The sequence below is a fragment of the Budorcas taxicolor genome, chromosome 10 (genome assembly GCF_023091745.1).
Source record: "Budorcas taxicolor isolate Tak-1 chromosome 10, Takin1.1, whole genome shotgun sequence".
Taxonomy (NCBI): domain Eukaryota; kingdom Metazoa; phylum Chordata; class Mammalia; order Artiodactyla; family Bovidae; genus Budorcas; species Budorcas taxicolor.
In genome coordinates this window covers 72,038,762-72,615,477 of record NC_068919.1, presented here as the reverse complement: position 1 = coordinate 72,615,477, position 576,716 = coordinate 72,038,762, and the positions used below count along the sequence as shown (strand labels likewise).

The window sequence follows — 576,716 nt, the reverse complement described above, 5'->3', positions numbered from 1 at the left end:
ACGTAAAAGAATCATTACTTCTACTTTGAAGAAAAAGCTTCTAAATCAGCAAAGCAAAGAAAGTCAGCTGAATCTTTCTCTGAATTATTTGGCAAATTGCATATTTAGTAATATTTTGTACACAAATAATGCCCACTTTTCTAAGGTGCTCAAAATATTTTGCAAACAACCAGTCAGCTTCAGAACATCATGATTAACCAAACAGCAATGTGTGTACCTTTCTACAGGAATAAAACTCCATGCCCACAGTAATCAGCTTGTGTAGCAAGTCAGCCAAAATTTCCCCTCATCCCGAACCTCCCCCTCTGCTCTCCTATATGTCACCCATTTCCAGATCCTGGGCTAAAACAGAAGCAGATTTCCCAACCTAGGACTCCTCATGAAAGATAAAAAGAACAAACCTAGGCATCTCTGGCTGTCACTCAGGAAGAGATCATTCCAAAGGTGGGTCTAAGGACATTTTCAGCTGGAGCAAGGTACAGCTGTCTTTTTAGACAATTACTCACTGATAATTATTGTATTTGCAAATAACTACTGCTTCCAGGGATATCCACAGTTCCTCAGACTTTCCAACTCAGAGGAAATGGCTGACAGTCTCTTTTCCATGATGTGGTAAAATAGAGCTCTTAAAACTCACTCATCACTGAATCTTGACAGCAAAGAAGCATATGAAAAGATGTCCTACATTATATGTCATTAGAATGACCAAAATCCAAAATACTGATGCCTCCAAATACTGGTTAGGATGTGGAGCAACAGGAACCCTCACACAATACTGGTGGGAATACAAAATGATATGACCACATTGGAAGAAATTTTGGTGGTTTTATATAAAATTATAAAAACTGTCCACACATACACACACACAAACTTGCACACAGATGTTTACAGTAGCTTTGTTCAAAACTGTGAAAACTTGAATGCAACCAAGACATTCTTTAGTAGGTGAATGGATAAATAATCTATGGTACATCCAGACAATAGACTATTGTTGTTCAATCACCCAGTTATGTCCAATTCTTCACAACCCCATGGAGGGCAGCACAACAGGCCTCCCTGTCCCTCACCAACTCCCAAGTTGATGTCCACCACATCAGTGATGCCGTCCAACCATCTCATCCTCTGTCACCCTCTTCGCCTTCTGCCCTCAATCTTTCCCAGCATCAGGATCTTTTCCAGTGAGACAGGTGTTCGCATCAGGTGACCAAAATACTGGAGTTTTGGCTTCAGCACCAGTTCTTCTAATGCGCCTTCAGGGTTGATTTCCTTTAAGATCAACTGGTTTGATCTCCTTGCTGTCCAAGGGACTCTCGGGAGTCTTCTCCAGCACCACAGTTGGGAGGCATCAATTCTTCAGTGCTCTGCTTTCTTTATGATCCAGCTCTCACAACCATACATGACCAATGGAAAGACCATAGTCTTGACTATATAGACCTTTGTTGGCAAAGTGATGTCTCTGTTTTTTGGCACACTGTCTAGGTTTGTCATAGCTTTCCTGCCAAGAAGCAGTCATCTTCTGATTTCATGACTGCAGTCACCATCAAGAAATGAGCTATCAAGCCATTAAAAGATATGGAGGAAATTGAAGTGCATATTACTGATTTAAATAAGCCAATATTTAAAAGATACATACCAGCTATATGACTTTCTGGAAAAAGTGGAACTATGGAAACTGTAAAAACATCTGTGACTGCCAGGAGTTACTGGGGAGAGAAGAGTGAATCGGTAGAGCGCTCTGGATTCTTAGAGCAGGGAAACTACTCTATATGACATTATAATGGTACATATTGTCATTATAAGTTTGCCCCAACTCATAGAATGTGCAATACCAGGAGTGAACCCAAATATAAACAAGGCATTCTGGGTGATAATGATGTGTCAATAGAGGTTTGTTAATTGTAAATTAACACACTTCATGTCAAATAGAGCAGGAGAAGGTAGAAGTATGACAGATTTCCTCTTCTTGGGCTCTAAAATCACTGCAGATGGTGACAGCAGCCATGAAATCAGAAGACATTTGCTTTTTTGGCAGGAAAGCTATGACAAACCTAGACAGTATGTTGAGAAGCAGAGATATTACTCTGCCAACAAAGGTGTGTATAGTCAAGGCTATGGTCTTCCCAGTGGTCATGTATAATTGTAAGAGATGGACTGTAAAGAAGATGGAGTGCTGAAAAATAGATGCCTTGGAACTGTGGTGCTGGAGAAGACTCCTGAGAGTCCTTTGGACAGCAAGGAATCAAACCAGTCAATCTTAAGGGAAATCAACCCTGAATACTCATTAGAAAGACTGATGCTGAAGTTGAAACTCCAATACTTTGGTCATCTGATGTGAACAGCTGACTCATTGGAACAGTCCATGATGCTGGGAAAGATTGAGGGCAGAAGGAAAAGAGGATGTCAGAGGATGAGACGGCTGGATGGCATCACCAATGCAATGGACATGAACTTGGGCAAACTTCAGGAGATGGTGAGGGACAGAGAGGCCTGGCACGCTTCAGTCCCTGGGGTCACAGAGTCAGACATCACTGGGTGACTGAATATACAAATTGTAACAAATGTACCATTCTGGTGAGTGATGATGATAATGAAGGAAACTATGTTTATGGAGGCAATAAGAGATAAATGGAAAATCTCTGTATCTTCCTCTCAACTGGACTATGAACTTATTTGTCTGAAAAGTAAGTTCCATTAAAAATTATTCCTTACCCATGCCCATCATCTTCATACTAACAGCTGACAACAGCTATGGAAGACAATGACCCCTTCTATTGCAAACATCCAAAGGGATGCTTGATCCTGGTTACTCCAGCAGTCTCACCTAGGATCCAATAGGAGCCTACTGGAGCTCACTCTTCTGAGTCTTTCCTAGGGCTGCTCTTTCCTACTGCTCCCTGAAAGAAGACCCATGATGCTTACCCACATGACACCCCTTAACCAGATCCCTTGAGTATCCCACCCACCTAAAGCTAATGAGTCAAAACTATGTATGTGACAGCAATTCTACTTCTGAGACTACACCAGGACAAAACTATAATTCAAAAAGATACATACACCCTTATGTCTGTAGCAGCACTGTTCACAATAGCCAAAACATGAAAATAACATAACACACAATGAAATACTAGTTGGCCATTAAAAAAAAGAATGAAATAATGCCATTTTCAGCAACATGGTTGCAACTAGAGATTATCATACTAAGCGAAGTAAGTCAGAAGGAGAAAGACAAATACCATATGATATCACTTATATGTGAAATCTAAACTATGCCACAAATGAAACTATCCACAAAATAGAAACAGACTCATAGAAATAGAAAACAGACTTGTGGCTGCCAAGGAGGAGAGGAGAGGAGAGGGGTGGACTGGGAGTTTGGGGTTGGGAGATGCAAACTGTACTTTTAAAATGGATAAAAAACTAGGTCCTCCTGTATGGCACAGGTAACTATATTCACTTCAGTCATGTCCAACTCTGTGTGACCCCATAGACAGCAGCCCACCAGGCTCTGCCGTCCTTGGGATTCTCCAGGCAAGAACACTGGAACGGGTTGCCATTTCCTTCTCCAGTGCATGAAAGTGAAAAGTAAAAGTGAAGTCGCTCAGTCGTCTCCGACTCTTAGCAACCCCACGGACTGCAGCCTACCAGGCTTCTCCATCCATGGGATTTGCCTGTGATAAACCATAATGGGAAAAGAATATTTAAAAAAGAATGTATATGTGTATATAACTGAGTTACTGGTGTATAGCAGAGATTAGCACAACATTGTAAATCAGTTCAGTCAGTGCAGCCTCAGTTATGTCTGACTCTGCGCACCGCAGCACGCCAGACCTCCCTGCCCATCACCAACTCCCGGAGTCCACCCAAACCCATGTCCATCGAGTCGGTGATGCCTTCCAGCCATCTCATCCTCTGTCATCCCCTTCTCCTCCTGCCCTCAATCTTTCCCAGCATCAGGCTCTTTTCAAATGAGTCAGCTCTTCACATAAATCAACTATACTTAAATTTAAAAAATCGAGTGTGAGATCCAGCTAATTAGGGATACAACATTCAATGTTGACTTTACTATCACTGCACTTTTGCTATTCCCTACCTCCTGTTGTCCTTAGCATTTTTTTAGTATTTTTATTTAGTATTTTAGGTTTTTTTTAAATTTTATAACTTTAGTATTTGATGAATGAACTCAAGATTATAAGATTCTGCTTCTAAAGTTCTGCAACCTGTAAATTTGAGATGAATTTATAAGTGTAGACCACGCCATTGTAAATGGAAGAGTTTGGGGTCAGTTAATTTAAGATTAGTCCAATTAGTCCAATTAGTCCAATTTCCAGATAAGCTAAACTTCATACTTTTATTCTTACAATAAACAAGCTAGTACTCAAGTTCAGGTCTATTTTAGAATGTTGGTTAAAAAACAAAAAGTGAGGGCTTCCCAGGTGGCTTGGAGAGTAAGAATCTGCTTGCATTGCAGGAGACACAGATTCAATCCCTGGGTGGGGAAGTTTCCCTAGAAAAGGAAATAGCAACCCACTCCAGTTTTCTTCCCTGAGAAATCCCATGGACAGAGGAGCCTGCTGGGCTATAGTCCACAGGGTCACAAAGAGTCGGACATGACTATGCAACTAACACAAAAAAAGCAAAAAGAGGTGGATAAACTGTAGTTTCCAAAACCTAATCCTTATCTCTCAGCCTCACTCTGCATAGGAAATTTTCCAATTGCTTTTCTAATATTAGAGATATTTAATTTACTGTAATATCTGGTGCTTATCTTCCTCATGCACAACTACACTGTTTCAGAATTAAATATCTATGAGTCTCTCTTTCTTTCTCTGGTTCCTTCTTTTCTCCCTCTTGACTCTGAACTCCCAAAGGCAAAAAATATGTGTTATTCTCTCAAGGTCCAGGGCAATGCCTAGTACATGGTAAATGCACAGTTGATATCTGTGAACAGACCTACTCAAGGCATGAGTGAAAACTTTAAAAAATGAATAGCATGTTCTTTAACACATTCACTAAACATGTGTCACCGCTGTATTTTACTTTTCTCCATGTGTATGCTTTTCAATTACTACCAAAACATTTTGAAAAAAGAAACAATATAGATAATAGTGAATGATGAGGTTTTCTCAGTGTGGGTTTGGCAGGGATCTTAGCAGAACTTCTTGAAATACTTCTCTGAAATCCAAGCTAAGAGGAAGGCAGGGCATGGCTAAATTATGTCCTGCAGCTGCCCCCAAATTAATTTGTTGTGTTGAAGTCCAAACCCCACACCTCAAGATGTGATGGTATTTGGAGATAGGGCCCTTAAAGAGGTAATTAAGCTAAAATAAGGTGATTAGAGTTTCCCTAATTCCACTTGACTGGTATCCCTATAAAAGGGAAAATTTGGACACAGATAACGGACAGAGGAAAAACTACGTGAAGAAATGCAGAAGACAGTGACACGTGTGCCAGAGAGAGAAGCTTCAGAAGGAAACAATATTTCTGACACCTTGATCTTGGACTTCTAGTGTTTGGAACTTTGAATAGATTTCTATGGCTTAAGCCATTTACTCTGTGGTACTTTCTTACTGCAGCCCAAGCAAACTTACATAGAAGTGTATGGTTGCTTCAGAAGGCGTTAGTGCTTCATGCAGCAAAGCATAGTTCATACAAAAATGATGTGAAAAAAACGATCGTGATTGCATACCATATGCTTGAGTACAGTGCTAAGTCTTCACAGGAATCACCCTTAGAGCTCCCCTCAACCTTTATAGTGTGGCATTATTAACCTCATCTTTAAACAAGTGCGTTTCAGAGATTAAGAAGTTTTCTAAGAATACTTGGCTGATATATTTCAGGAACAGAGTTTCAATACATGTCTATCTGATTTCAAAGTCGATATTCTTTGGGAATTCCCTGGTGGTCCAGAAGTTAAGACTCTATGCCCTCACTGTTGAGGGCTCTGGTTCAATCCGTGGTCAGAGAGCTAAGATCCCACAAGCACCGCGGCCCAGTCAAAACACAAAACAACCAGAAAAGTCAGTGTTGTTTTACAGTGCTGTGAACCATACAGGCTAGGACATCTCTGAAGCTGAGGGTCTGGGGAAAAGATACTACTGTGTATGCAGGCAGAAGAGCATCGCCATGCATGTTCTAGACGGGGAAAGCACGTAGCTTCTTATTTTTAATCACATGTTTAAAAGTATAGTATTTGTCAGAATACAAAATGCTTTCTTCCACACATACACAAAAAAGAAAAAAAAAAAAAAAGAGAGTGGGGAAGGGAAGGAGAAAAGAATCCAAAATCTACCTTTTGGTAGATTGCTACCTTTTGGTAGTTGCAACTCTACAGCAACTGAGCTGTTCTTTTAAATGGAGGACAAGCTCTCAAAGCCAGAAATAGAATAAATTAGAAGTATTAATAAAGCCCAAACATCACCACTGTGAAGTTTATGTTAGCAGTAATTTTTTTAACAACAACAAAAAAGAAGTGTTCACCATCTGACCTGAGATAGGATTATGCTATACCTGGAACAGTGTTCACCATCTGACCTGAGATAGGATTATGCTATACCTGGAACACATCTAAATTTTTTCCTACCATATTCTGTGAGTCAAAAGTAATGGAGGCCCTGCTATATTTCTATACAAATGAAACTTTTTCTATTATTTGTTATATATTGGTTATATGCACACACATACACTTGTTAGTTTTTACTGAAATATTTAATATTTTTTCCAGGAGGATTTTGCACCCCCCTCAACTCCTGGGAACATTTGGCAATATCTGGAGACACTCTAGTTGTCACACATGACAAAGGTGTTACTAGACTCTAGTCAAGAGAAACCAGCAATGCTGCTAAACATCCTTCAATGTACTGAATAGCCCCACCCCTACCTGACAACAAAAAATTATCCAGTCCAAAATGTCAATTTCCTGCATGAGAATTCAGTCAGATTTATTGTCTGTGCCAGTTTACTTTGTAATCTATTAGTCTTGGTGATATATTAGTTTTGACTCTATGTAATGTATGTGAAACAGAGATCATTTAATGTGTTTACATAACCTGGCTTGCTTTTTTGAATTAACCATATTATTCCTCCAATGTACCACCAGTATTTGTTTTTATAAAACCACACACATGGTATGAAACTTCATTTGTCAGTTAACCTGTTATGTTTTGTTGCCTGTCATATCTAATACACAGTGACTACATTTCTTTTTAACTACATGAATTTATACGTTTTTCAGAATTAGTAGAATAGTAATATCCAAAAGATCATACTATCATATCCAGAACATATGATTTTGCACCTGGACTACAGTATATAACATATACACAAATAATATATTTCCCATAAAATATATTTATATGGCTGTATCATGAAATTTAATTTTTCAAATATATCTATGTTTGGAAAATTGAGGTGTATCTTTTACAACTTTTTATCATATATAACATGAAAAGTGACAGTAGGGAATTAAAAATTAAAAGTTTAAATTCCCCATCCATTTCATTTGTGCATATTAAATTTGCATAGATTAGTTTCAATTCAGCAAACACATACTGAGCACTGGAGAAATAATGATGACTTAGATAGAATGGCTAGCTATGAGAAACTCACTTCTGGCCAAAGAGAACCAGGACAGCAAAACATTTCATGTTTTGGTTGGAAATATAAGGTATAATATATATATAACAAAGCTTCCTTCTTTATATTTATTTTATTCTCCTTTCATAAACTATCAAACAGCTTCCCTGTTTGCACGTAGTCTTGACCAATTTTAATAATTTTAACATTATTTGAATCAAGATCCATAATTTGCTAAAGCAAATTTTGAATCATTTGGTACGTTTTGATTCTTTCCAATTGCCCTTTATGCTGCTGCTGCTGCTAAGTCGCTTCAGTCATGTCTGACTCTGTGTGACCCCATAGACGGCAGCCCACCAGGCTCCCCCATCCCTGGGATTCTCCAGGCAAGAACACTGGAGTGGGTTGCCATTTCCTTCTCCAATACAGGAAAGTGAAAAGTGAAAGTGAAGTCACTCAGTCAAGCCTGACTCCTAGCGACCCCATGGACTGCAGCCTACCAGGCTCCTCCATCCATGGGATTTTCCAGGCAAGAGTACTGGAGTAGGGTGCCATTGCCTTCTCTGAATTGCCCTTTATAGATAACACTAAAATAGAAATTTCAAGTATATGGATTTTATTTTTCTTTTAGAATATTTCCTTAAAAGAAATTTCAGACAAGTAGGATTGTTAAGTCGAAATTGTATTAAAAATATTTTATTCTATATTTTCTTTTTACTTAGAATACCATTGTGCCAACTTCCATTGCAACTAGAGTATAATGGTAAAAAAAAAGTCATTGCATACACTCCATCACTCAGTTTTATTTTTTGAAATAAAACTAAATAAAAGATAGAATTGAATGAGATTTTAAATGTACTTTAAATTTCATTTACCTTTTAAGTCTCTGATTACTGACATAGACAAACAGGCGGCGATAGCACCATCCGTAAAGAATTTGCCTGTAGTGCAGGAGAGACCACGGTTCTATCCCTGGGTTGAGAATATCCCCTGGAGAAGGAAATGGCACTGCAGTATTTTTGACTGGAAAGTCTCACGGACAGAGGAGTCTGGAGGGTTACAGTCCATGGGGTCACCAGTGTGGGACATGACTTAGCGACTAAACCACTCCCATTGGCATGGGAGATATTTCCCTATATTCTGATTTATATTTTTTCTGAAAATGAATGTGTATGTCCTACACTGATTTGTTTGAGTCCACAGTTAATGCCAGTTCAGTTCAATTCAGTCGCTCAGTCGTGTCTGACTCTTTGCGACCCCATGAATTGCAGCATGCCAGGCCTCCCTGTCCATCACCAACTCCCAGAGTTCACTCAAACTCACGTCCTTCAAGTTGGTGATACCATCCAGCCATCTCATCCTCTGTTGTCCCCTTCTCATCCTGCCCCCAATCCCTCCCAGCATCAAAGTCTTTTCCGATGAGTCAACTCTTCACATGAGGTGGCCAAAGTACTGGAATTTCAGCTTTAGTATCATTCCTTCCAAAGAACACCCAGGACTGATTTCCTTTAGAATGGAATGGTTGGATCTCCTTGCAGTCCAAGGGACTCTCAAGAGTCTTCACCAACACCACAGTTCAAAAGCGTCAATTCTTCGGCACTCAGCTTTCTTCACCGTCCAACTCTCACAACCATACATGACTGCTGGAAAAACCATAGCCTTGACTAAATGGACATTTGTTGGCAAAGTAATGTCTCTGCTTTTTAATATGATGTCTAGGTTGGTCGTAACTTTCCTTCCAAGGAGTAAGCGTCTTTTAATTTCATGGCTCCAATCACCATCTGCAGTGATTTTGGAGCCCCCAAAATTAAAGTCTGACACTGTTTCCACTATTTCCCGATCTATTTGCCATGAAGTGATGAAGGAGATCAGCCGTGGGATTCTTTGGAAGGAATGATGCTAAAACTGAAACTCCAGTACTTTGACCACCTCATGCGAAGAGTTGACTCATTGGAAAAGACCCTGATGCTGGGAGGGATTGGGGGCAGGAGGAGAGGGGGACGACAGAGGATGAGATGGCTGGATGGCATCACCAACTCGATGGATGTGAGTTTGAGTGAACTCCGGGAGTTGGTGATGGACAGGGAGGCCTGGCGTGCTGCCATTCAAGGGGTCGCAAAGAGTTGGACACGACTGAACAACTGAACTGAACTGAACTGAACTGATGGGACCAGATGCCATGATTTTCATTTTCTGAATGTTGAGCTTTAAGCCAACTTTTTCACTCTCCTCTTTCACTTTCATCAAGAGGCTTTTTAGTTCCTCTTCACTTTCTGCCATAAGGGTGGTGTCATCTGCATATCTGAGGTTATTGATATTTCTCCACTTACAAAAGCAGCACGGTTTGTTTTCAAAGTGATTTTAGTAGCTAAGCTTAAATAGGGGAAATAAAACAAAAGATAACCATCTGTTGAGAAATTTCTTTTTTTCTTTTCTTCCCTTCTACCTTCTCTGGATGAGCAGTTTAAGGAGATTAATGCAGTGATCTGAACATGCTGTTTTGCACTAAACTCACTTAGTCTTTCTTCTCAAGTCCTTGACCCAGATAAAGAAAGATATGATTTCCAAATTCAACGAAAGCTTAAATTGGAGGGGAGGGGAAAAATGCTATCTCAGCTCAAAGTCTGATTTCTCTGCTGTCCCACAGTTATAATTGTAAAATAGAGCTTCACTTAAAAATACCTCTCTTTTTCACCCAGGCCTCATAGAATCTTTGTGTGGGCAGGCACCTTGAGAAGTCATTTGACATTGCAGACCACAGATTCCGAACCAAAACTCAAAACAAATAGCCTAACAAGACTTTTTTTGTTTCATTATTTGCCAATGTATTTAAAATCATCTTATAAGCGCTTAAAAGGTCATATGAAAATTGTCTGTCTCACTCATGTCCTCTTGGTCCACATATCAATAGGATTTATATGCTATTCCTCCCTATTTCTGTGCTTTCAACCTTTCTCTCTCTAATTGATTTGGTTTGTTCAAGAGCCTTATAAGCTTCTCTTCACACGTATCCCACAGGTATTTCAAACTCAACACATCCAAAATTGAAACCATTTTTTCTTCCAAACCAGTCTCTCCGCCTCTCATCTTCTCATGATGAACAGTACTGCATAATTCATAACCCAACCCAGAAACCTTAGAGTCCACATAGCCCACCCCCTACTCTCTCACCCAATCACTGAATCCAGTCAATTCTATCTGAAAAGTATCACAGTCTCTCTTAAGCATTTCCTTCTCTTCATCCTCAACTCTGCTTCCTTAGTGCACGACTTTATGGACAAATTACTGAAATCATCTCCTTGTTGGTCTCCCTGACACCAGTGTTTATCACGATCCCTCTATCCTCCACACCATCCTCCTTATCTCTGTCGGAGGTCTTTAGAAAATACAAATCTCATCTTGTAACATAGGACGACCACTCTTCCTTTATGATTTTACTTTAAAGATCAGAGTTTTCTGCTATAAATGAGATAGTCAGGAATAGAACTCATATTCACAATGGGGCAAAATGAGAAAGGCTGGATTGTTTTCAAAGAAAGTTGCCAAGCTGCTTCTTTTTCCTAGCACAGGATTTCTAGGATTGAAAATTGCCAAGCGGCTTCCCTGGTAGCTCAGCTGTTAAAGCATCTGCCTGCAATGCGGGAGAACCAGGTTCAATCCCTGGGTTGGGAAGATCCCCTGGAGAAGGAAATGGCAACCCACTCCAGTATTCTTGCCTGGAGAATCCCATGGACGGAGAAGCCTGGTGGGCTACAGTCCACGGGGTTGCAAAGAGTCCGACATGACTGAGTGACTTTACTTTTGTGACCCTGCTTGTATTGACCCCAGCCTGCTCCCCCACCGACTCCATCCTTCAGTTTCACTTCAGAGAGTTTTATGTTCAAAATATAGATTGTAAACCCAGTGTTGGAACAGACAGAAGCAAGGAAAATACATGCAGACTTCAAACAGCTATGAAGTATAACTAACTGTTCAGTTAAAGAAACTGACAGACCCTTAAGAACAGTCTTCCTAAACCAATATCAATAATATTCAATAATTCTTTCTCCTTTGAGGTGCTCTGAGCTTTTTGTAAGAATTAACTCTGGATATACAAGCAGAAATCATAGAAAGAGTGAACACGAGATATATATACATTTTTTTTTTTGTCTCTTTCTCACAAAGACAATTTCTTAGGTATCAAAACCCAGGAGAGGAGGATTAGTTTACTTATATATGCATAAATTCTTTCAATGGCATTTTTTAACTCTAATGGGTCAGAAAGCGTGCTATGGAAACCTACCGGTGCCAAAGACAGTGCTCCTTTTTTCTAGTGGTTTCTGAACACAGAGACTACATCCATCAGGAGAACTGACACCAAGGCAGTATTCAATATATTCATACACTGAAAATTAGAGAAAATAGTTCCAAAATAAGATAATCCTGAAATCGAGGCATTAACATGTGCTTTAGAGGAGGGGGCCTTATCACATCTGGCCCAGTGGCGTGAGCTGGTATCAATAAAGGATTTTGGACAGAATGTTTTACACCAGGCTTTTTGAGTTACAAGACAGCTTGTACTATTCCCATTTCAGGAACTCTCCTTTGCAATTTCTCTACATACCTACTGAAATCTCACTCATCATTCAAGATCCAGATTAAGTCTCAACTCCTCAGTGAAGCCACTCCCAACCGTCACCTCAAAATCTTCTTACTCCAGGTTTCTGGAGTGTTTTATTTATACCCATATTTATATCCACATTTTCACACTATGTCCTTACCACACATTAATGTCCTCTAGTTTACTTATTTTGTGGAAGCACTAGTATAGCCCTTACTATGTGCCAGTCAGTATCTTAATGGCTTTGCAATATTAATTCTCTTAATCCTCACAGCAATCCTACATGTAGTTTTACTTTTATCCCAACTTAAGTGAAGCCCAGTTTTCTAAAATGTTATCTTTTGCACTGTAGGGCAAGGCCCCTTGAAGAAGAAATGCATCATTTTCATCCTTATAATCTCAGTTTGTAGAACATGACTTAGCAAATTTTAGACTTTCAGTTTAATAAACAAATGCATACATAATGTTGAATAAAAAATGTTTGACAGACACCAGTTTAGATCAAGAGACACTACTCATTTAGGAGATAATTAGTTGAATTCATCTTTATATAACCTCACCTTAACATCTATAATGTTAAGTGAATTTTGCTCTTAGGAGGAAAAGCATAGAAATGATAGCTAGTAACAACTATTGTTCTGAAGCCCAAGGAAATCTCATTGAGATCTGGTTAACCCAGTTACTTCAGAAAGACAAATTGCACATCACTCCAAAAAAATGAAGAATAAGAAGACAAAGATAGGAAAAGGAAGATGTAGTATAGTACTTGCAATGTTTTGGTAAGAAATCTCAGTTCAAAGTTCAGTTTAAACCTCACTATTTAATGTGTTCCCCAAGAACAAAGGACATCTGCTGTTAAACTGCTGAAAGTGAAAGTGAAGTCACTCAGTCGTGTCCAACTCTTTGTGACCCCATGGATTATAGCCTATCAGGCTGCTCCGTCCATGGGATTTTCCAGGCAAGAGTGCTGGAGTGGATTGCAATTTCCTTCTCCTGGGGGTCTTCCCCACCCAGGGATCGAACCTGGGTCTCCCGCATTGCAGGCAGATGCTTTACTGTCTGAGCCACCAGGAGAGACCTTAAAGCTGCTGAAGATGAGACCAACACATATCCTCATTGCCAATCACATCCCCACCAGGATGGGGTAAGATCCAGAGCACAGGAGCAGGGGTGATGTGTGCAAACCCTCCTTACCCACCTGCCTCCCACCATTGGTTGGACAAGATCTGCTCAATGTGAAAAGGATGATAATGCACCGATGGTGGCAGAGACCTCCAGGATGTGTAGAACTGTATGAATGGTGTGCACTGGGTCTGAACCACAGCAAAATGTCATTAGGCACAAACAGGCTGGCCTCTGGGTCTCCTGAAACTTCCACCTCACTGTTTTATTTTCAAGCACTGAAAATTAAGTCTGGTCTAGAGAACAGAGGACTTTGATTTTGGAAAATGCCAAAAGAACACCACCTCACCTTCAGTGATTACAACTTCATTCATTTGGGGGCAAGTCCCATTGTAAAATGCCAGCACCCTGTAAGGAGGTAAATCTTTAGTCCTTATCAGCTAACACAAGGTTTATCCAATAATTCCCTATAAGAGACTAGTCTGACTACAGGTAAAGATAAGAAAAGAATCCAGATGGTGCCAGAAAAAAGGAGAGCAGTGCTAGGAGAGGAAAAAACACAACCACTGTTAAGAGGTAAAGAAGACCCGAAAGACCTGCATTGTGCTCTTCCCAGTTTTCCCAGGATGGCTGTGTCACCAGTACAGGGCACTCAACCTGGAATTTCAGCTTCAATCTCACAACAGAGAGGTCACAGGAAGACCAATGGGAAGCCTGGAGATCTAGTTGATGTCCCAGGGGCATGGATGAGTTTATTTAAGTAGCTCCAGAGAATCTAGATGAGGATGGAACAAAAAGTACCCATGCAGTATTCCCCAAGAAGCAAGAAAGGGGAAATCAGGGAGCGGAGATGGTACACATGCTTCTGGACACATGCTCAGTTGAGAAGTGGGCCAGGGTGGATTTGGTTGGAAAGAGCTAAGTGAAGGTCATGTTCTTTGGTCACATGTAAGGAAATAAGAAGTTGACGGGAAGTTGGAAGAACCTATGTGTTGAGCAATGGGAGTGGAATAAAGTAGTAAAGATCATTTCTGCCCAATTCTCAGGTTTCTCCACAGTTGGATGCAATTGTTCTATTTGCTTGTGATCTCCAGGTCCACATCAAGCTCTTTGTCTCCTATTCTTGGGGGTTCTTGGTGAACTCATAGATTCATCTTCTCATGAGCCTGGGGCTACCCTCACCTGGCAGGAGGTATCCCCCATGTGGTTTCTCTTAGAGCTGAACGCAGCCCCTAATCTCCCAGCTGGCATGGACATGCAGAGGAGATGAACCTTTAGAAGGTCCTCTCACCTGGGATGAGTTTCATTCTTTGGTCCTATGCTGCTGGCTCCACTAGGAGGAAGGAGCAATTATGGCATGACGCAGTTAAGGTTCTGGAACAGAAGAACATCCTTTGCCAGCCTCAGGCATCAGCCAGCTCGCCTGTGAATTTTGCATTTTAAGCACCTCAGATCTCAGCTTAATTAAGAGCATCACTGCTCCCAGAGCGATCTGCTGACACAAAAGTGGGCGAGAAAAAAAAAAAAAAACCACACACACACAGCTTGGCTCGGAAAGCTGAGCTCCATTCTTTCAAGCAAGCATTTAGGAGAACTGCTCCTGCCCAGCAGGGCACAAGTGCTGCTGGGGGAATGGGAGCAGGGCAAAAGAGTCAGGCAGAGGTCCCAAGGCCACAGCCTAGGGAGAGACTGGAGATATAGCCAGGGAGTTGGAAGGTAGCTTTATGACAACCTAGCACCAAGAGAGCAATGTGCAGCCTCTCCGCAAATGCACAGGGTCACAGGTGAAGAGGGCCCAGCAAGGGAGCTGGTCCTAAAAATAAGTGTGAGGTTACTGAGACAATCCAAATGTGAGGGTGTCTGGAAAGTGCTGAGCGGAGACTTGACATGTTCGGTAATTAGTAGCTACTACTGTTATTACAATGCAGCCCTCAGCCCTCACCCCACTCAGCTCCAGGGCTGCCAACAAAAACCCCCGAAAAGGACTGTGCTGGCAAGTCCGAGCTAACCCAGCCAGAACTTGCTTTCTTCAGGTGGTCACATCCCCTCCCCTCCTGGAAAAGCTAAGCCCCCAGAGAACTAATAGAAATGGTTAAGCTGAGCCTCAGTCCATGCCTTCCTCTCTGACAGCTGCCTCTTGGGAGCACTTAGAAATGCAAAGAGCCCAACTGAAAGCTACCTGGTTAAGAACCACAATACCTGAAAAGATGCTCAACATCACTCACTATCAGAGAAATGCAAATCTCTGTGCATCTCGTGCCGGTCAGAATGGCTGCTATCAAAAAGTCTCCAAACAATAAATGCTGGAGAGGCTGTGGAGAAAAGGGAACCCTCTTACACTGTTGGTGGGAATGCAAACTAATACAGCCACTATGGAGAACAGTGTGGAGATTCCTTAAAAAACTGGAAATAGAAATCCCATATGACCCAGCAACCCCACTGCTGGGCAAACACACTGAGGAAACCAGAATGGAAAGAGACACGTGTACCCCAGTGTTCATCACGGCACTGTTTACAATAGCCAGGACATGGAAGCAACCTAGATGTCCACCAGCAGATGAATGGATAAGAAAGCTGTGGTACATATACACAATGGAGTATTACTCAGCCATTAAAAAGAATACATTTGAATCAGTTCTGATGAGGTGGATGAAACTGGAGCCTATTATACAGAGTGAAGTAAGCCAGAAAGAAAAACACCAATACAGTATACTAACGCATATATATGGAATTTAGGTGGTAATGATGACCTTATATGCGAGACAGCAAAAGAGACACAGATGCAAAGAACAGACTTTTGGACTCTGTGGGAGAGGTAGAGGGTGGGATGATTTGAGAGAATAGCACTGAAACATGTATATTGTCTTATGTGAAATAGATCGTCAGTCTAGGTTTGATGCATGAGACACGGCACTCAGGGCCGGTGCACTGGAACGACCCCAAGGGATGGGATGGGGAGGGAGGAGGGAGGAGGGTTCAGGATGGAGGACACATGTACACATGGCTGATTCATGTCAATATAAGGCAAAAACCACTACAATACTGTAAAGTAATTAGCCTCCAATTAAAATAATTAATTTTTTTAAAAGAACCATAATACATCTTTCTCTCTCCTGCCACGCCTCTCAGACCCATGCAAGGGGATATGCCTTCAGAATACACTTTTCTTAGTTAAAAAGATGACATTTTGTCTTAAAATGAACTAAGCTGGACTCATCTGGAGCTATGAGATAGGAGAAGAGAGGGAAGAGGAGCTGGTTCTTCATTGGAGAGGCTGGATAGCAAGGGAGCTGATGAAAGTGCACACTGGAGTCAGTCCACCTGAAGCTGAGCCCCAACCTCGTCTCTCTTTAACCATGGCTTCCAGCAATCGTTAACCTCATTTTCCCGGTAAGAACAGCATTATATACCTGATAGGGTCTTGGGAGTATTAGAAGAGCTAATACATTAAAGGTGCTTAAAAATAGTAGCGTAGTTTCTCTCCTTATGTATTAATATCTATTATCATCAAAAATTATGGATCCATAATAATACTTGAGTAGAAGCTATGATAACTTTCACTTTGCAGATGAGGAAACTGAGGCATTGAGCCCAAGTAGCACAGTCAGTAAATGACAGGCCTGGGGACTGAACCCAGAGTCAGTGATGTCCACTGAGCAACAGGGGCTCCTAAACACTACCCTTTACAAATTGGGTGGAGGGGCTCTTGTTCAACATCACATTAAATAAATGATTATTCCTCAGGTACCAAGATGTTTATACAGACTTATTTCCTGGTAATATATCTACCCGTATAAACCAAGCCATTTTCACAAGCGCTTACCCTCTTTGCCCATATGCCTGCTATCTCCTTCTGAATCTGCAAATTAAAGTGCAATTTCTAGTCCCCCACCCCAAATATAGAGTCAGTCTTTCTGGAGTGGAGCCCAGGAATCTTCATTTTTAACTAAGACCCTGATGTGTACACATCGTTCTCATGACCACCCTTCCCGTTACGGTTCTCCTGCACTCCAAAGTTGGAAGCTATAGCTGCAGGTTGTATCTCCCCAGGTTTGTTTAGTTTTTCACACATCTTGAATAGGTCCCTGAAATGTTATCCATAGATTTCAGAACATCAGATTTTTTTAAAAGCGGGGTGGGGTGGGGGAACCATAGCACTCCTTGGTTTGTCTTTTATAAGCAACACACTTAACTGAGGTACAGATGCAGAATTTGTGGAAGGTGTAGGTTGAAAGAAATCCCACAGCTATCATTTATCCAGGCTGTTTCCATTAGGAAAGAAAACATTAACTTTGTAATTATCCCCACAACTCCAGTTTTGCAATGGTTCTTTTAATCACTTGTTGAGGATGGAAAGTTAACACTTTACAGGGAAGCAAAAGAAGTTATCCTTGTCCTAAGAGGTGCTGTGTGGTGATCTGTGATCTGGAGGTCAAAATTCTGTGAACACACCTGCCAGATACAAATGGTCCCTTCTTCCTTCATTATAAAATTACCACAAGGAGCTTTTTTTATTTTTTATTCCTAGGGAATGCTATTCCAAAGAAAACATGTTGCCTAAATCACTCGAAAAACATAAAGACTCCCACAAAACTCTCAATCCAGCCATGCAACTGAACTCTGTGATAGTAAATCACCATGTGTTGAAGGAAGGTTTGTTCTAATAATGAAGCAAAAAGTAATAAGAATGAGCATCCACTAGCACTTAATTCCTAAGCTCTATGCTCACTGTTTTTCATAATTAACTATTACAGTGTAAAGAACCATGAAGAAGGGGGAAGCTGCTCACCTTTCAAAAATTACAAGGAGTTCACAGCAAACTTGTCCTGGTGAAATGTATAGTATGCAATTTACCAGTTGTCATGGTCCTTCCTCTCAGTGTCTAGTAAGCTGTTCCTGGCCCCCAACCACCTTGATCATGACACCCCTCCAGCTGCCCTACCAGATGGTCTTTGCTGGTCAACTGCAAGATACATGAACAGATAATTCCTTCGGTCTGCTGGAAGCTCTCTGTAGGATATTCTTCCAACACAGCATTTACAGGATTTTAGTTGGGGGTTGGGAGGCAGGGAGAGAGTGGTAGACTTACTCCAAGTTGAAAATGAAGAGAAACAGTACATGCATCTGGCCATCTCCAATTAAACACCAGCTCCTGGTTTAGGAGCTGTCTGAGCCTGCAGCATTTGAGTTGTTTTTCCCCTGAGCTATTAGGATATTCATTATTTCAAATAAAAATCTACAAGCAAGCTGCATAATAAAGAGAGTGAATCTTGCTTCTCTACCAACCTGATTGTGGAATATGTTTGGCTTATTATCTTATTTAATTGTCTAAGGAAACTAATTGTTTTGGCTCATTTGTTGAAATTTATAATACTTGGATCCTTTTCTCTGTTTGCAGAGCAAGGCAGAACATCTTGGCATTGAAGAATGCATATTTGATCTATGAAGTATATAGTCTTTTGAATATGTATCTTCACTATGGTGGAGAATTTATTTATTCAGAGGCTCATTAGTTTAAAGTAGAACGTCCTTTGGATGGGAATCAATAAAATATTTATTCTATAAGAAGAAGTGTCTTTGTACATAGGGACAGAGGGAGAGGAGCCATCCAACTCATTGGATAAGGAATCTACTCTTCCCCAGAAGTAGATTTTCCATAGACAGTACTGTGGTGGTAGTAATGATAATAATGGAGGGGGGGGGGGGGGGGACAGCAGAAGGGGGAAGAAAAGGGAGGAAGAAGAGAAAAGAGGATTAAAGAAACAAACAAACTGGACTTTTCAGTGTCTCAGACCTCAGTTCAAATTAAATTCTGCTACTACAGCTCTGTACTTCATTTTTCTTATCTATAAAATAGTTACTACTTCACAAGGTTATTGAAAGAATTAAATAGGCTAGATATATAAGGCTTCCAAAATTAGTTCTTGCTAGAATTAGGGTTGCTAGGTAAAACACAGGATACCAAGTCTGTCAGTTTCCTATTGCAGGGGTAACAAGTTACCACAAGCTTAATGACTTTAAGCAACATAAATACATTATCTTGCAATTCTGGAGGTTAGAAGTCTGAAATGGGACTGCATGGTTGTGGCTCCTTCTGGAAATTCTAGAGGGTAATTTTCTTGCCTTTTCTGGCTACTAGAGGCCACCTGCATGCCTTGACTCATGGCCTCTTCCTCTATCTTTAAAGCCAGTCACAAAGCATTTTCTCTACTCTTTGACCCAATTCCATTCTCCAATCTTCACCCTTACAAGTACCCTTGTGATTATCTAGTCCACTCAGACTATTAAAGAAAATCTCACCTCAAGACTCTTATTCGTATCTGCTAAATTCTTCTGCCATATAAGGTAACATTCAAGTATTCTGGGACTTCAGACTTGGAAAACTTTGGAGGCCACTGGTCAGCCTAGTACAATTCACCCTCTGGCTCCCAAAGATTCACACCCATCTCTAATGCAAAATACAGTCACCTAATCCTAACATCTCTAAATGTCTCAATGCATTGCAGCACTAATGCAATTTTAAAATCTCATTTAAATATCATCAACTCAGAAGTCCTAAATCTCATTCCTTAAATTATGTTTGGGTCATAAATCTCAGTATAATTCATTCGAGGCAAAATTTTTCTGTCTGTGGATCTGTGAAAATAAAAACAAGCTGTTTGGTCCCTAAGTCATGTCTGACTCTGTGACCACATGGACTGCAGCACACCAGGCTTCCCTGTCCTTGGCTAGCTCCTAGAGTTTGCTCAACCATTGAGTCAATGATGCCATCCAACCACCTTATCTTCTGTTGTCCCCTTCTCCTCCCCTTCAATCTTTCCCAGCATTAGGGTCTTGTCCAATGAGTCAGCCCTTTGCCACATGTGGCCAAAGTATTGGAGCTTCAGCTTCAGCATCAGTTTTTTCAATGAATATTCAGCGTTGATTTCTTTTAGAATTGACTGGTTTGATCTCCTTGCTGTCCAAGGGACTCTCAAGATGTAATTCTAAAATACAGCTGTGGGACAGATATAGGACAAGATTTATAGTCATTTTTGTTCAAAAATAGAGGTGAGGGATGGAACAAAAACAAAACAATCACTGGTTACAAGAAATACTGAGATCCAACTAGGAAAAAAATCATTAGGTTTCAAGCCCTTAGAATAATCCTCTGGTTCATAGCTCTGCCCTCTGGACCCTCTGTTCCATCCTCTGGGTATGAGGCTCTGCCCTCAGCTTCACTATATGGCTCATCCTTCCTCTTTCATGAAGGATAGAACGTATTTGCAGCTGAGTAATTTTTAAGCGTATTTCCTCCACGTAGAAATATTCAGAGTCTGACTGCTTTCTTTCATTCCCTCTTGTAATCCAAGCAGTCAGTATCTCTGATGCTATAACTCAAGAATATTGCAAGTCTCCTATATGTTTCTCAAGAATTTACTTCATTAGACAAAAGGTTCCTCCAGAGAGCCTTCGAAGTCATCTCGTCTCTATTTTTGACTTCCCCTGAGATGGTTGAAGGGATCCATGAGTCACATGCATAATCTCTTCAAAGAGACCTCATCTGATTGAACTTGGACCTAGTGATCCTTCCAAGGAAGGATTAAAAGGTTGGTGAGCCACCCCTTTGTTTTTTTCTCCAGTGCATGCTTTCCTGTCATTAAATCTATTGTAGCATCTTTGCAATCTGAATAGCCTGAGAATTGCCCAGATCAAGTCTTGGCTCTTTTTTGCTTAGAGTTCTTCCCTCAATCTAGCTCTTTCCTCTTACATTTTACTGTATGCAGCAAGAAGAAACCAGGCTATACATTCAACACTTTATGCTTAGAGATCACAGCTAAATATTCATAAGTTCTGCCTTTCATATAGCAGGACACAACTGAGCTGAATTTTCTTTTACTAGATGTATAAAAGAATCCCCTTTACTTCAGTTTGTAATAACACCCAGCTAAACTCAAATTTCATATTAATAATAGTGTTTGGTACAAGTATGTCCCAAACACTATATACTTAAACAATAATAATTTTAAATTTTATCTAAAATTCAAATGTACTGGGCATCCTGAATTTTTATTTGCTCAATCTGATTTCAACTAGGTGATCCAGAGGGTTCTGAGAGAATAGGATACAGAATGGGGAAACTCTGGAAGTAGAAAATAGAAGAAATGTACAGCTTAAAGCTGTCTGGAAGGGCATGCCTTATTAAGCAGCTATGGCAGGGGTCCTTGAACAGACAGGGCGGTAACTAAGGCTTCCGAAAAGGTGAGATCTGGAGGGAGGGATGGGGATTAATCTGGAAGAACTGGAGCACTGAGGATGAACATATCTCACCTCATTATTTTGCTAATGGGCACACCTGCCAACAGAACTTCATTTTATCAACACTTATATCCAAAGGAGGAAAGGTATTTTTCATCATTCTCTTGGCCCCCCTGTGGCTAGACACAGAGAGAGAGAGAGAGAAAGGGGAAGCATACAAGCACATCTACGTGCATGGTGGCACCATAATAATTTCAGTCAAACTTATTAATGAAAACTTTTCTTGACAGGAAGCCAATTCTATGGACCACAGTAAATAATTTTTTTTTTCAATTAGCTAACTACCATGAATGTAAGTATGGGTCACATTGTCTCACGTGAAAAATATGTATTGCTTATACCACCCTGTATAGAACAACTGATTTGTTCAGGATTGAGAAAGGAATGCGACAGGACTGTCTGTTGTTACTTTGTTTGTTTAACTTATAGACTGAGCACATCATGAGAAATGCTGGGCTGGATGAGTTACAAGCTACAATCAAGATAGGTGGGAGAAATAACAACCTCAGATATGCAGATGATACCACTCTAATGACAGAAAGCAAAGAAGAATTAAAGAACCTCTTGATGAGGGTGAAGGAGGAGAGTGAAAAAGCAGCTTAAAACTAAATATTAAAAAAACTAAGATCATGGCATCCAGTCCCATTACTTCAAGGCAAATATTAGGGAAAAGCGGAAGCAGCGACAGATTTCCTCTTCTTGGGCTCTAAAATCACTGCGGATGGTGACTGCAGCCGTGAAATCAGATGGCGATTGCTTCTCAGCAGGAAAGCTATGACAGACCCAGGAAGTGTGTTGAAAAGCAGAGACATCACTCTGCTGACAAAGATCAAGACTATGGTCTTCCCAGTGGTCACGTACAGTTGTGAGAGCTGTACTGTAAAGAAGTCAGAACACCAAGAATTGGTGCCTTCGAACTGTGGTGCTGGAGAAGACTCCTGAGAGTCCCTTGGACAGCGAGGAGATCAAACCAGTCAATCTTAAAGGAAATCAACCCTGAATACTCGTTAGAAGGACTGATGCAGAAGCTGAAACTCCAGTATTTTGGTCACCTGATGCAAACAGCCGACTCATTGGAAAAGTCCCTGATGCTGGGCAAGATTGAGGGCAGAAGGAGAAGAGGGTGTCAGAGGATGAGATGACTTGATAGCATCACTGATGCAATGGACATGAACTTGGACACACTTCAGGAGATAGTGAGAGACAGGGAGGCCTGGCTTGCTAAAGTCCTTGGGGTCACAGTCAGACATGACTGGGTGACTGAACAACAACACCACTTTACATGTGACTTTTCCAAAGCAAGAAGGAGTTTCAAGTTTATCATTGGTGACCACTACACTTCATGGTTTGCTTCACTGCCTTCCTCACCCCACCACCAAAAGCAGGAAAGCATTACAATCTGTAATGTTTTAAACTTCCCAATTCTCTTAAGAGGTTAGCAGTATGGCACTTAGCTTCAAGGAACTGTATGGCTATTTCAGCTACAAACCACTTTGCCCAATCGTCTTCATACTAGAAATTAACAGCAGTTGGGATGGGAAGACTTGGCTGGTGCCTCTCCTGATTATTTCCTCCAAATGTAGCTTTCAGAGGAAGCTTCATCTTAATAATAACAGCAGCACTTGTATAGTTCTCTGTGTCAGGCATTTTTCTAAGCACTTTACATCTATCAACTCACTTCTCAACACAACCATATAAGGAAAAGACTAGTCTCAGCATTATGTCATTAATGAAGACTGAGCGCAGGTATTTAATAATTTGCCCTGGTCATAAATGGCAAGCTGGTTCCAACACCTGTGCTCCTTACTTCTCTGCTCCCTGCCTCTCTCACTATTAGAAATGAATTTCAAAAATATCAGGCACATCTGTAACACTAATGAAACACTAATGAAAAGACTCATCCAGCAGATGTAAGTGGAAAGAATGCTAGCATATGTAAGCACCCTTGTCTCAAACATACTCGCTGATTTAATGCCATAGAAATAGTCCTCAGTTGGTTAAAAAATTGAGTTCTGGAGTGAGACTCACCTGTGTTTCTGTGCTGGTTATCCCCCTGATCATACGACTTTGTCTAACACTTAATCACTCTAAGCCTTGACTTTCTCACCGATAAAATGGCAACAATGGTAGAAAGTATTTGTAGAATTGATGTTAAAATTATAAATTATTATCATTGACACTATTATTTTTCTAGCACTCATACAGTGCATTTGTATGAGAGAAGAATACACTTTCATATTAAATAATACTGGGAGTAGCAATGAAGAATATGTAACATACAGGAATGCTTCAGATTCAGTGAAAGCATTTCAACAATCCGAAGGCAAATAAGATGGCACTGAAGGAGACATATAGATCCTTAGAGGAAAAATAAGAAAAGTGCTGCAGTGATTTAATCTTCAGAAGGTTAAAAAAAGATGAACTAGCAGTGCTAGTCAAAGGCATGAAGGACCCTTATTATACAGCTGCCTCTTATCTTCATTAAGCCCAGAAAATTTAATTTGGATATACATTCTTGCTGGAAAAACTTCAGGTCACTGATAAACCGTAGGAGTGGGTCATCCTGGGAGACTAATTCCTTTCCTAGTGGAAATCTTCTAAAAAAGGAATTTTACATCTACCTGGAATAATATGAGTACAATCTGGCCTAGAGATGAGGAAATAAATGAGCCAGAGGATTCCGTTTATTGAAAGAACATTTACATTACAATGTTAAATAATTATCATTATAGAAAAGATTTTTTTATATACAGTTTATTTTTCTGGCAATGTATTGAATGGTTGTGAGCTGATTTCTTTTTCTTGTTTTAGTTGATAGAAGTACTTTAAAAAAAACTTTTAATCAAAGTATCCATCCCCTGTTTCTTCAGTAATGTAACTGTCTCACGGCTATCAGTTTTATTTAGTTGCATATGTTTAACCTTCATAATTCTTAATTCTGCTCTTAACTTTGGAGGTTAGATTCTTTTGAAAATATGTTTTCCTTTTTATGATTGGAAAAATATGTATCTTCAATATAAACTTTTTTTTAAATTAAGGCTAGAGTCAAAAGAATAAAACACTCATAATCCCAATAAAAATATTCTGGCCCTTCAATGAATGCACAAATGCTTTTCTTCTTGAACAGTGAGAATGCTTCATGTTGGAGATAGTATGGTAAACTAGGCAAGTTTATCCACTGCTGGTCAAAGTGCTGGTGCAGTGGATTCTATCATTTTGAAAGATGCTTTGCCAGAATCACTCAACAGTATTAAAATTTTCATACTCTTTGATTCAGTAATTCTAATTCTGGGCCTGTCTTTAAAAAAAAAACAAACTATCCTAAAGAAAGAATGAGCTTTTTGCTTAAAGATGTTCATCAAAGCATTTTTAAGCACATTGAATAGACAATAAACTAAGTGTACAATTTTTATCCTCCATATTAATTAAAAGTTATGGGCTCTGATAATAATACTTTTAAAATGGGCCTTTTGCTTAAAATCATCCCTTGGCTTTCTCAATATCACTGAAGATCAGGACTCATTCCAGTAAGATAGTGGAGAACCAGCATCAGGGACTTTGTGTTAAAGAAATTGCTTTGTTGTTCTCTTCTTTTAGAAGAGACAAATGACAGGAAAATAAGATCGAGTGAGGAAATTTGTTTTCAAAGGAAACTCTTCCACAAAATATTCTGGAGTTACTGATTTCATCCCAATCTCCTACTCTGCCTTCATCTTTGTTTTAGTACCAGAGAGACTCTGTGGTCAGAGTGCAAGTCTGCAAGGCTCACCTTCAACAAAGGAGGCTGCCATTCTACACAGCAGACACTATAAGAGGGAAAGCAGAAGAGTCAGCTTTACAAGGATTTCCAATGTGCACTAACAACTTTTAAAAAGGTGTTTATAGTCAAATCAGAGTTACAAAAACACTCTTTTTCTGAGCTGTTCCTATTTCTACTAACTTGGATAAAGGGAACATATACATGGGAATGTCAAATGCTTAGCAATTTTGGGGGAAGGCTTCTAAACTGAGTTTAGAAGTCCACATTTCAGATTATTGAAAACTCCAAATTCACATCAACATCACACCCCTCCTGTCAGTGTACATGTACAAAGTACATAACCAAAGGTGAAGGAGGGGGTCTAATTCTCTGTTGGGGATAATATGGTTGGTACTTCTATATCTTATGCAAACAGTGGACTATAAGGGACAGTGCTTTCTTTCAGTCCTTCCTCTCTGAGCATCAGAGCACATATCAGTTGATCCATTAAAGTTAGTGATCCTGTGTATATTACCATATGTGAAATAGATGACCAGTCCAAGTTGGATGCATGAAGCAGGGCACTCAAAGCTGGTGCACTGGGACAACCCAGGGGAATGGGATGGGGAGAGAGGTTGGAGGAGGGTTCAGGACAGGGGGACACAGGTACACACATGGCTGATTCATGTCAATGTATGGCAAAAACCACGACAATATTGTAAAGTAATTAGCCTCCAATTAAAATAAATTAATTAATTTAAAAGAAAAAAAGTTAATGATCCTGGAGAGGGTATCCATACTCCAGGCTTTATAGCAACCAAAACTTTCCAGCAAATGGGTGATTCTTTCCTGTAAAATGTACCACATGCATTTTTCTAAGCTGTGAATTTATTTATTCTTACACATTCACTCATACATAATATAGGGGTGGTTGTAAAATTAGCTTGGGCTCTTCCTTACCAGGTAACTGGTAAAACCCCTGATCAGCTGTGGTTCCGAGAACTGTTTCTGCCCAGACCCCATCTGAATATTCTTTTGTTCCTCACTCTGGTTTTACTTTCATTATCTCTCCCTTCCACTTCTGCCATTCCAATCTGATCTCAGTTGAAAAGGACTATTCCTTAGACCAAGAGTGATCAAGACTTTTTATACTAGTTTATATTAATTCCCCTTTCCTCTGTCTGTATTTTCATGAGTTCAGAGCTTTCATTGACACACTTTTGCAGCTCTAGGTCCTTCCTTCATTCAAGGTCCCTTCTATCCTGGTATATGTTCTGCAAAAGACTTGCTGCTGCCCATTACCAAAGATTTCTCACCACCACTACAACCATGTCAGAAATTTGCCATATAACCACTATAAGTCCATTTCTCCTTGACTTATATAGTTGTTCTTAATTTTAGTGAAGCACTGGATTTGTTCTGAGTAAAATTTCATGCAGCCTGAGGGTCCCAGGAGAATACAAATAAGATTGCTTCCAAAGAAGGCCCATAAATATACTGTGAACAACAGGAATTTTCTCTACCATAGGGAGTAGAAAAGGAAAGAAAAGAAAAAGTTGTTAAGTTCCAAAGTTAGAACACTTCTAGAGGACAATTTTTCTTGTATTTACTTCAGTAAAGGAAGGATGACACCCCCACAGATTATTTGGCATTTTCCATGGTGCAGAAAGCAATTAACCAATTTTAGAATCTCAGTTTAGAAGGTTGTTTAACTAATCAGGGGCAGTTATATCTGTATTAATAATTTTTAATTATTTTTAATAATTACCCTCAAACTACATGAAAACATGCTGAACACAAATGTTTTTAGATAATAAAATAGTAATTATATTAAAAATAAATAACACTTATTTAATTTCTTTTACTATAGATTTCTTTTTAAACAACCATACAAAAGGCTGTCATTTATTCATTCATTTATTCAACAAATATTTACTAGACTTCAACTGTGTACCAGGCACTGAGCTAGGACCCAAGTTACAAAGGTGACTATGACACAGACCTTGATGAAGAGAACGGAGTGGACACTAAGAGATGTTCATGTAAGTTTCAATTGCAGCCAGAGGAAGTGCAACTCACGGGGGAGATCAGAGTGGAGGCGGCAGCAGCTGAGCTGCCCAAGGCTGCATGACCAGGAGGAGCCCATTGCAGAGTCCAAGCACCAGATGACTAGAAGAGGAATGAAGACATGAGTGGTTTGAATCAGGAGTTCCTGGTAGCTAACTGGATGTAGGAAAAGGAAGAGTAAAGGCGTCTTAGCCTAGGAAGTAGATGGTAATACCAACATCCCAGATAGACTTTGAGCAAATTTAGGCCATCACTTCAGGAGAAATAGATAGGGAAACAGTGGAAAGAGAGTCAGACTTTGTTTTGGGGGGCTCCAAAATCACTGCAGATGGTGACTGCAGCCAGGAAATTAAAAGACGCTTGTTCCTTGGAAGGAAAGTTATCACCAAACTGGATAGCATGTTCAAAACCAGAGATATTACTCTGCCAACAAAGGTCAGTCTAGTCAAGGCTATGGTTTTTCCATTGGTCATGTATGGATGTGAGAGTTGGACTACGAAGAAAGCTGAGCGCCGAAGAATTGCTGCTTTTGAACTGTGGTGTTGGAGAAGACTCTTGCAAATCCCTTGGACTGCAAGGAGATCCAACAAGTCCATCCAAAAGGAGATCAGTCCTGGGTGTTCTTTGGAAGGACTGATGCTAAAGCTGAAACTCCAATACTTTGGCCACTTCACGTGAAGAGTTGACTCATTGGAAAAGACTCTGATGCTGGGAGGGATTGGGGGCAGGAGGAGAAGCGGACGACAGAGGATGAGATGGCTGGATGGCATCACTGACTCAATGGACATGAATTTGAGTGAACTCCGGGAGTTGGTGATGGACAGGGAGTCCTGGCGTGCTACAATTCATGGGGTTGCAAAGAGTCAGACACAACTGAGTGACTGAACTGAGGACTGAGGGGTAAGTAAGATGATTTCACCCTTATTTTACATACAAGGAAACTGATTCTCAAAATGTCTAAAAACCTACCCAAAAGTCACACTAGTGGTTAGTGGCCAGGCTGGAATTCAAGTACATTTTGGCTGCCTCCAAATTTATGCTCTTTTCATTGATCCAATCTACTTTTTCAGTCCTTTTGTAGGAAAACTAAATGGGTAGCAGCATAATTTTGTTGAAGAGAGAGTAAGAGGTATTTATCAAATGAAAAGTTAGTTCTTTTCTATTCTTGTGCTCACCAGAAAAGATACCAAATCTCAAGCTATTTTTCTCCTCCTCAGCACTCCTTCTCCCCTTTAATCCTACTTTTCCTACTCAATTCCCTACAGAACATTAAGCCCTAGAAAGAAAAAGTGCTAAAAGACCTCGTACAACTCAGGATAATTATCATCATCTGCAAATGACATAGTGGTCTCCATCGCAGTTTTAAAGACCTGATAAAATTGTGGTTCTGTATTGTTGCTGTCATGGTATCTCCAAAAGCAGATGCAGCCTGTAAAGTCAGCAGCGGAGAGGACACGTGTTTTGCTGACAGTAGAGCTCACGCATAAATCTCACATACTGAGTGGAAGCTAAATTTAGATTTTAAATCAATTGACTTCTCCAGAGGTTGGGATTATTGACCAAATGAGAAAAGATGTATCCCTTTTTTAACTTATTTTTTTTTAATTGTTACAATCCTTTACACTTTACTGAAAGATGGCAAGGCACAATTTTTTAATCATCACACATTTTTTATGTTGAACTTCAAGTATAAATAGAAGATTAGAGAGTAAATTGAATTTTAAAATGTTCCTTATTTACCTCAAGTCTACTTGTGTAAATTATGTGTGTATATTTAACTTCTTTGCTAAAATTAGAGATTGTCCAAAAGGGATGTAGTGAATCTCAGAACTTTAATACCTAGAAGTTTTTAGAAAATGTTTGAAGTCACTATGGCAATCTCTTAATAAATAAATTATCCAGTGTTGAAGAAATTATTCCATTGACCTCTATAAATTTCACCACAGATCATTTATGTGAACATAGTGCAAAGATTGTCATTTTTATTCACCTAATTGAAATTAAAAGACACTTACTCCTTGGAAGGAAAGTTATGACCAGCCTAGATAGCATATTAAAAAGCAGAGACATTACTTTGCCAACAAAGGTCCATCTAGTCAAGGCTACAGTTTTTCCAGTGGTCATGTATGGATGTGAAAGTTGGACTGTGAAGAAAGCTGAGTGCCAAAGAATTGATGCTTTTGAACTGTGGTGTTGGAGAAGACTCTTGAGAGTCCCTTGGACTGTACGGAGATCCAGCCAGTCCATTCTGAAGGAGATCAGCCCTGGGATTTCTTTGAAAAGAATGATGCTAAACCTGAAACTCCAATACTTTGGCCACCTCATGAGAAGAGCTGACTCATTGGAAAAGACTCTGATGCTGGGAGGGATTGGGGGCAGGAGGAGAAGGGGACGACAGAGGATGAGATGGCTGGATCGCATCACCGACTCAATGGACATGAGTTTGGGTGAGTTCCGGGAGTTAGTGATGGACAGGGAGGCCTGGCGTGCTGCAGTTCATGGAGTCGCAAAGAGTCGGACACGACTGAGCGACTGAACTGAACTGAACTGACTGAATTTATTGATACTGATTAGTTCAAATAGTGCATTGAAAATACACTGTAAAGGAAATGTCCCAAGGAGAATTACAAAACATTTCATTTACCAAGAAAATTACTCTTATCTCTAGAGAGTTCTCAGTAGAAAATAAAGGAAAACCTTCCAATAAAATCCAAAACCTGAGGAACACCATTGTGACCTGCAGTACACCATGTGACTTGTTCTATTTCATCCATGTGAAATAATTTCTTCTTATTGTTTTTATTTTTCCAACAAATATTTACAGAGCTTATACTTACTTTACTAAGTTCATCTAGTTCTTCATGAGGTGTTCATGAGGTATTTCTCAGCCAGTGTGAGATATTTTGCCTGAACTATTCATTTCTGATATTCATTTAAGACAATGGACATGAAGTATTTGGACACTGTAGCTGCTTAAGCAAGTGGTTTTGGATGACTAATGATGAACACCCTTGAGGAGTTTATTGTCTAGTGGAGAAAAAAGCTTTTCAGAGGTCATGAAGTCTTCAAGGATGGAAACCAGACCAATATGAAGAAGATCTAAGAATGGTACATCAGTGTAAACCCTGGGTTGGCTCCTGAGGGCCAGTGTAACTTTCTATTTTATGGGATAAGGATGCTAAAGTGAATAATGGTAGATTTTTCATGGGAAGCTTATTTTGAAATTAAACTGTCAAGCCCTTAAAATTAGTATTATAAAATCCTAGTCCCCAGTGACTGGGTTACAGAAACTGGAAGCATTTTTGCAGTAACAGATTGTTTTTCCCTCTGTGCATAAACTTACCCCACCAACCATCACAGTCATTCCAAATCACAAGGTATTATGGGAGAAGTACTGCTCAGTATACAGATTCCCACTAGAATACTCTCAGAGAAAGAGACTTTTAGAGACCATGCTTATTGTGATGTTCATTTAACTGTAATCCAAAGTCCACACTTACTTCCAGGGAGAGCCAAAACTGAGTTAACCAAATATTATTAAAAGTGAGATAGAAGTTTCTATGAGTAAGAGTTAATAATAGCATGTTTCATTTCTGCCTCACTCCTAAAATTCACCTGGGGATGAAGACATTAGCTGCAGAACCCACCACTTACCTTTTTTAAAATCTTCAATAAGGATTTTTTTTTTTTAAGAATAGGGAAATGCTTTTGAGTAATGGCTCACTGTCAACAGTAGAACATCACAAACATTAAAGTTTAGCAATTAATTGTGATGGACGTCAATATTCATAATATTTTCTTTCTTTATATAATAGGTGGGTAAACATTTTTTTCTATATTATTCACATCCTTTTTTGTATGACTGAAATATACTTCTGTAAGGATGATTCTGGGTGTGATGGAGTATGTTTATTCTGTCTCTTCCAGTGAATGGCGCTATAAATCTCTACAACATGTATAAAAGAACTATTTAAGGAGTCTGGAAAGTGAATATCTTAATCAAAATCCTAGAAAGTACACAACATTGAAAAGCAATTATATTCCAATTAAAAAACACACCAAAAAAAATCCTAAAAGTTATTTCATGGATATCAACAAACTGATTTTAAAGTATTTATGGAAAGATAAAAGACCAGATAATCAACACAATACTGAAGAACAAAGTTGGAGGGCTGATGCTACCTGACTTCAAAACTTACTACAAATATACAGTAATAAAGACAGTTTGGTATTGGCAAAAGAATAGATCAGTGAAACAGAAATAGAGAGCTCAGAAATAAACCCCCCTAAACATAGACAACTGATTTTTGACCAAGAAGCAAAAGCAAAGCAATGAAGAAAAGACAGTCCTTTCAACAAATGGTGCTAAAACAACAGGATATCCACATTCCAAGACAATGAAACTATTCACAGGCCTTATACTTCTCATGAAATTAACTCAAAAATGGATCAAAAACTCCATAAAATACAAAGCTATAAAATCCCTGGAAGATAATATAGGAGAAAATCTAGATGACTTTGGATACAGCAATGGATATTAGACATAACACCAAAGACACAAGTCATAAAGCAAAGTGATAATCTTATTTCATTCAAGTTAAAAATTTTTTCCTATAAATGAAAATGAGAAAAAAGAAAATGAAAACACAAGCCATAGAGTGGGGAAAAAATTGTTTGCAAAAGATTCACTTGATAAAGGATGGTTATCCAAGATATACTAAGAACACTAAAAATTCAGCAATAAGAAAAAACAATCCAATTTTTTTAATGGGCCAAATACCTAAACAGATGCCTCATCAGAGAAGATAATCAAGCACATGGAAAGATGTGCTACATCATATGTCAACATACTCATCATTCAGTCCTCTCTGATGCTTTGCAACCCCATGGCCTCTAGTTCACCAGGCTCCTCTGTCCATGTAATTCTCCAGGCAAGAATATTGGAGTGGGTTGTCATGCCCTTTTCCAGGGGATCTTCCCAACCCAGGGATCAAACTCGGGTCTCCTGTATTGCAGGCAGATTCTTTACTGTCTGAGTCACCAGGAAGCACCTCATATGTCATCAGGGAAATGTAAATTAAAACAATGAGATATCACTTCACATCTATTAGAATGGCCAAAATCCAAGGACTAACATCACCAAATCCTACAAGAATGTGGAAAAACAGCAACTGTCACACAATGATGGTAGTACTACAAAATGATACTGCTACTTTAGAAGTTTGACATCTTACAAAACTAAACATACTCTTATGATACAATCCAGCAATCACTTGACTTAGAACTTAACCAGTAGAGCTGAAATTGTGTCCACACAAAAACTTGCACAAGAATGTTTACAGCAGCTTTACTCATAATTGTCAAAACTTGGAAGCCACCCAAATGTCGTCCACCCATTTTTGCTCACCTATTTTTCCATAAGTGAACAGAAAAATAATCTGTGGTACATCTGTACTGGAATATTGGTGATGTGTCCTGTACTTAGTTGCTCAGTCATGTCCGACTCTTTGCAACCACATGGACTTTAGCCCACCAGGCTCCTCTGTCCTTGGGGATTTTCCAGGCAAGAATGCTGGAGTGGGTTGCCATGCCCTCCTCCAAGGTGCTGAAATATTACTCAACACTAAAATGAAATGAGCTATCAAGACATGAAAAGACATGGAAGAATCTCAAATGCATATTACTAAGTGAAAGAAGTCAATCTAAAAAGCCTGTACACTGTATGATAGTAACTACAGTTGATCCATGAACAACATGGGGGTGGGGACATCAGCCCTCCAAATTGTCAAAAATCTGCTTGTAGTCAGACTACTGTATCCATGTTTCCTTCCTCATATCCACAGATTCAATATTCAATCAACAGCAGATCATGGACTACTATGGTATTTACTGTTGAGAAAAGTCTACATTTAAGTGGACCCATGTACTTCAAACTTGTGTTGTTCAAGGGTCAAGTGACATCATTGAAAAGGCAAATCAATGACGATAATAAAAAATACAAAATACTAGTTATTGTCAAGGGTTGCAGTGTGGGAAGGGATGAACAGGTTCAACACGTGTATACTTTGGATGATACCACAGCAATGGATACATGACATAAATTTGTTGAAATCTGCAGAATGTACACATTAGGAGTGAACACTCAGGGAAACTATGGATGTTGGGAATTATGATTCCCAATTATGATATGAAATATAGGCTTATCAATTGTAACAATATACCACTGTGGTAAGTAATGTTGATAATGTAGGAGGCTATGCATTTGTGGAGGCTGAGGATACACAGGAAATTTCTGTCCTTTCCTCTCCATTTTGTGGTTAACCTAACCTGGTCTGAAAAAATAAATTCTTTAAAAGAAAAAAAAAAAAAAACAGTAGCAGGTAGATCGGAACAGAACACCAAAATTTGAAGTACTAATGAACTGATAGTGAGTTTACTAATTTTCCCCCGGGGATCACCCTGTCTGGATTTAAACCAGCTAACAAATAGCTGAGAAAAGTAGAGAAGCAAAAGGAGGAAAAGGAGAAAAGGAAAGACATACCCATCTGCATGCAGGGTTCCAGAAAATAACAAGGAGAGATAAGAAAGTCTTTTTAAGTGAACAATGCAAAGAAATAGAGGAAAACAATAGGATGGGAAAGATGAGAGATCTCTTAAAGAAAATTAGAAATACCAAGGGAACATTTAATGCACAGATGGGCACAATAAAGGACAGAAATGGTATAGACCTAACAGAACCAGAAGATAATAATAAGAAGTGGCAAAAATACACATATTTATATATAAATATGTTACATATATGTAACTTATTAAAAAGATCCTAATGACTCAGATAACCACAATGGTGTGATCAGTCACCTAGAACCAGACATCCTGGAGTGTGAAGTCAAGTGGGCTTTAGGAAGCATCACTATAAACACACTAGTGGAGGTAATGGAATTCCAGCTGAGCTATTTCAAATCCTAAAAGATGATGCTGTTAAAATGCTGCAGGCAATATGACAGCAAATTTGGAAAACTCAGTAGTGGCCACAGGACTGGAAAAAGTCAGTTTTCCTTCCAATCTCAAAGAAGGGCAATGCCAAAGAATGTTCACACTACCATACAAATGTAATCATTTCACATTCTAACAAAGTGATGCTCAAAATTCTTTAAGCTAGGCTTCAACCATATGTGAACCAAGAATTTCCAGATGTACAAACCAGATTTAGAAAAGGGGGAGGAGCCAGTGGTCAAACTGCCAACATCCACTGGATCATAGGAAAAAGCTAGAGAACCCCAGGAAAACATCTACTTCTGCTTAATTGACTATGCTAAAGCCTTTGTGTAGATCACAACAAACTGGAAAATTATTTAGAGATGGGAATACCAAACGGACTTACCTGCATCCAGAGAAACCTGTATGCAGGTCAAGAAGCAACAGTTAGAACTGAGCATGGAACAACAGACTGGTTCCAAATTGGGAAAGGAGTACATCAAGGCTGTGTATAGTCACCCTGCTTATTTAACTTACATGCAGAGTTCAGTTCAGTTCAGTCGCTCAGTCGTGTCCGACTCTTTGCAACCCCATGAATTACGGCACACCAGGCCTCCCTGTCCATCACCAACTCCCAGAGTTCACCCAAACCCACGTCCATTGAGTCGGTGATGCCATCCAGCCATCTCATCCTCTGTCGTCCCCTTCTCCTCCTGCCCCCAATCCCTCCCAGCATCAGAGTCTTTTCCAATGAGTCAACTCTTCGCATGAGGTGGCCAAAGTATTGGAGTTTCAGCTTTAGCATCAGTCCTTCCAAAGAACACCCAGGACTGATCTCCTTTAGGATGGACTGGTTGGATCTCCTTGCAGTCCAAGGGACTCGCAAGAGTCTTCTCCAACACCACAGTTCAAAAGCATCAATTCTTTAGTGCTCAGCTTTCTTCACAGTCCAACTCTCACATCCATACATGACCACAGGAAAAAACATAGCCTTGACTAGACAGACCTTTGTTGGCAAAGTAATATCTCTGCTTTTTAATATGCTATCTAGGTTGGTCATAACTTTCCTTCTAAAGAGTAAGCATCTTTTAATTTCATGGCTGCAATCACCATCTGTAGTGATTTTGGAGCCCAAAAAAATAAAGTCTGACACTGTTTCCACTGTTCCCCCATCTATTTGCCATGAAGTGATGGGACCAGATGCCATGATCTTCGTTTTCTGAATGTTGAGCTTTAGGCCAACTTTTTTACCCTCCTCTTTCACTTTCATCAAGAGGCTTATTAGTTCCTCTTCACTTTCTGCCATATGCAGAGTACATCATGCAAAATGCCAGGCTGGATGAAGCACAAGCTGGAATCAAGATTGCCGGGAGAAATATCAATAACCTCAGATGACACCACCCATATGACAGAAAGCAAAGAGGAATTAAAGGAGCCTCTTGATGAAGGTAAAAAGATGTGGAACAGCAGGAGGGATCATCCAGATTGAAAAAAAGAAATAAAGCTCTTCCCATTCACAGATGATATAAGTGTATATAAAACAAGAAAGAAAAGAAACTAAAATAAAAAATAAAGGAGGGAGAGTGAGAGGAAAGGAAGAAAGATGGGAGGGAGGGAGAAGAGAAAAAGAACTACAAATAATAAATGTGATTGTTAACGAAGGTCAAAGACTACAATTTCAACACAAAGTATCAGCCAAATTTCTATATATTAGCTGTGCTAAGCAGAAGAGTGGTTTCAAAAGATGTCAACAGCATTATCTTTGGAACATGTGAATATATTACTTTACATAGAAAAAAAAATAAAAGATTGCAGATGTGATTAAGGTTACAGATTTTGAGATGGGGAGATTATCTTGGATTATCCAGGCAGACCCCATATAATCACATGATCACTTATAGTTGGAGAACACTTTCTAGCTAAAGTCAGAAAGAGATGAAAGGAACTATGCAAGGAGAGAAGATGACTGCCACTGCTGGCTTTGAAGATGGAGGAAGGGGGCCAAACCAAGGAAAGTGGTTGACCTCCAGAGTCTGAAAATGGTAAAGATGGTTCTTAGAGCCTTCAGAAAGAAACGCAGTCCTCTTGTTACCTTAATTTTAGTCCCATGACACCTGTGTTGTGCTTCTGACCTATAGAATTGTAAGATAATAAATTTTCATCATTGAAAGCCATTAAATGTAAGATAACTTAAAAATCTATTAGCAATGAATAACAGGAAAGAGATTTTAAAAAATAATATAGTCCCACTGACAGTTCCAAAAATATGTCATACTTTGGAATAAATCTAACAAAACATAGACAGGATCTATGAGCTAAAAACTATAAAAACATTGACGAAAAACTCAAAAGCCTAAGTAGAGAAAACTTTTTTTTCAAGGACTAGAAGGCTCAGCATGGTAAAGATCTCAATTTTCTCTCCCCATATGGATCTATAAATTTAATGTAATTTCAATAAAATCAGCAGCAGAAATTTTGTAGAATTAACCAAGAGGATTTAAAATTTTACATGGAAAGGAAAAGGAACTAGAATAGCTACAACAATTTTGAAAAAGAAGAATGAAGTTTGAGGAATCACACTACCTATTATTGATAGTATACCATAAATCTCTAGTAATTAAGACAATGTGATATTGGTGAAAGGACAGACATATAGATCAATGGAATAGAGTCCAGAAGTAAACTCCCAGAAAAAATGTCCAACTGACTTTTAATAGGTGCAAAGCAAATTCAGCAGAGAAAGGACAGTCTTTTCAAACAATTGGTTGATAATCTATATGTAAGAAATAAAGTGAGTTTTGACCTAAACATTACCCCTTATACAAAAATTGAGTCAAAGTTATCATAAATGTAAATATAAAACATGCAGCCATAAAACTTTTAGAAGAAAATATAATGAAAATCTTCATGATCTGAGTTAGGGAAAAAAATTACAGATATGACACCAAAAAGTACAAGCCAGAGAAGAAAAAAATGGACATATTAGACTTCAAATTGAAGGGTTTTTTGTTGTTTTTGTGCTTAAAAATGACAGTAAAGAAAATAAAGAGACAAGATACGAACTATTGGAAGTTTTTTGCAAATTACGTATATAACAAAGTCTCTGTAACTTGACATATATATTTAAAAAAAAAAAAACCTCTCAAAGCTCAATGATAAGAAAACAAACAACCCAGTTTAAAAACAAATGAAAGGAATTTCTCTAGTAGTCTAGTGGTTAAGAATCTGCTTTTCAATGAAGAAGACACTGTTTCAGTACCTGGTGGGGGAAATAAGATGCTAGATGCTTCAGGGCAACTAAGGCAGTGCACTGAAACTACTGAGCCTGCAAAGTTTAGAGCCCAAGCCACAACAGAAAGAAGCCCACACACACACGAAAAGAAAGATCCCACGTGCCGCAACTAAAGCCTGATCCAGCCAAAAATAATGTTTTTTTAGTTTAAAAAATAAAAAGACAAAGACTTCACAAAAGATCATATATGGAAGGCAAATATACCCATAAAAATGTTTAATGTTACTAGCCATTAGCTATCTGAGAAATCAAAATAAAATCATCATGAGATACCACTCTATACTAATTAGAATGGGTAAAATGAAAATTGCCAACATTACCAGGTGCTGACAAGAACACAAAAGCAATTGGAATCCTCATACATTGCCTGAAAAAATGCAGAAAATTACAAGCTGGACAACAGTTTGGTAGTTTGCTATAAACACACATGTACATATGACTTAGCAGTTAACTCCTAGGTATTTATTCTAGAGAAATAAAAACCTAATTTTGACACCAAAATCTGTGTATCTGAGTATTTATAACTCCATTCACTGTCACCCAAAAAATAAAAATTAAGAAGTGTCTTTCAATACCTGAATGGATCAATACACCACTGTATTATGCACATACAATGCAATACTACTCAGCAAGAAAAAGAAAAAAAATGAAGTACGGTTACATGTAACAATATGGATGGATCTTAAAGACATTATGCTAAATGTGAAAAGTTAGTTTCTAAAAGTTGCATACTATATGATTCTGGGTAGATAACATTCTGGGAAAAGAACAACTTTAGAGAGAACAGATCACAGGTTACCAGGGGCTGAGATTGGGAAGGAGTTTGACTACAAAGAGCATTAGACTTGGAGATGGAACTTTTCAGAATCACGATTTTATATAAATCTATGCATGCATTAAAATTCACAGAACTTTACAACCCCCAAAATTCAATTTTACTGCAGCTTAACTTAAAAAATAAAATAAAAAAATAAAGACTATTCTCCAAGGGGCTGAAAGCCTAATAGAATGAGGAAGATAGTCAATTATATACACAAACACACACACAGTCTAATGCCAGAGACTCAATTCCCGCTCGACCCTTGGGAGAGGGAGCCTGTCTTGTTGAGCTTTGCATTATCCTTCTCAAACTCTAACATTATTCTCAGTAAATATTAATGGGACAGTATAACTGATGAATGTCACATGTGACAGCCAGGTTCACTGGCACAGAATTTACTCCATGGTGCTTTATTATTAGTGGACAATCAGTGTTAGGAAAAAGAAAGTAATATCTGTATCTCCCTTCCTGCAATCAAAGATCACTGTGAATGTGATGGGTTCACAAGAGTATATACAAGCAAGAGTATATACCATATCACTGAGGGATGAGATTGGAGTGGACAAGAGATTGCACATTGTGAATCCTCAAAAACTAAGTACTGGATGAATTCACTGAGGAATGAAGAAAGGGATGTTGAGGCATCTGACTTTGAACCCATTTTTCAGGACACATTGGCCAGGCTCTCCCACTAATTCTAGCTAAGGAAGAGAAGAGGCCCAGTGGCCCTTGTAATATAATCTCATCTCTGAATTTAGTTCCTTCTTTCAAAAGCAAGAATGGTTCCAAGGTCTCAAGTATATACTTCCACTATTAATATGTTTTCAGTTTGATTACTAAAGATGCTCCTTCCCTTTCTAATAGCAATTTGCTAGAATAATTTACCTTGCTGAGTTCTTCAGTTTGTGTACATAAACGCAGTGGAATAAAACACGAAACGTTGCTCTGTGGGAAAACAATCCTCTATGACCTTATTTTGAAGTTATGTGCTGGTGAGACCTGGAACATACAGGTTACAAAAAAGAAAATGTATAAGGCAAATATCCGGCCTTAAGGGCTTAGCAAAGGACAAATAAACTCTCTAGACAGACTATAATTAAGTGCCTGGGAGGAATGAATAGCTAAGGAGGGGTACATCTGGAGGAGGTGGGTGGGTTAAGGTGGGATCAGAAAAGCTTTACTGAAGATCATCTCTTTTTGTCTTTCCTTTGTTCTAACAATTGCCACTTGTGGAGTATTCTCTAATCTTTCCCACACATAGCAGATGAGGACTTCCAGTGTCCATTCAAACAGCACTTTCATCTTCCAGAAGGTAACCCTCTTTATGGTTTGTGCAACTGCCCTTTTTCCAGAGGTAGCAAAATCAACTCCTTCCCTTTTGAAATAGTGATACTTCTTAGGAGAAAGATGGATGCTTGAGATTAAAACTGGTGGTAAAATCATCTCAGCCTTCATAAGACACTGTGTGAATCAGAGAAAAGACAGATGACTACCCACTGTCTGAATTATTGCTAACTCTCTGTTTTCTTCTATCTCCTAAATTCAGTTACATTATTTTCCTTATACAAATGCAGAGAGAAGATATTTTTTATCACAGCCTAAGAAAGGTCATTCTAACTTTAAGTTTTCATTATATAATAAGAGCAATTAAAAAGAAAATCACATGCTATGATATATGCTACTCCCAAACCCCCAGAAGAAATTCTCTAATTTCCACTGTATCAGCCACTGGCAGGGAAAACTTTGGAGACTATCCTGGAGCTGAATTCCTTTGAGATCTGACACCACTGCTTTTCTACTTTTCTCTAAATAATATATATTCTTATATATCAATCTAATAACTGTTTATGACTGACTATTCACCCATCACTTCATGGGAAATAGATGAGGAAATAGTGGAAACAGTGTCAGACTTTATTTTGCTGGGGGGCTCCAAAATCACTGCAGATGGTGATTGCAGCCATGAAATTGAAAGATGCTTACTCCTTAGAAGGAAAGTTATGACCAACCTAGATAGCATATTCAAAAGCAGAGATATTACTTTGCCGACTAAGGTCCATCTAGTCGAGGCTATGGTTTTTCCAGTAGTCGTGTATGGATGTGAGAGTTGGACTGCGAAGAAGGCTGAGCGCCAAAGATTGCTGCTTTTGAACTGTGGTGTTGGAAAAGACTCTTGCGAGTCCCTTGGACTGCAAGGAGATCCAACCAGTCCATTCTAAAGGAGATTAGTCCTGGGTGTTCATTGGAAGGACTGGTGATGAAGCTGAAACTCCAGTACTTTGGCCACCGCATGAGAAGAGTTGACTCATTGGAAAAGACTCTGATGCTGGGAGGGATTGTGGGCAGGATGAGAAGGGGACGACAGAGGATGAGATGGCTGGATGGCATCACTGACTCAATGCACACGAGTTTGGGTAAACTCCAGGAGTTGGTGATGGACAGGGAGGCCTGGTGTGCTGCGATTCATGGGGTCGCAAAGAGTCGGACACGACTGAGCAACTGAACTAAACTGATTCATATATCAAAGTTACATACTCAATTGTTCTTTATCATTTGTGCCTTATATTTAATAATTAAAGTCACAGTTAGCCACACTGAGTTGCTTTCCCACCAAGTACCAGTCATTATACTAAAATCCCTACAGCAGCCTTTCAAAGTAATTATCATTTTGCCCATTTTACAAATAAGGAAATAAAGCCCCAGAGAAATGAAGTCATTTTCCCAACCTAGTATATGGTAGAGCTCAGATAGGAACTCCGATTCATCTGACCTCAATGTTACTGTCAATGAAAAATAATCAAAATCAATTTAAGAAAGAGTTGGAAATTTTATTCAAGCCAAATTTGAGGATACAACCTAGGAAGAGCATCTCAGAAAGCTCTGAGAATTCTTCCTCCCATTAGAAATCGAGACATACTTTGTATAAGTTTTTTGAGATAGAAGGCTGTACATTAAAAGGTGTATTATTGATAGGTTACATAATCCATATTTAAGCACCATCATGGTGGGTCATGTGACCCTTTACAAGATCAAGAAGAAATGTTATCATTTAGGGAGATGTCTTGATGCTAGGAGAATGTTGCTGTTTAGGGTTGAGCCGGTATTCCTGCTGACACAGGAGGTTGGGTCAATGCATAAGGTGGACACACAATGCGCAGTGGGAGGTAAGGTCAAAGAACAAAGAAGAATTTTTATGTTTAAATATTTCCTTGTATTGCCATAAACATGAATTTTACTTCATAGTACTTATTAAACTTGATGTGTGAATGAGATTTTATTATTGCCTAATAATTTTGCTAAAGACCCAGTAATGAAGATAGTAGTCACGACATTCTAAAGAACAGCTGCTAAACACATTTCTGCAAAACTAGTAAACATCTGCAGAGACCATCCCCTCACTATACACCTCCAGCTGATAGAAGCCTAAATACTAGAAAAGAAAATTACTAGGCAGGTACCACCAGAGGCACAGGGCTTCCCTAGGGGCTCAGTGGCAAAGAATCTGCCTGCCAATGCAGGAGACACAGGTTTGATCCCTGGGTCTGGAAGCTCCCCTGGAGGAGGAAATGGCAACCTACTCCAGTATTGTTGCCTGGAAAATCCCATGGACAGAGGAGCCTGGAGGGCTACAGTCCATCGACTCACAAAAAGTCAGACACAACTGAGCAAGCAGGCAGACACCACCAGAGGCAGAAGCAGAAACAGAGCAAGGTACAGGGATACAGATAGTCTCAGCCAGAATATGTATCACCCACATCAGAGAGCTCTAGTGTAGGGACCCCAATTATACAACTCACAAAGAGCTAGCATTTGGACTCACCCTATAGAGAGGTCCATTCAGCCAATACTAGTCAAGTGAGAACCTTAGTCATAGGACTAGATATGAAAAAAATACATATTTTTTTTTTCTTCTTCTTTCATCTAACCTCTTCCCCCCTCCAAATACTGAAATGTCGGTAGAGGAAATATAGAGAAATTGAAGGCTATAACTTCCCCTTTATAAGTCCCAGCTGTGAGTGTGGCCCAAGACTGGAAGGGAGGAAGAAAGCTAGGAATTAGATGTGAGACTCAACTTTTTGTTTAGACTTGGTAAAATCTTAACCATTGAAATCAATTCATAGAGGCCAAAAACCATTTTTACAATTTAAAGGGTTAAAACTACAGAATTTCCCCAAGATACCAGAAAAGAGAGGCTACAGAGTATGTAAAAAGATGGGGGCTGGGGCTTTCCTGGTGGTCCAGTGGTTAAGAATCTGCCTTGCAATGTAAGGGAAACTGGTTTGAACCCTGGTCCCGAAAGATCCCACATGCCATGAAGCAACTAAGCTCGTGTACCACAACTACCGCGCCCACACTCTAGAGCCTGGGAACTGCAACTATGGAAGTCCATGTGCCTAAAGCCTGTGCTCTGAAACAAGCCCGCCCAGCCACCCCAATGAGGAGCCCTCACACTGCAATAACGACTAGCGCCCACTCCCTCCACTTTGAGAAGGCCTGTGTGCAGCAAGGAAGATCCACCACAGTCCAAAAAGGAAGATAAGGGTTGGATTGGTGGGGGGGAGGAAGAGGGAAGTGAGGGGAAGAGAATGTATCCAATTTTCACCCCCCAACAAATACACTTAAAATGTGAAGCAATATTTGAGAAAATGATACTGATAAGGGCTAAAGATAACTATCTAAAGTAACATTAAAGTTAAAAAAGATCCAAAGTAATGTAGTAAGTGTGTTTTTTTCGTTTTTCTTTCTTTTTTAAATTACATGAGAAACAATAGTGCTTATCTGTGAAGTGGCTGGTGATAAGTGAGGAAAGGAGAATAACTTTTCAATTTATATCCTCCGACACTATCTGGATTTTTGCCATCTGCCTCTGTTTGTGTGTTAATCACTCAGTTGTGTCCAACTCTTTGAAACCCCATGGACTGTAACCCATCAGGCTCCTCTGTCCATGGAACTCTCTAGGCAAAAATACTGGAGTGGGTAGCCACTCCCTTCTCCAGGGGATCTTCCCAGCCTGGGGATCGAACCCAGTTCTCCTGCATTGCAGGCAAATTCTTTACTGTCTGAGCCACCAGGGAAGCCTACCCTGTGCCTATATTACATTTATAGTTAAAAAGTCAAAAAATTAAAAGCGATGATTTATGGTATTTCTAGATGTAATAGAAATCTATTGTTTGGAAAAAAATTTTTTAATGTATTTGGGATAAGTCTGCAGTTACTTTATATACTTTTGAAGAATCAGAACAAATATAACTATTTTCACAAAGCAATTGTATATTCTTCCTTTTATCCATCAGCAGTTAAGTAGGAAGAAATCACCCTAGTCTATTCATGAAAATGCTCCTTTGCTCTGGATTGTGTCTGAGATTTTTAACTTTTGTGTACAATTTTGGCAGGGTTCTGAAGCAGCCAGACCTGTGGGCTTTCAGCTTTATTCTTGCCATGCTTGCAGTGAGGGCTACAGAAAGCAAACTGATTGGTGTGTGTGCAGAAAGATCCCATCTGCTGACAAGGGAGTTCCAGAGTGATGCCAACACTGTCACTGAACCTTACAACACTGATCCTCAAACTCCAATTATCACTCATTTTCTCCACCTTCTTATCACTTGTGTTTGACAGCTGTTCAGTGACAATGAAAGAAAGGTTTTCCATCTCCAGGTATTATGCTGGTTGACCAGATTAACCTTTGGAAAGATTTAATTATCTTTGAGAAGGCAGTTCCTCTGACAACATCCCTTTATCTATCTCGTCCAAATTGGTATTTGCTTCGGTGATTCTCATCCTGAGGCTTAACTCCCCTGTCACCCTCACACTGTGAGTGGATGTCATCAAACACCAGAAGCTGAGCCTCTTTTCAGGAAACATTAATTCTGTGGTTGCCTATTTCCAGCTGTATCTTGATACACAGAAACATGCTTGAGGTTGTCTATCAGGATAAGAATTAAAATTAGGTCATAGGAAAAACAGGTTACAAAACAATCAGTATGGAATGAGTCCTTCAAATGGAGTAAATGTGTGCATAGCAATGCGGTCTAGAAAAGCACAGGTGACTACCAGTGACTGTCTCTCCATGGCGGGATTACTGACTGTCTATTTTCTTTATGCTGATGCGCTTTCTGGTTTTTCAATCTATGTATATTGCCCCTTTAACCGCACAAAATAACAAGGCTATTTTAAGAATTAAATATGATTCAGAGCTGGGGAATTTTAGAAAGATGATTGAGTGTGACCCCTAACTTGAAAAAGAGCTCTAACACAGTCTTATTTTCGAATTGGTAGACATGATACTCTACTTTTTTCCAATTCCAATTCATTTGATTGTTGAAACTGTTTGAAATAAAGTCACTTTTTGGCTTTCAGACTTAATCTCTATGCTGAAGGGAATAGGAGATTTGTGGCATCAATAACTGAAGAGCACAACACCTCAGCTAGATTTCAGTATCTCTGTAGACAAACTCTTCATGTACTTGTGTCTGTGTGTGTGTGGGCATGTGTGTATATGTGCTTGTGTACATACAGGTGTGTGTGCACATGTGTAAAACCTTGTCTAATAGGCCCAATGGGAAAGGGTTATAATCAAAGTAAATCAACTTCCCCAGGAGCCCTCAGCTGAAGACAGTAACAAACTCAAGACAGGGGTTTCTTCAGTCACCTCCTGACTGCCTCTCTGCACATAACAGGATACTCTGGTGGTAGACCATTAGGTGGGCCTAGAACTTTCAATGCAGGAATCTCATCTCAGAATGTTGGTGGCCTATGAATCTGCCCAGAAGCACAGGAATGGGGAAAAAAGTCACAGCCATCCCTGGTCCATCCTCTGATGCTGATATTTGGGGCTTCTGGAGTGTCTTTCTGTAGCCAACATAAAAAGGATTACTGCTGCTCTGAAAGACAACAGTTTATGTTTAGGGCTTATGGAGATAAGCAATAGAATCTGAGTGAACTCCAGGAGTTGGTGATGGACAGGGAGGCCTGGCGTGCTGCCACTCATGGGGTTGCAAAGAGGTGGACACGACTGAGCCACTGAACTGAACTGAACTGAATCCTTTTCCATGACTGAGTTCAAGATCTACAGTGACTTAGACGCTGAAAAGATGAAAATTAAAATGTCCACTTTATTTTTGAAAAAACTATTGGAGAACATTCTTTAGGCGTGGCAATATTGAACTTCCTGACACTGAACCCCAAAACTAGACAACTCTATCATAGGCAATCAGACATAGGAACTTCTGAAACTGCAGGCCTGTGTGTGTTGGATGCCCCTCAATAAATCTGGAACATAGAGGAACACATTAGATTGCTTGCCCACTACTGTCAAGACTATCCCTCTTAGAGATCAAAAGAAAGAGACAGTAACTTGAAGACACATAGCTCCTTTTCTCAACTTACCCAGCTGATAGAAGTGTGTGAGGGCAGGTAGAGAGATCAGCAGTGGAGAGAAAGCCCTCTGGATGGAAGCAGAGTACAAGGGAATAAGCTGCTCACCCATTGTGTTGGGTCTTACCTGTATTCTAGTCCTCATCAACACTATCTCTGTAAATCTGGCAGAGGGAACCTCTTACTGAAGAAACTGGACCTCAGTTTCTCCATCTTTACAATGGAGTAGCATATTCCATACCATCTTTACAATGTTGGTCTAAATTAGTGATAACCCAATGAGACTGATCTGTTGTAATCATCAGAGAAGGATTTTGTCCACATTCAGGTGGCTTGAGAACCACTGAATTCAATCACCTCTGGTCTCTTTCAGGTCTGAAACTTTACTCTTCTGTGTCTGTCACTTATTCCAAGTTATAACCACCCATTACATATGTTAAACAATTTTGAAGTTAAAAAGTATGTGAATAGGGTGAAAAATGGACCAAAACATTTTAGAGCAATTTAGTGTCATTATTAACCCAAGGAAAAAATCTGAAAAGCTAAATGCTAAATCATTTGTAAAAGTTGATTAATTAAACATTCAAATAAGAGCAACATTAAGCCATGATTTATAATTCTCTTCCCTGTGAAAGCACAGTGAACTAGAAGATAGCTTAGCTATTTTATGCATATCATGCAATTTGCTCATATCTATTACTCTAATGGATTATTCGTTTTGAAACTTGAGTCACCTGGGACAGAATATAAATAAAGAAGACCGAGAGTAGCTGCCAAATTTGGAGCCCAAGTTTGGATGTGAGCCAAGCAGAGGTGGTGAAGTGCAGATATTACCCTACAATCAAAGCTTGAATCTGCCAAAAGAATGCATTCCCATTACTATGGTCTGAATGTGTGTATCCCCCTAAAAATTCATATACTGGAATCTTAACACTGAGTGTGACAATGTTAGGAGATGGGGGCTTCGGGAGGTAATTAGGTTGTAAGGGTGGACCCCTCAGAAATTTGATTAAGAATTTATAAAAGTGGAAAGATCCCTACCCCCTTCCACCATGTGAGGATACAATGAGAGGTCTGAAACTCAGAAAAGGGCTCCCACTCAACCATGCTGGCACCTTGATCTCAAACTCAGCCTCCAGAACTGTGGAAATAAATGTTGTTTATAAGCTCCCTCATTTGCGGGATTTTGTTATAGTAGTCCAAACTGACTTCAATATCCATTAACACACTTATAGCATGGCCTTCAACCAAAGGGGAAATTAATTCATTTCTTCTTAATCATCTTTGTTTGCCCATATTGAAATGATCCCATTGGATAACCACAGATAAACTGAAGCATTAAGTCACAAACTGGCCAAGCAGGAGTTATTTAAAAAGACAGACAGGCTTAATCTTTCATTCACTCATTTATTCAACAAGAATTATTTGAGTACCTAACTATAGAAAATGGCAACCCACTCCACTATTCTTACATGGGAAATCCCATGGCCAGAGAAGCCTGGCGGGCTACAGTCCATGGATTTGCAGAGTCAGACACAACTTAGCAACTGAGCCTGAACACTGTATGCCAGGCACTCACTGTGTTAAAAATTAAGGGTTATGATAATAAATAAGATAGAGTCCTTAGTTTGGATTTTCTCCTCAAACTGACTTAAACAAAGTGAGCCATTTTAAGCAGGACCATGGTAAAGGAAGCATGATGGAGTAGCATATTCCAGACAGACTAATCTGATATGCTACTGATTCCTAACAAATTTTCCCAGGTCACAGCAAAATGAAAAAGAATCAGATGTATGTGAATGTGGGGTGGGACAGGTGGGGTTGGGACAGGGGGTTGGGTAAGGTGGCTGCCTTGGAAAAATTATTCTTTAGTCTAACTACAGTTCCTCCAAAATTGGGGTATTAAAAAAGGTTTTATGAAGTATAGTATTAATAAATGCTTGGGGTTCCTTTCAATATCCTCATTTTGCAAACTCAAAAGCTAGAAATCCTATGTCAGTCCTCAAATTGTTTTGGAAATTTTACTTGCTCTTGATTACTGAAGGCTAGGGAATTCTGTGCTAAAAAGAATGAGGAAGATGTACAGGCTGAGTTGGCAGATGTAATACACCTTGGAAGAAAAAGAGCACTATTAAATCTCAGATTAATAGATGTTGACATAGTAGGAAAAGCTGGCTGACAGGCAGTAAGTACAAAATCATTGAGTCAGCTCTCTCTCTACTTTGTTGGTTGACTCTCAAGTCTGGGTTCAGACTTGACTGTATCACAAGCTAGTTGGCATATATATGACATGTTTTTCTTCAGGAGCTTAGTATGCTCTGATCGGTAGTGGTCATTTCTTACGATCCTGTCTCCACCAATATTTGAGAAAAGACTAAGGAAGAAAGAAGCCAAAGATGTTCTCAATAAGAAATACACAACACTTGCTCTGAATTGAAGAAACCCTTACTCCTTCTGAATAGGGTAAAATAAAGTTAATTATAAGAAACTAGAACAGCAGAAGTCTAGAGATCCTGTTTGGAAGGTTACCAAGGTCCGCATGACTTTGGGGAGATCTTTTACAATGCACCCTGCAGAGGTAAGCTCTTTCCCGGACTATGTGCAGTCCTGGCCCTGACAGTGTTCTCTATTCAATCTGAGAGGAGGTCAGGAGAAAGAGAGAAGACCAGCAGTGAGTCTGAGGCAGCCAAGTAAAACAAAAGCAATGCTGAGTAAACCAAAAGCAAGACAGAGTGGATGAGTCACAGGGGTCTTACACCAAAGACTTTATATGCCTTCATACCCTTCTGCCCAGCCACTCACCTTATGACCCTATGTTCAAGTTCATAATTAATTCCTGTTTTCCAGGATCAACTCCGCCATTTATTTAGTCCCTTTCCTTTCTCCCCCTGTTCAAAGTACATCAGTTGCCATGGAAACCATGATGCTAATTCTAGAGGTGGAGTCCAGAGAGATCAACAAACAGAAGATGAGAGATTTAATCTCAGGGTTTGCAATACAGACCCCGAGTTGTAAAATTGCACAAATTGAATAAATGCCATGTGACTTCAACCTCACAAGTACATCCTACTTGGACCAGTTCACTCTTGAACCAATTAATACAATTCTAACAGCAAAATCAAACCTGCATAGAGACTTCTGGGCTGTTCTTCACCGGAGCTTTCATATCAACTAATCCATCAAGGGAAGTGCTTCCTGTAAAAGCATCTAAGTGAAGGATTTATGTTCCCCTGTCTCTCAGGTGGCAGCCAGAGTCAAGCTCTCACAAACCATTGCCCTCTTTCCTTTGGCACCAATGTTATACATTGCCTTCTTCTAAATGTTATCTAATTAAAGCCCTCAAACATTTCAAACTTTCTTGCTTACCAAGAGATTTCTCCAAGGAACCTATCAAAAGCAGTGAGGTCTGAAGGACTGAGATCACTGTCCTCTCTGTGGTAGACCACTGTCATCTCTCTCTCTTCAACCTTCCTTCTAGCCATGACCACCAGAATATCACCACTAGTCCAACCCAGATATGTTATTCTTGGCCTTTTCATTCAACAGCCACTGAACGTGTGTATCAATACAACAGAATTAATGTCCAGAAGTTCCTTTATGACCCAGGGTATTCTAAGAGTCATAATAAATTTACTTATTCATTTAGTTTTATTTAGAATTTAGCCTCAATTCATTTAGTTCCTCTTTTACATCTTGGGTTTTTACAGTGGAAAGAATAGTATTTAACTATCTACTAAATCAGTGTCCCGAGCTTCAGGCGGTGTTCTCCATATTCTGTGGACCTCGATTTTGAAAGAGTTGAATCTGAACCTTGATATTATAGGGTCAGGTTAAAATGTTCCAGTTACTTCCAATCAGTAAGTAGGTACGGAAACATCAACCTTATCAATGTGTACCAGTTCCCTCAACAGATGGAGCTGAAGGACATGCAGTAAAGGGATGATACCAAGACATGTCAAAGATTAAGGGAACAAGCAGGGAACAGTTCCTAGAACTAGCAACAGTGAGAAGTCCTTTAGATCTAGCACAGATACTGGAACATAGCAGGAAGCTGTAGGAGAAGAGCCTTTTGGGAGGAGTTGTGGCCTTTAATAGAGGAAGGCAGCCCTTCCTGACTGCAGCCCTTCCTGACTGCAGCCCTTCCTGACTGCATTCCAGCTGAAGGGAAAGGGAATGGGATATGAGGAATTTGAGAAGGATGAACAAATACTGCAATCTCTCATCCTGCTGTCTCCTTGCCTTCCCTTTGACTGAACCTAAACAGAAGAGAGAAGACATGGGAGCTAGGAGGTGCATAGAGGTTTTTCTCCTGGGGCAAAAATCAGGTGGAGAAGGATTAAGGGAAATCTTGATGGGTAAGCAAAATATTCAGCATGCAATACATTCTGTATGTAGACTAGCAAATAAGCCAGTGCCCACCGAGGAATAAGTTCCTCACATATAATTATACAAGTCTTGGGAGCTTGAAGCATTTACTTTGTTGTAGAAAGAGGAAATATACACAAACCAACTGGAACACACTAATGAGCACACAATAGACTTACCACCAAGACAGGTGACACCCACCTACATCTAGAAAATTAGTTGTCATACATCTTGGAGGAGTGATTTTTCCAGTCTTTCCTTTTCACAGATAAGAACTCAGTTTCCATGAGAAATCATTACCATCACAGCTCTAATAGCTAACATTCAGTTGCACACTATGTGCTGGACTCTGTTCAAAATATATAGCCCAGATTAATGTATTTAATTCTAACAACTCAATAATGAGCATTATTATCCCCATTTTCTAAAGAAGGAAAGTTTGATGACTCAGAAGTTGTATATCAAGTCAATGGTGATACCAGTATCTGAACCCTGGCAGCCTGACTCAAAAGCCAACACTCTTAAACCATACACTTAACTGGCTCCTGCTGCTGCTAAGTCACTTCAGTCGTGTCCGACTCTGTGCGACCCCATAGATGGCAGCCCACCAGGTTCCCCCCATTCCCAGGATTCTCCAGGCAAGAACACTGGAGTGGGTTGCCACTTCCTTCTCCAATGCACAAAAGTGAAAAGTGAAAGTGAAGTCGCTCAGTCGTGTCCGACTCTTAGCGACCCCATGGACTGCAGCCTACCAGGCTCCCCCGTCCATGGGATTTTCCAGGCAAGAGTACTGGAATGGGGTGCCATTGCCCTCTCCAGAGTTACACTACTACCCATTATTTTCATGTTCAGTTCAGTTCAGTTCCGTTTCTCAGTCATGTCATACTCTGTGACCCCCTGAATCGCAGCACACCAGGCCTCCCTGTCCATCACCAACACCCGGAGTTTACCCAACCCCATGTCCATTGAGTGGGTCATGCCATCCAGCCATCTCATACTCTGTTGTCCCCCTCTCCTCCTGCCCCCAATCCCTCCCAGCATCAGGGTCTTTTCCAATGAGTCAACTCTTCACATGAGGTGGCCAAAGTATTGGAGTTTCAGCTTCAATATCAGTCCTTCCAATGAACACCCAGGACTGATCTCCTTTAGGATGGACTGGTTGGATCTCCTTGCAGTCTAAGGGACTCTCAAGAGTCTTTTCCAACACCACAGTTCAAAAGCATCAATTCTGCAATGCTCAGCTTTCTTTATAGTCCAACTCTCACATCCATACAGGACTACTGGAAAAACCATAGCCTTGACTTGATGGACCTTTGTTGGCAAAGTAATATCTCTGCTTTTGAATATGCTGTCTAGGTTGGTCATAACTTTCTTTCCAAGGAGTAAGCGTCTTTTAATTTCATGGCTCCAATCACAATCTGCAGTGATTTTGGAGCCCAAAAAATAAAGTCAGCCACTGTTTCCACTGTTTCCCCATCTATTTCCCATGAAGTGATGGGACCAGATGCCATGATCTTCATTTTCTGAATGTTGAGCTTTAAGCCAACTTTTTCACTCTCTTCTTTCACTTTCATTAAGAGGCTCTTCACTTCTTCTTCACTTTCTGCCATAAGGGTGGTATCACCTGCATATCTGAGGTTTTTAATATTTCTCCCAGCAATCTTGATTCCAGCTTGTGCTTCATCCAGCCCAGCGTTTCTCATGATGTACTCTGCATAGAAGTTAAATAAGCAGGGTGACAATATACAGCCTTGACGTACTCTTTTTCCTATTTGGTACCAGTCTGTTGTTCCATGTCCAGTTCTAACTGTTGCTTCCTGATCTGCATATAGGTTTCTCAAGAGGCAGGTCAGGTGGTCTGGTATTCCCATCTCTTTCAGAATTTTCCACAGTTTATTGTAATCCACAAGTCAAAGGCTTTGACATAGTCAATAAAGCAGAAATATATGTTTTTCTGGAACTCTCTTACTTTTTCTATGATCCAGCAGATGTTGGCAATTTGATCTCTAAAAGGAAAGATATTCCCATTTGAATGCAAAGTTCCAAAAAATAGCAAGGAGAGATAAGAAAGTCTTCCTCAGCAATCAATGCAAAGAAATAGAGGAAAACAACAGAATGGGAAAGATAGAGATCTCTTCAAGAAAATTAGAGATATGAAGGGAACATTTCATGCAAAGATGGGCTCGATAAAGGACAGAAATGGTATGGACCTAACAGAAGCAGAAGATATTAAGAAAAGGTGGCAAGAATACACAGAAGAACTGTACAAAAAAGATCTTCACGACCCAAATAATCACGATGGTGTGATCACTCACCTAGAGCCAGGCATCCTGGAATGTGAAGTCAAGTGGGCCTTAGAAAGCATCACTATGAACAAAGCTAGTGGAGGTGATGGAATTCCAGTTGAGCTATTTCAAATCCTGAAAGATGATGCTGTGAAAGTGGTGCACTCAATATGCCAGCAAATTTGGAAAACTCAGCAGTGGCCACAGGACTGGAAAAGGTCAGTGTTCATCCCAATCCCAAAGAAAGGCAATGCCAAAGAATGCTCAGACTACTGCACAATTGCACTCATCTCACATGCTAGTAAAGTAATGCTCAAAATTCTCCAAGCCAGGCTTCAGCAGTATGTGAACCGTGAACTTCCAGATGTTCAAGCTGGTTTTAGAAAAGGTAGAGGAACCAGAGATCAAATTTTCATGTTACTAGCATCTAAAGTCACATCCAAAAGTTGTAAAAGTTCACAGAATTACAGAATTTCATGGCAGAAATGATCAGTAGCAACTCACTTATTAGGAAGGAAATACACACAGGTGGCTACATGGTATAATTTAGCTGAGGTAAGAATGCTTGGTGGTGCCAATGCCAATATTAGAACTCAACTCTTTCAACTTCATCATGGCTTCCCCTGTTTGCAAAGAAATTGTATCAGGCTCTACACAGACTAAAAAAGAAGTCAGACAAGACTGCCTTCCAAAATTGACCAGAGTAAACTGAGTGGAGAAAAGATGGACATCACCACTAGAATCTAAGTGGTCTTGCTGACTACTGTGGTTCTCTATAATGATGGAGTTCAAAGGAACAACTGTTTTCCAGAGGATCAGCTGGTAGGATCTGGTAGTGGAGACAACTTCCAGCTTAGGATTTTCAGAATAGCTAATAAATAATGAATAATTTCTAGCCCATGGAGTCTGTCCACAGCCATCATACAATCAATTTAGAAGCAAAATTGCTACTCTCTAGAAACCTGAGAAGCACTGAAGTTTATGAGTTTGTGGGGAAATAATTTGTCAATACTAACACACCAAGAATGCTTTGCCTTCATCTCACCATTCTAGAATTTTCACCGAATCACACATATGTGTGCCATCATTCAGGAGTTCTTTCTTTAAGAATTAGCAGTGGCTAGAAATCAGGTTTGAAATAATGGAATGAATTAGGATCATCACTGAAAACAGCAGTTGCAGAATGCTGGTGGGTACATTTCTCATTGCTGGAGTCAGACTGTGGGTTTTAGTATTCAATGAAATAGGGAAATATAACTCTCTAGCTTAACAGAGACTTTCAGAGAAGGCAGAAGTAGTGTCTTCACTTGAAAGAATGTGCTCCAGCATTTGTGATTCACACAAAGGCCCCAAGTGGAATGCAAAGCCCGATTTGTTTTTACTCTATAGGACAGGTGAGCCAGGTGAAGGGTGTTCAAGCTGCAAGCATTTCTACTTTCTCTCCTATTGTCTCTCGACAGACTAAACACTCACCACTTCTGTTGCCTTCTCTCACTTTCTCTCAGAGTTTCTTTTGAAACTCACCTGAGCCACTTGGAAGATAAATGAGTCCTCCACGAACCTTTCTTCCTTTTTTTTTTTTTTTTTTTTTTTTGGTTACCCCACACACCTGGCATGTGGGATCTTAGTTCCACAGACAGGGATGGGACCTGAACCACGTGCAGTGGATGCATGAGGCATTAACCGCTGGACAACCAGGGAAGTCAGGAATCCTTCTAAGATTCAGTTTCCACATCTAAAAACTCCTGACCATTGCAGCCTGAATTCTTCCAGATTTCACCGGCCCTTCCCTCTCCTTCCTTCCTCATGCCATCTCCTCCATGGCATTTGGTTGGCTCCATCTCCATCTCATGGCTCAACCCTCATGAGCCTCATGGGGACAGGTACAGGACATTCTATTTCAATATATCCTATTTTAATATATCCCATAATGCCTCCTCATAACCAGTGCAGAGTAAAGGTCTATTAATTTAATGTGATTTAATTACATGCTGGAAGATAGAACAGAAGACTCATAAAATTCTTGCCAATGTTTTTTTTTTTTTCTTTAAAACTCCTGGTTTAGTAATCTCCACTTTATTCTGAAGAAAAAACACTTGGCTGTCTCCAGAGGCATTCCATGTTGAGTGAACCAGTTATCTGCTCAGGTATAACAAATCTCATTGTTTCTGCACTTTTCCTCAAGAACTAGGGCAAACCCTGTTTCTGATTGCTGTGAAGATTCTTTCAGACAGAGGGAGATATTCCTGGAACTCACTAATACTGATCTCATCAAAATTACTTGGGTGGCCCCTGACAGCCATCCAGCAAACTCCCATGGTGCCCAGTGAGATTTAGTGAGCTGTGCAAGTATCCAACACCAAAATCTGTACCAGGCCCCGGTCTCCTTGGACAACTTCACCCTCACAACTCCATTCAGAGTCATGGAAACCACCAGTTCCCCTGCAGAGCAATGATTTAAGCACAGTTTGGGGTGGCCTCCCGTAGGGGCCAAATGTAAAAGCATTAATGAGAATACCTAATGCTAATGGAATATTTCTAGACTGTCACATTTTTATCCAAGGTCTCAGCCTCTGGGTGGACATAGAGGGACATTTTTATCATTAAAACTTGGAAGAATTAGATCCTCCAATAAGAGCATTTAAAAAAAAAAAAAAAGCATATAGTAAATAACCAATGACAGGAAGGAGCCAGAATGGTACCAGATTCAGAGGAGGGAGGGCTCCCCTGCAGACAGAGGGTGCTTGAAGCTGGTCTTTGGAGGATAGGTAGAATTCTGTGCTAAGAAGAGCAAGCAAGAAGCCAGTCAAAGAGAACAGGATGGCCGGGAAAGGAGAGAATGGGGATCAGAGTGTAAAATATGCCTTGTAACTGGAGAAAAGTAGGAGGTGTGACCGAAAAATGAAGTTAGTCTCAAGATCCTGGAGTGCACTGAGAATCAGGCTGCAAAGTTTGAGCTTTAAGACACAGAGCTCTCAAAAAGGTAGCTATCAATAGTAAAACAGACTGCTCTTAATGTCCTTCCATCACTACTGGTGTGTCAGCTAACCCTAGATCTCCTAGGGGTGAGCAGTTAGAGGTTGTCTGCCCTGTGTCATGGAATGAAGGATCGGGTGATGCAGCAGAAACACTGACACAGAGGAACTTAGAACGTGGATGGAGTCAGACCTGCACTTGGGAGTCACTCTGCCTCTTACTGCTTTTGTTACCTTGTGATTATCGTGAAGAGCCTCATTTCATCAAGTGTAAAATAAGCATAATAGTATCTACCTCACAGGGTGATTAGACATTCAAAGTGCATGCAGTGTGGGAATCTACTTTGTAAGTGTATAGTACATTATAGTTAGTATTAAGGAATGTTACCCAACTCCACTCCAACACTTAATTTCTTGGTTATACTCTGGAAGCGTTATGGTTCAGAAGAATGCATCATGATGAAAATTACATTGTAAGAATCATGGAATATTTAAAGGCAAGTAGGATTGGAATGTAGAGAGAGTACGTAGCCTAGGATGCCATCATGGGACGGGGAAAGACTGAACTAAGATGGGGGCAGCGGAGTAGAGAGGGCATGGGATAGTAATTTTAAAACTGGTGATGGAAGAACTTTGTAAGAAGAGTGTTTAGGAATTAAAGGTGATTCTGAATTACAGGAGAAACAGCTTATTTGAAACGTCTCGATTCCAGATAAGAGAAAAATTTATCCAGAATAAAAGAAAAACCGTCTGAAGCTTCCTTATGCAATACAGTAGCCACTAGCCACAGCACGTGAAATGCAGCTCATCCAAACTGAGATATGCTACAAGTATAAACCACACATTAGATTTCAAATATCTAATGTGAAAAAAGAATGCTGAGTCTCTCAGTAATTTTTATACTGCTTACATATTAAAATGATATCGTTTGGGATGTGGGTATGTGTCCAGTTGTTCAGTCACCTCCAACTCTCTGCAACCCCATGGACCATAGCCCACTAGTCTCCTCTGTCCATGGGATTCTCCAGGCAAGAATACTGGAGTGGGTTGCCATTTCCTTCTCCAGGGGATCTTCCCAACCCAGGAATCAAACCTGTGTCTCCTGCATTGGCAGGCAGGTTCTTTACCTGGGAAGCCCTTGAGTTATCAAAGTATTTTAAGTTAATTTCACCTGTTTTACTTTACTTTTAATGTGGCTGCTAAAAAATAATTTTAAACAGAGATGTGGCTGGTATTACATTCCTATTGAAACTGCACTGGTCCCATGTATAATTCTCAATAGAATCATAATGGAGCTTTTCCCATCTCAACATCTCAGAGTTCTCTCCTAGGCTACTTGAGTCAGCAGTACCTATGAGCAACTCTCTGGGGTTTTTTAAGAAGCTCCCAATGATTATTCCCTGGTGGCTCAGACGGTAAAGAATCTGCCTGCAATGCCAGAGACCCAGGTTCAATCCCTGGGTCACAAAGATCCCTTGGAGAAGGGAATGGCAACCCACTCCAGTTTTCTTGCCTGGAGAATTCCATGGACACAGGAGCCTGGCAGGCTATAGTCCATGGGGTCACAAAACATCAGACACAGCTAAGCCACTAACACTTAATGATTATGAGGGCCACAGAGCTTCTGCCTTAGAACATTTTAAGTGAATTTAAGCTTTATTTAGTTTATATAATCATCACCAGGGGAGCTCTTTATGAGATTCTAGCCCCAGATATTTTGATGACTTAGACATAGAATTCTGGCTTGAAGTCCCTTGGAATCTTCATTTATCATGTGATCTGATACACATGAGCCAAGTTCTGCAGTTGAAGAAATGCCACGCTTAGGAAGAAGTGCTGTGTCACCAAACAGGTAGGTTAGGAATAAGCACCCAGCAGTACCAGGAGAGCAGGGGCAACAGTTGGGAGGCGAGGATGAGGGGAAAATCAAAGACTATTTTTGCCTTTTAAAAAAATTATCAAAATAGTCTGATAGGAAATCCTGTTTACCTTGCTTAATTTTCTTACATTCTGCTGTAGAATTTTCCTCCATTATTCCAAATTACATGACAGGGGTGTGTTTGTGTGCTTAGTGGCTTAGTCACCTCCAAGGAATACCATCATCTTTTAAGAGCTTTCAGACTCTAAAAATCTCATTTGGGCCTTAGGTAAGAATAAAACTAGTAATACTCTATCCAGGGAGGCTGCTCTGTCTTCCTCTGTAGGCCACTTGGATAAGAAGGTTGTGTACACACACCAACCTTTTTGTTCATTAATCTTGAAGGCAGAAAGCCTCACCTTTCGGTCTTGATGCACGGCTTTTGGGGAAATCAGATTTTCCTTGTTAAAGGGTAAAAATACTACTATATTCAGAGGAAGATGGATCTTCTAGTAGGAAATGGCATCTGGCAAGAGGCCTTCGGCTCATTAAGTACGCTACTTAGGTCTCCCTTGCAGGCCCTCCAGGGCTGGCTGGTCAACAGCACAGCACAAGAATCAATACCTCCAGCAACCAGCTTCCTGCCTACTGGAAGTAGCTGTTGATAGACTGATTCTAATTAAAAGCCCACACACCTTGAGATGCTGGGAGCCCAGGTCCAAGCCATCTGCACCATCTCTGCATTCTCAGAACATGTAAATCACACCATGAGCTGGAACCCCCTTTTATTATATTTCAAAACATTTCCCAAGAGGTCAGAAATCTTATCCCTGATATGTTTTGCTCCCTCCAACTAGCAAATGTCTTGCCCTTAATGAACAAATTACTTTGAGCCAATTTAGAATCCTAAGATTTAATCAAATTCCTATACCACTTAGTTTAGCAAATTGCTAAGAAGCAGACAGTAATCAGCAGGCAATGACCTCCATGATAAGTGGTCCCCTGGAAGATGACACTCTCCTTCCCACACCTGGGAGATCTGATGGGCTAAACCTTCAGCATCGGGTGATCAGCTTCTTTTATCTTTCTGTCCTTCTCGAGAAGTCAAGGTGGCATGGCTGAAACCCCATACTTCCAGAAGTGCTTGTCAGACATACAACTGAGGTCAGACAATCTCAAAATACAAAATTCTGAAAATTTTCCTTGAGATGGAAAACCCAGCCACACAGGAATCAAGCCTATGATCCCAGCCTCTCCAACTCCAGACTCTTATAACCTCAACCATTCACCAATCAGGAGGCAGAGCACCCCTGCGGCCCTGTATGAAGGCATCTCATGGGAAATGCAGGAGGTTGGTGCCAACAGGGATTGAAGCAATTGTCAGACCCTACACTTCTCAGCTCCCCTGGTGGCTCAGATGGGAAAGAACCTGGCTGCAATGCAGGAGACCCAGGTTTGATCCCTGGGTCAGGAAAATCCCCTGGAGGAGGAAATGGCTATCCCACTCCTGGGGAATTCCATGGACAGAGGTGGGCTACAGTCCATGGGCTCACAAACAGTTGGACAAGACTGAGTGACGAATACTTTCACTTTTCACGCTTCTCAGCAAGTAAAGGACTGAAGCCTGGAGAAGTTCAGCAACTTGGAAAAGGTGATGTAACTAGTTAGTGACAGAGCCAGGACCAATTACCCAAGGGCAATTGCAACTCCTAGGTTTAAACTTGCATTAATTATGAAAGTAATTAAGAACAATATACCTTCAGCAAAAATTAAAACATTCTAAATACATAGAAAGACCCTTTTGATATCACACAATGGACAAATAAAAATATTCACATCATCAAGTTTTCCTATGGAACCAGCTTTATCACAACAACTACAATTCACTGAATATTTACCACATGTAAAGCACTGTGCTAAGAATATGGACATTGCTAACCCCATTTTAGAAATTAAGGCTGAGGAGTAACTGATTAACTGCATAACTAAGTAACTGGATATGGATACTAAGTGAAGAGTTCATTAATTAGTAATGGCAGAGTCTGAATCCAGGTCACTTTGTGTTCAAAGTGGACCCTCTTATCCACAATTCTACATCACCCTCTGCGGATGGCTGGATTTCTTTAGTGTCCTGCAGCTAGCTCAAAATCCTTCTAAAGTAGACCCCTCTGTCCCTGTGATCTGCCTCCAATCCCCACACACACCCACACGCTGCTGCCCAACTCCTGATCTCCAGGATCCACTCTCGATTTACCACTGGAAGAACCTACACACCGTCTAACCAGGGCAAGCAACACTATTTCCTAAAGGTTACCTGATAGCTAGATTGTCCCCATTGGATGACAGACTTTCCTATAGACTTCAAGTGTAGATACTTACATCAACTGAAAAAAACAAAACAAAACAAAACTCACAACATGAGAGTTGTGAGTTAAGCTTTATTTGGGGCAAAATGACTACCATGGCCCAGAAGACAGCCCCTCAGATAGCTCTGGGGTACCAGTCCTGAAGAGGAAAGGGGAAAGAGCTGTATTATACATGATTTTAGAAGAGGAAGTAAAGTGAGTAAAGTCGTTCAGTCTTGTCTGACTCTTTGCAACCCCATGGACTGTATAGCCTGCCAGGTCCCTCCATCCATGGGATTTTCCAAGCAAGAATACTGGAGTGGGTTGCCATTTCCTTCTCCAGGGGATCTTTCCAACCCAGGGTTCAAACATGGGTCTCCCACGCTGCAGGCAGACTCTTTACTGTCTGAGCTACCAGGGGGTACTTACAGTCAAACACACATTTTGGCAGAGGCTTGCTGCTAGTCATGAGGAGAAGAAGTCATTGTTAATGATTTTAGTGCTTTTCTAGGTATGAGAAGATGCAAGAATTGGGGCTCATAAATCTTCTCCTGAAAATATTGACCTATAAGCAGGAATATTCTGCAGTTTGTTCCAGAGCACAGAGTGCCTCATATCTGTTCTCTACTCTGAGCTCATTTTGGGGTGTGCTAAAGGTCAGAGGCTGCAGTGGCTCATGACTTAATCCTTGTAAAGAGGCAGATGGCGAGTGCCAGTTGTTAGTTGGTACCTGGGATGTCTTTAGCAGGGAACAGGAAGCAGCATGCCATACTGGAGGACAGGGCAACCTCACCATCTCCCTCACAGCTCAGCCACAAACCAGCCCAACTTTGAAGACAGGAGAAGAAAGACAGTGTCAAGCCCAGGTCCTCCTCTCTTGAGGAATCTCACTTTTATACTGACATCTCCTCACCCAACCTCTCAAGTCCTAGAGTCTTTCCCACCCCCTTTCTTAGCAGATGACCTAGCTGAAGGTCACTCACCACCTTGTTAATCATCTAAACAAGGACACTTTGATAAGTGTGAAACTGAAGTCACTCAGCCATGTCTGACTCTTTGCGGCCCCATGGACTGTAGCCTACCAGGCTCCTCAGTCCATGGGATTTTCCAGGCAAGGATACTGGAGTGGGTTGCCATTTCCTTCTCCAGGGGTTCTTCCTGACCCAGGGATCAAACCCAGGTCTCCTGCATTGTAGGCAGACGCTTTACCATCTGAGCTACCAGGGATAAGTGTAGGAGGATCTTAATAAATACGTTGGGACATTCCGACAAACTATCCTAGGCCACCTCAATGAACAGTCACCCTGTAAAATCTCCCTGTTACCTTCTCTGCAAGACAGATTTTTAATGGGCAGTGGAGGCAGACGGCCCATTTGCAGGAACAGGCATTTTCCCAGTGGGGATTCTGTCCAGAGTGTTCACTCCCTCTGAATCTCTCCATCATCCCTGGCACAGGGAACTTAAAAGGGCAACAATTGGCCAAGCAGATTGGCTAGTCTTGATTCAAATTTAATTTCTTCTTTCAAACTCTAATTTCTTCTGAAGTGGGTGCTGGTCGAGGATAACGGGTATGGAGGTGAATTTCTTAGCAAACTAGGGCATCAAATAGAAAAGGTGGGTCACTTGTGAGCCTTCAAATTGGGCTGGAAACACTTTCACGGTGGTATCGAGCAAATGCAAAGGTTTGCTGCCCTCTGCTGGTCAAAGTGAGTCCCTGCCAAGGAGAGAACTGTAGGCGGGCTCCATGCATTTGAGTGCTTGGGGATGCCTTCAACTTATACCAGTGCTGAACCACAGAGTGACCATTTCAAGCATTCACTCAACAAGCACTTACTGTGAGCCGGCTGCACCCTAAGCAAGAGGAGGAAACAGTAAGATGATTAAGATTCCTGCACTTTGTGATTTTGAATAGTTGAAATTTATTTCATGGGAGAACAGAGAGCAGAAGCATTGTGTAATCATCTCTGTATCTTACACACATACATACACAAGAGCCTATCCCTTGATATGTTGAAATGTTTAGGAGATGCCCAAGAATGATACATGTTCTAGTAATTTCTCTCAAGTCATTTTGACTGGGAAACAATGAATGTGCCACACAGAAACTAATCCTAGTGGTTATCTTTATTTCTACTTCTTGTTTCTACTTTCCTTATGACCTCTACCTTTTGTCCTATTACCATCCAACATAGGTACCCAATTGTCTCAGATTGAAAGGAAGCTAAACTTACAAAATTATTTCTAAATTATAAACATTAAACCCTTTCCAAGTATATTTGCAGTAAAGGAATTAGAGGAGGAGGGTGAAGTGGGAAAAGCAAAACAGAGTAAGCATAATGCATATTAACTTAAAGAGAAAAATGCCATGAGGTCTCGAATAGGTTTTGGTTTTTGCTTTCTTACCTTAACTGCTGTGTTGGGGGACTGAATAGAGATGGCTTCCCAAACTGGATTCTATAGATGATTAGTATAGACTTCAAGGTATGAACTTCACCTTGTATGCCTAGGAATTATGTAACCTTTGACAAATACCTACCTTTCTGTACCTGTATCATTCCTTATAAAATAGTGGTAACAATATAGCCTTCCTCAGAGGTGAAGATACTTTGAAATTGCAAGTGTTGTTATTTAATCACTAAGTCCTGTCCAACTCTTTTGCAACCCCATGGGCTGCAGTCTGCCAGGATCCTCATGTCCATTGGATTCTCCAGGCAAGAGTACTGGAATGGGTTGCCATTTCCTTCTTCAGGGGATCTTCCTGACCCAGGGACTGAACTCACATCTACTTTGGCAAGCAGATTCTGTACCACTGAGTCAATCAGGGAAGCATTGAAAGTGCAAGGGGCTAGTACTAATTATTATTATTCTGATGGAAATAATCAGAGAATTAGAGGAATTAAAATATGTCAAGTAGCTAAAACAGTGTCTGTTTACTAAACACTCAAATTGTTTGTGCTTGTGTATGCCTGTATGTTTATTTCCCTAATGCCCATTCTGTCAGGTACCTGAAATCAGGGAATGAACCAAAATTTCTATTAAGAGTTCAATGACTTCTTCATATTAACCAATGGGTGGAAGTGAGAAATAGATTTAAGGGACTAGATCTGATAGACAGAGTGCCTGATGAACTATGGACAGAGGTTCGTGACATTGTACAGGAGACAGGGATCAAGACCATCCTCAAGTAAAAGAAATGAAAAAAAGGCAAAATGGTTGTTTGAGGAAGGCTTACAAATAGCTGTGAAGAGAAGAGAAGTGAAAAGCAAAGGAGAAAAGGAAAGATATACGCATTTGAATGCAGAGTTCCAAAGAATAGCAAGGAGAGATAAGAAAGCCTTCCTCAGCGAGCAATGCAAAGAAATAGAGGAAAACAACAGAATGGGAAAGACTAGAGATCTCTCCAAGAAAATTAGAGATACCAAGGGAACATTTCAAGCAAAGATGGGCTCAATAAAGGACAGAAATAGTATGGACCTAACAGAAGCAGAAGATATTAAGAAGAGGTAGCAAGAATACACAGAAGAACTGTACAAAAAAGATCTTCACGACCCAGATAATCGCAAACGTGCGATCACTCCCACTCACCTGGAGCTGGACATCCTGGAATTTGAAGTCAAGTGGGCCTTAGAAAGCATCACTATGAACAAAGCTAGTGGAGGTGATGGAATTCCAATTGAGCTATTTCAAATCCTGAAAGATGATGCTGTGAAAGTGCTGCACTCAATATGCCAGCAAATTTGGAAAACTCAGCAGTGGCCACAGGATTGGAAAAGGTCCGTTTTCATTCCAATCCCAAAGAAAGGTAAAGCCAAAAAATGCTCAAACTACCGCACAATTGCACTCATCTCACATGCTAGTAAAGTAATGCTCAAAATTCTCCAAGCCAAGCTTCAGCAATATGTGAACCGTGAACTTCCAGATGTTCAAGCTGGTTTTAGAAAAGGCAGGGGAACCAGAGATCAAACTGCCAACATCTGCTGGATCATCAAAAAAGCAAGAGGGTTCCAGAAAAACATCTATTTCTGCTTTATTGACTATGCCACAAAGACTTTGACTGTGTGGATCACAATAAATTGTGGAAAATTCTGAAAGAGATGGGAATACCAGACCACCTAACCTGCCTCTTGAGAAACCTATATGCAGATCAGGAAGCAAAAGTTAGAGCTGGACATGGAACAACAGACTGGTTCCAAATAGGAAAAGGAGTACGTCAAGGCTGTATATTGTCACCCTGCTTATTTCACTTCTATGCAGAGTACATCAGGAGAAACGCTGGGCTGGAAGAAGCACAAGCTGGAATCAAGATTGCGAGAGAAATATCAATAACCTCAGATATGCAGATGACACCACCCTTATGGCAGAAAGGGAAGAACTAAAGAGCCTGTTGATGAAAGTGAAAGAGGAGAGTGAAAAAGTTGGCTTAAAGCTCAACATTCAGGAAACTAAGATCATGGAATCCAGTCCCATCACTTCATGGCAAATAGATGGGGAAATAGTGGCTGACTATTTTTCTGGGCTCCATAATTACTGTGGATGGTGATTACAGCCATGAAATTAAGACGCTTGCTCCTTGGAAGGAAAGTTATGACCAACCTAGACAGCATATTAAAAAGCAGAGATATTACTTTGCCAACAAAGGTCCGTCTAGTCAAGGCTATGGTTTTTCCCATGGTCATGTATGGATGTGAGAGTTGGACTGTGAAGAAAGATGAGCGCAGAAGAATTGATGATTTTGAAATGTGGTGTTGGAGAAGACTCTTGCGAGTCCCTTGGACTGCAAGGAGATCCAACCAGTCCATCCTAAATGAGATCAGTCCTGGGTGTTCATTGGAAGGATTAATGTTGAAGCTGAAAGTTCAATACTTTGGCTACCTGATATGGAGAGCTTATTCATTTGAAAAGACCCTGGCGCTGGGAAAGATTGAGGGCAGGAGGAGAAAGGGATGACAGAGGATGAGATGGTTGGATGGCATCACTGACACAATGGACATGGGTTTGGATGGAGTCTGGGAGTTGGTGATGGACAGGGAGGCCAGGCGCACTGCAGTTCATGGAGTAGCAAAGAGTTGCACACGACTGAGCGGCTGAACTGAACGAGCGGATGCTGGAACCTATAGTCAGTGCAGCACAGTCTGTAGCCTAGAATAATCTCCGCACATTGTTTACCACTTGCCTCTTAAGAGGTCTCTATCCTGAGAATTTGTGTATCACAAGCAGAGGATATATGAACTGATTAAGAAGCAAAACCCCATGAAGTAGCAAATGGGTCATTTTAAGTGCTGATGTCAGTTAGGGAAACTGATAGAGCGACACAGAAATAAACTTCACTGTCGGGCTGGGAGAGATTGTTTTAGATGTACTCTGGCTGAAAGTCATTCCCTCCTCCTCCAAAAATAACAGAGGCTTATAAAGCCTTTCCACCTCTGCTGAATACATATTTTGTCAGCAGCGTCTACAATAAGCATTTATAGAGTCAGAGAGAAGGCGCCTTGAAATCCCCAGATTTATGTTCCAAAACATAATGGCAGAAGGAGAAGGAAATGGCAACCCACTCCAGTGTTCTTGCCTAGAGAATCCCAGGGACAGAGGAGCTTGATGGACTGCTGTCTATGGGGTCATACAGAGTCAGACAGGACTGAAGTGACTTAGCATGCATGCACGCATAGCATGTCCCAAAACAGAGAAACACAGCTGGTAAAAGCTCAATTTAAAGTTTAAGTTTCGAACAATTGCAGATGGAGAAACTGAGAATAATCTGGAATTGGTAAACTGATTCCAGCGGTTGACCCATTGAATATGAGTAATTTCAGACCACAAGGCAAGCAGAAGAGAATCAGGGCAGGACCAGAAGGGCCCTGACAAAGGAAGGAGATACTCAAAGAGCCACAAATGAGATATGTCCTGTGGGTGAAATTCTTTCCCTGGGCTTTAGTGAGGGAGGACCTAAATGTAGATGTAGTTATAGCTCTGGGTTATTTATGATGTGTTTTCTGGGTGTATTTAAACGTGTTAAGGAAAACGAACATTAATCTTTCCAAGGTCTTTTTCCATCTCAGTTCGTCACTTATTTGGTCTTCATAAAAACCCCAAGTTTAAATTAATTCCATGAAATTTAAAAAGATGCATAAAACAAGTCCATTCCTGCCTGGGTATGTGACACATTATACTTACCCTCATTGACTATATTTTTATGCCCAAAGTGCAATTTTTAAGTCATCAGACTGATAAACAAATCTCAATGACCTAGTAAGAAGCAGTGGATTTCTGACCCAGCGAGTGTCATAGAAACTGGTCATCAATGTGACATGAAAAGAAATAGAAATTAGTGCCTAGAGAATGTCAACTCCTTAGCGTCAGACTCTATATTAATGGCTTGACAGTTTGTCCCAACATTGCTTTTTTATACTAAATAAAGAAATAAGCCCCTTCTCAGCTCACTTGAAGGATGACAGATTTATTCTCAATTCTACTGAGGTTACCCACATAATAGTTCTCAGAATTGCCTACCACTTATCACCTTCACCCAGAATCCTAATAGACCTTCACATTAAATTTTATATTAAAATATTTATTGTGGTCCTAGCAACATTTCTAATGAAGGCAGTTACTGGAAATGGAGGGAAATGCCAGACTCCAAGTCATCATTTTCATCATAAAGGAGAGCTGATGTGGCATTGCACAAACAGGTCACCCTGCTTCATGTTCATTTAAAATAATACAGGAAACGGAAAAATTGCTATCAATTTAGACCAAGCAAGAATTTCCAATTTGAGAGTGTGAGGTCGAAAGCATCCACTAATGAATTGCTCAGTCAAACTTGGTTGGTGAATACTCTTGACCCGTGACAGGACTGAGGAAGGCTCAGGCTAACATTTATTTCCTAACCCGAATAGAGTCGAGTTCATCATCTGAATAACTGTTCTGCACATCTAAGATGAATCGCCCCCAGCTCGCCCTTAAGCATCTATGCATCAGAGCCAAGATACCACATGTCACAAAGCCCTTGTTAGCGATTCAGACGAAAGGAACCTCAGACTCTCCAATCTAACACTGTCTCTTTCAGAGAACACAGAGGAAACATGCTGAGGAGAAAAACATTTCAGTGGAAGGGAAAGAAAAGCTCTATTAACTTTTCTCTTCCTCTCATTAATTAGCACAGCCACTAACTCATCATCTCCTGGCAGAATGCCGACTGTAATGCCATGTGGATTGTGAGCAGGATGAGATTCCAGTAGGTCTCTGGAGTTCTCCTCCTTTAAATGCCACTTTTTAAAGATTCTACCCAAAGATTCTTTCCAGTGTCCTGTTCTTTCTCATCTCTCACTTATTGCCTCTTTTTTATAGAAAAATCTCTAAAGTGGGGGTAATCTAATCACATGAGGAATTAGAGATGGGGGCTAGGACTGATTTTCCTTCTAGATTCACATAAGACAAGGGCCTGAAAGGTCAGCCTAAGTTGCTCCTCCTCCTAATATGTATGTGGTTAATGGCAGAAGGAAGAAAAGATGCAGACAGCTACTATAGGCCTGATAGAACCTAATAGTGGAAGCATGTCTTTAGTGAAATATTTAAACATACACTAGAAAGCAAGAAAAAAATGTTCTGCTCTGTCTTTAACAGCTGCCAGTAAATGAAGACTTCTACAATGAGATGGCATTTAGAAGTTCACAGTGACACTAATTCAGTCAGCCAGATGAGAAGTCATTGATGAGAGTTAAACTAGCCATTTGGCAGCTTGTACATGATGCATGTGAGCTACTAAAGAAAAGAGATTCCTGTTCCAATCTAGGGAAGCAAGTATCAAAAGCTGCGAGCAGTCCTTCCTGGGATGGAGAGTGAAGTTTTTGATGGCACACAATTTTCTTTTTTGCACTAATAACTAAGCCACCTGCCCTACATTTTTATCCCCTGAGATGGCTATTTTTGCCTAAATGTCCCTTCCATCCTACCATTCTCAAAACTTTGATCTATTCTTACATTTACTAATTCAACCAACAACTGGGCAAGATATGGTTCAAAATGCTAGAAGGGATTAAAAGATCCAGAATCTACCCATAAGTGTCTCGCAATATAATAGCTCTACAAATAATTCCATTTCATAAAGAAAATCATTCCTATTATATACATACATATATACATGTATATAAACATACACACACATATGTACACAAACACACACATAGAGGGAGGAGGAGAGAGAGGGTGAACAAACAAAGAGCAGACAGGAGTCTCTGTTAGCCTAGGAATTTGGGGAGGTATCACAGAAATGGGAAGGAATGTTTGAAACAAAACTTAAGTGCAGGAAGATTTTCTCAGGTCAGCAATGGAGGGGATAAGGCAAGCCACATTCAGCTAAAGGAACACAGTCTGCAGAGATCCAAAGGCATAAGATAGCAGAGCTCTTCAGAGAACTGAAATCCTGTGACCACTCTCAACATTTTATTTCCTCTTTGGTTGACTCTAGATGGACAACGATCAAGCTCATGGAATGATCCCAATGCATTCACCTAAGATAAAAGAGTAAAAGCAATGGGCTCAGAAGGTTCTTTTCATGACCATTATCGGTGATGGTTGCCAATTAATTCAGTGAACTGATGTAGTGAAAAACAGTGGCCCTCAAGATGAGCCGCTGGAAGGGGATACAGGGCAGAGGATAGGAATGTGGGCTCTGGAACCAAGATCCCTGTGAGCATTATGCAGGATAATGACATGATGAGGTAGTTAGCATAATGTCTGGCACAAAATCACTTAAAGATCAGGTGCTACCACTGTTATTTATATAATTATAGTTGTTATTTAGAGGTATACTCTGAAATGACTTTGTGGTAGCAGTGAATTTTGGTATTTGTTAAGACATTTAAATCTGCAGGACAAGAGTATGAGTTAGCACAAGTAAAATGAAATTATCTAGTAATATATCAAAAGAATTTAAATATACAATTAGATCTACAAATTTATGTAAATTTTCATAATAAATTCATAGACCAAATTATATTCTGCATAATGAATATATACATATATGTATATTTCTACCTGCCGCTCAGTCGCGTCCGACTCTTTGCGACCCCATGGACTGTAACCTACTAGGCTTCTCCGTCCATGGGATTCTCCCTGGCAAGAATACTGGAGTGGGTTGCCATTTCCTTCCCCAGGGGATCTTCCCGACCCAGGGATCGAACCCGGGTCTCCCGCATTGGAGGCAGACGCTTTAACCTTTGAGCCACCAATGGGGTTTAAATATACAATTAGATCTACAAATTTATGTAAATTTTCATAATAAATTCATAGAGTAAATTATATTCTGCATAATGAATATATACATATATGTATATTTCTACCTGCAGCAAATATTCATAGTATAAAAGAAAAATAGGGGACATGTGGGTGAGATTTTTGTTAAACAACAGTTGTCTGTGAACAAATTTTTGTAATGTTGCTTCCTAAAAGTTTTTCTACATTTCTACTTCTACTACATTTCTTTATTAGTTTGACAATACCTACCAGGAGAGCTATTTTACGTCACTTTGTGTATTTGTCCTCTCTTTATATAAAATGAGTGTTATCAGTTGGCTGTCTTACCAAAGTAATTTCTAAAGAGGTCAGCTATTGAGGTGGTCCTAAGATAGCAGAGGAATAGGACGGGGAGATCACTTTCTCCCCCACAAATTCATCAAAAGAACATTTGAATGCTGAGTAAATTCCACAAAACAACTTATGAATGCTGGCAGAGGACATCAGGCACCCAGAAAAACAGCCCATTGTCTTTGAAAGGAGGTAGGAAAAAATATAAAGGACAAAAAGAGAGACAAAAGAGGTAGGGATGGAGCTCCATCCCCAGAAGAGAGTCTTTAAAAAGAGAGAAATTTCCAAACACCAGGAAACACTCTCACTGCCAAGTCTGTGGCAAGCCTTGGAACCACAGAGGGCAACATAATCAGGAGGAAAAATAAATAAACAATTAAAACCCACAGATTACGTGCCCAGTGGTAACTCTCCCAGTGGAGAAGCAGCGCAGATGCCTGCACCCGCCACTAGCAAGTGGGGGCTGGGCATAGAGGTGCAGGCTGCATTGCTTAGAGTAAGGGCTGGGCCTGAATGCCCCGAGGGCAATCTGAGGGAACTAACTTGGGCTAGCAAACCAGACTGTGGGATAGCTACCATGCAAAAAGCCCTAAGACACCGCCAGGCCCCGCTCACAGAACAAAGGACTGAGCAGAACTAGCCGGCTGCAGACTGGCCTATCCCCCTCTGGTGACAGGTAGGCGATGGCAGCCAGAGCCAGAAGGGGGCAATCACGGCACCAAGGAGGCATTATCTACCAAACTGCAAGTAGGCTTCGTTGCTAACCAAGACTTCTTGGGATTCTGGACAGTCAACAACTGCCTGAGAAGGTGAGCCAGTTGTACACCCAGAAAACTGAGCAGCAGGGATGGGAGAGGCGATAAGTCACAGCGACCTTGCTCACCAAACACCTGATCACCTGAGCTGCTCGGACCTGGGAAGGGCACAAAACGCAGGCCCAACCGAGTCTGTGCCTCTGAGGACTACCCAAGTGCCTGAACCTGAGCAGCTTAGACCTGGGAAGTGCATACAACCCAGGGCCAGCCTCAGACAGTTCCCAGAAGAGCAACCTAGAGCCTAAGCAGTGTAGACAGGGAAAGCACACACTCAATGAGCAGGGGGCAAATGCAGTGTGGCCAAAACACTGAGAACACATGCCAGTGTTATATGTTTGCAGCGTCCCTCCCTCCCCACAGCACCACTGAACAAGTGAGCCTAAAAAAGTGTCCACCACCACCCCCTTGTGTCAGGGCAGAAATTAGACACCGAAGAGACCAGCAAACAGAAAAAGCTAAAAGAGAGGAAACCTCCTTGGAAGTGACAGGTGCAATAGATTAAAACCCTGTAGTTAGTATGGACTACATAGGAAGGGGCCTATAGATCATGAGAAATATAAGCCAGATCAAGGAACTATTTGAAAATGAACTGACCCCACACTGCCCACAACAACACCAGAGAAAGTCTTATATATATTTTTACTATTTTTACTATCATTTTTAATTTTAAAAATTTTTCTTATTTTTAAGTCCTCTATTACTCCTTTAATTTTCATTTTTATAACCTACTATAACTTTGCAAAAAAAAAAAGAGACCCTATTTTTTAAAGCAAACCTCATATATATATATTTTTTTATAATTTTTGTGACTTTTTTTTTCTTTAATATTATATTTTTGAAAATTCAACTTCTACTCTAGATTTTTAATCTTTGCTTTTTGGTATTTGTTATCAATTTTGTACTTTTAAGAACCCAACCTTCAGTATCAATTTTTACTTGGGAGCGAGGTTACTGGCTTGACTGCTCCCTCCCGCTTTGGACTCTTCTTTTTCTCCACCAGGTCGCCTCTATCTCCTCCATCCCCCTCCTCTTCTCTACCCAACTCTGCGAATCTCTTTGTGTGTTCTCGGCTGTGGAGAACACTTAGGGAACTGATTACTGGCTAGATCTGTCTCTCACCTTTTGAATCCCCCATTTATCCTCCTGGCCACCTCTGTCTCCTTCCTCCCTCTTCTCCTCTCTGTATAACTTCGGAACATCTCTGAGCAGTCCAGACTGTGTAGCACACATAAACAAGTGATTACTGGCTAGCTTGCTCTCTCCTCTTTTGTTTCCACCTCATCTCATCCTGGTCACCTCTATCTCCCTCCTCCCTCTTCTCTTCTCCATGTAACTCTGTGAACCTCTCTGGGTGTCCCTCACTGTGGAGAGATCTTTCATCCTTAACCTAGATGTTTTATCAACGGTGCTGAATAGATGGAGAAGTCTTGAGACTACTGTAAAAATAAGACTGAAAACCAGAAGCAGGAGGCTTAAGTCCAAATCCTGAGAACATCAGAGAACTCCTGACTCCAGGGAACATTAATCAACAGGAGCTCATCAAACGCCTCCTTACCTACACTGAAACCAAGCACCACCCAAGGGCCAACAAGTTCCAGAGCAAGACATACCACACAAATTCTCCAGCAACACAGGAACACAGCCCTGAGCTTCAATATACAGGCTACCCAAAGCCACTCCAAACCCACTGAGATCTCACAACTCATTACTGGACACTTCATTGCACTCCAGAGAGAAAAAATCCAGCTCCACCCACCAGAACACCTACATAAGCTTCCCTAACATAAGCTTGTCAAAACCTTGACAAACCACCCATACAATCCCACCCACAGCGAGCAAATTCCACAATAAAGAGAACTCCACAAACTGTCAGAATACAGAAAGGCCACCCCAAACTCAGCAATATAAACAAGATGAAGAGACAGAGGAACACCCAGCAGGTAAAGGAACAGGATAAATGCCCAACAAACCAAACAAAAGAGGAACAGATAGGGAATGTACCTGATAAAGAATTCTGAATAATGATAGTGAAAATGATCCAAAATCTTGAAATCAAAATGGAATCACAGATAAATAGCCTGGAGATAAGGATCGAGAATATGCAAGAAAGGTTTAACAAGGACCTAGAAGAAATAAAAGAGTCAATATGTAATGAATAATGTAATGAATGAGATCAAAAACACTCTGGAGGCAACAAATAGTAGAATAATGGAGGCAGAAGATAGGATTAGTGAGGTAGAAGATAGAATGGTAGAAATAAATGAATCAGAGAGGGAAAAAAAAACTAATTAAAAGAAATGAGGACAATCTCAGAGACCTCTGGGACAATGTTAAATGCCCCAACATTCGAATCATAGGAGTCCCAGAAGAAGAAGACAAAAAGAAAGACCATGAGAAAATACTTGAGGAGATAATAGTTGAAAACTTCCCTAAAATGGGGAAGGAAATAATCACCCAAGTCCAAGAAACCCAGAGTCCCAAACAGTATAAACTCAAGGCGAAACACCCCAAGACACATATTAATCAAATTAACAAAGATCAAACACAAAGAACAAATATTAACAGCAGCAAGGGAAAAACAACAAATAACACACAAGGGGATTCCCATAAAGATAACAGCTGATCTTTCAATAGAAACTCTTCAGGCCGGGAGGGAATGGCAGGACATTCTTAAAGTGATGAAAGAGAATAACCTACAGCCCAGATTACTGTACCCAGCAAGGATCTCATTCAAATATGAAGAAGAAATCAAAAGCTTTGCAGACAAGCAAAAGCTGAGATAATTCAGCACCACCAAACCAGCTCTCCAACAAATGCTAAAAGATCTTCTCTAGACAGGAAACACAATAAGGGTGTATAAACTTGAACCCAAAACAATAAAGTAAATGGAAACGGGACCATACTATTCAATAATTACTTTAAACGTAAATGTGTTGAATGCCCCAACCAAAAGACAAAGACTGGCTGAATGGATACAAACACAAGACCCCTATACATGTTGTCTATAGGAGACCCACCTCAAAACAAGGGACACATACAGACTGAAAGTGAAGGGCTGGAAAAAGATATTCCATGCAAATAGAGACCAAAAAAAACAAGCAGGAGTAGCAATACTCATATCAGATAAAATAGACTTTAAAACAAAGGCTCTGAAAAGAGACAAAGAAGGACACTGCATAATGATCGAAGGCTCAATTCAAGAAGAAGATATATAAATTATAAATATATATGCACCCAACATAGGAGCACTGCAATATGGAGTGCAAAATGCTAATGAGTATGAAAGGGGAAATTAACAGTAACACAATAATAGTGGGAGACTTTAGTACCCCACCCACACCTATGGATAGATCAACTAAACAGAAAATTAGCAAGGAAACACAAACTTTAAATGATACAATAGACCAGCTAGACCTAATTGATATCTATAGGACATTTCACCCCCAAACAATGAATTTCACCTTTTTCTCAAGCACACACAAAACCTTCTCCAGGATAGATCACATCCTGGGCCATAAATCTAGGCTTGCTAAATTCAAAAAAATTGAAATCATTCCAAGCATCTTTTCTGACCACAATCCAGTAAGATTAGATCTCAATTACAGGAGAAAAAATATTAAAAACTCCAACATATGGAGGCTGAACAACACGCTGCCGAATAACCAACAAATCACAGAAGAAATCAAAAAACAAATCAAAATATGCATAGAAACGAATGACAATGAAAACACAACAACCCAAAACCTGTGGGATACTGCAAAAGCAGTGCTAAGGGGAAGGTTCATAGCAATACAGGCATACCTCAAGAAACAAGAAAAAAGTCAAATAGATAACCTAACTCTACACCTAAAGCAACTAGAAAAGGAAGAAATGAAGAACCCCAGGGTTAGTAGAAGAAAAGAAATCTTAAAAATTAGGGCAGAAATAAATGCAAAAGAAACAAAAGAGACCATAGCAAAAATCAACAAAGCCTAAAGCTGGTTCTTTGAGAGGATAAAGAAAATTTACAAACCATTAGCCAGACTCATCAAGAAACAAAGGGACAAAAATCAAATCAATAAAATTAGAAATGAAAACGGAGAGATCACAACAGACAACACAGAAATACAAAGGATCATAAGAGACTACTATCAGCAATTATATGCCAATAAAATGGACAATGTGGAAGAAATGGACAAATTCTTAGAAAAGTACAACTTTCCAAAACTAAACTAGGAAGAAATAGAAAATCTTAACAGACCCATCACAAGCACGGAAATCGAAACTGTAAACAGAAACCTTCCAGCAAACAAAAGCCCAGGTCCAGACAGCTTCACAGCTGAATTCTACCAAAAATTTAGAGAAGAGCTAACAACCTATGCTACTCAAACTCTTCCAGAAAATTGCAGAGGAAGGTAAACTTCCAAACTCATTCAGTGAGGCAACCATCACCCTAATACCAAAACCTGACAAAGATGCCACAAAAAAGAAAACTACAAGGCCAATATCACTGATGAACATAGATGCAAAAATCCTTAACAAAATTCTAGCAATCAGAATCCAACAACACATTAAAAAGATCATACACTGTGACCAAGTGGGCTTTATCCCAGGAATGCAAGGATTCTTCAATATCCACAAATCAATCAATGTAATACACCACATTAACAAATTGAAAAATAAAAGCCATATGATTATCTCAATAGATGCAGAGAAAGCCTTTGACAAAATTCAATATCCATTTATGATAAAAACTCTCCAGAAAGCAGGAATAGAAGGAACATACCTCAACATAATAAAAGCTATATATGACAAACCGACAGCAAACATTATCCTCAATGGTGAAAAATTGAAAACATTTCCCCTAAAGTCAGGAACAAGACAAGAGTGCCCACTTTCACCACTACTATTCAACATAGCTTTGGAAGTTTTGGCCACAGCAATCAGAGAAGAAAAAGAAATAAAAGGAATACAAATTGGGAAGGAAGTAAAACACTCATTGCTTGCAGATGACATGATCCTCTACATAGAAAACCCTAAAGACTCCACCAGAAAATTACTAGAGCTAATCAATGAATATAGCAGAGTTTCAGGATATAAAATCAACATATAGAAATCCCTTGCATTCCTATACATTAATAATGAGAAAATAGAAAGAGAAATTAAGGAAACAATTCTATTCACCATTGCAATGAAAAGAATAAAATAGTTAGGAATATATCTACCTCAAGAAACAAAAGACCCATATATAGAAAACTATAAAACACTGGTGAAGGAAATCAAAGATACTAATAGATGGAAAATATACCATGTTCATGGATTGGAAGAATCAATATAGTGAAAATGAGTATACTACCCAAAGCAATCGATAGCAATGTAATCCCTATCAAGCTACCAACAGTATTTTTCATAGAGCTAGAACAAATAATTTCACAATTTGTATGGAAATACAAAAAACCTCGAATAGCCAAAGCAATACTGAGAAAGAAGAATGGAACTGGAGGAATGAACCTGCCTGACTTCAGGCTCTACTACAAAGCCACAGTCATCAAGATAGTATGGTACTAGCACAAAGACAGAAATATAGATCAATGGAAGAAAATAGAAAGCCTAGAGATAAATCCACGTACCTATGGACACCTTATCTTTGACAAAGGAGGCAAGAATATACAATGGAGAAAAGACAATCTCTTTAACAAGTGGTGCTGGGAAGACTAGTCAACCACTTGTAAAAGAATGAAACTAGAACACTTTCTAACACCATACACAAAAATAAACTCCAAATGGATTAAAGATCTAAACGTAAGACCAAAAACTATAAAACTCCTAGAGGAGAATATAGGCAAAACACTCTCCGACATAAATCACAGCAGGATCCTCTATGATCCACCTCCCAGATATTGGAAATAAAAGCAAAAATAAACAAATGGGACCTAATTAAAATTAAAAGCTTCTGCACAACAAAGGAAATTATAAGCAAGGTGAAAAGACAGCCTTCAGAATGGGAGAAAATAATAGCAAATGAAGCAACTGACAAAGAATTAATCTCAAAAATATACAAGCAACTCCTGAAGCTCAATTCCAGAAAAATAAACTACCCAATCAAAAAATGGGCCAAAGACCTAAACAGACATTTCTCCAAAGAAGACATACAGATGGCTAAGAAACACATGAAAAGATGCTCAACATCACTCATTATCAGAGAAATGCAAATCAAAACCACAATGAAGTACCATTTCATGCCAGTCAGAATGGCTGTGATCCAAAAGTCTACAAGCAATAAATGCTGGAGAGGGTGTGGAGAAAAGGGGACCCTCTTACACTGTTGGTGGGAATGCAAACTAGTACAGCCACTATGGAGAACAGTGTGAAGATTCCTTTAAAAACTGGAAATAAAACTGCCATATGACCCAGCAATCCCACTGCTGGGCATACACACTGAGAAAACCAGAATTGAAAGAGACACATATACCCCAATGTTCATCGCAGCACTGTTTATAATAGCCAGGACATGGAAGCAACAGGACATGTCCATCCGCAGATGAATGGATAAGAAAGCTGTGGTACATACATACAATGGAGTATTACTCAGCCATTAGAAAGAATACATTTGACTCAGTTCTGAAGAGGTGGGTGAAACTGGAGCCTATTATACAGAGTGAAGTAAGCCAGAAAGAAAAACACCAATACAGTATACTAATGCATATATATGGAATTTAGAAAGATGGTAAAGATAACCCTGTATGAGAGACAGCAAAAGAGACACAGATGTATAGAACAGTGTTTGGGGCTCTGTGGGAGAGGGCGAGGGTGGGATGATTTGGGAGAATGGCATTGAAACATGTATAATATCATATAAGAAACAAATCATCAGTCCATGACACAAGATTCTCAGGGCTGGTGCACTGGGATCACCGAGAGGAATGGTATGGGGAGGGAGGTGGGAGAGGGGTTCAGGATGGGGAACATGTGTACACCTGTGGCAGATTCATGTTGACATATGGCAAAACCAATACAATATTGTAAAGTAATTAGCCTCCAATTAAAATAAATAAATTTATATTTAAAAAAAGAGGCCAGGAATGTTAAGTCTAACACAAGTTGGACTTTCCATTGTGGATGCATCATTAACTCTTAAAAATGAAAGAAAACTTAGCCACATGCATTCAAATGAATTTTAAGTTGCCCGGTAATCTTCAAGCAAAAAAAGCCAGGAATAATACTGACTCAGTCATCTGAATAATGTCTCAGAAAACAATTTTTAAAAAAATCAGAATTTTTTTCCATTTTAACATCTGTTGGTACATACTAACGCACTAACATTGATATATAATAGTTTGAAACTGATAGGCAAACTATGTATGACCATGGTTAGTATAGCTAATGTCTTATTTAGAAGTAGTTCTGCCTGAAAATGTGAGAAAGTACACTACATACTGTGTCAGCATCTATGAATCCAAGAGTGACAAGCACTGATCCAGTGAATTTTTCTGAAGCCTATGCTATAGGGCAGGCAGTGTTCTTGGTGCTAGGAAGAAGGCAAGGTACAAAATAAAAATCACTGCCCTCGCGTTGTTCACATTTAAAGGTCATCTTTTTCATCCTGGCTTAAACTTGTCCATGCTTAGACAATACAGTGTCCACGTCCACTGTATTTGGGTGTGGAGCTTGCTCTAAAAAGTCACTCAGATCCACATCTGGATAAAGAATTGGACTCTGAGCACAAACTCCCTGTTACAAGATGAATAAGTTCTGGAAATCTAATGTATAGCAAAGCAGCAATAGTTGACAATACTGTGCTGTATATTTGAATGTTTCTGAGAGTAGATCTGAAATGTTCTGACCACAAAAAAGAAATTGTAATTGTGTAACGTGATGGAGGTGCTAATGTTATAGTCGTCATCATGTTAAAATATATAAGTGCATAAGCTCAATACTTTCTACATCTTAAACTTATACTCTATTGTATGTCAATTATTTCTCAATAAACTGGGAACAAAATAATAAATGGTTTATTCCTCAGTTGCTGAGCATGTAGCTGTCCACCTTCTTTAGAGATTTGAACTAGCTGAAGAAAACTGGTTTTCCTAAAATCAGACCTCCTTCTAGGGCAGCCCATAGCCAAAGACCAATTAATTATAAATTTTAGGACATGGGACACATCAGCAGAGACTTTTATTGGCTCTACATTGGGGTTCAACTATCCCTTCTGCTTCATTCCTTAAGAATTGGTCCCAGCAGCATTACCAAATACAATCAGTAATACGCCTCCTATATTCCTTTCTCTGTTTAACATGTGGCTTCCCAGGGAACCCAAATGGCAACACATTTTGCATCAGGAGTGAGAAAACAAATGCCAAGATGAGAATTTCAAACAGGATCACGTGCCCACCTGCTGGCAATGCAGATCCATCTTTGACCACAGGAGCAGCATAGACAGTCCCTGGCACAGGGTAACAGTGCAGTTGATGAAACTAGGACACCTGGCGAACAAGGTAATGCATTAGCTAAGTTTAAGGGGAAATAGCAACTCTAAGGACAGTGAAGGGCTTCCCTGGTGATTCAGCAGTAAAGAATCTGCCTGCCAATGCAGGAGATGTGGGATCAATCTCCCAGTCAGGAAGATCCCCTGGAGGAGGAAATGGCAACCCACTCCAGTATTCTTGCCTGGAGAATTCCATGGACAGAGGAGCCTGGCGGGCTATAGTCCATGGGGTAGCAAAGAGTCAGACACGACTTAGTGGCTAAACAACAGCAACAAAGGAGGGTGAAATAGGGTGGCGGTTGCCATCTCTTAATGCTCTGGACGAGGATAACAAAAAGCTGAGATGGACAATTTGGCAGTTAAAAGCTAAGTGTAAAAGGCAGAGTACTTCTTCGGTCTTGAATGAAGTGGTCCTTATCTCCTCAGCAGGAGGACAGAGAAAGCTATGGACCTCACTTAGGAATAGTCAAGTTTCATAGACTAAACTCTCAATTAGGGTAGATTAGGTGTGCCACAGACAGAGCCCTGATTTTGAAGGAATGAGATGCTGACACATGGAATGGCAACATCTATCCTGATGGACTCAAAAATCCTGAATCACTGCTACAAATTCTATAAGCCTGCTAAAGTGGTCCAATCCTCCCAGTGAAGAGTAAACCCTCCTCTTTTGCTTGAAAGTCACATAGAGATCTCATCCATACCAAAAAAAAAAAGTGCCAGCTCAGGGTCTGACTCCATGCTCTCCCTCCTGCCCACTTGACCAGTAACTATGGTAAAATCACAACATAACTCACTTGGAGACAGGCTAGAAGGAGGGAGACAATACCCCCAGAGTAATTGCCTAGTGCAGTTGTAGCTCGAAAAGTATAAATAGGGCTGGGTTCTTAGTGTGCTGGACCAAGGTGGCTAAAACATAAATTGGAATAGAAGTATTGATACTGGAGTCCTCCTTCATGATACAATAATTAACAATCTGGCAAGAACCATCAGAAATGATGCAAACACAGCTAGGATGAGCCTTCTTGTTGTTGCTCAGTTGCCCAGTCATGTCCAACTCTTGGCAGCCCCATGGCACAACAGCCCTCTAGAGGCATGAAAAGGTGATGGCCCAGACTAAGTAAGATAGAAATAGCAGAATTACAGGCGGCGGCGGCGGCGGCAGCGGTGGGCCGGTACGCTAAGCGCAGCTGAGAGCTACCCCACGTCCGAGGTCAGGGGCAGCGGCCTAGAGTGCCAGGCTGCGACAGCGCAGGAACGGCCAAGAGGAGCTACCCCACGTCCGAGGTCAGGGGCGACTGCCGGGAGGAGATACCCCGCGTCCGAGGCCAGGGGTGGTGCCCAAGACGAGCCACCCCATGTCCGAGGCCAGGGTTGGCGCCCGAGGCCAAGGGCGGCAGCAGGAAGGAGCAACCCCACACCCAAGGCTAGGGCCAGCAGCCGGGAGGGGCAACCCAACATCCAAGGAGTGGTGGCTGTGTGGGCACAGGAGGGCCTAGAGGAGCCATCCCAAGTTGAAGGTCAGAAAGGGCGGCCAAAGGAGATACCCCTCATCTGGTGTGCTTTGCTGGAGCAACCGTGAAGAGATACCCCATGCGCAAGGTAAGAGAAACTCAAGTAAGATGGTAGGTTGCAAGAGGACATCAGAGGGCAGACACACTGAAACCATACTCACAGAAATCTGATCAATCTAAGCACACCAGGACCACAGCCTTGTCTATCTCAATGAAACTAAGCCATGCCCACGGGGCAACCCAAGATGGGTGGGTCATGGTGGAGAGGTCTGACAGATTGTGGTCCACTGGAGAAGGGAATGGCAAACCACTTCGGTATTCTTGCCTTGAAAACACCATGAACAGTATGAAAAGGCAAAATGATAGGATACTGAAGGAGGTACTCCCCAGGTCAGTGAGTGCCCAATATGCTACTGGAGGTCAGTGGAGAAATAACTCCAGAAAGAATGAAGGGTTGGAGCCAAAGCAAAAACAGTACCCAGCTGTAGATGTAACTGGTGACAGAAGCAAGGTCTGATGCTATAAAGAGCAATATTGCATAGGAACCTGGAATGTCAGGTCCATGAATCAAGGCAAATTAGAAGTGGTCAAACAGGAGATGGCAAGAGTGAACGTTGACATTCTAGGAATCAGTGAACTAAAATGGACTGGAATGGGTGAATTTAACTCAGATGACCATTATATCTACTACTGCGGGCAAGAATCCCTCAGAAGAAATGGAGTAGCCATCATGGTCAACAGAAGAGTCTGAAATGCAGTACTTGGATGCAATCTCAAAAATGACAGAATGATCTCTGTTCGTTTTCAAGGCAAACCATTCAATATCACAGTAATCCAAGTCTATGCCCCAACCAGTAACACTGAAGAAGCTGAAGTTGAACGTTTCTATGAAGACCTATAAGACCTTTTAGAACTAACACCCAAAAAAGCTGTCCTTTTCATAATAGGGGACTGGAAAGCAAAAGTAGGAAGTCAAGAAATACCTGGAGTAACAGGCAAATTTGGCCTTGGAATACGGAATAAAGCAGGGCAAAGACTAATAGAGCTTTGCCAAGAAAATGCACTGGTCATAGCAAACACCCTCTTCCAACAACACAAGATAAGACTCTACACATGGACATCACCAGATAGTAAACACCGAAATCAGATTGATTATATTCTCTGCAGCATAAGATGGAGAAGCTCTATACAATCAACAAAAACAAGACCAGGAGCTGACTGTGGCTCAGATCATGAACTCCTTATTACCAAATTCAGACTGAAATTGAAGAAAACAGGGAAAACCACTAGACCATTCAGGTATGAGCTCAATCAAATCCCTTATGAATATACAGTGGAAGTGAGAAATAGATTTAAGGGACTAGATCTGATAGAGTGCCTGATGAACTATGGAATGAGGTTCGTGACATTGTAAAGAAAACAGGGATCAAGACCATCCCCATGGAAAAGAAATGCAAAAAAGCAAAATGGCTGTCTGGGGAAGCCTTACAAATAGCTGTGAAAAGAAGAGAAGCAAAAAGCCAAAGAGAAAAGGAAAGATATAAGCATCTGAATGCAGAGTTCCAAAGAATAGCAAGAAGAGATAAGAAAGCCTTCTTCAGTGATCAATGCAAACAAATAGAGGAAAACAACAGAATGGGAAAGACTAGAGATCTCTTCAAGAAAATTAGAGATACCAAGGGAACATTTCATGCAAAGATGGGCTCGATAAAAGACAGAAATGGTATGGACCTAACAGAAGCAGAAGATATTAAGAAGAGATGGCAAGAATACACAGAAGAACTGTACAAACAAGATCTTCACAACTCGGATAATCATGATGGTGTGATCACTCACCTAGAGCTAGACATCTTGGAATGTGAAGTCAAGTGGGCCTTGGAAAGCATCACTATGAACAAATCTAGCGGAGGTGATGGAATTCCAGTAGAGCTATTTCAAATCCTGAAAGATGATGCTGTGAAAGTGCTGCACTCAATATGCCAGCAAATTCGGAAAACTCAGCAGTGGCCACAGGACTGGAAAAGGTCAGTGTTCATTCCAACCCCAAAGAAAGGCAATGCCAAAGAATGCTCAAACTACCGCACAACTGCACTCATCTCACATGCTAGTAAAGTAATGCTCAAAATTCTCCAAGCCAGGCTTCAGCAATACGTGAACCGTGAACTTCCTGATGTTCAAGCTGGTTTTAGAAAAGGCAGAGGAACCAGGGATCATATAGCCAACATTCGCTGGATCATGGAAAAAGCAAGAGAGTTCCAGAAAAACATCTATTTCTGCTTTATTGAGTATGCCAGAGCCTTTGACTGTGTGGATCACAATAAACTGTGGAAAATTCTGAAAGAGATGGGAATACCAGACCACCTGACCTGCCTCTTGAGAAATCTGTATGTAGGTCAGGAAGCAACAGTTAGAACTGGACATGGAACAACAGACTGGTTCCAAATAGGAAAAGGAGTACGTCAAGGCTGTATATTGTCACCCTGCTTATTTAACTTCTATGCAGAGTACATCATGAGAAACGCTGGAATGGAAGAAACACAAGCTGGAATCAAGATTGCTGGGAGAAATATCAATAACCTCAGATATGCAGATGACACCACCCTTATGGCAGAAAGTGAAGAGGAACTAAAAAGCCTCTTGATGAAAGTGAAAGAGGAGAGTGAAAAAGTTGGCTTAAAGCTCAACATTCAGAAAACGAAGATCATGGCATCTGGTCCCATCACTTCATGGCAAATAGATGGGGAATTGTGGAAACAGTGTCAGACTTTATTTTGGGGGGCTCCAAAATCACTGCAGATGGTGACTGCAGCCATGAAAGTAAAAGACGCTTACTCCTTGGAAGAAAAGTTATGAGCAACCTAGATAGCATATTCAAAAGCAGAGATATTACTTTGCCAACTGAGGTCCATCTAGTCAAGGCTATGGTTTTCCCTGTGGTCATGTATGGATGTGAAAGTTGGACTGTGAAGAAGGCTGAGCGCCGAAGAATTGATGCTTTTGAACTGTGGTTTTGGAGAAGACTCTTGAGAGTCCCTTGGACTGCAAGAAGATCCTACCAGTCCATTCTGAAGGAGATCAACCCTGGGATTTCTTTGGAAGGAATGATGCTAAAGCTGAAACTCCAGTACTTTGGCCACCTCATGCGAACAGTTGACCATTGGAGACTTCGATGCTGGGAGGGATTGGGGGCAGGAGGAGAAGGGGACGACAGAGGATGAGATGGCTGGATGGCATCACTGGCTTGATGTACACAACTCTGAGTGAACTCCAGGAGTTGGTGATGGACAGGGAGGCCTGGCGTGCTGCGATTCATGGGGTCGCAAAGTCGGACATGACTGAGCGACTGAACTGAACTGTGCCAGACAATGGAAAAGGGATTTGAAAATGTAGAGAAGTTATGTCCTTGTGCATATGCTACATAAGAGAAGAAAATCCACCAGATCACTTTGTTTCTCAGGAGAGCTAGAGGGGATACCTTTTACTAAAGCAACAAATGAGTGACTGGTGAGAGGGACAGGGACTTCACGATAAGTTTGGTGGTGGCTCTTTTATGAAGGACAGAGAAGGTGGTAGGAGACACAAACATGGGCTCACATCTGATGACCACTGAGCATGCTAACTCGAAAGCAAGCCAGCCCCCACATCAACACTTAACCAGTAGAAGCCAGGGGGATGCATGCATTGTGATGAGTGGCAAGGTCAATGTGGTGGCGGACAGAGGGCTGACCAACTTGGGGATACGTAGATCCTTAATAGAAAAGAGTTTCACTAGGGGTGAACTCAGAGAAGGCAATGGCAACCCACTCCAGTACTCTTGCCTGGAATATCCCATGGATGGAGGAGCCTGGTGGGCTGCAGTCCATGGGGTTGCTAAGAGTCGGACACAACTTAGCGTCTTCACTTTCACTTTTCACTTTCGTGCATTGGAGAAGGAAATGACAATCCACTCCAGTGTTCTTGCCTGGAGAATCCCAGGGACAGGGGAGCCTGGGGGCTGCCATCTATGGGTTCACACAGAGTCGGACACAATTAAAGCAACTTAGCATCAGCAGCAGCAGCAGCAGGGGTGAACGAGATGGGCAGTCAACAAGGGTGCTTTTCAATATGTATTATTCAAAGAAATCCAAGATGGTTAATCAAGAATCTGAAGGCAGTTACCCCAATCAAAGTCATGATTCCTTTATCAGTTTCTAAACCTGAGTCAGGTTTCAGAATCAGAAACCAATGATTTAAGGAGATGCTGGATTTCCAGGAGAAAACACCCAGTGACATTGTGGCAAGTGTCAAGAAATGATTCCCCTCAATTTTTCCCCAGAGACCTAAGCAATTGATTCAGGGAACTGGACTCTCAAGAAAGGGAAATCCAAACCTTTTAAGGACCTTTGCAAGGGGTCTGAATTCACAGTGACACTTGGATACTCAGTCTGCATCCAGTGACTGATCAACACAGCTAAAACATGACCAGGGGACCTCCCTGATGGTCCAGTGGTTAAGAATCTGCCTGCCAGTGCAGCGGACACAGGTTCAATCCCTGGTCCAGGAAGAGTCCACATGCTGCAAAACAACTAAGCCCAAGCAACACAACCACTGAAACCCACGCACCCAAAGCCTGTGCTCTGCAACAAGAGAAGCCACCGCATCGAGAGCCCCGTGCACCACAACAAAGAGTAGCCCCTGCTCACAGCGACTAGAGAAAACCTGCACAGCCAAAAATGAATAAAGCCTGGAAGTTAATGGTTGAAAAAAATTACCAGACCCTTACTCCAAACTCAAGGGGATTCTGGAGGGGCACTGAAGCCCAGAGCTCCCCATGTGTTTGGATGAGGCCTTCCTTGGGATGACTCTGCATCTCATCTTTCTCTGCCCAGTTCTTTATTCCCTCCCATCCGTGGGTATCAATTGCAAAAACACCTCATACTGAATACCCTACATGTTCATCTTCTCAGGGTCCACTCTCAGGCTAACCAATCTGCAATGCTGGGCAGCTCAGGGAAACTGGTGGGAAATGAGCAATTCCTTGCATGCAGTCTCCTCCAGGTGTGTTCTCCCTGCTTCTGTTCCCTGGACTGTGTCCTCTAAGGCCCTTTTGCCCACTGGCTTCTCAAGGGAAAACAACAGGAGATCAAAGGGTGGAAAGGAAAACAATGAAAGTATTTGTCCCCAGGTTCTCTCACGGTTTTGCCACAGATTGGCTCATGGGCCACACTCATCAGGCTGCTTGCCCCACAATTTCCTCATAATTGGTCCAGTTACCATCACCAGTGACATTCATGTTGTTAAAACAGTGGACTTATTTCATTCCTAGTTTCATATGACTTCTAGGGAGCAAGCCACCCATTTCACCTCTCCTGTTTGTCTTCTATGGCTCCATACTTACCCAGTATTTCTGCAGCAACTCTTGTCACTTCTTAGATCCTTTGCTTACTCATCCTCTTCTACAAAACTACTCAGTACTGGAGAGTTAGTCTACTAGTTTTCAAACGTTAGCATGAATCAGAATCACCTGGAAGGCTTCTTAAACCATTTCTGGGCTCCACCCCCAGAGTTTCTGATTCACTAGGTCTGGAATGGTGCCCAGGGATTTGCATTTCTAATCCCAAGTGGTGCTGCTGGTCTAGGAATCATACTTCAAGTATCATCATCCTACCTGACTCTCTTCTGGACTGCAGATATACGTATTTAACCAAACTATTTGGATACTTCCAGGCACTGCAGATGCTACTTGTCTAAAGCTATTGTCATCATCTAGTACCCACATCTGTTTCTCATCCAGTTCTATATATCTTAATTAACTCAACTACTTGCTGAAGCCAGACACCGGATGCCGTCCTTGATTACTCCCTATCCTTCACTCCCCATCCTTCACTCCCCACAGGGTTTCCCAGGCGGTACTAATGATAAACAACCTGCTTGCCAATGCAGGAGATGTAAGAGACATGGGTTCAGGGTTTGATCCCTGGGTAGGGGAGATCCCCTGGAGGAGGGCATAGCAACCCACTCCAGTATTCTTGCCCGGAGAATCCCAGGGACAGAGGAGCCTGGCGGGCAACAGTCCATAGGGTCGCAAAGAGTTAGACACGACTGAAGCAACTGAGCACACATGCACCTCACTCCTCAATCAGTTACCAACTCCTGATTTTTTCACCTATCACATATCTCTCAAATCCATCACCTTCCTCCCCACCAGTATCAAATCCTTTTCCCTGGAAGATTGCATAGCTTCCCACCTAATCACCCATTATTCACACACTGAGCTGTTCTCTATATATCTGCCAATGATCTTCTCTAAATCAAATTTGATCCCATTATTTTCTCATTTTAAACCCCTACACAGTTCTTCAGATGCTCTCAGATAAATTCAAAGTCCACAGTATGGCCAAGAGGTAGGAGATGTTCCCCCGCCCCAACACACTGCCCTAGTCTCATATCGTGGCACTCTCCACTGGACCCTCAGTTCCCCCACCCTGGGGTCTTGTGTCCTGTTTTTCTCCCTGTCTGGCTCCATCACCCTGCTTCTTGTGTACACCAAATTAACTCCTAGTCTTTCTTGGCTTCCCAAACTAGATTTTTTTTTAATTCTATAAGAATTTATTTGTAAATCTTATAAGAAAAATTCCCTTTATGATATTTTAAAAATATTATTAAAAATCAAATAACACTTCATTAACTACCACGCTTTGAAAAGCAGAAACCATGTGTGTCATTCTTTATGAACCCCCAAAATACTTGCACGCATGCGTGCTGATTCACTTCAGTCCTGTCCAACCCTTTGCAACCTTCCCCGCCTGCCAATGCAGGAGACATAAGAGACGCAGGTTCAGTCGCTGGGTCGGGAAGATCCCAGGGCAGAGGGCATGGCAACCCACTCCAGTGTTTTTTACTTTGAGTATCCCCTGGACAGAGGAGCTTGTCAGGCTACAGTCCATAGGGTCTCAAAGAATCGGACACAGACTGAAGCAACTTAGCGTGCACACACGCACTCCCTTCTCCAGAGGCATGTCACAAACAGCTAACGCCAAGATAGAATTCTTGGAGTCCTGGCCTTGAATAAATGCTTTAGAGACAAAGTTTATGTGACCACTTCCCCACTGTTGTCTCTTTTCTATTTTAACAGATTTATATACAATTGCATACAATTCTCCTCCTCCCTCTGTATAGTGGCAGAGCAGGCTTTCAACGTGATTAAACATCGCCATCTAGCGTAGCCGAGCGCGTACTGCAGCATGTCTCCCCAAAGCGGATCTGACCGCAGAATCCCAGAATCACAGTTCATAATCTTGTAGAGAGCAAAGTGGCCATATGGAACGACATGAAAATCCTTACCTCCTGCGTCTCTTTGAGATGGAAATGCCTCCATTCAGGAATGTATTCAAAAGGATTTATTCACAAGCTGAGGTCAACAAACCACCAGAAATCATTTGAGACTGTACAGATGTGTAAATTCTAAAGTTTATGAAATGATCTTAAAAACTAAGCAACGAATGCACACAAAGATTTATACCTTTCTCATCAGGGAGATGCTTGTGACACCAGAAGAGCCAAAAGAATAGCAATGTCCAACCATAGAGGCTTTTAAAAATTGTGGAGTGTACCTGTGGCGGATTCATGTTGATGTATGGCAAAACCAGTACAATATTGTAAAGTAAAAAAAAGAAAAGAAATAAAGAAATTGCAAATAAAAGTGCAAATTATGACTGAAAAAAAAAATTGTGGAGCACTTTGAGACCAATACTGGAGGAAAATGAACAAATTTGCCTAAATGCTTATTCCCTTTTTTTCCTGTCATTTGTTCTTGTTGCCCTTTTTGATGGTGCCATTATAAGTTTTAATGCCACATCTGGTGACACTGAATATTCCTTGTAGTATTAGAAAGGTTACTAGTCTTCTTTTTGCTGCCTTTGGAATTATCTAACTTCCTCTTATGCCATATGACTTTAGGAGTCTTAACATTTGCTTTGTCTATGGATGTTGCATGCTGGGAAGCACACCCAATGCTCTGAACAGTGCCCCTGCATCTACAGCACTGAAGGAGGCTGCCAAGTGCTCCTTGGCTGTGATGTAACCAGGCCTAGAGCCCAGGAGAAAATAAAAGGTGATGAAGATGGGCTTTCCAAGTACAAACGGTGCCAAGGAAGGGAAGTTTGCATTTACAGAAGGCAACAGATAACAGATCAAGAAGGTAACAGATCAAGTTACCAGTAGAATCATCAGCTTTTACACAGGAGAAAATAAAAAGCCTTTTGTAAGACTTTTATAAGTTTTAATAATTCACGAAGATGATTTGAAAATGTCATAGACTCTACCAGTGCCACAATTTCAGACTTAACAAAAATAGCAGGTGATTGAATTCAGAGATATTAATCCAGTAGTCCTATTCAACAAATATCATTGAGTGCTTACCATGCACAAGCTTGTAGCCTAGCGATGAAAAACAAGACAGACATTGTCCCAGGGGTCAGAGGTCTAATAGTCTAATGGTTTACTGGGGAAAGTGATGTCTAGAATGCAGAGCCCTATGAGTTATAATATCCATGGTTGCCAGGCATGCCACTTTTGTGTCCTGATTTTTGCCTGGCATCTATTCCACCTCACAGTCCATCTGAGGGTAGGACATGTAACCTAAAGGCAACCCAGTCTAGGGATAGGTTTTGGATTGGGTTCAGAGTCCAGGGAAAGCCAGTCAGAACTAACAAGGCACAAATCCCAAACTTTGGTTTGAGCTATCAGAGAAGCGGGCACTCTTTTCTGGCTGGACGGTGGCAGCACCTTACCACCACCAGGGGGAGATGTTGGCAAGCAGGCAGCACAGTGGAAGCCTGCGGGGCACCGGCACCTGTCTTAGAGGTTGTCTGAGCCCTCATCCTTTTCCCTTCCAAACCCAGCTATTTTTCCAGCATTTGTGTGTCATTTAAGTCAACATTTTCCATATTTGGATTGTGTGAAAATGTTCAAATGGATAGGTGAAGTTCATTCAGCGTGCCATTGCGATTTACAGTCACCAAAGTTTTCCCTGAAGTTCCTAAAAGTTCATCAGAGTAAGTAGGGGAGGGGGGAAATGCTCCCAGAAGAGGGACCAGCATAACGGTCAACAGAGCAGGGAGCCCGGACTATCATTTGTCACCAGATACACACGGCCTGCAACTGTTTTCATCTATATATGTACTAGGAACTGGGCCTCATGTGCATTCCTTACTTTAAGATGAAAAAAAAAAAGCAAGATTTTGAAGCCCCCAAACAACCTCATCATTCATAATGAGTGTGAAAGTGTGAGAAGTCCATGTGGTAGAAAAGGAAAAGAAACACAAAAAGATACGAAAGAAATCAGAAGCAAGTCACAAAGAAAATACACATATACCAGACTCCCACTGACAGGCTCTTTTTCCAGAATAAATAAGAGATAGACATACTCTCACCACGCTTGTGCACACATGTACGTATTCCATGGTTGTTTCATGCTCTAACAGTGGTCATTTATTATGCTTTTTTTCAATGAAAGATAAAGAAATACTAAGGTGTGCTGATATGAGCACTTTTAGATGCTATAACACAACCATTCTATAAAATAGTTTGAGAATACATATTGACTCTTATAAATATTAACTTCGCTTAGTAATTCCAATCCTAGAAATTAGAAAAGCTTTAGATATGATATAGACAACATCACCATATTTGTAATATTTTGATATTTATAATATCAAAAATTAAAGTAATTTAAGTATCCAACAGAAAGGTAACATTACTGAACTTCTAATTGAATGAATATTTTATACCAAAGGATGTTTATCAAAAGTTAAGAATCAGTTCAGTCGCTCAGTCATGTCCGACTCTTTGCGACCCCATGAACTGCAGCACGCCAGGCCTCCCTGTCCATCATCAACTCCCAGAGTCCACCCAAACCCATCTCCATTGAGTCGGTGATGCCATCCAGCCATCTCATCCTCTGTCATCCCCTTCTCCTCTTGCCTTCAATCTTTCCCAGCATCAGAGTCTTTTAAAATGAATCAGTTCTTTGCATCAGGCGGCCAAAGTATTGGAGTTTCAGTTTCAACATCAGTCCTCCCAATGAACACCCAGGACTGATCTCCTTTAGGATGGACTGGTTGGATCTCCTTGCAGTCCAAGGGACTCACAAGAGTCTTCTCCAACACCACAGTTCAAAACATCAATTCTTTTGTGCTCAGCTTTCTTTATAGTTCAACTCTCACATCCATATATGACCACTGGAAAAACCATAGCTTTGACTAGATGGATCTTTGTTGACAAAGTAATGTCTCTGTTTTTTAATATGCTGTCTAGGTTGGTCATAACTTTCCTTCCAAGGAGTAAGCATCTTTTAATTTCATGGTTGCAATCACCATCTGCAGTGATTTTGGAGCCCCCAGAAATAAAGTCAGCCACTGTTTCTACTGTTTCCCCATTTATTTCCCATGAAGTGATGGGACCAGATGCCATGATCTTAGTTTTCTGAATGTTGAGCTTTAAGTCAACTTTTTCACTCTCCTCTTTCACTTTCATCAAGAGGATCTTTACTTCTTCTTCACTTTCTGCCATAAGGGTGGTGTCATCTGCATATCTGAGGTTATTGATATTTCTCCCAGCAATCTTGATTCCAGCTTGTGCTTCCTCCAGCCCAGCGTTTCTCATGATGTACTCTGCATAGAAGTTAAATAAGCAGGGTGACAATATACAGCCTTGATGTACTCCTTTTCCTATTTGGAACCAGTCTGTTGTTCCATGTCCAGTTCTAACTGTTGCTTCCTGACCTGCATATAGGTTTCTCAAGAGGCAGGTTAGGTGGTCTGGTATTCCCATCTCTTTCAGAATTTTCCACAGTTTATTGTGATCCACGCAGTCAAAGGCTTTGGCATAGTCAATAAAGCAGAAACAGATATTTTTCTGGAACTCTCTTGCTTTTCGATGATAATAGAATACATTTTGCTACAGTAAGTGAAAAGAACTGAATACAAATTTGCAGATATGGCATAGTCTTGACTCTGGGAAAACAAGTTATGTTCATTTCAACCCCTTTGTTGATTCAGCTTTTAGTTTGTAGGAATAAAATGAGAAATGGATTAAATATATTTCCCTGTGAAACAGATCTTAGCTTTTCAGGTATGATCAAAGTAGTCTGCTCAATTCTCCCCTCAGTTATCTGGATGTTCATTGTGGTCAGCTGCCATGGGTTGTTTTACTTATGGAGGAGCCTTGATTGCCTAAAACTGAGTAGCTGCCCAGACAGCAACAGGTGTCCAGGCTGGGCTGGACAGAAATTGTGTCACTTATCAACAACTAAGTAACTGCTGATAATTGACATGATTTCTGTTAACAATGTGATCACATCCACTGCTGCTGCTGCTGCTGCTGCCAACTCACTTCAGTCATGTCTGAGTCTGTGCAACCCCATAGATGGCAGCCCACCAGGCTCCCCTGTCCCTGGGATTCTCCAGGCAAGAGTACTGGAGTGGAGCGCCATCACCTTCTCTGACATGCACTGCTCAGTGTTTAAGAAATACCTTGTAGTTCAAATCCTCATCCCTTTCCTTCTTTTAAGTGTGCATTATAGATGTGAGTTGCCAAGAAGCTTCGTTACTTACATTCAATTACAATAACCTTACTTTAAAAGAGATTTTCTTTCTTCCAGGATATGTGAAAAAATAATCCACTTGGCAAATAGTCCAGATGTCTGGTCCCTACATTGAAACTAGGCTGCAACCTGTTAAGAGAAGAAAAAAGAGACAGCCAATTCAGTTCCCTGATGTACTGATACAAGCAGCCATTGTTGAAAGACATGTCCTTAAGTCATCTCAGAAGATGTTCTGTTACACTCCGGAAAGTGGGAAGGGACAATCAAGTGGAGAGTACATTTCACAAACAATAGTTTTCACTTGGTGGAGGGAAAAAATAGCATAGGCTTCTACTATAATTGTTTGTTTTTTTTTTTATCACACAGAAAATGCCTGAAAATTTTAATCTCCAATAGCTGTCTGAATATAATCACCAACAGCCTAAATCTGAAGACCAGTGAGTTCACACTGATGTTGAGAGGAGCAATTGCAAAGGCACATATGTCCCCCCTTGGCGGTGCTGGTTCTCGCCTTTCTCGCAAATCACGCAGAGCCAGTTACCACAAAACCCAGAGGGTATGGAGTCTATTCATTAAGTTGGTCCCAGCCAAACTAAAGAGCCCCATGGGTGTTGGGACAAGATTCATAGGATCTCAGATCTGGTCTTATATGCCACAAAACACAGCACCTTTGGAGATGTTTATAATTTTTCCACTTATCTACAAATATTTCTACTTCAGTATCTCCTCCCTCATGTCTAACTCATGGACTTAAGGTATCCTAGGACTGGAAGAAGCCCTAAAAGGAGTCTCCAACCTCTGGAATCTGATGTCTGATGATCTGAGGTGAAGCTGATGTAATAATAATAAAAATAAAGTGTACAGTAAATGTAAGGTGCTTAAATCATCTGAAACCATATCCCGCCCCCCACCCCCATCGTGGAAAAAATTGTCTTCCGTGAAACCGGTCCCTGGTCCCCAAAAGGTGGGGGACCACTACCCTAGAGGATTACCACATTCACCAGGTGGGGGATGGGGAGAGAGCAGGTGTCAGAGATAGGGATACTTACAAAGGCAGGGATACTTACAAAAGCAAAATGGCTGTCTGGGGAGGCCTTACAAATAGCTGTGAAAAGAAGAGAGGAGAAAAGCAAAAGAGAAAAGGAAAGATATAAGCATCTGAATGCAGAGTTCCAAAGAATAGCAAAGAGAGATAAGAAAGCCTTTTTCAGCGATCAATGCAAAGAAATAGAGGAAAACAACAGATTGGGAAAGACTAGAGATCTCTTCAAGAAAATTAGAGATAGCAAAGGAACATTTCATGCAAAGATGGGCTCGATAAAAGACAGAAATGGTCTGGACCTAACAAAAGCAGAAGATATTAAGAAGAGGTGGCGAGAATAAATGGAAGAAGTGTACAAAAAAGATCTTCACGACCCAGATAATCATGATGATGTGATCACTAATCTAGAGCCAGACATCTTGGAATGTGAAGTCAAGTGGGCCTTAGAAAGAATCAATACGAACAAAGCTAGTGGAGGTGATGGAATTCCAGTTCAGCTACTTCAAATCCTGAAAGATGATGCTGTGAAAGTGCTGCACTCAATATGCAAGCAAATTTGGAAAACTCAGCAGTGGCCACAGGACTGGAAAAGATCAGTTTTCATTCCAATCCCAAAGAAAAGCAATGCCAAAAAATGCTCAAACTACTGCACAATTGCACTCATCTCACATGCTAGTAAAGTAATGCTCAAAATTCTCCAAGCCAGGCTTCAGCAATATGTGAACTGTGATATTCAAGCTGGTTTTAGAAAAGGCAGAGGAACCAGAGATCAAATTGCCAACATTCACTGGATCATGGAAAAAGCAAGAGAGTTCCAGAAAAACATCTATTTCTGCTTTATTGACTATGCCAAAGCCTTTGACTGTGTGGATCACAATAAACTGTGGAAAACTCTTCAAGAGATGGGAATACCAGACCACCTAACCTGCCTCTTGAGAAATCTGTATGCAGGTCAGGAAGCAACAGTTAGAACTGGACATGGAACAACAGACTGGTTCCAAATAGGAAAAGGAGTATGTCAAGGCTGTATGTTGTCACCCTGCTTATTTAACTTCTATGCAGAGTACATCATGAGAAACGCTGGAATGGAAGAAACACAAGCTGGAATCAAGATTGCTGGGAGAAATATCAATAACCTCAGATATGCAGATGACACCACCCTTATGGCAGAAAGTGAAGAGGAACTAAAAAGCCTCTTGATGAAAGTGAAAGAGGAGAGTGAAAAAGTTGGCTTAAAGCTCAACATTCAGAAAATGAAGATCATGGCATCTGGTCCCATCACTTCATGGGAAATAGATGGGGAAACTGTGGAAACAGTGTCAGACTTTATTTTTGGGGACTCCAAAATCACTGCAGATGGTGATTGCAGCCATGAAATTAAAAGATGCTTACTCCTTGGAAGAAAAGTTATGACCATCCTAGATAGTATATTCAAAAGCAGAGACATTACTTTGCCGACTAAGGTCTGTCTAGTCAAGGCTATGGTTTTTCCTGTGGTCATGTATGGATGTGAAAGTTGGACTGTGAAGAAGGCTGAGTGCCGAAGAATTGATGCGTTTGAACTGTGGTGTTGGAGAAGACTCTTGCGAGTCCCTTGGACTGCAAGGAGATCCAACCAGTCCATTCTGAAGGAGATTAACCCTGGGATTTCTTCGGAAGGAATGATGCTAAAGCTGAAACTCCAGTACTTTGGACACCTCATGCAAAGGGTTGACTCATTGGAAAAGACTCTGATGCTGGGAGAGATTGGGGGCAGGAGGAGAAGGGGAGGACAGAGGATAAGATGGCTAGATGGCATCATGGATTCGATGGACGTGAGTCTGAGTGAACTCCAGGAGATGGTGATGGACAGGGAGGCCTGGTGTGCTGCAATTCATGGGGTCGCAAACAGTCGGACACGACTGAGTGACTGAACTAACTAACTAACTTAACTAACTAACAAAGGCAGGGGTGGGAGTGCTTGGCTGGAGGGATCATTCATTCCAGTTGGTAACTTGAGATCATTTTAGGATCTATTTGCCTTCAAGGCCACCAAGGCTCTTCCTCAAAAGCCAGGGTCTCTCATTAATTCAGCCCTCTGGCTCTCACCAGGGATGAGTGAGCAGCTCAGCAAACTGAGATTCTTCAGCTGAGCACACAGGCCCAGATGGCCATCATCTAACAGAGACGACACTTTTCTTTCCTGTGCTCTGTTGCACTCAGTCACTTCAGTTGTGTCCAACTCTTTGCAACCCAGTGGACTGTAGCCCACCAGTCTCTGTCCATGGGATTCTCCAGGCAAGAATACTGGAGTGGGTTGCCATGCCCTCCTCCAGGGGGTCTACCCGACCCAGGGATCAAACCTGGGTCTCCTGCATTGCAGGCAGATTCTTTATCACTGAGCTACCAGGGAAGCCCAATTTTCTTTCCTATTTATAACTAATTTTGTGTTTTCAGTGAGTTCTTCTTTCAATAAAGTTCATATATATGGTCCAACCACAGCAGGAGCTCATCTTCAAAACTCAGCCTCTTACTTTTGGCTTCCCAGTCTTCCTCCTTCTGGTTAATGGAAACTTCTCTTCATTTTTAAAAAAAACACATCTCCCCAATTTTCTATCTGTATGATATGGAGAGCCCTCCCAACCCTGAATATTCATTGGAAGGACTGATGATGAATCTCCAAAACTTTGGCCACCCGATGCAAAGAACTGACTCATTAGAAAAGACCCTGACACTGGGAAAGATTGAAGGCAGGAGAAGAAGGGGATGACAGAGGATGAGATGATTGGATGGCATCACTAACTGAATGGTTGTGAGTTTGAGCATGCTCCGGGAGATGGGGAAGGACAGGGAAGCCTGGTGTGCTGCAGTCCATAGTGTTGCAAAGAGTTGGACACAACTGAACAATAACAACGCCCTGGCTCATCTTGCCTTGCCAACCACCTCCAATTCACTTAATAAAAGTCTACCCTTCTTTTGATCTCCTAGCAATTTTGGAGCTATTCTAGATTCTCTTCTCTTCTTTCAATCCGATCAACCTATTACTTATCCAGCAGTTGGTTCCTCTGCAAAGGCTCCCCCCTCATGCCATTTCCTCTGTTCAGCAGTTGACTCTGGGATTGATAGGTGATGCCCTGCTGGTTCCCTTTACTATCACTTCTTCAGCTCAGGGCATAGTGTACACTATTGTCAGACTAAACATCCTTACAAAATCACTGTCATCCTGCTCGCCCCTTGCTCAAGAAGCTACAGTGACTCTCTGACACCTGTCACTTCAATTCCTCTCCTTTGCCTTTGTGCTGTGCTGTGCTTAGTCGCTCAGTTGTGTCTGACTCTTAGCGACCCCATGGACTGTAGCCCACCGTGCTCCTCTGTTCTTGGGATTTTCCAGGCAAGAATACAGGAGCGGCTTGCCATTTCCTTCTCCAGGAGATCTTCTCGACCCAGGAATCAAACCCACATCTCCTGCGTTGCAGGTGGATTCTTTACCCCTGGGTCACCAGGTTTCTCAGTTGGTGCAAGTGGGAAGGAATCTGCCTGCCAATGCAATCCATGGAAGCCCACTGAAGGAGATGGCCCACATCAAAGCAGATAAGAGGGTCTGTGACACAATCTCACCAGAAACCCCGCTCCTGGTGCAGATGCCCACAGTTTGGAGGGACCTCAAAACCCAGAGCTTCTGTCTGAAGAGTCAAGGGTTTCAATCCTGCATCAGGGACTCCCCAACTTTTAAGACATGTACTGCCAAAACATTGAAAGCCAGTGGGGCTCACACCCCTGAGAAATGGCTATTAAAAGGTTTACCTGCTCAGATCCACAGGCCCAGCATGGGAGCAACCAGTGGAGGAGTGCCCAGACTTTTAAGGAGAGGCTCATTTGCTTGTCTTGGAACCTTAACCTGAGGGGCAGGCATCTCATTTGGTGCATATTTCCAACTGGGGTGATCTACAGTAGTTCTACACACATCCTGTTGTCCCAGTTTTTATATCTGATGACCCAGTTTTTGCTGCTGCCAGGGGATGCCTATACATCTCCTGGCTATGTTGCCAGTGGGACACACTTGAAGGTCCTATAGGATTATATACAATGGAGAAAAAGTTCTCAGACAGCTACCACCCATGGGGCCAGCCAGCAACTACAGACCCAGGAGTTCAGTCTTCCTGTGACAGAGGCCTATTAGAGCTACAGCCTGAGAAGCAGGCTTCTAATTAAATACACATCTAAGGGCTGACTATAATCCCTTCTACAGGTTACAGCAAGTGGACAATCTCCCTCTGCTGCCCTCCAGAGCACCAGTACCTCCCAGACTGGAGCTTATACACTCATCTGGAGCCCTGGTTTTCTGACAGTCACCCAGAGGATGCCTCTAGATCACTCGACATTGGTGGCCAGCAGGGCTGATGCCTGTAGGACTTATAAGGCTTATGCAGCCTATAAGACTGCATGCATTTGACAACATATATTTTCATACTTTAAAAAGTGTTGCCTGAAGGTCTGGCTTCCAATCACCCTGAATCCAGATGCTAAATGATATCCTTCTTTTTGGGACACTGATCAGGTCTTGGCATATTCTCAATTACTGGAAACCATTAAAAATGCGATAGGCTGCTTAGACAATCACAAAGCTTTGGGAGACAAACAAGAGCTAGAGCAGGGTTAAGCAGTAATTTTCATCTCCTACACAAGTCCACTCCCTCAAAACTGGGAGTGGTGGCTATTTTATCTAACTTATAGAAACCAATACAGAGAATCAAGCAAAATGAAAAAAAAAAAAAAAAAGCAGAGGAATATGTTCCAAATGAAGAAACAAAATCAAAATATCAGAAGAAAAAACTTTAATGAAACAGAGATAAGTAATCTACCAGATAAAGAGTTCAAAGTAATGGTCGTAAAGATATTTACCAAACCCAGGGGAAAATGGATGAATACAGTGCAAACTTGTACAAAGAGATTTTTAAAATATATGAAAGTCCCAAATAGAAGTTAAAAAAGAAAATGAAAACACTGATTGCAAAATACATATTCACTCCCATGTTCACTGCAACAATTTTTTAATACCATATGATCTGTGTGGAGTCTAAAAGAGAAACAATAGAAGAGCTCTTAGATACAGAGAGTTGACAGCTGCCAGAGGTAGGGCATGGAGGGTGGGTGAAATAAGTGAAGAGGATCGAACATATGAATTTCCAGTGACAAAATAACTAAATCTTGGGAAATAATGTACAGCATGATGACAATAATTAATAACACTGGATTGCAAATTTGAAAGTTGCTAAGAGAGCAGATCTTAAAAGTTCTCAGCACAAGATGAGTGGAGAAATGCACATTGTATGTATATGGGTTAATATATTCAGTAAGATAATTCAATTAATATATTCAGTAAGATAATTACAGTAGTATCAATTATGCCTACATTCATCAACACAATCCCAATCAAAATTTTGGCAGGTTTTTTAGCAGCCATAGATATATGAAAATTCAAAAGGTCTAGGATCACCAAACAACTTCAGGAAAGAAGAAAAAAAAGTTAAGTGACAGATACTACCTAATTTCAAGACTTTTCATAAAGTTACACAACAGTGTGTCACTTTTGTAAACATAGATAACTATGTAACTAGAATTAAAAAAAAGTCCAGAGTTAGACCCATATCTATGCAAGCAATTGCATTTTGAGAAAGATAAGAGGTTTATTCAGTGAAGAGGATAGTCTTTGCAACCAATGGTGCTAGAAACATTGAGCATCCATACACAAAAAAGAAAAAGAATCTTTATCCATTCCTTATATCATATAAAAATTAACTAAAATTAATCATAGACATAAATAAATCTAGATGAAAAAATAAAATGAGAATTTGGGGATCAGGCAGATGTTTCCTATAAAAGGCACTAAAAGCTTGATTCAGAAATCCAAAAAGTTGATTAACTAGATTTGATTAAAACTGAAAAAACTGTAGCTATGTGTAGTGATGTATGTTAGCTAGTTTAGCTAGAAATGTGATCACTTCATAATATATACAAAAGTTGAACCATTACAGTGTACATCTAAAACTGTTCTGTGCTAAGTCGCTTCAGTCATGTCTGATTCTTTGCGACCCAGGGACCAGGCTCCTTTTCTGAATGTTGAGCTTTAAGCCAACTTTTTCACTCTCCTCTTTCACATTCATCAAGACGCTTTTTAGTTCCTCTTCACTTTCTCCCATAAGGGTGGTGTCATCTGCATATCTGGTCCAGGGGATTCTCCAGGCAAGAATATTGAAGGGGGTTGCCATGCCCTCCTCCAGGGGCTCTTTCCAACCCAGAGATGGAACCCACATCTCTTTATGTCTCCTGCATTGACAGGCAGGTTCTTTACCACTAGCGCCACCTGGGAGCCAACATGTGAAACTAATAAGATGTTATATGTAAGTATGCCTCAATCTTAAAAGAATTAACTATAATTAAATTAAGCTGATTTCCTGATGTCCAAACTATTGATTGGATATGGGGACTTTTTTGTCTATTCATGCGTAAGATACTTTTCTCTTAAAAGTAATAAATAATCTTCCGTGTGGAAATAAACAGGAAAAAGAAGAGGTTCTATGGTGTCTCCAGTAGGATGTGCTTACAAGCTGGAATCAAAATTGCTGGGAGAAATATTAATAACCTCAGATATGCAGATGACACCACCCTTATGGCAGAAAGTGAAGAGGAATTAAAAAGTCTCTTGATGAATGTGAAAGAGGAGAGTGAAAAAGTTGGCTTAAAGCTCAATATTCAGAAAACGAAGATCATGGCATCCAGTCCCATCACTTCATGGCAAATAGCTGGGGAAACAGTAGAAACAGTGTCAGACTTTATTTTTGGGGACTCCAAAATCACTGCAGATGGTGACTGCAGCCATGAAATTAAAAGACGCTTACTCCTTGGAAGAAAAGTTATGACCAACCTAGATAGCATATTCAAAAGCAGAGACATCACTTTGCCGACTAAGGTCCATCTAGTTAAGGCTATGGTTTTTCCAGTAGTCATATATGGATGTGAGAGTTGGACTGTGAAGAAGGCTGAGTGCTGAAGAATTGATGCTTTTGAACTGTGGTGTTGGAGAAGACTCCTGCGAGTCCCTTGGACTGCAAGGAGATCCAACCAGTCCATTCTGAAGGAGATCAACCCTGGAATTTCTTTGGAAGGAATGATGCTAAAGCTGAAACTCCAGTACTTTGGCCACCTCATGAGAAGAGCTGACTCATTGGAAAAGACTCTGATGCTGGGAGAGATTGGGGGCAGGAGGAGAAGGGGACGACAGAGGATGAGATGGCTGGATGGCATCACTGACTCGATGGACGTGAATCTGAGTGAACTCCAGGAGTTGGTGATGGAGAGGGAGGCCTGGCGTGCTGCGATTCATGGGGTCGCAAAGAGTCGGACACAACTGAGCGACTGAACTGAACTGTTATTAAGTTCAGCGTTCTCAGAGTCTCCAATAATCCTGCAAACATGAATGAAAAAAAATTGTTTTCCCATGAGCCTGAATAAGTTTTGTAAAAAGATAAAACAGAAGTCATTTTATTACAATCCTATTAAACATAAATTAATTTGGGAAAAACTATATGTTCATAGTTTTCTGGAAAGTGAAAGTGAAGTCGCTCAGTCGACTCTTTGCGACCCCATGGACTGTAGCCTACCAGGCTCCTCCCTCCATGGGATTCTCCAGGCAAGAGTACTGGAGTGGGTTGCCATTTCCTTCTCCAGGGGATCTTCCTGACCCAGGGATCGAACTCGGGTCTCCTGCATTCCAGGCAGACGCTTTAATCTCTAAGCCAGTTTTTGGAACTCCCACTCAAATATATGGTCCCAGCTCTTTCATATATCCTTTTAATACTGTGGTAACTCTATTATACAGGATACACTCATTATTACCTTAAATATTTGTTTTTATTGCTATTCTAAATGGTATCTCTATTACATGATTTTTTTTCCTAGCTGATATTTACTAGTTAATCAGAAAGTTAGTTTTTTAACAGCTCCTTATTTAAATGTTTTCTTTACTAAGAGTGGCTTTTTAATAGATTATCTTGTATTATGTCTGTAGAAAAATGCCATCTAAAACTAATAATGTCTATCTCTTTCTGAACCCGTACCTAGAAATTCTAGGGCAATATTAAATATAAGTAGACAATAGTAGACATTCTTGGCTCACTCCTAATTATAATGAAAGTGCTTCTGGGGTTTCATTAAGTACCTAATGTATAGATTTTTGATAGAATGATATTATCATCTTTTTAAAACTTCTTATGCATCTAGTTTAATCAGAGATTCATTTTTATCTGAAATTTTAAATATTCCATTTTCTTCCTTTAAATTACCAATGTAATATGCTTTATCACTAGTTTTCTAGTGAAATCATCCATATATCCCCAAAGTAAAATTAATTTGGTCTTGGTAAAATACTCTCCTAATTTACTGCCAAACTTACTATTAAGAATAAACAAAGTCAGTTTGTTCTTTCTTCTCTGTATTTATTTTATTGTGTTACATATATAATTGAATCAATACCTGAAACTAATACAACATTATAAATCAACTATATTTCAATAAAATATTTTTGAAAAGTGAATTGAAGAGATTATTTTTTTCTACATTACATAACAGTTAATATATGTCTCCAAAGCTTGAAATAATTCGTTGGTGAGAACATCTAAACCCACAGCTTTTTTATTGCTATCACTTGTTTGATAATTTTTTAAATTTTTTCTTAATCTATATCTTCAACTTATCAACTTCATGTTTTTTCATTTTTCAAAATTAATATTTAACAAAAAATTTTGATAAAAAAGACATCTGTATTTTCAGGTTATCAATTCATGTTCTTCAGTTGTGGTTATTTACAATTTCTTAGAAAGTTATCCATTTTAATCTGATTTTCACATTGCAGGCATAAAGAAAGCTATACATACCTCCTATTTTTCCAAGTTTCCCATTTATGGTGTTATAGCACTCTTTGTAAATCTTTTTGTCTGTTTTTTTAATCCAACGGCAGTGATGACTCTATTTTATGGTTTGGTTTTTCTGAGAGCTATATATTGACTTTACTTACCAAAGCTACAAATTTCTGTTTTATAATACATTAACTTCTGAATGTATATGCTTTTTTCATGTCTGCTTTACTGTAATATTCTAAATTCTGCAATTGAATGCCTTATTCATCTATTTTCATTTGCTGTTTTTAAAAAGAAGAATATATATGACTATAACATTTTCTCTGATTGTTATGTTCCACCATAGTATATAACTTTATTTATTATAATATATAACATATATATATATCTTATATACACACATACAATGTGCTCTTTATTTTAAAATAATCTGTATCTTTTCCACCAGTAGAATCATTTACTTTTATTATGTCAAGTTCCATAATGGTAAATTCAGCCTTAAAATACCATGCTTTCAGATTTTATGTTTTCATACTTATTTTATAACTTGTATCGCTAAATGAGTCGGGAAGATCCTCTGGAGAAGGGAATGGCAATCCATTCCAGTATTCTTGCCTGGAGAATCCCATGAACAGAGGAGCCTGGCAGGCCACAGTCCATGAGGTCGCAAAGAGTTGGACACGACTGAGCAACTAACACTGCTACTACTACTGTTGCCTAAATGCAGTGCGTTTCCTTTGCTTTTACCTTTTTCAGGGTAATAGCTCAAAGTCATTATCATTTTGATACCAAAACAGAAGAAAAAAGAACCATTTCACTACAAACAGAGAAAAGAAATTCCTAAACAAGACCTCAGCAACTCAAATTCAAAAGTGAGTTAAAAGAATATGACTTTACAACTGAATAGCATTTATCTTACAAATGTTAAGAATTGTTCATCATTAGGAAATCTATTAAATAAAAAATGAAACTAATCAAAGCATCTTATCAACAGATACCAAAAATAATTTCAATAAAATTTCACATGCTTCCTAATGAAAATCTAACTGAAGAAAACTACAGGAAATTGTATACTTAGTTGTGTAACATTTAAAATATTTCCACAAAGAACAGGACAAAGAAGCCCATTAGAACTGTTATTAGTCAACACTACATCTCAAGTCCAAGGAAAATCTATAATTAAAATGACCAGAAAAAAAGCAATAAAACTACCATTTTTGAAGTTACTCTATTACCTAGGTAAATGAGGTAAATGAAGTAGAAAACTATTAGAGTCAGTAAAGTGGCTAGATAAGATCAACAACAAAATAATCAACAGATTTCCTATAACTCAACAATGATAGCTGAGCAAATTTAATTTTTAAAAATGATCCAATTCTCTATAGCAACAAAGCCCATGAACTAATTAGCAATAAAACTAAAACAGATGTGCAAACCTTAGGGAAATGAACTGTAAAACCCCACCGGATAAAACAACATTGTAAATTAAATATACTTCAATTTCAAAAAAGTGCTCACTGGCAGATATAAAAGAAACTTGAAAAAACAGAAAGACTTAGTGTATCTGCTGGTTTACAAATTGATCCCCATACATGGAAGGCAAGGAGAGACTAAAGAAAGATGTAGAACCACCAGATTGGTAGGTGGCAGGTTTAACAAGCTAAGGAATTTATATAAATGTATTAATACCTGTGAAGCTTGCCCTAGGCAGCCACAGATAAATAGATCTCCACAGCTGCCCAACAGAATCTTGAGCTTATACGGAGGCCTTAACTGGGTTCATCCACGTATTCGGATCACATGGTCTCATTAACACCTTATTCTCTCACGGCTATGTCCTTGGAATAGTTCCTAATGTGGGAATGATGGGCAGAATGTACCTTCCAAGGACAGAAAGGAGGTGAGGTGCCTACAATTACCCAGGTGGGGCTCACTGGTCACATGGTACTCAAGTCGTCTAGATGACCTCCCCAACAGTGTCCCTGTATGGACAAATTTACTACTGTAAATATATAACTTCTCTCCAATGAGTCTACAATGATCACTGAACCTGACAGCTGATTCCCAACTGTATGAGTAAGAACATACAGACTTCTTTTTTTAATGTGAAAACCAATAGTATGTGGTGGCTTACTCTACAAGATATCCAAATTTCCATTAAGGCTATCATAAAGTAGTGGACCAGTAGCAGGAGAATAGGAAAGCATATCAATGACACAGAGCAGCGAATTCAAGAATGGACTCTCATATACATGGAAATTTAATTCAAGGTAAACATTATCTTTCAAATGATGGGACAGAAAGCCTGGGGTACTCCTGCTGAAGTACAAAGTAAGCAGACAAAGGAAAATTCACCACTACTACACACCTGATTCTCAACAATTAGTATCACCAGATATGGGCTTGATAAAGGACAGAAATGGTATGGACCGAATCGAAGCAGAAGATATTAAGAAAAGGTGGCAAGAATACACAGAACTGTAACCGTCTAGTTAAGGCTATGGTTTTTCCAGTAGTCATATATGGATGTGAGAGTTGGACTGTGAAGAAAGCTGAGTGCTGAAGAATTGATGCTTTTGAACTGTGGTGTTGGAGGAGACTCTTGAGAGTCCCTTGGACTGCAAGGAGATCCAACCAGTCCATTCTAAAGGAGATTAGTCCCGGGTGTTCACTGATGCTAAAGCTGAAACTCCAGTACTTTGGCCACCTCATGCGAAGAGTTGACTCATTTGAAAAGACCCTGATGCTGGGATGGACTGGGGGCAGAAGGAGAAGGGGACGACAGAGGATGAGATGGCTGGATGGCATCATTGACTTGATGGACATGAGTTTGAGTGAACTCCGGGAGTTGGTGATAGACAGGGAGGCCTGGCGTGCTACGATTCATGGGGTCGCAAGGAGTCGGACACGACTGAGCGACTCAACTGAACTGAACTAGCTTAAAAGCAGAAAAGGAAATCTTCTGGAAATCTTCAGAAATAAACTACTTTTTTTGAGCAAGAGTTAAAGCTATATGTCTCAGATAAATAATTGGATTTGACATTAATACAGGCTTAGGGATTTATATTTTAATATAGATAGCTGCATTATATTAAGAACCAGGAAAGGATGGTCTTGTCAGGAAAATATACCTAACAATACAAAATTGTAGCCTCAAAGTCTCATAGTTATTGGTGAAAACAGAGTAAACCCAGAAGCTCTTCCATCTATAGCTTCTCATCACTGGCAAGGAAGACATGGCAGAAACTAGGCCTGTGAATACTGCCCATGCCCCATGCTAAGTTGCTTCATTTGGTCCGACTCTTTGCGACCCTGTGAACTACAGTTCACCAGGCTCCTCTATCCATGGGATTTTCCAGGTAAGAATACTGGAGTGGGTTGCCATGCCCTTCTCCAGGGGAGCTTCTCTACTCAGGTATCAAACCCATGTCTCTTATGTCTCCTGCATTAGCAGGTGGGTTCTTTACCACTAGCGCCACCTTGCTACTGGTAATAAAATCACTGTTGCTATTTTTGACTGGATTAAAAAACTGCTGGCCCACTGGTAAAGAATTCACCTGCCAGTGCAGGAGACGTAGGAGATGTGGGTTCAATCCTTGAGTTGGGAAGATCCCCTGAAGTAGGAAATGGCAACCCACTCCAATAACCCACTCTAGTATTCTTGCCTGGAAAATTCCCTGGAGAGGGAATTTTTTTAAAGAATATGGAATTAATTAGATATAGAATATAAAAGTTAACCCATCTAAACAGGGGCCCAGAGAGCTCCTTTTATTCTTCCTCTAGGCTTTCCCACCAGAATCCCCATAAAAACATTTTTCACACACACAATGGCTCGTACAGACTGAGAAGTTGTAAAGCTTCCAAACTGACAGATCCTTAAGGCGGCTGATGGTGGGGTCAGACGCACTCACGCCTGAAGGAGCCCACCGTTTGGTCACAGCTCCAGGCCAGCGCCCAGCTTTCCAGACCGAACCTGGCAGGTTACAGTACATAGGATCACAAAGAATCAGACACAGTAGGGCACACATGCACACAAACTGCTACCAGAATACAGGTCTGTGAGCTTCTTGGTTTAGCAGTTTGAAGACTAGGTCTAGTTCTGATATTGGTGATGATACTGAAAATGATAAGAAGTCAAAGTTGGAATTCTCTATTCCCTAGCCCATTGTGTTCCCATAGATGTTGCCAAGCTCTACAACTTCATTATTATCACCACCACTGCCTTGCCACTGCAGTGAATCAGAAGGCTATATATGAGATCAGTTGAAACTTCAGTTGATTGAGTGTCCATATGACACCAACTTTTAGTGCATGAATGGGCTGAAAACCCTGTAGGCATGCCTTAGATTCCTTTACTTTATTCTAATGGTCCTGCCTGCCTTCCTGAGATTATCTCTGCCATATGGCCTCTTTATTTCTGAACTCATATGAAATGACATGCTGCAAAAAAAAAAAGAGGAAGAAGAAATGACATACTGTAGGCATGGTATCATACCTGGCTGAGTATTCACTTAGTGAATCTTGGAAGCACTGGTGGCCTTGGCCAATGAGAAACAGGGAATAGGAAGGAGCTGAGCAGATAAATTCTCTCTCCCTTCTCCCCTCCATGGACTATCCAAAGTGCAGCTCCTTTCTTCCAACCTTTCAACTTGCGTGCCAAGTAAATGCTCCTGGTACATGACCTATCGAGTCTCCTCTTACTCTCTGTGAAGCTATTAACCACTGATCCATTTTTCACTTCACTTTTTCCAGGACTCACTATCTTTGGCTTGTGTTCCCCAAATAAAGTATTAGTATTTTTGATCCTTAACTCAGCTTCTGCATTTTTAGAAAGCCCAGACTGATTGGCAAGATTATTCCCTGATGGCTCAGATGGTAAGGCATCTGCCTACAATGCAGGAGACCCGGGTTCAATCCCTGGGTCAGGAAGATCTCCTGGAGAAGGGAATGGTAACCCATTCTAGTATTCTTGACTGGAAAATCCCGTGGACAGAGGAACCTGGTAGGCTACAGTCCATGGGGTCGCAAAGAGTCAGACACGACTGAGCCACTTCACTTTCTTTCTTTCTTATTTCCTCAAATTTAATAATACCCTAAATTTATGCAGACAGAATTTCAAATCAATCCCCATATCCAATGCCCTCTGACCACATGTGCTGTTCAGTTCAGTCGCTCGGTCGTGTCCGACTCTTTGTGACCCCATGAATCGCAGTACGCCAGGCCTCCCTGTTCATCACCATCTCCCGGATTTCACTCAGACTCATGTCCATCGAGTCCGTGATGCCATCCAGCCATCTCATCCTCGGTCGTCCCTTTCTCCTACTGCCCCCAATCCCTCCCAGCATCAGAGTCTTTTCCAATGAGTCAACTCTTCGCATGAGGTAGCCAAAGTACTGGAGTTTCAGCTTCAGCATCATTCCCTCCAAAGAAATCCCAGGGTTGATCTCCTTCAGAATGGACTGGTTGGATCTCCTTGCAGTCCAAGGGACTCGCAAGAGTCTTCTCCAACACCACAGTTCAAAAGCATCAATTCTTCGGTGCTCAGCCTTCTTCACAGTCCAACTCTCACATCCATATATGACCACAGGAAAAACCATAGCCTTGACTAGACGGACCTTAGTCGGCAAAGTAATGTCTCTGTTTTGAATATGCTATCTAGGTTGGTCATAACTTTTCTTCAAAGGAGTAAGCGTCTTTTAATTTCATGGCTGCAGTCACCATCTGCAGTGATTTTGGAGTCCCCAAAAATAAAGTCTGACACTGTTTCCACTGTTTCCCCATCTATTTCCCATGAAGTGATGGGACTGGATGCCATGATCTTCGTTTTCTGAATGTTGAGCTTTAAGCCAACTTCTTCACTCTCCTCTTTCACTTTCATCAAGAGGCTTTTTAGCTCCTCTTCACTTTCTGCCATAAGGGTGGTGTCATCTGCATATCTGAAGTTATTGATATTTCTCCCGGCAATCTTGATTCCAGCTTGTGTTTCTTCCAGTCCAGCGTTTCTCATGATGTACACTGCATATAAGTTAAATAAGCAGGGTGACAATATACAGCCTTGACGTACACCTTTTCCTATTTGGAACCAGTCTGTTGTTCCATGTCCAATTCTAACTGTTGCTTCCCGACCTGCATACAGATTTCTCAAGAGGCAGGTTAGGTGGTCTGGTATTCCCATCTGTTTCAGAATTTTCCACAGTTTATTGTGATCCACACAGTCAAAGGCTTTGGCATAGTCAATAAAGCAGAAATAGATGTTTTTCTGGAACTCTCTTGCTTTTTCGATGATCCAGCAGATGTTGGCAATTTGATCTCTGGTTCCTCTGCCTTTTCTAAAACCAGCTTGAACATCAGGAAGTTCACGGTCACATACTGCTGAAGCCTGGCTTGGAGAATTTTGAGCGTTGCTTTACTAGCATGTGAGATGAGTGCAAGTGTGCGGTAGTTTGAGCATTCTTTGCCATTGCCTTTCTTTGGGATTGGAATGAAAACCGACCTTTTCCAGTCCTGTGGCCACTGCTGAGTTTTCCAAATTTGTTGGCATAGTGAGTGCAGCACTTTCACAGCATCATCTTTGAGGATTTGAAATAGCTCAACTGGAATTCCATCACCTCCACTAGCTTTGTTCGTAGTGATGCTTTCTAAGGCCCACTTGACTTCACATTCCAAGATGTCTGGCTCTAGATGAGTGATCACATCATCATAATTATCTCGGTCGTGAAGATCTTTTTTGTACAGTTCCATTTATTCTTGCCACCTCTTCTTAATATCTTCTGCTTCTGTTAGGTCCATACCATTTCTGTCCTTTATCGAGCCCATCTTTGCATGAAATGTTCCCTTGGTATCTCTAATTTTCTTGAAGAGATCTCTAGTCTTTCCCATTCTGTTGTTTTCCTCGATTTCACAACTAATGGGAATTCTGTTATAAAAGATCACCCATAGCAGAGTATACTCATGGATATGGTGCCCATTCAGTTGGTTCAATGTCACCCTTATTAGGCAAACACACTTTCTGCTGTCTGTTGTGTTGGGTCACCCAGTTCTCAATTATGCCCATGCTGCCATTGCCTTCAAGCCCAAGTGAAGCACACAGTTTCTAGTTTGGTGCCCCACTAATTTCAAGTCATTCTCAATTACCAGCTTCCCATTATCATTCCCTAAGTAGATCTGATCAAAGTTACTGAGAATCATGCTCAAGTTGAGCAACACCATAGATGTTGCTGAGGACTTCCCTGGACTCCTCTTGACCTGATGTATTCAAAACATGCCACTGGTACAAAGCTGATAGAGTCGAGGATGAAGAGTATTCTGAGGCACACAAAGACATAGAGGTTTTAAGATGCACCAGTTTTCAGGGCAGGAACAGAGACACAGACATAGAGAATGGATGCATGGATAGAAGATGGGGAGAAGGAGAAATGGGATGAACTGGGAGGTTGCGATTGACATACATACACTACCATGTATAAAATAGCTAGTGGGGAAATGCTGTATAGCACTGGGGACTCAGTTCCGTGTTCTGTGGTGACCTAGATGGGTGGGACTGGTGGGGAGAGAGGTCCAAAAGGAATGGGATATAGGTATACGTATAGCTGATTCACTAAATTGTTTAGTAGAAATTAATTATGGATTTCATATTGAGTTTGCTTTGTTTCCAATATTAATTTTAATCTGCTTTGTATTTTTAACTAGTGTAACTTCTCTGATCTCACTCAACTGCATCTTCACTTTTAACTGAAGCTCAACTGAAATCTTTTGTTTGCAACTTATTCTCTTTTTATAGCTTTCTCTTCCTTTTTTATAGATGCCACGTCGTTACATATGTTACTGTAGACACTACTTTTTTCTAAACACTTTTCTAACTCTGGGGGTTATTCATTTAGAAAGATTTCTATTTTTTGAGGTATAAACATTATGTAATATTTCTTTTATTCTGTAATAGTTTTACATGTTGAGCAACACCACAGCTATTGTTGAGATCTATTCTTAAGTTTACTCCTCATGGAAAGAGAGGAAAATAGTCTAGACTCAATGTTTACCAACTGAGTTTTAGTACGGGGCCTTTACAAGTGGAAGGCATAGTGATATACAAAGCATCTAACTCTATTTCCAGAGCTTGCAGATATTTCTGTATTATGACTTGGCTGGATTCAGTGAAATCATTAATCATCCCTATTCTTGCCATTTGACTCTCTGATATTGTGAACCATTGGAGATTTACAGCTATTTTTGGTTTTGCCTGCACTAAAAGCCTTTTTGAACTATATCTCCAATAATACAAAACAGAACTCTTTGCCACCTCTCCACCCAAATGCTCATTGCTTGTCTTGTTGTTTTGTGGAAGTTTCCATGCTCAAATTAATGTGTAAAGACAAGTACTAATGAGGCACAGAGAAACAGGCGTGGAATGGTACTCAAATAGGAGAATAAAGTTCCCAGTCAGAAAGCAACAATGAGACAAGGATGAGGATGGTAAAATTTCATGAAGTTTCCAGTAGCAAAAAGATGTCAGGAATCATTTCAGTTCTTTTTGTCTTATACAATAGAAAATAATCCCAGAAGCCAGAATTAGATAAACTGCAGCTTAGTTTTAAAGATATGTTGAGTTCTTGGTCTGGTGTGTGTGGCAGAGTTGGGGTTGTGGGGAGCTGTAGGGAAAGGGTGCCTTTAGAGTGGACATTGTACTGGAAACTAGAAACTAAGTCAAGGAATTCTTGACATGTACATTTAAACCTCGAGGGCTTTTCCCTCCACATTATTTCCTCAAAATTCAGTTTTATTATTCATATAGGCTGTATAAATCTGTTCAGAAATTGTTGAGATCACCCATTATCTAAAAAGTCCTGAAGTTGATAATTAATTAATGTAAAGGAAAATATAGATACATTCAACCTCTGCTGGTATCAGGTGGAAGAGAATGAAGAGAGATTTCATATTTAAAACACAAATTAAATACCATTAATTTATGTTGAAGTTACTGAAACTACTCATATTTTATGAATAATATTAATCACTGTTAGAAGAGCATCCCTTTTTCATTTGGGCTTATAAATATCAGCAGAAATCCAAGTCTATCACAAATTAGTATAATAAGATGGCAGTTCTGAAATATTATCAGATGTAGTTTTTACTTTCAGAAATTCTTGCACCACACATTAAAGCTGAAGCATCCAATGTTTCAGAAGAAAGATAGATACAGACAAGAACAACGAAAGAATTGCCCAACATTGACTTTCAAAATAAACTCTCTAAAAGAGTGTAAGTAGAAACAATAATCTTCAGTTGCCAGAACCAGGCACTGGAGCGAGTTCTTTGAATCCAACAGTGTCTCTTTAAATACCCAGAATTAGCCCTGGCTGATTCTCCACCCTTCCTCACCCCAACTCTTACCTAAACTAGTTGGGTTTCTGTCACGTGAGACAAAAAGAATTCTTATTGATATATCTTTTTTTTTTAATATGTTAAACTCTAGCCTCATTCTAGCCCAACTGTACAATACCAGAGGCTACCTTTAAGGGGAGTGGACTCAGCCCTGGGTTTGAAATTAAGAACCCCAAATTGTATATTTACTTACTGCTGACATTCAATATAAAGTTGAGCAATCATTCATTTATTGCTTCAGTGGAAACACCTACAACTTTTCATGGATTGCTCCTAAAACCTCTTTTTTTTCTCTCTCTCCCTGAAGCCTTTCTAGGGTCTGGATAAAAGCACAGTCAATCCTAATCTTTCCATCTATTCATATGATCTTTTGCAATGTATTCAAAAACTACTATATAAAACACTTACCTCCTCTACTCATTTAATCTTGGCAAGCTTTTATTTACCTGTTTGAAGATTTTCTCTGACCACACCAGCACCAGTCATTCTCCATGGCAATGCTGACAAAGATTAGGAATTAGGTCTGTTTACCTTGTCCTGAAAACACCTTCCCTAGCAGCACATCCATTTGTCAATGCGTTCTACTTTAGCATCCGCATTTATTTAGCAGGTCTTTTACTTGGTAGTTTCATTTGTCTGTTAGTTTTTCATTTGCAATATTGATTCTCTTGGATTGTAAACATCTAGTGAATAGGAATTGTGTGTTTTGTTGAAAGGACCTACTTTGACTACCATCCTAATAATTAGGTATGGGCCTACCTGAGTTTCACTGTGTGTGAAATGTTCTGTAAAGGGAATTTCACAGCCATGTGTATATCTCTTCATTTATTTATTCAAGAAACATTTATTTAGCTCTTGAGGATAAAGAGAAAAGCAAAAGACACTCTGTCTCTTGGGGACCTCAAGGTATAGTGAAGGAGACAGACAAAAATCACAAATTACACAAAGTAACACATTTTTAAACATGCTTAATATGAAAACTAAACTGTTAAATTATCTAGCATTTGTTAATAATAATGTTAACTGCATAATAAATAAGGCTCGTGAAGAAACTCTTCTAGTAGTCCAAACTACAAACTCTCAAACAGCTTTGAAATTCCAGTTCTCTGCCAAATTGCCTAACTGTGTTTATCTCCTCTCAAGATGAACTGTGGGGGTGGGACTTAAAAATTGGACACATCATTGGTCCCCATAGTACATTCCTGTGAATCAGACCAATAGCCATCTGGCTCATGGGTGTGTTTGCATATACTGCCAAACTTGGGGGAAGGGCTGTTACTCAGGCTTCTGGCCACAGGTATTGAGTCAGATGCTCTGTCTGATTGGTACTCTTTTTTGGAAGAAGGCTTTGTGCTGGGAAGTCTATGGTTGTGGTTGTGTGATTGTGAATATCACTTAGCTCAAAAGAACATGGCCTGGAAAATACCCAAGGGGGGAATGTTATAGCCATGTTTTACTCTCTGTCCTCTGACATCAGTGGCCTCATTTCATTTGTGGTGTGAATGAGTATATACATTTTAAGTTTCTCCAGCATGTCTTTGGCAGGAAAAAGGGACTCTTCTTTTGAAGCCTCCCATACAGAGATAATTAATACATACACACTGGAATAGAACAAAGCATCTTTTACAGAGAAGAAATGCCTCATGTTTTGAGATCTTTCCTGAGAAGCATCAGAATTATTCATTGGGAGGCATTTTATACCAGGCCTTTTTGGAGGGGATCCCAGGATAAATGGAAAACTAAGGATTTATTATTATTTCTGAATTAGTAGTAACACTTTAATAGATAACATTCAATTTAAAGTTTTTATAAAACATATATTCCCTGTGCTGAACAATACATTTTTGTAGCTTATTAATTGTATACATGGTAGTTTGCATCTGTTAATCTCATACCTCTGTCTAGCTTCATACTTCTTCCCACTCTGTACTGGTAACCAGTAGTTTGATCTCTATATTCATGAGCCTCTTTGTTATATTCATTTATTCATTTTATTTTTTAGATTCCACATATAAATGATAACATAAAATATGTCTTTCTTGTCTGACATTTCACTAAGCTTAATACACTCTAGGGCCTTTATTTTGTTGTAAATGGCAAATTTTTTTATTTTTACGGCTGAGTAGTATTCCATTGTGTGGGTGTTTCTGTGTATATACCACTTCTTTATCCATTCATCTGTTGATGGACACTAAGGTTGCATCCATATCTTGGCTATTGTAAATAATGCTGCTATAAATATTGTGGTGGGTGTATTTTTTAGAATTAGTGTTTTTGTTTGCTTCAGACATATACCCAGGAATGGAATTGCTGGACCAAGTGAAAACAGTGACAGGCTTTATTTTCTTGGGGTTCAAAATCACTGTGGATGGTGACATGCACCCATGAAAGTAAAAGATGCTTGCTTCTTGGAAGAAAAGCTATGACAAACCTAGACAGCATAAAAAGACATCACTGTGCCAACAAAGGTCAGTATAGTCAAAGCTAGGGTTTTTCAAGTAGTCATGTATGGATGTGAGAGCTGGACCATAAAGAAGGCTGAGTGCCAAAGAATTGATGCTTTTGAATTGTGGTACTGGAGAAGACTCTTGAGAGTCCCTTGAACAGCAAGGAGATGAAACCAGTCAATCCTAAAGGAAATTAACCCTGAATATTCATTGGAAGGATTGATGCTGAAGCGGAAGCTCCAATACTTTAGCCATCTGATGCGAAGAGCCAACTCATTGAAAAAGACTCTGATGCTGGGAAAGATTGAGGGTGGGAGGAGAAGGGGGTGACAGGGGATGAGATGGTTGGGTGGCATTTCCAACTCAATGGACATGAATTTGAGCAAACTCCAGGAGAGAATGAGGGACAGGGAAGCCTGGAGTGCCGCAGTCCATGGGATTGCAAAGAGCTGGAGATGATTTAGTAACTGAACAACATGGTAGTTGTATATTTAGTTTTCTGAGGAAACTCCATACTGTTTTCCCTAGTGCCTGCATTAATTTACACTCCCACCATGACCTACAAGGGTTCCACTTTCTCCACATACTCACCAACACTTATTATTTGTGGTCTTTTTGATGATAGCCATTCTGATGGGTGTGAGGTGATATCTCATTGTGGTTTTGATTTGTGTTTCTCTATTAATTAAAATGCTGAGCATCTTTTAATATGACTGCTGGCTATCTGTTCATCTTCCTTAGATAAATGACTATTCAAGTCCTCTACATATTCTTTTAATCAGGTTGTTTATTTTATGATATTGAGTTGTGTGAGCTTTTATATAGTATGGACTTTAACCAGTCATTTCATTTGCAAATATTTTCCCATTCATTAGGTTGTCTTTACACTGTTTTGCTAATAGTTTCCTTTGCTGTGAAAAAGCCCTATGTTTTATTAGGTCACATTTGTTTAATATCGCTTTTGTTTCCTTTGCCTTAGGAGACAGATCCAAAAAAATATTCCTACAATTTATGTGTTCTGCAAATTTTCTTCTAGGAATTTTGTAGTTTCCAGTCTTATATTTAACTCTTTTATCCATTTTTTAGTTTATTTTTGGATATGGTGTGAGAAAACATTTTAATTTAATTATTTTACATGTAGCTCTCCAATTTTCTGTGTGTGCGTGCTGCATACACGCTCAGTCACTTCAGCTGTGTCTGACTCTTTGTGATACTATAGACTAGCCCGCCAGTCTTTTCTGTCCATGGGAGTCTCCAGGCAAGAATGCTGGGGTGGGTTGCTGTGCCTCCTCCAGGGGATCTTCCTGCCTGCATCTCCTGCACTGCAGGCAGATTCTTTACCCACTGAGCGATCTGGGAAGCTGTTTTTTCCCAGCGACACTTATTAACGAGACCGTCTTTTCCCTATTGTTTATTCTTGCCTCCTTTATCATAGATTAATTGACAGTATGTGCATCAGTTTATTTCTGTTTTTTTAAATTCTGTTTTATTGATCTATGTGCCAGTTTTTGTGTCAGTAACATACAATTTTGATGACTGTAGCCTTTTAGGATAGCCTGAAGTGAAGGACTATGATATCTCAAGCTCTGTTCTTTCTCAAGATTGCTTTGGTTATTCAGGGTCTTTTGTGATTCCATATAAATTTTAGGGTGATTTCTTCTGATTCTGTGAAAAGTGTCATGGGTATTTTGATAGGAATTACATAAAATTTGTGGATTCCTTTGAGAAGTATGGACATTTTAAAAATATTAGTTCTTCCAATTCCATGAACATGAACTATTTTTCCATTTACTTATATTATGTTCAGTTCCCTTCACGAATGCCTTATAGTTTTCAGAGTAAAAGTTTTTCCCCACTTGGTTGAATTTATCCCTAGGTACTTTATTCTATCTGATACAATTGTAAATGGGGTTGTTTTCTTTAATTCTCTTTTTGAGAGTTCACTATTAATATATAGAAAAGAAACATTTCTGTATATTAATGTTATATCCTGCAACTTTACTGAATTATTTGTTAGTTCTAATCATTTTTGGTAGAGACTTTAGGGTTTTTTAATACTTAGTATCATGTCATCTGCAAACAGTGATAGGTTTACTACTTCCCTTCCAATTTGGATGTCCTTTTTTTTCCCTTGTCTGATTACTGTGGCTAGGACTTCCGATACTATGTTAAGCAGAAAAAAACATTCTTGTTTGATCCTGATTTTAGAAGAAAGCTCTCAGCTTTAACTACGGGTTTGCCACAAATGGCCATTATTATTTTAAGATTTGTTCCCTGTATACCAACCTTGATGAAAGTTTTTCTCATAAATGGGTGATGAATTTTGTCAAAAGCTTCTCTGCATCTATTGAAATGATCTTGTGATTTTTCTCCTTACTTTCTCTAATGTGGTATATCACATTGATTGATTTGTGGATACTGAAACATTCTTGCATTAATGGGAAAATTCTGTCTTGGTCATATAATATACACCATGGTGTGTTCTTTTTAATGTATTGTTGGATTCAGTTTGCTAGTACTTTGCTTTGGATTTTTGTATCTATTTTCATCAGAGATAGTGGCTTATAATTTTCTTGTTTGATGAAATCTTTGCCTGGTATGGGAATCAGGGTAATTGTGGCCTCATAGAGTGAATTTGATAGTGTTCCCTTCTCTTCAATTTTTGGGGATAGTTTGAGAAGGATAGTTATTAACTCTTCTTTATATGTTTGGTAGAGTTCTCCTGTTAAGCCATCTGGTTGTAGACTTTGCTGGAAGTTGGTCTTTTGTTTGTTTTTACAAATTCAATTTCATTACTAGTAATCAGTCTGTTCAGATTTTCTCATTCTTCCTGGTTGTCTTACAAGGTTGTATTGCTCTAGAAATTTATCCATTTCTTTTGGGTTGTCCAATTTGGTGGCATAAAACTGTAATACTCTCTTGTGATTTTTTTAATCTTTCTGATATTGATTATTAAGTCTCCTCTTTCATTTCTTACTTTGTTCATTGGGTCTTCTCTTTTTTCCTTACTATTGCTACTTCTCAGCTTCTTGTCATTTCCATTTACATGAAATATCTTTTTCCATCTCCTCACTTTCAGTCTGTGTATGTCTTTAGACCTGAAGTTTGTGTCTTATAAATACCATAGAGCTAGGTTTGTTTTTTAATCCAATCAGCTACCCTATGTCTTTTGACTGGAGCATTTCATCCATTGAATGTTTAAAGTGTTTATTGATACCTATGTATTTATTGCCATTTTGTTACTTGTTTTCTAGTTGTTTTTGACGTGTTTTTCTATTTTTTCTTCTTCAATTTCTTCCCTTGTGGCTTGATATTTTTCTTTAGTGACATGCTTGTGTTCTTTTTTCTCAGATTTTGTATGTCTATTGTAAGTTTTTGATTTGTGGTTACCATAGGGTTCATACGTGTCGACCTATAATTATATATTCTTATTTTGAACAAGTAGTCCTTTAAGTTCAAACACATTCTAAAAGATCTACATTTGTTTTACTTGCCTACCCCATCTTTTGTGTTTCATATCACATTTCACACGTTCATGTCTATTACTTCACAGTTTTGTGTTATGGTTTATTTTACAATTTTTTTCATTTTTAATCTTTGTACTAGCTTATTTAAGTGGTTGAGCCATAGTCTTTACTATTATATATATTTGCTTTTACTAGTGGGATTTTTCCTTTCCTATAGATTCTTACTTCTTACCTGTTCTTTTCTACTTAGAGAAGACCATTTAACATTTATTTTAGGGTAGGTTTAGCATTAATGGACTCTTTCAGGTTTTGTTTGTCTAAGAAGTTCTTTTATCTTTTCTACAATTCTAGATGAAGAGCTTGGCCAAGATGCCAGAGTAGGAAGACTCTGAGCTTATCTCCGCTCAGAGGCACACCAAAACTGCCACTATTTGCAGAGCAAGTGTTAATCAGAAAGCATAAAGACCTTCTACAATGAAAGATATAAAGAAGGAATCATAATGAGACAGATGCAAGAGGCAGAGTTGTGGTATAGTCAAGACCATACCACGTGGTCTTGACTTCTGGTGCATGATCAAGCAATTGCAGAGACTTTCCACAAGTAGCAGTGGGTCTGAGCCTCACTCTGGACTACCTGCCTGGGGGTCCACAGCAGGGAGATTAGCCCAGAACATTTGGCTTTGAAGGCCAGTGAGGCTTACTTTCAGGAGACCCAGAAGGCTGTGGAAAATAGAGATACCACTCTTACAGGTAGTACAGGGCAGAGGCAATAATTTGAAAGGGGCCTGGGTCAAACCTACCTGCTGATCTTGGAGTGTATCCTGGAGATGCAAGAGAAAACTGGAGCTCACCCTGGCGGCATAAGACACTGGCTGCAGCCATTTTGGGGAGCTTGTTCAACCACATAAACACTGGTTCTGGCAAGTACCATTTTGGAATCTTCCTTCTAGCCCATTAGCATAGGGTCCTGGTATCAACAAGCAGCTTGTCAGCACCAGTACTGGAATGCCAAAGGCCAAGAAACTAGCCAGGCAGAGTTTCAGCCTCACTTTCTAGCAGGCAGGCTGCCTTAAGACCTCCTAATCTCACAGCCACCCCAATCATGGGCCTGTCTACTAGAGAGCCCAAGATCTAGCCTGACAAACCAGTACACAAGCACTAGCCCTAGGATTCCCATAATCCTGCAGCTAGAGACTCCAGTACACAACCCTGCCCACCAGTGGGGCAGGCACCAGCCTTGGAACCACCTGAGGTCTTGAGGGAGCCCACCACCCAACCCACACACCAATTCAGGGACCCTTAGGTCCCTACAGCCAGAGTCCCTGGGACCTGGCTCTACCTACCAGTGAGCCAGCAGTATTTCCAGGAAAAAGACTATAACAAGAGACAAAGAAGGATATTACATAATGACCAAGGGATTAATCCAAGAGGAAGATATGCATGGTCAGGGCATGGATTGTGGCAGACCCAGACCTGGTCAGAGTTCCAGACCACTCCAAAGATACTAGCATGGAAAGCAACTTTTAAAAAATAGCTTTGCATTTTTCAGGCAACAAGAAATACCCCAAAAGCAAAATATTTAAGGCAATAAGTTTTCCTAGTAAACTTTAACTGGAAAGTCAAGATTTAAAGTCAATACTTAGCCTACAGACTTTCTTTTAAGGATATGTTTTATAGGTGGAGTTGTCTTGAAAAGAACTGGATATTAGAAAAAGGGCTGGAACTATTACTGAACTATTGTCATGCTATAATTCAGATATAAAATATAAGCTTCACCATGTCTGAGAGCATTTTTCCAGTACTGTAATTTTGATTATGGTTGAGTATGCCACCTGAATTCTCCCAGGTAATGTCAAACTCTACATCTAGGACTATCACTGAGTTTTTGTTCCAAAGCAATAGGGCACAAGTTTATAAAGCAGTGGGCTAGTAGTATGCAAAGAAATTAAAAATTTTCTTCAGATGAAACCCAACCAATGAAAAGAAATTAATTGTGAAGTATGTACAGAAGTGAGAGTAGCAATCACTTTAGCCATCTGTCTGAAATGTACTCACACCCGTAAAGCAAACTCAAAGAAGGAAAAACAACAATACTAAATTTTGGACCCATGCCCAGGGCCTTTTTTGACTAAATATGAAAATAGGTATTTAAGTCCCTGGTGCATTTTGTATCCATTGTCCTGGTGGTTTCTGTGGTTCTGCCTCCCACAACATGACTGCTTCTTCTCCCCAGGCAAAAAGCTCTCTCCATCTATGCTGACTGCATCAGTTGAAATCCATTCAATTATGAAGGGACCCAGGAAAGTGGACATAATTCAAACCAGAGACAGTGAACCACCTAGTATTTTAGATTTGTCCCAGTTTCTAATGGCCTATCAACTATGGCAGAGTGAAGAGTTTTTAGAGTTGGTTTATTTTGAAAGCTAAATAGAAACGACAGTTGCTGGTTTATTGAGATCTCCTGTTACTTAATATCAACAGTATAAGTTTCCTTGGAGAGTCTGACATGAGAAGGAGTTTAACCTACATGCATTTTTTAAAAATAGGGCAATCAAGATAAGGAGTCATTTCCTTATTCACAGCAACCACAAGTAATAAGGCTTAGTTAGCCCTGGCTGATATTGGTCTCCATGGTGACACCACAAGATCGACAGTTGAACTACTGCCACCTTTGATGGCAAGATGAGCTGATTTAAAGGGTCCCCCTTTCTTGTGTTGGGCTGAAGCTGACCAGAGAAAATGGTTCTGGAAAACCTTGGAAAAGAAGAAAGTTCCCAGAAGAAAGACTGGACTTCTTGACAATTAGGTCAAGTGAGGGTGAATTTGTTTCAATTTGATAATTAAAAAATGGTGACCTAGTTTGTACCACAAATTGATTTTAAAAAAGAGAATATGAGACATACTGATAAAACTTTTGTTTTTAACATCTCATAAACTACATAAATACTGTGACTGCAATCAAAGTGTTGCCATATTCTGCTTGTATGTATGAACCAATAGTTTATTTAATATATTCTCTTTTAATTAGAGAGGAGTAATGATAATTCAACATAACTTGTATTTATACAGTACCATTTACAAACATTTCTGATTGTAAAATTCATGAGGCAACAGTACAAATGCCTTCCAGGGAAGTGAACGTTTGGGATTGGCCCTCACACTGTGAAAGATATTTAATTCTGTGGACTCATATCAAATGATTTTAAGAAAACTGCCACAGTACAAAGGAATGATTGTGATTATTTAACCAGGACTTTATAAAGATAGGTCCTGGTAGAACTTGCCATGACCATTAATTTCTGTGATAGCAATCAAGTCACAACTAAAGGGCCTGGGCCAGGGCTGGGGTGGACTGAGGTGGGAAAGTAATGTTGGGGGAATGGAAAACAAGGGGAAAAGATCATCAAATCCTTTTTTTGGTGCTGGGTCTTTGTTTTGAGGTTAAACCTTCTCTGTATATGCTACCATCAACTCAACAGTGCTACAATATTTATGCTTCTCAATGTGGCTTATCCAGGCTGTTTCTGTGGTTCTGCCTCCCACAGTATGACTGCTTCTTATCCCCAGGCAGTCATCTGGAGACGCTCTCTCCATCTACGCTGACTGCATCAATTAAATTGCATTCAGTTATGCAGGAATCCAGGAAAGTGGATTCTCATGTAGATTCCAGGCTTCCTAAGAGCAGTACCCTAGAGTAGTCACACTTCTTTTACTTTTTAATAATAATAAATTTTTAAAAGCCCATCCTTCTGCAACTTGTGATTTCTCAGTGTGTGTGTGTGTGTGTGTGTGTGTGTGTGTGTGTGTGTTTCTTAAATCTTAAATTAGGAAAGAAAATTATAACAACCTGCTTTTAGACTCAAAATAGAGCACAAATGGAAAAAATAAGAATCACTTGGACAAGATTTATTACCATAAAATACACTACTCATTGGTTCCTTATAGATTTGTTAGGCAAAGGGCAGGTAATTCACACCAGGAAGATACATTAATAGACTGCTTCTCTTTCTAGTAGGAAATGGTGTTTATTATCAGTTTTGCAAGCCAGGCAGTGTCCAAGGCACTTACATCACATATAAGGATTTTTTTTTTTCACTTTCAGAAACCAATTGGCTCTTTATGTCACCCTCTTAGATGTGTTCATTCATATGTGTTCAGGTTTCCATTAACACATACATGAAAGTCTCTGTAATTTATACAGGTTTGTTGTTCCTAGATTGCTCAAGTAACTAAAATTAATCAAGCCTTTGTCTTGCTGGATGCACAGAGAAAAATGTTTTTGTTGTTCACTCAGTCATGTCTGACTCTTTGAAACCCCAAGGACTGCAGCACACCAGGCTTCCCTGTCCTTCACTATTTCCTGAAGTTTGCTTAGACTCATGTCCATTGAGTCCATGATGCCAATGTTGGTTATTTGAAAATACCTTATACTTGGGTACTGATTTCCCACATAAGTCAATGGATTATAGGGGACATCATAATAACTGGCTTGCAAAACTGATAATAAACACCATTTCCTACTAGAAATAGAAACAGTCTATTAATGTATCTTCCTGGTGTGAACCACCTGTTCTTTGCCTAACAAATCTATAAGGAACCAGTGAGTAGGTACATCTGCTGTTTTATGGGTAGAAAAATTATCTTTGACTCTGAGACTTATGATCTCATACTTGAATAAGACCTAAATTGAGTGAGTTCTGTCATGTGTTCTCATGACTCACACTATCTAAAAAACATTTCAGGGTCAATTCTAGTGAAAAAATTCACCAAGAGACTGGAAACGTCTTCTGAATATTTAAGCAAATTTTGCAGTGAAAATAAACTGTTCAAAGAAATATAGCTATATGCATTTAAAATGAGACTTCTGGAGTTGAGGGACATAAGGCAAATGCCATCGGTTAAGACCCTTCCTCCCCTACTTAATAAAAGCACCTATATTTCACCAGAAATAAAATTTTATTAGTAACATGTCAAATATGCCTTAAAATACAGTGACCTTTCTTCTTCTTCTAAGTTTAAAAAACAATCCAATAGAAACTAAATCATGACCCAAATATTTTAAATGTGAAAAAGACATATTTTAGATTATGTGACAGATACACATTTTCCCACATAAATGTTGTAGAACACCATCTGTTTGGTTTCTGAGTGCATTCCACAGAACTAAATTTCTGCTTTTCTCCTTTCATTTTGTGACAAACTTATGGCACTATATTTCACAATAGCTATACCAACAATTTAAGACCAAAAGAGAGCCTGACAAAAATCACTTGGCATGCTCAAATCAGACAATTCAGGTGACTCCCTCTTTCACACCAATCCTCACTCAGACACCAACAGCTTAAGAGAAACAGAATGTCTGTACCAAAGGGAGGACGTTTCATGGTATAAAACTCAAGAAAGAGTTCAAGACAAGAAGATGACGTTCCAGGTACCATTTTCAGTTCAGGTTTACCAAATTCTTCAACCCATGCCGATATTCAAGAATGGTACATGACTACCTGCATATCCCCTTTCTGCACTTGATGTAGATAAAATTTATAAATCATTTTCTAGGGATTCTACTGTATGGAATATTGTCATATTTGTGGCCAGTTTGAAAAATTAGCTTATGATACTTCTTGCCTTTCATTTCTTTGAAGAAAAAGTTTCTATGGAAAGCAGACATGAATGCATATGCTTTGAAAGTAGTAAGACTGTAGGCCTGAGTTTATATTTTCATTCTCAAAGCCACGTAGAGCATCGCTACTCAAAGTGTACTCAGTGAGCCAGTAGCACCCATATCATCTAAGAAACTTCAGAAATGCAGACTCTCAGACTCCACACCAGGCCTACTGAAAAGAGTTTGTATTCTAACTTCATGTCTGGTGACTAACATGCACAAGATTTGAAAAGTGTTACTGTAGAGGAATCTTCTTTATCCACTCAACTGTAGAATAATCTTTATGGAAAGACAGAACCTTTAATGGAGAAATACAATCCAAAGGGTTCAACCATGAAGGTACAAACTTTTAGACATGGCCCACTTACTAAGGAAATAATAATCATGAGACATGTCACATTGCTGATTTACAGTAATGAAGTTTGATGGGAAAAAAAGAACATAAATTTAAATTTCAAATATTACATAAATACTCATGAACCAACTGCTTGAATTAATTACATATGATCTTCCTTTGTTTCCAACCTAAGGTATTTAGCAAAACATGTAAAAATTTTAACCATTACATTGAACTCTAGAAACATAAAGATTACCTTAGCAGATCGTTATTTAATGACTATGTCGAATAGTATTTAAAATAATTCTATCAAGAAACTATGATGGATTCTAGTTTGATACACTCTGGAAACCTTTCTCAAGGGGGCTCAACCAGCACTGCAAATTGTTGCTTTCTTCCAAATAGTTTTGAACAAATCAGTATCAACAGCATAAAGTAGGTAATTAATAACCTGCTGTATACCACAGGGAACGTTACTCAATGCTCTGTACTGGCCTTTATGGGAAAAGAATCTTTAAAAACAAAGAGTAGATATGTGTGTATATATATATATATAACTGATTCACTTTGCTGTGCACCTGAAACTAACACAGCATTGTAAATCAACTATACACCAATCAAAATTTTAAAAAAGAGAGGGGAGAGAGTATTAGAACCATAATCTCCACTTCCAACAGACTGAAAAGACAGGGGTTGGCTGAGCTGTGATTCAGAAAGGAAGCAACTGGGAGAGGAGCATGCCTCCAGCAGCTGATATTAAGAAATCCCGAGGTTCATTTTAGCAATTTACCAATACAAGGCAAATTAAAGAAAACTGCCCTCCAACTTGAACACATTATATACAACCCTCAGACTGTGATTTCCTGATTCTGCTATCACTTCAGGGATATCATTGACAATATTAACCTGATTTGCCGTGTAAAAGTACATCAGAGTTAGAGAGGTGGGGAGGAGGAATTGTTCTGCACTTTCACTGGTCTCCCTTCCTCACCTACAACCTCTTTGTGCCCCAGGGATGAGCGACACCTCCCTTCCGCAGCACTGGTTTTCTCTCATTCTTCCAAGTATAAAATAAACTGCAAAGCAGAATGTACTCTCCTTCCATTCTAAAATCTAGCTCAGTATACCGTCTTTTCTCCCTGTGCTTCTTCTTGGCTACAAACACCTTTGGAGATACATGTTTGATAACCATCCCAGAGTCTGGAAAAGAGAAATGCAAGTGCTACTCCCAGTAAAGAATTCTTACTTTTAAAAATGAAACCAAATATCTCTGAGTTCCTCCCTCATCAATGAACAGCTTGGACAAAAGAATTGTGCATCACTCACCTGGCACCATGCCTGACTCCTAACAGTTAAGCAATAAATGGTGGGGAACTGCACTTATTTAAAAGTCCTCTAGCACTGACTTTATTACATCTTGGGATGCACACTGAAATCCTCTCATGTGTTTGAGATTAACCACATGTACACCAGCTCGCTCACCATTTAGTCTTTCTTCCAGCTTAATTTCTATTTTTCCTTTTCTCATCCACCCAAGGAGTTCCATTTTAGGGATATTTCGTAGTGGTACCACATTTCAGATCATCTATATACTGAATAGAATCTAGTCTTAGGCATCAGTGGTGAGTAAAAGCAAGGATCAATGCCCTGTGGGTGTTCAGATTCGGGGAGCACAGCAGACAAAGGAGAGAACAGTTGAGCATAGCAAGCAAGCAATAACCCTCACATGAAACAACTTTTGCTTTCACTTACTAATTCTATTCCTCATATCTCTGCCCCTCCCCCTCCTTTTTTCTACCTCTCTTTTCCTCTCTGTTTCTTTTTCTTCTTTATGAGAACTTAAGGCTGTTTGGGCACCCACAAAATTAGTCTACATTACCAAAGGCACTCATACATTTCCCATCCTATCTTATCTTAAGCATGGCTCTTGTCACCAAAGAAAGGATGTCCAGGCTCAAAAAAGTTGTCACTGTTTTCAAAACTTGCCATTGTTTTCCTACCTTTGCATCTCCCATAACAGATCGTGCAGGATGGAGACAGCAGAGCAGGTCCCTATGTAACAGGTTGCCATGGTAAAATCACAGCAATCTCATTGGTTAACTCAGACAAGTTTAAAGAGCTTAAATACAAATTATAATTTTTCAATGAGTCAAGATGACATTAGTCAGCTCCTTATCTACGAATTGTTTATTGGAAAAGAAATTAAATGCTCTAAAAGATAGTTTTTAAATAACCTGGTTTGAAGTCAACACATATTTCTTAAAAAAGAGAAGCATATTCACAAATACCAATGAATTCTAAGACAGTTCCTTCTCTGTATATGAATGCAAAATTCAGAGAGCTCAGTTAATGATGTCATCAAATAAAACAGATTTTATGTCTGTTACAGGTTCATTGCCCAAGAGTTCTTGCTTTAAGATTTCAGACAAACAGTAAATTTTACAATATTACACTTTCTTGGTAATTTTTCCTCCCCTTTTCAGTCCCAAAGTATACACATTTATATCCTCAAACAATTTCAATATGTTGCATTTTTGTAAGTCATTCTATTAGCACTGGTGCATTTTTCTTATAGATACTGTCCTAAACCAAGCCAAATGTCCCTATTGGTAAGAAGTTTTAAACTATTAGAGAGAACTAATTCCATTTTTCAAAGTACATAATTATCCTATCAAATTTGGAGTCTGTTCAATTAATATTTTCATTGTTTAAGAAAACTACATTTTAATAAACATATTCTGGGAAGTAAGGTATGGTATAAGTAGTGAAATAAATTTTTGAAATTTGGTAACAAATTTTGTCCTTAAATTAATTTTTAAATATATTTGTATGTCAAAGCTATCTCACCATTCATACTAAATTGCCTTAAAAATTAGCCCCAATTATAATATTTTAATTTGTTCCAAATCATTTTTCTCTAATTCTGACTGAGCAATTAAATAGAAACCTGATAATCTTATCAGTTATATATCTATGTGGTCTTTAACAATGCATGCTAATTAGGGGACTCATATTCTTTATACCAAAAGCATCCCTGTTAATCGCCCTGATAATTCATTAGAGGGAGCAAGTAGTGAATCAAAACTAAAAACAAAATTCTCTTGAAGAGATAAAGACCTTCTTGATTACGAGATGGCATTCAACAAGGGAAGATACAATGCTGAAAAGTCGCAATGTTTAGATCTGTGAAAACATATGACACTGAAGGCCCAAGCAGTGCCCTTGACTGTTACTATCATGTATGTATAAAGTGCTCTGAAAGCACGTTAGTAAGCAAATCACTCCAAATCCCTTTAATAATGTTCTTCCATGTCCTGTACAATCCTTACTTTAGGTTCTTATCTTCATTATCATAGTCTATCTAACACTCATCTTTGGGTCTTTGGTATTTTCTTAAATGTACCTTTGGCACCTAGTTTTCCAATCTGTTTTATCAGTTAATGACAATTCTTTAAATGATGTGCGCCATGGAACATAAGTCCAGACACTAAAATCAGACATTTCACTCAAACCTCAAAGAACATCATGAACCATTTCAAACAGTTTCAGGAATGTATGCAACTTGTTAACTAATTATCTTTCAAATTGCAAAATATTGGAACTTATCTCAACTTCACCACTAAAGGCATTCTGAAACGTTTTGTCAAATAGTGAACGGTCGACTATTATACAAAAATCAGTGCAAAGGTTCATCTAGACAGCCTTAAATGAACTCTCAGATGAAGAAATAACATCATGTAGGATTTCTTGGTCTCACCATTTTTTTGCAGATAAGATTCTTTAAAATTATCTGCCTATTAAAACTGAAGATGACCTGCCTACCCATTTCCTGAGCTTCACGGCCTGTAAATGTGACATCATAAATAAATTTAAATGCAACTAAAGGCCAACCACAAATTTTAATTGACCCCTAGAACTTAGAGATAAGCCCATCTTCAAGGCTATTTTATAAATTCCACTTTTAAAGAGAAAAATCTATGAAGCAAAAAAAAAATAAAAGAAATGTAAAATGGATCAGTGTAGAGTGTTCTGGTTGTTAGCATTCAGCAGTTAAATTGTAGAAGGTTGGTCACATCTTGAATTGCCACTAATGGTAAAAGGAGAATGGTGTCAATTATTTGGCACAATGCTTGACAAACCAAAGCATTTCAGAAAGGACTGACCCTTCCTTTCATCATTCACAGAAAATTAAATTTGTTCTACCCTTAATCCTCAGGGACAAAACATTATCTGTTTAATATGAATCTGTTACTTTCCACAATAAGTGGTAGAATTTGGAAATAGGTGGTTTGAAATGTTTAAATTTGCAAAGGAACTTATTTAGGTCCCTTCCTATGCACACTATCTTAAAAAAAAAAAGGCAAGAAAACTTAGCTTCTAAAGCACTTATTCTCTGCTTTATAATACGTGGACATATTTTCAATTTGGCTGGATGATACTAAGGACTGCTGAATAATAACCAGGGTTCTCTCCAATCAGTTCAGCATGCATCTCATCTCTGATCTCAAGGGCACTGATAATTAGTGCCTTATATTAACATCTTCACTATGAACAGTTCAGGCATTTAGAAATAAGGTATCAATGGACTTTAACAGTTAATTTAATTCATTTTATAAATAAGCAACTGAGAATTTTGCTCCAAGTGGCTGCTAGTGTAGCCCATTCCATAAATGGCATTCTCCGAAGCATAAGGCACAATATGATACGAATGCAGCTCTTCGTAATAGAGAGACTGAGAACAGCATTCCTGTACCATAAACTTCAGCCGTTTTCTTGTATCAGAATAAGCAGTCTTATAACAGGGAGCTTCTTTAAAGTATTCATAGCTCTCTTTCTCCGTCTCTAGATGGATCTTCCTCAGCAAATTGTTAATTAACACAGACCTTCTTAAGTAGGTTTCTGGGTCTTCAAGAAATCTGAGCTTCTCAAGCGAAAGTTTAAGAATGCAGGTCCTGTCCTCAGGCAATATCAGGTGCTGAAAAGCAAATACAACCATCATTTAATCGACATTTTAGAAAAATGAAAACAAGAACCTTTGCTATTGACAAGACTCAAACGAAATTTAAAAGTATACCCTTACTTTTGGAAAATACCCATGGTAATCTTGATGTAAATCTTCTTCTTCTGCATATTTTCTCTTAAAGTAGGCTACTTTCGACGTTGTTAACGTATATGTTAATACTTTTGTTGGATAAGCTAAACAAAATAAAATAATTGGAGAAAAGTCAGATTTTACTATAGCAAAAGAGTGTTGGAAAGAGCGTTTAAAAACAAAAGTTCTACTTGTCAAAGTAAACTGATGACCCCAGAAACTAACATTCTCTCTTTACTTACTAAGCAACACAGTGAAGAAGTCAGTGGCAATTGTCCTGTGGCTAAGAAGCCTGTTTGCAGGCAAATGACACTATTCAGACCCAAAATATAGGTTCAAGGTTGGAGAATTATATTTATTTGCTTATGCAGCCCCTCAGAAACAAAGTGTTAGAATTATGATACATTCTTGAAGTGTTAGTCACTATGTCTGTCCAACTCTTTGCAATCCCATGGACTGTAGCCTGCCATGCTCCTCTGTCCATGGAATTCTCCAGGCAAGAATACTGGAATGGCTAGCCTTTCCCATCTCCAGGGGATTTTCCTGACCCAGGGATCTCCCACACTGCAAGCATATTCTTTATTGTGTGAGCCACCAGGAAAGCCCCCAATCCTCTATTTAATGTCATGCCATTTAATGTCAAAACATATCCACATTTGAAATTGATGCACAAAATGAATGGAAAGAAATGTTATTTTTTTTCATCATGCTTTTCGTTATACTGCTTCCCTTACAGAAGGCATTTAATGTTTCTCGGTTAACCAAATCTATGTAAAATGGTTGGTGACCCAATTATATACTTTAAAGAAATAATCGCATGTCTACAGACAAACCCTATTATGTGGTCATGGTATAACCATCCTCATAACACCTGGCTTAGCATAGGTTAATCATAAGCAAACAGTTCAAATTATCATACTGATTAGAAAACTTGACCTTGGTATAATTTTTAAAGTAAAAATGTTGTTCTCTCCTTTAATACACTATTGTTGAAAATCCTAACTTGTTTAGGGAAGGATGGTGTTCTGAAGGCCGATTTTCAGAGGTTTGGTTTAAAGGGAATTTTTAGTCTGTACACTAGGTGGTGCTCTTATCATGGAAAAGAGGCAAGTATAGCCTTGACCCCTAAAGATACAGAAGGCGCTTCCTAATGAAAGCACTGAATGAATTTAGAACAGAAATTTGAGTCCAGTTCAGTACTCATTCAACCTCAGTAGACCAGATCAGAACATAAAATTTATACTTAAGCATTATCAATTTTACCGTTAAACACACCTTTGAATATTTCTGGGTGTTGAGACCATTTGATTCACAAAATGAGTAGTTAATTAATGTGTTGGCTAAATAAATTCATGGTTAAGACATCTGATGTTTTTTCCCTGACATCTTGAATTTTTTAAATCTTAACTATTAAAAACATACTCTTTAAAAACATGACTCTTCTAAGTTTTCCTCCTTTTGGTGGCATCTGTATAACATTTCCTGTAGCTTTTTGTAGCTGGGTGGTTTTCCTTAACCAGTAGGAAAATCTACCAAAAAAAAACAAAAAAATCACACCTAAAACTTTCCAAATTTTCACTGGCACAGCTGTGGATTATAAACCCAAGAGAGTCTTAAATTAGAGTTGGCATGTTCTATAAGGGAAATAAGAATTTTAAGCCACTGGTGTGTCTGACCTAAAAAGAGATGAATGTGTAATGATCATTCACAACTGAAAAAGTCAGTACACAATTCCTGAGTTCAGTTAGCACATCTCAGTTTATATGAAATTTTCACAGATTTCAAAGGTTAGAAAAAAAGGAAAACAAAATTATTTGCAATGAAAACATCAATGAACCTAGTTTTCTCAGGGGCTGTTTTTTTAGTTAACATTTTCTTAGGTGTATTTTTGAGCTTCCCCAGTGACTCAGATGGTAAAGAATCTGCCTGCAATGAGGGAGATCTAGGTTAAATCACTGGATTGGGAAGCTCCCCAGGAGAAGGAAATAGCTACCCACTCCAGTATTCTTGCCTGGAGAATCCCATGGGCAGAGCTGGCTGGCGAGCTATAGTCTATGGGGATGCAAAGAGTCAGATATGACTGAGCTAATAACACACTAACACTTCAAGGACTAAGGAAGCGAAACTTTGGGTTATTCTGTGATAGCAATTAATTATTACTTATTGCTTTTTAAAATTTTTTAAACTTTTTACTTTATATTAGAGTATAGCCTGTTAACAATATTGTAATAGTTTCAGGTGGACAGCAAAGGGACTTAGCCATACATATACATCCATTCTTCCCCAAACTGCCCTTCCACCCAGGCTGCCGCATAACATTTAGTAGAGTTCCCTGTGCTATACAGTAGGACCTTGTTGGTTAACCATTCTAAATATAGCAGTGGGTACATGTTGATTCCCAATTCCCTATCTCTTCCCCTCATTCTTCCCCTGGGCAACCACAAGAATTACCGATTTCTTTTAAACCACTTAACCCATTGATGCCATTATGGTTCTCAAAAGTTAGGAAGCATCAGAATTGTCTCTCCTAAAAACGCAAATTGCTGGGTCCTAACCCCAGAACTTCTAATTCATTGTGTCTGGGCTAGGAGCAGAGAATTTCTATTTCTCACAAATTCCCAGGTAATGCTGAAGTTGCAGACCTGGGGACCGAATTTTGAGAGCCTCTATGTGATAGCATTAGGCAAACGTAGTAGTACCACTACAACAGCAAGTTGAAAACAGAACATTCAGCCCATCAACTGATTGCCTAATCGTGAGACTGCCAAGCAATTGACTTGATTGATTTTTGTTGTTGTTATTGTGACATTAGCTACATTGACTTAGATGTTTTAGCTTTATGAGCAAAGCCAGACTCCATTTAAACTAGTAGTGAAAAATGAATGAGATCACTTTTCAACATAAATTCCTCAGTTCACATTAAGAAATATCAATGATTGACAGTTATTAGCATTATAAATGACTGGACAGGTCACTAATTTTTTTTAAAAAAGGTTCGATGAATTACTGTAGTGCAAGAAAGGGTGAGGAAAGATTTGAAAATATAAATATATATGTATATACATTCACATATATGTTTGGAAGTAAACACATATTCATTTATTTTACAAAGTAATGCAATGTCTACAGCATTAATAGCCAAGTAAAGGCCTTTTAGTGAATGACACAAGGCAGGGCAGGTGGCAACTTAGAAAAACAAGTATCAAATAAACCAAGTGATGATCTGGTAAAATACTTTTTATTTAACAATAAGACCAAAAAATATGTATGGTCCCAAGCAAGGTTCATAAAGACTCTGTCTGCTGTATTCAGGCAGTTATGTATTGGACCCTGGAAACACAGTAAATTCTCAGGGGTTTAGATTTGTGTCTCAGCTCTGTGGGCGACACACTTAGCCACTTAGTTTATTGCTCTTAAAAAATACCCCCATGGGTTGTTGAAATGCTGAAAAGCTTTCACAGCTGGTATCCATTCGACAATTACTTCCTTGCATGCTGTTTAGCTATTCGCAATGTTTTCGGCATCAAATTTTGGAGGATGCTTTTAGCCACTTTGAGGCTAAAATATATAGCAAACATAAGTTCCTACATCTGTTTTCTTGGCTGGATGAAAATTCAAAAAATTCAGAGCTGGGAACTATTTATTGATCACGTGTTCAGCCTACATGCTCTACAGATGGGGAAACTGAGACTCAGAAGGGTTCAGTGGTTTTCAATTTGGTGTGTGTGGCTGAGAGTCTGGGTTTTTAAGGCAGGTGGAAGTGGTCCAGATCCACCACTTCTTAGTTGTGTGACCTTGAGAAACTTACATGAACACTCCACAAATTTCATTTGTTAAGTGGGGATAGAAGTAATACTGGCTCACAGGATCACTGAAATAATTCGTGGAAAGTGACTGGCATTATGCCCAGAATATAGTAAGCCCTCAATCAAATCCTAGTTCTTATTAGGGCCAATAGGCACAGATCTATCCCAGAAGCAAATCCTAGCCTGGCCTTCTAGCTTTGACCTTAAGATTCTTTCTACCACCCTGCCTCCTAGAGATACTAGATTATAATTAGAGACTTAAATCTGTGTGTGTGTGTGTGTGTATGCGTGTGTGTGTGTGTTTATGCGTGTGTGTATGTGTGTGTGTGTGTGTGTGCGTGCGTGCCTGAGCTCAGCTGTGTCCAACTCTTTGCAACCCCATGGACTGTAGCCCACCAGGCTCCTCTGTCCATGGGATTCTCCAGGCAAGAATACTGGAGTGGGTTGCCATTTCCTCCTCCAGGGGGTCTTCCTGACCCAGGGATAAAGCTCAGGTCTGCTTTATCTCCTGCACTGGCAGGTGGATTCTTTTCCACTGAACCATCTGGGAAGCCCCAACTAGAGAGTACTTCAAATGATCAAGATGAAAATAGCACAGATACTATAACAGTTCCAAGAAAATGCTTCTAGATATATTATCACTGGTTATACAGTTCGGGTGAAGGAAATGTAACTGTTTTTTAAAATATCCAAATAGTCATTTGAAGAACTAAAGTTACTCTGAATTTCCAAATAAGTTTGCCTGTTATGACCCAGTAAACGTATGTAAACCTATTTATATAATTCTCCCATAGCTAAAAAGCCCAACTCAACCCAGACTATTATTCAAATAAAGCTGATGAAATAGACAAGAAAAAATAAAATGGCCTCTGTCTTCATAGTCCATGTCCTGAACTCTGAGAACAGCATATAAATTATAAAATTGAATGAGGCTGAGCCTAAATTTATCTCTGAAAGTAAAATGGCTAATGCTGACTTGAATATTCAAATTGTTTTTAATACTCTAACCTCTGGGTACATAAAATATCTGTGCCAACCTCAATGTCTTTCCTAGTCTAAAATGTCAACAAATGAAAAGTCACAGAACAGAATGACCATCCTTGTCATTAGAGTTCTGACAGAACAATTTATACATATTTCTTTAAGTAAATGTTTAAAATGTAATTACAAATGGTTGCTTAAATGCTCTTTCTAACTCTTCTTCTTCTGCCTCCAGACAACTGAAATCCCATTAGCACACAAGTGATTTCATTTGGTGCACAGCCCATGGGCAGTACATTAAGGAAAAATCATCAGCAAATTAATTTACAAACACTTCAAGAGTACAGACGATCATAAAAGGACAACTCTTGTGATAGTAAAACCATTCTTTGCCCAAGACTGTAAAAAACCTAAGAAACGGTTAAGAAGGGATGAATTTAACATATCTTAATTTTGGTAAGGTTTTCATTTTCTACCCCACAATACTTTAATCAAAACAGGACTACCACAAAAACAGAGTTTAGACCATCCTATTGGCTGTATGCCTCTGTACCCAAAGTCAAAGGAAGAGTTTGATCAATGGGGAAAATAAAGAGCTTCTAGTCAGATCAACAACCAGTCCGTGATGTGGACAAACCACGTGACTCACCTTCCAGTCTCTCAATGATATCTCTTTGCCTAGCGTTAGCCTGGGATGAGCTTTAAAAAAGTATGTATCCCTCCTGCTGCTAAATTGCTTCAGTCATGTCCGACTCTGTGTGATGCCATAGACGACAGCCCACCAGGCTCCCCTATTCCTGGAATTCTCCAGGCAAGAACACCGGAGTGGGTTGCCATTTCCTTCTCCAATGCATGAACGTGAGAAGTGAAAGTGAAGTCACTCAGTCATGTCTGACTCTTAGCGACCCCATGGACTGCAGCCTGCCAGGCTCCTCTATCCATAGGATTTTCCAGGCAAGAGTACTGGGGTGGGGTGCCATTGCCTTCTCCAATATATCCCTACATATATACATAATGCTTTGCCGATGGCAAAGCTACTGAAATCCTTCCTTAAGTGCCATGGGCACACCTGTTTACAAAGAGCTACTCTCCCTCTCAATGTTAGTTACATTCTGCAATCTTGCTGCATTGGCTACAGACAATTCAGCATGATCTTCCAGGACACTGGTTCTGATCTCAGTTCTACAGTTTATTTTCTTAGTGACTTAGGAAAAAGTATTTAATCTCAAAGAACCCTGAGTTTCCTCATTGATTCAGTTCAGTTCAGTCACTCAGTCGTGTCCGACTATTTGCGACCCCATGGACTTCAGCACACCAGGCTTCCCTGTCCATCATCAACTCCTGGAGCTTACACAAACTCATGCCATCGAGTCGGTGATGCCATCCAACCATCTCATCTTCTGTCATCCCCTTCTCCTCCTGCCTTCAATCTTTCCCAGGATCAGGGTCTTTTCCAATGAGTCAGTTCTCATTGATTAAGTGAGGCCAAATATCAAAATCACTGAGTTGTGCATGGATTAAATGAGATGTTTAAAAAGCACTGAGAGCCTGTCATACATCCACATATTTTCTGCTCAATATTACACATTACTATTGCAATGGCATTATTTTTGAAGCCATATATGTGAGTGTATACATGCCACTCAGCAGCACTATGTTGTATGGAGGACATCTGTCCTCTCTTTAGTGTTAAGCAGAGAATGCATGAAACATCCGTGAGTGGATTCAAGAAGACAGACAGGTGCAATATGCAAGGTTGTAATGCTACATCTTCTGTAGACCTTTAGCTTTGCTGATGTTTAGCAATATCCCATCAATCTTCTCCCTCACAACCTCTTGCCTGGCACCTTTCTGGATAATACACTCTAGAGGAGCAGAAATCATTGCCAGTTTTTAGCTGTGAATCAATGGAGCAACCTGTTCCTTCAGAAGTATCTTCCACTCCAGGCACATGATTGACCCTACTGGCAGTTTAAAATTACCAACAAGTTGCAGCTTCTGGGAAACTTCCTAAGGAACTTCCAAGGGATACTGACAGCCAGGGAGCTACATATTTTTTTCAAGAAACTAGCAGCGTAAAAGAGCCCCAAGCACAGATATGTAATATTAAATCAAAGACCATTTGATGTTCCACACGCCTACCTTGTTTCACTGGTGATAGTCTCGGAACCAAAGGGAACATCTTTAAATGGACAGGATCAGCCAGGGAACCATATTTACCTTTGATACTGCACTGAAGCCTACATAATGAGATCTGGCTCTACTAATGAGAGAGACGCAGTGCAGCAGGTTCCTGGGGGAAGTTTTGTGACTTATCACCCCTCGGAAGTGCATTCCTTATTTTGAAGGATGAGGCTCCCTTACACTCTACCTTTTACCTTAGAAAGTGGGAATGAATCAGAAAGAACACTGGCCAAACAACTGCACTGACAGGTGGAGGTGACAGGAAATATCAACAATGTCTAGGGAAATGCTCTACTTCCTTAGGCACCCCAGTCTGTGGCTCAGAGAAGGGTTTTAAATCCCTGCTATGTGTATGGAAGTAGCCTTTTTTTTAAGTATAGTTGATTTATAATGTTAGTTTCAAAGCGAATCTACTATACATAAATGTATATCCAGTCTTTCTTTTAGATTATTATCCCATGTAGATCACTACAGAGTATTGAGTAGAGTTTCCAGTGCCACACAGGAGGCCCATGTTAGTTATCTATTTTATATGTAGTAGTGTATCTATGTGGAGAAGGCAGTGGCACCCCACTCCAGTACTCTTGCCTGGAGAATCCCATGGACGGAGGAGCCTGGTCCATGGGGTCCACAAAGAGTCAGACACGACTGAGCGACTTCACTTTCACATTTCACTTTCATGCATTGGAGAAGGAAATGGCAACCCCCTCCAGTGTTCTTGCCTGGAGAATCCCAGGGATGGTGGAACCTGGTAGGCTCTCGTCTATGGGGTCGCACACGACTGAAGTGACTTAGCAGCAGCAGCAGCAGCAGCAGTGTGTCTATGTTAATCCCAATCTTTCAATTTATCGCCCCCTATACCCTGATAACCAAAAGTTTATGTTCTACATCTGTAACTCTATTTCCATTTTGTAGATAAATTCACTTGTACCCTTTTTTACACTCCACATATAATATGATATTTGTTCTTCTCTGTCTGACTTATTTCACTCAGTTTGACAATCTCTAGGTCCATCCATGCTGCCGCAAATGGCATTATTTCATTCTTTCTAAGGCTGAGTAATATTCCATTGTATATATGCACCTGCTGCTGCTGCTGTTATTCAGTTACTAAGTCATGTCCAACTTTTTGAACCCTATGGACTGTAGCCCACCAGGCTCCATGGGGTTCTCCAGGCAAGAATTCTGGAGTGGGTTGTCATTTCCCTCTTCAGGGGATCTTCCTAACCCAGGGATTGAACCCAGGGATCAAACCCACTTCTCCTGCATAGACAGGTGGACTCTTTTACCACTGAGACACCCAGGAAAAATATATGTACCACATCTTTGCTTCCATGTCCTCTTGGCTATTGTAAATAGTGCTAAGGTATCACCTCACACTAGTAAGAATGGCCATAATAAAAAAAAAAATCTACAAACAATAAATGCTGGAGAGGGTGTGGAGAAAAGGAAACCCTCCCACACTGTTGATGGAATGTAAACTGAACAGTCATATGGAAAATAGAACGAAGATTCCTTAAAAAACTAAAAACACAGCTACCATATGATCCAGTTACCCCACTCCTGGGCATATATCCAAATTTGAAAAGATTTACTTAATTTTACAAATTTACTTAATTTGAAAAGATCCATGCACCCTGATGTTCAAAGCAGTAGTCTTTTCAAAAGTACCTCATTTGTAACACCCTCATTTTCTTCCACTTTGATACTACCATCGAGTTTGGGTAGATCACCAAAAAAATTAAGCCAGATATCCAGAAGCGTTGTAGAAAAACAGAAATTAAAACTAATCATTAACTTTACTCACTAAGAATAGGGTCATTCCTCAATTTCAGGGCACTGGTTCCAGGGCCCCCACAGATACCCAAATCTATAGATGCTCAAGTCCCTCATATAAACGTACGTTGTACAGTTGGCCCTCATATTTGTGGGTTCCATGCCCTTGAACATCTTGCTCTGGAGTTGGTTAATTCTCTGCCCTCACTCATTACTTCCTCATTTATGTCACCACCTGGAGTTGTTGTGGTGATAAAATGTTCTTTATTCACTAAAGAGTAATAGACACTTCTTTAAGTTACATTGTGTTCAACTCATGCATACCACTTAGTAGATGTTTTATCTCCCACATAAGATATTGAGCCATAAAGCGGTAAAATAAGACTCCAGGTTTCTGAGTCCTGATTCTCTTTGCAGCGTCCCCAACTTTTCTTCACATCTTAACCCATGCCCCCTTTTAATAAACATTTTAAAAGTAACACAAATTCTGATACACCACCATGGAGGGGATTTTCCAGGTTCCCTGTCCCTCCTCTCCTCTTAATTATCACTAATATTTAGAAGACTCATATATTTCTATCTACCAAGAAGATTTATTTTTTGCATTTTACTTTCTATAATTCATAGCATGAGAAAAGGTTTAAGTTTTTCTAAATATAGTTACATTACAATACTGAACATAACACTAGCAGATCCTTTGTTAATATCCTCCCACTCCTATTGAGAATTATGGCAGCAAACTAGATACCTGCTTTTAGCCTGTTAAATTTAATCATGAAAAATTAAAAAATAATTGTGTTAAACTAAAAAGTGGATACATTAATGCAATGTATTGAGACTATCTAGATAGACAGCTTACTAAAAATAAGATGGAAGGCAGGGAGTGCTGACAAAAATTAGCCCCTCCCAATATCTAAAGATGTACTTCTTCAGTTTTCATACTGCACAGTTATGGTAAATTTGCCCCCTGCTTCTGAAACCATTATATAGGCTTTTTCTGGGGTTCTGAAGCGTATTGCTTTGACAGATACAACAACCTGAACTGGTTGTGCCTTGGCTCTAGAGCTATTGTTGGGATGTTGGTATTTTGACAGTGAAAGCCAACTGGCAAGAGTCCTCAGTGGAAAGCCCAGATGTAGAGGCAGTGGTCTCAGCATCTTAAACCTTTCAACATTTCTCCATGTTTCAAAGCATCTTCTAAATCCGACGAAAGTAACATGACATAAAACTGAATGCAGAATGATGTTCATGAACACCTAAAAACTTCCAAAGAGAGTACTGGATGAAAAATTGAAACTATAACTTGATTTCAGTTATAACTTGCTTGATCTCAGCCTTAAGTATGCTTAAGTATACTCCTAAGCCTTAAGTATACTCCTCTCTATAAGACATGATATGTTCAAGTGCAGCTGGTCTTCCCATTGACAAGAGAGACTAGCTACACTGGCTAATTACAAATTGGTGAAATATTTTTTCATGCTCTTAGAATCTACTAATGTCTCTAGGATTAAATGCTTAGGTTATAATGATTTGTTTTCATTTATTTAAACACCATTATAATATTTTCTGGTGAATGACTTTAAATAGATATGGTCATCAAGATTGCACAGTAAATATTCTGCACATTATACATTCATGATAGAATCAAAATTAAAATTTAAGAACTCTTTTCACTTGACCTTTTGATTATGACAGTGGTTTCAATGAAAGAGCAGACTCATTCACATAAACTGAAGGGCCCTGAATGATTTTAAGCTTCTATGCATATTAAATAGGGATAGGATGTATAGAAATTACTAATGCAAAGGCTAATAATGCATATACATGAGCCAATACTTATGGTTGCTTTACTCAAACTTTCCTCAGATTGATAGCATGACTAGAACTCTATATGTATCTCATGACAGCTGACAGTAAATCTTATTGGTCTCTTTGGATTTGTTTCTCACCATAAAATTTAGTAATTATGATGGAGGAAGGGAAACAGGTGGATGGTGCTAAAGACTAATGAAACAAGCATTTCGGGACTCAAGCAGTCATCTTTAGTGCTTAAAATTATTAAGCTACAGATATTTCAATAAGTGATCAAAGAAACCAGTATTTATAAAGTCTCAAGACATCCACAAAAACTAAACAACCAGATTAGAATAAATTTTCAAATAGGTTTCTGAATAAAATTGCTCAATTATTTATTTTTGCAAAAGGAGGTAAGGAAAGGGAAGAAATATACCATGGTATATTTTTATGTATTTAATTATAACCTGCTAGACTGGTTACCTATAGGAACTGCACATGGATAGCTCAGTACATGTGAAAGTTACACAACACTGGAGGACTGAACACTCAGTAAAAGACTATGTTATATCCTGAAAATTGAGTTAACATGCTTGACACACATGGGTTTCTATCACAATGACTTTAATGCAAATTAAATTTTAAAAATCACCACATTCTCTTTTTGCAGAGAGCTCTTTATTGCCTTCATTTCAGACATGTACCAATGTGCTCATAGGGTTTCCGCTTGACATGTTCGCCAAGCCAGGCTACCTAATTTGGCCCCACCCTACTCATATGAGTCTTCAGGAGGAAAATCTGCCAGCCCACAAATGTCCTTTCTACAGAAAATGTCTATTGACTTCTACCCAGCAACCATCTATATAAACAACCCCTTATATTGATCTTGTAAGTTATGGTAATGCTGCATTAGCATTTATTTCTCTGGATACATATTTAAACAGTAATTTCTTTTAAGCTAGTGATTACCTGGTAATGCTGAATCAATCTGAAAAGTGTATTTCTAGGACAGCTTCAGAAAATCTGGTGAAAGTTCCCCTTTTCACAGTGAGCATTTCTCAAAGCCTCAGACTCATGAATGGCTACCTGAGGTTTTGAAACAAGGAGAGAAACACAAATAACATTGAAAGAGTCAGAACTGCACTGACTTGAACTGGTTATCAAGTCAGGAGAAGGCATGCAATAGGAAGACACTAAGATGTTTGAGGTGGAGTTGATCTGGACCAAAGAAGTAAGTAAACCTTCAAAAATACACAGTTACTATAATATTCTCCATTTAATTTAATTGTAAATATGAGGACTCTTAACTATTCTAAGAACTGTGGAAAGAAATGAATAACATCTCATCACATAGTTACTGGGGAATTATTTGGGGGACGTTATTAGTAGGTTGATTTAAAAAAACAGGTATAATTAGTTCTTTAAATGCCAGATTTTTGTATGATTTCAAGAAATATTCTCTCTAAAGTAACAATGCAGCAGTTAACTCAAAACAGACTTACTCAATCGTTCACTGGAATACACACTATTTCTCACAAGATTTGAAATTGTCAAAGGGTACTTTATCTTTGAAGACAGTTTTTCTTTAAAGGGCCATGTTTAACTGCACCTTTATTTTTACATGGATGTATGCTTACAGATCTCATCATCTTCTATATTTAGAGAGATGAGCTTTCCAAAGGAAGATAGGCAGCCAATGAGGAGGATCCCGTCAAAAGAGAGGTGAGTTACTATGGTTACTTTTCAGGAGATTGAGTAACAGTGAACTGGCTGCTCCCAGCCAAATGGACCCTTTCCAGAGCCGGACCTAAAAAGAATGTTGCTCTCCATACGTGTTGATTCAATTAGCCAAAGCTACACTATCCTTTTCGCCTTAACCACAGGTTTTCTTTGGGATCTCACTGCTTCCAGCCCTCCTAGCTGCACACAGGCAGTAAAGTCAAAGGAAAAACAGAGAGGACTGAAAACTTCCGAGCACAAACCTAACAGCGACGGGCAGGGGCATCTGCAAGAACAACCCAAGATTTAAAGAAGAAAAATCAAATCATATTGTTCGGGACCACCAGCTAGCTACTTTTCAATGACTGGGGCGGGGTGGGATCCCAGAACACGTCCGATCCACGCCCTCAATGAAAGAGTCTTTTCTGAGCCTGAGGCGGGCACCTGGCTGGATAAGTTCAGACATACCTTGCAAGCTGGGTCCACTCACCCGGAGACCGGCGCATGCACCTGTTTCATAAAGGCGCGGGGTTCGGTGCTCCCTCCCGCTTTTACGGCGCTGTCACTCTTCAGAAGGGCACTGACGGCGACAGCGACGGTGGCGGCGGCGGCGCGACAGTGGCAGCGGCGGCAACTGCAGCTCGGCGGGCAGCCCTGGCTCCTGCAGGTCCGTCCCTCCAGTCTCTGAAGCGCCTCTCGCTCGGGGTTCGCAACGCGAGGCAGGCTCGCAGCTGTTCTCAGCTCGCATTGGACCAGAGGGAGCAGATGTTATCCGGTTGCTAGGAGCGTTGCTAGGAGGCGATGACGCCCCTCCATAGCTCGGGAGCAACTTTTCTGCAGGTCGGTGCGCTGGTGGGGGCTGCTGGGAGGAAGGTTTAAGAGCAGGAACCAGGAAGGTGGCGAACAAAGAGCCCCAAATAGAGGGTCCTGTGCTCGCCCGAACTGAGGAGTAAAGAACCGGTTGGGTTGCTGCGGTCGGGTGGACGCCGTGGCTCTGTATGCCGGGCTTCAGGCCCTGGTGCGCTAGCCTGGGCAGGTGATGATGGCCGCGCCTCTTATGGGAGGGTCACTCGCTGTAGGCCCTGGCTGGGTGTCCTGTAGAAGGATCGGGTTTGGGCATGCGAGAGGGTTGGCGCTTCCAGCGGCTGAAGAAGCAGCAGGACTCTGTTAGTGCCTCTAGACCCGCTGGGATGCTATTCACCTTGGGGCAGGTCCCTGGCAAGGTGAGAGATGAAGGAGTGTGTGTGTGTGAGGAGGTGAGGCGCAAGGGACAATGAGTAGAGGATCTTCCGCCCTCTGGGACTCTTGTCTCCAGTGTGTTCCTGTTTGTGTCTGCAGGTTTGAACATTTGATGGATTTTGAAGAGGGGAAAAACAACTAATACATAGAAATCAGTCCAGAGTCTAAATCCTTTTGGCACTGTCTGTGGCTGCCTACTGGTATAGTGCCAAAGGTTTCAGAAAAAAATGACCCTGTGGTCTGAAGTGCTTTATGCAGTTAGAAAGGCTTTATTTTGATCCAGTGGCTAATTAAAACCTCAGGCTAATAAGCAAACTTCTTTAAAGTGAAACAATACAAAAGAAAACGTACTTTTCACAAAGGAGACTGGAGAAGGTATGCAAGTATCAGTCATTCACACTTTAGTATAAAGTCACCCAAAAGCTTGTGCTGTCTCTGTACTGTATCACTCAGGCTATGTTTTTATTTTTTTATCATCACTTCTTGTTGTTGTTGTTGTTCAATGGGGTTGTTGTTCTTGGGTGGAGGGGGATGTTGAGAATGCCAATGTGGGCAAATTTAGGTAGCCAGTGAGCCAAATGAAAGAAGGGAAGATGACAAACATAGCAGAGAAATTTTGCCCAGTGCTATTCTCAGAAAAGGAATATCATTGAAGAAGTAGATACACCACTTCCCTATAGGGTCAGGTCAGGGTCTGGAAGGAAGAGGACACCTCTGGGAATCAATTAAAAAGAAAAGTTGCTTTCTTTGGAGCCAGAGCAGAGCTGCTATACAGTGTCAAGTTGACTCCTGCAATGGCAGATTTTCTTCACAGTTCAAGGGGCTACAGAAGGTGGCCCTACAAATCTCAGGGACCTCTGCCCCTTGGGTACCCAGTACCAACTTAATACCTATAATAGAATGCAGAGTTAAGGGTTTGTTGGCCCTAAGATTGAAATACTGTAAACTTATACTAATAATAAACTCAATTTTAGACATCCACTCACAATACACATGTATATCAAATCATTATGTTGTATGCTTTAAATATTTTAGAGTTTTGTCCGTTACACCTCTGCAAAGTAGTAAGGGAAAGTTGGTAACTTAAAATCAATCTGGAAAAAATAAATAAATAAGTAGGTCGAAGATCTGATGATTTCATGCCAGCTATAAGGTAAGAAAGGTGGCTTTGAGACTGGCACACCTCAAGTCTGGGCAATGGCCACAGCCAGAATTATACCAGTACTTCCTGTTCTTTACTGTGAGTGAAGAAAGGAGCCGATATCTCAGTCAGCCTTGCCTTCTTGGCTAGCTCATTTCCAGAGGCGCTCTCCTTTGCTGTTCATGGCCCACTTTTTTCAGGTTCCTTGAATGGGGAAGGTTCTCATTGGTCTCAGGTATTTTGTACATGCTGTTTCCCCTTCCTTAATGTGCCTCTCTTTCACCTGGCTTACTCCTACTCAGCCTTGAAGTCTCAGCTTAACTACCACTTCCTCATAACTACTTATTTCTTTAACTACTCACTTCCTGAGTGACTTTCCCTCACAGACTTCCACCAACTAGATTAACCCCCTAATTACATTCCCAGTCTTCCTACTGATCCCACTTCACAACAGTCATCACACCAGGTTTTCAGCTAGTTCCACCTTGTTAACACTGTGTCCCCAGCACCTAGCACACAGTACCTGGCTGTGTTGTGTTAGTTGCTCAGTCGTGTCCAACTGTGACCCCATGGACTGTAGCCCACCAGGATCCTCCATCCATGGAATTCTCCTGGCAAGATTACTTGAGTGGATTGCCATTCCCTTCTCCAGCAGTACCTGGTACATCAAAGCTAATTATGATGACATGTGTGTGCATGGTATCACCCAGCCTGGCTTGGGGCTTCTGTTTTCACCTTAGCTGTGTAGCTATCAGTTAGTGAACTTACATAAGCCATATGGGTGGCCACTACTTGTTGTCCTTTTTGTTAAGTGAAGGAGAGGAAAAAACTCTATTACACAGAAAACTGTTTTCTTCCCTTAATGAACATTGTATTGGTACAGCAACTTCTCTTCCCTCTTAAACCATTTTATAAAGGTCACTCATTCTCTGTACACCTAAAACTAACATAACATTGTAAATCAACTATATGAAGTGAAATGAAAGTTGCTCAGTTGTGTCTGACTCTTTGCAACCCTGCGGACTATACAGTCCATGGGTAGCCTTTCCCTTCTCTAGGGGATCTTCCCAACCCAGCAATCAAACCCAGGTCTCCCACATTACAGGCAGATTCTTTACCAAATGAGCTATGTGCCAATATAAAATAAAAATCTTTTAAAAGAATACTGCCTATGGCTGAATGTTATTAGAAAAAAGAAAACTTTAACTGATTTCCACTAAAAAAAAGTCACTGTCTGGATTTTAATGGCATTGGAAAATAATCTAAAAGTCCTTTATACTCCTAATTCTTTTCCTCCAAAGCAGGTGTGAGTCCTCTGAGCTGAACTGTTTCATCTTTCCTTAAAATTCTTTTCCAACCTCAGGTAAAACATAGCCTCCATCATCACATGCTGCATCTCTATGGAGCAAAAGAAAAAAAAAAATCTGTTTAGCAGCAGCTAGCTAACGTGACCAACATGGACAGAACTTCTAGTATACGTTATTAGAAAAGACCAGGAAACTGCCTTTTTTGCTGTCAATATAACTCATCAAATAATTACCAAATTCCTCTTCATCTTGAGGGACCACCTCAAGAAAAATAACAGATGTTTGAAGACACGAAGGAAAGGTCAAGGTAATCTCAAGATCACAGAGTTACTTGGTGGTAAAGTCAGAAATAGAAAGAGGTATAAGAGTTTAATCTGTACTGAACCACACAGTGGTATGTCTGTAGATATAATTTTATAAATTCTTCAATTCTTCTGGTAAGTGATTAGAGCAAATCTTTCACTACACAATTTGGGTTTAAAAATTAAATATTAAAATACCATACCACTCACCTGAGAATTCATCTAAATTCTAGTTTTTTCACAATTGAATCTTTTCCCTCCTTGAGATAACCACAGAAATAACACTAATCCTGTCTCCTACTCCTTATCTATTTGGCGAAAAGAATTAGATGTTTTCTTATGTAGTAGAATGCACATTAAAATTCACCAGAGCTCTGAATTGTCACCCAAGTCCTCTTGAGCCATGTCTCTGAATCTCCCTGGCGAGACGCTAGAGAAATTATAAAGAGACTATGAGGTTTACAAGACATATAATGTGATTTGATACATCCATCAAATGTTACTCAAGATAATTAAGATTTTTTTTTAATTGCTGCAAAAGACTTTAAGAATCACAGTCATGGATGTTGTTGCAATTATTTTAACACTTAAGGATGTTTAAGTCTCTGTTGAAGGAATGTCAGGAGACAGCAATCATTTGTCAAGTTTGGTTCTGCAGATGATTGACTTTAAAAATATCTTTCCTTGGCAATATTCTGCTTTTGCTCATAATTTTAATATTTTCTTTGGTGTTTTAAAATATCACATAGGTATGCAGTGTACAGACACATGTAGAAATGCTCAACTGCACTCAGTGTGACTGCTCAAACTCTGCCCTGTGACTTTAGAAATGGGACCTCAAATGATCTTCATTTGCAGCCCCCACCTACTACCCTAACGAGTGTTAAAAATGCTCTAAGATGACTAGGGGAACAAGTAGAATTCTTAATCAGCATGTAATGTTCTAGTGCCACCACAGGTTAGGAAGAACATCTTAATGAGAAATAAACCTTTATACTACTAACTCATCAAAAGTTTGGTTTATTGTAACACATAGCATTAATCCCCTCAACTAACACAGTAGGGAAAATGGTAAAAATAAAATTTCCCTGAAACATCTATAGATTTTTTTCCATTTTCTTTTTTGGTTTGGGGGATGTCAGTGGTGTTTTTACTGCTGTGGAGGTGTCTGTTCATAACAGTTCTGGTCCCTCGACTTCTGGCTTGCTGCATCTGAGCCTTGTAAACTTATCAGAACTGTCTATACATAGAAGGGAGAGGACTCTGGAAGAGGGCTTTTCAGATGAGTAATTCCCCACACATTCCATTTGTACAGGAATGCCTACATTTTTCTCAGAATCCTCTTCAGATGAAATGAAGTTATTTCAGGTGATCTTATATTTATAGAGCTCCTTGTGCTGTGCGCTAAGTCACTTCAGTAGTGTCCAACACTTTGCAATGCTATGGACTGTAGCCCAACAGGGTCCTCTGTCCATGGGATTCTCCAGGCAGGAATACTGGAGGGGGTTGCCATGGCTGCCTCTAGAGGATCTTCCGAACCCAGGGATCAAGCTCACATCTCTTCTGTCATTGGCAGGCAGGTTCTTTACCCCAGGCGCCACCTGGGAAGTCCACAGAGTTCCTTGAATGTGTGCTAAGTTGCTTTAGTTGGGTCTGACTGCCCACCAGGCTTCTCTCACTTACCTAACATTCTTAATTTAAATTCAGCACTTTAAGCTAGCATTTGTCAATATATACTGATTTGTATCTGTGTTCCACATAAAAGCCTACCTCACCCTAAAACCAAAACAAATTATATGGGTCATAAATGTAATGCTTATAGTTCTAGTATATCTATGTCTGAAGTTGGTATGATTTCGGAGTTAATGTTTTTTGTATATGCTAAAATAAGCAATATCATTCAGGCCCATAAAATTTGCATGTTGATGCTGCAAAACTGTATCTTTTTTAAAGATGCAAAAATTTCACACGTATGCATAGAAGCCATCTGCTTAAACTTTATTGATAAGACCAGTAGCAGCAGTTTTACAAAATTGGAATGATTTTCAGTTTTGAACTAATGTGAGTTCAGTTGCAGCAGACATTTTGTACAAACTGGGGCTAATGCTTCTTCTATGTTTTTGTTTTAAACAAAAAGCAATTAGAATTTATCCTCATGCATTTAAATATCTAATACAGAAATAGTTTTTAGCCTGCATAAAATATGCTTCCAACATCACTGTGAGGCTGAACATCTGCCTTAAGGATTATTTGTACATGAAAAACAGTATAATTCTTCCAATCACAAACTTATTCTTTATCACAGGTAAACCATTTTATATTTTCCAACATAGTTTCAAAGGGTATTTCTAATATAAGAGTATTAATCTTGAATTGAGTATCAACATTGAATATTTCACTAGCTTGCCCAGTTAAAACATAAGATATAACAGTGTAAGAATAATACATTAAAACCATTGTTATGAAATCTTGAACATTACAAAAGGTAGAAAGGTAATCTAGTTAAGCTGAACAGTTAAAAAATTTCCAAATCTTTTCCTAAACACTAATCACTGATAGAATTTAGTAGTTTTAAAAATGGTGTAGGTCACTGCATTCTATAGCTGTTTGTTCTGGTAACAACTAGAAATACATTCATGCTTCTTAAATAGGAGACACCATAAGTCAACAAGTCATATTGTGAGAAACACGAGGATACCTATATGGAATGTTCGGAACATTTTCAGAAGTTTCTAAAATAAAAGTTCAACCTTTTAGGAGGAAAAAAAAATTTGTTTTTCTCTTAAACCTCTGTACTACCCAGAGATTGATTCTCTGCTGGGAAATTGAGTAAATATGACAGCAGCTGGATCTGAAAAGGCCCATGAAGCAATGGGAAAGGTTGGGGACAGCTCCTACCTTACAACTAGCAAGTGATAAGGCCCTGCACAACAATTTGCCCAGGTACACCTGCTAGTGACTTAGAAACCTAAAGGAGGACCAGCTTTTACATTACACCATATCATAATAAACTTTCCCACAAGTGAAATCCATGAAACTAATAACCAGCATTCACAACCACCAAAAAGGGCAGTCTGGTACATATAAATAACTCACTGAAGTAAACACAGGAAAGAAAAGGTACAGGTTTACAATATTAATACATCTCCAGCATCCAGCTGTGAACAGAACAGAAATACAAAACACACTCCCTACTAAGAACAGTGTGTTCCATGTAGGGTAGCACAATCTCCCCAAAACAGTTACATATGTTAAAAATGAATGAATCATTCACATTTTTTCATGCAAGTTCCTCAAGAACACCCATCAAAAGTTGAGATATAAAGGAAAACCAATAAAATATTTTAAAACAACAGAGTTGCACACAGTATGCATATGGTAAAACATAAATGTGTGAATGTGAACAACTGTTTCGGATGCCATATGAAGACCAAAAAAAAATTAAGAGTCAAATTTATCTTGTACTGTGAACACAAAATACTGCTATGAAATCTTGGATGTACCTTGAAAATATTTCTTTTAATCTTTACTTCCTTCTGAGAGATAATAAATGCTATTTAGGAAGAAAATGATTTTGTGGATGAGGACAGTCACTTGAGAGGAAAGAGATGGAGAAGACTGCTTCAAAAGAAAAAATAATATAGACTGAGGGACCTTTGTTGATGGGGGAAGAATCTTTCCAAATACTGTATTCAAATCCCATTTTGTGAAAAAAAAATAAATGCTATGTAATACTTTCCTTGTTCTTGACCTAAATCAAACCCCTTATGATTATACAGTGGAAGTGCCAAACAGATTCTGATAGGCAGAGTGCCTGAAGAACTATGGACAGAGGTTCGTGACATTGTATAGCAGGCAGTAATCAAACATCCCCAAGAAAAAGAAAGGCAAAAAGGCAAAATGGTTGTCTGAAGAGGCCTTACAAATAGCTGAGAAAATAAGAGAAGCTAAAGGCAAAGGAGAAAAGGCAAGATATACCCATCTGAATGCAGAGTTCCAAAGAATAGCAAGGAGAGATAAGAAAGCCTTCCTCAGTGATCAGTGCAAAGAAATAGAGGAAAACAATAGAATGGGAAAGACTAGGGATCTCTTCAAGAAAATTAGAGATACCAATGGAACATTTCATGCAAAGATGGGCACAATAAAGGACAGAAATGGTATGGACCTAATAGAAGCAGAAGATATTAAGAAGAGGTGGCAAGAATACACAGAACTATACAAAAAAGACCTTAATGACCCAGATAACCACGATGGTGTGATCACTCACCTAGAGCCAGATATCCTGGCATCAAAGTTAAGTGGGCCTTAGGAAGCATCACCAAGAAGACAGCATATTAAAAAGTAGAGACATTACTTTGCCAACAAAGGTCTGTCTAGTCAAAGTTATGGTTTTTCCAGTAGTCATGTATGGATGTGAGAGTTGGACCATAAAGAAAGCTGAACACCAAAGAATTGATGTTTTGAACTATGGCATCAGAGAAGACTCATGAGAGTCTCTTGGACTGCAAGGATATCCAACCAGTCAATCCTAAAGGAAATTAATCTCGAATATTCATTGGAAGGACTGATGCTGAAACTCCAATACTTTGGCCACCTGATGCAAAGAACTGACCCATTGGAAAAGATCCTGATGCTTGGAAAGATCAAAGGCAGGAGGAGAAGGGGACAACAGAGAATGAGATAGTTGGATGGCATCACCGACTCAATGGTCATGAGTTTGAGCAAGCTTCGGGAGTAGGTGATGGACAGGGAAGCCTGGCCTGCTGCAGTCCATGGGGTTGCAAGATCAGACATGACTGAGTGACTGAACTGAACTTGTTCTTGAGGTTAAAATGTTCTTAAAAAAATACACAAAAAGGTCTGTGTTCAACTCAAAGATTGACAAGCCTACTCAGAAGATATGTTTGTGATTTGTTCTGTGGTCAGGTGTCTGAGCAAAAGAATTAGAACCTAATGCCTTATTTTTAACTTCTCAGAGGCAAAATGGCTAAATACCATTCCAACTTTAACTTTTAGTCAAATTACTAACATCTTATGAATATAGCTCAATGATTGGCAAAGATCTAAAAGCATCAATTACTTCAATGTAAGTAAGAATTGATTTACCTTAAAAAATAATGAAACATCTCACAGTCTTCACAAACTCTTCTGTGAAGTATTTTTTCATCTGTTACTTTTTCAGACATATGGCCCTGTACACAGTAGGGACTCAGAGTGTTTGTCATATTAATGAAGGAATGAATGAAATGTATTCTTACAACCACCTGGCAAAAATAAGTAAAATGAGTATTATCCTTCCCATCTGACAGCTGCAGAACAGAAGGCTTACAGAAACTGTGACCTGATAGTCATTTTACAGCTCATTAAAGGAAGACTTGCTACCAGTACAAAGGCCTCATTAATTTTAACCTAATCCAATATTCTTTCTACAACCACACCATCTCTGCAATAATGCCTAGTTCTACAGGTTGCTGCAGTTACAGAGCAAAGGGCAGTGAAGTAAAGTGGCTCAGTCGTGTCCGACTCTTTGCGACTCCATGGACTGCAGCCCACCAGGTTCCTCCTTCCATAGGATTCTCCAGGCAAGAATACTGGAGTGGGTTGCCATTTCCTTCTCCAGAAAAAGGGCAGTTACTACACATATAAATGCAATCAAAATATTGCCCAGATCTTGATCATCAGTCAGGCTTCTCCCTCCACCCAGTGTGATCATCATTGTTATCACTTCACCCCCACCCCCCCACTTTCTTGGTCAGCCTATGCATCATCAGAGCAGGCCCTTCCATTCAGCATTCAGAGCTCCTGTGTGATCCGGATGCTACATACCACTTTCAGCTAATTTGTACAACTGACTATGGCAGGGCATGATCACAAAACTTCCTTTCTCTTGGCAGCAGTAGCAGAGATGTAAAGACATATAAACTAGTAACAGAAGGTAGTTTTCTGTCATGAATCAGTAATAATGTAATTAGCACTTTTATCAGTGTATATTTAAATCACTGTTCAATGACAAAAATACCACAGTGTCTCTGAATTTAGGGATTACATTCTCAGAGCCTTTGGAATTTTCTCTCATTAGCTTTTGGAACTCCTCTCTCCATTAGACTCTAGTGGAGTGAGGAAAGGCTTACACATGTTAACACATGATAAAACTATGTGTTTTTTAATGAATTTTCTCCTCAAGTGTAAAATAAACTCAGTTTCACATAGGTGAAATTGATCCCAGATTGTAAGTTGCTATATTTTATTTGATGAATCATATGAATTAATTCATCTATTATTGGATTCAGATCAGACACATTAACAAAATGTAACATAGCAATTAGAATGGTAAATAAAATTAAATAGGTAATAAACAAACTGGTACATGCAGACAATGGTATATTATTACTCAGCACTAAAAACAAAATGAGCTATCAAGACATGAAAAGACATAGAGGAAACTTAAATCCATGTTACTAAATTGAAGAGGCCAATCTGAAAACACCACACACTGCATAATTCCAACCATATGACATTCTGGGAAAAGCAAAACTATGAAGACAGTAAAAAGATCACTGATTGCCAAGTATTATCAGGGAGGGGTGAATAAGCAAAACACAAAAGATTTTTAGGTTTGAGAAACATCCAGGAGTGAACCCTAATGTAAACTATGGACTTTGGCTGGTAAGGATATGTCGATGTAGTTTCATCAGTAGTAAGAGATGTACCCATCCTGGTGTGGAGGGTTGATAGTGAAGGTGGGTGTGCAAGTGTGGGGAGAAGGGAGTGTATAGAACTCTTCACTTTTGCTCAATTCTGCTTTGAATTTAAAACTGCTTAAAAAAATTAAGTTTGTTAGTTTTTAAAAAAGTAAATAGGTCACAAAGACCATCATGCTTTTTACCCAAAAATAGAGGTCAAATCTTATTTCAACAGATATTTTTATAGAAATTTCTGTCACAATAAAGTATACGAATTCTAACTTCTTACAAATTTAATAATAGAATCTTCAATAAAATAAAATTTAAAATTCTGGAAAAGACTTTCATAATATTAATACTAAAGTTTAATTGACAGCTGTATTATTATGGTGGTATAATAAAAGACTGTATTATATTTGGGGGTAGTTGTAAATTGATAAACATTATCATGTCCACAAGGAAATGTGGCAAAATTAGTAAGCTTTGCTTGAAGGTACCAGCTGTAAAGAACTTGAAAAACTCTTGAGAGACATGTATTCCTAGAAAGTGAACATATTATGTAGAATAAGTTACATGAAAATATTCTTTTAGCGCATATTTTCTTCACTGATCAGAGTTTTTATTGGCAGCTGTCTGATATTTTATCCCAAACATCTAGGTCTTAGTAAATAAGAGATGTGAACTTTTCTATTAGGGACCATCAACTAAGCAACACCAAAAAACTGTCTTCAGTAAGAATTTCTAGGCCACCAAACATTCTGACTTAACTTACATGAATTGAGACATGTTTAGTATTTATCTGAGATAAATTTTTATGATAAGAATTATAAGCAATAAATCCACTAGAAAAATTCCTATTTTTGTCTTCTGTTATAAAATTGAAGGCATTAAAAGTTAGATTCACATTGTACATTGTTTGAGACTAGAAAACAATTATTGGTCCCTCTGCCAATATAACGACACCCCCAATGTTGATCTTTATCCATTTCATAGGATGCTCCACTTGCGTGTAATGTGTATAATATCTAAGACAAATTTTCATCAAAAGAAACAGAGGAACATAGGCATCTTTGTTTACACTGTCACCCCTTTATCTGGCAGCCAGCATCTCTAGTTTACTTTTTCAAAAAGTAAAAAGTAGCAATGCCTTTCAACTATCAATCACTGAGCTTGTAAAAATTGTGTCACACTCATTTGCACAGACCTAGCATTCCAGGGTCCAACTTACTGCCTTGCAAAGGGCATTCAATATTCCATTCTAAGAATAAAATATATTAAATAACCAACTTCTATCTCATGTTATAACTCACTTCATTAGTGGAAGGGAAGCTGTATTTCCTTCCTCTGAGGCTAAAGCATATCTATCTATTTCAAAGAGAAGCACAGACTAACAATCAATGTATTTATTCCTCAAGTAGAGGCAGAGTAATACTTTCCACTTAATTCTTTTGAATGAATAAATTATAAACTAAAACAAAAAAATAGAGCAAGTAGATACTTTAAGGGGAAAATGAAACAAAAGTACTCCAGAAGCATGGTGATATCAATGGGAAGACAGCCTTCTCACAATCTTTAAAGTGGAACTGGGAACACTGTCGCTTGAAGGCATGACGTAAAAACTCCCATACAGACACCTGAAGGCAACATTAGTGAGCTATGGGGAGCCGGTAGCACGGTTTTATTCTAGTGTCCTAGGCTTCCATGCCTGCCTCTGAGTTTGTTCTCTAAACCTCAAGCTGTTTTATCAGGTCCACAGTGGCTATAAATATAGCTGATTATTGTCTGTGTGTCTAGGATACTGCTTCATAACCCGAGGGAAACAAAAACAGTCAAAGCACCTCAGGAGAGGAAACTCACCTGGAGCCTGCAAGCATCCTCAAAGTAACCTAAACAAAGGCCGAGCAGGAACTCCCTGAAGAAAGCCTTCTATGATGCAGGGAAAAATCAATGTGGAAAAATGTCCAAAGGGGAAGAGGGCAGACCTGGTGTGTTGTTATTGTTGATCCTGTTTGCAGGTTATGTGTACAATATCAGGCTCAGAAGGAACTTCAGAAAGACTGTCTTTCTGGGTGCCCTGCTGTTCTCCTTTAGTCAGAACCTACCACTAATGCAGATGTTTCTATTTCAAAAGACTTCTAAAAGTGATGATTCTGTGATCTCTCCAATGTGACCAAGGCCTGCTCCAAGTCTCAGACTTCCCACATGTTTCTTCCAATAAATTGAATCGATACATGTCACCTCTTTCCAATAACTCAAAGTAAGGAACTTGACTTCTGTGGTATATAATGAGACTAATTGAACAACTGTATGCTGGTAAGCACTGTTATTTATTTTGTGACTAATTGCTTCAAAGTGTAGTCATGGCACTCATAAAAGATTTTAAGTCATGTTATCCCAAAGAGCATGGTGCCATAGACAAGGAAATTCAAAGAATACATTATGAATTAGCACAAAACCCCCTTCATATCATTCTTCTTACAGCTCAGTTAAACTCTCTTGACTTAAAGCTCTGACTCTGTCCACATGTCAAGAAGAGAGGGGGTGAGTGGTCTTCTTGGTAAGCACTCTTTACATCCTGGATAACCGTGCCTAGAAATCACCCCTCAGCCTTCTCAATACTCAGCCAACCCCTTTACCTTCCCTACATGCTGAATTACTCCCAGCTAAAACCCCTAAGCTAAGGAATTCTCCAATCTCTTCATGTTTCTCCTTAACTGAGAATAGTAGGATGTGAGTCAACACTTTAGCAACTTCAGAAATGTGGTCTCACACGTCCTCATCTCAGAACCCTGTTCAGTTTAAATCCACTAGTATGCAAGACTGGTTCGTGGCACCTGGTTGTGCTTAATATGATGACTGAATGTCCACAAAGGCTCTTCTAAGTTCTTTGGAAACTCTTTACTGGAGGACAACAAAACACATTTTCTATTACATCAAGGCACTCTTGAAAACCACTTAAAAAGGACTTAATATCAACCCTGATAAAATTCCTTTCTTTATGGTCTCTGAAGGGAAACAGAGATAAATCATTGGTCCTGACTATTACTTCCCAGTCAAACAGCTAAATGTAAATAGCTGCATCATTAGATCACTTTAAAAAAAAATTACCTATAAGGATATAAAGAAAGCTGAGCACCGAAGAATTGGTGCTTTTGAACTGTGGTGTTGGAGAAGACTCTTGAGAGTCCCTTGGACTGCAAGGAGATCCAACCAGTCCATCCTAAAGGAGATCAGTCCTGGGTGTTCTTTGGAAGGACTGATGCTGAGGCTGAAACTCCAATACTTTGGCCACCTGATGCGAAGAGCTGACTCATTGGAAAAGACCCTGATGCTGGGAAAGATTGAGGGCAGGAGGAGAGGGGACGACAGAGGATGAGATGGTTGGATGGCATCACCAACTCAACGGACATGAGTTTAGGTAAACTCTGGGAGTTGGTGATGGACAGGGAGGCCTGGCATGCTGCGGTTCATGGGGTTGCAAAGAGTCAGACACGACTGAATGACTGAACTGAACTGAAGGATATAATATGGATATAAGAGCTCCCAAAAAGAATGTTTTCCATTTTGAAAAGAGTGTCAGTAGTGTTAGTTGCTCAGTCTTGTCCAACTCTTTGTGACCCCATGGACTATAGCAGCCAGGCTCTTCTGTCCATGGGATTCTCCAGACAAGAATACTGGAGTGAGTTGCCATTCCCTTCTCCCGGGGATCTTCCCCACCCAGGGAAAGAATCCAGGGCTCCTACACTGCAGGCAGACACTTTACCATCTGAGCCACCAGGGAAGCCAAGGAGTGTCAGTAAGTGTGTGTTAGTCGCTCAGTCATGTCTGACTCTTTGCAACCCCATGGGCTGTAGCCTGCCAGGCTCCTCTATAGTGCCACACTATTTATCTTACTTTTCAGGTCAAAGCTGAAATAGGTACTCAAGTCGCCACCTTTAGCAACTCCTTTGATAGGAACAAGGTGCTCTGTCCACATATGAGCAGTAGAGAAGAGCTGGGTGTGAGAAGAGGTCTTGAGTGCGATTTATCAAGATGTACATACAAGCACCAGAGTGGATAAACTGGTTATCATACAATTATAAATTGGTCAGGATTTGGTCTTTATACATCATTTAGGGATTTATTAAGACTTAATTTCTTCCACACACTAGGCTTATCACGGTTGAGGTTGTCCCAAATGCAGACTAGCTTCGTGTAGTGTTACTAGCATAGCAGTGAACATAGCTGTCTTCCAGACTAGCTTCACCTGCCTACCCTTTTTAAAGTATCTGCAAATTGTTCTTCATACTTCTCTAGCATTACTATTACTTTCACTAGAAAGAGAAACAAATCTTAAATGCATTTTTAAGCATGATCGTGAGAAGGGAACATTGAATGGTTACTATATGCCCATCTCTATACGGTTATTTCATTATCAAAAAAAAAAAAAAGACCTTTTGAGGTAGGTATTATTTCCATCTTCCAGTTGAATAAGCAGGGTCACAGTGTGGCTAAGCAATTTTCTTAGGGCCACACAGTAGGCAGACTTTATTTAAAACCAGACTAGGGCCACAGCCTGTGCCAACTTCTCTGAATTGTTTAGACGAATTTCATTCACTCCATCTCTCTTTTCTAGCATTCCACAAGTTGTGAAAAATGATAGTTAATCTAAAATGGCTTTTCATTTATATTCGTTTATTTTTCTTGCATATATGCAATAGATGCTGATGGTATCTAGCATATTTATCCTTTAATTCTTCCATACTCATGCTACATCATTTATTTCTTTTATAACTTTTCCTAGCTTTTCTTTTTGGAATGAACAATTTCTAATACAGTAAAAATACTTTGGCCATTTCAGGATTATCTATCATTTGTTTTCCCTGGATCAAATAGAATGGAATGGTCTTTAGCCGCAGTTTATGCAAAGGTTAGAGGAGAGGCCACATGTAATTTCTAGTCCTGTTTCTTCATCATTAAAGGACATGATGCTTGCTTTTGATTTTATGTCATCTACAAATAATCCTTTCATATTCACTTTTCTGATCTTCACGTCTTGAATACTAAGCCCTCTGCTGCAAACGGATAACCAGGCTTTTGAGAAACCCTTAGTTCCACGGTCCTTGCTAAAGATCAATTTAATCAATTCAATGGCTATCAGAGAAGCATTTTCACTTAACCTGATGGGAGTTCCAACTTAAATAATGCATTATTTGAAAGGAAAGAGTTGTGGTTGTCAGAAAAGACCATGTGGTACAACCAGAATGCAAAACATAGTGACTGAGAAGTGTTAACAATCTGTCAAATATTGTGGGTGCTACATGTTACAAAGGCAGAGGCTGTGTTTCAGGCTGTAGCACCATGGAGAATACCAACATTTGAGGTCAATCTGTTACTGTCATGAAAGTTGATGCAGAGTGAACAGTGCCTATAGTGAGCAGCAACATAGTAGCATGCTTTCTTTTTCTCTTCTCATCTCCCATCATGGAAAGGATTCTTTCTCCAACTTTGTGCAGGTGGAATGTCAAGTCTATTACGTCCAAAGATGGTACAAGCTCTTTTTCTATTAAGAGAGATAAGACTTCCCCCTTCACAGTTATGCAACAGCAGCAAAAAGAGGGTCCAAAACAACTGTGCATCACACTGGGAGCCAGTGGAGGAGAGAAGTGAGAGCAGGTGCTCGGCTGCCTGGTGAATGGCCCATTTAAAAATTCAACAACAGTCAAAGGGGTGTAGGGAACACAAGAGCCACCTCCGTGACTGGGGAAATGGGCACTTCCCAATTCAGTGTTAACTCATGCCCTGAAAGAAGGCACGCTGTAAATCACATTTCCATAAACCTCCTGCATCATTTACCTTCCAAAATAATATTTTATAAGCATCCTCATAGAAAGAACTACTCAAACAACAAATTCTAGTGCTTCTTCAGTTTCATATGTCACTCTGAGATATTAATTATTAGCTAGATAAAATAGGCAAAAGCAGCTTTAACATGGCAGAACCAACAAATTATCTTTCATAACTCTTTTGAAAAGCAAATGTAGATATAAAAGCTCGAGTGAAAAACACGTTAAGTGCATTGTGTCTAGACTCTGCCAAGAAAACAAGGAAATTTAAGTGCACAAAATGAAGATTTTACTAAACCAGAATTTCAAATCAATGTAAAAAAATTCAGCCTCATATTTTAATGTGTCTTGTCATTAGCATTTTATATTTATACAAGCTTTAGGGTGAATGTGGCTGGATATTCAAGATGTACATGCATCCTACATGGTGAATAGCACCAACATAGTAAAATTATACAAGTGAAAAATGCTTTTCAGGCAGCCCTCCCCTTAAAATTTCTGTAAACTCTACCATAATCAGACTATGAGAAAAAAGATCAAGCACACAAAGATATTTTCACTATATCAGAAGAAAACCTTAGAAATGGTGGGTCAAAGCAGCAGAAAATGAAATATAGGTGATTATTGGGTACCATAAGACTTCGGATGCGGCAAACACAGAGCAGGAAAATATGAGGAGGAAAAATCCAGGCTGTCTGTACAATACATGCAGATTTTTTTCAAATGTAAATTTAAAGTGAATGCTGCTTCTATGTCACTGGATAAAGGAAAGCATAACAAGGCTGCTCTGCTTCCCCTTAAGCACAAGCGCATAAAGAGAGTAAGGGATGTGAAAAGCCAATTCTTTGTGCCACTACTTAATCAACTGCACTCAGTTCTACTCAATGACACAGCCACACTGCAAAGACCACTCAGCAGTTAATGGATATGATGTTGGAAAAGCACTTTGAGGTCTTCCAAAGCAAGGTAGGGGGGGAACCCAATGGAACATGGTTTTACTACTTATTCACAATAACTGAGCAGCATTATGTACAGAACTCCCATGACCTGAAAAGAAAGTAAGATATTCATTTATTTTTCTAATTCTGATTCTTCCATAGGAAATCACTTCTTTCAAAAGCTTGAAATTGGAATCGAGTTATCCTGTGTCCTAGTCTGGGCTTGTCAGGATAACCATTACAGGCTGTAGGAATAAATATGCGCTTCAAGTGCTACAGCCTACGTTTACAATCTGTCAAAATGCAGAGCTGAGGAGGAGTTATGTGTTTTTAACTGTATACATCCATCACTAGCTATCATCCTTCCCACAGACAGTGAAAAGTCAACAATGAAACATAAAAGCTAAAAATAAGTGACAGCAATTGCTCAGAAGAGCTGCACATGGGGCTCAGTGTTACACGTACACACACTCCTTCCCTTTTTCAAGACTGCCAATTTAAAGGAATTGAAATTAAGGGCTCAGACCTAAGAAAATAAACATGCAATGCACAATAATGTAAAAGTCAGTCAGAAGTAAAATTTCATGCTCATAAACACATGATCAGTGTTCTCAATGGTATGTGACCAGAATGCAAGTAGTGACTAATACACGTTGCTGCAAATACCATGAAAACTGACAATTATAGGCACTTCAAATGCTCAAAGAAGAATCAGTGTCATTCCTCACAAACTGAAAATATTCTTCATTCATGTTATAACATGTTTGTTTCTAAGTATCAATCAAATCAATATTTATTAAATACCTATTGTATGCAATACATTATGCTTTGATGGTCAAAAATATTGCATTAAAAATATGGTTTACATGCAAGTACACAATCAAAATATATGTATGAGTGAGTATATTGTATTGAATATAGAAAAAGTATCCTCTAGGAGACCACTAGATTCAGAAAAACCAATATACCCATGACTTAAATAGGTTTTTTTGGTTTTCTTCTCATTCTATAAGAATTTGTCAGGTAAGAAAAACAGCATAAAAACCTTGAAAGGTTTAATTTTGAAATCTTACATGCTCAAAAGGAGACAAGTTGTCTTCTAACAGTAGTTTCCTAATTCTTTTTCAGATTCAAAATGGTTCATCTAACCAAATCTCATAGGAAACCACACTGTATAAGATAAAAAGAGCTATTTAATTCATACAAATTTGCTTAATAAGTGCAAGTTTATAACATTTATTTGTTAGTCAAATAAATGAAGGGTTTTTTTAATAAAGAGAAAAATGTGAAATGGGGAATTATGGATGAGAGCTACATTCTTTTATGAGACTTAGGGTCAGATTTATTTCTGTATTTTGGAGTGTTTTGCACCATATTAAGGAAATTCTGATTCCTACACACGAGTGGTTTACAAATCGTAACTTTTAACAGCACTCTTACTGTTAAATCTCAGGGAGCAGAGGCAGCCAGAGAGCTTCATTCCAGAGCCTGACCCAAAACTCAATAACCTACTAACATAAATTAATTTATCATCATTCATCTTAACCATGATGACATTTCCCATAAAGTATATGTGACAGCACACATCTGGGCTTTTTTAAAATTATAGTATTTAAATCTAAATCAAACCTTTGAGAAACTCAAAGACCCTCCCACCCTCACAAGGTCTTAGGGGTTAGTAAAATTCAATCCCTTCTTATAGCTTGTCTGTAAAAAGCCTGCCAGCAAGCACTGAGTTGGTATCAGTAATCGAAACATGTATCACCAGGGTGGGTACAGCCCATAAACACCTCTTGACAAACCTAGGATTCGAGTAGTGTGTGCCACCTGCAGACCTGCTGCCCTTTGGTCTCCTTCATTTCCTCCCAGTGGTCTCGCTCCTCCTCTCCACTGCTGTTTTGACCCAAAGCAATCCAACCAATCATCTCTTTACGCTTCATGGTACGCCTGTTATACACGGAAATCATCAATGTGACATCAGACAGCTGAAAGAGGGCCACCTGGAAAATAAAGGTCTCCTTATAGACGGGATTGGGCTGACCACGTCGGATCGACGTCTTGCAGCGAGACATCTCTTGACCCACAGAATTGAAGAGAAAGAGCTTTCCGTATGTATCTAAGAAAGAAACAATGGAAATGAGAAGACATCAGTGCCTTCTGTTTTGCTGGTTTAATTGCAGTATCTACATGAGCAGTACATTTTTCCTTTTTAACATACTGAGCAGCATCTTTAGGCCTGGAACTTGCTGTTGGACTAACACACAGGCTTTTCCGGTGACTCAGTCAGTAAAGAATATGCCTGCAATGCAGGAGACCTGGGTTTGATCCCAGAGTTGGGAAGATCCCATGGAGAAGGGAATGGCAACCCACTCCAGCATTCTTGCCTGGAGAATTCCATGGACAGAGGAACCTGGTGGGCTACAGTCTATGGGGTCACAAAGAGTCAGACATGACTGAGCGACTATCACACACACGACACACACCTTACATGAACTCTTCAGGAAAGAGATGATTACCTTTAATGCTTAATGTTTCATGTGGCCCGCCATGGGATACCATGCTGATGCTCACTGGAAGGTCTACATGTGCAGGGGTGTGTACATGCAAAGGCATGTGTGCAGTGGTATTTGTGCACATGTAAATTCTTCATCCATATTTTATTTATGTAACAATATATATAAATTTTTCTCTATGTGTTTTTCTTTTCATTGTCAAAGTACTATTTATGCCTAAAGAGTCTCTTCTTTTCTCATTCTCTACTTATTCTTTGGACCACCTCATCCACTCAATGACACCTACCGGATCTGTATCTCTGACCTAGACTTCCCTTCCAAGCTCAAAATCCAAAGGAATACCACATTGTTCCTTGTAAAATCCCATCTTACACATATCATGTCTCCCTTTTAACAACTAGCTGCTTTAGTGTCCCCTAACCCTGTGAATGTAGCATCATCTGCTCAAGTCCCAAATCAGAACTCAGGACTGCATTTTTGACAAGACTGGCTTCCTTACCCCTAGTCCAGCTGATCAATCACCAAGTTCTGTTGATTCTGCCTCCACAACAGCTCCCAAATCCACCCACTTTCTTCCCTCCCAATGCTGCTGAACTCTTGATGTATACTGTCAGCTGAGGTCAACAACCTCTCCCACGTGCATTACTGCATGTTTCTTTGCTGATGTCCAGTCACTGGATTGACAAATCCCATAGTCAAAGGTCTGTATAGTCAAAGCTATGGATTTCCAAGTAGTCATGTATGAATGTGAGAGTTGGACCATAAAGTCCTGAACATTCATTGGAAGGACCGTTGCTGAAGCTGAAGCTCCAGTACTTTGGCCACCTGATGCAAAGAGCTGACTCAATAGAAAAGACCCTGATGCTGGGAAAGACTGAAGGCAGAAGGAAAAGGGGACAACAAAGGATGAGATGGTTGGATTTGGCATCACAGACTCAGTAGATATGAATTTGAGTAAGCTCTGGAAGACGACAAAGGACAGGGAAGCCTGGCATGCTGTAGTCCATGGGGTCACAGAGTTGGACACAACTGAGCAGCTGAACAACAACAACAGTCAGAGGGGTCTTTATAAAGTACAGATCTGGTTGTATCACTCTCACTAATAAACAAAGACTAAACCTTCAATACACCCCACTAGTCTCAGGATAAAAAACTAAATTTCTCAGCATAGACTACACACCCTAACCCTCTTATCTTCCAGTTTCATTGTGCATCACCATTGCCTTTATACACTACATCCCCACTCCACTGAACTACCTTCATCCCTCCAACCCACCCTGATTCTCTTTCTCTTTCACCTCTGCATAAGTTATACATGCCCTCACATCCCAAATGATACCCACCTTTCAGTTCAGTTCAGTCGCTCAGTCGTGCCCAACTCTTTGCGACCCCATGGACTGTAGCACGTCAGGCCTCCCTATCCATCACCAACTCCAGGAGTTTACTCAAACTCATGTCCTTTGAGTCAGTGATGCCATCCAACCACCTCATCCTCTGCCATTCATTAGTTTGGTTTAGGTGTTACTTTATCTGAGAATCTTGGATGACTACTTTCGCCCATGCTGACCATCTGCAGGCTCCATCAAAATATAATTTTACCTCTCTCAGCACTCATTACCCAGTATCTCCATCGCCTGTTTACTTGCTGCAAAATTGTCAGTTCCCAGATGGGAGAAAGAGAGATTTCCCTGTTAACCATTGTACCCCATGCCTGGTATAATGCCTAACATGTGGTAGACACTCAGTAAATATTAAATATTTTATAATGAATGTTTGTGACCATCCAGGAGGCTCACCTTTCTGTTTTCTTTTGGACTTAAGTTTTCAAATTTGCAAAATGGAGCTAAATCCCTCATTTTATAACCCCTGTACTAGAATGCCATCAGATGGTCACTAGCATCATGGGTTTAGTCATTTATAGAAAGTAAGTACTAACATAGTCTATTACTTTTGCTAAAATTCCTGAATGGATAATTATAAAAAATTATATCTTAAGACAATTCTATTTTTACTAAAATTATGTAATGTATCAATATCTTGACTTTCTCTTAACTACAACTTTTGCCACTAATTTATATGGGTTTTATCCTTTAAAAAAATCTACATTTTGGTGTTTCCCAAATTTTATCTTTTTGTACATTCTGTTCAGTGTGGGCTAAATGCTGATTAGTGTTTACTGCTCACTTTCCCACCTAACAACCAGTCAAACTTTTTAAAGTGTAAACCCAGATCCCTGTAATTTATCGTTCTCTACAAAGGCACTGTAAGATAGGAAACAAATTACAACCTGCAGTTTTCTTTCTATGTTGATCTTTTTCTATTCCGGTTTGATGTGTTATTTTATGCACTTATCTGCTGAGAAACACAAGGTGTGAAATTGCACTTCAGGTGTGAAAACACTTATCTGTCTCAGAAAAAGGGCTCTCCACTCTTCAAACTGCTCTATGGAAAAAGCTGTCAGCAAACTGACAATAAGGGAGTGAACTTGTGTTTCTGCAGCCGTACAGCTACACAATTCCTGGAGGAAAAGTTCAATTCAGTCACCAAACTGATCTGGCAATTCTGCTGCCACTTATGGCAGTAGGAATTCAGTTAATCTTGCAAACAAAGACTTGCTCATTTCACAAAGAGAGCAATTTCCAGCTTTCTCCTGGTCAGAAGATTATTTTCTAATTACGAGAAAGGCTATTTACAACCAAATCACCATCACTGAAGCTGAATTGTACATGATTGACAAAAGGGGAAAATAATAAAAGTATAAATGATCCAGTCTGAGGACATCTGACCAGAAGAAGAGAAATGCCATGCCAATTGTTACAGCTCAAAATTATTAAGAGTAATCATATGCTTACTTTTTAGCTATCCAGGGCTATGACCAGAAAATTCTGCTTGTGAGGAATAGTGAGGAGTAAGGTTGGAGCAACCCCACATCCAAGGAGTGGTGGCTGCGTGGGCGCAGGAGGGCCTAAAGGAGCTATTCCACTTTCAAGGTAAGGAGGGGCGGTGGTGAGGAGATACCCCTCGTCCAAGGTAAGGAGCAGTGGCTGCACTTTGCTGGAACAGCCGTGAGGAGATACCCTACGTCCAACGTAAGAGAAACCCAAGTAAGACGGTAGGTGTTGCAAGAGGGCATCAGAGGGCAGACACACTGAAATCATACTCACAGAAATCTAATCAATCTAATCACACTAGGACCACAGCCTTGTCTAACTCAATGAAACTAAGCCATGCCCGCGGGGCAACCCAAGACAGGCGGGTCATGGTGGAGAGGTCGGACAGAATGTGGTCCACTGGAGAAGGGAATGGCAAACCACTTCGGTATTCTTGCCTTGAAAACACCATGAACAGTATGAAAAGGCAAAATGATAGGATACTCCCTAGGTCAGTAGGTACCCAATATGCTACTGGAGGTCAGTGGAGAAATAACTCCAGAAAGAATGAAGGGATGCAGCCAAAGCAAAAACAATACCTAGCTGTGGATGAGACTGGTGATAGAAGCAAGGTCCGATGCTGTAAAGACCAATATTGCATAGGAACCTGGAATGTCAGGTCCATGAATCAAGGCAAATTGGAAGTGGTCAAACAGGAGATGGCAAGAGTGAACGTCGACATTCTAGGAATCAGCGAACTAAAATGGACTGGAATGGGTGAATTTAACTCAGATGACTATTATACCTACTACTGCGAGCAGGAATCCCTCAGAAGAAATGGAGTAGCCATCATGGTCAACAGAAGAGTCCGAAATGCAGTACTTGGATGCAATCTCAAAAACGACAGAATGATCTCTGTTCGTTTCCAAGGCAAACCATTCAGTATCACAGTAATCCAAGTCTGTGCCCCAACCAGTAATGCTGAAGAAGCTGAAGTTGAATGGTTCTATGAAGACCTACAAGCCTTTTAGAACTTACACCCAAAAAAGATGTCCTTTTTATTATAGGGGGCTGGATGCAAAAGTAGGAAGTCAAGAAACACCTGGAGTAACAGGCAAATTTGGCCTTGGAATATGGAATGAAGCAGGGCAAAGACTAATAGAGTTTTGCCAAGAAAATGCACTGGTCATAGCAAACACCCTCTTCCAACAACACTAGAGAAGACTCTACACATGAACATCACCAGATGGTCAACACCAAAATCAGACTGATTATATTCTTTGCAGCCAAAGATGGAGAAGCTCTATACAGTCAACAGAAACAAGACCAGGAGCTGACTGTGGCTCAGATCACGAGCTCCTTATTGCCAAATTCAGACTTAAACTGAAGAAAGTATGGAAAACCACTAGACCATTCAGGTATGACCTAAATCAAATCCCTTATGATTATACAGTGGAAGTGAGAAATAGATTTAAGGGCCTAGATCTCATAGAGTACCTGATGAACTATGGACTGAGGTTCATGACATTGTACAGGAGACAGATATCAAGACCATCCCCATGGAAAAGAAATGCAAAAAAGCAAAATGGCTGACTGGGGAGGCCTTACACATAGCTGTGAAAAGAAGAGAAGTGAAAAGCCAAGGAGAAAAGGAAAGATATAAGTATCTGAATGCAGAGTTTCAAAGAATAGCAAGAAGAGATAAGAAAACCTTCCTCAGTGATCAATGGAAAGAAATAGAGGAAAAGAACAGAATGGGAAAGACTAGAGATCTCTTCAAGAAAATTGGAGATATCAAGGGAACATTTCATGCAAAGATGGGCTCAATAAAGGACAGAAATGGTATGGACCTAACAGAAGCAGAAGATATTAAGAAGAGGTGGCAAGAATACACAGAAGAACTGTACAGAAAAGACCTTCACGACCAAGATAATCACGATTGTGTGATCACTCACCTAGAGTCAGACATACTGGAATGTGAAGTCAAGTGGGCCTTAGAAAGCATCACTACAAACAAAGCTAGTGGAGGTAATGGAATTCTAGTTGAGCTATTTCAAATCCTGAAAGATAATGCTGTGAAAATGCTGCACTCAATATGCCAGCAAATTTGGAAAACTCAGCAGTGGCCACAGGACTGGAAAAGGTCAGTGTTCATTCCAATCCCAAAGAAAGGCAATGCCAAAGAATGCTCAAACTATCGCACAATTGTGCTCATCTCATACGCTAGTAAAGTAATGCTGAAAATTCCCCAAGCCAGGCTTCAGCAATAGGTGAACCATGAACTTCCAGATGTTCAAGCTGGTTTTAGAAAAGGCAGGGGAAGCAGAAATCAAATTGCCAACATCTGCTGGATCATCAAAAAAGCAAGAGAGTTCCAGAAAAAACATCTATTTCTCCTTTATTGACTATGCCAAAGCCTTTGACTGTGTGGATCACAATAAACTGTGGAAAATTCTGAAAGAGAAGGGAATACCAGACCACCTGACCTGCCTCTTGAGAAATCTGTATGCAGGTCAGGACGCAACAGTTAGAACAGGACATGGAACAACAGACTGGTTCCAAATAGGAAAAGGAGTACGTCAAGGCTGTATATTGTCACCCCGCTTATTTAACTTCTATGCAGAGTACATCATGAGAAACACTGAGCTTGAAGAAGCACAAGCTGGAATCAAGATTGCCGGGAGAAATATCAATAACCTCAGATATGCAGATGACACCACCCTTATGGCAGAAAGTGAAGAGGAACTAAAGAGCTTCTTGATGAAAGTGAAAGAAGAGAGTGAAAAAGTTGGCTTAAAGCTCAACATTCAGAAAACGAAGATCATGGCATCTGGTCCCATCACTTCATGGGAAATAGATGGGGAAACAGTGGAAATAGTGTCAGACTTTATTTTTGGGGGCTCCAAAATCACTGCAGATGGTGATTGCAGCCATGAAATTAAAGACACTTACTCCTTGGAAGGAAAGATATGACCAACCTAGATAGCATATTCAAAAGCAGAGACATTACTTTGCCAACAAAAGTCCATCTAGTCAAGGCTATGGTTTTTCCAGTGGTCATGTATGGATGTGAGAGTTGGACTGTGAAGAAAGTTGAACGCTGAAGAATTGATGCTCTTGAACTGTGGTGTTGGAGAAGACTCTTGAGAGTCCCTTGGACTGCAAGGAGATCCAACCAGTCCATTCTGAAGGAGATCAGCCCTGGGATTTCTTTGGAAGGAATGATGCTAAAGCTGAAACTCCAGTACTTTGGCCACCTCATGTGAAGAGTTGACTCATTGGAAAAGACTCTGATGCTGGGAGGGATTGGGGGCAGGAGGAGAAGGGGACGACAAAGGATGAGATGGCTGGATGGCATTACTGACTCGATGGATGTGAGTCTGAGTGAACTCCGGGAGTTGTTGATGGACAGGGAGGCCTGGCGTGCTGTAATTCATGGGGTTGCAAATAATCGGACACAACTGAGCGACTGAACTGAAGGTTGGAGTCTTTGGGGGTTCAATAAGCATCAGTCAGAATGGAAGAGAAAGGGTCAAGTAAATACGCAACTTTACTGAGCTGTTTTAATTCTTTGGAATTGATAGTTTAATACTTGCTGTAGAGCACCACCAAGCAGTATTTTATCTTCTGTTGGTGATTCAGACACCTCTCAGCGTCTCTAGCAACATAAAACCATCATCAAAAGGCTGAATGGGTCACAAACCCCTGGTAGTTTTGGATGCTGTCCTTCTGACTCAGCTTGTCAACTGTGTCACTTTCTCCACAAAGAAGACACCACATGAACCAAAACAAGTCATAACAGCAAAATGTTTCCAATTTATCATGGCACAAACCTATGTCACTTGGGATTCAAAAGTCATCTTTTCAAAGAAACAATGCAATACCACAAAAGTTAGTTACATAGCTCATACAAAACAGCTGCCCCACGGCAGCATGATGGTCTGTCACTTGTAACTGACTTAGCCTTGGGGTGGGGTGGGGCACTATGATTCTCTGGGCAAAGGAAAGGAATTTGGTCATTTAACCTCTCCTTAGCTTCTAATGTATTCATAATTATTAAACATCTTCAATATACATAAGAGATATACAATATACATTGTATATACTATGTATATTGTACATACATATGTATGTACAATATACATAGTATATACATTAATACTACCCATATTTAGGTTCCGATCATGGATGCATGCTTAGTTGCTTTACTCATGTCCAACTTTTTGTGACCCTATGGACTGTGGCCTGGCAGGCTCCTCTGTCCATGGGATTCTCCAGGCAAGAATACTGGAGTGGGTTGCCATGCCTTCCTCTGGGGGATCTTCCTGACCCAGGAACTGAATCTGCATCTCTTACTTCCCCTGCATTGGCAGGTGGCGTCTTTACCACTAGCACTATTAGGGAAGCCCCATTTGATATTTAGCATTTTTCATATTTACTATTGACCTTTCTGGCGAAGGCAATGGCACCCCACTCCAGTACTCTTGCCTGGAAAATCCATGGATGGAGGAGCGTGGTAGGCTGCAGTCCATGGGGTCACTAAGAGTCAGACACAACTGAGCAACTTCACTTTCACTTTTCACTTTCATGCATTGGAGAAGGAAATGGCAACCCACTCCAGTGTTCTTGCCTGGAAAATCCCAGGGACGGGGAAGCCTGCTGGGCTGCCATCTATGGGGTTGCACAGAGTCGGACACGACTGAAGTGACTTAGCAGCAGCATTCACCTTTCTGCTTGATATTTAGGAAAAAAAATATAATTGAAGATCCTTGAGTATTCCTCCTACATCCTGTTTGGTTTCCCTTCTCACTACAGGTAATTTCTCTCCTGGATTTGGAATTCATCACCTTTATGTATATTTCTAACCTTTCACTATAAAAGTAGCCATAAATAAAGCTATCCAGATTATACTTAAATTATTTCACACATTTAAAAGTATTTAGCATTTTATGTATGTCCTCCCAAAGCTTGTCTTCTTTTGAATTCAGCATTAACTTTTTTATATCACTTAGACTGTTGTATACACCAGTGATTCATTTAAGTGCATAGTATTCTAGTATGTTAATAAGCCACAAGTAGCTTATTCATTATTTTAATTAATGGACATTTGTTTTTAATGACAAAGAATTGAAAAGATTTCAGTGAATACTTTGGTATTTTATATCATACCAACATTTGAGAATTTCTCTAATACATCCCTAAGAGTGGATATTCCAGAGACAAAATCTTATTATTTTTATTGTTAATGCCTTCTCCATGCCTGCGATTTATCCTTTTGCTTTGTGTATAGTAACTTTTGCCATTTAAATGCTTTACTTCCTGTGGAGTCAGTCAGGTTCATCAATGTTTTCCTTTTAGTTGACACATTAAAAAATTGTTTAAGAAATCCTATCCAAACTCAATGGTCTTCCACATTTCTTCTATGAGTCTTAAGAATCTGTTTTGCAATCTGATCTTTAATCCACCTAAGATTGCTTTTTGTATGTGGCGTGAGGTAGGGATCTGATTATTTTCCCAAATCAGAAGCATTATACATTAAATAACCCATTATCTCCCAGTTGTAATGTAATGTTGATCAGATATCAAGCATCTAGCTTTAGTATCCTTCCCTTAACTTGATATTTATTATCATCCTTTTATGTCTTGATATCTGTTAGGAAGAATCCTTATATCATCTTTTTAAAATTTTAGTTATTCCAATCTCTTTCTTTAACTGGCTCTTGCATATGAATTTGAGAATCGGTTAGTCAAGTCCTTTAAAAAAAAAATCTGTGGGGATTTTGATTGGGATTGCACCGGATATATAAATTTGAGGAAAGCTATTATTTTCACAATATAGATTTATTCTAGCCAATAAACATGTTCATCTATTTATTTAGTTTTATTTTGTGTATTTCAAAAAGTGTTGTGATTTTTAAATAATTTTCTTACTCATGTTTTATCAATGCTATCTTTTGGTATCATAGCTACTGTTACTTTTGTATATATTAATGTATTAAAACTCTACTTTCTATCTGTCCTTGATGTATTAGAAAACAAGTTTGTATTTAAAAATGTTATTAGTTTAAATTTATAGGTTTTTAATGCATTTTAATGCAATCATTTTCTATAAACAATAGCAGTTTTGTTTCCTCTTCTCTAGCTTTAAATTTTTATTTCTTTTTATCATTCTACTAAATTGCCTTGAGTTTCCAGTTTAATGCTGGGTGAGAGTGATTCTAATGGGAATCCTTATTTCTTGTTTGATGGATTTTAAGATAAAGAATGATAGCTAGTGTCCCTTTTCTTAAAATGCTCACCATCAGGGTTAAGCATGTTCCCTTCCCTATTCCCTGGTGGCTCAGATGGTAAAGAATCTGCCTGTAATGCAAGAGACCTGAGTTTGATCCCTGGGTTGGGAAGATGCCCTGGAGAAGGGAATGGCAACCCACTCCAGTATTCTTGCCTGGAGAATTGCATGGACAGACAGTCCATGGGGTTGCAAAGAGTTGGACATGACTGAGCAACTAACACTTCTCTACCACATACTAGTTGTTGACATTTAATACCACTTCTGTCTTTCTAAGCTCTTTTCTTTACCAAACTTAAAATTACATTCCCCTGTATCTCTTGCCAGTAAGATCCCAGTTAGATTTCACTAATGAAAGTGAACTGTATGAGAGTGGAAAGCAAAAGGAAAGGGGAATCACAAATCCTTTCAGGCCACACACCAGTTGCAGGCATGTGGACAGGAATTAGCAAGCAGATGGCAAAGTAGGGTGTTCACCCATGGCATTCGAAGATCCTTGTGAGAACCACTCCTTTCACGTGCACAGCTCAGACTGTACCAGTGCCTTTCCTGTGATGCCTGTACTTCTGGATTTCCCGGAGAGAGCTTTCCTGTCCTTTACTGACCAGACTTCCCATGCTTGAAGCCTATAAGAAACAACTTCTGATTCAAAATATAGCTAGAGTATTTCGTATTTTCCTGACAAAATTGTGACAAAGTAATCAGTAATCTAAACTGGAATGCAACTAAAATAAAAATACAAGAAGACCACTGGCCTAGAAGTTGGGTGCCAGGTGATGGAGAAACTCCTGTCAGACACTAGGATAGTGGAGATCCATCATTCATATTAAGTGATGGCAAACTGTCATCTGCTATCACTTGGAAGGAAGGAAATATGCTTAATATTTGTAGTTATAAGGGGAAAAAATGAAAAACAGAATGTTAGAAGTGTGTATTCACTACTACTGGCTTCACCTAGAGGCTGGGGAGAGGTGAAAAGTACTCTTGAGAAAGATGAATGTGCAAGGAAAGAGAAAGAGAATCGAAATTCAGACATTTCTGTGATTGGAAAAGTTCCTTGCTTCCAGATCTCCAAACAGTAAGAGATAAATTTTTAAAGGCTTCAAACAACAAAGGCTCAATAAACCTTCTCAGGTGAATAATGTGATAGTGACTTGGGTTAAGTATCAAATTAAGGATGAAGGCTTCACACCAAATTTGAGGTGACTGAGCCATGTGAATGACTTCTGAATATAGAATATTAGAAGTAATAGATTACCTTCAATCACAGCTGAAGTCAGTCATTCCCCCTGTCTCTTCCCCTTCCATGACAACAAGGCTGGTCACATTTTGAATATATTATCACCTCATTAAATAGAAAGAATCTGCATCCCTTACTTATAGCTTAGAGGAGCATTGCCTGCCTTACTTTGGATTGTGGTGAAAGGGAGAAATAAACCTTTGCTGTATTAAGCCATGAACTCTGCAGAATTTGTTATTGCACCGTAACTTTGCCTATACTGATACATCTTCTATTATTCATCTGCCATGAATTATTTTTGCCAATAAAGCAGTGTATTTCATCAAGAGCTTCTTTTGCAACTATTGACATGATCAAGTTTTCCCATAAATCAGTTGGTATAGTGAGCTATTAAATACATTAGATTTCCCTAATGTTAAGCCTTTCTTGCATTCCAGAACTAAGCCCAATTTGTTGTTAATTAGTGTTTCTTTTTCTTAAACATTATGAGGCTAGGTGGCCACCCAAAATAAAATGTAGTAGAAGTGACAGCATGTGAGGAGAGAGAGATAAGGAGAGATTGGGAGGAAGAGAAATATTAACCTAATGCTATATCTATCATTAACAAAGCAGTTTTAGTCCCTTGACATTTATTATTATCACCAATATATTTTGATATATTTTTATTGATTTTGTTTATGCCATCTAGTCTGCATTTTCTAGGCTTTTAAATATCTCTGCTTTTTATGGGATTAACTGAATTTTCTTTGTTATAATTTAGTCTCTCTACTGGGTTAAAAGTTGGATTAAAATTTTAACATGTACCCTTGATTTAATGTCCAAAATGAATCAATACCTCTACCTTTTTTCTGTGGCTCAGCTGGTAAAGAATCTGCCTGCAATGCAGGAGACCTGGGTTTGATTCCTGGGCTGGGAGGATCCCCTGGAGAAGGGAATGGCTACCCACTCCAATATTCTGGCCTGGAGAATTCCATGGACTTTATAGTCCTTGGGGTCACAAAGCGTCAGACACGACTGAGTGACTTTCACTTTCACGCTTTTTCTAAGTAGCATAAGTACCTTAGAATTCTTTGATTTTGGTCTCCCCTTCACATCTTTCATATTATTCCTGCTAGGAATTTCAGTTCCACATTATTGCTGTAGTCCCAACATCAGGCACGTTTCCCACTTTTGCTGTTTCTGCTTTACGCAGTCTACACAAGCTCACATTTACCTACATGCTGATCTTTTTATTCCTGTTTTCATTCCCTTTCTTGCACTTTACTCCTTTCAGGTTCAATTTCTTTCTCCCTGAAATCACACCAGTTAGTAGTTCTTCCAGTGATAAATCCTTTCAAGCTTTGTAAAAGAAAAAAAAAAAAAGATCTTTATTCTTCTGCCACTTAAAAAGAATAATAAGTTGAGAGTGTCTTTTTCTCAAGCCTGTGATGATATTCTCCCCTTGTCTTCAGGCTTCTACTGTTGCTGTTACCAAGGCTGTCTTCAGCCTGTCATTCTTCTGAAGAAAGCCGAGTAGTTTTTTTTTTTTTTTAATCGGTTTTATTGAGATATAACTCACATACTGTGGTGACTGTATTTTCTCTCCTGTTGCTTTTCAGATTTTCTAACTTTGACATTGTTGTGAGAGTTAAATGAGGTGATATAAGTAAAGGAACATCACATATGCAGTCAACAAGTTATGGCTGCACATAAATCTTCATATGTATTGACCTTAATTCTGAACATGTAATGGCTATTAATAAGTATTTACTATACTTAATGGAAAATTGGTCCAAGATTTTAAAAGAAGGTGGTATATCCTCTATTCATTTCTGTGTAGTCCTTTTTTCCCTGTGTTTCATCCATAGAGGTTACCTCCACCACTTCCCATTTGTTCCTCACACTAACCATGAGCCTGCTTGACTTGCTTTTTTGTTTTTCCTTCCTCTAGTCTCTGCTATTGTGAATGCCTAACAAGGTTAATATGCTGCTGCTGTAAGTATTATCATTGGGGATGTAATTATCACATATGGCTAATCATGCCCACACTGAGAGGCTGGGGAACGCATTGTTTTTAACCAGAGGGGACATCTTAATGATCATTTTTGACTGAGATCATTATATGTGTGTATATATACACAATGCAGTAATGCACTGGAGAAGGATGGAGAAGCAGAACCTGCCAACAGAATAGCTAACTTTTTAAAACGTAGACTTGTATAGGTAGCATTAACTTGTGAACCCCACTTAATAGGGAAGTAAATGGAATTCTGAGAGGTTAAAACAATTGTCCAGGCCATGCATTAATTGGGTGGTAAGCCCAGGAAAAGAACAGAACAGAGTTGCTAGTTAGTTGTTAGTGAATTGTTTTCCCACAAGGCCAAATTCAAAAGATAATCAAATGCTTCTAATTCTCAATGGTGACTTCTTCAAAAGCTTCTGTATAAGGATTTCAAAAGTCTAGCAGACACTGAAAAGGGATTTTCACCTAGACCATCTGCCATGTACAGATGTGAAGACTATTCCTTGTCATCATGTTTGTAGACTAGCCTGTACTATCTTAATAGCAAATATGACAACAATAATGATCTCTTGTACTAAGTGAGATTTTACCTTGAAAGTGCCTGACATCTTGACATTGTTCCCAGCCTTGAGCTAAGATTAGTTCATTTTGTTAACTTGTTTACAGATTATTTCTGAATAGGTTCTATGGAATAGTTCCAGTAATTTTCAAACAGCCTATTTTACCTTCCCTGGTCCACCTATGATTTGAAAAATATATGTAAACATATTTAAATTTTTATAATATGGACATTTTCAGCAAAATGGAAGGAAGGAAAGAAAGAAGGGAGGGAGGAAGGAAAAACGGAAAGAGACAAGAGAGGGAGGGAGGGAAGATAGCAGGAAGAGGGATGTAGATATAAAAATCTATCTATCTATCTGATGAATAGAGAAAAGGTTAAAGTTAGAAAGAAAGAAATGCCCAATCATATACTTTGTCTTGGGATGGATGTGGTTTATGAAGGATGCTATAGAAGATGCCCTTGGGTTATTTGATTGATACCCTGTCTATTCTGTCCAAGGTTGAGTCAAGGGTGGACCTTGAGATGTCAACATAATTTAAAAAACAATGTAATGCCCACCACAGTATTTCCTATCAATGGCTACATTCATGTTTTATTTTTATCTACCTAGCCCAACTGAACTATTCCAGACCAGACCAGTTTTTTATGCCTATTATTTTATAATAAATTACCAAGTATGCTGAAAATTTTGAAATAATTATACATCAGATACCCATATATTCATCACCTAGATTCTTCAATTGTCATATTTTGTTCCACCTATGCTATGGCCTGATGTGTCCTACCAAAATTTGTATGTCAAAGCCCTCATCCCCAGTATGACAGTATTTGAATGAGGGATCTTTGGGAGGTAATCAGGTCATGAGGGTGGAGCCCTCATGAATGGGATCAGTGCCCTTAGAAGAACAGCCATGAGATAGAGGTACTCTTTCTCCATCATGTGAAGATACAGCAAGATATCTGCCTGAAAACCAAGAAAAGGGTTCTTATCAGGAACCAAATTAGCTGATCAAATCCAAATTGATCTTGGATTTCCCAAGCTCCACAACTGCAAGAAAAAAATTTCTGTTGTCTAAGCCAGCAGTCCCCAACTGTTTTGGCACCAGGGACCAGTTTTGTGGAAGACAATTTTTCCATGCATTGGTGGGGGGATGGTTTCAGGATGATTCAAGCACATTATATTTATTGTGCAAAATAAATATAATGTTACATCAGCTCCATCTCAGATCATCAGGCATTAGATCCCAGAGGTTGGGTACACCTGGCCTGAGCCACCAAACCTATGGTATTTTTGCTATAGTAGCCTGAGATAACAGACTTTGCTTTCTCATATATCTATACATCTATCAACCTGTCATACCTGTAGCCATCATTGTTCTTTACCCCTAAACATTTCAGCATGTTTCATTAACTAGAGTTCAATAATTTATAGTTCTCTCATATTATAAGATAAAATTTACATGCAGTGAAGTACACAAAGCCTAGCACCATTCAGTAAGTTTTAACAAATGCAAACATCCATTTAACCCACATCCCTATCTAAATACAGAATACGTCCATCACCCCAGAATACTCCCTCATGTCCATGCCCAGTCATCTTGATACCAATACCAATCCTGAAGCAACTACTCCTCTGCTTTTTTTTTTTGCACTATATGTTTAAACAAATTTTGCCTGTTTTAGAACTTCATATAAATGGAATCATGCAGTTGGTACTTGGTATGTTCTTGAGATTCCTCCATGTTGTTGAATGCCTCTGTTAATTTCATTCCTTTTTATTGCTGAATAGTATTCTACTATAGAAACATATCTTAATCTATTTATTCAATTATGAGGACATAAGGGCTCTTTGCCATTTTTGTACACTACAATAAAGCTGCTATAAACCTTCTAATGAAAGTCTCTTTTTTTAACTTATGGACAAATGCCCAAGAATAGAACTGATGTATTTTCAGTGCATGGTCAGCTACATGAGACAGCACCAGGCCTTTTCCCAAAGCTGTTATTCCATTTTACACTCCCACCAAGAATGTATTTGCCACATCTCACCAACATTTGGGGGAACCAGTCTTTTCAGTTTTAACCATTCTGGGGTGGGGAGGTGTGGTAGACACACATCTTTAGGGATGCTCTCACCAGCTCCTACCCACTAGAGCTAAACCTGCCTCTCACTGAGCCTTCTCCCCCAGGGATTTGGGGAGAGGAGCATACATCTGGTGGCTTATTTCTTCTAAGGCCCGAAAAGAGAAAGGTAACAGCATCTATTATTAGTCCACCTCTCCTCTATCTTGCTTAGAAAGAAAAGTTTAAAATATCAGAACAGTCATTTAGCTGGATCAAGTTGGCAAATTCAAAGTTATCTTTTGGCTGACAAAATATTTGATGCAAAAGATCCTCACTTCAAAATCCTAGCCTTTGTCTCTTTCTATCAAGATTTAGCACCTTCAGCATTCTGTAGAAGTTCCTAGCCATCAGGCTCAGCTTCTCTTTCTTTGGACTTCCTTAAGAACCATTCTTTACATTACCAATGCTACTCTTCAAGGCAGGATTGATAACCCCTTTCTACAGAGGAGGTGACTACCACTGAGCTGAGGGTCTCAAGCACAGCATTTGTGACCTTCACACACGTTTCTACCCATGCCTCCCTCCTGGCAGGCAGCTCCCTCAGGGTGGACTCTGAGGCAGGGTCCTGGGACACCCCCTGCCCTCTGTCCACTTTCACCATGGAGATGAGTGCAATTGGCAGTGTCCCCATTCCCCACTCCAGGCCCATTCATTCCTCAGCTTGCATCCTTTCCTCTTCTCCCTCTCTTTCTTACAATGCTGCTCAGTTACCTCATAAAACTCCTGTTCCCTCATCCTTTCTCTCTCTTATTCTCTTCCATATGGGAACTCGAACTGTACCCTAAGCTTGTCTGATGACTGCCAAAGTCCTGCTAGTGGCATAAAGAAGTGAGACATAATGAAAGACCAACATCATCAACATCTCAAGCTCTTGAAAGTACCAAGAGGTCCCTTTTAGAATCTCCACAAAAGAACCTTCTACTTTCTCAGTCCTTCCTAATTAAACTGGCTTTTCCTTAAGTACCAGCATTCCATGTAAACAAAACACTTTTGTCTTCACCATTGGGTTTCTGTTTTAATTAATAGCATCACAGCAACATTGTCTTCTATTACTTTGGTCGCAAAGATACAACATGTCAGTTACATTTTCAGTTACACTGCATCACTATTCTATGTAAAACCATGTAGTAAATGCCAATCTGACTTAAACTTCTGGAAGGAAATCAATTTCAAAATGACGACTTGACTTGTTTTCCTACTCAGTTTTAAATATTTGTTATAATAGTTTCCTTTTTGGCATATTTTCCTTTGTAAAGAAATGTGGAAAGATACCTTAGCACCATTCTCAAAGCACAGTTTTACATGTAATACCCCTACCTGAAAAGTATATTTTATTATGATCCCATTTTACAAATAAGAAAACAGTCAAAAAAATTAAGTAACTCACAGCTAGCAAGTGGCAAAAACCTTAGTTTAGCATCCTCCAGTTGATACTTTCTTAGCCACCATACTGTCCTTCTCCCCTGTATTGCCTGGAACCTGTAGGCACGCAAATTAAAGCCTCCCAACATGCATTGGAATAGACCATGATTGTGTGGTCCATCTCCCCCATCATTCTCAGCAGTTGTACCATCTTCTTCCCCTCAAATTGTTCAGATCTCACCAAATCTCAGAAAACAGGAAAAGAGACCAGCAAAAGTTCTACAGGGAAAGCAGTAAATCCAGATCTCTAGTAAATCCAGAGCTATTTTTTAAAAGCTATATCTAGAAAGGAGAGTCTATCCATGCAATTAATAATCAATATGTACTATGGATTTTAAATAGCTCTTACATGGTTCTGAGCCTTGATACAGAATATGGTTTATGCCCCTGGTCTCTTCTGTTATCCAGACTGTTGTGCTTTCCTTACTAACTTGCTCTAATGGCTTTAATACAGACTGACCAACAAGATATTACGGAACAGAGACATTGTGGGTGGTGGCACAGTTAGAGACTAAAAGGAGTGAGAGTCCAGATCTGATTGTAGGAGCTGATCTTTTTCCACCAGCGTGGCTGGCTCTTCACCTGGTGCTGACAGGTGAGGCCAGAGTCCATTGGCTCTTGCAGCCTATCATGTTGTTACTGACCTGGTACTTATTTCAGAAAAGATTTGGCAGTCTGTGGAGAACAGGCTCACTCACACTCTACCCTACCCCCATCTATTTTACCTTCTTGGACTCAAAAGGCTGGAATTTCAACATTTCCCAGACTCAGCATTTCCCAGACTCTCTTGCAGCTAGAATTCTAGATAGAAATTAGATTCTTCTAATTAGATGTGCTTGCATGAGATCCAGCAGACAGAAGTGAGGCAGAAACCATCTTCCCTCCCTTTCTTAAGCTGTTTCTGCTAACGGGCAAGTTCAGTCTTTGGAGCCGATTTTTTAGCAGCATTATTCCAAGGTTCAATCTCTAAATGTGAGCTGATTTTTTAGCAGCATTATTCCAAGGTTCAATCTCTAGTTTCTTGGGTACTGAGAGGCAGTTCGGGCAGCTGGCAGCAGCAACACTTTTATTCTGGCTTCCTGAGCCCTGGACAGCCACTATGGGATATGTTTTGGGTTGCTCTTTCCAGGGGTAATCTCAGAAGGTACCCTGGTGAGTCAGGCCTGGGTTGCCCATGTCTTCTTACTCCACCTCCTCTGCCATCAACAACATAACCACTCACATTTCTTGAATGCTATGTGTCAGGCACTATGCTAAATGTTCTACATAAATCATTTTATTTAAGCCCCAAAACAACACATGATGAAGGTACTCTTACTATTCCTTTGTTCCAGATGAATTTGCTGAGGTTCAGAAAGAGAGGTAAAATGTATAGGATCAGAGCAAAACTACCAGGTAAATGAGCAGAGCTGGAGTTAGATCCCAAGTCTTCCTGGCTCCAAAGACTGAACTGTCTCTTTAAAGTATTTGAGGGCCTGGACCTATTAGCAGATTTTAATTGTTCATACATGTTATACTGCTGAAAAGACATGATTTTTTTCCCTTTAATACACTCACAGAGGCCAGCCTGTTTTGTATCAAGATTCATCCAGGTATCAGAGAAGCCTTCAATCTAATTAAATAGAAAAGTATTTGAAAAATCCAGAGGTATCATTTGGTAAAAATTGTCTAAATCACACCAAGATCATTTTTATTTTACAAGTTACAGAATTGAGATGGAAGCAGACACAACCTTTTGCCTGCCTTTGGGAGGACCAGAGCTGGGGGTGTAGGCATGAACTTACCAGGTGCTCTGTTCACAGCGAGGTTTCTGAAATGGCTGCCTTTGATCATCTCCACGGATAATCGCCCCGTTGTGGCATTGTATGACAGCCCCACCAACAGTTCTGGCGCCCCTCCATGCGACAGCGACTGCGTGGATGAAGCACTATCACTGTGAGACACTGCAGATGGGCTGAGCGGAGACTCCCCACTCTGGAGGGGAAGAACAACAAAGGATCCATTGGCCCCGGCTGCGCGCCTCTCCCATACAGAAAGCCGATGTGTTTGGCGAAATTGTGGCCCCAATCTCCACTGCTGCCAAAGATTACTAAGGGCGCACTCCCTGTGAATGATAATAGGGCCCGGGGAGTGCAGTCCTGGATGGGATCCCCTGCGTTATTAGCTGACATATTTGTTTCAAGCGCTGTCTCCATTCACCCTTTCCTCTCTAAAGACAAAATGGACAAAGATGTTATTACTAGTGTAAATCAAACCCAGAAAGATACATGGAGAGCTAAGAAGACATTTACTATAGACCCAAATTCCCTCCTGTGCAATTTGTGCTTAAATGTTTCACGTCCACCCCAGGCATGAGTTCAGCTTCTGTTTTCTGCAGCTTCTTGAAGAATGCAGCAATACAGGAGGCATTTTGCTTTCACCAGAAAAGAAGTGACCACTGGCTGCCTACCACCCCATAGAACATTTGGCCCACAGTTCTGCTTCTTAAGGTTGTCAGGAATACAGTAGATGCTATATTTTTTTTCTTTCTAAGGAAATGAATTCTATTTAACATGAGCACTTTTACAAGTGCTTACTTAGTAAGGAAGTCGACACAAGGACTGTGTGTCTTAGAAACCTTAGGCACCAGCAGAGCCCACATTTTCTGTCATATATTTGTGCATTGCTTGTCCAAAGCATCTGCCCCTGTGCACCAGACATGCTGGGAAGAGAAGAACAAAGGAGCTCAGGACACTGACTCTCACCCAAGAAGCAGCAGTGGGAATGGGCTCTGGGGGCCGGCGAGCCAGCCTCCTAGAGCCACCACCTCCTCCATCAGAAACATGTGCATCAGACTTTGTGACAAGTTAGAGGGGTGGAACATATGTATACCTACGGCGGATTCATGCTGATGTATGGTGGAAATCAACAGGACATTGTAAAGTAACTATCCTCCAATTAAAAATAAATTTTAGAAAAAGAAACGTGCATTGGACTCTGCTCAAATCTTTCTTCTCAACATCTGAAATCATTTGCTAAAATTTCTGATCAGGAACCTTGATAAATAAATGCATTGAAAGAAATCAAATATTTCTTAACATCTTAGGAAACTACCCTGTTTACAAAGCCACAGCATCCCTATAGAGCCCACAGAGGTTTTCATAGAACATAATTTATAAACTTGGAGAAGGAAATAACAACCCACTCCAGTATTCTTGTCACGACAGAGGAGCCTGTTGGGCTACGGTCCAAAGGGTTGCAAAGAGTCGGACACTTCTGAAGCAATTTAGCACACACAATTTATAAACTACAGGGCAAGGTGGTTTTAAGAGATGCCTTATAGCCCCAGCTGTCTGGATAATGATAATCCCACAAGGAAATAGTTGCTTAGTTTGGGGTGAGGGCCACCCCGTCTCCTGGGCTTGTACAGAAGTGTCCACTGTGAGACCTGTCACTGCACAGCTTGCCTTTCCCCTCAAATCCTCAGCCTTATATTATAAACCCCTCAGTCTGTCACAGTGCATTGTCCAATGCATAGCTGATAATCACACTCAACAAATAACAGGTAAATGGGAGGACTTTTACTGCAAGGTTCTTTCACACAGCTCATTTCCCCTACTCAGCTCTGCGCCCCCAGCACAAAGCGCAGGATCTGACAGAGTTACAGGGGTGAGAGCATCCCTGTCTCCATGCTTTATGATGCAGGACTCCTCTGAACTCCCATGACTTCTGTTCCTCAGGATTTAAGACACACTCTACTCTGAGCTTGGGGAAAAAAGAAGGATTTGAACAGAGACAAGAGAGGGAAGCCTGATGTGCTGCAGTTCATGAGGTCTCAGAGAGTCAGGCATGACTTAGTGACTGAACCAAAACAATAAAGATATGATCTAGTTTATGTCTCAAAGGCTCCTTCTGGTCCCCAAGCTGGAAGTAGTTTATAGGGGTCAAAGGTGGAAGCTGAGAGATGACTAGGAGGCCATTTCAATAATCCAGAAGAGAGTCAGGCTCTGGTTGGATTTTTAATAAAAAGCCAGTAGGATTTCAGACGGAGAGAAGTCACAAATGACTTCTAAGATTTTTGACCTGAATGCAAAGCACGAGATTGTCTTTAGCCAAGATGGGAAGACTGCAGGTAAAATAGATTTGTTGCCATTTAGTTGCTAAGTCTGGTCTGACTCTTGCTACCCTGTGGACTGCAGCCCACCAGGATCCTCTGTCCCTGGGATTTCCCAAGCAAGAATACTGGGGTGGGTTTCCATTTCCTTCTTCAGGGGGTCTTCCCAACCCAGAGTTCAAACCCACATCGCCTGCATTGACGGGCGGATTCTTTGCTACTGACCAATCAGGGAAGTCCAAAATAGATTTTGTGAGGCAAAAATCAGGATTTTGAGTCTAAAGATATGAATTTTAAGACATCTATTAAAAATGTAAGTGACTGGATCCCCCATCAGCACAGTCTGAACTCTCTGGCTCCTTTCTTCTTCCTCAGACAAGTCAAGCCCCTTCCCACCTGCTGGTGTCTACATATGCCAGCCCCTCTGTCTGGAGACCCTGTCCACATGGTACCTAGGCTGGCTTCTTTGGTTCCTTGTTTTCTATGTCATCCCACCACCTGAAAGATAATTTTTTTGACCCTTCAGAAGAAAATGAAGCCTGTCACTCTCTACTCCAGCTGTCTATTGTTGCCCTCCTCCACCAGATTGTAAGGCATCACCTGTTTTGTTCACCTTGCAAGGGCATTCCCTATTTCGTTCCTTCCTCTGCCTATGTGGCACCTGACATATAGTAGGTACTCATGAACATTTTGGAATGAATGACTGACTGGCCCAACAGCCCAAGGTAACTACCTGATCTTTTATGTGATTTTTAGAAGGAGAGCCTCACACCAGGATCCTCCGTCCCTGGGATTTCCCAAGCAAGAATACTGGGGTGGGTATTTATATATATATATATATATATATATATATATATATATATATAAAACCCACAGGAAGAGAGAGTTACTTGTTTGTAGATATAAAGGCTGTGCTGTCTTATTTTGAAACCCAGGGACATAGCAGATGGGCATGTGGAAAAAGCCCAGTCATATAAATGGAAGGTCTTAGAAGTGGCTGGAGTTCAGAACTACTCTACAGCCTTCTCAGGTGCACGTGTTAAGAACCTCACTTTGAAAGCCCCATCTCTGAGATGCATCATGAGATGTATCTCATACATCTCTGATATGTACACTGGGGTCGGGGCAGGGGGATGGGTGGTAGAACCACTTATCAGCTAACGAGAAGGCCAAGAAATCCCTCGCAGTTTCCCTGTGTCCTCCTTTACTCTGCTGCTGTCATGACCAAAAACGGATAGGGATACATCCATCATCCAAAATGGATAGGGATACATCTATCATCCATAGGGATACAGGGGCTATGGGCACAAACACACAAAAATAAACACCCCATTGTACCATGAAGTACAAAGCATGGCTCACAAGGATGAGAAGGGCAAAACGGAAATTAAATTAAGGGTGTCTGAATTCACAGGCTGAATATACTACATTAAGGGCTGACAATTCCAGATCCTCCAACATAGCACGTCATTAGCAGCACCATTTAACATACTCACACTGATATTACTTCTTGGCTCCAGAACAAGAGTCACTTTCATTTCCCCATCTTGGTGCAGGTGGCTGAGATAGAAGAGCCTCTCACCCATCATTCTCTCCCGGGTCATCTTGAGGGCAGCGTACAGGCGGAAGCGGACCGCACAGGCAGCCACATCTCTGGGCTCCAGCTTGGCGAAGGTGACTTTCTCCTTGAAGATGGGGTTGGACCCTCTCTGTATGCTGGTCCTGCCCCTCTGTTTCTTACTGGGCAGCAGCACAACGTGCACTTGCCACGAGTTGACGCCACTTCGGTCCTTATCCGGAAGGCCCTGTGCTCTCACAATGGTCACCGTGAGCTTCTGGCTGGCAGCTCTGTATTCAAAGATGACATCCAGGTCACCACATTTTGAGATGGGCTCTGGGACCCCAGGTGGCACCTGAAAATTGGTCCCATCCTGTTCCTGTTGTAGACAGAGGGAAAGATTAGGAATGGAACAATGCCTAATGCATCTTGGAAAGATGGTGCCCCTCTGTGCTTCTTCAGAACCTCACACTTTGGACTGGTAACTTATAACCTCACACATTAGAAAGGTCTGTTTCCTGGTCTCTCCATCGGACTGGGAATTCCTTGAGGGTACAGCACCAGACATATGGTAAGCCTTCAAAGCATATGAATGCTTTTGTTTCTTTTTTTTTTTTTTCCCTTTTTTTCTTTAATTTTTATTTTTACTTTATTTTACTTTACAATACTGTATTGGTTTTGCCATACATTGACATGAATTGACCACGGGTGTACATGAGTTCCCAATCGTGAACCCCCCCTCCCACCTCCTACCCCATATCATCTCTCTGGATCATCCCCGTGCACCAGCCCCAAGCATCCTGTATCCTGCATCATAGACTGGCGATTCGTTTCTTACATGCTAGTATACATGTTTCAATGCCATTCTCCCAAATCATCCTACCCTCTCCCTCTCCCTCAGAGTCCAAAAGTCCGCTCTACACATCTGAATGCTTTTGGAATGAATGAACAAAGCTTTTACAATTTGCAAAGTGCTATCATTGAAACCAACGGAAATACTAAGTCTAAAATTAGTTAATTATGCAACTGCCAAAAGCTAACTTTTCCTTACGTTCCCAGGAGAAATGACTCTGCCTGGGCCTGTGCTCTCTGAGCCAGGAGGCCCTGCAGAGAAGGATCCTAGTGCAGGCCATGAGCCTTTAATAGATTGTCTATGTACATGGTGGAAAAAATTTAGGATAGAGCTTCTCAAACATTCTAGTGGACTTGAATCATCTAGGAATTCTGATTCAGTAGGACCAGGAGCCAGGTCTGAAATTCTGCATTTCTCAGGCCACAAGGAAAGCTCAGCTAGCCTCCAGTCACTCTTGGAGTAGGAAGGGTTTAGGAGAGCATCCTCTGCAGCCACTTAGCAAATACAACACTGGGCTTGGGGACAGAACACCTGGGTTGAAATTAAAATTCAACATTGACTAGATTTTTGGCCCTGGCCAAAAGGGTCATGCTGTCTGTACGTCAGCTGAAAAATGAGCATTAAGGTGCCTGCTTGATAAAGTGTCGTGAGGTTTTAATGTGCCAATCGCTTCAGTCATGTTTGACTCTGTATGACCCTCTGGACTGTAGCCTGCCAGGCTCTTCTGTCCATGGGGTTTTTCAGGCAATAATGGAGTGGGTTGCCATGTCCTCCTCCAGGGGATCTTTCTAACCCATGTCTCTTATGTCTCCTACACTGGCAGGCAGGTCTTTGCCACTAGCATCACCTGGGAAGCTGTGGGAAAATGCTTGGCTCAGACAAGCCTCCGTAGATATCTATTCTCATCATTGAACTGATGCTTATTTACAATCATGGCCCCTTGTTATGAAATATCATTTTTAGACAGAAGTTCACCTCAGCCAGTCAGATCCAATGACCTCACTGAGAAAACTGAGCTGAATCACATTTGCTCTAATGAACCACCCTCGAACAAACTATTACTAATGTCAACATAATTTGATTTTTTCCTCTGAAGGCATGCCTCTTGCTCATGACTAAATTTTGGTCTGATTCTCACTATAAATAAGAATCAGTTCTTCTTTATGTAATAGAGTATCAACTGTGCTAAGAACTCTTTTATTTTTAGATCAATATGTACACACTGCTGTTTAAAATGGGTGACAATCAGGGTCCTGCTGTATAGCACAGGGAATCTCTGCTCATGTTATACAGCAGCCTGAAAGGGAGGGAGGTTTGGGGGAGAAAAGATACATGTATATGTGTGGCTGGGTCACTTTGCTGTATACCTGAAACTATTACATTTTAAATTGGCTATACTCCAATATAAAATAAAAAGTTTGAAAAGCAAAGAACTCTTTATTTTTAAAAATATAATAATAGACCTCATAAATGCATGTTCATCAACAAAACTCACCCACAGAATTCAGGTGAAAGTGCGTGGTTCTCTGGAATGAGATATTGTTAGGAATCCCAAGTCTACCACATACTACCTCTAGGACGCTGGGCAGGTATTTAATCCTTCCCACTTCCTGTTTTAATCAACAGTAAAATGGAGATGATACCTACTTTACAGGGTTGCTGTGAAAATTAAAGGACTTGACACCTAGTAGATGTCTAATAATTGCCCTCTCTTTAAGATTCACATTAGTCTACCAAGAAAACCTGGGCTCCTTGTTTAAGGGAAAATTTAGGCTTCTTACATTTTTTCCTCTGAGCATGCATTCATGTGTGACTGTTTCTATTCAGAGGTACTTAGTTTCAAGTGATAAAAGTGGTTGCTATAGAGACTTTTGAATACAACTGACTAGTGTAGATATAATATTAGAAGCAAGTCTCCAAGGAGTTATGCCAACTCAAAAATCAAGTCACAGTCTTCTGTTAAAACTCCCATCTATTTTAGCTTACCCTTGATCATCTCTACATTGCTTGCTGGACCATAAGGAATAACAGTTAACACTCACTAAAGCCCTTCCTTACACCAGGTAGCACACTTTATGGACACAAAGCCCATTCGTATGCACTTCAGACCTTCTTGGCCTCTTGTTCCTTCTTCCCCTACAGGCTGGGCTCTAAGGAGCTTCTGTCTGGCACAAGCCAACAAAATCTTTCCTCCCTCCCACACAAGGTAACTCTCAACTCTCACCAAAGGCCTATCCGCTGATGTCAAAGCTTGGAAATTTACAGAATACTTCTTGTCACCCATCAATATAAAGTCCAGAGTATGTGAGGGGTTCATGCCCCCCATGCAATAAATTTTTCTCCCCTTGGACAGAAGTCCTAGGACTAATTTCTACAGCTTCTTATAGTATAGTTGCACAAGATCAAGTCAGGAGTCACACTTAGTGGCAGACAACTGGATTATACACTCTCATACTGGCTCTCCCTTCCCTGTATCACTTCCCTTGCCCCTCACTCTTGATTCCTGGGACTGCATGTCCTAACAAAGTAAGCTGTACTTTTGGGAAATCCAGCTAAGAAGCATTATCTTTTTAGATATGCATATTAACTTTTCATTAACCTAATAAGATAAGTTTTCAATATCCTCATTTTGGGGCAGAGTGGAACCAAGGCTTAGAATGCCTAAATAATTCATTCTTTGCCACCCAAATCATATGCCCAGCCTGAACTACCCAAGATTTGCCAGTATTAATGCTCAAAGTCCCAAATCTCATGTGAAACAATGGTATCTACCTTCCTCCCCCACAAACCTGTCACCTTAACTACTTACATGCATAGTAAGTGTGTGAGATGAAGAGGAAATAAGATAGGAGATGGGAGGTGGAAACACACACTACTTTGAATTTCACATCCTTTTATGCTTCTGCTCTTGATATTAGCTAACAGTTCCTAGCTTTGTCATCAATGTCAATGCCAAGGTAAAAATATCTAGTTAATGAGCATTTCCCCACTTATCTACCAGGCTCTGCATTCAGATAAATGTTCACTCCATCTGCAGCTTTGTGCTGAGATCCTGGGGAAGGGTCTAAAATAACTGTCCTGGGAATCTTGAATCAGACACAGCTCCAGGCAACAGTCAGACTCTGGATGGGGACAATCCAAGCTATGGCTCATAAAAACTGGGCTTTGTGGTCCCTTCCTGGGTTGATCTGAGACCAAGATTTGTGAAGGCTGATATTTTCATAGCAATTAATTATTTCAGCATACTCTACCTATCACCAGGCAACTAAAGGCACTCCTCAGGTGGGTACTGTTAATACAGCTAATCCATCTGACCTTCCTGCAAGGTAAAAATCTCTTCATTTTTATCCCCATTTGGCAGATTTTAATTAACTTCTCAAGGCCAATCAGTTAATCAGTGGAAAGCAGAGATGAAAAGTGGGACAGCCGCCTCCCTGTGTGCTCAAAATCGCCAACCACCCTCCTATCATCATCCCTGCCAAGCCTTGGGTCTGCAGGAAAAAGTCAATGGCCTTTTCTAGCAGAGAAGAGCAATGCTTGCAAAACCATCAGCCTAACAGGTAGGCACACTGCATGACCGGTTTCCTTCTGAGGCAAAATAAATGATTCCTTTGGCTCTCATATCCTGGGTTTTCCTTTAAGATGGGAACACTTGCACCACCCTGGCAAAACCCATGAAGATTTAAAGATGTTTCTATCAAACTGAAAGCTTTTCTGTTTTAACAAGATACTGTTGATGTCATCTGTGTGGCCCAAAGTAAACAACCCCACAGTGTGTTCCTGATGCTAGATACACAGGGGAAGAGAGGCTTCTTAATACAGCTAAGAGGCAAATAAATCAATTCTTAAAAGGCGAGCTAAGCCTGCAAAGCAGACATTTACAGGAACTGCTTCCACACTGCATCTGAGGTTCTACTGTAGGAGCACCAAATTACAGTTTTTGTCTCAAAATAGATAGGAGGTTGAATGGAGCACACAGAGATGTCTGGGTATTTTTGGAGTCTGAGAACATTTAGTGCCCTCAACACCCAGTCTTCTATTGAAGCTCCATGAGGCAGGCAAACGGGAGGTTGCCTGGAGAAAGTAATTCCAAGCCCAGTGGTACAGTTATCAAGGGGACAGACTGTCAATAGGCAGGTAAACAGTTCTGTTTTGTTTATGTGGTGAGAGAGCCAAAAAGAATCGTATTTTTAAATGTTGAATGTTAGTGTGTGGGATTTGATCTGATTCTTGGCAGTAAACCAGTAGGAAGCAGACTTTTTTTAAAACAAAATGTATAAGATAGATCGCTTTGAGGGTCTCTATATGAAGGTTTTCTTTTAACCAGCCACAAACCACGTATCTGAGTTGCCATCCCTGGACTTCAGCAATAACTCTACACAGAGTACACATATCCCTGTGTCATCTCCTCATGCTTTCTCTATGTGCTCCAGTACCGTAGCAGTCAGGCTTTGAAACATAATTTTCTGTGATTTTTTTTTTTCTCCTCCTTGATGAGCATTTGGTGTGTATGACAGTCCAGGTTCTAATAAGAGATTTACCCTGTTTATTTTCTCAGGCAGATTGATGCTAACAAAATCCATCTACCCTTCTCCTTCCGCTATTCACACAAAATTTTATATAACTACGTGAGTTATTTCATCAACATTAATTTCAAAGTAGGTATTAGACATATTAAATATTAGAATATTTAATATCTCTTAAAGTCATGCACGGAGAAGGCAATGGCACCCCACTCCAGTACTCTTGCCTGGAAAATCCCATGGACGGAGGAGCCTGGTAGGCTGCAGTCCATGGGGTCGCTAAGAGTCAGACACGACTGAGCGACTTCACTTTCACTTTTCACGTTCATGTATTGGAGAAGGAAATGGCAACCCACTCCAGTGTTCTTGCCTGGAGAATCCCAGGGACGGAGGAGCCTGGTGGGCTGCCGTCTATGGGGTCGCACAGAGTTGGACACGACTGGAGCGACTTAGCAGCAGCAGCAAAGTCATGCAAGGAGATCAAACCAGTCAATCCTAAAGGAAATCAACCCTGAATATTAAATAGAAGGACTGATGCTGAAGCTCCAATACTTTGGTCCTGATGCTAAGAGCCAACTCATGGAAAAGACTCTGATGCTGGCAAAGATTAACGACAAAAGAAGAAGAGGGCAGCAGAGGATGAGATGAGATGGTTAGATAGTATCAGTGACTCAATGAACATGAATCTAAGCAATCCTCCAGTCATACTTCTGGATGTTTGGGAGTAAGTTTCAATTGGAAAAGAAATTAGGCAATGTATGTTTTATCCGAGATTTATCCAAAAAGCAAAGTCAATGGACAGAGAGACATGACAGACTAATGCCATTTCTTAGAACTTCAGCTCAATTTGGACCTAATAAATAGGTTCATACTATACAATCTTCATCATAACACCTTGTATAATTTCATTTGCAGGGTCACTGTATTTTTTACTTCATTCCCAAATAATTATCATATTCAAAAATTCATAACTTAAGATTTGGTATAAAAATATATATATATATACTCCATTTAATTGAAACCATGAAGGAAATAATCCAGCCTCCCTAAAGAACTAAAAACTCCTTTATATAAAAAATGAAGCCTGATTGTTGCTGGGTTCAATCTGCCACCAATGCTTCTTTTTATTTTCCATTTTGATAGATTTTACTTATATATGATTTTTTTTAGTGGCACACATAGGAACTGGAACTTGGTCGTCAGAATAAAAAATATATTTCCATTAAAGGCTGTTTAGGTGTTTGTTTTTCAAAGCAATGCTTCCTTTTTGGAAAAATTTTCTTCTTGAAGGGTGGGGAAAAAGGGAGGAAAAGAATGGGGAGGGGAAGGGTAACAATGAACCAGGGAGCTGACAATATTCAAGCAAGGAAAAACCAACAACTTGCCTCTGGACTCCAAACAGAGGAGCTGTCAGTAGCATAGGAATCTTCGAATCCCCGGTTATTAAAAGCTGTCTCCATCTCCAGGCTGCCCTCTGTGGACTGCCGGCTGAGGCTGTGGACCATGCTGGTCTCTCCAGGAGATACACCATGGTGCCTGGTGTCCCCCAGCTCACAAGGGGACTGTGAATGGGCAGAGATGGGATCATCTTCACCATAAGACAGATTCTCAGAATAAGTCAGTTGGCTGGCTCCATCCAAACCTAAATTTGCAAAAAGGAAATTCTTTCAAATGTACTATCATGTTTCATCTTTTTATCTAGAGAAAATGGGCAATAACAACTACCCCCAATCAAGTTTGCTAAAACAAAACTCATTAAATAACATCTGCTGAAACACACTTTCATCTATATAGTGGATAAACTTGGCCCATAAAATCAAAATCCATTAGTTCATTATATAGGATACAAGAAGACTGAATGCTTTATGATAATATGAGCATATTTAGGATGTACATTATGTTAGAAGGATAAAATAAGTCCAACTCTTCACAACTCCATGAACTATAAGCCACTAGCCTCTTCTGTCCATGGAATTTTCCAGCCAAGAATACTGAAGTGGGTTGTCATTTCCTCCTCCAGGGGATCTTCTGAGCCCAGTGATCAAATCCACATCTCTTGTATCTCTTGCATTGGCAGGCAGATTCTTTACCATTAATGCCACTAGTGCCACCTGGGAAGCCCCTGGAATCAGAGGACCTGGGTTTAAAATCCAAGTTCTGATTAAGAACTTGAACAATATTTGAACTGTCTTAACCTTTGTTTCATTGTCTATGTGTGTTTGCTTACTCAGTCATGTTTGACTCTTTGTAACCCCATGGACTATAGCCCACCAGTCCCCTCTGTCCATGGCAAGAATTCTCCAGGCAAGAATACTGGAATGGGTTGCCATTTCGTCCTCCAGGGGATCTTCCCACCCAGTGATCGAACCCAAGTCTCCTGAATCTCCTGCATTGCAAGCAGATTCTCTAACCACTGAGTCATTGGGAAAGGCCATCAGAAATTTACTGTGGACATGTGAAATAATATCTGCCTAGCAACCACCAGCCTTTCCATAAATATTAGCCTTGCTTATCTGTCTGGCCTCATCCAACCCAGCAAAGCCCATTCAGTACTACCACCAAACTTGTAGACATCTATGGTCTCATAGGCTATGAAAACAGCAGCTGTATATTTTTGTTCACAGCAGTCTTCAAGCCCTCGCTCCTCTCCTTTCCTTCTTGTCCATCCGTAGACCCGACAACTCCCAAATCTCCCCTGACTCGTTTAGACTCAGAGTCTTTCTCAGCCCTTAGTGTCATTCTCTTCTCTCTCAGTACTCCCTTACCCTGTTCATCCCCTTCCTCTTCCCTGACAACCAAATTACCCTCAGAAAATAGGAAAAACTGACAGGGTCTTACTGTTCTTCCTAAGCAATAGCTTTCACCCTAAATTGCCTCCCACATCCAGAAAGTAGCCAAGGATGTCTTTTCTCTTTGGCCTCTACTCTTCTCCAGTGTCCCCCACTCCCAGGATGATGGAAAATTAAAGATATAGACAGGATTCGTGCGGATGACAAACTCAGCTCTTATTTACACACTGTATAATAGCAGCTGTTCCCACCATTGGTCTTAAAATCTGAGCTAGAACATAAGGTCCTTGAAGCTGCTAAGCAACATCCATATACTGCATAGTCTTGTCCATGAAAACAACAGTTGTATATTTTTGTTCACAGCGGTCTTCAAGCCCTTCCTCCTCTTCTTTCTTTCCTGTCCATCCAAAGTCCCAACAACTCCTGAATCTTCTCTGACCCCTTCAGACTCAAACTGGGTTTTATTAAATCCCAAGTAGCTTTCAAGGCTATGCAGATAACAAATACTTGAAACAGTAAGATGTGTAGCAATATGGAGCAGTGTGGACAGTGGTTTAGCAGACAATATTTGACCCACCTACAATAAACACATAAACTTAAAAACACAGCATCACCCTCTGCAGACCAGACACAAAAGTCTTTGGGAAGACTTGGTTTTCAGGGCACAAATTCCAACCCCTCATTTGGAATTTTGCCAAATCATGGCAAGCCATTGAAAAATTCTCCATCTGCCTTGTTTTTCTTAATAATTCACTTCAGGCCTCTTGGAAACACTCTCATAGGATACCTAAAATCTTGACATTCATACTTTCAGTTATTTGGCAAACACACACACACACACAGAAAATGACAGAACAAGGGTTATTTCATTTGCAAAACCCTATAACACAAAGCGGAATTTTCTTCTCAGTCTCTAATTAGCCCATCCGTTCCTCACATACACGAACACTAAAATGTCCTATTAAACAGTGGGTCATCCATCAACGTGTGTAGTGCCCAGCAGGATCTCAGCACAAAATCTAACTCTGCCAAGAAATTACCCCCATAAAATTGTCTCATGATTTCAACTCCTACAGTGATAATACTTAGATCAGTAATAAGGGAATTTTCAAAAGCTACATTAAAGCCTTAAAAAGCTATTCATAACTGAAAAACGTAAGAACTATATTAATGTAACAAACCATTTTCCTTGACAGACAAGCAAGGAATGAATTAGAAAGGCAAATCTTGGGGACAAGTCAAGTTGCAAGGAGGAGGAAGGGTTATTCACTGTTACATAAAGCATCTTTGCATGCTTTAAATTAAAGAGGGTCAGGTCACCTTAAACACATACAGAAAAGTAACTGCCTGTTGTCGAGAAATGTATCCTGGCTTCTTAGAAATTATAGAGCATAATTGTGTCACATCAACCATATTTATTTTATGAGAGGAGATTTTTTAGTCCATATCCCACTTTGAAGGAGTATAAACCTATTATCCTTTTATGCTTTCTTTTCTACTACAAGACTCTTCCCTCCATTACCCATACTTTTGCCTACCATTCGTGATGGTCAATTTTATGTGTCAGCTTGGCTATAGGCCTCAATTATTCAATCAAATGCTAATTTAGGAGTTGCTGTGAAGGCATTTTGTAGATATAATTAAAGTTGACTTTCAGTAGAGGGGATTATCCTACATAATCAGTCCCTTGAAAGGCCTTAAGAGGAGAACTGAGGTATTCCTGGAGGAGAAGTAATTTCATCTATAGACTGAAGCTTCAATTCCTTCCTGAGTTTCAGCCTCTCCTTCTGAACAGTGGATTTCAGAGCTCCCACAAACACATAAGCCAATTCTTTGCAATAAATCTCTTAAAATACATACATACATACACACACACACACACACACACACACACACACACACACACACAGAGGAGATAACTGACTTGTTTTAAATGACACCAGGAAGGTAATGATTAGCTACTATGAAACATCTTAAGAACTAAATATTTCACAAACAAAAATAAGGTTTTGCTCGAGACAAACAAAAAGTCCAATATGTGGGCTAATATTCTGTAGCCCACCTTACATGCATAGAGACGTCATGCACAGCTCCTGATTCAGATCACTTAGGCCAAGCCCTCTTTGACATTATCAGGAATACAGTGACAAGTAATTCACAATAACACTAAATCAGATACGTGAAACAAGAGAGAATTTAGCTGGAATATAAAGAAGGTTCTGGAATATAAAGAAGGTTTTACGTGGGTTTGGACCTTGAATTTCACTGGTTCTATGTTCTGAATGCACCCTTTAAGTGAAAGAATTGTCTACAATTAAATTTGATCTTGGGGCTTCCCAGGTGGTACTAGTAGTAAAGAACCCACCTACCAATGCAGGAGACATAAGAGATGGGGGTTTTGTTCCTGGGTGGGAAAGATCCCCTGGAGGAGGGCATGGCAATCCATTCCAGTATTCTTGCCTGGAGAATCCTAAGGACCGAGTAGCCTGGTGGCCTACAGTCCATAGGATTGCAAAGAGTCAGACACAACTGAAGCAACTTAGCATGCACGCATGCAAATTTGATCTTAGAAAAACATGTTTAAGGTAGAAGGGAAAATAGCTAAATAGAGAATAGGCGTTAAAAAAATTCTCTCTGGGGTGCATGCTTAATCTTTTCATTATTCTTTACTGCTGACACAAATTCAATGATCTAAAAATGAACAAAAAGAAATGGCACAGAAAAAATCATGCAATAAAAATTACATTAACATTTCCATGGCATTTGATAACCTAAAATTTAGCATGCAGTTAATCATTCTTATGAAAACTCCTGCTGATTTTCTTCAAAATGTACAGGTAATTCATTCAGTGTAGTAGACTCATTCCACCCTTCGGTAGAGAAAAATGTAGCCTTTCTATCACCATCTGTCAAAAAACTCAGAATCACACCAGTTACACAAAAGTTGCTGCTAATTCCAGGAAGGTTAAGGGCTAGAGTGTTTGTCAGAACTCTCAGAACAGTGAGTTTGTATAAATCAAAATCTAGACACTTAGGCCTCTGGGAAATGGGGCCATTAGCTTTAGAATTAAACAAGCTACTCATAGGGGATCAACTGCGATTAACTTTCATTAGCTAACATTTGCCCTCTCAGTGGAGAGAGAGGAATGCTGTGATGTAACAGCAGGGAAAAAGCAAATAGGAGAGAGGGTGAGGAGATTACAGAGGGCCTCTTGCAACTGTTACTATTCTTTGGTTACATTGAGTGTTTATCTCTTGGCTTACCTGGGCTAAAAAGATGAGCAATAAAATGCTATGTGGCCCATGCGCATTAGTAAAATTACATTAGGTCAGCAAATTATTATATTCCTGCTAAAAAATAGGGCTCATTTGTTAATTTTCCTTTCTGCCTCCTTTGTTCTTTTTTGCCCACTTCATCCATATCATCAAATCAGAAATTTCTTCCGTTATCGTCTCTCAGTTCTACATTCTCCTTTTTGTCTTCCTACTACTAAGTGCTGAAAAACAAGGAAGACCAACTATGAGCCCGTTGGTTGGATGAACCACAGCACCAGAGGAAAGAAGGAAAAGATTAGAGAACCCAGGTCATTTTAGACCAGGTCACTGTGGTAGACAGTATTACATTTTCTCTGGCTTTTTTTTTTTTTTTTAACCAGATACACTTCACAGACTGTTCCCTGTTTCAACGTCCTACGCCATTCAGGGTTCTGGGCATAAAGGAGTCAGGGAGATAGAGATGCCTGACCTTTGCTATAGAAAGCACTAAGAACTATCATACTGTTCTTTCCCTAGGTTGTTTTGTGTGCCTGGTGGGCAGGGAGAAGGACCCTTGACAAGCCCCACTCACAGTCACAGGCTCTGCTCACCCTGCCCTGAGTGTCCCCCTCTCCCTTTGTGAAAAGTACACTTAATATGAAGATGGAGGGTGGCAAGAGATCTGCTCATACCCAGGATTCTAATACAGGTTGGGCTCCAGAAACCATAGGGCATGAGGGAGAGTGTGCAGGGTACATGTTATTTAAAAAAGGTTATTCAGTATTATGAAAACACATTATTTTTATTTGGAAGGTAAAAAATACCTATTGTTTTAATAATACAACCTATCATCTAGGGTTACATAGATATATGGAAAATGGATCCTACATTTTCAAATGGGAGGAAAGGCACAGAAGTGCAACATCAGCAGACATGTATATAACATTTTTGTACTTTTCAGAATGGAATGAAATTTTATAAACCTTGAAAAATACCATTCTAGTTATTAGCTGTCAAAATGTACAAAGCAGTTAACTATGAGGAAGGAAGGGGGTTCCACAATTCAGGATCAAGACTTTGGTACTGCTGATCCATTCTCTCTGCATGAGGCTCCTTGGAAGATCTGAAGCAGCCCTTTTGCCCTGTCCCACCTTCTGGACATCACCCTTCTTTTTGCTCTCCTCTCTGGACTCACAAATACCAGTGCAGTGACTCAAAATCATTCTTACCATTAGACATACCTGGTCTAGATAAAGGAAAGGTTTGATGCAAAGAATACCTTTGCAGGTGGACACTTCTGCGCTGTCTTCTTTGTGGGTAGAGAGACAGTGACTGGGTTTTGGTTTATGCTCCAATCCTGTCTGCTTTCCTTTCTCAGATGCTCCCGAGCGGAAACTCTGGGACCGGGACACAGAAATCTCAAATTGTTTGATCACCTCCTCATCACTGTCAGAAGATGTGGACAGCTCTTCATCATCTCCGAAGCTGTTAACTGGAAGCAAACGAGAGCCATGAGTCTTCTATGGGGCCCACAAGAAAACAGAGACAGGTATTCCAGAGAAGCAGTGGTCAATTAATCTGGATCAAAGCAGACTGAAGGTGGGTAGAAAGAATTTAAAGCACTTTTGAAACACAATTTTGAGTCCAAAGTAATGAAACAGGAAAAGAAAGCTCAGAAGGGTAATTAGAACTACAGGGCTAGAGCTCAGAGAAAACACTGGTACTCCCTCCCCCATGCCACCCCACTGCCAGTGCCCTGTAACCAACATACTGAGCCCTCTTGAGCTGGGCAGCCTGCTGGTTTGTTACACTGCTGACATGTGTGCACGACTGGGAATAGGACCGGCAATCTGCACACACATGTATCTTATGTGTACTTCTAGCTGCTGATGATGAAAAATATGCTCTTTGCCTCATCTCAGCTATTAACACACAGAGTGAAGACTCACTTCAGAAAAGAGATATTAGCTACTGAGATCTTCCAAGAGCTTCCTAGATTTGAAAAGCAACACCACGTTGTATGTGTCTTAAAAAATAATGAATAACTAGTTTATACTAGAAATGCCTTTCTCCATCACCAACAACCCAACCAAGACACTCTGAATCATTCATACCACTTTCCCCACCCCAGCACACTGGTCAGTCCTCTTCGTTTGTCCAACAGTATCTGATCATTCCTGCCCTTGCCCATGTTGTTCCTTCTGCCAGAAACCCTCCCTCCCCAAGTGTTTACCTGGTTGACTCCTCTCAACTTTGTGGTCTCAGATTGACTTCATCCTAAACACTTCCCTGATTGTTCTACATTAAGGAGCTCTGTGGGCTTACCTAGACAGCATATTAAAAAGTAAAGACATTACTTTACCCACAAAAGTCCACCTAGTAATGCTATGGTTTTTCCAGTAGTCATGTATGGATGTGAGAGTTGGACTATAAAGAAAGCTGAGTGCTGAAGAATTGATGCTTTTGAACTGTACTGTTGGAAAAGACTCTTGAGAGTCCCTTGGACTGCAAGGAAATCCAATCAGTCCATCCTAAAGGAAATAAATCTTGAATATTCATTGGAAGGACTGATGCTGAAGCTGAAACTCCAATACTTTGGCCACCTGATGCAAAGAACCGACTCCTTTGAAAAGACCCTGATGCTGGGAAAGATTGAAGGCTAGAAGAGAAGGGGACGACAGAGGATGAGATGGTTGGATGGCATCACCGACACAATGGACATGAATTTGAGTAGGCTCCAGGAGTCAGTGATGGACAAGGAGGCCTGGCGTGCTGCAGTCCTTGGGGTCGCAAAGAGTCAGACACGACTGAGTGACTGACCTGAAGGAGTTCTGTTCCCTGCACTTGATATTTTTTCTTTCTTCTCCCCAATAAATTCCGTGAAAATAAAAATACCGCCTGTTTTGTTATCTGATGTCTCTATAGTACGTAAAACAATGCATGCTAAGGAGTAAGTACTTAATTAAACACTTGTTGACTGTTGACTGGATTGATGAATACTCAGTGTTTTCTCTCAAGCCTGAGCCCTTCTCTCACCCTCAACACTCACACATGATCCCCTGTGTCTGGAATACTCTTCTCTAGTCCCTGTCTAAACTAGTCAAGAATCCAGCTCACCACTAAGGTCTCAGCAGAGGTATCATTTCTTCCAGAGATTTCTTCCTTGATCCCTTAAATCAACTTTAGGGATTTAAGGCTCCTTCCATGTGCTGTAAAATCACTCTCTAGCCTGTCCTGTCAGTGCTTCCTCCAGCTTTGTGGCAGAAATTACCTATTTAACTGCCAACCATTCCATCTAACTTGTACACACCCTGAGGATAAGAAGCATATAAGACCGCCCACCCCTGTGTCCCTCCAGGCACTACCTCTGTGTCAGGCAAGGGCAGATGACACTGTAAATATCTGCTGAATATGGACTGGAACTATAAACAATAGGGAATTATTTTTTAAAGATTTCCTCTTTTCATCCAAAACTCACAGTGGTTCCAGGGAAGGATATGGTTGTTAACAGGACAGTGGGTCCTGAAGATCAGTTAAGAATTAGAGCCTAGGAAGAAATTTAAAGGCCATATTTTAAGCGAGAGAAAATACTTGAAAACACTCACCTGGCCAAAACATTTACTCTCTGGCTTAAGAGGTGATTTTCCTGAGGCTCTTTGGAAGCAGTTATAACAAACACTTATTGAATGTCTTTCATATGCCAGGAAGTGTCCTAAGTGTCTTACACATATCTCATTTAATCCACACAAAACCTCTATTACTGTTCCCATCTTTCCCATATGAAAATTGAGGCAGAGTAAAGTCTACAACTGTCTGAAGATCACACTGCCAGGAGAGGGTAGAACCAAAATTTGAATCAAGGCAGTCTGTCTCTAGGGGCCACACTTCTAATCACTCTGCTGGAGAATCAGAGAGAGGTGGTAGAAAGAACTCTTATTCTTTGTGCTCACTCATATTAGCTAGCTGAGTCTATGTGGCTGAGACTCTTAATCTCTCTCACCCTGTTTCTTCATTTGTGGATCATTTCTAATGTATGGATCATTTTCCAGGTCTTTTCTGGATCTAAATTCTCTGACTCCAAACTTTCTACCTGACAGGTGTCAACATTCAATCTATTTCTCTCTTTTATGGAGTAGCTGATCCAGTGACTTAAGAGCATATTGTATTCAGCTCGCTCAATTTTATAGTTATCTGGGACCAGACCCATGGCAAGACATTGAAAGCTAAGTGTTAGAAGAGATTTCATTACCATCCCAACAGAACACCATTACAATACACAGTCTCCTCACGTCTCAGTGTGCTAGGCATAGTTCTCTAGCACGGGATGGACCATCACATATGGAAGAGATTCACAGACTAACAGGACCAAAACTAAACTTTCCCCACCTTTAGAGTATAGGACCATCTACATACCATGGGGGTAGTCAGGGGATATATGTACTGGAGAAGTGGTTGTATTAGACATCCACTGGCACTTTTTTCAACTCTGAGATTCCATTCCATGTGTACTATTAGGCCATTTGTATCCATTAGTATTGCTATACCAGGCCACATGGCCTGCCTCCTGAGAAACCTGTATGCAGGCCAAGAAGCAACAGCTAGAACTGGACATGAAACAACTGACTGGTTCCAAATTGGGAAAGGAGTACGTCAAGGCTGTATTTTGTCACCCTACTTATTTAACTTCTATGCAGAGTACATCATGAGAAACACTGGGCTGGAAGAAGCACAAGCTGGAATCAAGATTGCCAGGAGAAATATCAATAACCTCAGATACACAGATGATACCATACAGCAGAAAGTGAAGAAAAACTAAAGAGCCTCTTAATGAAAGTGAAAAAGGAGAGTGAAAAAGTTGGCTTAAAACTCAACGTTCAGAAAACTAAGATCATGGCGTCTATCCTATCACTTCATGGGAAACAGATGGGGAAACAATGGAAACAGTGTCAGACTTTATATTTTGGGGCTCCAAAATCATTGCAGATGGTGACTGCAGCCATGAAATTAAAAGACACTTGCTCCTTGGAAGAAAAGTTATGACCAACCTAGACAGCATATTCAAAAGCAGAGACATTACTTTGCCAGCAAAAGTCCATCTAGTTAAAGCTATGGTTTTTCCAGTAGTCATGTATGGATATGAGAGTTGGACTATAAAGAAAGCTGAGCGCTGAAGAATTAATTGATGCTTTTGAACTGTGGTGTTGGAGAAGACTCTTGAGAGTCCCGATCCAAATGGTCCTCCTAAAGGAGATCAGTCCTGGGTGTTCATTGGAAGGACTGATGTTGAAGCTGAAACTCCAATACTTTGGCCACCTGATGCAAAGAACTGACTCATTTGAAAAGACCCTGATGCTGGGAAAGATTGAAGGCAGGAGGAGAAGGGGACAACAGAGGATGAGATGGTTGGATGGCAATACCGACTCAATGGACGTGAGTTTGAGTAGGCTCTGGGAGTTGGTGATAGACAGGGAAGCCTAGCATGCAGCAGTCCGTGGGGTCACAAAGAGTCAGACACAACTGAGCAACTGAACTGAACTGCATTACTATTAAATTACATACTATTAATATACTTAATTACATTAATCACATTAACATATATTAATTGTATTAATAGTGACTAATATCATTAATAGTATACGATTGTTTTACTATTAAAACTTTTCAGAGTCAAAAGTCATCAATTTCAGAATAAGTGAGTTAGTCCATAAGAATTTCTTCATATATAAAATTAAGAATTAGAATTCATTAATTTTACAGTATTGGGTCCTTGATTTTTTTCCCAGTGAGCCACTGATCATCCACAGAGCACAGATTCTCCTCACTCAATATAATAACCATTACTGAGTCCAAGCTTGCTCTGCTCGCTGCACAATGGGCCAATGAATCCGAGTCTCAAAGGGTTGCAACAAGGAAGAGACTTTAATTGGAGAGTTGGCTGAGTCAGGGCCTGGTTGCCAGGTTCTTTATAGATCAGAGCTTCGGGGGCGGGGTGGGGGCGGGGTGAGGAAACAAAGTAAAAAGACTATTAGGTCCTTGCAAATGTCCCCTAGAATGGCAAGCTTCAGGCAGGGGAATGTGTTAGTTTCACTTCCTTAAAATCCTTCATAGTTGGGCTGCTTAGGTTATCTCCCCGAGGCAGACCATTATGTATTCTTATAATACCAAAAAAGGGTTGAATCACAGAAACAGATCCAGCATAAATTTTAAATTACTCTTCCTTGTTGCATAATCATAACAGTAATTATAATGTTTCCCATTAACTAAACATAGACTATATGCCAGGTATCTTCTGGGGACTTCACATATATTATTCCATTTAATCACCACAGCAACACCATGAAGTAGGGATAATTATTATTACTCTCATTTTAGAGATAGGAAACAGGCATAGAGAGATTAAGTAACTTATCTTAGGCAAAGAAGTTAGCAAAGTAACAAAGCTGGGACTTGAACACAGAACCTCTGTTCTTGGTCAGTGCACAAATCATCAGACATTATTGCCTCAGGACACTAGAGCCATATCTAGATTACTTTTCAGAATGCACGAGAGGGGGTTTTGCCATTTCCACCCTGAAATCTGCCAGGACATTGCTTCCTTTGAGAGGAGAGAGCAGTGGGATAAGAGTCACCCTATATGAATGAGAGTGAACGCACCCAGGTTGCAGTATAACTGGTCCAGTCTCCTCATGGGATTCTAAATGCAACAGCACATGCTATTCTAAGCCTCAGTCCTCAAGGATCTCAGGAAATTCTCTGTCTAAAAATGAAACTTGTCATCCCTCCTAAAAACCCACTGGTAGCAACAGAAGTCAATAGTGGTGCTATTATAACAATAAAAGCAATCCCATATACAGCACTGATCATGAACTAGGCACTATTCTAGAAAGTTACATCTGATAACTTATTTACTCCTCACAATAACCCAATGAAATCAGTACTTTATTATCACCATTCTGTGAATGGGGAAACTGAGGCATCATGAGGTCAGTAATTTGCCACAGTGATAACAGGCAAACATTAATAAACATTGTAACCAGGATTCAAACCCAGGTGGTCTGGCTCCAACATCAATATTATTATGACCACATTATGCTCCTTCTGTCCTCTCCTGCTTGAATGAAAAAAATCCTGGTCAAAATCTATACAACTGTGTTTGATCATTAAGAATATAAAATCTCATATGTTGGGTTAGAAAGGATTTTCATGAACATCCATCTATTCTCTCATTTTCACAAACAGAAGCCAAAACCCAAAGAGGCAAAATGTATACCAAGCCAGGACCAAATGGAGGTCTCCAGGTTTCCAGGTCAATGGTTTTGCCACACTATTTTCATGTTCTCTAACCAATCAGTTATTTTCTCAGAATCAAAATTTGATTCTTACCTTTTTGAAAGATCCCAGCTGCTACTTTCCTTGTAATGGGTCTGTGTCAACAACTAAAGAGTGGATCTGGATTTCATTCAACTTAAATCTTTGAAAATCACTAAGTCTTGTCTAAGTTGTGGCACTTAATTTTCAGACATAAGATAGTACTTTCTAAAACACAATAGAAATACCAAGTTCAAACCTCTTCTGAGCACTTGGGATATTTAATACAAATGGAAATTTGTATCAAAATCTTCACCTCTTCATCCAATTAGCTTGCTAAAACAACAGAGAAAATGTTGCACAAAGGATGTGGACACACCTTGAAGCTGAGATTGTTCACTTCACTCAATCACAGAATTTGGAAAGATCTTAGACACCACCTCAGTATCTACCACCAAAGAGAAGTCAGACTCTGCTGCAATCTTCCTTATGCATGGCCACTCAGCTCCTTCCCTCTGTTCACACACTACTGAGTTGCTACTGTGGGCTTCTTGCACTGACAGGAAGTTCATGACTTTGAATGAAAAGAGAGAGTTATCTATAGACCCATCAATATCAAGTCTCTATAGCAGTGCAATCAGAATATTCCTCCCTTTGATTGTTAGTGAATCTTTTTTTTTTTCTTGTAAACAGAGGCAGAGAAAACGCCATCTTCGTCTTTCACAACTAAAAGACAGGAAAGTGGGACCTCAGTGCCACAGAAACTGCCTGTCCAGGTCTAACATCAGTGAAGGCAGAATCTGGAGTCAAGCTGCCTCAGTATGAATCTGGGACCTTTTCAGACCATTTGCTGGTCTGAAATCTAAGCAAGTTCCTTAATCTTTCTGAACTACGGTGTCCTTATCTTGATATTCCTTAAAGTTGTTGATAGGGCTAAGTGGGATAAATCATGAAAGGGACAAAAAAATGCTTGGCATATGATATGCTAAAAAATGTTAATGATGATTATAATTACTCCTCATCACAGCAGTGCCCTATACAGAAACCCATCTAGGAAGCCCTGCCATTTATAAGCAAAGGGAAGAATGTCTATTCTTGCAGGGTCTGACTTGAAAACTCCTCAGAACTGTTTCAGGGAAAGGATGAAAGAAACGAGGGCTGGAATAAGAGAAAATTAAGCTGACAATGTGGGTTGTATCAGCTTCCTTCCCTCACTATGCATTTTTCCAAGTTTAGAGGTGGAGCACTCTGTAAGAGTTGGCAGTGCTGTCTGGATGTGGGCAGTGCTCAACACCTGCTCATTTTGTTGTTTCTTTTAAGGCTACAAAACCACCAACTGGTGGTGCAAAGAGAGGCTTTCTTAAGCCTGTCTGCTGCTATTTTACAGATGGAGAAAGACTTTATAAATGATCAGTGCAGATCCAAACTTATTAATTCCTTCCCACTCACATAGGAGCAATTAGGTGGAGGGAAGTACTGCTCATATATTGTAGATGGGACACGGAGACAGGCGGAGGTGGGTTGTGCTCGGTGGTGCGGTACCTGAGTGCTCATTTTAGCTACACTTGCAAGAATCCCTAATATACCAGATCTCTCAATACCTACAGCAAGTGTCTGCCCAGGGTGGTTGAATAAGGATAGAAATAAGAACAAGAAGTTGGTTAAAGTGAAAAAAGCACAAAGGGAGGGTCAAAGGTGACAACTGCCCCTCTCAGATCCTTTAAAAAATGACCACATTTTCAGATGCATAATCCAGTCATTTTTTAACTCAAATAGGATAGGAAAAGATTTATATAAATCATCAAGCTTGATTTTTTTTCAGACTATGCTCTGTGGAGGTCTGGGATTCCACAAAGGAGCTTCAATGCCACCCACAGTAAAAGTAAAGATGTAGGTGGTTGCTCTGAGCAGGCTGAGCTATCTCTGTACAATCAGGGCTGTTTTGCTTTAATACAGTTTATATTTTTATAAGATTCTATTGGGAAAAAATAAAAGCCCTGACATTTTTTTAAAGGTTGAAAAACATTAATATAACCTAACTCGCTTATTCTACAGAATAGAAACTAAGGCTGAGACTACTTAAGGCACATACCTATGTGTCAAGCAGCTAGTTAGTGGCAGAGGAAGGATTACAACCTGGTTCTCCTGTACACACTCGTTTTCTCACCCTACACCTTGTATGAGATGTTGTGACAACTCCATTTCATATATGAACAAAGATATGGCACTTGTAACAGCTAAATATTAATTAGTCCAATGGAAAAACTTTTATGAGTAATGTAAAGATCACTGCACTAGGGAAAAGTTACAATATTGAGGATTCTAGTTATGACAGCAGCAGAGTACATGACTTGAACTAACCTAATAATAATTATAAATTCATGAAAAAAATTAAACTATCTGAAGGCATAGAGAGTGAACAGAAGGTAGAAATTAGAGGAGATCTAATTTGTTAAATAAGAAAACATTACTGGATGACTACATGGTTATACTATTTATCTGCTAAAAGTATTCCTAAGTCTATGAGGCACAGGGCTTCAAGGACTCAGGCAGAAATCACAAGCCTTATTGACCTGAGGTGTCAGAGGGCAGAATTCAAGGCAACCGGAGCAACTGGAAATGGAAAAGGAAATCCCAGAAAAGAGGGACCCAGCGAGAGAGAGAGCTCCGAAATCTGCATATGAATTTAGCTCAAGCATTTGGCTGAAATCTGTACTATGTATACATATGGAAAAATTCAAGAAAATTAGAAAAAGTAATAGCTAAAGGACTAAAAATTTGATTAGACATTTTGTCTGAAGCCTGTGTCAGCAGAGTCTGAGTTAGGAATTTGAATCTGGCCAAGGCAGAGTAGCTTGGTAGACCCTCCAGATTTTCTGTTCAAACTTTAGAAGCGCTAACACTAGAAATAAGACGGAGTAACACTGAAATAAGCCCAACATAACAAACTATAAACCATTATACTCAAAGGAATCAACTAGTAATTTCACTGTTGAAACTGTGCTAACATGAAAAGCAATACTCTTTACAGGGAAACTAACGAATCCAATATCTTTACAACATTTGATCCACAATGTCCAGTATACAATCAGAAGTCACTAGACATACAAAGAAACAAGAAAGATATGAATCACCAAGGAAAAACAGCATTCAACTGAAACTAGCCCTGATGGGCTGCCGTCTGTGGGGTCGCGCAGAGTCGGACATGACTGACGCAACTTAGCAGCCGCAGCAGCAGCCACAAGATGACTCAGATTTTAGATGCAGAAGACAACATCTTTAAAGTATCTATTGTATAACTTCAAAGAATCAAAGGAAAGGGTGATCATAATGAACATAAATAAGGATAATTTCAGTGGAGAAATGAAAACAATATTCAAAAAACTGAATAAACTTAAAACTGAAAATTAAATCTTCAAAGTTAAAAAATTCAGTCAATTTGCCTTTTAGCAGGTTGCAGATGGCAATGAATTTTGAAGGAGCTTAATAAAAAGTAATCAGTCTGAAGAACATAAAAAATTTTGAAAGAAAATAAACAAGACCTCAGTGAACAAGGACAGCATATCTAGTTGTCTGAAACATGTATAACTGGAGTTCAAGGAGCGAAAAACAAAACAAAAAAATGTGGAAGAAAAATATTTGAAAAAATAAGAACTGGGAATCACCCAAATGTGCTGATAAAAACACACAGAAAAAATCAACATACAGAATCAAACATTTTAATAATCTAGCTCAAAAGTTCTGCTGTGAGGCACGTCATTGTCAACTAACTAAAAATCAAAGATAAAACAAAATATTTAAAAGTAAGAAGAGAAAGAGAAATACATTGCATACTAGAAAATAATAAAACAAAACTGTCATCTCTCAGAGACATTGGAAGCCAGACAGAACACAACAAAATGATAAGTTTAAGAGCTAAAAGAAAAAATAAAACATCAACACTAAATCCTATATCCAGAGAAATCATCCTTCAGAAAAGTATGTGAAATAAACACATTTTTATATAAAGAAAAAGAGTATTCATCAGACCTTCATTTCAAGAAATGTTAGAGGAAATTCATCAAAAGAAAGGGAACTGGCAACAAACTGAACCTCAGATATAAGGGGAGGATTAAAAAGCAATGGAAAATATGTGAGTAAATACAAAAAAAAAAAAATTGATGTTTTCTCCTTTTACTTTTTCTGAAAGATAACTGAAGAAACTATATACTATTGCCTGGGAGTGGAGAGTTGATACTCTGGAAAAGTAAAACATGAGATAACAATAGCACAAAGGAGAGGAGAAGTAAGTGATTTATTCTGTCACAAAGTTGTATGATGTTGTGACATAAAACAAAGAGTAAATATAAAGCAGTACAATACTAACTCAAAGTGGACTGTGATAAACTGAGGTACATGTGTAATTCTTAGAAAATCCATGAAAAAAGAAAATACAAATGTGTATAGCTAAAATTTTAGAGGAATTTAAATTGAACACTAAGGACATAGATGATTAACACAAAAAGAAACTAGTAAGAGCAACAGAAGATGAAAATCAGAAGCAACATTTAGAAACCAAATGGCAAAATGATATACTTAAACCGAATAATTTCCACACATTAGAGGCAAATGAAATAAAGACCACATTTGAAAGTAAAGATTGTCAAACTCAATAAAAAAGCAAGACTCAATTATTTAATGACCATAAGTACAAATACAGAGACAAGTTAAAAGCAAAAGGATTTTAAAAATTAGTTATGCAAACTATAAGTATAAAGAAGTTGACGCAGCTATTAACATCAAGACAATAGTTTTACCAGAGAGGAATTATATTTTAAAACAATAAAATGATCAACTTATGAAGACATAAAAATTATAAGTGTGTATGGAACTATTAACAGGGTTTCAAAACAGGTGATGGAAAAACTAATGGAGCTCAAAGGAGAAACAGACAAACTTAAAATAAAACTAAAGATTTTGACACCCTTTTCTCAGTAGTCAGTTGATAGAGTAACTAAGAAAAAAATCAGTAAGTGTATAGATTTGTATGACTCAACATACAGTCCACTGTGATAATGTGGACTTAAAAAGAAAGCACATTCTGCAGTTTTGAGGTACAGAGTTCTATGAATGTCAAATAACACCAATATCTATACAACTCTTACAGAAACCAGAGGAAAAGAGAGCATTTCTCAATTCATTTTATGAGGCCAGCATAATGCTAATGAAAAAAACTGACAAAGACATCACAAATATAGAAAATCATATACCTATATCCTAAAGTTTAACAGGAGGCATTCCAAACTACTATACCAAAAGCAATAAAATATTCCTGAGAAAAAAATACAGAAGACTCAGTATTGTTAAGATATTAATTTTCCCAAATTATTCTATCGATTTAATGCAATCTAAATCAATATTCAAGCAGACACTTTGTAAAATTTGACAAGCATACTCTAAGGTGTATAAAGAAACATAAGGACTTAGCATATTCAAGATAATTTTTAAAAAGAACAACGTGGGAGTAGCAACCTACCTGCTTTTAAGACTTAGCAGCTACACTGATCAACAATTTGATAATGGCAAAAAGGTAAACTAATTACAACAGAATTTGGTCCAGAAATAGGACTACAGAAATATGGTCCTCTGTTTTTTTCTGTTTGTTTGTTTTTGTTTTTTAACAAAGGTTCCAAAGCAATTTAATAGGGGAAACTGAAGTCTTTCAAATAAGTATGCTTGAGGAAAACGAATTTTATTAGTAAAGTATAACATCAACCCATAGTTCATGCTATGTGTGTGGATATAAAAATTAATCATAGATTGAATTGTAAAACTTTACAAAACTCCTAGGAAAAAACATAGGAGAAATTTTTGCAACCCTAAGATAGATAAGTCCATATAGTCAAAGCTATGGTTTTTCCAGTAGTCATGTATGGATGTGAGTGAAGTAAAAGTGTTAGTCGCTCAGTTGTGTCTGACGCTATGAAACCCCATGTACAGTACCCACCAGGCTCCTGTGTCCAAGGAATTCTCCAGGCAAGAATATTGGAGTGCATTGCCATTCCATTCTCCAGAGGATCTTTCCAACATAGGAATCGAACCCAGTCTCCTGCATTGCAGGCAGATTCTTTATCAAATGAGACACTAGGCAATCCCAAAGAAAGGCAATGCAAAGAATGTTCAAACTATTGCACAACTGCATTCATCTCACACGCTAGCAAAGTAAGGCTCAAACTTCTCCAAGCTAGGCTTCAACACGTGAACCGAGAACTTCCAGATGTTCACTCTGGGTTTAGAAAAGGCAGAGGAAACACAAAGATCAAATTGCTAACATCTGTTGGATCATAGAAAAAGCAAGAGAATTCCAGAAAAACATCTGCTTCTGCTTTATTGACTATGCTAAAGCCTTTGACTGTGTGGAGCACAATAAACTGTGGAAAATTCTTCAAGAGATGGAATTACCAGACCACCTTACCTGCCTCCTGACAAACCTGTATGCAGGTCAAGAGGCAACAGTTAGAACTGGACAGGGAAAAACAACCTGGTTCCAAATTGGGAAATGAGTACGTCGTAGCTGTATATTGTCAGCCTGCTTATTTAACTTATATGCAGAGTATGTAAAATGCCAGGCTGGATGAAGCACAAGCTGGAATCAATATTGCCAGGAGAAATATCAATAATCTCAGATTTGCAGATGACACCACCCTTATGTCAGAAAGTGAAGAGGAACTAAAGAGCCTCTTGATGAAAGTGAAATAGGAGAGTGAAAAAGCTGGCTTAAAACTCAACATTGAAAAAAACGAATCATGGCATCCGGTCCCATCACTTCATGGCAAATAGATGGGGAAACAATGGAAACAGTGACAGGCTTTATTTCCTTGGGCTCCAAAATCACTGCAGATGGTGACTGCAGCCATGAAATTAAAAGACATTTGCTCCTTGGAAGAAAAGCCATGAAAAACCTAGACAGCATATTCAAAAGCAGAGACATTATATTACTGAAAAAGGTCCACCTAGTCAAAGCTATGGTTTTTCCAGTAGTCATGTATGGATTTGACAGTTAGACCATAAAGAAGGCTGAGCACCAAAGAACTGATACTTTTGAACTGTGGTGTTGGAGAAGACTCTTGAGAGTCCCTTGGACTATAAGGAAATCCAACCAGTCAATCCTAAAGGAAATCAGTCCTGAATATTCATTGGATGGACTGGTGCTGAAGCTGAAACTCCAGTACTTTGACCACCTGATGTGAAGAACTGACTCTTTAGAGAAGACCATGATGCTGGGGAAGATTGAAGACAGGAGGAGAAGGGAATGACAGAGGATGAGATGGTTGGATGGCATCACCAACTTGATGGACATGAGTTTGAGCAAGCTTCAGGAACTGGCGATGGACAGGGAAGCCTGTCATGCTATAGTCCATGGGATCACAGAGTCAGACACAACTGAGCGACTGAACTGAACTGAACTAACTGAGCCAAAATCTAGAAGCAACCCATACCTTCAGCAAGAGGAAAATGGATAAACAAGTTATGGCAAATCAATACAATGGAATACTAGTAAGCAAGAGGGCTGAACTATTTACACCTCCAACAATATGGATGAATCTCAAAAACATTAAGCTGAGAGTAGTGGGAAAAAAGTCAAAAGAGTACAGATAATATAATTCTGTTTATATACTATTCTAGAAAATTTAAACTAGGATACCCTGTTGGAAAATAGATCAGTGGTTGCCTAGAGGGCAGCAAGGGGGGAATTACAGAGAACAATGGATTACAAAGGACAGTGAGGATACTATCGGAGTGATAAAAATGTTCATTTTCTTGCTTCTTGTGATGGTTTCACAGGATGTCAAAACTGACAAATTGGACACTGTATACATGTGTGGTTTATCAATTGCATCTTGGTAAAGCTTTTAAAATGTGAATCAAAGTAAAGCTGGTTCCCATGGCAGCCTTCTCTCTCTCCCCCACTGCAAGGTACTGAAGTTCTGTCCTCCCCTTACCAACTCAAATATTCCCAGCCATTTCTGGGCAGTTGAGAAAACTCAAAACCAATGAAATCTAGAACTTGTCCTTCTGCTCTAGCCCAAGGAGAGAAGTTTGAGGACCACACCAAATGGAATGTCTTTCTGATCCCCTCTGTGTTCACCTGGGAAACTCTCCTGGCTTTCTGATTTATATTTGAGTTACTAGATAAACCTTGAGATGTAGGCCACAATTTAGCTCTTGTCTGACTCCTCTGCGTCCCCAGTTACTGGACCCTATTTGCAACAGTCAGAAGCCACTAACTCAAGTCAAACCTAAAGAGCCCTTAAAACAGATAATGCTGACACAGCCTGGATTCCTCTGCTGCCACATTCAGCTCACTCTGTTTATTCCCGTGAGCCAAGTGTTTGCCAAATAAGCCCCCAGTTTTCCTGGCATCTCTGGACAGATATGTGTAAAGCTAGTTAATGTGTAAAGCTAGCTATGTGAATGGTCCTCTATCCAGGGCTATTATAGCCTCATTGAAGCTATTTCTCTTCCCTTCCAGGCCACTAACCCAAGATAAGAAATGAAGCAACATGAAAGCATTGAGAGGGAGAAGGAAATGGCAACCCACTCCAGTAGTCTTGCCTGGAGAATCCCATGGACAAAGGAGCCTGCTGGGCTCCAGTCCATGGGGTCGCAAAGAGTCGGACATGACTGAGCGACTAAGACACACACACACACACACACACACACTGAAAGTGAAAGTCACTCAGTTGTGTCTGACTCTTTGATACAGTCCATGGAATTTTCCAGACCAGAATACTGGAGTGGGTAGCTGTTCCCCTCTCCAGAGTATCTTCCCAACCCAGGGATCAAACCCAGATCTTCCGGGTTGCAGGCAGATTCTTTACCAGCTGAGCCACTAGGGAAGGCCAGGTCTGACTACAGAGATTACAAAAAGCCTTCTCTCCAGGTAGTATTCTGAGCAAGACCTATGTTTGTACTCACTGGGTCCTCATTTCTCACTATTTTGCAGTCTCTCAAATAAAAATGTTTTCTGACCACTTGGCTTTGACAATTACTCTAAGCTGTTTGATCGTTGCAACAGGGCTAACCTGAATGAGAGAAAGCGCTAAACCATTTACTTGCCTGACTCTTTTAAGCTCTGATAATTTGTATGCCTCCTACAAGGGCATCTCTTGATAGTACTCAAGAGTTGTGTTGTCTTCCTACAATGGTGGCATTTACATACAAATTAATGACCAGGACTGTAACTTACCCTGCTGAGAATGAAGTGACCTGATAATTAAATTTCTGCACATGCAGAGAAAACATGAAACCAGAATGTTTGTTCTTGCTTTCTTTTCCCCAACCCCCAATAGTTCTCTATCACTTGAATGAATCCTTATAAGCAAATGTGAATCAACATTTTAATTTACAAATGTTCTGATTAAGAAGACAAAAAAATCTCATTGCCATGGATACTAAAATGAAGGGCTTGGGATACATTAGCAAGGCTGAGAAAGATACTGAACAGATCGTGTACTTTGCAGGTGTTGAATTTCCAGATTTCTATAATAATTGTTCAGTTTATTCACTCATCTTCCCATTCCATGCAGCAAATCATCCTTAAGGCAATTTCCAAAGTTGTTTTATCTTGAGATAAAACTCAACTGTAGCCCAGTCAAGCTACAGTGTTAATTTCTATAAGGTAATTTCACAGTGTCTTCCACACCAAATTCACAGTAAATATACCCAAACATATAATGATAACTGAAAAAAATATAGACTGAACATACTCACTTGGCTAAGTAACAGCTTTTTCAGGAAACAGAAAAGCAGAAAAGCTATATTCCAAAAGTCACACAATTTGCACATCAGATATTCAGTGGTGGTATGCACATATCATAATAGCCCCCCCAATAATCTCCCTGAAAATTAGATAATAAATAATGTTTCTCCATTTTCAGAAAAAATAATGGAATATTTTCTAAATGTTCCATTTTTTTTCCCATACAGCTTTGGATGCCCATATGCTTTGGATGCCCATATGCTTTGGGTGCCTGTTATCACACATACACTGACAAGCACAAGGAGGTAATAACAGAAATGAATATGGACAAAGCAATATGGACATCATTTATCACGCCTTTATGAAGTGACTCAGCAGCAGCAGCAGGGCTTCCCTGTGGCTCAGTGGTCAAGAATCTGCCTGCCGATGCAGGAGACATGGGTTCAGTCCCTGGGTCTGGATCCCCTGCAGAAGGAAATGACAACCTACTCCAGTATTCTTGCCTGGAAATCCCAGAGGAACCTGGTGGGCTACAGTCCATGAGAGCTCAAGAGTCAGACATGACTTAGTGACTAAACAACAACAAGCCTCTTTCTTTAACATGCTTTGTCATGGACACGCATACTCATGGCTATGACTATTACATGGCTTACACAGTCCAGCTATGGTTTCTACTGAGAAAATGATGAAAATAAATGCATTAAAATTTCATAGGGTGCCACAAAAAACACCTCAATTTTCAGACACTGAACCAATTGAACAAGCTTAGTACCACTGAATGAGAAATGCTGCCCTAGGTACAATAATGTCCCTTGTTCTCTGCATATTCTTAACTGCCATGAACAGTTCACCTTCTATTACTTTTCTTCCTTACATTTTCTAAGTGGGATTCTGTAGCTGTGACTTCTCCAACATCTTCAAAGAATTTGCAGTCTTAACTCATTCTTCTCTAGTCTGTCCTGTTAGTGTCTAACATACAATTAGAAATTAAACAAATGCTTCAGTAATTAACAAACACATAAACTATAATAGCATTTTAGTATAATATGTATATTAGCACAAAAGTATAATAGCATATTAGTTGGAGTGCTCTAGAGTAACAGAACCAATAGTAGAAAAAAGACACACACACACACACACACACACACACAGACACACACACACAGAACTGGCTCCTATGTAATTATGGAAGCAGAAAAGTCCAAAAAACTGCAGTTGGCAAGCTGAAGACCTGGGAGAGCAAGTTAGTCATTCCATCCCGACTGAGAGAACCAGGAGAGCCAATGGTATAAGTTCCAGTCTGAGGGCAAGAGAAGATCAATGTTCCAGCTCAAGGAGTCAAGCAGGCGGAGTTCCCCCTTGCTCTCAGGTCTTCAGTTGATTAGGTAAGGCACACCCACCTTAGGGAGGGCAATCTGCTTTATTCTGTTGACCAGTTCAAATGTTAGTTCAGTTCAGTCGCTCAGTTGTGTCCGACTCTTTGTGATCCCATGGACTACAGCACGACAGGCTTCCCTGTCCATCACCAACTCCTGAAGCTTGCTCAAACTCATGTCCATCGAGTCAGTGATGCCATCCAACTGTCTCATCCTCTGTCATCCCCTTCTCCTCCTGTCTTCAATCTTTCCCAGCATCAGAGTCTTTTCTAAAGAGTCAGTTCTTCACATCAGAGGTGAAAGTATTAGAGGTTCAGTTTCAGCACCATTCCATCCAATGAATATTCAGGACTGATTTCCTTTAGGATGGACTGGTTTGATATTATTGCAGTTCAAGGGACTCTCAAGAGTCTTCTCCAACACCACAGTTCAAAAGCATCAATTCTTTGGTGCTCAGAATCCAACTATCACATCCATACATGATTACTGGAAAAACCACAGCCTTGACTAGATGGACCTTTGCTGGTAAAGTAATGTCTCTGCTTTTTTAAATGCTGTCTAGGCTTTTCATAGCTTTTCTTCCAAGGAGCAAGTGTCTTTTAACTTCATGGCTGCAATCACCATCTGCAGTGATTTTGGAGCCCAAGAAAATAAAGTCTGTCACTGTTTTCATTGTTTCCCCATCTATTTCCCACGAAATGATGGGACCGGTGCCGTGATCTTAGTTGTTTTCAATGTTGAGTTTTAAGCCAGCTTTTTCACTCTCCTATTTCACTTTCATCAAAAGGCTCTTTAGTTCCTCTTCACTTTCTGCCATAAGTGTAGTGTCTTCTGCATATCTGAAGTTATTGATATTTCTCCTGGCAATCTTGATTCCAGCTTATACTTCATCCAGCCCAGCATTTCACATGATGTACTCAGCATATAAGTTAAATAATCAAGGGGATAATATATCAAAATCAAAGGAGCCTTGATGTGCTCCTTTCCCAATTTGGAACCAGTCCATTGTTCCATGTCCAGTTCTAACTGTTGCTTCTTATCTCGCATACAGGTTTGTCAGAAGGCAGGTAAGGTGGTCTGGTAATTCCATCTCTTGAAGAATTTTCCACAGTTTGTTGTGTTCCACATAGTCAAAGTTTTAGGCATAGTAAATAAAGCAGAAGCAGATATTTTTCTGGAACTCTTTTGCTTTTTCTATGATCCAACAGATGTTGGAAATTTGATCTCTCTGTTTCCTCTGCCTTTTCTAAACCCAGAGTAAACATATGGAAGTTCTCGGTTCATGTACTGTTGAAGCCTAGCTTGGAGAATTTTGAGCATTACTTTGCTAGCGTGTGAGATGAGTGCAATTGTGAAGTCATTTGAACATTCTTTGGCATTGCCTTTCTTTAGGATTGGGATGAAAACTGACATTTTCTAGTCCTGTGGCCACTGCTGAGTTTTCCAAATTTGCTGACATATTGAATGCTGCACTTTCATGGCATCATCTTTTAGGATTTGAAATAGCTCAGCTGGAATTCCATCACCTCCACTAGCTTTGTTCCTAGTAATTCAAATGTTAACCTCATCACAAACATCTGCCCAGACACACTCAGAATATTTGACTAACAATCTTGTCCTCATGGCCCAGTTAAGTTGATATGTAAAATTAACTATCACAAATACCATATAAAAGCCAAAGGGAGGAAGAATGCCAACAAGAAGCAGACCATGCACAGGTTTTAATCCTAGCTCTGAAAATTTCCAGTTGAATAATCTTGGGTCATCAATAAACCTCAGTTTACTCCTCCTTAAAAATTAGACCAGCTTTTTGTTCTTGCTATTCAGAAGCCTGAGGTAATACAGAACCCCTTGTACTACAAGCTCACAGAAATGCTGATAAAATTAGAAAGACACCTGGTATTAGCCCAGAAGGGTAGCCAACTTGTTTGCAGGTCATAGACTGATACCTCAGATATGAAAAGCTTTGAGATCATGTAAGGCTGGATTCAGCACCTCAGCATAAGACTACTAGTCTTCATGTACACCCATGGCTGATTCATGTCAATGTATGGCAAAACCACTACAATATTGTAAAGTAATTAGCTTCCAGTTAAAATAAATAAATTTAGAGAAAAATAAAAGTGACAAAGGAAACAAAACAGAAAGACTATTACTCTTTAAAAAATGCTGCCCTTGTTATGGGGAGGGAGGTGGGAGGGGGGTTCATGTTTGGGAACGCATGTGCACCCGTGGTGGATTCATGTCAATGTATGGCAAAACCAATACAGTATTGTAAATTAAAATAAAGTAAAAAAATAAAATAAAATAAATAAATAAAAATAGTGTCTTGGAAGAAGACTGGAAAAAAAAATAAAAAAATAAAATGAAAAAAAAAAAATGCTGCCCTTTCTTTGAAAAGAAGACTAGTAAAATTCCATCTAACAGTTTGTACTTAGAGAAGTGGGAAGAAAGCTTGCTATTTGTTTGGAGCTGTGAATGGAAAAAAATTATCCTGTGAGAAATAAAAACATCAAATCTTTACCTCTTCCGGAAGTATAATATCAATGCAGGGCAGGCATCTGAAAGCAAATTAATAAGCAAATCCAAGAGATTTTGTACTAACAGAGGTAAGTACAAAATTGTTCTAAGGAACACTTCCATAAGCAAAGGTATAGGGGATTATATCTATCACCACATTCAAAAACAAATGCCTTATGAAGATGAGCTCACCCACAAACACACAGAAGATAATACATAAAAGGCATTAAACTAGCATGAGGTGAAATGCAAAACAATCTAAGAATATACAGTAATTGCAAGCATATGTGGAAGAGTTATAAAAATCAGCCATGTATCAGGCCACAAAAGAAGCTTCAAAAATACAGTTAGACCACATTTTAATTTAAATGCAGCTAGAAATAAAACAAGACTTTTTTAAATTATAAAAATGCTTCTGGAAACCAGAAACCACAATTTTAAATAATTGATGGGTCAAAAAAAGAAACCCTAATTGGAATGATAAAATATTAATAACTAAAAAATAATGAACACATCACATATCATACACTTGTGGGATATAGTTAAAGTGGTACTTAAAGAAAATTTATGGATTAATTTAGAGTATATGAGTCAAGAAAAAGATGAAAAAATTAATATGATAGAAATGTCAGCTCAAGGTATTATTGATCAAACCAAACTACACAGAAGAAATAGAAAAGAGGAAAGCAAATATTAAAAAAATATAACTATAAAGAAAACACTAAAAAAATACAGAAGATATTATAAAAACTATCTTCTAAAGATAAATCATTGACCAGGTTGATTCAGACAAATATAACTATAGACACTGTGGGCATTTAAAAATCACAAGATAAAAAAGAGATTTAAATTTTTTTTGAAAAGCAAAAATAGAAAACACGTAGACCAATAACCACCAAAAAAAAAAAAAAAAATGTAGAAAAAGAATTCAAAGGGACATATCACGTCCAGATGGATTTATATGACTTTTTCTAGCCTTCAAAGGAAGGTAACTTGCTCTTTTATATAAGCTATTCTAGAAGGGAAAACCCATATCATTTATGAAATCAAAGAAGGTAATTTATATAGTAACTCAATCTCTGATGATCCTAGTTATAAACATCCTAAAGAGCAGCAAACAAAATTTAAATGTATTTTTACAAATGCACTGAAAAGAAAAATTCAGAGATATTTAAATACTTGGAAATTTTCTAAAGTATAAATAATCACACTAATATAATCATCTCAATAGATGTATAAAATCATTAAATAAATTTCAACACTTTCAAGAGTTTTTGCGATTAAAAAAGAAAAAACTCTTCAGAAACTAGGAATAAAAAGAAACATTGTCAACCTGAAATAGATAATCTACCATTTATCAAACTCAAAGATAAACTTTAACATTCCTTAGAGACTATACCAGGTTGCTCAGATGGTGAAGAATTCTCCTGCAATGCAGGAGATCTAGGTTCCATCCCTGGGTCAGAAATATCTCTGGGGGAAGGGAATGGCAACCCACTTCAGTATTCTTACCTAGAAAATTCCATGGACAGAGGAGCCTGGTGGGCTATAGTCCACAGGGTCACAAAGAGTCAGACACAACTGAGAGACTAACACTTTCACTTTCAGAGACTATGTAAAACTTGGAAAACAAGAAATTAAATGCCAAAAGATCAAACTAAGTTTAAAAAAAAATTTGAGGTCAATTTTAAGTTAAGAGATCATTAAGGGGATCTCTGCTTCTGATCAAGACAGAAAAACAAATACTAAGTCTGCTCTCTCACATGAAACAACTAAAAACCTGGACATAACCCATGGCTCGAAAGATACTAAACAAAGGCAACAAAAGATAGCAATTCCTAAGAGATGAGATATAAGCAAGTAAGTCCTATGATAGTCCAAGCTGATTACCCGGAGAACGTTTTGAAGCCATTGTCTAGGGAAAGGGAACCCAGGCAAGGTTGGTGGTCTCCCTGATTTGAGGTGATAAAGCTAAGAGGCCAGGGGGGCCACACTATGAAAGCTCAGGAAACAGTATTAAAGAGGAGAGCTAAAAAGAGAGAGAACTCTAGGGATCTGCCATGCTTGAGTTTTCAGCTGAAAACTGGTAAGTGAGCAAACTATGGAAAGAACCACTCAGACTGGTCAGGAAACAGTCCCTTGAACTCACACAGAGTCAAGAATAGTGCTCTGGTCCAACTAGCTAGAGTAGAAAATCTTATAATTGATGTGCCATTGAGTAAACCACTCAGAAGGGTTTTGGCTCAGTGGGGAAGAACAATTAAATCTAGATAAAACATTACTTAGGTCCTACCTCAAAAGGCTTAAAACAAAGACCTAAAAGGATCACGCAGTTTTCAAATTGTTTAACCACAACTCAGAGCAATGCTTAAGAATATTTCTATATCCAACATGCAACAAAATTCATGATGTATGACATTCAATCAAAACTTTATAGGCACGCTGAGAAGCAGAAAAATATTGCGTGTAATGAGGGGGAAAGTCAATCAGTTGAAATGGAGTAAGAAATGTCACAGATAATAGAAAACAGGTAATTCTTAGCCAAGGACATTAAAACAGTGACTAACACTGTACTCCATGTATTCAAGAACATAGAAGAAATTACAAACACAATAAGTAGAAAGTCAAATGAAATTTTTGAAGCTGAGAACTACACTAAAATGAAGAAACTAGCACTGATTGGGATTAATCACAGAATTGGACAATAAAGAAGAAAAGAGTAGTGAGCTTGAAAACAGTGAAAGCAATTCAAAATGAAACACTGAGAAATATAATCATTGGGCAAAGATGAACAGAGCACCAGTAGCGGTGGCACAATTTGAGGTAGCATAAAATACATATAATTGATGACCCTGAAGGAAAGAGGGGAGTAGGAAAATATGTGAAGAAATCATGGCCAAACTTTTGCATATTTGATGCAGATTATAAACCGACCAATTCATGAAGTAGAAAACATCCTAAGTCCAAGAAATATGGTAAAACTACACTAAGGCAAATCATAACCAAATTGCTAAAAGCCAGTTGGAGATGGTCAGAAACAAAACAACACAATGAACCCTAATATAGACTATGAACTAATTAACAAAAATGTATCAGTACTGCTTCATCAATTATAACAAAAGTACCACACCAATCTAAGATAAATAAGGAGAAACAAGGCTGGAGGAGAGTATTTGGGAATTTTTCATACTTTTTACTCAATTTTTCTGTAAACCTAAAACTGCTCTGGGAAAGTAGTCTACTGATATTCTTTTTTTTAATAGAGGGGGAAAAAGACACTATGAACAGAGAAATGTAGACAAGAATGTTAGGAGACTTCTCATTGTGAAATCTCACAGTGAAAAAATATTTTTAAAGTGCTGGAAGAAAAAGCTGACAGTATTCTAGACCTAGAGAAAATATCTTTCAAAATACAAGGCAAAATAAAGACTTCAGAAAGAATCTAAGTGGAAAAAAAAATACTAAAAAGTCCTTCAAACAGAAGAAAAATGATACTAGACATAAATCTGCATCGACACAAAGAATAGAAGAGCCCCTGAAATTACTATGTGGGTAAATATGCAAAGGCTTAGGTTCTTCTAAATTTTTTAAGTGTTTCAAGTTTTACAACAGACTGGTTCCAAATAGGAAAAGGAGTACATTCAAGCTGTATATTGTCACCCTGTTTATTTAATTTATATGCAGAGTACATAATGAGAAACGTTGGGCTGGAAGAAGCACAAGCTGGAATCAAGATTGCCAGGAGAAATATCAATAACCTCAGATATGCAGATGACACCACCCTTATGGCAGAAAGTGAAGAGGAACTAAAAAGCCTCTTGATGAAAGTGAAAGAGGAGAATGAAACGTTGGCTTAAAGCTCAACATTCAGAAAACTAAGATCATGGCATCTGGTCCCATCACTTCATGGCAAATAGATGGGGAAACAGTGGAAGGGGCAGACTTTATTTCCTTGGGCTCCAAAATTATTGCAGATGGTGATTGCAGCCATGCAATTAAAAGAAGCTTACTCCTTGGAAGGAAAGTTATGACCAACCTAGATAGCATATTGAAAAGTCAAGGCCATGGTTTTTCCAGTGGTCATGTATGGATGTAAGAGTTGGACTGTGAAGAAAGCTGAGCACTAAAGAACTGATGCTTTTGAACTGTGGTGTTGGAGAAGACTCTTGAGAGTCCCTTGGACTGCAAGGAGATCCAACCAGTCCATTCTGAAGGAGATCAGCCCTGGGATTTCTTTGGAAGGAATGATGCTAAAGCTGAAACTCCAGTACTTTGGAGTCAACTAAGAGTTGACTCGCTGGAAAAGACCCTGATGCTGGGAGGGATTAGGGGCAGGAGGAGAAGGGGATGACAGAGGATGAGATGGCTGGATGACATCACCGACTCGATGGACATGAGTTTGAGTTAACTCCCGGAGCTGGTGATGGAAAGGGAGGCCTGGCATGCTGTGATTCATGGGGTCACAAAGAGTCAGACACGACTGAGGGACTGAACTGAACTGAACTGAAGTTTTACATATGTGTTACAATATACAGATGTTAATTTTGACATTTCAGAATCTTTCTTGCTCAGGAAAGACATCTGGTTTTCTTTTATGAAAACATGCCTCCATGAGGTTTGAGTAGGCAAACAACTCAGACACTGGCAATGAGAGCCAGAAATTTGAAATCAGATGAAATCAGAAATTTGCTGTGTGCATGCATTAGTCACTCAATCATGTCCAACTCTTTGTGACCCCATGCATTGTAGCCTGCCCAGTTCCTCTATCAATGGAATTATCTAGGCAAGAATACTGGAGTGGGTAGCCATTCCCTTTTCCAAGGAATCTTCCCGACCCAGGGATTGAACCTAGGTCACCTGCATTGCATGTAGATTCCTTACCATCTGAGCCACCAGGGAAGCCCTAGAACTCTACTGGAAATATTGAAAAAGTTTCCCTCCCAGGTGGCACAGTGGTAGGTTCGACCCCTGGGTTAGGAAGATTCCCTGGAGTAGGAAATGGCAACCCACTCCAGTATTCTCACCTGAAAAATTCCATGGACAGAGGAGCCTGGTGGGCTGCAGTCCATGGGGTCACAAAGAGTTGGACACAACTGAGTGACTAAACACACACACACTCCTGCAGCTGAGGTTAAGGTAGTAGGATATAGGCCTGTATCTGCCATCACCTAGGAGACAGTCTGCCTGAGAAAAAAACCAGCACAAAAAACAGTAGAATCAAGAATTTTGGATTCTTAATACTAAGTAAGACCCCCTGTGAAGCAGAGCCAATCGTTTCCATACAGAAGCACAATTCATTAGGCTTTTCACTTCTGTGAACTAAAAAACTCTAGTGTGTGTGTATGTGTGTGTGTGTGTGTGTGTGTGTGTGCATGCATGCACACGAGCATGCACACTTAAGCTCCTTTTGATTAAATTTCTGTCACTTGCACCCAAAAGGATTCTGACTGGTGTAGTCAAGTGCAAAGAGCATTACAGGTGAGAGTGAAGAGATCTCTATTCTAGATTTTCCCCTGACAATACAGAATTATAAAATCTTGGCCAAGGAACTTTATATAGCTCTGTTCTCTGAATTTCTATAAGAAATGCTGTCTACATAATTAATTAAGCAAATAAGTATGTACTGCTTTGTGATATGTCTTCTACCTTGACTAGCTATTTTAAAATCTTTATTAACATTTTATTCACTTATGCCTTATTTCCCCAACTGAATTATATCCTTGATTCCTCCCACACAGATGGTGTATCCACTGAACCCAAACACATTTACAGCACAGCTAATGTGAGTAAGCTAACCTGTTAGGCTTCTCTCAGTTTAAAAGAAATTTGTGATACTTTAAGAGTCAGAAACCACTGAGCATCTGAGCACAAACACAGTTTAAAGCAACGAAATACCCCAAATACCACAACTGCTCTCTGATTCCACAGCATTTATTTCATACTGACAAAGCTGCCCCGTGCTTTGTCCCTTAAATACCATGATTCTCTGGAAGCAGAGTCCACTATAGGCCTTTACAGCCCCAAGATGGAGCTCAGTGCCCTTGACTCTGTCAGCATCCTGAAAGCACTGGCTGAACTGAACTCAGCTCCATCCAAAATTCCCTTTATGTTCAGAAATATTTTCCTTCACTTATGAAGATAGGAAGTGAAAAGCCAAAGAATTTAGAATCAAAAGACACAGGTTTTAGCCTTGATCCTTCCACATGTTAGCTGTATGACTTGTCCTTTGTCACTTGACTTTTCTGAGGCTTCAGTTCTTCATATGAAAATAATGATCCCTGCCTTCCCCTTTTTTAAGGTTTTGGTGAGGAACAAGAGCAATTATTTGTAGGCAAAGGACTCTAAAAGCAAAATTTACTAAACAACAAAAACAAAGGAGAAAAGGAAAGATATATGAATTTGAATGCAGAGTTCCAAAGAATAGGAAGGAGAGATAAGAAAGCCTTCCTCAGTGATCAGTGCAAAGACATAGAGGAAAACAACAGAATGGGGAAGACTAGAGATCTCCTCAAGAAAATTAGAGATACCAAAAGAACATTTCATGCAAAGATGGGCTCGATAAAGGACAGAAATGGTATGGACCTAACAGAAGCAGAAGATATTAAGAAGAGGTGGCAAGAATATACAGAAGAACTGTACAAAAAAGATCTTCATCACCCAGATAATCACAATGGTGTGATCACTCACCTAGAGCCACAAGTGGGCCTTAGGAAGCATCACTAAGAACAAAGCTAGTGGAGGTGATGGAATTCCATTTGAGCTATTTCAAATCCTCAAAGATGATGCTGTGAAAGTGCTACACTCAATATGCCAGCAAATTTGGAAAACTCAGCAGTGGCCACAGGACTGGAAAAGGTCAGTTTTCATTCCAATCCCAAAGAAAGGAAATGCAAAAGAGTGCTTAAACTACCGCACAATTGTACTCATCTCACACACTAGCAAAGTAATGCTCAAAATTCTCCAAGCCAGGCTTCAACAATAAGTGAACCATGAACTTCCAGATGTTCAAGCTGGTTTTAGAAAAGGCAGAGGAACAAGAGATCAAATTGCCAACATCCGCTGGATCATGGAAAAAGAAAGAGACTTCCAGAAAAACATCTATTTATGCATTATTGACTATGCCAAAGCCTTTGACTGTGTGGATCACAATAAACTGTGGAAAATTCTGAAAGAGATGGGAATACCAGACCACCTGACCTGCCTCTTGAGAAACCTATATGCAGGTCAGGAAGCAACAGTTAGAACTGGACATGGAAAACAGACTGGTTCCAAATAGGAAAAGGAGTATATCAAGGCTGTATATTGTCACCCTGCTTATTTAACTTATATGCAGAGTACATCATGAGAAATGCTGGGCTGGAGGAAGCCCAAGCTGGAATCAAGATCGCTGGGAGAAATATCAATAACCTCAGATATGCAGATGACCACACCCTTATGGCAGAAAATGAAGAAGAATTAAACAGCCTCTTGATGAAAGTGAAAGAGGAGAGTGAAAACGTTGGCTTAAAGCTCAACATTCAGAAAACGAAGATCATGGCATCCAGTCCCATCACTTCATGGCAAATAGATGGAGAAACAGTGGAAACAGTGGCAGACTTTATTTTGTGGGATTCCAAAGTCACTACAGATGGTGACTGCAGCCATGAAATAACAAGACGCTTACTCCTTGGAAGAAAAGCTATGACCAACCTAGATAGCACATTAAAAAGCAGAGACATTACTTTGCCAACAAAGGTCCATCTAGTCAAGGCTATGGTTTTTCCAGTGGTCTTGTATGGATGCGAGAGTTGGACTAGAAAGAAAGCTGAGTGCTGAAGAATTGATGCTTTTGAACTGTGGTGTTGGAGAAGACTCTGGAGAGTCCCTTGGACTGCAAGGAGATCCAATCAATCCATCCTAAAGGAAATCAGTCCTGAATACTCATTGGAAGGACTGATGCTGAAGCTGAAACTCCAATACTTTGGCCACCTGATGTGAAGAACTGACTCTTTGGAAAAGACCTGATGCTGGGAAAGACAGAAGGCAGGAGGAGAAGGCAATGACAGAGGATGAGATGGTTGTATGGCATCAGCGATTCTATGGACATGAGTTTGAACAAGCTCCTGGAGTTCATTGTTCATTGAAAGGACTGATATTGAAGCTGAAACTCCAATACTTTAGCCACCTGATAAGAAGAGCTGACTCATTTGAAAAGACCCTGATGCTGGGAAAGACTGAAGGCGAGAGGAGAAGGGGACGACAGAGGATGAGATGGTTGGATGGCATCAGCAACTCAATGGACATGAGTTTGAGTAAACTCCGTGAGTTGGTGATGGACAGGGAGGCCTGGCATGCTGTAGTCCATGGGGGCACAAAGAGTCAGAGACAACTGAGCGAATGAACTGTACAATGTACTCATTATATTATATATAATATCCCATTTAAAACTGAGTAATATCCTCAGAGGTAGCCATTGTATGCTCACTCAACAGAAGAAGTCCCTGGGATTCACAGAAATCAAGTAATGTGTAGGCTCTGTCTGACTCCAAAGTTCATATTCCTTCCATTACGTTATTCTACTTGGTAAACACAATGCAATATGCAAATAACAGGTGTTTCATTCCCCAGGTGCCAGGGAACCACAAAAAAAGAAAGGCTGGGCCTCAAATGATAAAGGACAAACACAGTCAAAGTGGGACCCAAAGAGTTTCTGCTTATCCACAGTAGCTGGGATGGTCAAAATTCAGGTACGTGTCCCAAGACAACTTTTCCCTCCTATATCCAAAGCCAAGGATACTAACTGTTTATGGCCCTCTTTCCTGATGAGGCTCAGAATCTGTAGATGTACTTCAAACAGCAAAATCCACTGATCAGAACTGCCTACAGGATGAAGCTACTGTTCAGACTTGTGCCCTGTAAACAGAGCTTTCATTCTTTTTAGAGACTGTAGAGCAGAGCCACAGGCAAGCCTGGAATCAGGAGAGGAAAAGGAAAGATAAAGGAACAAAATTCACTTATTTAAAAGTCCATCTGCCAGGACTTCCCTGGTGGTCCGGCGGTTAAAGAATCCACCTGCCAATTCAGGGAACATGGGTTCGATATCTGGTCTGCAAAGATCCTGCATGCCACAGGGCAACTAAGCCCATGCACCGCAGCTACTGAAGCCTGAACACTCTAGCGTCTATGCTCTGTAACAAGAGAAGTCACCGCAGTGAGAAGCCCATGCACTGAAACTAGGGATTAGCCCCCACTTGCTGCAACTAGAGAAATCCCGGGTGCAGCAACAAAGACCCAGTGCAGTCACAAATAAATAAATAATTTAAAAACATGCTTTAGAAAAAAAGTCCATCTGCTTAATAAACAGCATGAAGGTGTTTATTAAGATGCCAGTCCCAGGGCCTGATGTCAGACACAGTCGACAAACAAAAAAAGATCCAGCCCTCACCTGGCAATTATAATCCCATTAACTCTCTTCTAGGAAATGGCAACCCACTCCAGTATTCTTGCCTGGAGAATCCCATGGACGGAGGAGCTTGGTGGGCTACAGTCCACGGGTCACAAAGAGTCGGACACGACTGAGCGACTTCTCTTTCACTTTCACTATGATATCAAAAGCCTTCAGAGGGCCAGAAAGCAGGCAGAAAAAGTGGGCTCATCTCAGAAAGCAGAAATAGCCTAGATGGGTCAGTAACTTCAAAGACTGCCAAGCATGCAGCTGGGACACTTGGCACTTAGATTTCAGAATTCAGGTTCTCTTGGATTTTTAAACAGGGAAAAACAGTGCACATATCATAATCTATTTAACACCCCAGTAGGGTCTGGGGCAATATCTTGTAATAAGATGCATTAATAATTAAAACATGCAAATATTCACTCTAAGAGAAATAAGTGAAAGTTCTAAATAACCTCATCTCAGTTCAAGTCATCCCTGATATTTTTAAAAAATTCCGGTTTTCAAGGTCTTGGATTTGGAGATTCCAAATAAGGGTTTGTATACTTGTATCAAGGATAAATACTGCATATATCAATCTAAGATAAAAGTTAATTTTATATGTCTGATCTCTAGAAGAGACATCCCAAATTATATGTTGGTGTTTAAAAAGCTATGCAAAATTTTTCCCCACAAGATTTATTGAGAAATATTTTTTTTAGATATAGAAATCTCAAATATTCTAAAATCTTTTAAGATGTTAAAGAAATCCATTTTTGGAATAAAACATAACTCTAGGGGTTGGAGATAGCACAGAGTAACTGAAGAAACTGTAAACATACAAGATAAACATGAGAAGTGTTTGTCTACCGAAACCCAGGAATGAACCAGAACTGTGGTGTTGGAGAAGACTCTCGAGAGTCCCTTGGGCTGCAAGGAGATCCAACCAGTCCATCCTAAAGGAAATCAGTCCTGAATATTCATTGGAAGGACTGATCCTGAAGCTGAAACTCCAATACTTTGGCCACCTGATGCAAAGAACTGACTCTTTGGGAAAGACCTGATGCTGGGAAAGATAGAAGGCAGGAGGAGAAGGCAATGACAGAGGATGAGATGGTTGTATGGCATCAGCGACTCTATGGACATGAGTTTGAACAAGCTCCTGGAGTTGGTGATGAACAGGGAAGCCTGGTGTGCTGCGGTCCATGGGGTCACAAAGAGTCAGACACAATTGAGCAAATGAACTGAACTGAACTGAAACATGAGAAAAGTAAAAGGACCTTGTGAACAGGGTTCCTGCCACAATTAAGCTGAAGGGGTCAAAAGCCTATGCTGCTGAAAATCACTTAAATGTGGAAACCAGGGTGCGCAGGGCACCTGAGACCTGCTCTTGCGTCAAAGGCAAAGGTGTCAAAGAAATGCAATGACTCATCCGTTGATGATGCACTCCGAGGTTGCTGCTTTTGAGTCCTACCTATTGATCCACACATGAAATGTGATACCACGGAGGAGGCTATTCCCCTGATCTTCCACAGCAAAGCAGCCTCGTGCTTCCCTGCATCCTTCCTGTTCATCTCTTGGTGCCAGTGCTCTGAAGGGTTCTGCCGTGAGCACTTGGCTCAGTCCACATGCTGGACCTGCTAATCTCAGACCACCCACAGCTTCAACTGCCAAGTCCAGAATGGTGACTGGCAAAAGCAGCTCCTCCATTCCCTCCCAAGCTCTTCACTCATGCATTCAACACTGGCCTCCAGCCAGGGTCTCGCTAGAGCCCCCACCATGCCCATCCTGCACCCACCCACTCCCAACCTTTCTCCCTTATTCCTATCCTCGTGTTTCTGTGCCCAGAATGACCTCTGCTCCCTCAACTCCCACTCACAACTTTTTATTGGAGTAAAGCTGATTTACAATGCTGTGTTAGCTTCATGTGTACAAAAAAATGATCCAGTCATACATATATATGACTGAATATATACATGTGTATATACATGAAAGTGTTAGTCATTCAGCTGTGTCTGACTCTTTGTGGCCCCATGAACTGTAGCCCATCAGGCTCCTCTGTCCATGGCATTCTCCAGACAAGAATACTGGAATGGGATGCCATGTCCTTCTCCAGGGGATCTTCCTGACCCAGGGATCAAACCCTGGTCTCCTACATTGCAGGCAGATTCTTTACCATCGGAGCCACCTGGGGAGCCCACACATCTATACATATTCCTTTTCAGATTCTTTTCCCTTATAGATTATTACAAAATACTGAGTATAGTTTCCTGTGCTATACAGTAGGTCCTTGTTGGTTATCAAGTTTATATATTGTTGTTCTTGTTTAGTTGCTCAGTTCTGTCTGACTCTTTTGCTACCCCATGGACTATAGCCTGACAGTTTCTTCTGTCCATGGGATTTTTCAGGCAAGATTACTGGAGTGGGTTGCCATTTCCTCCTCCAAGAGATCTTCCTGATCCAAGGATTGCACCCACATCTCCACGTCTCTTGCATTACATGAGCCACCACCGGGGAAGCTCATTTTATATATAGTAGTGGGTATGTCAATCCCAAACTCCTAATTTTAACATCATTCTTCAAAATGCTTAAACTTCTTCAGGATCTGTTCTCCCCTCCCCTTTCCAAAACAGAAACCTGAGCTTGGGTTTCTTTCCCTTATTCTTGCTCCTCCTTCTGTCAGTGCTTACCCCAGTTGAAACATTTTACCAAAACAATTCAACATTCTCCATGTACTTGTACACATCACCTCTAGAGAGGCAGCTCTTTAAAAGTGGGAGCAGAGTCCCTCTCTTTGCATCCTCACAGCCAAGCTAGTGTAATGTCAGGCCCACAGCAGCTGCTCGATAAATATTTATTAAATGAAAGCAGTAATTAATTAGCCACATCCAACTATAGTGGGAAGAACTGGAACCCCCAAAGCATCAAGCACAGAAAAGTACCTGTCACCATAATCAGGCACAGAGTGGGTGTTTAACACAGATGTGTTCAATGGTTCTTATATATTTCACTAGCATTTATTCAACTCTTTATCTTGTATTTCTGATATACACAGATTAAATGGGCTTATGTGGTCTGGACGACAGCCCCAGCTCTTAACAGGAAACAGCCTTTCACGTTCCAAGTAGCTTATGAAGACACCCTTGGAACAGAACCCATTGGTAAGCAGGGATGGAAAGTAACCACTGTTCATCAAAATTAGCTTCTATTTATCTATTTCAATTTCTTTTTGCTTGTAAAGTTGTAAGTGAAATCTACTTGTATGTTTAATAAAATTTAAAACATTTTCTCTCATTAATTTCTTCATGTATTCTACATTTTACTCTTTTTTTTTTTTTTAACTCTGTTGCAGAATATCTTCCAGTCACCAGGTACTAAGCAAACTGGGAATAAAATGGGTACCTCAGTCAGGCTTGCTTTCCCTCCTGACTCTGAGAGAGTCATTATACTAGCTCCAGACATGATCCTGGGAGGTTCAGTTCAGTTCAGTCAGTTGAGTCACTCAGTCGTGTCCAACTCCTTGTGACCCCATGAATCGCAGCACGCCAGGCCTCCCTGTGCATCACCAACTCCCGGAGTCTAGCCAAGCTCGTGTCCATCGAGTCGGTGATGCCATCCAGCCATCTCATCATCTGTTGTCCCCTTCTCCTCCTGTCCACAATCCCTCCCAGCATCAGGGTCTTTTCCAATGAGTCAACTCTTCACATGAGGTGGCCAAAGTATTGGAGTTTCAGCTTCAGTATCAGTCCTTCCAATAAACACCTAGGACTGATCTCCTTTAGGACAGACTGGTTGGATCTCCTTGCAGTCCAAGGGACTCTCAAGAGTCTTCTCCAACACCACAGTTCAAAAGCATCAATTCTTTGGTGCTCAGCTTTCTTCACAGTCCAACTCACATCCATACATGACCACTGGAAAAACCATAGCCTTGACTAGATGGACCTTTGTTGGCAAAGTAATGTTTCTGCTTTTGAATATGATATCTAGGTTGGTCATAACTTTCCTTCCAAGGAGTAAGCGTCTTTTAATTTCATGGGTGCAATCACCATCTGCAGTGACTTTGGAGCCCCCAAATATAAAGTCTGACACTATTTCCACTGTTTCCCTATCTATTTCCCATGAAGTGATGGGACCTGATGCCATGATTTTAGTTTTCTGAATGTTGAGCTTTAAGCCAACTTTTTCACTCTCTTCTTTCCCTTTCATCAAGGCTTTATAGTTCCTCTTCACTTTCTGCCATAAGGGTGGTGTCATCTGCATATCTGAGGTTATTGATATTTCTCGGGGCAATCTTGATTCCAGCTTGTGCTTCTTCCAGCCCAGTGTTTCTCCTGATGTACTCTGCAAATAAGTTAAATAAGCAGGGTGACAATATACAGCCTTGACGTACTCCTTTTCCTATTTAGAACCAGTCTGTTTTCCATGTCCAGTTCTAACTGTTGCTTCCTGACCTGCATATAGGTTTCTCAAGAGGCAGGTCAGGTGGTCTGGTATTCCCATCTCTTGAAGAATTTTCCACAGTTATTGTGATCCACACAGTCAAAGGTGTTGGCATAGTCAATAAAGCAGAAATAGATGTTTTTCTGGAAGTCTCTTGCTTTTTCCATGATCCAGCGGATGTTGGCAATTTGATCTCTGGTTCCTCTGCCTTTTCTAAAACCAGCTTGAACATCTGGAAGTTCACGGTTCACTTATTGTTGAAGCCTGGCTTGGAGAATTTTGAGCATTACTTTACTAGCGTGTGAGATGAGTGCAACTGTGCAGTAGTTTGAGCACTATTTGGCATTGCCTTTCTTTGGGGTTGGAATGAAAACTGACCTTTTCCAGTCCTGTGGCCACTGCTGAGTTTTCCAAATATGCTGGCATATTGAGTGCAGCACTTTCACAGCATCATCTGTCATGATTTGAAATAGCTCAACTTACCCTGCTTTTTTTTTTTATCACTTTTTTACCCCCTTAATTCAATGGATTCAGTGTTGTTAAGGGCTATTGTAATACAACAAAGAGAAGAACAGAATTATATAATTCTGACCAAATAATTCAGACAAAGTACAAATCAAAGCAATATACAAGCACAAATAGAAACAATGTGTATTGTCAAAAATAAGATGCTAAACAATTGAGCTATGTGTCCTTGGAACAACTTCACCCTGAGTTCTAGAACAAACACTAAAAGTGATCATGATGCAGAGTGAAATTAAGGGGGCGACCATTTCCAGCAACATGTCAAACCCTGAAGGTTGGAATCTGACCCTAACAACACCCTAGGGGCAAGATTTGATCTTCCACAGGGCTTCCCTTGTGGCTCAACTGGTAAAGTATCTGCTTGCAATGCAGGAGACCTGGGTTCAATACCTGGATTGGGAAGATCCCCTGGAGAAGGGAAAGGCTATCCACTCCAGTGTTCTGGCCTAGAGAATTCCATGGACTGTACAGTCCATGGGATCACAAAGAGTCAGACATGACTGAGCGACTTTCACTTTTCACTTTCAGGGCTTCCTAGGTGGTGCTAGAGGTAAAGAACCTGCTTGCCAATGCAGGAGACGTAAGAGATAGAGGTTAGATCCCTGGGTCGGGAAGATCCTCTGGAGAATGGAATGGCAACCCATTCCAGTATTCTTGCCTGAAGAATCTCATGGACAGAGGAACCTGGCAGGCTATAGTCCATAGGGTCATAAAGAGTCAGACACAACTAAAGCGATTTAGCACAGCACTCAAAAATTAACCATCTAAGCCAGGACAATAGATAGGCATATGCAAACGCGAGGTCACTTAAAGAAAAAGACACTGCACCTGTCATAGCCACAAAAGACACAAGACAAACTAAGAAAACTATGGTCTGCAGGTACGATGTTCAGCCAAGCTCACCCTTGACAGTAAAGCTTTTGTCATTTTCTGGAAGATGACTGGGTTGACAGTCAGAAAATTGACAGTTTTTATTTCAGAGTGAGGGGTAAGGGTTTTGAGGGTTATTTAAAACAGCTTTGAATTGTGGTGCTGGAGAAGACACTTGAGAGTCCCTTGGACAGCAAGGAGATCAAACCAGTCAATCCTAAAGGAAATCAAGCCTGAATATTCACTGGAAGGACTGACACTGGAGCTGAAGCTCCAATATTTTGGCCACTTAATGTGAAGAGTCCACTCATTGGAAAAGACTCTAATGCTGGGAAAGACTGAAGGCAAGAGGAGAAGGGGATGACAGAGGATGAGATGGTTGGATGTCATCACTGACTCAATGAACATGAGTTTGAGCAAACTCAGGGAAATAGTGAAGGACAGGGAAGCCTGCTGTGCTGCAGTTCATGGGGTTGCCAAGAGTCGGACACGACTTAGCAATTGAACAACAACAATATTGTAAATAATCTTGTGATAGTTTCAGGCAAACAGCGAAAGGACTCAGCCATACATATACATGTATCCATTCTCCCCTAAATTCCCCTTCCATCCAAGCTGCCATATAACACTGAGCAGAGTTCCATGCGTTATGCAGCAGGTGCTTGTTGGTTGTCCATTTGGAGAATGACCTACCTGTACATTTACAGCTGATATATTTCTAAAACTACAGAATTTAAAAATAAACAAAATCTGATGGGGTACCCAAAATAATGAGGGATAAAAATTTATTTCATACATGGTAATGACACTTTCACACATGGTAATGACACTTTCACTAGATAAATGGGCTGGGAGAAAATCTGTTTACCAAAATACTCTATTCCTGGGGAAAAGAAAACATTAACCACTTCTACTTTAATGTTTTCTTAATTAGCTTTCTAAAATTTTGTTAATAAATGTGGAACCTCCCCAATCTACCAATATTATGTTTAATCAGATTTTCAAAACTTGTTAATGATACTCTTGTCTGCAAAACTTACCAGGCATTTAGAGGTAATAGACATTGTCATTATTCAGTATCATTACCCTATGTGGATTCATTTTTATAAACTCAAATAAGTGATATATTTATAAACACAAGTAAGAATGTGTTGGGTATTGGCTAAATGAAAGCATCCTAAGCTAATGGATATTACAAAATAATAGAATTGAAATTGCCACCATTTAAGAAATTTTTAAACAAATAATTTCTGATTCTCCTAAATGTCATAATTAAAATAATATACTATTAGGAGACTATGCTATTTTAATTCTGACCACACAAGGAAAGAAATTAAAACCAATAATACTATGTAGCTTTTCCATAGTGAAGAAAATGATAAAAAAAAAAGTTATCTTCAAATAATCCTACATTTCTATGACATTTCAAATTTTATTAAGATATTCAGTTGCTGACAATAATGCCAACATTCACCTACCTTCTTTATTTTTAGGATTCTACCATCTTTCTTTTATAATCTGAGTTTCCTTCCACTTCCCATGTTTCTCTTTCTTTCAACTTATTGGGTCATTTATCTCAGGATTCCTGTTTCATTCATCTATGCTACTGAATTCCCTCCTAACCTCTCTAACCATTGTCAAAGTAATTCACCTGCTATTCTGAACCCCATAAAATTCCCTTCCAAATTTATAGTCTGAAAATTGTGCTGCTGCAATTTTTTAGGATTTTAGTATCTGCAGCCTCTTGCAGATGAAGTCCATCTTTCCTGAATAGGCCCTTTCTCATGTCCAGATTTCCTAATTTACCCAGGGAGGTGAGTTTGATATCTAGTCACTGCCTGAGTCATGATGCAGGTTCCCCATCAATACCTACTTGTGTGATATAGAGCAAGTTCACTATGTCCTCCAGGTCCCAGGTTCCCGGACTGTAACATGCAGGGATTCTGATTTCTAAATTATTTTCTAAATATTTTTTCTAAATTATTTTCAGTCCTAAAACACTATCACTTACAGGCTCACATGCCTTTCTTGTTTTCACGATCAGTAGAATTTAAAAGATGTCCCAAAGTTCAACTACCCTTCACGTAGATTAGTAACTATCTGCCTTTCAGATGAGGTTGAACTATTTTTTTTCCACCTTTGAAATATACTGTGAACATCATCTCCATTTCTGAACAGCTTCACGGTGTTTTTCTAACTATAGTGTTTGTGCTAAATGTGAATAGACCTGCAAATTAATGCAGTTTAGCTCATTTGAAAACCAGATTGTAAGTCTTTCTCTGAACTCAACCAAACAGGAGTTAGTTTTGAGGACATCGTCATGTTCAATATCAAGAGGCCTATAGTTATTTGTACATTGTGACCTTTTATCCTTTAATGTGCTGCAAATATTTTCAAAGAAACTTTACAGCCAACATTCAAAATAATAAACTAAGTAGATTTTAACAGTTCAAGAAAATCTCTTCTGTGTAGCTTGCGTGCTTTTCAATATCTCATGTAATCTTCACAACAATTCTACGAGACAGGTATTATTGTTTCTCCCCATTTTATAGATGAGGAAACTGAGGCATGGAGAATGTAACTTAACATGCCCAAAGTCACCTAGGCTTTAATCACAGGCAGTTTGGTTCCAAAGTTCACGTTCTTCAACTTGAATTAAATGATGTGACATCTCTGATGTTTATTAATAACCAAATGCAACAGATACATTACAACCTCAATTTTCTTTCTTTGCAGCTTTTCACTTGATGAATACAAAAGACCACTGTCTGGAAATCCATGTTATCGCATCTATGCTTGACTTCAATCAATGATAACACACTATTCACTAACAGAGAGAAAGGTTAAAACCACCTTTGAACCTGAATAACATATAGCAAATGAAAACCTCTACAACCATGCTGCAGACTGATGAAAGCTACATTCTGCTCCTGGCAAGGAAGTGAAACAGGTAGTTCAGTGCTAACTATGTGAGAGAGAAAGTGAGAGCAATAAACAAAATTTACAGCACAAAACTAGATGGGATTTGGGCTGGCGTGGGGCTGGCCTCCATGGATCTTTTATTCAGTATTTTCCAACCAATTAAAGTCAATCAAGGCCACACTTGTCTCAGTACAATTCGTCATTCAAAGACATTTCAAAATGATTTCTACTCAACGGATTCATCTCTTTGGGGTTGAATTTTCAATATCCCATTTAGCAAGCTCTATTATAGCACTTTCAAAAGTAACTTCTTCCCCTCACAGCACAATAAACGTGGCAAAGGTACCATTCTACTGAAAAGGAACTGATGGGAAAAAAGGAGTCAGAGAAAGATGTGTAAGAACAGCTTTCATCTAAGCAGAAAGACACATTTCAATTTGGTTTTGTATTGAATCTTTCCAATAATGGTCAAACCTCCCTCACAGAGCTAAGCCTCCCCAAGCTTTCCAGCACTGTCTGTTGATGCCCAGCCGAGGAAGAAAGTGGGAGGGATGGGTGGTGGAGGGTGGTCACCTACCAGCTGCTGTTAAAATCTGTCAACTGGCAAATGAAGCCTTCTGATTTGTGAGCAATTTCCAAAAAAAAAAAAAATCAGAACTACCATCTGGGAAGTGGGAAGAAGATACCGCTTGGCAAAAACGTTTCATAAAACATGAGCAAACACAGAAACACACACAAATACACCGATGTGTACACACACATACACACACAGAAAGGCAATGCCCTCAGACTGATAAAACTGGCAATCTCTCCCTACTACTGAGACATTTTTCCCCAATTGCCCTAACGTGAAGAGGGAGTTGGGAGATCTTCTCCAGAGAGTCGGCAGGTGACAGAAAAACTGGATTCTGTTGGAAGTCCCACTGCTGACTCACTACCTGACTTCAAGCAAACCACCTGTTATGAATGTAGGGCATAGTTTATCAATTTGCAAGGCAGGTGTAAGCATTCTCACCTTCTGCAAACCATGCAGAGCATGTAAATGAAGATTTCAAAGAACTGTACTATTCTGGGAATAGAATTCCCGAAAGGAAGTGTAACATATTATTTTTAGAGTTGCACATGATCTCCACACATGCAGCAAGAAGTTTCACAATCAAGATCAAACCACTGGTTGGCATTGCTATTTGTTCACACAGGTGCAGCAGAAAAGCCTGACGTCTGTTCCCAGTGGGAAGTGTGGCACAGCCAGTCTAGGGGAAGGTGAGGGATGCTCTTTGCATCTCCTTTCACCTCACATTCACCCAAGACATTGCTCCAAAAGGACCACTTCATTCCTAATGGTGATGCTTAGGCTGGAACTATGGGGACCACGCAGATGAAAGGTAATTGTGCAAAACATCACACACTGCATTAAATGCTGGTCCCTGAATGAATTTTTCTCTGTGGAATAGACAGATATTTTTGCTTTAAATAGCTCCCAGAATACTGACATGTTCTATATTTGTTTCTCATTATACTTAATAAATTCCGCTAAGTTTCTCCTACTTCTTTGTCCTGATTACACTTCATGGTACTGTCTATAGGTTTTACCACTTTAAAGTTTCCATTTAGAAATTAATTTTCAAGTTCCCTCTTTATATTGTCTTTTAAACCCAATATAAAACTGTTGTATACACACTTTACTAAAATCTATATCAATACGGGCTATAATAATAACATAAGACTTTAGCCTTTCAGATGTTTACACTTTGGTGACTTTCCACATTCAGCTATAAACTTGTTCTTCTTAATCAGTCCTTTTAAATAATTCTTCTATTTTGACAACTATAATTAACATGAAAATTCATATAAAATATTCTACAACTCACCTAAAAGTTTAAGCAAACAAAAGGATGCTACAAGTTAATTATTATAAAGACAATACAACATTTTGGTCAAGAGCCAGACTTTCTGTGTTCAAATCCTGCTCTCTCATAAGCCAGTATGTCCTTTGTGCCTCAGTTTCCTCTTTTGTAAAATGGAGTCAACAATAGGACTTAAGACTTGTATATATAAAGCACTTAGAATTGTGCATATAAAGCACTTAGAACAGCCTGGCACCTAATTAGCCTTCAAGAAATTATATCAGTTGTAATACCATCACTACCACCACCACCACACTGTTCAATATAACCCAGTAAGTACACAATCCACTTATTTGAAACTCTGATTGAACAATTACAAGACAGCCAATTGAAGGCAGAGGCCAAACATAAATTACTATCCAGGGCACTGAACAGCGGCACAGCACAACTGAGCAAATTCTGTCAGCCAAAGCCCAGCCAGGCCTGCAGCAGCAGTCACAGTCCCTGAATATAGAGTAGCTCGGGAGGAAGCAGCGAAGTCTTCAGAAATACAGAGGGTAAGCATAACAACTTTTTGATGTATAAAACTCAGAGGTTTCTCTTTCCAAGGAAATCATTTTCCCATTTGACATTACCCCTAGTAATGAAAAGCTCTGCAGTAAAACTGAACAACTTTTCAGAGATGCACTGACTACACAAAGTACAAAATTCCCTCTAAAATAAAAAAAGGTTCTTTTCAAGCAATTTGGGGGAAGACAACAGAAGAAACAGAAGATTCATATTAAACATGACTGTTTTGAGACTTCTGAGTTGTGTTTCCAATCTGGTAATCACACCTGATTACGTGGAAAGCTCAAGAAAAGTAAGACTTCCAACATCACATCAAACATGCAAGGTCATGACCCTGGAGGAACTAAAGGATAGTGATCAGTGAAATGCCATCTGTGAGTATTAATGCAATGCAGGTAAGGTTGGGTTGAAATACACTGGACAGCAACTCACACTTCAATCTAACAAACAGAATACTGTAATGATAGCAGGATAATATTACACATTTTTAACAGCCAAAGAGACATCAGCACCAATCAATCAGAATAGCCTCTGGCTGTAAAAGCTCTTATAACTATTCCTAACATACCCTTAGAGAAACCCAGATCTAGAGCCACCAACCAAAAAACAAGGTATGTCTTTAGTTCAGACCACAGTCCCTCTTTCTTGGGCTCTGCCTTCGAGGTACTAGAGTCATTACTCTTTCCTGGCTGCATGTGCTATGTTCATTCTGGAAAGCACTGCTATCAGAGATGCAATATGGCCAAGGCTGCAGCTGGGTATGAATCCAGATACTGAACCTTATGGATAAAGTCACAGAAGCTAGGGGAGGAAACAGAAAAAGTAAGACCCTCAACAAGCTCTCGGGGAACTTTCCCCATTTTTCCCACAGAATGTTTTGATGAAATAACTTACAGATTAATTTCAGAAAAAGATAAATCTAAGGCAAATAGCACTGAGGAGTCAGAGAAGTTAGTTTTGTAAATGATGAAAGAGAAACTCCACGATGAAGATATCACTATCACAGACAATTCTGTGGAGAAGATATAGCACCTAAATGTGCAAAGGGAAAGACCAGAGATCTCTTCAAGAAAACTAGAGTACCAAGGGAACATTTCATTCAAACATGGGCTCAACAAAGGACAGAAACAGTATGGACCTAACAGAAGCAGAAGAGATTAAGAAGAGGTAGCACAGAAGAACTATACAAAAAAGATCTTAATGAGCAGGATAACTACAATGATGTAATCAGTCACCTAGAGCCAGACATCTTGTAGTGTGAAGTCAAGAGGGCCTTAGGAAGTATCACTACGAACAAAGCTAGTGGAGGTTATGGAGTTCCAGCTGAGCTATGTCAAATCCTAAAAGATGATGCTTCTAAGGTGCTGCACTCAATATTGCAGCAAATTTGAAAAACTCAGCAGTCGCTGCAGGACTAGAAAAAGTTAGTTTTCATTCCAATCCCAAAGAAAGGCAATGCCAAAAAATTTTCAAGCTATCACACAATTGCACTCATTTCACACAGGTTAGCAAAGTAATTCTCAAAATCCTTCAAGCAAGGCTTCAACAGTATGTGAACTGACAATGTTCAGATGTTCAAACTGGATTTAGAAAAGGCAGAGGAACCAGAGATCAAATTACTAACATGTATTAGATCATAGAAAAAGCAAGAGAATTTCAGAAAAATAACTACTTCTGCTTCATTGACTTCGCTAAAGCCTCTGACTGTGTGGATCATGACAAATTGTGGAAAATTATTCAAGAGATGGGAATACCAGACCGCCTTACCTGACCCCTGAGAAACCCATCTGCAGGTCAAGAAGCAGCAATCAGAACTGGATATGAAACAACGAACTGGTTCAAAATTGGGAAAGGAATATGTCAAGGCTTCATATTGTCACCCTGCTTGTTTAACTTTTTTGCAGTGAAGAACAAACTGGAATCGAGATTGCCGGGAGAAATATCAATAACTTCAGATATGCAAATGACACCACTCTTATGGCATAAAGCAAAGAGGAACTAAATAGCTTCTTGATGAAGGTAAAAGAGGAGAGTGAAAAAGCTGGCTTAAAACTCAACATTCAGAAATCTAAGATCATGCCATCCAGTCCCATCACTTCATGGCAAATAGTTGGGGAAACAATGGAAATAGTGACAGACTTTTGGGGGGTGGGCTCCAAAATCACTACAGATAGTGACTGCAGCCGTGAAATTAAAAGATGCTTGCTCCTTGGAAGAAACACTATGACAAACCTAGACAGCAGATTCAAAAGCAGAGACATTACTTTGCTGACCCAGGTCCATATGGTCAAAGCTATGGTTTTTTCAGTAGTCATATATGGATGTGAAAGCTGGACCATAAAGAAGGCTGAGTACCAAAGAACTGATGCTTTTGAACTGTGGTGTTGGAGAAGACTCTTCAGAGTCCCTTGAACCACAAGGAGATCCAACCAGTCATTCCTAAAGGAAATCAGTCCTGAATATTCATTGCAAGGACTGATACTAAAGTTCCAATACTTTGGCCACCTGATCCAAAGAGTCCACTCATTGGAAAAGACCCTGATTCTGGGAAGGATTGAGAGAAGGAGGAGAAGGGGATGACAGAAGATGAGATGGCTTGATGGCATGAATAACTCAATGGTCATGAGTCTGAGCAAACTCAGGGGGACAGTGAAGGACATGGAAGCCTGGTGTGCTGCAGTCCATGGAATTGCAGTCAGACACAACATAGTGACTGAACAACAACAATACCTATAGTATGCTTCCCATACTAAATTATCCCCTATCCCTAAAAAATATATATATGTGCAAAATTATAACTTTTCTTAAATCCTTTAGAAAGAGCTTATCTTTCCGGGAAACCAAGTAACTCAAAATCTAAGGAGAGACAGGAGCCTCCAAAAAGATACAAGACACTAAAACCTGCCTACCTAAGATAGACCCTGGACCCAAGTCAAGGCACAATGAATAATTTAGCTAAAATTTTTAACAAATTGCTAAAATCTAAGTATGAGGTAGTATGAGAACAAGAAACCTCTAGGAGCTACAGATACAGCAGAAATCTATACCCACTCACAGACTCTTCACTGCTATCCTCACTGGGTACTAGTAAGAAAAACTGGAGGGAAAGACAATGCCTCCTTCTAGGTTCTGTCCTGTTGGAAGGAAACCGCAGCCACTGTGGAAAATGGACAAAGTCCACACAGGTTCTTCTCCCCTCTCTCCACCAGAGCATAGGAAATGTAACCTCCACTAGAGGAAAGACAGAAAATTCTTTTGGCTTTAGGGACAGGTGAAGACTTCTGCAGCTAAAGAAAAGGAATGGAAAAAACTCTCTAGCTCTACCAGCAAAGAGTGACAGAAACACATTGGAGATCCAGATCATTAGCTCTCCTATACCTCTGGGGAAGAGACAGGATTACCAAGAACGCCACATCCACAAGAGTCAGGCAGATGCCACTCCCCTAAGAACAAATCTATACCAGACAAGAGAGAACACTACGCCACTCCACCCACTAGGCTAGCAAGTATCATGACTGGAAACAGCAATCTCCAGCTAGGGGATGTGTCAAGAACATGGAGACAGACCTTCTGTGATGTGGGTATCAAAGGGAACACTTAAACCAGAGAGTGGATAAAACATTAAGGAAAAACTCTCTGGTAAACCTGCCTCTATCCTCGATACCACGATAACACTAGAAGAATTTGAAGTCTACAATTCATAGAAGGTAACAATAACAATAGCTAAACCTAAACCAAGCTTGATCTTGGTTAGTTTGACTCACCTCCTTACATTAAAGATGTAGTAAAAGATAAATGAGGCTAAGTGAAGTCGCTCAGTTGTGTCTGACTCTTTGCGACCCCATGGACTATAGCCTACCAGGCTCCTCTGTCCGTGGGATTTTCCAGGCATTAGTACTGGAGTGGATTGCCATTTCCTTCTCCAGGGGATCTTCCTGACCCAGGGATCGAACCCGGGTCTCCCACATTGTAGACAGACACTTTACCGTCTGAGCCACCAGGGAAGTCCAGAAGTAAAAGATAAGGTATGCATATATCCAATCATAAGTGCTATTCACCTCATTCACCTCAGTTTTCAATCAATATACATTACACGAGAAATCTAGATTTCAAAAACAAATGATGAGACATACCAAAAAAGCGAGGAAAAATGAGACACCATTGAAACAAAGCAAACCAGAGAACCAGACACAGAGGCTAGAACTATGACAGAGGAAAATTAAACAACGATGATGAATATGTTAAAGACTAAGAGGAAAGGTAGACAACATGCACTGTTAGATGAAGTATTTCAGAGATGGAAAGTATTTAAAAAAAAAAGAAAAAGATCCAAATGGAATGTTAGAAAAGAAAAACACTGCAAGAAATAGAGAATCCTTTTAATGGCATCACAATAGACTTAACATACTAAAGGAAGAGCTATAAACTTAAAAAAGAAGTCAACAGTGATATCCCTGGTAGTTTAGTCATTAAGAATCCGCCTTGCAATGCAAGGGACAGGGTTCAGTCCCTGGTTGGGGAGTTAGGATCTTATATGCCTCGGATCAATGAAACCTGCATGCTCTGGAGGCTATGTGCCTAGAGAATCTGTTTGCCACAACGAAAGATTCAAAGATCCTGCATGCCTCAACTAAGACCCAACTCAGCCAAATAAATATTTATTTAAATGGCTGTTGCTTAAAGCCATTAAGTTAAAAAAATAAGTGAATGGTAATTATTCAAATTAAAACACAGATTAAAAAAAAAAAAAAGAACAGAACATCCAAGAACTATGGTCAATATTTAAAGGTATAACATATGAGTGAGACATCAGAATCCCACTAGGAGAAGAAAGAGGAGAGGAAAAGAATGCGTAGAAATAACAGCCAAGAATTACCCCAAATTAATAAATATCAAACCACTGATTTAAGAAGATTAAAAGACACAAATCCAGATAAGTTAAACAAACACACCATATTCAAACTGCTGAAAAACAGTGCTTTTTAAAAAAATCTTGAAGTAGTAATAGGGGAAAAAAGGACACATTATATGTGGGGGAACAGAGGTAATAATTATGGCAGATTCTTTGTCATTTATTTGTAACACACCTGTAATACAAGATCTACTTCTTTGAAGTGAAGAACCATAATACAGACAGAAAATTGAAACTACAAAAAAATAAATAAAGAGTGACAAAAATGGCATTGTTGTTGTTTAGTTGCTGAGTCATGTCTGACTCGTTTGTGACCCCATGGACTGTAGCCCACCAGCCTTCTCTGTCCTTGTGATTACCCGGGCAAGAATACTAGAATGGGTTGCCATTTCCTTTTCAGGGGGATTTTCTTGACCCAGGTATCAAACCTGCAATTCCGGCATTGGCAGGCAGATTCTTTACCATTGAGCTACATGAGAAGCCCAGAAACCATGTAAATAAAGGTAAGTTTAAAATTTTCTTATTTCTAATTTTTATAGAAGAAGTGTCTAAAGCAAAATTAATAGCAACATATTGGGCATTAAAGCATAAGTTAAAGTATATGTATGACAGCAAAGGACCTCAGATAGGAGTTAGGAATATACTGTTATCAGGACTTTACACTACACAGGAAGTGGTAAAATATTTAAATTATTCTTCAATAGAAATGAAAATTAATTACAACTTCCTGGGATATTTGCATAAATAAAAGATATGACTACAGAAACACAAAAGTATAGAGGAGGGTATATGAGATCAGAATGTGACAAAATTTTTACACTGCTCAGAAAGTATCTGATAAACACACCTAATTTAGAGTAGACTTTAAAAAGTCAATAATGAATATTATAATCTCTAGAGTAACCATATAAGGCTGTATATTGTCACCCTGCTTATTTAACTTCTATGCAGAGTACATCATGAGAAACGCTGGGCTGGAAGAAGCACAAGCTGGAATCAAGATTGCTGGGAGAAATATCAATAACCTCAGATATGCAGATGATACCACCCTTATGGCAGAAAGTGAAGAGGAACTAAAAAGCCTCTTGATGAAAGTGAAAGAGGAGAGTGAAAAAGTTGGCTTAAAGCTCAACATTCAGAAAACAAAGATCATGGCATCTGGTCCCATCACTTCCCGGGAAATAGATGGAGAAACAGTGGAAACAGTGTCAGACATTTTGGGGGGGCTCCAAAATCACTGCAGATGGTGATTGCAGCCATGAAATTAAAATTACTCCTTGGAAGGAAAGTTATGACCAACCTAGATAGCATATTCAAAAGCAGAGACATTCCTTTGCCAACAAAAGTCCATCTAGTCAAGGCTATGGTTTTTCCAGTGGTCATGTATGGATGTGAGAGTTGGACTGTGAAGAAAGCTGAATGCCGAAGAATTGATGCTTTTGAACTGTGGTGTTGGGGAAGACTCTTGAGAGTCCCTTGGACTGCAAGGAGATCCAACCAGTCCATTCTGAAGGAGATCAGCCCTGGGATTTCTTTGGAGGGAATCACGTTGAAGCTGAAACTCCAGTATTTTTGCCACCTCATGCAAAGAGTTGACTCATTGGAAAAGACTCTGATGCTGGGAGGGATTGGGGGCAGGAGGAGAAGGGGACAACCGAGGATGAGATGGCTGGATGGCATCACTGACTCGACGGATGTGAGTCTGAGTGAACTCTGGGAGTTGGTGATGGACAGGGAGGCCTAGTGTGCTGCGATTCATGGGGTCGCAAAGAGTCAGACACGACTGAGTGACTGAACTGAACTGAAAGTAGTATGGTACAGTTATATTAATATCAGAATAAACTTTAATACAAAAAGTATTATTCAAAATGAGAAACAATTTTTCATAATGATAAAATGGTAAATTTAATAGGAAGACATAACAACCCTAAATAATATAACTTCAAGTTATATTCAAGAAAAAAGAGAAAAAAGAACAATTTTTCTTCAAGAAAAAAAGAACTTCTTATATTTCAAGTTTTTTTTTTTTTCCCACTACATCTTGAACTTCCAGTTGCTCCCACCAATACATCAACTCTTAGGTTTATGCCAAGGTCTAGGAACACGTCAGCAGTCACCCAATAGGAAAACAGAAACTATAGCTACAAAAATAAAACATAAATGAGGTAGATAAATTAAAGCTTTCACATCCAGGAGTTGCCTGTTCCAACTTGGTAGCCTTCATTCAATACTTAGAAGAAAAAAAGTTCTTCATAATTACTTGGCATAAGTCACAATCAAGAAAATGTTGGTACAAATTAGTATAAGAAGTTATTAGTATATAATAAGAAAACACACCTTTCCATGAGTTTGTTTGAAGAACGGACACCTAGCTCTTCAACAGAGGAGGCACTGGTAAACTAAATTACATCACCTGAGATGTTTTTAACATTTTTTAACATTCCCCTTACCAAAACTGATGTAAAAAGAGAAAACAGATCACATTATATAAAAATTGAACATGATTAACCAAATTAACAATATAGAGAATATATGTTACACACATCTTCTTGATACTCCTTATGCTTATTGAAAATGAATTTTCAGTTCAGATCAGTCACTCAGTTGTGTCTGACTGTTTATGACCCCATGGACTACAGCATGCCAGGCTTTCCTGTCCATCACCAACTCCCAGAGTTTGCTCAGATTCATGTCCATTGAGTTAGTGATGCCATTCAACCATCTCATCCTCTGTTGTCCACTTCTCCTCTTGCCTTCAATCTTTCCCAGCATCAGGGTCTTTTCAAATGTGTCAGTTCTTCACATCAGGTGGTAAAAATATTGGAGTTTCAGCTTTAGCATCAGTCATTCCAATGAATATTCGGACTGATTTCCTTTAGGATGGACTGACTGGATCTCCTTGCAGTCCAAAAGACCCTCAAGAGTCTTCTCCAACACCACAGTTCAAAAGCATCAATTCTTCGGCATTCAGCTTACTTTAGAGTCCAGCTCTCACATCCACACATGACCACTGGAAAAACCATAGCTTTGACTAGACGGACCTTTCTTGGTAAAGCAATGTCTCTGCATTTTAACATGCTATCTAAGTTGGTCATAGCTTTTCTTCCAAGGAGCAACCATCTTTTAATTTCATGGCTACAGTCACCATCTGCAGTAATTTTGGAGCCCCAAAAATTAAAGTCTCCTGCTGTTTCCATTCTTCCCCATCTATTTGCCATGAAGTAATGGGACTGGATGCCATGATCTTAGTTTTCTGAATATTGAGCTTTAAGCCAACTTTTTCACTCTCCTCTTTCACTTTCATCAAGAGGCTCTTTAATTCTTCTTCATTTTTTGCCATAAGGGTAGTGTCATCTACATATCTGAGGTTATTAATATTTCTCTCAGCTATCTTGATTCCAGCTTGTGCTTCATCCAGTCCAGCATTTCACATGATGTACTCCGCATATAAGTTATATAAGCAGTGTGACAACATACAGCCTTGACGTACTCCTTTCCTTTTCCTATTTGGAACCAGTCTGTTGCTCCATGTCCAGTTCTAACTGTTGCTTCTGACCTGCATACAGTTTTCTCAGGAGAGCCATAATGAAAGCATCACAAATTTCAAAGTTCAAGAAGTGAAATCATGAGTATATTCTCTGACTACAAAGAAGTAAACTAGAAATCAATAAAAGAATGGTATCCAGAAAAAAAATTGGAAAAATCAGAAACTATGTTGAAACTTACTAACAATAAAAATATATTCAACTTGTGGGTGGCAGCTAAAGTAGTATTTTCAAGAAATAATTTTACATGCATACTTTGGGGAAAAACATTATGCAATTGGGCTTCCCCGGTGGCTCAGATGGTAAAGAATCTGCCTGCAATGCAGGAGAGCCAGGTTCGATCTCTGGGTCAGGAAGATCCTCTGGAGAAGGGAATGACTACCCACTCCAGTATTCTTGACTAGAGAATTCCATGGACAGAGGAGTCTGGCAGGTTAGGTAGGGCTCTAGTCCATGGAGTCACAAAGAGTCCAACAGGACTGCATGACTAAAAGAAAATAATAGAAAAGATTCAACAAAAGAAGAAAATCTGAAAGATCCACTATGTATTAAATAAATTTAATCAATTATTTCTTTTCATCAATAAAACTCCAGCCTCACATGGCTTCAGTAATGAAATCTGCCAACTTTAAAAGAAGAGATAGTATCAAACTTACATAGTAGGAGAATAGAAAAAGAAGTAAACACTCCATCTCATGTGATGGGGCAAGCATAAGCTTGGTACAAAACCTGAAACGGACATTTCAAGAAAATGACAGGCCAGTATCATTCATGAAAAAGATAGAAAAAATCATAACCAAGATATATGAAATTCAAATCCCTTGATATATAGGAAAAATAAAATACATTGCAACCAGGCGGAACTTATTCTGAAAACGCAAAGCTGGTTTAACATTTGAAAATCCAGTATAATCTACCCAGTAGAATAAAGAAGGGGAAAAAATCCTATGGTTACTTCAAAAGATGCAGAATAAGTGTATCATAAAATGTATCTCCTATTCTATTCCTAAACAAACTAAGAATAGAAAGAAATGTCCTTAATTTATGGTGGTAGAAGTGAGAAGAGTGGTTATATTACAGAGCAGGTAGGAGGAAGAGGTGTGAGCTTTCCAAGTGGAGGTGGGTGGTAATGACAAGAGTGGAAAGATAAACATTCTTCAAGCTGTACACTTAAGACTCGTCACTTCACTGGCTATAAGCAATACTTCAATAAAAGAGTAAAAAATAAAAGAACAAGAATTGAGCAACAACAAAGAAACTAGAGAAGGCATCTCTGAAACAGATAACAGAATGCGATAAATGATAAAGGATGCTCCACAGCTTCCCAAAAATCAATGGGGAAGGAAGAAATGGCTCAACAGATGGTACTTTGAAAAATATGGCCCATCAGAGAAGCCTTCAATTTGGAGTTTCACCTTACACCATATCCAAAATGAACCCCTAAGGGATTAAAAAGCTCATTAAAAAAACCATCCCCATCTCACCCTTACCAACCTCATGGGCAAAAAAGCTACACAACAATGTAGGTGAACATTCAACTGATGAAACTTCGTATGGTTAATGTTCATGAGGATTCTCCTACAGGCCAGGCACTACTATAAACACTGCATACAGTGCACAGGATCACTGACAGCTAGATTACACAGAGAGGAAAACTGAGGCCCTGGGACCCCAAGTAACTTCCCCAGGAAATAAACTCTTAGATCAGAACTCAAAGTCAGATTTCTCTTCCTTATTGCATGGCATCTTGCTGCTTCAGAGTGGTACCTTAGAAAATGAGACATTCTGTAAAATTTATTTGGGATTTTAATTTTGTCTCCTGGAGTGATTCAGAACCAAACAACAATAACAACGAAACAATCACCTCCCCGCAAATGACCAACTGACACTAGACCAAAGCCTATTTGGAAAAATGACAAAAGTTTACTAGTTCTACAAGAAGAGCTCTTAGGTAGAGATGGGTTAGGAAGAGAATAACCGGCAATGAACAAACCCATGAGGCCATCTATACTGTCAGCAGACACGTTTTTATAAATCACAAACATTTAAAAGAATACATTTGAATCAGTTCTAATGAGGTGGATGAAACTGGAGCTGATTATACAGAGTGAAGTAAGCCAAAAAGAAAAACACCAGTATACTAACGCATATATATGGAATTTAGAAAGACGGTAACGATAACCCTGTATGCAAGACAGCAAAAGAGACACAGATGTATAGAACAGTCTTTTGGACTCTGTGGGAGAGGGAGAGGGTGGGATGATTTGGGAGAATAGTATTGAAACATGTATAATATCATATAAGAAATGAATCGCCAGTCTAGGTTCGATGCAGGATACAGAATGCTTGGGGCTGGTGCACTGGGACAACCCAGAGGGATGGTATGGGGAGGGAGGTGGGAGGGGGGTTCAGGATGGGGAACACGTGTACACCTGTGCAGGATTCATGTTGATGTATGGCAAAACCAATACAATATTGTAAAGTAAATAAATAAAATGAAAAATACTCAAAAAAAAGTAAAAAAAAAAAAAAAACCACAGTTCACACTCCAACAAAGAATAAAATGTCGCCTCTCACGAGTGTGAACCACACGACTTTTCTTTTTCTCAAACCACCCACACCGTGAGAACTCAAGGACTCCTTTCCAGCCAAGACCCATGTAGATCGCATGCGTATGAATGTCGGTGCTGGCGGTTACCGCCAAGGGGCGCAAGCGGCGCGCACTAGCGTTGGGGACCCCGGCTTCCCAGCGGAGCGCGCCGGCCATGCTCACCGCTGAGCCTGCCAGGATCAAATTCCCAGCTGATTCAGTGATGTCCGGTTTGTGCCCACTGGGAATTTTAACTACATCTCACAGAGACTCCACATGCTCGAACAAAGACGTGTCGGAGGTGGACAGAGCCCACCGAAGGTGAGGGCCGCGTCTGCATTTCTGCTGAGAATCAGGAATGCTGGTTGGTGAAAACAGCTGTGGAGAAGGAAGCTTTTGGGAAGATGAAGGGAAATCTTCATTAGCTATTGCCCGCCCCTTCCCTAGGAAAATAGGAAAATGTAGAACTGAACCCTTCAAATCCAATTCCACACTTAAATTCAACACTTGGGCAAATTTATAGATAAATTTAGGAACTCTTCAAAGCTCTGTAAAAATAAATTTTTCTTTTGTTTGTTTAAGAGAGAGGTGCTAGGTTTGTAAGCTACTCTTCTCAAAGAGAAATAAGGTGATAGGGAGATAAAGAAAAAAAATTATATAAGCTTTGACAAACTCAAGTTTGAACATATGTTAATTTACTTTTACCTATTTACTACAGAGAGAGAAAAAAAATTCTTTAATAAAATGAAATTAGTGAGAGGTCTTAAAATAAGGTATTAAAATTTCTAAAGCTCTTTACAACTCACTAAAATAAGGAATAACAAAGAAAATTTCGAAATTCAACATAATTCCAAGATTGTCAGGTCAATTTCTTTATAAACCATTAAATATGATTTATAGAATAACCCAGATAAAATCTAATGCCTTTGCTAATCTAATGCCTTTGCTATCTCTAATAAGTTAGGAGGAGAAAGTGAAAGGATTTGTTTATAGAAAAAAGAATTCCCTTCACTAATTCCCACTGCTGCCCATCTCCAAAATTTCAAACACTGCAATAATACTGTGTGATGGGGTTATGATATGTCACCATTTAGAATAGAATGTTGGATCAGCAGTATTGAAGGATGCAGTTCAGTTCAGTTCAGTCGCTCAGTTGTGTCCGACTCTTTGTGACCCCGTGAACCGCAGCACGCCAGGCCTCGGGGCAGCTCCTCTTTCTCAGGGGTCCTGGGAAAGGAGGAGGGTGTCCTGTCTGCTGGGCACTCTCCTCTCAGAGGGGGACTGGAGTCTCTTCCCACAACTTCAGCTCTGCTCCAGCTACCACCTGATCACATAGCAAAAGACAGTTCCATGTGTTGGCAAATGTATCACATGAAGAAACACCTGGAAGCCTGGAGCACCTCCTCTGTGTCTAGGCCAACCCACAATTTGCAAAAGACAAAAAATAAAGAGTAGGAATATTTGAGAAAAAAAACAGTACACCTGTTACATGCCTAACATGTCTTGTGTAGGTTTTCACATTTAACTAGATATTGCTATTTACATGTTATAAATGAGGAATGAGAAGCCTCTTTAAGTGATGCCCATGCACAGCACACAAGAAAATAGGGGCTTCCCAGGTGGTGCTAGTGGTAAAGAATCAGCTTGTCAGCATAGGAGAAGCAGGAGAGCTGTGTTCGATCTCTGGGTCGGGAAGATGTCCTGGAAGAGGGCATGGAAACCCACTCCAGTATTCTTGCCTGGAGAATCCCATGGACAGAGGAGAATGGTGAGCTACAGTCCACAGGGTCACAAAGAGTCAGACATGACTGAAGCACTTAGCATGCAGTATGCAAGCACACAAGAAAATAGCAGTGCTGACATATGAATCCAAGTGGCTGTAAAGACCAGAGTCTTCACACCAATGGTTCATGATAATAATTCAGAAAATTGAACTAATTCATTCCACAAGAGAAAAAGGCATAAAACGTAACATCTTCATTTGTATGCTTTCTTCTTCATTTGTAGGTTTTCTCCAGATTCACTTAAGAAATGAACACATTCTAATTCTGTTTGATCATGTGTTGAAATCTAAGTCTGAAAAGAAAGTCTTTTGGGCTTCCCTGGTGGCTCAGCTGGTAAAGAATTCACCTGCAGTGCGGGAGACCCCAGTTTGATTCCTCAGTCAGGAAGTTCTCCTGCAGAAGGGATAGGCTACCCACTCCAGTATTCTTGGGCTTCCCTGTTGGCTCAGACAGTAAAGAATCCACCTGCAATGCACAATCCATGAGTTGGGAAGATCCCCTGGAAGAGGGTAGAGCAATCCACTCCAGTATTCTTGCCTGAAGAATCCCGTGAACAGAGGAGCCTGACAGGCTACAGTCCATGAAGTAGCAGAGTCAGACGTAACTAAGTGCAGCACGAGTTTTGTGTTACTACAGTGTTACTTCTTCCATTAAAGTTTTAGCTTCATTGTTTATAATATACTGTGAAAAGCGAAGAAAAGCTATAGCTCATACATTTCAATAGTTTATCATTCCTCTTATTACAAATCTAAAAGCATCTCATGGCAAATTCAACCACTTAATTTGTAATTAAGTGGTAATTAAGTTTGTAATGCCGTTGGAATAAACTATTTGAAAATAGAATATACCAATTACCAAAAAAGTATTCACTAATTTATTCAACAAATATTTCTTTCTTATCACCATCAGGTAAGCACTTCTAGATGCAGGGGGTATGAAATGGTTGGAAGAAATGAAAGAAAGAAATGAAAAGAAATGGTGAAATGAAAGAAATGGTTGGAAATGCCTCCTGCCTTCACTGAGACAGACAAGTAAAACAGGTCAAATAGTGAAAAGTTCCATAGAGGAAAAAAAAATGGTATAGAAGTGGATGGATACAGTTTAAACTTGTGTGATCAGTGAGGCCTCTGATGAGGGCCATTTGAGTACAGGGAACAACCTTAAAGATGTGAGGGTGCAACCCTGCAGCCATCTGGAGACTGGGCATTCCAGGCAGAGGAAACAGATGATGGCAGAACTGGAGAGCTGCACACTGCAAGTACGGGGCTCTTGTACTCTAGTGCTGCATGACACAACTAAAGAGAGGTCCACATGCCTACAACAAAGACCCGATGCAATCAAATAAATTTAAAAAAAAAAAATCCCTGAAGCAGTAGCGCAGCTGGTGTTTTAGGAGAAGAGGTAAGGGGGCCAGAGCTGCTGAAGCAGAGCAAACAGAGGGAAAAGAGTGTAATGAGGTCAGAGCAACCGTATGGAGCTAGATTATTAAAGACCTTATAGCCACTGAAAGGGCTGTCTGTGGCTTTTACTCTAAATGTGATGGAAGGTACTGACTGCAAAGGAATGATAACACACTACCTTGAGTTTTAAAGGAACACTGAGTACCATGCTGAAAACAGATTACATGAGAGGAAAGGTGGATTCATAGAAATCAGGAAGTAAGTTCAAGGGGCAAGATGACGGTTGTTCAAAGCACCATGGTAGCAGTGATGGTAGGAAGAAAGAGCCTGATTCTAGATATATATTTATGGCAGAGCCAACAGGGTTTGCTGATGGGTTATATGCAGAGAAAAAAGGGGAGAGGTGTGAATGATGACTCCAAGAATTTTGGCTGAGAAACTGGAAGGATGAAGTTGCTATTTAGAGATAGGCAAGACTGTGGGAAGTGTAAGATTTTGAGTGGAGATTAGAAATTCAGATTTGGACAGATTGGATGTGAGGTACCCAGTAGATTGGGCTTCTCTAGTGGCTCAGCGGTAAAGAATCCACCTGCAAGGCAGGAGACGCAAGAGATGCGAGTTCAATCCTTGGATGAGGAAGATCCCTTGGAGAAAGAAATAGCAACCTACTCCAGTATTCTTGCCTGAGAAATCCCATGGACAGAGGATCCTGGTGGGCTACAGCCCATTGGGTCTTAAGAGTCAGACCCGACTTTAGCAAATAAGCCACCACCACCCCAAGTAGACATCCAAGTAGAGTAGCAAGCAAGCACTTAGACACAAGAGTAGACCATAGACTCATTAACATATGTTGTTCAGTTGCTCAGTCGTGTTATGGACTGCAGCACGCCAGGCCTCCCTGTCCCTCACCATCTCCCGAAGGTTTCCCTAGTTCATGTCCATTGCATCAGTGATGCCATCCAGCCATCTCATCCTCTGACACTGTCTTCTCCTTCTGCCCTCAATCTTTCCCAGATCAGGGACTTTTGCAATGAGTCAGCTGTTCACATCAGATGACTAAAGGACTGGAGTTTCAGCTTCAACATCAGTATTTCCAACCAGTATTCAGGGTTGATTTCCCTTAAGATTGATTGGTTTGATCTCCTTGCTGTCAAAGGGACTCTCAAGAGTCTTCTCCAGCTCCACACTTTGAAGGCCTCAATTCTTCTGGGCTCTGCCTTCTTTACAGTCCAGCTCTCTAAACCATGCATGACCACTGGGAAGACCATAGCCTTGACTATATGGACCTTTGTCAGCAGAGTGATGTCTCTGCCTTTCAACACACTGTCTAGGTTTGTCATAGCTTTTCTGCCAAGAAGCAAACATCTGATTTCATGGCTGCAGTCACCATCCACAGTGATTTTTAGAGCCCAAGAAGAGGAAATCTGTCAAAACTTCCACCTTTTCCCCCTCTACTTGTCATGAAGTAATGGGGCCAGATGCCATGATCTTAGTTTTTTAATATTTAGTTTAGGCTGGCTCTTTCACTCTCCTCTTTCACCCTCATCAAGAGGCTTTTTAATTCCTCTTCACTTTCTGTTATTAGAGTGGCATCATCCACATATCTGAGGTTGTTGATGTTTCTCCAACTTATCTTGATTCCAGCTTGTAACTCATCCAGCCTGTCATTTCTCATAATGTGCCCAGCATATAGGTTAAACCAACAGGGTGACAGCAGACAGGCCTGTCATACTCCTTTCTCAATCTTGAACCGGTCAGTTTTTCCATATTAACTGTTGCTTCTTGACCCACATACAGATTTTTCAGGAGACAGGTAAGATGGTCTGGTACTCCTATCTCTTTAAAAGCTTCCATAGTTTGTTATAACCCATATATTCAAAGGCTTAGGTGTAGTCAATGAAACAGAGGTGTTTTCTGGAATTCCCTAGCTTTCTCTGTGATCCAGTGAATGCTGGCAATTTGATTCATTAATGTGTGAGTGAGAGAGGGAGGGAGTGAGTCGCTCAGTCATGTCCAACTCTTTGCCACCCCATGGTCTGTCCATGGAATTCTCCAAGCAAGAATACTGGAGTGGATTGCCACTGCCTTCTCCAGGGGATCTTCCCAACCCAGGGATCAAACCCAGGTCTCCTGCATTGCAGGCAGATTCTTTACCATCTGAGCTACCAGGGAAGCCCCCATTAACATATGAATAGTATCTAAAACCTTGAGCTGTGATGAGATTAGGAAGAGAGGCAAGTCCAAAGGCTAAACCTTGTATCCTGATATTTGGAGGTCAGGGAGATGTGAAGATCAGCAAAGAAAACCAAGAGGAACTGGTCAATCATCAATCAAGTAGAAAGAAGCATTTATATTCCCATGCCAACAATTGGATCTTTTAAAAATTATTAATAAAACAGGCATTTGTTAAATATCAGTTTTCCACAAATTTTCTTCTTAAATTCCCCATATTTCAAAAATTCCTGAATAACAAGGCAGGCTGAAAGAGTAAGCCACCATGTATTCTTTTGACTTGTCCCCCAAGTCAAACTTGACTTGTCTTTGATTTTGCCTGCACCTGCACCTGAACTAAACCTAAACCTGAACTATGCCAGAACCTGAGCAAAGTTTAACATTCCCACTAACTTAACTGACAAGATATTTATTATGAATCTAGCATATGCAAGTCACAATGCTAGAGATACTGGTGACAGGAGATAGGGGTGATTAATACGTGATCCTTGTTCTAAGGAGTTGATTGTCTAGCCGGGAAGATAAAACACATACATCAGAAGTAATGATACAAAGTTAATGTAGATAAAATTACAACAGTTTCAGAAACATATTTGGGGGCCAAATTCTTAGAGTTTAACAAGGATTCCATTATAATCAGGGCTTCCCAAGTGGCTCAGTGGTAAAGAATCCACATGTCAGTGCAGGAGACACAGGAGATGTGGGTCTGATCCTGAGGTCAGGAAGATCCCCTGGAAGAGGAAATGACAACCCCCTCCAGTATTCTTGCCTGAAAAATTCCAAGGACAGAGGAGCTTGGCGGGCGACATTCCATGGGGTCACAAAGAGTCAGACACAACATAGCATGAACTTGTGCCATTATAACCAAGACCATATCTCCGAACCAAAAATGCAATTGAAATATTTCAAAGATTCCACTGATCATCAGGAAAATAAATATTCTTCTGCACTAACATTGAATGGTAGTACCTCTCTGATACATAGAACATCTTCCCCAACTTAGCCAAACATCTTCTGACAAGGAGACACCTCTTAGGAAAATGACTTGGGGCTGTGCTGCTGAGAACTGAGATATCATGACTTCACTGCTATAGCTAGAGTGCCAAAGAAGAGTTATTGCTCCCTTGATCTTTGTCTCCAGTGCATACGCAGGAGATGTTGCCAGAACATATCAATTGGATCTACACTTTAATGGTTTTACCCCTGCCAAGTTGTCTGAGACTGTCCCATTCACAGGTGCTCCACGTGGTAATGTCACCGCCATCTCTCCCGTGCACTGGAGCTCCCCACTTCAATCACAGAAGCAGAACCCCTGTGTCTTGCTGCATGGCTCAGAGAAAAAATGAACAACTACAAGTAAAGGCTGACACACTAACATTCATAGCTCATTTTCACTTGTCTTTTAAGTCCCCATTAATGCTGGGTGGAGAAGGTCAAAGCAAGCCTTAAAGTACTTTTGCCTATGTCTTCCAACACAGTGTCAAATGTGTTAGGAAACCTGGAGAGTGGCATTGACTAGATTCTTCCAACAGCCTGAAATTTACAGTTACTTGTAGAATATTTCCAGGCTGCTCATTTTCTTGAAGGTAATGAGATATGATGGGGCCAGCAAAGATAAGATGTATGTTTATTCATTAAGTTGTTTTTTCTCATTCATGAAACTGATGCTGTGCTAAATTCTCGTACTCTAAAGATAATGAAAGCACAAACCCCTGCCATCAAGAAACCTACAGACTTGAGTGGGTGCAATTAAGTTATATACAACACGAAACCTATATTACTGAGAAATGAGAAATGTAACAAACTATTGGAACAGATAAGGAAGCGGCTAACTGCCAGAAAAAGGCCAGGGGCATGGGAGTGGGGGTGGGGAGGGGCAGTGTGGGGAATATGCCGAAATATTATGAACTGTTATGAACGGAATCCTTGTATCCTCCAGAATTCCTATGGTGAAATCCTACTCCTTCAATGTGATGGTATTAGGAGGCATGGCTTTTGGAAGGTAATTAGCTCATGGGGGTAGAGTAGTCAGAATGGGACTCTTGCCCTTATAAAAGAGACCCCAGAGAGCTCTCTTACCCTTTTCCACTATGTGAGGATGCAGCCTGAAGACCACTGTCTATGAACCATAAGGTGAGCTCACAGAGACAGAGAATCTGCTGGTGCTGGAAAACTTGAGTATCTAGAGCTCTGAGAAGTGTTAAGTCACTCAGTCTATACTATTTTTGTAAAGCCACCTGAATGAACCAAACTTGCTAGAGACAATGGTACTTGAGAGGACTCTGGAAAAATGAGCAGTTTTCACTAGGCAGGAGCAGGGAAAGGAAACCAAATGTTTAGATGTGAATTATCTTGGTATTTCTGGAAGCTGGAAGACAATGGCCCAAATCCTTGAAGGCTATGCATCTTTCAAAGGAAAGAAGTCATCCTGGAAAGCTTTTTGTATGAGAAGGTATGAAATATGGTGCAGAGCTTGGAATGAACATTCTGAGGAGAACTTAGCAAATGGATAAGAGGTGGAAAGAACATAGAGAAACCAGTTAGGACATTATTGAAATAGATAGACCAGCCGAAGAGGATATAGAGAGATAAATTAGGTAGATAGATACAGATACAGATATAGAGAAGTTTAGGCAGAGGGGACAGAGAGAAGCTGGACTGATCCAAGAGAAATAGTAGAGACAGAATCAATATAATTTGGTACATACTAAATGTAGGGGAAGGTTAGGAGAGCCAGGAGGGATAAGAAACTGAGTGTGTGAGAAGGAAACCAGTGTTTAAGGGATGGGGAGAGGAAGGTGAACAAAAAACATGTGGCAAGGGGAAATCCAGGAACAAGTGGTATCCAGAACCCAGGTGAGGAATGAGTTTCAGAGGAGGAATATTCAACACTGTCATTTCCAAATAAGTAAAATGAAGGTGGGGAAACTAGTCAAATAATTCAGTGCATGGTCATTAGAGTTGAAGACTAGAGGCCAAGCAGTAGTGAAGAAAGAAGCAAGCAGGGGCCAGGGAAATGGAGACTGCAAATGCAGCCTATTTCTCCATTAATCCCTTAAACCAGATTTAGTGAAGTCACTCAGTCGTGTCTGACTCTTTGTAACCCCATGGACTGTAGCCCACCAGGCTCCTCAGTCCATAGGATTTTCCAGGCATGAATACTGGAGTGGGTTGCCGTTTTCTTCTCCAGGGGATCTTCCCAAACCAGGGATTGAACCCGGGTCTCCCGCATTGTAGACAGATGCTTTAACCAGACTTAGGAGGGTTTAAGTCCACTGTCAGAAGCTATAATGCCCAGTCATTTGTTGCTAGTAATTGCTGTTGAGCCGGACCTCTTGTAACAGAGGACAGAAGTGCAGGACGGCATGGGAGCGCTTCAGTCTGCTTTGGGATGCTGGCTACATGGGGAAGGCACCTTAAGGTTTTGAGTCAGGCACATGTGGTTTGGCATCTCAGCTACTTGACCAGCTAGAGACATTACTGAACCTCCCTGGAACTCTTTTCCTTAAAAACAGAAATAATAATCCACCCACTTACTCATGGACACACCTCACAAAATTATGATGATTAAATAACATAATGCAATTAGATAGACTATTTAGCACAAAGGCAAGGTTTCCCTTTGTTGAATACTTATTGCTATTATATTTATTATGTCTAATATTAACAATAAAGAAGTTCTTCACTTGGAATGATCTACAAAATCAATAAGGACTCTTGGCAAGATCTCTTGGGCATTTGCAATGAGAAAGCACATGCCAGTAGTGAGTTTTCCTGTGACGTATGCATTCCCTTTACACTCTACCATCTGAAAGTCAATTCAGGTCTATAGATCTAGGTTCTAACCAAAATCATTTTATAAACAATTCCTGGATGAATCATTTGTAGAGCAGCCAAGAAAAAGGAACAGTTGATTTTCAGAAAGAAATACAATTTTCTCATTAAAAAAAAAAATCTGTGAGACTAAACAACTCACATGAAGTCATTTAAGTAACTTCTATCTTTCATGCAGTTTCTCTGCTTATATAGCAAATCTAGGATCCTTACCCCCAATCCCCGCCTCCTAGTATTCATAATTTTGTATGATCTCCTCCCCTTCAGTGTAGGCAGGACTTACAATGTGCTTGTAACCAACAGAATGTCATGCCCATGATTTAATTACATAATACAAGATGTCTTTTGCCAGTGGCCCCTCCTTGCTCGCTTCATGTAGTAAGCAACCACGTGCTCATGTGGCAAGGAACTGTGGGCATCCTCTAGGAACCACAGGTAGCCTCTAGGAGTGAAGGACAGCCTGCAATCAACAGCCAGCATGAAGCTGGACCCTTAATCCTACTTCTACAAGGAAATCAATTGTGCCCATGACCTGAGAGAGTTTGGAAATGGAATTTTTCCCAATCCAGTGTCCAGATGAGAACACAACCCAGTTGATCTTTTGTGAGACCCTGTGCTGAGGACCCAGCTAACTCATTTCTGGATTTATAACCCACAGACACTGAAATAAATACATATAATATAAGCTACTAAGTTTGTGGTGGTTTAACATGAAGTTAAGTGTGCAGTTAAACCAATCTAAAAAGATGAGTTAGCAAGATTTTCTAATATTCAAGGGAGGGCTTCCCTGATGACTCAGATGGTAAAGAATTTGCCTGCAGTGTTGGAGACCCAGGTTTGATCCCTAGGTCAGGAAGATCCCCAGGAGAAGAGAATGTATTGTTGCCTAGAGAATTCCATGAACAGAGGAGCCTGGTGGGCTACAGTCCACCAAAGAGTCAGACACAACTGAGTGACTAACACTAACTAAGCCATGATCAAAATCCAAATTATCAAATAAAAAATTGCCTTTCCTGACTCATAAGAGATGTGCATTCCTAAACACTGAGAAACAGGTGTTCATGGCACCTGTGATGACAGTAAGCCATATGCAATGATACAAGGAGTCCAGATTCACCCCTGAAACAGGCTTCTGATCAGTGTACAGTGTAAGGGCAATGGAGACATCCATAAGAGGCACTGACTCCTGCAATAGAGGTTCATTTTCTTTGCCACCCAATATCTACTCTTTCAACTTTGGGAACCCTGATTTTCTTCTAGGTAAACCACCTTTTCTCTACACTTAGACCTTGCTTCTGATAAAGCTCTCTCTCTCTACACCAGCTATAGAAATGATGAATGACTTAGGCCTGGCCAATCAGAGTTCCATATTTCCCTGATTTCAAAGATTACTGATTGCCACACAATTCAAGCCGAGCGGGGAGAATCAAGCCAATGAGTGCTAACCTCAGGATTTTTTTCAGTTGCCAGAAAGTGGCATTTCTTTCTGCACTGGATTATAACCTAAGAGGATATAAATCTGGAGCTTTGGCAACCATCTCACTACACATGGAGCCACAGAAGGGAGCCAGCCCAGATGGACGCAGAAATGAGACACATAGGGAGGGAGAGAGACCAGGTTCCAAAGACATTTGAACTCCTGGATATAACTTTTCATGGAACCAGATTTAGCCCCATACTTATCAGTCACTTGAGCTCAACCACTCTTCTTATAAGAAATTGAGAAATCCTCCATATAGTTTGAGTTTAGTTCAGTTTTGTAAATAGCATCTCTTCTGGTACATAAACAATATTTGCTCAATGCCATCTTTATGGCTAAGAAGTCCAACCTTGCAAAGCAAAGTAGCAAGAGTAAAGCTCATCTATCACAGACTCAAATGAAAGTAACTGTTTGTCATTATGGGTCTAAATGCAGGAGAGCAATTTTCAAATGTTCCATATAAGCAGTGGCTGCTTTTTGCAGGATCAAAACAGAATAAAATCTAGACAGTCTCAGAAAAACTTGAAGTTCTTATTTTGATTTTGAAATAGACTTTGATATCATAGCTTAAGAAGGTAATGCTTTAAGTTTCAACTTCATAATGGTTTCTTTTTCCCCAAAGGAACTGATTTTTGAAATGATATAAGTCCTTCCATGTCATGAACAAGAATGTCTCCTGTGATAATCCTGTACCTGACATCCTTAAGAAAAAGATTCATGAAACATCAGGAAATCTCTAGAAAACAGAAACTCAGGAGTAACACTAGACAGTATTACTGATGACCAGTTACTGAATAGCTTTGGCAAAGCCACATTTTATGATCAATCCACCAAACACAATTCTCATCCTACCCCGTGGCTCGTCCTTTTACCGTTCCCTCTAGTAGGATCTCTGGTTCCTCTGCCTTTTCTAAAACCACTTTTGGACTGTGGTGTTGGAGAAGACTGTTGAGAGTCCCTTGGACTACAAGGAGATCCAACCAGTCCATTCTGAAGGAGATCAACTCTGGGATTTCTTTGGAAGGAATGATGCTAAAGCTGAAGCTCCAGTACTTTGGCCACCTCGTGCGAAGAGTTGACTCATTGGAAAAGACTCTGATGCTGGGAGGGATTGGGGGCAGGAGGAGAAGGGGATGACTGAGGATAAGATGGCTGGATGGCATCACGGACTCGATGGACGTGAGTCTGAGTGAACTCCAGGAGATGGTGGTGGACAGGGAGGCCTGGCATGCTGCAATTCATGGGGTCGCAAAGAGACACGACTGAGCGACTGAACTGAACTGAACTAGTAGGATCACTCTTTCCTTCAGACCTCAGTGTAATCGCTGTCTTCCCAGACAGTTCATTGTGTATAAAATTCAGAAAAGACCACCCTATGTAAAAGAGCACTCACTCAGTTAATTTCTAGCCCCTTATTTTGTTTTATTTTTCTACGTGGCATCTCTCACCTGACATGTTATATTTATTTGTCCACCTGGTGAATATCAGAATGGTTAAGACCTAGATGTCCATCATGTCAGTTACTTATCATCTCCAGAAAGTCCTGCTTCATCTGCAGATTGTAGCTCTGGCACATAGACTGCTTCTAAACCTACACAGCTATGTGGACAAGGCTTTAATTACTACACTGGTCAAGGTCCAGTAAGGAAACAAAACCCACAATAGGTATTTCAACAGAGGGAATTTAGTATAAAGAATTGGTTCCTCGGGTAGTGGGAAGTGGATGAATAGAATGAGGAACAGAGAAATAGCCAGAGACTGGAACAGCAGGAGGCAGCTACCACCCTCTGGCTGAGGAAGCAAAGGGAAGAGGTCAAGGTTATCATAAACTAGAAGCTCAGAGGTGAGGCCCCATGGATATGCAGCTCAGACATCTGTGGAGGGAAAATGACCTGGTAAGTGCTCCCACCTCTGAGAGGAGTGCAAAGAGGCTGGCTCTGGAATGCTCAAAGAAGCTGGAGACCAGAACCCATGCTGCTGACAGCACCATGAAGGGCAGTGCTAAGATGCCAACAACAGAAACAGTGAGCCAAAAGCTGGAAAAAGGAAGCCCTTTCTCCCCACTTCCATCTCCCCATAGTCCTTTTGTCACAAAATCAGAGAATGCCCCCAAGCAAAGGCAAACTGTAGTCTGCAGAATTCCAGCCTTAACATTCAAAGCAAGATATGAAAGAATGGATTTGAACTGAGAGAAAATAGTTTAAAAACAAGCACAGATCCTAAGGCATATCTCCAATTTCCTTTTCATAAAAGAAAAGCCAAACTTCAAATGAAATGGTACCGTGGTTTTCTCCTGACTGTATTGTCACTAGTTTCTCTTATAAACTGTGTTGATTTTAATCTAGAGTTGTTGTTGTTCAGTTCACAAGTCATGTCCAACTCTTTGGAAGCCCATGAACTACAGCACACCAGTTCTGCTGGAGTTTGATTTCCTGTCGTCCACTATCTCCTGGAGTTTGCTCAAATTCATGTCCATTGAGTCAGTGATGCTATCCAGAGTACCAAAGATGAACTCTGGGCGGTGCGGGAACACATGAATTGTGTTCCTATTCAGGATCCCATCAATAGTGGGGCTAGAATAAGGGGATCTATTCAAGGGACCTCAATCAAAGAAGAAATTACCATGTTTAAAAAGGGGGCTCAGAATAGGACTGTCTCTTTCATATACTCCATCTAAATAGGCTTTAGTATAGGTGCTCAGAGATATACTTACATTACAGAATTATCTGTTATGGTAGTGAAAATTTGGAAATACATTAGATGTTCACATGAAAGATAAATTAGATCAATAGAAGAACAGATCAATTAAATGGAATGTTAATTAATACAGTGGATTTCTATATAGCTGTTAACATAAACCATATAGACATGTATCTGAACAATATAGAAGTGTAACATTGCGTGGAAGCAAAAACAAGTTGCAGAATCAAATATGTTCAATATTCTATCATTTGTATACAACTTTAAAACATGCCAAATTATGTTGCGTGTAATTTACAAATACTTGCAGCAAAAGGATAAAATCACAGAGGGAATCCTAATGCCCAAATTTAGATTTGTTTTACTCCTACTATGGAGAGAAGAGAAACACAGAGGCATCTGTGACGGGGACTCCAATGACCTCCAACCTGGATGACTTTTTTAAAGTAAATCTGAATTAAATATAGCAAAATGTGAAGACTTGGCAAAGTTACATGGTGGGTGTTTGCTGTATGGTGCTATATTTTTCTATGTTTCTGAAATGTTTCATAAATTTTAAAACTGGGAAATGTGAACGGCACTAAAAGCTCCATTAACAATGGCCTAGACCACCCCTTAGCATAATTAACAAGAGCTCAAAGAGAAAGGGAACTTATAACCACATCTCAGCAACTCCACTGCAAGGTTCCTTTTCAGAAACTCTCTCCACAAAAGTGGACACTGGAAAAGAGTACCAGGGAGGGAGAAACAGGACCTAACAAACAAAGGGAAAGATGAGAGGGGAAGAAGAGAAGAGGATAAATTCTCCATGGTATTTTAAAAGATAAATACACAACACAGAGAACACCACAGGTAAGAATCTTCCTCAGCAAGAAGAATCAAGGTACATAAATGAAAAAAGTTCTTATTAAATTGTAGTTACTACTTGACTCCAGCTTCTTCCCTGTTGGCCTAGATAATTGCAAAAAAGATACACCTGCATCAATTACAGTGTGTGTCTCAGGGCAAGGAAGCCTCCTGAGCTTTTAATTATCAGGTAATTTCATTACTAAGGAAAATTTTCTGGTTCTCCGGGAATTGTGAAAATGGAATTAAAGCTTATTTGTAGCATAATTTACCTTTAATTCCTCTAATCCGTTCCTAATGGTAGTAAGAAGAGGAAAATAGAATATGGGCTCTATTACTTTAAACTTGTCATTAAAAATGTTCTGCCACCGAGTATAATAATATTCAGAAATCAAGGCAAAAATTGGATCTCTATTTGACCATTCATATAAATTATATGTTCTAACTTCTGTCCATATAAAATTGTGTTACACATCTGAAATTTCCTTTTAAAATGACACAAAGTTGAAAAACAAGTAACACTGACAATAACAACCTCTGAAAACTAGAGGTTTTGTCAAGGTTCTGAAAACTAGAGATTCTGAAATGTCAAGGTTCTAGAGGTCAGGTACTGGCATGTTCACTAATACCCAGCTTTTCTAAAACATGCAAGTCAACATAGCAAGAAAATTCACTTCATAAAGCTTTTCGAAAACAAATTCTGAAGCTTTTGCACAATACTCAAACTTTTTCATGGACAGTTCTGGATAACCAGTGACATGGTGGCAAATGCAATCAAACGAAGTATAATGTTGTACTAACAAATGAAGATAAATTTAACCAGAGACAGGTTTGCTTTCAAGAAATCACTTGAGCAATAAAAAAGCAAAGTTCCAGTGCTGCAATTAAAGGAAAGCAGAAAGTAGCATTCTGTGTTCAGAAAGGCATCCTCTAGAAAAGAAATGACGGAGAAGGCAATGGCAACCCACTCCAGTACTCTTGCCTGGCAAATCCCATGGACGGAGGAGCCTGGTGGGCTGCAGTCCATGGGGTTGCTAGGAGTCGGACATGACTGAGCGACTTCACTTCCATTTTTCACTTTCATGCATTGGAGAAGGAAATGGCAACCCACTCCAGTGTTCTTGCCTGGAGAATCCCAGGGACGGGGGAGCCTGGTGGGCTGCCGTCTGTGGGGTAGCACAGAGTCGGACATGACTGAAGCGACTTAGCAGCAGCAGCAGCAAAAAAGAAACGAAGGTTGTATAATTTACAAATCCACTGCATTCTCCTGCCTAAAACCATTTAGTCTCAAATGCCACAAGTAATCCTCAGAATATCAACAGAACAAAATACCTTCAATCCATAAAAACTTGAGATCATCGAGTAACTAAGAACACAGTATGGTTTTCTCTTCCATGTTACATTAGCCTTGTAGAATAATCTGATTGAAAAGTCAAATTATATCACCATGATTTCAAAGCCTGCTGTTCTATTTTTTAAATACATTCCATCTAGCCAAAGAGTATTTCTAAAGTTCTATATGCCAGTGTACTTGGAACACATTAATTCCATTAGCGAGCTATTTCAGGAAACAGTGAGCATATTTCTTGGAAACAAATACATGTGGTTAAAAAACAGTCTCAAAAAAAAAGTACGAGGTGAAAAACTGTAAACAAAGATGATTTTTAAATGCAATTAGAACTCCTTCCCATCACATATCAAAGGTGTCATAACTGCTTCTAGACTGAGAAGTTGCTGTTTGGGATTTGGGTCTTTTAACCAAAAAGCCTATCTTGAGATGGCACTATAAGGACTCTGTCTGTCTCTTAATCATAGGCAACTGCTAAATGAAGTGTATCTATTTTCTCTGTTGCATTACTATTGGCAACCAGGTCCTCAGTAAGTGCCCAGAAATGTTTCCATGGTTACAAAAAGCATTCAGCATCCCTCTTGTTTTGGGCCAATTTAGCTTAAAATCTATTGTGGAGAAAAATATGGCACATTAAAAAGCATGAAATCAAGATACAACGTTACGAAAAGAATTCAAGGTTAAATGGGAAATGCAGGCTTGACAAGGCTTTTTAAAAAGTGCATATAAATCACTGATTAAAATGCTGCCTTCTCCTACGGTATCTCCAAATACATCTCTCTAGTAGACTGCAAAGAAGCCCATATGCTGAAGCTGATGTGATTCTCTGGTATAAAGGAAAAATTGAGCACATGACAATAATTTAAGACTATTAACTGGCAGGTAAAATCCCTCCCCGAAATAGGCTTTTAACATTCATGAAGCTGAGAGTCCCGTCCCTTATCCCAGTTTAAGACAGTCCTGAGGGCATTTAAATAATTTGACGAAAGAGAGGAATAAGGGCTTTTGTTCATTGGCTATAAGGCATCTGAAGTAAATTAGTGGACTCCATCTCATCAGGGAGAGGGAGAAAGATGGAAGTTCTCTAGAGATAACTCAGTAATGCTCCTCCATCTATAAAGTAATGAGTGCTTTGGGGTAACAGACTATCTCATTCTCATTTCTGCTGCATTCTCAACTCCCACTGCAACCAAAGAGTCAGGGCATTGAAAACATTTTTGAATCTTCTGTAACATATTAAACAAATGATATAAACATTTCAACAACCTGAAGGAGTGGTCCACAGCGTATGCTTGTGTAGGTGGGTTCATTCCCCCAGTGCTTTGTACATGGTAGGGATTCAACAATATTTGGTTTACTGAGGAAGGCCATCGTACGTCTCTTTATAGAGGAATATTTCTCCCTATACTATCTACACAAACATTTGCCCCTTTATCATTTTTTCTATTCCTCTTATTTTCACTGTGAAATAGAGAGAATTGGGTGGAAATTAAAGTCACAATGTTAAAAACGGCTAATTTGAAGATTTTTACTTCCAAGAAGATAGAATAGATATACTTTTCCCTATTCTTCCCTCCAAGTACAACTCAAAACTCTGGGCATTGTATATAAAACAAATATTAGAAGATTGAAAGGTCTCAAGAAGAAGGCAAACCAGCTAGGGACCACAAGACTCAAGGAACAACACGGTGGTGAGTTTCCTGGGTTCTTCTGCCTCATGTATCGCAGACTTGAAGCTGAAGAAGGTGGCAACCCAGAAACACCAATAAGCAAGTCCTTGAGACGCCTCAAAACTCAAGAGACGCCTGCTCTCTCTGTGCAAAGGGCCAGGAAAGGGACAGAATACCAAAACAGAAAAGTTTTAAACAATAAATATTATACTCTAGTCAAATAGCACAGGAAAGCTGTGTCCCCCATGCTCAATCATGCCAGCAAAGGCCAAGTGGGCAACCTAGACTTCCATCCTCACTAAGCTTTAATGAGGATCGTTTTGGCTTGTCTCAGGTAATATTTGGAGAAGGAAATGGCAACCCACTCCAGTATTCTTGCCTGGAGAATCCCATGGGCAGAGGAGCCTGGGAGGCCATGGTCCATGGGGTCTCAGAGAGTTCTACATGACTGAAGCGACCAAGCATGCACGCACACCAATATCCCCACTAGGGGGTGCCAGAGAAGGCTCAGGAGGAATCCGGAACTTTCATCCTTGATGGCCAGTTATAAGTATCTTGTGCCCCCACAGTGGAGGGCTCATGGGGAGTCTGTACCCCTCCTGGAGTAATGAGGCACCCCTGCCCCTCTCCACTTGGGTGGTGTCAGAGGAAGGTCTAGTGCAGACAGGATTCTCACCATCATCAAGGCTACCTTCAACTCTATGTCAGATGAATCTCTCATCTAACCCAGCATTAGTGAGGAGCACCCTTTCAAGGGTTAAGGAGGCCAAGAGAAAAACTGGATGTTTTTCTGGATGTAATTGGAACTGGATGTTACTGCCTCTGCCTAGCAGTAATAAGGTGGTACCCCAATACCCCGCTACAAGCTTGGCAATGACTGTCTTTAGTTGAGAGGCCTTTCAGGGGAAGTAATGTCAAAATAAGGACAATCATTTCTTTTTATGCATTCACATTGTCTTACACATTGTTTCTTCTTTCCAGCTACTATGAAACTGGATTTAATTCAGATGACCATTATATCTGCTATTGTGGGCAAGAATCTCTTAGAAGAAATGGATTAGACCTCATAGTCAACAAAGAGTCCAAAATGCAGTACTTGGGTGCAGTCTCAAAAATGACAAAATGATCTCTGCTCATTTCCAAGGCAAAGTATTCAATATCACAGTAATCCAAGTCTATACCCCAACCACTAATGCCAAAGTAGCTGAAGTTGAATGGTACTATGAAGACCTTCAAGACCTTCTAGAAATACACCAAAAAAGATGTCTTTTTCAATATAGCAGACTTTAATGCAAAAGTAGGAAATCATGAGATTCCTGGAGTAACACGCAAATTTGGCCTTGGAGTACAAAATGAAGCAAGGCAAAGACTAACAGAGTTTTGCCAAGAGAACATGCTGGTCATAGCAAACACCCTCTTCCAACAACACAAGAGATGACTCTAAACAGGGACATCACCAGATTGTCAATACAAAAATCAGATTGATTATATTATTTGAAGCTGAAGATGGACAAGCTCTATACAGTCAGCAGGAACAAGACTGGGAGCTGACTGTGGCTCAGATCATAAACTCCTTAATTGCCAGATTCAGACTTAAATTGAAGAAAGTAGAGAAAACCACTAGGCTATTCAGATATGATCTAAATCAAACCCCTTATGATTATACAGTGGAAATAATAAGTAGATTCAAGGGATTAGATCTGACAGAGTGCCCGAAGAACTATGGATGGAGGTTCATAACATTGTACAGGAGGTGGTGATCAAAACCATCCACAATAAAAAGAAATGAAAAAAGGCAAAATGGTTGTCTGAGGAGGCCTCACAAATAGCTGAGAAAAGAACAGAAGCAAAAGGCAAAGGAGAAAAGGAAAGATATACCCATCTGAAAGTGGAATTCCAAAGAATAGCAAGGAGAGATAAGAAAGACTTTCTAACAGAACAATGAAAAGAAATTGAGGAAAACCATAGAATTGAAAAGACAAGAGATTTCTTCAAGAAAATTAGAGATACTAAGGGAACATTTCATGAAAAATGGGCACAATAAAGGACAGAAACAGTATGGACCTAACAGAAGCAGAAGATATTAAGAAGAGGTGGCAAGAATACACAAAAGAACCATACAAAATAGATCTTAATGACCCAAATAACCACAAAGGTGTGATCACTCACCTAGAGTCAGATATCTTGAAGTGCAAAGCCAAATGGGCCTTAGGAAACATCACTAGGAATAAAGCTAGTGGAGGTGATGGAATTCCAGCTGAGCTATTTCAAATCCTAAAAGATGATACTGTTAAAGTGCTGCATGCAACATGCCAGCAAATTTGGAAAACTCAGCAGTAGTTACAGGACTGGAAAAAGTCTGTTTTCATTTCAATCCCAAAGAAAGGCAATGCTGAAGAATGGTCTAATTACCACACAACTGCACACAGTTCACATGCTAGCAACAGACTGATTCCAAATAGGAAAAGGAGTACGTCAAGGCTGTATATTGTCACCCTGCTTATTTAACTTATATGCAGAGTACATCATGAGAAATTCTGGGCTGGAAGAAGCACAGGCTGGAATCAAGATTGCAGAGAGAAATATCAGTAACCTCAGATATGCAGATGACACCACCCTTATGGCAGAAAGTGAAGAAGAACTAAAGAGCCTCTTGATGAAAGTGAAAGAGGAGAGTGAAAACATTGGCTTAAAGCTCAACATTCAGAAAACTAAGATCATGGCATCCGGTTCCATCACTTCATGGCAAACAGATGGGGAAACAGTGGCTGACTTTATTTTGGGGGGCTCCAAAATCACTGCAGATGGTGACTGCAGTCATGAAATTAAAAGGCGCTTACTCCTTGGAAGGAAAGTTATGACCAACCTAGATAGCATATGAAAAAGCAGAGACATTACTTTGTCAACAAAGCTCTGTCTAGTCAAGGCTATGGTTTTTCCAGTACTCATGCATGAATGTGAGAGTTGGGCTCCAAAGAAAGCTGAGTGCCAAAGAATTGATGCTTCTGAACTGTGGTATTGGAGAAGACTCTTGACAGTCCCTTGGACTGCAATGAGATCCAACCAGTCCATCCTAAGGGAGATCAGTCCTGGGTGTTCATTAGAAGGACTGATGTTGAAGCTGAAACTCCAATACTCTGGCCACCTGATGCGAAGGGCTGACTCATTTGAAAAGACCCTGGTGCTGGGAAAGATTGATGGCAGGAGGAGAAGGGGACGACAGAGGATGAGATGGTTGGATGGCATCATCGACTCAATGGACATGAGTTTGGGTAAATTCTGGGAGTTGGTGATAGACAGGGAGGCCTGGCGTGCTGCAGTTCATGGAGTCACAAAGAGTTGGACACGACTGAGCGACTGAACTGAACACATGCTAGCGAAGTAATGCTCAAAATTTTCCACATGAGACTTCAACAGTACATGAACCGAGAACTTCCAGATGTTCAAGCTGGATTTAGAAAAGGCAGAGGAACCAGAGATCAAATTGCCAACATCCATTGGATCATAGAAAAAGTAAGAGAATTCCATAAAAACATCTACTTCTGCTTCATTGACTACTTAAAACCTTTGACTGTGTGGATCACAGCAAACTGTAGAAAATTCTTAAAGAGAGAGGAATACCAGACCACCTTACCTGTCTCCTGCAAAACCTGTATGCGGGTCAAGAAACCACAGTTAGAACCATACATGGAACAATAGACTGATTCAAAAGTGAAAAAAGAGTACATCAGGACTCTATATTGTCACTTTGCTTATTTAACTTAAATGCGGAGTGTATCATGCAAAATGCCAGGCTGGATGAAGCAGAAGCTGGAATCAAGATTCCAGGAGAAATATCAATCACCTCAGATGTGCAGATAACACCACCCTTATGGCAGAAAGTGAAGAGGAACTAAAGAGCCTCTTGATGAAGGTGAAACAGGAGAGTGAAAAAACTAGCTTAAAATTCAACATTCAACTAAGTTAGATCATGGCATCTGGTCCCATCACTTCATGGCAAATAGATGGAGAAACAATGGAAACAAGGACAGGCTTTTTTTCTTGGTCTCTGAAATCACTGCAGATGGTGATTATAGCCATTAAATTAAAAGACACTTGCCCCTTGGAAGAAAAGCTATGATAAACCTAGACAAAGCATTAAAAAGCAGAGACATTACTTTGTCAACAAAGGTCTGTCTACTCAAACCTATGGTTTTTCCAGTGGTCATGTATGGATGTGAGAGTTGGACCATAAAGGAGGCTGATCACCAAACAACAGATGCTTTGAACTGTGGTGTTGGAGAAGACTCTTGAGAGTCCCTTGGAATGCAAGGAGACAAAACCAGTCCATCTTAAAGGGAATCAGTACTAAATATTCATTGGAGGGACTGATGTTGAAGCTGAAACTCCAATACTTTGGCCACCTGATGTGAAGAGCTGATTCATTAGAAAAGAAGACCCTGATGCTGGGAAAGACTGAAGGCGGGAGGTTAAGGGGACAACAGAGGATGAGATGGTTAAATGTCATCACTGACTCAATGGACATGCATTTGAGCAAGCTCTGGGAGATGGTGAAGGACAGAGGAACTTGGCATACTGCAGTCCATGGGGTCACAAAGAGTTGGACACAACTGAACAACATAATAGCTCTCTAACATATATCCTTTCCTCCAATGTAGTCTGGAAACTGATGCCACAGTTATCCTTCTAAAATGGAGTTCTGTTGGTATCACGCTCATTAAGAGCTCTTTGAGAGTCCCAGCTACTTACAAGATAAAAGCTAAATCCTTAACACACACATAAGAGGCTTTCCCAATTGCAGCCTATGCTTCTAGCCTCGCCTTATGATCCATCCCTGAAAATGTCATGCTTGTCCACACATCTGTGTTCATGTCCCCTTCAAATGGAATGCTTTTCTCTCTCCACTCATTTGTTAAATTATAACTCATTCCTAGAGTTTGTAGTCCTATATCATAGGCTCTGTGGAACCTCCTCTGATCACTACTAGCAAAACCATCTCAAAAGTTACCATGTTGTTAATTTTTCTAATTTTCCACAATTTTTTAAAATGGGACCTCTTACATGTAACTATCTCTTAGACATTAGGAAACTCCTTAAAGGAAGATCAATATTTTATTTGTATGTGTATCTCCCAGCCCAAACATGTTACCCAAATTAACAAGAATGTCCAGCTTAATTTTAGAGTAAGAATGTTAAGTGTTCTAGCTTCCACTTAGAATGTAAAACAAATGGAAATGATGCTATCACTCTTTAAATAAAAATGAAATCTACATAATATGTAAAAGTACACATTTTGAAACTTATTAGAGAGCTGAGGTCATAAGGCAAACAGCTAATCCAAAAGTTACAAAAAGAAAACTTCTTTCATTGGGCGAAAGAGCAAAAGCATTTGCTTGCCAGGGGTAAATGCTGGATTCATACTAGCTGGCAAGAAAAATTAAGATAATATTTTCAAAGAATTTCTAAAGATCAAGTGTGTACTGGCACAAGAGTAGAGAGCCCACAGGAGCCACAAACCCCAGGAAAATTGAAACCCACTGAGAGGCTTGGCTCCACAGAAGTCACTGGTACTCACAAGCATGAGCAGAGCAGGGCAGGCAGGGCAGGGGTGGAGAAAGCTTCCCGCATGGTATGGTTCTGGAGGAGGGGAAGAGCAGCTGCTACAGAAAAAATCAGACGCCTCACCAGGATTCCTCTCTCATCTTTCCACTGTAGAATAAAAGCCACAAGCCACTTGGGAAAGGGCAGCAAATCCCATCACCCTCAGACCTTAGGTAGAGACACATGAAGGTGATGAATAGAACAGAATAAAAATTACCACCTCTGGGGAAGAGGTAGAAAGAAGTCCTGGGGTCAGACATGCGAAAATCCCCTAACTCTGAGGGTGGGGCAAGATAACTGAGAAGGCCCTAACCCAAGACACAGGAACATATCACCTGCCTAAGACATTGGCTGCTCCAGAACAGCAGGAGACAGAGACTTCCAACATAACCACACCATACGAGCAAACACCAAGTACTGAATAGCATCAGGCTCCTTCTGGGAAAGGGCCAGCATCCCGCAAAGAGAGACCCTCTCTGAGCTGCAGGCAATAAGAGGCTCGATGCTAAAGATGGAGCAGATAACCAACTCTGTAGCAAACATGTCTGAGCCCTAAATACAATGTAATAATAGAGGGTTTTGAACGTTATGCTTCCCTTGTGGCTCAGCTGGTAAAGAATCTGCCTGCAATGCAGAAGACCTGGGTTTGATCCCTGGGTTGGGAAGATCCCCTGGAGAAGGGAAAGGCTACCCATTCCAGTATTCTGGCCTAGAGAATTCCATGGACTGTATAGTCTGTGGGGTCACAAAGAGCTGGATACGACTGAGTGACTTTCACTTCATTTTGAAGGCTATACTACAAGGAGATAAACTATAAAAACAGCAAAATCCAAGCCCAGCTCAAATTCTGACTAAATCACTCAACACCTTCACACTAAAGGCCCAGCATTAAAAAAGGCTAATCTACTTCTAGGCAGAAACACCATTTACTTCCCCTACATATGATGTTCAATTCTCAGTCAAAAATATAAGAAAAGCAATAAAGCAGAAGGGAAAAATTACAGTGTCAAGACACAAAGCAATCAAGAAAATGAAACTCAGATACAACTCACAGGTTAGAGGGATCACAAGGAATTTAAAAGTACTATGACTAATATGCTAAAAACACATTAATAGTTGAAAAAGGGAGAAATATGCATGAATTGTTGAGGAATTTCATCAAAGAGACTGAAATAATTTTTAATCAAATCAAAATATTAGAAATGAAAAACAAGGCAACAGACATTGAAACATATTTTCGATTGGCTCATCACCAGACTTCATACAGTCAAAGAAAATAGTAGTCAACTTGAAGACTATGTCATTAAATACTACTACCCAAACTAAAATACAAAGGAAAAAAAGAATGAAGGAAAGAAAAAGAACATTCAAAAGCTATGGGATGATATCAACTAGGCTAATAATTATATAACTGGAATACCAATAAGAGCAAGAGAGAATGGATGAGAAAAAATGTTTGAGGAGGTGATTGTCAAGAATTTTCCAAAACTAATGAAACTCACTAAACCACAGACACAAGAAGGACAGAGAACACCAGTAAAAACGAATGCCAGAAAAACATACACATATACAGTATTCATAGAAACACCTACACACACGCCCAGATATATGCTTCTGAAAACCAAAGATAAAGTCTCTAAGGCACCCAGCTAAGGGAGCGGGGGGTCAGACACATTACATTATATGCAGAGAAACAAAAGTAATAATTATAGCATATTTCTCCTATGAAAGCTATGCAAACTACAAGACAGTGAAATGGCAACATTAAAGTGCTGAAAGAAAAATAACTAAACTCAGAATTCTTTACCTATCTAAAATGTATTTCGAAACTAAATATTTTTCAGACAAACAACAACTCAGATAATTTATTAGCTACATATATGCACAAGAAGAGTTAAAGAGTTCTTCAAACAACATAAATGAGGTAAATATAGAATTCTTATTTTAATTATTCTAGGAGATAGCCAACTAAATAAAACTGTATCAGCATATTGAACATGACTGAATATGTAGAAGTAAAACAGGTAGTAGCAAAAAGTGAAGGATGAGAAGAAAGAATTTGGAGCTTACTGCTGTAATATCACCTAACTATCACTGAGGTAGTACAGTATTATTTCAGGATAGGCTGCAATTAACTAAAACTATATGTTGTAGAATCTTATGATGATCATTAAACTTCCTTTTAAGAGATAAAAATAATGAGCCCATAGTGGAGTTAAAAGGGAATAACAAAAATATTCAATCCAAAAGAATGCAGAACAAAACAAGATAGAAGAAACAAAGAATAGATGAAACAAATAGGAAACAGTCTAACAAAATGACAGACCTTAGTTCATTATCGATAATTACCGTAAATGCAAATAGTCTAAACACACCAAATAAAACTAAAAGATTGTCAAACTGGATAAAAAAGCAGGACCCAATTATATGCCACATACAAGAATCCCACTATAAAGATAAGGATAGGTTTAAAGTTAAAGAATAAAAAAAAAATGTCATGCCAACACTAATCAAAAGAAAGCTGGAGTAGCTACATTAACATCAAAGTAGACTTTAGGTCAAGAAATACTGCCAGGGATACAAAAAGGTGTAATATATAATGATCAATAGGTCAATTCAACAAGGAGACATATATTTCTAAAGTGTGTACGTATTTAACAACAGAGCTTCAAACTACATGAAGCAAAAATTGAAGAACAGAAAAGAGAAAAAGAGCCAATTCCACAAGTAGAGTTGAAGGCTTTAATACTACGGTCTCAGTAACCAACAGAAGAAAATAAGTAGACAAAATCAGTATAAAAATAAGTTTATAGAAAATCTGAAATAGCATCAAACAGTTTGAAGTAATTTATAGAACACTGTACCCAACAACAGCAAAATACATAGTCTTTTCAAGTACACACGAAACATTCAACAAGTTAGAACAGGTCAAGATGACAAAACACAAACTTTAATATCTTAAAACTAAAAATGCTCAGGCCACAACTGAATTAAACCAGAAACTGGTAACAGAAAGTTATCTAGAATATTCCCAACATTTGTAAACTAAACTATATACTTTTAAGTAAACAATGCATCAAGACAGAAATCAAAGGTAAATTAAGAAATATTTTAATACAATGAAAATAAATATATATAATATTATTAGGTGTAGACAAAGTAGTGCATAGAAAAATGTATCCATTAAATGATTATATTAGAAAAAAAGACAACTAATACTCAAAGCAAGCAAAGGAAGGAAGCAAGCAAAGCAACTCAAAGCAAGGAAGAAATAATAAATAATAGAAATAAATCAATACAACTAAGAACAGAAAAACAATAGGGAAAAATTAATGAAACCCAAAACTTGTTCTTTGAAAAATATATAGACATATAGAAAGTCCTCTACTCAGACAGACCATTGCAAAAAAATGAAGATAAAAATTACCAATATCAGGAAACAATGGAGAACTAGCATAAATACTACCAACACTTAAAAAAATGAAAAAAGTATGCCCACAAATTTAACCCAAATGAAATGAAAAAAAAAAAAAATTCTTGAGAAGTCAAATTGCCAAAAGTCACTCAAGATAGACATTTTGAATAATTCTATATACCCTAAAGAAATGGAATTTGTATTTCAAAATTGTCTAACAACAAAAATCCCAAATTCAGCTGATCTCTATAGAAAGTTCTAGCAAACATTTAAGAAAAAATTTAACACAAATTTTTCCAGACTGTGAAAAAGGAGAAACATTCCACAGCTCATTTTATGAGGCCAGCATTACCCAGATACCAAAACCAAAGATATTGTGAGAAAACTATATATTAATATCCCTTATGTAAACTGATGAAAAAAATTCCTCAACAAAATATTAGCAAATAAAATCCAGCAATATATGAAAAGAATAGTATATCATGACTGAGTAAATTTCATCCAGGTATGCAAGATGGGTTCAATATTCAAAAATTAAACACTCATATGATCAATTCAATAGATGCAAAATTTCATTTGACAGAATTAAATACCCATTTTGATGAAAAATTCTTAACAAATTGGAATAGAAACAAATTTCTTCAATATAATAAAGAGTATCTACAGAAAGTTACACCTAACTAATACTAAATAACAGTGAAAGACAAAGCTTATCCACCAAGCTCAGGATTGAGACAAAGATACCCACTTTCACCATTAATTAGTCAAGAAAAAGAAATAATAGACATGGACATTGAAAAGGAATAAATGAAACTTATTTCTCTGATGCTATCTACAAGGAAAAGTCAAAAATAGCTATTTTAAAAAGTTATTAGAACTCATCATTGAGTTCAAGGAGGTTGCAAAATTCAAGATTATATGCAAAAATCAGTGACATTTTTATATATTAGCAAGTAGCAACTGGAAAATGAACATTATAGATATACTATTTCCAATTACATCTAAGAAAAGGGAAATATTTAGGTATAAATCTAACAAAATATATATAAAACCTGTATTCTGGAAACTACAAAACAGATGGAAAAAAATAAGAACTAAACAAATGATGTGGTACACCATGTTAGTAGATTTTAAAATACAGTATTATTAGCATATTATTGTCTCCAAACTGATCTATGGATTCAACACAATTCTAATGAAATTCTCAACAAAGTTTTTTGTAATAATCAATAAGCCTAATTTAAAACTATATGGAAACAAACTAGATTAGCAAAGCAATTTTTGAAAATATAAGTCAAATACTCACCTGACTTCAAGACCATAATGCTATAGCAATCAAGACAGTGCGTTATTAGAGAAAGAATACAAATACAAATTAAGGGGGGAAATGGAGTCCAGAAATAGACCCACACATATATAGATAACAGATTTCTGACAATGTTATCAAAACAAGCAATGGAGAAAGAGTAGTCATTTTAACAAATGGTGTAGGAATTTTCAGATACCCATATGGGGAGAGGTCTTCATTCATACCTTACATCACGTAAAAAATTAACTCAATATAGAGCATAGCTCTAAATGCAAAGTTTGAGCAAACTCGGGGAGATAGTGAAGGACAAGGAAGCCTGGTGTGCTACAGTTTATGAGGTCACAACGAGTCGGACGTGACTGAGCAACTGAACAACAACAACTAAATGCAAAATTCATAACTTTACAATTTCTAGAATAAAACACAGTAGAAAGGTTTAGATATGATACCAAAAGCACAGTTCATAAAAGCAATACTTGATAAGGTGGATATCATTTAATTAAGAATCTGTTCTTTCAGGGATATTGTAAAAGAATAAAAACTCAAGCCACAAAACTAGGAGAAAATATTTTTAAAGTACATACCTAAAAGGTAACTCATATTCAGAATATCAACATAACTTTCAAATCTCAAGAATAATAAACAATTCAATGAAAGTAGGCAAAAAATTTTACAACCCTACAAAGATGTCTTACAGAATACAACTACATGAAAATATGCTCAGTGTCATTAGTTGTCAGGGAAATGCAAATGAAAGCCAAACGGGCTGTTCAAACCTATGAAGGATCTATGATTTGACCCTATTTGCACAATAACAAGTTTGTCTGCTACTGTTTTATAGACGTTGGCAAAGATGCAAGACTTCTGGGTCAGAGACAAAGGACAATTTATTACCCACAGTACCTCCAAGTATCAAAGGGGCAGCACAGAGGCAGGCCCCGAGAGATTCCATGCATGCGCTGGGTTTATGTCACAGCCAGGGAACACCAAGTTTGGAAAGCCTCTATCATTTGCAACAAATTTGCCTAAGATTTGCCCTGAAGAGAGACATTACTTTACTAGACTGGATAGCAAACAAATATCCTCTGTGCTCTGGAGGGAGACACTAAATTCCAAGGCTGTCATATAAACACCCTTGAAATCCAAAACAAAAGGCAGTTTTGTGGCTCTGCCCTGCTCATAGCATATGCAAGACACCATTGGAAACTTATCTCCCAACATGAGTTATCACTACACATCTATGAAAATGGCTAATAATATCTCAACCATAAGGATATGAGTGACTGGAAATCTCATACAGAACTTTTGAGAATATAAAATTATGAAATGGAATGGAAAACAACGGAATATTTTTTTATAAAGTTAAACATATACTTTCCATATGACCCAGAAATACCACTCATAGGCATTCGCCTAGTTGAAAACAAAAAACCTGTTCTGCAAATATTTATAGCACCTTTACTCCTATTGCTAAAAGCTAGAAACAACACAAATATCCCTCAAGGGATGAATGGATCAACAAACTGGACCCATCATGCAATGGAATACTATTCAGCAACAAAAAACCAAACTACTGGAACACAGGACAACATGAATAGATCTCCAGTGCACTACAGTAAGTACATTATGGGATGAATCAGACTCAAAAGGCTACAAACTGCATGATTCCATTTATATGACATCCTAGAAAAGGTAAACAATAGAAAGAGAAAATATATCAGCAATTTCCAGGAACTGGAAGTAGGGAAAAGGATTGACTCCAAATGGGGGAATTTTTTGCGGTGATGGAACTGTCTTATAACCTGTGTGGTGGTGAGGATACCATGTGTTTGTCAAAACTCACAGAACTGTACACTAAGAAGAAATTTTACTATATGTAAATTTTAACTTTTAAAAGATTAGGGGCAAGGAAAGTTACATGTATAAGCTCTAACATTAGACTACCTAAGCTCTGTGTGTGTGTTAATCACTCAGTTGTGTCCGACTCTCTGCAACCCTATGGACCATAGTCCATCAGGCTCCTCTGTCCATGAATTCTCCAGGTAAGAACACTGGAGTGAGTTGCCATTTCCTTCTCTGACCCAGGGATCGAACCCAGGTCTCCTGCATTGCAAGCAGATTCTTTACTGTCTGAGCCACCAGGGAAGCCCCCTAAGCTCTGCCCCTTCCTAAATGTCAATCTTAGGTATATTCTTGAATTCTAAGCAACAATTTTCTCAACTGTAAAGTGAGATCAATAATAGTATTTAGAGTTGTTAGCTTTCCTTGTTGTTCCATTGGTAACTATTATTTGATGTCCTATTATACATTCAACATTGTGTTTGATATTGAGGATACAGAAATGAATCTGTTACGTGGCTCCAGGCTTCCATAGGGCTACAAACATTTCCTGAATGAACAAATTAACCACAATTGTTTAACTGCCATTAGATTATTACAAAAATTAACAGAAGCCAGTGTTAAACACTTATCGAGCCAAGTTCATGTTAATTATTTTAAATACAGTTCAACTTAAGCAAGAATTTTCTAAAATAGGAATAGAAATTTCAAGTCAAGTCTAAGAAATCCTATTAGTAGACCAGACATTTCTAGGATTATCTCTATAGATAATTTTTAAAGACTTGAAATTGCATCTATTTATAGTTTATCAGATATGGAAAGCATATTAGTCTAAATTGTTTTCACCAATTGATTCTATCATATAATATTACTTTAATTTGAATAAGAGGATTAAAAAAACATTATAAAAAGAATATGAAATTATATTTCTTCATTTACCAAGACTTCATGTATCTGGATAAGACATTTCTCTAAAAAATAAAGCTACAAGGAATCACTGAAAATGGATGAAGAAACTATGAAAGTATTCCATAAAAATCTATTCCTGCCAACAAGAAGAGAATTAATGATTTCACTTTTATATAACATAAGAGATCCAACCATCTGCATGAGCTTGTGTACAAACCCACATCCTATAAAGACACCCAACACCTTTCTCTGTCTATCATGTACCTTCTGTCTGTCAATAATATGGAATGTCCTTACTTCAGGCTTAGTATAACAGAAATGTGAGAAATTTATGCCAGAACATACTACAGCCACTTTTATAGAGTTCATTACATTTTCACCATATTCATTATGCATTTATTGAAGGCCTATTATATGCTCAGTTCTGACAGGATGATGCTCTATAGGCAGTTTGTTTTATATGTGTCCTTTCCATTCAAGGCTAGAAAAAAAGTGAGCTATTCTTATTCCAAAGATTTCCTATCTACTGTCATCTCACATCACGTCTCAGTACAACACTGTGAGAAGTGTTCTTGGAGTGTTATCAACTAAAAATTCTGCAACGAGTATGGCTTTTTGCACAGGATTTCACACTGAATAATATAGTAACATCTAGAGATTCCTAACCTAGTTTAAAAAAAGAGAGAGAGAACATTTTAAGATATTTTAAACAGCATGACATATGCACAAGGGGCTTCTCAAACAGAACCCACAGACTCGTTTTTCACCATTTCACTTGCTCAGAACTATTATTTTGGAATATGGAGCCCACCAATATGGATCTCCCAAAGTTTCATACGTTGAAAATATTCTTAAGGATTATATTACTCATTAAGAAGCCAGTGTGTGAAAAGATATGAAAGAAAAATAAAATTCAAATGATAACTGAAACAAATAAAAATAAAATGAGTACAAATTTCCCTTGGACAAACCCAGAGAAAATGATTACTGGCTAGCTTACCTTGCTTTTTCCCATTAACATTTCCTAAAATCCCGGAGAGGTGGCTGTCAAAGCCAAGTTGAAGGCTACTCCTTTGCTTTTCAACGTGATGTTCTTCCTCAACAATAGAAGAAAGCACATGTGGTGGCTTCTGGTCATCAAGGATCTGACTGGGCCACAGGGTCATTATGGAACAGGAGTTCTTTACATGTTGGCTAAGTCTGGGGCTTGAACTTTGGCCAGAGTCCTGAAAATCACTATTACAATAGGAGAAATGATCCACTTGAAGAAACAAGGAATCCGTGTTCTCTTGGCGCTGATCAGTGCCCTGTTCTTCATCTTCAAAGCCAGTTTCTGGAATCTGAATATCATTTAAGTCCTGGTCTAGCATATCACTCAATTTAGAGTCTTGTTTGCTGAAGTTAGCCAGTGAAGCAGATAACGTATCTCCTGCTTGCTGGAGAGCTTCATAAACCCTAGATATCCAGGACAAGAGAGGCTGGAAGAAGTTCTGAGCATCCTGGGATGCCATGGCCAACAGCACGGCCAGGTATCTGATGTCTACAAGTCCACTTGCTCCATTCCTTCAATACTCTGGACTTAACGTGAACTATAGAACATGCATGATGAGAAATTAAACTGGACGTCTCTTAATGGCTATAAATATTTCTCTCTCAAAACTTCTCAGCTGAAACAGAGGAAAGAAATACTTACACCTGTTAAAGTTACAACCTCAGGCCACCACCAGATTCCTACAGTCTATGTCAAACAGCATCTGGGGACGAAAAGGGGTCATCATTGGAATCCTTAAGGCAGCTAAATAAAACTGACTGTGAAAGTCTGAATGTAGATTATTTCAATGCCTGTTCACCTCTGCAGACATGTGCGAAACTTCCATTAGCAGTAATGGGCTCTATTCATGTGGACTGAAAGAAGTCTGTCCTCATAGGCCATGTTTAACAGCGTGAAAAGGATAAATGAATCTTCATTAAGAGGCAATTGAATGTGACATCTCAAAATAGAAGAAAGGTTGGATGCTTCATCTGCAGATCCCAGAAAGCAGGCTAATAAGAATCTCCACTTTGTGATACAAAGAGTTATCCTTTCAAAGGAAAAGTATACCAAGAATTAAAAAGCTTTTAACAAATCTTAGAGCAGGGGTATATATTTTTATGCAATTTTAAAAAATTACACATATTCTTGGGGAACAACCAACCTCTGAAAGATTGAGGGTGGCAAGTGGATTACTCAGCTTACTGGAAACAGGCCCTTAGCATTCTGTTACCCTTGTCTGTGTTCCAAATGCCCAAAGATAGCCCTCCACAACCTGTGAGATTCCTGGGAGATACTTCTTCCCACAAGATTCACACCCTGAAGTAGGGAGCTACAGGACCTTGAGAGAGTAACAAGGTACAATGAAGATTCTAGGGCTAACTAGCTATACTTTCACAGATATACATGCATACGAACAGGTACATAGATACCTGTGATACGTAATCATATGGATGTGCATTATGTATGTACATACTTATTGCCTTTACACGGCTCATCAGTATCTCACGATGAAAGTTATAAACGACAGCAAAGCATTCACTGCTTGTACTTAATCACTCCATCTCTTTTATAGTAATAGCTTCTTTCTGACCAAATCTATCAACCATCCTTTAAATTTTAGCCCTCTTGACCTCAGGCTACTACACGTGACATGACTGCATACCTAAAAATTTCTCTTTAGACTTTGTGCTAGCCATACATTGATTCATTCAATAAACAAATATTGATTAAGTGACTATGAAGGGCTGGGCACAATGCCAGGTATAAGGTATCTGTCCCTGTGGAGCCCACATTCCAGTTAAAGGGAAACTGAGCTCTCTGCACTTTCTTGAGGCTGAATAATTCATGTGCCTGTCTTTCAGGCTCTTCCTTGTCTACCCACGAACTACATATATGCAATCACTCATTGTCCTACAGTTTCTCCCCTCCTCCACTTTACACTCATCAGCTGGGAGAGCTGACCTATCCATAAGTCTCAATTAACACTCATTTTTAAAACTCCAAAATATACATCTCCAGGCCTAGCTAAATCCCTTTTACCAGACTTGCACATGTGGTTGTCTAAGCCAGTGGTTCTCAAGCTCTGCTGTGTCAGAATCAGCTGGTGAGCTAATAAAGAAAACAGAGGCCCAGGTTAATTGAAGGACCTGGACCTTTGGATTTTTGTCAGGTGCTTCAGTGATTCTGACAACCACCCCCCAAAGTGTGACAAATGCTGTTCTAAGGAAAGAGCTACACTTGGACCCCTCACCCAAACCTCAACTTCAGCTCATCAAAACACAGCACACCACTTTTGCTACAAGTGTCCAACTCTCTAGACCTACATTTAGAAATGAAGTGTTCATCGCTCAGTGATGTCTGACTCTGCAACCCCACGGACTGTAGCCTGCCAGGATCCTCTGTCCATAGGATTCCCCAGGCAAGAATACCGAAGTGGGTAGCCATCCCCTTCTCCAGGGGATCTTTGGTTGTGAATTTCTCTTCAAATCCCCTTTCCATTCCTTCAATCCCAAGTTCTGCTAATTTGGGGTCTATAAAGACTCACTTCCATTATATCTTATATAGTTATCACCTTTCCCCACACTCTAATATCCTCAGATATTACGTACCTAGTCACTTTCAGTTTCTAGTCTTCCGCAGCTTCAATCTATCCTCTAGGTTTGCTCACCATACTTGATGTTGCATCAGGTATACTGCCTGTCTTCTCCCTTAGAATGGAAATTCCATGGAAGGCAGGGACTGTCCATTTTGTTCTCTGGTTTATCCCAGTGCCTTCAAGTATGCTGAGCACATAACAAATCCTCAATAAATGAATTAACAAACCCTATTTAAAATTGTGCAAAGAACTGCCTTATGACCCAGCAACCCCACTGCTGGGCATACACACCGAGGAAACCAGAATTGAAAGAGACACATGTACCCCAATGTTTATCGCAGCACTGTCTATAATAGCCAGGACATGGAAACAACCTAGATGTCTATCAGCAGGTGAATGGGTAAGAAAGCTGTGGTACATATACACAATGGAGTATTACTCAGCCATTAAAAAGAATACATTTGAATCAGTTCTAATGAGATGGATGAAACTGGAGCCGATTATACAGAGTGAAGTAAGCCAGAAAGAAAAACACCAATACAGTATACTAACAGATATATATGGAATTTAGAAAGATGGCAATGATGACCCTGTATGCGAGACAGCAAAAGAGACACAGATGTGTAAAGTGGACTTTTGGACTCTGAGGGAGAGGGAGAGGGTGGGATGACTTGGGAGAATGGCATTGAAACATGTATACTATCATGTAAGAAATGAATCGCCAGTCTATGTCCGATGCAGGATACAGGATGCTTGGGGCTGGTGCATGGGGATGACCCAGAGAGATGTTATGGGGAGAGAGGTGGGGGGGGGGGGGGGGGGTCATGTTTGGGAACGCATGTACACCCGTGGTGGATTCATGTCAATGTATGGCAAAACCAATACAGTATTGTAAAGTAAAATAAAGTAAAAATAAAAATTAAAAAAAAAAGTTTGAAAAAAATAAATAAAATTGTGCAAAGAACAGTGTCTAGCACATAGTGTGTACTCAAATGTGTTAAACTAATTAATAAAGCCTTCTCAGAACTGTTGAAAACATCTTACTGTTACCATACAAATTCCCTGCTTGTAACACTGAAGAGTTCTTCCAGCATTTGTTCCACCCCATTTCACCATCCACAATTTTGGTTTGTTTTTTTTTTGTATGTTTGTTTGCTTTTCCTCCATAAATATTTTTGCTTAATTTAATATGCTTTGGGGCATCACAAGCCTTGAAAGTTTCCTTTAAAAGCACTAGGCTTAGCTTCTACCACTGTGCCTTACATGAAACTTTTTAAGAGAAACATGACATATCTTCCTTAGTAATCCAATAATCTTTTTATTTTTCTGTTATACAGAGAAAACTTTATTTTCCTATACAACCCAAAATCTTTGAATTTATACCAGAATTTTCTTATCCAGTCTTGGATCTAGTAACAGCCCATGCTTTTGGTCTCATGTCTTCATGTCTCCTGAAATCTCGGTCCATCAAACCCTCATGGAAACATTTTTAAAAACAAATCTTGCATCATTCTCCTAGTTTAAAAACAAACCACAAAAAAAATAAAATAAAGATCAGTATGGCTCCCTATTTCTTCTTCTTCAAAATTTGAGCAATGGCAAAGGTTAATTCCTGTTTGTTAACACAGAATTTTTTAAAAATTAATTTGAATGCCTCCAGCTCACTGCCGTTGTCACCTCTCTGTTTATACCCACTAGCTTCACTCCTTTCTGTGTAGTCTGTCTGACCCCTGGAGGCATGTGGTTTTCAAGTTCTACCCGGTAGGATAAAGTTTACATTCTTTACCATGGCAAGCAAGAGGAGAGATGCTCAAAAAATTGATACCAGCACTGCCTTACTGCCCTTACAGCCAGAGGGGGTTCCCTAAGGGCCTCCTGCTGCGTGTCGACTCTTCAACTGCTGAATCACTAGCTGTGAGGAGGTCTAGGGGTGCAACAGGACAGTTGCAGGGGCCTCAGATCAATGGCTCTTATTCAACCAACTTGGAACTATTTCAATACCCTACCTTTTGCCCTAACTGAAGGCCCAGCTGAGTGTGAGCATTCCCACTGACACTGCCCACAGTGGGAACTCAGCCAGTCCTCACCACTCCTCACTCTGAAGTCCTACTGACTCATCACACTAACACACTGAGCGTTTTCCAAAGTGACTGTGCTGCTTCCCGAGTTCTGTTTGCTCTGCCCAGGATGCCCTCGCTTCCTACCCTGCCTGGCAAATTCACATTCTCTAGAATGAGTCAACTCTTCATCTACAAAGGCGTGGCCTCAGAGTGCTTTGAGTGAGCCATTATGACAGAAGGTTTTACTTGTTGTGGTAATTATTGGTCAGGCTTCCTCTTCCAATGGACTGTGAGACCTTCAGTGCTGGGACTGTGTTCCCAGTTTCTAGTTCCAGGACACACACATGGTAGAGACACTATCAAAGTTTGTTGAATGAGTGAAGGAAAAGTACTAGTGAAAAAATGTAAAGCTAAGTAGCCCTAATTCCTTCATTTTTCTTCAGCAGTGAAGTAGGTGACCTCTAACTGTGCCCTTTCACTTTAAAACCCAAGGATTTATCAGTGTGGGGCAAAAAGCATTTTAACACTGAGGCTGGATGTGTTCTACAGTAAGTCACCTTTTCAGGGATTTGTTCTTTACTTTTCTCAATAACTATCATTAAATGATCTCAAAGTGATTGGAAAGAGACCAAGTCTCAGTCTATATGTGAAAGGATATTCACTTGTTATATACCAGAATAGTTCAAGGAAAAGACATCTAGAACCAGAATCTGAAAACTTACCAAGTTAGCAACACTGGAAAGCTTTCATTGTATATTAAAGCAGTCTGAAGCCAAAGGGTTATGAAATGGCAGAGTAATCATGGAGGTATCTTCACTGCTTAGGTAAATTTAAACTTAACTGGTGAAGCATGTCAAGGGTAATACCAGTTATATACCTGGTATACTAGTTGGGCAGAGAGGAGGTGGCTTTCTTACTGCTTAGAAGACAAAGTTGATTCTGGTGCTCTATTAAAATTTTTTAATAAAAAATAAAATGAAACTACATGAGAAAAGAAAAGATGGTCCAGATTCCTAGATTAGAGGGAAAATACAAGTAAAGTCTGTGGTAGTTGAGAGGCTGAGAGGACTCATTATTTAAATTAAAATAGTTCATGAGCTTCTATGATATTAAGTATAATATATACTTACAGGCCTCTCAAAGTATTCAGAATAAACTAACAAGCTAATAAAGAAATAGTAGCAACTGATAAAGATAAAGACTCTTGAGAGTCCCTTGGACAGCAAGGAGATCATACCAGTCAATCCTAAAGGAAATGAGTCCTGAGTATTCATTGGAAGGACTGATGCTGAAGCTGAAACTCCAATACTTTGGTCACCTGATGTGAAGAACTGACTCATTGGAAAAGACCCAGATGCTGGGAAAGATTGAAGGCAGGAGAAGGAGATGACAGAGGATGAGATGGCTGGATGACATCACCAACTTGATGGACATCAGTTTGAGCAAGCTCCAGGAGTTGGTGATGAACAGTGAAGCCTGGCATGCTGCAGTCCATCGGGTTGCAAAAAGTCAGACATGACTGAATGACTGAACTGACTGGCTAACTGATAAGCTGAAAGTAAAGCCACTGATGAATTCCTAGTGCCTACATTTCTTTAAATTTTGTTTTAATCAGAATTACACTTTAACTATAAAAGTGTTCAACTAAGGTCATTTAAAACATAAGAAATGACCATACAGTCAACACTAAAGAGTTGTGCTTATATAGGGAGAAAATGATCAAATTCCTGAGCCATATGCTTTCTCACACATTTTGACCATCCTGCAATGGGTAACTGTGAACAAAAGTGTGCTATCCCCAGAATAAAAATGCTCAGGGTCTTTTAAAGGCTATTAGGTAAATCTTTCTGACCCCACTTCCTATCTGATGACAGATGGTTGGATGGAAGAGGAGAGTGATGACCGAAGAATAAAACCAGCTTCTAGAAGCTATGTCTTTAAAAATCCATGTTATTTTGATGAAATCTCAAGTGGAAGCCCATAAGCATGTATGGTGTTTAAAGGATTATCAGCTCCTGGAGAGCGTCAGATATATTCTGAGAGAGAAGAAAATGTTTCAAATGATATGGTCCCCAGGAAACCAAACTCCAGATCAAAATCTTATACAAGTTCATCTACTGAAGTATGTTGATGTTTAACATTTTTTAAAGGAGAAATCACTTTGGAAAATATACTCTTCTTATTCTCTACCAAAATCTGTAGGGCAATCATAAGTAAACGTCAAGAATACTGGGTTCATTTAAAGTCCCTTCTGGCAGCCATTAGTTAACTTCCTTGTGTCATCTGTTAAACGTGGGTTATTTATTACTGGTTTCCTGGAGTGGCCATGAGGCTAATTAAGTCTATAATTTTTATGACAATTATCATACCTTTAGGAGAAAGGCATTTTGCATTACCTAGCATGAACAAGAAGGCTTAGAAAGATGAATAATGCATGAAGTCAAAATAAGAACTACAATATAGGCTGCAAGCCATCTTTAGCATGATTCCAAAGAGTCTACAGGTGTTTTCTGTTAAGAGCAAATTTGGTATGTGAGTATGCAAATGTGAAATTGAGATGAAATGTCTTCTGTAGCATTTGTCCAAAATGTGTTCTAAATGTTGGGTTTTAACAAACACAAAAATTGACTACTGAAGACTCTTGATGTCAACAATATAGTTATAATACAGCCATATTGTCATAGCTGAGGAATGGGCAATCCAATAGACCCTTCACAGCTGGGCTTCAGGGGAGCAATTAGCATAAAGCAAAACATGAAACTTCATTCTATCCAAAACATACTTTCATCAGTAGACATTGAGAAAAATTAGTCAGTGTAAAAAGAATTAGCAGTGGCTTTGGAATCACATAAAATCAGTGTTGGATCTTCCCTCAATTATGGCAGAGCATGGGACCAGTCAGGTTATCTGGGTGCACCTACATGTCTTTATCTGTAATGTGGGGAACACTACCCCCTACCCCCTGTCTTGCTATTAACTATGGAAATTGGATTATATAATGTTTTTAAAGCACCTGGAAGAGTCCAGTACATAACAGGCACTCAATATCAGCTTTTCACTACTAAACTAAAAGTTTTGACATTTTAAAAGGTAAAAATACATTAAGCTTATGTATACAATGGATAAACAACAAGATTCTATTGTATAGCACTGGGAACTATATTCAGTATCCTTTAATAAACTATAATGGAAAAGAATATGAAAAAGAATGTATACATATGTATTACTGAATCACTCTGTTATACACCAGACATTAATACAACACTGTAAATCAACTATACTTCAATAAAACGAATTTTTTAAATTGTAAGGTGTTTTCCTAATAAGTAGTCAACATGGGATTCAAATCCAGGTTTAAGGATTCCATGGTCTATTTTCATCCAATTTCCATCCCATCTTGGTTGCCTATTTTACTAATGAAATCCTTCTAAAAATAAAAAACTGCAATTTTCCAAAATAAGTTTGATAAAGTTTTAAAAACTACCTTTTTCCAAAGTAAGTGTAATAAAGTAAAAAAATTCTAAACTACGAGCTAAGTCAAAGAAGACTTATTTTAAAATCTATTACCAGACTCTATGCAACAGAAAGCTTTGTACTTTGCGACCCATGGACTATAGCCCACCAAACTCCTCCGTCCATGGGATTCTCCAGGCAAGAATACTGGAATGGGTTGCCATTTCCTTCTCCAGGTGATCTTCCCAACCCAGGGATCGAACCCGGGTCTCCCACACTGCAGGCAGACGCTTTAACCTCTGCACCACCAGGGAAGCCCCTATATGAGCATAATAATCTCAAAAAAGACTTGGGTTGATACAACAAGAATTTTTAACTGCTCAAGGTTTCTACCACTGTAACAACATCTTTTAAATATTCTCCAAATTTCATAAGCCAATTGGGTATTTTGAAGCACCTATTATCTACAAGGCAGAGATGTAAATACACTTCACAAATATTCAGTGGTTACATAAACACAAAAGGTCCTCAGCATTTCCAGAGGGGCTATTTAACGTGACTTTAACAATATAATTTTCTTAAGACATTGTCACTGCTTTTGCATAGAAATACATTTTCAGACACACATTTTCATTGAGAATTTTGAATGAATTATATTAGACTAATATTTACCTTTTTAAAGACCCAACCGTAATGAAGAAGAATCTCACTTTGCATCACACTAGCTAGAGTGATCACAGTCGACTTCCCACAAAAGTGTACCTGTGCTCCAAGGCCACTGGCACATATCGGGGCTTCCCTGGTGGCTCAAATGGTAAAGAATCTGCCTGCAATGCAGGAGACCCAGGTTCAGTCCCGGAGTCAGGAAGATCCCCTGGAGAAGGAAATGGCAACCCACTCAGTATTCTTGTCTGGGAAATCCCATGGACAGAGGAGCCTGATGGGCCACAGTCCATGGGGTTGTAAAGAGTCAGGCATAACTGAGTGAGTGGCACATATTAACCGGCCCCAAATAAAGGAGATTCTAAAAATCTCAATTAACATCCATAGCACAAAAGAATGTAATTAGAAGCTAATGTAATGAAATTGAGGAAAGCAAAATGCAGGCACAATTAACAGAAATTAATCTCAGACTACTCAGGTAAATCTCAGGAGATTTACCAGGTTGTTGATTTTTGTTCCAAGAGAAGAGATAGAAACATCATTCATATCACTTGAAAATGCACTAGGCTCGAAGATAAGAAAAAACTATGGAACTAAGATAATTGCAGCCCTCTAGAGATAAATTAAGCAATACTGTAATTATCTGCAATCATTTAGTGTTTGTTAAATTTTTTTCATTAATTATAGAAATAAATCAGCTTGATGAAAACTTATTTTAAATAAGAGGGAAATAATGTATAAGTCCCCCACCTAAACCCACCTCTTGTTATCTTGTTATTTTTGTGTATTTCATCTATAATTTTTCTTTGCAATTTGCCTAGAATGGTAATCACAATACATAGCAACCTAATAGTTCACTTATCTCCTTACCTTTCATCTAGACTTCACCAACAAGGCCTACTCATTCTTTCATCTCTTGAATCTATCTACCTGCCTTCAACCACCTGCACAAGTAATACTCAAATCCAAGTCACCATTATTTCCCACCTAAACCACTTCAGCAGCCTCTGAAATGAATCTCTACATTCTCTCCTACCGACCCCTCAAAAAAAAATCCTCCTCAAAATTTAGAAGGCTATGGATGGTTTGACTTCTTGTCTTTAATCACTCTCTATTTGCTTTCTATGTTTTAGCATCTCACCACCTCCTTTCAGCATCTTACTTTACCAGGCTCCTCCCCACTGGCTGAGAAAGCTCTCTTCTCTCTAGGTCTCTCCTGTCCCCCAAAGCCCATTCATCTCCTTTCAGGACTTAACTTATACTTTGCTCTTCACAATGCTTTGCTTGACAACCAAACCTCGTAATCCAGACCCAAATGTGTCCCCCTGAAATAGTCTCTTCTAGTATCCTGTTCTTCTTCTTCTTCAGTTCAGTTCAGTTGCTCAGTCGTGTCTGACTCTTTGCAACCCCATGAATCGCAGCACGCCTGGCCTCCCTGTCCATCACCAACTCCCGGAGTTCACTCAGACTCACGTCCATCGAGTCCGTGATGCCATCCAGCCATCTCATCCTCTGTCATCCCCTTCTCCTCCTGCCCCCAATCCCTCCCAGCATCAGAGTCTTGTCCAATGAGTCAACTCTTCGCATGAGGTGGCCAAAGTACTGGAGCTTCAGCTTTAGCATCATTCCTTCCAAAGAAATCCCAGGGTTGATCTCCTTCAGAATGGACTGGTTGGATCTCCTTGCAGTCCAAGGGACTCTCAACAGTCTTCTCCAACACCACAGTCCAAAAGCATCAGTTCTTCGGTGCTCAGCCTTCTTCACAGTCCAACTCTCACATCCATGCGTGACTACTGGAAAAACCATAGCCTTGACTAGACGGACCTTAGTCGGCAAAGTGATGTCTCTGCTTTTGAATATGCTATCTAGGTTGGTCATAACTTTTCTTCCAAGGAGTAAGTGTCTTTAATTTCATGGCTGCAATCACCATCTGCAGTGATTTTGGAGCCCAAGAAAATAAAGTCTGACACTGTTTCCACTGTTTCCCCATCTATTTCCCATGAAGTGATGGGACTGGATGCCATGATCTTCATTTTCTGAATATTGAGCTTTATGCCAACTTTTTCACTCTCCTCTTTCACTTTCATCAAGAGACTTTTTAGTTCCTCTTCACTTTCTGCCATAAGGGTGGTGTCATCACATATCTGAGGTTATTGATATTTCTCCCGGCAATCTTAATTCCAGCTTGTGTTTCTTCCAGTCCAGTGTTTCTCATGATGTACTCTGCATAGAAGTTAAATAAGCAGGGTGACAATATACAGCCTTGACGTACTCCTTTTCCTATTTGGAACCAGTCTGTTGTTCCATGTCCTGTTCTAACTGTTGCTTCCTGACCTGCATACAGATTTCTCAAGAGGCAGGTTAGGTGGTCTGGTATTCCCATCTCCTTCAGAATTTTCCACAGTTTATTGTGATCCACACAGTCAAAGGCTTTGGCATAGTCAATAAAGCAGAAACAGATGTTTTTCTGGAACTCTCTTGCTTTTTCCATGATCCAGAGGATATTGGCAATTTGATCTCTGGTTCCTCTGCCTTTTCTAAAACCAGCTTGAACATCAGGAAGTTCATGGTTCACATATTGCTGAAGCCTGGCTTGGGGAATTTTGAGCATTACTTTACTAGCATGTGAGATGAGTGCAATTGTGCAGAGGTTTGAGCATTCTTTGGCAATGCCTTTCTTTGGGATTGGAATGAAAACTGACCTTTTCCAGCCCTGTGGCCACTGCTGAGTTTTCCAAATTTGCTGGCATATTGAGTGCAGCACTTACACAGCATTATCTTTCAGGATTTGAAACAGCTCAACTGGAATTTCATCACCTCCACTAGCTTTGTTCGTAGTGATGCTTTCTAAGGCCCACTTGACTTCACATTCCAGGATGTCTGGCTCTAGATGAGTGATCACACCATCGTGATTATCCAGGTTGTGAAGATCTTTTTTGTACAAATTGTAGCTTATTGATCACTTATGTAATTATTTAACAGTGTCTTCCTCACTAAACTAGAAGCTCCATGAAATCAGGTGGTGTTAATTTTTCTTTGCCGTTTTGTCAGCATCCCGTTGAGCCACTACCATAGAATAGGCAATCTATAGTTTTGGATATCTGAATACACACACAGACAGTATTATATCATATTTCATTCATTTAACATTTTAAGGCCTTCTGTATATTTTCATAGTGTTTTGTGGTTACCGTTTTTAATGATTTAACATTTAAAAATTAAATTTTCAATTAAAACTTGAGTAACTTTTCCCAAATTCAAATCTATGAAAATACTTTATTTTAAAAATAATATGCAATCCTTTACATCTCAGAAAAAAATATATCCAGTATACTCTATCAGAATATAGTTAAATTATATTAATCCAGACATCATAAATTTTACATTTATAAAAACTTTGACCAAAGTGAAGGTAAAGCTTACTTCTGCATTTTCTATTGAAGTAAAATTGAAAAGAAAACTAGCTAAATAAGATTATCATCATCGGCACCCTCATCATCAAAATATTTCAGAGGACTATTTACCTTACAGTTCTTTTTTTTTATTAAGAGGTTAGGAGAAGGGTCTAAAATGTTTTCTTTTCCAATCAGGTCCCAGTAATGCTCATGCTGCTGGTCTTTGACACCTCAAACAGCAAAGTTTTACTGAGGAATGACTTACATGTCATAAAATTCACCTTTCTAAACATACCCATTCTAATTATAAACAGATCAATACTTTTTAGTAAATTTATTGAATTGTGCAACCATCATTACAACCCAGTGTTAGAATGGCTTCATTACCCCAGTAAGATTTCTAGTGACCATTTATAGTTACTCCCCATTCCCACCTCCAGTCCCAGGCAATGACTAATCTACTTTCCATCTTTATAATTTGCCTTTTCTGGGCATTCCATATAAATGGAATCACACAATAAAGAAAAAGATTATGAGACGATTGAAATAACACTAAAATAGATATGTGGTACCATCAGCCAGTTCCACTTCTGCAACTACTTACAATCTTGGGAAAGATGTTTAATTCCCTAGACACCCATTTCCTTATCTGCAAAATGATAGAGTTGCCCTTGGAACGTTGTCAGTATTCCTTGAAGAGAATATTCTAAATCAGGAGTTTGGGGAGCTCTCCTTAGCCACCCTCTGTTGGACTTTGTACTCCAACACACATGAAATTCATTTTGCTTCAAACATAGCTATGATACAGACATCACAAATTCAAGAATTTAGCAACCATATCAAGCTATAGAAGGCATTCATTTTCTGAATTAAACTGAACTGAATTTGGTTGGCCTCCACAAACTAGGTTTTCTTAATCCTGTAAGATCTGGGAATTTTTTTTATAAACTTTAATCTATTTGCAAAATGTTGAATAAATAAATTTTTTCCTAAAGATTATTTTCTCATTTTTTCAGAATCTCAAAAGGGCTCTTTTTAATTTTAAATTTTTTTTTAATTGAAGGATAATTTCTTTACAGAATTGTGTTGGTTTCTGCCAAACATCAATATGAATTAGCCATAGGTATACATATGTCCCCTCTCTCTTGAACCTCTCTCCCACCTTCCTCCCAATCCCGCCCCTCTAGGTTGTTACAGAGCCCCAGTTTGAGTTCTCAAAGGGGCTCTTTTACCCACTGCCACTTCTATAAATAGCACAGGTTTGTGAGGTTAGTCTGTCTCTGAAAGATACTCAGCAATCAAAACTACACAAGTTTTAATTTGGTTCACACCATGTCTGTGAGGAGGGAAATAGGAATCTTTCATCTAATGAGATTTTCATGTATAGCCAGAAAACCATTCCAACACAAATTATTAATCCATTGCACATGTTCCTGCTAGGTCCTGGAACATAGCCTCACATTCTTGTTTATAATTGCCCCCTTCTGTTTATGAATGAACACAGCAATACTCTTAGGTTGGAACTCTCAACCTAAATCAACGCTAACAAACATTCAATGTTTTCCTTTCCTTTGTTTACAAAAGCTACAAACTAAACAGGTAGTAAAATTGCTTATTTTAAAATGATGATTGCTACACATTTTATCTCCTTCATTAGTGGTTACCAAAACAAGGTCTCCAGGGGTCCTTGATGACTTGGCTCTTAGAATAGTAATGTTAATAACACGACAATGTCAATACTTCTGTGTCTGGCAAACATTAATAATCAGATCCCCCTGGGATCCCATCAAAAGCAGCAGCCTTAATGGGATCTTTGTGGCTTCAAACGTAAGTAGGTTGGGTGGGTGGTACATGATGTCTCTCAGGTCTGCCCAGCCACAGTGGCCCCAATCAAAGAATATTTGAAAACATCCTTTTTACACTTCTTGTTGCACTGGCAGGGAATTTCACATAAGAAATGGGAGCATATTTTCTAAGCATGATAGTGGATTAAAACATTCTTAACTAATTATACATACAAATGTGACCTATTTTATAACATTTTATATAGCTATACAAATACAAATCGTATCTATTCAGTTAGACCTAAATAATAGTTATTTATCTAATTTAAACCAACAAGGCCTGTATTTTACTTTTTACTTCTCTTTCTTGTTTAATACTTCCAATTTCTCACTAAAAGATGTGAAAGTTTGCTTACTGAAGAATAACAAATACCCCTTCAGATTTCTGTTAACACAGTTCAGTTCAACTAGCATTTACTACTGTAATAAATGGGATCCTACTTTCTAGTAGTAAAATACTACCTTTCATTCCAAAAAGCATCCTAGTATGAATCCTCCAATAGAGCAGTTAATGGAAAGGAAAATCCTCCAGCTGATATGGAAAATGACATTTCACACTGGTGTCCCATTTCTAAACAGAGTCCCACATAAAATACACATTTGGAGTTCATTTCAGATTTGGTTGGGGGGATGGGAATTCTAAATGGAACTCACGCTAAAATGTTCTTAAAATTAATACCTGTTGGGTCTTTGACTATAAAGCCTACCTGTGGGAAAAACAAACATTTAAAAGGACTCTGACATCCTTCCAACATAGAATAGTGAGCTACAAAGTACATCTTTAATAAGCATTACTTGTTTAGGGGCAGAAGAGTGATGGAAAGATTTGGGAAGATCAAAGACCAACTTAAAAAACAACTAAACAAGGTTTTCTGCTTAAGAGTCCCAGTAAGACAGAGAGCTTCATCATACTTTCCATACTGTGCCTTATAATGCATGATTTGTATTTTGCTTCAAGATAATTTTAAAAGAAACATCCAAAAAGGTAATGCCCTAATGGTAAGGTTTTCTCCATCACCCTCTTTCTCATCAAGTGGCCCACACTATTGAGGAATGACAATTATAAATTACCATTCTGTGGTTAATATTCACTAGGGAAAATGAGGGGAAGGCAATGGCACCCCACTCCAGTACTCTTGCCTGGAAAATCCCATGGATGGAGGAGCCTGGTGGGCTTCAGTCCATGGGGTCGCTAAGAGTTGGACACGACTGAGCGACTTCACTTTCACTTTTCACTTTCATGCATTGGAGAAGGAAACGGCAACCCCACTCCAGTGTTGTTGCCTGGAGAATCCCAGGGATGGGGGAGCCTGGTGGGCTGCCATCTATGGGGTCGCACTGAGTTGGACACGACTGAAGCGACTTAGCAGCAGCAGGGAAAATAAAAGAGAAAATCAGTTTTTAAGCAGATAGCAGTTTCATTCTATAAAACTGACATTAATTGTTCCTAAATAATATGAACTGTTTTGAGGATCCAAAGAATAGAAAGTAATCAAAATGTTTTTGGAATCCATAAATTCATACATTTCAAACAGTACCCATCACCTTGTCATTAAACCTCAACATTAAAGCCTGAATAATATAAACTCGTAATTATGTGAGATTTTGTGAATAAGGCATTTGCTCCTATAAGTGGGTTTTAGAGGAATGTGGATATTTTGATGGAACTGTATAACCATAGACATGCCCTTCCTTTTACCTTAATCTGTCAGACTGAGAAAAATCATGAGATTTTTAAAGCTGGTACTCCAATAACTAGTTTAGAACTGACAACTCAAATAGCTAGCTAAACATATGCTCATAGACACCCACTTCAATGCAGAAACAGTGACCTGTGCTACTGACTATTCTACACGAATAATAATCCTTTCTCTTGCTGCCTACTCATCAATTGATTTTTTTTTTTAAGGCATGTGTCTCTTTAAAGTATATTGATCCTTGCTGACAAGAGAAGCATATAACCCAGTATCCTCTGATAAGTCTAACTCATAGAATGATGGATCTCTGAAAGATATCACAGTGAGATCAATTGTTGGTGATGATAACATTCTTTAGCACATGCAGAGCAACATACGAGTGTTAAACTTACAAGTAATTTCCTCATCTATAAGTGAAAATGACATGTGCGTCTTCAATACATCTGCTGCTGCTGCTGCTGCTGCTGCTGCTAAGTCGCTTCAGTCGTGTCTGACTCTGTGCGACCCCATAGATGGCAGCCCACCAGGCACCCCCATCCCTGGGATTCTCCAGGCAAGAACACTGGAGTGGGTTGCCATTTCCTTTGCCAAGGCATGAAAGTGAAAAGTGAAAGTGAAGTCGCTCAGTCGTGTCCAACTCTTAGCGATCCCATAGACGGCAGCCTACCAGGCTCCTCTGCCCATGGGATTTTCCAGGCAAGAGTACTGGAGTGGGTTGCCATTGCCTTCTCTGTTCAATACATCAAAACCCCTCAAAACTATCCACAAAGTTGGTGAGACAGTTTCACTAGCTCCAGCAAAAGATGTGTGTTTAAGGCCTTCTCAGATTATCCAGGGAACCCATGCTGGAGGAGTAAAGAAAGACTTTCAACTCACCAAACAATCAGCAATTGCTTCTACCTAAACTATCAAGGTTCACTGAGGTCTACCCAGAAGTCAGTCATAAGATTTCATAGTATGGCTATTCCAAATACAAAAGTCTCAGAGTTTCTGCCAAAAATTGATGCGAGACTGTATACAGTATACACACACACATACACACCCTACACACACACATACACTATAGTCATTGGGAAGGTGAAAAATCATGAAGGGAATTATCTGCAGATTTTGAAATAGTGATGTGTGTTTTGGGAGTTCTCAAACTTAGGTGCTAAACATTTCCACAGCAGCTTGTACCTACAGAAAGCTTCAGATTTATTTTTATTAATATCCTAGCATCACAGAAGCAGCTCAAATGCCACAAGAATCTGTTTCTAAGGTAACTCACTAGGCACCCTCACATAAATAGCTTGGAAAATAGAGCTGCTCATATTCCGACTGTAAAGTGCCCAGATCTGTTGAAGGACTTTTAGTAGCTTCCCAACCTTCAACCTAATGTCTCCCATCACCAGCAATCAGCTAGCTGTGTAACATGGTCATTTGCTGGGTTGAATTCTTGAGCAAGGGACAATAATCCATCATCTAAATTGCAAGAAAATAAACAGCAAAGGATGGAAAATTTAAAGAGACAGATCTATTCCCTCTTGGGCAAAGAAAACAAGGAAATGGAGACAAATAGGGTGTAATTTAGAAACAAAATGTCTTTGTTAATAAATGTTGAAACTGGGTGATGGATACATGGGCTTCATTATACCATTCTCTATTTTCCTATAAGTTTGAAAATTTCCACAATAAAAAGATATTTTTAAAATGAATATCTCTTCCCAGCCTCCCTACCATAATACACTGAAGGAAACAGGGATTCAAAGATATTAAGTAAGCTCCTCTGATGGTTAATTTTATATGCCAAGTTGGCTGGGCCACAGTGCCCAGATCTTTGATCAAATATTACTCTGGATATTTCTGTGAGGGTGTTTTTTGTGGATGAAATTAACAATTAAAACAGTGAACTTGTGTAAAGCAGATTTCCTTTCATAAAGTGCATGAGCTAGACCTGATCAGCTGAAGACCTTAACAGAGAGTGACCTCCCCTGAGCAAGGAGGAAAGTCACCAGTAGATGACCTTCAGACATCAATTGCAACATTTGCTTTTTCCTGGGTCTCTAATGTATCAAACTGCCCTGCAGATTTGGGACATGCCAGCCTCTGTAAGATAATAGGCTAATTCCTAAAAAAACATAAAAGAAAAAAATAACAGAACCAATATAATGTATTTGTGTGTTTATCTCTCTCCACCCAACAGTGAGCAAGATGTGCTCTACCACATCTAAGGCCAATCTCTCCATCCTGTCAATTAGTCTTTATTTTAGGCCCTTACAGCATGTATAATAATCTATAATTATTTTATTTGCTTCTTCACTTTCAGTTTTATCTTTCTGTCATTATCCAAAAATGGAATTTCCAAGAGAGTGGGGACTATATCTCTTTTTATCATTTTTTCCCCAGGATTTAGAAACTGAGTAACATAACATTGATTCTTACTAAATAATATTGAATAGATGAATGAATAGTCTCAACCCAGTAACTTTTCAACTGCATTCTTTGGAATTTTTACCCATCAAACAAGGTTCAGTCAGTCCTACTTTGATGGGTTTGTTAAGATCATTCTCACTTATTTGTGTCTTAAGTCACCAAAACAAGTAACTAGACACCACAATGAATATTACCAAGGCTTATTCTGGTGTTTAAACTCTTAAGCTACTTACAGCTTTACATCTCAGGTATAAGTTGAAACATATGAAACTTCCAACCTACGAAAACAGTAATTTCAAAAGGTTTGACCTAATATAACACATACTTAGAAAAATATGAAATAGCATAGCACACATGAAAGCATTAAAATAGGAAGAGAAGATACTTTTCAGTTTAGACTGTTAACAAGTGGACTTCCCCCTCTAGGCATTATTCTCCAGGTTGGGTCTTTTTTTGCATAAGCCTCACTGGGGAAGGGTGACAAGAAGAAAAGAGAGGCTATTCCATTTATTCCACTATTTAAGGACAAAAAGATGCAATGAGGGGAGATGATGGGAGGGGTTGAAGCCTTCAACTTTATAAAATAGCAAATTCATAATTTTAAAACAAACTGTTGTACAACCCAAAAGTTTATAAATTGTATCAAAAGCATTTCAGTGGTATTGACAGGTTTTAATCATCCTATTGGAAAAAGGAGGGAGGGGCATTTTAGCCTTTTCTTGATGCCAACAAAGGTCCATCTAGTCAAGGCTATTGTTTTTCCAGTGGTCATGTATGGATGTGAGAGTTGGACTGTGAAGAAAGCTGAGTGCTGAAGAATTGATGCTTTTGAACTGTGGTGTTGGAGAAGACTCTTGAGAGTCCCTTGGACTGCAAGGAGATCCAACCAGTCCATCCTAAAGAAGATCAGTCCTGGGTGTTCATCAGAAGGACTGATGTTGAAGTTGAAACTCCAATACTTTGGCCACCTGATGCGAAGAACTGACTCATTTGAAAAGACCCTCATGCTGGGAAAGATTGAAGACAGGAGGAGAAGGGGACAACAGAGGATGAGATGGTTGGATGGCATCATCGACTCGATGGACATGGGTTTGGGTGGACTCTGGGAGTTGGTGATGGACAGGGAGGCCTGGCATGCTGCGGTTCATGGGTTCACAAAGAGTTGGACACGACTGAGCGACTGAACTGACTGACTAACTGATTGATTCTAAAATACTTGATCAGTCCAAACCCAAAACCACCCCCACAGACCTGCAGGCAAAGAAAATACAACTTTAAAGACAGCAAAGAAAACCTCCCAGAAAAGAGAATGAATTGTATTGCTTTTATATTATCCTTTAAGACACCTTTTTCAACGTATACTTTATTCATCAATCATACTAAACATCAAATACAAAGAAACCAACACTGTTTATTTACAACTGCAGGATGGGTACTTGGGTAAATGTCCTTCTCTGTCTTAAGAAGCTAATACTAATGATGATGATGATGATGAATCTATCCCTGTCCAATATCAATACCCTTTATATATATATATATATATTTACATCTATTTCAGATCCTGATTCATACCATTTGTAAAATGTGTCATTGCCCTTTCTTATTTGGGCATAAAAGGAAAATGGAATATAGGCACAATAATTCAGAAAACAATGGAACGTTACAAAGATGGACAGCCAAATTCTTCTGTCTCGGTCCAATTTACTAAAATTTTGTAAACTCAGAATCTTGAGTATAAATTACAGATGGTTATAATTTGACAACTTTGAATAATCTTATAGACACTTTTTCTAAATAATTTTTCCTTTTTTAAAATCCCTGTGCAGAAGTCATCTGCTAAGAGTGCCATGGTATACATGGGGTGATAGGGAGGGGAAGCATCGTAAAGGAAAAGCTTGCCTGCTGACCAAGGTAGAACTGAAATAAAACAGTCAGGGAAAGAAATAGGTGGGCAACCACCAGATGGATACTTTGTGGGCAGAAATAAATGTGAATTGGGCCAGCATTAACATTGCTCAAGCTCTACCCTCTCCAGCGTGAAAGGGGATGTTAGCAGTGAACACACCCCTTCCATCCATGGCACTCCACCGCAGCCACACCTTTAAATTACCTGGTATTCTTTTTAAACCTGTACAGTTTGCCTCACTACTGTCACTCCCTATTCTGATATAATTAGTTTGCAGTGGGATTTGATCACTGGTTGTTTTTTAAAAGCCTCCCAGGATTGAGACTCAGTGTAGTTCAACTGGGCTCGCAGCTGGGAAACACTCTGTCTGCTGATTATAGTCTATACCAAAAATATCTGACCAGCTTTTGTTATCTCTTTGTAAGAATCATTCTAACCCAGATGGAGAATGTGAAATACCACTGTTCAAGGATAATGGAGGAAGAAAAAATTTCTATTCAATTCATCAACTCTCCTAATGCTAAATGGTGGTCCCTAAAAAGATATATCCATGTTCTAGTCCCCGAAACCTTGAATGGTGGAAGGATATTTGCAGGTGTGACTATGTTAAGGATCTTTAGATCTTCCTAGATTATCAGGGTGAGACCTAAATCCAATGACAAGTGGCAGAGAGAAGACACACATAGGAGGAGGTAATGTGAAGATGGAAGCGGAGACGGGCATGAAACAGGCACAAGCGCAAGAATGCCAAGGATAGTTGGCAGCCACTTGAGGCTGGGAGAGAGTGTGAACACCTTGATTTCAAACCTCTGGTCCCCAGAACTGTGCGGAAAATCAATTTATGTTCTTTTAAAACACCAAGTTTGTGATCATTTGTGTGGCAGCCACAGGGAAACCAAACCATCCTCCAAATCCTCCCTTTCCCCTACTTTCTCCCATCCCAGAAGTTCAAAAGCATGAAAGAGTGGCTTGCGTTGAGAAGAACAGGTGGGCAAAAGAGTAGTGCAATTAAGACGTTAGCATCTGACATTAATCAGTTTTTGGATATGAGTCTCTACTTTGCCACTTAATACCTTGGAAAACAATTCATCCCTCAAAGCCTCTGTTGCCTCATCTATAACATGGAGATTTTAATAGTATCTACGTACTGAATTATGCTGTAAGAAGGTTGTACGTGAACATACTCTGACCTAAATGCAGAACTGAAACCAAAAGTATCTGACAACCACAGCCATCATGACCCAAGCAGATAAAGGTGGGGCTGGTCGGAGCTCCTGCTAGACCAGAAGTTAATCATCCCAATGCAGGTGAAGGGGTGGGAGTAGTCTTGAGGAGGAACTGGCCAGTTGGGCTTTCCAACCAACTGGTAGGTAGGGAGACACTGTCACATGTGAACCACCTCACTCCCAAGCTCCAGCTGGCACAGCTGACTGCTGAGCCCTGGCTGAGCACCAGCTTTGCTTAAATGTACAAAAGCTGTCAACACCCTGTCTGGGTTTCCCAGGTGGCACTAGTTGTTAAAAAAAAAAAAAAAATCTGCCAGTGCAGGAGACTTAAGAGGTACAGGTTTGACCCCTGGGTCAAGAAGATCCCCTGGAGGAGGTCATGGCAACCCACTCCAGTATTCTTGCCGGGAAAATCCCATGGACAGAGGAGCCTGGTGGGCTACAGTCCATAGGGTCGCCAAGAGTTGGACCCAGCTGAAGCAACTGAGCATGCAGACACACTCTGTCTCATGGGGCTCTTGTCTGTCACCTCCACGCCTTCCCATGCTCCATGGTGAGACACTAAACTTCAGCCTGCTTCCTTAGTCAGTCAGTTTCATTTGGGATCAATAATCAGTTTGGGGGATTTGCACTCCCACTCCACGCTCTTGTTCATCAGAGAGCAATGGGCACAGATGTGTGCTCATTTGCTATGATGTGCTATTCCTCCCTGCTGGCTCCCCTGACCCGCAGAGGAGTGTTAGCCTTTGTCTCTACAGCCTTCCCAGGGAAGGCTGTGTACCTGCAGTACCTCCTAGGATCCTTCCAGGCAAGACAGGTACATAATTTGAAGACCCAGTGCAAAAATGGAAGGACCTTTGGTTCAAAAACCATTAAGAATTTCAAGAGGGCAACAGCAGAGCACTAACCCAAGAGAAGCGTCCCTTTCTGGCATGGAGCCCTGTGCAGCTGCACCGTTTATGTGCTCTTGAATCCAGTCCTGGCTCTAGGAGGCCTCAGGCGGTGTGCTCCCCAGCCTCTGATACAGGCCACCCACCACAAGGTGCGACTACTCCCTAGCAGGAAGACAGTGCTCCTAGACTGCTACTGTCTTCTCCCCAGAGGGTCATGCAGAAACTCCTAAACCCTATGTGACGTGAGCTACTCAGTGAGGAACTGTGCTAGAAATCGTCTCCAGGTCTCTCCTCGCATCCCCACCAGTATGTTCCACCTCTGCAGCAGCCATGCTGGGCCCACGTGGGACCCATGTGAGGCAGTCTCCAGCCACCCTCCCCAAGGGGATGCACATGGCGCTCTGCTTTTCGTCACTTCCTCGGGCCATGTTGGACTCCGATCTTCTCACTACGACCACAGCAGGTGGCCCCACACCCGCCACCCTTCTCAGGGTCCAGGCAACTTTCAAGCCCTCCAAATCTCTTTTCCTGTAGTCCCTCCAAGCCATGGGCTGCCCTTCCCAGTGGTGGAAAGCCTTTCTTCTTCTCCTCCCTGCCTGGGAGGAACCACCCTCCTGTACATCCTCCATCCTTTCTATACTGTGCTTCTGGAAATTAAGCTCTCTGCTCCAACTTCTAAATGTTGCCTTTGATACATAAAGAAAGCTTCTGAGGGAAAAACAAACAAAACAAAATCTTATCTCTCTTTCAAAACTACGATTCTTTAAAAACTATTATTTCACCATGGGATTTTTATTTTTAATCAACTTTTATCTCAACACTGAACATTTCCACCAATTAAAAATGAATAAAATTTTTTAAAACACTGAACAATGGCTTCTTTGTTACAACCCATATCTACCCTTCCCCCAAAGCGTTCACTACCAATAAATAACACAAGTACTTTGCATTAAGAAGTCAAATAATCCATGTAACAGACTTAGCAAGTGTGTGAATAGTAAATGCTAAATAAATGATAGCCATCAATTATCATTATCTAATTATTATTATTACCTATGTTATTAGGAAGAAACTGTTTCAGTTCTTTATCCCTTACCTACATTCAGATAAATGATATGTGAAAATCCATTGAATTTTGAAAACAATATATAGTCTAAAAGGCATTTTTGTGGGGCAAATTATTTTGTACAATGGGCTCAGAAAATAAACTGTCATGTCTGCTTCTCTAATATTATCACAGAAACAAAAAAAAATTATTTTATTCTTCAGAACCTCACACATATATTAGATTATAATGATTAGGTTGCTAATATCCAGCCCTTTTTGATATATAAAAATGGAAATTTCATATGGTTCAACCTCAGAGTAAGATGGTCTTGTTGGTTTTTAATCATTTTCATTAGGTCTCCTCCATTCGTAGACTGAGACCTAGGGAAGAAATTGCTAGGGTAACCCCAAGGATCAAATAGGACTGCATTGTAGCAATGGGGAGAAACCTAGCCCAGACTCACAAATTTGCAAGTGAGGACTTAAGACCCAGAGAAGTGAAGTGAACCTCCCAAAATACCACAGCCAATTAGAGGCAAAACTAAGCTCTGGCTGTCTTCACTGTGTCTCTTTCTACCATACCAGGCTGCCTTCCTCCCTTCCTAACATTTGTCAAAATATGTTGAGAACATCCCATCTTCACTGAGAAGTCAGGGCTCTGCAGATGATAATTAAGGCAGACATCAAAAGTTAGATAAAATCTGGGCTAGAGCAACATTTTTCAAAGACTCTTGATCAATAATAATTAAACTTTCAAAGGAGAAATGTCAAAATGAAGGTGTTTGTTTCTAAGTTGTAATTTGTAGATTCTCCTGATTAAACTATTTTTAAAGCTCCCTTCAGATGATCCCACTCTGAGTGTTGCTTGAGCTAACAGCTTCTGGTTCATGCTTTATTGTTATTGTTTCAATATTATCTTCAACTTATTTGCAAGTATAATTCATAATTGTCTCTAAATTACTCAGATAACATGTCAAACAAGACAAAAAGAAAATAATCTTAGATAGCTCTAACCTTAGTTCTTTGTACTTATTAGAGTCTGAAAAGGAGAAAACATCACCAACTTTAATCTCCCAATTTAAGTAATGAATACAAGTGTGATGTCACTCCTAGAAGCCACTACTATGACTGGAATTGTGTTAATACTACACAACCATGGTGAAAGTTCTATTAGGCCTTCTACCATAGGCATCATGCTGGTATCCTTACAAAATTAATTCACATAATCAAGACCAACCCTTTAAGGGGTGTGTTGACGACCCCGATATACAGATAAGGAAAACATTTAGAATGGTTCCATAATTTGCCTCAGTCATACAACTAGTGAGGGTGAGTTGCTGAAAGAGGAAAGAATCACTATGAACCCTAACTCCATATCACCTCATGACCAAGCAGAAGTCTCACCTATGTCTCAGCTAAAACAATAGTGGCTAAAGCATTTGTAAGTCCAGATATCACATGAAAAATTCTATTTTAAATATTCCACTCTGTTTTCAGAAGACAAGCCAGATGTCTCAAGTGGAGTTCAAAAACTAAGGCTACTGCAACAGTAAGAATGCCCAATCAACTGTCAGAACTACACTTTACACCCCTTCCATTATTCTCCCCTATGGTGATTTTAAGAGACATTGCACACTCTTTGATACTGTTTCCTTAAAAAGTGGACCTTAATTCCCCTTCCCTGAAGATAGACTGTACTTAGTAAACGACCAGAATGTGGTGGAGGAGATATTGAATGACCTTCCTAGACTAGGTCATTAAAAAACTGACTTTCTCTTGCTCTCCTCTCTTGGATCATTCACTCTGGGGGAAGCCAGCTGCCATGTGAAAAATATATTCAAGCAGCTCTGCGGAGGGTTCACATAGCTACTAAAGCCTTCTGCCTGGAAGTGAAGTCATCAGCCCCAATCAAGCCTTTAGATGGCTGCAGCTGACATTCTGATTGCAGCATCATGAAAAACTCTGATCTGTAATAACCACTCAACTAAGCTAACCCCATATTCATCAACTTTGAAAACTGTGAGATAATAAATATTTGTTGTGGGGTAATTTGTTAAAGCAATAAGTAATTAATACATGACAGTGAAGTGAAAGTGTTAGCTGTTCAGTCGTGTCCAACTCTTTGTGACTCCAGGGACTGTATCCCACCAGGATCCTCTGTCTATGAAATTCTCTAGGCAAGAAAACCACAGTGGGCTGCCATTTCCTCCTCCAGAGGATCTTCCTGATCCAGAGATCAAACCCAGTCTCTTACGTTGCAGGTGTATTCTTTACCATCTGAGCCATAAGGGAAGCCCCCTATTCATCAATTTTGAAAACTGTGAGATAATAAATATTTTCGTGAGGGGTAATTTGTTAAAGTAATAGATAATTAATACATAATTATTCCTAAATTATGCCTTTTATTATAGCAAAGTGAACAAGTTAAACCATATTTACATAAGGTACCATACCAATAAATCAAATATTGTCATTGGTCCAGGCTGTGGGATAGCTAAGGGGTGTTTTCCTCAAGGCCTTGCCCCAGCTCAAACACATAATGTAAGACTGTCCCTCCACCAGTTGTCATGCCCCACCCATGGGCCATGGGGGAGAAGAGTGAGAATCAGACTAACAAATTTTTTTTAAAAGCCAAGTGGTTACCTATAAAATAAGAGTACTGTCTTTAAACGTCCAGCTTTTGTGTGATTATAATCACTTTGTGATAACATCCTGTATCACAAAGTTCTATCCTTCAGTAATCGAAAATAGAATATGTTCTTTAAGAACCAGAAGCCGATTATTTCTTTTAGTGTGTTATTTTCCCCATTAAATTGAAGGGAGGAAGTTAGTAAGTGAAGTGGTAGATTCAATGAACTTAAAACCTCCCTTTAGAAAAGTGACTGTTGCCATACAAGGTGGGGAATGGCCCTAAGCACTGAAAATCTCAGAAACATCTAACCAAAGTGAAGTGTCAATATCATTCCAAAATAATGAAACCAAAACACATCAAGGCTCTTGTCAATCAAAATCCTTTTTTTTTTTTTTCCTTTTCCTTCAAGCATTAGTCAGAGGGAAACTCAACACAGACATCTAAAAAGCTAAGAAGACGGGAACCGGTGGTCAGCCTTTTCCCATCTGCTCTTTGGACCCTAAAGAGAGCATTACTTTCCTAAAGCTAATGTATTCTTTGGTAATGTCCATTCATCATGCCACCACAGCAGCTGCTAAACTGCTCATGTGTGACTTCTTAATGGGGTCCATCCAGGAACAGTGACATTCCTTCCCCGACCAAAACCACAGCCAATGCCAAGCTCAGGAGACTGCGAAGCATAATGCTTACCTGGTCCTTTGCAGATTCCAGTCTTGTCTTTAGAGTGCTTTCTCTTCCCGCGTTGCTCCAGGCATGGAAGGCCTCCTGTGGTCTCGAAACTCAGCTTCTTGTTGATGAAGAGGAAGAGGACAACCAGAAGAACAAGAAAGACCCCAGCTGCAGACAAGAAACCGATGGCCTCGGGAGGGACTAGCAAGAGAACACAAAGGAAAAAATATCACCAAGCGAACCACCTTTTAGTTCTAACAACTGATCAAAGTTATCTGGAATCTTCACAATTATGAGAATGCCAGATACTCTGCAAGTCCTGACCTGCTGGCATCCCCAGCACTGTGTACAGGGGAAAGGAAAGGACTATTGCCAGGTCCATCAGGCTAGGCTGGCTCCTAGATGACAGACCTCCATTCCTTTACACATATGGCTTCTTCTGCCTATAATATAACTCCTCTGGCCCCTCTCCTTCACTTAATATTCAACAGCAAGCATGCAAGCTATTAGATATCAGTCAAATGAGTTGCGTTTGAATATGGCTGACCAGTGCTATAAAAGCAAGTCTTTTAAAAATACAACTGCTTAAAACTTAGAAAAACTAATTATACAAGACAAAGTTGCAGACATACATCCTTCAAATTAGCAATTGGAGGAAAGTCATTTCCTGGATATTGTCTTTCTAATTCAACTAAGCAACACATGATGGTGATGATTACCAATGGTAAGAAACCAATGACAAGAAAATTCCTAATCTGTGCATCCATATTATAAATTAGAATTATATTTTGAATGCTAATATTTTAGAATTTTGGAAGATCAATTTCCATCTTCCCCTGTCCCCTCCTCATCAAAAAATTCCCAAGCTTTAAATGACTCTGTGCTGCCCAGGTCCATAGTCCCAGCTATTGAGTTCAGCTCTCAGGTACATAGAACAGAAAGGTCAGAGCTAGTTCCAGGTTGAGAGAAGATTCCTTCAAAGAAATGTCATTTGAGTAAAGACAACATTTCATAAAGAAATCCAAAAATCAAGTTGTATAAAGGAATCAATCACAAAGCAGGTGTCAGGAAGAGTTATTCAAGGCAATTGGGTATACGTGAAAGCTTATGAAAATGACTCTCCTGAGAGTAGTTTTAATTCTTGAGCAGGTTTAATATGTGGATTAATAATATGAAGAGATAATATACAGCTCATGCTACCTTCCAGATAGAGAAAGGATGAATCAAACCAGTCCCAACCCTATGAAAAGAAAATAAATGGCACTGCCTCACTAAATCAATCCAGTGGCAAGCCAGAAAAAGAACAAACAAGACAAAAATAGCTTTGTAATCTGCAAAATGATAATAGTGCCTGCTTATCAAAACCAACATATATTGTGAATTTAAAAAGTATGCATGCATTGATTATTTCCTCTGCCTCTAGAGGCAACACAGGTAGCAACGTTTACTGGCATACGTTCAGCAGTCACACCACCTGGGAAGAAATCACAATTTGCCACTTGTTATCTGTGTGGCCTTGAGCAAATTATTTAACCTCTCTGTGCTTCAGTTTTCTAAGTAATAAAAGAGGACAATAAATATAGCTACATTAAAGATTAAATGAGCTAACACATGGAAAATAACCTGTATGGTACCAAGCACATAGAGCGTTCTCAAAGAGGAATTAACATCTCCCTCAGTAGCATCATTATCAGCTTTGCAGACCTTTTAAAATACCTAGGAGCAGTCAAATATGAGATGGATGCGTTGCTTTGTACACAGGCTGTGCTCCACACCCCATTTCCCTCTCTTGCATTAATTATCCCAGAGGGATGGGGAAGGGATAAAGTAGGAGCCTGAGAATAGCAGCTACAAACTACTACATATAAAATAGATTAAAAAAAACAAGGTCCTATTGTATAGCACCAGGAACTATATTCAATAACCTATAATAAACCATAATGGAAAATGATGTGAAAAAGAATATGTCTGTATATGTATAGCTTAAACATTTCACAGTACACCTGAAACTAACACTGTAAATCAGCTACACTTAAAATCATCTCTATCTCCCCCCTCCCACCAATTCTTGTATTTTCAACTACTTCCCTTAGTAGAGACCACATTGTTTTCACCTGCATTAAAAATAATGTCACTGTCTCCCATCCTTAAGAGCCCCTCCTCGTCACCATATGCTCTCTTCAACCATGCTGCTGCTGCTGCTGCTAAGTCACTTCAGTCGTGTCCGACTCTGTGCGACCCCAGAGACGGCAGACCACCAGGCTCCCCCGTCCCTGGGATTCTCCAGGCAAGAACACTGGAGTGGGTTGCCATTTCCTTCTCCAATGCATGAAAGTGAAAAGTGAAAGTGAAGTCGCTCAGTCGTGTCTGACTCCTAGGGACCCCATGGACTGCAGCCCACCAGGCACCTCCATCCATGGGACTTTCCAGGCAGGAGTACTGGAGTGGGGTGCCATTGCCTTCTCTGCTCTTCAACCATAGCCCTGCTTTTTCCCAGTCACAACTGACCATCTTCAGAGTACCCTACACTCACCTCCACTTTCTTACCTCCAAAGCCTCTAGGATCCTTTACCCAGATTCCCACTGATCTCCAAGTACCCAGCCTTACCCCTCAACAAATCCCTTCTCCACAAAGCAGCCAGAGTGATCCTTCTGAAGTAAGTCTGATTTGTTCAATTGCCCCACTAAAGCCCTCTGCAGTGGGTTTAATTGTGACCCCCAAAAGAGACATCCACCTTGAATCTCAGAATGTGACCTTATTTAAAATAAATTAGGGTAGGATCTTCAGATGAAATTATCCAGGGTGGGCCCTAAATACAGTGATAAGTATTTCTAAAAGACACTGAAAAGGAGAAAACAGAGAGACAAAGACCATGTGAAGATGGGAGAAAAGATTGAAGTTATGAAGCCAACTGAGGAATGCCAAGGCTTGCCAGCAGCCACCAAGAGCTAGGAGAGAGCCCTGGAAGAGGTACTCTCTCAGAGATTCCAGAGGAATCAACTTTGCTGATATCCTAAATTTGGACTTCTGGCCTCCAAAATTGTGAGAGAACAAATTTGTTGTCTTAAGCTGTCAAGCATTTGGTAATGTCATGGTAACCCTCAGAAACTAATTTACCCTCCAACAGCTTCCCATCACACATAGGACAAAACTTGAAGTCCTCAACTTGGTTTGCAAGACTTTTCATGACCTAGCTGCTGATTCTAGCCTTTATCACTCATCACTCCCCAGCATCAAACTCTTTGTTGCCATCATATTCATCTATTTCTGGTTCCCCAAACATAGCTCACCTCCAGACCTTTGGAGAGACTATTTCAAATCCATGGAATGATTGTGCACTCTCTACTGTCTAACACTGATACTAGACTTCCTCTGAAAGCCTTTTTTGTTCCTCTTGACCAGGCTGGATGCTTCTACTATGAATTTCCTCCCACTGAGACTTCAACAGCTTTTTCAAGTGTTTTCAAATGTTAAATTTTCAACTTCATAAGAACAAGGACTTTGCCTCAGTTACCCAATGTGCTCTCAGCAGCTAGCCTAGGAGATGCATGATACATATTTGATGCTTAAATAAATATTGAATTCTTCTGTGCTATGATATGTTGATACATGGAAAGAAAATATATACCTCAAGTAGGTCAGTAACACTAACAACATAAGATATGATTTCTATCAGATCCAGGCTTAGGGAAAAAAAGGTTCATCTATTGTCTACAAGCAGAAACATTTGCACCTAATAATGCCATTCATTAGTGAAACTAAATCTTGATTTTTTTAATACACTGTATTTTTCCATTATAAAACAACATGATGCATATTACATAAAATCTACAAAATATAGAAAAAGATGATGACAACCACAGTTAAGTTTTTTGTACTGATATTTGGGCAAATACTAATTATCTGTATTGATTTTACCTTTACTGTCTTGTAAAAAAATTTTCTAGATAAAAACTTCTATTTTTTTTTTAGAGATTTAAAGAAAAAATGATTCATGCATTTCGTAAAATATTTTTAAAATATTGGAAAATTTTTTTAAAGATCATGTTGAAACTCACCACCTATCATTGTTTTCTGTTATATTTTCTTATTTTTACCAACACTGAGATACTATCTTATATTAATGCATTTAATATAAAAACATTCACAAATTCCAGATTGAAGACTATATATATATATATATATAAGGAGTTTCGATATAAATCTCCAAAGATGAAAGAAAGAATTGAGAGAAAGCTCTTGTATTATTCAAAATAACTCTGCTTTTTGTAGATGAAAATATTTTTGTTAGTAATCATTCTTGTAGCAGTGACTAAACTATGAGTAGGGACAAAATTCCTAGGTAGGTACCAAAATGTTTTTCTCCTCAAAATTATCTAGACATCAGTGCATTAACTTTTAATGTTTAATGTTTCATAAATGAATGTGACACTGCAGCTACTTTTTATTACTGTATAGGCAACAGAATTTTTTGGTCTAGAATCTTTTCAAAACAAAATTTTAATTTAATTTTTCTTTTAATACCAAAGATTATCAGAATGTGACATTTTATGGAATCTTTTGTTGATTTTCCCTAGAACCTAGTCTTTTCGCATATCCATGACTTTTTTAAAGCTTGGAAGAATTTTCTTCAATGATGTCTGATAATTTGTGCCAACTGTTCTTCTTTCTGTCTTAAACTAGGGTACTATTTCTTTAGTTACCAATTTCTACGTTCTTTTTTCTTCTGCATCCTAGCAGGCCTCAAATATGGCCTACACTTTTCATTTAACTAAACAGGTGAAAGTGTGCCGTTACCTACTTCACTACTGTAAACTCTGTATATCTGGGTCCATGGCAGACAGTGGGAGAAGATAAAGTCTTTTGAGTTGGATGGTGAAGAACACTAGGAATAAGCACAAATGTACCTAAAGCAGAGGGAAAACTTAGTTCAAGGAGTGTGGTTATTTCATGAGACTTCATATTCCTCTCATAATGTATCAATTTTAATTTCATCTTTTTCTGTGTATTTATGGATCAGTTCAGACAGTCAGTTCAGTCGCTCAGTCGTGTCCGACTCTTTGCGACCCCATGAATCGCAGCACGCCAGGCCTCCCTGTTCATCACCATCTCCCGGAGTTCACTCAGACTCATGTCCATCGAGTCGCTGATGCCATCCAGCCATCTCATCCTTGGTCATCCCTTTCTCCTACTGCCCCCAATCCCTCCTAGCATCTGAGTCTTTTCCAATGAGTCAACTCTTCGCATGAGGTGGCCAAAGTACTGGAGTTTCAGCTTCAGCATCATTCCCTCCAAAGAAATCCCAGGGTTGATCTCCTTCAGAATGGATGGGTTGGATCTCCTTGCAGTCCAAGGGACTCTCAAGAGTCTTCTCCAACACCACAGTTCAAACGCATCAATTCTTCAGCACTCAGCCTTCTTCACAGTCCAACTCTCACATCCATACATGACCACAGGAAAAACCATAGCCTTGACTAGACGGACCTTAGTCGGCAAACTAATGTCCCTGCTTTTGAATATGCTATCTAGGTTGGTCATAACTTTTCTTCCAAGGAGTAAGTGTATTTATGGGTACTTAATTGGAAGTCTGAAGAGGTGCATGAGAGACTGGGAGCCAAATGCTACATTAAACTATAGTTTAGTGTATGTATCTGGTTGGCCAAAAAATGTGTTCAGGTTTATTTGTTACATCTTATGAAAAACTTGATCAAAATTTTTGGCCAACCCAATACTTTCTATATGAGTAGAGTATCAAGGAAATGACTGAGAAGTTAGCAGTGACCTCAGACTTGTAAGAATTGCTTAACCAGAGTTGCAGACAAACAAACCTCTCTAAAAATTGTTTAAAATGACAAATATAACCTAGCAATTCCACTTTTCTAGGTATATATCCAATGGAATTGAAAATACACACATTCACAAAAAAACCTGTGATGAGTGTGCATAGCATTATTCATAATAGCCAAAAAAGTGGAAATAGACCAAGTGTCCAGGCACTGATAAATAAAATGTGGCATATCCATACAATGGAATATTATTCCACCAAAAAATGAGGTACTGATACATGCTACAGTATGGATGAAACTTAAAAAATAAAAACTATACTAAGTGAAAAACATCTGACAAAAGGCCACATAATTGTGTAATTGATTCCACTTATATTAAATGTCTAATGGACAAATCCAAGGTGACAGAAGGTATATGAATTATTTCCAGAAGCTAGCAGGATAGTGGGAGGAATAGGGAGAAATGACGAGTGACTGCAAATGGGTATGGGTTTTGTTTTTTGAGGTAATGAAATTATTCTGAAATGAGATGGTGCTGATGCTTGTACAGTTTTGTGAATATACTAAAACCCAGCGAATAGTACACTTTAAGAGGTGTGAATTTTAAGGAATATGAATTTCATCTCAAAAAGATGTTTCAATTCCAGTCTTCTAGTAAAGACTGGGAAGAAACATGAGAAAAATGAGTTTTCTGAGATTTGGCTTGGAAGTGATTTTCTTCATGTTTAAAGATTGTATAATTTTATTATTCAGAATTTAGAATTAAAAATAAAGTCTGAATACTGTAGAGTATGGGAATTGTATCAGCAGAGCTCTAGCATCAATGTGTAACACCGAACACAGCAAGCCAACAATTCTATTGGTCAAAGCCAGAGAGTTTGATGCCGCTGAGTTTGAGTCTAAACAAAATAAGGGAATTTGGCAGGAAAGTCTACAGTCATCTTGCATTCCATATATACAAATGCTATGATGAAGAACAAGCATTACATGTATCATCTGCGATAGATGACAAGGGCACATATGTCAAGAAACTTCATTGCCATCTGCAGAGTAACTCATCTAATTATTCCAATAATTACTAAATTGGAAATCAGATGACTGTGAAGTTCGGTCACATAGTTCATATTGAAAACTTCCTCAAAGTTAAGTATACCTCTCACGTTCCACTGGAGAGCCCCATCTGTTGGTTCAGAAGCAGTGGCTCAAGGAGAAGACAGAGAATGCAAAGATATGAACAAAGAGGCCTCTGCATGTCACATGGTCAATGGATGTTTGTACATTTCATTCCACAGCTGTTGAAAAGGTTAAAAAAAAAAAAAAGGCTAGCCAATTGCAGCCATCTGACTCACAAGTACTAGATATAACATAAGAGGAAACTGAAATTTTACTTAACAAAATGCTAGGGCAGGGAAATCAGAAATAACTGAGTAATGACAATAGAAATAATTAAAGAGTAAAGTTATAATTTCTCAGGAATAAACTTTCTTGTCACTGCTCTGAAGATTGTGAGGAATCTCATTTAAAAAAAGGAAAGTCTGAAGTAAATCTAAAACTACTCACTTAAACACCTCTACCATCCTCAAGTAGCCATCAACCTGACAGTCCTATTTTCCATCACACCATTTTGATTTCATTCCTCCCTTTAAAAAGCAGCATTGGAAGAGAACAAGATGGTGGAGGAGTAGGTGGACATGGACTGTCCACGGATACATCAGAAATACACCTTCAGACACAGAAGTGCACACACAACACCAGCTGAGAGCAGACAGGAGTACCTGACCAGCAGAAAAGAATATACAGAACCACGGAAAACTCCATAGGAGGAAGGAACTAGGGAGAAAAACAAGAGTGTTGGTAGGACTGGACCTGCCCTCAGCAAGTGGGGGAACTGAAGCACGGGTCCGATCTCCACATCGGGGCAACTGTCTGAGTCAGAGGAGAAACATTTAAGGCTGAGAGTCAAACAGCTGATCTGTGGCAGTCTAAACAGAATGAGAATCAGACAGTCCTTGCCACAGCCATACTTACCCCGGGCAGGGATGCCGGTACCCTGGAAGGGGCAGCCGCTGGAGCTGGAGTTTAGGGATTGTGGAGCAATCCCAGGGTGAGGGCTGCTGTTGACTGTGGAGAGGCTGATAGAGGGGATGTGAGAGAGGAGACTTGGTGGGAAATCCCTGTGGAAGAAAGCCAGGCAGCCATGGAAGCATGGCGATACTGCTGAGTCACACGTAGGGCGTGGAGCCATCACCATAGCCTCTCTCTCCCCACAGGCCAGCATTGGCAGCTGAACAATAGAGAGGCCGGCCCATCAAATGCCTGACACGCTGAACTACAGAGTAGGACCCCAATCAGGGGGCCCCTCTACGTGCCTGATGTACCAAACAACAGAGAAGGACCCCACGCAAGGGAGCCCTCTAAGTGCCTGAACAGTGGAGCTATGGAGAAAGACTGGCCAAAGAGGCCTTCTGACCGCCAGCTACAAGAGGCTTGAAAAAAGACTCTGATAGGGCCATAACTCCTTGGATGAAGCAGTCTGTGACCCTGCACACTTTGCACTGCGCCATCTTCACACTCAACTCCCTCGAAGGCAGAGCTGCCATAGGAAAAAGGAATCTTGTGTCTATGTGTGCAGGGTTACTTCAGTCTTGTCCAACTCTTTGCAACCCTGTAGACTGTGGCCTGCCAGGCTTCTCAGAGGGGTTCTCCAGGCAAGAATACCGGAGTGTATTGGCCAATACTGGTTGCCATACCCTTCTAGAGCACTATATTTCCTGCTGCCCTAGCTGCCAACTCCCCTGAGTGCCTGGTGCTGCCAGAACCCCTGCGACCCAAGCAGCTACACCACTTCCACACCTAGCCCTCACAGGGGCAAACCCAAGTCCTCCAGGGCAGCCTCAGGAGCAATCCCCAGTGGACGACCCAAATGCAGAGGTGGAAATAAAATCACAACTGAAACCCAGGGGCAGTGTGACTAAGGAAGACGACTCAAAAACTTCCCACCAGCTGTACAAGCTGCAGATTAAATCCACACGATCAACTAGGCAGACCCTGTGTCTATAGAATATATAAAAGCACATCAAGAGCTCCTACAAAAGAAAATGCACTAGTTCAGAGACCTGTGGGCATTGGAGGCAAGAAACACAGGAGTAGGACCAAATTAGAATCTGAGCTGCCCCCACAATAGGTCCAGAGATGAGCACAGTGTTGGAGGGCATCCCAGGGAGGTGAGGTAGACTGTGACTCCCAGCAAGGGAAGGACTCTAACAGCAGTGACTTAAGAAAAACATTTATTATGCATATGTTTTGACTTGTTCTTGTAGATGCTTTTGGATTTATTTTTCCTTTTTTTTTCCCACCTCTGTTGTAGTTGATGATTTTATTGGCACTATGAAATTTAATTAAGCTTTTGAGCTTTTTATTTTTCCTCAGTCACATTTTTTATTGCTGTTATAAACCTCTGCCTCTATGTTGGGCTTTTGCAGTTCTGTGGTTTTCCTTTCTTTCCTCTTTTTTTAATTTTAATTTTTAATTTTTAAACCTATTATTATTTTTTCTACATTCATTCCTCTTTTTTGGCTTTTCCTACTGTTCTTTTCCCCTTGCAGTTAATCTTTAATGTATATAAATCGTCTATATCTACCTCTATTTAACTTTGCATATCTATTCTTTCTTTCTTTTCCTTCCTCTCAACATATTTGTTAGTTTTATTTTCATTGCTTCATTCCCCAATTGGTACCTTGCTTTAGTTTTGTTTTCCAGTTTGTGCTTTAGGTAGTTTTGTTCTTACTGGTAGATATAATTTTTGGTTTCCTTTGTTTGCCAATCTGTTGTCCTTTATTTTTACTGGACTGTTTTGATTTTGCTTATGGGTATATATGTATATGTGTATATTCAGTTACACTTTTTATTGTTATAAACCTCTGCCTCTATGTTGGGCTTTACCAGTTTTGTGAAGCTTTCCTTTTTTCTTTTTTTCTTTCTGCTTCCTTTTTTTGCTTTTCTCTTTTTTATAATTTTAATTTTTTTTAAAAATTATATTTTTCTACATTTATTCCTTTGTTTGCCTTTCCTGTTCTTTTCCCCTTGCAGTTAAATCTTTAATGTATATAAATGTTCTTCATCTACCTCTATTTAACCTTGCATATCTATTCTTCCTTTTCTTTCTTTCCTTTCCTCTAAACATATTTGTTAGATTTGTTTTCATTGCTTTACTCCCCACTTGGCACCTTGCTTTAGTTTTGTTTTCTGGTTTGTGCTTTAGTTAATTTTGTTCAACTGGCAAATATAATTTTTTATTTACTTTGTTTACCAGGTCAATCTACTGTACTTTTAGTTGGACTGTTTTGATTTTGCTGATGGGTGTATATGTATTTGTGTATATTCCATTATTTTAATTAGTATTTGCTTGATTTTGTAATTGCCATTTGTCTGGGGTTCATCTTTGGTTTCTCATTTTTGGCTATTTGTTTTCATCTCACTTAATGCCATAACAAACCACTTTTGGAATCTTCATTCCTGACCAGAGATTAAGCCCTGATCCTTTGGAGTGGGAGCACGGACTCTAAGACCCTAGACTACCAGAGAACTAACCCTGCTGCTGCTGCTAAGTCGCTTCAGTCGTGTCCAACTCTGTGCAACCCCATAGATGGCAGCCCACCAGGCTTCCCCGTCCCTGGGATTCTCCAGGCAAGAACACTGGAATGGGTTGCCATTTCCTGCTCCAGCGCAAGAAAGTGAAAAGTGAAAGTGAAGATGCTCAGTCATGTCTGACTCTTAGCAACCCCATGGACTGCAGCCTACCAGGCTCCTCCATCCATGGGATTTTCCAGGCAAGAGTACTGGAGTGGGGTGCCAACCCTAGGGAGTATCAAATATTGAGAACTCACAGTAAGGAAACCACTTGAATGCAAGACCTGGCATCACAACCACCAGTAGCACACTGTGCAGGATGCCTCATCTAAACAACAAACAAAACAAAAATACAAACCCAATCATCAGCAGACAGATTTACCAACTCACTCAGCCTTACCCATCAGAGGAAAAACAAATAAACAAGAACAACAACAACAAAAACTCAGCACAAATCTCACCCTATATGAAGCTTACACAAACCACTAGACCAACCTTAGGAGGGCAGAAACCAAGAGAAAGAAAGAATTCAACCTTGAAGCCTGGAAAAAGGAGACCTCAAACACAATAAGTTAAAATATATATATAATGAAAAGGCAGAGAAATACTACACAAGTGAAGGAACAAATTAGAAACACACAAGTCCAAATAAATGAAGAGGAAATAGGCAAACTACCTGAAAAAGAATTCAGAATAATTATAGTAAAGATGATCAAAAACCTTGAAAACAAAATGAAGAAAATGCAGGAATCAATTAACAAAGACCTAGAATAATTAAAGGACAAACATACAAACAACACCATTACTGAAATTAAAAATACTCTGGAAGGAATAATCAATAGGAGAATATCTGAAGCAGAAGAATGAATCAGTGAGTGGGAAGATAAAATGGTGTAAATAAGTTCTGAAGAGCAGAACAAAGTAAAAAGAATGAAAAGAACTGAGGATAGTCTCAGAGACCTCTGAACAATATCAAATGCACCAATATTTCAATTAGAGGGGTCCCAGAAGAAGAAGAGAAAAGGAAAGGGTATGAGAAAATTTTCAAAGAGATTATAGTTGAAATTTTCCTCAACATGGAAAAGGAAATAGTCAATCAAGTCTGAGAGGCTCAAAGAGTCCCATATAGGATAAACCCAAGGAGAAACATGCCAAGACACAGTCTAAACCCAAAGAAAAAATATTAAAAGCAGCAAGGGAGAAGCAACAAGTAACATGTAAGGGAAACCCCATACATTTGACACTTGACCTTTCAGCAGAAACTCTGTAGGCCAGAAGGGAATGGCAGGATATATTTAAAGTACTGAAAGGGAAAAATCTACAACAAGATTACTGTATCCAGCAAGGATCTCATTCAAAATTGTTGGAGAAATCAATCAAGCAATTTTGCTTGCTTTTCAGACAAACAAAAGTTAAGAGAATTCAGTACCCCCAACCAGCTTTACAACAAATGTTAAAGGGACTTATATAGTCAAGAAATACAACAAAAGGAAAAAGATCTACAAAATCAACCCCAACCAATTAAGAAAATGGCAGTAGGAACATATATATCAATAATTGCTTTAAATGTAAATGGATTAAATGCCCCAACCAAAAGACATAGACTGGCTGAATGGATACAAAACCAAGACCCCCATATATGCTGTCTACAAGAAACCCACTTCAGACCTAAAGAAACATATAGACTGAAAGTGAGAGGATAGAAAAATATATTCCATGCATATGGGAAGCAAAAGAAAGCTGGAGTAGTGATCCTCATATTAGACAAAATAGACCTTAAAATAAAGAAGATTACAAGAGATAAGGAAGGACAATACATAATGATCAAGGGATCAATCCAAGAGGAAGACATAACAATTGTAAATATCTGTGCACCCAACATAAGAGCACCTCAGTACATAAGACAAACACTAACAGACATAAAAGGAGAAACTGACAGTAACACAATAATAGTAGGAGACTTTAACATCCCACTCACACCAATGGACATATCATCAAAACAGAAAATTAATAAGGAAACACAAGTTTTAAATAATACATTACATGAAATAGATCTCATTGATATCTTCAGGACATTCCATCCAAATGCAGAAGAATATACCTTCTTCTCAAGTGCACATGGAACATTCTCCAGGATAGACCACATCTTGGGTCACAAATCAAACCTCAGTAAATATAAGAAAGTTGAAATCAAGCATATTCTCTGACCACAACGCTATGAGACTAGATATCAATTACAAGAAAAAAACTGTAAGAAACACAAACACATGAAGATTAAGCAATACATTTCTAAATAACCAACAGGTCACTGAAGAAGTCAAAAGCGAAATCAAAAAATTTCTAGAAACAAATGACAATGAAAATATGACAACTCAAAACCTATGGGATGCAGCAAAAGCAGTTCTAAAAGGGAACGTTATAGTGATACAATCCTACCTCAAGAAACAAGAAAAACATCAAATAGACAACCTAACTTCATACCTAAAACAACAACAAAAAATAGCCAAAATTAGTAGAAGGAAAGAAATCATAAAGATCCAAGCAGAAATAAATGAAAAAGAAATGAAAGATAAAATAGTAAAGATTAATAAAACTAAAAGCTGGTTCTTTGAGAACATAAACAAAACTGACAAACCTTTGGCCAGACTCTTACAGAAAAAAAGAGAGAAGAATCAAATCTACAAAACTAGAAATGAAAAAGGAGAGGTTACAACAGGCAATGCAGAATTACAGAGGATTATAACAGACTATTATGAGCAATTACACGGAAATAAAATGGATAACCTGGAAGAAATGGACAGATCCTCAGAAAAGTTCAAACTTCCAAGACTGAACCAGGAAGAAATAGAAATTATGAACAACCCAATTACAAGCACTGAAATTGAAGCTGTGATCAAAATTCTCCCAAAAAAACAAAAGCCTGGGACCGAATGGCTTCACAGGAGAATTCTATCAAACATTTCAAGAAGAGATAATGCCTATCCTTCTAAAACTCTTTCAAAAAATTGCAGAGGAAGGAACACTTCCAAACTCATTCTACAAGGTCACCATCACCCTGATACCAAAACCAGACAAAAACAACACAAAAAAAGAAAACTACAAGCCAATATCACTGATGAACATAGCTACAAAAATCCTCTACAAAATTTTAGCAAACAGAATTCAGCAATACATCAAAAAGCTCACACACCATGATCAAATTGGGTTTATTCCAGGAATGCAAGGATTCTTCAATATACACAAATCAATCAATGTGATACACCGTATTAACAAATTGAAAGATAAAAACCATATGATCGTCTCAATAGATGCAAGAAAAGCCTTTGACAAAATTCAGCACCCATTTATGATTAAAACTCTTCAAAAAATGGGCATAGACGGGACCTACCTCAACATAGTAAAGGCCATATATGATAAGCCAATAGCAAACATTATTCTCAATGGTGAAAAACTGAAAGCTTTCCTCCGAAGATCAGAAACAAGACAAGGGTGCTCACTTTCCCCACTATTATTCAACATAGTTCTGAAAGTCCTAGCTACAGCAATCAAAGAAGAAAAAGAAATAAATGGAATCCAGATTGGAAAAGAAGCTCTCTTTGTTTGCAGATGACATGATACTCTACATAGAAAACCCTAAAGATAGTATCAGAAAATTACTAGAGCTTATCAGTGAATATAGCAAAGTTGCAGGATACAAAATAAATACACAGAAATCACTTGCATTTCTATATACTAACAATGAAAAACCAGAAAGAGAAATTAAGGAATCAATCCTATTCACTATTGCAACAAAAAGAATTAAATATCTAGGAATAAACTTACCTAAGGAGACAAAAGAACTGTACACAGAAAATTATAAGACACTAATGAAAGAAATCAAAGATGACATAAACAGATGGTGAGATGTTCCATGCTCCTGGGTAGGAAGAATCAATATACTGAAAATAATTATACTACCAAACGCAATCTACAGATTCAATGAGATCCTTACAAATTACGAATGACATTTTACACAGAACTATAAAAAAAAATTCACAATACAAATGGAAACACCAAAGATCCCGAATAGCTAAAGCAGTCTTGAAAGAAGAATGGAGCTGGAAGAATCAACCTTCCTGACTTCAGATTATACTACAAAGCTACAGTCATCAAGACAGTATGGTACTGGCACAAAAACAAAAATATAGACCAATGGAATAAGATAGAAAGCCCAGAAATAAACCCATGCACCTATGGGTACCTTATATTTGACAGAGGAGGCAAGAATATACAATGGGGCAAAGACAGCCTCTTTAATAAATGGTGCTGGGAAAACTGGACAGTTACATGTAAAAGAATGAAATTAGAACACTTCCTAACACCATACACAAAGATAAACTCAAGATGGATTAAAGACCTACAGGTAAGACCAGAAACTATAATACTCTTAGGGGAAAACATAGGCAGAACACTCAATGACATAAATCAAAGCAAGATCCTCTATGACCCACCTCCTAGAATAATGGAAATAAAAACAAAAGTAAACAACTTGGACCTGATTAAACTTAAAAGCTTTTGCACAGCAAAGGGAACTATAAGCAAGGTGAAAAGATAACCCTCAGAATGGGAGAAAATAATACCAAATGAAACAACTGACAAAGGATTAATTTCCAAAATATACAAGCAGCTCATACAACTCAATGCTGCTCCTGCTGCTGCTAAGTCGATTCAGTCGTGACTGACTCTGTGGGACCCCATAGATGGCAGCCCACCAGGCTCCCCCGTCCCTGGGATTCTCCAGGCAAGAACACTGGAATGGGTTGCCATTTCCTTCTCCAACGCATGAAAGTGAAAAGGGAAAGTGAAGTCACTCAGTCGTGTCCAACTCTTCGTGACCCGATGGACTGCAGCCTACCAGGCTCCTCCATCCATGGGATTTTCCAGGCAAGAGTACTGGAGTGGGGTGCCATTGCCTTCTCCAACAACTCAATGCTAGAAAAACAAACAAACCAAAAAAAAAAAACAACAACAACAATCAAAAAGTGGGAAAAAGACCTAAACAGACATTTCTCCAAAGACATACAGATGGCCAACAAACACATGAAAACATTCTCAACATCGCTCATTATTAGAGAAATGCAAATCAAAACTACAGTGAGATATCACCTCACACAGGTCAGAATGGCCATGATCAAAAAGTCTACAAGCAATATGCTGGAGAGGGTGTGGAGAAAAGGGAATGCTCTTGCACAGTTGTGGGAATGTAATTTGAAACAGCCTCTATGGAAGACACTATGGAGATTTCTTAGAATCTAGGAATAAAACCACCATATGACCGAGCAATCCCACTCCTAGGCATATACCCTGAGGGGATCAAACTTGAAAAAGACACACATATCCTATTGTTCACTGCAGCACTATTTACAATAGCTAGAACACAGAAGCAACCGAGATGTCCATCAACAGATGAATGGATAAAGAAGTTGTGGTACATATACACAATGGAATATTCACTTCGGTTCAGTTCAGTCGACCAGTTGTGTCCGACTCTTTGCGATCCCACGAATCCCAGCACACCAGACCTCTGTGTCCATCACCGACACCCGGAGTTTACCCAAACTCATGTCCATCGAGTCAGTGATGCCATCCAGTCATCTCATCCTCTGTCGTCCCCTTCTCCTCCTGCCCCCAGTCCATCCCAGCATCAGGGTCTTTTCAAATGAGTCAACTCGTCACATGAGGTGGCCAAAAGTATTGGACTTTCAGATTCAGCATCAGTCCTTCCAATGAACACTCAGGACTGATCTCCTTTACGATGGAATGGTTGGATCTCCTTGCAGTCCAAGGGACTCTCAAGAGTTTTCTAACACCAGAGTTCAAAAGCATCAATTCTTCAGCGATCAGCTTTCTTCACAGTCCAACGCTCACATCCATACATGACCACAGGAAAAACCATAACCTTGACTAGATGGACCTTTGCTGACAAAGTAATGTCTCTGCTTTTGAATATGCTATCTAGATTGGTCATAACTTTCCTTCCAAGGAGTAAGCATCTTTTAATTTTATGGCTGCAATCACCATTTCCAGTGATTTTGGAGCCCAAGAAAATAAAGTCTGACACTGTTTCCATTGTTTCCCCATCTATTTCCCATGAAGTGATGAGACCAGATGCCATGATGTTAGTTTTCTGAATGTTGAGCTTTAAGCCAATTTTTTCACTCTCCTGTTTCACTTTCATCAAGAGGCGTTTTAGTTCCTCTTCACTTCCTGCCATAAGAGTGGTGTCATCACATATCTAAGGTTATTGATATTTCTCCCGGCAATCTTGATTCCAGCTTGTGCTTCTTCCAGTCCAGCATTTCTCATGATGTACTCTGCATAGAGGTTAAATAAGCAGGGTGACAATATACAGTCTTGACGTACTCCTTTTCCTATTTGGAACCAGCCTGTTTTCCATGTCCAGTTCTAACTGTTGCTTCCTGACCTGCATAGAGGTTTCTCAAGAGGCAGGTCAGGTGGTCAGGTATTCCCATCTCTTGAAGAATTTTCCACAGTTTATTGTGATCCACACAGTCAAAGGCTTTGGCATAGTCAATAAAGCAGAAATAGATGTTCTTCTGGAACTCTCTTGCTGTTTCAATGATCCAGCCGATTTTGGCAGTTTGATCTCTGGTTCCTCTGCCTTTTCTAAAACCAGCTTGAACATCAGGAAGTTCATGGTTCATGTATTGCTGAAGCCTGGCTTGGAGAATTTTGAGCATTACTTTACTAGCATGTGAGATGAGTGCAATCGTGCGGTAGTTTGAGCATTCTTTGGCATTGCCTTTCTTTGGGATTGGAATGAAAACAGACCCTTTCCAGTCCTGTGGCCACTGCTGAGTTTTCCAAATTTGCTGGCATGTTGAGTGCAGCACTTTCACAGAGTCATCTTCCAGGATTTGAAATAGCTCAACTGGAATTCTATCACCTCCACTAGCTTTGTTCGTAGTGATGCTTTCTAAGGCCCATCTGACTTCACATTCCAGGATGTCGGGCTCTAGGTGAGTGATCACACCATTGTGATTATCTTGGTTGTGAAGACATTTTTTGTATAGTTCTTCTGTGTATTCTTGCCACCTCTTCTTAATATCTTCTGCTTCTGTTAGATCCATACCATGTCTGTCCTTTATTGAGCCCATCTTTGCATGAAATGTTCCCTGGGTATCTCTAATTTTCTTGAAGAGATCTCTAGTCTTTCCCATTCTGTTCTTTTCCTCTATTCCTTTGCATTGATCACTGAGGAAGGCTTTCTTATCTCTCCTTGCTATTCTTTGGAACTCTGCATTAAGATGCTTATATCTTTCCTTTTCTCCTTTGCTTTTAACTTCTCTTCTTTTCACAGCTATTTGTAAGGCCTCCTCAGACAGCCATTTTGCTTTTTTGCATTTCTTTTCCATGGGGATGGTCTTGATTCCTGTCTCCTGTACAATGTCACGAACCTCCATCCATAGTTGATCAGGCACTTTGTCTATCATATCTAGTCCCTTAAATCTATTTCTCACTTCCACTGTATAATCATAAGGGATTTGATCTAGGTCATACCTGAATGGTCTAGCGATTTTCCCTACTTTCTTCAATTTAAACCTGAATTTGGCAATAAAGAGTTTTGTTTTTGCTGACTGTATACAGCTTCTCCATCTTTGGCTGCAAAGAATATAATCAATCTGATTTTTGTGTTGACCATCTGATGATGTCTATGTGCACAGTCTTCTCTTGTGTTGTTGGAAGAGGGTGTCTCTATGACCAGTGCGTTCTCTTGGAATATTACGCAGCCATAAAAAGGGCCTTTGAGTCAGTTCTAATGAGGTGGATGAATCTAGAACCTGTTATACAGAGTGAAGTAAGTCAGAAAGAGAAAGATAAATATCATATTCTAATCTAGAAAAATGGTACTGAAGAATTTACTTACAGGGCAGCAATGGAGAAACAGACATAAAGAATAGATTTGTGAACATGGGGAGAGAGGAGGAGAGGGTGAGATGTATGGAAAGAGTAACATGGAAACTTAGATTACCATATGTAAAATAGATAGCCAATCAGAACTTGCTGTATAGCTAAGAAACTCAAACAGGGGCTCTCTATCAACCTGGAGAGGTGGGATGGGGAGGGAGATGGGAGGCAAGTTCAAAAGTGAGGGGATATATGTATACCTATGGCTGATTCATGTTGAGGTTTGACAGAAAACAACAAATTCTGTAAAGCAATCATCCTTCTACAAAAAAAATAAAATAAGTAAATAAAAAACAGCATGACTTTGTTTCTGTGAGGTGCTCAAGTGTGGTCATACAGCATAAGTCCCTGACTTAAGCATAAGCTTATTCACCTTTAAAATTCCAGCTCCATCTAAGGCTCAACACAATGGCTGCAGACAGCAGTACTCAAAGCTGCTAAGAGACTAGATCTTAACTGTTCCTGCCACACAAAACCAAATTCATGACGTGAATTATGTGACCAAAAAATCAATTATGTGACAAGATGGAGGTATTAGCTAACGCTATGATGGTAATCATATAACAATATATGAATTATCAAATCAACACAGTGTACACCTTAAACTAACACAACTTATATCAAATTAATACATTTTCAAAAAGAATTTAGGATTGCCTGGACATGTCGACAGGCTTCCCTGGTAGCTCAGCTGGTAAAGAATTTGCCTGCAATAAGGGATACCTGGGTTTGATTTCCTGGAGAAGGGACTCCTCCTCCAGGAATCCATCCACCTCAGGACCCAAGGATCCTCCCAGGAAGGACAGTGAACAGGGTCAGAGAAGAGGTGACCTGAGTGCAGTACGGATGTCCACCACTAAGGTTAGCCCAAGCCCAGACTGCTTTGGTCCCAGGGCAAGGAGGTGACAATAAAAGCTATAGCATTTGATATCAGCAGCTTTTGCAAAACAAGGAGGTGTTTTCAAAAGTAATGGTGGCACAATAAGAGTTGAGGTCCTTGAGCTATAGTTTATGCTCAGAACTTCTCTGAAAAAGAAAAGAAGTTAAGAAATGAGAAACTTTTAAGAGCTGAACACCAATGTGACAACTCCACATACAGCTAATTCAGTGCACAAATTCAAAATATCTGTACAATTAGACTCATTTATACTGTACAATAAATTGTGGAAAATTCTGAAATAGATGGGAATACCAGACCACCTGACCTGCCTCTTGAGAAATCTGTATGCAGGTCAGGAAGCAACAGTTAGAACTGGACATGGAATAACAGACTGGTTCCAAATAGGAAAAGGAGTACGTCAAGGCTGTATAGTGTCACCTTGCTTATTTAACTTCTATGCAGAGTGCATCATGAAAAACACTGAACTGGAAGAAACACAAGCTGGAATCAAGATTGCCGGGAAAAATATCAATAACCTCAGATATGCAGATAACAGCACCCTTATGGCAGAAAGTGAAGAGAAACTAAAAAGCCTCTTGATGAAAGTGAAAGAAGAGAGTGAAAAAGTTGGCTTAAAGCTCAACATTCAGAAAACAAAGATCATGGCATCCGGTTCCATCATCCCATGGGAAATAGATGGGGAAACAGTGGAAACAGTGGCAGATTTTATTTTGGGGGGACTCCAAAATCACTGCAGATGGTGATTGCAGCCATGAAATCAAAAGACACTTACTCCTTGGAAGAAAAGTTATGACCAATCTAGATAGCATATTCAAAAGCAGAGACATTACTTTGCTGACTAAGATCCATCTAGTCAAGGCTATGGTTTTTCCTTTGGTCATGTATGGATGTGAGAGTTGGACTGTGAAGAAGGCTGAGCACCGAAGAACTGATGCTTTTGAACTGTGGTGTTGGAGAAGACTGTTGAGAGTCCCTTGGACTGCAAGGAGATCCAACCAGTCCATTCTGAAGGAGATCAGCCCTGGGATTTCTTTGGAAGGAATGATGCTAAAGCTGAAGCTCCAGTACTTTGGCCACCTCATGCAAAGAGTTGACTCATTGGAAAAGACTCTGATGCTGGGAGGGATTGGGGGCAGGAGGAGAAGGAGATGACAGAGGATGAGATGGCTAGATAGCCTCACTGACTCGATGGATGTGAGTCTGAGTGAACTCCGGGAGTTGGTGATGAACAGGGAGGCCTGGCATGCTGCGATTCATGGGGTCGCAAAGAGTCGGACACGACTGAGCAACTGAACTGACATACTATTAGCTTAAAGCTCAACATTCAGAAAACAAAGATCATGGCATCCAGTCCCATCACTTCATGGAAAATAGATGGGGAAACAGTGGAAACAGTGGCAGACTTTATTTTCTTGGGCTCCAAAATCACTGCATGGTGATTCTGCATGGTGACTGCAGCCATGAAATAAAAAGATGCTTACTCCTTGGAAGGAAAGTTATGACCAACATAGACAGCATGTTAAAAAGCAGAGACATTACTTTGCCAACAAAGGTCTGTCTAGTTAAGGCTATGGTTTTTCCAGTAGTCATGTATGGATGTGAGAGTTGGACTATAAAGAAAGCTGAGCGCCAAAGAATTGATGCTTTTGAATTGTGGTGTTGGAGAAGACTCTTGAGAGTCCCTTGGACTGCAAGGAGATCCAACCAGTCCATCCTAAAGGAGATCAGTCCTGGGTGTTCATTGGAAGGACTGATGTTGAGGCTGAAACTCCAATACTTTGTCCACCTGATGCAAAGAGCTGACTCATTTGAAAAGACCCTGATGCTGGGAAAGATTAAAGGCAGGAGGAGAAGGGGACAACAGAGGATGAGATGGTTGGATGGCATCACAGACTCAATGGACATGAGTTTGAGTAAACTCCAGAAGTTGGTGATGGACACGGAGGCCTGGCGTGCTGTAGTCCATGGGGTCACAGAGTCAGACACAACTGAGCGACTGAACTGAACTGATACTATCAGCCATGCTTTTACAACCAAATACAAAATTAAATGTCATTTAAAAAAATTAAGAACAAGTTAAACTGAGAGTTTTAATGTTCCTTTTTCCTACAGTGATGCTTCTGGAACCAAAAAAATAAAAGAACAAAGCCTTAAATACTTAGAAGCATATCATTTTGCCAGTGTACTAAATTTAGGGCTAGTTAGGCACTATAACCTCAAACAACCATCATGGATAGTCAACCACTTCTCTAAATATTTCTAGAACTACAAAATATAAAATATTACATATATATGTGTGTGTATGTATGTGTATATATATATATATATGAAAATGGGTAGTGCTACTTAAATTTTCTTCCTAGTAGTAGCTAACAAGGATATGCTAACTACATATTCAAATGAATTCTTTGGAGGGGAAAAATAGACCTTTCAAAAAATAGGGAAAAAAATTGGCTTAATGAAACCTAAGTGAGATTTTAACATGTTCCAAAATAAAACATAGCAACATATGGAGTCACTAGCAACCAATCATTTCTCAAACACTTGAGAACACAGCATTTGAGGGTATACATGGGGTGCTATCTTTAATACAGTAATATATATGTGTTGAAATGTGTCCATCTTCTCCTGAGAATTAAGTAATCTAACCTGTCTGCTTTACATGTTTAAAATGTAAATCCCCCTTTAGCATGAACATGAACACACATACGCATGCACACACTCACACGTCTCTAGAAGCCAAGAATTATCAGCTAGCTTGCTTTCCTTTTCTTTAATACTCAGAGGGTGAGCTCAGAAGCAGCATTTAAGGATGAAAATGGTTGAAATGCACCAATAGGTCCACAAAAGTATCTCTGAGACTTTGTTCATTTATCTGAGTTTCCCGAACTCTCTAGCTCCTCTCCACCATCCTCAGTCTCTCCCTTTCCCTACATCTTCCTAGTGGGGAGGACGATAGAAAAAGAAGCAAAAGGAATGAGATGATGTTGATGGTTTATAAGGCTACAATCAACATTTTTGGATTTTTGGATTTTAATGGCATGCTTGTATTGCTGAATTTAAATAAATGATATATGGGCCTTGTACAACTTATATGTCATTCACCAAAAAAATTTATCAGCTAGCATGGATATAGTTCAATATAACTTGAACAACACTGAACTTAACTATATAAGCAAATTAGGAACACACACCCAGTAAAAGCATGTCATGTAGAAACATCAGAGAACATACACAAGACTTTGGTGGGATGGTTGTTGAATCAACGTGGCAATTTATCTTTCAAGTGAAAATAGAATATTTTTATAAATGAGAAATTGAGAGACAGGTCTACTTAAGACAGGAAAAATGTCTCAGTAGAAAGATACCCAAATTCCTTCAACTCTCCAAAACAAATCCATTTGGAGAGCATTTGGAGTGAAATATAATTTTGATTTGTTTATAACTTTTTTTTAACTCACAGAACTGCCCACACAGTGAGACTGAATTTTAACAGAACTGTTTTTCACTAATCCAATATCCTCAAAACAAATTTTTTCTTGCAGTCTCAAGCAATTAAATATTTTTAAAAGATTATTCTAAAGAGTCATCAAATTTACATTTTGACCCTAAAAAATAGTATGTAGATCTCTGTGCTCAAGGGCCAAGCAGCACATGGGACATCTCGAAATAGGAAGATTTAAGGACCATTTAAATCCCCAGTTTCTTAGATGATATAAGTATTGCCTTGTGTTCAGAAAATTATGCATCCACAGAGATATAAGTTCACCCTGTTACTAAGAATTTGTTGGGAACACTCAAAGTCTACTGGCAGTTTAGCTAAGAGCATAATGGATAACAGTAAAATTGGTGCTTCCCTGGAAGTTCAGCAGAGAAACATCTGCCTGCCAATGCAGCAGACACAGGTTCAATCCCTGGGTCAGTAAGATTCCCTGGAGAAGGAAACAGCAACCCACTCCAGTAATTCATGCCTGGGAAATCCCATGGATAGAGGAGACTACAGTCCATGGGATCACAGGTGAGCTGGACAAGACTTAGCAAGTAAAACAAAATCTACTTATCTACTCTTTGTGTCCTTTTCTAAAGCTCAGACCACTCTTGACAACCATTTAAGTAACAACACTTGAACAAAATTATCATTGTATTCAAATAAACTAGGCACATTTTACCTATTCTTGTTCCTTAGTGGATGTTAAGAAGCCTCCTTGGAATTAATTTCTGAATAAAACAGATGGGATTCTAATCGATTCTCAGATTTCTCTACTAGAAGTATTTACTGGTTCTTTTTAATTACAAAGAGGAAAAAAAAACCACCATAAATTGTCTGTTTTACTGTCTGTGCTAATTTCATTTCATTATATCCTTGGAGTAAGCTATTATTTTCCCACTGGTTCCCATGGCATTCTTCATTATCAGCTGCTAATTGTCTAGCATTCACATAGGACTGTGAACCAAGTAGGCTGCTGCGTGGGCTGAAGTTCTAGGGGAAACTGAACAGCAGTGGATTCTGCTTTGTTATTATTGTGACACATTAAGAAAGTTTCCACCCACTTACATGCCCACATCACTCTGCTGCACAGAATCCATACCCAGAGGGGCTGTGTGCTGAAGCTGGGAGGCCATCTGCACTAGGCTTCCCCATGGTGATTAGCATCACACATCAGGGCAACATTACACAAGGCCAAACTGTTTCATCATGACAGCCAGAGATCTGGCTCCATATGGCAGACCTGAATACTAATCTTAAAACACAGCTATGAAAGGTTCATCTAAAAGGTTTGCTGATTTTTTGTTTTTTGTAATCTTCTCGCCCTCAGCATAAGTAGCCGACCCAGCCCAAGTACTCCCTCAAACTTCCCCCCGGTTTATCCATCCAGAATCAAGGTCAATTTAGAAATCTAAGCACTTTTGAAAGCTGCAGAGGCTGGAGACATGTAAGTGCATTTTGAGATGTACTGCTCTTTGGTGGTTTAGTTGATAAGTTGTGTCCAACTCTTGCAAGCCCATGGACTGCTGCCTGCCAGGCTCCTCTGTCTTTGAAATTATTCCTAATGGAGACTTCGGTATCTGGAGATAATTACATTTGACCTTATAAATTCAAAATGTGCCAAACAAAAGCTATTTAGAAGAGCCAAAACAACATGCAATATTTTACACATTTAGGTCAAGAGGGAGTTGTGAAAGTCTCTTAATTAGCAAAGCAAACAAGGGCTATGAGAGCAGGATTTTGAGGCACAGAACATGATGTTTTTATTCACGTGCTTTGTGGGCACCATGTTGCAAAGTCTGGTCAAACAAAGCCCTGATGTCAGAGCAGGCTGTGTGCTGATCACTTTCACCAGAGAACTGTGCCTCTTGCGACACCTGTGCCTACTTCAGGCAGGTCCTTTCAGGGTACAGAGCTACTCTCATCAGATGAGAGTCACAGGGAGCTAGATTTCCTTCCTGCGTTAACCAGGATCATTTGAATGCTCTAAAACATGAAAGAGGATGACAGCTTCAAGTGGAATCTTACTTACTGGTGCATCCTAGTGTAGCCGCCAAAATCCAAAAACTATTTCAGGTCTTTGAAGTTTAAGAATACAATATTCAAAGTCTACTTAGACATGCTCAAATTCTTGAGGACTAGTTCACTCTAATTAAGCCAGAGGCTGAAAGGCAGAGAGGCATAGAAAATACAAAAAGAGTACTTGGCCCTGAGTTCAGGTCCAGCACTGTACTACCAAACTCTACAACCCAGGGTGATATGAAATCTTGGGGACAGGGCTGTGTCTTGACTGCATGACATCTATGTGCTTTTCCAACAATAATATACATGATAAATCAAAATCCTTCAAGCTAGGCTTCAACAGTAGGTGAACAAAAACGTCCAGACATACAAGCTGGATTTAGAAAAGGCAGAGAAGCCAGAGATCAAATTGCCAACATCCTCTAGATCATAGGAAAAGCTAGAGAATTTTAGAAAAACATCTACTTCTGGTGGCTCAGACGGTAAAGCATCTGTCTACAATGCGGGAGACCCGGGTTCGATCCCTGGATCAGGAAGATCCCCTGGAGAAGGAAATGGCAATCCACTCCAGTACTATTGCTTGGAAAATCCCACGGACAGAGGAGCTTGGTAGGCTACAGTCCATGGGGTCACAAAGAGTCGGACACGACTGAGCGACTTCACTCACTCTGCTTTATTGATTATGCTAGATTATGCTAAAGCCTTTGACTGTGTAGATCACAACAAACTGTGGAAAATTCTTAAAGAGATGGGACTACCAGATCACCTTACCTGCCTCCTGAGAAACCTGTATGCATGACAAGAAGCAACAGTTAGAACTGGACATGGAACAACAGACTGGTTCCAACTTAGAAAAGGAGTACGTCAAGGCTGTATATTGTCACCCTGTTTATTTAATTTCTGTGCATAGTACCTCATGTGAAATGCCAGGTTGGATGAAGCACAAACTGGAACCAAGACTGCCAGGAGAAATAATAATCTCAGGCATGCAGATGACACCACCCTACAGCAGAAAGTGAAGAGGAACTAAAGAGGAGAGTGAAAAATCTGGCTTAAAACTCAACATTCAAAAAACTAAGATCATGGGATCTAGTCCCATCACTTCATGGCAAATAGATGGGGAAACAATAGAAATAGTGACAGACTTAATTTTCTTGGGTTCCAAAATCACTGCAGATGGTGACCACAGCTGTAGAATTAAAAGACACTTGCTCCTTGGCAGAAAAGCTATGACAAACCTAGACAGAGTATTAAAAAGCAAAGCAGAGACATTACTTTGCCAACAAAGGTCTGTATAGTCAAAGCTATGGTTTTTCCAATAGTCGTGTAGAGATGTGAGAAGTGACCATAAAGAAGGCTAAATGCCAAAGAATTGATGCTTTTGAACTGTAGTGTTGGAGAAGACTCTTAAGAGTCCCATGGACTGGAAGGAGATCAAACCAGTCAGTCATAAAGGAAATCAGTCCTGAACATTCATTGGAAAGACTGATGTTGAAGCTGAAGCTTCAATACTTTGGCTATCTGATAAGAAGAGTGGATTCATTGCAAAAGACCATGATTCTAGGAAAGATTGAAGGTGGGAGGAGACAGGGATGACAGAGGACGAGATGGTTGAATGACATCACCAACTCAGTGGACATGAGTTTGAGTAAACTCCAGGAGTGGTGAAGGTCAGGGAGGCCTGGTGTGCTACAGTCCATGAGGTCACAGATATGACTAAGTGACTGAACAACAAAAATCAGGACATCAACTTTTATTTTATAATGGTTATGCCTGGTCCAAAAACTAGAACAAATCTTGTATCCACAGAACCACAATGAATCTGTTGCCTCAGTTCAGTTCAGTTGCTCAGTCATGTCCGACTCTTTGCAACCTACCTCAGATGGCTCCATTTTAAGATGAAATCACAGTTCCATGGGTTGCCTGGTGAGCAGTGAATAAAAGCAAGAAAAGTTGGATCTTGAGGCCTCTTTCCACCCATGTACAGGATAGATGTTTCAACAGTCTTCTTTCAAGAACTCTCTCAGTCACATCTCAGAAGAGTCCTTTAAAATCAAAACACCTAACCCTCTGAACAGAGCAAGAGCCCATATCACACACTTTAATCTTCAAGTTTTCTGTATGCCTAAAACATCACCAGAATCTTCTTATTTAGGGTTCTCTTCCTATCACACTTCCCTGGTGGCTCAGATAGTAAAGGATCTCCTGAAATGCAGGAGACCTGGGTTTGATCCCTGGGTTGGGAAGAACCCCTGGAGAAGGGAATGGAAACCCACTCCAGTATTCTTGCCTGCAGAATTCTGTGGACAGGAGTCTGATGGGATACAGTCCATGGGGTCGCAAAGATTAGGACACAACTGAGTAACTAACACTTTCACTTTTTTCTACCACTCTAACAACTCTGGCAAAGCCCCACTTCTCACAGTTTTTATATTCTTCAGGACTCCATGTTTTGTCCATTCCCACTTTAACAACAATTTCTTCTATTTTTTTATGTATTCGCATGGCTTCAGCCATCATTGAGGTCTACAAGTGGAAACGCTCACGCATGTATCTCTACAAGGATGTCCTACAGGCATTCCCTAGATTATCAAGCCTAAAACTCATTATCCTCTTCAAATGTCCTCTGAAACGGCTGAATATCCACCATTCCATCCCCAGGGCAATGCTTTAGACAGACCCTTACCATTCTGGGACCAGATTGCTACAAAAGCCTCCAAATTGATATTGTCTTGCATCTCCTTTCCCTTTTACTCCATTTTTAAAGATTTTTTTTAAAAAGTCTAGCTCAAGTTTTCAACTGTTCAATTTCTTTAAAATTATGAATTTAATTTAAAATAATTGATTAAAAGAGAAGAGGGCACAGAGGATGAAATGGTTAGATAGCATCACCAACTCCATGGACATGAATTTTAGCAAACTCCAGGAGATAGTGGAGGACAGAGGAACCTGGCATTCTGCAGTCCATGGGGTCACAAAGAGTTGGACACAACTCAGCGACTGAATAAACAATAATTATATACTGTAGACTCAAAGTCATGCATAAAAGCTTCTAGGATTCCCCCTGGCCTCAAGATTAAAGCTAAAACTAGTACCTTAACATCTGTGACCTTTCCCAAACTAGTCCCAAACCACCTTTCCAGTCTGGTCACTAACCACACATCCCAGGCCTTGTGTTTAGCTTTACCAGAGACCTATTATTTCCTAAGCATGCCATGGCCTTTCAAAACTCTGTGTATATCCTCATAAGAATCCCTATCCCTGGAATGACCTTTCCAAACAGGCAAAGTCCTCCTCAACTTCTAAGAACCCACTGGAATGCCAACTCCTCTGCAAGTCTCTCCCTGTCCCACCAATCAGTGTATACAATCATGCTGTATCTTTACACTGAACTTGGGACATTGCATTACTGTTAGTTTAATCCAGCTGTAATCCCCACAAGACTAAATTTATTGAAACTAGAGATGGCATGTTCTTACTTATCTTTATAGTCCTGATGCTTTGCTCATAATAGATCCATAATGCAGGTGAGTTTAATTAAATTAAAATCATAACCTCCAAGATTATATTTTATTTTAAATGGGCTAACTGATGGGTTATTGCATACAAACCATTACTATATTAGAGTATGGAATAAGAGAAGTCTCAGGAAGGTTCTTTTCAAATACAAGTCCCATATACAGTACGTCTTTGTCTTCAATAAGCATATGGTTCTGTTGTTCCTGCCTTATGGTTTTGTTCCATTAATATTTTAGGGCCTACTGTCAACTATCCAAAGTGCTGGCTGGGAAAACTATTATCCTAAACTGTTGATCCAGAAAGAACCCTGGATGACACTGATTCAAATCTCTTTGTTAAAATAAAGGCTAAAGAACAAACAGGCCAACAGACCTGCCCCCAAATACCTGCCATTACAGTCTCAGCATCTAGGCTTGCCCATGTATTCTAACAGTGTTGATTTCACCGCTCTCTGATGTTTCTCCCCTTATAGAAGCACAGCATCATTGGATCAGGGTGCTTCTCATCACCAAGAACTTCAAACATCTCACTATGCTACCCTGATTGACAGCTATTAGCATCTACCTGAACATTTCTAGAACCTGGGGAGCTCACCGCTCTGCCAAGCAACCCATTCCTTCTTGATACCTATCTTCTAACTATACTTTCTTCTTCACAGAGAAAGCCAGTCTCAACCCTGCCAATAGCTGAAGACAACAATTCAGTTCAGTTCAGTCACTCAGTCATGTCCGACTCTTTGCGACCCCATGAATTGCAGCACACCAGGCCTCCCTGTCCATCACCAACTCCCAGAGTTTACCCAAACTCATGTCCATCAAGTTGGTGATGCCATCCACCCATCTCATCCTCGGTCATCCCGTTCTCCTCCTGCCCCCAATCCCTCCCAGCATCAGAGTCTTCTCCAATGAGTCAACTCTTCGCTTCAGGTGCACAAAGTATAGGAGTTTCAGCTTCAGCATCAGTCCTTCCAATGAATACCCAGGACTGATCTCCTTTAGAATGGACTGGTTGGATCTCCTTGCAGACCAAGGGACTCTCAAGAGTCTTCTCCAACACCACAGTTCAAAAGCATCAGTTCTTCGGCACTCAGCTTTCTTCACAGACCAACTCTCACATCCATACATGAAAACTGGAAAAACTATAGCCTTCACTAGATGGACCTTTGTTGGCAAAGTAATGTCTCTGCTTTTTAATATGTTATCTCCCTTCAGTTCAGTTCAGTCGCTCAGTCGTGTCCGACTCTTTGCGACCCCATGAATCGCAGCACACCAGGCCTCCCTGTTTATCACCATCTCCCAGAGTTCACTCAGACTCAGGTCCATCGAGTCCATGATGCCATCCAGCCATCTCATCCTCAGTCGTCCCCTTCTCCTCATGACCTCAATCACTCCCAGCATCAGAGTCTTTTCCAATGAGTCAACTCTCTGCATGAGGTGGCCAAAGTACTGGAGCTTCAGCTTTAGCATCATTCCTTCCAAAGAAATCCCAGGGCTGATCTCCTTCAGAATGGACTGGTTGGATCTCCTTGCAGTCCAAGGGACTCTCAAGAGTCTTCTCCAACACCACGGTTCAAAAGCATCAGTTCTTCGGTGCTCAGCTTTCTTCACAGTCCAACCCTCACATCCATACATGACCACAGGAAAAACCATAGCCTTGACTAGACAGACCTTAGTCGGCAAAGCAATGTCTCTGCTTTTGAATATGCTATCTAGGTTGGTCATAACTTTTCTTCCAAGGAGTAAGCGTCTATTAATTTCATGGCTGCAGTCACCATCTGCAGCGATTTTGGAGCCCAAAAAAGTAAAGTCTGACACTGTTCCCACTGTTTCCCCATCTATTTCCCATGAAGTGATGGGACCAGATGCCATGATCTTAGTTTTCTGAATGTTGAGCTTTAAGCCAATTTTTTCATCTCCTCTTTCACCTACATCAAGAGGCTTTTTAGTTCCTCTTCACTTTCTGCCATAAGGGTGGTGTCATCACATATCTGAGGTTATTGATATTTCTCCTGGCAATCTTGATTCCAGCTTGTGCTTCTTCCAGCCCAGCGTTTCTCATGATGTACTCTGCATAGAAGTTAAATAAGCAGGGTGACAATATACAGACTTGACGTACTCCTTTTCCTATTTGGAACCAGTCTGTTGTTCCATGTCCAGTTCTAACTGTTGCGTCCTGACCTGCATACAGATTTCTCAAGAGGCAGGTTAGGTGGTCTGGTATTCCCATCTCTTTCAGAATTTTCCACAGTTTATTGTGATCCACACAGTCAAAGGCTTTGGCATAGTCAATAAAGCAGAAATAGATGTTTTTCCGGAACTCTCTTGCTTTTTCCATGATCCAGCGGATGTTGGCAATTTGATCTCTGGTTCCTCCGCCTTTTCTAAAACCAGCTTGAATATCTGGAAGTTCACAGTTCATATATTGCTGAAGCCTGGCTTGGAGAATTTTGAGCATTACTTTACTAGCGTGTGAGATGAGCGCAATTGTGTAGTAGTTTGAGCACTCTTTGGCATTGCCTTTCTTAGGGATTGGAATGAAAACTGACCTTTTCCAGTCCTGTGGCCACTGCTGAGTTTTCCAAATTTGCTGGCATATTGAGTGCAGCATTTTCACAGCATCATCTTTCAGGATTTGAAACAGCTCAAGTGGAATTCCATCACCTCCACTAGCTTTGTTCATAGTGATGCTTTCTAAGGCCCACTTGACTTCACATTCCAGGATGTTGGGCTCTAGGTGAGTGATCACACCATCGTGATTATCTTGGTCATGAAGATGTTTTTTTGTACAGTTCTGTGTATTCTTGCCACCTCTTCTTAATATCTTCTGCTTCTGTTAGGTCCATACCATTTCTGTCCTTTATCGAGCCCATCTTTGCATGAAATGTTCCCTGGGTATCTCTAATTTTCTTGAAGAGATCTCTAGTCTTTCCCATTCTGTTCCTTTCCTCTATTTCTTTGCATTGATTGCTGAGGAAGGCTTTCTTATCTCTTCTTGCTATTCTTTGGAACTCTGCATTCAGATGCTTTTATCTTTCCTTTTCTCCTTTGCTTTTCACCTCTCTTCTTTTCACAGCTATTGTTGTCTTCCAACAACACAAGAGAAGACTCTACACATGGACATCACCAGATGGTCAACACCAAAATCAGATTGATTATATTCTTTGCAGCCAAAGATGGAGAAGCTCTATACAGTCAGCAAAAACAAGACCGGGAGCTGAATGTGGTTCAGATCATGAACTCCATATTGTCAAATCCAGGCTTAAATTGAAGAAAGTAGGGAAAACCACTAGACCATTCAGGTATGACCTAAATCAAATCCCTTATGATTATACTGTGGAAGTGAGAAATAGATTTAAGGGACTGGATATGATAGACAGAGTGCCTGATGAACTATGGATGAAGGTTCGTGACACTGTACAGGAGACAGGATCAAGATCATCCTCATGGAAAAGAAATACAAAAAAAGCAGTATGGCTGTCTGAGAATGCCTTACAAATAGCTGTGAAAAGAAGAGAAGCAAAAAGGAAAGATATAAGCATCTGAGTGCAGAGTTCCAAAGAATAGCAAGGAGAGATAAGAAAGCCTTCTTCAGCAATCAATGCCAAGAAATAGAGGAAAAGAACAGTATGGGAAAGACTAGAGATCTCTTCAAGAAAATCAGAGACACCAAGGGAACATTTCATGCAAAGATGGGCTCGATAAAGGACAGAAATGGTATGGACCTCACAGAAGCAGAAGATATTAAGAAGAGGTGGCAAGAATACACAGAAGAACTGTACAAAAAAACATCTTCATGACCAAGATAATCACGATGGTGTGATCACTCACCTAGAGCCCAACATCCTGGAATGTGAAGTCAAGTGGGCCTTAGAAAGCATCACTACGAACAAAGCTAGTGGAGGTGATGGAAATCCAGTTGAGCTATTTCAAATCCTGAAAGATGATGCTGTGAAAGTGCTGCACTCAATATGCCAGCAAATTTGGAAAACTCAGCAGTGGCCACAGGACTGGAAAAGGTCAGTTTTCATTCCAATCCCAAAGAAAAGCAATGCCAAAGAATGTTCAAACTACCGCACAATTGCGCTCATCTCACACGCTAGTAAAGTAATGCTCAAAATTCTCCAAGCCAGGCTTCAGCAGTATGTGAACCGTGAACTTCCAGATGTTCAAGCTGGATTTAGAAAAGGCAGAGGAACCAGAGATCAAATTGCCAACATCCACTGGATCATGGAAAAAGCAAGAGAGTTCCAGAAAAATATCTATTTCTGCTTTATTGACTATGCCAAAGCCTTTGACTATATGGATCACAATATACTGTGGAAGACAACAATTAGGCCTCCCAGATTTATCCTCTCACATAAAGAACTGCAAGTTTCTTCAACTGTTCCTCATGACACGATCGTGATCCACGATTTTACTGGTTTCCCTTTTGTGCCCCATAGAATATGACCGAGCCCTACTGAAAATGGAATAGAAATAAAGCCTTTGAAAGAAATGTCCTTCAGGGCCTCTTTAATTGTTCAATGCAAAATTGCCATCTCTATCAGCTCTACAGGATATCCAAACAGTAATATGAAGGACCCACTGACAGAAAACATTACTGGAGAATGTTGTTTTGAACCAGTTTATATTTGGTAAAGATCTCCCAGGTGGTGCAATGATAAAGAATCTGTCTGCCAGGGACATGAGTTCAATCCCTGGATCAGGAAGATCCCTCATAGTAGGAAATGGCAACCCACTCCAGTATTCCTGTATTCCTGCCTGGCAAATTCCACGTCAGAGGAGCCTGCCAGGCTACCATCCATGGGGTTGCAAAGAGTCAGACATGACTAAGCAGAGCATAGTTCAGTTCACAAGGAGAAGAAACTACATGCATTATGCAAATACCAAAAAACAAAAAATATTTTAGGACCACAACATCCCAGAACATGAACAAATCCAATTAAAAATTTTCAGAATGAATTAAAACATCTCAAAACAGTCTCTCCTATTTTTTCTCCTTTCAGTCCCCATCCCAATTTTTGAAAGCACTCACAAAAATATCAATTCAAACCAAAAATATTCTATACATAATCTTTGATAAGATCACAACCATCTAAACTCCTGCAGCAATTGTTTCAAAATCCCACTGTGAGTAGAAAAACAGAAGAAGAAATTTCTCTCTCGGCTTATCTAGCATCTCTTCCAGCTAAATTTTTCATATTTAAACCTGGTGGAGTCCCATATTGATATCATCACTGGTATCTCCACTGAAGAGCAAAAAGATTGAACACAGCCTGTTCTCCCACATGGAAAATCAACCTGAGGTTATTCCTTCAACAGTTCAATTGGTTATTGAGCACCCACTCATGACTGGACTTGATACCTAACTCCACGAAGTTTCAAAAAGATTTTCAAGGAAGCCTTCATAGGTAGAAAAGTCATTCTACACAAAATAAGAATTGAAGAAGGGAATTTAAGAATCAGTTGTAAAATAACAAAAATGTTAAAGGAGGCTGAGTGACTTAGCAAGAAGTGCTCCAACAATTAAAACATCCCATAATTCATGTCTATAAGCAATGCCTTATCTTATTAATAAAATAAAAACACAACCAATATCTGAAACTTGTAATTTATATAATATACCTTGTCAGATTGCAGTAAGACAGTCCAGTCTGCCAAACTTTTGAACATTTTTAATACTGATAAACAAATGAGTGTGACTGATGAGTAATATTTTGGTATATATGGCCAAAGAAGCCTTAACTCACAAAAACAAACAAGCTTTCTGCCTTTGGATGAATTTAATCTGGCTCCAGATATTTTCCTGAAATGCTTGTTGACTTGTCTTTAGATATCATCTTTAAGATAAATCATTTCAATTGTCCACAGACTGGAAATTAAGGACCTGCCCCCACACTTCATTCACTTCACTGAAGCAGAAAGACGAGAGTTTGCTGTTGCTATGAAGAGATAGGCATGTCTGCAGCCTGGGTGATGGGATCTATCCATCTGGAGGAACTATCGAGACTGAAGAAGGAAGACAGGAGCTTCTAGCTTCTAGGTAAGGAGGAAGCTGCAGGCTGGAGAGAGAGGTTAGACTGAGAGGTGCTGAGCAGGAGGCTCTCTCTTATGGACAGGAGCATCCTGGAGAAAGAGGAAAGGATGAAGAACTTCTCACAAAATCACCAAGAATTGCAAGAAGAATCCAAGATTGCAGGGAAGAAATGAAGAATTAAGAATGCAAATTTCAAAGATTAAAAAAAAAAAAAAAAAAACCATCACTCTTTGCCCAAGGCAAAGACTAACCTGAAGAGTGAGGGTACTGGTGTAGATCTGAATTACTATGCATTGATACCTTAATGGCAAAGCTGTGACTCTCAGAGCCCTTGGAGTCCCGTTACAATCGAGTAATTCACTAGGGGTCTCTAGGGGCTTCCCTGGTAGCTCAGATGGTAAAAAAAAAAAAAAAAAAATCTGCCTACAATACAGGAGACCTGGGTTCAATCCCTGGGTCAGGAAGATCCCCTGGAGGAGGAAATGGCTACCCACTCTAGTATTCTTGCCTGGAGAATCCCATGGACAGAGGAGCCTGGCGAGCTTGAATCCACAGAATTACAAAGAGTTGGACACGACTGAGAGACTAACACACACACAGGGGACCAGTTAGTGGTTTGTAAAGTTCCCAGCAGTTGCCAGCCCAAGACAGAGACACAGAAATTTACCTTCTAGACCAACAGTGATGCCTTTGTACTGCAGATTCTAAGAAGAAGGATAATAAGAAGGTAACAGTACCTTCCTCCCCAGTGGGGACCGTGCAAAATTTCCCTCAAATCATAACAAGTTCTTGGCTCCAAAATGGTGGCACTTCTTGCCACAGAAAGGAACAAATGTCTCCCTTCTGTGGAGCCTTTGAGGGCCCGTGGTGGCTGAGTAGGGGCCTGTTCTCCAGGCGCCAGCCTGAGGGCAAGGCAAAGACCCCAGAAGAACCTTTTGTAACTGTGCCAGCATACAACAGCCTCCAAGGCCAGAATAACTTACAGACCTTGTCAGCTACTTCCTGGTCAGGTATATAGACAGCTGATCAGAGGAGGATTGCAGGAAAGGCTGCCCACCCCTATGTGGGTACAAAAGGGAAGTCTGGAAGGGGGAAATGGAGAAGGAACCAACAAGATCTGACTCTCCAGGGAAGTCACTCAGAACAAAAGCAAGTATAATAATAATTACTATATTTTACACTTACATGGCATTTGCTCTGTGCTAGGCACTATTTCGGAGAAGGCAATGGCACCCCACTCCAGTACTCTTGCCTAGAAAATCCCATGGACGGAGGAGCCTGGTAGGCTGCAGTCCATGGGGTCCCTAAGAGCCGAACACGACTGAGCAACTTCACTTTCACTTTTCACTTTCATGCATTGGAGAAGGAAATGGTAACCCACTACAGCATTCTTGCCTGGAGAATCCCAGGGATGAGGGAACCTGGTGGGCTGCCATCTATGGGGTCTCACAGAGTCAGACACAACTGAAGTGACTTAGCAGCAGTAGCAGCAGGCACTATTTAATTTCATTTACACTGCTCATTACAAGCACTCATTTAAATTTCACAGTAAACCTCTGACGTTAGAATATTATCATCATTTAACAGATGAGAAAAAAACGAGGTTTGGAGAGTAACTTATACAAAGTTATAGGGTAGGAAGTGGCAGAGCCAGGATTTGACCCCCACAGGATGGTTGGAGTCCCCAGTTGTTTGGGGTTTTTTTTCAAATTTATTGATTGATTAATTGATTGTATTTGGCTATGCTGGGTCTTCACTGCAGCGCTGGGGCTCTGTTGTCCCACAGTATGTAGGATCTTAATTTCCTGACCAGGGATCGAACCCACATACCCTGCATTGGAAGGTGGAGTCTCAACCACTGGATCACCAGGGAAGTCCCTAAAGTCTCCAGTTTTAATTACTCTGGTATCCTGCCTTTTTCAGGGCTTTTTTGAGGTTGGGCTGCAACAGACATTGTCAGTAGGGGTTCATACAACTGTGAGGAAAGCAATTCTAGCTTGAAGTCCAGAGTGGAATAAGAATTTAGAAGTGAGGACATGAGGATCTGAGGCCTCAGCCTGAGCCAGCTGATGGAAACAGAGAACACGAGAAGTAAAGAGGATGCCCCTCAGAGACTGAGGTCAGAGAGGTCAAAAGAAAAATCAGTACCAGTCCCGTAAGGAGGACAATAATGAGCACTATGTAGCTGTAACTTCATGCATCTGTTTATTGTACATATTCTGTTCATTTTCAAAGATCCCCTCCCATTGTGATAAAATTATCATGCATATAAACAGATGACTGCAAAAAATTTGGTAAGAGACTAGCACTGCCAGAGAAGTTAAAAGAAAATAAAAAGGAGAAAGACTGCTCCTCCTAAAACTGGGAATTGAAAAGCCCCCAAAGATGACATCAGCCTAAATTGTCCGAGAAAAGAATGACAGAAGGCTAGCTCAGGGAACTTTCTGTCTGGGGATGGCCTGTTTTTCCACCAGGAGAGAGAGCAGGGGGCCAGAGGCAAGTGAAATGCTTGACCAACGTCCTCCTGCAGCCTCTCTTCCTCTTTCCCTTTGGATGCTCTTAGGGACACAGTTGTGTCTCCTACAAATTCAGATGTTGATGTCCTGACTCCCAGTACCTGAGAATGTGACCATATTTGGTCTTTAAAGATGTGGTACATTACAATGAAGTCTTTTGAGTGGCACCTACCTGGATAGGACTGGTGCCTTTATAAGCAGATGACACGTAGACACAGGGACAGGTGGGTGCAAAGAAAAGACCACCTGAAGGCCAGGTTGGAACACAGTTGACCAGAAGCCAAGAAAAGAGGCCTCCAAATAAAAGCAACCCTACCCACACCTTGATCTGGGACTTCCAGTCTCCAGAAGTGTGAGAGAATACATTTCTGTTTAAGCGTGCGGTGTTTGTTATGAAGCCCAAATGGATTAATACAGGTGTCTTCCCTTGAACTACACGTGTACCTCAGAGAATGAGTAGCTGTCTCACTGAATAAACATGAATGTTTCCTGCCCTGAAAGAGACTGACAACCAGTTCTTAGAGGGGATCACATACCTAGTGGGGATGGAGAAGAAAATAATTAAGGTCCCTCCAGACTTCTGCAGCTGACTTTCCAAGCATCACCACCCCTCAGTTCATATCCTTTTTGTACCCATGATGAATGACCACAAATTCTCTGTAGAATTCTGTTTCTATGCTGTTTCCTAAATTCATCCTCCTTAGCACTCTACCAAATTCATCTTCCCCCCCGAGTACTATTTTTATCATGTCACTCCCCCTTAGCTGGTGGTAGTGGTTTCTCACTAGTTATAAGGTACGGTTCAAATTCCTTTACTTGTCTCATAAGACTATAAAGGGTACAACCCCTAGCAATCTCTCCAAGGAGGGAAATAAAACCAATCTAGCAAGGTTGTTTGGGAAGAACTAAGCATAGAATTGGCACATGCTAAAAGTATGATGAATGCTGGTTCCTCCTCCACATCACATTTCATTGGAAAAGTGCTTGGCTTGTGAATTTAGAACCTTCTTCTGGATGAGTCACCTATTGACTCTAAGTCAGACTTAGCAGGATGTTTCTGATCATAATTGCATCTTGTTTGTTCTTGACCTTTCTTTGCATTGTGGAATGCACAAAGGAGGTGCTTTCTAAATACAAATTCTTTTGAATGACTTTTTAAAACCACTCAACAAGGACTTAAGAAAATCAATGTCATCTGGATTTTTAGTACTACACTTCTCATGATCATCAGGGCTTTAATAAACTGAGCGAAGGACACAAATACTCTAACCCTTTGACCAGGGCTTGGAAATATTCTCACTGAGAGAGCTTTCACTTAAACTATATTGCTTTAATGGAATTTGAGTTGTAAAGGAACATTTTAATTATCAGAATCTTCTTTAGAAAAAGCCTCTGAGATCTGAGATAAGTTTACATATTATTATATGAATCACAATTTGCTTTAAGAGCTTATCTAAATCCCATCTGTTTGATTGGAAAAGGGAACTCGGAATGAATCCATCTAATTTTCAGTTTTCTTCCTTGGAGAGAATCGTGATTGAAAGTTAGAGTAGGGTTATGTGCTGCTTTTTTTTTTTTTTTTTTTGATGGTTTCTAAAGGAAGTTTTAGGGTTTCCATAGTAATGCATAAGGAGTCACTATTTTCTGCTACAATTTCCCAGCACAGAGAAGAGCATTGGGAGCCATGGTTTAGTAAAAATGAAAAAGTCAAGAATAGATCATTCTAAATTTCTTCTGGCTGTTGGGGGATGGGTGGGATAGAGCATTATACTATTAGCTGAAGGGGACTGACTCCCAGCTACACAAGACGCAAAAGCTGCATTTACTGGTCTTGCAGGGGCAATGTCAAAGATACCCTAGGCATTTTGACCAGGCGTGAGAAAGGTACAAGTCCCCTCCGTAGTGACCCTAAAATTCTTGAGAGAGCTTGCATTTAAGGAAATACTGGTGTGGCTGTGCCTCCTCCACGTACTCCCTTTCTCTTCCCTCTCACCCTCTCACTCTTCTCTTTTCCTTTCCCACACTCCCTTGCCCTTCCCTCTCTGCTTCTGGCCCCACCCCTCTCCTCTGCTCCTGTCTGCTCTCACAGCCCTGGTCTCTGCTGTTTTGGAGGCAGAGGAGAGTGGTCTAGGACGTTGGTGAGGCACGCCCCCTCACCTCCCCAACCCTTGCCCTCGGAGGGGCTCACGTTCCCAGGCATTGTCCCCAGTGTCTGTTCGTCACCCTGGGGCTGCTGGGCCTGGCATATTCCCTTCCTTGTAACAATTCAGCCTGTTTTCAGGTTTTTTGTTTTTTAGAATAGTATCTCTTTACCTCATGTCACAAGGTGTACCTGCACATCCTTGCTTTGTTAAATCTGAACAAACTGCTCTCATTGGTGAATTTAGAGGGACTAAAAAAGCCTCCCAGCAGCTGTCCACTGTAACTGAGGACTCACAGACAACAAGGCCACAGAAAGGACTGTTCCAACAATGCTGTTACCATGCACCTCAGTGGTGGTCCAGAAGGGACTTCTCAGCAGGTGGCAACATCTCTGTGATTCCACTTGCAAGAGTTTCAAAGCCTGCATTTGCTTTAAACTGATTTTACTTTGAAATGGTATTTCATCATGATTTTCAAAGTTGCTTATTATTCATAATCGCTAGAGCAAGCACACTGTTAATAGCAACCATACCTAGCCATTTAAAATGCTTTCTCTGCTTATTCAACAGAGCTAAGTGATTTAGCAAACTTTAGAAAACTCAAGATGATCCCTGGCTTTAGCAGAAGACTAACTTCCTAACCTTGCCCATCATGAAGGCAAGTCCCTTGAAAGTAAGACACTGTACATAAGAGATCAAGGTTTAACTTAGCTTTTAACATTTATTTAACAGTTATCAATTCCTACCCATGTGCCACCTCTCTCTGCTCTTTTGGTTAAAATCACTGACGTATATGCTAACAAAGTCTCTGACAACCTTGAGACCAGTCAAGGTAATTGTCTTGACATGTGGCAACTTCAGATTGGCAGGAATCCCTCCCCTTCCTTTTCATGTAGAGGTGGGGAATATTGAGACAGTTTCCAGTAAGAGCAGAACTGTTGACACTGTTGTTTCTATGGCAGAAATGAGGACCCATCTGAGATCCCAGACTCCCCAGATATGAAATAGTTAGGGGATTTGGTGGGTCAGAGATTTGGAGGAAAGAAGAAGAATGGGAACATCTCCCTGCTGTGACAGTGTGAAGCCCCAGAGAGTAGCATGATTGCTTAGAATCTATTCATTCACCCAGGCATCTATCCATCATATATTGAAGGAATTCCTACTTGCACAGGAAATAGGGAGGTAAGCATGGCACACAAGTGTCCTGACTTCACAGAGCTGGTGGTCCAGTGAGGAATACTCACTCTAAATTTCACCTGGTGCCTCTTTTGAACTCTCCCTGCACATGGGTGCATACACACACACGCACACATACACATACATACACATACACACACACATAGTTTCAGAGAGGAAACCTTAATGGAAGAGATCACACACATCTAGGCTATAAGTTTTAATTCTCTAAGGATAAAGAAACTTTTATGAAATGAGATGCTAAAACAGGGCAGAGACTCTCAGGCTATCTCTTCATGGATTTTCCCCCTTCACTCCTTCCCTGGCATTTAGTGAACGTTTCTATTGCCAAACTCCGTGACAGATGCTGTTTGAGACTGGGGGTGAGGCAGGGTACAGGAATATTTGACATTTACCTTTAAGGATTTCACAACACAAGAAAACTAGCTATAAAAAGCTGCTGAGCTTGCCCTCATATGTGTACCAGGTAAGCGGTGTGGAAATGCCGTAGAGTTCACCTTCAGAGTGGGCTGGAAAGGAATCATGTAAGAAGGGACTTGAATGGAGTAGCATCTGACAAGGGAGGCATTCTGGGGGAAGGGGTTGGAGTACAGGACCAGATGCCTGGAAATGGTCACAGACCACTCTGTCTTGGGACAATGAATTGAGGATGCTAATTTTGTTGAATCAGAAGTTTCCCTCAGGTGGGATGAGCTCACTAATACAGATCAGGACACACAGGCTTAGAGAAATGGAGTGACCTGCCTGTTGGTTCCAAAGCCCCGGCTAGCTGGAGAACCAGCACCAGCAATGAGAGTTAGGGTTTTTCTGTAGCAGACAACCAAATCCAACTCTGGCTAAAAAGTAAAACCATAATTTGATGAAAAGATATGCAGTGTTCACAGATTAGAGAGAAAAAAGAACAAGTAAGACTAGAAAAGAGTCAGAATGAGGGCTGTTTGGGAAACTGGATGTGGTAAATGAATGGTAGTCACTATCAACATGATTCAGTTTTGATAATTGCAGGGCTGTGAGTCTTGCTGAAGAGACATGCAGATCTCCCAGCTGGAAGGGTGGAGCCACTTGATCGACAGTACAACCCCAAATGCCGACCATCAGGACTGGTGGCTGTCCCAGGCAAAATTAGCAGGGAAGAAGAATACTGGGCAAGGATACTGGGCAAGCAAAAATGTTCTTTCTCTAAATAGTATTGAGCCCATTACAACAAAATTGCAGTAATTTGCTCAGGCCATAAGGTTTTACACTCTTAGAGGTATGTGAAAATTCCATGCTGTGTTCTCCATAGATTACTACACATGAATTAAATAAAGCAGAATCAGCTTCAAACCACTGAGTTTTAGAGCTAAAAGGAACCTCAGAGTTCAAATAGAACAATTCTATCACATTGTAAGTAAGGAACCAAGGACTTGTACAAGGTTCTACAAGCTAGTTAGTGGCAGAACCAGGAGAAGGCTGGCTAGCTTAGCCTGCCCAGCTCCAGGCCAGGCTCCACTATGCTGTACCACATGTCATCACAATAGAGTCTCCACACAGTATAAAAATTTGGTTATCAACTTGGCGTTGGATGTGATGCAATTTAATGTCTCCTAGAGCACATTTTACTCACCAGTATAGTCCCAAATCATACCATGTCTTCCTGAAGTTTCCTTTACATAGCCATGCCTCAATTTTGGAGCTAACATGGCAGCTTTAGAATGTCAAATGTACATAAAGCCACTCTATTATTTCAGTCATTAGAGTTTTTCTAGACGTATTTACCAGTTTAGGAAAAAAAGAAAACTTAGATGACTAATGTTTCATAGGCTCTTGATGCTGATTTGCTGGGTACATTTTTTAAGACATTTACATACAAGTACAAAAGAACATAATTCCAGAATTGTTCAAAGAAAAAAACAGAAAATCAAAAATAACCTAAATGTCAAAGGGTGGAATGGTTGAATCAACCTATACTATTAAAAAAGATAACATGATTATTAAAGTTACAGGCATGGAAATATGATAGTAATACATAGTTGAATGAAAAATTTCGGCAACAAAATTCCATATTTCTGTGAAAACAATAGCAATGCACAGATATGAATATCTATATAGTTACGCACGTGTATATGTCTCTGTGCTTGTTGTTCAGTCACCAAGTTTTGTCCAACCCTTTGTGACCCCATGGACTGCAGCACACCAGGCTTCCCTGTCCTTCACTGTGTCCCAGAGTTAGCTCAAACTCAGGTCTTTGAGTCGGTGATGCCATCCAACCATCTCTGCCTCTGCTTCCCCCTTCTTCTCCTATCCTCAATCTTTCCTAGCATCAGGGTCTTTTCCAATGAGTTGGCTCTTTACATCAAGGGGCCATAGTATTGGGGCTTCAGCTTTAGCATCAGTTCAATTCAGTCACTCAGTCATGTCCAACAGACCTTCCAATGAATATTCAGGGTTGATTTCCTTTAGGATTGACTGGTTTGATCTCCTTGCTGTCCAAGGGTCTCTCAGGAGTCTTCTCCAGCACCATGAACACATACATAAAAACATACATATATGTATGCATGTGTGTGCATATGTACACATGTACACGTATAAAATTTGTACCAAAATGTTGATTGGAGGCATAAACAGTGAAATATCGGTGACCTTTTTATTTTTCTCCTTATTTTGTATTTCATATCAAAATTTATTTTTTCCTTAAATAGAAAATAAATTTATTTTCTACATTTTACTTTTTTAGGATTGCTTTAGGCAATCCTAGACATGTCGGATAACCTAAGCCTCACTGTCCATACAATCGCACTGTACTGAAGAGAAACAAGGCCCCCAGGCTTAGAGAAACCATGCTGGCTGCTGCTCACAACCAGCTGTGTTAGCCGGGGAAGGACCACACTTCCTGGACACGTTCTCCTCAGAGCACAGCAAGAAGGGTAATGATGGGATCGCCTACTCTGAAAGGGCCAATTTTGTTTTTCCCAGAACTTCTTCTGTTTCAGAGTCCACAGATGGCCCAGCACTACTCTTGTACCCTTGGACTTTCAAGAAGAAGTATATAACTGTACTCTGTGTTCCCGGAGTAATGGCAGTGGAGGGGTGGGAAAACAGGATGAAAAACACAGGTATGGCGGTTCCAACTCTCAATGGTTTTCTTTTATCATTTTAGAGATACTGAGAGATAGCTCTTGCTCCAGATTCAGGTACCTCCTCTCCAAAGCCAGACTCTTTTGAAAGCAGACAATGAGAAAAGGGCTTTGCGGCTGTCCCTTTGCCTTCCCCCAGCTCTCCTCTCTGACAGGCGAGAGGGTGATTTAACTGTCAAACACTGGGCAGCACATCTTCTTTCAAGAGGCTCCACAGACCACTCCATAAACCAACAAAGGAATAGAACAAACAAACAAGTGCCTGAAAGCTTTTGTGTTGCTATGGCAACTAGCCTGGCTTTCCCAAACTCACAGGGGAAAACTCTGCCACCAAAAACAGAATGTAACTAATAAGCCTGACATTTTATGAATGCTTCTGCACACACCAGATCAACGATTCTAACACAGCCACAACCAAGTCTAACTACCAACCATCCCAAACCTGACCTGGCCTTGGAGGTCCAGCATTAAGCGCTGGCAGTTAACTTTGAGTAAGCAGAGGTATCAGGCTGGTCCACTCAGTAGATGCTTATGGGACTCTAAGCATCCATACAAAAATACACTCTATTTTTTATAGAGTATAAACCAAGTTTTATATTCTATAATGCAAACAGGTACCTATCTGTTTCTAAATAAAACTGCCTACATTCCGCCCCCCCCAAAAAAAAACCCTCTCACCTAAGGAGATGTCTATATGTCATAAAATGTAGCACCTGCATATATGAGTCATGAGTTGCTCAACTTCATGAATAAATAAGTTCTGGAGTAAAGGTGGTGGGGGGGCAGGTCTCAGAGAGGTAGGAGGGTGTGTGTGCCCCCATACCAAGTTTTCTTTACAGACTCCTGCCAGAGATTGGAGGTCTATAAAGACTGGAGGGGGCTGTGAGTCTATGCTTGGTTCCTGGTATTTGGTGAGGTGGGAAGAGGAGGCCAGTTCACAGACTTTTCTGAGTAGTTGTGGTACCAACCCTTTGGAGGGATGATAGGAGGATGTCTCAGTTATGCTGGAGCTGTATGTGCTGGTTCTGACCATGGAGCTGTCTGTGTTCAACTGGTGAAAGCAGTGCCTACTTTCATTGTAAAATAACCTTCTCCTCACCTTTGATGTCATGCTCTCTAGTCCTCCCATGTGTTCAAAAGATGGAAAGAGCAAGAAGGTCAGCTGGATGAAAGGACTGGTGGGAGTGCAAATTGGCACAATTTTCCTGGAGGGCAGTTTTGTGATATACACCAGATGCTATAAAAATTCCAGAGTCTTTGACCCAGTTAGTACACTTAAAGAATTCATTCTAAGGAAATAATCAGAGACATGCACAAATATATTGCAAATATATTAATTGCAGTGTTCACAACAGAGAAAAATTGGTAACAATATGAAAGCTTAATAACATGAGAAAGGTGTTCAAAATAAATTTTAGTACAGCCCACCCAGAGGAATTCTGAATGCCTAAAAAAGTGCTATAGAAAAACATTCATACTATAGTATGTAAAACTTTATATATGTATTTTTAAAGTATCATTTCTCACATACTATTTTGCTAACTAATATTTTATAATAAGTTACTAGAAAGCTACACATCAAAACAATGGCAATGGTCATCCCTGAGTGACTTCACTGAGTTTCTTTTTTTTGTTTTACTTATCAAATTGGCTACAAAATCTTCTATTTTATAATTTTAAAACAACAGAAGCTTAAAAAGGGAAAAATAAGAAAGAATAGAATATATTTCGACTCCACCCTGTTCCCAGAAAGAGATATATAAAATGTAACCAACTAATTTTTAATTTATCTCCTCAAATTAAAAATCATGAATTGGACCATGGGAAATGGGCTATTTCCTTTATTCATCCAACAGCTGTTAACTGACCCCTATGTATAAAGTGTTGAGGTGCTGAGTTAGAAAAAGATGATGTGAGTGTGGGGGGCCCTACCAAAAGCTTTCAAAGAACAAGGAAGTAGCGTGAGGTCTGCATATGGACTGGGATGGCAGCACACCAGAGGTAGAAAGGCCGGTGCGTTACTTTTTATTGCTTCTGCAACAAATCGTCATGAACTTAGAGGCCACACAAATGTATTTCCCTATAGTTCCGCAGGTTCATAGTCCAAAAGGAGTCTGTTGAGACTAAGCTCCAGCTGTCAGCAGAGCTGCATTCCTTTCCGGAGGCCTTTTCCTGCTTCTAGTAGCAGCTCAAATTTCTGGTTCCATGACCCTTTCCTCCATTTGCAAAGCTGCAGTAGCAATATTCAGAAGAGTCCTAAGAGATAATCTGCTTCCCTGCTCAGTGGTAAAGAATCTGCCTGCCAATGCAGGAGGCATGACTTCAATCCCTGATTTGGGAAGATTCCCTGGAGAAGTAAATGGGAATCCACTCCAGTGTTCTTGCCTGGAGAATCCCATGGACCAAGGAGTCTGGCGGGCTACAGTCCATGGGACCACAAAGAGCCAAACATGACTTAGCAACTAAACAACAACAAGAACAAGAGATCATCTAGTGAATTTAACCTCCTCTTCCATCTGAGGCTGCTAAGAAACAGGCAGTTAGTGGCGTGCCCAAGGCTGCTTTACCAATGGCAGCATCAATCCAGGATCCTGAGCCCAGCTCCCAGGCTATTCTTCCTCACAAGACCCTTTCCAAAATATCTTCCTCACCTGCCCAGTACACATTCTCCCCTACATACACCTTACAGCTTTCATCTGTTCCTGTCCTTCTCTCTGTGTTAAGTTATACATGCCTAGAATTCTCCTTCTTCACTTCATGCCCACCATCCAAACCTCTAGCAACTCCAGCAGCATTTTTCCAGTCTGCCAAATCAGAGAGGTTAGAGAGGAGGCTTGATGTGCAAACTTCACAGAATCTGCTCCATCAGTTCCTACAGAGATGCACGGAGCAGAGCTGGAAGAACTGACTACATAAATAATAACTAGAAGTTTCTTTCCAGAAGTCCCTTTATCACTGTCCCTTCGGGCCTCAGAATGGATAGAAAAGCAGAGCTAAGCCAATATTGAAGAGGCAAAGAAGCAAAATTTGTTGAGCATGAAAAATTTTCATAGACATTTAGCAATGTTCTTTCTCCACAGGACATAGTCAATTTCCCCTCACCCTTACAGGTTGTCACTAATGACTATGTACGCAGGAAGTGTCAGGCTTACGTGTATTAAATCACCTTTTTTTCCTCCAGGGCTCTAGGATGTGCTTTCACGCTTATTTATGTACTTATCCTCATTATCATGTTCCGGATAACAAGCTGTATACTATGCTCCAGCCCTTGAAGGAAGCAATGCTCAGTTCTTAACCCAGGTTATTTAAAAAAAGAAATAACCAGATGCCTCCATGTGCCTTTGAAGAGAGAAATAGCCAGTATCTACAGACATCAGCCAATCTTACAGCAAAGAAACAAGCTCTGTGAATGAGAACAGAATGTCATTGCCACCACCTGCTCCTGACAATTCCCAGCAGACTGGGCTTCTCACCTAGACTCAAAGGAATCAGGGGTCCACAAATGTCAGACCGTGTTGCCATGGGATTCCTGATGACTCCAGAAACTCATACACTACCTCTCCTAGCTAGGTATTTAGACAAACAGATGGGGAAGCTATATACAGGCTCGTTAGGCTCACGGTTCTGTGTCAAGGTCAAAACTAGTTTTAAAACGGACACAGCACAGGGGAGCAGACTCCTGTACTCAGAGAACAGCTATCACTTACTTCCCTTAGGGCCCTAAATATCCATTCCTATCTCTGGTGATGGGAGTTGAAAACAAAGCAGTTCCATGGCAGCACTGGTGGAACATCCCTCCCTTCCTTTCCAGGCATTTGTGCCACCTCCAATCTCTGTCCACCTCCAGCTTTCAACTTCCTTCATTTCTAGACATGGTCAGATGAACTCATAAGACACAGATCCATAAGGAGTTTAAAAGTCCATAGCACAAAAGATGCTCAAATTAATTTCAAATAAAACAAAGTTTTAATAGGTTAAATATCAAATTTGCATCTTTTGTGGTTCTTCCTCTATTTTCAAAAACCATGCCCTCCCTCAGAACACCAAGTGAGCCCAAGAAATGTTCAAAACCAAACATACCTGGCTTTGTGATATTCAGGACTGCAAAGCAAATTAAATCACGGTATTTCCTTGATAAAGTTGATTCACTGACTGCTTCAGTTCAATTAATTCGCTCAGTCATGTCCGACTGCGACCCCATGGACTACAGCACACCAGGCCTCCCTGTCCATCACCAGGACTGCTTCACGGCTACTTAAATACTTCCTGAAAAAGCACTTCCACTTCCCCTTCCTCTCTGAATTCTTATTATCAATTTTTCTCTAATTCTAAGTCATAATGACTTTTTGCCCTTCTTGGAGTTAATAATACGCTCTCCAAAACTACAGAAGATCACAGTTCCCATCTAAAAGGGGTAAAGGAAAGCATACTTGAGTGTGAGAACCACCCAAAGGAATGTTTGCTAAAGAGGAGGTAGAGAAACTGGTCTGACTCAGCACAGAGCTATTAGAACCTTCTGCCTTAATAACCTAAGTATTTTACAAATATATAACCTCCTGTTCAGTGGCACTATTAGTTTTCTATGGGCAGAATTATCTTCCTGATAAATTTACTACAAATTATTATTCATTTGCTTTCAAACTGTAATTATTCCCTTTGGGGGACAAATGTAATTTGCTGCCCTGACTAAACTCAGACTCCAATTATAAATATTTTGGTTCATCATAAAAGTGCTTTGTTTCTCTTATTTGTAGCTACAGCTCCTACAATAAAAAGTAAGTACAAGATCACAGCTGGGATTCTGATGAAGACAAAGTGCCTTGTCTCCTGTGAATACTGTAACCCGGAATAAACATACAGTATTTTCCAAGCATTAATCACTTACTTTTTCACTGCATAGCTTTATAGAGCTTCAGACTGAGATGAAATGGATAAAATTCACTTCCTGGATTTAAAATCTGGTGGGTCACAGAGGTCATAGGTAAAACTGTAAAGATAGAGGCAATCACTAAGCTTGTACTTTTTGAAAACTAAAAATGTGAAGTTATATGGCATGAAGGACCATTGCTGATGAGTTGTAACAGGTTTTAAAATACTACTTCTTCATATAAGAGAAGTCACATAGTTACAGCAGAGAAACTGTTATAGAATTTCTAATTAGTCTATTTCCCCTATGTATAAAAGAAAGAGAACTGGTATTTTATTTTCATGCATACTTATTTTTCATAAGCATAGAAACTCAGAGTTATAGAAGACCTTCATATCCTTGGAACTAAGAACTCCCATGTAAACTGATAAAAACTTTGAATCCTCTCCCAGGGGGTGGGGAAAAAGGAAAAACAATGTCTTATAAATACATTTATAGAATGCACTGATGCTCCCTTAAAATCTACCCCCAAAGCCCTTTGGGTCCTCAGACTCCAGGTCAAGAATTTCTGCTTCAGAGGTGATATCTGGCCCATTCTGAAGTCCAATTCTCCCATCAAGCCAACACAAAAAACAGTTCCTCTCTTCAAAATAATTGAAGGTGCTCTCCTTCCAACTGAGCCTTATTAGACATTATATTTGCACTCATTTTTACTCTTGTTCACATTCTTTTTTCCCAAAGCATAGAGGCAGAACATTCTGGTAAATGGAAGGGTATGTCTCTAACTAAACTGAGTCACTCATCACTCATCCAGTGAGACTGGGCCCTCACTTGTTAGCGGTATTGCTGAAAAGATCCAAGAATCAGGAAAGAAACTGGAATACACAGCCTCTCCAGTCCACTCCAATATGAGATTCATATACTCAGATACCTGTGTGTCTATGCCCTTCCTTCACAGGGGTGATGCTTTGTGCTGTGCTCATTCGAATCCGACTCTGTAACCCCATGGACTGTAGCTCACCAGGCACCTCTGTCCATGGGATTTTCCAGGCAAGACTACTGGAGTGGATTCCCATTTCCTACCCCAGGGGATCTTCTCAACCCAGGCATCAAACCCTTGTCTCTTGTGTCTCCTGCATTGGCAGGCAGATTCTTTACCACAGCACCTCCTTGGAAGCACAGGGGTGGTATGAAGAACTAAATACTGCGCTTCCTACCATGAGATTCAACCAGGCTGAGTACATACCCTACTTTGGCTCTGTAATTAATTTGGGCATGCTGCTGCTGCTAAGTCGTGGCAGTCGTGTCTGACTCTGTGTGACCCTAAGGACGGCAGCCCATCAGGCTCCTCTGTCCCTGGGATTCTCCAGGCAAGAATACTGGAGTGGGTTGCCATTTCCTTCTCCAATGCCTAATCAACCTCAAACTCATTTTACCTCCAAAATATATTGCTCCTATATCTACTGTCTCATTAATTGTTTGGAAGTCACAACTTGACTTAAGTTCTAAGTAGATCAAAACCCCCGTATCTTTTACATAAGCACTGTTAAGTCACATCACCCACCATTGTTGGCAATGCATGCATTCAACTGGTTCACTTAGACAATATATTTTTATTAAAAGTGGACCATGTGCCTAGCACGTCCTAGAGCCACAGCCAGGACTGAGGCAGAAAGTTCCTGCTCTCATAGAGTATCCACAGCACCTTACACGATCTGGACTGTGATTCTGGCTGTTGAATGTCCAAGTTTTCTCCTGATTTGTCATTCTTGTGAAATATCCACAATAATAGAGAATAAAACACCTCCTTTTCATTAAAGATAAAACACAAGTTCATGTGTAGGCCTTACAGAGCTTTCAGATGATTCTTCTGGGACTTCACCTTCAAGATGACAGATTCTGACTCATTCACTTAAAGTGAAGAGAGGAATACAACAATTACATCACAGAATATTAGAAGAAAATAAAGTAAAACCATGAAAGCCATCCACATTAAAGCCTAAACTTGAAATTTTCCTAAGAAGAGAATACATAATATAAGTGCACAGAAAAACTGTAATTACACATTCTTTAAAAATCCTGGAGAAGAATCCCTTCTTTTTATTAATTACAATGGGTCTATGCAGTGCTAAAGAGCTCTGAAGTAATTTTGGGAACTGTTTGTTTTCCACATTTTTAAATGCTGAGAATATAATTAGGTACTTAAACACAAATGCTAATACATCAGTTTGTGTCCACAGAGAACACTCTTTGCACAACACATGATTTGATACTAATCTACGCCAAGATTTTCTTCCACAATCACAAATTAGCTGAAACTGGCCACAGGAATTCCTTCCATACTGCCAAAAATCTCTCTTCTCAGGCTTAACACTTTCCAATCTAAACATGAAGACTCTTCCCAGGTGTGAAAAACTGAGAAAAGTAAAAAGGGGGAAGGAGAGGCAGGGAACAAGCAATTGAAAAACATGTTAGGCCAGAAACTCTCCTAGGCTGCTAGGCCAGAGACTGCTGGCTGCCCCCAATATCTAGTCTCATCTCCTTCCTTAGGAATAGAACCCACCAATTATTAGCCAAACAGTTGGCCATCCCAGAGCAAAGATGGCACGTCTCAGCATCCCCCTAAAATGGATGAGGTCATATGATTAAGGGGGAAAGCCATGGCAAACCACTCCAGTGTTCTTGCCTGGAGAATCCCAGGGACAGGGGAGCCTGGTGGGCTGCCGTCTATGGGGTCACAGATTTGGACACGACTGAAGTGACTTAGCAGCAGCAGCAGCAAGCACATGATTAAGAGCAGCTTGTCCAAGGAGACACACGTACAAGCATTATGAGAAAGTTTGAAATTGCATTAAGGATGCTGACACAACAAGACAGAAGGAGCCTGAATCCCTGATGATGGAGAAGCCAGAACAATGGCCCCTAACTAAAAGACCCTGATGCTGGGAAAGAGTGAGGGTCGGAGGAGAAGGGTGTGACACAGGATGAGATGGATGGATAGCATCACCCACTCAGCAGACATGAGTTTGAACAAACTGGGAGATGGTGAAGGACAGGGAGGCCTGCAGCCCATGGGGTCACAAAGAGCCGGATACCACAGCAACTGAACAACAACAAAACTACCTGTGGACTTTGCTCAGAGGAAGGAGAAACACACTTCTGACTTGTTTAAGGCATAGTAATTTGGGGTTTTCTGTCACTTGTATCTGAATTTAGGAACACAGCAAACTTATTTAATCCATACACTACTTCTATCAGGTCGGTATTATCATCACCATCTTACACAATAAGGAACTGAAGAATGTATCTGCTCAGCCCCTCATAAGCAAGAGAGTCACACACATGAAAAAGAAAGCATGACGGCATGAGAAGCAGGCAGCTTAGTGCAGGATGCAGCCAAGCGCACGAACTAGATCACTGAAGTTTTTGTATAGAATTTTGAGAATTTATATAGAATTTTATAGAGAATTAGACAGAGAATTTTATATATTTTATATGGAATTTTGAAGCCAAACCAAGGCTTCCCTGGTGGCTCAGTTGGTAAAGAATCTGCCTGCAATGCAGAAGACCTGGGTTCAATACCTGGGTGGGGACGATCCCCTGGAGAAGACCCACTCCAGTATTCTTATCTGGGAAACCCCATTGACAGAGAAGCCTGGCGGGCTACAGTCCATGGGGTCACAAGGAATCAGTCACTACTGAGTGACTAACACTTTCAATATCCAAGCCAAGACTTAATTCAAGTACATGATTTTATACTAAAAAGGAAACACACCTCAGTTCTGAATGCATAACATACTAGTTGCTGACACACCAAATTGCTGCTCCTGCTATTCTTAGGTTAAACTGCAACGTAGTTTTCAGGTCTTGCTCCACAATTTCATCCAAATGACACTCTAAGCCTTATATATCACAGTCAAATATTCCATAAATGATAAGATCTGGGCATTACCTTGGCTTAAATGTCTCAAATTATTTTGAATATTCTCAAAAACCCACAAATTATTATGAGTCCTGTGGTGCTTGAAATTTCATCATCTCAATAAATAAGCTTCACCCAAATAGCCCCTACTCTTTGCCCCCTCTCTTCCCTATATTCCTCTTCTGTGTCTCTCCATGGCCCTAGCACAGTGACAGGTATATCTAAGGTCATAAAAAAGGCTATTTGGAGCAACTGTCTAATGTATAAGAATCACCACCTCAACTTTTATGTCAAAATAACTTCAGTGTCTTCATACCCCTTTCCCATCCATCCTGATCCAGCAAGGACAGTGGCATTTCATAGATAGCACTGTCTAAGTATTAACTTTTCTTGAGTGAAGCTTAACTTTTAAGAGAGACTATTCATTTCTCCAAACAAAATGACTGACAGCTGTTCCGCAATTTATTAATTATGGTCTTAATAAAGAATATAGTCTTAAAATCATTTTCATCAACATGGTTTTGAAGAAAGGTCAAATTTCTATTAGTAAGGTGTTAATTTTGAATCATTATAAAGAACTGACAGCATGATTTTCAAGAACTTTAGAAAACACACCAAATACCAGATAATTAAACTCTGAGTATTATAATAAATACTAGAGGTGAAATTTCTTTTCCATTTGTTTGGCACAGGCATTTAACTGTACTGCATCCCAATAATTGCATTAGGGTGCTCAGAGGTTATAAATAATGTTTTGCTCCTGATCTTACCCAGTCATCTAGAAAGATACAACTGCACAATTAACTCAAAGTGTTACCCTCACTCATTAGCCAAAACACACACACAAAAAGATTGTTCTCTAGTGGTGAGGTCAGGAAGTAAGAGATTTGAGGAAGAGAGATTTTTGGGTCCCTGGAATGGTTGCTTGACTCTGCGCAATCAACCAGAGCAGTAAAAATCTGTATAACTTAGCATATGGCATTTAAAAAAAGAAAAAGGTAAAGAGATAACTGTTTGATTTTATCAATATAAATTAAATGGCTTGATTGAGTTTGGTACCACAGTTGCCATAATTTGTAGACCAACCTCTTGGAATATTCCCTTGTTGTCCTAATCACTTTCTACATAATTAAAAATTCTCAAGGCCCATTCTCTTCCAGTATGCCAGAGTGAACAGAAAGAATGGTACACAAATAATCAGTCTGCTTTTTTCTAACAGTAGTTTTATCACCACCAATTAGAATGTATAATGCATTTCTTTACTTCTTTACACATGGTACTAGGAAAGGCCGTCAGTGAGCCTTTCTTTTGAAACTGTGCTTTGACTACTCAAGGCATATATGCTTAGTCACTCAGTTGTGTTCAACTCTCTGCAATCCCATGGACTGCAGCCTTCCAGGCTCCTCTGTCCACAGGATTTTCCAGGCAACAATACTGGAGTGGGCTTCTATTTCCTACTCCAGGGGATCTTCCCGACCCAGGGATCGAACCTGCATCGGCAGGTGGATTCTTTACCACTGAGCCACCTGGGAAGTCCTGACTATTCAGTATGTACTACATAGTTCCATTTTACACATAAGAACCCTAGGCCAGCTGTAAAGCCAAGGGGAAGAACTCATAGAAGGACTTGTCTTGAGTAAAGCAGCTAGTATTTTATTGAAGCTGAGACTTGAAACCAGGCCTGCCTCTTCCAAAGTCCTTTCTCATGACCACTCTACTAACTCTTTCATCTCACTTCCAATGGGACTTGTACTTTGAGGTTGTCACCCTACAGGGGAAAAACTGTTATTTCTCTCCTGCTGAGTCCCCATGTAACTAATAACTTGCAGAGTAGCTGGTTTGGGTCAGACAATGTTAAAACAGAAGAAGTGAAGTTGCTCAGTCATGTACCATTCGCTGCAATCCCATTGACTCTAGCCTACCAGGCTCCTCCATCCATAGCATTTTCCAGGCAAGAGTACTGAAGTGGGTTGCCATTTCCTTTTCCAGGGGATCTTCTCAACCTGGGGATCAAATCCAGGTGTCCCACATTGCAGGCAGTCGCTTTACCCTCTGAGCCACGAGGGAAGCCCTGAAACAGACGAGGCCAAGCAAAATGCTCCTTCTGTGGCTTTAAGCCCCTTCTTCTAAACAACAAAGCTGCCAGGACTCAGAGAAGCAGCTCACAACCTAAGGTGACACTGCTCAGTATGCAATACAAACAGCTAAGGAGAAAACCGAGAAAGAATATACAAACAGGGCAGACACGAAATTCAATATTGACACTGCCTACAGAGCAAAGGTTATGAATGCAACAGAAGCCCAGAAGTTTCCTGTTAGCGATATGGAACTAGGGAAATGGTCCCCTCGCTTTCTGTGATTAATTATAGATGGCTTCTCAGAGGAAAATTGCAGGTGCTGTCAGAATGAGGATGTTGCTAGTGACCTCTGCAATAAAGAGCGATGGTGTTGGGCCTGATCAAAGGGAAAAGTGACACCCTTGTGAGGGACAAGAGTCTAAGAGAGCCCACTGTTACAGGAACATAGGTTATGAAAAGAATGAAGCAAAATAGGAGCACTTGTTTGGTCCAACAACAAATTTTTTGGTGCTTACTGTACCCAGGTCTGCACTGGATGCTGAGGGAACAAAGATGAGGAAGTCCATGTGCATTCTCCAGAGGGAGATAAAAGACACAGATTTAGCTATCATGTGTTAACTACCAAGCTGGAAGTGAGCACAGAGGACTGAGGGAACCCAGAGGAGGTGCTCCTAAGTCAGCCTGGAGGTTTGAGGACAGTTTACTGGAAACAAGTCTGAGATTGGTTAGCTGTCTAACCTAGTTATTGACAGCAGGAAATCCACAGACGGTCAAGGTTCAAATCCTACCACTCCCTCCTCTATAAATGAGGCAGATGACTAAGCCTTTGGGGGCTTCAACTTCTCCAACTGTAAAAATGGAAATAAGAATAATAACTACATTGTGAGGATATTCTGAAGATGAATACTTTTCTAAGTTTTTCTGGCACCTGCAATAGTCAGTCAATAAAAGTTCCTGGTTGTACTGCAAAACAGAACAATAAACATGTATTCAACAAATAAGTGAATGAATTCAACAATTTGGAGGTGGCAGGAAATCAAGAGGGAAGCCTGTCTTGAATGTCAAATGTCTACCATGTCTATGGGACACACAAGTGAAGTTTTCTAGTGGGCAATTATATATGCAAGTCAAGGACAGATCTAATGCTAGAGGTATAAATTTGAGAATCATCAGGTGTTTCAAGTCATGCGAAGGATGAGATCATCTAAGAAGGGAGAGAGAGGACAGAGATGAAGGTTATGAACAAGTTCTGAAAGCTCAAACATTTAGAAATTAGGAGGGGAAGGGAAACCAGCAAAGGAAATGTAGGAAGATAGGAGGAAAATCTAATGCATAGGAACCAGATGAATAAAGAGGAAAAGGATCAGTATCAGCAAAGGCAAAGGGGTGTGAAACAGCACTGTGTGTGTGCAAGGTGGGGGGAGAAATTACTGTAAGGTTAGTACTATCTGTGCACAAACCGAGAGGCAAGGGGGAGACAAAGACTGAGATAAAAGTAAAGCCAGAGGATGACAAACCTTGTATGACTTTGGATAATTAAGAGGCTCGAAGGGATTTTAATCAGGATAGAGTTCTACCCAGGTGTGCATACTAGAAGACTTATTCTGGGAGCTATGTGAATGATGTCTATGGGAAGCAGAATAATGACCCCAAAGATGTCCATGTTCAATCCCTAGGACCCGTGAATATGTTAGGTTGATGGCAAACAGGCATCAAGGTTGCAGGTGGAATTAAGGTTGCTAATCATATAAGCATAAAACAAAGAATATCCTAGGTTTTCTAGATGGATCTAATGTAATCATAGGTCCTTAAAAATGGAAAGGGGAATCAAAAGACAGAACCACAGAAACGGTAGCATGAGACAAACATAACTATCTATTGTTGGCTTGATGATGGAGGAAGAGGACCATGAGCCAAGGAATGTGGGCTGTCTCTAAAGACTGCAACAGGCAAGAAAATTCTCCTCTAAAGCCTCCAAAAAGAAGTGAGACATGTTTCAGACTTTTGAACCACAATAAAGTGAGTGAAGTGAAGTAGCTCAGTCGTATCCAACTCTTTGCAGCCCCATAGACTGTAGATTACCAGGCTCCTCCGTCCATGGGATTTTCCAGGCAAGAGTACTGGAGTGGGTTGACATATCCTGCTCCAGGGGATCTTCCCAACCCAGGGATTGAACCCGGGTCTACCGTTGCAGGCAGACACTTTACCGTCTGAGCCACCAGGGAATTCCCAAACCACAATACTGCATGATATTAATAAAAATCTGTGTATGTTTAAACTACCAAGTTTTGTGGTAATCTTTTACAAAAGTGAGAAGAAACTAATACAATGTCTTTGAGAAGTAAAAAGACTGGAATCAGATCAGACAAGAAAAAGAAATAAAAGGAATCCAAATTGGAAAAGAAGTAAAATAGTCACTGTTTGCAGATTACTTGATACCATACATAGAAAATCCTAAAAGATACCATTAGAAAACTATTAAAGGTCATCAATGAATTATTTAAAGCTGCAGGATACAATATTAACACACAGAAATCTGTTGCATTTCTATACACCAGTATGTCAACAAATTTGGAAAACTCAGCAGTGGCCACAGGACTGGAAAAGGTCAGTTTTCATTCCAATCCCAAAGAAAGGCAATGCCAAAGAATGCTCAAACTACTGCACAATTGCACTCCTCTCACATGCTAGTAAAGTAATGCTCAAAATTCTCCAAGCCAGGCTTCAGCAATACATGAACCATGAACTTCCAGACGTTCAAGCTGGTTTTAGAAAAGGCAGAGGAACCAGAGATCAAATTGCCAACATCCACTGGATCATGGAAAAAGCAAGAGAGTTCCAGAAAAACATCTATTTCTGCTTTATTGACTATGCCAAAGACTTTGACTGTGTGGATCACAATAAACTGTGGAAAATTCTGAAAGAGATGGGAATGCCAAATCACCTGACCTGCCTATTGAGAAACCTGTATGCAGGCCAGGAAGCAACAGTTAGAACTGGACATAGAACAACAGACTGGTTCCAAATAGGAAAAGGAGTACGTCAAGGCTGTATATTGTCACCCTGCTTATTTAACTTCTATGCAAAGTACATCATGAGAAACGCTGGGCTGGAAGAAGCACAAGCTGGAATCAAGATTGCTGGGAGAAATATCAATCACCTCAGATGTGCTGATAACACCACCCTTATGGCAGAAAGTGAAGAGGAACTAAAGAGCCTCTTGATGAAAGTGAAAGAGGAGAGTGAAAAAGCTGGCTTAAAGCTCAACATTCAGAAAACGAAGATCACGGCATCTGGTCCCATCACTTCATGGGAAATAGATGGGGAAACGGTGGAAACAGTGGCAGACTTTATTTTTGGGGGCTCCAAAATCACTGCAGATGGTGATTGCAGCCATCAAATTAAAAGATGCTTACTCTTGGAAGGAAAGTTATGACCAACCTAGACAGCATATTCAAAAGCAGAGACATTACTTTGCCAACAAAGGTCCGTCTAGTCAAGGCTATGGTTTTTCCAGTGGTCATGTATGGATGTGAGAGTTGGACTATAAGGAATGCTGAGTGCAAAAGAATTGATGCTTTTGAACTGTGGTGTTAGAGAAGACTCTTGAGAGTCCCTTGGACTGCAAGGAGATCCAACCAGTTCATCCTAAAGGAGATCAGTGCTGGGTGTTCTTTGGGAGAACTGATGTTGATGCTCAAATTCCAATACTTTGGCCACCTGATGCAAAGAACTGACTCATTTGAAAAGACCCTGATGCTGGGATGGACTAGGGGCAGGAGGAGAAGGGGACGACAGAGGATGAGATGGTTGGATGGCATCACCACCTCGATGGACATGAGTTTGAGCAAGCTCCAGGAGTTGGTGATGGACAGGGAAGCCTGGTGTGCTGCAGTCCAGGGGGTCTCAAAGAAAGAGTCGGACATGACTGAGTGACTGAACTGAATTGCAGACTATTCTACCAAACTACAGTGATCAAGACAGCATGATACTGACACAAAAACAGACACATAGGTCAGTGAAACAGAATAGAGAGCACAGAAATAAACCCACACACTTATGGTCAATTAATCTATGACAAAGGAGGAAGAATATACAATGGAAAGAAAGACAATCTCTTCAATAAGTGGTGCTGGGAAAACTGGGCAGCTTTTTTATTTTTTACATGTACAAGCATTAAATTATTAATAGAATATCCAATATTCTAGGATTAAAAACCTAATTATAAAACCAGAAATCTAAACCTTCTCTCATAGAAGAAAATACAGGCAGAACATTCTTTGACATAAATCATAGCAATATTTTCTGGATCTGTTTCCTAAAGCAAAGGGACTAAAAGCAAAAATAAATAAATGGGGCCTAATTAAACTTAAAAGCTTCTGCACATCAATGGAAACCAACAGAACAAAAAGACAACTTGCTGAATGGAAAAAATATTTGCAAATGTTGTGACTGACAAGGGGTTAATAGCCAAAATACATAAATAACTCAAATAGCTCAACATCCAAAAAAAAATTTTTAATGGGCAGACATTTTGTAATTCATGTCGATGTATAGGAAAAACCACCACAATGTTGTAAAGAAATTATCCTCCAATTAAAATTAATTAATTAATTAGACAAAAAGAATTGTGCCATACAGATGGCCAACAGGCACATGAAAAGATGTTCAACATTGTAATAATCAGAGAAATGCAATTTGAAACCACAATGAGATATCACTTCACACTTGTCAGAATGGTTATCATCAAAAAGAACAAATGCTGGTAAGGAGAGAAGAGAACCCTCGTACACTGTTGGCAGGCATGTAAATTGGTACAGAACCATGGAAAACAGTATGGAGGTTTCTCAGAAAACTGAAAATAGAACGAACATATGACCCAGCAATTCTGCTCCTGTGTATATATCTGAAATAAACAAAATCACTAAAATGACACACACACCCCAATGTTCATAGCAGCTTTAGTTACAGTTGCCAAGATATGAAAGCAACCTAAGTGTCCATTAACAGATGAATGGAAAAGAAGATGTGTTTTATATGTATATATATTTACACACAATGAAATATTACTCGTACATTAAAAAAGAATGAAATTTTGTCATTTGCAACAACATGGATTGACTTAGAAGGCATTACACTAAGTTAAATAAGTCAAACAGAGAAAGACAAATACTGTGGAGTCTAACAAATACAGTAAACAAGTGAATATAACAACAACAAGAAGAAACAGACTCACAGATACAGAGAACAAACTAGTGGTTACCAGTGGGGAAAGGGAAGTGGGGAGGGGCAAGACAGGGGTAGGAGATTAAGAGATACAAACTACTATGTATAAAATAAGCTCCAAGGATATATTGCACAGCACTGGAAATAAAGCCAATATTTTATAACCACTTTACATGGAGTATAACCTTTAAAAATTATGAATCACTACATTGTACACCTGTGACTTATCTTTAAAAGACTGGAATGACAGAAAACAACTAAGAGGCTGTTGCGTGAGTGCAAACAAGAGATGATGACGGTCTGTCTTAGGAATATGAGCACAGGATAGGAAAGAAAGTGGTGCCTCTCTGAACAGACACTATTTACCTGTTTTGTGATCATTAGCAATATAAATTTCTATCAGATGGACAGGGAGGTCTCTTCATTAAACAATGAAACAAGGATTTCAGTGACGTTAAGATAGATCCCCTTTGCAGTAACACCTAAGTAATGGGCTGACTGGGAAACACCACCAAGGAAAGGTTAAAATAGTGGCCACTTTCTGTAATGCTGAATCTCTAAGACTGCACACCAAGATCTGCCTGTCTTCTATGCCTCCTCCCCAAATGTTGAGTTTGCTTTTTTATTATGTCCAAAAGTTAGGGAAAGGTTTTCATAATTCTTGATTCTCTACTCTGTATTTCTCTGACCCCTAGAAATGCCACCTGCACACTTGCAATAACTAGTCATTTTCTCTCTCAGAAGCTAACTTCTGCTTCTGTTTTTTCACACAAGGAATTCATATTCATTATCAAAAAATTAGAACACAAGCAAAACTTTTTAAAGATAAATCATTCTAATCCCACTACAAGGTAATCATTTTTGCATTTTCAGAGGCATCCTTGAGAATGTTTTATTATTATTTATATATATTAATGTGTTGAGGAGAAAAAACGGAACCATACTCTTCTAAAATGCCATGCTTTTCTTCTCAGGCAATATATTATGACTCTTTCCATGAATATAAATAAACATTTAAAATACAATTCTAAAAGGCTACTAGATATTTCAGCGTTAGAATATATCATAATTTATTTACCCTATCTCATCACTGGACACTTGGCTTGTTACTTTCTTTACCCCCAAATTCTATGTTCCTCACACTTTATCCTCTTTTCATTTGGATATTCTTGGATATAGCCACTGGTTGCCTTTAGGTTAGCCTTGCTGCAGTATATGGTTCCCCCTCCCATGATTGTTCTGGGTAGTTGCTATTATCTTCCCGATCTGACTGACTACTCAAATCTCCCAAACCTGTTTTACTAGCATGACACTGGCTAATACAGAGAAAAAAGTAGCTTAAGGTAGAACAACAAACTTGATCTTTGTTAATAATACTAAATAGTGACTTGTGGTATATATCAGCCAGAAAACCCCTCAGTCCCCAAACTCTGGTTACTAAGACTAAAAGTTTTTCTACTTTATTATTGCTTATGATGTATAGTTTTATGTTTATTTATAATTAGGGGGGAAAACCTGCCTGCAATGCAGGAGACCCAGGTTCAATCCCTGGGTCAGGAAGATCCCCTGGAGAAGGGAATGGCTACCCATTCCAGTATTCTCATCTAGAGAATTCCATGGACAGAGGAATCTGGCATGCTACAGTCCATGGGGCCACAAACAGTTGCTATATGGTATTCCTGACTCTTCTGTGCAAGTGATAGAAAAGCCAACCAAAGTAGCTTTAAGCCAGAGAACAGGTGGTTTCCCATAACTTAAAATCCAGCATGATCAGACAGTATCAGGAGGCAGTCGTCCTGACCTCTGGGCTCTTTTGTCAGTTGTGCAGGCTTCACTTTCAGCTTGGGGAGAGTTCCCCCCAAGGAGGCAGCAGCGCTTCCAGGTTTCTATCACTGAAGCTCCAAGCCCAGGAGAAGGTTGCTTCCTTCTTTAATATCTCAAAAAGCATCTTGGAACTGGCTCTTATTGGACCATTAGGGCTATGCACTTGTCCCTGTGGCCCAGAGGATGGATGCACTCATTGACTTAACTAGAGCCAGGTCACAGGGCTCCCATACTGTCTATGTACTCTTAGTCACTCAGTCGTGTCCAACTCTTTGTGTCCCCATGCACTGTAGCCCATCAGGCTCCTCTGTCCTTGGAATTCTCCAGGCAAGAAAACTGGAGTGGGCAGCCATTCCCTTCTCCAGGGGATCCTCCTGACCCAGGAACTGAACCCAGGTCTCTTGCAATGTAAGCAGATTCTTTACCACCTGAGCCACCAGGGAAGCCCTACACTATGTCCCAAACACAGTTAAAGACATTGGGCACAATTACCAGAAGAGGGAAATGAATGCTGTATAAGCAATACAGCAGACATCCATGCAAGGACGGAATACTCTAGGACAGTAATCTTAACTTTTAGGATCACAAACCCCTAGGAGAATCTAAAACAAGCGTTGCATGGACAAAAATGAGCAAAAGGACACACAAACATACAAGGCAGTTGTGGACTAAAAATTAATTTCCTTCACGCAAGCAGCCTTGCAAAGAGTTACATTTCTTGCTCATTTGTCTTATTTTTATAAGAAATTAGTAAGTTTTATAAGAAAATTATAAAATTAATAAGTTTTATAAGGAATGAGTATTTCCTGAAAATGATAGATATAAATCCAAATTTCCCCTTCCCCCAAAAATCTGCTCAAAGGTAAACTTCAACAAAAGCTTGAAGGTTTTTACTTAAATACAAAGTTGAAAGTATGAGATGGTTCTGAAATAGAATGCAAGTCATCTTTAATATTTAGCCAGTTTTTCATTTTGATCCCAACTGGTCCTGAGGAAAATGACTCAAAAAGACACAGCAGCCAAGAATCAAAGCCCCCATCTTTCACCTTGACAGACACACAGGCTTGTATCAAGAAGCACAAGAATGCTCCAAGATTTGGGGTGAATTCAAGTTGTACCATTTCCTTTGTCCTCAGATTCATGAGATCATCTTTGGCAAAGACTATCACTGATGCACTGATGTCAGCAGGGAGAGGATTAATAATCCATGCTTTAACACAAAGGTCTTCCAGTAGAAGCAACCTTCAAATGAATTCTGCAGTGTTTCCAGAGACCTGCAGATTTATTCCTGTAGAAAGGACAACTGACAAGGTATAGTCACACTAGATTCCAGCACACAGGAGAAATTTTTCCACCCATAGAATTAATATAGATATCTGCTTTATAATGGCAGTCTCATCAAAACCATCATCCACCATGGAGAGTTAGGAAATAAAACATATGCTTAATTCATATATATATGTGTGTGTGTATGTGTATACACACATATTCAAAAAGGAAGCCAAAAAATAACTAACTCCTCTCTGCCAAATGGCTCCAAGTGGGTTTTTTATTTCTCTCAAGATAAATTAGTTTAAATGTATGCCTATCGCTCAATCAAGTGCTTCAAAAATTTGATGTTTAGAAATTCAAAGAATTTCTGGCAAGAGCAAATTTCATAGTACGATCCCATTCTTAAGCTATGTATCCTATAGGGATACTCCATATACATATACTCCATGTACATATACATATACTATGCATGTACATGTATACATACATATTCATACATATGTATTTTAAAAATCTACTATTTTAGAATATGAGTTCCATGAGAAAAGTGTCTCTGTTCTCTTCATTCCTGCATCCTTCTTGGCTAAACATCTAAAGCCATATTCATCCACCAAGTTTATCATGAAAATGGCTATCTTGTTCACCACCTGACTGTCTTTGACATCCTATTTATAAAATTAAGAACACAACAGGAAAGGGGGGTGTTGTTTAATGTCTTCCCAAAACCACAAACTTAGGAAGAAAACTAAGCAGTGAAGGCACAGAAAGTGACAGAAGTGGAGAGGCTTTTCTTCCAGAGTAAGTGGTGAGGCGTTCCTACTAAGGAGAAAAGCAGGAATAAGCGAAGTTGGGTCGGATCACGTACGACCCTGTGGGCCATGGTGACAACTTGGATCTCACTCTAGATATGATGGGAGCCAACGGAAGGCTTCGAGTGCGACAAGGCCTGATTTATAGTTTAAAAGACTCGTTTTGCTGCAGTCTGGAAAATAATATAGAATAGTGGTTCCCAACCTTTTTGGCATTAGGGACCAGTTTCCACAGACCGGGGTGGAGGGGGCAGAGGGTTTGGGGGATGCTTCAAACACATTACATTTATTGTGAACTTTATTTCTACTCTGTGGCGATCTCAGGGTATTCCGCCTTGACTTTGGGGTTAAGGTTTGCACTCCTATGAGAATCTAATGCTGCTGCTGACCTGACAAGAAGCAGAGCTCAGGCAGTGATGCAAGCAATGGGGAGCAACTGTAAATACAGAAGAAGCTTTGCTCACTTGCTCGCCACTCACCTCCTGCTGTGTGGTCCAGTTCCTAACAGGGCCAGTACTGGTCTGTGGCCCAGGGGTTGGGGACTTTTGGGCTAGAAGGAGCAGAGATAAAGAAGGGAGATTAGTTGGGAGCCTCCCACAGTAGTTCAAGATGGATAGTGGTGGCCTATACCTAGGTGACAGTGATAAAGTTTGATATATTTTTGAAGGCAGAATCAAGCCAATAGGTATGGCTGACAGAATGGACACAGGGTGTCAAGACAATGAAATAGTCAAGGACAACTGCAAGGTTTCAGCCCCAGCAAACAGATGGCACCACTTCACACAACCCAGGGATGTTTTAGGAGGAATATGGGTGGTGAGGAGGAATCAAAAGTCTGTCTTAGAAATGTTCAACCAGAGCTGCCTACTAGACACCCAAGTGAAGATGTCACTTGGATAAATGAGTCTGGATTTCAAGTAAAGACTGAAAATAAAAAAGAGTCCTAAAAGTATATTAAAATAGCATGCAAGTACTGAATGGGATTCCTTCACATAGACAGCATGATTCAGTAATAATATGCTTCACCAAAACAGCAAGCATAGATGTGTTTCATTTGTACTTCATCTGGGTACAGAGGCCAAACCTTTTGTCCCAGTTGGAGTGTTGCCTGGCTAAGAAACTTCCCTTGAACCTGAGCTTCAGAAGTCATGAGGCTTCTCCAATCCTGAAGTGATATAAAAACTTACTACAGAGAGATTAATGCTCTTTCAGACTGAACAAATTAAAACTCCCTGTATCACTGGAGAAGGGAATGGCAACCCACTTCAGTGTTCTTGCCTGGAGAATCCCAGGGATGGGGGAGCCTGGTGGGCTGCCATCTATGGGGTCGCACAGAGTCAGACACAACTGAAGTGACTTAGCAGCAGCAGCATATCATTTCAAAGATGTCAACAACTTTTAAAATTTCCATAAAGGACTCTCCAAATAAGAAATACAGGTGAGGCGATCATGACACAGCCAGTAATGTCATCCATTTGCATGCTAAAGATGTGACATGACTGATTTCTTCAAAACCTGCTTCAAAATATTAGATTTGCCAATAAGTCTGGAGCTTCTCCAATTCTGTGTGGCTCCTTTTCCTTGACACTGCAATAAAATAGTTTGTAGACAAGGCTGCTGTGTTGGGCAAAGCCAAGTGTTGGCCTCGTCCCATGAAGGAGGGCCATTTTGCCTGGTGTATTTTCAACATGCACAGATGTAAGGTCTTTCCTTTAGCTTTATTGTCTTCAAGTTTTCTTCAGCCAAAAAGAACAAAAATTGCCATGCCACACAAAGATCTTATTTTCTTCTCTATCATTTTTAGTGGAAGCCAAACCAAGTGTAAATGAAGTCCAGTGTCCTAAATCATAACAGAGAGTATATTTTCTTTAATTTCCATCAACAGGAATAATTGTCTATCCCCTAACAGAGTATAGCAGCACTCCATACCACCCCTCTTAACGTACTGTATTACGATAGTGGTTTAGTCATTAGGTTGTGTCTGACTCTTTGCAACCCTGCGGGCTGTAGCATGCCAGGCTCCTCTGTCCATGGGATTCTCCAGACAAGAATACTGGAGTGGGTTGCCATTTCCTTTTCAAGGGGATCTTCCTAACTCAGGGATTGAACCTGGGTCTCCCGCATTAAAGGCACATCCTTTACCAACAGAGCCACCAAGGAAGCCCATATTGTATTATATTACATCACTTTTTTTTTTTCTTAAGGGCAATATTTACAGATTCAAGAAGAAAAAAATTTCTTTTTAAATTTGGCCAGCTCACCAAACTCTTCAGGGTCTTTGCAAGACTTAGTCTTTGTAATCTAACATGTAAAGTAAGTCCTCAGGCTTCCATGGTGGCAAACTATCCCCAGAACCCATCGTTCATTCACTCTCTCATTCTTTCAACAAATATGGGTTGAGCTTGTCCCATAAACCGGGCACTGGGGCTCTGGAAATACGGCAGCAAGCCAGGAAAAAGCCCTATACTTATGAGCTCATTGTCAAGTGGGAGAAACAGACAAACTTGTAAACAAATAAATATTTGATACATTTTCAGATAGTGACAAGTGTAAGAATAAAAATGTAGTGAGGTAAGGAGACAAAGATATTAATAGATGTGAGGTGTTTACAAGGTATGGGTAAGAGAGTGGGAGAAGCTTTTAAAAGGATGTCACATCTGAACTAAGATCTGGGTGAAATGAGGGAGGAGCAAGACTCCAGATTCCCCAGCAGATTCCTACTTCATGCTTCCATTGCACTTTGTGTCTCTATTCACTCGTTTGACAAATATGTCTTGAGTGCCTACCGCATCCCAGGCACTATTTCAGAGCTCTATTGCAGCTTTACTTTATCCTATTTCTATCTGTCTCTCCCTACTAAGAAACTACAGTGATGAGGACTAGGTCTCTGTAACCCCTTTAGTGCTTTGTATTTGGGGGGATAAAGATTGACAGACAGCTGAAGGGATGGATAAGCAGATAGATACCCTGGAACTCAAGTACTTCTCAGAGTTAACACTGTTCTTTTCCTTGCTGCTCCCCCAAGTCAACGTTCATCTTTCCTCAGGAGAAAGCCAAGGTTACACAGACTCCTCCTAGAGAACTCAGCATAATAAATCAGGTTAGGCCTACTGGGAAATAAAGGATTCGAGTAAAAGGAAATCTTTGATTAAAAATGTAGTTCATTATTCAACACTCTTTGCAAGACAGCAAATATAAAGGCCATAAACCTTGTCTTAATTCAATAATTCAAAGAGCTCCCAAACACAAGGTAATATAAGCTGACTCTTTTGAAATCGTACCCACCAAGTGACTCACTGCTCTTAAGTGCACATGATGTCACACCTGTGTGTGATGCTGTCTGTGTGACAACAGTGTTCACATGTCAAAAGCAAAATGAGTTTAGTAATCTTATTCAAATCTCCAATTTTAAAGAAGCCCACACATTTCTCTTTTTATGCTTAATTCTGTGTTTCTCAGTGCTTAGAGAAATCTGTTCAAATTAGAGATAAGTCTGATAAATCCTTAATTTCCCAGGATGTACCCAGAGAAGCAGTACCAAATATTAACTGCTTGCTCAAAATTAGCTATAAAATGCCATTAAAGCCTGAAGACTGCCGCTCCCATCACTATACTGAAAATATACATGACATTGACAAATTTGCACTTGAATTTTTGCCAGCATCCTTTGTAAGGTAGGTACCAAATGCCTTCCCAATAATTTCCTGCCTCTATAATCATTTGGTAAATTGCAGCAATAATACACATTTCCCACTAACTACACTTTTTGGGCAATGCAGATAATATTCCTCATGTAAAAGCCCTGTTTCTGTTGTTTTAAAGATCAAACATCCTTTCACCTGAGAAGCACAGAGGGGCTGGTTTCCCTGGCAACATAATTTGCTTCCAGTTCAATGGAACATCGAGTTCTTTTTCACGGGTTCACTGCACTGAGTGGCCAATCCCAGCTTAGAGAGGCTCACTTCCTTTGCAATGCATGTAAAAAAACACTCTGTTGCTAAGGTGTTTTGTTATGGTTAAATGAACCTCTTAAATATTGATTTTAATGCTTTCAATTTTTTAAGCTGCTCTGCTTTCAGCTTTTTTCTTAAACACATAGGACACAGAGCCTCTGAGTCTTACTCATCTGCTGTGGCTCTTTCATTTCAAGGATGCAAATCCTCCAGCATCTCCTTTTATATATTTTTCAAGTGAAAACAACAATCATTTGACTGAGTGAAGATGGGTTGGGAGAGCACCTGATTTTCCAACCCTGGTATGAACAATCCAGAACTATAACAATGTGAATGCCCCTTCTAAATTGTCCAAACCGTGACTTCTAGACCTAACATACTTAAAGGTATGTTTATGTAGGTTGAGTCGGTATGAAACCATTCTGGCAAATGTCTGGTTCTGATAGCAGTTCTTCAGACCTGGTTAGGCTCTAGTGTGTAGCCATTCCTTCAAAAAAAAAATCTAACCTCTGCATCCATTTCAAAGGCATCTTGTTACCCAGTTGATGTTCCTGTGAAATGTCTATCCAACAGGATAAAAGAAAACTGTCTAAGGGAATACCTTACACGTTTTGTTTGGAAAAGTTCAGGAAGGTCCATTAAAATCACTGCCCACATAGTTAGTAAACAGGCAAGAAGCCTATTGGCTATAAAACTCCAGTGAAACAGCGAGTTGTTGCCAAATGTCAAGCAGCAGCTCAGGGTAACATCTGACAACTAAATACAGAAAACACACACAGTGAAACAGCTTCTGAAAAGCGGTGGAAGCTATCCAGTACTCCACACGGGAGTTAGTATATCTCACCAAAGCTAGATTCAAGCGTCAGGACACACTGAAAGACAGTGGACATTTCATAGAAAACATTAAGATAATATGATATCATACTTGAAATATATAGAGAGAATTGTAGTGCCCGTATTTATATGGATGTATAGGACAATGGGGAGCGGGAGGGGGCTTCCCAGGTGGAGTTAGTGGTAAAGAACCCACCTGCCAGTGCAGGAGATTTAAGAGACGTGGGTTCGATCCCTGGGTCGGGATGATCCTCTGGAAGAGAAAACGGCAATCCCCTCCAGTATTCTTTCTTGGAGAATTCCATAGACAGAGGAGCCTGGAGGGCTACAGTCCACAGAGTCGCAAAGAGGCAGACACAACTGAAGTGATTTAGCACGCACACACAGGGTAATAGAGAAACAAATACTTATCAAAACGGAAATAGAGTTGCCAAATTTGGGACAGAAACCTCTTGTTGTTTAAGACTGGAGTTTAAATGAAAACAGATACTGAAGACTCTAATTCCATAAAAATCACAATATCAAAAATAAGAAAGAAAACAGCATGGAGTGTGGAAATGGACACAAAGAATGATGCAGAAGCAGTATAGAAGGAAAACAGAGCTAAGTATGAACAAAACCAAAGGCATGGTTAAATCCTGCCTTAGCTACTTTTGATTAAAGACGCCACAAATATTCAATCAAAAGAAAAATAATTTATAGTTAACCTCAGACATTACAAATTCTTTGGTTTGCTTTCATTTTTACAGTAGAGTGGTATAGTGGGTTGAATGGTGATTCCTCAAAAGATATGTCCATAACCCACAGGATCTGTAACTACAATGACCCGACTTTTAAAAAGAGGTCTTTGCAGATATAATTAAAGTGAGATCTCAAATAGGATCATCTTGGATTCTCTCAGTTCAGTTCAGTCACTCAGTCGTGTCCAACTCTTCTTTGCAACCCCATAAACTGCAGCACACCAGGCCTCCCTGTCCATCACCAACTCCCAGAGTTTATCAAACTCATGTCCATCGAGTCAGTGATCCCATCCAGCCATCTCATCCTCTGTCATCTGCTTCTCCTCCTGCCCTCAATCCTTCCCAGCATCAGGGTCTTTTCAAATGAGTCAGCTCTTCACATCAGGTGGCCAAAGTATTGGAGTTTCAGCTTCAACATCAGTCCTTCCAATGAACACCCAGGACTGGTCTCCTTTAGGATGGACTGGTTGGATCTCCTTGCAGTCCAAGGGACTCTCAACAGTCTTCTCCAACACCACAGTTCAAAAGCATCAATTCTTCGGTGCTCAGCTTTCTTCACAGTCCAACTTTCACATCCATACATAAATGACCCTGGAAAAACCATAGCCTTGACTAGATGGACCTTTGTTGGCAAACCAATGTCTCTGCTTTTTAATATGCTGTCTATGTTGGTCATAACTTTCCTTCCAAGGAGTAAGTGTCTTTTAATTTCATGGCTGCAATCACCATCTGCAGTGATTTTGGAGCCCCAAAAAGTAAAGTCTGACACTGTTTCCACTGTTTCCCCACCTATTTCCCATGAAGTGATGGGACCAGATGCCATGATCTTCATATTCTGAATGTTGAGCTTTAAGCCAACTTTTTCACTCTCCTCTTTCACTTTCATCAAGAGGCTCTTTAGTTCTTCACTTTCTTCCATAAGGGTGGGGTTATCTGCATATCTGAGGTTACTGATATTTCTCCCGGCAATCTTGATTCCAGCTTGTGCTTCTTCCAGCCCAGCGTTTCTCATGATGTACTCTGCATAGAAGTTAAATAAGCAGGCTGACAATATACAGCCTTGACGTACTCCTTTTCCTATTTGGAACCAGTCTGTTGTTCCATGTCCAGTTCTAACTGTGGCTTCCTGACCTGTATACAGATTTCTCAAGAGGCAGGTTAGGTGGTCTGGTATTCCCATCTCTTTCAGAATTTTCCACAGTTTATTGTGATCCACACAGTCAAAGGCTTTGGCATAGTCAATAAAGCAGAAATAGAAGTTTTTCTGGAACTCTCTTGCTTTTTCCATGATCCAGTGGATGTTGGCAATTTGATCTCTGGTTCCTCTTCCTTTCCTAAATCCAGCTTGAACATCTGGTGATGTTCTCTAGGTGAGCTCTAAATCTAATGACAAGTTTCCTTTCAAGAGACACAAGTGTGAGGAAAGAAATCCATGTAAAAACAGATTGAAGTCATATAGCCACAAGTCAAGAACACTGGGCACCATCAAAAGCTGGAAGAGGCCAGTAAAGATTCTCCCTAGAACCTTCATAGGAAGCAGAGCTCTGCCAATACCTCAACTTTGGACTTCTGGCCTCCATAATCGTGAGAGGATAAATTTCTGTTGTTCTAAGCACCCACCAGGTTTGCAGTATTATAGTGGCCACAGGAAACTGAACAAATAGTACACATATGCCATGAAAAAATGCATTATTATCACTTGTAGGGTTTTAAAGTTCGCAATATGAAGTAATAATTGACTACCTTGAAATAGACTACCTTGAAAATTCCTTGTATTACTCTGAAAGTACTCTCAAAACAAAATAATATGGCTCATTTTGATTTTAATGTTTAAAAGACTTGCTATGTTTTGGTTGAACATCAAGTTGACTTGAGTTTCAAGAACACTTACATTTAAAAACTCCTGTGTCTCTAAGCACTAGATTTTCAATCAGGGAGTGATGCTTACAGCCCAGAAGGCACCATGAAGCCCAGACTACCAAAAGAGCATCAACCAATGCTGCTCAATTTGGAACAAATGTTCATTGAGAGAAATCTGGAAGCCAAACTATCTGCCTATTAAAACTGTTCTCTTTATTTTAATTCAAATTGCAACATATATTTGAACTCCAAGAAGTCTTATATACACTTGACTGGGCCCATTTTGATCTAACACATTGTTTCTTTCATCTTACAGGACTTAAAAATTACCTGAAGTGCTTTTGTTTAAAACCACAGATCTCTCCTCAGAAGAACCTCATTCAATAGGTCTGCACCATGCTGAGAATCTAAATCTCTAACAAGTGGCAAGCAATTTCTCAGATCAGGCAAGTTCACTGATTTAATCCATGTCATATGCTTGACTCTCCTCAGCTTGGTTTTGTTGTCTTTGAAAAGTATCAAATTAAAGGAACTCTTTACAATATCACGAAGCAGCAAAACTTAGGACATCCAAGTCAAATCTGCATTCAGCTTTGGGGGGAAGAACAGGAAAGGAAGAAAAGGCACGTAAGGAGTAGCCATTCAAGACCAAAGACTGGTCTTGTCCTACATGGGCATCCCACACCTTTCTCACATGAGGATTGTGAAACAAGGGGACCCACAGTTAAATGTTCACCAAGGTTTTAAAGTCACATAGTGTTAAGTCACTTCAGCCGCATCTGACTCTGGGCAACCCTGTGGACTGTAGCCCTCCAGACCCCTCTGTTCATGGGATTCTCCAGGCAAGAATACTGGAATGGGTTGCCATTTCCTTCTCCAGGGGATCTTTCCAACCCAGAAATTGAATCCACATCTTTTATGTCTCCTGAACTGGCAGGCCTCTTGAGAAATCTGTATGCAGGTCAGGAAGCAACAGTTAGAACTGGACATGGAACAACAGACTGGTTCCAAATAGGAAAAGGAGTACGTCAAGGCTGTATATTGTCACCCTGCTTATTTAACTTCTATGCAAAGTACATCATGAGAAACGCTGGACTGGAAGAAGCACAAGCTGGAATCAAGATTGCTGGGAGAAATAACAATAACCTCAGATATGCAGATGACACCACCCTTATGGCAGAAAGTGAAGAGGAACTAAAGAGCCTCTTGATGAAAGTGAAAGTGGAGAGTGAAAGAGTTGGCCTAAAGCTCAACATTCAGAAAATGAAGATCATGGCATCCGGTCCCATCACTTCATGGGAAATAGATGGGGAAACAGTGGAAACAGTGGCAGACTTTATTTTGGGGGGCTCCAAAATCACTGCAGATGGTGATTGCAGCCATGAAATCAAAAGACACTTACTCCTTGGAAGAAAAGTTATGACCAACCTAGATAGTATATTCAAAAGCAGAGACATTACTTTACCGACTAAGGTCCGCCTAGTCAAGGCTATGGTTTTTCCTGTGGTCATGTATGGATGTGAGAGTTGGACTGTGAAGAAGGCTGAGCGCCGAAGAATTGATGCTTTTGAACTGTGGTGTTGGAGAAGACTCTTGAGAGTCCCTTGGACTGCAAGGAGATCCAACCAGTCCATTCTGAAGGAGATCAGCCCTGGGATTTCTTTGGAAGGAATGATGCTAAAGCTGAAGCTCCAGTACTTTGGCCACCTCACGTGAAGAGTTGACTCATTGGAAAAGACTCTGATGCTGGGAGGGATTGGGGGCAGGAGGAGAAGGGGATGACAGAGGATGAGATGGTTGGATGGCATCACTGACTCTATGGACATGAGTCTGAGTGAACTCCAGGAGTTGGTGATGGACAGGGAGGCCTGGCGTGCTGCGATTCATGGGGTCACAAAGAGTCGGACACGACTGAGCGACTGAACTGAACTTAACGACTGAACTGAACTTAACTGAACAGGCAGGCAGGTTCTTTACCACTAGCGCCACCTGGGAAGACCTTTAAAGTTGCAATGTATTTGAAAAAGAAGCTACAAAATCAAAAGTGTATGACTGTGCACACACACCACCCCCCCAACACCTAAAACAAAAGTAGTGTCTCATAACCTCGGGCTTTGTATGTGATCCTAGAAGCCCTAATGTGGCCTGAATCTCTTTGTAGGAACATGGTCACATGCACATATGACTGAAGTGGCATTTCTAAGAGTGAAAAAAATAGGATATTATGGTAGCCATTCAGCCATCAAGATGGCCCCCGATGACCTCTGCCTCCTAGTATCCACGCTCTTCTGTAGTCTTGCCCCATGTTGCACAGGGTCATATGTATGGCTGCTAGAATATGTCACTTCTGAGGCTAGGCCCTAAAGGATACTGTGGCATGCTCTCTCTTTTGGATAGCATGCTGCGGGGGACAGGAGAAGCCAGGTCATGACCAGTCCTACAGAGAGGTGAGGAACTGTGAGTGAGCCTTCATGGAAGTGGATCTCCCAGCCCCTGTCAAGCGTTCAGATGACTGCAGCCCTTGCTTACATTCTAACTGCAGCCTCAGGAGACAGCCTGAGCCAGAGCCACAAAGCTAAGTGACTCCCGGGTTCAACATCACCAACTATGAAATCGTGCTTGCTGTTTTGAGTTGTCAACTTGTGGGGTAGTTTGTTCCAAGCCAAAAGATAACTAATGCAGATTTCATTTACAAATGAAGCAAATTTTCACTTGTAATAATCACTCATAAGAACATCATCTATAGTCAACGTACAGATCTCAGTCAGGAAACACAAACAGGTGTTTTACTGAAAATACTCGAAGCAGCTATAACCAAGAATAAAATGGTCAGTATTTAAAAGTCATTTGTACGATGCTTTTGGATTCAAGTTCCCATGAACCAAGTGGCTATTGAGAGAACTGAGCCACTGCTCAACTCTCCTCACCCTTAATGCGTGCAGGGCCATTAGTTTTAAGAGCAAAGGGGTGGTAAGCCCATCTTTGCTTCAAACAGACTTTTAGAGCAGAAATTCTGTGTACCAATAACTACTGGGACTTCTTGCGCAGGGTAGAGATGATAGGCATTTAAAATACGAATTCACCTCTAAAATGCTTTCTAATGCAATCCAATCCATAAGATGAGGTGCAATGTATCTCATTTATCACTGTGTCCTCAGAGCCTCACAGAGTTCCTGGTACAAAATAGGTGGTGAGAACAAACAATGGATGGATGCAAGGACAGGTGGATCACTAGGTGGATGGATATAAGAAAAGACAGACAAACAATACATCCTGAGCTGCTGAGTGTAACTGCTTATTTGTGTTAAGTTTGAAATTTTGACATGGGAGCCAGGAGAGAGGGGAAGTTAAAACAATTATGCTCTATTGCTTAGGGAGATAGGAGGTGATTTACAAATAGTCACTGCAAGTTATGAAAATAGGAGAAGGAAAAACTTTATGCTATGAAAGCTGAAAAGTGGGAAAAGAAATCTTAAATGTCAAGTCAGCAAGAAATTCCTTCTAACCAATATGCTGCAAGCAGTACCCAGTCCTCACAAGAATGATCAGGTAAGGAAATTTATCTGGGGGCCCACTGCTTGCTGTTCTAGATCCTTTCTACCTTCACCCTTCGCCAAAGTCCCTCCCTCCTCTACCCTCACGAACTGGCGGTCTCAAACTCTCTCTCAAAACATATCTTTAATGAAGTGTTTTCCACTTTACTTGTTAAGGTAGCTCTAGAAAGGTCATAGATAAACTCCAGTTCTCAGTGGCTTAACACAGGAGAATTTCAATTGCATCAGGAAGTATGAGTGGAGGGGAGATGTTCTAGATAGTTATTTGAATAACAATTTCATTCAGACTGATGAAGACCCTGCTATCATCAACGCTTGACCTCCAAGGAGCCCTGGGTGTGGATGGTCAGCCAGCAGGTATTACAAAAGGACAACTACCTGATTACACAGAAGGTTGTCACAGGCAAGCAGCTAATGTCACTTCCATCCACACTCCACCAGCCAGAACTCAGTCACACGGCCCCAGACAGATGCAAAGGGGGTTGGGAAATGTAGTTCCTGCCTGGAAGGCCACTTTCCAGCAACAACACTAGGCTACGAAGTGAAAGCCTGAATCTTCTCAAGATGGTTAACATCCATACCCACAAAACTCATTCACACAAAGGTGTTAACTTGACAGCAAACTGAAAGCTTCCCAAAGAAGATTTGCTAGCAGAAATCAAGACAGATGCTTTGGATGAAATGTCAGGCATCTGAGAAGAGCAGTGGGTTTCTCTCATCAGTAATGGTCCTAGGATATAGACTGGTGCTGGCAGGTTGTTGAAGAAACAAGGAAGAAATGTTTAAGGGAGGGGTTTTCAAAGTGGGTGATAAGTAAATGCATGATACTCTACATTGACCCCAAGCATAACAGAAGCAATTAGATGGCCTTACAAGTCTTAGGCTACCAAAGAAAATGTGGTCATGATTATTCTTTCATCTTCTCTAAGTGAGTTTTAATGATCTCCCTCTTTCAATAATTGCTATGTTTCTAACCTCCCAGCGGTCCCACACATTCAAGTGAATTATGATTAGGAGCTGCTAATTATAGTAATGAGATATAGGAAATGAAAGACAAAGAGAAAAATTTATAAATATAATTCATGTGACAAAAGTGGGCCAAGCTCCAGTGGAGGGACCTTCAGAGGCCCAGGGAGAAGAGTACAGTGTGTCAGTGAGCATTCCACCTGTTTACACCCCAGCGCTTCATGTCACATGGATTTTCTTTCTCTGGTAGCTTCTCTTTATCTCAGATCATTACACTGCGGTTCATGCTGCCCAGCTGGTCACTTAAATGGCCACACAGCAAATAGAAAGCATATGTTTCAGTGACAGAGACATACTCCAACTGCGCACTTCTAGAAGGATGCAAGGTGGCTATTAATATTCTTTATCCAGAGTTTAAAAGTAGCTCCACATACTAAACTTTCAAGACTCAAACCAGAAAAAACCATTACTCAAGGCTCTTCATAATAGTTTGACCTAAACAGGAAGCAATTATTAAGAAACAGAAACCTCAGAACATCATGCATGCAAACTCAAAGACTGACCCTCCCTTGTCTCTGGGGTACAGGGACTCGCAGATTTGCCTTTAACCTTCATACTGAACTGCTGACAAGTGATCCCAAGAAAGAAGCTGCACCCTCCTTTTGTGACTTGCTGTGCATTGAGGCAGCTGAGCCCACATCCGAGGAAAGGAGTCCAGGGGAAAAGCAAAGAAGTGAAGGAAACAAGGCAAATTTTGCCCTCCTTTAGGATGACGGTCCTAAATCAGGACCCAAATGAGGCATAACTGGGAACATCCACGGTCCAAAACTCCCTGGGAGACCCTGGGAGAAGCCAGGGATGGGCAGTTTCAGTGCAACCAGGCAATTATCAATTAATGCCAGGTAGTGAACAGCAATTGAGCTAAACATCCAATTCCGGCAGCACACAGAAGCAAAACTAGGTTCCAGTCTCCTATGCTTTGGGAGTTTTCAGGAGTAGACTGAAAATCAAAATCGAATTTATCAGGGCTTATTGGCAAAATTTCCCTCCTTGTGGCACCCTTGAAGGACAGGAAGGACCCACCAAGACTTCAGTTCATTTCAGTCACTCAGTCGTGTCTGATTCTTTGCGACCCCATGAATCGCAGCACGCCAGGCCTCCCTATCTATCACCAACTGCCAGAATCTACCCAAACCCATGTCCATTGAGTCAGTGATGCCATCCAACCATCTCATCCTCTGTTTTCCCCTTCTTCTCCTGCCCTCAATCCTTCCCAGCATCAGGGTCTTTTCAAATGAGTCAGCTCTTCGCATCTGGTGGCCAAAGTATTGGAGCTTCAGCTTCAACATCAGTCCTTCCAGTGAACACCCAGGACTGATCTCCTTTAGGATGGACTGGTTGGATCTCCTTGCAGTCCAAGGGACTCTCAAGAGTCTTTTCCGACACCACAGTTCAAAAGCACCAATTCTTCGGCGCTCAGTTTTCTTTTAGTCCAACTCTCAAATCCATACATGACCACTGGAAAAACCATAGCCTTGACTAGACAGACCAAGACTTCAGGAGGATGCCAACTTATGGACAAACAAACAAACACAAGTTCTAATGCCATTAGCGCCCCAGCAGCGGATACCTTCATACCAGCCTCCTACCCTCTGGTGAAGGACAGGGAAGCCTGGCGTGCTGCAATCCATGGGGTCTGAAAAGAGTCAGACATGACTGAGCAACTGAACAACCAAAAAAAACCCTCGGGCTAGCAGCTTGGAAGGATCAGCTTTACTTGCAAATGCTTGTGAATGAGACAAAACAACTTCGGAAAAGACCTGGCCGGGGTAAAGACCAGCAGAGTGTTTCTAAAATTATCTATAAGTTATTTCCTATCAGTTTAATCCACTCATTCAATAGTTTCCATCCAAGTAAAAATGTATGAATGTTTAGTAAATATTTACTTAGCACCTACTCTAAGTCAGGCACGTTCTGAGCATTAAGGATATGTTAGTCACCAAGCAGGCAAAGTCGCTGCTCTTGTAGGATTTCTGTGAGAGCAAGAAGAAATCGGAGTTCACCCCCACTTCATTCATAACCTAATGAAGGATGCATAACTCCTCTCCTTCCTTCTCACAATCATCTCATGAACAAGGATAAACACATACTGAACACTTCATAGGAGCCTGCTATGGGACAGAGCAGGCGGGGAAGGCCGCATATTCACAAAAAGTTAAGAAAAGCCAGATGCTAAGGATTTAATTGTGTCCCCACTCCAAAAAAGACATGCTGGTGTCCCAACCCCCATTTCTTCAAAACGTGATTGTATCTGGAATCATGGTTACTGTAAACGTAAACAGTAAAGATGTAGCCATACTGGGGTAGAGTGGACTCTTTTTTTAAAATTCTTATTGGACTACAGTTGCTTAACAATGTTGTGTTAGTTTCTACTGCACAGCAAAATGAATCAGCTATTCATACACATGTATCCTCCACTTTGGGGATTTCCCTCCCGTTTAGGTCACCACAGAGCACTGAGTAGAGTTCCCTGAGCTACACAGTAGGCTTTCATTAATTAGCTGTTTCATGCATAGTCGTGTATATATGTCAATCTCAATCTCCCCGTTCATACCCCCTTCCCCCTCTTGTTTGTTCTCTACATCTGTGTCTCTATTTCTGTCTTGCAAATATGATCATCTATACCACTTTTCAGATGGTGCTAGTGGTAAAGAACACACCTGCCAATGCAGGAGACATGGGACATAGGTCCAACTCCTGGGTCAGGGAAGATCCCCTAGAGGAAGGAATGGCAACCCACTCCAGTATCTTTGCCTGGAGAATCCCATGAAAAAAGGAGCCTGGCAGCCTACAGTCCATAGGGTCACAAAGAGGAGGACTCGACCGAAGCAACTTAGCACGCAGCACGCATACCATTTTTCTAGATTCCACATACATGCGTTAATATACAATGTTTGTTTTTCTCTTTCTGACTTACTTCACTCTGACTGTTTCTAGGTCCATCGGAGTAGAATGGACTCTTAATTCAACATGATTGGTGTCCTTATAGGAGAACAGCCATGTGAGGAAGAGCTGGGGAAAATGCCCTATGACTACAAAGGCAGAGATTGGGGTTAAACAACCACAAGCCAAGGCATACAAAAATTGCCAGCAAATCACCAGAAGCTAGGTTTCAGAGAGAGGGCATATGGCCCTGTGACACCTTATTTCAGACTTCTAGCCTCCAGAACTGTGAAACGGTAAACTTCTGTTGTCCTAATCCATCCCGTTTGTGATTATTTGCCACCAAAGAAAATAAGTCCACCAGGTAAGATAGCTAAGAAAAAACTATGATGGCAACAGAGAAGGAAATAACTTCACTGTACCTGTGGTGACCGGGTAGGCTTCCCACAGGAGATGCTATTTGCTCAGTGTCTTAGAATAGAAATATTTCTTTGATCAGACATGTAGGGGAATTCAAGACACAATGGTCCTTCAAGGCTGTGCCAGGGATGAAAAAATATGGCCTGTTGAGTATTGCCAAATTATAAGCACATAGCATGTGCCCAGTCCTCTCCTAAGCCTTATGCAGGGATGCATGGAGCTAGAAGATTACAGGCAAGAGTGTACATGATGATGCCACCACTGGAAAGCAAGTGTTAGTCGCTCAGTCGTGTCTGACTCTTTGCAGCTCCACAGACTGCAGCCCTCCAGGGTCCTCTGTCCACAGAATTCTCCAGGCAAGAATACTAGAGTGGGTTGCCATTTTCTTCTCCAGGGGATCTTCCTGACCCAGGGATTGAACCCAGTCTCCTGTATTGCAGGCACATTCTTTACCATCTAAGCTACCAGGGTTTGGGTAAAGTTAGATCCAAATTATGTTGGCACAGTAGGTAACAGGAAAATTTTAATTATAAGCAGGTGAACAATATAATCAAGTATAATTTTTGGTAAGATATCTTTGGCAACGGGGTACTGAATATACTTGAGAAATGAGGACCAGTTAACACACCACTCAAGCAGATCATGAAGGAGTCAAGGAAAGCAGGTGTGGTATTGTGATATAATAAGAAATACACATTTGGTCCTTGTTCCAGTTCCTGGCAAAGAGCTTCTAAAGCACTTGGAAATTTCCTGAGTGACTGGGGTGAGGAGAATGTCTTTTGTTATTCATAATTAGTCCCTTTCAACCACACCTGAGTTTATGTTAATGTGGGGCCTCTGGGAGAATAAGGGCTGATATCAAAGTGGGAATAGAGGGGGAAATGCAGAAATATGAAGAGGTAGAACAGATGTCTGATGGGTGTGGAGGGTGTAGGAGGCAGGAGAGAGAAAAAAAGCAGGACTAGTTAAGGGCACAAACTCTGCTGCTACAATGCAGAGTTCCAATTCTGTCCCAGCTGTTTGACCTTGGACAAGTTAACCTAAGTTCCCTCGCAGTGTCGTCACCTGTAACCCAGAGACACTAGCCGCATAAGGTCCTTGGAGGGTGTAATGGCTTTTCCTGTAGACAGTGCCTAGGAAAATGCTGAGGACACAGTCAGTGCTCTGTCCAAATTCTCTATAGCAGCAGCAACATGTACTCAGGGAATTCCTGGGCCAGGAAAATGAGGATTATAAGAACACCTCCGAAAACAAATAGTTTGGGACTTCCCCTGTGACCCAGTAGTTAAGAGTCTGCCTTCCAGCAGGAGGCATGGGTTCGATCCCTAGTCAGGGAACTAAGATCCCACATGTCACAGAACAACCAAGCCCACAGGCCACAGCTACAGAGCCCATGCCCTCTGGAGTTCCAGTGCACATCTGCAGAGAAGCCCGCATGCCACAACTAGGACCCACATAGTCATAAATATCTAAGTAGATCTATAAAACAAAAGGCTTTATGAGAGCATACAAGAGGAAGACATGAGTTCCTGGTGAAGAGAAGTTGATATGAGAGTAGATGAGGCAAAGACACCTAGGTCAGAAAGGGAAAGTCCGACGGGAGTAAACTGAGGGTGTGGGAAGGTGTTAGGGTCCTGGGGAACTGCCACCACAGGCATGTCCAGAAACAAGACAGCAAGATTATAAAAGGCTTTTAAGACCTATACCAAGGTCTTGCAACCTATACCAAGATCAACGAGAGTTTCAGGAAGTTGAGCCTTCCAACCAAGGTGCTCAGGGGTTGCCCAGCACCCACTCCACCTTCTGATGGTAAAGTAAAAAGTTCAGCCAGTCAGTCGTGTCTGACTCTTTGCAACCCATGGACTGCAGCATGCCAGGCTTCCCTGTCCTTCACTATCTCCTGGAGTTTGCTCAAACTTATTTCCACTGAGCTGATGATGTCATCCAGTCATCTCATCTGGTAACTTACCACCTGTTTCCTTGAGGAATTACTGCTTCTCCTTTAGACTAGTCTTTAGGCTTAAATCAAGATGCTTTGCCTTCAGCTGGGCAGGAGGTGAGTACCAAGTCCAGGCCAGACAGATGCCCCTCTTCTGGGATGGAATTGGGAGGGGAGTGATGAAAAGACTAAGTAAGGCTGGAGTTCACCAGTGGTGGTGCTGGGAGCAATTCCTGCTTCAATATCTTCGGTGCTACCTGCTTCCTGCCCTTTCTGAGTCCCTCTTTCTATCCTGTGAGCTCTCTACATTGTTCCAATTAATTCTCTCTTATTAACCAGAGCCAGTGTCTGTGGCTAACCACTAAAATCTCCTACAACTTCAACAAATGGGCCTCCATGACCATTTGTTTTCAGAATAGAGGTGCCAACAAGAAAACAGAGGAAAGGTGGAGGACCCCTCCCATTGCCTGGCAACCAGAAATCCCTACGTGCGTCTGCCAAAGGTAGGATGCTGTAACTGACTTTCTTCTTTCCTTAGAGAAACCTGGGCCTTGTTGTCTATCCTGTATTCGACAGTGTGTGTGAGATGTGACAGCAGAAGTTATAATACGACCTAGATTCCCTACCTACATCAACCATTTCGTTAATCCTTTTTTCAGTTTTTGGACAACAAGAAATGGGTGCAGTTTCCACAAACAAGTCCTTCTGAACACAGTTTCACCCTCAGAGAGCCACTGACTGATTTCCTTCATCAGCACCTCATTGATGTTAAAAATAAAGGAACGCTCTTGGATCAGATGAGCCCATCTCTTTCCACTGAGCCCAATTGTTCCCCAGGGGCTTTGTTCAGCGAGGATCAGGTTCCTAACCAACAGCCCTCTGGCACTGTCTAAGGCAGAGACCATTCTAAAATCAAACCCCTATTTTCACCAGAATCAGTGTTCTGATTCTTTCAGGTTCCCTCTCTATGGGCATGGTTGCAATATTCTTGTTGCTACATCTGAGATTAGACATTCTTTCCCTTACTGATGCTTTGTACCTTTCCAATTTATTCACTCAACCAGTTCATACCGAGTCCTTTCCATGTGTTAGAACGAAACGGAGGCAGATTGCTCCATCCCTGGAGGGAAGTGAATGTTACTCATCTTGTATCCCATGCTTAGCTGAGCAGCTGGCACATGACAAGAGGCCCAGGAAGGGTTCCTTGTCAAAAGAAAAGTTTGCTTCACTAACAGCTACATGCAAAGTAGATTTCAGTGGCCTGCCATAAGGTCCCATCTGACCCTCAGCTATTAGGAGATATGGAGCAGGTGGGACTCCAGAGTCATTACTGGTTGACCCAAATCTTAGCTCCTTCCCTTCTGACTATGTGACCTCAGGCTAACAAATGTACTCTTTTTTTAAGATTTTTTTTAATGTGGACCATTTTTAAAGTCTTTTATTAAATTTGTTACAATATTGTTCCTGTTTTACGTTTGGCTCCAAGGTATGTGGAATCTTAGCTCCCTGGCCAGGGATGGAACCCACACCTTCTGCATTGCAAGGCAAAGTCTTAATTACTGGAAGTCCCACAAATGCACTCTTGAAAACCTTTGTCACCCCTAGAATGAGATTAGTAACACAAGCCTCAAAAAAATCATTAAAGAAATTAAATGAGAAAAGGCATAAAAACCATTTCATAGAATACCTGGCACATCATATTTAATAAATGTGACTATATCTGGTACAAATTTTATAGTCACAAATTCTGGTATGTAATAAATATAACTTCATTTCCTATAACTCACTTTAATTTCTCATTTGGGGCTCCTGTTCTGTCCTTTATGAAAAATAAGCTCAGTTAAACAGAAAAATGTTCTCTTGGTCCCTCTCCTCTCTGCAGTCATAGCTTAGATCCAGCCAGGGCCAGCTTTGCATTGGGGGGAAATGGGGCATAAGCACTCCTTCTCAGGATGTAACTCATCTCATCCAGTCCTTAACACAGGCAATGAGAGGCGGTAGTTTCTTGAATAGCTCTCTGGAGCTCAGGACCCACTGAGAGGCTGGCGCACCATGGGCAGAGAATACCCACGTCCTGTCTTACCAATACACACACCCCTGTGCTATCCGCAGGACCGTCTCAGGTCTTGGACATACACGAGCACTTGGTGTCTGTACCATAGGGACTTTCAGATGCTCTGCAGTCCTGCTGAGCATCTGCAGAGATCTCCAAGCCTAGATGCATCTAGCAACCAGTTCCATGATATGACAGTACCATGAGGACAACCAGAATTCCTCCATGAGATCAGCCAACTCCCTGAATCAACTCAGCTTGAGGAGGGGAGCAAAAGAACAGGCACAGAGAGCGGTAAGAGGAGGGAAGAAGGTTGACAGAGAGGAGTGAAAGAAGGGGAGAGGGAGAGGAGAGACAGGAAAGGGCGGAAAACAGAGAAGGTACAGGAGAGAGGAGATAAAAAGAGAAGAGAAAAACACAGAGAGCAGATAAAGAGGTCTTTCTCACTTCTTCTCTCCCTCTCCTCTCTCTTCCTGGCCAAAAAAAGTCTTTCTACTCAAGGAGAAACACTGGCAGGGGGTGAGAGAGGGAGAATGTCAGGGAGGAACTCAATTAGGATTGTTCTGACTCATCACACTGACTTCCCTAATCCTGGTTTCATGCTTCTATTTTGCATTTAGAAGCTAAGAGTTGCTCCATTTTCTGCAATTTGCTTCTGACAACTCCTCTGGGGGTAAACAGTGGTTGGGACTAGTTAGGGCAAGAAAGAAAAGAAAAAAAGAGCTTCAACCAGTCATTAACCTCTGACATCATTAAGATGAATGCACCATAAAAATCGGACTTGAGTGGAGATGTAGGAACGCTCTCTGATTTGAATGTCTCCAGGAAGAGCCGCCAGGGCGGTAGGTGCAGTCCCACAAGAGGCCGGGTCCCATGACTGTTGAGCCTGCTAGGTTCTAGGAGGAGAGAACACCCCAGAGCTCCAGGGCACAGGGGTTCTGGATGGGAAGACTAGCTCTGGCCCAGTCTCTTATCCAAGTGTGCCCACTGGTTTCAAATGGCTTTTATTCTCCCTTCCCTTCCAGAGGGCTCCCGTCTTCCCCTTTATCTAGTCAACACTGGCACCCGTTAGTAGCTCCTTGACTCGGGGAGCAATCAGCTGCTTGACTCTGGTGCTATGTGCTCGATCCCTCAATCACAATTCTGGGACTGCTTGCTGTTCTTTCCTTTTCATCTACAGATGGCTTCATAAAAGCCATTCTCCTTATTCTGAAAAAAGTCCAAGTGGTAGCTGGATATTCATTTAAGATGCAAATCAGGTTATGCAGGTGGCGTAAAATAACAGCAGGCTCTAAGAAGCACGGATGAGGGGTGGAACTGACACAAACACCATGATGAAAGCACAACTTCTCCCACCTGCTTTCCTTAAGATCAGCACCTCTGCAGGGGCTGATTGCTCTTACCTGTAGACTGTAAACAGAGGATGCTGAACAGAAGGCTATCCCTAAATCTCTCTTCATGTTCATCCACATCTTAGACCAGAGGTCAGCAAACGTTTCCCATAAAGGGTCAAATACGAGGTATTTTTGGTTTTGCAGGTCTTCTAGTCTCTGCTGAAATTACTTGATCCTGCCAACATAGTGCAAAAGCAGCCCCAGACAATAGGCAATAGAATGAATATGGCTGTGTGCCAATAAAACTTTATTTATAGACATTGAAATTTGAATTTCCATAATGCTCACATATCACATACTTTTCTTTTGATTTTTTTTTTCTATTTGAAACTGTAAAAACTATTCTTATGTTCTCAAGGCGTATAAAGCAGGCATTGGGCCGCGTTCAGCCCACAGGGCGTACTTTGTTACCCTCAGACTTAGATCATCATAATCTATAGGGTAAATCTTAATTCTGACCAACAACTAACTCTAGTCCCAAGTAATATAAGAAAACTTATTAATTCATCTCTTTTGGAGTATATGATACAGAAGAAGGGGCTAGAGTTTATATATTTCTTTAGAAATAATGCAAAATTATAAGATGCCCATAAACTTCATAAAATAATTTTCAAGTACAAAGTCTATATTAGAAACTCATTTATTCATTGAAAGTGTGACAGAGTTCCTCACTGGCAGTATTTTATTGGCCTATGTTGAACAGACTTGTATTCAGTCAAAGAAATTGTATTTCTTTGTGTTTAGTCTACAGTCCAGAAATTTCATGTGCCCATTCTAGCCTTAGCACTACCACCTACCTTCAGTTTGAACTGGTGAGTTGTCCATACCCAGAAGTTTTGTTACACAACAACTGTTAAGGCACATGTTGCTCATAGTTAACAATGCACTTGACCCCTCACTGGACACTTCCACGCTATGATTTCAGCAGTACTGCCCAAGGACCTCCCAATAGCCTTTCCACTCATACAATAATTTTTTTAAAAGAAAAAGCTTTTCCCTGCTCCACACTTGGATTTCTTTAATGAATGATGAGTTTTGATTTGAAGAATTGAGGAAGAAAAAAAAAGAATAAAATTTTAGAGGTGCATATTTGGGGGGCAGGGGTAGGAATATAGAGATGAAACAGGAAACTAGAGAACCTCCCTTAAGTTTGGGGAGCCCAGGACAAGGACCTTTGGTCCTCATTTCCTAAAGTACAGCCCAGGGAGCCTATTGGCTTTTCAGGAAGTCCTCTGGTCCAGTTTGGTCCCCAAAAGTGTGGAAACAAGAATCATGAGCTCAGCTTCATGAAACATGAGACCAGAGAACATCTGACAATTTCTCCCTGGTGTCTGTGCATCCCATCTCCCACCTCCATCAGGCCCAAAAATGGTTCAGAAGAGATCAGTCCAGACCTCAGAGATGTGTCAGGACAGAGGCGAAAGAGCAAAGTGCAACAAAGACAAGGTAGCCCCATGCAGACAGAAGACAATTATGGACCACATGGCCCGACCCTCCGTGATGGTTAGCTTGCCCTCTGAGAAAAAGTGGAATTTTTCAAATAACTATTTACCTAAAATCCAATAGAGAATAAATTTACCTTAACAAGATTAGATTTTTATTTTATCTAAGTTAATTAGATTAGAAATTTACCTTGACAAGATTAGATATTTTCTGCAATTAAGAGAAATACAGGCTCAAAATGTAAATTAAGAGTAGAAATAATATAGTAGTAAGTAACATTAGAACAGTGGTAATAATAGTAGTGATAACAGCAGTATACAATAGTAGCAGTCATAGCGTAATAGCAGCAGTAACACACCAGCAGTAGCAGTAATATCCCAGTAGTGGGCAGCAGTGGTGGCACCAAAGAGCAGCTAACATTTGAGTACTTTCTATTTGCCAGGACTTGTTTTCAGTATTTTACATAAAAGTGCTCATTTAATCCTTATAACAATCTTACAAATAGGTATTTATCTTCATTTTAAAGAAGAAAAAACAGAGACACAAGAAAATAGCTAGTGGGAAGCTGCTATATAACATACAGAGCCCAGCCTGGCACTCTCTGATGACCTAGAGGGGTGAGATAGGAGAGGGGAGGGAGGTTCAAGAGTGAGGGGAGATAGATATATATACATATGTATATAAAATTATGGCTGATGCACATAGTTGTACAGCAGAAACCAACACAACATTGTAAAGCAATTATCTTCCAATTAAAAAATCAAGAAGGAAAAGAAAAAGATAAAAGCTTCAACAAAGAAAGATTCAATGAACATTTGTTCAGTGGGTGAACGGGTTCACTAATGAACTCAAATATGAACGGAAAGTGGCTGTCACATAAAGTCAGAAGGAAGTGGCCATCCCAAAGTCACTGATGAAGCTTTTTAGTGCTCCCGATTGAGAAACCAAAGTTAGGAGAGGAATCTTTCAAAAAACAACAATCAGTAAGATGACAGAGATAATGCTGGGTAACCAATACAGGGTAACATGTTATCAGCTCACCTTTCCTCTCTTATAATTTCCTCCACCCTGTCACACCAGTTCACAACAGATTCCTTTATTTTTCCTCTGCAAGCGAGGGTGCTCTGTCGCTAAGTCCTGTCGGGACTCTTGCGACCCCCTGGACTACAGCCTGCCAGGCTCCTCTGTCCGTGGTATTTCCCAGACAAGAATACTGCACTGGGTTGCCATTTCCTTCCCCATGGGATCTTCCCAACCCAGAGATCAAACTCGCGTCTCCAGCATTGCAGGCAGATTCAATGAGCCACCTGGGAGTCCTATTTTTCCTCTAAAATAAGGTTATTAGCTGTATAAACTTTCAAAATGAAGTTTCTAGAGCCAGTTTTTCCTGCTATTCTGCCAGCAATGGGCAAGCCTGAAGAGGAGGGAGGTGGTAAAAAGAAAGTATTATTAGGACCAGAGGAGCCAATAATTGAAAGATTATTGGAGTCCAGAGCTACTCCTGGTCCAGACACTGCCCCCACTAAGCCACAGCCCCATCTCTTTAGTGATTTAGTACCCCAATATGTGGCTGGTTTCTCTCCATGCAGAAGTCCTCAGTGATATATATGTACTTAACTTAATGTGATTTTAAGTCTTAAAATCCGTAGTTTCCTATTCAGCCACAGGACTGGTCTGCATTCCCAGTTAGGGAAGGAACTAAGGGATTCTTGGGCGTACACAGAATCTGGTCTCCCTCTCTCCGAGAGCAGACAACACGGGCCCTGGCTCATCACGCCACCTAGTGGCAGGCACATTCTCCCGTGAGCCTCCCTCAGTCTGAAATGAGGGTGCCCAGCCATCAGTTAAATTATCCCATCTCACAGCCTATGCATTTCAATAATCTACCATCTGTTCACCTTCTGTGTGGGAGTTCAATCATCTTCTTGGCAGCGGGATTATTCTACAGCAATTACCTATGTCTTTATCACCTCTCATTGAGCTGCAGCAGCGTCTCTGTAAAACCGACAGGTTTTCAACCACTGTTTGCAGGTAGGACAGTCTCTCGTGTTAGAGCCCAGAAGAATATCTATGCTTAACTGGAACGGGGATCCACAGTCTAATGAAGTGAGTGGGCTTCCCTTTGAGCGGAGGAACAGAACCACAGAGCCTTCATTTCATGCATGTTCAAGTGTCAGGACTAGAAAAAGGGAAAGGCTATGCTGGAGAGAGGAGCCTCGTGCTGAGAGACGCAATCAGGAGAAGCAGGCATCTCCTCCAGCTCTGCCACCAGCCCCTGTGAGATTGTGTGCAGTCAGCTCTCTCTGGGCCTCAGTTTCCTCTTCTTTAAAATGAGGAGGAATGGGTGACCCCTGCACTGTCCTTTTGTGACCCTAGAGCTCTGAAACCGTAGGATCCTCATGGATGGAGACTTGGTGTGTACACTGCAGCCCATGTCCACAGGCACCAAGGACTTGCTGAGCTGCTAAGTAAAACCACAGCTAGAAAAAGAAAACATCACAACCAACAAGGGTGATCTGAATGTGTTTTTTTTTAATTTAGATATATCAGACATACACTTCATATTAGTATCAGGTGAATGCTTTTTAAATTTGGATTATCAAATCATTATCATTAATGATATATTCTTACACAAAACAGGCATATATATTTCACTGTGCTTCACTTTACTGCACCTCACAGATACCGCAGTTTGTACAAACTGAAGGTTTGCAGAAACTCTGTCAGGCAAGTCTGTCAGCACAATTTTTCCAACAACATTTGCTCACTTGGTGTTTCTGTGCCACACGGTGGTAATTCTCACAATATTCCAAACTTTTTCATTATGATTATATTGGTTATGGTGACTGGTGATCAGTGATCTTTGATGTTATCAATACTGTTATAAAATTATTAGGACTCAAATGACACTTAGCTTTTCTAGCAACAAAAGTTTTTATAATTTTACTTATTTTTGGCTGTGCTTTGTCTTCATCGCCATTCCGACTTTTCTCTAGTTGCAGCGAGTAGAGGCTACTCTCTAGCTGCGGTACACAGAGCTCTCACTGCTGGCTTCTCTAGTTGCAGAGTACAGACTCTAGGGCAATGCAGGCTTCAGCAGTTGCAGCTCCCAGGCTTAGAGTATGGGCTCAATAGTTATGGCACATGAGCTCAGTTGTTCTGCTGCACGTGGAATCTTCCCAGACCAGGGATCGAACTCAGGCCCCCTGCAATGGCAGGCGGATTCTTTATCACTGGACCACCAGGGAAGTCTTAGTAATACATTCTTAATGAAGGTATCTACATTGTGTTTTTAATGCTGCTGTACACTTAATAGACATCCTTGTTCCTCTTAATCCAAGGTAGAGCAGAGCCCCGCCTCTTCCTGATCTGTCTCCACTTGTCAAAGGAAATGGTCATTCCCCAATGGCTGGCCTGAGTTGTATGATCTCAGGGACTGCAAACCCCTGCTTCGCTGCAGTGACTGCCAGAACCTCCCCCTGGACCTCCTACTGTGAATATGAGTCTACGCCTTCTATGCCACCAGCCAAAACCAAATGTGAAAGTGGATTACACGATGTGACGTTACAGAGAGAGCTATCAGATTTATCCCCATTGTTGTAGCTTTTCAGGGGGAAAAAAAAAAGGTAGAAATAAGATCTTTCTCTCTCTCTCTCTATTAAGACACCATGAAACATTGATTCCATTTTTTTAATTTCCAAATACCTGCTTGCTTTGCCAAGTGTTGGGTGACCATTTATAAAGATTTACCTGGCTATATGTGCAAGGATTCATCCATCCACAGACATGAATGCCAGGCTGAATTTACCTTCAGTGTCCCCAGAAGGACCAAGAAAGAACTTTTGGCCATTCACCCGTAACACTATCTGCCACACATTTTACGTAAATAAATTTGATTATTACAGAAACACTTTGTGGGAGGTACTCTTATCTTCCTCCATTTTATAGATACAGAAACTAAGGCAAAGATTAAGTCAGTCACCCAAAGTTGCACGACCCACTGAGTTAAGATTTGAATTCAGATCTCTGGTTCAAGAGCCCATGGTCTTAAGCATTTCACTCTACTACTTTCTCGTGCCCATTTAAAATAAGGTATTTTGTTACACAATATTAGACAGGTAATGCATTGCTAGTGACACTGTCTGAAACAACAGGACCTAAGAAGAAAAGAAAGCTGGGTGTGACTTAACCAAAGAAATCAGTAGAGATCATTTTTGGCTCAGATCTTTTATGGGAGAAATCATTCCATTATGTTTATGGCCCTGTGTCAAAAGAGGACAGTTTGACTTTATTTCCTGGAGTCCTCTGGTTTTTAGTGAGTCCCAAGTGAGAAATCTGCTGGAGACTTTTCAGTGTTGCACAAAGCTGCCAATCACATTTACTGCCTTTCTGCCTTACCAACAGTGGGAAGAATGATGTCATCCCCATCCACATAACAGATCTTGACAATGAGTGAGCAAAGCTTCCTGCACTCCAGAAAAGCAATTATTTTCTGGGGGGAAAAAAAACCCAGTCAACTTCTTAGGCATAATGAACCCACCAATTAATCTTGTCCGGCTACTCTTGCTAATTCTGGAAACAGAGACATAGTCACGCCGTATTGCTCTCACATTTTAAAACCATGCACATCATCAAAAACAAAGGACTTTTCAACTTTGCCCTTTGATTGATTGTGCTTTTCCGCAAGCAACTGCTTAGACACCAACTGATGGAGAAGAGAAGCTGTTTAATATCACTTCTGTTCTGGCTTTTGTTGCAGGTAACTGGTTATCACTGAAATAACAGGGTCCTTTAGTAATTACAAAATGCACTTCATTAACTAGTTGAAAATCTACATCTAACCAAGTAAAGAAAGCAATAATAAACTGACTTTGGATCACTAAGAATTCTTAATATTAACATAGGGAGCCAGGGTAGGTCTCCTTTACTATTTTTACAACAGTTGTTGACAAATGAATAGCCATGTAGTGCTTCAACCCCAGATAACTAGTTTTGCTTATACATTTCTTTCTAATGAGGAACGAAATCTGCCCTCTGTTACTGAGAGTCTGCAGAACTCAATTTGAAGAAAAGGTAGGTGCAGAAAAAGAAAAGGATCTGAAGGATCAACGGTTGCAGAAGATATAGAAGCTGAACAAAAATTCAAGGGGGTTTTCAAGATTTGGAAAAATACTGAAGTTGGAATCAAATATAAATGACTTGGTAAGTACAGTCCTGAACTACTTTGCTTACCCCATGTTAATTCTATTTCTGTATTTCGGAGGACAGAACAAGACACAATGTCTGCCATATGAGGATGATGTAACTAGTCATATTTTTTAAAGGGCCATGTAGAGAACCAACTGAAGGGGAGAAATACCAGAGTTTAGAACAGTTTAGAACAGAAACAGTTCAGAAATTGTTGCACTAATTCAACAAAGTGGCATCTGGCAGGATGAAAATGGAAACAAAAGTCAGTAGGTAGATTTGGAAAAGGTATTTAGGCAGCAGGATCGTCAGGTACTAGTGATGGATTACACGTGGGGATGAGAAGAGGAATGAGTTGAGGTTTCTGATTCAATGAATGGTAGTGATGTGTCCCAAAAGAAGGAAACTAGTAGAGTGAAAAACTTGTGGACTAGACATCCAAGTAAGCATGAGACAAGAGTGATTGAATGTGAATTGTAATCAATAGAGTCCAGGCAACAATCTACTGTCTATCAGAGGCTGGACTAGATGCTGGTAATGGAGCAGTGAAAAAGTTAGGCATCACCCCTGACCTGTGAAACTCGGAATCTTGGTGGAGAGAAGGGCAGTAAACAAATACTCACTTAAATGAATAAATGGAAGCCAAGAAAAGGAAGTATTTTAAGAAAGGGCCAATCACATCAAATCATGCTAAGAGACAGAAAAGGCTACTGACAGAGCTCTCAGGTGGATTTGGTAACGTGAAAGTCACAGTAATCTTCACAAGAGCTATTTCAGTAGAATCCCAGAGACAGAAGCCAGAATCAAGTGAATTGAAAACAAAACTGCAAAGTAAGGAAACAGAGACAGTAACTATGGAACATTTGTTCAGGAAGTTTCTCTGAGAAAAGGATTAGCAAAAAGCAGTGGTGACTAGAAATGGACATGGGTTGAGGAAGAGTTATTTAAGACAGATGATTGTAAAGCACATTTGTATGCTAGGTAGGGAATACTCCAGCAGAAAAGCAGGAAGTGCTACATTGGAGAGAGGGGACTCTACATGAAACAAGTCAATAAAGCCAGAAAAAAAATATTAAAAGCACAAGAGTTATTCTTTGGGGAGGTTGCAATGGAAGGGATTGGTAGGAGGGACTTCTGAGGTACAAATAATGTTCTGTTTCCTGATCCAGGTACTATTTAAATAAGTATGTTCATTCTGTGAAAATGTCGCAAGAGTTCAGCTTATGTGTGCTCCTTCCTGTGTGTATACTATATGTCAATAACAAAGCTTTTTTCCAGCAGAAGTTTTAGAAAGGAAAAAACAAAAACCATCAGTTTTTGCAAGTGATGATTACACAGAAAACCCTGACAAATTTATAAACTATTATAAATAAAAAGTTAAGTTCAGCGAACTGGCTACATATGAGAATATAGGCCAAAGGTACCACACACACACACAAAATATATAGATAGATAGATAGAAAAAAAAGTTTAAGTACAACACATACAATAGAAACAAAAACTATAAACTACCTAGTAAGAAACTGACAAGATACACATTCAACCTGGATACAGAAAATTGTGACATTTTACTGAAAGACATTTGAAAAAAACCCAAATAGCGTACTACACATGTTGATAAACAGGAAGATTTGACTTTGAAATGATGTCAGTACTCCCCCAAACTGATCTAGACACTCAATGAAAGCCCAGGCAGAACCCCAACAGGATTTTGTGGAACTTTATAAACTGTTTTGAAAATGCAGATGAAACAGTAAAGGTCTAGAAGAAATACACGGCCAGCAGAGAAAGGAAGCGAGGACCTACCCGCCATGTGCTGTGACTTACTATAAATCTAGGTTAACTACTTGTAAAGTAACAGGACAATATGAGAGCGACGTAAAAGCTGATCTGAAGATCATCTGCTATATGAAACTGTTATATAACTAAGGGGCCCATATAATTTATCATCCAAACGGGAACACTATACAGGGAACTTTTGTTGTTGCTCTTCAGTTACCAAGTTGTGTCTGACCCTTGCAATCCCATGGACTGTAGCCCACCAGGCTCCTCTGTCCATGGGATGCCCCAGTCAAGAATACTGGAGTGGGTTGCCATTTCCTTCTTCAGGGGATCTTCCCAAACCAGGGATCAAACCCGCATCTTTTGCATTAGCAGGTGGACTCTTAAACCCTGAGCCGCTAGGGAAGCCCCACACAGGGAACTTCTGATTCACAATTATGTCAGGCCGACAAACGGAAACTATTACCGAAATGAGCTAGGGAGGGTGCAGACTCAGTCCGTAAGTGAGGCAGTTGGAAGAGAACAGGCAGAAAAGGCCTTTCAAGGGGACAAAGACACTTCATCTGCAGACACAAGTGGGAAAGAGAATAGGAATCAAGATATAAGAGGGTTGTGAGACTTGATGACGGGTATCTGGCCCACCTTTTACTTTTATTTCCTCAATAAATTTTGAGGCAAAGTCATCAGCTGAAGGTAAATGGGAAACCTCGGGAGCTGGGGGTGAGAAACAAAATCTAAGTTCTGGAGAGTAGAATGAATAGACTAAGCAAGTGAAACAGGATTGCCAGGGTTAATTCCAGAGTTATGTCATGAATTTATAAATAAATGAGCATAACTATGCATTTTCCTCTTGCAACATGTGGCTGCTTAATAAAAATGACAGATTCTATAATCTAAACTAGGTTTTTAAAAAAAAAAGAATATAAAAAGGAGGATGGCAGACAATGAAAACGTGATTAGCCAATGGATTGAAGTCTGCAAGGTAATAGGACAAGAGAGGGTGAGCTGGGAGGATAGGATGGGTGTCAAAGAGCAGGTTCCTTAAAACCAAGATGTTAGTGATATTGCTGTTCCTTGGTGATATTAATAATAAAGGTCAAGGGGCCATGGGAATGCAGGATCTGGAAATAACTATTATTTAAGTCACAAAATCATGGATCATAAAGTTTCAGTACTGAGGTCCGGAGAGGTGAAGTGACCTCCCAAAAGTGGTAAGGGAGAACACACCCTAAACTCTCATTATTCGCCACGAGCCCAGAGGCAAAGGTGTGACAAGCATCTGTGGTATACTAATCAAAGGGAATCTTGACCTCTTGGCAGTTGCAATCTCTCTGTCACTTATTTGATTAACTTGGAGGTCAAGTAGGAGAGGCAAGAAAAGACACACTTCTATTTTTATTTTTATATCATTATGGGAGCCAACTAGGAAACTATTGAAAACCAAAGTTACTAAGTGTCCGCTCTGGGTGAACATTGGTAGCTATTATGGTGGGGTTCTGGCAGGGAGGGGGTTATGGCTGACCTCTTCATTACGGGTCTATTGGGAGAAACCAAAGTACCCGCAGGAGGCCTGAGCAGAGGGCCCAGCTCTGCAGCAGTAGCACTGAGGGGTGGTCTGGGGGCTGTAAGCCAACACTCTCATCCTCCTGCATGCATGCATGCTGAGTCGCTTCAGTCACTTCCAACTCTTTGCAACTGTAGCCCGCCAGGCTCCTCTGTCCATGGGATTCTCCAGGCAAGAATACTGGAGTGGGTTGCCATAACCTCCTCTAAGGGATCTTCCTGACCCAAGGATCGAACCCGCATCTCTTTCGTCTCCTGCATTGGCAAGTGGGTTCTTTACCACTGGTGTCACCTGGGAAGCCCCGCATCCTAAGTAAGCATTACAAAGTATGACTGCTAGATACACACAGCTTCTAGAGAAATCCCCTACAACTCCTTGACTTCAGGGCAAGCCCTGCCCATTCAGGAACTCTGTGCCTTGCATGACAGGGTGGCTAAAACCTCTGAAATGTCCTCTTGGTCTCTTCTTAGCCCACATCCCAGGTTCATGCTGGATTCTGCACTCATACAAAGGGGGTCAGCAGAGGGCCAAAGAAAAGAATAGGAAATTCCAAATTACTTCAACAGGTTTCACTGTGAGTTGGGTTGAAATTTCTTTTCTTCTTTCTCAAATCCACATCCTTAGGATGTGGCGAGCAGTGGGGGAGATGCAAGTCTATTTCCAGTGTGACTATGAAGCCGTTGAGACTGATTTCATGGCCAGGAGGACAGCCCCATGCTGTTCTTAGCCCCACACCAGCACTCTGGGATCATGCAGATCAGAACTGCCCACGGAGCTCCCTCTCCTGCACGTGATAGCTCTCTTTAAAATGAGATTTCTGGATCAACTCTGGTGTTCCCACAAAGGGCCATTTACATAACTGAGCAAAAAAGTGCCAAGAAATAACTGCCTTTGGCTTGCGGCTTTCTAGGAGAAATGGTCGACACTTCTTTTATTATCAGACTGAAGATGTTTTAAGGTTATATAATCTCTAATATATGTTCATTTTCGATGTAACAATAATCATTGACTTCTTCTGAGGACAAAAAAAAAAGAGGCAAATGGGAACCAGATCTCATTCGCCTTTAAAATTATTTGCTGCTACAACTAAAATACTCTTAGTTAAACTATTTGATTTTCCTTGAACCCCTAGAGAAGGGTGAGTAGAATTAAGAGGTGTTCACACCCTCCAGGGCCTTTCTCAGGCATGATGTGTTTATGACATATGCCTACATGCCCAGAGGTTCTGTTCTTACCACTCTTGCAAGTCAGAAAAACTGGGGATCAGAGCTCTTCTAACCCGTTTCCTATAGCCTTGTTGTTGGTTTAGTCACTAAGTTATGGCTAACTCCTATGTGACTCCATTGGAAAACTGTAGCTGGCCAGGCTCCTCTGTCCATGGGATTTCCCAGGCAAAAATACTGGAGTGGATTACCATTTCCTCTTCCAGGGGATCTTCCCAACCCAGAGATGGAACCCGCATCTCCTAAATTGGCAGGCGGATTCTTCACCGCAGTGTCATCTGGGAAGCCTTTCCTATAGCCTACTCACTGCCTAAATATTTCCACTGTTTTTCTACCCAACCACAAGTCTCAATTTTCCCTCTGAGTGCTCCTATGAGAGTAACTGTTTCCATTTAAACTATGGAAGAACAAGGAACTCACCCTTGCAGGCGCCATGTAAGTGTCCACAGAGCTTCCTACAGAGAAGGACCCAGGGCAAGCAAGCAGCTCTGGACAAGAACGAGGAAGCCCAGGAACTTCATACCCAGGGCTTCCTGTCACCAGCCTGTTCTAGGCACCTAACACTCTTCAGCAGGAGCTGAGTAGGGAGAAAATGGGACTGACTTTTAAGCTCTGATTACCTGGGAAACTTTTATACCTACAGGGGCCTGAGCTGTACCAAAGACCCAGTGAATCAAAATTTGGGAAGTAGGTCTCAGGTAAATTTATGTTATAAAATCTCCAAAAGAGATTCACATACACAGGTAAGGCTGTAAATCTTTGTCTGACCTTCTTAGTACCAGGACGTGGGCCCTCAGACTTCACAAAAGATCAATGTTCCTGCCTCCCTCCTTGACTTCAGACTGAAAAGTGAGGGTGCATATGTGACAACCTTCCCTCCTTGAGGTAAGAGTGAGGACACCGATAAGATATCAAACATTGCCTGCCACTCGGGTGAAAGACAATTCTCTACTCCACTCACGTGGGGCTCCATTTGCTTTCTGATTGAGAAAAATACCCAAGGGCCAGCTCCTGAAGGAAACCTGTTTTATCCCCAATTAACAGACTTTTGATTGGCACAGTTTTGAGACAATGCATTAGAAACAGCAGAGAAGTTTGCTGAGTGGAAGAAAGCTAGGGGTCTAATGACCACCCTCCCTCTACTCTGCAAAGCCAAGATAAAAAAAGGGCTCATGTCAGCTCTGTTTGAACAGGAGATGGGTCAGCTCTGAAAGCAAATTACCTGGTTCCTCCAGCTGTAGCAAAGGCACAAGGTACTTCTGCTCCTAAGCAACCGATGCCTTTATTTCCTGTCATTGCTCAGGCTGGAAAAATTCAGTTCCCTGTTTCCCTTACATCACACTCCCTGCTTCCTACCTATCTGCAGAACAGAAACTTGAAATGGTGTCCTGGCCCTTCCCTGATGCTATCTCGCACACAGACAAAAATTCTCCGCAAGACCCAGCCCTGTTCTTTTGGGGTATGAGGAAAGGAACACGATCTAGAACGCCATCTGTCATCCTGAAATAGCCAATAGTGGCACTATTTTTACCCAGCAATTATCAAACAAATGGAGTCATTTGAAAGAGTCACAGCTGTTCCTCTGTGTTATCTCAGTACAAATATGACACAGTGCAAGTTGATTTTGGTTTCGGCTTCATGTCTCATGTACACCAAGCAAGTGTTAATTTCTCAACCTCCCAGAAGAACACAAGTCAAAGTGTGTACTCCACAACTGAGTCATTCGTGCAAATTAAAAATCCCTTGTTATCTTGATTATATGGGTCAGGATTTCACTAAATGAGAATATCATTCCAAAAATGAAGGCAATGAACTCCCTATTTCAGAGTTAGTGTCAGGAAATTTTTAATTTCACAGAAACATCAAGTTTTCTCCTGGCTAAATATGACCAAAAAGAAGGATTGGTACTTTTGAAATGTGTGTGTCAGCCCTTCCAACAAAAAAGCAAAGTTTTGTAAAAATCAATCCTACTTTCCTATGATTGACCTTCATCATAAAGTCAAAGAGATGTCCTATTGAAATCAATGTCTCTAGGATACTGAACACACACATTCATACACACGTGTGTACACACACACACTCAGACACCCAGGCAACTCTCTCCAACGTTTATTGTTCTTTTTGTCCACCTGCATCCTAACCCCCTTCCTATGGATGGAGAATTCCCAGCCTAAGGAGGCAGTGCTCTCCCACAATGAGAGTGAACATGCCGAAGACTTGCTTTCCCAGCTTCCTTGCATTGGTCACCACCAGACAAGCCCCAAAGTACAGAGCTCACCAGAGCTCCCTCTGGGCACAGAGGTGCTACAAGAAATACGAGTCCCTGCAGCAGCAGATGCCCTTGCATGCAGGCATGGCTGCAGCAGCAGGGCTGATATGGGCATGCAGTGTTCAGTACCAAGGGCATCTGGGGTGCAAGCTGAAGCCTCTAACACTGTGCAGTAAGACGAGTGTCCACCAGACTAGCTCCGCAGGCTGACTCCCCAGCCCACCCAGAGACCCTGTGAACCAGGCAACACCCTTTCAAACCAGCATTCTGGTTAATTGCTACAAGCAAGGACCTTAAGTTAAAGAGTTTTTTTTCCAATGGTTTAACCATGTGGATACCAATAATCTGCTTGGAATTGTTATCCTTCAAAATTTTCCAGTTCTTACCCAGTTCCTAAGTCTATTTCATGCATACTCAATTCACAGACATTTCTCTAACCCCTGAAAACTTCCTGATTTTCTCATTTTCAACTAGGAAAGTAATTGAAAGTAGGAAGATATAAATCATAGGAGGAAGGTGCAGGTTGACACAACCACCTTCTTAAAAGTATTCCCCAAGGAATCAAGAAGGCTAACTCAGACATCATGGCACACTGGCAGACCTCAACAGTTTCGAGAAGTGCCTCTTAAATTTTACTGTGCTTAGAGACCTCATGGGGATTGTGTTAAAATGAACACTGATTCAATAGCTCAGAGACTCCACAGGCCTCCCAAGCTCCCAATGAAGCCCATGCTGTGGGTCCACAACCCTACTTGGGATAGTAAGGCTGACAGGGACCTAGGAACTCCTCCTAAGTCACCAAATAAAACTATCCCAGGCCAAAAAAAAAAAAAAAAAAAAAATCAATACATTCTCTCTTCGTTTTCTAGAGCTCAATTCTGTTACCTCTCCTTTTAATTTTATATTTAGAGTAAAAAGACTTAAAGTGACAATACATCTCATCATTTGGTTCATGACCCACACCAAATGAAAAAATTTCCATGTGCCAAGTGTTAGAACATATGAAATACATTAGATCTTGCTTCAGTGGTTCTGAAAATATTCATTCTATAAAACTAGCCCATTTAATGCAAAGGCCACTCAGGCTTTCAGTTTGGAACCTACATATTAAATGGTATTAGAAACCTCTACTGTTTTACCATTTCCAAGATTCTCACTTAAGTGGCCTTTAATTTTTTTCAAATGTATATTAAAATATAAAGACACATCCTGGAAGCACAGTAAATCCCATAGTAACAAAGGTATAGGGATACAAAGAAGAAATATTCTCTGTATGTATCTCACTCAGATGTAAATATATATGTATTATCTCACTTTTCACTGATGTACTTGATAGAGTTTTAAACAGCAATGTCTTTAAAAATGGAAGGCTTGTTTCTTTCCAGTATCAACAAAACCGTCTTGCAACATGTAACGCAAGTCGAGTTCATATCCACCATCCTCCTTAGAGCTCATATACCACTTCAGCAGCTTTTATACCCAAAACTGTCCACCGTATTTTTCTGATCATTCATCAATGTCCTTTCTGAAGGCAGAATGTATTCTACTTTACTTGTAACACTGATAACTCATCATTAAACAAGTCTAAAACTTCACAATACATAAGAAAATCAAAAGGGGGCCACAATCTTCCCCTACTCCCAGCCCCTGCACATCTAGATACAATGTAGTCAGCCTATAACTGCCTGGAAAACCACAGAGTAGCTAGGAGCATCTTACTTTTAACTCTCCTAACATGAAATTCTATCTTTTTATATTATGATGGACAGCTTGGATTAAGGTTCAAAAACAGGAAATAGTTCATAAATTAGGGACATTTTATCACTTCTGTTATGAATATTAATCCTTCCTGTGTTACAAGGGATTACCTGCCCCGTTTGCCCTCTTGAGAAACCTATATGCAGGTCAGGAAGCAACAGTTAGAACTACTGGACATGGAACAACAGACTGGTTCCAAATAGGAAAAGGAGTACGTCAAGGCTGTATATTGTCACCCTGCTTATTTAACTTATATGCAGAGTACATCATGAGAAACGCTGGGCTGGAAGAAGCACAAGCTGGAATCAAGACTGCCGAGAGAAATATCAAAAACCTCAGATATGCAGATAACACCACCCTTATGGCAGAAAGTGAAGAAGAACTAAAGAGCCTCTTGATGAAAATGAAAGAGGAGAGTGAAAAAGTTGGCTTAAAGCTCAGCATTCAGAAAATGAAGATCATGGCATCTGGTCCCATCACTTCATGGCAAATAGATGGGGAAACAGTGGAAACAGTGACAGATTTTATTTTTTTGTGCTCCAAAATCACTGCAGATAGTGATTGCAGCCATGAAATTAAAAGACACTTACTCCTTGGAAAGAAAGTTATGACCAACCTAGACAGCATATTAAAAAGCAGAGACATTTCTTTGTCAACAAAGGTCCATCTAGTCAAGGCTATGGTTTTTCCTGTGGTCATGTATGAATGTGAGAGTTGGACTATAAAGAAAGCTAAGTGCTGAAGAACTGATGCTTTTGAACTGTGGTGTTGGAGAAGACTCTTGAGAGTCCCTTGGACTGCAAGGAGATCCAACCAGTCCATCCTAAAGGAGACCAGTCCTGGGTGTTCATTGGAAGGATCGATGTTGAAGCTGAAGCTCCAATACTTTGGCCACCTGATGCGAAGAATTGACTCATTTGAAAAGACCCTGATGCTGGGAAAGATTGAAGGCAGGAGGAGAAGGGGACGACAGAGGATGAGATGGTTGGATGGCATCACCGACTCAATGGACATGAATTTGGGTGGACTCTGGGAGTTGGTGATGGTCAGGGAGACCTAGCATGCTGCGGTTAATGGGGTTGCAAAGAGTCAGACATGGCTGAGTGACTGAACTTAACTTTGCCCTCTTTGTACTGCCCTTATTCAGGTGAAGAAAGACTTTTAGAACAAAAAAAATGCATCAAAGTTATGCTGTAAACATACCCACAAAAGTAATTTGTTTTCCTGATGGATATTCTAAAATTATCAAGAGCCATGACCATTGGGACTGGACAGGAACTATAAGGAGGTAAGGCAAGTGGCAGGCAGGGCCCAGGTGGAAACAGGGCAGAGAAGGAAGAGGGAGGTTGCTAAGGAGAAGCCAGGAAAACCTACCAACCAAGAGGAGCTGGAGAGGAACCAGGAAAAAATGGCTCTCCATTCTCCAGATCCCAAATTCATTCCTGGTGACAGTGAGCAGGGCAGGGTCCCTTCAGATAACAAGATAAACCTGTGAGTCTTTCCCCTCTCTGTTTGGAGTAAAATATCACAGTTGCAGTCTTCCAATCACGGGCTCTGTGAAATCTGCAATTGTAAACATTAGAGCACATTTGAGATAATACTCAAACTTTACAGGTTTTTACAATTCACACATTCTCTTTTTCCCAGGAAAGCTCTATCTACAGTCAGTATTTTAGTCAGCCCGTTCTCAGTAAAACTTTGAGCCCTCCTTAACAAATAATTATCTTTCATGAGAAAACCAAACAAATAAGGCTAATTAATTTGCCATTATAACTCCTTAACTTTAAATATCATGTTGCAATTTAATTCTTCACGATAGTCTACTCAAAATCAGATTCTGCTCACATAATTGTGTAATGGAAACAATGAAGCATTATTGCCAAGATGGAAGCAAAATTGTGCAAAACTAAAGTCAGTTTTTAGAGATTGACTTACACATCCAAACAAAGAGCCAGCTTCTCTCTCTGCAGGAGGAAAAAACAAGAGGAACCATGAACTGTAATGAAGGCAGGCAAACCAAAGTCAGTAGTATTTCCCAAATCTCAGGACAAAGAGTAGAAAGAGTTCAGAGTGAGAAGTGTCCCTTGCAGCCCAATCCTCACAGCTAAGTCCCTCTTCTTAGCTACCACAGGAAACAGAGCAAGAACATTCTCTTAAGACTAAGAAGGGTCAGGGAAGACAGAGTGAAGAGTTGAGATCCAGTTAATTTCACATGAACTAATGCAGGGACATCTGTTATGGAGGCCAAAACTATCTTCAAATTAGCTACATTAAGAATTTTTTAATTTACATAAGATAGCAATAAAGATGTATTGTATTCACAGGAAAAATTATAAATAAACCAGACACAATTTGTGTCTATAAACTAGGGAATAGTTTATGCATTTGGTAATTAATTATGCATCAATGAATGCTATAAAACAATGCATCAAATGATTTTAATTGAATTTTAAATCAGGATGTGGAACCCTATACAAAGTGTGATTACAACTATCAATAACAACTACTGTTCCTATAGCTCAAACAGTAAAGAATCTGCCTGCAATGCAGGAGTCTGCATTCGATCCCTGGGCCAGGAAGATCCTCTAAAGAAGAGAATGGCAATCCACTCCAGTATTCTTGCCTGGAGAATCCCATGGACAGAGGAGCCTGGTGGGCTACAGTCTATGGGATCACAAAGATTCAGACACGACTGAGGGAGTAACACTATACTACTGTTTAGTAAGGACTTTCCAGGTGGCGCTAGTGGTAAAGAACATGCCCTGCCAATGCAGGAGACATTAGAGATGTGGGTTTCATCCCTGGGTTGGGAGGATCCCTTGGAGGAGGGCATGACAACTCACTCCAAGATTCTTGTCTGGAGAATCCCATGGACAGAGGAGCCTGGCAGGTCCACAGGGGTCGCAGAGTCAGACATGACTGAAGCGACTTAGCATGCACTGTTTAAACATTTTTTGTACTTTATTTCCAATCCATATCACAATATTGCAAGAGAGATACAATAATTTTCACATTTTCCAATTAAGAAAATGAGGCTGAAAGAAGTAACTTGCCCAAGGTAAAGAGTGAACAACAGAAAAGTGATATTTAATTATAGGATCAAGGAATTCAAAAGTCTCATTCCAGTAACAAAACTGCCTAAAAATTTCAGAGGAAAAAAAAAAAATGGAAGGAACCATGATAAGATGGTAACATTGTTTATATATAATGATATTGTATAATTTTTATATGAACAGCTACTTTAAATATATTCCACGTGAGCATGATAAAGATAGAAAATGGAAAATAAAGAGACTTAAATTTATGAAGACAGATAAAATAATGCCTGAAATGAAAAATACACAGGATAACAGAAAAGTAGAAATTGTAAAAGAAAGGACTAATGACTTAAAGACAATCCAATAAAAGTATCCATAATAAAACGCACAAAGAAAAAATAACTTTTGAGTAATATAGTCATTTTCACAATATTGATTCTTCCAGTTCAAGAAGATGGTATATCTCTCCATCTGCTTGTGTCATCTTTGATTTCTTTCATCAGTGTCTTATAGTTTTCTGTATGCAGCTCTTTTGTCTCCTTAGGGAGGTTTATTCTTAGGTATTAATGCAATTCCAATGAAATTATCAATGGCATTTTTCTCAGAACTAGAACAAAATATTTGGCAATTAGTATGGAGACAGAAAAGACCTCAAATAGCCAAAGAAATATTGAGAAAGAAAAGTGGAGCCAGGGTAATCAACCTTCCTGACTTCAGACTATACTACAAAGCTACAGTCATCAAGACAGTATGGTACAGGCACACATGCACACACATACACACACACAAACAGAAACAGAACAATGGAACAAGATAGAAAGTCCAGAAATAAATCCACACACCTATGGACACCTTATCTTTGACTAAGAAGACAAGAATATACAATGGGGAAAAGAGTCTCTTCAATAAGTGGTGCTGGGAAAACTGAACAGCTACAAGTAAAAGAATGAAATTAGAACATTTCCTAACACCATACACAAAGATAAATTAAAAATGCATTAAAGGCCTAAATGTAAGACCAGAAACTATAAAACTCTTAAGAGGAAAACACAGAAAACTATTTGGTATAAATCACAGCAAGACCCTCTATGATCCATCTCGTAGAGTAATGGAAATAAAAACAAAAATAAACAAATGGGACCTAGTTAAGATTTTGTACAGCAAAAGAAACCATAAACAAGATGAAAAGACAACCCTCAGAATGGGAGTAAATAATTGCAAATGAAGCAACTGACAAAGGATTAATCTCCAAAATATACAAGCAACACATGCAGCTCAATATCAAAAAAACAAACAACCCAATCAAAAAATAGGCAGAAGACCTAAACAGATATTACTCTGAAGAAGACATACAGATGTCTAATAAACATATAAGAAAGTGCACAACATCACTTATTATTGTGAAAGTGAAGTTGCTCAGTCATGTCCGACTCTTTGCAACCCCATGGACTGTAGCCTGCAAGGCTCCTCTGGGTTGCCATTTCCTAGAGAAGTATAAATCAAAACTACAATGAGGTGTTACCTCACACCATTCAAAATGGCCAGCATCAAAAAATCTACAAACAAAAAAAGCTGGAGGGGATGTGGAGAAAGGGAACCCTCTTGCACAGTTGGTGGGAATGTAAATTGACATAGCCACTATGAAGAACAGTAAGAAGATTTCTTAAAAAAAAAAAAAAAAAGACTAGGAACAAAACTGCTATATGACTGCACAATCCCACTACTGGGCATATACCCTGAGAAAATCAAAACTGTAAAAGACACATGTACCCCAATGATCATTGAAGCACTATTTATAATAGCCAGGACAAGGAAGCAACCTAGATGTCCATCAACAGATGAATAAATAAAAAAGTTGTGGTACATGCATACAATGGAATATTACTTGGCCATAAAAAAAGAGGACACAGTGGGGAAAGGAGAGGTGGGACAAATTGAAACATATACATTCAGTTCAGTTCAGTCGCTCAGTTGTGTCCGACTCTTTGTGACCCCATGAATCGCAGCTCTGTCCATCACCAACTCCCGGAGTTCACTCAGACTCACGTCCATCGAGTCCATGATGCCATCCAGCCATCTCATCCTCGGTCGTCCCCTTCTCCTCCTGCCCCCAACCCCCCCAGCATCAGAGTCTTTTCCAGTGAGTCAACTCTTCACATGAGGTGGCCAAAGTACTGGAGCTTCAGCTTTAGCATCATTCCTTCCAAAGAAATCCCAGGGCTGATCTCCTTCAGAATGGACTGGTTGGATCCCTTTGCAGTCCAAGGGACTCCCAAGAGTCTTCTCCAACACCACAGTTCAAAAGCATCAATTCTTCGGCGCTCAGCCTTCTTCACAGTCCAACCCTCACATCCATACATGACCACAGGAAAAACCATAGCCTTGACTAGACGGACCTTAGTCAGCAAAGTAATATCTCTGCTTTTGAATATGCTATCTAGGTTGATCATAACTTTTCTTCCAAGGAGTAAGCATCTTTTAATTTCATGGCTGCAATCACCATCTGCAGTGATTTTGGAGCCCAAAAAAATAAAGTCTGACACTGTTTCTACTGTTTCCCCATCTATTTCCCATGAAGTGATGGGACTGGATGCCATGATCTTCGTTTTCTGAATGTTGAGCTTTAAGCCAACTTTTTCACTCTCCGCTTTCACTTTCATCAAGAGGCTTTTGAGTTCCTCTTCACTTTCTGCCATAAGGTGGTGTCATCTGCATATCTGAGGTTATTGATATTTCTCCCGGCAATCTTGATTCCAGCTTGTCTTTCTTCCAGTCCAGCGTTTCTCATGATGTACTCTGCATAGAAGTTAAATAAGCAGGGTGACAATATACAGCCTTGATGTACTTTTCCTATTTGGAGCCAGTCTGTTGTCCATATGAAAAACAGATAGCTAGTGGGAATTTGCTGTGTGACACATGGAGCTCAACACAGTACTCTGTGACAATCTAGAGGGATGAGATGGAGTGGAAGGTGGAAGGGAGGTTCAAGAGGGAGGGAACATATGTATACCTATGGCTGATTCATGTTGATGTATGACAGACACTAACACAACACTGTAAAGCAATTATCTTCCAATTAAAAAGAAATAATTTTTTAAGAAAATAAAAAAGACTTTTAATAAAGGAGATCCTGTGGTTTTGGATAATCACACAGCCTAACATGTAACAAGAGTACCAAAGGAGAACAGTATAGAACAAAATATTTGAATAAAAAATGGCCACAAGATTTCCCATACTTTAAGAAAATTATAAAACCACTTATGTAAGAAGCTGCTGCTACTGCTGCTGCTGCTAAGTCACTTCAGTCATGTCCTACTCTGTGCGATCCCATAGACGGCAGCCTACCAGGCTCCCCCGTCCCTGGGATTCTCCAGGCAAGAACACTGGAGTGGGTTGCCATTTCCTTCTCCAATACGTAAGAAGCTAAACAAACCCAAATGATAAAAATGACAATAGGCTTCTCATTAGAAACAATGCAAGTCAGAGATATTGTGAGAACCTCTTCAAAGTTCATTAACAAAAAAGTGGGCCAGCTAGAATTTTACACCTAGAGAAAACTTCCCTTAAAAATGAAAGTGCAATAAAGACTTTTTCAGACACACAAAGTCTGAAAGACAATATCACAAGAATCCCTGCATGTGTTAAAGGATATCCTTCAATGGGAGGAAAATAATGCCAGGTGAAAATTTGGATCTACAGAAAAGAATGAGGAGCATTGGAAATGGTGAAAATGTGGATAAATTTAATTTTCAAATTTCTAATCTATCTATAATATTTAAAAGCAAAGATAATAACAATGTATTGTTGGGTATACAACATATCTAGTGGTAAAACAATGGCAAACAAGAGAAGGAAAGAAAGTATACAGTTCTCTTGTACAGGTGGTGGGAATGTCTATGGAAAGGACTATAATATTATTTGAAGTGGACTGTGATGAATTTTTAAAATATACTGTAAACTCTAGTGCAAATACTAAACAAAAAGGTGTAGCTAATAAGAAATAAAAAACTAAAATAGAAACATAATATGCATCCAATCTAAAAGAAGGTAAAAAGCAAAGAAGAAAGAACAAAGAATAGATAAGACAAATAGAAAACAAACAGTAAGATACATTTAAATCCAACAACAAAAATAATAACCTTAAACAGAAATGGCCTAAACTCACCAACTAACAGACAGACTAAGATTAGATAAAAGAAAGCAAGATTCAACTATGTATGCTATCTACAAGTATCTCACTTCAAGTAAAAAAAAACATATATATAGAAAGAGAGAGAGATTACAAATTTTAAAAAAGGATGAAAAAGATAAATTGCACTAATAATAATCAAAAGAAAACCCAGTGGCTAGACTAAGATCTATGTAGATTTCAGAATAAGGAATATTCCCAGGGAAAAAAAAAATCATTACATAACAATAAAGAGATTGACATATCAGGAGTACACATCAATCCTCAGTGTTTATTCAGATAATTAAAAAGTTTCAAAATGTATGAAATAAACACTAATGGAATTAGAAGGATAAGTAGACAAACTCATAATTAGATATTTCAATATCCAATTTTAATGATTAGTAAAAAAGCAGACAGAAATACAGTAAGGATGTAAAACACTACAAAAACACGACCTAACAAATTAATCTAAATGGCATTTATAGAACATTGTCCATCAGCAGCAACAAAAATATACATTCTTATCAACTGCACGTTTACCAAGACCATAATCTGGGCAATAAAATAAGTCTCAATAAATTCAAAAGGATTCACCTCTCCAAAGTATATTATGTAATTACACAGAATTAAGTATGAAATCAATAACAAAAAGAATTCCAACTATTTAGAAACTCAAGAGCACTTCTGATTATATATCCAAAGGAACTGAACTCTAGCCCTCAAAGAAATATCTGTATTCCCATGTTAATTGCAGCATCATTCACAATAAACAAGATATGGGAATAGATAAGATATGATGGAATAATGTCCATCAGTGGATGAATGAAGAAAATGTGGTACATACACACATTTAATTACTGTTGAGACTATAAAAAAGAAGAAATCCTGCCATTTGCAACAAGATGGACAGATCTGCAGAACATTACACTAGGTGAAATAAGCCAGTCACAAAAAGACAGACACTACACGATCTCAACTATGGAATCTAAATAATTAAACACAGAGAGTAGATGGTGGTTGCCAGGGGATAAGGGAGAAAGAAGGTGGCCATTAGCGGACAACGGAGAGGCAAACTGGGGAGGTGTTGGTGAAAAGGTACAATGTTTCAGTGACACAAAATAAATAAGTTCTGGAGATTTATGGTGCAATGTATGGCATGTGGTTAACAATACTGTACTGTATACTTAAAATTTTGCTAAGACAGTAAAACTTATGTTAAGTGCTCCTACCACATAAAGAAAAGTATCTACAGCTTTTTGTATGCAAAAAAAAAAAAAAAGAAGAAAACCCAAAATGCCCTTATATCTATTAAGGACATTGAATTTGTAGTTAAAAAGAAAAGCCCTCCAGGACCTGATAGCTTCACTAAGGAATTGTACTAAACATTTAAAGAAGAAATAATATCAGTTTTGCACAAATACTTCAAGAAAATGGAAGATAAAGAAACAACTCCCAACTCATTTTATGAGGTCAGAATTATCTTGGTTAAAACCCTGGGCAAAAACATTAAGAAAACCAACATTTTTCATTAATAAGAACATAGACATAAAAATTCTTAAAATTTTATCCAAAGAAATCCAACAATCATTAAAAAAGAATAATACATAAGACCAAGGGGTGTTTATTCCAGGAATGCAGGAATGGGTCAGCATTCAAAATCAATCAACACAATTCAACATACTAACAGACTATGGAAGAAAAATCATATCATCTTCTCAACAGATGCAGAAAATGTAGCTGACAAACTTCTACATCTATTCTTGATCAAAGTGCTCAGCAAACTAGGAACAGAAGGCAACTGCCTCAACTTGATAAAGGAAAACTACAAAACATCTACAGGTAACATCAAACTAAATGATGAAAGACTAGAAGACTGGAGCAATGCCTTCTATTCAACAATATCATCTTTAGTTACATTGTTGCCCAAGTATTTTACATTTTTATGCTAGTGTACATAGTATTGTTTTTAATTGTAAATATCATTATGTTTAAGTTAATTGCTAGAAATATTTTTTAAAAAAGATTGTGTTTTTTGTATATTTTACCTTGTAACCTTTGAAACTCTAGCCTCACTGAATATTTCTAGTAACTTTAATATAAATTATAATTGACAGCTCAAGGACTATCGGTCTTCTATGTATTGAATACAGAGGAAACTCATAGCTGATGATGAACTAGCAAAATCCTCCCCAACCGTATGAAGAAATGAATCACCATGAGAATAAAACTGCAAATAAAGAGAGTTTTACTTCTTCCTTTTCAATCAGTACATCTTATATTTCTTTTCCTCTCCATAAGCAATATGTTACAATATAACAAGAAAATCTGAGAGAACTGATTCATAGAAATTGACACGCTGATTCTAAACTTTATTGGAGATACAAATGACTTCAATTATCCAAAAGCGTTTCCAAAAAAAGAAAAACAACAAGAAAGGGAGTAGAATTACACTGCCTGATCACAACACTTATTTTACTTTTTTCATATAATAGGTAGTATACAGCAGACTGTATATAATATATAATAAATATCTGGCATAAAGAAAGACATAGATACCAATGAAAGAGAACAGACACTAGAAATAATCTCACATGGATATGGTCAGTTAATTTCCAATAAAAGTGTCAAACCAATTCAATGGGGAAAGGATAATCTTTTTCAACAAGTGGTGGATTAGATATCTGTGTGCAGGAAAAAAAAAAAGAACTTTGACCCTTAGTTAACAAGATGAACAAAAACATAAAATTGATCATTAGAACTAAATGTAATATCTAAAACTATAAACTTCTAGAAAAAAATGGAAAAATTACTTGTGGTTTTAGGCAAAGATTTCCTAAGTAGAACAGAGTAAGCACAAAGTAAAAAAAAAAAAATTGTTTCAAAAAAAACTAATTTTATCAAATTTAAAACTTGCTCTTCAGAACACATTGTTAGGAACATGAAAAGGCAAGCAACAGAGTACAAGAAAATATAGGTAAAAAATATCTGACAGAGAACTTGTATTAATTCCATCTACCTGAAATTTTAGAAAAGGAAAAATGTAGTGAGAGAAAACAAACCATTAGTTGCCAGAGTTTGCACAGGAGTACAAGCAAAATCTGGGAGTGAGGAAAATGTTCTATATCATGAGCGTGGTGGATACTGAATTGTGTACATTTTTCAAAACTTATACAATGGTACTTCCCCAGTGACTCAGGGATAGAGAATCTGCCTGCAGTGCAAAAGATGCGGGTTATATCCCTGGGTCAGTCAGGAAGATCCCCTGGAGAAGGAAATGGAAACCCACTCAAGTACTCTTGCTTGGGAAATTCCATGGACAGAGGAGCCTGGAGGGCTACAGTCCATGAGGCTGCAAAGGAGTCAGACACAACTGAGCAACCAAACAGCAACAAAAACAATAGTGCACTTAATATAGGTGAATTTTATTTTATGTAAATTGTGTTAATAAAACTATAAGAATGTAACAATAACATATAATCAAATATTATTAAACAGAAAATAAAAAGCACCTGTAATTAAGATATCCAGACACTCCCGTGGTTAAGACGTCTATGCATTAAAATGTTTACATTTTTACCTTAAAAACAATCATCGTAAATTCTACAACTTAAATCTGTAAATTGTTTTGTTGTTTTGTTCAGTCTCTCAGTCACATCTGACTCTTTGTGACCCTAGACTGCAGCACACTGGACTTCCTTATCCTTCACTATTTCCCAGAGTTTGCTCAAACTCATGTCCATTGAGTCAGTGATGCCATCCAACCATCTCATCCTCTGTCGTCCCCTTCTCCTCTTGCTTTCAATCTTTCCCAGCATCAGGATCTTTACTAATGAGCTGGTTCTTCGCATCAGGTTGCCAAAGTATTGGAGCTTCAGCTTCAGCATCAACCCTTCCAATGAATATCCAGGGTTGATTTCCATTAGGATTGACTGGTTTGATCTCCTTGTTGTCCAGAGGATTTTCAAGAGTCTTCTCCAGCATGACAGTTTGGAAGCATCAATTTTTTGGCTGTACATGATCACCGGAAAAGCCATAGTTTTGACTAGATAGACCTTTGTTGGCAAAGTGATATCCCTGCTTTTTAATATGCTGTCTAGGTTGATCATAGCTTTTCTTCCAAGGAGCAAGGGTCTTTTAATTTCATGGCTGCAATCCCCATCTGCAGTGATTTGGGAGCCCCCCAAAATAAAGTCTCTCACTGTTTCTATTGTTTCCCCATCTAGTTGCCATGAAGTGATGGGACTGGACGCCATGATCCTAGTTTTCTGAATGCGGAGTTTTAAGCCAACTTTTTCACTCTCCACTTTCACTTTCATCAAGAGGCTCTTTAGTTCCTCTTCTCTTTCTGAGATCAGAGTGGTGTCATTTGCATATCTGAGGTTGTTATTTCTCCCGGTAATGTTGATTCCAGCCTGTGGAATTGTTTTGTAACCCACCTCTCTTTCACTTATATGTCCTGAACACTTCTGTGTCCACAAAGAAACAGGACAACCACAGGACTTCCAATGGTTTCAAAATTGTTCATTGTATTCATGCAAAATAATGCATTCAGTTTCCCAGTGTTTGTTGTTGTGAGCAGTGTTGTCAAGAATCCTGCTCTCTCCCTCAATTCTAGGTCTCTCCTCTTAGAACCTCAGTCGCACCATCTGATTCTTCCAGGTCTGACACTCCCTCAACCCCACTACCTCCTCAGAACCTCTCACCCGCCCCACAATTTGCTGCCTTTGCTCAGTTCCCAACGCTATGGTGGGGCATCACACATCTCACTGGAAATTCCACAAACTCATTACATCTTTCCACTGCATCAGATTGGAAGAGGGCATGGCAACCCACTCTAATAGTCTTGCCTGGAGAATCCCCATGAACAGAGGAGCCTGGCGGGCTACAGTCCATGGGGTTGCAGAGTTTGACATGACTGAAGGGACTTAGCAGGTATGCACTGCATCAGACTCACTGAGCAAAACTGCACTCCATAAAATTCAACTCTTGTTGAATCCAACCCCAGCCAGACAAGAGTGGAGGAAACCACTGGGGGAGCTGAGTGGCCTCCCACAGCACTCAGGACCACAAGCCTCAGGAGCCCCTCAGGAGCCCCTCCAGGCTGTGTGGCCATCAGACTCTATCCCTGGTCCATCCTCTGCCAGTCCAGTGCCTCTCAAACTATCTGCTGTGAAGGGCCACATATTCTTATTTCCAATCCAGTATAGACCAATATTTTTGTGAGATACGATAAAAGCATTACAGCAGTGCCAACTTTTATAGATGTTTCTAAATCGCGACTCTCGCTTTCCATGCCCGCTGCACTCATGCTTTGCAATCCCAGATGACCCTCCCACACCTTCTCCTCACCTCAAACCACCAGCACCCCCACCCCGCTCCTCTCTCAGTGATAATCGTGTTTCTTCCTTCTCAGGGAAGGAACAAAGACCATCAGAAGGGCCGGGCTTTCCATACACTCTCTCCCTTCACTACAGATGAACTGGCCACATTCCCATCGGAGCGTAAATCCTCCATTTATGCACCAGGTCTCACTCTTCTCCACTTAAGAACACTCTTCTTTCTCTCACATCAAAGATTTTTCCCTCCACTGAATCCATCCGTCTAAATGCTGTTGTTTCTCCCATCTTAAAAAAATAAATAAATAAGCCCCTCTTGATCCCACTTTCCTGCTGCCTCCTGACTCCTCTCTCTTGGATGCTCCTTTCTCCAGTACCTCTCCTTAACCTACACCAACCAGGCCTGCCCCACCACTCAACTGTTTTCTCAAGGTCAAAGACATCCACTTGGTAAAAACCAACAGTCGACTGTCAGTCTTTGAAGCAGACATGTGTAATGGCCCCACTCTTGTTCCCTGGGCCCACCTCTGATTTCAGCCACAGCTGTGATAGAAAGTTCCATGCTCATTAACAGCGTTCCTCGCCAAGCACCCACCTCACCTCTCTGCTCTTCTGTCTCAAGGCTTTCTCCCACCGGAGCCTGCGAAGCACAGAAGCAGAGGGGAAGTTAACATTCCCAGGAAAACTCTGAACCAGTTGGGGGCCAGATGAATGTCCCAGCTTCCCATCACCTGTACAGATGAGTCTGGGGGCACTCGGGCCCCTTCTCAGATGTCTCAGTGGAGCTGACCCCATAATCCAGAGCAATGGCCTCAGTCACATACCCTTGAATGGCTTCTTTCTCACTTCTAACATCCTCCCATTCCTCTCTCTTGGATCACCTCCAAATAAATACCTGTACTGAATACCTTGTTCACAGGTTCTGCTTTTAAAGGAACCCACACTAAGGTGATCCTTATCTAATTTACCAACCACATTTGACATGGCTGACCATCCTCTCCACTTGAAACAGATTCTCACTTGGCTTCTAGCACGTGAACTCTCCTGGTTTTCCTCCGACCTCCCTGCTTGCTCCTTGTAAGTCTCTGCTGGTCCTCCTTCCTGACCCCTGGGTTCTGGGCCACTTCTTTTCCACACCTGTGCTTACTGCTTAGTGGGGATGTGAGCCAGTATCATGGTTTTAAATATCACCCAAGGGCTTCCTTGATGGATGGAAAAGTGGTAAAGCTGATGCAGGAAGCGCAGGTTCGATCCCTGATCTGGAAAGAGCCCACATGCCGTGGAGCTGCTGAGCCCAAGCACGGCAAGTGTTCAGCCTGTGCTCTAGAACCTGGGAGCCGCAACTATGGCGTCCATACGCTGCAACTACTGAAGCCCACATACCTGTGCTCCACAACAGGAGAAGACACGGCGGTGAGAAGCCCACCCATGACAACTAGAGAGCAGCCCCCACTCATCACAACTAGAGAAAAGCCCACACAGCAACGAAGACCCAGCATAGGCGAAATGAATACAATAATAAATAAGCATCACCCAAATGTTTATGACCTTCAAAACTCTATATCAAGACCAAATCTTTCCTTTAAACTCCAAACTCAGACGTTTAACTACCCGCTCGACATCCCTACAAGGATGTGTAAGAGACATCTCAGACTTGATGCTACAAAACTCGACTCCTGGTCCCCTTCCCACGCCAGCCCTCACCTGACCAAACCTAGTCTTTCCAGTGTCTTCTCTCCAGGTTCATGGCAACTCCTTCCTTCTGGCACTCGGGCCAAAATCCTTCCAATGACCCCTGACAGCTCTCTTTGTCTCATACTCCATCCAACTAGTGGATTCTGTCAGTTCTAGCTGATGCATGTCATATAAAGATGAGTGAGTGTGTGTGTGGGTATGTGTCTCCAAATGCTGACTAGTTCTCACCACCGCTATTGCTCCTCTCCTGAATCAAGCTATGATCATTGGTAGCCAACACTCTACCCAACTGGGGTCACCCTTCATCCACCTTTCACCAATTCTCAAAAAAGCAGCTGAGCAAATGTATATTAGATCCTACAATGCAGGAGACCCGGGTTTGATTCATGGGTTAGGAAGATTCCCCTGGAGACAGAAATGGCAACCCACTCCAGTATTCTTGCCTGGAGAATCCCATGGACAGAGAAGCCTGGCAGGCTTCTGGACTACTGCAGTCCATGGGGTCACAAGAGTTGGACATGATTTAGCGACTAAACCACCACCACCAGTACTGTCAAAATGTATATTAGATCACATTGCACCAATCGTCAAAACCCTTCACTGCTTCAAAGCCCACTGAGAGTAAAATGCAGCCTTCACGCCAGCTCCCAGGACCACCCCACCTGGCCCTCCAGCGTCTCCCCCACCTCACCTCCTGCTCCCCTTCTCTCACCCTGTTCTAGGCACACTGGCCTTCTCCTTGCCATTCTCACTTACACCAGGCACATTCCTGGATCTTCCTTTTCATACAATTTGAGGACTTCAGGGGTAAGACTTGAGTGGAAAATTCGTGTTTTAATTTGGCATGTTAGTTGCAAGAGGTTTTTTTTTTTTTTAATCAACTGTGTCAGTTTTAGACTTATTCAAACCACTCAAGTTTACTGCAAAAGGACTGAATCCCCATTCATGGGATCTGTTGGAATCTGTTCCAAAAACACTAAGAATTATTTTTTAAAACTTGTCTGGTTATTATAATTGATAAGCTAACATGCAATTACCACTCTACTCCTATGGTAAACTACTAATATTATGCAGAATAATTTTTAATTGCTTAATAATCATCCTACTATATACATCTGTAGCTCCATTCAAAATTATAGTTTAAATAATCCACCAATGGCCATAAGATAAGCTTGTTTCTTTAACCCTACTTAGGAAATGACCTTGGATTCAGATAGCACTGAACAGGGTCTGGTAGTGCACACATGCCCTCTATCTGTGTCACCTCTGGGCTTCAAAGACTTTGTTTGTGATCTGTAATTAATGAATTATTTTTTAAAAAAGCTTTCTAGACACCACGCCAACAATCAATGAATTTATCCAGGTCCTTGCAGAAGGAGAAGAATATTTATTCAATCAAGCACTCACAGTTCATCTAACCTGGCCTCCCCCATTTCCTATAAAAGCAAACGTGATGAGGGAAAAATCCAAGAGTCTTTCATCTAAGAGGTGCCAGAATTTTCAGTACTATGAGACAAACAGAAGATCTCTAAGTCCTTTCTGTATACAAGGGAGGTGTTCGCTGCATATGCCACGGGTATGCAAGGGGAAGAAAAGAAAAAGCAACAGTTTTGATAAACTTTAGGTAAATTCCAAAATAACTCATTTGTTCTCTATGCTTGGGTTTCTTCATGTGCAAGATGTAGGCTTTTCATTGTGGATTAAAACCTGAGCCTCATAAATACCCCAACAGGGACAGCCTGAAAGAGCTCAGTACCCTGAGGGTCCGAAATTATTTCTGAGCTCCTGCATTTAAAACTGTGTTTGCTTGGGACAAATAAAGAACAATGGAAAGTCAAACTCCACAATTTATAATTGTCAGTAATTCAAAAGGTGATAAAACTCTGTGTTTACAATGTCAACAGGACTCAAAAAAATTCTAATTAACGTTCTTTCAAGTAAAAAAGATGTCCTGCATTTTCACATAATCCTTTGGAGCAACAGTCATTTTCACAACAGCCAGTTGAGCTCCTTAACTCAGTCACAGCATCAAAAAGAAAACATAATGTTGGCCGCAAGAGTAATCAAAAGAACACTGTTTCACTAGTTATCACCAACACATACGAGGGTGAACGGAAGAAGGAGAGCCATTTCTCATTCCAACCAAAACAATCAATTTTTGTCAAATGCATCTGACGGAGAGAAGGTGAAAGGGATAAACAGAAGAGAATCCCTTTCTTCATAATTAGAACCTAGTTACTGGGTAGATAAAATAATATTATTAGAAAAAAATTTTTTCTTGTTAAAGATAATCAGTTAAAATTAAAGAATTTCAAGTTAATCAGACTCAGATGTTTTGAAAGACTTCTAAATACACACTGCTAATCTGGTAACGCCCCACTGCTTCTAATGACATGTTATTGAATCTGCAGGCAGTGACACAAGATGAAGTCAGTCCTTTTCGCTATAACCAAACCGGGTCAGCTGGGGAGCTGCCAAGCATACTATGTGGAAAACAAAAGCCCAGAACAGAGTTGTGTCTCCCAACACAGTGACTGAGAACTTGCAAGTTGTTTCGAGAGTAGATCTTAAATGTTCTAACCAAGAAAAAGAGATAGCCCTGACGTGCCGTGATGCAGGTGTAAGGTATGGTGGTAATCATTTGTTCGTGTATCAGATCAACCCTTTGTACATCTTCAACTCACACGTTATATGTCAATTATATCTCAATGAGGCTGGAAAATGAAAATACAAAAAGAGTGATTTTTTTAAAAACTGAATTACATGCAGGTCCAACCAGAATGTTCTAAGTTAGTTAGTTAACTTAGTTAATGTTCAGATAGTTCTAAGAGGCCACATCACCATCTCCAAATAAGCCACGGAGACCTTTGGTTATTTCCTACACCAATTATTAGCCAGCCCAGGGAGACCCCAGGGGATTTCTACCCCATTTCAATAGATTCTCAAGCCATATTGGTCCCTGGACCCCGAAACTGGTTCCAAATGACAGAGAACCACAGGGCTGACTAGTCCCACCGCCTCCCTCTCACCTGGGTGACGGCCGTCAATTAGCCCTTGTTTGTCACAGCTCCAATCTCTCCCCCTCCCTCAGCTTCCCCCTGGAGCCTTTCAATAAACTCAAATCTCCTCTTAAATCTTGTACTGGAATGCTAAGCTGCCGTCTCATTTGCTTGCATCTCCCACATACTCCTTGACAGAACAGCCCGTATTCCCTAGCTCCGCCTCTTCACCCCTCTTTACAGCATAAACCCTCTGGTCCAGCTGGCTCAGCTGCCGTGACACTACCTGGCTAACCTACGTGGCAAGTCACCCGCCACCATGTCATGGCCTTTGGAAGGCTTTTGCTCACTCCTCATCTTGTCTGATCTCTTGGCTTTAGGACACGGAAAGTGTTGCCTTTGCCTCTGTGACCACACCCTCCCTGGGCTCTCCTCCTGTCTCCCTGCTTTCACTCAGGATGTTCTAATTATCCACCCTCATCAGCAGCAGTACCCCTAACGCTTTGGTTGTCCTATGTTTTCTTACTCCACTCACTCTCCTTGAGTGACTACTCACTTGGATGGTGCCTCTAAAGCATACTCACCAGTGCCTCTCCCGAATCTAAAACCACCCACTCCCTGCAGAGCTCTCGACTCCTATTTCCGACAGCCTATCTCCATTCTCTGTCCAAAAGTCCCACATGCATCTTAAATGTGTCCCCAGAACAACTCAGCATCTTGGCCTCCAAATGTGCTTTTTCTCTTACCGTCTGTTTTAAACAATGAGAGCTTCATGGAACCAGCTGCCTAATCTTGAGAACTCTAAAATCTTTTATTTCTCCTTTATCCTCTATATCTAAGATCTCTAAGCCATGGATTCTATCTGCAAATTATCTCTTATATCTGTGTGCCCCCCACACAGTGCCTGAGCTCAACCCCTGAATGCTCAGGGCTTGGCTTGGCTTTTGCTTGGCTTGGTCCAATAACTGCTAACTCATCTCTCCCTCCCCCATCCCTCTCTCCCCTCACCTACATTCCACAGGGTTCCCTCCCAGGTTAATTACAGTTTCTTGAGCAGAAGAGAAAAAGGCAGAAGTACAGTGAGCCCTGAGGGACTGGCTCATTTGCCTGAGTAAGCCCATAGGAATCTAACGCATCAGCCAGGGGACTGTGACTTGCTGCCTAAAAGATAAATTAAATCCTTCCTAGTAGAGTAAATGAGGTGCTCTGGGGAGGCGGCTCCAATCCAGCTCACTCCCCCAAATAATTTCCACATGTGCATCACCCCTGCACCCTGCTGGCCCCGGAGGTACCCTGCCTCTCTTCCTTCCCACCACGCAGATGCTTCCTCTTATTTCTAGGCCCAGCTCAAATGTAATCTGCTGCCGATAACTCTTCCTGTCCCACCAGGTGGAGTCCTTATCACTGTCCCCCAGTCTCTCCACACAACTCTGTAAGCCCCTCTCCTGGCATTTAGTACCCATTTCCATTATGTAATGACTATAGCGTCATCTCCGAACTGTTAGAACCAAGGAAGTGCTTGGCCTACAGCAGAAACTCAGTAAGCAAACACCTTTTCAGCGGTGAGTGCTGACTCAAGTGAAGAGGTGATTTTGCCCTGCCTTAGGCCTGTTGCCTATGGCAAACACGGGGTGATTTCATGAGGTGTTCATTTGTGCTTTCTTCTGGCTTGCTATTGCTGTCAGCACTTTTCCTTTCCCTCCCAAGAAGGCAGACAACTGCATGTGTGGCTTTCTGGACTCTGTGGCCAGAGTTACAGGAGATGTCATGGTTCTGTATATTGCTGGGTTGTAAATAGAAGTTGCAAGGTATCCACAAGAGTCCCCACCCAGTGGTTTGTGGAAGAAAGCCAATGCCCAAGGGGAAAGATATGCCTCAAGCCCAGGCAAACTTACAGGACTGGACTCTATCAGAAACACTGTGTCTGGATGGGTGGGTGCGTGGGAAAGCCGCCCCAGAAAGCCTGCAGTGGAGGCACACTCTGCACTGTCTCCCAGAGTGGTCAGTGCCATAAAGGCTGGCAGCATCGGCTGACTCCACCTAGCTGCTCCTTCAGTCTTCAGCTGCAGCGCGTCAAACTATGCAACTGTCTTTACGGAGCCAACTGTGCACAACAGACTGGCCTCATCCACAATGTGCGGCCTTAAGTGAACCTGGGATTCTTTTATGATCCCTTGGATCGGGCAAAGTTACTTCAGTAATGATTTAGACTGAATTTTCGTTCCAATGGGTCACCGATTCTCAGTGTAATTTAGAGAAATAAAGCAATGTGACCTAAAGTAACACTGTGATCTAAAATCAATGCCTAGTATACAATGATCATTTAAATCCCCAGGAAAATTACAGGATTCCTCATGGCATCATTGAAAGAGCGTTGGGACATAGAATTGGCCCATTCGTACTTTGAACACACATTATCTAATATACCAAGATGCTATTATACAGAAATGAAATTTCTTCCACATATATATATGTTTAAAGCTAGTAGAAAGCCATCTTTTGGTATGTGCTGTGACAGATCTCTTCAAATCATATTGGTTTGCAAAACCAAAGGCAGAAACAATCCAGGATGACCAATTTCAGTTTTTAAATTAAAAAAAAATTTTTTTAATTAGAGGATAACTGCTTTACAATATCGTGTTGGCTTCTGCCATACATCAGTATGAATCAACCATAGGCATACATATGACCCCTCCCTCTTGAACCTCCCTCCCACCTCCCCACACCATCCCACCCCTCTAGGGTGTCACAGAGCACTGCGTTTCAACTCCCTGCTTCATACAGCAAATTCCCACCAGCTATCTAGGTGGCGCTAGTGATAAAGAACCCATCTGCCAATGCTGGAGACTTAAGAAATGTGTAATCGTTCCCTAGGTCAGGAAGATTCCCTGGAGGAGGGCATGGCCACCCACTCCAGTATTCTTGCCTGGAGAATCCCATGGATTGAGGAGCTTGGTAGGCTACAGTTCGTAGAGTTGCAGAGTCGGACACGACTGAAGTGACTTAGCACTCAGGCATCTTTCTTACCATGTACATATAGTAATGTATATATTTCAACACTACTCTCTATTCGGCCTACTCTCTCCTTCCCCCACTATGTCTATGAGTCTGTTCTCTATTTCTGCATCGCCATCGCTGCCTTGCAAATAGGTTCATCAGTACCATTTTTCTAGAGTCCATGCTGCTGCTGCTAAGTCGCCTCAGTCGTGTCCGACTCTGCGCGACTCCGTAGACGGCAGCCCACCAGGCTCCCCTGTCCCTGGGATTCTCCAGGCAAGAACACTGGAGTGGGTTGCCATTTCCTTCTCCAATGCATGAAAGTGAAAAGTGAAAGTGAAGTCGCTCAGCCGAGTCCATATATACGTGTTAAAATACAGTATTTGTTTTTCTCTTTCTGACTTACTTCATTCTGTATAATAGGCTCTGGGTTCATCCCTGGAGAAACCATAATCGAAAAAGACATACGTACCCCAATTCCAGTTTTGAAAGACAGTAGAATCTAGGAGAAGGGAATGGCAACTCACTCCACTATTCTTGCCTGGAGAATCCCAGGGACAGAGGAGCCTGGTGGGCTGCCGTCTATGGGGTCGCACAGAGTCTGACACGACTGAAGCGACTTAGCAGCAGCAGCAGCAGCAGCAGCATCTAGGAAGAAAGCTGACATCTGGGGAAATGCAATTCTCAATAATGGCCACGAGGTGGCAGAGTAGCTCTGTACACCAGAAACCTAATGCTAGCAATCAGTTCTGTAGTTTGGGATTTGTTAGATAATCCCCAAGATAGTTAATATAGGACAATTGAAAAGCCTGTTTCTAGGGGACTTTTCTGCTGAGGAATTTATCCTCATATTAACAACATCCTTCTGATATTGAAGCTGAAACTCCAATACTTTGGCCACCTGATGTGAAGAACTGACTCATTCGAACAGACCCTGATGCTGAAGATTGAAGGTGCGAGGAGAAGGGGACGACAGAGGATGAGATGGCTGGATGGCATCACTGACTCAATGGACATGAGTTGGGTAAACTCCAGGAGTTGGTGATGGACAGGGAGGCCTGGCGTGCTGCGGTTCATGGGGTCACAAAGAGTCAGACACGACTGAGCGACTGAACTGACTGACATTTTTAAAGGCAGGCTCTCCAGGAACCTTCCTGAAGCCTGAACAGTTTCCACATATTGAGGACTGGCCTTCCACGCCAGTGGAGAACCAATTCCTGTGACCAGGCCTGGCCCTGCTCACCAGCACAAAGTCACCCCTGAGTAGAGGGCTAATTTGAAGCCCCCTTAATCTCAAGACCCTGATCGAACCTCCCAAGAGGAAGAAAGGAATGCAAAGCTCAATGTTAATGCTAAACATTTCTCAATGCTCAGTGTTAAACATTTCCGCAAAGGCAGACTCAGTGACCTCCTGATCTGAGTCTAGCCTTTCAGTGACAAGAGCCCACGGTCTTCAAACCGCTTCCCGCAATGTGCATCAGCACACCTTCTGCAGGGAGAAGGGAAAACCCACAGATGGCCCTGGAAAATTGCTCTGAACTCATGAAAGTAAACACCTAACTGGATAGTAATTAGAGGCAACAAAAAAAAAAATCAAAGTTTAGAAGATACTAGAGGAAAAAACAAGGACAGACATAAATAACTGCAGGTACGTGTTACCTGTGCCTGAGCAGCTAATAAGCTTGTCTGCCTGGCACCCTCACACAATCCTGTGAGCTGCCATACACTCTAGAGTTACATCCCTTTTTTCTTAGAGTAGCTGAGTGGGTTCTATTGTCTCCAGTAAAAACCCTGGTTATTACAGAAGACAAGGAAACAAATGGAATTCCTAAATCACTGAATAGCAAAAAGGGAATCAGAGAGAGAGAGACAGAAAAATGAGAGGCCAGCAGAGGAATGCCTGAAAGATGTGGAATGGGTGTATCCAACTTTCAATGTTGTCGGGCTGTTTGTGTTACTAAGACATAACTTTTCACTGCTCTGAAACATCCACCCACTTTCAACATGTTCAAATGGCTTTCAAGTGAATGAACTGCAGGTGCTTGCGTACACGAAGAAAAATGGATTCGGTCCCTCATCTGTGTCAGTGCAGGGTGGACATGGGAGCAGCCATCCGCAATAAAACTGCAGCGATCAAGAGACACTCCAAAGCAGGAAGGAGAGCCGGAAGAGACTGATAAACCGCCTCTGGGAATTTGACTTCGATTATTTGTATGGAGAAGCAACATGGAGCAGGACCCTATGGTCCTTGTCCCCCATGTCCTCTGTTTGCCTTTGTCTGTGGAAAACCTTTCGTCGAAGAGTAAGTTTAATCAGAGAGGTGAGCAAATGCAGAGGCAAAGGAAAACGGTGAAAGAGCAAGTACTAGGAGTTTAGCCATTACACACTGGCAAGGACCTTTAGTGCCTTCTCAAGGGCTACAGATAATATTCTGAGCCGTAACCTGTGAGCTGTCTTATAGATCCTGAAACCCCCACCAGGTGGAAGAAGTTAATTACATGACGACCAGGCTGTAGCCACGACGTAAGCTGCCACGATTCTAAGAACGAGCTTCAAGGAAATGGGAACAAACCAACCATGGAACTGAAGGCTAACTGTAAAGCAATCGAGAGGATGGCGATCAGACCGCTGACGGCCAATTTCAGGATGACTGTCACAGCTGACTGTGCTGTTTCCATATGTTGCCCCCTCCCTTAGCCTATGAAATCTCTTGCCCCTGAATGTCAGTGGGAGGAGGCGGCCTTTGAACAGAAGTCTGCTCCCCTCCCTGGTTGCCAGCATCCAAAATAAAGCAAACTTCCCTTTCCCCAATGTTGCCTCTAATCAGCTTTTGAGCAGTGAGCTGCTGGACCCCACTTTGAGTTGCAGGAGATTGTGGGAGTAAAAAACTTGAGCTGACCTCTAAGTTCCAAGGGAACAAGCTGCTTCTAGCCCAGTGGTTCTCAGACATGGCTGCATCAGAATCACCTGGAGGGCTGATTAAAGCAATGCTGAGCTTTGCAGGTTTATCAATCAGTAGGTCTGGCACAAGGACTCATAACTGACCTTTCTCACAAGTTCAATGTAACATCAATGCTGCTGGTTCAGTGACCACACTTTGTCAACCACTGTTCTAACCCCTGAAAGTAGGTCTCATTAAGCTGGGGCATATGATAAGCTGAGACAGGTAGGACACAAGCCTGTGAGCCAGGGAGAGATTACTTCTGTTCAGTTATCTACTATCTACAATTTATTTTTGTAGAAAAGTTTTCTTAGATTTTGCCATCAATGCACTGCTAGTAGGTACAAATTGGTATAATCTCCTCAAAGGGAAACTTGGTAACATTAAAATATCAATATCAAATGAGTATATCCCTTGTAAGCTCCTTCAGCTCAGAGACCTTTTTCTGTTTTAATCCCTGATATAGCCTAAGCAGGGTTTCCCTGGTGGCTCAGTGGTAAAGAATCCGCCTGCAATGTCGGAGATGCAGGTTCAGTCCCTGGGTCAGGAAGATTCCCTGGAGAAGGAAATGGCAACCCACAGTATTCTTTCCTGGGAAATCCCATGGACAGAGGAACCCAGCAGGCTGTAGCCCATGGGGTCACAAGAGTAGGACACAACTTAGCAAATAAACCACCATCACATATCGCAAGCAACCAGAACAATATCTGGCACATAGCAGGTGCTGAATAAATGTTTTCTGAATGAAAAAAAAAAAAAAAAAAGAATAGATCCCTTGACTCAGAAGTTTCACATCTAGAAGTAAATAAGCAGTATGAAAAGATAAATCCAACCATATTCATGGCAGTATTTTTCTAATCTTTCACTTCTCCATGAAAAGATGATTGACAAAATATGTCATAAAATAATCACCGTCCATGAGACAGCCTTCACAACATACTATTTAGTGAAAAGGCAGGTTAGTATTGGCACATGTTACTGGACTCATTTTGTTCTACTCAACATGCCAGTCTAGCCACTGATTTTTAGCATCTATGAGTATAAACCAACACACTGCCTTCTTTATTGACAATCTTTTGTTATAACAAATAATACAATAATTTCTCTTAATCTCAGTATCGTCATATGCTTAATGGGGATAAAAATCAAGATTTACAAAACATATTTCATTAAGGGCTTAATGAAACTAGTTCTTGGAAACAAAGATATTACCAAGCACATGTCCAGTTTTGCGGGGATGCTAGGCTATGTGCCATCATATGCCAATACAACAAACACCATACACCTTTTCAAATAATTGGTTATTAGAATACAGCAATGTGTTTAGTAAATACTTTCAAAAAAGAAAAAAACCAGAGCACCAAGTAGTGTTTATATACCAATATACTGAATACATGGGTATACAGATGGTGGTCTATTCATACATCAAATGTGAACTCAGGCCATGTGGAGTACAGAGCTGATATGCACGTGCCCTTTGCACAACAGACAAATGGAAGCTCTAGATTAAATATCACCAACAAACTAAATTTAATTACATATGTCAGCTCCAAAAGACAAATATACCCTAGATTCCAAAATCAAAGAAAGCCCAAGCCTCAGCAACCCAATGGGGTTTTAGTCTCAGTTTTAGGGATGATGGGACTACACAAAGATGAATAAAAGGCACTGAAGCTCCATCCAGAACCCTGGCCAAAATGAAGCGCAGACCACTTTGAAGAACACTCTTGCAAGCATAAAATAAGACTGACGCAGCCTGCTCACTAGCCCACAGAAACAGCAAAGACATTGCTGTGTGCCCCAGACATGGCTGAGTTAAAACATCCATGAAAAATGGAAATCCTAAGCTCACACAGGTGAGGGGTCTAAGTTTTTCTCCATGCATAGCTTAAAAAGGCAGATGAATAGTTACTATAAAAAGTGATCCAAGACCACTAAATCCCTAGGGATCTAATAAACACATCATGAAAATCTTTATCCTGAGCAAGTCTTCCACAGCTCAGGGCTTCCAAGAAACTCTCACTAAAGATAAACTACCAAAATTAAATATCACAGACCACAGAGGAAATGAAAAATCATCATAAGTGAATCAGCAGACACCAAAATTGACACACCAGGAAGGAAAAACAATAGACTAGAAAAGAATCATGCCTTTAAATAATTTAGAAACCATAGTGAAGAAATAAGATACCATAAGAACAAAATTTTTAAAAGTAACCAAATGAGAATTTTTTTAAGGAAAATTATCACTGAAATGAAAAATGTTCGATAGGTTAAATAGCAGAGTAAGTTTAAGAAGAATTGCTTAAGTAGAAGACATCTGAAGAAATTATGAGATGGAGAAGGGAGGGAAGAAAAGAGAAAGAATAATTATGACTGGATGAGTGGTTAATAGACATGAAACACAGAAAGAGAAGCTTCAATACGTCAGCCTAATAATGTTTAAGAAGGAAAGAAGTTGGGGGAATGTATATAGAGAGAGGTAATGTCCAACCTAGATATATATTGCAAAGCAGAGATATTACTTTGCCAACAAAGGTCCGTCTAGTCAAGGCTATGGTTTTTCCTGTGGTGATGTGTGGATGCGAGAGTTGGACTGTGAAGAAAGCTGAGTGCCGAAGGATTGATGCTTTTGAACTATGGTGTTGGAGAAGACTCTTGAGAGTCCCTTGGACTGCAAAGAGATCCAACCAGTCCATCCTAAAGGAGACCAGTCCTGGGTGTTCACTGGAAGGACTGATGCTGAAGCTGAAACTCCAGTACTTTGGCCACCTCATGCGAAGAGCTGACTCATTTAAAAAGACTCTGATGCTGGGAGGGATTGGGGGCAGGAGGAGAAGGGGATGACGGAGGATGAGATGGCTGGATGGCATCACCGACTCAATGGACATGAGTTTGAGTGAACTCCGGGAGGTGGTGATGGACAGGGAGGCCTGGCGTGCTGCAATTCATGGGGTCGCAAAGAGTGGGACACCACTGAGCCACTGAACTGAACTGAACTGAACCGAATGTCAGGGAATGTTTAACAGCAGGATTCCTGCTGTTTCCTCTCTCTTGAATCCTCTGTTCCTTATCAGTTCCTGATAGGAGCAAGCCACTCCCAGGCCTGAGGTCAAAGAGATGGGATTCTTGCATAGGATTTCCTTCATTAGCTTTTCCATTTGGTGAAAGGGATTATCTACAACCCTCTTTTGATATGGATTGCCTTTTGGCCTTATGGCCTCTATTGCTCTTCTTTCCTTGGTAACTTGTAAAGCCTGGTCTTTTGATCTTTATCTGAAGAAGCTACATGGTAATATGGTATATATACTCACACAGAATTCAATAAAGCACCCTTGTTCCATCAGACTTGGGTCTCCGTGTCCTTCCTTCTCTCTCTCTCTCTATTTCTGGCTGATTCCCTGGAGCACAAAGGCCAGCTACGTAACTGAGGGAATATTAGCCTCTTTCCTTCTTTCACTTTATCTTCGCCTCCAGACCACCAAGTTTCAGTCCATTAAAGGACCCCAACAACATAATACACAAAGAAATAATGACTAAGAACTTTCCAGAATTAGAAAGCTGAGAATCAAGATTGAAATGTCTTCAAGATAAATAAAAATAAACCTTATAAAAATACTTAGTTATAAATCTAACAAAGTATTACAAGATCTCTATGGAGTAAACTATAAGTCTCTGATGAAGGAAAGCATAAAAGAACTAATTAAATGGAAGGTAACACTCTGTTCATAGATAGGAAGACTCAATATTTTCAAGATGTCTGGTCTTGATCTATACATTCAAAGCAATCTCAATAAAAATCCCATCAAGTTATATTTGCTTCTCTTCTTTTCACAGCTATTTCTAAGGCCTGTGAAAAGAAGAGAAGCAAAAAGCAAAGGAGAAAAGGAAAGATATAAGCATCTGAATGCAGAGTTCCAAAGAATAGCAAGGAGAGATAAGAAAGCCCTCCAAAGTGATCAATGCAAAGAAATAGAGGAAAACAACAAAATGGGAAAGACCAGGCATCTCTTCAAGAAAATCAGAGACACCAAGGGAACATTTCATGCAAAGATGGGCTCGATCAAGGACAGAAATGGTATGGACCTAACAGAAACAGAAGATATTAAGAAGAGTTGGCAAGAATACACAGAAGAACTGTACAAAAAAGATCTCCATGACCAAGATAATCACAATGGTAGGATCACTCACCTAGAGCCCCTAGAATGTGAAGTCAAGTGGGCCTTAGAAAGCATCACTATGAACAATGCTAGTGGAGGTGATGGAATTCCAGTGGAGCTGTTTCAAATCCTGGAAGGTGATGCTGTGAAAGTGCTGTACTCAATATGCCAGCAAATTTGGAAATCTCAGCAGTGGCCACAGGACTGGAAAAGGTCAGTTTTCATTCCAATCCCAAAGAAAGGCAATGCCAAAAAATGCTCAAACTACCACACAACTGCACTTATCTCACATGCTAGAAAGTAATGCTCAAAATTCTCCAAGCCAGGCTTCAGCAATATGTGAACTGCGAACCTCCTGATGTTCAAGCTGGTTTTTGAAAAGGCAGAAGAACCAGAGATCAAATTGCCAACATCCGCTGGATCATCAAAAAAGCAAGAGAGTTCCAAAAAAACACCTATTTCTGTTTTATTGACTATGCCAAAGCCTTTGACTGTGTGGATCACAATAAACTGTGGAAAATTCTGAAAGAGATGGGAATACTAGACCACCTGACCTGCCTCTTGAGAAACCTGTATGCAGGTCAGGAAGCAACAGTTAAAACTGGACATGGAACAACAAACTGGTTCCAAATAGGAAAAGGAGTACGTCAAGGCTATATATTGTCACCACGCCTATTTAACTTCTACGCAGAGTACATCATGAGAAACGCTGGGCTCGAAGAAGCACAAGCTGGGATCAAGATTGCCAGGAGAAATATCAATAACCTCAGATATGCAGATGACACCACCCTTATGGCAGAAAGTGAAGAGGAACTCAAAAGCCTCTTGATGAAAGTGAAAGAGGAGAGTAAAAGAGTTGGCTTAAAGCTCAGCATTCAGAAAACTAAGATCATGGCATCTGGTCCCATCACTTCATGGCAAATAGATGGGGAAACAGGGGAAACAGTGGCAGACTTTATCTTTTCAGGCTCCAAAATCACTGCAGGTTGTGATTGCAGCCATGAAATTAAAAGACGCTTACTCTTTCGAAGGAAAGTTATGACCAACCTAGATAGAATATTCAAAAGCAGAGATATTATTTTGCCAACAAAGGTCCGTCTAGTCAAGGCTATGGTTTTTCCAGTAGTCATGTACGGATGTGAGAGTTGGACTGTGAAGAAAGCTGAGTGCCGAAGAATTGATGCTTTGGAACTGTGGTGTTGGAGAATACTCTTGAGAATCCCTTGGACTGCAAGGAGATCCAACCAGTCCTTTCTAAAGGAGATCAGTCCTGGGTGTTCTTTGGAAGGAATGATGCTAAAGCTGAAACTCCAATATTTCGACCACCTCATGCGAAGAGTTGACTCATTGGAAAAGACTCTGATGCTGGGAGGGATTGGGGGCAGGAGGAGAAGGGGACGACCGAGGATGAGATAGCTGGATGGCATCACCGACTCGATAGACATGAGTCTGGGTGAACTCCAGAAGTTGGTGATGGACAGGGAGGCCTGGCGTGCTGCAATTCATGGGGTCGCAAAGAGTCGGACACGACTGAGCATCTGAACTGAACTGAACAAGTTATATTATGGTATCAACAAACTGATTCTAAACTTTGTGTGGTGTGGCAAAAAGACTAACTTCCCAAAATGGACAACACCATACTGAAGGTGGAAGATTTAAGTTACCTGAATATTAGCTTAACTAGTAGTTACAATAATCAAAACAGTGTAGTTTTGGAGGAAGAATAAACAGACTTGTAGAACAGAAAAGAGAGCCCAGAAATAGACTCCACGTAGTCAACCGATCTTTAACAAAGGCTCAAAGGCATTGTAATGAAGCAAAGATAGTCTCTTCAACAAATGGTACAGGAACAACTGGATATCACATACAAAAAAAAAATTAATCTAGACACAGACCTTACAGTCTTCACAAAAAAATAATTTGAAGAATATTATAAACCTAAATGTTAAACACATAAGTATCAAGCTCCTAGAAGCTAACATAGGAGCAAACCTAACTGACCTTGGATATGGTGATGCCTTTTTAAATACAACACAAAAGGCAGGACCCATGAAAGAACTGATAAACTGGACTTCAATAAAAACTACTGATCTGTGAAAGACAATGTCAAGAGAAGAAGAAAACAAGCCATGAACTAGAAGAAAATATTTATAAAAGATACATCTGATAAAGGAGAGCTATCCAAAACATACAAGGAATTATATAACCCAACAAGAAGAAAACAAACCACTCAGATTTTTAAAAATGGACCAGGAAGGTTCAAGAGGGAGGGGACGTATGTACACGCATGGCTGATTTATGTTATTATACAGCAGAAACCAACACAATGCTGCAAAGCAATTCATTTGCAATTACAAAATAAATTTTAAAAAATAGACCAAATTTTCGTGAGGACCTCACGAAAAAAATATATTCAGATGTAAAACAAGCATATGAAAATATCTTATCAGGAAAATGTGAATTAAAACAAGGAGATACCACTTCCAAAGAGGAAGTACACTTTGCATGACAATAATAATGGGTATATGTCATTATACATTGTCCAAATTCCTGGTGCAGCTGGATTTGGACAGTCAGCAAAGGTTCAGCCTTGATAACAAGTGATGCTGACAAATGGGACAGGCTATGCGTGTGTGGGGCAGTAGTACACAGGAAATCTTTGTACTTTCCTCTCTCTTTTTTTTTTTTTATGTGTGTGAACCTTACATTGCTCTAAAAAAATATTAAGTCTTTCAAAAAAATCCACACCTATACACATAAAGGTTAAACTTAAAAGAAAAAGAGGAATTATTAAAATCAATCAGAGATAAGACATTTTACCTTAAATTATAAATTATGTTACTCATCAATGATAGATGCCAAAGGACTAAAAAATGAATGATACATTAAAATATTGAAGGGACTTCCATTTCTGGAGAAGTTGGAATAAATATATATTTTCTAAAAAGCTCCAAGAAAAACCTACTCTCTGCGGTTCAGGGTTTCTCAACCTTGACACTATTGCCATTTGGGGCCAGAAATCCCTCTGTTGTTGGGGCCCTGTTATCTATTTAGCAGCATCCCTGGCCTGTGGCCACTAGATGCCGATAACAAGATGTCAGTTGTGACAACAAAAAATGTCTTCAGATACTGTCAAGCATCACCTGAAGGGCATGTCATCCCTAATTGAGAACTGCTGTCTCTAGCCAAAGGACTTAAAAAGGATAGCCCTAGAGGAATGAACCCTCTCGAATAAGCCTAGCCTACTCTAGAAAACATCACGACACAGCCACATCGCTCGGCCTCCTCCCAGGCACTGCTGAAGGCCAAAGGGGGAACACTGCTGACCTTCCTTGCCCCATGCTAATTGAGCAGAGGCAGCACTCACCTCCCTTCCCACCGGGTGCTGCAGAGATGGTGGGTGTAGCCCCACTGACCATGCCTGCTTGGCACTAAGATAACAGGAATAAGACAGTGCCCCTTCCTCTCTTCATGGGCATAGTCCCCACAGAGGCCACACAGCATATAGAGAAACACTGCTGACCACTACATGCACTGTACCAAGTAAAGGAGAGCAAACAGGCCAGCACCCCACCTCCTTTCAACTAGAAAGAATCAAAGATTACAAAGAGGAAACTGGATAAAGGAATCTCATAAATCTGTATATGAAATGGTCATATATAAAAATGTGTATAACCTAAATGGTATATGAAAAGAAAGAGTTAGTCACTCAGTCGTGTCCGACTCTTTGCGACCCCATGGACCATAACCCATCATGCTCCTCCTGTCCATGGGATTTCCCAGGCAAAATTACTGGATTGGGTTGCCATTTCCTCCTCCAGGGGAACTTCTCAACCCAGGGACTGAACCCACATCTCCTGCATTACAGGTAGATTCTTCACTGTCTGAGCAATCAGGGAAGACAAATGGTCTGTGCATGGAATCAATCTAAATCAATACAGAAAAAGTTTGAGAACTAAGCTATAATGAGAAATACGACCCAGGTTTCAAATTAGCCTGTGGGTAATCAATCAGGGCAGACCAGAATAGCATAACAGAGGCTATGAAAACTAAACTGACAGTCAAACCACAGCCCATAAAAGGATGAGAACATGAGTTTTGAATCTAAGCTGGCTGATTGGTTCCTACTTAAACACGATACTTTTCGAGGCAGTCTCATGTGATACTCAAAATGTCTAAGATACAACCCCAAAGTATTTATCATACCAAAAGTAGGAAATCTCAAACAAGACAATCAACAACACTAACACCAAGAGGACACAAATCTTGGAATCCCATGGCAAAGATTTTAAAGCAGTTATTTCTAAAATGCTCTAAACAAAAATGATAAAACCTCTTCAAACAAATGGAAAATCAAGTCTCAGAAACATACTGAAGACATAAAGAACAACGAAGTGGAACTATTGGAACTGAAAAATACGGTAACCAAAAATCTTTTTAAAAATCATTGTCTGGGATCAGTGGCCAAATGGAAATCACAGAAGAATCCAAGGTCTTCAAGGGACCTTAAAGATTTATCAACAGAAATTGTTCAATCCAAATAACAGAGAGAAAAGGGTAGCTGTGGGACATCAACAGAGGATCCAGCATTTGTGCGATCAGAATTCCAGAAGGTGGCGAGAAAGAACACAGGACTGAAAAACTATTTGAAAAATAACGACTGGTGGACTTCCCTGGTAATTCAGCGGGTTAAGAATCTGCCTGTCAGTGCAGGGGACTCGGGTTTGATGCCTGGTCTGGGAAGATTCCACAAGCCACGAGGCAACTATCTAAGTCGTGCGCCACAACCACTGAGCCCGAATGCCCTAAAGCCCATGCCTCGTGACAAAAGAAGCCACTGCGGTGAGAAGCCTGTGCACCACAGCTAGAGAGTAACCGTCTTGCTGCAACTAGAGCCGGCGTGCAGCAACAAAGACCAAGCACAGCCAAAAGGAGACAAATAAATTTTAAAGAAAAGAAATAACAAAATTTCCCCTACTTGGAGAAAGACATAAATCTAAAAAATCAAGAAGCTGCATAAATTCCAAATAGGAGAAGCCCAAGAAATCCACACCCAGACTAACATTTCTAAAAACTAAAGACAACAAAACATCCTGAAAGCAGTCAGAGAGAAATGATGCCTTGCTACCTATAGTGGAATAAATGACTCAGATGACAGTGGGTTTCTCATCTGAAATAATGGAGACCAGAAAGAAGTGACTTTTTTTTTTTTCAAGTGATAAAATTAAAGAACTGGGAAATATCTGGACCATCAGGAATGAAGAACAAAGATGATAAATATTTGGGTGACTGTAATAAACAATTCTTCCCTTGAGTTCTTTAAAATATGTTTGACTTTTGAAAGCAAAACTTATAACTCTGTCTTATGGGATTTTCAATGCATGTGTAGTAGTTTGTTAGGGCTCCCAAAACAAACTACCCTAGACTGGGTGGTTTAAACAATATGAATTTATTTTCTCACAATTCTGGAGTCTAAAGATCTGAGCTCAAAGTGTTGGCAGATATGATTTCCTCTGAAGCCTCTCTCATGACGGGTAGATGGCTGTCTTCTCCTTGTGTCTTCACATTCTCTTCCCTCTATGCCCAGATTTCCTCTTCTTATAAGGACACCAGTCGTACTCGATTAGGGCCCACCCTAATGATTTCATTTTAACTTAACTTTTAATTTTACCTCTTTAAAGATCCTATCGCCAAATAAAGCCACATTCTAAAGTTCTGGGGGTTAAGATTTCCACCCATGAATTTTTGAGGGATACAATTCAGTCCATAATAGATGTGAATAAAACATATAACTAAAAAATATAAGGGGTGGGGGAGGGAGTCACTGGGGACTTAAATGGTGGTAAGATTTCTACATTCCATTGAAATAACACAATACTGATTAGAAGTAGACTGAGAAAATTTAAGTATGTACATTGTAATTCCTGTGCAACCATGGTAGGCAACAAGATAATCAGTAGTTTGTTCTCTATATCTATAAGTCTGCTTCTTTCTAAATTCATTTGTGTGTTGTATGTTTTAGATTCTACATATAAGAGCACTTGCATTTATCTCCATTTCTGCATCTTCCTGAAACTAGAGAAAAGGTAAAAACCAGACTAAAAGCTAAACTAAAACTAAACTAAAAGAGCAAGGGAGAAACAACAGTAGGTGAAAAGATCAACACATCACTGGAAGACTGGAAGGAGACAGCTAAATTCTTGCTCATCTTTCTCCAGACTACTATGGGGGATACGCCACAGTAAGCAAGCCAATCCATGATGTAGAATCCCAGAATGACTCTGTAATTGTAAGTGGAAAAGAGGGACCAAGCCTGAAACAGAAGAATGGGTTGACTTGTAAAGCACTCAGAATCCAGAAGACCCCAACTTCTGCTACTGAAGCCAGAGGACTATTTCTCTCCTAACATTAGCAACTGAACTGTGCTCCCCTAAAATGCATAATTCACTAACCCCTAATGTGATTGTATTCAGAGACAGGACCTGTAAACATGTAACTAAGGTAAAATGAGGTCGTATGAATGGGGCCCTAATTCAAAAGGCCGATGTCTTATTAAGAGGAGGAGACACAAGAGGACACAGTGAGAAGGTAGCCATCTGCAAGTCAGGAAGAGGATCCTCATCAGAAATCAGCCCTATGGGCACCTTGTTCTTAGACTTTCAGCCTCCAAAATCAGGAGAAACTCTCTGTTGCTTAAGCCACTCAGCCTGTGTTATTCTACTATGGTGGCCTGCACTGACAGAGACACTACAGCAGACAGGCTCTGGGTTTGGAAACCAGTCATCTGGTGTTAAGAATGAAGCTCTGTACTGAAAACAGGGTCTTCAGGAAGAGCCCCAATAATGAAGGGAAAGACCACTGGATACCTTCACCTTCCCAACTCACAAAATCATAGAAGCTGCGTCTATAAGGATGTGTGCAGAGAGACAGAAAATTTTGTTCAAGGGTCAACGATAGCGTAAAAGTAGTTTTGACCTTGCAGACCCTCTATAGTTCTTAGGCACTTTGACCAACCTGGGTTTCCAGGTCCACACTGGGAGAAGTGAGTAAAGGATGAGATCCAGGAAAAAGAGGCGGCTCACAGTAGAGAAATAGACTGAATTTAGCAAACATGTGCATGGTTAGTCTATGCAGGCCTATGCTTATTCAGTAGAATGACAAAGTTGAGAAAATATACATAAAAGTAGATCATTTCCTCAAGGGGCATATAGAACAGACAGGGGTTAAAATAGAAAAATATAACTTAAGAAGTTTATGTAAAATAAATGATGGATTCTGTTTGGGAGAGTGATAAAGACTTCAGAGAGAAAACAGCATGTGGTTTGGACCACAATGTAGGAGAGACATCTTTCTAATAAAATGATTTCAGACTCTCCCTTTCGTTTTATTTCTTTTAATATTTATTTGCCTGCACCAGGTCTTTGTTGTGACATGCAGGACCTAGTTCCCTGACTAGGGATTGAGCCTGGGCCCTCTGCATTGGGAGTGTAGAGTCTTAGCCAGAAAAGTCCACCACCAGGGGAGTCCCTCCCTTTCATTTTACACAGGCTGATTTTACTGGATAAAAACAGAAGTGTTTGTCTCAAGGATCTAACTCAATTTCTAAAGACTGGAATAGTCTTACCTCAATTACAAGGAGCTAATAACTCTAATTACAGCTCTTTTACTACAGAATAGCTTTCAGGTGATAAGTAGCAACCAAAAATGAAAGTGTTCCAAGTTTCAAGAAAGAGACATGCAATCAAAATCAATACTTTCCATCAGGCTAACCTTTTTATGATAGCTTCATTTTCTAAGCTCTAACTTACAGTCAATAATTGTAAAGCAAGAATTCAAACAGTAGTTTCTCATCACACAAAATTATCAGCCAGTCAGGAACTATCCAGTTTTCAGGTATCTGTCACCTTGCTACTAACTCAGAAACAATGATTTAAAATGAATAAAATCACTGGTAAGAGAATACAGTACAAGATTATTGAGGCTTAAACTGTAAATAATCTCTTATCCCCATGTAATGCCTCACACACAAGCAAGGAGGATTAATGAAATTAAAATCCTTTTGCCCCTAAGAGATACAATTCTCATCTCCTTATTTTTCTCACTCTGTGTCCTTCACCAGCTTTCAACCCAAATTTCAGTTTGCCCTGTTTTCCTTTACTTTTTAACTCCCAAAAATAAGACTTTGGGTATTTTAATTTTTATAAATTTCTAACAGCTTTCATGAAATGAATTCACTTAGCATACAGGCTTCGGCTTATTTCAAGCTCCCTAAAGCAGCATATCATTTGGATATGACTTTTCCAATAATAGTTAAAGGTCAGACATTACCTTCCCTGCCCCTTTTCCACTACCATCCTTCCTATAGCACATCAGCTCTCTGCAGGTGGGAGGGCCATTAGTTTCTAAGGAAGGCAATTATCATCAGGACCTTAACAACCTAATGTTGTCTAAAGTTTTAAAGAGGAATGTGATGCTCCAGAAAAAAGTCCAATTGAAGATATAGATTAAAAAGTTTCATGGGAGTATGGCAGACAGAATTCAAGACAGTCTTCAATTGTCCCCATCTCCTAGTTGTCCACTCTTGTTCAATCCCTTCAAGTTTAGGCAGAGTCTATAACTTGCTTCCAACCAACAGAATATGACAAGGATGTTAATGCCTGTCTTTCTAGGAGATTCTGTTCCTTCCTAACTTTGATAAAGTGGCCATATCGTTGAGGCTAATATCTAAGGATGACCTCTAGCCAAGAGCCAGCAAGAAACTGACATTCTCAGTCCAGCAGCCCACGAGCCTGAGTATTTACAGGGCCTGAGTCTTGGTGATACTATGCTAGCTTAGAAGGGGATCCTTCCCCAGTCAAGCCTCAGGTCTTCAGATGAGAATCCAACCCTGGCTGACACCTTAATTGCAACCTTGCAAGACTCCTGACTTTCAGAAGCCTGCCCAGGCTCTTGGCCTAGAGGGATAACAAATGCGTGTTTTTAATCCACTGAGTTTGTTGAAATTTGTTATTCAGCAACAGATAAAAAATAAAGGGAGAGCACAAAGAAATATAACAGACATAGCTATAATTATGATGGTAATTATCATGCCTAAATTCTAACAGCTGACTCTGTGCAAACAGACCCAGGGAAAACATAGCAATGAACCTCTAAATAGCCTGAGGAAAGGGTGGTAGGGGCTGAGGGTTGTCCTCTACCTCCATGGAGAAGCAGGAGAGGGCTGGGTGAAGACAACCTAACTTCTGGGGACTCTACAAACCTGAGACTGACCGAGCAGTGTTTCTCAGGCAAAACTCAAAGGAATAATGAAACCAAAGGAAAACCATGATTGGCAGGTACAAAGATTAAAGCATGAGCTGGGAAGCAAGAGAAACCATGGGACTATCAAGATGTGCAGAAACCACCCCCACCACGGCACAAGTGAGACACAGGCAGGCTACTCTCAGAACCTGGATGGCCAAAGTCAGGACCGATCGAGAGAGCAGGCAGATGAGGTCATTATATATGGACATGACTAGAAGATGCCTTTTTAGACCACTAGCAATATGCTCAGGTTCATCACCATCACTGGACAAGCTTTTTTAAGACTTCAGAGCCAGGAGGGCATCAAACGCTGAGGAGACACCCTGAAGCAAACTCCACCCGGTGCTACAGCTACCCATCAATCATGGCCACATACGAGGGGCACGCCACAAAGCCCAGAGAGGCCCCCAAGAGCCAATCAGCAGAGAGGATCCCAGAATCCTCCTGGATCTTCAATAAAAATGGTGGTTGTTGGACCCCTCTACATGCCCAGCACCGAAACCTCACAAGCTGTTAAAAGCTGTACGTGTGCACGTGCACCACAAGCCCATGTGTCGCATCACATCTGTGCAAAATGATAAGCACCAGGGAAGAACACATCACAATTAATGTTGTTGTATTTAGTTGCTCAGTCGTGTCCCCACGATTTCTGCGACCCCACAGACTGTGGCCCACCAAGCTCCTCTGTACATGGGGTTTCTCAGGCAGGAATACTGGAGTGGGTTGTCATTTCCTTCTCCCGGGGATCTTCCCAATCCAGAGACTGAACTTACACCTCCTGCACTGCAGGCAGATTCTTTACCACTGAGCCACTTGGGAAGCCCATCAATACTTCTATTTAAAATCTGAGTTCTGTACCTTCAGGTGATTTTTCCTCAAGTCTCTTCCTTGGAGTCTTCATTTCCAAACAGGTCATTTGGTCTTCATTTTATATTCTTCAGCAGGCCCTGGTGGCTCAGACGGTAAAGAGTCTGCCTGCAGTGTGGGAGACCGGGTTCAATCCCTGGCTAGGGAAGATCCCCTGGAGAAGGGAATGGCAACCCACTTTAGTATTCTTGTCTGGAAAATTCCTTGGACGGAGGAGTCTGGCAGGCTACAGTCCACGGGGTCGCAAAGAGTCGGACACAACTGAGTGACTTTCCTTTCCTTTCCTTTTATTCTTCACAAGGAAAAATGGAATCAATGACTGGGGACCCCATTTCTGAAGGTCAGATTGTAAGAATGTTGTAGGGAATGAGAAGAGAAATATTTAATGGCTACTGTGGGCACAAGCTCAGTTAATTCTTGCAACTCTTCAAAGTGGAATAAGACAAAACCTCTGGGAAGTTAAAACAACTTTCTAAGGTTATGCAGCCAGAATGGTAGGGCCCGAGTTTGAAATGTGGGTAGCTCTGAAACTGGGTCTGTGCTGTCTTCCACCATCCCACACTGAGTTCCTCAATCTCAAAATTTCTATTGAGCTAAGTCAATTGAAAATCTAACTTTGACTGGTAAAAAGAATATAATTAATGTAGTGTATAAATATATTAGTACGTAAGCCAGGGAAATTTTTTCAAATAGGGTGGATAAAATCATTATATGTATCTTAACTTTCGCTCCATTGTAAGTTAAAGTGTGACTTAGTGCATTCCTAAAATTAGAACTCTCAAAAATAATATACTCTGGCAATAAGAAAATCTAATGAAGGGGGTTCCCTGGCAGTCCAGTAGTTAAGACTCTACACTCCCAATGCAGGGGCACGGATTTGATCCCGGGTTGGAGAACTAAGATCCTGCATGCTGCACAGCTCAGCAAAAAATAAAAATAAAAATTTATAAAGAAAACCTAATGCAAAGGAGAAGAAGGCGATGGCACCCCACTCCAGTAATCTTGCCTGGAAAACCCCATGGATGGAGGAGCCTGGTAGGCCGCAGTCCATGGGGTCACGAAGAGTCGGACACGACTGAGCGACTTCACTTTCAATTTTCACTTTCATGCATTGGAGAAGGAAATGGCAACCCACTCCAGTGTTCTTGCCTGGAGAATCCCAGGGACAGGGGAGCCTGGTGGGCTGCCGTCTGTGGGGTCGCACAGAGTCAGACACGACTGAAGTGACTTAGCAGGTAGCAATGTAAAGGGATGGTATCTGTGCTTAAATGTAAAGTGCCTAAGATCAGTTGTGTATAGTCCCTTAATGGAAGGTTGATAAGAACTTTATTTGCAATATATATGAGCTTCAGAAACTGCCCTAATTTATTACAAAGAGCTATCAATCAATTTTACGATCATTTTAACATACAGATAACCATTGTCAAATGGCATAATGGATGTGTTTTAATCAACCCATAAGGCTAAATAATAGTAATTACTAAATGATACCCTAGGGACCTAAAAGAACAACTGCCATCCACATCTACCCACACTTAGGAGGTTTACTCCTCCCAAGAGATCTGGCCCATTTCTATTTCAAAACAGAAGTCAAGAAAAAACTTCACTGAGCTTTCTAAATCAAAGATGCCATGCTAAAATTTAAACTTAGGGAATTCTAAACAGTATGAAATTAATCATTCTAACTTTCAGAACATTTCATCAGGGTAGCATCAAATGAGTAAATCAGTTCAGAACACTGTCTCCGTACCCTATTTATGTTTTTTTTCTGGAATTTTATTCTTGGTTTAAAAACAGGAGGAGGTGTTTGCAAAACAAAACAAAGAATAAGCAGCTTCTCATACCCTTTCTTCTACACCATTTGTAATTACCCAGGCTTTCTCAACTTTTCAAACTTAGAACAAATGCACAACCCATATATGTCAAATCAGAGCATTTCTCAGAACTCTGGTTACTATCTTGCATCGCTAACAAGTTCTAAACGTTATCATCACTAACTGCAAAATCGTTACTTCTCTTAAGGGCAAGAGCAGCATGGGGGTTATGGGAAGAAAAAAGTGTACACAGAGGCATACTAAACATCAGAGGTTGAAATAACATGATATCTTGGAATTGCTTTCAAAACCAGCACCTAAAAAGGTGCTGAATATTATTAATATTAAACTGAATATTATTAAAATGGCCATACTACCCAACGCAATCCACAGATTTAATGCAATCCTTACCACGTGACTCAAGGGTAAAAAATCCTCCTGCCAAAGCAGGAGACACTGGTTCAATCCCTGGGTCAGGAAGATGCCCCAGAGAAGGAAATGGCAACCCAGTCCCATACTCTAGCCTGAAAAATCCCATGAACAGAGGAGCCTGGCAGGCTACAGTCCATGCAGCTGCGAAGAGTCAGATATGACTGAGCTGTCAAATTCAGTTCAGTTGCTCGGTCATGTCCGACTCTTTGTGACCCCATGGACTGCAGCATGCCAGGCCTCCCTGTCCAGCACCAACTCCTGGAGTCTACCCAAACTCATATCCATTGAGTCAGTGATACCATCCAACCATCTCATCCTCTGTCGTCCCCTTCTCTTCCCACCCTCAGTCTTTTCCAGCATCAGGGTCTTTTCAAATGAGTCAGCATCAGGTGGTCAAAGTATTGGAGTTTCAGCTTCAACATCAGTCCTTCCAATGAACACCCAGGAAATTACCCATGACATTTTTCACAGAACTAGAACAAATAATCCTAAAATTTACATGGAGCCATATGTTTTGATTTGCAAATTTACAGAAGACTTGGAAGAATAGTACAAAGAACTCCTAGATTCACCAAATGCTAAGATCTGCCACATTTTCTCTCTTCTTGTATAACACACATACACATCCAAGTGCACACATACACTTGAACATTTTTCTCCTAAACCATTTGAGATTTTGTTGACATCATGTCCCTCTACCCCTAAAGACTCCAGTTTCTTTTAAGGAAGATGGTCCTTTCCAAACTGAAGTTAAAACATCCTATTGAGGGAATTTAACATGGATACAAGGCTATTTTAATGGCAGAAAGTGAAGAGGAACTAAATAGCCTCTTGATAGGAGAGGGAAAAAGCTGACTTAAAGCTCAACATTCAAAAACTGAAGATCGTGGTATCCAGTCCCATCACTTCATGGAAAATAGATGGGGAAACAGTGGCAGATTTCATTTTCTTGAACTCCAAAATCACTACAGACTGTGACTGCAGCCATGAAATTAAAAGATGCTTGCTCCTTGGAAGAAAAGCTATAACAAATCTAGACAGTGTATTAAAAAGCAGAGACATCACTTTGCTGACAAAGGTCCATTTAGTCAAAGGTATTGTTTATCCAGTAGTCATGCATGGATGTGAGTGGTGGACCATAAAGAAAGCTGAGTGCTGAAGCATTGATGCTTTTGAACTGTGGTGCTAGAAAAGACTCCTAAGAGTCCTCTGGATAGGAAGGAGATCAAACCAGCCAATCCTAAAGGAAATCAACCCTGAATATTCATTGGAAGGACTGGTGCTGAAGCTGAAGCTACGATACTTTGGCCACCTGATGCGAAGAGCCAACTCTGGAGAAGACCCTGATACTGGGAAAGACTGAGGGCAAGAGGAGAAGGGGGTGACAGAGGATGAGATGGTTGGATGGCATCACTGACTCAATGGACGTGAGTTTCAGCACACTCCAGGAGACAGTGAAGGACAGGGAAGCCCGGTGTGCTACAGTCCATGGGGTCACAAAGAGTCGGACACGACTGAGTGACTGTACAGCAACAAGGCTATTATCCAGCAAACAAGCCATACTCAGATTTCCCAATTATCACAATATTGTCCTTGGTAGCATTTTTTCCTGATTTGGGTCTTATCCAAGCCATCTATTGCATTTACTTATCTCTTTAGTGTCCTTCATCCTAGTAACAGTGCCTCAGCCATCTTTCATGACACTGACTTTTGTGGAATGTCTCCAAATGTGGGTTTGTCTGATATTTCCCCCTGATGAGAACCAGGGTACCCATTTTTGGCGTAAGCAACCCTCTATCCTTTTCAAGGTTTCAGATCGGGCAGCACAGGTTATCAGCTTGCTCTATTACTAACTAGTGTTGCTAACTTTGATGGTTTGGTTAAGGTAGTGAATCCCATATTTCTGCACTATAACATTACCATTTCCCTCTGTGCAATTAATAAGAAATCTGTAGGGAAATTACCCCAAAATGTAAATATTCTGGTGTTCAGGTTTTCACACAATAGTTTAGCATCCACGGATGATTCCTGTATGAATCAGCCATTACTATGATAGTTGCAAGGGCTTCCCTTGTAGCTCAGTTGGTAAAGAATCTGCCTGCAGTACAGGAGACCTGGGTTCGATCCCTGGGTTGGGAAGATCCCCTGGAGAAGGAAATGGCAACCCACTCCAGTATCCTTGCCTGGAAAATCTCATGGACAGAGGAGCCTTGTGGGCGGCAGTCCCCGGGGTCGCAAAGAATCAGACACGACTGAGCGACTAACACTTACTTACTTATGATGGTGGCAAAGCAGTCATTTTCTAACTCTTTTTGTCTCTGTTTTTCAGTTGGAATTATTTGTAAGCTGTTTAATAATTATTATGACTGGAAATCATTTTACTTAAGAATTTGAGTTTCTTTTCACTAAAATCAAGCAATTTTCTTTTAAATACTCAACATCCTAAGTCCTAAACATCTTGAGTAGCTATTTGGCAGAGCTTGCTAACCTTCACCTGTGTAGGGTCTAAATTTGATTTTTCCTCCCCTGCTGTTTCTTCCTTCTATCCTCCAGGACTAGGCACAGAGTGGAAATCACTGCTGGGATAAGTAGGATGGGGAAGAAGTAAAGTGCAGGTTGTCGACCAGTAAGCAGGAGGAGGAATGGCCTGTGGGGTAGTAACCTGCAGATGTACCCAGTCAAAATGATACACAACCAACCAGTAAACCAGGAGCAAGCAGATGGGGACTAGAAGTTTTCCTGATAAAACCAAATATTCATCCACAGCAGCCCCAAAGACCCATCCACTCAAAAAGGGCCCGTGATTGCCAGGGCATAATACAATTATATATTTCCAACACTGCCCAAAGATGCCCGGCTGTTCTTAAGAAATCACACTTCTAAACAGATCACAGTGACTTTACCAATAAAGACTCATAAGGGAAAGAACTAATAATGGAACAAGTGACATGAATGGAAGAAAGAGAAAACTACTTCACTATGATCTGGAAATACAAGACTATCTGGAATACTTGTTACTGAGAAAATCAAGAAACATAGGTCAAATACGTAAGTACCACCACTTTATATAATAACCAAGCTGCTCATACTACCAGAGTTTGGGTTTGTTTTTTCTCCCCTACTAGTCTCCTTTTTTTTCCATTATAGTTCCTCCCAATTGTTTCAACCTTTTAAGATCTCATAAACCTGAGTTATACAAATAAAAGTATGAATTGCCCAAGGGGAGTTTAGTTTGATGATCTCAAAGATCCTTCCCATTTCACCACACTTCTCTGAAAACCAAGGTGGGGCCCTCAGAGCCTCCATTCTTCCTCTGGAATCTGCCTTCACAGGGCATGTTGTCTGGGCATTCTTCTTGTGAACATTATAAGTTGCCAGGAAAATATTTTTAAAATATCTGTGTATTTTATATATATTTACATACCACATTTGTAAAAAAAAAAAAAAAAAGTCCTTCTGGATTACTTCCAGGAATGACTGGAGAAGATTCTGGTTTTGCTCAATTTTAGAACCAATTTTTATCTCAAGAGTAAATTTCTTTGGGGACAAAACTAGAGAAAGCAGTCCACTGTAGCCCAAAGGCAACACTGCCCAGGTGTAATATATGTTCACGATGCCATGTACCTGCCACACATTGACAGGACTGAAGCAGTGACTGTCTCTCTGTGCTCCTACCTGCCTCTCACCTGTCATTCCCACATCTACACAGAGAAGGCAGGGAGCATAGTAGCTTCAGCAAGACCTGAAACTTGATAAAAACATCAATTCTCAGGCTACAACACAGACTTACTGAACTGCAGATTTTGGAAGTGGGGGCCAGCAGCCTGTGATAACAAGCCCTCCAGGAGATTCCAATTCAGATTAAAAATCTGAGATGTATTACTTTAAAAAAATAAAAATACTGATGCTCAAGGATTTTTGAAAGCTCTGGGAGTAATTCTAAAATGCAGGCAAGCTGAGAACTGACCAAAGTACCCTGCATCTAGGAGAAGCCCTTTCCAGGATCACCGTTGCACTAACAGTGAAAGAACTGTGGACCTTTAAGCTGCAGACATGCTCAAGATCTGGAGAGAATTTTTCAAGACACTGGCTGAGAATACTTTCTTTTCATTTCCCTAGTAGGGACACACAGTAAGTCTCTTACCCAACTTCTGAATAAGAACAAAGACAAACTAATTATCCCCTACATTCTGGAAACCTTTCACAGTTTCAGCTCCATGCCAACTGAAAACAAACATAATTGAGGTCGAACTTAAAAATCAGCTCAAAAGCTAAGCTGGTAGAAAATCATTACCATTTTTCCATAAACAAAACCAATGGGCTAAAGTTTTATCCTTCAATCAGTAGAGTTGAACATGGGGCTTCCCAGGTGTCGCAGTGATAAGGCATCTGCCTGCCAGTGCAGGAGACGCAAGAGACGCCAGTTCTATCCCTGGGTCAGAAAGATCTCCTGGAGTGGGAACTGGCAACACACTCTAGTATGCTTGCCTGGAAAATTCCTTGGACAGAGGAACCTGGTGGGCTACAGTCCATGGGGTCGCAGAGTCAGACATGACTGAGCACACACACGCACGCACACACACTCTCTTTGAGGCTCAACTAATGCGCATCCAGCTCCCGACACATCCTAACTTAACCAGCTTTCGTAGACGTGATTCCATTTCCAAAAGCACTGAGCCAATAAAGCAGTGGTGCCAAGATGCCAAAAGCAGGCCAACCCAGCCTCTTCCAACACTTCCATTCAGTAGTTTTAACCTGATATCTACGCGCTCACCTGGTTCGCTGTCCATGGTGACCAGATGAGGTCTCTGGCCCCTGGGAACATGGCCCGGGTGGGCACATGGGGCAGCCGAGCAGTCAAGCCACCCTCATCCCCAGAAAGCGAACACGCAAAACCACCCCCAGAACTCGGGGCGAACCTTAAATTCAACGCTAAAAGCTCCCGGCGCCTGGATGGCACGGTTCCCCAAAGGCCGGCTCTGGGCCCAGGGGCACCCCCAGAAGGGCTGCGATGGCAGGGCCCGCTGCCCGCGGCATCGAGCGTCCCCTCCACCTCGGCGTCCGCCGCTCGCCCTTCCACTGCATCCCTCCGGGACGGGGCTGCCAGGGCCGGCTGCGCCTCTCCGAACCTGCGGGCTGCAGAGGGTGATGGGCAGAGGGGCGCGGGGGCACCCGGCCGCGGCCCCCGCGAGCCCGGCACAAAGGCGGGCATCGCAAAGAGGAAAACTTCCCGCCCCCGGGGCCCGCAGCCCCCCACCCGGGGCCTCCGCCGCCCGAGGGCACTTACTGTCGGTCGCCATGGTCCAGCCCGGGGCTGCGGGGCGACCGCCCGCGCCTGGGGTACCGGCGCCGAGCCGGGCCGGCGCGCTCCTCGCCAGGCCCCGCGCGCTCGGGGGCCGCGCCGCGCAGAGCCCCTCCCGCCGCGCGCCCCCGCCGCGCCGCCCCGCGCCCCGCCAGCGCCCCAAGAACCCCAGGCTCGCTGGCAGAGCTGGCAGAGCCCCTCGCTCGGCAGCTGGCCCACTCTTCTCCGCCTCGAAGCATCTGTCCTCCCTGCGGGACCCTCTCCCTAAGACAATGAAGGTAGCCACTTGGATAAATGCTGCTGGCCACGCTCCTTTCCCCACTACACTCCCCATTTTCTTGTTTCTGTCTCTCCTTTTCCCAGTGGCCCCCTCATCCTTGCCTCGACCTTCCTACCTGTGGCTTGGGAGCTCCAGCCACCGAAAGGAGCAAAGCAGAAAGAGTTGAAGTGTGGGAAGTGACGCCCAGCCAGGTGCCCGACATTGATCTCCAGGCTCCAGAACTCCTGAGAATCTGCCTAACACCAGCCTGGTAGGTTTCAAGGGTCCAGGGTTCCTTGTGTTGTCATCCGTTTTGTCTCCTTTGTGAAGACAGTGTCTGGCACTTAGTAGGCTCTAGTAAATATCTGTTGGGTGACTGGGTGACTGGTTCTGTGACAGGCCTGCAGGAATAAATGAAGGATTGAATAAAATGCCCAACTAACTGGATGCCACCTGGGTGAGCTGATTAACCAATGACCACTGGGAACCTAGCCCTACCAGCTGACTGCATGGATCCTTGAGTACTGAATCAGCCTGAATGAGGGAGCCAGTGAATGAGTTTTGTGCCTCAGGGACCCTTCCTAGTTCAGGAAGGCTCCCAGCTGAAGCCACCTGTAAGAGCTGTATACATGTCCCTGAAGTGCAGAAACCAGTTTCTGATGGACTCTTGATTTGTCAGAGTGGTACACGAGACCCTGGATCCCTGATGTAAAGAATCAAAATGGCTCAAACATGTGTTCTGAAGCACTATGACAGCTCTTGACTTCTTACAGGTACATCTGTTTGTTGCATTTGGGAAGCATCCTCCACCCAATCAGTAAGGAACCCAGTAGGCTTCATTCCAGCCCTGGGTTGGATACCAGGAAGACCCTGGAGTAAGGCAGGGCAGAGCAGCTCCTGTTTGGCTGGGCAACTGGAGAACAAGGCAGGAGTCCCTTCTGATCTGTCCACAGAGCACAGATGAAGGAGATTTTGATATTGATTGGGCCCCACATTCAGAGTAAGCCCATCTAAGGTGGGACTGGGGGCATCATTTTTAGGTTGTTTTTGATCTTTCTGTGTTTAACACAGGTGATTCTGAAGCACACTTCTAGTTAACAACCACAGAGATCTGACTTATTGGGCTTTCATATCAACCCTCTGTGGTAGCCCTCAAAGTAAAGAGACTTGCAATGAGTTAGATGGAGAACAGGAGGTAGGAGGGGATTAAAGATGACCCAGGAGTTTTGATCTTGTGGAGGCTCACAGACCAGGAGGTGAAGCTGATTGGCCGGGGTGGAGGGGATGGTGATTTGGGTTTGGATTCATTTGAAGGGTCAGTAGAACACTGGTGAGGTTCTTTAATCATCAATTGAACCTACTTATGTAAGTCAGAAAGAGGAAAAGTCATAACTCAAGGTGTAAGTTCAATAATTGTTTTCTGAATGACTGACCAGTTTGACAGCAAGTTTATTAGCCTGGAGCCAGATGTCAGATGAGGAGGGGTTAAGCAATAGGTAGATCTCAAAGAACAGAGGCCCCAGTAGCTACCATTTTCTCCAAAAGTTTGGCAGTACAGGGAAAAAAGGGTGGAGAGCTTCAGAGGACAGTAGGATTGAGGTGAGACTGGCTTTTTGTTTTGTATTTTGAGATTGAGGATTGTGCAGGAGGAAAGGTACTTCTGTCCATATATTCAAATATGAAAAAGAAGAAATAATGTGCTTTTCTATTCAGAAAACGAAGATCATGGCATCCGGTCCCATCACTTCATGGGAAATAGATGGGGAAACAGTAGAAACAGTGTCAGACTGTATTTTGGGGGGCTCCGAAATCACTGCAGATGGTGATTGCAGCCATGAAATTAAAAGACGCTTACTCCTTGGAAGGAAAGTTATGACCAACCTAGATAGTATATTCAAGAGCAGAGACATTACTTTGCCGACTAAGGTCTGTATAGTCAAGGCTGTGGTTTTTCCTGTGGTCATGTATGGATGTGAGAGTTGGACTGTGAAGAAGGCAGAGTGCCTAAGAATTGATGTTTTTGAACTGTTGGAGAAGACTCTTGAGAGTCCCTTGGACTGCAACGAGATCCAACCAGTCCATTCTGAAGGAGATCAGCCCTGGGATTTCTTTGGAAGGAATGATGCTAAGGCTGAAACTCCAATACTCTGGCCACCTCATGTGAAGAGCTGAGTCATTGGATAAGATTCTGATGCTGGGAAGGATTGGGGGCAAGAGGAGAAGGGGACGACAGAGGATGAGATGGCTGGATGGCATCACCGACTCAATGGACATGAGTCTGAGTGAACTCTGGGAGTTGGTGATGGACAGGGAGGCCTGGCGTGCTGTGATTCATGGGGTCGCAAAGAGTCGGACACAACTGAGCGACTGAACTGAACTGGTAAGTTAGCTTTCTGGGCCACCTCCCAATTTCACCTATTGTTGAGTCAGTTCAGGGTAAACTCCCTCAGTTCAGAGGCAGTTCTGAGATTACCCTCCCCACTTTCTCTTGTGGTCATGTCCATGTTTAAAGGAAATGACTGGACTGCTTCGGGGATGTGGAGAGGTATTGGGAACATCTCCCCGTGAGGGACTGCTTGTCTGGATTTCAGAGCTCGTCAGACCTCCTCAGTCAGGACTGGCTCCTAGTTATTCGTCCACAGCGCGGCATCCACTGCTCAGTCCTGTCACCCACACCCAAAGCCTCTCCGGGTCTGACTTTTTGTCCTTGAGGGGACGGATGGCTACGTGCCCATGTGATTCTGAAATCCAAAGGTGGGTGGTCCCATGGTTAGTATAGCATCTCCACAATGTCAGGGGAAACTCAGACTCCTTCTATCTGCCCCCTGGAGTCCCTGGGCAGCAGGCCCCCATGATCACAATAAGATAAAATCTCATATCCCCAAATGATAGCTTTCCAAAAGTGGGGAGGAGGGGCTATTCCTTCTCATCTCTCTCTCTGCAGACAGGGAGGACACTCTTTGTAAAAGCTCCCTCCATCAACTCTTTCAGGACAGGGAGAAGACTGGACCAAGCGTTCGTTCATAAAATGCTTTAGTGAGATTTCTAAACTATGAGGGCTTTTCTGACTTTGCCGTAATTGTGACTCAAACATCCCCATCCATGTTGCTTGAGTTCATTTCCAGGATAAGAAAGGACAAATACCTCATATAAACCCACTGCATGGAAATCACCATATAGTCCCTCTGACCCTTGACCTGTGACCACATCCTGTTGACTTTATCACCACCCTGGCTATAAACAAACCTGAGAGCAGGGAGTGGGAGGGGCTGCAGCCACTTGTGGGTCTGCATCACGATAGAGGTTATTTTTGGTTGAAATAGTTACTGCTTTGTCTCTTTGTTAGAGTACATAAAAGTAGAAAAATTATTTTAACTACAACTTGTGCATGTAGCCTGTGAGGCTTCTAAGCAATTTATCTGATAAGAGCAGAGAGGAGCTTTATTTTATATAAAACTTGCCTTTGATTTTCATTTGGACTCTGTATCTAAGCATCTGAACTCTGTATCTAAGCATAGAACATTCAGATATAATATGGATGATGCTAACAAACAGGGAAAGCTTTTACAAAATAGCTATTAGGTAATAAACATCATGCTCTCATTTAACCCTTGTGGGTGACACAGGGAAGGGCAGAAGAGAGACAGGGCTAACAGGTACAAGTCTGGTCCAGAAAGTAGATGCCAAGGGCCTGGGGCTTGGCCCCACTGTTTGGTGATTAAGTTTCCAGCAGTCATTGGAGAGAATCAGCGGCTTAAAATTAGAAAATTAGGTTAGGGAGAAAAAGTAAGGAAGAGTCTGGGAACCAGGAAAACAAATAGGTCAAAATGATGGCTTTGCTCTTCAGAACTCTTATGAACTCAACATTAATTTATTTTTCTTAATAAGGATAAAAGGCAGCATATTTGTTAAAGAACATTCTAGCAGTTATTTTTCTTTAAAGTCAAAAATACAAAATTATAGAAGTAACACTAAAAATCTCAAGCCATATATGCTTACCCTACAATCAAGTAATCTTGGGAGTAGGAGGAGGCAGGGGCCAGAGAATGCATCCTTGTTATTCAGTTGCGAAGTCCAGTCCGACTCTTCACGACCCCATGAACTGCAGCACACCATGCTTCTCTGTCCTTCACTATCTCCCTGAGTTTGCTCAAATTCATGTCCATCGAGTCAGTAATGCCATCCAACCATCTCATCCTCTGATGCCCCCTTCTCCTCCTGCCCTCAATCTTTCCCAGCATCAAGGTCTTTTCCAGTGAGTCGTCTTTTCACATGAGGTGGCCGAAGAATTGGAGCTTCAGCTTCAGCACCAGTGCTTACAATGAATACTCAGTCCTTACAATTGATTTCCTTTAGGATTGACTGGGTGGATCTCTTTGTCGTCCAAGGAACTCTCAAGAGTCTTCTGCAGCGCAATTGGAAAGTATCAATTCTTCGGCGCTCAGCCTTTTTTACGGTCCAACTCTCACATCTGTACATGACTACTGGAAAAATTATGGCTTTGACTATATGGACCTTTGTCGGCAAAGTGATGTCTCTGCTTTTTAATAAGCTGTCTAGGTTTGTTATAGCTTTCCTTCCAAGGAGCAAGTGTCTTAATTTCATGGTCGCAGTCACTGTTCACAGTGATTTTGGAGCCCAGGAAAATAAACTCTGCCACTGTTTCCACTTTTTCCCCGTGTATTTGTCATGAAGTGATGGGCCAAGATGCCACGATAGTTTTTTGAATGTTGAGTTTTAAGCCAGTTTTTTCACTCTCCTCTTTCTCCATCATTCAAGAGGCTCTTTAGTTCCTCTTCACTTTCTGCCTTTAGAGTGGTATCATCTGCATATCCGAAGTTATTTCCCCCAGCAATCTTGATTCCAGCTGTTTCATCCAGCCTGACATTCTGCATGATGCACTCTGCATATAAGTTAAATAAGCTGTGTGGCAATATACGGCCTTGAGGTACTCCTTTCCCAATTTTGAACCAGTCCGTTGTTCTGTGTCTGGTTCTGTTGCTTCTTGTGTTGCATACAAGTTTCTCAGAAAGCATCCGAATAGCTCTCAATTTTTGCCAAAGGTAAACATATACCATCATTCACCAAGTATGGGCCTCAGGGCACCTGGTCTAGAATCACCTCAAGAACTTGCTAAAAATGCATATCCTCTGACTCTTATCAACAGTTGCTGGTTCAGAAGCTGTAACAATGGGACCCTAGAATCTGCCTGTTAAATGAGGTACCCTGATGGTGTTTCCAACACAGTCTAAAATTGGAGAACCTCTAACCCAAGAAAGAGTAGGTCCTCACAGGGTAATAAAACTGTCTGAAGATCTAGAACTTCAGACCCGGGAATTTCTGCTTTGCTCTTCTCTGACAGTGAAGAATGGAGATATTGTTAAGCTACTAAATGCTGAGAGATGAGCCACTAAGAAACAAAGGCAGTGCTAATAAACTTGCTCAGTAGATGGCTCTTAGGTAGGTAGGTAGGTAGTTAGTTCAGTCGCTCAGTCGTGTCCGACTCTTTGCGACCCCATGAATCGCAGCACGCCAGGCCTCCCTGTCTATCACCAACTCCCGGAGTTCACTCAGACTCACGTCCATCAAGTCCGTGATGCCATCCAGCCATCTCATCCTCTGTCGTCCCCTTCTCCTCCTGCCCCCAATCCCTCCCAGCATCAAACTCTTTTCCAATGAGTCAACTCTTTGCATGAGGTGGCCAAAGTACTAGAGTTTCAGCTTTAGCATCATTCCTGCCAAAGTTACTTGGATCTAATTAAAGATCTTCATTTAAAAATGAAAATCCATTCCTTTTTATCCTTCATAAGGACAAGAACTGGTCACAATTCTCTATAATTCCTTGTATCATAGTAAAAAACTCCAAGTTATAGGGCCACATAGCTAAGTATGTGGCCACAAGCTAAGTAACTTGGAGGAACACTTGTTTGTTTTAGCTAAAATAACAAGATATAATTTTTCAAAGCTGTATTTTACTTAAGGAGTAAGTCTTGGACAAGGAGGGAATTATGGCTGGTAGGAACTAAAATACCCACTTCACTTTACCTCTGAGTATTTTTTTTTTCCCATTTGATATAAGAAAACAGAGCTGGATAACTGTAATGGGGAATGTTACTGAGTTTTAAACTGCTGATCTGCAATAATAATATATTTCAAGGTAGAATAAAATTTGATTTATGTAACTCATTTTTATGTCATTCTCTTTAGTTTTACTTTCTAAACCTTTAATCATCTTGTCTCTTGATCTTGTGTTTACCTCTCACTGGGCCATCCAGTTTCTCTCCTCATGCAAACTTCAGAAAAGAATGATCCATCCACAGAGCATCACTTCCAACTTAATCCTTAGAAAAGCTAATCAAAGAATGAGAAAATGTCAAAAGTATCTATAGGGATATAAATAAAACTCTCAGAAATGAAAAAAACAAACTGGAAATTTAAAACTCAGTGGATAGAGCCATGGCCTGGCTTGGTACTTAGCTCCCCTTTGGTTCTATGAATTCCAGCCTAAAAAGGCTTGCCTGCAAGGCCATGCCTGCCTGCTTTTATTTCATGTAGTCACCTAGACTGTACAAATCACTAGAGATACTCTCCTCATTTTAACAAAACTTGTTATCAGAAAGTGTGTAAATCCACCAAAAACAAAGAGATATCTGACTGTACAGCCCTATCATTTTCTTCCCTGAATCATTAAGTCCCAGTTACATAGAGTGCAGTTTTGTGAATGAATTATATTTGTAAATATAAGGCACTGTTCAGAAAGAAGGCTAAGAGTTATTTACTGGTACAATGTTTATGGGTAATTTTCCTGGTAATTCGATATTTTGTTGGGCATCGATGGTAACACTAAAGAAAACTAGTAACACTAGAGCTGTATCTTTTGATTGGTTGATTAATCTTTAATTATACACAGAATGACTTTTTAGACATATAATCTCTAAATAAAGGACAAGGTATTTGGCCCTTAAATTAAACACCATCAGTTTCTGCCAAGCAATTTTATAGGCAACAGCTGAAGTTTACAAAGAGAATACCTTCAGTTAACCAAGTATAACAACATAGACAACAAGTTCATTAAGGTTTCTCCATTAAGATGTTATGGAAAAACCTGAACTTTTTAGCCAACTCAGTATCAATTATGCTGCAAGAAACTAAGAAACTGTGAGCTAATCAACCACTTAAAACATTCAACAAAAAGCAGAAGAGTTAACAAATTTGAGACTTTAACAAAATTCATTTCATTTTAATCATTTATACTATATGAAGTTCAGATTCAACAAATTATGTGGATTAACTAAAATAGTTAACTGAAACTAACATAACCCAATTTGTTAAGTACTATGGTGACAAGGTATCTGAAATCAACCTGTAGATAATGTATTTATATGAAAGCTTTTTCGCTGTTATTTACCTTAAGAATTTTTAAAATCTTATATTAAAGTGCTTATAAGAAAATACTGGTGCATGTAAAAAAATCCCCCTCATGGCATAACCTGTAATTGGCCTGATGGTTAGGCTTTGTAACTTGCAACCAAAAGCAAATTAATACACAATTTGATTATTCTCTACTGCTGAGTTAACATTTGGAGAAGATTAACCTTCTTGAAGTATCAGCGATTTTGAACATATTTTCAGAAGTGCCCCAACTTCTTTCAAGCCATTAGGTTAATCTATCATTAAATTATGATCAAACAGCACTTTGGGGACCTAAATGAGTTAATAAACTCCCAGAGAATGCTAATCTTGATAACCTAGGAGACACTTGGCACAAATCCAGTGAACAAGGTTCAATAAGTTCCAGGTACATAGGAGGCTATCATCTGGTTCTTTTCTATGATTAAAAACTGTAGGGGATGCCATCCTTGAAAGGAGAGATCCATGTTCCTGTAACATCACACCTGCGTGCACACCCTTGTCCATGGGACAAGACAGGTGTGCCACATGTGCTTAGTTAGACCTCAGTCGTGTCGGAATCTTTGCAACCCCACGGACTGTAGCCCACCGGTCTCCTCTGCCATGAGGATTCCTCAGGCAAGAATACTGGAGTGAGTTGCCTTGCCCTCCTCTAGGGGATCTTCCCAACCCAGGGATCAAACCCAGGTCTCCCGTATTGCAGGCAGATTCTTTACCATTTGAGCCACGAGGAGACTAAGTCTTACCTGGGGAGTCAGAGAATGGAGTTGGGGCTGTCAGGTTAGAAGTCAAAAGGGAAAGTCCCTGAAAGTAGCAGTTACAGGGAGGGCAACCCCAAAAGGTGAGTGTAAAATTGTCTCAGATCTAAGCCTGCAAGCAGGACAAGAACTCCACCGATGCCAGGGCAAATAAACTACAGGAGACCTGAAAGAACTGCCAAGCAGATATTTCAGCATCTACTGGCTCAAGCTGCCCCTGAGTTCAAAGTTGCAGCCCTGACAGGATAGAGTGATGTGGCAAAAACTCTCAGCTTTTCACTAAACATAAGGAGGGGCACACCTAAGAAACAAGGGGCACATACCAGGACTAAGTTATCTGCCCTGAAACTAAGGACAAAACCAAAATAGATCCAGCCTAACAAGCCTACACGCAAACCTCTCCAAGTTCTATTGCTCTGGCAGTAATTTAACTGCCTTCTAGAACAAAATTCAACACTGGAGGTAGATAATAGAATCCAGAGTCTCTAACATGCATCTTCATACAATAAAAATAATTACTAGACAGAAAAAGAAATAGGAAAATGTGACCCACAGTCAACAGGGGAAAAAAACAGCCAATAGAAACACATACACTGATGACCCCAATATTGGACCTAGCAAAGGTGTCAAAATATTAATAACTAAGTATAAACTGAATAATTTGTAGTAAAAGATGGATATAATGGGCAAAGAAATAGAAAACTCCAGTGGAGATATAAAAACCATAAAAAAGAACCAAGGAGACTCCTAAAATTGGTCAGACTCCTACTGGATGAGATTAAGAGCAGATTGAATAATGAAAGAAGGGATCTGTGAACCTGAAGTCAAAAGGAATCATTCAGTTTGAAGCACAGAGAGAAAAGTTAGTAGGGGCAAAAAGCCACGATGACCTGTGGGACAGGACAAGCAGTCAATACACATATACCTGGAGTCCTGGAAATAGAAGAGACAGCTACAGAAAAACACAGATGATACACTGAGAAAATAAGCCATGATAGGCACATCATATCAAACTGCTGAAAACCAAAAATAAAGAGAAACGTCAAAAGCAGCCAGAGAAAAAGGGCACATCATACACGAGGGAACAAGAGGAATGAAAACTAGCTTCTCATCAGAGACAATGAAGGCTGAAGATAACGTGCTGAAAGGATAAAAAGAAAAACATTTCCTACCTAGGATTCTAAACCCAGTAAAAACATCTTTCAAAATAAAAGGTGAAATAAAGACATTTTCAGACAAACAGAAGCTGAAAGAATTTGTCTCCAACAGAGCTGAGATACAACAAATGAATATTAAAAGTTCTTCAGGCTGAAGGAAAATCATTCCACAGGAAAGCAAAGACTTGCATGACAGAAAAGAACACTGCAGAAGTTCCTATCTGGGTAATTGGAATACACTTTTTTATGTTTTCTTCATTTAAAATGTTTTCTTCGTTTAAATCGAGAAAAAATATATAATGAGATAACACATAGAACTAAAATATGTAACAGTATGACAAAGGATGAAAGGGGGCTTTAAATGGAATTATACTGAGTCAAAGATCCACATCCCTAACTTATTACAGATAGGTTCTATTAATTCACAGATGCATACTGTAATCCCAGAGCAAACCCACGTTGTCTGGCCCCAGAGCAACTTCTCTTGAGGGCTGTGCAATGCTGCTATTTGTCAAGTGTACATTTTGCCCCTACTTTGATTTCTTCCTGAAATTGCAATATTGACAATGATGTAGATCATTATCATTTTAAACCCATCATGATTGTACTGAGAAATCCATGATTTTCTGAAGGCCTGTCTGTCCTGCTCACAGCCTCTTTAAGGAAGGCTGTCTGAGTTGGGTCCTTCCACATAATTGGCTGTACCCGCTGGCTTGTGGGGCTTCCCCAGTAGCTCAGTTGGTAAAGAATCTGCCTGCAATGCAGGAGACCTTGGTTCAGTCCCTAGGTTGGGAAGATCTCCTGGAGAAGGGAAAGGCTGTCCACTCCAGTATTCTGGCCTGGAGAATTCCATGGACTATAAGAGTTGGACACAACTGAGCAACTTTCACTTTTCCAGCTTTGACCTATTACATTGGCCACAGTCAATTGTACCAGGTGTCTCTGCCCTAATTAAGGGCAGCCATCCTTTGGCTGGACATGATTTAGAAGGCCAGAATGATTTAGAAGAAAAGAGTCAGGGGGCTCTCTTTTGGATTATAATAGAATCAATCAGAACCTCTTTCAGGAACAACAGAAGCTGCAGAGGGAGAAATGTGCAGGGAGAAGTTGGGAAACACAAGTAAGAGTAGGTACATGATGACTACTGAGCAGTGGACATCGACATCAAAGTTGAGGATGCTACCTAGCTATGAGAGCTGCTGTGCCCACTATAAGACAGTCATTTTCCCAGCCATGCCTTCGATGAGGTGGTCACCTTCCTGTCCTCTGTAGTCTTAAAATAAGCCTCCAGCATTTAAGATAATGTGAGTGTGCCTTGAAACCTAAAAGGGCATGTCTAAACTGTTCTTTAAAAGCTCCAGACCTGCAGTATATAGCATATTAAATCCAATAATCCAAGCATTAAAAATACCACAAATGGATGTTATACAGCCTGAGACTTTGTATTACTTTAATACAGGGAATTTTTTTAATGTGCAATAAAAATTACTACACAGTTGTTCAAATGATAAATGAAAATGCGACTAGTTAAGCATCCACAATCTTCTCAATGCCATTTGAAAAGCAGGCATTCTTCAAACTGTAATTTAATTCAAGAATCAAGGGTGGGTTGGGAAGCCATTAACAACTCTGCTTATTTTCCTAGGCTCTTTATGTCAAAGCAAGAGTAATTTTCAGCCCATAGAGTTCATTTTTAAAGATACCTCAATATATTTTCTCTATATATACTAATATATAGGCTTGTATATCAAGCATTTATGTTATCCCTGAAATAGGTTATTAGAAGAGCCTATATAAAGAAAGCTGAGCACTGAAGAATTGATGCTTTTGAACTGTGGTGTTGGAGAAGATTCTTGAGAGTCCCTTGGACTGCAAGGAGATCCAATCAGTCCATCCTAAAGGAGACCAGTCCTGAATGTTCATTGGAAGGACTGATGCTGAAGCTGAAACTCCAATACTTTGGCCATCTGATGTTTAGAGCTGACTCATTGGAAAAGACCCTGATGCTGGGAAAGATTGAAGGCAGGAGGAGAAGGGGACAGAGGATGAGATGGTTGGATGGCATCACCAACTCAATGGACATGAGTTTGAGTAAACTCCGGGAGTTGGTGATGGACAGGGAGGCCTGGCATGTTACAGTCCATGGGGTCGCAAAGAGTTGGACATGACTCAGTAACTGAACTGACTGACTGATACAGCATACCTAATTCAACTTGAAAAAAACAACTCTTCCTTGTGAATTGAGCCATGAGAGCTTTGTTTCACATCAATCTGAAGATCTGTGTAAACACATAAGCTTTCAATTATTACTTCTTAAGAAAATCACCTCAAAAATCACCATATTCACCACTAATAATCACTTTCACTTACTTGACATCCAAATACTTTCTAAAATCTTACAATTTCCAGCTGTAATTATTTTGAAGTTCAGTATTCATATCTTTGCATTTTTTTAAAGCAATATGCAGTTCTTAATATTTTGAAGTTAGTAAATGGTTCTTGATTATCTTGAATTTACAGCTAAGAAAAGGATTTAAACATAATGAATTTATTAAGGACACACAATGAATCAGTGGCAGAACTAGGAAAGAAATGTTTTACTTTCTAGCTTTTAGATTCAAAAATTACAAGTTTTCAAACCAGTTTACTAGTTGTTAATGCATTTCCTTATATGTTCAAACTATCACACAATTATGCTCATTTCACACACTAGCAAGGTGATGCTCAAAATCCTTCAAGCTAGGATTCAACAGTACATGAACCAAGAACTTCCAGAGGTACAATCTGGATTTAGAAAAGGCAGAAAAACCAGAGATCAAATTGTTAAAATACATTAGATCATAGAAAAAGCAAGGAAATTCCAAAAAAAAATCTACTACTACTTCATTGACTATGCTAAAGCCTTTGACTATGCAAATCACAACAAACTGTGGAAAATTCTAAAAGACATGGGAATACAAGCCACCTTACCTATATACTGAGAAAGCTGTATGCGAGATAAGAAAGAAGCAACAGTTAGAACTGGACGTGGAAAAACGGACTGGTTCGAAACTGGCAAAGGAGTCTGTCAAGGCTGTATATTATCGTCCTGCATATTGAACTTATATGCAGAGTACATCGTGTGAAATGCAGGCTGGATGAACACAAGCCGGAACAAGACTGCCAGGAGAAATACCAACTACATGATATGCAGATGACACCATCCCAATGGCAGAAAGTGAAGAAGAACTAAAGAGCCCCTTGATGAGGGTGAAAGAGGAGAATGATAAAAGCTGGCTTAAGACTTAACATTCAAAAAACGAAGACCATGGCATCTGGTCCCATCACTTCATGGCAAATAGATGGGGGGAAAGGGGAAACAGTGACAGATTTTATTTTCCTGGGCTCCAAAATCATGGTGGACAGTGACTGCAGCCATGAAATGAAAAGACACTTACTCCTTGGAAGAAAAGCTATGGCAAACCTGGACAGGGTATTCAAAAGCAGAAACATCACTTTGTTGACAAAGGTCCATTATAGTCAAAGCAATGGCTTTTCCAGTAGTCATGTAAGGATGTGAGAGTTGGACCATAAAGAAAGCTGAGCGCCAGACAATTGATGCTTTCAGATTAGGATGCTGGAGAAGACTCTTGGGAGTCCCTTGGACAGCAAGATCAAACCAATCAATCTTAAAGAAAATCAACTCTGAATATTCACTGGAAGGACTGATGCTGAAGCTGAAGCTCCAATACTTTGGCCACCTGATACAAAGAGCCAACTCATTGATAAAGACCCTGATGCTGGCAAAGACTGAGGGCAGGAGAGGGGGCAACAGAGAATGAGATGGTTGGATGGCATCACTGATTCAATGGACAGGAGTTTGAGCAAACTCACGGAAATCATGAACGGCAGGGAAGCCTGGCGTGCTATAGTTCAGGGATCTCAAAAACTCGGACATGACTTAGAAGCTGAATAACAATCACATCAGTATTCTGGAAATCCCTATAGAAGACAAAATCTTTGCCTAAAAGCTGGTTCCATCTCTCTCCCTTGGCAGTATAAAACAACTTGCAGATGGTACAACTGTGTCTGTCTCAGGAAACAAGCACTTTAACTGGGTGTTAAGGAGATTGGGAATGTTTCCTCATTTTAAATACGTCCACTCACAGTTAGGACATTTGAGGCATTAAGAGAAAAGGGTTATAAACCCAGATGGGATCTTGGATGGGCTTGTTGTTGCTGTTCAGTCGCTCATTCATGTCTGGCTCTTTGTGACCCCATGGACTGCAGCACACCAGGCTTCCCTGTCCTTTACTATCTTCCAGAGTTTGCTCAAACTCATGTCCATTGAGTTGGTGATGCCGTCCAATCACCTCATCCTCTGACACCCACTTCTCCTCCTGCCCTCAATCTTTCCCAGCATCAGGGTATTTTCCAGTGAGTTGGCTTTTTGCATCCCGTGGCCAAAGAACTAGAGCTTCAGCTTCAGCATCAGTCCTTCCGATGAATATTCAGGCAGGGTTGATTTCCTTTAGGATTGACTGGTTTGATCTCCTTGCTGTCCAGGGACTCTCAAGAGTCTTCTCTGCACCACAGTTCGAAAGATTCAATTATTTGGCGCTCAGCCTTCTTTATGGTCGAACTCTCACATCCGTAACATGACTACTGGAAAAACCATAGCTTTGACTATATGGACTTTGGTCGAAAAAATGATGTCTCTGCTTTTGAATACACTGTCTAGGTTTGTCATAGCCTTTCTTCCAGGGAACAAGCAGCTTTTAATTTTATGGTGACAGTCACCATCCACAATGATTTTGGAGCCTAAGAAAATGAAGTCTGTCACTACTTCCATTGTTTCCCCATCTATTTGCCATTAGGTGATGGAACTGGATGCCATGGTCTTTGTTTTTTAAACGTTGAGTTTGAAGCCAGCTTTTTCACTCTCCTCTCTCACTTTCATCAAGAAGCTCTTTAGTTCCTCTTCCCTTTCTACCATAACGGTGGTGTCATCTGCATGTCTGAGGTTATTGGTATTTCTTCTAGCAATCTTGATTCTAGCTTGTGCTTTATTCAGCCTGGCATTTCACGTGATGTCCTCTGTACTCCAATTTTGTTACTTTTTATTTGTCTTTCTACATTTTCTGCTCTTAAGATTCTGCTGTATTCAATTGACAGACTGATAATCAACATAATGGAGAAAGTGTTAGTCACTTAGTCATGTCTGACTCTTTGCAAATTCATGGACTAGTTTGCCAGGCTCCTCTATCCATGGAATTCTCCAGGCAAGAATACTGGTGCGGGTAGCCACTCCCTTCCCCAGGGTGATCTTTGCAATCCAGTGACTGAACCCAGGTCTCCTGTACTGCAGGCAGATTTTTTACCATCTGAGCCACCAGGGAAGTCCAAGAGTCCTTTGCAAATACTGTTACTAGGAATGTAAGTTGGCAGGCTTTTTACAGTTCAATTTGGCATAATTACCAAAATTTTATATATACACAGTGTTCAACAAAGTCATGTATAGATCAGATTGATCCAGCAGAAACACCAATGTAAGCGAGTCAAGATACACACACAAAGATCAATGCAACATTGTTTGAAATACTGAAAAATGAAATGAACCTATGCATTAGAGGTAACAAAGCAGGCCTGAGACTATTGTCCTAAAAAGGCTTGCTTTGCAAGGCTGCCTCTCTGCTGGAGTCTGGGAATCCAGCAGGTAAACAGTTCTCTACACTGATATAAAGCTTTCCCTAAAGATCGACACCTGGGTAAATGAAGCCATCATGGCACTGAGACACTATATAACCCAGAGCCACCCCACACTGAAGCTCAACTGGTTTCAAATAAATTTTCCTTACTGTTTAAGCCATCTGAAGTGGGATTTTACTGCTTTCAGTCCATCTGGATTTCCACTTGTGTTGGCTTATATAAAACTGACTCTGAAATTACAAGCCAGAGCCCTGTATATGTATCCTAGATGCATCACTAACTTTGTGAACGTGGGCAAGGCGTTTATCATCCACAGGTGTAGTTTTTTCATTGTACAAATGAAATAATACCTTTTAAAAGTACTGTAGTGAAAAAATAACAGGGAAACTCACTGTTTTGGTTATACAATGTAAGGTTTAATGATCAGAAAAAGCCTAGCAAATAACCTGGTATATGAGTCGCCAGGTAATGGATCCATATCTCTGCATGCCCCAATGCTAGAATATTTAAATCCTAGAAGCTCTGTCCAATATACACATCATAGAAACTGTCCATCATCAATTATCAGAAAAATCTGAAATTAGCCAAGGGAAACAATTCTGTTTCACAGCTAACATTATTATAGCACAGATTCTAATAAATGAAATTTTTATCTGGGCTAGTATTAGTTATTTTCACTCACAGGGCATTTGCAGAATTCCTGAACATACCACATGGGAAAACAACCTGGAGTATAATCAACTTTAAGACAGGCTGAGCCAGCCGCATGATATGGAGGTGGCCTGCTACTGGCAGCAATTCAAACAGTATGGCTGAAGCAACCTCCATCTAAATCTCTCAAATGAGAAATTAACAGAGAGGCCCATTCACGAGGCTACAGAATTTTTTTTGAGTACCAACTTTCTGTACCACAGACATGTTCTGAAATATATATTATCACTCTTAAAGGTTTTACTAGAAATAATCAGTATTTAAATGTTGTACCCAGTGTATTGACTAATCATATTATATGCATAAATGGACACATACATAGATATATCTATACATACACAAACATGCATGTATACATACTGACATGTTAGGCCAAAGGGAGCTTTAAAACAAGCACCAAATGATACTTGATTACAGAGATAGAAACTGAGCTTCCTAAGTTATTAATCATATAAGCTACTGACCATGTAAGTCTCAAATATTAAAAAATAAAGCAAAAACTTTAGTGCACTTTACAACATAATATATAAAATATTTAATATACACCATAAACAAATCTGTTACCAAACTTTAGATATCGTAAAATAACTAACCATTTACATGTGAGTAAGTGAGTAGGTCAAAGTCGCTCAGTCATGTCCAACTCTTTGCGACCCCATGACTATACAGTCCATGGAATTCTCCAGGCCAGAATACTAGAGTGGGCAGCTTTTCCCTTCTCTAGGGCATCTTCCCAACCCAGGGGTCGAACCAAGGTCTCCCGCTTTGCAGGTGGATTCTTTACCAGCTGAGCTACCAAGAAAGTCCAAGGATACTGGAGTGGGAAGCCTAGCTTTTTGTTCTCTGTTTTCTTCTCCTCTTGGGTGCAGTGAACTCTAAAGACAAAAAATTAAGGCGTCTGTCAGGTCTAAAAAAGAATACTTAATTGATAATACACATTAAATTAAATAGGTTGGTATAACAGTAAGAACACCTTCACAACAAAGATACCAGAAATCTTAAACCTTTCATATACATGATTTTTTCCCTTCAAAATGACATTGCAGTTGTAGACTTACTAATGTAGATCCCAATCATCCCAAATGCTACTTGATAATAAGCTACTTGGAGGTCGTTTCCTATGGGTATGCCCTCCCTATAGTTAGTATGGGCCCAGCATGCCAGATCGGAACAGTATCTGGGCCAGTGCCAACAGAAAGTGACTGAGATGTCAACTGCTTTCCAACTGACATCTTAGTCACCTTCTGTTAGCACTGGCCCCAAACACTAGCACCATACATCTTTTTGGCTACCATGGCACAGGCCATGACCAATACCCAAGTTAAGCCTCCATCTAGAAACAGTCGAGAGCCTAAAGTCACTGATTATTAAAAACAAAGCAAATAACAGAAGATACAAAACATGAAAATTATGGAAGACATAGAAGAAAGAAATATTCCCCATCAATGAAAACTAAAAGAAGATGACAGAAAAAGGAATGAGAAAAGACAAAGACAAAATTAAGAAGAAAAAGAAAACAGATTTCTGGAAAGCAGCAGCATCAGGCCAAGAGTATATACAGCAAGTCTGAGACCTGGTGGAGACCTCCTTAAAAAGATGACAGTGATAAAATGCCTAATGTGTCCAAGTGTTTCAAGGGGAAGGCTCATACATTGAGCAATAGTCTGAGGATAAATTAGTGATAAGTACATAAAGAAACAATAAGGCAAAAAAATTATTAACTCTCTAAGGCCAACAATAAATGCTCAGATTAAGAGAGAATCACAGATTATGTTAGATGGCCCTGCTGCTAATAATGTTTCATAAATGCTGAATACTCACGTAACTAAAATAATGACTATACTTGGAGGGTGGGGGATAGGAAATATCATGTGTTTGGGTTGGGAGGTGAAGAATATATAAAATTATTATACTGTAACATCTTGGCATGGGGTGACAGAGGTAACCAGACATATCTCTCTCTCTCTCTCTCTCTCTCTCTCTCTCATGGTGATCGCTTTGTAGTGTAGAGAAATATCCATTATGTTGTGTACCTGTTACATTAAGGAAAACTAAATCCTCGCCCTCCTCAGTGTGGAAAGTCAACAGATAATTCATAGAACTGAAATATGAATAAGTGACAATATAAACATGCTATTTAGAAACATGGAGGTCAATACCAAAATAATTATGAAAGAGTTAAAAGTGGTTGTCTCAGGGAATAAGAAATGGGAGTCAGAGTCAGAAGTCCATGGTTTCTTATAATCAGTATGATAAAATTGTTAATTATTAAATTATATTCTTACATATTTAATAAAAACCAAATTTTAAAAACTCACACTCTGATAGATTTTAGAATGTGACTTGCCAAGTAGCCATAAAAGTGTACATGTGTTTGTTCACTTGCAATAAAAGCCACTAGATAAAACTAAAAATCAACTATAGTCTGAAACTATACAGGACTATATAGGATTATAAAGAACTGTTTTATGCTGACACAAGCAAATCACAGAAGCACTCAGACTTCTGAAGGAACAAATACTCTCTTGTCTGTCTTCCGTATGGTTCCATAGTACCGTGTCTCTTTACCATAACTTACTGGGCCTTTTTTTTTTTTTTTTTTTTCCCCACACTAAGCCATAAGGTTCTTTGGGGCTTGGACTGATCTGATTCATTAAATAGTACCTTAGGCCCACTATGACCCACTCACTCTCCTCAGATTTATTCACTGTGATCAAAATAAAACAGTTCTTAAAACTCCTGTACTGTATATCTTTATATTCCCACATCTAGCTAACTACTTTAAACATAATAGGCACTCAATAAATGTTTGCTGAATGAATACAGCACCAAAATGGAAAAGTCATTAGGCAGATTCTTGATATGTATTATATTCATTATCATTGATGGATTACCAAATATCAAGCCTAGCCAGCTAAATATGACTTATTCTCTATGTTACTATAATTATTATTAGAGATGGTTATTTAAACTATTGTTTAAATATTATAAATTATGAAAACCACAGCAAAAGAAAAAGGTACAGCTATTTTAACTCACATTGTACAATTTACCATTTAGTTACAATCATCATCTCATAGGTGAAAATTTTACATTTACTAGAATTTGAAATGAGAAATTTTTAGCAATAAAATATTTTTTAAAAAGTTATATCCAGTAACTCACTTTGTGAACTTTGCCCTTTGTCAGGAATACATTTCAGAAACCCTCATGATTACAGATATTCACTTACTAATAACAATGTATTCCCTCTCCACTGACCACTGACCGCTGCTGCTCCATATCATCCATTTACTGTATTATCACTTACTTTTAAGTGTCAGGGTTGATGGTATGATTAATGGTAAAATTCTCCACTGTACTAAAGATAAAAACATCACAGGAACACACAGTTGTCATGCTCTTCTGGGTTCTAAACCTTGACGCTATACAAGGAGTTGGACAAAATTTCATCTGTACCTGTTTCACTAAAACTTTCATTCTCCTCATCCTCTTCTGTAACCACAGGCATACTCAGACTTAAAGATTTATCTTCCATATGTATATTCTGCATGTCACCTGGAAATAGTTAAACAAGTAATTTTATATGAAAACAAAGAATGTTAATCTTTGAGAAAAATTTTATACAAATTATGACAATACTATAATAGCACATATTAGATGTTTAAACTAAAAGCTAAAATTGTAATGATGAACAGAAATATGCATTTTAAAATACACATTTTTTAAAGTATTAATATATTTACACCTATGTTTTGAAAATAACCTCTAATTCTTGAAAAGGGAAGAAACAAAATTAGCCAAACACTGATACAGGATTCAATCCTTATCACACACAGCATGGGTTATATCTGCAGACACCAAAGAATAATCATGTGTTACTTCAAGTTAATCACAAATGTAATTCTAACATTAACAGTCTTTTGTTTTTAAGACTGATATGGACTTAATGACAAATATTCTGTATCGGTTGCTGAACACCAGAATACTGTCCAAGAACTGTTATTAAATAAAACAGCCTGAAAATAAGGCAATTCTCACATACACAAGCACACACACAAAATCTGTTCTTTTTAGGATCATTATTCACTAATTTAACAAACAATTGTAAGATCACATCACAGTGAAGGAAAATGTGCAAACTTCAGAAACACAGTTAAGATCGGAGGTTTTCTATACCAACCTTCTGTTGTGGGAAGAAATATCCTCATCAAATTATCAAATACCATTGTCATATCAGGTCTCATTCAGCATATCATTTTCTGGTCATGGCAACCCCTTGACACAGTCACTCTTTATTTCTTATACTTCCTGATTCTTCTCCACAACATTTATTCCACCTGTTATCTGTAGTAATTTGTCTCTTTATAGCCTGCCTCTTCCCACTAGAATGTAAACTTCACAAGGACAGATTCTGGTTTGTTTAGGTTGATGTATCCCCAGCACTTAGAAAAGTGCCTGGCATAGAGGAGGGCCTCAATAAACAGTGAATAATCAAATATGGATTCAAGTATTTTATGATACAGTATTTCACAGAGTATATATGTTACTAAGTACCTGCCAGTAGAGAAGGCAACAAATTCAAGGAAAATGAGTTTAAGCTTTCTGCTCTGAACACACATATGCTGGCATCTTAATGGGATGCAGATTTTATGGAATGAAGAGATTGCTCTAAGTTCAATTCAGTCGCTCAGTCGTGTCCAACTCTTTGCGACCCCATGAATCGCAGAACACCAGGCCTCCCTGTCCATCACCAACTTCCGGAGTTCACCCAAACTCATGTCCATTGAGTCGGTGATGCCATCCAGCCATCTCATCCTCTGTTGTCCCCTTCTCCTGCCCCCAATCCCTCCCAGCATCAGAGTCTTTTCCAATGAGTCAACTCTGCATGAGGTGGCCAAAGTATTAGAGCTTCAGCTTTAGCATCAGTCCTTCCAATGAACACCCAGGACTGGTCTCCTTTAGAATGGACTGGTTGGATCTCCTTGCAGTCCAAGGGACTCTCAAGAGTCTTCTCCAACACCACAGTTCAAAAGCATCAATTCTTCAGCACTCAGCTTTCTTCACAGTCCAACTTTCACATCCATACGTGACCACTGGAAAAACCATAGCCTTGACTAGACGGACCTTTGTTGCCAAAGTAATGTCTCTCCTTTTGAATATACTGTCTAGGTTGGTCATAACTTTCCTTCCAAGGAGTAAGTGTCTTTTAATTTCAGGCCTGCAATCACCATCTGCAGTGATTTTGGAGCCCCCCAAACTAAAGTCTGACACTGTTTCCACTGTTTCCCCATCTATTTCCCATGAAGTGATGGGACCGGATGCCATGATCTTAGTTTTCTGAACGTTGAGCTTTAAGCCAACCTTTTCACTCTCTTCTTTCACTTTCATCAAGAGGCTTTTTAGTTCCTCTTCCCTTTCTGCCATAACGGTGGTGTCATCTGCATATCTGAGGTTATTGATATTTCTCCCGGCAATCTTGATTCCAGCTTGTGCTTCTTCCACCCCAGCATTTAGATGAAGTTAACTAGCAAAAATCTTCCATTTTAAACACAATTCAAACCAAGACTATAATCAGTACAATCTATCCCAAATTACTAATACTCTTCTTAACAATCTTGTGCCATCTCCATCCATATCAACTATTAATGATTTTTTCAAACCCAAGTTTATAACCTAAGAGAATCTATGCAACAATGTCAAGGGAAGGATTTCTGAGTTTAAAACTGTCAGCTGTGCAAGAAAACCTTGATCTAGTCACATGATGATTAACTACATTTTAGATATCATTTCTACATTAAATGAATAAGTTTAAAAAAGAAAGGCAATGTTCTCCAAAAGCTCTTAAAAACAAAATAAAATGCTTCATCCAGTTATGCAGCTAGGAACCAAGAAGTGAACACATAAAACTTCAGGATGTTTATCTCAGAGTCAACATATTAAATAAACACTATAAAAGCTCACGATATGTTCCTCAGGCCTTTATCCAAAACATAATTATTCTACATAAAACTGAAATGAACGACCAACCTCCTTCTTAAAACCCACTAGTTAAAGCAGCAGCAAAAGGGCAAGAAACTGCTGTCTGCACACTGAGAACATAAAGACACCTACCACAACAAATGTGACAGAAAAACAAAGACAGTCCTGCATCCCGAAGCCATAGTCTAATGATCAACTCAAGATATCTGATAGGATTACTATATTACAAAATCCAGTAAAAAGAATATGCTCATGATGAAAACCCTGAATCATGAAGCGAAAACTAAATTATGTTCAGGATACACTGCTCAGGAAAATAGGAGAGAATAAAATACATGTAAGAATGATAAATGCGCATTGTAGAAAATAAGAACCATATACACGTAGTACGCTTTAGAAAAATATCAACCAGAATAATCAACTGTTTAAAAAGTAAATTTTGACATTTAAATCATTAACCTCAGTTATCCAAAACTAACTTCCTAGAGGGTGTCAGGTTGATAGTTTTCCTCTGCTCCAAGCTCATCACATGGGATGCAATTATAAGTCACAGATTATTGCTCCATCTCAACACATATGATTACAGGACATACAGCTAGAATACGACAATTACTTAAGTGCATGTCTGATCTGAGCCCCAGAGCCACATTTCCAATTACCTAAGAGATAACAAGTATGGCAGTTAAGAACACAGGCTTCGATTCAAGCAGACTGTCATTCAAGTCTCAGCTCTAAATATTAGTTAGGTGACCTTGGACATGCGAAAAAAGTTCAGCAGAAAATAAGTGTTACACTGCTATATTTAAAATGGATAACCAACAAAAACCTACTGTATAGCACATGGAACTCTGCTCAATTTCATGTGCCAGGCTGGATGGGAGGTGGAGTTTGGGGGAGAATGGATACATGTACATGCATGGCTGAGTCCCTTCACGGTTCAGCTGAAACTATCACAACACTGTTAACTGGCTATACCCCAGTAGAAAATGTTTTTGGTGTTAAAAAAAAATTAAAATTTTAAAAAAATTAAACAGGAAGAGTGTTACATAAGCAATAGCTGTTATCATCTTCACCATCATGTAACACCATTACTATTAACTGATGTTCTTCCAGAAGCCTGCATGTTATGTTCTAGGAATGGTGAACAGGTATAGCTAAAGCTTAAGTAATACAAAGTGGGTAAATCCAATCAACATACATGAGCACCTATTTATGCACTAGACACCCTTTACAAGAATGGAGCCTGGAAAGGCAGATTGCGGCAAATTCTTCCCCCAAATGAAATCTTCATCCTGTGATCCTTACTCTGTTAAAGTCACAGACATTCCCCCAGTTGCTGAGGCTGTAAGCGTCCCTGTCTCATCTGCCTCCACCAGCCTCTGTATGTGGTTACCTGTAGATAGCCACTGGTCTCCTAATTGTCAGTCTGCTTGTCTAATTCCTACAACCACCTGGCCAGATCCTCATTACTCCTCAACAGCCTTTTACTTAGAGCTCCTATTTTCAGTTTGTTCCCACCTAACTACCACACTACTCCCAGACTGATCTTCTTAAAATTGATCATATCACTTGCTTGCTCAGCAGTCTCACAAGACTCCCTTCTGCCTACTAAATGAAGTCCAAATTTCTTGGTTCCACACTTCAGGCCTGGTCACAATCCAATTCTCAACATATTTTTCTGTATTAACAGTAACTCTTCAATACAGCAGTCACAATCCACATAAAATGGAAACTTCCTATCCTGTACTTCCAACCACCTTGCCTTTTTTCATGTCAATCTTGTCTTAGTCTAAGGAATTATTTTACATTTGTTTGCTTTTTAATCTTTGGATTTTTCCTGATTACTAAACATGGTTATCATCTAAAAGTCAAACATTATGGAAATTTATGGACTTAGAAATTTCCACGATCCCATCCCTGAGAATTAACCTCTGTTCTATACATCTAGTTTTCTTCTAAGATGTATATATATACATAAAACTTCTGTCTACATATTTTTTATTAAAGTATAGTTCACTTACAATGTAGTTTCTAGTGTACAAAAAGTGATTTATACGTGTGTGTGTGTGTGTGTGTGTGTGTAGTATTGTCGCTCAGTCGTGTCCAAGTCTTTGCGACCCCATGGACTACACAGCCTGCTAGGCTCCTCTGTCCATGGAATTCTCTAAACAAGAATACTGGAGTAGGTAGCCATTCCCTTTTCTAGGGGATCCTCCTGACCCAGGGATCAAACCCGAGTCTCCTACATTGCAGGCAGATTCTTTACCATCTGAGCCATCAGGGAAGCCTTGATTACTTGATTATACATATTACTCTTTTTCAGGTTCTTTTCTATTATACTTTATTATAAGATATTGAATATGCTTTCCTGTGCTATACAGCAGGACCTTGTTGTTTATCTATTTTATATTACAGTAGCTTTGTGTCTACAAATGTATTTATTTACAAATGAATCATACTCTTCTTTAAAAAAACATTTTCTCTAAGCAATGTATCAATATTTTTTGGACATATTTTCATGTCAGTATACAGAAAACTTTCTCCAGCTTTTCAGGAACAGCAAAATATTCCTTTATATGGACAAAAATTTTATGTACCCAATTTTTCAATGTTATACATTTGAGTTGTTAACAGTCTTTGCCATTTCAAATAATCCTGCAATGAATGTCCCGTGTGTTTTTGTCACTTGGACAAATCTCTAGAAATCAAAAATACTTTTCTACTTTAATGAACTTTTTGATTAAAGAGAATCTTTTTAGTAAGCACTTGAATCTTTATTAAGGTGAAGAATAACAAATTACCTCTGCTTCAAAATATTTACACCACCTTCTGAGCTACAACAGTAGCTGGAATAGTTGAGTTATAATTAAAGATCTTAAAGTACATTTTACTGTACTTTCTTTGCTCTTCAACTGCATAAAAAAACTGTTTTCCTGAAAGGAAAGAAGATTACGTTTTGCCACTGATCTAACTATCTCTTTCCACTTTTCTGGGTCTGAAGCTGCTGTCTCTAAAAAGTGCCATCTCACTGTGCTTTCCAGCAGCAAGTACTGGAGAAATCTTGAATAGCTTATGCACAAAACTGTTTTTAAATTTTATTTTGGTGAGGTTTCAGTGAGATCTACTAGGTATGCATCCTAAAGCTTAATTTGCTTAAAATGGACTCTCCTTTGGTGTGGTCTCTTTGAAGGCTGATTGAGAGAAAGAAAAACCAAGACACTAATTGTTTTGATCTGAAAATTGATATGTCTTTCTGAAATAAAGAAGCATTTGCTCAAAAAAAAAACTGTTTTCCCAATGTTAAGAAAGTAGCTTGACCTCTCTGCTGCACTTAAATGAAATAAGATAAACTATTAATAAAAACTGCCTGTGCAGGCTTCTAAAACTAAGTATCTTTGCTGATACCTTACAAAAAACAATCAAATCTACCAAAAGTTAAGTATACTCAAACGAATCCATCTTTACCTCATGTCCTCTGCTTTGATTTGAATTAGTACATAATAAAATTCACCATTTTTAAGGTAGTACAGATCTAGGAGTTTACATAAACACAGTCACGCAAGCACCACCGCAATCAAACTACAGAACAGATCAACACACCAAAAATTTCCTTCGTGCCCTTTTGCAGTCATCACTTCTCTCCACCCCCACTTCCAAGGAATCAACAATCATTTTTATGTCCCTGTAGATTCACCTTTTCCAGAATATCTTATAAATGGAGCCATATTGTATATAGCTTTTCTTGTGTCTCACTTCTTTCACTTAGCACAGTACACTGAGATTTATCTGTGTTATTAGATATATCAATAGTTCTTTTATTCCTGAGTAGTATTCAACTGTACGGCATATCACGTTTGTTTACATAATGTCCAGCTGAAAACATTTAGGCTGACTGCAATCTTTTGTAATTTGAATGAAACTGCTATAAACTTACATATACAAATTTTTGTGTGAATGTATTTCTCTTGGGTAAATATCAAGGAATGGGATTGCTGTGTTATATGGTCAGTATATGTTTAACTTTATGAGAAACTGCCAGTCTTCCAGAGTGACTATACCATTCTGAATTCCCACAAAAAATGTATGAAAGTTCCACTTAGCTCTAAAATATTTATGGTCTGGCCCTTTACAGAAAGTCTGTTGACTCCCAACAGCTAGAGAATATTTTTTAAAATCAAGAATGGATGCTAGATTTAATCAAATGTTTTCTTGGGTAACTATTAAAATGAATTCACATTTTCCCCTTTAACCTATTTACACAGCAAATCATATTGATAGACTCCTAACTGCACCATCCCTGCATCACAGAATGAACGTATACAGTCAAGCTGTTCTTTTTTTTTATATATACGTTTCAATGCTATTCTCCCAAATCATCCCACCCTCTCCCTCTCCCACGGAGTCCAAAAGTCTGTTCTATACATCTGTGTCTCTTTTGCTGTCTCTGTATCTGAGATTCTTTTGATACATAAAACTTAGAATTTTTTCATTAATACTTATGAGACTGGCCTAACAGCTTTCTTTACAATACATGCTAGTCCTGTAAAGAAAACTAAAAAAAAATTCTCCTTCGGAAGTCTTAATTATCCTTAACAAATGTAGTATCTCCGCCTCTGAATTCTCTAAGTACTTCATGCATTAATTGATGGAACTTATCAAACCTAGCCTATATTAAAGGAACTAAATTTTAATTCTCCCTCTATTATCTCAATACAGGAAAAAAACATGCTAAAAGGCTATTAACATTTCTTCATATACTGCTGCAGTGGCTTTCTGTGTGCTTCTTATATCAGGCACTAAATATTTAGTATGTTTCTAATACTTTTTTTCCCTTGAGCCTGCTAATCAGATTCCAACTTCATGTATGGTGAATATATTTGTACAGTGCTTAAAAATTAAACTACTTGAGTACACGAATTCACGTTTCTAAAAACCAAAAAGCAAAGTTAACTTAAACTATTTCAAAAGAAAAGCAGGTACAGCTCAGTTAGTACAGCTAATGGAAAATATGGTTTACAGACTGTGCTACTTATCATAACTTATTCTGCATGTAAGTTTGATTCACACACAAAAAGTACTAATGAAGTATAATATGGATAATTCTAAACTGATTCTATAACTAACCATATCACTTGGACAAGTCATTTAATCTGTATGGGCCTAAATTTTTATCATCTATGCAACGACCAATTTTATGACTTCTAGAATCCCTTTCAGTAGTAAGATTCCAAGAATCTAAGATAATTTATTTTTAATATTAATCTCACAAGGTTCTTAAACAAGTATCTAATGCTTTTTAATAAAGAAAATATGTGAGGGAAGACAGTACCTAAGACCCATTTTCCCTTTTTTTTTTTTTTTCCATTTTCCCTTTTTAAGGTTCTCAAGAGGTACCTCTGTCTCTGGAAGACACTTTCCTTCCTGCTGGTTTCAACGTTTCTTTGTTTCTTCTTTTCCTAGTTGTTTTGGTTTGTACTTGGCCGGATTCAGAATCAGAAAAGTCAACTTTGACCTGACGGTGCCTTCTTGACTTTGATGCCTAAACAGGTAGAAATCTAATTAATCACGATGAATCACAAAATGAATCCAACAATATGTCATTTAGGGAATGGCAAAACAATACTGCATGGCAAATAGATAGGGAAAAAGTGGAAGGAGTGACAGACTCCCTCTTTCTGGATTCCAAGTCATCGTGGACGGTGACTGCGGCCACGAAATCAGAAGACGACTGCTTCTTGGCAGGAAAGTGATAACAGAACTAGACAGTGTGTTGAGAGCAGAGACATTACTCTGCTGACAAAGGTCGGTATAGTCAGGGCTATGGTCTTCCCAGTGGTCATGTATGGCTGTGAGAGCTGGACCATAAAGAAGGCAGAACACTAAAGAATTGATGTCTTTGAACTGTGGTGCTGGAGAAGACTCCTGAGAATCCCCTGGACAGCAAGGAGATCAAACCAGTCAATCTTAATGGAGATCAACCCTGAATATTCACCAGAAGGACTGATGATGAAGCTGAAGCTCCAGTCCTGTGGTCATCTGATGTGAACAGACGACTCACTGGAAAAGTCCCTGATGCTCGGAAATAGTGAGGGCAGAAGGAAAAGAGAGCATCAGAGGATGAGATGGCTGGAGGGCATCACCAATGCAATGAACATGAACTTGGGCAAACTCTAGGAGATGGTGAGGGACAGGGAAGTTTGAGGTGCTGCAGTCCACGTGGTTGCAAAGAGTTGGACATGACTGGGCAACTGAACAACAGGTCATTTAGGGAACGACAAAACAGATAGATAAAGATGAGGAAAAATTTACAGAAATACTTGTCATAAAGTACTTTACCATGATACTTGCTTGCTTAATATTTGTCACAAGTGTATATACCCTTTTATAACAGGAAGAGGTCCCTGCAGCTGTCATCATCATCTATTCAAACTGGGTTAAAATTTCCTTACTGGGTTTAACAGTTATAGATGCATGGCTGGAAGTGGAGGTAAAAAGGGCAAGTATATTTTCCCCAGCTAACAACCTATTCTCCTTTTCTTCTAAAAACACTTTATTTTCCTTTGTTAGCACCACGTATTTCAAGTGAAACTACTTTATGCCTGGCTCTCCATATGGTCATGTGGCCCCAATCTAGTCAAAATAAGCCTCACATCCCTAAGGCCACCAGGGGATGGGCGTGTGATCTGCCATAGCTGATATAACTCAATTTTTGAAATCTGTTTAACTATTAGAAAGGAAAATTCTCCTTTTCCACTGAACCGAAAGCTGGGAAGGCTGGAGTTGTCACGAATAGCACTTGAAGATAGTGAAAGCAATGTAAGAGATGAGAAATAGAGGTAGAGTCCTAGGACTTTTTAGTTACATCAGTCAATAAATTCCCTTACTTGCTTAAGCAGAGCCCTAACTAACAGTTTTCAGTCATATCATCTATGTGGTACATGTATTATCAACAGTTTAAAAGCTACCTTGCACTACATGTTAATTGTACCTCAATAATTTAAAAAAATCACAACCATGCAATGACATTCTTATAAAAATTTATGGGGATTATAATTTAATTATTTAATAATTTTAAAAGTATTTCATAATATCTTAAGAAATTAGCAACAACTAGCCTATATAATATGGAAATAGTTCCGGTTTAAAAGAATTTGGAATAATTAATTTATTGTCCTGATGTTTTCATTCAAAACTGCAGTAAAGCAAACTGATAACACATAACTAATCTATAGTCACTTTCAGTTTTTTCATTTAGTCCTGTTTATTTCAACCACCAGAGAATTATAGTAGTTTTGCACAGAGTAAAGACACTTTCAGATTCATGGAAAAAATCCAGGAAAAAAATCCCAGGAAAAAATATGAGATGAAGCACTGAAGTTTATCAGTGCTCCTTCCTGAAACCCCACTAAAATTAGAGAGAAATAAAAATGAATGAACTCACAAAGGGGAGATAATAGGAAACAACATAGCTGTAAACGAAACACCACAGCTCTGGAGGCGGAAAAGTGATGGCTGACTTAGAATGAAGAAAGGTGAACAAGGAAAGCTGGTCCAAGTGGATCAGGAACTGGGGTCATTAAAAAATGTGTACAGATGTGAAAAATCTACAGAAGGAATAGCATCCCATTTTCCAGCCTCAAAGCTGAACAACTGACCTCTTCCTGTACAAAACAGGTGAGTGCTCTAGAGAGGCTAAGCCAGAGCAGCTGAAGGCTTTTGACGGCACCAGAAAAGCTAAGGAAGGGGTAAAGCCTCTTACTGGAAGCAGGGGTATTGAATGAAGTCTCTGGAAGGAATGAATGGTGAGCTTGTCAGTGGATTCTCTGTAGGCACCCAAAACACTGCCAGCTGGGCTTATTTACTACGTTCCTCCCTCAGCTTGCTCTCTGATAAAAATGACTAGATCTAAGAAAAACATGGAGGCTAAAAGGCTATATGGTGCTAAGGCTATATGGTGCTAAGGCTATATATAGCTAAAAGGCTATATATCTCTATATGGTGGTTTAGTCACGAAGTTATGTCCGACTCGTGCAACCCCATGGACTGTAACCCACCAGGCTCCTCTGTCCATGGAGCTTTCCAGGCAAGAATACTGGAGTGGGTTGCCATTTCCTTCTCCAGGGGATTTTCCTGACCCAGGGGTTGAACCCAGGTCTCTTACACCTGCAGGCAGTTTCTTTACTGACTGAGCTACCAGGGTATCTCTATATGACCACTCTTAAACATGATCTCAAGATCTTCAAACGTTTGCAAAAAGTCACCAAAATGAAAGACAGAGAAGAGAATAAACAAAAATAAGAACTCTGGGGGAAAAGGAAGAAACTTCAAAAAACTGTAATTAACATCCTCAAACAGATAAACATATTGTACCTGGGGGGGAACAAAATAAGAAATCCATTTTTTAATTAATAACAGATTCAGGGAAAAGGAAAAAAATCTTAGTAATGAAAAAATGTCAGCAGAAATAAAAAAAAACCCGTTATAATAGTTCAGAAAGCTCTCTGAAAAATAGATAAAAACAAAGAAGAAAACAAAAGTTCCAGAAAATAAAAAAAGCAAAACTGCAGCAAAGAATTCGATCAGAGAAGCATTTATAGAGAAATCTCTCAGAACTGAAGGCTATCAGATCAAAAGGACGTCAATTGTAAGAGCCCAGGGCATTGGTGGAAAAGAAGACCTACACCAAGGTACATTATCATGAAAATCCAGAGTTCTGGGGATAAAGATAAAATTCTAAAACCTTTCATAATTAGGAATACTAGAAGCCGGAAGACTGTTAATAAAGAACCATGGCATCAAAATTCCAGGTAAATACCAGGAAAAAAATAACTAAAAGAGAAAAAGGTGAACATAGCTGCCTTTTGAGATCAGAAGTCCAGGGGCAGGAAGTGGTGAAGCAGGACTGCTGAATTGTAGAAGCTACACAGTATTATTAGATTATTAAAATTATGCAGAAGTGTTACTCTTGATGAAAAAATAAAAATGTGATTAAAAGAGCATCAAGTAAATTTCTGAAGTACCTTATTAAATAAATAACTTACCTGAACAACAACTGAAAAGGCCTTTGATTTTATTTTCGCTAATGATTCTGCCCTTTCACATCTCTGGAAGTAAAAACAAACCAGAAGGGGAAAAAGTTAAAACACACAAACATTAAGCAAAATTACGAATAATTAAGTTTGTTTTTTTTTACCAGAAATAAGATTCAAAACAGACAGTAAGGTAAAAGAAACTAACATTTACTGGACACATATTAAGTAAAGACACATAGACACGCATCACTTTCTAACAGGGGGCATGATAACAACCCCACGGCTACTGATTGTTTTCATTCAAGATTTAAAAAGGGTAAGAATGAAAGCCCTTAGCCCTGGTGACTCTGCCACTGCCTCTTCATTTGCCTATGCCCAAAGATGGCTCTCTGCCTCATCCACTAAGATGGATGAAAACTGTGAAGGCAGAAAGCAGTGAATAGTAGCTTAAGCTGTACACTAGGCGAAAGACTGACAAGCAGGGAGGAAAGACATGGCATTACAGCAGTCTTCCTCTGCCCCTGTAAGGACTGAGGGCACCTTCCACCACCATCCGTCCCCTTTCCCGCTGAAAACGGGGAACATTCTCATGCCTAGTCTATGCCTGATGCCGTCTTTCACAAGGTTTCCAGTAAAGAGCAGTCTGCTGCTAAGTTGCTTCAGTCGTGTTCGACTCTGTGTGACCCCACAGACGGCAGCCCACCAGGCTCCCCCGTCCCTGGGATTCTCCAGGCAAGAACACTGGAGTGAGTTGCCATTTTCTTCTCCAATGCATGAAACTGAAAAATGAAGTCGCTCAGTCATGTCCAACTCTTAGCGACCCCATGGACTGCAGCCCACCAGGATTCTCCATCCATGGGATTTTCCAGCCAAGAGTACTGGAGTGGGTTGCCACTGCCTTCAGAATTTTCAAATGTATGTATTAATATTGTAATATTGACCACAGGATGTTATGGTCAATACACAGAATCACAGCCACACATAAAATGAAGCTAACCAAACCTCTGCCCTGTAAGCAATCATATAATGAATTTTTCTGACCTCTGATTGTTGTGAATTTCTCTCACTCTTTTCTTCTCCTCCTTTAACTTTCAGTTTTAAAGGTGGTTTCTAAAAGATAAAGTAAGTTATATTTACACATTTACAATTCAAACCAACTAAAAATTAACTGAAAATTATTTTCAGAACAATGGAAATCATTTACTTAATTACTGAAAAACTAAAAGAATATTTCACAAGTATTGAAACATGGCTCACCACCAGACATTAAGATCATGGTTAGGTTTCATTAGAATTACAAAATCAATAAAAATTAATCCTAACTAATGAAAGATAATATAAAGATTTATGTGGTAGTGAGAAAACTGGTTTATTCTCGTTTCCTTCAGGTTTTCAAAGGTCTTAGTCATGACCATTAAAATGAGTAATTAAGAGAGTGCTTCAAAACATGTTTACATAAGTGCCTAGGTCATCTGTGCAACCCATTTGTAGCACTTAAAGTAGTCAAATATTAAAATAAATGTCCATAGAGGAGTCAGATTATTTCTTTCTTCCCAAGGCTGTCATCTCATCACTTTCCTTGTTCATCTTTTATAAAATTGAGTTTTGAGCCATTATCCTTTATATAAGCCAAAAGTAGCAACAAATCTCTCTGATATATAACACATAATGATGAAAGGTAACACATAAAAATGCCTTTCTAGCATTTGTGAAAACATTAACACATTATCAAACACAGTAAGTAATAAGAAATTACTTGTTTTTTTCTTTTATCCTTTTCCTAGAAGTATTTAGTAAAATTAGATAGAGTAGTGGTTTCAAAGGGAAATTTAGCAAGGCTGGCCTTCAGATTTCCAGAGTTACAGTTTCTCTAGCTGAAAAGACTAACATGGAATATGGGCAGCTCTAGCATTAGCATTTGGGTCAGAAAATTAAATGGAAGATATGCATTGATGAGATTTGTAAACAGTTAAACCAAGGCAGGTAGAGCATTGGTGAACAGAGGGCATGCGCTCTGTCACAACGGGAGAAGCCACCATGAAGTCTAGCTGTCTGCTGCCATGCAGCAAAGCAGGACCAGTATAACCAAACCTCTCACCTTTAAGAGAAGTCAGATGTCTGGAATCTTAAGACCACAAATATTTAAATGTTGGTAATTAGTTCAAGTTTTTAAAACATTAGGAACAATGCTATGTAAAGAAAAGAAAAAAGTTACGTGTAGGATTTGGCTTAAAAACGGCCTGTGTGCAACCTCCAGAAAATGCTAAATTATAAAGATTGTACTAAATCCATGGTACGCCAAGATTATTTATTTCCCTATAATTATGTATACTACATAGTGTGTACATATATATTAAATGGATATTAACTATATATTATATAGTTGCAATTATAATTATATAATAATATATTATTACACATAAAACCCATTCATAAGGTTAAATAACATCACCTAGCTACTAACTGGTAAAGCTGAAACTGAAGAAATTAAGCCCCCCAGATCTTCGTTCCACAGGAGGTAGCCACTAAACGAGGCTGCCTCTCAATACCCTCACCCATGTCCAGCCAGTCATGTACGATGCAAATGCAAAAGTGATGTATCAGACAGTTACAAACCTTTCTGTCTTTGTGCCACTGCTGATGCTCCAAAACTATGTTCTTAATATTCTCAAAAAAATCATCTTTTATCAAGTTGATGGATTTTTCCGGATTGGATTTGTCAGCTGAAATTACATGTTTCATTCTCTGATAATGGTCATGAACGTTCATCATTTCCTACAAGTGGAAAGATGAGTCCTTTAATTCAGGTTTTGAGGAGAAATGCACCAAAACAAAACAAAACCACCTTCCAAAGTGACAGAGTTGAGAAGGAATAACTTATTACTGTATATTAAAAATAATGTAACTATGCAAACCAGTACATCATTAATGAAAAGTCTGCTTTCCAGAAATACGGAATCACTGAATTCAACTCAATAAACATTAATTGATATACAATATATGGAGAGATGATGGGGAAAGTCTAATTAATACAGGATTGCGTTCCTGGATGTAACAAAACTTATTTGTAGTAGAGCATATCTTTAAATATTACCCCTCTGATGCTGGGAGGGATCGGGGGCAGGAGAAGGGGACAATCGAGGATGAGGTGGCTGGATGGCATCACGGACTCGATGGATGCGAGTCTGAGTGAACTCCAGGAGTTGGTGATGGACAGGGAGGCCTGGCATGCTGCCATTCATGGGGTCGCAAAGAGTTGGACACGACTGAACGACCGAAATGAACTGAACTGAACAATTAAGATCACATTTTTATTTCATACTGTCACATGAAGGATATTTACACAATTCTTTATATTCAGCTGGGAATTCGTATCTCATGACTCTCACCCAATCCTCCACAGAGATGTGATTTCAGAAATCTCAAAGCTCTTGCGTCTATCTCCATAAGCTTCTTCATTACTTCAGTGATAAGATTCAAGATTAAATGAAATAGTGACTTATGACACCATTTGAGGCATAATTATTAGACCTTCCTACTCAAGAAACCTCCAGACAAATGGGCAGATCTACAGGGTAAACAGAAAGACAGCCTATGGCAGGCAGACTTAAGAATCACATAAAACCAGCACTGACACTCGGCTCCAAGACCAGCAGAGAACTATCGCTCACCGACTGTTACATCACCTGAGTCAATCCCAAGACAGGCTAGTCAATGCATTTCTAGATTTTTATGGACTTGATCAACATCTGTTCAAGGAATTCAAAAATGCTGAGGACTGCTGAGTGCTTACATATGCGGGATCTTCAATGAGGAACAGTGTCCTGACATGGGGAGCCCCTAACATTTTACATGGTACACTGGAAATAACGTTCCCATTATGTTACATGCACTACAATACAGAACAAAGACAACTAGCTTGGGGCCTGAGACCTGTCACTTGCTAGATTGTGACCTTGAACAAATCCCTCAGTCGCCATCATGTTCCACGCTTGGACAAACACAATGCAGATGTATTAAGTGAGCTTATACAACTGAAAGTGTTCTGTAAATATAAAACACTATACAAAATCAAAGGATTAAGAAATAAAAGTCAGTGTAGGGCTTTGGAGCTTTAAACACTTGGACATTCAAATCCAGTGTCTGTACCTTATGATATGCAAATTACTTAACTTCTCTAAGCCTGTTTCCTTGCTTTTAAAACTGGGAAAACACTACCTCCTCTGCAGGACTATTATGATAATTAGTGAAAAAACATACAAAAAACCTTCAGCATAGTTCCTGGCACACAGTGAATACTCAACATGTAATGCCATTATTATAATTTTATAAATGAAGAAAATAGATTCAAAAGTGAAATGACTTGCTAAAGGGCATATTTAAGTAACAGTGTTGGAATTAATCAGATGCTTTAAAAAATTGTAATTATGTATGGTGATGGATGTTAACTAAACTTACTGTGGTGATTATTTGACAATATACATAAATATTGAATCATTATGTTATATACCTGAAACTAAGACAATATTATATATCAATTATACCTGAATTTTTTTAAAAATCAGCTGTTTTGATTCAATATTCTATTCTCTTGTTTTATTAAACCTCCTTAATCACAAAAGATAACTGAGTGGCAGAATCATAATTAGAATTCAAATATGCTGACATGAAGACTTACATTTGCAGGAGGATAAAGAAAATAGAAAAGTATTCAATTTATGGATTATCAGTGAAAATGGGTAATAGACTATGCAGAACAGGAAAAACAGAGCCAACACAAGTACAGAAGGAACAGGCCTTCAAAGCAGATCTGTGGCAAGCCAAAAAATGCTAGATAGAGTCAGGATGGCTTCAGTCTTCTCCATTCCCAGAAGCTTCCACGAAAAGGCATTTCACAGCCTGGCCCTTCTGACCCTCCTCTCCAATCACAAAAGAATGTGGTTCCATGCATCACTCCAGCTCTGTTCTCTAAAACTTCCCATTATCTGCTTGCTCACATATACAATTATTTAACAGAGGAACCTTTAGTTAAAGAGCTTCAAATGAATTAAAAAAAAAAAAGTTTAAGAAGGCATATTGAAAAAATTTAAGGCTCTACCACCAAATTAGTCAACAATCAAACATTACAGCTAACTGGGTTCAAATCATCTGTTTTTCATTAAGAGAATACTAATAAGAACAGCATCTTGCTGTTCAAAAACAACCTCTGCCTCTCTCTCTATAATTCACATCAGTACTTCTTGGCAAATCCTTTCTGGTATCCCCAAATCTTTCATTCTTCATGCTACTCCAAACTTTCTAATTCTTGGTTCCAGCAGGAAGCCCTCTCTTAAAGTTAAGGCTACTGGGTCTGTTTGCTTTCTGCTTCTCTTCTTCACAATTATGAGTCCATTTCCACTTCCTTCCCTCACGTTTCCAAGGAAGAAGTACCTTCTCCAACCCAAAGGAATCTCTCCACTAGGCTCTTGGTCACCAACCCACCACCTCCTCCACAGAAGGGACCTCACAGCTCCTTTTCTACACAAAATCTCCTTCTAATGGCTCCTTACCCCAAACCTAAATATATGCTCTAATTTTCACCAATCTCTAAAACTTTTAAATGATTCCCCTCTCCCCAAGATAAAAAACAAATTCTCTCTATTATGCAAAGTTTTTTTCCTATCTTTATTTTATAAATGACCTTCTCCCATTTCTTTCCTGCTCAGCTGCTAGAGGGCAAAGATCTTAATTCTTGTCATATTTCACTAGATATCTGCAAATGATACCTTTCCAACCCCAGTCCCAGCTCAGACAAGGTCTTTGCTGTCCAACAGGCACTGCTACAGAACCTTAGCTCCGTTGCTTCCTAACTTAATGTCTCCGTGCCTTAGTTTCCTCAACTTTTAATCAGGGATAAAACATCTTCTGTAAAAAAAAAAAAAAAAAATTTAACTAAAATTTGTTTAAAGCACTTGTTTTGCAGGGATGTCGTTGAGGAGTAAAATATTCATAATATACAGAAAACATCTTGTATAGCTCCTGCACTATACCACATCCAGTCTTTAGATACTTAATAATTTTCTTCTGTGTAATTCTTAACATTCTGGGCAGATGAACACCTTTGTCAATCTGAGGATAGACTACCTCATTCTCACCAAGTGTCCATACATATGAAAAATTTACATACAATTTAGAGGGGGTAAAGGATCCATGGACGTTCTCAAGACTATTCATGGACCCCTGATTAACAATTCTTGCTCAATGGTATATACAGCAGACCCAGAGTGCTTTGCAAAACCAATCAACCTGACAGCTGAAGCTATGAGCACATGGTGGCATCTAGGACACAGAGAAACAGTTGAGCAAATCACAGATCCGACCCCCTTTCCACTCCTTACATAGGAAAAGACTGAACAGGGTTGAGGGGGGAAGTAGTAACATTTACTAAGCGTCTACTATGTGCCATAGGCCACACTCAGCACTCTTCAGGAATAACCTAGTCTCAACTCTTACAAGTGGATGAAATGAGGGTTGCAATCATAATATTAAAGAGAAGGAAACTAAGGCTCAAAGAAATGAAAAAACACAACAAGGCCCCTACCTGCTCACACTCTACACACTTTCTATGTACATAGGAATCTATTCTTTAGAAAAAAGGAATGGATCACTAATTAGAACGCTGCAACCCTTTAGTGGGGTTTTGTTTTAACCTCGGGGCAACTTCCGCACTCAGGTAAAACTCTCTGTAACTATTTATCCATGCAAAAGATTTTCCTGAATACTGCACATTTCAAAATACTGAAAGACATTAGACTGAAAAGCTGTTTTAAGACTCTAATTCTTATCCATTTTTCTTGACTTCAAATTTTTGTTTTATCAAACTATTTTCAATAGTGGGTTTTTACTCAAGCGTTGTAAAAAGGAACTTAGGAAATGAACATATATTGTTAAAAAAAAAATAAAATCACTAAATTCTTGTTTCATAATATATCTAAAGTCAAATACAAATGGTAGTTTCAGTATTTGAATCCCAATATCCTTAGTCCAAGTCCAGTCTTTTACATCTATTTCTCACTCTTTCAAAATTTATTCAAGAAATTTTGATATATTTAGGGTATAGTATTTCTGACACTTGAGAGAAGGTAACAGCATTCTATGATTAGAAAAATTTTCAGTATCCACTAGATGAAGGTATAAACTCAATATACAGTTAACAACAAAACAGTTTTTAAAAAATTTTAAGAACATAAAAGCAGATTTACCTCTAATACATCAGAAGTGATAAGTTTCAAAACACGATCATTTGGGTCCTTAAATTCTTCAGTAATTTCAGCTCGTTGCATTTTTTTCTTCATTCTGTATGACAGCTAAATAATAATGTCTTTTAAAACAGGTATTTTTAAAGATATATTTTAAGTACTGAAATAAGTAAGCCAGCAATAAAAATCATCTATAAGTAAATATGGACCAAAAAAAAACAAAACCAGCTCTAAGTCTGTACTTACTAGATAAGTACATAATTAGTAAGTACCTACTTACTCTGAAAAATATATTTTTCAAAGACTGTTAAACAACTTTTGAAATAACCCTTAAGAGGCCAGGCCACACGCTTACAAATTCAGAGAAGTTACAAGATTTGCCAACTGACAGAACTAGAATCTTTTGATTAAAATGCTCTTTCAATCTAGCAGCTGAAAGTGTCACAAGACTGAAGAAATATGTATTAGTGGAAGTTTCAACTTTTCTCTAACTGGCATTAAAATCCCTTAGTTCTCTTTCAGTAGCCTCTCTGATATCTGAATAAAGGCATAAGCAAAGCAGATACCCATCTAACTTCTTCTTCTAACCATCTACTTAATGGACAACATTCAGAAACACTGCATTATTAGGAGAGACTGAATTTTGCTTTCAAAAAAAAAAAAGTAAGCAGAAAGCATTTTTTTCCTCTTTTCTTTTTTTTTGGCAATGACACACAGCTTGTAGGATCTTAGTTTCCCGACCAGAGAATGAACCCAGGCCCTCAGCAGTGATAGCCTAAAGTCCTAACCACCGGATCACCAGGGAATTCCCAATATTTTTTTCCTACTTTAAGAAATCTTTTCTCTTTTCTTTTTTTTGGCCATACCACATAGTATGTTGAGATCTTAGTTCCCTGACCAAGACCTGGGATTGAACACATACCCCCTGAATTGGAAGCACAGAGTCTTAACCACTGGACCACCAGGGAAGTCCAAGAAGCCTTTTCTCAACTATTGGAAATTATATAATATTCTTTCCACTTTCTGGAGACTGAGGCATTTTATGAACAATGAAATAGAATTTCTCATTTTGAAAAACAATCTCTTTCAGATAACATACCAATTTAGGCATTGCTGTAAAGTGAAATGCTCTGTCTAGTCGTAGTTTCCTAAAAATATAAGCTGCATCAAAATGTTGTGCATTTATCAAATCTTGTTGAAATTTTAAAATTTCATCCCAATCCTTCAGGGCAACTCTAATCTGCAAAGAAGAGGAACAAAAAAATTGTTAGTAAATGCAAATCTTTTTTCCCAACTGTATTATAATTTTGAAACACTGGTATTTCTCTTTAAAATCAGTTGGCTATGAAAACATTGCACCTGTTTCATATTTCAGCTGGAGGAAAACAACTCACAAATATTACCTTTTGTTTTGGTTGACACAGTTGCATGTTATATAATCCATACAGCAGATACAAAGCACCAACTCTGATCTGGAAGGTGTATGGAGGTAAAAAATATCGCCAAGCCAAAGTCAAAGCTTCTTTTGTAAACGTGTTCTTTTCTAAATTTCTCATTCTACCACTGGAAAACAGAGAGAACCTATATTATGACTGTGAAAAAAAATAACAGAACAGGTTTATACTTGTTTAAATAGCAGCTGCTAGAAAGTGGACACGCTTTCCACACCTCATCCTTTCATGATTCAAGGATAAAGACCTGATTTTTGGCTGTGCTTCTTACAGTGAGGCCCTAGATACTCTTGATGCATCTTCGAAAAGCATCAACTTTACTGCTGAATTGGAAGCAAAAGGAGTAGCGTTACAACTAACTACTGGTTTAAGAATTTTAAATATGTAATATATTAAAATAACCATGGTAATATTACAGAATAAAATACAAAGATCAGGTGCATTTTTACAAAATGGATTCACCTAGAGGGTATTATGCCAAGTGAAATAAGTCAGACAAAGATAAGTTATGCATAATCTCACTTATGTGTGGAATCTTAAAAGAAACAAACAAAACAGAAACATATAAACAGAGAGCAGGGTGATGGATGTCAGAGGGGAAGAGGATAAACGGATGGGCAAAATAGGTGAAGGGGATTAAAAGATACAAACTTCCAGTTATAAAACAAGTAAGTCACTGGATATAATATACAGCATAAGGAATAACATCAATAAAAATAATACTTCAATAATTTTGTATGATGACAGATGGTCACTGAACTTGTGGTTGATCACTTGTCATGCATTTGACTGTGGAATCACTACACTGCACATCTGAAACTAACATGCTGTAACTCAACTATCAGTCAGTCAGTTCAGTCACTCAGTCATGTCCGATTCTTTGTCACCCAATGGACTGCAGCACGTCAGGCTTCCCTGTCCATCACCAACTCCTGGAGCTTGCTCAAGCTCATGTCCATCGAGTTGGTGATGCCACTCAACCATCTCATCCTCTGTTGTCTTCTCCTCCTCCTGCCTTCAATCTTTCCCAGCATCAGGGTCTTTTCCAATTAGTCAGTTCTTTGCATCAGGTGGCCAAAGCATTGGAGTTTCAGCTTCAGCATCAGTCCTCCCAATGAACATTCAGGACTGATTTTCTTTAGGATGGACTGGCTGGATCCCCTTGCAGTCCAAGGGACTCTCAAGTCTTCTCCAACACCACAGTTCAAAGGAATCAATTCAACTCAACTATACTTCAATTAAAAAATATATGTGCATATTAATATATAATAGAGTTTTTCCCCAGTAGCTTTAGGGGGTCCTAATCTGTTCTTGAGACATTTGGGTGAAAGAGTTGGAGAACCACAGCACAATGTAACCCTCCTCCTCCTCCTCCTCTCAATTCTGCAGGGAAAAAGTTCACCAATGTAAACAGCAGGATAACAAAGGAGACCCCACTATATTCCAAAGCCTGGGCTCTCTAAGTAATGAATATACTACAAGAATGAAAAATACCTATTACAGTACCGGCAACCAAAGCAATTTCTAAAGAAAATCCACCACTCCTTAAATAATCTCTACTTGTTTTCTCATTTTAGTTCCTTCTTCATTAAATTAGAAGTTGGGGCAACCATAGCAAAATTTTTCTAAACCACCACTTTCCCCAAGAGGGCTACAGTGAAAAAGATCACGGGTTTCAGAAACAGTAAGACAAACTGGTTTCAGTACCTGCTGTACCACCTACTAGTGGTGTGATCATGGAAAAATTACTTAACCTTATAAAATCTTAATTTCCTCAGCTATAAAACAAGGATAATTACTGATCTCAGAGTTGTTCTTTGGATTATATACAGCTATAAATGCATTACATTTAGTACCAGTAAGAAAAAAAAAAAAAAAGAGTTCCTCTCCTTTCATTAATTGTACAACAAACGGTTCTCCATTCTCCATCCCCTGCAATGGACAAACTACTCAGGTACTTATTTTACATTAACAAGGAGAAAAAAGAGAATGTTCACATTTTATTCGGCAGAACATAAGAGTTATAGTCACAAGGACTCATTCATTTTATTAATTTAGCCTTTTAAATATTTTAAATATTATTCTAATGGAATACTAAATCCATCCAGTTACTGTCCTCAGAGCTGAATCTAGTAGAAAATTTAAAGTAATAATAAGGAATATTTCTTGAGCACTTAGAGTGCACTTATTATCACAGTCAGTAGAGGACTCTGACCACATTCAGGGAGTCCAAAATCCATGCTTCTCACCACTACTCTATACTGCCTTCTGAACTACACAGTTAAAATGTGATTAAGTCAAGAGATAAAATAAGCACAAAGTGCTACAAGAAAAAGAGCATGAACACCTTATTTAGTCCAGAAGGGCTAAAGAATGTTTCCCTGAGGAACTGTCACAAGAGCTAAACCCTGAATGAAGAATAAGGTAGCCAGGCAAAAGCAGTCGGGGTAAAGGTCCAGACTGAGGACACGCATGTAGAGAGCCATGAACTGGGCTGGTAGATGAAGCTGCAACGCTGGGCAAAGGCCAGTCGAAGGGTCTTGCCAACCTTGTTAGGGAATTTGAGCTGTACTCAGACGCAACGGAAACCATTTAAGGGTGGTGACATGCATGATCAAATCTGCACTTTACAAGTTCAGCAGTTGTATGAAAAATGAATTCAATCATGCAGGGTTTTGTCTTTGCTTGTGTGTTTGTTTTTAAACATGGAGTTCTAAGAAAACAAGACTAGAGGGAGGGCACGCGACGGTGATCTAGGTCAGGGTGAGGTAGTGGAGGTAGAAGAGTTCAGAAGGGCGGCCAGGTAGAGCTATACGTATCTGGGAGGAAGCCGCAAAATGGATGCATGAAACCCAAGCCAACGAAATCGCGCAGGGAAAACGCGTTGCCAAGCACAGATGACGGCCCAGGAGAGACGAAGACAGTGTTCAGACTGCCACTTTCCTCAGCCCTTCCCAGGTGCCGCAAAGCCAAAGGGATGGAAGAAACTTGTTACGCAACCCCTGAGCACAGAGATAGGCGGGACAAGAAACACCCACCAGAAGATGGTTCCGAACTTCATACTTCTCCAGAGCTCAGTGAAGTCCTCGAAGCGCACGCTATCCATCTCCTGGAAGCGGCTGAGCAGTGCTTCGCAGTCGTCCTTCAAGCCTGAAGGCGCCCCCATGTCTGCAAAGCAAGCACGCCAAGCGCAGGGCAGCTGCCGGCGGTAGCCGAGGAAACGAGGCTCTGAGCCCCACCTACTACGACCTGACGCACACGCCCTCCGTGACGCGTTTCCGGCCGTTTCAACTCCACCTCCAGCCGGATCTACCTACGCTTTCGCGATGTGTTCTGCGCCTGCGTAACCGTTTGCCTCAGGATCTCAGATCTGTTGGAGAAGGTGGGTGTGATTAATTTCAGTAAATAAGTTTAATTCTCAGGGGACCTGTGAGCCAAAGAAGGATTTTAGTCCTATATTATACATTATGCCAATCATTATTACACTTACCATCTCTCCCCTTTAAAGTGATCCTAGGGTGACAAGTCAACTTTTACACCTAAAAAGGAACATCTCCCAACCTCAATCACTGCCACGTGGAAATAGGATCCAAAGAGGGTTTACTGAGAAGTAGACTGGTCTAGTGGAGGTGATGGAATTCCAGTGGAGCTATTTCAGATCCTGAAAGATGATGTTGTGAAAGTGCTGCACTCAATGTGCCAGCAAATTTGGAAAACTCAGCAGTGGCCACAGGACTGGAAAAGGTCAGTTTTCATTCCAATCCCAAAGAAAGGCAATGCTAAAGAATGCTCAAACTACCGCACAGTTGCAGTTATCTCACACGCTAGTAAAGTAATGCTCAAAATTCTCCAAGCTGGGCTTCAGCAGTATGTGAACCATGAACTTCCAGATGTTCAAGCTGGTTTTAGAAAAGGCAGAGGAACCAGAGATCAAATGGCCAACATCTGCTGGATCATTGAAAAAGCTAGAGAGTTCCAGAAAAACATCTATTTCTGCTTTATTGACTATGCCAGAACCTATGACTGTGGATCACAATAGACTGTGGAAAATTCTGAGAGAGATGGGAATACCAGACCACCTGACCTGCCTCTTGAGAAACCTATATGCAGGTCAGGAAGCAACAGTTAGAACTGGACATGGAACAACAGACTGGTTCCAAATAGGAAAAGGAGTACGTCAAGGCTGTATATTGTCACCCTGCTTATTTAACTTCTATGCAGAGTACATCATGAGAAATGCTGGACTGGAAGAAAGACAAGCTGGAATGAAGATTGCTGGGAGAAATATCAATAACCTCAGATATGCAGATGACACCACCCTTATGGCAGAAAGGGAAGAGGAACTAAAAAGCCTATTGATGAAAGTGAAAGAGGAGAGTGAAAAAGTTGGCTTAAAGCTCAACATTCAGAAAACGAAGATCATGGCATCTGGTCCTATCACTTCATGGCAAATGGAGAAACAGTGGAAACAGTGGCAGACTTTATTTTGGGGGGCTCCAAAATCACTGCAGATGGTAATTGCAGCCATGAAATTAAAAGATGCTTACTCTTGGAAGGAAAGTTATGACCAACCTAGATAGCATATTGAAAAGCAGAGACATTACTTTGCCGACTAAGGTCTGTCTAGTCAAGGCTATGGTTTTTCCAGTAGTCATGTATGGATGTGAGAGTTAGACTGTGAAGAAAGCTGAGTGCCAAAGAATTGATGCTTTTGAACTGTGGTGTTGGAGAAGACTCTTGAGAGTCCCATTGACTGCAAGGAGATCCAACCAGTCCATTCTAAAGGAGATCAGTCCTAGATGTTTTTTGGAAGGAATGATGCTAAAGCTGAAACTCCAGTACTTTGGCCACCTCACGCAAAGAGTTGACTCATTGGAAAAGACTCTGATGCTGGGAAGGATTAGGGGCAGGAGGAGAAGGTGAAGACAAAGGATGAGATGGCTGGATGGCATCACCAACTCGATGGATGTGAGTTTGGGTGAACTCCAGGAGTTGGTGATGGACAGGGAGGCCTGGCGTGCTGCAATTCATGGGGTCACAAAGAGTCGGACACGACTGAGCGACTGAACTGAACTGAGACTGGAGTTCAGAGGCAGGCATGGCAACCCACTCCTGTATTCTTGCCTGGAGAATCCCATGGACTGAGGAGCCTGGCGGGCTATAATCCATAGGGTTGCAGAGTCAGACATGACTGAAGGGACTGAGGACACTCCCACGCAGACTGGACTTACTGTCCTGTAGGCTATAATACCCGTGCTTAATGTATGGCTCTCTGGTTGTAGCCTTAACACCCTTCACTCTTGAGAAGCTCTTGTAAATATCCCACCCCACCACCACCACGGTCTAGCACATTACTTAGCAAAAAGTACTGTATCTGATTTTTTTATGTTCCGTCACTAAGTCATGTCTTTTTTTTTGACCCTGTGGACTGCATTACTACCAGGCTTCCCTGTCCTTTATTATCTCCCAGAGTTTGCTGAAACTCATGTCCACTGTGTTGGTGATGCCATCCAACCATCTCATCCTCTGTCGACCCGTCCCCCAGTTCCCCGCTTCTCCTCCATCTTTCCCAGAATCAGGATCTTTTCCAGTGTGGCAGCTCTTGGAGTCTGGTGGCCAAAGTACTGGAGCTTCAGCTTCAGCATCAGGCCTTCCAATGAGTATTCAAGAGTTGATTTCTTTTAGGATTAACTGGTTTGATCTCCTTGGTATCCAAGGGACTCTCTAGAGTCTTCTCCAGCACCATGGCTGAATCTGTTTTCTTTGTACATTCCACCTTCTAGCATCTCTCAGGAGCTGGCTATCAAGTAATATTTTGTATCTTTCACTATTTCTGTGATTGCAAGTCATGCTATTCTTATGCTTTTGGAGAGTTATCCTAAAAGTATAAGGGCTCTCTGTAACTTTCCTTATCATTCATCTTTTTTTTTTAAAAACGTTATGTAATACGCATTATAGAAAAACTTATGTAACATGTCTAAATAAGACGCATAGCAGGCATATGAACACCTGTGTACCTTCTACATGTATAGGAACTGGAATGTGACCAACACCTTTCACATAAATCTCTGAATTCTTCCTCTATTCTCCTGCCTCTGCCATTATTTAATAACAGCTATCTTATTTTGTTTCTCGTTCTCTTGTAAATATTTTATCACATGTGTTCAGATCTCTAAACAATTTATTGTTTACTTGTGGTTGATTTTGAGCTTTACTGTAATGGTGTTGCAATTTATAATACATAGTCTTTGAATTGCTTTTTAAGTTTAATAGTGTTTCTGAGATTCATTTATTTCTCATAGCTGTAATTCATTTATTTTCATTACTTCCTAATATTCCACTGGGTGAATATACAGTTTATTATTTCCTCAATGAAAATTTAGGTGGGTTCCAGATATTGCTGTTATAAACCATGTTTTATGAACACTTTTTCCTGTCTTATTTGTAGGATTGCCAGATAAAATACATGAGACCAAATTAAATTTGAATTTCAGGCCAACTAAAAGAATTATTCATTGTTCATCTTAAACACAGTTTCACTGGGTACCCTTTATTTTTGTTGGTTTAATATGGATTTCTATTTATATGTTGCAGGAGTGCGGAGTATATATATCTGAGAGGAATTATTAGATGATAAAGAGTGCAAATGTAAAACTTCAAAAGATTTATACTTTACTATCAGTGAATAAGCATTCTCATTTCAGCCAAATCACCCAGAAACTTGGTATCTACTTCTGGTCTTCTTAAAATGCATTTTCCTCACGAAGCCAAAGGAGCAATGGAACTCTCTGGAGCCTCTTTTAACAAGAGCACAGATCCCATTAAGGTTTCATCCTGAATACCTAATCACCTCCCAAAGTCCCCACCTCCTAATACTGAGCTATCATCTTGGAGGTTAGATTTCAACATATGAATTTTGAGGTGCCACAAACACACAAAACATAGCAAGCACCTTGGCCTCACTCAAGCCTCAGAAACTCTTCTTTGAATAGATTTCACTGGAAGAGCTAGAAAATGGTTGTTTCCCCCTTTCTTCTGGTCATTTCTTCTCTGGTCTGTGTCACACGAGATCCTCTCCCACCCTCAATCGTGTGTGTTGTCCTTGTGCAAGCAAAGTGGAAGGTTTTAGAAACAATCAAAGATGAATCAGATGGGAACCTTGCTTTGAAGGAACTCAGTCTAATAGGGGAGAAAAGACATACATAAATCATCACAGAAGGCTGAAAAATAATAAGCAACAGCTTAAGGTGATGTTCATAGGGCCGAAAAATATTAGCAGCTCAATTTGCCTAGAAAGAGGCAAAGCACCCACCTAGGCTTTCCAGGCTCCTCTCTAATTGGTGATTGTCTCTAATTTTACTTCAGTTAGGTTTTTGCTTTAAATTGTCTACCTGCAGGCTGGGCAGTCAGGCAAAGTCTATAAAGGCTTACCCCAAAGCTGTCCAGTAGTCCTGTTCAAGTAATCATAAGCAGTTCTGTGTGGAAGCATTAAAAAAAATATTTTTCAAAGAGCCAGTAATATTGTCCAAAAATACATGGAAAAGATCTCTACATAAAATAGTGTTTCTTAATGTTTTAATATTCTAAAGATCCCTAAAGAATATTTGACTTGACAGTATTCTAGCCTACTTGTCAGGCTACATATGCAATTTTAAAAAGTGCTTTTGCGATAAACATTAAAGCATACCACTCCCCCAAACCTCCAGCCTGCTCTCCTCTGTGAAAGAATCACCATTGTACAGTGATTAAACATCCATAAGATGAAAAAAGTTGTAGCACTCTCCCTAAAGGACACTTCTCTAATTAAACACACAGAGACTGGGGCTACAGATCAGTTTTTATTAGGAAAAAAATATTCACAACACCTCAGCCACATTTTTTTACATGTCAAATAAGAAAATGTTTAATGTCCTACTTTTTAGGGAATTCTATTTGAAAAAACATAAATAATGAATTTTCCTGAAGAAAACAAAATATAAAACATAGTCTGCTGCGGATATACAGAGGGTAATTTAAACAATACCTCACCCCGCACTTTACAACAGACTGCGTAAACTAATTACAGATTAAATTTAAGGCTCCGAGCTTTTCCACTTTGCGTAAACTCACTACCCTTCTGTCCAAAAAGATTATCTTCTCCCAAAGGATTCTCAGGGTGCAGTCACAACAAATTCAAAAAACAGGTCAGGCAAAAAACCAAACCAACAATAAAAATCCACCTGGGGAAGCTTAAGTTTCTATTAATCAGGCATATCTCAAATGCTTAAAATGAAGTCTCTGAGTGCCTTTAAGGTTACTATCTTGAAATAAACGCACAACTCCTCTATTTTTGACAAGTTATTAGTGGATGGGGAGTAATTTTTTAAAAATCTTAACATAGCTACTCAATCTTTTAGGCAATCCCCCGGTATTTCCCTGATGGATTTTCTCGGTATTTGGAGTGGAGGTTCACACTCCAAAGCATCTGCTTAGGAGTTCAGAAGACAGTTCTAACTACATCAACAATTCCTGTCTCCGTCCTTCAGATCTCTCCGCCACCACCTCCCCCTCTCCTTCCGCAACCCCAACATCCGAAGCGACCAAGTTTGAGGAAGGGCGGGCAGCAAAATCCGACGAGTCTCTGAAGACAACAAGCAGCGCAGAGCCCTCGCGCCAAGCGCCTCCTCGCGATCACCCGCCCGCGCGCGTGCTTTCCAAGGCCGGGCGGGGCAGCGCCTCCACATGCTCTCCCACACGTAGGCGGGAGCCTGGGGCAGCGGATCCACGCGCCGCTCCTGCTGCCTCGCGCCGGGCCCCAGTCCCGGGGCGGGGCCAGGGCTGCGGTGCTGCGCCCCAGCACGTACTGGGGCGTGGCCTGCAGGGCGGCGGGCGGGGTTTGGAGAAGTTTCTTTGGGCGGCTCACGTTTCACATCCTTATCATGTAGGCACTAGGGCGCCAGAAACAGAAGGGGTAGCCGGTCCCTTCCGCATCCTAGTTATTTTCCCCGCTGAGGGTCTGATCACTGCCGCTCTCAGGCACCTGTCTTTCCTCTCCGTCCGGGAATGGAGCCAAGAAAAGGGAATAAAAGAAATTAAATAGTACAAGGAGATCGGGTGTCTGAGCAGCGTCTTGGATAAAACCGTCCACTACAGGTAAGAATAAAAATTATGTCCAAAGCTCGGAAAGGTGTGAACACAACAAAGCTCCAGAAGGTGTTCATAGGAGGTAGTGGTAAAGTGTAGCTTTTGTCTTACAAGGAGACTATTTTATTTCAGATCCTACAGATTGAACTAATTGTCTGTAAAATGATCTGGGACAACAGGTTCAGCGCTATTTAAAGGGATGAAATACGAGCGAAGTGGTTAGTAACAGACTTAAACACCCGAGTAACATTTTTTCTTTACATTTTTGTTGGTTTTAGCTACCATGTTTGCAAAGGTTTTATTTAATCAAACCCCGTTAATTTTTTTTTTGTATTCGTTGCAACTTGTTTTTGACGTTGCTACCTTAGAAATTTGAACTTTTAGAATGCTTAGGTTTCAGCAAACCCTGTAACTTTAAGTTCATCCTTTTTTTTTTTTGTATTTTAAAGGTTGTAAAGAGAAATCGAAATTTAGAAATGGTAGTTGTGAGGTTAACACAAGCTTAAAAGAAAATAAATGTGTCTAGCATGCCTTTAAATCAAAAAGCGCTGACAAAACCATACCAATATTCATGTGGCCTTTTATAGTTTATCACTGTGCTTTTCATAAACCACCTCATTTACCTGTGAGTTAATGTCACCATAAGCAGACACCTGAATCTCTAGTTCAAACTCAAAACTCACTAAATAGCACCAGAATACTTTTATTCATTTCCCTTTGTCTTGCCATTCCTCTCATAGAACATCCCCTCGATGTCCTCTGTGATTGCACTACCACCCTCAGTTCCCTACATCCCTATTGCTTTCTATTGATATTTGTCATTTAAACAGTTAATGGGGAGAGGGGTAGGGTTTTACTGGACTGGCTAGCACCCCAACAGAGGCTCTGAATCTTTGGCTACCTCTCCAAGACTTATGTCATCTACAAAATGAAATGCAGGTCCTAATTCATAGGGTTTTTTGGAAGATTGTGATAACACGCAAAAAGCTTAGCATAGAGTGCTAACAGACATTAGGTTCATTTTAACTCTTAATCTAAAACTTGTACACAGCAGTGGTAGAATCTCCATGGAACTCTTTCAGTTCCAAAGTAAACAGTGAAACTTAGAACAAATGAACAAAATACACCAAACTCCTTTGCCATACTTTTTTCAGATGTGAAAAGAACACTATGGTCATTCATTCACATCAGCATCAGAGAAGGGGAAACTACAGCCATGCGTAAGGGAGACATTACAGGTCTATCTATGGTTGCTGGGGCAGGGCTATACTTGGATGAAGACATTATAAAGACATTTGTGATGGTCTCAAAGAGGCTGGCATGCTGCTGGAAGAAGGACTGGTTCTGCTATTTAAAACAGCTTCAAGCACTCCAGGGGGCTTGTTTTCTAAATGAGAGGGGTGGATACTTGTTTTCTTCCAGCTGCACTGTCCTTTAAAGTGGCTTTCTCATCTAAATCATTGCTCCCAAATGTCATTTTCCTACTCTTGGTCATTACAGATCTGACCATTACTAATACTTGAAAATGATAAACTTCTAGATTTCAGCTTAATTTGCTACCAAAATGAGAATGTTTTCAATTTCAACTGGGAATATTAAGCAACTACTTTAACTACTTTATTCTAAAATACCACCTCCAGTACTATCTGTAATTAAATTCAGAAGCACTTTGGATCATGGGATTTGCAGTGAAATATGCATATGCCTCACAAAACTTAGATTGAGTCTTAGTAAACATTTGTTCCCAAACTTTCATGTAATTGTAATCACATTTTCTTCATTCTAAGATTAAAAACAGCCACTTAAGGTCTGTGGCTTAATTTTATTCAGGATGTTCCTGTAACCTCAGTATACTGGGCCTAAGGCTCTGTAAGGATTTAATTTATCCATAAAAATAATCTGTTGTTACTTTTAGGAGCAAGGATTCACTGTTTGTTATATCTTTTTGTGCTGAGTTTTTAAATTTTAAGTGAGAATGTATTACTTTTACAGTAAAAAAAAATTGCTATTTTTAAAATGTAGAAAAATGAATAAAGCTATTAAAAAATTTTAAAACATACAGTATGAATAAGGCAGAAACAAAGCAAGGTTTTTCTAGTTTCATATTAAGAGTCACAAGACCTAAGTTTAAATCTTTGGTCTGCCATTTATTACCTTTAAGGCTTGGACAAATCCTGTATCACTCAAGGTCTAAATAGCTTCATATGTGAGTGAAAATAAGATTGGAAATCTTACAAGGAACTTTTAACCCTTACAAAATTATGTAACTATAATGTTAAGGATTTGTTTCATTCATCCCATTCATATTAAAACATTAAAATTTTGTTTTACTTTAATAAATTAAAGGTACATAAATTCATAAATGACAGTTTTCTAAAAGCATATTTTTTACAGTGGAATATTATGGTTTGTTATTATTTAACATTACAATTAGGGACACAGTATAAAGTGATGGCAATAGGGTAAATGTAGAAATAGCAAGAATAATGTAATATAAAATACTTAAACTGTTGGTAAACAATTTTATGAGTTGGAGGTGTTGAAACAAACATTATTTTAACATAAAAGCTGGTCAAAGGGGGCCTGGTCCACAGAAGATGTTTATTTGATGTAACAAAACCATACAGTTAGTGTTAAAAGATCCAACCACAAAGAGCAAAAGGAATGAAAAATTTGTACAATGCACATAGAAAAACAAGATGTTTACTGTGACAACTATATATTTCTAAAATAATGCTTCTAAAATTACTCAATTATTGAAATCTATATGAAAACAGAAGGATGTTAATAGCGACAAAGTGCATAAAACCAAACATCAGATTTTGAGCAAATTAACATTACTAGGCAATTTTGCTAACAAAGCATGATTTTTTTTTGTTCACAATCTGCTCAAAATACCTTTATACCAACAGGGTGGGCAGAACATTTCGGTTTAATATCAATTACACAATATTAGCATAAACTTCCACAACTACAGATAGGGTATTGTCTTTTGAGCTGGCAAAGTGACTACAGAAACATCAAATCATTTCTCTGAATTGAGAATTTTATCCAAAAAATGCCACATACCTTCCAGATATATGTATATCTTTCTATATCATGTAAATGGCTTTACCCATTTAAATAATAAATCATACAAGCATTTAAGAATCATTATTATATGATTAACAATGTCATGTTCCAGGTTTAATAATTTCATAGGCCAAAAAAAATTTTTTCTTAAAAACTAGTTTTATAAATGCAGAATATATTGCATGAGTAACTGCTGGTATTTTTTTAAGAAAATATATTGTGCAATTGCGGCTACCATGTACTGCTGGCAAATCATTATTGTTTATGTAAAATGTGAAAAAACTGAGTAAAAATTTTTTAAACTCATCATGATGAAAGGTTACAGCCTTCTTAAAAAAATTATATTGGCATCTTATTAAAAATAATTCGATAAGGGACAAACTCCCTAGCCCAAAATAAATAAATAAAAAGGTGCATTTTAAAAATGATGCTACTGCAATGCAATGGTTTAAATACCGAAGAACTATGAAAATGTGCTGTGTGTGATCTGGCGTTAAAGAACATACTAAAAAAGAGCATTAATGTAAATTAAGTAGAAAGGGGATCAAAATTGAACTAACCGAGTTTGTGCAGTATTTGTAGCCAGGCTTCTAAAATTAGATATAGAAAATATAAATAGACTGCTTTAGGTAATGAGCCACCAGTGTCCAAAAAAAGGAATGAGATTATGAAAAAGCTCAGTTAACTTGATCCAAAGCTCTGAGTAATTCTTCACCCTGCAGTAGGTTTCTGCTGCCTTGTATAGGAGCATTAACTTCACAATCATAACTGGTCAGCTGTGGTAGTCCACTCTCATCCATTGATTGCCCCAGCAGTCTACATGCTAAATCTGAAAAACAAAGAGATATATATCTAAGTATTCATTCATCTAATCAATGAATATTATTAAACAGCAACTATACACTAGGTATTGGGGAAAATAAGGACAGTTAGCTTTAGAAGGATTTTTAATCTGTTAGGCAAAACTACAATTATGTAATCAAGAAAGTACAAACAAGCATTACTGGTGCTATGTCACAACTGTTTAAAAGAACCTTGAAGGCACAGAGGAGTGACTTAAACCAATTTAGAAAAAGGCATTAAAATGTACAAATTTCAGCTTCTATTCATTATTGATAGCACACAGACAGATCAAAGATAATTCAGAGTTCCATCTGGAAACTATTACTGATCAAATAAAATGCAGCCTTACTTTTTAATCCTGGTAAGGAATGGAAATCACTCTCACTTGGAGTAAAGCTCCTAAATAAAAGTTTCATATACTTTAATTCTCTTTGTGATATTTAATGGAAGAAAGAGTAAACTAACCAGAGGGTATTAAAATAATTGTCTTTTGCTCCATTCCATTCTGTTCACTAGATTTGCATCCTTTTACACGTTTCCAAGAAAGTGATGTGGTAGTTGCACGATCATCTGGTTGCTGTAATAATGTTCCCTGAAAACAGTAAAATTATTTCAATTTTACTATGTTGAATTTTTTTTTAAATCACGGACTTTGAAATCAGTATAAATTTGCTAACAATACATAGGCAAGATTCTTAAAGACTGCTCTCAGTTATTTAAATTCTATTTTTAATACTGCTGTGATGAATTCATTTGCCACTCATATGACAACTACATAAAAATGCTTTCCAGTTAATTTGGTCTGAAAATATCAGTATGGGTTATACTAGCACTGACTGTGTTCTGTGGGTAAGAAGGGAAAGTAACCAAAAGGGAAGAGAAAGAGACTTGGTAGTGATACTGGGTGTGGAATGAGGGGAGAACTATACTTACTCTAAGTACATCTCTAGTGTTTGGAATTTTTTGAGACTGTACTCATTAAATGTTTGTACTTTTAAAAAAGAACATGTACAAAGTGAAAGAAACCAGCGTGTAACTTCTGAGAATGTAACATTAGTATTTGGAAGATACAAGGAGTTACCTATATATCTAACTCAAAAATAGCACATCAGCTAGAATAGAAAAGCAAACATGCTGTCACACTTACAATTCCTACTGCTTGAAAAAGTGAACCATCATGTTCAATTTTTCGCTTTCTCTGAGCATTCTGCAAAGCTAGTATCTTTGGATTTAGTTCTTCCTCAGGAGCAGTAGTTCTGCAAACAATTTTTTAATAAAAAATATGGTTGTTTTATTTATTTTAAAAATATCCCATTAGCTTTTTAAACAAAATATATAATGACTATTTTCCAACATTAAGGGATATGTTATACATAAGAGTTTCCCTGATTATACTAAAGTTTATTGCCCTAAAAGTCAAAGCTTATTTTTTAAAACAAAATTTCCTAAACTATTCATTACCCTATTTATAAAACATAAGTGAACAGAACTAAATTGATGTTAAAGAGTTAAATATTGGCCTTTCATTCCATCTAATACATACATATTCTTGGGACTACTGTAATATAAGTTTCACATTCGAATAATGCTTTCACTGTTTATAAAACTTTGCATCTTCATTAGTTCATTTTACCTTTGCTCTAGTCCCCAAGATAATACACGTATATAATACATATTTTATAAATAAAAATTGAGGCCTGTTAGGTAACTTACTCTGTTCCTAATTAGCTGCAAATATGGAAGTACACTGTAGGTCTCCTAATACCCACTCTCCTTCCCAGTGATCTTCCCACTAAGCTGTTTTGCCCTCAGTATTGATCTGATTATCAAACTTGAACTATCTGTATCTAAAATTAATAGTAAACAGTAAAGGACTGTTTTATGTGTCAAGTACATCGATTTTGTTATATGTTTTGTCTTTTCAAGAACCAGCTCCCTACCCTGAACCCCAACATAATGATAATAGAACCTTGCTCTGTTCATCTAGTTGAGAATGGCGTATGGTGAGGTACTACTCTAACTGCTCTCCTACATGCAGTCTTGTTTTGTATTTTTAAAAAATTCTATAAAACCTTCAATATATAGACAGGCATATTTTAATTTTTATATACATGTTATCTTTATTAAGGATAACTCAGTCTATCATGTAAATATCATCTTAGTAGTAGTACTTTGAATAGTTTATTTTCAATCTTTAAAACTTCAAGTTGTCTGGTTTAATACAGCACTTTAATTTTTTCAAATTACCAAGAGAGGTAGTAAAGAAAAAGCCTCCATCTAGTTCTGAAAGGTAAATTCATTTCTTAAAGTGTTTAGTGCACACTGTATTGGAACTAATGTAAAAAAAATCATTAATTTGACTAGATGTTTGTTGGACTTTGGTTTTGACAAGTACATACTTATTTAGAAAACTGAAAAATCTCATCTCTGTAACTATAAATTACAGATTATTGCTAATTCTGTTGCTAAGTTCATTCTTTTCTTCATCCAATAACCATTTATAAAGGAAGTACATGTTAGGTACCGAGTTAAATATTAGTAACACTGTCATTGCCCAGGGGAGCTCCAAAGTTGGTTGGTGATACAGTAGAAAAGTAATGTAGAATACTTCTTTGTTAAAGTTGCAAGATCTTTTCCAAGTTCCGGGAAAAGGTCTCTACTAGCATTCTAGGTCAAAGTAGTGATGCAGGGCAGGAGAAAAAGCCATAAGCTCTGGCTATGGCAGTGCTTTTTCCTATTGCTATTAACATCTCAGTCTAGGCACTGTGGAGAAGGAATCGTTTCTGTCCCCCACACACCACCCCACTGACTCGTTTTCTCTGACTATTGCCTCACGTTTAAAATACATCAAATCCTATTGCAAATCATACACCAAAATTATAACTTAAAATTTTGGTGGTGTCCATATGTTTGCTCAAGTTAACTCCGTAAAAGCAATGTCATAGAACATGCTTAGATTCCTACTGTACCTCTTAAAAACCTATTTTAATACTTAGGGACTTCCCTGGTGGTCTAAGAATTAAGACTCGGCACACCCAATGGATGTATTTATCAATATATCCATTTCCAACTTTATGGGTTTGATCTCTAGGTCCCACATCCTGCACCCAAGGCCTAGTACAAACCACCCTCCAAAAACCAACCTACTTAATCTGTGATACAGCTAGCGTTCTATAAATAAAAAGGAAAAACAAAACGCAATAGTTATAATATGGTTATATATAACTACATAGTTATCTATCTACTATATATATATGTGTATAAATATAGCTGTAACTATACATCCAAAATTTTTAAATGCTTATTAAGTATCTGTATTGAATGCTGAGGACTGAAGACCATAAGTTCAATTTGGAATGGAGAATTATTAATACCCTTAAGTTGGAATGGCTTCCCTGGTGGCTCAGATGGTAAAGAATCTGCCTGCAGTGCAGAAGAGCCGGGTTTGGTCCCTGGTTGGGAGATCCCCTAGAGAAGGAAATGGCTATCCACTCTAGTATTCTTGTCTGGAAAATTCCAGGGACAGAGGAGCCTGGTGGGCTCCAGTCCATGGGGTTGGAAAGAGTTGGACACAACTGGGAAACTAACACACACACTTAAGTTGGGACGGCTTTTCTTCAGGTGAGCTTAAAAAGAGCTCAGAGAGGATCGTTAACTAGTCTGATTTAAGCAATTACAAGAAACTGGGCCAGTTTTTGTACATTTACAGAACTTACTGGCTGGATTTTATTTTTAGAGGTATTAGAAGACCCTCCTACTCCTACATTTAGATAAGTGATGTGACTATAAAGTAATACACAAGCTAATTTAGAAACAGTTTTTTGAGTGCTTGTTTTAAGTTCAGAATTCGTATGTCAATTTTATGTTCCTTAAAGTATAAATATGAAAAAGTTTGCTATGTTTAAAAATAATTTACCATCATACACATTTCCTTAAGAATAATGACCAAAGTATAAGTTTAATGTTACGTATAAATACCTTTGACTCAAAGCGACAGATAACACATTAGGGCTTCTTGGATGAGATTTTTCTGTCTGTTCTATGACTCCTTTTCCTGCTCTGTTGGGTGAGGCTGTCCGACTTCCAGTATCACTATATGGTGACGTTGTGGCACAAGGAGGTTCTTTAGGTACGTGGGGAGGAGATGGAAATGCAATCAGTATTTTAATGTCTTCCGTACCATCTTTTGTCACTGTTTTCAATTCATCATTGGTGGCGGTGGTAGTGGCGGTGGCTATAGGAGGTTCTTGCATTTGAGTGGGCTGGAATACTGTATTTGTGCTTGCACTTTGAGGACTTGTAGAACTGTTTTCCAGTGGTGACAACTGATCAAAGGAACGTAACTGGAAGTCATCATCCATTGGGATATAAGGAGCTAACATCTCCAAGTCTAAATCAGTGTCCTTTAAAACAAGATACATGAGTTTTTACAATGGCCATACCTTATGAAGCAAAAACAAGTTAAACCCACAGCCACTTGAGAATAAAAATTAATAAATAAATTTTAATAGAAAATATATATAATAAACAAGTTTATATACCTGAGTGGAAAATGGATTCTTTGCTTCTGTATCTTCAGCAAAAAGTTTCTCTACCAATTCCAACTTGAATTCATTGACCATATCACTATCCACATCAAAACAATATTCACTGGGACTGTTAGGCTGTAAAAAGAATTAATATATTTTACTTTTCTCTGAGGAAGCTTGGATAAATGTTTTGCTAGTTGTTAGAATTTGCAAACCTCATCTCAGAGAATACACAACAGAACTCTTCTCTTCTATCAAATTATCTAACTAGTGAGAAATTAAAATTTTGAACTTACACTTATAATTTTGTCAATATATCCATTTCTAACTGTACATAACATCATTTATAAAATTAAAAGATGTGTTTATCTGCTTATTCTAAAGAATAAAACTCACCTAATAGTTCAACACCCAATGGTACCTAGCTGGCCAATAACTAGATGATACACTCACTGGAATCTAGCTGTGTACTGAGGCCATGTTGCTATAGTGATCTACCTAAAAATCGCACAGCAATTCTGGGGGCTGGGGTAGGGACAGGGCTGCAGACTGAAGTTCTTAACTTGTATTCACCTTAATGAATGTAGTACTAGTTTAGTTTTCAGCAAGAATTCTAACCAAAAAATGACAGCTGTATATTCTAAGCATAAACTTTTGCCTTCCTCGTCTTAACATTTTTGTTAGATTTATTTTGGTTGGATTAGAAACAAAATGATTCCTTTTTTGCGCTATACAAAACTGAGCCCCCAGAGAATAGATACATTCTCTGGAAGGCTATGATATGTCAGATCTCCTACTTTTTTAGCTTGCCAGTTTGAATGAATAAATATTTAATGTAAAATAATGTATCACTTTTTAAGGCTTAATTGAGCCTCACTTATCAACTCATAATACTCAAATATGAGTAGTCCCCATCCATGAGCATGTTTTTAGACATAAGAAGCTCTGAAATCAAGTATGTCTAGATTGGGATATAGAGCCCTATTTGATACTGTCAGTCTTGGCCCAACTAGCCCTTAAAGATTGTTTTTATATGAGAAAACTAATATCAAGACAGAACTTAAATTTAATGTAAAGTTTTTACTCTGGGTAAGACTTGGCATTTTCATATAATACGTACATAGAATGTCAATACAGTGATGGAAATTGTACTAAACTGGGCAAAGCCCTTTGCTACTGGATAATTCTCCAACTCAAAGGGTAATATGAATGGGCTTGGAGCAGTCATAAGCACACAGTACTGTCCTCTGTGGATGTCTAAATTCAAGACTTTTATTGTCCTACTGATATTAAATACACAGAGGAGCAATGTATGTTTTACCTTTTGCCTTATGTTAAGGCATCTCCTTCCCACATTCCTGACTGTTTTTGAGCCTGAAACATGGGACTGAGGTCAAAGTTAGGCAGAGCTTTTGCAGTAATTTTAAAAGTGCTAAAAGTCACACAAACAAACTATGACACGTGGTTCAAATTTACAAATACATCCCCAAACATCAAAATCTGTAAGTTATCCTTTTCTAATTATATTATGACACCTACCTCAGGTGAACTTTGTCTGGTGCTTCCATCAGAAGGACTAGCTGGCTGATCTTGAATCTGGGGCATGGTGAAAGAAAGTTCCAGTGACTCTGGATTTGGTTCTAACTTTAACGCAACTTCTTGGTTGAGTGCAGGGTCGGCACTACTTCTAAGTGGCTTTGGAGTTTCAGAGGCAGGTAATGGAGACATTGCCAAATTTATATTCTGCAATTTCTCATTAGATGAGGGGAGCATTACATCATTATACAATGGAACTTCCTCAAGTTGTTGGTCATCAGTCTCTGTGTCTGTAGGGGAAAGATTACCTAGATTTTAACATATACAGAAATTTATGTCCCCTCTTACAAAAGGTTTGTCTAGTTGACTTAAGTAATAAAAATGTTACCAAATTTTACTTAATCTAAAAGTCTGCAGATACTATGGTATAACTCTAAGTCTGAGTTATCCTACCAATCCACTATTGACAACTTCTGTAATCTATAGCATAAAAACCCCTGCATTCCAACCTTCTCATACCTTGTATTCATTAAAGTTTAACCTAGTTTGAAATTAGTTTTCTTTCTCAATATCTGATATTATGGTACAACGCCTTATTCTTCAGCTCAACTTATGGCTGCTGCATATAACTGCCCACTTGTGCAGAAGACATGGCAGCACGGTACAGAAAAAGAGCAGCTGGGAGCAATCAGAAGTGGGAAGGAGAGACGCCCTAAAAGCACTGTGGAGCACAGTCTCCAAATCACAGGGCCAAAGGCCACAATGTCCAAATGATCATCAACAACAAATGGTAAAGTTTAGGCAATTAACAAAATAACTAAAGACCCACCATTGCTGCCAAAATCTAAAGATATGATTGTGTCTCCAGCAGCTGGTGCCAACAAAGTTAAAGCATCAGGCTCCTTCTTAAGTTTATCAAAGAGACTGCTTGTATCTTCTGATTCAACTTTGGTGAATAGCTGAGTCATTTTCATGTCTGAAGATTCAACTGGTTTGAGGACACATTCTGTTTGTTGAAGGGAGAAAATCAAGTCGTGCTGAATAATACCACTGTCAAAAAAGAGAGATTAGTAATTCTTAAATGAGCACTTGACACAATGTTGGAGGAGAAGGACTCTGAAATGTCTCTCAAAAAAATTCAAAATTCTGCTTTATGGAATGATGCCTTAAAACATCTCTCATGCCTACCTGGTCATGTTCAGGGTTTAAAATCCGAAATATGAAATAAAGACCTATTAAAATTGACAATACAAGATAATTCAAATATTTGATTACTTTCAGTTAAGAAACTTCAGCTATCCCTTTGAGAAGACTTGTGGTGACAAAGAAATGTAATAGTCAAGTACATGTAGGGCAATAAACAGATCTTTTGTGCCCACATGGAATGAAATTAACATAGAACTCTTGGACACTAATATATGAAGCATGATCTAAGGATGGTCCTAGAATATTAAGCTATAAAGATAAATGACGAAGGTCCTTTCTCAGAGGGGCACTGTTTTTCCTTTGGTGTTAAGAAAATGGTCTGTGATACCACCTATAGGATAGAGTTGAAGAGGGATGATGAACAACAGCTCCATCTTCATGTTTCGCTTAATTTTTTTGTTGTTTAGTTGCCAAGTTATGTCCAACCCTTTTGCAACCCAATGGACTATAGTCCACCAGGTTCCTCTATCCATGGGATTTCCCAGAAAAAAGAATCCTGGAGTGGATTGCCATTTCCTTTTCCAGGGGATGTTCCTGACCCAGGGATCAAACTAGGGTCTCCTGCATCCGCAAGCGGATTCTTTACCACTGAACCACTGCTGCTTTAATCAACAAACTTTACGTGTTTACTAAGTGAACTAAGGATTCAAATAGTTCAAAATATCTAACCCTTGCCTTAGGCAGTGTAAAACCCAATGTGAAAGTAGTTGTGCAAACAATTAAAATACAAAGTGATAATTGCTAAAATGGAGGTGGTTTGTGTCACAGAGGTCAACAAGCTGAAATTTGATAGCCACAATATTCACAAGCCAGTCCGCTAAGAGAAGAGTTTATGAATACACAAGAGTCATGTGTCTCATCATACAGCCTTTTACAGTAATCTCACAAATAACTTCACTTAATCCTCATTTTAACCTTTTGAGGTAAGCTTTATCATCTCTTCTAAATGGATGAAATTCAGATAAATGAGATTTCCCCAAGTCATGGAACTAATGAGGGACAAAGCTATGACACAAACCTAACTACTCCAGGGCCAGAATTATTTTTATAAAAATAATATAGTTAGCTTGAGATAGTTTATGATGATAGCTGTATGACTAGAACAAACAAATCCATCAGAGATGTGGTATTTTTTCAAGGTCTTTTTTCAAATGGGAGTAAAAAGGATGGGGATGACTAGCTACTGATGGTAATTAGTGGAATCAGTGAAAGATAGCTGGCCTAGAAACTCAGGTCAGAATACTGAAAACTGTAATTGGGTAGAAATGTGAAAATAAAATTCAGTTATCATTTATAATCTTTTCTATAAAAGAAAAGAGCATTCAAAGACTTACTACTTGCTGCCCCCAAATATTTATTTTCCAAGCTTACCTCACAACGTAATTTACACATACAATGCACTGGGGCTGAGAGTTCTTAGTGTTATATATGACAGTTGCTTGAGTTTCAATCCAGACATAGCCACCTCTTTTGGCAAGCATTCTGTACTGTCCTGTTGTGACTTGTCCTTTAGTAAACACTAGGAGTGAAAAGGAAAAAAGTGTCATGTAGAGAAAATAACTTCAAATTTTCGACTGAATGAATAAATGCAGAATGTTGATCATTGTTTTAGAAAAAAGGAGAAATGTTTAATCAGTTGTAACTGTTTAAATTAAGAAACAGTGAAAACACTCCAGGATAGCTGAAAAAGTACCTATTCCATTCTTCTAATCCCCCATCTACTTCTGCTTTATTGACTATGCCAAAGCCTTTGACTGTGTGGATCACAATAAACCGTGGACAATTCTGAAAGAGATGGGAATACCAGACCACCTGACCTGCCTCTTGAGAAACCTATATGCAGGTCAGGAAGCAACAGTTAGAACTGGACATGGAACAACAGACTGGTTCCAAATAGGAAAAGGAGTACGTCAAGGCTGTATATTGTCACCCTGCTTATTTAACTTCTGTGCAGAGTACATCATGAGAAACACTGGGCTGGAAGAAGCACAAGCTGGAATGAAGATTGCCGGGAGAGATATCAATAACCTCAGATATGCAGATGACACCACCCTTATGGCAGAAAGTGAAGAGGAACTAGAAAGCCTCTTGATGAAAGTTAAAGTGGAGAGTGAAAAAGCTGGCTTAAAGCTCAACATTCAGAAAACTAAGATCATGGCATCTGGTCCCATCACTTCATGGCAAGTAGATGGGGAAACAGTGGAAACAGTGCCAGACTTTATTTTTTGGGGCTCCATAATCACTGCAGATGATGACTGCAGCCATGAAATTAAAAGACGCTTACTCCTTGGAAGAAAAGTTATGACCAACCTAGACAGCATATTAAAAAGCAGAGACATCACTTTGCCAAAAAAAGTCCGTCTAGTCAAGGCTATGGTTTTTCCAGTGGTCATGTATGGATGTGAGTGTTGGACTATGAAGAAAGCTGAGTGCCGAAGAATTGATGCTTTTGAACTGTGGTGTTGGAGAAGACTTGAGAGTCCCTTGGACTGCAAGGAGATCCAACTAGTCCGTTCTAAAGCAGATCAGCCCTGGGATTTCTTTGGAAGGAATGATGGTAAAGCTGAAACTCCAGTATTTTGGCCACCTCATGCGAAGAGTTGACTCATTGGAAAAGACTCTGATGGTCGGAGGGATTGGGGGCAGGAGGAGAAGGGGATGACAGAGGATGAGATGGCTGGATGGCATTACTGACTCGATGGACGTGAGTCTGAGTGAACCCTGGGAGTTGGTGATGGACAGGGAGGCCTGGCATGCTGCGATTCATGGGGTCACAAAGAGTCAGACACGACTGAGCAACTGAACTGAACTGAACTGAATCCCCCAAATAAACTCCTTTCTTGCCAACCTTCACTTTAAATTAAGATGAAAGCCAGGAATGAAGGACAGCAGTGACTAAAACTCCTTTAACAACTTACATGTTGAAAATATCAGAAATATTAAAGAATGAATAACTCTTAATTCTACTGAGAACATTCAAGAAAGTGGCACTGCTACCAGTTCCTTAAATTCCTGCTATAGTTTCCAGAGAAGCAAAGATGCTTCAAATAGTTGTGCTAGCATATTTGAATTTCAGTTGATATCATGCTTAAGTCTTCTGGCAATGTAGGTAATCTTAATTATTGAGTTGGAAGAAAGTACTAGATAAACATGATGATATTATCATGAGTATTGAGACCCTGACTGCAGACTTAGGCCCATTCTATAGTTCAAGGCTAATCATGCTAACTCAGTGACATTCAGGCATCCCTAGTCACGTTGGGAAGTCATATTTAGGAACAAATTAAACAGGCAAGTGAGAAATTCCAAAGTTTTACTTATCATGCGATCCCTGAATAACATATGAGTAAAACTGAGAATTACATCTTATGTCAAGGGTACTTATTTCTACTAACTGTGCATGATGTTGATCATATTCACATTCATTAATCCGTTGAACATTTACTGAGTGCCTTCTTTGTGTTAACCGTTCTGAATACTTAGGCATGAGTTCTGAAAATGATGCTATAATATTCTATATTTCTTTGTCCTTGTAAAATGCCAGGGTAGTTTTATAAATTATCAAATGATTCTGCTTTAACAGGTATTAGTTATAACAAATATGAAACAAAGATTTAATGATCTAGATAACTTAAGAAGAGGTTTATTCAAATGTTTGGTCTAGGAAGATTTGGTTAATTTTAACCAAAAGGTCAGATATACAACCAAACAGAAGAAACTGCAACAGTTAAATAATTAGAATGTCTATACTTACTATCATGATGAGTTTTGGTCAGATGGTCAGAGTCCAAGGCATGATAATATTCATAAATTGAGCGGCCCAAAAGTTCTTCTGGCTCATATCCCATCAATTCTGTAATTCTGTTAAGTAAAAAATATAAGTAAGAATAAAACTGACATTAACTAACTAATGAATAAAATTTTGCTTCTTCAGAGTATCTGATATGCATTAACCTTATGGACAATTGAATTTTCAAAAATAAAGAGCATTCTTCTTTGTTTAAATAAACTTATACCTCACTTTTAGTAACTCTACAGATACTAAATGCAGCACCATGCATTCCTTTAAGCTCCAAGGGTTCACCCTGCTGCTTAACCCTTGTATCTCCTTCACCCAAACTTGTTACCTACTTTTATCCTATTTTATTGTACATACTTTTGGTAATAGGATAATTAATATAATAAATAGTTATGAAGGACTGCTAAGTTAAATGATAAAAGCTTCAAAGTTAATGTTATTTAATTTAAAATATAGACTAAACCCGTAATATTATTCTTGCCATAAAACCAGATTCTTTTTGTGTGTATATGTATAAAATCAGATTCTTTATGTGACAGTTCTCCTCGGCAAGGCTTCACACCTTGGGGGATCAATACCTATGATAAAATTTTAATATGGGAGCTAAATAAATTCTTATTATGTTGGTTTGGAAAGATGCTCTTGTACTTATTTTGAAATTACAAAAAATTTTAGAAATTCATTTTATATGAAACAGTGATATCAAACTGAAAATGAACTAGGAAGTAATTCAGTTCCATTCTGCTCCTTAGCAGTTCAGTTAGGACACAGACTATATTTTATGCATCTCTCTAACCACAGTCGGAAATGGAACCCATTTCATAAGAAATAGTATCATGCTAACAGAAATACTCTCTCCTCTTCTGGGAGTAAAAGATGAGTTAAGTTCTTTGATTTCTCAGGCTTTAGAATTCAAAGGACTTTCTAACTGAAGTTCAAGGAAAAGTTATGTAATATACTGTATACAAAAATATAAAAAACCAACTAACTCTAGAAAACACACAGGGGAGGTATCTTTATCCTAAAAAATGTATAAAAGTAACACTGTTTGTTGTCACACCTTAAAGAAAGATCTGCCATAGTTTATTCCAAAATAAATAGATAGATAAATAGCTTATTTGTAAAAAAAAAAAAACCAAAAACTCAACCTTGGACTGCACAGAGATCCAACCAGTCCATCCTAAAGGAGATCAGTCCTGAATATTCATCGGAAGGACTGATGCTGAAGCTGAAACTCCAATACTTTGGCCACCTGATGCGAAGATTGGAAAAGACCCTGATGCTGGGAAAGATTGAAGGCAGAAGGAGAAGGGGATGACAGAGGATGAGATAGCTGGATGGCATCACTGACTCAGTGGACATGAGTCTGAGTGAACTCCAGGAGTTGGCAATGGACAGGGAGGCCTGGTGTGCTGCAGTCCATGGGGTCACAAGGAGTCGGACACACTAAGAGACTGAACTGAACTGAAACCAAACTAAGCCAAAATCCAAAACTGTTTACTAAGGGCTACAAACACCACTCCAGTACTCTTGCCTGGAGAATCCCATGGTCAGAGGAGCCTGTTGGGCTACAGTCCATGGGGTGGCTAAGAGTCAGACACAACTGAGCGACTTCACTTTCACTTTTCACTTTCATGCACTGGAGAAGGAAATGGCAACCCACTCCAGTGTTCTTGCCTGGAGAATCCCAGGGACAGGGGAGCCTGGTGGGCTGCTGTCTATGGGGTGGCACAGAGTCGGACACGACTGAAGCGACTTAGCAGCAGCAGCATCATCTCTAAACACATCAACACTAGGTGGCAGCATTACAAGGAAACCTTAAAAAAATAATAATAATAAATCACAACAGTCCTAATTATGCTTTAAAAGTGAAGTCACTCAGTTGTGTCCGATTCTTTGCAGTCCCATGGACTGTAGCCTACCAGGCTCCTCCGTCCAATGGGATTTTCCAGGCAAGAGTACTGGAGTGGGTTGCCATTTCCTTCTCAAGGGGATCTTCCTGACCTAGGGATTGAACCCAGGTCTCCCACATTACAGGCAGATGCTTTACCATATGAGCCACCAATATAATTTTAATTGGTCTTATATGGGTTATATATTTTAAAAAATTCTCATGGAATTAAAATTTTTTCATTATTTAAACCTTTATATTCTCATATGTGCCTGGCACTATTGTAGATGTGAAAATGCAAAGGCAAAAACTCAACCTATAGTGAATTTTCTGGTGCAATTAGCCATACTACTAAAGAAATTATGTGGCAGGTGCAGTGACAGTAATACTGCAGGAATCAGAGGAACCACCCCTGTCCATGATAAGGAATCATGGGGATGAGGGACAGGTTCTTTTAGGAGACTTATGAGTTGAGTGTAGAAGAGAGTCAAGAGAGAGTAAATTATTTGGGGAAGAAAGTACACTACAAGCAAAGACAGAGATACGAAAATGCTTGACATTGTACAGGCAGGCTAGTTGGGAGGTGAGGCTGGAGAAGCAGGCAAGAGAATCAGATTAATGAGAGCTTTTGTATATCATGTTAAGGAGCTTTGATTTAATCAGATGTCAATCAGTGCTTCTCAATCTGAGTTGAGGTACCTCTATCACTAAGGGACAATGTATGTCAAAATATAACAACATGGCTTCCTAGAAGGTCAATTTTATTCATATTTGAGGGAAAAAGGTAAAGTTAATTTAACGTTAGCTTTTTGTACCAAAAGGGGGAGGAGTGATCAAGAAAATTTAACCAAAAAGTGTTTTTAATGGACTATAAACCTGTAATCTAAAGCAACTAGGCAGTACACAATTCATTTGTTCTAAGTATCATGGGACAGGAACTATTTAATATTAAACTTCATTAGGAGATCAGCCCTGGGATTTCTTTGGGAGGAATGATGGTAAAGCTGAAACTCCAGTACTTTGGCCACCTCATGCGAAGAGTTGACTCATTGGAAAAGACTCTGATGCTGGGAGGGATTGGGGGCAGGAGGAGAAGGGGACGACAGAGGATGAGATGGCTGGATGGCATTACTGACTCGATGGACGTGAGTCTGAGTGAACCCTGGGAGTTGGTGATGGACAGGGAGGCCTGGCGTGCTGCAATTCATGGGGTCACAAAGAGTCGGACACGACTGAGAGACTGAACTGAACCTCACTACATCATTGTGCCACAAACATAGTAGCTACTCAAATGTTTGAATGATTACAAGTGGAAATTAGGACAATAAATAATAGTCATTTGTGGGATATTTTGGATATAAGAAGTCTGATATGTTAGAATTCCTCAATACTGAGCAAAATTTTTTCTACATTGGTTCTTAATGGGTATAGTTGTGAGAAGTTCTAGAAAGCAAATTTTTCCAAAATTTTTTCCATGTTGGTTCTTAACGGGTATAACTGTGAGAAGTTCTAGAAAGAGTAACCAGAAAACATCTATCTCCTGGTCAGACTCAAAATCTTACTTGGTTGGTCTCTAAGCAGGCTGCTTTTAGCTCTCTATACAACCATTTGGCTAACTTTCTGATATAACCAGAAGGACAATGTCACTCCCTTTCATTATAATTCTAACTCCATCACTTTCCTTTCTTCCCAACCCACCCCTATACTTTATATACGGAGTTCAAAAACATAAAAATAGTTCCTAAAGAAGGATTGGCATATCTGTTCTATCATGCATTGATATAAATACTGGCACCAAACACCATAAAATATCTCTTGGCATTTCTGTCTTTGTTTTTCTTCAAGTTAACCCCAGTGGTAAAGCAGTCACTATGTGCACTAGGCACTCAACAAACTCTCATAATCCTTACCACAGCCTTTTGAAGCATGGCCCTTATTTAACAGATAAGGAAGATGAGATTTAGAACAGCTAAGTTCTAACACCCAGGCCACACTATAAGTACCAGGACCACAAGCCAGGATTGAATCAAGAAGGATGTGATTCCAAAGCCAGTGCTTTCTCACATTTTCCCGTCCAGTAGGATAGGGCTTAAGATCAATTTTCTCGTATAACGTTCAATTTTAAAATAATACAAATACATGTATTATACTGTGACAAACTGATGCTCAAAGCAAAGTAGAAATGTGTCTAAGATCATCTGGATATAGGCAGCAAAGTCAGCATTTAGTAGTCTGGTTACAAAACCTATGCCTTCAGCCAGTATGTTACAGTTTTACAGTAAAAAAATGGGACAAGCAAGCAAATAATTTCAAAACAGAAAAAAGGCTATGACAGACCACATATAAGGAACAGTAGCTTTTTAAAGAAACAAGGAAAGCTCTACAAGTAGATGCGGTGAGTGACTCTTAGAAGCTAAGTCTGTGTTTGGAGTTAAGAAAACTATCACTGTACTAAGACAACAAAATAGCATGTGGAGTTCTCTGGAAGTAGGGTATTAAGGGCCACATCAGAAGGGTCTTCCCATCCTCCTGATTAATTTGGGAAAATCAGGAACGTCCGTGGTGGTCCAATGGTAAAGAATTCACCATCCAAAGCCGGGGACATGGGTTTGATCCCTGGTCACATCCCACATGCTACAGGGCAACTGAGCCTGCACACCACAACTAGAGAAGGCCGTGCCCCACAACAAAGGCCTAGCACGGTCAAAAATAAAAGTCTCCTCAAAAAAAAAAAAAACGGGGTAGAAGTCACCAGGGGCCAGATCATAAATATCTTTCCTTGCCATGCTAAGAAGTTTAGATTTATTAAAGAGGTCTATTTTTCTTTCAGCTTTTCAAAATGCATGTCTTCTGTTGATAAATAAGGGAAGCAATGAGGCATTTTTACAAGACATGATCTGATTTTCACATTAGGAAGTTCACTTCTTGGAAACCTGGATGAGACTAAAAGGGCACAAATCTGTTGGCAGAGATGCAGTTAGGAGACTTTAATGGCAACAGTTCAAGCCAAAGGTAATAATGAGCTGAAGAACTCAACGGCACGAAAGCAAGAGTGGAAGGAGGGAATGGAGGAGACACACATAGTAACTCTATTAAGATTTTGAAACAGAATGTAGATCAGTGAGCAAAAGAAAAGTTAAGGATGACTTTCCAATTTTTGCTGGAGTTATATGTGTTCACTGGTATATTAATCATGACAGGTATTGTAAGAGGAAAAACTGTTTCTGAAGTTGTTTTGGGATAGGAGTGGTTCAATCAGGTATGGAAATATTTAGTTTATAATACAGAAGAATATGTATCTAGATAAAAATATCAAATTGGCAATTAAATGGAAATAGATATGGATAGAAATCTGCAAAACAGCACCATCAGCAAGGATAAAGCTGCTCAGGAAAAATATGTAGGATGAAGAGACGACCAAAGGCTTTCCTTTCTAGTCCACAACCGGAAGTAATCCTTCCTCAAATTATGTATTGTATGTCTCTGAAATATATTTTTTTCTTTAAATAAATTAGAACACCTAAAGGAAAAAAAACCTCATCTTAATAATCACTGGATAGCACCTGCTAGAGTAAGTATACAGTAAATGTTCAATAAATGTGGTTGATTTAATCTGTAAAGTTAATCTTACTATATTCTAGGATGTATGATTGTACTCAATTTAAGTGGAAGGAAGCCTGCACACCACAGCTAGAGAACTAGATTTATTCAAGAGGTCTATTTTTCTTCCAGCTTTCAGTCTTTACTGTAGTCAACAGTGAAAACAATTCTGTGGACTAATTAAAAATTTCAAGTTATATTTTATTTCACTTACCTTTCATCACAATAAGAAAATTTCATATCCAGACTGTGACGACTGAGGAAAGTCTTGCTGTCTAAAGGAATTTCAATATTTGATGGATGAGGAATGGGTTCACAAATCAGCACCAAGCATGTCATCGGTGGTTTCTTATACCCACACTGAGATTGGTTACTGTTGGTATCGTATACATGAATATGGCCTGTGCAGTGAAGTACCTGAGTATGAAGAAAAACAAAGCAGTTTTTTAAAAAACTTATGCTAGTAAAAAACAAAACGCAGAGACAGTTGAGTCTAACATGGCAAGTAAGCTTTGATAAAATTTACTATCATTAGTAGATCACTGTATTTTTGAAAATCAGTGTTTTCTCTACACTACCACCCATGACCTACTCTTCAGGTACCGCAAGATTAGTCTTTGAAAAAATTTCCCTTCGTACAAATCTGAGCTTGTTTTTATCTGGCCACTATACCTGTTTGATGGTTATTTCTTGCTCTGATGATGATGTTTCAAAACTGAGCAAACAAATGATACAACAATGAATAAAATATTAATGTTAGCAAGATTCAAACACTGGGTGGCTGGCAAAGCTGAATGTCCACGTAACTTAAGTTCATGCCTCTTAACTGATGAATTACTAAACTTTTTTGGATATCAAATCTATAAACACAAAGGAACAATAAGTTTTCCCTCACAGTTCTAATGCTGTCTTACTACTAGTAATGTCAAGATGCATTAATTTATCTAGGAATCAGCTGTATTTACAGATCATTTTTATACTTACTTTCCATGTTGCAGATTTTATGTTCATAGTTCTCCCCCGGCTAGTTAGGGTACACTTCATTCTGAGAAAAAAGCTCCGCTGTGTATTTTGCTCTTTACCCTTTTTTACAAGGCCTAATGAAAACATGAAATAAAGTTTAAAAACATAATTAAATATACAAATTTGTTACAGAAGAAGTAGCACAGTGCCCAGTACCTAGGTGCTATTCAATGCAAAGTCTCAATATGAGAACAATGCTTCACACCTGCTTTGCTCACTCCAATATATCCAAGGGATTTAACACACTTGTAGTAAGTAACGGGTTCACAATAGCAGTGATTCCCTGAGATGGTGAGATGAGAATAACACTTAATCATTTCACATTCAAGCCAATAGAGTTGGTCAGATTACAAAGAAAAAGAAACACAGTATGAATTTGCTCCCTAACTGTGTTATCAGTGTATAAAGCACACCTCCCCTGCCCCCGCCAAAAAAGAACTTAAGCAAACTCCTCCAAATGTGTTAGCTCAATTTATAACATTCTGTATATTTATAGAACTTTTCAAATATAAAATTTCTTTTTAATACCAAATAACATCTTTATATATCTGATTTTTCTAAAATTTTCCTGTAAAGCAAGGAGGAAATTGCAAGGAGGAAATCTCTACTTTGTTACTAGGGGGAAAAAACCATATTGAATGACTTTTCAAAGCAAAGTTAGAATTAAACAACCTGAAGTGTGTTTACTCCCATTCTAAGCCTCAATAACTAATAAAATGAGATTACACTCAACTAACAAAGAGCAACTTCATTTCTTTTCTTCATTGGTCAGTCTGATTCAAGCCAAATACTTCATTCAAGTATACATTATTCAGGATATGGACTGGATATTTCAGGCAGTATAAAGATGAACAAGACACAATGCCTGTCCTGAAGAAGTTAAAAATTGAGTAGATGTAGTGAGGTCAGTGACGACAACAACACAATGTAAAGTAAATGCTCAAGACTTACAAGAACACTTTGAAAAAGAACAAAGAGAGATCAGGAGATAACTTTAAGTCAAGGGGAAATCAAAAACTCCTTCTCAGAAAAAGCGATGTTAGAATTTCAGTAAGTAGAGATGAGTAACAACATCTGGGCAAAAGGAAGAGTGAAAAACATAGAGGTGAGGAAAAACATCACACATTTGGGAACAGTGTGCATAATTCAGTTTGACTCTAATATAAAGTACATACAGAAGAGTAATCAGACAAAGTTAGAAGGGATGGTTAGGGCTATAACTAGAGAGGGCCATGGGTGCCACAATTAGATCAGTCTTTAGTATACAAATGCAGCTTCCAAAAAATTTTGAGTTGGGAAGCACAATAGCAACCTAAGGAACATTAATATAGCAGCAAAATATGTATGTTAGAATATAATGATGGTAACGAGGGGCTGAGTAGCAGGCAGTAGAAGTGAAAAAAGGGTGACAAAAGACAAATGAAGAGGTAGAATCTATAAAAACTTGGAAGATTAATGGAAATAAGGGAAAAGAGAACTTATAAAAAAAGATCTGGAGATTTTAAGGCTAGTATATTCAAAGTGTCAAGTCAAAAAGAATAAATTTAGGCTTGCATAGCTAGAAATACTGGACTCTTGAGAAAGAAGAGTTCTAGTTCATACTTGGAATTATGGAACATAGGCAAGTTGGGACAGTCTTGGTGCTGATAACAAGTTATTCAGGTTTACTTAAATAGGACTGAATTTGCCCTCCCTAGAAGCAATTGAAAGTTAATGTTAAGATGCAATAAGAACCATAATGGCCTTGGGTGATGGTATAGGAGTGGGTGTATGGGGGGTGGGGAAGGGATCCTTGTGGTATCAGCAGACATCCACATGTAAAGCCTCTGAGGTATTTTCAGTCCTTCATAATCTAAACTTGAATTAGACTGCCCGATGGAAACCTAAAGCCTTTGAACTGGGACATGAAGATAAATTTAACACTAAGGTAAGTGAAAACTACTAGCATTTTCTTAATAAAATTTTAAACAACTAAGTTTTCAGCTCTATAAAAATAAATACTTTATAATAATTTAATGAACTCTAAATTCTATTTAGAATTTAAATGAAATAGGACTATGCTGTATAAACATACCATAGGCTCTTAGTGTATCGTTAAAATGTACTGTATTGTAGCAGCCCTACTTTGCTAAAAGTGAAAATCTGCATTTTTGTTTCCCAACAAAATATCAGAAATTCACTAACCACCATTAGGAATTTTTTTTTTAAGTTCATAATTTAAATCACAAATCTATTACAATAAGAGTAGTACATGTGCTTTAACAAAAGCATCTGGTTAAAAACATACATCTAAGCTCTAATAAGTAGACTAGATCTGATTTAGAATAATGCATTAGCATCATCACCAAACCAAAATAAGACTTCCAATTATCTATGCATTTATAGTCTAGACCAAGGGAAGCACTGAGCTGCCAATACAAACGTCAAAGTATAAACACTAGAAGTTATATATTAAACTCATCAGCAGTCCACTTAGGTCCTTGCTCAGAGTATATTTACTCCTCCTTTACACAAAATTCTAAGAAGTATGCATTTGCTTTTCCAAGTTCACAGTAAACACACAACATGAAATTAAAAAACAGAAGAGGGCTCCAAGGTAAGAAATGGCAGTAGGAATGTATTGAGAGTTGGTGAATATGGACAGAGCTCTAAAGTACTAAGGAGTATAGACTTGAACCAGTCTACCTTAGTTAACCCTCACTGTGCTAACCAAATAATCTCTGGCAAGTTACCCAGTAACTCTGTAACTCAGTTTTCTCAGTAGAACAGAAATTGTAACTTCATAAGGTTTTTAAAGGAGTAAAAGCATATAAAATGCAGAAAACAGTGTCCTAGCGCTGATAATCTCCAGTAAAGGTTAACTTTTAGTAGAAATGAGATGTGGTTAGAACGGAAACCATAAAAGATGACTGACAAAGAATAATCGATGAGGTTTACTGTAGAAACAGACAAACATATGCTTAAATGGGAGAGCTGCAAAGAACAACTGCAGAGCACAGAGACAAATTTTCAGTGTGGTAACTTTGAGTCATGAAGAAAGATCAAATTATGATCCATATACTCTGCTTAACAAGGCACACTTATGAAAAGACTTTATTTGTTAAGATTTGTAATGCACAAAGTACCTTTTTCCCAAATCTTGAAACATTTGATTATTTTTAACAATTCATTCCTAAAAGTTAAAGGTCCTAGTAGGTCTTTTTTAAAGAGATGGGAATACCAGATCATCTTACCTGTCTCCTGAGAAACCTGTATGCAGGTCAAGAAGCAAGTTAGAACCTTACATGGAAGAACTGACTGGTTCAAAATTGGGAAAGGAATACCTCAAGGCTGTATACTGTCACCCTATTTATTTAACTTATATGCAGAGTACATCATGTGAAATGCCAGGCTTGATGAATCACAAACTGGAATCAAGATTGCTGGGAGAAATATCAACAACCTCAGATATGTAGATGATACCACTCTAATGGCAGAAAGTGAAGGAGAACTAAAGACACTCTTGATGAGGGTGAAAGAGGAAAATGAAAAGGCTGGCTTAAAAACTCAACATTCTAAAAATTAAGATCATGGCATCCAGTCCCATCACTTCATGGCAAATAGAAGGGGAAAAGGTAGAAACAGTGACTAACTTTCTCTTATTGGGCTGCAAAATCACTGTGGACGATAACTGCAGCCATGAAATTAGAAGATGCCTGTTTCTTGGAAGGAAAGCTATGACAAACCTAGACAGCATATTAAAAAGCAAAGACATCACTTTGTCGACCAAAGTCCATATAGTCAAAGCTATGGTTTTTCCAGTAGGCATGTAAAGATGTGAGAGTTGGACCGTAAAGAAAGCTGAGTGTCGAAGAATTGATGCTTTTGAACTGTAGTGCTGGAGAAGATTCATGAGAGTCTCTTGGACAGCAAGGAGGTCAAACCAGTCAACCCTAAAGGAAATCAACCCTGAATATTCACTGGAAGGACTAATGCTGAAGCTCCAATACTTTGGCCACCCAATGCGAAGAGCATACTCATTGGAAAAGACTGTGATGCTGGAAAGTATTGAAGGCAGGAGGAGAAGGGGACGACACAGAATGAGATAGTTGGATGGCATCACTGACTCAATGGACATGAGTTGGAGCAAACTCAGGGAGATAGTGAAAGACAATCTGGCATGCTGCAATCCATGGGGTCACCAAGAGTTGGACTTAGCAACTCAACAACAACAAAAAAAAAATGCAAGGGCATCCATAATATAATACTCTGTAACTGAACTATATAGTCTTCAATTATTATGAACAATCTAAGGGGTCAAATAAGCAGTTATGCCTTAAAATTTGGTGAGCTTTTTTTTTTCTTGGGCATTCAGAAGCTTGAACCCAAACTGGCACCTTAACTTTAATATTAAACTATGTAAAATCCTATTATTTATATGACTGACTTCCTTGCCTTAATGTTAATATTAAATTAACTTACTTGGTCCTGATTTTTATTTATTTTTCCACTTTATTTTATCAAGTCTTATATCTCTATAATTATTTACAGAATTAGATGGACTTTTTTTCAAAACGTAGGTATTTTTATGAAACTCCTAAAAAGTAGAATAACATGGATATAACAAAGAACAGAGTAACATTTTATTAAGCATGAAATGAGGTTTTGCCTTAGGTTAGTACAAAATTTTAAGATTAGTGATAGTATCCAATTAAGTAAAATCACCTGTCAAAATAAATCAAACAAAAAACTTTTCTTCTCACCATTTCTGTGTGTAAGCATTTCTCTCATTTCCTCATGGTCACAAGGATGAGTAAAATCAAACACACTGTGTCCAGTTAGTTCAAACTGTAAAAATAAAAACATTTTAAAAATTAGATCTATAACAAAATCATAAGCACATACAGAACAGCTCTTAATATGTGGGCATTTTACCTGAGTTAATCCCATGTATTTGTTCACATTGTCAGAAATGTAAATCATGTCACCATCATCTGTGAGAACCATAACAAAACCATCCAAGGCCTTCAAATAAAAGCAGTTCATCTGTGCCTTCATTTCATCTTCAATATCCAAATCACCTAAAAAAGGCACAAGAAGAAAAAACGGTTAAAGTTTTATACTTAAATAATAGTAATATTCAGATGTTTTTTAAAAGTTTTCCCCAGATACTTTATTTAATACATGTAGCACATATTTTTTCCATATATTTACATTTTTTCTTCTGTCATTCTTTTAATACAAAACAGTCAAAGCCAGAGAACAGAGACTAAATTTAGATTTGCCAGCTGCTTTTAATGATTATTTAAAGTAATGAAGCAAGGCAAACCACTGAAAAGAGAAGGGTCATGTCACTAAAGTAAGATAAATGTAAGTAGGTAGGTAAGTATGGCAAGAATAAAAGAGGCGGAGGGAGGCCAATATCTTACCATTCCTGACTGAAGCTTTAAAAGCAGGTAATAAAAAGGATATCATGTTAAAAAAGTGAGAGTATGACCACCTTCTAAAAGTAATTTCCAATTACTTTTGGTTTCTAAATTTTAGACCTATCATGTCCTTGTAAAACAACTCACCAGCATCCAGAAGTTTCCTCACACGCAAATAGCTGATGGTGAGCCTCATAACAGAAGCCTTATCAAGATGCGAGCTTACATTATGGGGGAGTGGCAACTGATGAGCAAGCTCATAAAAAACTTCAGACTCTTTACTTCGACGAGATCTGGCTGCATCTCTAGACTTCTCTTTTCGACGTTCAGAACTTATCCTATTTAACAAAAAAGGAGAGGAAAAAAAGACAGAAATTTAAACGTCAGTTTGCCTTTGCTTGAATAAAATTCATTTTACATTCTTCTGTTTACGATGAAAAGATTAGAAGATGCCATGTAATTGTATAGAGGTTTATCCTACTACATAAATGTATTTTTACAAGACAGCTATACAATTTTTTGGATTACTGTAGACAAAAGGAACTCTCACAAGAAGTCCAAGATAAAGCTTTTTATCTCTCCAAACCAAGTGTTTCCTCCCTGGCACATCAAATTGGAGAGGATGTTTTTGATTTGGCCAAAACCTTACAAGTAGCCTGTATATCTAAGGCTGTAGTTTCACAGCCATTCACAAGTAGTCTTACTTTGGGCTTTCTTACCCTCTCCCCTACCATGCAAGCAATACAGACTATAAGCTATAGGAATTTACATTAGCATCTATAATCAGCTACTGTTTTCAGGTTGCTTACTCCCTTAGCAGTTCCTTATCTTTACTGACACAAAAGGTACGAAATAAATGCAGGGGTATGGAAAAAAAAAGATGTGGCACGATACTAAAAATTTAAGAGAACAGGCTAAGAAGGATTACTGGTGAAGATGTGTGCACGTGTGCTCAGTCGTGTCCGACTCTTTGTGACCCCATGGACTGGAGCCCAGCAGGCTCCTCTAACCATGGGATTCTTCCAGGCAAGAATATTGGAGTAAGTTGCCATTTCCTTCTCCACGGGGTCTTTCCAACCCAGGAATCAAACTTGAGTCTCCTGCATTGGCAGGTGGATTCTTTACCACTGAGCCACCTGGGAAACCCAAGAAAATTACTGAGGGTGTCAATATAATTATGTATCTTTAGGCAACTCTTCCAAGAATAAAACCAGTTAGAAAGATTTTCATAAGTCATCCAAGCAGAACCATCTTTCTTTGTATCACTATGTAGCATTATCTACCAGCTGAAGGTAGACAAGGCTAACCTGGTTCTGGCCTTAGCTGCTTCTTTAGTAGCTATTGTTTATTAAAACCTACTACATGTCAAATATTACCTGTACTACTTCTCTCAAAACAATCTATAAACAGATTAAATATTATCCCTATTTTATATACTAGGAATCTGGGATTCATTAGGTTAAAAATAGCCATGCTGTAGCAGACAGGATTTGAATGCAGGTGTTTTCTTATTTACGTGTCTGCTCTTCCACAAGGCTTTGTCTTCTGAATGCAGAATGTGGCTTCTACCTCAAATAGTCAGCTGGTCTCCTATGACCCTCAACCTAATCCAATTAAGTCATTTATTTATTAAATGTTGAAAATAACCATCACCATTTACTAAGCACTGAGCAGTATGTTAAGGATCTTGCCAGCATTATTTCAGTTAATCTTCCTTATATTCTATGAACTAAGTACATAATTGCTTCCACGTAAATCTCTTCTCCCTCCAGCGATCTGCAAAGCTACAAAGATTCAATCACAGAAGTAACATTCCCCCAAAAAAGCAAGGTCCTCGTTCTCAAGAGTATGCTCCTGTTAAGCTGTATAATAAAAAGTGAAATTCTAGCAGTTGCGTTGTGACAACGGTGGTGATAGTTTTAGCACTTGCTCAAGTTTTGTGTGCTCATCTGACTTTTTATACTTTCATAAGGAATGTGAATATTTGCTACTATTAGTAAGTGAACTTTGATAGAAAAAGTTCAATTCAAGCATCTAGATTAATTTAACTTGAGTATTTTGAGATTTAAGGTGAGCTATTTAAAAATATTACTACTTATAACTTGGTATTTGTGAATCAGGATTATCTCAATGCTGTAGAATTTTTTTAAAAAAACACAAAAATATATTACATGCTAAGGCTAACATGAAAATCTGACAATGTCCTCAGTCTAAAACTTCATTTTTTAATTTGCATTCATTGTTCTCATTGACTTTAAGTAAATGTTTTAAATGTACAATAATAAAAGTTTAACATCTCAGACACTGTTTCTCTCACTTCTTTTCCCTTTTGGATTGGCAGGTAAGAGGCAGCAATGGCAGTGGGAAACAGATCCCTATCTGGTTCAAGTAAAATCAACAACAACAAAAAAAGACTGATAATCAATGATCTTATGATAAACATGGATATTGGTTCAAATGCCATAATTAGTCCAGGTAATCAGAATTTTACCAGAAACTTCCATCAGATTTACTAAGCCCTCTTTCATTTAATTACTCAACCAAATCTAAGCTACCAACAAATTACTACCCAACTGAAATACTTGGTGAAAAACAAATCCTTATATTACGTATTATATGCTTTTAAAGGGCATTTGATCAAGCTAACTGTCATGATGCATTATCTCCATACCTTTAGAAATATTTGTATTGTTCAGAACTTTGAAGATAATGATTGCCCAAGATATGGCAACTAAGTTTATAAGACAAATCCATTACAAATGACAGTTTGGAAAAAACATTTAAAAGACAACATATAAGCTAGTGAAGACTGTGAGAACAGGAATTTGAGCATTAGCCAAGTTTTTTGGGGAAAAAAAAACAGCCTTATCAAAGAAGTAATATGATACCTCAAGAGTTGACAAACCTAAATTAGATGAAGAAGGTGATGAAAATCAGTATATCTTCTATTCATAATCAATCTAGACATAAAGCAATCAGGAGACCTGTAATAAAGATTTAATGAAGAAATTTATCTGGTGTTTTTCACATGTGACTATAGGAGCTCTTAAAACATTTCTCAGGTTAAAGCTAAAACTTCCAAAACTCTTAATAAAGTTTCAGCATCTGAACTGCCCCATTTCTTGTCTACTCACAGGAAGGCTCTTTTTATCAGGTCATACCCCACACAATTATATTATTGACCAAGAATTATTTCCAGTAGAAACATGGAGTCTAGGTTCCACAAAGGAGAATCCTGTTCTATTTACTTACTTATTCTTAGATGGCACAATAAAACTATTGTAGACCAGAACAGGCAGATTTTTAGCATGCAAATAAGGGCACCGTTTTTCTCTAAATTATCAATTCCATCTATGTTGTTTTTATTGAGTACAGATCAAATAAAGTTCTGCCATTAATATGTCTGTATAAGGTGCCATTCATAATCTGATAGTCATGCTAGAAATCAGTCAAGAGTACAGTAAAAATTCTGTCTTTTGAATAGTTTGCTTACCCATTTCCATGACCATTTTAGAATCAATGTTTGAGTAAACTAGCAATATAGCTCAATCTTTGTGATACTCTAGCTTTCACATACTTATTATTTCATTATTATTTAACATACAGTACTGGACAAAAAGCTAACAGTTATATCTTCATATGATTTTGTATAGGAAATACATTTACAGCTGCTGTCTTATTCAGTTTCTTGTGTACAGAGTTCATGAATAAGCAGTAGCCATTTTACAGAGAATGCCTATTATTCTTCAGATTAGTAAGAATACAAAATCATTGCATATATGTTAATTCATCTGTACTGTCTACTAATTGTGCAAGAAAGGCCTGTTGGCATTCCTAATTGTAAATGACTTTAAGAACTGAAGTTAGATCATAATGATTCAAAATGTTAACAGATGATCAGGCATTTCTAATAAAGTTAATGTATAAATTTCTTAAAAATCAACTCTATTACTTGCTGCTTTAAAGTTTTGCACTTCTTGTGTAAGTATTTATATAAGACAGACATTCTAAGTGAAATTCCATGATCTGAAGGATGTGGCATTTAACTTATCCTTTCCAAAACGTTGTTTCCATTTTTTGTCTCTGCCAACCCACGAATGTGTGTATTTATTTGCACATGTTTTCTGCAGTAATATATCAATATTATGGATCTTTTTTATCATTTTAATTTTTGCCAAGCTGTTAGGTAAAATTTGTGTATCTCACTGTTTTCACTGCCTGGTACTTCTTGATGTCTCCTCAGGTCAGGGGAAATTCCAAGGAAATTTTCATTCTTTAGTTGGCATTTTGGCCTGCAGCTTTGAGTCTAAACATCTATACATGGTACATACTATGTACACATTGGTATTCTAAACATTTTTCAACTATTTACTTATTTGAATTATTATATCATCACCGTATTACAGATAATGGAACGTGAACAGTTTACCCAAGTTTACGTAGTTAATAAATGGTAAGCCTGTATTCAAATAAGCAGTCTGACTCTAGAAACCATGGTATTAAATAACACTAGACTATGCTGCCTCTCAGAAACTTATTTTAATTACCAAGATAAGTACTTATAAGTCCAGACCATTATTATAAAGTTCAAAATTGGTTTCCTTCACATCTCCAAAGACATAAAGGGGAGGTACACGGGTTGGCTTTGGAATTTAGAACCTGATCCTCAACTATTCAGAGGAACTCTTTTCTGGAGTCTGCTTGTAAATCCAAACTTCTAATTGAAAGGCAAGGCTTCTTTCTGCCCCACCAACTACCTCTTAAAGCAAAGCAACTTTTAATTGGTACTACCAACCACTAAGGGGAGAGAATCAGTAATCCAGTCTACCTCATATACTCTCACTAGACTTTATTTTTAATTTGTACAAAGGAGTATCTCTGTACTTAATTTGAATATCTTAGCTCACTATTGTTGGTGTTTTATTTGCATAACATCCAGCTCCCCATAGTGAAACCAATCTGCATACATACTTCAGGAGATCTGGCCAGGCATAAGTCAATTCCCAAGATACCTTATTTACACAAAGTACCAGGAGAAAAAAGATGTAGAGAATTCCCGCCCCCCCCCCCCGCCCCACCCAAAACACTTACTGAGCACTTACTATGTGCTAGGCACTGTGTACTGCTTTCACATACATACAATGCTTTCATTATATGTATTTAATTATCATAATATTTTAGAGAACCAAAACACTAGATGGGAAGTGGCCTTCCTGAACCTCAGAATAAACTTCATTCAAGAACTATTAATTCAATACATATTTATTGAATATTTATCAAGTACTATGCACTGTGTAGGTACTCGGAATATAGTGATAAGCAGAACAGAACTCATGGAACTTAGTCTACTAAAGTAGTTACTTAATGCAGTATTCGCAAATGCCAGTCAAGGTGCATTGTAATTACCTGGGAAAGTCAACATTTCAAACTTCTGGGTTCGATCTTTGTAAATCTGATTCAGTAGATGTGAAGTAGATTCCCCAAATCTGTTTTTTTTAAAACTCCCAAAATGTGTATTATACACAGTGAAATTTAGGAATCATTGACTGAACTAATCTTCACTGTCACATTCATTTAATGTTGCCCTCAAATTACCTCAATGATACTTTCAAAATAAGAGCTCTGATATTATGTCCTTAAAATCCCATCAAATGTACACTTCACAAAGTCTAATTATTCAGGTAAAACCTTCCTTTAGCTAGTTTCCTGCCCATCTCTCCATCCTCATCATTTCCCACATTTCTTCAGCCACAGTGTAGTTACTCAAAAGCATAATAGCTTATTCATTTCTGGCTCACTACCCTACTCTCTCTGCTGAGGTATCCTTCTCAATATGTCACTTGGTAAATTTATGTGAGAAACTTTCAAAATTCAATTCCATCGTCATTTTGTCTCTGCATGCTGTCTTTTAAAACTGCTCGTCTCCCCTAGATCTGACCACTCTGGTTATTCTGCCATAATTATGTCCTTCTACAGTCCCTAAAGTCCCTTCTACACAGTTCCTTCTTGCAGGAAGGAAACTGCCTCATTCATTTGTGTTCTTAGTAGGAAACGTGCACAAGTGGCTTTAGTACTTGGCCCAAATCTGCTATTTGATTTGACTTCAGCACTGAATTTGTGCTTTACCAGCACTCCTATGATCCTATAGATTACAATCATAATTAAACAGCATAACAATGTCAGCACTATGAACAAGGCATACTATTGGGATTTACTGTGATTATCCAGATATGCACTTTCAAATATAAGTAAGCATACCACATATAACTTAGAATGGGGGGAAAAGCTAAAAAAAAAAAAAGAATTCACTAAGCAGTATTAACAGTGAATAGCAACAATATCATCACCAAGGAAGAGTAAGTGATCTCAACAGAGGAGAGATTTAGAGCACAGGCAGAGAGCTGAGAAACTAGAATACCAACTTGCTAAAAAGAAGCTTGAAGTTTAAGATTACTTCCCTTATCACTGCAATCTATGTCAGGAAATCGCATGAGGTATAGTTAATGTTGTTAACCAATTAAATCAACACCTTTATCACATTTATTTTATGTCCTCCTAGTCCATCTGGAAACATGATAGCTGATTCACTTTGTTTTCTATATAATCTTTCCCAAGAGAGTCTTGTAATTATTATAATACATGAAAGTTTTCATTAAGTTGATTTCTAACTTCGTTCCCTGCCTCCCCCAAGGGAGGGTTACCCTCAAACAAGTATTTTGTATTTATTATTAAAAGTATTCTTATTATCCCTGGAGGAGGAAATGGCTACCCACTCCAGTGTTCTTGCCTGGAGAATTCCATGGACAGATGAGCCTGGCGGGCTGCAGTCTATGGGGTCACAAAGATATGTTACAATAGAGCAGTATGCAAAAAAAACAGGCTTTACAACAAAATTTGTTGTAACACATATGTATGCATATAAATAAATTTATAACTTACAAATGCACAGATAAAACCAGAAAAATACAATGATACAAAGTGTAGCAAAGTTTACAAACATTAAAAATTAGCAGTTTCAAGATGGGAGAATCAGATTATTTTAAGAAAAATTCCCATTGAATTAACACAACACTACCAATGCACCTGCACTGAAAAATCTGAAAGTAGTCATGTAACTTTTAAAGTTGTTTCCCAAAAAGACTAACTGAAAACAAGTTAATTTTTTTTTTTCTTCATCTTGGAATAAAGCAAGTACAATCATACTTTTTCCAGGGAATGGAAAGTAAAACTGAGTAAACAATATAATTCAATATTTTCAGTTTCTCATTCTAATCAATTTTCAGATTCTGAAAATTAAACTTTGTAATTAATTTGAAATTTCAAAAAACAGGTGAAATGGTTTGTTTCCAACAAAAAACATCGAGAATACATACAATTGTATTATTTTTGAAAGCAGCTTAAAATTTTGTTGGTTTAGATGATCATTATCTTACTTAGTTGTTGCTGTTTAGTCACTAAGTTATGTCCAACTCTTTGCGACCCCCCATGGACTGTCACCCACCAGGCTCCTCTGTGCGTGGGATTTCCCAGGTAAGAATACTGGAGCAGGTTGCCATTTACAACTTAATATGTCCAACTTATGTCCACAATTAGAGAAAGATTATTCACCTTCAAATAATCTCACAACGTGCTTAGTTTTAACACTATTTTCTAATGTTCCAGTGAAATAGAAAGAAAAAACCGAATCAGTTTGAAATTAGAGGGTACATTCTGAAAATGAAATCTGTATCACATCTGAGATAGCTTTAATATGTAAATATCCTATTTATGCACTAATTAAATTTCTTAATTTGCTAATAGACTTACATCTGTTTACATGATTGTGTGTGTATGTGTTGAAGTTCTGTTTTGAAAAAGAATATGCTTTTGTTTTTCTTAACTAATGATTTAAAAATCATCTCTCTCTTGGTTTAGAATCAGTCTTGAGCCTCTCAAAAAAAAAAAAAATCTCTGATCCCGTACAATATATAAAGTACTAGATAAATTAAACCAAAAAATGTGAAGCTATTACTCTAAGATGGAGGTTCTCAAACTTTAGCTGCCCTCACAATCAGAGTTTCCAATGTGAAAGACTGGATCGGTCTAAAGATCTGTAATGCTAATAAATTATCAGGTAATAGCAAAGTTGTTGGTCTGGAGAATACCTTGAGCCCCTCTGCTCTAGGAAAATACTTTGTTGTGTCCTTCAAAAATGCCCAGAGAAGTAAAATATTGTTTTTCAACACTCAAAATTGTTTACTAAATACCTTCTCTTTAAAAAATCTGCCCAAATTCTTTACAAACACAGACAACATATCTGGACTGTAAGACATTAACACTGCCACGTATTTAAAACGTCACTATAAAATACAGTATGGACTTAGACTAATCAATGGTTGACCTGAGGTATGCATCACAATTGCCAATAGAATTTTTCTCCCCAGATATTTGTGCCTAGATCCCAACCCTGGAAATTCAAATCGTAGGCTTGGCATGTTGGTTTAAACTACAATTTTCTGTGTACAACATGATTAATAAATTGGCACTGCTATATGTTACATATGAAAATTGCTGAGAGTAAATTCTGAGTTCTCATCACAAGAAAAAACTTTTTTAAAAATTTTGTATCTATGTAAAATGATGGATGTTTGCTAAACTTATTATGGTAATCACTACATGATGTATATAAGTCAAATTATTATGCTGCCCACCTTAAACTTATTCAGTTCTGTGTGTGAATTATATCTCAATAAAACTGGAAGAACAGATGAAGTCCATTAAAAAATAATAATAAAAATACAATCTTCCCGGTGATTCTGATGAGCATTCCTAGATGTTCAAGGTTTGTGTTTCATCTATGGGTACTTATAAAGTTTACATATTTTGAGTCTCATCCTCAATTTACCAAGTCAGAATCTTTGGAGGTGAACACCTGAGAATCCTTCTATTAATTAAACACCCAGGTGATTCTTAAGCTATAGCACTTTGACAACTATTAGCAGGTCTTATAGCAGAAATTTTGGAGAAGGCAATGGCAACCCACTCCAGTACTCTTGCCTGGAAAATCTCATGGACCAAGGAGCCTGGTGGGCTGCCGTCTATGGGGTCGCACAGAGTCGGACACGACTGAAGTGACTTAGCAGCAGCAGCATAGCAGAAATTTAACAGGCTAGCCAGCAAATTTGAAAACTGAAAAAACTTATTTTTAGCTATAACTACATATATATATCACTAGCTATCTAGGTGGCTCAGTGGTAAAGAATCCGACTGTCAATGCAGGAGACACAAGAGACCTGGGTTTGATACCTGGGTCAGGAAAATTCTCCTGGAGTAGGAAATGGCAACCTACACCACTATTCTTGCCTAGAAAATTTCATGAACAGAGGAGCCTGGCAGGCTATAGTCCATGAGGTAGCGAAGAGTCGGACATCACTGAGTGACTGAGTACGCTGAACTGAGCGAGCAGTAAAATTGCTGGGAGAGCAAGATACGACTGCTGGGAATAAGAAGCTAGAGGTACAACTCAATAAGTCAGTAATAAAGTGTGTGCACAGTAAAACCAGTAACTTTTCCTCAAAAAGATCAGAGCATAATTAGGGTTTGCATGCATGCTCAAGTGAGCGAGCAGTAAAATTGCTGGGAGAGCAAGATACGACTGCTGGGAATAAGAAGCTAGAGGTACAACTCAATAAGTCAGTAATAAAGTGTGTGCACAGTAAAACCAGTAACTTTTCCTCAAAAAGATCAGAGCATAATTAGGGTTTGCATGCATGCTCAAGTAGTGTCCAACTCTTTGCGACTCCATGGACAGTAGCCTGCCAGGCTCCTCTATCCGTGGGATTTTTCAGGCAAGAATACTGGGGCGGATTGCCATTTCCTCCTCCAAGAGATCTTTCTGATCCAGATATGGAACCCCTGTCTCCTGCATCTCCTGCACTGGCAGATGGATTCTTTACCACGGAGTAAAGATGACTAAATGAAAAATGTGACAATGGTGCAATATTTTTTCAGTTCTCTGAAATAATTTTTTATAAGTCAGTTCTTAAAACTCTCTATGAATGTCACAAACATCAAAGCATTGAGACTCACTCTCCGAAACAGCTGTGATTTAAGGCTTCCCAAAATCATATCACCTACTCCACCACTCTTCTCCCTTTGCATTACCTCCCTTCTCACCTTGTCAATCCCTTTCCATTTCCCTTATCATATGCTTTCTGATAGTAACAGAACTGAGACTGGTAATCAAGGTCAGTGACATTACACTTTACGCATGTGTATATTCAGAAAAGTGTGTCATTTTTTTTAAAAAAGGGTTTGACGTAGAGCATTTTAAAAGACTTTAAAAGACTTTGTTGAATCTGTCACAATATTGCTTCCATTTTATATTTTAGTTTTTCAGCCCTGAGGCATGTGGGATCTTTACTCTCTAACCAGCGATCGAACCCGCAAGGCCTGCATTGGCAAGTGAAGTCTTAATCACTGGACCACCAGGAAAGTCCCAGAAAGAAGTTTCTCTAATTATTTGCTTAAAATATAACAAGATACATAAGTTATAACAATCAAGTTTTTTTCTCATATAGTAGGAGGAAAACACATGTATCAGAATAAAGGTATATACACAGAAATCATATCCTGAAGATTTTTCCTATTTAGTTCTAAACCCTGACCATGATGACGTTTCTGAAAATAATGACAAAAGAGAAGCTCTTCTGAAGCCATGGCTTGATTCTCCACCTACACTAACCCATCCTATCCAATGTTACAAAATAAAATTTCAACTAACCCTCTGATCCTGCTTGTCTATAAAAAGAGGATAAATAACACTTTTACTAAGCAACAGCTCTCAGATTCCACCTAGGAATAATGCCCCTGTATTTAATATGGCCTATGCCTTTCCACAAATCAGAAGCTTAACAAAGAATTTTTAAATTAAAACATAAAGAAATTTAAGGATGTTTTTACTTAGGAATAGAAGGAAGAGACACAAGTACCTTCAGATATTTGAAAAGGATGTCATACAGAAGGCAAATTTATGCAATTATGCAATTTATGCAATTTCAGAGAGTAATAAGCGGGAGTTAACATGGCAGGCTTTGCTCAATAGAGTGAAAGTAGTGCTGAAGGTAAACTCTGAGAATTTCAAATTTTTATTCTTATTTTGGTGGCGATGTAAGAAAAAAGGGGAAAAAAAGCATGTTCTGCATCATCTAGACGATCTCTATAAGGTCTCTATTCTTGCTACAAACCTCCTGTGTTTGAGGTTGCATATGTTTATGATCAAATTGGTACCAAACAATCACTAAAAGGAACAGAGTTACATTTTTAAATCTGGTATAATCATGTTGAGGTCACATGCATTGGAGCAGGAAATGGCAACCCACTCCAGTGTTCTTGCCTGGAGAATCCCAGGGACAGGGGAGCCTGGTGGGCTTCCGTCTATGGGGTCGCACAGAGTCGGACACCACTGAAGCGACTTAGCAGCAGCAGCAGGCACATCTCAAAGGTTTACAAGTATTACTTTGCTCCAAAAGAGATCTAAACATTAGTTGGGATTGAGAAATATTGGAATAAAGAACTTTCTAACATTTAAAGCTGCAAAAATGTGCTTTTTGTGTCTCTTAAGAAAATTCTTCAGCTCCAAAATCACTGCGGACAATGACTGCAGCCACAAAATTAAAAGACACTTGTTCCTTGGAATAAAAGCTATGACAAATCTAGACAGAGTATTCAAAAGCAAAGAAATTACTTTGCCAACAAAGGTCCGTCTAGTCGAAACTATGGCTTTTTCCAGTAGTCATGTATGGATGTGAGACTTGAACCATAAAGAAAGCTGAACCCTGAAAAACTGATACTTTTGAACTGTGGTGTTAGAGAAGACCCTTGAGAGTCCCTTGGACTACAAGGAGATCAAGCCAATCTAAAGGAAATCAATCCTGAATAATCATTGGAAGGACTGATGCTGAAGCTGAAGCTTTAATACTTTGGCCACCTGATGCTAAGAGCTGACTCACTGGAAAAGACCCTGATGCTGGGAAAGATTGAGGGCAAGAGGAGAAGGGGGCAACAGAGGATGAGATGGTTGGATGGCATCACTGACTTATGGACATGAGTTTGAGCAAACTCAGCGAAATAGTGAAGGACAGGGAAGCCTGGCGTGCTGCAATCTATAGGGTCGCAAAAAGTCAGACATGACTGAGCAACTGAAAAACAAAATTCTCAGAGTAGATTGGCAAATTTGTAAACACAATTATAGAGGATATTCCTGTGACGGTTTATATTAAACTAATAATACTTAAATCCTAAAGTCAATTATTTTGCAAGAATCTCAAACCTAAAATCACACTGTACTAAAAAGTAAAAGATGGAACACATAATAAATGAATCAGTTAATACCAAAAACTGAATATTTAACTATGGCCTGAGCCATCAACAATTCACTGCTCTGCTTAACAAATAAGATGCACAAATATCTGCTGAATAAATGAATGTGCAATACTCTGTTACAAGCCATGGTGCTTAGGTGTTAAGAGCAGTGGTCTAGGGCTGAAAAAATTTTTTGAGCCGTTGAAATAAATCAACTTATTATCCAAGAAAATATCCCTTCCTCCACCCCTAATGAAGGCTCTACTGATTTGAAACATAACTCATTTAAACATTTTAGCTATGTTACTGCAAAGGTAGGCAATTTCCAACTCTTCTCTGCAAACAGACTAAATAGACCTTTAATGAAATTCTGACCCCCAAAATGCATGGAAAAGGAGGCTTTCTTAATTTTCCATTCTCTAACAACCAAATAAATAAACTTCAGAGTATTTTTCTTCCTTTACTATTACCACTGTAGAAAAAGATTATTTTGGAATGTCTGTACAAAAAAAGTATGTCCATGTAATTTTCAATGGCCAAACGTTCATAGAAAAATATCAATGTAGAGGAAAAGCAGCACTAACTATTCTTACCACTATTATAAGTTCACTGATGGTTTAGCTCAAAAGGACATCAGCCTTTGTCAGAATGTGACGGATTCTAAATAATATCATGAGATTTCAAGGAACTGGAACTCTTCTGAAAACAACTTAATAAATATAATAACTGTATGAAACCAATTATGGTTTCCAGTTTATTAAGCCCTTACTTTATGCCCAGAACTGTTATGAGTGCTCCACATGGGTTAATATCTTATTTGCCCTCACAACAATCCTATAAGGCAATTATTCATCCTAATTTACATATGAACAAAGTGAGACCTAGACAGGTAACGCAACTTGTGCGAGGTCACACAACTGAAGGAGCAAAGCAAGCAGCCAGCCTCTAGAGCCAAAGCTCTTAGCCAGTAGTCAGTCATTATGACATTTCTCTTAAAGAAATGAAATGAAAACCCGAGTCCAGAGAAGAGATTTTAAGCTTCCCCAAAGGCACATAGCAAGAACAATTGTAGACTGACAAGGCTTGAAAGAAGACTCTATACCACATGAATTCAAGCACTTTACAACAAAAACCTACAGCCCATTCATTAGGATACCAGCACTGATCAAGAGTCCTTTATAAAGAGATAATTAATAATCTACATCAAGGCAATCAAATAATATACAAAATGATATTTGACTCATGTAATCAGAGAACTCCATTGACATAGTTAAAAATAATGGTCCAAGCAGGGCAAACTGGCATTCATCCAGGAGACTGATATGTAGATGCTAGAAGACAGAGTGAGTTTTTCTTCTTTTTCCTTTTATCATCACAAACTGTTTGGAGGCAAGCATGGGAATGCTTAGTGGCCATATTTCATACCATATTAATAGACTGTCGGTGGCAGAAGGAGGCAACATGCAAATCAAGCAAAATATAAACCAAGTAAAATTCAAGAGAAAGCCTGAGATTACATTTTAAAGACATCACTTAAGATACTGGGTCTAGCTGTCCCTTAAACCAAAGCCAAATTGTGTAGGCTAGTAACAGCCTCCCCATCCAGCCTCTGAAACTAGTTTGAGCTGTGTTTCATCACTTGCAATAAAAAGAATCCTAATATACTAACAAACAGTGTTTCATCTTAAAAACAAATAATGATGATCAAGTGTAAGAAAAGGGCACTCTCAAATACTGCTAGAGAATATAAACTGATCTAAACTTACTAGACATTTAGAGTAGATTGTAAGAAATGTTTGCTACTGCTAAGTCACTTCAGTTGTGTCGACTCTGTGCGACCCCATAGATGGCAGCCCACCAGGCTTCCCCGTCCCTGGGATTCTCCAGGCAAGAACACTGGAGTGGGTTGCCATTTCCTTCTCCAATGCGTGAAAGTGAAAAGTGAAAGTGAAGTCGCTCAGTCTTAGCGACCCCATGGACTGCAGCCTACCAGGCTCCTCCATCCATGGGATTTTCCAGGCAAGAGTACTGGAGTGGGGTGCCATTGCCTTCTCCAAATGTTTGCTAAAGATGAAACAAAAGTAGATATCTTCCACATTTACCTACCTGATTTTCCACAACCATACACATATGCATCTTAGTAATATAAACTTTTTATTTGGTGTTCTGCATACATAGGAGAGTACCTGGTGGCTCCATCAGTAAGGACTCCATCAGCAATGCAGGAGACCTGGGTTTGACGCCTGGGTGGGGAAGGTGCGCTGGAGAAGGAAAGGGCAACCTTACTCGAGTACTCCTGCCTGGAGAATCCCAAGGACAGAGGAGCCTGGGGGGCTACAGTCCATCAGGTTGCAAAGAGTCAGTCATGACTAAGCAACTAAGATAAACACACACTGTATATATAGAATTAGTTTTAAAGATACCTTAAGATAGGGTATTGAGTTATTTTCAAGGCTTGTACATGTTACATAGCTATATTTATTAACACAATGTGTTTTCTGATCTGGTATTAATCAATTCAGTTCAGCCACTCAATCATGTCCGACTCTTTGTGACCCCATGGACTGTAGCACACCAGGCTTCCCTGTTCATCACCAAACTCCTGGAGCCTGCTCAAACTCACGTCTATCGAGTCGGTGATGCCATCCAACCATCTCATCCTCTGTCGTCCCCTTCTCCTCCAAGTTACAAAAAAATTAAAACTCAAGATTCAAGAAGGTTCTAAAGTAGCACAACAGATGCAGATGCCCTAGCGTAACAAAAATTCCTATGAAAAGAGCAACATGGAAGAGCAATGATGACTTCTAAAAAATCCTCTTAAAATCATTCTGTGCTTTCTTTGTTCACTCAGTTATTCTCATTGTTTATTTATTCATTCAAATACTTATTAAGAGGTCACTGTATACCAGTAATCTCTTTTACATTACAAGTTTTAAGTTAGGTCTATTTGTGACCTTATTCATTGAAATGTTTTAATTTCACAACTGAAAAAAAGAGGAAGGAATCACTTTAAAGAAATTTGCTCAGCATCTGAATTCTCAAGAAAAGATCTATATATAAGAACAGAAATACACTCAAAGATTTAAACGTTCTGCCTTTAAACTTTATGTTTACCACAGTATGATTCATTTGGAAAAATAAATTCTCACAAACTATTAGAAAAAGTGGAGAAGCACACGGAAATGTCACTAATAAGGGGAAACTCAATATTAACTAGTAGTCATTTTAAATACTGTAACTTCCAAACCAATAGGTAGAACTACAGTAGAACTGCAAGAACTACAGTGAGTTATATTCCATTACTAAATTCTGTCCCATTTACAAAACAATAAATTTTGAAAATCACACTTGGGAATAATCTTTATGTTTAATATTATAACCAAGTAAAATTTTTAAATGAAGACACTCATAACAGGTGAGATCACCAGAGCAAAGAAAACATAACATCTTGAGAATAGTTTTCTAATATAAGTAAGTCACTTCAATTATTGTTTTAAGTACTTCAAAACAAAGTTACTAAGAAATGGGACTTCAGCAACAATATAACAGGTAGAGACCATTTTAAACACTAAATACTTCTCTGAGAAAGTACTGGTACATCAAATCTTTCAGAGTCACTAGAAAAACTTACTTCTCATTTCATAGATGCTTAACCTCACTTCTGATAAAGCTTCTAGTGGCAACTGTTCTCTGTTGTTTTAAGTTGGTTAATTATCCACAAACAAACCCTTAAAAACACAACCACTTCAACATATCCATTATGATGGCTACTATCATAAAAACAAACAAACAAAAAAATAGCAAGTGTTGGGAATGATGTGGAGAAAATAGGAACCCCTGTGCACTGTAAGTGGAAACGTAAATGGTGCAGCCACTATGGAAAACAGTATGGGCAGCTCCTTAAACAATTTAAAAGAAGAGTTATCATATGATCCAGCAATCTACTTCTGGGTATATATACAAAACAACTGAACACAAGATCTCCAAGAGATATTTGCACACCCATGTTCATAGAGTCACTATTCACAATGGTCAACAAGTGGAAGCAACTGATATTGAGGTATGAAGAAATCATTCTGGCTGTACAAGAGTTAACTTAAATTTTATGCTAACTAGAACAGACAGTGGTTTACCAAATATACACTGTACATATGCTTTAGTTATTTTAAAAAAAAAAAGGCGGGGGGGCACACTGACCAGAAGTATGATTTCAGTTCTGTCATTTTGCCTTGTGCTGTTTTCTCATCTTTCCTTGCTCTCTACCATTTGTTTTCTATGGTAAATGGTGTTTTCTTTCATCCAATGATTTAAAAGTTATGTGTATTTTTGTTCTACAAGTGATATCTTCAGTTAAAAAATATACTTGGCGGAAAAAAGATTAAATGCCTCCTTTTGGGATGCCAAAGCTGGTACTTCTTGGATGATAAGACTCCCTTCCCAGGTGCCAAGGCCATACTGACTCGCTGTGTACATGCTGATCTGTTTTGTTTTGTTTTTTTTTCTTTTGAAACCTTGAATGAATGTATCCCTATTGTTCTGACAAGACATAAACTGTGCTGAAACCATGCTTCTCCAGAGCAATTTCTCAGAGTAATCTAGGAGGCTGTCTTCTGGGCTACAGTCCTCAGTTTGGTTCAAAGAAAACCCTTTCCTATTTCTATTATAGATTGTTTATTGACTATTTTTGTTGATATAATCTAAGTGTCCACTGAAAGATGAAAGGATAAACAAAATGTGTTATACATTATTCAGCCTTAAAAAGGAAGAAAGTTTTCACACATGCTACAACATGGGTGATCTTAAGGACATTATATTAAGTGAAATAAGTGAACTGGAAATTTCTCAGTCATGTCCAACTTTTTGTGACCCCCATGGACTGTAGCCTGCCAGGCTCCTCTGTCCATGAAATTCTCCAGGCCAGAATACTGGAGTAGGTAGCCATTTCCTTCTCCAGCGGATCTTCCCAACCCAGGTCTCCCACATTGCAGGTGGATTCTTTACCATCTAAGGCACCAGGGAAGCCCCAGTGAAATAAACCAGTCACAAAATGACAAAAATTGTATGATTCTATTTATAAGAGGAATTTAGTAGTCAAACTCAAAGAAACAGAACAGAATGATGGTTGCCAAAAGGTAGGAAGAGGGGGAAATTGGGGATAGTTAATAGAGTTTCAATTTTACAAGGTGAAAAAGTTCCGGAGATTGGTTATACAACAATGTGAATATACATAACACTACTGAGTTGTACATTTAGAAATAGTTAAGATGGGAAATTTTGTGTTGTTTTTTAAAACCACAACTTAAAAAACCCCATAATCATTTTAAAAGTTATGGGAGAAAAAAAAAGTCATATGAGGTAATCACTTATAAATGTTTTTATATAATTAATTTTATATTTTTTCTAAAAGAATCATACCTGGCAAAGATATGTTTATTATTTTTTACTGCAGGAAACACAACTTTTAATATAAAATTCAATGCACATACAAAACACTTAATTTTTTGATGCTCCAAGAAACAGAGATACAATTATTTTTAAAATTCCAAGGCCTATAACAAATTTAAAAATTATCATTATACTTTTACCAAAAATAGTGAGCAACAAGAAGAGTGGCTTATCTTAGTTTCAAATTCTTTTTTCTAACCCTCTAGTTAAGCAGAAAACATACACAACACATACATCACAAACAGCAGAAGGCTGAGTATAAAATCCACCAACTTGGATAATCAGTCCCAATGTTTACAAAAGAAAAAAGAGAAAGAAAGAAACAAACAAGGGGCAAAAAGAGCATTCTTCTTATGAATTAAAATCAATTTCTTAATAGAAAACTAACCCAACAACACATTTAAGTCAGTGTTTTCTCCTGCTTGGAAAACCAGACGTATGTTACTAATCTCAGACAAGGAAAGAATATAGTACTTTAAATATCTAAATTTTTTTAAATTATATTTTAAGAGGACAAGTCTATACACAAGCACAATAATCTAACCCAAATTTTTAACACTCATGCATAGTAAGGTTTTTACTTTACCACCAAACATAAAGACTGTTACAAGCTCTTCTGAAAAAAATCAGTCGAGAGCCTAATCCCTCAGCCTTCTACACATCATTCTTAACATACAACAATAGAATGTCACCACAAAATCTTTACCTTGAGCCCAAACCCCAATAGAGCTGCAAAGACAATAAAAGTCAATAGGTAGAAAGATTGGATGTTATCTAAACTGCACAAAATGCTTCGTAGTGGACCACAGTAATGAACTACCACTTAATCTAAAACAACGTGGTAGTTCAGTAAACACATACATGTGGAAGAGTGCACTAATATAAATATTATACAAATTGAGCTACAAAGAACCATTTAAATAATACAGTCTTGAAGCCTTGCCTTGAGATAAAGCCAATGATCTTACCTCTGGACAAATTCATAAGTAAAGGACAGTTTTTCTACTATGCAGACTCATATGTTTTACCACACTTATCAACTCATCATATTTAGGAAAGATTAACATTTACAAAACTGTCTACTTCAAACTGGCATCAAGACAAAAAAAAAAGGTTATTGCCATTTGTAAGACTGCAGTTCCTTGCACATACCCTGCTAAAATGAACTGTCTGACTAGTATATGTGATTATGACTCCAGTCTCTGAAGTCCAGAGAAAATTTTTAGTAGCCTATTTGGGGTGGAAACAAGGGGGTAAGGAAATGTGAAAAAAAAGGGGGGCTTTCGTAGACACTAGATTAGATGCTCAAGAATACTTGATGCTAGATGCCAACATACTTCAGGTCCTGTTTTAACTAAAAAGAATCCCTTTAAACTTCTGGGTCCAATGACAGTCTTTTCATTTTTAGGAGATAAAGAAAAGAAAAGTAGGGAGAAGAGGAAGTAACACAAATATTTGGAAGGACTTGCAAAACAAACAAACAAAAAAAGTTTTTAAGTGTTGTGGAAGTTCAAATTAAAACTTTAACAAATAACATCTACTTTCAAGTATATAATGTTACCAAGACTCCTAAACCAAACACTAGGCATTATCTCATTTAATCTTCTCAATAACCTCTAAGATGGCTGCTATTATTATCATCATTTAAAAAGGAGGAAATAGGCTCAGAAGCATTCAGTAATAACTTGCCCAGGCTCACAAAGCTAACAAGTAAAAAGCTGGACTCAGAGGGGTCAGGTTCAAATCTTAAGCTCTTAACCATCAGGCAACCTCTTCAAAGAAGAAATCAAAGTTAAACTGTAACAAGAAAAATGTTCACTAGTGAATGAGAGGTTCTTGATTTTTAATGACCAAAGTTAAGAAGTTAAGGAATATCCATTCTCAGAGATTTTACTTTAATGATACAACTATGTTTTGAAAACTCTGAAGGAATCTACCCTGAAACCTAAAAGAGAACAATGAACCTCTTGACATTCCACTGAAATCTAAAATTCAATATTAATGTGCTATTAAATCCAATCCCTGTTACTAAGCAGTCAACATGAAATTTCCTATGTGAAATCTATTATAACCATACCCAACTTCTGTTCTGATTTCTTCTAATCCTTTAGCTTTTGAGTTTCCTAGCCCTCCTTTAAGAAAAGACAAATTTGTCTCCCCCACCTGCACCCTACAGGCTCATTTAGTGGAAAAATTCTAAGGAGAAAAATCTCACCCCCTCAATCTCCCAGTTTTCTTTTTTAAAAGTTTTAAAATTATTAGTTAGAAAAGGATAAAAAAAAGACTTTTTTAACAAAGAGCACCTATAAGTTGTTGAGTACCATTTGTTGTGTTTAACTTAATTTACCAGTTAAAACAACTTCTGTAATAAGAACCATTAAATCCAATTCAAGTTTATGCTAAATTTTCAAATGAGAATATTTTGCAAATAACAAATGGGACTGAGGAAAATTAAGAACTGGTTTAGACTTGGGAGTGAAGCGCAGTAGGTAATTAATTCATTTATATTAAAGCTGCTTATGCTCTTCTCAACTTATGAACTGCAAAGAAGATACAAGTACAATAAGGCATACAAAACGACACTGAATGGTGCATAACTTCATGTACAATGTTATATATGTTTTAGCACTAAGGACAGACTATTGACAATACACTGAGGTGATGTGCCTTAGGTTTACAGCAGCCTCATCATTTCATCAAAAGCCTTGTAATCACCTCTACAAAATTAATTGCAATTAATTCCTGGCAACTCTTGGAATTGGGTCTAGATCTGTTTACTCACTTTTTAAATTTTATACACGCTTTCTCTGGTGTATACAAACTGAGAACTTATCATTCTATTAGAGAAAGACCAAAAAAGAATCCACAAAATCGCAGGAACATAAACAAGTTTATCTTCTGCTGATACTGATTAGGGCACTTAATCTGTCCCAGAAGAGTGCAAGGACTTAACAGTAAAGCCAGCCTACTAACCAGAACTCTTAGCATCAATCTTCAATTCCTTAAAATAATTTCCTCAAAGGTTAAAATACCAGAGTGGACCAAAAGGTGGGGGGACGTGGCGGGGTGGTGGGGTTGGGGGGGGGGGGTTCACTTAATTCCACTGGTTGGACTCACAATTCTTAATCCTATAATGTACCAGTTAAGACTCAAACTTCGAGGTGTTTTTATTTTTTTATTTTTCGAGGTGTTTTTAAAACTTGCATTAAGTTCTAACAAGATGGTTATTTATTTACTTTGCGTATATTTTAATATACCTCAATTTCAGAAAAATCAGTCGGGTCAATCTAAAAACTTCGTAACATTTTAGGGCTGCATTTCACTTGCTCTGATCACATACCCCCCCAACCTCATTAAAAGTGTTTGCCTGAATTTAGCCACCCGCTACGTTTTCACTAAGATATTTTCAAGAATGAATGAAGCATATAATTCACTTATAACATCTGGGCTCTCATGACAGGTGATAGAAACACAGGTATCCAATTCCGACGTTCTCATTAAAATGTTACTATTTCTCTAAATTCCCGTTACTCCGAGTCTTGCTCTAGACAAGTTTTTCAACGCGATTAAAACAAAACCAAACCAAACCTGCACGTGCAAACGAAAAAGTTAGCATCCCAGGCCATCGCGGCAAATCCCTAATGCACAAAGGCAAAGACACCCGCCTGGCCGGACAACCGCAGAGCAAGATCTCACCCAACCAACCACGCGAGCTCCTAGGTCGGAAACCCAGGGCCCCGAACCCATACCGAAGCCAGGACCTGCGTGCAAGGGCCGCCCCGGGGCCGAGTTTTCAATGGAACAGGAGAGGATGGGGGCGGGAAGGAGCGGAAGCTCGGGTGCAAGTGGCGGCGACCAAGCTGCGGCTCATTTCTCTTCCCGGGGTTTTCAGGCTGGGGGAAGTCCACCCGGAGCAGGGCACGCGGCAGGCTGGGGGTTTGAGGCGGGTTGGGAGGGCGATGCGAGGCCCGGGCTGCCGGGAAAGGAGGCGAGCAGGGCCCAGCCCCCGGCCCCCGGCCCCTGAAAGCACTTTAGACGCGTCTCCCACCCCCCACTACAAGATGGCGACGTGGACAGTGGGGAGCCCGGCCGGCGAGGCTGGGGGAGAAAGAGAGGAGGGGGGAGAGGCAGAAACAAAAAGGCGGCCCCCCGGAACGCGGAGGCCGGCCCGCGAGCCCCCGGCGGCGGGCGGGGGCGCCGGGGGGAGAAGGCGGCCGGCGGAGGGGAGTGGGCTTACTTTTTCTTGTCGTTCGCGCCCCCGGCGCCCTCCATGGTGAATCGGTGCCCGCGATGCCTTCACGGCCCGCGGCCCCCCGGCTCGCTCCGGCCTAAGCGCTGGCTCCCTCCACACGCGGGGAGGGGAGAAAAGGCACGTCCAGAGGTGGGGGGTGCGAGGCGGGAAACCCCTCGTGAGATCAGAGGAGGAAGAGCAGAGGGCAATCGCCGAGGTCCAACTCTGGCTCGGAAGAGCCTCCCCTGGGGCAGCTTGTCAGGGCCCGGGCCGACGCACTGGCCAAAGCGGCACCGAGGGCGATCCTCGCGTCCCCTCAGACGAGGCGGTTCTGTGCACTGAGGAGCTGAGGCAGCGGCAGGGGGCGGGCAAGGGCGGAGGCGCGCGCGGGGGCGCGCGCGCGGAGGGGAGTGTAGGGGGACCGCGTGCCCGCGGAGCCCGGCGCGCGCTCACGCAAGCCCGCCTCACCTGAGGGGGAGGCGGGTTCCTTGAGAGCCAATGGCGAGGGACGCAGGCGGCCAGTCCCCACCCCAGCCCACGTCTGTCTCAGCCAATCAGGAGGCGGTCAGCTGAGGCACAGCTGGGACGCGCTGCCGCGCTCACGTGCTCGTCTGTGTGCCGCTGCGGAGGCAAGAGAAAGGAGATGGGGTGCGGCCAGACTGGGTCTGGGGACTCTGCGCCTTCTCCTAGAGAAAGCAGTGGCTGGCTTTGGGAGGCGCTGCTGAGAAGGGATTTCGGTGTTTGGGTCTCAAGCCTGCATCACACTTCCTGCTGCCGGTGCAGCAAGACTCCAGCTCCCTTTTCGGCAGCTGTGCTGTGCAGGGTTGCCGCCCGCTCTGCCAAGTCCCAGTTCAAAAAAGCAGACTTTTTTGCGTCGTGGCAGCAAATCCTGGTCCTTCTACTCAGATGTGTCACAGTGGGGTCTTTCTTGCCAGGTTACCCAACCAGGCCATGTCACCGACCGCACCCTTTGCCATGTAACACTAGGGTACTCTCTTTATCTCTTTATTAAGTTTCTCTGTGATGAAGTTTGATTCCTGAGTAAATACGAATGCAAATATAAAATAAACAATTTCCTCTTGCTGTAAGCCTCTCAAGGGAAGTCGTTAAGGCGGCAGGAACTCTTAAAATCTGAAATTATTTTAAGCAATACAAGTAGGTGTAAGTGACTTTAATAAAAGTAGAAACCTGAATTTCAAAGGGGGGGGGGGAGTAGGAAAAATGGCTTTAGGTGGACAGTTATATATTTGTTGCTTTTCAAAGAGTAGAAAATAATCTTAGATGAATTTAGAAAAAGGCAAAGATGACCCTTAGTTTGAGACTTACCACCTTGAATTGAGATCACCGTGTAGACAGGAAAGAAGGAAGGAAAACCCTTAAGGAAGACCCAAGCAGGAGACCTGCAGCAGAGTTAACTCAGTGGCAGCAGTATTGCCTGTTTGCTAACATGACCTTGCAAGCTACTGGATAAGACTAAATCACTACTTGGCTTTTGAAGCCTACTTTTCAAGCCTATCAGTCTTTGAAATGAAAAAGAAATGTGTTTTGAGTCCAACAAGGGAGCATTGCACACATATCTCCAGTTTGACACTAGATTATTTTACTTCTCACCTTTGCCTTGTTAGTTATATTGCTACAATCTGGCTTCAGATTATAAATTAATGTGGATATCTGAGTAAATTTCAATTATATTGTCATGTAAAAACAATGGTCTACGTAACAATGGTCTACATAGATTAAACTCTGATAAGACAAAAATCAATTTATATAACACCTATTTTTAACTCATCAGCAAATCCATAGAGATAGGATTAAAGATTGATCTTAATGCTACTCCCCGCCCCACCGCCCCCCAGACCTACAACTCTAAATGGCATACCTTCTTGAAAAGTAACATGGGAAATGCCTGAAAAAAGGAAAAGACCAAAAATAGTTACTCATGTTTTCCTTCTTAATTGTGAAAAGAATGACTCTGTAAATTAAAAATTGTTTAATTTAATGTTCTTAAAACTCAGTGTTAAGAACACTGATTCCAGAGTTAAGAGTGAGCTTAAGTATCAGCTCTGATACTTACTAACAAGTCATGTAACTTGTGCCTCAGTTTACTCATTTATGTCTAAACCACAGAATCAGGGCATGATTAAATGAGATAGTACATGTAAAGTACTTAGAACAATACCTGGCACATAGTAAACCATCAATAAATGTTAGCCATTAGTATTGTCAGGGTTGTGTTTTCATTATTCTTATCATTATTATTACCTCCAAATTTGTGCCACTGCTAGTGGTAATTACTTAGGCTTCTACCAAAGGTTGGCAAGTTTTAACTATCCAAGACTGCTTATTATGTTAACATAAATTCACATATATTCTTTGCTTTCAACTGTGAAACTGCTCACAGTGTTCCCACACTTGTGTATGAGCATGATTGCAGAGATCTTCAACCATTTTCTTTTTTATTTTACTGGTAAGAAATTCTCTCTGGCCAGTGATCATACCTGAAGGGTATAGTGTTTATTACAACAACAAAAAAGTGAGCCTTTTATAATATCAAATCTAAGTCATTTTTTAAAGTTTACAGCAGAATGCTAATTCAATCAGCAAAGATATTTTTGAATAGACATTACATTTGCTCAGAGTTTACTTTTCCTTTCAAAAATATATAAAATACAATATTTTATGTGTGTGTATGTATATTTGTGCTTACCCACACATGTGAACTTGGAAAGCAGTAGTATTGTTTGTGTTTTCACATAATCAAAAAGGAGCTAAATAATATGCCCTAATTTAATCAATTTTGTTAACTAACAATTCTGAAAAGCAAAATTTCTTATGGGGTAAAGTTTTAAATTATCCTCTTTATAAACATCCACTAACAAATGCATTTAGATGATTATTATGTGACTAAACCTTAACAAACAATCATATTTACTCTCTAATCTTTGTAAGTGTTCAAATTTCATTCCAAGTCACTTTGCAGAACTTTCTAAGTAGGCTGAAAGATTACTTGAAAATGATGCAATTGACCCTTAACCCATATTTATAGTAGGAAGTTAAACAGTGACTCAGGAGGAGGCAGGATAAAACCTGAAATTTTAGTACTAAGTAACATAGAGTGTTGAGCCTTTTAAAGAGTGAAACACATCAGATTCAGATAATTAAGAATGCATCAAACTATATAACAAGACCTAGTGGTCAGTAAGTGATTCTTGGCTTAATATTATTCTTAGTTCTCCTCCTCTTCTCCATCTTTATCTATTCTAAGAACAACAAAAAAGCATATCATTTGGAAGGAAGTGCTTAGCAGATAACAGACATTTAAAGAGTCTCTTTTTCTTTTCTTTCAAGGATCAAAACAGAAAATAAATATGTATATCTGTCTGAATTTTTGGAGAATAAGAATACACTGAGATTTTGACACTAGCACTTTTCAATTATGATAGGTATTTTAAGCATAAATTTACGAAGGAATGTCAAAGGATTTTCAGTTTCTGGTCCAACATGTAAGGAGCTTGGAAGCATCCATCCTCACAGTAAGAAAAAAAGCTTAACAAACTGAAAACCAACAACTCTTCTTAGATCCACCAGGGAAATGAGGCCACAAGGCAAACTGCTGCCCTGAAAGTGGGAGAGACAGACAGACAGTTATAGAGAGTCACAGCTTACCAGAGGATCACAGTTTACCAGGAACAAAAGCCAGAAGTTGAAGTCAACATCACAGCTGGAGTCAACCAATATCAGTAGGAGCATTTTAAACTGCAAGTGAGGAACTGCTGGAGGCTCTAGTGGACCTGCTTGAGAGTTAAAAACTGCAAAGGAGGCTCAGCCTTCGAGGGGCCCCATAACTTTCTTGAATTTCAACTCCAAGAGCCTAAGAGATTATCAGTGTGAAGATCAGAGGAAAATATCTTGCTTTTTGCATGGCTAGAGGAAAAATAACCCTTTTGAAATACTTCCAGAGCTTTCTGTTTTTCTTAACAAGATCCATCCTCAAGGGAAACTATTTTACCAGAGCCTAATGTGCGTTAGGGAACAGGGAACACCCAATGCCAGCCCCTTTTAGCCTTCAGTGTGAGAGAAGAAAAGTGCTCAACTCAGTCTCACAAAACAGCTGATCCCTAATCACAGGACTATAGCATGTTTCTCTTCTCCCACACCTTGCCATATCACCACATCAGTAGGACTCTCGGGTAATAAAAGAGGATTACAGCTAAGAGAAGTGCAAGCCTCAGACCCTAGTTAAAGAGTTACTAGGGATATCCAAAAGTAACAAGAGAAACAAAAACAAGGACACTAGAGGAAATTTTAGCTTCAGACACCACAGCTACAGCAAAAAATAGCATACCTATCTCTAGCCAAACAATTATAAATTTCATAGTAAAGGCCAATCTACCTAACTTCCTTTTACCTGATATTCCATGTAGGGTTTTCAACAGCAAAACTATGACTTGCTAACAACCAAAAAGCATAATTGAAGAGATAAACCAAACATTAAAGACAAACTCAGATATGGCAAAGATTTTGTAATTATCAGACCAAGAATTTAATATAACTAGGATTAATATGCTCCTGGATCTAATGGAAAAAGGACTATATGAAAGAACAGATGAATAAAATAAGCAGAGATATGGAAATTCTAAGGAATAATAAAAAATAAAATACTAGAAATTGAAAGCAATGTAATGGAAATAAAGAATGCTTCTGATGGGTTCATCAGTAGACTGGACATAGCTGAGAAAAGAATGAATGAACTTGAAGATATGCCAAAAAAACAAGTCAATGAAAAAGATGGAACAAAATATCTAAGATCTGTGGGACAATTACAAAAGGTGTAACCTAACTGTAATGGAGATCCTGGGAAGGGAAGAGATATAGAAGAAAAAAAAGAATATGTAAAGAGACAATGGCTGAAAGTTTTCCAAAATTAATGACAGACACCAAACCACAGGTCCAGGAAATTTAGAGAATGCCACATAGGATAAATACCAAAAAGTTTGTTCAAACCAGAATGGCAAAGACAGAAAATCTTGAAAGAAGTCATGGGGCAGTGGAAATACTTTACTTCTAGAGGAGGAAGGATGAGAATTACATTGGATTTCTCTTTAGAGCCAAGCAAGCAAGAAGAGAGTGGGTGAAATATTTAAACTGTTGAAAGGAAAAAACAAAACACCAATCTAGAATTCTATTGCCAGTGAAATTATCATTCAAAAGTGAAGGAGAAATAAAATGGAGGAAATTTATTGCTGGTAGATCTGCCTTAAGAAAAATGTTGAAGGAAGCTTTTCAGAGAGAAGGAAAGTCATATAAATTAGAAACTCAAATCTGTATAAAAACCAGAAAAATGTTATGGAATGAATAAATGAAGGTAAAATAATTTTTTAAATGTTCTTATTCTTAATTGATCTAGTAAACAGCAGTTTGTTCAGAAAAATAATAATAAAAGTATATTTGATGATTATATTTTATAGGTAATGAAATGAATGACAGGAATATTAAAAGGGATAGGAGGGAAGAATTGAGAAAATGCTAGTAAAAGGTATTTGCACTGCTGGTGAAGCAATATAATGTTGGACTTGGATTAGTCATAAAAGTATATTGTAAACTGTAGAGCAACCACTAAATTTTCTTTTTATCACTAAGTTATTTTAGATGTGATTGATATGCCAAGAGAGGAGAGAAAATATATAGAATGAATCATAAGGAAAGCTTCTTTTTAAAACCAAAGAAGGCAGAAAAGGAGTAGAAGGAAAAAAAGAAAGAATAAGGCAAATAAATAGAATTCACAGAAACGACAAGAAACAACACAAACAGAAAAACTCTGGAATGAATAATCAATAATAGCAAGATTTGGATATAAGGTTAATATTAAAAAATCAATTGCTTTCCTAAATAAAGAAATAAGCAATTGGAATTTGAATTAAAAATATACAATACTATGAACTATAGTTAATGGTATTGTATTGTATACTTGAACGTTGCTATGAGAGTAGAGTTTTAAGGTCCTCACCATAACAAGAACAACTATAATAGAATGGTAATTGTGTGAGGTAAAAGATGTATTAACCAACCTTGGAGTTCTCAGAATTTTGCAGAAGATTCATGTATCAAATCATCACATTGTACATCTTAAACTTACAAAGTATTAGAAGCCAATTATATCTCAGTAAAGTTGGCGGGGAAATGTGAGACTGTTTATATTAGCAGACCCCTCCAAAAGAAATACTTAGGTAAAAATCTAACTTAACATATACAAGACTTATGTGAGGAAATGGAGAAGGAAACGGCAACCCACTCTAGGATTCTTGCCTGGAATTCCATGGACAGAGGAGCCTGGCAAGCTACAGTCCATGGGGTCACAAAGAGTCAGACACAGCTGAGTGAGTATCACTCATTATGTGAGGAAAACTATAAAACTCTAATGAGAGAAATCAGAGAAGAGCTAAATAAATAGAGATTTCATGTTCATGGGTAGGATAACTCATAATTAAAGATGTCAATTCTTCCCCTGATTGATCTATACGCTCTGTGCAATCCACATCCCCAGCAAGTTACTTTGCAACATTGAAAAAGTGATTCTAAAGTTTATATGGGAAGGCAAAAGATCAGAACTGTAAATACAGTATTGAAGAAGAACAAATTAGGAGGACTGACTCTACCAAAATTCAAGATTTACTACAGAGCTACAGTAATCAAGACAGAGTGTTATTGTCAGAAAAGAAGGCAAATGGAGCAATGAAATAGAATAGAGAACTCAGAAATAACCCCCACAAAAATAGCCAAATGACCTTTGACAAAGAAACAAAGGCAATCCAGTGGAGAAAGACTAGCCATTTCAACAAGTGGTGCTGGAATAACCGGACATTCAAAAAACTGAATCTAGAGTTCAACCTTATTACACCTTTCACAAAAGTTAACTCAAGATAGATCCTATACCTGGATGTAAAATGAAAAACTATAAAGTTTCTTGATGATAGCATAGGAGATAATCTAGGTGACCTTCACTTTAGTACCAAAAACATGATCCATGGATGAAAAATAGCTAAATTGGACTCCATTAATTTTAAAACTTCTACTTTGCAAAAGACACAGCTAGGAGAATGAAAACTCAAGCCACAAACTGGCAGAAAATATTTGCAAAACATCTCTCATAGAAGACTTTTATCCACAATATACAAAGAACTTAAAACTCAACAATAAGAAAATAGATAACTCAGTTAAAAACTGGGTAAGAATTCTGAACAGATACCTCACAAAAGAATATATACAAATGGAAAACAAGCCTAAAAGAAATGCCCCCCCCCAAAAAAAAAAGAAAGAAATGCCCAACATCATATCTTGTTAGGGAATTACACAGTAAGTAACAGTGATATACCACTACATATTTAAAATAGCTAAGATCCAGAATATCACCTAATGCAAACACAAGGAGCACTAGGAACTCTCATTCATTGCAGATAGCAATGCACAATGGTACAGTCATGCTGAAAGACAGTTTGTCTTTTACAAAGCAAACATAGTCTTACCATACAATCCAGCAGTCACACTCCTAGATATTTACCCAAAGGAGCATGAAAAGTTAAGTTCACACTAAACCTGCACATAAATAGTTATAGCAACTTTATTCCTAATTGTGAAACATTTGCAACTAAAACTTGCCAAGAAGTAAATGGATAAACAATGGAATATCAATCAGTGCTAAAAACAAATGAGCTATCAAGCCACTGAATGGCATTAAATGAATGTTTAAGGAAGACCTTAAATGCACACTGCTAAGTGAAAGAAGCCAATCTGGAACAGCTTCATTGTGTACGATTCTAGCTATATGGCATTCTGGAAAAGGCAAAACTTTTGGAGACAGAACAAATACCATTGGCTGCCAGGGAGTAGGAGGAGGAGAGGAGGAATGCATAGGATTTTTAGGGGAGAGAAACTATTTTGTATGATAATCTAATGGTGGATACATGACATTATGCATGGCAAAACTCATTGAAATGTACAAAGTATGGACCCTAATGTAAACTGTGAACTTTACTCAATAGCAATATATCAATCTTGGTTCATCAATTATAATAAATGTAACACACCAATACAAGATGTCAGTAATAGAGAAAACTGTGGGTTTGTAAGTGGAGTAAGAAGGAGGACATGGGAATTCTCTGTACTTTCTGTTTAATTTTTCTGTAAACCTAAAATTACTATAAGAAATAAAATGTATTGATTACAAAAGAAAAATGGAATACTCTCCCAAAGCCAAGTTTTCATATATTCCTGAATAAAGCAAGGGGCTTAAATTTGTAGGAATAAATCTTGATGAAGCATCCCTTTGACTAGGAAGAAAAGTGATCTTTGGGTATTTTTCCAATATCAGAGTCAGTTGGGAGATTCTGTAAAGTCACAGCTTCTTAAGGTTTTTCATTTCTAGAAAGTAAAGACATAAAAGAAAAGAGAACTTTTCTTTGAAAATAAATGGAACTAATACCTCTTGATCTGATCCAAATACTTTCAGGATTTCAACTTTTTTCATCTGTATAAAAGTTGATAATTTAATAAACCAAAAAAAGATGCTTATTAAGAATCTGCCTTGCCCACTTGCTAGCCCCCATCCCATCCCAGACCACACTAATATGTTAGCATATTTAAAACATATCATGTTTCATTCATTGATTCAATATATATAGTAACCCTTCTATTATGGCCAGACTTACACTTCTCACTTAATATGCAGGTTTGTGTGCCATTATAGAGTGTAGAGGGGCTTCCCAGGTGGCATTAGTGGTAGAGAAACCATCTGCCAATGCAGAAGATATAAGAGATGCAGATTTGATTCCTGGGTCGGGAAGATCCCCCTGGAGGAGAGCATGGCAACCCACTCCAATATTCATGCCTGGAGAATCCCATGGACCGAAAAGCCTAGCAGGCTAAGGTCCATAGGGCCATACACCGTCAGACACGACTGAAATGACTTCGCACGCACAAAGAGTATGGAGACTTTTTATGGACAGGAGCTTTTATCTTGGCAGCCCCAGAAGATAGGATGGTAACCAGTACAAAGAACAATCATCTCTTGAACACTGGCCATATTCTAAGCACTGTGCTAAGGATTTTTATAAGTGCTCTTTCATTTAAGCATGAGGACAGCTTATGAGTTAGAAATTGTGGTGGTCCCATTATGGAACAGTAAGTTTATGGTCAAAGAGCTAGAAATACAAAGTCAAAAAGCTAGGAACCAGTAAAACCATGACACTCCTTTATGTTATTCAAACTGCGATACCTGTGTGGCAAAAAATGCTCAAAGCAGTGGAAGATGCGGGTGGGGGGACAAAAACCTAGTGTCTATTTTATTATTTTTTTTTAGTTTTCTTTCTTGTTTTTTTTTAATTTTAATTTTTACTTTACTTTATTTTACAATACTGTATTGGTTTTGCCATACATTGACATGAATCCACCACGGGTGTACATGCGTTCCCAAACATGAACCCCCCTCCCACCCTCCCTCCCCATAACATCTCTCTGGGTCATCACCGTGCACCAGCCCCAAGCATGCTGTATCCTGCATCGGACATAGACTGGCGATTCGATTCTTACATGATAGTATACTAGTGTCTATTTTAGAATGAGGAAAAGTCAAGTAATATAACTACCTGTGTGGGTGTGTTACGCATTTGGCTAGGAAAAAAGATCAAATGCAGCAAATGAACAAATATAAAAAAATTGTCCTGACTTCTCTTGCCTATTCTTTCTTTGTAGAAGGACCTGCTGTTACCAATTATTTGTGTCTACACAGAGATATTCAATTAATATACCAAAAAATCTGTCTCATGTCCTTTCCTTTTTGTACAAATGATACACTAGTATATACTTCGTCTACCTGTTGAGTTCATTTGATGTGATATTGTTTGTAGGTTATTTCTCCTCAATTTGTATATATCTAACAATTTCAATATTTATAATAAACAGATGTACAATGAAGAAGAATGCAAAATCACAAGAATTTTAAAGTAAAATTAATGTAACATTAACATCTATGAAAAGATCTCTTAAATTTGATAACAAATGAAATGGAGTTTATCTAGATTAGCAGAGACATTCAACAACTAGAAAGACTAACTTTCATAATACAGTTTGCTTTGGGAAAACCCTACCATGTCAATTTCTGTTCGTGGAAGCTATCAACCTTAAATGAATTATAAATACAGAAAATAGCTTTCTACCTGTACACACTATTCTAACCAGCTAAAAAATATGTTCCTCTCTTCTTCATCCTTACTATCTCTACAGCAGCTACTCTGATTTTATATACCATGATGTGCTGTGCTTAGTTGTTCAGTTGTGTCCAAATCTTTGCAACCCCATGGACTGTAGCCTGCCAGGCACCTCTGTCCATGAATATTCTCCAGGCAAGAATACTGAGTTGCCATTCCCTCCTCCAGGGGATCTTCCCAACCCAGGGATTGAACCCAAGTCTCCCACATTGCAGCGAATTCTTTACCATCTGAGCCATCAGGGAAGCAATGTATATCATACATTCTATTTTTCCACCTGCAAGGACATGAAGCCTCTTTATTGTAAATAACCAACAATTTCAAAACCTGGTCGAAACCAGCTTAGCTCCATCTGATTGTTATGAAAATGAAGGGTGAAAAGTACACTACGAATCTAAGAATTCTAAATTAGGAGTTTTAAGAATTTGCTTGCTAGATTTTGAGCATTTATAGTTGTGATATGAGTTAATATTACATAATTATTGCTTCTTTGGGGCCAAAATTCAGATTTGCTCACATATCTCTAGAAGAGAAAATCTTCAAGTTCAAAATACAGTCTGCTGAATTTCTACCAAAACCCTACTAAACGATAGCTCTTGCTATACTGTAACCTTCCAGAATTTCTGTACATCTCCATCCAACTTTGTTTTGATGCTACAAAGAAAACTTTTTTTAATATAGTGATTCCGGCAGTCAGATGATTGAGGGTAGGTGAGAGAATCCCAAAATAAGTATTATGTCAGAAGTGCTTACTTTTATAAATTTTGCAGTCTAGTCATCCTCTGCAAAATGACTGTGGTTTCTATCAGGAAGAAAACACTACCAGAATATTAAAAATGCCAGTGAATATGCCATTGAAAAGGTTTTTTTTTTTCTAAATAATTTCCACTACAGGTTGCATCTTTTGTTTTATCCAGGGATTTTCAAATAGGCATTTTAAAATGAAAAACTGATAGAAAAAGGAGAAAGAAAAGAAGGATCTTACATGGCCCAATATTTATTCTAGCTAGGTTTTCTTTCCATGTGCCCTAGGCCACAACTCACATTTTCCAAATTTTGGGTGGATAATGTTTTCCCTTTGATTTTCTTTGTGTGTATGTGTGTGTGTGTGTGTGTTGGGGGGAGTAATGCAGAAATATTAGCTGTTTGGCTCTTATATTGGAAAATTTATAAAGGTCCTTTGGTTAAGTGTGTCAGAACTTGCCTATGAAGAACCAGAGGCAGTTGCAAGAAGTTGGTTAATTTTATACGTGGACTTGCAAAGACAGGTTAGCTACTCTCCTGTGTAAGTGTGAATTACAAAGCAATAGCAAGGCATCCAAAGCTTCACAGCATTACCTTATTATCAGGGGTTAAGATATTGAGCATGTCCTATGTGCCAAGGTTTGGGGTGAATCTTGAGAATTACAGACATTGTCTCTCATTACTTCAATACCTTCTAGTCCCAATCCTCACCTTCACGTTTCCTGCCTACACTCTTGGGATTGTGAGAGATAAAAGGAAACATTCCAGTAAGTTGTTAAAAGGTTTCGTATTTGGACAGATAAGCATCTGGATACATGACCTGACTATTCCCTGTATACTCCCCATGTGACCACGCAGCAGAACATCTGTGATCCTTGCTGCATGGGTGTTCTCCAATCCCTGTCCAGATCCTGCCAGCAATATCTATGGCAACCTATAGCTTTAGGGACAAGATTTTACATCAAGGTTTTGTTGCTACTGGTACTTCCCTGATACTTTCTGTTGGAGCAAAGACAATCCCAGAGCTTACCTGTCCTAGGACCTCTAACTGAAGTCATTCAGTCGTGTTCAACTCTTTGTGACCCCATGGACTGTAGCCTATCAGGCTCCTCTATCCATGGGATTTTTCAGGCAATAGTACTGGAGTGGATTGCCATTTCCTTCTCCAGGGGATCTTCCCGACTCAGGGATCGAACCCAGGTCTCCCGCATTGTAGACAGATGCTTTACTGTTGAGCCACCAGGGAAGTCCTAGGAACTCTAGGAGAACCCATATGAGAAAATTATGTTGTAGGAAAATAGGAATCTGTCCTGAAAGTTATCATATTGGTGTCATGGTGGATACACAAGTATATCCATATTTCAAAACACATCAAATGCATAAAATGGATTTATATTATTGTCTGTGAATTATACCCCAATTTGGAAAACTCAGCAGTGGCCAAAGGACTGGAAAAGGTCAGTTTTCATTCCAATCCCAAAGAAAGGCAATGCCAAAGAATGCTCAAACTACCACACAATTGCACTCATCTCACATGCTAGTAAATTAATGCTCAAAATTCTCCAAGCCAGGCTTCAGCAATACGTGAACCGTGAACTTCCTGATGTACAAGCTGGTTTTAGAAAAGGCAGAGGAACCAGAGATCAAATTGCCAACATCCACTGGATCATGGAAAAAGCAAGAGAGTTCCAGAAAAACATCTATTTCTGCTTTATTGACTATGCCAAAGCCTTTGACTGTGTGGATCACAATAAACTGTGGAAAATTCTGAAAGAGATGGGAATACCAGACCACCTGACCTGCCTCTTGAGAAATCTGTATGCAGGTCAGGAAACAACAGTTAGAACTGGACATGGAACAACAGACTGGTTCCAAATAGGAAAAGGAGTACGTCAAGGCTGTATACTGTCACCCTGCTTATTTAACTTCTATGCAGAGTACATCATGAGAAACGCTGGGCTGGAAGAAACACAAGCTGGAATCAAGACTGCTGGGAGAAATATCAATAACCTCAGATATGCAGATGACACCACCCTTATGGCAGAAAGTGAAGAGGAACTAAAGAGCCTCTTGATGAAAGTGAAAGTGGAGAGTGAAAAAGTTGGCCTAAAGCTCAACATTCAGAAAACGAAGATCATGGCATCTAGTCCCATCACTTCATGGGAAATAGATGGAGAAACAGTGGAAACAGTGTCAGACTTTATTTTGGGGGGCTCCAAAATCACTGCAGATGGTGATTGCAGCCATGAGATTAAAAGACGCTTACTCCTTGGAAGGAAAGTTATGACCAACCTAGACAGCATATTCAAAAGCAGAGACATTACTTTGCCAACAAAGGTCCATCTAGTCAAGGCTATGGTTTTTCCAGTTATCATGTATGGATGTGAGAGTTGGACTGTGAAGAAAGCTGAGTGCCAAAGAATTGATGCTTTTGAACTGTGGTGTTGGAGAAGACTCTTGAGAATCCTATTGACTGCAAGGAGATCCAACCTGTCCATTCTAAAGGAGATCAGTCCTGGTGTTCTTTGGAAGGAATGATGCTAAAGCTGAAGCTCCAGTACTTTGGCCACCTCATGTAAAGAGTTGACTCATTGGAAAAGACTCTGATGCTGGGAGGGATTGGGAGCAGGAGGAAAAGGGGACAACAGAGGATGAGATGGCTGGATGGCATCACCAACTCGATGAACGTGGGTTTGGTTGAACTCTGGGAGTTGGTGATGGACAGGGAGGCCTGGCGTGCTGCAATTCAGGGGGCCACAAAGAGTCGGACACGACTGAGCAACTGAACTGAACTGAAGTTAATTAAAATTGACACCATCATAGGAGACTCACCAACTGTTTGCTGTTCCACTCTTTTAATTTCTGACCCTTTACTTGCTATCATTCCCACCAGCTTATCTTTCAGCTAGCCATTAGTTGATCATCAGAGAGTTGTCTACAGCTTAGTTTTTGCTTGTTCATTTCAGCTCTGTCAGTGGCTCATTGGCTCCTGGATCCCAGCTCTGTTTCTCAGAGCTTTACACACCCTGTTCTCACTACTCCAACCAGAAGAACATATATAGCAGTTGATTGCCAGCTGGTGCAAAGGAGAAGAACCCAGAGGATAAAATAGCTGAATGAATACTCTCTGCTCTGAAAAGTAAAGGGCAAATAAAATGGTCAGACCCAGATTTTAAAAGCTGGCTCTTCTTCCTGCTTAACCAAGGGCTTCTGGGTGTGTAGGAAATGAATGCCACCAAGGGTGTAAGCAAAATACATGTGTCATTCAGTACAAGGCAGATATGAGACATACAGGTGGTTCTTATATTGCATGTGGGTTTCCATAGACATATTCTTAGAAGACTCAAAGACTTGTAAACTACCTCTTGGAAGACTGAATCTTGAATATTACCCCAATATGGAGAAGCGGTGGTCCAATAGAACTTTCCAACTAAAGAAATATACTGCCCAAAAGAGTATTAGCTGTGTGTCCTATAAGCTTGAGAGAATAGGTTACTTTTAACAACACATGTATCCTTTTATGCCTAGTATTTCAGTAGACTATAAGCTCTAGCAGTGGTTTTCTGTCTTGTTGAGTGCTAAATCTTTAATGCCTTGAATAGTGTCTAGAACAAAAAAGGAAGTCAATAAATACCATTTTGTCAACCTCCTAAAACCTGGGCTCCATGAACACTAGTGTGAAAAAATATGGGAATAGGAGTGGTGGTAATAAATATCATATAGCTTACTTGGAAGCCTGTGGAATAAGCATGGTGGACAACTGTTCATTGAATAATTTCTGATAGGAAGCATAATATCTGAGAGCACTCTTGTTTGATGTGATGAAATAAGTATGATATATGCATCAATATCTTGGATACCTGATGTTTTATCCCATCTGCTATCTAGATAACTTACTCTTCTTTGGGACTCAATTTTATCATCTGAAAAATGAGAGTTTTGAGCTATAGAATCTTCAAAGTCCCTTCCAGCTCCAAAACTTTATGACAAAACTCACCCAAAATAATTTAACTCACAGCTTGAAAAAAATTAAACAGAAATACATAATGAATGTCATTACTTAGTAGTAGGTAGACAAAGTCAAAGACCAAAATTTTAATTAATAAGAATAATAATCCTTCATCTTTGATTAGTACATTTAATATTTTTAAAGCACATTCACATCTATCATCCTATTTGATAGTCAAAGCCGGTTTACAAAACTGTTGAATATAATTCTCTAAGAAATAGGTTCATGGCATGAGATCTCACAGAAAATTAGTCAAAGAGATAAGATTATAATCCAAATTTCCAGAATCCTAGTTTTAATTTTAATTTAAAACTGAGTTCGACCACAACCTTGTCTAATTCAATAAAACTATGAGTCATGATGTGTAGGGCCACCCAAGACCAACAGGTCATGGTGGAGAGTTCTTACAAATTGTGGTCCACTGGAGAAGGGAATGGCAAACCGCTTTAGCATTCCTGCCTTGAGAATCCCATGAACAGGATGAAAAGGCAGAAAGATAGGAAACTGAAAAATGAAAGATGAACTCCCCAAGTCTGTAGGTACCCAATATGCTACCAGAGTAGAGTAGAGAAATAACTCCAGAAATAATGAAGAGACAGAACCAAAGCAAAAACAGTGTCCAGTTGTGGATGTGACTGGTGATGGAAGTAAAATCCAATGCTGTAAAGAACAATATTGCATAGGAACTTTGAATGTTAGCTCCATGAATTGAGGTAAATTGGAACTTCTCAAACAGAAGATGGCAAGAATGAACATCAACATTTTAGGAACTCAGTGAACTAAAATGGAATGGAATGGGTATATTTAACTCAGATGGCCATTATATCTACTACTGTGGGCAAAAATCCCTTAGAAATAGAGTAGCCTTCATAGTCAAAAAAGAGTCCAAAATGTAGTACTTTGGTGCAATCTCAAAAATAACAAAATGATCTTTCATTACCAAGGAAAACCATTCAATATCACAGTAATCCAAGTCTATGCCCCAAGCAGTAATGCTGAAGAAGCTGAAGTTGAACAGTTCTATGAAGACCTACAAGACCTTCTAGAACTAACACCCAAAAGAGATGTCCTTTTCATTATAATGGACTGGAATGCAAAAGTAGGAAGTAAAAAAATACCTGGAATAAGATGCAAATTTGGCCTTGGAGTACAAAATGAAGCATGGCAAAGGCTAACAGAATTATGCCAAGAGAACGCACTGGTCAGAGTAAACATCCTCTTTCAACAACACAAGAGACGACTCTACACATGGACATCACCAGATGGTCAATACCAAAATCAAACTGATTATATTCTTTGCAGCCAAAGATGGAGAAGCTCTATAGAGTCAGCAAAAACAAGACTGGGATCTGACTGTGGCTCAGATCATGAACTCCTTATTGCCAAATTTAGACTTAAATTGAAGAAAGTAGGGAAAACCACTAGACCATTCAGGTATGACCCAAATAAAATCCCTTCCAATTATACAGTGGAAGTGACAAATAGATTCAAGGGATTAGATCTGATAGACAGAGTGCCTGAAGAACTATGGACGGAGGTTCTTGACATTGTACAGGAGGCAGTGATCAAGACCATCCCCAAGAAAAAAAAGGCAAATGGTTTTCTGAGGAGACCTTACAAATAGCTGAGAAAAGGCAAAGTGAAAAAAACCCTAAGTGAAAGGCAAAGAAGAAAAGGAAAGACATACCCATTTGAATGCAGAGTTCCAAAGACTAGCAAGGAGAGATAAGAAAGCCTGCATCAGGCTTGATCAATGAAAAGAAATAGAGGAAAACAGAATGGGAAAGCTGGAGATCTCTTCAAGAAAATTAGAGATACCAAGGGAATATTTCATGCAAAGTTTGGCACAATAAAGGTCAGGACCTAACAGAAGCAGAAGATATTAAGAAGAGGTGGCAAGAATACACAGAAGAACTGTACAACAAAGATCTTCATGACCCGGATAATCACGATGGTGTGATCACTCACCTAGAACCAGACATCCTGGAATATGAAGTCAAGTGGGCCTTAGGGAGCATTATAATGAACAAAGCTAGTGGAGGTGATGGAATTCCAATTGAACTATTTCAAATCCTAAAATATGATGCTGTGAAAGTGCTGCACTCAATATGCCATCAAATTGGGAAAACTGAGCAGTGGCCACAGGACTGGAAAAGGTCAGTTTTCATTCCAATCCCAAAGAAAGGCAATGCCAAAAAATGTTCAAACTACTGCACAATTGCACTGATCTCACACGCTAGCAAAATAATGCTCAAAATTCTCCAAGCCTGGCTTTAACAGTATGTGAACCTTGAACTTCCAGATGTTCAAGCTGGATTTAGAAAAGGCAGAGGAACCAGAGATCAAATTGCCAACATCCATTGGACCATCGAAAAAGCAAGAGGGTTCCAGAAAAATGTCTACTTCTGCATTATTGACTATGCCAAAGCCTTTGACTGTGTGGATCACAATAAACTGTGGAAAATTCTGAAAGAGATGGGAATACCAGACCACCTGACCTGCCTCCTGAGAAATCTGTATGCTGGTCAAGAGACATGAGTTAGAACTGGACATGGAACAACTGACTGGTTCCAAATTAGGACAGGAGTACATCAAGGCTGAATACTGTCACTTTGTTTATTTAATTTATATGCAGAGTTACATCATGTGAAATGCTGGGCTGGATAAAGCACAAGCTGCAGTTAAGATTGCCAGGAGCAATATCAATAAACTCAGATGACACCACGCTTATGGCAGAAAGCAAAGAACAAAAGAGCCACTTGATGAAAGTGAAAGAGGAGAGTGAAAAAGTTGGCTTAAAACTCAACATTCAGCAAACTAAGATCATGGCATCTGGTCCCATTGCTTCATGGCCAATAGATGGGGAAACAATGGTAACAGTGAGAGACTTCATCTTGGGGGGCTCCACAATCACTGTAGATGGTGACTGCAGCCATGAAATTAAAAGACGCATGCTTCTTGGAAGAAAAGCTATGGCCAAGCTAGACAACATATTAAAAAGCAGAGACATTACTTTGCCAACAAAGGTCTGTCTAGTCCAAGCTATGATTTTTCCAGTAATTATGTATGGATGTGAAAGTTAGACTATAAAGAAAGCTGAGCACTGAATAATTGATACTCTTGAACTGTGGTGTTGGAGAAGACTCTTGACAGTCCTTGAACGGCAAGATGATCAAACCAGTCAGTCCTAAAGGAAATGAGTCCTGGTTATTTATTGGAAGGATGGATGCTGAAGCTGAAACTCCAATACTTTGGCCACCTGATGTGAGTAACTGACTCCTTTGAAAAGACCCTGATGCTGGGAAAGATTGAAGACAGGAGAAGGGGATGACAGAGGGTGAGATGGTTGGATGGCATCACCGACTTGATGGACATGAGTTTGAACGTGCTCTGGGAGTTGGTGATGGACAGGGAAGCCTGGCATGCTGCAGTCTATGTGGTTGCAAAGATTTGGACATGACAGAGCAACTGAACTGATACTGATACTGATAGTTTTAATTTTAGTTTCTTGTATACATATGTCTATTTAGTTATATATATATATACACACATAATATATGGGGCCTTCCCTGTGGCTCAGATGGTAAAGCATCTGCCTGCAATGCAGGAGATCCGGGTTTGATCCCTGGGTCGGAAAGATCCCCTGGAGAAGGAAATGGCAACCCACTCCAGTATTCTTGCCTGGAAGATTCCATGGATGGAGGAGCCTGGTGGGCTACAGTCCATGGAGTCGCAGAGTTGGACACAACTGATGACTTCACTTTCATATATAAATATATATCTGATATATATTTATAACGTCCAGAAATATCTTTTGTATTTCCTCTCAAAAGGTAATAGAACATTCTAGCTGGGCCAAAACTGGAATTTGAATAAGCTTACTTATGGGGAGGTAAATAATTTCCTTTCTACCTGCATCTGTGTCTGTTCTGTTTGATTTGATTTAGACAAATATATCTGGAGAAAACCATAATTCAAAAAAATACATCATAATTCAAAAAGATACATCATAATTCAAAAAGATACATGTTCATTGCAGCACTGTTTACAATAGCCAAGACATGGAGGCCTAAATATCCATCAACAGTGGAATGGGTAAAGAAGATGAAGTACATAAATACAATGGAATATTACTCAACCATAAAAAGGAATGAAATAATGCCATTTGTAGCATCATAGATGAACCTAGAGATTCTCATACTGAGTGAAGTAAGTCAGAAGGAGAAAGATAACTATCATATGGTATCACGTGTATGTAGAATATGAAAAAGGGTACAAATGAACTTATCTACAAAGCAGAAGTAGAAGAGTTATAGATGTAGAAAACAAACTTATGAATACCCACGGGTAAGGGGGAGATATAAATTGGGAGATTCAGATTGACGTATACACTGTACCATATATAAAAGAAATGACTAATAAAGACCTACTATATAGCATAGGGAACTCTACTCAATACTCTATAATAACCTATACGGGAAAAGAATCTAAAAATGTGTGGATATGTGTATTTGTATAACTGATTCATTTTGCTGCACACATGAAACTAACACATTGTAAATCAACTATACTCCAATAAAAAATTTAAATAAAATAATTTTTAAAGTTAAATTTAAAAATATTAATGAGCTGTGCTGTCTGCCAAGTCGTTTCAGTGGTGTCCAACTCTTTGCAACCCCATGGACTGTAGCACACCAGGCTCCTCTGTCCCTGGATTTTTGAGGCAGGATACCAGATTAGTTTGCCATTTCCTTCTCCAGGGGGTTTTCCAAGCCCAGGGATTGAACCCAGGTCTCCTGAATTGCAGGTAGATTCTTTACTACTGAGTCAGTGAGCACTAAACCTTCATGTCTTAAATCCTGTAATTTGCTCCATCAGAAACACACGGAACCAAATTCTATGGTACTTGTGTTTCAACAAACCAGCATTTTACAGCAGCAAAAACAGATGCCCTAGTATAGTCAGTTTCTTAAAAATTTACAAACATGCACTCTTACAACTGAAAATCACAGGTTCTATCCCAGGGTTGGGAAAATCCCCTGGAGAAGGAAATGTCAAGCTACTCCAGTAGAGTTATACAGATAACAAATCATTGTCTTATTGTCAGAAGGGCCTTATTGTCAGTAACTGTGTTTCATCAACCTAAGTTGAAATTTTTATTGTTCTTAGTGTACCAATTAACTGTTTTTCAAATGTTAACTGATATCTCGTCTTTGAATTGAATTATTGATCAATGGTAGTTCTTTTAAGATACCATATTTTGTTACATCACTATTGTAATTGCAGTCTCAGCAAGTATATGAGAACTACCAGATTTTGCAGTGGTTTTTGCAGTCTTGTAAGACCTAATCATTCCATTGTCATTTCTTTACATTTAAGACTGAGTTTTGAGAGATGGCCCAGAAAAAAAAAAACAAACATCCTTCTATGTACCCATGTTTAACTAGAAGTTCACATATTAATTTCTTTTTTATTGAAGTAGAATTGGTACAGAACATTATATTTCATGTGTACGACATTATGATGTCACATCTGTGCTAATTACAAAATGATAATCACCAAATATATATTCTTCTTAACTAAAAAAGTATTTATATTACATAACTCCAAATTCTGTTTTTAAATTTCGAAATATTCTATGCATTTACCTGCTCTCTCAAGATGTTTGCTTTCCAAGTGACCCAAAAGTCTTAATGGTTTTGTAGCCTCAGTTGCAAAAGTACTATCACAATATATGACATATAGATTGTCTTGAACAGATTTTCAACAAAATCATAGGCTGATATTCAGTAAGATATTATTGACCATCTTTTCTATTTTGGCACTTAAAATAATTACTGTAGGTTGAAGGACTTTTGTAGAATCATAACAAAATATCAATGATTTTTACCTAATCCTCAAAGTCCAAATCACACATAAACACTGAGAATCAAATATAAACAACATCTACAAGGTAGTCAATGGCAACCCATAGGCACAAGCAGTGTACTCTAGATTTACAACTTTAAGATAGAGCAATCCATCAAGAGAAAACCTGCCAATCACAGCTATTGTTCATCATAGTTTACTAGCACTCACCTTAAGTACCTTTTCTGTGAAATCAATGTCAATCAATTCAGTTCAGTTCAGTCGCTCAGTCGTGTCTGACTCTTTGCAACCTCATGGACTGCAACACACCAGGCCTCCCTGTCCATTACCAACTAGCAGAGCTTACTCAAACTCATGTTCATTGAGTCAGTGTTGCCATCCAACCATCTCATCCTCTATCATCCCCTTCTCTTCCTACCTTCAATCTTTCCCAGCATCAGGGTCTATTCAGTGAGTCAGTTGTTCACATCAGGTGGCCAAAGTATTGGAGTTTCAGGTTCAGCATCAGTCCTTCCAGTGAATATTCAGGACTGATTTCCTTTAGGATGAACTGGTTGGATCTCCCTGTAGCACAAGGGACTCTCAAGAGTCTTCTCCAACACCACAGCTCAAAAGCATCAATTCTTCAGTGTTCAGCTTTCTTTATAGTCCAACTCTCACATCCATAGATGACTACTGTAAAAACCATAGCTTGGACTAGACAGACCTTTGTTGGCAAAGTAATGTCTCTGCTTTTTAATATGCTATCTATTAATGTCAATGCTGCTCATATAATGCCCATGAAAATTCAATAAGAGAAATGAAACTTTAAGGAATAATGATTATGGTCAGATAGAGTTGAACTTTGGAGAAACATGAAACATTGTAATATCTAAGAGTTTTTTCCATCCAATAATCAATTTTTGTCCATGTTCAAAATGCACATACTTGAGGTATTTGTACACAGGAGACAGTGAAGGACAGGGAAGCCTTGGCATGCTGCAATCCATGGGGTTGCAGAGTCAGACATGACTGAGCAACTGTACAACAACAGCATGTATTTGTCATGAGAAATGAGATCATTTGTAGTTCATAGGGAATCTCAAAAGGAAAACCATAAGGTATACCTCTGGTGTTCTGGCTCAAGACCATGCCTTTTGCTGCAAAGAACTATAAACCATTCAAAAACCACTCCATAGGCTCTTGGGCCGTGATAGAGACAGAGCATAGGACCATGAGACATCAAGTAGCCATTTAGCTAGTGCAGCCCATCATAACTTACCTAGGGACCCACTTGACTGCAAAGGAGTGCAGCCATGGAACACTGCCAGGGATTCATCGGTCCTATCTCACTGTATCCCTCAGAGGCCATCAGTCTGATAGAGCAGTGAAACAGCCTCTTAACGATGTATCTGAAGCTCCATTTTCAAGGTAATATCCTGTGAGCTTGACATCATCTCCCAGGATGTTGTGTACATCCTAAATAACAAAGATTATATGGTACTCCTGTATTCCTTATAGGTAAACTACAAGAGTTTGGGAACCAAAGAACAGAAAGGGACTGTCTCTTTATATTATCATATCAGAGACCCATTTGAGAAATCTGTATGTTTTATCCCTGCTTTGGGAACTGTGGGGCTGAAGGCCCTTTTATTAGAGGATATAATAAAATTCTCATTGCATTTCAAGGTTTAACAGTCATTTGGTCACTTTGGGCTCCATGTGCCAAAAGATCAGTAGGCAAGGGAAAGAATCACTACCCTGGTGAAAGTAATTGCCCCTAATCATCAGGACAAGGTAGGGCTACTGCTCTCCTGTAGGGGTAGGAAAGAAGACGTTTGGCATGCAGGTGATCCACTGGAATCTCGCTTGGTTTTCTCATGCCCTCTTGTTAAGAGTAAATAGAGGGACTGCTCTGGTGGTACAGTGGATAGGACTCTGCCTGCCAATGCAGGGGGACACGGGTTCAATCCCTGGTTCAGGTAGATTCCACATACCATGGAGCAACTAAGTCTGTCTGCCACAACTACTGAGCCTGTGTGCCACAACTAATGAGGCCTGTACACCTAGAGCCTGTGTTCCACAACAAGAGAAGCCACCCAATGAGGAGCCTGTGCACAGCAACAAAGGATAGCTGCTGCTTGCTGCAACTAGAGAAAGCTCAAGCATAGCCACAAAGACCCAGCACAACCAAAAATATAAATAAATAAATAAAAAATTTTAAAAGAAAGAGTAAATGGATACCATCAGCAGCTACCACCTGAGGAGGGCAGTGGTAAGTAGAAGCTCAGATTCCTCACACTGCCTGGATCACAGAGGAGCTAAATGAGGGTGGATAGTGGAGGAGGATAATGAGGAGGAGGATTGCGATTTTAAGGTCAAATGCAGCTTTGGGTGCTGTACTTTACTTTCCAGGTTGCCCGGAAAACTTGAGATTTCCCAACCAAACTCCTGAAGAAGCTGCTCCGAGATGGAACAAACTTGTAAGAAATAAATGGATTGCTATGTGTGATGGGGGGATCCAGTGGATTCCATGGGCTCCACCCTCATCTACTCCTCACTGCTGGCTCATCCAACTCATGCTGCTGGGAATGGCAACTGACAACACAAAGCTTTGTCTTTCACAGGGCATTGCCCTCGGCCACAGAGAACTGCCTTATGACATGCTGTATCCTCTCTTGTGGAATGGTCTGTAGCCAAAGTCTGGTTGATTTAGGTGTAAAGGCACATCCCAATTGCCTTAGTTTGAGACAACTCTGAAAGGACTTTTCATACTGTTCAAAGGCAAAAAGAAAGGAAACTGAAAGAGGAACAGCCCAGGTTGGTAGGTGCCCAATATGCTACTGGAGAACAGTAGAGAAATAACTCCAGAAAGAAGGAAAAGACAGAGACAAAGCAAAAACAACACTCAGTTTTGGCTGTGACTGGTGATCTGTAAAGAGCAATATTGCATAGGAACCCGGATTGTTAGGTGCATGAATCAGGGTATATCAGAAGTGCTCATAAAGAAGATGACAAGAGCGAATATCGACATTTTAGAAACTCACTGAACTAAAATGGACTGGAATGGGTGAATTTAACTCAGATGGCCATTATATCTACTACTGTGGGCAAGAATCCTTTAAAAGAAATGGAGTAGCTCTTATAGTCAAAAAAGAGTCCAAAATGCAGTACTTGGATGCAGTCTCAAAAATGACAGAATGATCTCTGTTCATTTCCAAGGCAAACCATTCAATATCACAGCAATCCAAGTCTATGACTTCCCTGGTGGCTCAGATGGTAAAGCATCTGTCTACAATGTGGGAGACCTGGCTTCGATCCCTGGGTTGGGAAGTTCCCTGGAGAAGGAAATGGCAACCCACCCCAGTACACTTGCCTAGACGGAGGAGCCTGGTGTCCATGGGGTCGCAAAGAGTCGGACACGACTGAGCGACTTCACTTCACTTCACTTCACTTCATGCCCCAACCAGTAATGCTGAAGAAGCTGAAGTTGAACAGTTCTATGAAGACCTACAAGACCTTCTAGAACTAACACCCAAAAGAGAGGTCCTTTTTATTTTAAGGGGCTGGAATGCAAAAGTGGGAAGTCAAGAAATACCTGGAGTAAGAGGCAAATTTGGTCTTGGAGTACAAAATGAAGCATGGCAAAGGCTAACAGAATTATGCCAAGAGAACACACTGGTCAGAGTAAACATCCTCTTTCAACAACACAAGAGACGACTCTACACATGGACATCACCAGATGGTCAATACCAAAATCAAACTGATTATATTCTTTGCAGCCAAAGATGGAGAAGCTCTATAGAGTCAGCAAAAACAAGACTGGGATCTGACTGTGGCTCAGATCATGAACTCCTTATTGCCAAATTCAGACTTAAATTGAAGAAAGTAGGGAAAACCACTAGACCATTCAGGTATGACCCAAATAAAATCCCTTCCAATTATACAGTGGAAGTGACAAATAGATTCTAGGGATTAGATCTGATAGACAGAGTGCCAGAACTATGGACGGAGGTTCGTGACATTGTACAGGAGGCAGTGATCAAGACCAACCATCCCCAAGAAAAAGAAAGGCAAAAAGGCAAAATGATTTTCTGAGGAGACTTTATAAATAGCTGAGAAAAGCAGAGACGCTAAAGGTAAAGAAGAAAAGGAAAGATATACCCATTTAAATGCAGAGTTTCAAAATCTAGAAAGGAGAGATAAGAAAGCCTTCCTCAGTGACCAATGCAAAGAAATAGAGGAAAACAATAGAATGGGAAAGACTAGAGATCTCTTCAAGAAAATTAGAGATACCAAGGAAATATTTCATGCAAAGTTTGGCACAATAAAGGACAGAAATTGTGTGGACCTAACAGAAGCAGAAGATATTAAGAAGAGGTGGCAAGAATACACGGAAGAACTGTACAAAAGAGATCTTCACAACCCAGATAATCACAATGGTGTGATCACTCCCCTAGAACCAGACATCCTGGAATGTGAAGTCAAGTGGGCTTTAGGAAGCATCACAAAGAACAAAGCTAGTGGAGGTGATGGAATTCCAGTTGAGCTGTTTCAAATCCTGAAAGATGATGCCGTGAAAGTGCTGCACTCAATATGCCATCAAATTGGGAAAACTCAGCAGTGGCCGCAGGACTGGAAAAGGTCAGTTTTCATTCCAATCCCAAAAAAGGCAATGCCAAAGAATGTTTAAACTACTCCACAATTGCACTTATCTCACATGCTAGCAAAGTAATGCTCAAAATTCTCCAAGCCAGGTTTCAATAGTATGTGAACTGTGAACTTCCAGTTGTTCAATCTGGATGCAGAGAACATCAGGAGAAATGCTGGGCTGGAAGAAGCACAAGCTGGAATCAAGATTGCTGGGAGAAATATCAATAACCTCAGATATGCAGATGACACCACCCTTATGGCAGAAAGTGCAGAGGAGCTAAAAAGCCTCTTGATGAAAGTGAAAGAGGAGAGTGAAAAAGTTGGCTTAAAGCTCAACATTCAGAAAATGAAGATCATGGCATCTGGTCCCATCACTTCATGGGAAATAGATGGGGAAACAGTGGAAACAGTGTCAGACTTTATTTTGGGGGGCTCCAAAATCACTGCAGACGGTGACTGCAGCCATGAAATTAAAAGACGCTTACTCCTTGGAAGGAAAGTTATGACCAACCTAGATAGCATATTCAAAAGCAGAGACATTACTTTGCCAACTAAGGTCTGTCTAGTCAAGGCTATGGCTTTTCCAGTAGTCATGTATGGATGTGAGAGTTGGACTGTGAAGAAAGCTGAGTGCCAAAGAACTGATGCTTTTGAACTGTGGTGTTGGAGAAGACTCTTGAGAGTCCCTTGGACTGCAAGGAGATCCAACCAGTCCATCCTAAAGGAGATCAGTCCTGGGTGTTCATTGGAAGGACTGATGCTGAGGCTGAAACTCCAATACTTTGGCCACCTCATGTGAAGAGTTGACTCATTGGAAAAGACTCTGATGCTAGGAGGGATTGGGAGCAGGAGGAGAAAGGGACGACAGAGTTTGAGATGGCTGGATGGCATCACCAACTCGATGGACATGAGTTTGAGTGAACTCCAGGAGATGGTGATGGACAGGGAGGCCCGGCATGCTGCGATTCATGGGGTCGCAAAGAGTCGGACATGACTGAGCAACTGAACTGAACTGAACTGTAGCTGGATTTAGAAAAGGCAGAGGAACCAGAGGTCAAATTGTCAACATCTGTTGGATTATCAAAAAAGCAAGAGGGTTCCAGAAAAATGTCTATTTCTGCTTTATTGACTATGCCAAAACCTTTGACTGTGTGAATCAGAAATAACTGTGGAAAATTCTTCAAGAGATGGGAATACCAGACCACCGGACCTGCCTCCTGAGAAATCTGTATGCTGGTCAAGAAGCATGAGTTAGAACTGGACATGGAACAACAGACTGGTTCCAAATTGGTACAGGAGTACGCCAAGGCTGTATATTGTCACCTGCTCATTTAATTTATTTGCAGATACATATGTGAAATGCTGGGCTGGATGAAACAGAAGCTGGAATCAAGGTTGCTGGGAGAAATATCAATAACCTCAGATATCGCTACCCTTATGCCAGAAGGCAAAGAAGAACAAAAGAGTCTCTTGATGAAGGGGAAAGAGGAGAGTGAAAAAGTTGACTTAAAACTCAACATTTAGAAAAATGAGATCATGGCATCTGGTCCCATTGCTTCATGGCAAATAGATGGGAAACCAATGGAAACAGTGAGAGACTTTATTTTTTGGGCTCCAAATCACTGTAGGTGGTAACTGCAGCCATGAGATTAAAAGACATCTGCTCCTTGGGAGAAAAGCTATGACCAAGCTAGATAGCATATTAAAAAGCAGATATGTTACTTTGCCAACAAAGGTCCATCTAGTCCAACCTATGGTTTTTCCAGTAGTTGTGTATGGTTGTGAGAGTTGGACTATAAAGAAAGCTGAGTGCCAAAGAATTGATGCCTTTGAACTGTGGTGTTGGAAAAGACTCTTGAGAGTCCCTTGGACAGCAAGAAGATCCAACCAGTCCATCCTAAAGGAAATCAGTCCTAAATATTCATTGGAAGGACTGATGCTGAAGCTGAAACTCCAAAAGTTTGGCCAACTGATGTGAAGAACTGACTCATTTTAAAAGACCATGATGCTGGGAAAGATTGAAGGCAGGAAGAGAAGGGGACGACAGAGGATGAGATGGCTGGATGGCATCACCAATGCAATGAACCTGAGTTTGAGTAAACTCTGGGAGTTGGTGATGGACAGGGGAGACCTCGCATGCTGCAATGCATAGAGTCACAAAGAGTTGGACACAACTGAGCGACTGAACTGAAACAAACTGAAACTCTCACCCAGTTCCAGGGCTCAGGGTTGGATTAACTTAAGTCTCCGTTGTAAATTCATTGCGGACTGATTTCTCCTTCTGCCAGTTCCATTTTTGTGTCTTCTTTGTAAGTGTATTTCTTTAACAGTTATCCCTAGTAAGTCTGCTACATACAGCTTTTGGTTTCAAAGTATGTTTCCAGGAAACCCAATCTCATACCACTACCTGGCCATGCAATCAAAAACTTCCCAACAAATTAACCCTGGCAGTTATCCCCCAGCTCAATCAGGTGGTCAAAGTTTTGGGGTTTAGAGAAACAAATGTGGTTAAACAAGAACTCACTCAACTTCCTGCATCCCCATTACTTGCACCTATTCTTATCCTTATCTCTTTGTCTTTGGGAAGAGATATCTCACCTGTTGTAAGCAGCTAATTCCTGCTGTTTTGTTTGGATTTCATCACCTGCCCTTTCCTCAGGGATCTGGAACACGCTTTATCTCCTCTCTCACTTGTATTTGCAACCTCAGCTCTGATTCTTTCATCTCAGAATGCAAATAAGCTCACATGCTTTCCATCTCAAAAAGAGACTCTTGCCATACCTTCTACCCACCTGATACTGCTTTTACTTCCCAGCTAAATTTTCCTAAGGAGATAGTTTACAGTCATTGTTTCTACTTTTTACTTCTTGGCTATTTCTTATTCCCATTGTCCTCTGTTCCTATCACTCTGAGATAAACTACCTTTACACAGGTTGCAAATCACTTGACTCCATAAATGATTTAGAATTCTTATCTTACTTTACTCATCTGCAGAATTCAACTGTTAATTCCTCCTTGAGACATTTTCCTTGATTTCTAGAATACCACCCTTTGCTGGCTTTCATGCCATCTGCCTCTTTATTTTATTCACTTATTTTACTTTTATTCTCTTCTATTCTATTTTTCTTTATTTTCTCCAGCTTCTTCTCATTTATCCTCAGTGCTTTTTAATGAAGAATTTCCAACTGGAGAAAAGTTGGAAGAAGTATGCAGTGAATGCCAATATACCTATCCTTTTCTCACGTATGTTTTCACACAGCCATTCCTATCTCATATGTCTACTTTAGACCATTTCTGAGTTCAGACCTATCTGATCCAAATGGACTTTTCTATCTTGATGGCCCAGAGGCCTCTCAAGGTCCGCAGGGTGAAATTCAACTCATCATTCTAGATTTACCTTTTATTTTTCCTTTTCTTTTCAATCGAGTCATCAAGTCTTGTTAATTCTATTTCTTTAATATTTCTTTACTCTGTCCAAGTTTGGGCTGTAACTGTTGATTGTCTCAACTGCTCTTCCTGCAGCCAGCTTGCTGTCTCCAATTCATTCCTCATACAGCTGCCAGAGTGTTGTTCCTAAATACAAGCACAATCATCTCAATTTCTTGTTTAACATCTTGCAGGAATTTCAGTTTAAGCTCTTAACGCTTTAGCAAGGCCGTCATTATCCTTGTTACCCTCATTTTTCACTATCTTTCTTCTCAAACTTTATGAACTAGACTATATGAAGCTACCCGAAGTTCTGAAGTGTGCTTCTGTGTTCAAACCATGTTAACTTTTCTCACACTTCCCCTTACTTCTTCACCTACTCTTCTCCGTTCCAACTTCCAATAACTTTTCCAAGTTGTCCTTCAAAATTCAGTTTTGATACTACTTTCTCTGGGAAAATTTCCCCAGCCTTCTCTTCCTACTAACCTATCACCCCCTTACAGGGCACCTTCCCAGAGTACCTTGTCCTTATTAGTAAATTAGTTGATTCTTTTAATCAAGATTTGAAGGCCTACAGTGTATTGTGCACTATATAAGGTGACAGAAGTAAAACAGTAAAAACAAACAAACAAAAAATCAGAGCTCCTGCTCTTGAAGAATTTAACCACGTTTTGAGGATTAAATCAGTAAAGGGACAATTATGATAAAGTGTGGTTAGCTAATGAAAAGAAGTATGCACAAGGCACTCTGGGGATTCTTAGAAAGAATACAAATCTGGACTTGGAGAATGAAGGGAGGTTGTTTAGAGGAAGATTCATCTTAGATAAGAAGGAAGGATAGGAATGAGGGGAAGGGAATGAGTGAAGGAGGGAGTGGCTGGAGAAGGAAGAAGACAGGGAATGTGGTTTTCAGGGTGCTGATTAGTGACAGCCTGAATCATTCAAGGTAGGGAGTGTCCCCAGTGCTTGGCCCAGTGCCTGACAGAGAGTAGGCACTCAGTGAACACATATTGACTGAGTGAATGCAGGCAGGCATGAATGAGTGAACAAATAAACACATGGGGCTAAAAACAGAAGGGGCCAGATTTGCAGGACCTCATAAGAGAAGGAGTTTGGATTTCATTCTGAGGACACCCCACTAGCGCTCCACAGAAGAAAGGCTTTAAGCAAGAGGTTGACATAGTCAGATTTATACTGTAATTGAGTCTGGGTGAAATGAATTGGAAGGAAAGCGAGAGGTAAGTCTAGCAGCAGGAGATCAGTTAGGAGGCTGGTGTGGTCATTGATGTCAAATGGTGGTGACCTGAAAGAACGATGTACAGTTGGGATGGAGAAGAATAACTTTTTTGAGAGATAAAGATAACACAGGTCAAAGGACTTAGCAATTGATTGCTTTCTTATCCTCATTCTGACAATCAAGGATGATATCCAAGTTGCAAGCTTAGGCAATTGCTGGCAGCCACGAAGGCAGGAAAACAGACAGGATGAGGAGGTTCTGGGGATAAAAATTTGTGTTTTGAACATTTAAGTGAGTTGGAGGCATTATTTGCTCCTGGGCCTATTTGCCCA

At 39.7% G+C, this 576,716-nt stretch overlaps 3 protein-coding genes across 3 annotated transcripts; all 3 read right to left on the bottom strand.

The window, feature by feature from the left end:
- Window positions 1–159,459: 159,459 nt before the first annotated feature.
- SYT16 (synaptotagmin 16) lies at window positions 159,460–447,964 on the bottom strand. Its single transcript, XM_052647376.1, has 8 exons — window positions 447,949–447,964; window positions 304,244–304,423; window positions 277,694–278,233; window positions 195,030–195,242; window positions 189,092–189,348; window positions 182,269–182,709; window positions 178,464–178,653; window positions 159,460–159,773 (listed from the first exon to the last, which is right to left on the bottom strand). Exons 1-8 carry the CDS (start codon window positions 447,962–447,964, stop codon window positions 159,460–159,462), a joined length of 2,151 nt encoding a protein of 716 aa, XP_052503336.1.
- Window positions 447,965–464,614: 16,650 nt separating this feature from the next.
- Window positions 464,615–491,328, bottom strand: SNAPC1 (small nuclear RNA activating complex polypeptide 1). The gene is made up of 10 exons (XM_052647046.1): window positions 491,201–491,328; window positions 488,115–488,274; window positions 487,811–487,951; window positions 486,715–486,819; window positions 482,090–482,248; window positions 480,515–480,583; window positions 479,483–479,545; window positions 475,836–475,980; window positions 467,919–468,017; window positions 464,615–465,334 (listed from the first exon to the last, which is right to left on the bottom strand). The coding sequence occupies exons 1-10, from the start codon at window positions 491,326–491,328 to the stop codon at window positions 465,288–465,290; spliced, it is 1,116 nt and encodes a 371-aa protein (XP_052503006.1). The 3' UTR covers window positions 464,615–465,287.
- Window positions 491,329–500,753: 9,425 nt separating this feature from the next.
- HIF1A (hypoxia inducible factor 1 subunit alpha) lies at window positions 500,754–546,523 on the bottom strand. The gene is made up of 15 exons (XM_052646435.1): window positions 546,214–546,523; window positions 524,337–524,527; window positions 523,699–523,844; window positions 523,527–523,611; window positions 518,746–518,858; window positions 517,976–518,178; window positions 512,226–512,332; window positions 509,843–509,990; window positions 508,095–508,315; window positions 507,269–507,555; window positions 505,742–505,864; window positions 505,179–505,603; window positions 502,348–502,456; window positions 501,666–501,792; window positions 500,754–501,186 (listed from the first exon to the last, which is right to left on the bottom strand). The coding sequence occupies exons 1-15, from the start codon at window positions 546,246–546,248 to the stop codon at window positions 501,035–501,037; spliced, it is 2,472 nt and encodes an 823-aa protein (XP_052502395.1). The 5' UTR covers window positions 546,249–546,523; the 3' UTR covers window positions 500,754–501,034.
- Window positions 546,524–576,716: the final 30,193 nt, after the last annotated feature.

Bases quoted from the DNA above. Each gene is read 5' to 3' on its own strand.
- SYT16 (XM_052647376.1), bottom strand. The intron at 189,349-195,029 runs GTATTCTTTGCA...TTGCAAATTTAG, and splicing joins AGAAGTGTCCACCTGCAAAG to GTTTGGATGGAGCCAGCCAA. The intron at 182,710-189,091 runs GCAAGTTGTTGG...TGTCTACAACAG, and splicing joins CCTCTGTTTGGAGTCCAGAG to GAACAGGATGGGACCAATTT.
- SNAPC1 (XM_052647046.1), bottom strand. From the start codon at position 491,328: ATGGGGGCGCCTTCAGGCTTGAAGGACGACTGCGAAGCACTGCTCAGC. The intron at 486,820-487,810 runs GTATGTTATCTG...ATTATTATTTAG, and splicing joins TTACAGCAATGCCTAAATTG to CTGTCATACAGAATGAAGAA. The intron at 479,546-480,514 runs GTCAGAAAAATT...TTTTACTTCCAG, and splicing joins GAAATTCACAACAATCAGAG to AGATGTGAAAGGGCAGAATC.
- HIF1A (XM_052646435.1), bottom strand. From the start codon at position 546,248: ATGGAGGGCGCCGGGGGCGCGAACGACAAGAAAAA. The intron at 523,845-524,336 runs GTGAGTTGTTTT...TGCCTTTTTTAG, and splicing joins GAGGAAACTTCTGGATGCTG to GTGATTTGGATATTGAAGAT. The intron at 518,179-518,745 runs GTAAGTATAAAA...CTTCATACTCAG, and splicing joins TAAAATCTGCAACATGGAAA to GTACTTCACTGCACAGGCCA.